The sequence below is a fragment of the Rhinatrema bivittatum genome, chromosome 1 (genome assembly GCF_901001135.1).
Source record: "Rhinatrema bivittatum chromosome 1, aRhiBiv1.1, whole genome shotgun sequence".
NCBI classification, from domain to species: Eukaryota; Metazoa; Chordata; class Amphibia; order Gymnophiona; family Rhinatrematidae; genus Rhinatrema; species Rhinatrema bivittatum.
The window spans coordinates 220521444-220994222 of record NC_042615.1 but is presented as its reverse complement, the minus strand read 5'-3'; the positions used below and the strand labels follow the sequence as shown (position 1 = coordinate 220994222).

The 472779-nt window shown below is 44.0% G+C and overlaps 3 protein-coding genes and 1 long non-coding RNA gene across 6 annotated transcripts; 2 read left to right on the top strand and 2 right to left on the bottom strand.

The window, feature by feature from the left end:
* Positions 1–6159: 6159 nt before the first annotated feature.
* On the top strand, positions 6160–280070 carry DOK7 (docking protein 7). 2 transcript variants are annotated; one of them, XM_029591893.1, is made up of 12 exons: positions 6160–6284; positions 6468–6513; positions 37356–37586; positions 47767–47967; positions 139016–139135; positions 141462–141569; positions 145655–146526; positions 214989–215037; positions 243301–243366; positions 249557–249646; positions 263004–263156; positions 279146–280070. In XM_029591893.1, exons 1-12 carry the CDS (start codon positions 6231–6233, stop codon positions 279280–279282), a joined length of 2127 nt encoding a protein of 708 aa, XP_029447753.1. In that variant the 5' UTR covers positions 6160–6230; the 3' UTR covers positions 279283–280070. The 2 variants fall into 2 exon arrangements, with proteins under 2 accessions (XP_029447753.1, XP_029447761.1); XM_029591901.1 differs by lacking the exon at positions 37356–37586.
* On the bottom strand, positions 145286–148007 carry LOC115085641. The gene is made up of 2 exons (XR_003854923.1): positions 146899–148007; positions 145286–146374 (listed from the first exon to the last, which is right to left on the bottom strand). It is a non-coding gene; the product is annotated as an uncharacterized LOC115085641 (long non-coding RNA).
* Positions 280071–333655: 53585 nt separating the features above from the next.
* LRPAP1 (LDL receptor related protein associated protein 1) lies at positions 333656–423731 on the bottom strand. 2 transcript variants are annotated; one of them, XM_029591873.1, is made up of 8 exons: positions 423456–423729; positions 407612–407756; positions 378256–378377; positions 371840–371960; positions 358350–358505; positions 354144–354226; positions 353545–353721; positions 333656–334157 (listed from the first exon to the last, which is right to left on the bottom strand). In XM_029591873.1, exons 1-8 carry the CDS (start codon positions 423627–423629, stop codon positions 334089–334091), a joined length of 1047 nt encoding a protein of 348 aa, XP_029447733.1. In that variant the 5' UTR covers positions 423630–423729; the 3' UTR covers positions 333656–334088. The 2 variants fall into 2 exon arrangements, with proteins under 2 accessions (XP_029447733.1, XP_029447742.1); XM_029591882.1 differs by lacking the exon at positions 333656–334157 and adding an exon at positions 351446–352093 and having other exon boundaries at positions 423456–423731.
* A 15677-nt stretch (positions 423732–439408) lies between these two features.
* Positions 439409–471552, top strand: LOC115080307. Its single transcript, XM_029584461.1, has 2 exons — positions 439409–439848; positions 471150–471552. The coding sequence occupies exons 1-2, from the start codon at positions 439609–439611 to the stop codon at positions 471534–471536; spliced, it is 627 nt and encodes a 208-aa protein (XP_029440321.1). The 5' UTR covers positions 439409–439608; the 3' UTR covers positions 471537–471552.
* The last annotated feature ends 1227 nt before the right edge of the window (positions 471553–472779 follow it).

Below are 472779 nucleotides of genomic sequence, written 5' to 3'. Positions count from 1 at the left end.
AATGTAATTTGATTTTGCATAATAAAAATAAAATAGTTTTCCAACCTTGTTTTTCAGTATAATTTCTGTTTTGGGGGGATTTTATGTACAGGAATCGCAGGTATCAGTGTGGGAGAGTGATAAAATCTTGGGGAGATGGAAGAGCAGGAGAGGAGAAAAAATTGGGGAAGGGGAGAAAAGGAAAGAGAATCGGGGTTAAAGCAGCAAGGAGGATAGAGGCGAGCTATGAAAGAGATGCTCTGAGATCAGGAGAGAGTGAAAAAGGGAAGTTCTGGGAGAGGGAAAGGAGAAGGAGGGAAGTTCTGAGATTGGGATGAGGGATGGGTGGAGAAGAAGGACTGGAGAAGGAAAGAAATTCTAGGATCTGAGGGGAGGTGAACTGGGAGAAAAGAGAAGGGAGCAGGAAGGAGATTATGAGATCTGGGGAAAGGTGAAAGGGAATGAGACTGGTGGGAACAGGATGAAAGGCTTGAAAGATGGGTTAGGATGGAAGGATTGCGAGAGACGTGTAGAGAATAAGAGAAAGACTGGTGAGGACATGGTTGGGGAACTGAGAAAGAGAGACGGGGGGGGGGGGGGGGGGGGGGGAGAAACTGCTGGGAACAGGGCTGGTGCAAGGGTATTAGGCATAGGGTTGCCAACTGGATTCAGATTTTCAGGATAGGTTGATCTAGTCCTGGTTTTACTTCCCTGCAGGCAGAGACTTGTAGTTTTGCTTTTTCTTAGGGAATGCACTAAGGAAATAAGAACAAGTTGCTGCATGCAATGGGGTAAAACCAGAACTGTCTTGAATATTTGGAGCCAGTTGGCAACCCTACTTAGGCACCCTAGGCAAAACCTACAGCTATAATAGATCTACATGAACAAGAACATTTAAAGTAAAATTTTCTGAGGTAAAAATATCACAACATGTATATTATATTTACATGCACTGCTGTAAAGCTCTGCAAAAAAGTAAAAAAGACCCTTGAAATTGGTATTAGGTCTTTTGTAAAGTGTGTTGAGTATGGGCTTCGCCCTCAAAAAGCCATGAGTACAATGAATTACAATTTCAATATAGTAAATCTCCCATACCAAAACTCCAATAACTGCCAGCACTCCAATAACTGCCAACACTAACAACCCAGTTTTGAAAAGACAACACTGTAGTTATTACACCAGGCCCTATAACGTCAATACACCTATTAGGTGTTGCGTAGGAGGTGGATCCTTGGGCTGAGGTGGGGTTGACGCAACCCCTAGGCCTACAGGTCCCCACCGTCAGCAGGCGGAATGGGCTGAAGCTGGAGGCCACTGGAGCTTCACCTATACCAGCCCACGTTCCCCTAGGGTTGAGCCTTCAGGTGCCAGGGCCGGCAGGACTTAGGCAGGTCTTGAGGTTGGGTATCAATAGTAGCTGGTTCAGCCCAGAGATAGCAGCCAGCAGGTGGCGTGATCCTATCCCGAATAGGATGAGGAACAGAAACCCAAGCACCAGGGAACAGGAGGATACTGAAAGTGCCTGAGCATAGGAAGGCCAAAGCTTACTAGTTCATGTCTAGAGGATAGGGACAGAGGTGTCACTGTCAAATGTGAGTAGAAGTGGGCGGCACTTGCAAGGCATAGCAAGCAACCTGGAACTCTGGACTCAAGAGAGTCTGAGGCAAAGTCATACATAGCAAAGTTCAAAGCATGGAAAAAACAAGTGTGGTCAGATGTAGCAATGGTTAGGGCACGGAGAAGGCAGGAGTGGTCAGATGTAGCAATAGTCAAGTCACGGAGAAGGCAGGCGTGGTCAGACGTAGCAATGGTCAGGAAACGGAGAAGGCAGGCGTGGTCAGACGTAGCAATGGTCAAGGCTCAGAGAAGCCAGGCATGGTTAGACGTAGCAATGGTCAAGGCACAGAGAAGGCAGGCGTGGTCAGACGTAGCAGAGATCAGGCTTAGGGAAGGCAGGTAGGCGAAGTCAGGCGAAGCAGTGGTCAGGCTTGGAGAAGACAATAGACAAAATCATGTGAAGCAGTGGTTAGGCTTGGAGAAGATATGTAGGTGAAGTCAGGCAAAGCAGTGGTCAGGCTTGGAGAAGGCAGGTAGGCGAAGTCAGGTGAAGCAGTGGTCAAATCCAGGAAGTCAATCAAACGCAAGACGAGATGAACAGCAGAACAGGAACTGGGAACTTGGAGAATCAGGAACACGAACAAACAAGTACTACAGCAACAAGCACTCGGAAACCAGGAACAGGAGACCAAGGAGACCTGTTGCAAAGGCGACGCTGAGGGGCGCAGCCTGAGTATTTATGTGCTGAAGGATCTGATGTCAGCATCCGGGTCCACTGCCAGGTTCCCACCGCTGGCCCTTTAAATCATTCACTGATGCATGTGCGTGCGCCTAGGGAAGGGTACGGCGCTGACGGTGGCGTCTCTCCATGAGGCCTGCGGAGAGGCACGAGGAGTGGAGGCATCCTGGCTAGAGGTCCCAGGAAGTGGAGCAGGGCCGGAGGTGCTGGCGGGAGTCCGAGGCCGAGACTGACGGCCCACCGCCGCCAGCGATGAGGAGCTGGAGCCTGAAGCTTGTGCAGAGAGGTGAGAGGACCGCATGTTCAGTTGTGGGTCACTTAGGCTGGCCAGCATGTCAGTGTAACCCTACCTTGGAGGTTTAGGTCCCAAGGGCACACAAACTAATATTTAATTTTCGTGGCATGCATCCCGCTAGCACTTCATCTCCCATACATGCCTCTCTATCCCAATGGTGGATCCTTTTTTGTAGGGGGAAGCTCTCACTTACGGCCCAGGCGATGGTGCGTTTCTCCTTGTGTTGTGGTAGCTATGGTTTCTCAAGGGCTGAGGTGCTGGGACAAACCAGGCAGGACAAGGCCTGGGTGATAAATTAAATGTTTACTGATTCTTTAACCGTTACAATAAAGTCCATTTTACAGTAAAGATGAAATTACAGCAGACTGATGCACAAAGGTGTATTTTCTTTTCTGGGTAGGTGTCCTTTATCTCAGGTATCTGAGTAAAGCTTCCCACGGTGATTTTTAAAGTGTGCTAAGCTTTCCCAGTAGCCCAAGTGGGAATCCTATTGGAGGGATCCCCTCAAACCGAAAAGTCCTACCTGAGTCCAGATTATTCACGGTCACCCAGCCTGTCCAGTCCCATGGGCTGGCGATTCGGGGTGGGGGGGGGGGGGGGTTTACAAGATCTTGATCCTTCTTAGTTGTGGTGTCAGTGACTTCTCATGCAGAAAAAGTCTTTAGGAAGTGGGAACCAGGCTATTCCAGCCCTGGAACCCTTGTGAGGAGGGGTGGGTCAAAAACCTCCCCACAAACAATATCCAAATATTTGCTTTCTGTAAAAATCTCTCGGTGACTGCTGCTTCACTGTCACTAGTGCTTGCCCCATCTAGAAGTAAATTAGGGCTCACAGGTCTTCAGCCCTTGCCCTCTGTGTTTTGGGGGATCCTTCTCCAAAGGGTGCAAGTTTTAAGCAGCTGCCCCTTCTGAAAAAAAAATAAATCAGGATACCTCTTGGCCATCAAAATCTCACTTTGTGGGTACTGTCACTGGTGCTTGCCTCACCTAGGGAGTAGAATGAGGCTCACAGGTCTTCAGCCCCTTTATGAGAGTTTCCAGAGGAAATCCAGCAAAAATCTATCTCACTGCCACTAATTAAGGGATGACTGTCTGGCAGGGGGTACACACAGAGGGACCTCTTCAAAAGTAAAGTTCATGATGAGGCTGGGAGGCCTCACTAGGGAGTATAAAAACTGCATCCTCACTGCTCTGAGACTAACTCAAAATGGACACAGAACACTAAAATGGCTTCACTAAATTGGAACAGGCAACCAATCGCATCTCTCCAGATTGAGAGGGGCTGAAGAGGGTAGAAGGCTCACAGGGATGTTGATTCTAAGCAGGGACCTTGTAGCTGACCCAGGGGTGCCACCAGGGGCAGCTCAAGGCAATCTGCTGCCTGAGGCGAGGGATGAGATGGTGCCTCTGGCCCACCCTGTCCCCACCCTGTCCCCTCCCTTTTCCACCCACATTCATACATGCATACACACTCATTCACTTCTCTCCCTCTTCCATACACACATGATACACACAAGCACCCTCTCATACATACACACACACACACACCACCCTCTCATATATATATACACACACACACACCCCACCACTCTCTCATACACACACACATACCACCCACCCACTCATACATACATACCCACCTCATGCACACACACCCTCACCCACCCACACATACACATACCCTCCTTACCCACTCACCCTTTCATATATACACATACACAAACACTGTCTCCACACATAACCCCACCCACCTACCCACACATACACCCACCCTCACCCACCTCTCATATATATGCACACACACTCACCCTCTCATGCACACACACACACGCTCTCATAAAGACATCCACCCATCATCCACACTCATACAGAGACCCATCCATACCCACCCTCCCTTACATACACACACCCCTTTCATACATACACAAACCCACTCCTACACATACTCATCCTCACACACCCTCTCATACAGACACTCCCACCCTTCCACTCATACAGATACACACCCTCTCATAAAGACATCCACCCATACCCACCCTCCCTCTCATACCCACCTCCACCCTTTCATATACACTCACACATACACACCCCCACCCTCTCATATACATACAGACACCCTCTCATATATACTCACAAGCTGCATCCCTGCCCACCAAGCTAGCTGACATACACACATTGTACCTTTTCTTGTTCTTCAGCCACCACCCGCTTGGGATCCTCCGGCAGCTCTTTTTTTTTATTTCTTTGCAGCCTCCTTTCTCTTTCTTTGGCTGCCGGCGGCTTGGGCTCCGGCAGCAGCCTGCAGTCTCTTTTTTTTCTTTTTCGGCCGCCACCAATGACCCGCGGCTTCTTTTTCCTTTCTCACCCTTATTCCTTTCTTTTCTCACCCAGCCTGGGCTCCTGCGGTGGCGGCACGCAGCCTCTTTCTTGTTCGTTGGCTGCCACCGGCTCCAGCAGCGGCCTTTATTTTTTTTTCCTTGGCTGCGCCCGCGCTCAACTTTTAATTTCTCGGCCACCAGCAACATGAGCGCGGTAGGGAGCCCGCTGCCTCCTTTTTCTTCCCACTGTCGCTGGTCTGGGACCTGGCAGCAGGCTGCGGCCTCCTTTGGCTGCTACCAGCCTGGGCTCCAGAGGTGACCCCGCGGTCTCTCTTCTCTTTTTTTGGCCGCTGGTGGCCGGCGGTCTCACTTCTCTTTGTCTCCAAGCCGCCAGCACTGCAGGTTTTCCTGCCTGAATAAAGGGCGAGGAGGCTGCAGCAGGAAGGTTTCAGGGGGGGCAATATTTCCACCTCAAAAGTTTGTCGCCTGAAGCGGCCGCCTCACCCTGCTTCACTCTAGAACTGCCCCTGGGTGAGGGGCTTGAACTGATTTTGAAGTTGCAGCTACAAAGAGGCCATCAGTCAGTACCAGCACCTCTGGCGCTGGTTCCTATTCCTGCTGGAAAACCTGCAGGCCTCGCCGAAGGTGGCTGCTGTTGAATTCAGATCCTCCCTGGCATCCTTGAAGGGCTTTAGGACTTATACCCACCCGCACCTTATGTAACCAATCCTGATGCCCCTGAGTGCAATCCACGCCGATGTCAGCATTCACAGACAACTCACGAACTCTGCTATTCTACTAAACTCTGCATTATCAAACAGGTGGAATTCCACCTGGTGCCTGCATCCTGAATAAGTTGATGCAGAGTGCACCCCCCCCCCCCCCCCCCACTGCTCCCTTCTTCTCACACAGCTGCTGCCCACCCTTCATGCTCTGGATAAAAAGCCTTGCTATTTTCCTGCACCTCTCTCTATATCCAGTTCCTACAGAACAAAGCTGCCACCTTCCTTGCCCCCCCCCCCCCCCCCGAATCCCAGGGCACGTGCAAAGCACGAAGCTTCCACTGCCTACCCTTTAAGAGTCAGGAGTTGGGGGCATGTGCAGAAGCTTGTCATTCTGCCAGGCTGAGGCAGGGGAGGACAGTGAGGGGGTTTGCAATGGGGGACAGTGTCCGTTTGCTCGGTTGAGCAACATGTCCCTGTGCACCATTCTCTCTCTCTCTCCTTTTCTCCCTGTGCAGGGAACTAATAAAGCTATTTTGAAAGTGACCCCCTTCAGCTAAAGCAGAGAGAGAGAGAGAGAAAGTGAGAGCAGAGAGCAGCTGTTTGGAACCATGACTGAAGATGACGGATTCGGTTGTGGTAGAGGGTCAAGTCAGATTGCGAGAGGGACGAAAGGTCAGGGAAACGGACTTTTCTCCTTGTTTTCTTTCTTTTTCTTTTTTTTTTTTAATTACTGCTATTTCTTGTTACTTTTCCAAATGAGGTTTTCTGTCTGGCTTTATGGTATCTGTCTGAAGAAAAAGAAGAAGGATTCTCTGTAACTGTTTCCTCTTCTTTTTTTTTTGTCTCTGATTCCAGTGGAAGAATAGATGGGTGGTGTTCAGAAAGCCCTCCCCTGTTGCAGGTATGTTCCTAATATATCGGAGACTGACTGTGGGCCATGGCCTGAATCTCCTTTTTGTTGCCTTTTTTTTTTTCTTTTGCATGGACAAAAAGCACTTTTCTTTCCTATGCTCCTGAATAGGCAGGCAGAAAAGCTTTGCTAAACCATTTTGTAAATGTGCTTCTTTTCTTACATGAGACAGCAAATGCCATAGCAGGCTGACTAAAGGTCCAGATATGTTTCTGCTGCAAAATACGTTTAAAAAATGTTGTAAGACTTTTTCAAAGGTGAATAGCAATGTTCCATGTGTCTTAACTGTGTAAATTTCCCGTTCAGTGTCAGGGTGCAGCCTTCGTTGAATTATAGCAGCAAATTTTCTTGGAAGTAGACCAAACTGGTAAAAATAGAATGAGGATATTGAAGTAGCCCCAACATGCAATTAGATAAGACCAAGGAAAGGAGATTGGAGAGTACAAGGCATAGCCTCTAAGTTGTGGTTTCATTAGGGTTAGGTTTCAGAGGAATACTTAAACTTAGTTGCACTTTGCAAGATTTTTGATAATAGCGAAAGCAGGAGCTTGGAGATGGCGCTTGCATTCCTGTGATTTCCATACAAATTCTAGATTGTAAAGTGGAAAGGTTTGCAACATGATCAGGGATTTACTGTAAATGTGCTCCCAAAGATGTTTATATGTCCACATCAAGTACTATGTGGGTTCTTAAGAAGTGCCTAGGGGTTATTTTTATGTGGCATCTCAATGTTTTCAGGGGTATGCTTGGTTTGACAAGGCTTTCTTTGCTTTTTCATGTTGCCTGTATGGCTTTAACCTTGGAATTCCAAGGAGTGAATTTTTCAGTGTTTAGTAAAATGAGCAGCAATTAGGCCTCAGGACTTAGTCCTGAAGGGATTAGAGCAAAGTGGTGTGAATTACAAAATTTGGATTGAAAGAGAACTGTGCTCACTCTGCAATGTGTAGTTTCAAAACTCCACATAGCAAATAGTAATATCCATACTGTATCCATTCATATATATATTTTTTTACTTTTAAGTAATTTTTGAAATTCTTTAAATAGACCTTCTTTTAAATTACTAGGAGAAGCCATGTGAGCAGGATAATTATAAATATCAAAGTGCAATGCACATTATCACTTGCTAATGCGCACTGAGTTCCATATTCAGTAGGCCAGGTAATGGACAAGTTATCCGGCCATCATTAGCGGGATAAACTGTCCTGCATATTCAGCAAGAGAAATCTACCACTGAATATACTTGCTGAACGTTATCTGGCCTAACCGACCATTGTTTGAATATGGCGGCTTAGGCCTAAACTTATTTGGCTTTGTGTGCCCAGATAACTAGCTACATACCCGGATATCTTCCAAAGATATCCGGGTAATTAGCATACAAAGAAAAATGAGTTGTGGGCCTCTCGGCCTGATGCCCACCTCCAATCACAAATCACAACTCCCTGCTGGCCAAGAAACCCCTCGATCCCAAGAAATGTATTTTACAAGCAAAAAGTATATTACTTCCCTCCCCGCTAAGAATGCAATAAATTTCACCGTATCTCCCCACAAACAGCCCCTCACAGGCAGACACCATCCCACCCAACTGGAACCTGCATCAGGGTCCCCTTGGCCTATGCTGGGATCACTGTGCTATGAGATCCCAGTGCTTCCAGCATTACTTAGATAATAAGGCTGAAGTGTACTGTATAATGTAAATGAATGCTTCCAGCTTTATTACTCAAGTAAGAGCTGTTAGACTTATCCAGCTATCTAACTTGGCCAGATAAGTAGAGTTTTAAGACTTATCCAGTTAAGTAGCTTTTTTTTTTTTTTTAACTTAACTAGCTATCTTTCATACCAAGATACATTTTAAAAACACTACTTAAATAGACAAATAGTGTTTTAAAGAGTTATCTGGCTAAGTAGTGCCTGCTGCTACTTAGCTGGATAAATCGGAGTATAGAGGGATAAGTGCCCCTACTTATCCAGATAAATTCAAATTTGGCCATCTGTGTAGTGACTAAGGTACTACTTAGCCAGATAAGTCAGAATTTAGGGCGTCATTCTCTAAAGGGATCGCATGCGATACCTAAATTGGGGCGGAGTTGGGGCGGAGTTGGCCCCAGAAGAGGAGGAGTCAGGGCGGCACCGGGGCTGACGCTTCGAAGACATCGCTGGCGGCGAAAGGTAAGGACCGTTATCGCAGTGGTGCAATGGCTGCCGGCTTTCGCAGGCCCGCCCCCCTGCTTCGCCCCCCCACCCCCCCCGGTACCGCGCGATTCACTATTCTCTGCGAGAATAGTCAAATTTGAATATGAGTATGTCAAATTTTAAAGGGACAATCAGAATGCCCAAGAGTGCACATTATATATAAACAAGACGCTTTCTTTTAAAGTTGACCAGTCATAATAGGCTTCATCGTGGGAGCAAGGTTGCTATATGACTCCGCCTTATTTTTAATCATCGGTCAATGTCCGTGACAATATATATTTTTTAAGCTTTTTGCAAATTTGCTTAGTAAATGTGACTTATCTTAAGAATCACCGCTGATTTACTTAGCTCTGAAGCCTTGAATTCTTAACACGCCCGACATGGGTCCAAGTTTCGAACGATGCCATTCTTTATCAAGGGCTTAAGATCAGCGTTGTACTTGTAGTCTTTTGGATCTTAAATCTCAAACATAGCGTTTCTGGCCCTAAGTAAATATATAGGAGTAAGGTACCACACTTACATGCGTAAATTGCAGGGGCAGAAGCAGGATACGGAAAGGAGCAGGAACTGGAGCAGGGACACAGGACAAGTAGTTGGGAAGGACCGGAGCAGGAACACAGTGCAACTCACATTCACAAGGGAGCAGGACCTGTGGCTGAGGCAAGGGGGAAATGGCAAGGAAAGGTATTTATACCTGCCTTGCCTGACGTCATCTTCCTGGACCGTGGGGAACTCTCCCGCCACTGGTCCTTTAAATAATAGGCAGTGTCGCGCACACGCGCCTGAGGGGACCATGGAGATCGGTGGTGTAGGCATTGGGAGATGCAACGCGGTTGCAGGCAGGCCGTGGCTGCAGGAACCAGCGACGGGGGCTGGCGAAGGACAGGGCAGGAGTGAGCCTTTGGCCCCCCCCCCATGGTGAAGAGACCTGGCCGTGCAGGCCCGCGTCTGGGGTGCCCAACACATTCTGTTTTCTTTTTTGACTTCCACAGCACACTGAGCTGACGATTTCAATGTATTATCCACTATGATCCTGGCTGGCATGGAGGCCCATGACGCTGCCGGTGGACCTCATCTCCCCGGCGTGTGAGCAGGGAACTACTGCTGTGCTGTGTGCCGGATGCACACAACAGGAAGATCGATGGGGCCGTGGTGGAGCTTATCTCACCACGGCCTGAAGAAAAAGGTCACACTCAAATCTGCAGGTGTTCCTCCTCCTTCCTGCCTGTGTGGCCCCGGAAGAAAAACGTTGCCGGAGCCGCATGGGCAGGAAGGAGGAGGACCATTGGCCGCGTACAGAAGAAGAGCAGTGTTAATGGGCCACTGCATATCCCACGTCGTGATGGTCCGAGAAGAGGAGGAAACCCGGTAGAAGGGCCGCCGCGGATTCCACGTCACAGCGGCTCGAGAAGAGGAGGAGGCCTGGTAGCAGGGCCGCTGCGGATCCCATGTCGTGGGTGGCCAGAGAATATCAGGGCCGCTGCAGAGCCCATCTGGGCAACCCTCGCAGAGGAGGCCCAGATGTGAGAGAGAGGCTGAGGGCCTGTAGAGTCTGTGTGTGTATGAGATGAGTTGAGAGAATGTGTGTGTGAGAGTGAGTTGAGAGACTGTGTGTGGGAGTGAGAACCTGAATGTTTGGAGAGACAGCACGTGATAGCTTCTGTGTGAGAGGGACAGCATGTGACAGTGAAAGCCTGTGCTTGAGCAAGACAGCTCGTGGGAGTGAGAGAGCCTGTTTGTGTGTGAGAGTGAGACAGCATGTGCATGAGAGAGACAGTGTGTATGTATGTATGAGAGAGAGTATGTGAGTGTGAGCGCCTGTGTGTGTGTGTGTCTGTGTATGTGTGAGATAGACAGCATGTGAGAATGAGAACCTGATTGTGTGTTTGAGGGAAGACGACAGATGGAGAGAAAAGAAGTAGAAAAAAAAGACCCTGTAAAAGGAATTGGCAAAAAAAACAAGAAAGGGAAGGTGGAAAAAAAAGCCTGTGACCAACCAATTAGAAAACTAAGATCAGACAGCAAAGGTAAAAAAAAAAAATTACTTTTTAGTGATTGGCACATGTAATCTTTGGGAATATGCAAGAGTAGCACTTTCTCTATGCTGATCTCGCAATGTACGAGATCAGCATGGAGGAAGTGGAAGCCCACGGGACCTGCACAGAGGAGGCAGCAGAACCGGCTTCAGTGCCAGTAACAGCAATCAGCGCCTCCCAAATATCCACATGGCAGCAGTGACAGCAGTAGAGAAGGAATGAGAGAGGCTCTGAGGTTGCTGGCAAAAGAAAGAGAGGGGGGTCTGCCTTCAGTGTGTGCAAGTGTATGAATGGGAGTCTGCCTGGGGGTGTATGTGTTTAAATGCATGGGTGCCTGCCTGAGGGTGTGTCTATATGTGAGAATGAATGGGTGTCTTCCTGGGGTCTGTCTGTGTGAGAATAGGTGCCTGCTTGTGTGTGGTGTATGTGTGTGTGTGTGAGAATGAATTGGTGCCTGCCTGGGGGTCTGTGTGTGTGTGTGAGAATGAATGTGTGCATACCTGGGTGGGGGGGAGTGGTGTGAGAATGAATGGGAGCAGCCTGGGGGGTCAGTGTGTGTGTGTGTGTGTGTGTGTGTGTGTGTTTGTGTGAGAATGACTGGGAGCTTGCCTGGGTGTGTGTGTTTGTGTGTATGTGAGGAGGCCAGTGAGAGTGAGAACATCTGTGTGTATGAGAGAATCCATACACACAGAGCTTGTATGTGGGTGGTGTGTGTGGGGGGGGGGGGGGGGGGGGGGAGAGAGGGTCTTAGACCCTGAAAGTGTGTCAGCGTCTGTGAGAGCGAGAGGTTATGGTGGGTATAAGAGCATGAATGTGTGTGTATGTGACAGTGTGAAAAAAATGAACATGTGTGAGAAAGAATGAACATGTGAGTATGTGTGAGAGAGAGAGGATAATCTCCTAATCCTCGACAATATCAGGGTGAATGGAAATCAAGAGTTCCCAGGTATGAACAGCAGGGGCTTTTTAAAATCCTTAATAGTTTTAATTACTGGGTGTTATTTGTTATGTATGCTGTTTTGAAATATATTATTGGTGCTTGGTAAATTTTTTTAAAAATGTATTTGATTTTAATTAATATAAATTATTCTATTTATCAGTAGTTTTAAAATATTCTTTTATTAGAATGGTTTTACTATTATAATTGATGCTTTATGTTTCTTGATTTTGTTTTATGAGGAATGGTGGTTCTGTTTTTCCATTGTTACACTCAGAATCTGGCTTTTGGGGTTTCCATTTCAGTTTGTCTAATTTGTGATCCTTTATTCTGTATTTGGTGAAGATCTGTCTCTGCTCTGTGCGTGTGACCATGATGAGAGATTCTGCTAGCGTGTCTGTGTAGGGATCTATAGCAATTGGGGTTGTTTTGTTTCCTCAGTAGGTGGTGTATTGGTATTCTGGGACCCAGTGTAATATTTACCTGTGCTGCTTTTTCACAGATAGGGTTATTGTTGTTTGAGTCGTTGGTGTTATTACTGTTATGTTACAATAAGCTTGCTGTATAGATTTTGAGTGTCTTTTTTGCGGGGTTTTGTGTTAGTTCACAATGTGTCTGGCAGTGGAAGGTGTTTGTGTTGCTGTTACTGTGAGGTGATAACAGAATTTGAAAATATTTTTTTGTTTGATGAGTTGTAAGGGAAACACCCAAGTTCCATTGTTGGGTGAATTTCCATGGATGCACAGTAAGTTACAGAACTGGAGGTGCAGGATTTATATTGACATTCTTCTTACATTCTTTTCCTTCCTGTATACTTTCCAGACTTCACTCTCATAGCCATATAGAATTAGTTGAATAAAGCTATTAAATAATTTTATAGTAGTTTTACTAGAGGTATGAAACTGGCCAGCTTTTTTAAATTATGCAGAAGACCCTTTGGTCTTTCTTATTAAGACTTTTGTTTTAATAGCCAATTTTAAAGCAGGGGGCATGCTATGGAGGTGGGTGTGATGAGGAAATGTCATTTTGGCTCCCCCCCCCCCCCAAATTCTTCTGTCTAGAGACACCACTGATTTTCTGTGGCCTTAAGCAATAGTACAAGAAGGATTGGGGGGGGGAGTGCTGGAGAGGCACACAAATGCATTGGCCCCCGGGCGCCGGAGACCCTTGGTGTGCCACTGGGTGCGAGCCAGATGGGGCCGCAAGTGGTGGCCAAGAGGAGTGACGATCTGGCAGGCTACGAGCAGCGCCCAACCTGCTCGCAGCCCAGAAAACCACACACTCGGCAGGCACAATCGAGAATGAGGTAGGAGTCGTGGCCAAGACCCTGGGGTGGCAGCGTGACCAGGAGGGGGTGTGGAGGCGCAAGGCAGAAAGTTTGCCTAAGGTGCCTAATCCCCATGCACCGGCCCTGATCCCAAGGGGTAGATATATATACCATACTTTTTATCTCAGGAATAAGTAGTAGATTTCCCAAAGTCCACCTTAATAATGGATTATGGACTTTTCCTCCAGAAACTAGTCCAAACCTTTTTTAAATGCAGCTACAATAATATCTTTCATCACATCCTCTAGCAACGAATTCCAGACCTTAATTATGCATTGGGTAAAAAAATATTTTCTCTTATTAGTTTTAGTTGTATCGCCTAGTAACTTCATTGTGTATCCCCTAGTCTTTGTACTGTTTGAAAGAGTAAACAACCAATTAACGTTTACTCTTTCCACTCGACTCATTATTTTATAGACCTCTATCATATCTCCTCTCAGCCATCTCTTCTCCCTACTGAAGAGTTCCAACCTCTTTAGCCTTTCCTCACAAAGGAATCATTCCATCCCCTTCATCATGTTGGTGGTCCTTCTCTGTACCATTTCTAATTCCTCTATATCCTTTTTGAGATGTGGTAACCAGAATTGCACACAGTATTCAAGATGAGGTCACACAATGGAGCAATATGGAGGCATTGTGATATTCTGAGCCGGATTTTATAAAATTGCGCGAGCGCGTACTTTTGTTCGCGCACCAGGCGCGAACAAAAGTACGCTGGATTTTATAAGATACGCGCGTAGCTGCGCGTATCTTATAAAATCCGGGTTGGCGCGCGCAAGGGGGTGCACATTTGTGCAACCTGTGCGCGCCGAGCCCGGTGCGCGTTGCCTGTTCCCTCCGAGGCCGCTCCGAAATCGGAGCGGCCTCGGAGGGAACTTTCCTTCGCCCTCCCCCACCTTCCCCTCCCTTCCCCTACCTAACCCCCCCCTACCTTTGTTGCCAGATTTACGCCTGCTGAAAACAGGCGTAAATCTGCGCGCGCCAGTGGGCTGCTGGCATGCCATCACCCGACCCGGGGGCTGGTCCGAAGGCCTCGACCACGCCCCGGGCCGACGCCACGCCCTGGTCCCGCCCCGAACCGCCCCCTGACCCCGAACACGCCCTGGACACGCCCCTTTGACGACGCCTCAGGACTTACGTGCGTCCCGGGGCTCTGCGCGCACTGGCGGCCTATGCAAAATAGGCGCGCCGGTGCGTGAGGGCCCTGCGCGCGTAAATCCGGTCACATTTACGCGCACAGGGCATTTAAAATCCGGCCCTCTCTGTTTTGTTCTCCATTCCTTTCCTAATAATGCCTAGCATTCTATTTGCTTTCATGGCTACTGCTGCACACTGAGCAGAAGATTTCAACATATTATCAATGATGATGTCTATATCCTTTTCCTGTGGACCTAATTTATTTACATACCTATTTATTTATTTGATTTTTTATTTCAATTTTCGGCACTTCAAAGCGGATTACATTCAGGTACTCTAGTGCATTGTGTAGCTATAATTTGGGTTACTCCTCCCTAAGGGGTAGATTTTCAGACCGCGCGAATAGGCGTACTTTTGCTGGCGCATCAGGCGCCAGCAAATGTACGCGGGATCGGCGCGCGCAAGGCTATGGATTCTGTATAGCCGGCGCGCGCCGAGCCGCGCAGCCTACCTCCGTTCCCTCCGAGGCCGCTCCGAAATTGGAGCGGCCTCAGAGGGAACTTTCTTTTGCCCTCCCCTCACCTTCCCCTCCCTTCCCCTACCTAACCCACCTGCCTGGCCCTGTCTAAACCCCATCCTTACCTTTGTCGGGGGATTTACGCCTCCCTCTGGGAGGCGTAAATCCCCGCACGCCAGCGGGCCACTAGCGCACCGGGACGCGACCTGGGGGCGGGTCCGGAGGGCGCGGCCACGCCCCCGGACCGCCCCGGGCCGTAACCACGCCCCGGACCCGCCCCCGAAACGCTCCCGACACGCCCCCAAAACGGCGCTGCGCTCGGTCCCGCCCCCGACACGCCCCCCTCCGAAAACCCCGGGACTTACGCGAGTCCTGGGGCTCTGCGCGCGCCTGTAGGCCTATGTAAAATAGGCTCACCGGCGCGCAGGGCCCTGCTCGCCTAAATCCGCCCGGATTTGGGCGGATTTAGGGGAGCAGGGCTCTTAAAATCCGCCCCTAAGTGTATCATTTTACCTGAAGACTGGAGGATAGCTAATGTAACCCCACTATTTATAAAGGGCTCCAGGGGTGATCCGGGAAACTACAGACCGGTTAGCCTGACGTCAGTGCCAGGAAAAATAGTGGAAAGTGTTCTAAGGATAAAAATCACAGAACATATAGAAAGACATGGTTTAATGAAACAAAGTCAGCATGGCTTTACCCAAGGCAAGTCTTGCCTCACAAATCTGCTTCACTTTTTTGAAGGAGTTAATAAACATGTGGATAAATGTGAACCGGTAGATGTAGTGTACTTGGATTTTCAGATGGCATTTGACAAAGTTCCTCATGAGAGACTTCTAGGAAAAGTAAAGTGTCATGGGATAGGTGGCGATTTCCTTTCGTGGATTACAAACTGGCTAAAAGACAGGAAACAGAGAGTAGGATTAAATGGACAATTTTCTCAGTGGAGGGGAGTGGGCAGTGGAGTACCTCAGGGATCTGTATTGAGACCCTTACTTTTCAATATATTTATAAATGATCTGGAAAGAAATACGACAAGTGAGGTAATCAAATTTGCAGATGATACAAAATTGTTCAGAGTAGTTAAATCACAAGCAGATTGTGATAAATTGCAGGAAGACCTTGTGAGACTGGAAAATTGGGCATCCAAATGGCAGATGAAATTTAATGTGGATAAGTGCAAGGTGATGCATATAGGGAAAAAGAACCCATACTATAGTTACACAATGTTAGGTTCCATATTAGCTGCTACCACCCAAGAAAGAGATGTAGGCGTCATAGTGGACAACACATTGAAATCGTCGGCTCAGTGTGCTGCGGCAGTAAAAAAAACAAACAGAATGTTGGGAATTATTAGAAAGGGAATGGTGAATAAAACAGAAAATGTCATAATGCCCCTGTATCGCTCCATGGTGAGACCACACCTTGAATACTGTGTACAATTCTGGTCGCCGCATCTCAAAAAAGATATAATTGCGATGGAGAAGGTACAGAGAAGGGCGACCAAAATGATAAAGGGAAAGGAACAGTTCCCCTTTGAGGAAAGACTAAAGAGGTTAGGACTTTTCAGCTTGGAGAAGAGACAGCTGAGGGGGGGATATGATAGAGGTGTTTAAAATCATGAGAGGTCTAGAACGGGTAGATGTGAATCGGTTATTTACTCTTTCGGATAATAGAAAGACTAGGGGGCACTCCATGAAGTTAGCATGTGGCACATTTAAAACTAATCGGAGAAAGTTCTTTTTCACTCAATGCACAATTAAACTCTGGAATTTGTTGCCAGCGGATGTGGTTAGTGCAGTTAGTATAGCTGTGTTTAAAAAAGGATTGGATAAGTTCTTGGAGGAGAAGTCTATTACCTGCTATTAATTAAGTTGACAGCCACTGCTATTACTAGCAACAGTAATATGGAATAGACTTAGTTTCTGGGTACTTGCCAGGTACTTATGGCCTGGATTGGCCACTGTTGGAAACTGGATTATGGGCTTGATGGACCCTTGGTCTGATCCAGTATGGCATGTTCTTATGTTACACTTGTCCACATTAAATTTAGTTTGCCATTATCATGCCCAGTCTCCCAGTTTTGCAAGATCGCCTTGCAATTTCTCACAATCTTCTTGTGATTTAACAACTTTGAATAATTTGGTATTATCAGCAAATTTGATCACCTTATTCGTTGTCCCCATTTCCTGGTCATTTATTAATATATTAAAAATCTGTGGTCCTAGAACAAATCCCTGAGGCAAGCCACTCTTCACCTTTTCCCATTGGGAAAATTTACCATTTAGCTCTACCCTCTGTTTTCTATCTTTTAACCAATTTGCAATTCACAAAAGGCCACTGCCTCCTATCCCATGACTTTTTAATTTCCTTAGAAGTCTCTCATGAGGGGCTTTGCCAAATGCTTTCTGGAAATCTAGATGCACTATATCAACTGGCTCACCTTTATCCACATGTTTATTTATGCTGTCAAAAAAAGTAGTAGATTGTTGAGGCAAGACTTCCCTTGGCAAAATTCATGTTGACTTTGTCCCATTAAACTATGCCTATCTACATGTTCAGCAATTATGTTCTTTATGATAGTTTTTATCATTTTGCATTGCACAGATGTCAGATTTACTGGTCTGTAGTTTCCTGGATCACCCCTTCAGGTACTATAGACAATTTTAATGATAGTTTATAAAATTACTAATAGCAAGTCCATAGTTTCATTTTTCAGTTCTAACAGCACTCTGGGATGTATATCATCTGGTCCATGTGATTTGCTATTGTTTAGTTTGTCAATTTGCCATATAACATCTTCCAGGTTCACTGAGATTTTTTTCAGTTGTGCAGAATCATCACCTTTGAATATCATTTCTGGCATGGGTATCTCTTTTACATCTTTCTCAGTGAGACTGAAGCAAATAATTCATTTAGTCTCTCTGCTATGGCTTTGTATTCCTAAGTGCCCCTTTTAGCCCTTGATCAATGGTACAACTGACTTCTTCACAGGTTTTTTACTTTGAATGTACCTGAAAAAGTTTTTATTATGAGTTTTTGCTTTCACGGCAAGCTTCTTTTCAAATTCTCTCTTTGCCTTCCTTATCAGTGCTTTGCATCTAACTTGCCAGTGCTTATGCTGTTTCCTGTTTCTTCATTCGGATCCCTTTTCCATTTCTTGATAGATGTACTTTTAGATATTATAGCCTCTCTCACCTCACCTTTTAACCATGCTGGTAGTAGTGATGTGCATGGGAAAAAAAAATAGTTTTTATTTGGATCATTTTCAGGAGGTTTTTTTTTTCCCAGGAATTTCGGTTTGTAGATTGTTTGATTCATTTCATTCGTGTAAAAAAAAACCAAATCAAGCAATAAAGAAAAAGACCCCAAAATAGCCAAAAAATGAAATAGAAATCTCCCTCCCACCCTCCTGGAAAAATGCCAGGGCCAGGATACCTCTGGCATCCACTTACTTGGTCCAGTGTGGATCCTGTAGCAAAGACAAAGCCGAAGCCTCGGATTTGTATAGACAGAGGCTACGGTGGGTCGCCACGGCCTCAGCCTGCTGAATCTGAGGCTTCGGCCTAGTCCAGAACCCAAACCCAGGCCCAATGCCACAGCCTGGCATGGATGCCAGGTCCTGACACCGGGACCTCAGTCCGAGCCCAGACCCGAAGCCACAACCTGACCTGGAGGATGGGTCCTGGTCCCGGTACCTCTGCCCACACCCAGTTCATTCCAGGTTCATGCCCAGGCCTCGGAGCCCAAGCCTGGGAGCTCCTTTTCGGCTTCTCTTCTTTCTTCGGCTCATGAACGCCAACTGACGGCATCTGCTGGGTTTGCACTGGAGTTAACTAATATAGAATTGCATTACATAAAAATGGTGCCATCCACTGGGGTGAATGCACTGGAGTTAATTAACCCCGGCGCATCTCTAGTGTATGCTGTCAGCATTCTAAAACCGAAGAAAAAAGCAGAGTCAAAGAGGAACTCCCAGGCCTGGGCTAGAGACTGGGCTTAGGCCCTAGTATCAGGACCCAGCCTCCAGGTTGGGTCGAGGTGTTGGGCCTGGATCCAGGCTCCAGCTTAGACCAAGGCCCAGGTGTTGAGGCACAGCATCAGGCTTGGCCTTGAGCTCCGGCCTAGGCCAAGGCAGAGATGTCAGGACCTGGCCTATGGATTGGGTCATGGTTTCGGGCCTGGGTCTGGGCTCTGGCCTAGGCCTAGGCCTCAGCGTCGGGACCACCTGGGTGTGGGCCGAGGTCCCAGGATCGGGACCCAGCCTTCGTCACATACCCGACGGATCAGAGATGTTTTTGTTTTGTTTTTTTTTAAACTTTCGGTTGTCTCTGCTGAGGCTCCGGCATTGGCCCGTGCCTCTGCCAATACCCAGATATTGCACGCAGCCTAGGCCACAGCCCCTTCTTTGGGCCTTGGCCTAGGCCCTAGGCAAGGTCCCAGCTTTGGTCTTAAGCCGAGGCACCGGCGTCACACTCGGGCATAGGCCATGGCTTCTGCTTTGGGCCTTGGCCTAGGCCCTAGGCAAGGTCCCAGCTTTGGTCTTAAGCTGAGGCACCGGCGTCACACTCGGGCATAGGCCATGGCTTCTGCTTTGGGCCTTGGCCTATGCCCTAGGTGAGGCCCCGGCTTTGGGCCTTGGTCTAGGACTGATGCATTAGTTTCAAACAAAACAAATGAATACGGTAAATTTTATTCGGGGGAGGGGGGCGATTAGGTTCAGGGCCCACAAATGAAACAAATTAGCTTTATTTGTCGCATTTTGCAGTTTCTTTTTAAATGAATGTACATTCCTAGCTGGTAGTTGTTTAGCTTTCCTTTCACCTTTTCTAATGCGTGAAATATATCTGGTCTGGGCTTCCAGGATTAATATTTTATTTATTTATTTATTTGTTTGTTTGGAATTTATTACCTGCCTTTTTGAATATGACATTCACTCCAGAAGGAGCATAGGATATCAGGATATTAACACACAATAGGATATCAGTAGTAGCACTTTACAGTGGAAGTAGATGCATAGAAAGGATTGAAATTATAATGAAGTTACAGTGGTGACAAATTTTAGCAAAATGCGGATTTGCATTTAAATCAATACAAATGCCTCGTCTTAGAATAAACACACTGATTTGTAAATAACTAATCAATAACAAAAAAAAAATCATCTCAATAAAGTAGTAAGGTTGTAGTAATATGCTCAGGCATTTAGAAATGCTGGCTGACATTTTATAACAGCAGTCAATGGATGTAAGTTTCAATTTCTTGTTTGTTTTCAAAGGTAGGGGCCATTATAGGTTTGACTTTAAGGACCTGGCAGAAGAGGCAGGTTTTCAAGTACTTCATGAAACTTAAGTGGTAGTGCATTTGTCAGAGCTCATCAGTGAGAGAGTTCTATGGAGTGGATGCTGCTTATGAGTAGGATCCTCGATGGGTATCTGTTCTTCTGATTTTTTTTTGTCAATAAACTCCGCATGGCCCCATATTCATGGCCGTGCAGAGATCTACTACCGTATTTTATAACTTGTGTGGATGAGTCACACGCAGATTATAAAATATGGGTATGTTTACCCCAAGCATACGTATGCATGTTTTGTTATGAGCAATGCATGGAAAGTGCGTATCTTTCCTACCTATTTTATAAACACGTGCATATATCTTATGCGTGAAAAATAATATAACTTGCTCACGTAAAACCTGATTTGTACATGGAAGTCAGTGTATTTTACAACATGTGCACATAATTGAAATCACCAGGTTGCTGATACCTCCACCAGTTCAGCCCATCCTTCTTCAGGTCATTGAGCCTCTTCTGATTTTTTATCTTGAACTCTCTCCAGTTCATCCAGACCTTCCACCCAACCAATAGCAGAGAACAGACGAGACATATCAATTGTACTAGATAGTTAGCAGGTGTAAAATTGAATGAATAAGTTGCCTAACATAGGGCCCTATTTACTAAGCATTTTTGCCATAGATACAAAATGGAAGAAAACCTTTAGTAAATAGGCTCCATAGTCATGTAAATGTCTTATAAAATAACAACTTACGCCATTCCTCTTGACCCGGCCCTGGCATGCCCCTAGACCAACCTTTTTTTTGCAAAGGTAAACGTGTGAAAGAAAACAAAAATACATGCAAACTTTTTTATGTGTATAAAATAGCACATCCATGAGTATAAGCTACTTACATGCATATATGTTTTTTTATGTGTATAAAATAGCACATCCATGAGTATAAGCTACTTACATGCATATATGTTTTTTTATGTGTATAAAATAGCACATCCATGAGTATAAGCTACTTACATGCATATATGTTTTTTTATGCCTGCAATTCCATTAAAAATCCACTCCTGTGTGATGATCTTACTGATCTACAGGGCATGTATAAGGACAGTCTTTTTGTCAAGCAACTAGGTCCATCTCCACGTAAAGCCTTAAAAGCCAGTGTCAAAGTTTTCAGTTTAGCTTTGTAGGAGATTGGTAGCCAGTGTAATTTGTGTAGAAGACATGTGAAGTAATTGTGCAGTTTGCATCCTTCTATCAGTCATGCTGCAGAGCTTTGTATTATATGAAGTTTGTGAAGGGCCCTGTTGTGCACTGCATTGTCATAATCCAGTCATGAGGTTACAATGGCTGGGACTACTGCTGTTAAGTTCTTCTTCTCCGATAAGAAGACGCCTCCTTCACAGGTTATGTAGTTGAAAATGGCAGCTCTTTACTGTGGCCTGGATTTGTGAGAGCATGGTGAGTTCTGAGTCCAGCAAGATTCTGTGATTTTAGAACTGATTTTCACTAAAAAGCGATAATCCTGACTTAATTATGCTTTAATTATTAATCTATGATATAGTAAAATAAATCAAAATAAATAGAGTGAGTATTTCTCCAAATGATTTTTAAAATGCTCAGCTTCCACCTGATGTAGTGAGCATTGAAATATGGTGGGATATATTGGTTTTCATTTGGGGGCCTATGTACTAAAGGTGTTGCGCTGGAGGTGGACCCTTGGCCTGGTGCAGTATTGGTACGACCCTCTGGTTGGACCCAGAGAGCGCCTGCCATCTGGAGGCGGAGCACACAAGGAGACAGAAGCTAGCTGGAGCTTCACCAATAACAGTCCGGGGTTTCCGCAGGTTGAGCCCTTGGGTACTCGGACCGCCTGGACTTAGGTGGGCCTCTGGTTGTCTTCCGGAGAGGTAGCAGAGACGTGTGCCCATCATGAGCAAGGGTGAGTGGCTGATGCAGAGTGGGTGAGCTAGACTTGAACCTGAAGCTTCGGAGACCTCAAGGAGGCAACAGTTCAGGGAGGTTCTCCGGGCGAGACAGGCAGTGCCTGTAGGTCTAGCCAAGTGGAAGCTGTGGTTGGTTTCCAAGCAGGTTGGCCCAATGGCAACAGGAGGCCAGAAGAGAGTGTCCAAGTGAAGCACAAGGATCAGAGCCAGAGTATCAGTCTAGGAGAGGTCAGCCAAAGCAGGGTTCAAAACCAGAATCAGTCCGAGTGTAGTCAAGGCAAGTGAGGGTCAGTTCCAGGCGGCAGACAGTAGAATGGTCAGGCAGGCAGAGGTCAGTTCCAGGTGGCAGGCAAGAAAATGGTCAAGCAGGCAGAGGTCAGTACCAAAGGTCAGTCCGGAGAGGTACTACCTGGGAAGGATACAGGAATACACGGAGCCACTGGGAACGGAGAACACAGGAACACGGAGACGCTGGAACAGGAGATGCTGGAACATGAAGTCAAACTCACTACACCAACGGTGTCGACCCAATTGCCAAGGCGAGGTCCTGGGGAAAGGGCCTCGCCTTAAATAGTGCATCTATGTGATGTCATCGGGAGGCGCCCCTGCAGGTTTCCCGCCCTAGGCCCTTTAAAGGACTGCACGTCGGCCGCGTGCGAGGACTCTGATACCGTGGACCCCCAACGGGAGCTCTGCCGTGAGGCCTGTGAGGAGGATGGCGAACTGGAAGTCCGAGGATGCCGTGAACTGGCTGCGGTCGCAAGAGAGGGGTGCCCGGAGCTGGTTGACAGGAGTGCAAGGTGAGCAGGGCCGGCCATGGTGCCAACATGGCCAGGACGCGCAACAGCACATTGTATGAAATGTAAATTGTACAACAAAAAAATCTAGTCACATCAGCAGGGTTTTAAAGGTTGGGGCTAACGGGGGAAGGGAGGCTATTAAACTAGGGGCATTTGGAAGTCCTATCCCTTAACTGGGCAAACTGGAATTGAACTGGAAAAAAGGGCAATTGCGTCAGCGTACGTGGGTTTTAAAATGCCCCCTCTTCTGCGGTAGAAGTGGCATTTGCATGTGCTGGCACGCATCCACTTAAAATTGAGCGCACATGTGCTATTTTATAACATGCATGCATATTCACGCGTATGTTATAAAATAGCACGTCCTGGATGCAGGCCGACAAATGCACGCACATGTGTGCCTGCGTGCCAGTATGAAAGTTAGCGTCCCTGCACATAGAACCTTTTGGGTTCAGACAGGCATGTTGCCATTGGTAAATTATGGGGCAGCTGTAACAAATGTGTGTGCTCTGGCTTTATTCAAGATATATCAATGGGAAAAATGCTGTGGCAAAAGCTGGAATAAGTGTTGCAGCTGAGCAAACCATTTGATAGATCAGGTTCAGTGGCTTTTCATTGCAGGTTAAATCATATAAAAACACTCAGGTTTTGCTTGTCAGTGGTCAGCCTTGCATCTGTCTCTCTTTTGAAATAAAATATGCAAATAATCTGAATTACAGTTACAAGGCAGAGATATATCAATTGCAAGGGAAGCCTTGCAAATTCAGAAGGTACTGAAATGAATATTTTTCAGAGAATAATCTGATCTGCTCTTCGACACTTAACGTATCCTTTGCCTGCTGTATAGTGTATGGGAGTGAAAATAAGTCATTAAGCACATCAGACTGGAGCTGCCACTGACATGCAAATAGGAAAATAATTCAATAGAGCAGAAAAGCCACAGTGCCCAGGAGCTGGGTTTAATTCCCCAATTGCATTCTTAGACTGCTTGGAGCACAGCAAAACTTCAGCAAAATTAAACTGAGCAGGAAAATAATTTCTTTTATGTTGTACATTTGAATTCGCACACGTTTGCATTCATTCGAATCTGTATGCTTCAATTAAAAATGACCAGAAAGGTTGCATTTACTTCTGTACGTCTACTGTTTAAACTAAACCTCCAAAGTGTTATAAGCACTAGTTCAGGAGTGGTCAACTCCAGTCCTCGAGAGCCACAAACAGCCCTGTTTTTTTCAGGATATCCAGAACGAACATGGATGAGATAGATTTGCACCCAATGAAGGCAGTGCATGCAAATCTATCTCATGCATATTCATTGTGGATAACCTGAAAACCTGGCCTGATGTGGCTCCGGAGGACCGGAGTTGGCCACCCTGCACTAGTTATTCCATTTTCTAGCACTTTTATAAAAGATGTCTTTTTGTACAGTATTTGGGTGTCTCTAAGATTTGTCACAAACAGAATCAGGAGGACTAATCCTCTGAAGCTACATTTTTAAAAGAGCAACATTTGATAACAGTTGGTTATTGGAATTAGAAATAAGAATGGCAACAATGTCAAAAATAAGAAATAAAAACCTGCAAACAGATCCAAATAATTCTTGGAAGCCAGAAAGTCACCCAAATAACAAATATGTTATTATAATGACTACAGTTATAATACCAGATTATAGCATGTATTTATGCAGAAATGTAGATATTTGCTTTTACTTGGGATCTCAGAGGGAACACACAAACAGAAAGTAAGATCCTGGTCCTGCAAATTATCTTTGCGACTAATTAAGTAGAATTTATTAATGGCAGTTGGCCAAATTGCTTCTTTTAGATCAGAAAAGACAGCGATCTCCCCAGATAATCAATCTCTACCCGAGCTTTTTTCTTGTAAGATGACAACTCCACAGTTTTTTTTTTCTCCTGTGTCATGATGATACCTTTTCAGCAGCATGTCCCTGTCAGTCACAGGCTCTGTGCGCACAGGCTGCTCAGAGTGTCTGAAACTTCTACTCAGGACTGTCATGGCTTTACCAGGCAGGGGCGACTCAAGGTGATCTGCTGCCTGAGGCGAGGGATGAGATGGTGCCTCCCCTCTCCTCGCCTAAGGCACAGCACAGGTCAAACCGTCGAGAGGGCCAAGGGGCAGTCCCCCTTGGAAATTTGACCCTTTTGGTGATTTGAAATGCTGCAGAAGGGGGAAATCAGCGGTCAGAATTTGCAGAGGACTGGCAGATAGAGTGTCAGTGATAATGTTTCTAGGAAGCTGGCAACCCTGTCACACTCCCAGGAACCCAACCACCTGCCTCCCATGCTTCCCCTGCATTTGCTCACCTGGAGATGGGTGATTGGTGGGATCTGTGCAAGGGTATTAGGCACCCTAGGCAAACTTTACAGCCTTGCGCCCCATCCTTCCCATCTCTTACCAGACACAATTAAAAATTGTACATGTATAATAGCAGGTTTTATATGAAAAAGGACATTCATAGTCTTCTGAGGTAAAAATATCACAACATGTGTATTATTTTTATATGCACTGCGGTGGCACCAACCAGAAAAACCCTGCAAAAAAGGCACGTGGAACCCTTATAGTATTAGGAATATTGTAATATGCATTCACTGTGGGCTTGACTCTCAGAAAGCCATGAGTAAACTCAATTACAATAACAATATAGTAAACCTCCCATACCAAAACAGCCCTAAATGCCAGCAAACAAACAGTAACAACCCGAAATATGAAAAGACAGCACCTCAAATATTTACCGGCCCTAAAACATCAATATATCTCCTATTAGGAAAACAGAACAGGCCAGACCACTATAGATCCATATGCAGAAACTACATGCCAGCAGAATTGTACAACAAAAACATCTAGTCACATCAGCAGGGTTTTAAAGGTTGGGGCTAACGGGGGAAGGGAGGCTATTAAACTAGGGGCATCTGGAAGTCCTATCCCTTAACTGGGCGAACTGGAATTGAACTGGGAAAAAGGGCAATTGCGTCTGCGTACGTGGGTTTTAAAATCCCCGCTCTTATGCGGTAGAAGTGGCATTTGCATGTGCTGGCAAGCATCCACTTAAGATTGAGCGCACAGGTGTGCATTTGTTTTAAATGAAATAGATAATGGCAACGAAATTGTCTATTTCTTCTCTTTTCGGAAGCACCAAGAAACAAAAAAAGAAAAGACAAAATTTCATAAAAATTAGTATTTCATGTTAGTGTGCACTAATGGGACTTAGTGTGCACTAACTGTAATTATGGGACTTTGTGCACACAAAAGGGATATAGTACGCACTAATTGAAAATGTTAGCAATCAGTTAAAAAGTATCAATTGGAGGAGCAGTTTGTTAGCTAGAGTTATGGTTATGCATTCCAATAGTTACTTGTTTGTGTTACCAATCCCTTTCTATTTTAGGAAAGGGGCCTTGGCATTTTGGTACATGCATACCTTAAATTCCCCTGGTGTCTGTGTGTTTGGGTGGTGGGGTGGTAACTGGTGAGAGGGAAGTAACTGGGGTGAATGTATGGGGTGGTGAGTGGGAGAGAGTCTGGTTGGGGTGGTGAGTGGGAGAGAGTCTGGTTGGGGTGGTGACTAGTGAAGGAGAGAGGCAGCCTGGAATGTGGGGGTGACTGGTGAGAGGGGGAGTGACTGGGGTGACAGGTGGGAGAGAGACTGATTGGAGTGGTGAGAGGGGGTGAATGGGGTGATTATATGGGGTGACAGATAGGAACGAGACTGGTTGGGGTGGTGACTGATGAGAGACAGGCAACCTGGTATGTGGGGTGTGACTGGTGAGAGGGAGAGTGACTGTATGGTGTGTCAGGTGGGGGCGAGAGACTGGATGAGGTAGTGTCTGGTGAGAGAGAGGCAGATTGGTATGTGGGGGTGACATTTGAGAGGGGGAGTGACTAGGGTGACAGCTTGGGGTGATGGGTGGTGATGGTTGAGATGGTGACTGTTGAGAGAGATTCAGCCTGGTATGTGGGGGTGACTAGCAAGAGGGGGAATAACTGGGGTAACTATCTGGGGGTGACAGGTGAGTGAGAGATTTCGTCTGGTGAGAGAAAGACAGCCTGTTGTGTATGGGGTGGGACTAGTGAGAGGGGAAGTGGCTGGGGTGACTGTATGGGGTGACATGTGCGAAAGAGAGGCAGCCTGGTATGTGCTTATGGGGGGGTGACTGGGGTAATTGGATGGGGTGACAGGTTACCCCCCACATACACCAGGCTGCCTCTTTCCAGTTACCACCCAAACCAGCCTCTCTCCCATCTGTCACCCCATACATTCACCCAAGTCACTTCCCCTCTCACCAGTCCCCGCCCCCCAAAGACACAGACTCACACCAGGGGAATTCAAAGTCTGCATATCCCAAAATGCCAGGGCTCCTTTCCTAAAATACAAAAGGATTGGTGAATTCTAAATATGCATTTGCGTTAAATGCTTTTGCTGATTAGAACTTGATGCTATAAAATTATATCACTTGTTTGTTTACACTTGTTACCTCTACAAACACCACCTTGCAATCATAGCAACACAAACTAGTACCGGTAACTAAGGAGGCAGCCAATGGAATGCAGAACCACACCTCTAGCTAACGAATTCCTCCCAAATTAACACATTTTAACTGATTGGTAACATTTTCAGTTAGTGAGCACTAAGTCCCGTTAGTGCGCACTATCTCTGAAAGTAGGAAAACACGAAATAAATACCTCCCAAACCATTTTAAAAATGAAATCTAACAGATAAAGACCCGAAATGAAAACTACACACAAAAAAAAAAATTTCAGTGCACATCCCAGTCACACATGCAGAACATAGATGGACCCACACCAAATATAGAATAAAAAAAAGAAAACAAAATGAGCCTCCTAGAGACTCTCCAACCTAGCTGAGCTGAGTTGGGCTCAGTCAGGGCCTCCCTAGGCCCCTCCACCCCCTCCCCCACTCTTGTCCCTTAAAAATCTAGCCCAGGTTCCAGGCCTACCTTTGTGAGCATCCTGTCTAATATCACCCCTCCCCTTGTGGGTTCCATCACCAATTGTCTGATCAAAGCCTCCTGAACAACACCCACAATCTCTCTATTTCCAGCTGCCCGCCAAGTTTGAAAATTGGCCCCTATAGGGGTATTTTTATCATGTCTTCCTGCTGGCCTGTAAAAGTATTTAAAAGGATATTTAGATGAAACAATGGCTGAAGCATGGACAAGCATATTTTGCTCCTTGAGTGTGCTTTGTGAGCTTCCTGTACCCAATTGCAGAGCTTTCTGACATTAGAAGAGTGACTTTGCATGTCCAATAAGGCACAATGAAGCTAATGTATATTTTTAATAAGGGAGATAATGCATTCAGTGATCCGGAGCGAGGCATGTCCAGAATCCCTCATGATACGCTCAATAACAACTCTCTCCATGCAAAAGGTTTTGCACCCCATCCTCCTTTATGGCTTCTAAATGGGTGAATCAGCTCCAAGTTTATTGCAGTGGAAAGCATAGGTTCTGCGCGTGAATGAAATGGAAAAATGAAATGGATTGCAATGAGCTGTGTGCACTATATTTCCTTCAGGTAAACACAATGGGAATAATTTTCAAAAGGATTTACACGTGTAAATGTAACTACTATTGTAGCAATTTTCAAAAGCCATTTACTGGAGTAAAATGCACTTATGCGGGGGAATCCTCTGGACAATTCAATGGCGAATAATATTGTAGGGATTTTCAAAGGCTCACATTTCTTGAGCAAAGTGCATTCACTCGAGCAAAACCCAGTTTTACACGTGTAAATGCTTTTTAAAATCAGGCCCAAGATGTGTAAAAGTTCACACAATGATACAGCACGCTTGTTCTGTATGTCTCTCATTCAGAATGTGCTCTGTGGCTCAGAACTAATGCGTGGCATGCAGAACAGGTGCTACCACAGTCAGGGTCAAGAAAGCTCTCTAACAAGAACAAAGCAATTGCTGACTTTTATTCTGTACTATTGTTTAATTCATTTTGTTGAAAATATATTTACATATTCTATGGATTCTCCTATTGTATGCATTAGCATCAGGGATATCTCATTTTAAGGTTGATTTTACCTACTGTTGTCAGATCTTGAAAGGGGAAAACCCCCCCCAAAAACCAGCACTGGCATCTGAAACAAGCCCAATCCCCATTCAGAAGGAGGTGACAACACCAAGCATGGAGTGGGCAGTTGTGATTAGTGGAGAGGGAAGAGATGTCACATGACCTGCTGTTGCCAGGCCATAAAGAGGTTTGGAAGTGAATGCTGGGAAATGGAGTTCCACTGCACCTTTTCATCATGATAAAAGGAGACTTAAAAGTCTGGGAAATATGGCCTTGAGGTAGGGGAAACTATGCTGTGATTAGCTGATGCAATGTGGCAGCAGTTGCTGCAGCCCTGGATCGGTGGCATAGCTGAGATGCCCAAAAAGCTGCAACTTGTAGCAGGCAAAAAAATAAAAATCCTACAATTTGTTTTAAAAACCAACCCAATCCTACTTATAATAACGGAAACTGGCAACTCTGGTTTTGCTTCTTTTGGAGTTGTGCTTTACCCAGATTTGAGAAGGATATTCTTATTCTGCAGATATTCAGTTTACATAAACTCATTTTAAGTGAAGCCATGCGTTTGGTTTAGAATACAGACATTTGCAATTACTAATCTGAAGGGCACATACATCAAAACATTAGTAATCAAGAGGAAAATAATTTCTTAGTCATTTGGAGATATTAAAGTTCCAAAAGGGATTTCTTATCTTGTAGATGTGCATGCAATATAATACTGAGAGGTGGCATGCCCTCCAGTGTCATAGATTGTACCCAAGGGATATGTTTTTTTTTAAATATATTTGATTTATATTCTACTTTTCAGGCGCTTCATAGCAGAGTACAGTCAGGTGCTGTAGTTATATCTCCATCTCTAGAGGGCTTACAATCTAAGGTGGTCATACCCCGAGAGAAAAATACCATGGGAATCACAAAACCATGGTGAATGACTCTGCAGCTTTGTGACTCCCGTGGTATTTTATCCCATGGGAATGTACTGTGGCCCATGTAGAATAAAATATCACTGGAGTGAAAGCCTCCAATTAATGCACAATGTTGGTCCTAGGACTATGGGGCCACCATCGCTCTTAGGGGCCGATGGCCCCAAGTAAGCCCAACCAAAAATAGTGCCAAACCTTGAGAGCCTGAATAACCCCCCTGTCCAACCACTGCCCATTGGTGCAAGCCCTGACCCTAACTCCAAACTCCTCCCCTTCACTGAAAACATCTGGACCCCAGAGACTGTGATCCACAGCACCTACTCTAGCCCACCACATGGACCCTCCCCTTTCTCAGAAAAAAAAGCCTTGGTAGCTAAGTGGCCCCCTCATCCCCCACCCTAGCCCACCCAGACCCCACTCTATCAGGAAAGGATCTCTGGTGGTCCAAGGGACCTCCAACCTAGCCCAGCCCGCAGACCCCTTTACTCATTGAGTGGTGCCTGATAGTCTAGGGGCTCCCAGGGTGCTCCCTAGGCTCTGAGCCTGGCAGCAGCCATTTTCCAAAATGGCACCACCCGACCTTTACCCCATCACATGATAAAAAATGGCGGTTGCTTGGCTGGAGCACAAGGGGTGCTTTAGTCCCCCATTGTATCTCCAGGGTTATATTTGTGAGTATGAGGGGTCTAGAGAGTGGGAATCCCTGCCACTGGGGCCAGATGTTTGAGATAAAGGGGAGGGGGCTGGGTCCTGATGCCAATGTAAACATTTTATTTTTCTGTTCTTTTGACAAAATGCTGCCTCCAGGGGTGGCAGGGGGATGGTGGATGGGACAGCGGGGTCTATGGAGACCCACAGAGTTTTTTAATACATTTGGGGGGAGGGGCTTTTTCAGTGCCATCGGCCCCTTTAAGACAGGGCTCCTGGAGCATTTGGACCTGTGTTAACAACTCATTGCTCCTGGGTCTTAAATAATGCAAGTGTTCTTCATGCAGTAAATGGCCTAATACAGCTTAGTGAATGAGCCCCTAAGTTCATACCTGAGGCAATGGAGGGTAAAGTAAGGATATAGATATATAGATTCAGATACAAATGCAGATACAGATGTATAGCAGAGTTGTTGCCTAGTGGTTAGTACAGCAGGCTGCAAAACAGGGAAGCCAGCGTTCAAATCTTTCTGCCACTCCTTATGACCTAGGGCAATTCACTTTACCCTCTACTATATATATATATATATAACATGGGAGGAAAGATGGAGAAGTGGAAAGAACCCAACAAGGCCCTTGTTTCGCCAATGAAGGCTTCCCCTGGCACAAAGTACAATGAAAGTCTGTATTGTAAAAGGCTAATCCCAATGACTGAAGTATGAATGGCTTTTAATAGGGGTGATGGTCTAATAGCATGTGCAATATGGGGTAGATTTTCAAAGGGTTACGCACGTAACTCCTGAAAACCTACCCATGCACGCGCCGAGCCTATTTTGCATACCTATTTGGTATGTCCCGGGGCTTTCCAAAATGGGTGGTCCGGGGGCGGGGCCAGGGGCATGGTGGTGGTCTGGGGGCGGTCCCGAGTGCTCCAGCAGCCGGCCGGCGCGCAAGATACACCTGCCTCAGGCAGGCGTAACTCCTGAAAAAAAGGTAGGGGGGCATTTAGTTAGGGCTGGGGGTGGGTTAGATAGGGGAAGGGAGAGAAAGTTGGGGACATTGAAAAAAAAGTTCCCTCCAAGGCTGCTCCAATTTCGGAGCGGCCTTGGATGGAACAGGGAAAGCCATCGGGGCTCCCCTTGGGCTCGGCACGTGCAAGGTGCACAAGTGTGCACCCCCTTGCGCGTGCCGACCCTGGATTTTATCACATGCGCGCAGCAGCACGCGCATGTTATAAAATCGGGTGTACATTTGTGCGCGCCGGGTAGCGTGCACAAATATACTGTGCCCGCATAACATTTAAAATCTGCCCCATCATTTATAAGGAATTTAATAAAAGCATTTTCATTTGAAAAATGTGTTTGACACGGGGTTAATATTCAAAGCCATTTAAATGGATAACTCACAACTTAGCCATCCAACACCATATTGTCCATTTAAATGTTTATTTTTGAATATTGATCTCATATAATTTGGCATGGTAATGAAATGTGTACTCTAACCTCTAGGCTACTTCTCTCACTTAGCAGTGAGAAAGAAGGCTGAGGTGAATAAGTGTGCAGGAGGATGAGCTGCCATCTGCAGTTTGAAAATAAGCTCCTCGGGATCCCAAGTAACTGTGGTTTGGCGTATTATGATAATGAAGGACCAAGGGCTGGTCCCTCTCAGCAGTGTGGAATACATTATCTAGCTTATTATGAGATGCTTTAGGCTCATTATTCCTTATTGGACAGAGGAAGGGACTTTGATGTCAGCAGCGTGTGGAATGAAGAGGCAAGGATACAGCATGTTCAAGGAGTGATGTCAGAAGAATCCAAGGGCAGCAAGCAAAACACGTTTGCCCACAATTCGATCACAGCTCCACCTCATCTAAATATGCCTCAATACACATAGTTTGACTTGATAGGATTTGGAGTACATTTTCAGTAGGGCACCTATCTGGCACTCTATGTGCCTGCTCCTAGCTTACACAAATCCAGCCAATTTTCAAACATATGGTACCCATTTACAGTGCATTTCAATATCGATTTATTATGGGGATAAATGTAGGTGCACATCTAAATTGCCAGAGTAATATATGCATGTTATCGTTAATATATGCATGTTAGCCTATACATGGACATATTCTATTAATTACCTGTATGCATGTAATTTCTGACTATGCCTCTGACATACCCTCAGAATACTTCTTTTTTTAATGCAGATAAAAGCATGTGCATTGTAAAAGTGTGTGTATATACCTTCAGCCAGCTAATAATCCACTTAGCTGGCTAGGGCTAAAATAGGTGAGTTAAACATTGCTTATGCATAAGACAGGTGCATTCATCTTTGAAAATTGACCCCATAATAGGGAAAAAGGCAATACTTGTATATGTGGAGGAGTAGCTTAGTGGTTAGTGCAGCGGGCTATAAACCAGGGAAACCAGGGTTCGTGTCCTGCTGTCACTCCTTGTGACCTTGGGCAAATCACTTCCCTTTCCATGGCCTCAGGTACAAATTTAGATTGTGAGCCCTCTGGGGATAAAAAAGCAGAATATACTTTAAAAAAATATATATAGTAAATACCTTGTTAGAATCCCCAAAAATACAAGCAGCTGCTGAGCAAGTATAACAAACTAGTGCATGTGGAAAAACACTACAAACCACCTTTTCCCATGTTTGCAATGTTTTTTGCTCCATCATTCATGGACTGTTGTCCTGCCCATTCAGGTAAAGTATTGGCATCTGAGCTGACAAAGCTTTTTCTTATGTAAGGGGTTCCTTTAACTTTCCCTTGCCATCAGTATGTCCACAGACACAGCAAGTGAAGTCCGAGAAGAGTAGGAGTGGTGGAGGAGGTTTGACCCTTCCCGGTGGGAGGTGTCATGAGTTTGACAAAACTCATGTGGTTCAGGTTCTTCAGGTTTCTTTCTCCAAGGGGACAGGTTCTTTGGGGGTGTCTATCTGCCTAAGAGAGGTGCCGGAGGGTTATATCTCCAAAGGGAGAGGGCTATCAGCCCTGACTTCCGTTCCGAGAAGGTGACTGGGGCCCAAATTTGGGATATCCAGGCCTTCAGGACTAAGGAGATCTTGAACCTCATTTCTGAGATTTTCCTGAGTACTGAAGAAAGATATCTCTAAGAGGGACGATAAGCCCAATACTCCTTATTTTGTCTGAGAGAGATTTATTCAGAGATTGGAGAAAGAGGATTGTTCTTTGTAGTGGTCAACAGGAAGACTGCTTAACAGAAGAAAATGTCCCAAGAATTGCCATCTGGAAAGAGGAATTATCCAGAAGCTCATTTGTTGCATGTGAAAGGAGAACATCCAGATAAGCCTTCTAGATTCAGGGGAGCTATATCCAGAGGTACAGGTACCAGGGGATTGCCAAGTTGGTTCCCTGATCTGAGAGTATCTACTGCCTGTGAGTGCAGAAGTGTTTATTTGACTGAGACTGTACTATGTAATAGACTTTATTTTTCTTCATTGATTGTGCACTAAACCATGGTGTACCTGCTTTGATTTTTGTTTTCTGCAATCAAGTTACCAGTAAAGGATTTATTCTTGAACAATAGCTACAGTGTGGAGTGTATTCTTTTCCTGGACTGTTTGCAGAGAAGCTCCAGGAAGGCAAAAAAACCCCCAAAACAAAACCCCTTTAAGGATCTTAAAAGATTAACTCATTTTCCCCTGTGTGGGAAGAACCCCGGAGCATGGATGCAGGCCTGACCCATGACCTCCCATGTGAGTCCCTGCAGAATAGAATTGAAGCAGGGACTACACTTACACACAATAACCAATGCTTACAGTAATCACTGCTCAAATGTTTCAAATCTTACAACACAGCAAAAGCTGGACTAGAAGTGTAGGGGGAGTGCGAAAAGCAGCTTCAAGTGGCCCAGAGTAGGACTCCATCACTGCCATTATTAACTAGCAGGAATCCATCCAGGGTATCTCTAGCATTCATGCTTTCCTATGTGCTACTGCAGGTGGATCCAGCAGATTTGGCTAGAACGTCCTTCACTTACATACATAAAGTTCCCTTTATGAGAGAAAGCCCTTGTCATCTGCCTATGGACAGCCTAGATTGAGACAGATAATAACATGCAACTTTGCCCCCAGATCGGACTCATATCTCCCAACTACTAGACAGTCCTCATGAATTTATTCATCACTTCACTTCTGGCTCATGGAGAAAAACCTTGAATGTAGGCATCCCATTTTGCAAGGCCTTTTTCCTATGCCCTGGAGAATCCATGGATGCCACATTCTTCAATTGCAGTAAACCATGCAATGCATTCCTGTTCACTGTATTCCTGTTCACTGTACACTGACGTGATATCTCTGATGAGCGGCGGTATATAAAAAACTATAAATAAATAAATAAATAAATTTATCCATTCCCAGAATGGAGGAGGGTGTTCCTCCCTCCATGCCAGCAGAACTCCTTTCTTACCTATCAATCAAGCTTTCCTTGCAAACACTCTTAAGTGTTTTCCTGTAATTCCCAAGATGGAAAGTTCATCAGAAATAAACTCTTCCGAAGTAAGTTTAAACTCTCTGATCCTCCTTAAATATGACTGTACCATAAGGCAAGACCAAAGCTGATAGCTTTTGGGATCTTCCCATCTTGGCATTTCTTTCATATTCCATGTGAATGTGCCCTGACTTCCCTATTGCAGTCCCTTAGAAAAGCAAAAGTCCCTGCCTGCATGCAGTGGGGTAAAACCAAGACCGTATAAGCCTGTCCTGAAAATCTGGAGCCAGTTGGCAACCCTACTAAGCCCACTCACAAGAACGCCTCCTTTTACTGCCGCCAAATGTCTGCACGCTATGAAACTGGCGGGCACGTCTAGCCACATTCGAAGGAGGCAATTTGCAGTCAGGCCATTATACCCAGGTGTTGCGGACTGGACGGTGGACCCTTGGGCCGGCCTGGCGGAACAGAGGCTCTGCTGGAGAAGATAGGCTGGGATGCGGAACTATGGCTGGAGGCCAAGTGAAGTCTTCGCCCTGGAGATCCGAGATCCCCCCAAGAGGAGCCCGTGAGGATCTGGACCGCTGGGACTTAGGTGGCGGCAGCGAAGTCGTGGAGAGAAGGAAACTTCACCATGGAAGTCCAAGATCCCCCCAGGAGGAGCCTGTGAGGACCAGGACCGCTGGGACTTAGGCGACGGCAGCGAAGAAGTGAAGAGATGATAAGACGATCCAGAAGTCGGTGCGGGCGGCAGACACGGGAAGTCAGGAGCAGGCCGGAGTCAGGAACCAGAGAATCAAACCTAGGACTGGAGCAGGAACAGCAGGAGCGGACTCAGGAACAGCAGGAGCGGATTCAGGAACAGCTGGATGCAACTTGACACTCACATGGAGTGACCTCGTTGCAAGGCAGTTCTGTGGAGGCAGACGCCGGCTTAAATACTCTGCCGGCATCTGACGTCATTCTGGGGGCTGTCCAGCATTTCCGGGTGCTGGACCTTTAAAGGGTTCCCCTTCGCGCGCGCGCGCGTTCTGTAGCGGGAGTGGAGTCATGATCGGACCATGGTGGTTCCCGACGCGGCCCAGAGCGGGGGAGGCGAGGTAAGGACCCAGTCGCTAGCCTAGCGACCAGGACCGCAACACCAGGTACCTGCTTAGATGGGTTCATTCTCCTTGAAAAATGTCATCTTATGCAAACAATACCAGTCTGACGGAAAAGACTGAGGCACTCAGCTTTGGAAAAAGAGCTTTGGCAGACCAATACCGAAGATGCATGTTCCCTATCTATTTATTTACGAATTCTTCTAACCCTACACAAACATCTTATTGACTTCACGTGAACCCTCCCTCCCCCCTTCCAGGCATAAGAACATAAGAACATAAGAAAATGCCATACTGGGTCAGACCAAGGGTCCATCAAGCCCAGCATCCTGTTTCCAACAGTGGCCAATCCAGGCCACAAGAACCTGGCAAGTACCCAAAAACTAAGTCTATTCCATGTAACCATTGCTAATGGCAGTGGCTATTCTCTAAGTGGCATTCACAGCTCATCGCATACAGCGCACTTGACATGCACATCCTCTACCCACACTCTACCCACGCACTCACATGGAATACAAAAGATTAAGAGAACCAAAGGTGGCTCGCTCTGACACCCATCATATGTTTATGGGAGGAGAAGAAAAGCAATGCAACAACGCGTTTCTACAGAAGATGAGCAGAAAAAAAAAGGAGGTAGCTTGGGCAGGAGTGGAAGCCTCCACGAGGTGAAGAAACGCCACGTAATTGCACGTGGAGGAATAACCCCTTTCAAGCTTCTTGCTCGCCGCATATCCCTTTTTTTTCAAGCTTCGGGCGGGGGGGGGGGGGATTTTCAAAGGCATTTATGGGGGTAATGCAGTGCTTTCTTCCCATAACCAATACCTTTGAAGGTCGCCCCACTTCTAGGGCACTCTGTTACACCCCCTACAGCGAGCATGCACGTACATTTACACATGTCCAGAGAGAGGAGGCCCAGGGGCAGAGCTGGGGTGGGATCAGGAGTCATCCGCATACTTTTAAGTTTTAGAAAGTCTGCCCAACATAGATTCCAGTGGGAAACGTATGCACACAGGTAGTGGGCACAGGACTCTGCGCTCCCTTTTAAAATTGAGGTGAAGCCCACGGGTAAAACCTTCATCCGCAGACTTTACGGTTACCAGCGCATTTTTTGAATATTGGCGAATAGGTGTTTGTCTGACCTGAATAGTTCCTAAATAAATTCCTTCATGACAGTTGCTGTCTGTTTGCTTGGTTCGGTCCCTATAATCAGCATTGTATTGTTACTCTGTACACTGGGAAATCCTACATCAACCAGACCTTTCTAGTGAATAAGGTCCATATTCTAATCTGCATATAGCTAATATTTAACTGTGCAAATTGTTTTGAATGAGCACCTAGGTTATTATGTTAAACTGTAAAATTCTCCATAAGATTAATGGCTGCTATGTAAGCAGAACAATATTTTGTCAGCATTAGGATTGCTTTATAGTATGATTTCCATCTTCTAACAGGTTTACTTCTTTCTTTTTTGTTTTTTTACAGATTGTTTGTTAATGTTAGTGTACAAAGATAAGTCCGAGAGAGTCAAAGGACATAAGGAGAGGAGCAGTGTGACTTTGGAAGATATTTGTGGTCTGGACCCTGGGCTCTCCTATGAGGGCATGAGTCAAACTCTGGCCATTATCTGCCTGTCTCAAGTGGTGATGCTAGGATTTGATAACAAGGACATTATGTATGCATGGGATGTGCGGATCCGCTACAGCCTGGGAGAAGGTAATTGTGCTGTTGGGCTTTCATAAGCTTTGCAAGTGAAGACAGTAAATAATACAACAAAAAATAAGCATGCAGCTGTCTCTTCAGGTTGCAGACATACTATTGCACTAGAACAGAGGTTGGAAGCAGCTGCTACTTTACTCCTGAGAATGAGGCACTTTGGGCATACTGTCTGGTTATTTGGTTATCTGGTTGTAGCTGCCAAAGCAGCCCCCTTCTAGTTAGAGAAAATCCAAATGATTCCCATCAGAAAAAAGAAGTAGAAATCGAACAGCACCACCAGTAGCACGATTGCTAACAGTAGTCATTCTGGACTAAGACTAGAAAATCCAAGCCACTGTATCATTGCAGACATGTTGGCACTGTCTACTTCACTGAAATATGTGCATGCTCTGCGCTGGATGGTAGTATAATGAGTCACTGGCTGACTGCTGAAATGGTTTCTCTCCTTTTGCTGCTCCTGCTGCACATGCAATACCAGGGAGCAGCAGCTTATTTCTGTTTGAACTTAAGAGTCTACATTTTTTTTGAGAGAGGCATTGCAACCATGTACAGTGTTGCGTATGTTAGTTCATGAACTGCTTGGTCCAGCAGATGAAACAAACTCGAGTCCAGTAGTTCCAACAGACATGTTTATTCACAGTACAACACAACCTTCTTCCAGACAGGTCATCAGTGCTCTGCCCTGTCAGACTGGTGCATCCAATCGGAGTGAGCCAAAAATGTGGGGGCAGCAAAATTCCACCAGTGTAAAGCCCAGGACCACTGGCACAGCTCATCCCACCTATGGCTGAAGAATACAGGAGGAGGCCTGAAGCTGCTGCATTAGGATGGGAGAGAAGGGGGAAATGAATGCTTATGTGTGGAGCGGTGGAGAAAGAGAGAGAGAGGGCATAATGAGAGGGTGCTGGGGTGGTGAAAGAGAGCATGTGTTGAGTGGATGGAGGTGGAGAGAGAGTGTGTATGCTTGTGTGAATGTTGTGTGCCCCGATTGTACAGTAATTGAGACAAACCTGAAATGGCCTCAGTCTGTTTCAGAGTCCACATGCTGAGTGGTTTGGGGTGGAGAGGGAGACTGGTCCGCAGCCATACTTTTGTCTGTGAGCCCACATAATCGTATCCAAGGAATGGACTAAATACGGGCTTCGCTCGGCTTCTTTCTCAATAACCACACTCATAAAAATGTGAAATGCAGAGATCTAATTGCTTTGTAAATGTGGGGTTTCTTTTCTCTGTCTTCACTCCCAGCAGATCTGTCTTCTGTATCACAACCGGTTCCTTCCTGATCCCTCAGCAACAAAGAAAATATGTTTACGAATTCTCTTTTCCGTATCTTTTTCTTAATTTTCTTAGGCACACCTTTCACAAGAGAATTCACCCACATATAACATCCCTGCCCTCTCGTTCTGTTGACAGCGGTGGCTCTACTGCCTTAAACTTGCTGTCTTTCTTAGAGCAAGCATCACTTATCCCCCAAATGCTGCTAATATTGCTTTTTTCTTTTAGCAGATTCTTTTCATTACATTTTTTCAATGCGTCCCGCATTACCGTAACCAATTTAACCTCCCCCTCAGAGGTATCATCTGAGGAGGACCCTGTATCAGTGGTCCCTCTACGGCTGGACTGAGAGGAGGAGGAACACTGACCCACCCGAGTCAGCAGAGGAGAATAATGGGGATGTTCCCCTCCTCCTTTTGTGAACCCACCCCCCCTGCCGTAGACCCATTCTGTCGCGCCTTCTTGGGTCTGCCACACTGCTGGATTCTGACCTGCCACTGAGGTGCTCTGAAACCCAGCTGGTGCCATGCTGCTTGGCTTGCTCCCGAATCTCTGCTATCAGATTGTCCAGGTCCTTCTGCTCTTCTGTGCCAGCCGCTGAGCTGTGCCCCCCCATGGGGCATGGTGCGGCTGCTACTGTATTCTTTTTGGGGGTCCTTGTCGCCTGTGTAGCTGTCATAGCTTGCACCTTCCTGCTGGCTGCTGTCTTGTTACTCTCACTTTCCGTTGGGATAGGCCCAACGGAAAGTGAGAGTAACATTGGAAAAGAGACAAAACACATTTCTTTAATGCAAGAACCACACATAATTGCTCCTATGGGCCTGTGGTAGCCTCCTCTTTTTTTTTATTTTTTAAACAACATGAAAGCCGACAGCCGACCTGAGGGAGACTGCAACACAGTCGCCGCTAGCACCACTCCCCAACCTCAGAAAAGGACAGGTAACCATTTACAGGAAGCCCGCTGAAATTCCTACCCTGAGCCTGTGCAAGGGAAATTGCATCCTGCTGACACCACTCCCTTCAAACATGGCTGCGGTGTACAAAGCCAATCACCTATTGCCCGGTTGCAGCCTCCCCTGTCCCCGCCACCATTACAGAGGACCTGGAACCATCGGATGCACACCACCCTGTATAGAGGCCACTGCAGTCATGTACGCCGGGCCAATAATGTCTTGCTCCCACTGCTAACCCTCGCACACCGCACACACCAACTTGGAGTCCAGGACCTCCCCATCTGCTCAGGCCATGCAACCCCCAAGCAACATCGGAACCAGGCCCCCCACATGGCTCTGATAAGTCCCATCGGTATTCTTCTTCCTTTCCCTGGCAGTGCATGGCAAAAAATCTCTCTGACAAACTCCCTCTCTTTTTTTTAACCTTATTAAATATTGCCCCGGACACTGCTGGTTCTTCACCACGCCACCCCGCCGATGCATGGACCATGGATTTTTTGAGCCAATGAGCCTCTGGACCAACAAGCTCGGATCGAGCCGCTGCTGCTAACAAAGCTGCCGTAGACCTCAGACTTGCTCATGGGTGCTACTGCATGTTGCTCTGACCAGTACTCAAGTCACAGCAGAAAAATGAGGTGGACCTGCTAATCACCAGGGGATCACTACTGCTAGACCATGCAACTGCTGATGCCGCAATGAGAAAGGAGAGTGCCATGAACACCGATGTCGCCGAGGAGAGGAAGAGGCCACAGACCTGTATGCAAGGGTTTAAAATGGCTGAGGCCTGTAGCCCCATCTCTATGGCCCTGATCTCTCCCCTAACGCAGCACACTAGTGCTGCGTCGTGTCCCATCATCCTTCCCCCTGCTTCCTCCACCTCCCTCACCTTGACACCAGGATGGACAAAAGGGATGCCAAGAGCAACGACTAGTTTATGGCCTTGCTGGGTAAGTATGTTGGCTGTGGCTACTCTCAGAGAATAGTACCTTGTATAAACAAAATAATATGAATGCCAATGCACATCAACAAGGTAGATTCAAACACAATACAAATCTTCAGGAAATGGTATTAGATCAGTCTTTTGCCATAAGAACATAAGAACATGCCATAGATCAAGGCTCCATCAAGCCCAGCATCCTGTTTCCAACAGTGGCCAATCCAGGCCTCAAACACCTGGCAAGCACCCAAAAACCAAGTACATCCCATGCCACCGATGCCAGCAGAAGCAGTGGCTATTTTCCAAGTCAACTTGACTAATAGAAGGTAATGGACTTCTCCTCCAAGAACCTACCCAAATCCTTTTTAAACCCAGCTACACTAACTGCACCAACCACATCCCCAGGCAACAAATTCCAGAGTTTAATTGTGTGTTGAATGAAAAAGAACTTTCTCCAATTAGTTTTAAATGTGCTACTTGCTAACTTCATGGAGTGCCCCCTAGTCCTTCTATTATCTGAAAGAGTAAATAACTGATTCATATTTACCCGTTCTAGACTTCTCACGATTTTAAACACCTCTATCATATCCCCCCTCAGCCGTCTCTTCTCCATACTGAACAGTCCTAACCTCTTTAGTCTTTCCTCAAAGGGGAGCTGTTCCATCCCCTTTATCATTTTGGTCACCTTTCTCTGTACCTTCTCCATCACAACTATATCTTTTTTGAGATGCGGTGACCAGAATTGTACACAGTATTCAAGGTGCGGTCTCAACATGGAAGAGGCATTATGACATTTTCCGTTTTATTCACCATTTCCTTCCTAATAATTCCTAACATTCTGTTTGCTTTTTTGACTGCTGCAGCACACTGAGCCGACGATTTTAAAGCATTATCCACTATGATGCCTAGATCTCTTTCCTGGGTGGTAGCTCCTAATATGGAACCTAACATCGTGTAACTACAGCAAGGGTTATTTTTCCCTATATGTAACACCTTGCACTTGTCCACATTAAATTTCATCTGCCATTTGAATGCCCAATCTTCCATACTCACAAGGTCCTCCTGCAATGTATCACAATCTGTTTGTGATTTAATCACTCTGAATAATTTTGTATCATCTGCAAATTTGATTACCTTCCTCATATTCCTTTCCAGATCATTTATAAATAAATTGAAAAGCGGTCCAAGTACAGATCCCTGAGGCACTCCACTGCCCACCCCCCTCTACTGAGAAAATTGTCCATTTAATCCTACTCTCTGTTTCCTGTCTTTTAACCAGTTTGTAATCCACGAAAGGACATCGCCTCCTATCCCATGATGTTTTACTTTTCCTAGAAGCATCTCATGAAGAATTTTGTCAAATGCCTTCTGAAAATCCAAATACACTACATCTAAAAATCCAAATACACTATATGGGCTGCAGACTGTATCATTTAGAAAGCACTGCCAGTAAGGTAACTTACCAATTCACAACCTATCAAAAGTATTCATGGCAACCTTTAATATTTATTAATAGAAAAACCTAATCTAAATAGAAAATCTTTTTCCTATATAAAAAACTTTATTTGTAAATAAATTTTGTACTTATCTGTTTACAACTTATTCACAAAAAATATTGCACAGGGAATAAATTCTGATCATGTAGATGACCACTTCAGTGCTCAGATTAAGACCCGACCCAACACTGACAATGTTTTGGCACATCCCCAGTCCCACACCACCTTCAGGGGTCCAAACTGTGAAACTACAACAAAAGCACAAAACTTACAATTAAAAACTTATGCAAAAACTTATGCAAAAACTAAATAGACTACTACTCAAAAACATACTCTCATATTTGGCCTCTCCGGGCTCTGCTTAGCCATTCAAAAATGGCTGGGAATTCTCAGAATGCCCATTAACCAATCAAATTTAAAGGGCCAAACATATGATGGTATTAACCAATTAAATTCCAGAAGATAACACTATATCGCTATAGAAACACAGACCAATCAATTTCTTTATTAAGACCAAATGGATGTACAGTCTTTAACTTGAAAATCCATTTCTGTTCATGCTGAATCCAAATCATATCATGATTGGCCCCATGTAACTGAGCTCAAATTGTTTTTGTCATTATTATTATTGACATCAAATTTTTGCCAGATTCTTTGATTCTGGTACATTCCCTTAACAAAATAATGAATCTCATGTGAGTACAGAAAGTCTTCCTAGCCTTTAGAAGCAAACAGGGGATCATTATCTGAAACAATCATGTGTGGCAACTCCTAGGATGCCACCCGCCCCTTCATATAGTGCAGTACTGAGACTGCTTTTTATTTATTTATTTATTTTTAATTTTTATATACCGAAGTTCTTGTGGGAATTACAAATCACTCCGGTTTACATAAAACGATGAACTGCCCAACAGCGGATGGGGGCTTTACATAGTACTGTAGAACATAAGGAACAATAAAACCTGCAGTTTCACATCCTGCAGTTAGACTGTTTCTGGCTGGCAAAAGAAAGCATCCCAGATTACCAAAACTTTCATCCCCATAATTTCACCCAAATCCTAATGTAAACATTCCTAGGGTAGCTTCATTAGGGAAAAGGGTGTGGAACAAGCCTTGGGGGAATTAGATTATGATAAAGTGCACACCTAGTGCAACTGGCTTTGACTGACAAAAAAAAAATTATGCATCCAGAGCTGGCAACCAGATAAAACTCCTGGCTAGGGATTTCATTTCGGGAACTCCCCCCAGTGCTGCATGTGAGCCCCACAATAAATACCAGCCTTCCTAAGTGAGTTCACACTGGCACACTGGCACAGGCACTGACTTCTTTACACTTCCAAGCAGGCCAGCCTTTCTGGATCCAGGCACCCACTTGCCATCGCTGTGGGTCCCTTTGTGTATTGTTAGCCGCCTCCCTGGAGCTAAGGCTGTAGGCTGCAGAAAGTATAACCCCAGTCCTGGTAAGATGCTCGTTTCAGACAGTGGAAACTGCAGGCCCAAACGACAGCACACACCTGAACAATCTGCAGGCGCTGCTCAGATTGGTATAGGAGGCTGGGCTTTGACTGAGCAATAAGATTTGTATCTTTTTTTCAGTCACAAATGACAAGAGGTCGGCACCTCAAGATGAGGGCCATTGTGGAAGTCTTGATGCCTAAAAATGTAATTGAGTTCAAATCATTTTTTTGTCGTTATTGCTGCCAGATACTGTGGCCCTGGTACATCCCCATAACAAATTACTGGGCAATGGAGTGTCTTGAGTCTGGTCACATGAGTGACAGATTTCTTTGGATAGGGCCAAAGCCATTTTAGTGTCTATACCTGTGTTGGCTCACTTTGATGCAAGGTTACCAGCTGTGGTAGAATGTGATGCCGCATCTGTTGAAGTAGGCATTGTGCTATCACACAGATTTCCAAATGGGGATTTGCACCCAATTGCCTTTGCTTCCTACATGCTCTTAAAAGTGGAGAACAGTTAGTCACAACTTGAAAAGAAAGTGCTGTCAATTGTATTTATAGTAGGGATGTGAATCGTTTTCCATATCGTCTTAATGATAGAAATTGTGTGGCAGGGCAAGAAAATCGTCTTAGGCACGATTTTTTAGTTAAAAAATCGTTAAAAATCGTTTTTTCCGATTAGTGCGCACTAACTCGAGTTAGTGCGCACTAACGGGAGTTAGTGCGCACTAACTGGGAGTTAGTGCGCACTAACTGAAAATGATACAATTTGACACTTTTCAGGTCAGTTAAGGTCAGTTTAGGAATGAATATGTATTCCTATTGGCTGCCCTCTTATTTATTCATGTTACCAAGTTTCCTACTGACAGTATATGGGGGATGGGAAATGGAAACAGTTGGTAGCTTGAGAAAACAAGTAATGTGATCAGTCAATGTGACTAGAACTTGTGCCCTAACCCTGATACCAGGGGTATTGTGATCTTCCTGCACACAGTGCCCTATCCCTATTAATACCAGGAGTGTTGTGATCTTCCTGCACACAGTGCCCTATCCCTAATACCAGGGGTGTTGTGATCTTCCTGCACACAGTGCCCTATTCCTGATACTGGGGGTGTTGTGATCTTCCTGCACACAGTGCCCTATTCCTGATACCGGGGGTGTTGTGATCTTCTTGCACACATCCCGGTATCAGGGATAGGGCACTGCATGCAGGAAGATCACAACACTCCTGGTATTAATAGGGATAGGGCACTGCATGCAGGAAGATCACAACACTCCTGGTATTAATAGGGATAGGGCACTGCATGCAGGAAGATCACAACACCCCTGGTATCAGGGATAGGGCACTGTGTGCAGGAAGATCACAATACCCCGGAGGAGTGAGGGTCAGGCAGCTCCCCCCTGTCTGTGAAGCCAGCCTCTCACTAGTAATGCAGGGAGGGAGCTGTCTCAGACTTCACCATCCTCCCCCCCCCCTCACCCACACACCATTCACTAGCTGGGACATGGGGGAAGTCAGGAGTGAGGGTCAGGCAGCTCCCCCCTGTCTGTGAAGCCAGCCTCTCACTAGTAATGCAGGGAGGGAGCTGTCTCAGACTTCACCATCCTCCCCCCCCCCTCACCCACACACCATTCACTAGCTGGGACATGGGGGAAGTCAGGAGTGAGGGTCAGGCAGCTCCCCCCTGTCTGTGAAGCCAGCCTCTCACTAGTAATGCAGGGAGGGAGCTGTCTCAGACTTCACCATCCTCCCCCCCCCCCTCACCCACACACCATTCACTAGCTGGGACATGGGGGAAGTCAGGAGTGAGGGTCAGGCAGCTCCCCCCTGTCTGTGAAGCCAGCCTCTCACTAGTAATGCAGGGAGGGAGCTGTCTCAGACTTCACCATCCTCCCCCCCCCTCACCCACACACCATTCACTAGCTGGGACATGGGGGAAGTCAGGAGTGAGGGTCAGGCAGCTCCCCCCTGTCTGTGAAGCCAGCCTCTCACTAGTAATGTAGGGAGGGAGCTGTCTCAGACTTCACCATCCTCCCCCCCCCCTCACCCACACACCATTCACTAGCTGGGACATGGGGGAAGTCAGGAGTGAGGGTCAGGCAGCTCCCCCCTGTCTGGGAAGCCAGCCTCTCACTAGTAATGCAGGGAGGGAGCTGTCTCAGACTTCACCATCCTCCCCCCCCCCCTCACCCACACACCATTCACTAGCTGGGACATGGGGGAAGTCAGGAGTGAGGGTCAGGCAGCTCCCCCCCTGTCTGTGAAGCCAGCCTCTCACTAGTAATGCAGGGAGGGAGCTGTCTCAGACTTCACCATCCTCCCCCCCCCCCTCACCCACACACCATTCACTAGCTGGGACATGGGGGAAGTCAGGAGTGAGGGTCAGGCAGCTCCCCCCTGTCTGTGAAGCCAGCCTCTCACTAGTAATGCAGGGAGGGAGCTGTCTCAGACTTCACCATCCTCCCCCCCCCCTCACCCACACACCATTCACTAGCTGGGACATGGGGGAAGTCAGGAGTGAGGGTCAGGCAGCTCCCCCCTGTCTGTGAAGCCAGCCTCTCACTAGTAATGCAGGGAGGGAGCTGTCTCAGACTGGTATCAGGGTTAGGGCACTGTGTGCAGGAAGATCACAACACTCCTGGTATTAATAGGGATAGGGCACTGTAAGAGATGACTGTAGTAGATTGAATAAAGATCTGATGTTTCTGCTCTCCTCACACCAAACAAAAACAACACACAAGCAGAGAAGCCCTTCTTACAAAGCTGAGCTAGTGAGTTAAGTAGGAGGAAAAGTAAACATACTTGTGCCAGTGTGGCTACTTAAAAAATACACTTACCAACAATCAATTACATATATTTGAACTGTGTACAGTTCCAGCCAGGACCACCTTTCTAAAATGCACAGTGATTGGCAAATTCAACATGCACTAGCATTTCAGGTGCCTGCTAACAAAAATAATAAACAAACAAGTTCTAGTCAAGTGAGTGCTGATCATTACATTACTTTTTTTGTCAAGCTTCCAACTGTTTCCATTTCACATCCCCCCAACCATTACCTCAGTATTAGCCTTGGTAACATCAATAGATAAGAGCACAGCCAGCCAATAGGAATACATACATACATATTCATTCCTAAGTGACCTTTACTGACCTGGGAAGTGTGAACACTTTGTTTCATTTTCTGTTGGTGTTCGTTAGTTTCCAGTTCCATTTCCCATCCCCCCAACCATCACCTCAGTGGTAACCTTGGTAACATCAATAGATAAGAGGGCAGCCAGCCAATAGGAACACATATTCATTCCTAACTGACCTTCAGTGACCTGGAAAGTGTTTATTTGTATCATTTTCAGTTAGTGCGCACTAACTCGAGTTAGTGCGCACTAACGGGGAGTTAGTGCGCACTAACTCGAGTTAGTGCGCACTAACACGATTTAACGATTTTTAACGATAAATCGTTAGAATTTCTATTGTATCGTGTTCTATAACGATTTAAGACGATATAAACATTATCGGACGATAATTTTAATCGTTGAAAAACGATTCACATCCCTAATTTATAGTGTGAATGTTCCATCTGTACTTGTGTGGGTGCTATTTATACAGGAAATTCCTGATAGCGCATGGAAAGTGCACTTTAGAACATTTTTCTCAAGATTTGTGCGGTTAGATTTAACTGGATATTCAACTGTAACTTTAGCTGGTTAGATGCATTTGAATCAACCAGTTAAAATTAACCAGCTAACTTTGCCACTCAGGGGCTCCTTGACAATTTAGCTCTTAGTCAGTAGGGATCCTTATCAATGTTTACAGAAAGTACAAATTATAGACAGACTAATGAAGTGATAGACTAGTCAGTGTTTAATTTTCTGGCATTATTTGTTATTTTAGTAAAAGCTACTTTTACAATAATCAGTCCAAAAAAGAACAGTGTGCTAGGAAAGAGAGATATTCAGGCTGCATGCCCAACATACAATATACATTTCAAAATTTAGGAACAAACTTGTATGCCTTTGCTGTACATTTTGTTTAATGTTATCTTTTCCTTTGCTGCTAACAGTTCATCGATTTCATGTGGGAGTATTACCTGGCACCAAGTTAGAGAGTGGACCTGCTACACTTCATTTGTGTAATGATATCCTAGTCTTGGTGAGGGATCTTCCTCCTGCAGTCATTGGACAATGGAAGCTATCTGATCTACGACGCTATGGAGCAGTTTCCAATGGATTCGTCTTTGAAGGCGGTACAAGATGCGGGTACTGTACGTATAAAGATTACATCTCTACTTTGCTTAATAATCTGGCCAATAATGCACTATGTGCTTGCTGAAATTTATTTTAAAAACAATTAAAATGATTATTATGCACGATTAGCTGCTAGCTCTTAAGAAGCAACTTCTAGCAGTACATAAGAATCATTTGAATGTTTTAACAATAAAAGATTTGGTTCAGTCCCCTACAACAGGGGTCTGGATGAAATTGGTGCTCTACAATGGGAATGATACACCTGTAAACACTTGGGAGAAGTTGCTAGATAAGCTTTTATTGCTGAGATGTATTAATAGCTGCCTGCATGTACGATACTGAATGCCATGTCAGGATGGATATATTGCTTTTGTAAAGATATGATTATACCTCTTTGAGAAAGCCATGGGTTGATGAAACAAAGGCCTTTATCAGCAAAATAGCGGGACAAGAAATAATGACTGGTTTTGAATTTAGACATTTAATGTTATATAAAAAACTAGGAAGTAACAGCTCATCAGGACATTTTAATATCTATTGTGGACCATCCATCTATGATTTTTTGAAAAATCGGTTGTAATGAATTGGTTATAGGATTAATCATCACTCTGGATTATATACAAATATCTTTGTAATAAAAGTGGTTTGATAAAGTTTAGCTGATTTTGGAGTATTTGTTCAGGCTCAAGATGATTACATTTCAAATATACTGCCACATGCAGCTGGAACTAATTTTTGGAATGATCCATCTTTTTTCACTCCATTTTTTTGAGAATTTTTTGAGAGTTGATTTAAATAACTAATTTGTGTGGTTAAACACATCCCTTTAGAAATTACAATTTATCGGCACTATAAATTTGGTATATGTTATGTTTTATTTGGTAAAATCATTCTTTTTTATTATGGATTATTTGTGGATGACCTTTTTTTTTTAATGCTTTGTTTGATTGCTATTTTTTTGTGAGCAATAAATTAAAAGAAATCCATATTGCATTGACCGAAGGTGATCTCTGAAATGGCTGGCTGGGTTGAAGTGGGATGTTTCTTCTTGCTACTCACCAGAGTTAAAAAAAAGAAAATCTAATTCTGTTGTTAGCTCAATCACAGTGACCTAGACTTCTTCCATTACCAGACACTTTGTGAAGTAAAGCAAAACCCTGTAAAAAAAAGACCCTTGGAACCTATATAACAAACCCGCCTTATCAAAACAGCACTAACTCCCAGAACTCAAACAGCAATAATCCTGCTTATGAAAAGGAGGCAGTGCAAATATTACATCAGGCCCTAGAACATAAATGCACCTATTATAGGGAAAGCAGAACAAGACTGCTACGGATCTCTACGTAGAAACTGCACACTAGTAGAATACCTTACCTTGATCACACAACCATAGCACAGAAAGACTTCACCAAATATAGATTAAGTGGTCACAAATTAGACAAGAACTAAACTGGAAACTCCAAACCAGATTCTGCATGCAGTACAACATTGGAGAAAAAACCCCCAGAAATACATTTCCTCCTGTAGTGAGCCATAAATAAAGATAGCTTTAGAAATGGGAATTTCCTTTAACATATTCCAATCACTAATCTGAAAATAAAATGTTTTTCTCTACTTCTGTTATGTGGGAGGATGTGGCAGTAGAAGCTGATTTTACCACACCTTGCAGCTTGTTACGTGGGTCAGGCCAGCCCTGAGAAGAAACTCTATAATGAACATTCAGAAAACCCAAATGTGGATTATGGACTTCAGGGTGATGGGGTGGTAGGTGCAGTGGAGAAAAGCAAATGTTACAGTTTACAACCCCCCCCCCAAAAAAAAATAAATAAATTACAGTACATAGAGTTAACAAGAATAAAAGAAAACAGTATGAGGTATTACAGCTAGAATTTAGAAACAAATATAAGATAAAATAAACTGTCCAAAGTCACATAATCAGATATTTAAAATGAAAATAAAAAACATCTTTACCATTTGCTTTCTCCCCATATCAGTCTGTTCTCTCTCTTCTGCTTTCATCTTCTTTACATGTTATTTTTTTTTTTCAGATTTCCCTCCTCCTTCCATGTCACTTCTTCCCATCTCTGCTTCTTCCATCTGTTGTCACTTTATAACTCTCATGCTTTTGCAATTCATCTATTTTTAACCCCTTTATCACCATTCCCCATTTTATTCCTCCATCATAACATCCCAGCCCTCCGATTCTGGTATCTCCTCCCAATCACCATCATTCTTTTATTCCCCAGCCAGTTGTCTCCCACCTTTTCCTTACCCACTCCCTGTCCTCCATCTCTCTCTATCTCCCTTGTGTCCCCTCTGGTTCTCTCCCCCTCTTTTCATACCTCTTTTCTCTCTCTCTCTCTTTGTGCCCCATTTGTGATTCCCTTTTCATTTCCTATGCTTCTCCACACTCTAATGCTTCTTAAAACATTCTGTCCTGTGACCTCTGTCTTGTTCACCTATCTTCCCTGTGCCCTCTCCTGTATCTTTCCTCCCTCCCTTCCAACCATCTTCTGACCCTCAACCTTTCCTTCATCTTCTCTCCCTCACCCATGGGTCCCCTCTGCCCCCTCTTCTCTAGTTGTGGCACCCTGCTCTCCATTGTGGCTTCCCTCCATTGTATATTTTCTGTCCCTCTCTCTTCCTTCCTTTGTTCCATCTCTGTTTATCATCCCCATGCATAGGAACTTTTGAATTGTAATCACCCTGAGATTTGGTGTTGATTGGTGATACAAACACACAAGCATTCTCTCTATCTCCCAATTCTCTCAATCTCCAGGGATAAACCCCTCCCCCATGACTTTCTCCCTTTCCCCAGGACTGACTTCAGCATGCTCCCCCTTCATCCTCTCCCTGACCCCAGTGCCCCCACTTTCCTAGACGTGGGCATGCAGGACTGCTGCTACAAATCTCATTCAGCAAAGAGCAGCCCTCTGCTTCCTGCTCCAGACAGCATTCAGAGAACAAGAAGGGAGGGGGTAAGGCTGTGCCTGGAGCAGCCAGAACAGGGAAGAGAAGAGCCACTGAGCTCTCTGACCCATCCCGTCCTCTCCTGTTACTCCTCCTCCCCACCTATTGTGCAGGAAACAGGAGGGGAAGGGGTGAGGTTGATTTGGACAGAGCAGAAAAGAGTTACTCTGTTTCATAATTTAACCCCTCCCCTTCTGTTCTTCCCCTCCTAGGTAGCCTGAAGGGAATAAGAGGGGAGGAAATGGTACCCAGAGATATCACAGAAATTATGGAGTCTCCAGATCAAACCTGGAGTTGCCAAATATTTTGCAGTAACAACCAGTATAGTACATTAACAAGTCTATTGTAATGAAAGAAGCAGGAGGGGACATAAGTACAAAAAAATATACCATGCCGAGTCAGAGCAAAAGTCCATCAAGCCCAGCATAATCTCTGAAAGTGGCCAATTATGTCACAAGTTACCCAGCAGATCCCAAAGGGTAGATCCATTTCTTGTTGTTCACTCCCATGGATAGGTGGTGGCTTTCTCAAATCTTCCTGGCTAGTAATGGTTTAAGGACTTTTCCTCTAGGAACTTGTCCAAACCCCTTTTAAACCGAGCTATGTAGATGTCTTGACCACACCTTCTGGCAACTAATTCCATTGCTTGTTTGTGCATTGCGTGATATTTCTCTAATTTGTTTTAAAACTGTTAGTTTCATGGAGTGTCTTCTAATCTTAGTACTATTTGAAAGGGTAAATAATTGTCTCCTATTTATCTGTTTCATCCAACTCATGACTTTGTAAATCTCTGTCATATTCCCTCTTAGTCACCTCTTCTCAAAATTGAAGATTCCTAACCTGACCATTCCATCCTCTTTATCATATTGTTGCCTTTCTCTGTACCTTTTCAAGTTTTGCTTTTATCTTTTTTGAGCACCACTCATCAATATAGAGGCATTATGATATTCTTTAATTTTTTTCCATTCCTTTCCAAATCATTGCTAACATTCTATTTGCATTTTTGACCACTACTGCACACTGAGCTGAGGACTTCAATGTTTTGCCCACATTGACTCAATCCTTTTCCTGAGTGTGACTTCTAATACAGAACTCAAAATTGCCTATAGTTAGGATTTTTCCCCTTTGTGTATCACTTTACATTTGTCCACATTAAATTTAATTTACCATTTAGATGCCCATTTCTCGTCTCACAGGGTCTTTCTGCTGTTCCTCACAATCTACTTGTACTTTAACCAACTGAATAATTTTATAACATCTGCAAATGTGATCATTTCACTCATTTCTCCCTTTTCCAGATCATTTATGAATAATTTAATCAGGACAGATCTGTGGGGTACTCTACTATTTACCTTACTCCATTGAGAAAAATATTTAGTTCAACTCGCTGTTTCTTATCTTTCAACCAGTTACCAATCCACAATAGTACATTGCCTCCTATCTGATTGCTTTTTAATTTCCTGAGGAGTGTCTCTTGAAGGACATTGGGCCTCATTTTCTAAAGCTATCGCATGCCTGCGCTACCTAAATCGGGACGGAGTCGGCCCCGGAAGAGGAGGAGTCGGGGGCGTCACCGGGGCCGACTCCGCAAAGACACCACGGACGGCGAAAAGGTAGGTGCCTTTTCACGTCCTATTTGCGCCCAATAGCTACACCTTCTATGGTGGCACTATTGGGTGCGAAACCGGCAGCGATCGCACCGCGGTGGTGTGATTGCTGCCGGCTAGCTCAGGACCGACCCCCCCCACCCCCCATTAGCGCGATTTTGTAAAGTATCGCAGGCCTGCGATACTTTAGAAAATGAGGCCCGTTGTCAAACGCCTTCTGAAAATGCAGATATACTCGTATCAGCTGGCTTACCCTTATTCATGTTTACTAACATCTTCAGAATCTCTTGTAGATTGAGAAGCGATCCATTTTGTCCCTTATCGCGTGCGATCCCTATGGAAAATGAGGCCCTTAGTTAGAGATTTAATAGGAGGAGCACTAGTGTGTATTAAACACTTCCAGCTGCAATGACGGTGGCTGACAGAGGGAACAGAAGTAGAAGCATCCATGAACTAGCAGCTATTGCTTTTCTCCGCTCTCCCTTTCCAGAGAGAATTTAACCTCACTTCCCTCTACTCCCCTACTGTCTCTAGTGAGAGCCCAGAACTGAAAGCAAACCAAGGGTCCTGTCAGAGCACAGGCACAAAATGAGACAATGACCTTAAAAAAAAAATCACAAAAAGAGGTTGAAATACCACAAGTTTGAAACTTGTGATCAGTTGCATCAATCATCAAGATTTCCACTCTAGCTGTGGTGCATTTGCGCAATTTTCACAATTCAATCATTTCATTTGCACACCTAATGATCAGATTTGAAATATCTGAACAGAGTTGCCTTGTTTAAATATCAATAGGCAAACAAGTTGGTAGGTGGATGTTATTGTCCTGAGAGGGTGGAGAGAAGGGGGAAGGAACTGGAAGACAAGCACATTTTTTAAAAGTAACTGGGCCGCAGTCCTGGGCAATGGCACTAAAATCAAAATAACTATAGAAAGAGTCATACATTACTATTCATTCTGTCCCCATCCTCATCCTTTTGCTATATACATTTCAATGCTTATTTTAATTAATTTTAGGCTATTAGACTGTCCAATTTAATTAAAAGTACAAGTGGTACACTCACAGCCAAGCCTAAAGCATGAAAATTAACAGGCATGGAGAAAAGCAGTACTTGGCATGGCTGTATAATTATACACAGATAGATATGAAGACAAAATGGCCGACGTAGTAAGCGGCACTGAGCCTACTCTGGTTTCTACTCTGGTTTTAGCATGGGGTTTTCGGCACTAACCTAACTCAAATATATAATATGTGTTTTAGCGCTGGAAAACACCACATTAAGAAACCCGTGGTATGCTTTGCGTGGGTGCATGCAAATTGCATGTAAACGAAGCTATTAGCTATTACAGGGCAATGCAGAGAGCTGTGTTAGCAGGGAAAGATAGCTTTTAACATGGGAAATTTAATGCTAGGAACAGGGCAGAAGTGAAACTTATCCCATTTCTGGTGGCCATTTTTGTCTTTGTGTTGCTATGTATAGATATGCTTCTCTGTGTCAAACATGGATTATCTACTTTTTTTTTATGGTGAGCTGAAGAATTAGAGTGGCAGAAACTTTAGGACAAAGACGAGAGAGGGAAGAGGGAGAAAGAAAATGCTTTATCACCATTCACAAAAGGGCACACAAGCAACGGATATTTCGCCTGAAGATGACACTGCTGGGGATATCGGAAAAAGATATGGTTTGGATGTATAGACTGAGCTCCGGGGCAATTCTTTCTCTTTATGAAAAAATCAGAGATGTTATTGATCTTCTTATCCAGGGTTTCCCAAACCTGTCCTAGGACCCCACAGCCAGTCGGGTTTTCAGGGTTTGAGTCTCCTTAATTTGCAAATTTTTCTCATGCGTATTCATTGTGGATATCCTGAAAACCTGATTAGCTATGGGGTCCCCAGGCCAGGTTTGGGAAGTCCTGCTCTATCCAATCATGCATTGGGATTCCAAGCTCAGTCAAGCTTCTCAATACCTTGCATTTTCTTGCCACTGGCTTTTTCCAGAATACAGTGGCTGTGGTGGCTGGCATGGACCAGTCATCAATTTCAAGGTATTTCAGGCAGGTTCTGAGGGCTTTGATGTCATGGTGTACATCAAATACCCACAGCAGCTTTCAGAGTGGCAGGAGATGAAGCATGCTTTTTTCAATATATTGACATGCCAAATATAAAGGGTGCAATCGATAGCAGCCATGTCACTCTCACCTCCCAACACATAGGAGAGAAATGGCATACCATAACAGGAAGCATTTCCACTCCCTGAATGTGCAGGTTGTGTGCATTACAGACATGAAGATCCTCAGTGTTGTCTCCAAGTTTTTTGGACGCAGCCATGACTCCTCCATCCTTGTGCAATTGGCACTGGCTTAAAATTTCAAGGAAGGGGAAATACAGCGAAGGCTGTTGCTTGGTAAGTTTGAAATAGAAGTGAAATCAAAGCATAAGATAAAATGTCAAAATATAAGCTCTCTGGGGTCGGTACCAACAGCGGAATAGTGCACATTTTCTGGTGCATGGTGCCTAAAGTGCGTATATTCCTATGAAATCATATGTTTGTTGTCTGGGGTGGGTAAATGTATTTGTTTACAAAAATTTATTGTCTGCTCTCTCATCAGATATATATTGTTCAAGGTGGAATACAACACAAGTAAATACCATTCTTCATACACAATAAAAACATCACCCTAAAGTAATGAAACTAGCAATCAAAATAATAAAATACATAATAAAGCAAACATTATCAATTTAAAAACACAAACTACCAAAAGCCTCACTGAATAACTGTGCCTTTAAAGCCTTCCTGAACCCCTTATAATCTGTTTGTGGCCACAAACTCATAGGAAGACCATTCCAAAGGGAGAGGGCCACAATAGAAAAAGCCTGATTATGAGTATGCTGCAGTCGTGCACTAGAAACCGCTGGAACACACAGCAACTGCTGACCATTTGATTGTAAAGACCATAGAGGTAGGAATAAGAATAACACATTTTTCAAATAACTTGGGCTATTACCATAAATAGGCTGGTGCACTAAAGTCAAAATTTTAAATGCAATTCTTTGTTCAATGGGCGATCAGTGAAGATCATGTAACATTGGTGTGACATGGTCACGTAAAGAACTCCGGGCCACCAGCCAGGCGACTGCATTAAGCAAAAGTTGCGGTGAATGCAAATAACATTTTGGCAATCCAACACCCTCTGCATCCCCATATTCCAGAACAAAAGAATGGATCAATGTAAATGTAAACTCTCTGGGGTGGGTACCAAAGGCAGAATAGTGCATAGTGCCAATAACTGTACTATTCTGCTACAAATGTAACCTCTCTGTGGTGGGTGATGAAAGCATTAGCTGAAAATGTAAGATGTAAGCTCTCCGAGGTGGGTAAGAAAAACAATATTACACCCTTTCCAGTTTTTTCCAGAAGATGCTGGCTGCTCGCGCCCCTGTCGATACCACGTACAGCAGTGAAGATCCAATATAATGAGGTGCACCCAAGAGCCAGAGCGGTCCTAGAATGTCCATTTGACGTTTTGAAAAGCCAGTTCTGCTGCCTTGATCACTCTGGAGAAGAGCTACAATATTCCCAAAGAGAGTGGCAGATATCATTTTGGTGCACTAAATGTTTCACAATATCGCCCTCCGGCATGGTATTCATCAAGATGCGGCTCCGGATCAGAACCGATGTACCCACCCCCAGCAGACGGAGACAGTATGGTAAAGGGGAATGAGCTCCTCTGCAGGATCATAGCAGACTATTTTGCAGGTACGTTTCAACACAAAGGGGGAGGTGAGTTGACAGGAGGGGGAAGAGTTTTGTGTGAAAGAAATTGTGCTCTAACTCCAACATTTGTCTCTTTTCAGATCAGCACAAATCCCAAAGAAGATGAATGGCAGGTGAAATATGCACTGTGGCCATGTACCTGGTTTTTAAAAATGTTCTCATTTTTAATGCAGTTTTAATAAAATAACATTTTTATTGAGAGATCGGTCTCGTTCTTCATTGACGTGACTCCATATTATCACATCTCTGTGATCCTTAGGCCACCTGAGACAGCTCCTGCATCCTTGGGCCAGAAATTTCCACACCAGCCTTGGAAATCTCTCACCCAAGGAGGCTGCACCTGTGGCACCTGTGAAGCACAGCCCTGGAAACCTCTGGTCTGAAGATGGGCCCGGGACTCTTATCATGGGCTGGCCATCTTCATGTGTGAGGTTTCCAGAGTGTCCAGTAAATCCCAGGCCAAAAGGAGGAAAGGAAAGGCCCGTGACCCACTTGCAAACAGAAAAGAAAAACAAGCCACATTGGGGGGGGGGGGGGGGGGGGAGATAAAAGAGGCTTGAAACTACGCATATTGAGTAAGCCAGAGACAGTTGTATTGACAGATTATGCAAGTGCTAACAGATTTCTTAACATGTCTAACACAAAATGTATTTAGTCTAGCAGGAACGTCTACTGAAGAATTATGGGATGAATTATTTTTCTAGGAATGGAGGAACTTGGCATAGAACAAAAAAAATAATTAGGACCAAAAGAAATAAGAAGAGGTGAGAGAAGGTGAAGTGGCAGAAAGTGAAACATGAGGAGAGACCTGGAGGTAGTTGGAGAGGAAGCAATCCAGATGGGAATGATTCATTCATTTCATTAGTGAAAATTAAAAGCGAAAGTTGTGAAAATTCTGAAACAGGAAGAGGCATAGGGAGGAGGTGTACTTTTTAATTGCTAGGAATCCTTTAGTAAGAGTGTGTTTCAGCTTTTTTGTCTTATAGCGTTTGCAATGTGCTTTTATTACTTTATTTATATGAAAAGACTCAATCTAGGAACTATGGAAGTATGTTATCTTCCTTATGCTGCTGTTATAGCAGCAGTTTGCTATGTATAATATGATCTTAAACATCTTACAAAATCTTTCATTATTCTAAAAAGAATTACATGGCCATAGCCATACGTTTTGCACTATATACATCCAAATGTTCTCACCTTTGGGACCCCTTTGGAGACATTGATTGCTGCGTCCATTTTTAAGCCAAGTAGGAATTTTTGTTCTCTATATGTTTTTTGAGTTAAAATATAAATAAAAATTAAGAAATGCGTTAGATTACATGTTTAGTGCCTTCTGCGTTTCAACTTAAAACCCATTGCGAGGCTTAACATTATAGATTTGAATTTTGGCACATATAGTTTCTGATAATCACTCTTGACATTTATAATAGGGAGCTCTTTCATTTTAAAATTAAGAGATTCCTTTCTTTATTGCATTTAGTAATATAAGGTAATCAGTATCATTATTGACCTAATTGATGCCTTCTTCACCCATCGCTATGCCACCACTGCTACTGCTTCATTGTTTGCTGTCGTCATTATTATCAATGACAAACTCAGACAAACAATGGAAAAATCCAAATAGGTCCAAAATATTATCCCATGATGAAGTCCTAGTTTACTAATGTTTTTTTTCAACCAAAACCCTCCTTCACAGATGAATGATATTCAAGAGCAATACTGGAGGAAGGTACAGGGAATGAAGGGGGTGTGTGTGTGTGTGTGTGTGTGTCTGTTTTTGCTTCTCCTAGGCAAGCAGAAACCGAATATTGTTTTTTCCAAATATCCACTATCATAAGAGAGGATATTCAGTGTATTTTTTAACACTATGAAAAGACACAAGCTCTACTCCACCTCTGGCCTCCAGTCCCAGATACAAAGGATTATTCATCCACTGAGATATAATGCTTTTAACCAGCTTCCCAAGGCCTCTACCCTAACTAGCTCAGAGCAGGGCTACGTCAGAGTCGCCTCCATATTATCTACAAATTTCTTGCTTTATATGGAAGGAAAAAATGTTACGTTTCTTTTGGAAAACCATGGGAACCAGGCTATGCCATCCCTTTTCCTTTTACTCTATTCACTTTAATTGGAATGAAAGGCTAAAAAGGTATCAGGAAAGAAATGGGAAAACATCCCATTTCAGAGACCTTGCTCTCTGGTTTTAGAGAGACAGTACCAAGACATCTGCAGTACACCACAGCACTTGTCATTTGAAAAATGGTTATCCAAATTAAAACAAATTAATTTTTTTAAAAACCCCTTATGTTTTGCATTTTTTGTTTTACTCCTCTTTCAGAGGGCTGGGAATTGGTGGGGGTAGATGAGGGTGTCAGTTTCCTGGTGTCTCCCTAGGAGCGGCGGGGTTCCTCTATTTTAACTGCTATCAGATCGCTGCAAACGCCAGAATTTAAGTTGTAAGGGAGAGTTGAGCAGTGCTATGAACAAATAGAGCTTATTCGGAGGTGATGGCGGGATGCCTTGAACGCACTGGCTCAGAGAAACCTGTCGGGGGAGACGAAAAGATGGCAGCGTAAGGCCCATATCTGGAGGGCCTCTCTCAATGTCTCCCTGAGGTGGTCATAAAAGATCTCACGTGGGCTGTTTCGGCTGCACTTGTGGATCAGCTGCAACATATTCAATCCTCCGTGGATGAGATCTGCGATAAAGTAGAGGTCTGTGCATCTGCCTTGACCAGGATGCAAAACACCTTAGCTGAGAATGAGGAGCGTATGACGGTCCTGGAATCTGATGCAACCGAGCTTGGGAGACGTCACAGAACCCTCGAGGACAAGCTCGAGGATTTGGAGAACTGCAGCCACAGGAATAACCTGCAGATTTTGGGATGTTCCCAAATCGGTGCATGGGGAAGAATTGGTGTGGCTCTGCGAAAAATGGATTCTGGAGCAACTACAGCTAAGTAAGGCAGATAGGCCAATTTGGTGGAAAGAGCACACTGGCTTGGTGCCGGGGGGGCCAGTCAGTCGCGGCCTTGCCAGGTCATTGTTTGCTACTTCAACTACACAGACAAAGCCAGGATTTTACAAGCCTATCGCAATAAAAATGAACTTACATTCCAAGATACCAAACTGCTGTTTTTTCCGGATTTTTCTAGTAAAGTACAAGCAGCGCGCAAGGAGCTCACCCCATACTGCATGCAGCTGTATCAATGTGGGATCAAGTTCTCCCTCCAATACCCATTGAGGCTGTGGGTTTTCCTCCAGGGCGAGACTAAAATGTTTTCTTCGGCTCAAGCGGCAAAGGATTTTATAGATCAGCTTCCAGAATGATGGCGTTCCTGGATTTGTTTTTCTTTCATTTGTTTTTCTTAGAGGTGTGGTTGGCCTATATTATGACCCTGTGGACCAGCGGCCCTTAATCTGACCTTTTTTTTAATGCTATTCGCTGACTCGCTTTCCTCTGACCCACACTAGAATATCCTGGGAACTCTTTTTAAATCATCTTCCCTGGATCCTGGACGGTTGGATTATGGTGTTTTATTTTCACATGTGATTCTGCCTTTCTGAATGTCCCCTGTACCAGGATTTTTTATGCCTATGATCTTTTGGGCCCTACTCAATTTTTCCTCCATGTTCTTTGATGGGTGTGGCGCCTTTGTTATGGTCCTCGCTGGCATCTGTGACTTTGTTTGAGGTTCATTGACTTTTGTTTGTGCTTGGTGAGAGACTGGACTGATTGATTGGGAACCTTCCGACTCCGGGAGACCTTGGTTGGTAGTGAGTGCCTCTTGCCGGTGAAGGAGGAAGAGGTGCATTGGGAGTGCCCCACCTGATCAAGAGGTACTCTTCACTTTTATTCTCATGTGCATAATGTATACTCTAGATTGGATTATATTCTTATATCTGAATTTCTTTATAATAAGCTGGAAGCTAGTGAGATTCATGACATCCCTTTTTCTGATCATGCCATGGTGCTTGTTACGCTTGACTTAGTCTCTATGCCTTTGGGTCAATTTCGGTGGTCCATGCCACCTTATTTGTATACTGACGAGTTTTGCTGCTTTTCTCCGAGATAAGTGGAAGGACTATGTTGAATTTAGTCTGACACCTGGAATTGACCCTGTTCTTTTTTGGAACAGGGACAATTCCAGGCTGTCATGCAGGGACATATTTTAGCTTATCAAACTCACTCTAGTTGTGATAGGAATACCGCTATTCTGGAACTTACATTAAAGATCATGTCGTTGTACCATGGCTATATGAGGGATCTCAGCCAGGATACCAAGGTGCACCTGAAGACAGCCTGCAGAGAACTAAATACGCTGTTAGACTTTAAAGAACAAAAGAATATCTTATACCTCAAGTACAAACTCTACCAATGGGGAAGCAAATCTGGCAAATTACTGGCCCAGTTGGTGAACTCTGCTGGCCGACGGAAAGGGCTCATCACTCATATTAGTGATGAATCTCACTACTTCTTTGATATCTAAAGCCTTTGTCTCATATTGCAATTCATTGTATACAGTTGGGCCCATTAATGAGCAGGCCGATCATGGGTTTTTTTCAGGGCTTGGTGTTAACAGAGCTGAGCATGCATATACAAGAGTTAATGGACATGCCCATTCATGAGGAGGAAATACGCAGGTCTATCAGGCAACTGAAGCTTTTAAAAGTGCTGGGGCCTGATGGACTTGGGCCTGAATTTTGCAAAATATTAGGCAATCACACCCTTCGCCCTTTAAAGAATATGTTTCAGTCTGCTCGGGAGCAGGGGGAGTTTGATGGGGGACATAATCTTGCTACTGTGGTATTGCTACCTAAGCCGGGGAAGAAGATCAGGAATTTACCTTTTATTCTCATGTCCATCTCTCTCCTTTATCAAAATATCAACTTGCTAGCAGCGGTTTTGGCCCAGCGGGTCAGCTCAGTGGTATCGAAGGTAGTCTCTCCGGACAAAACGGGATTTATCAAAGGGAGGTTTTCTAATCCAGATCTCTTAAAAACTTTGTTGGTAGCACTCTCCCCTATGCCTAATAATCGCAGTGGCCTTCTCCTCAGCCTTGATGCTGAAAAAGCATTTGATCATGTAGAGTGGCCATACTTACTTCGGGTACTGGAGCGCTATAATTTTGAGGACTCTATTCTGTCTTGGATTAAATTGCTCTACAGATTACCTCAGCACAATTGTTGGTGAATGGGACCCTCTCGGAGGTTTTCTTTTTAGGCAGGGGTACTAGGCAGGGATATACCTTCTCTTCCTTGTTATTTGTCCTTGCTCTGGAACCCTTGGTGTCTAAGCTTTGGGCTCTCCGATCATTTCAAGATATTCGGATCAAGAGAAAGTCTGTCAAATTAAGCCTTTTTGCGGATGATATGCTGCTGTATGTGGGAAACCCTTTTGAGAGCTTAGGGGATATTCCTGATGTTATCAGTCATTTGGGGTCTTTTTTTAGGGTTTTCAGATTAATTATGGAAAATCAATGGCTTTCCCATTATTTCCCAGTCTGCAAAATCATTGGAATGGGCCTTTTCTGTTCACTTGGGCTGGATCTCATTTTCGGTATTTGGATATACAGGTGGCACGATCAGCTGAGGAACTTTATGACATTAATACTGATTCTGTACTTCGTAATATTAAGGCCCTATTGCTGAGATGGAAGACCCTCCCCGTTTCTGTTTTGGGTAGAAGTGCCTTGGTTAAGATGGTTGTTCTTTCTAAGTTTCTCTACCCATTGTAAATGCTCCCATTGTGACTTATGGCCTCAACAATTTGGGCCTACCGCTCTATGATGGGATCTTTTATCTGGCGTAATAGATGGGCGAGGGTGGATTTTGATGTGTTGCAGCTCGAGCGCACACTGGGTGGTGTTGCTTTCTCAGGTTTATGCATTTATAATGCTGCTTGTTTTCTTTGTTATTTATAAGAGTGGGTGTTCAATCGTCCTAAGTTCGATGTAGAGGGCTTGATGTCAGATTGGATGACCCCATATACCCCAATTAATTTAGTGCATTTATCCTCTAGCAAATTGGTTTCTCTGAAAGTCTCTGCATTTTGGCTCACAGCTCTCCGGAAAGCTTGGGTGTGGTGGTGGGGCTTGGGGGCTCGCAGCGCATCAATTTCACCTTTTTTGTCCTTGACTGGGAATCCAAATTTTTGGCCTGGATTGGGAAGCTCCATTTTTCAGAGATGGTTTGTGATGGGAATTCGTTGTCTGGCTCAGCTGGTGGATACTGACTCTTCCTGTCTTTACTCATTTGAGTAGTTGCGGGAGGAGTGGGACATTTGGAGATATTTTTTGGCCTAGCTTCAGGCCCGTCATTATTGTCATAGTAATTATAAAGGTGATATCTCTCTAATTGTTCCCACTGATGCTGAGGAAAGTTTTTTGGAGACTTCGCCTAAGTCCAATAAAATTGCTATTTGGGCGGGACTTCTACTCTCCACTTTGCCCACTCCTCACCTGGCCTGTCTGGCTGGGAAGTGGGGTGAGGATCTTGGAATAGATGTTTCCCCAGAGATGATGTTCTGCCCCTTTATGATGATTTATAGACATTATTTAGCTGTCTCTATGAGGGAAATTCAGTTTAAGTTATAGCATAGATCATACATTACTCGGGAACGAGGCGTCCCGATGAAACTGTGGGATTCTGTCCTGTTTGAAATGCAAAACTGTTCTTGGTACTCTTTGTCATATGTTTACGGCGTGCCCTAAATTACAACCTTTTTGGAACCAAATTATGATGTATTTAGACAGACTGCTTGGCTGCTTGGTTGTGATGTCTCATGGTTTGGGGTATCTGTGTATTTCTGTTTCTGGGATAAAGAGTTCTCGTTACCCCGGGGGGGGGGGGGGGGGGAACCAGAAGATTTCTTGCTATGGCCATCCTCCTCGGAAAGAAATCTATTTTGCTGCATTGGAAATCCAAAGAAGTACCTTCATTCACTCAGTGGAAAGATCTGATGCAGCAGACTGCACAGCTGGAATTACTCCAGAAGCAGGACTTGCCAACTCAGAAATCTTCTCTTCTCCTAAAAGGTTATTTCGCTCTGTGGGATAAGCTACTTCTCATTCATTGAAGCTTTTACTTGGGCCTGGTAAATGTGGTATTTTCTACTTGCTTTACCTGTTTTAACATAATGTGGACTACTGTCGGTGGGTTTGTGTGTCGGGGTGGATTAAGAGTTTGTATATTTGTGGGTGTATATGGCTTTATGTCTGTAGAGGTTGCTACTATTTTGTATTCAGAGTAAAAGGAGGGTCATTCTGCTTGCATTGTGAACCAATATGATTGTTGTGGATGTTTTTGTTGTTGTTTACTGTTCTGCATTAAGGGCCAGATTTTCTAACATGTGCGCGGGCGTAGATTTGTGCGCGCAACCCGGCGCGTCAGCCGCATGCATGTTATAAAATCCGGGGTCGGCGCGTGCAAGGGTGTGCACACTTGTGCACCTTGCGCACGCCGAGCCCTAGGGGAGCCCCGATGGCTTTCCCCGTTCACTTCGTTCCCCCCCACCTTCCCCTCCCTTCCCCTATCTAACCCGTCCCCCAGCCCTACCTAAATCCCCCCTACCTTTGTTGTCTTAGTTATGCCTGCCTCTGCCTGCCTGCAAAATAGGCTCGGAACGCGCAGGGGCACATTCTCGTGGTCATGCGTGTAAGTTATGCGCGTAACCCTTTGAAAATCTGCCCCTAAATGACTCGATAAAGACAAATTAAAAAAAAAAAAAAAAGAAAATTCTTAAATTCTTTAGGCTATACTGTAGGTAATACCAGAGGTAAATTTTAAAACACTTCTCTTGATAAAAATATTCTTGAAAACTACCATTCTTGGATAAATTTATTGAAGTTTAGTCAAACTATGAAACACTGTCTAACCATGAATGATTCGTTTGATACATGTCGGGGTTTCATCCATCATACAGCACTGAGTCTGCTTTACTTGCACTGGTTGAGGATCTTCTAAGAAATCTTGATAAGGGGATCCCCTCTGTGTTGATTTTGCTAGACCTTTCAACTGCCTTTGCCATCATAGATCATGTGTCTTACTGCGGTGAGTAGTTAATTTGGATATGGGGGGTTTTGCTCTTTTTTCTTTGAGCACAGAACATATCCTGGGAAAAATCTTTGCTCAATACCCTGAACACGTAAGTCTGAAGTTCCACAAGCTTCCATACTCTTTCTGTTTAATGTTTGTATTCAGCTTCTTGGGGATATCATCAGGTCTTTCAGTTTGTGTTTTCATATTTATACTGATGACTTTCAGATATATTGAATATCTGAATATGAATTATCAGTTACTATACTTAATCAGTGTCTACATGATATATTCGGTTGATTGAAACTGAATAAGCTGTGATTAAACCCAATTAACTCTGAATGGACAAATTCTACCTCTGAAAAAAACAGGTTTGTTGTCTTGGTGTCATCTGCGCTAAACCTGGAAGTGAGCATTTCATCTGCTAGTTAGATATGCTTTCCAAAGTTCAGATAGCTATGTTTTGTACAGATCTGGCTATGCATTTAGTGATTAATATTCACAAGGTGTCTGGCTAAGTTCAGGACTTAGCCGGACAAACCGTGGGTTTTAAATTTCCGGCTGCTCTGAATGCCTCCAATTTATCTGGAAGGGACAGTAACTTTCAAACTGGTACACGAGGGCAATTTTGCGCACATATGTCGGCCTGTGCCCAGGTGTGCACATGTTATAAAATAGCCTGGTCAAGCGCATGTGTGCGCAAATCATGCTTCTACGGCATAAATCGGAATTTTAAAAGGGGTGCATACCGATGCCATTCCCAGTTTTACCAGTTCAGCCTCAGTTCCCCCAGTTAAGAGATAGGTCCTCCTGTGATAAATTGCAGGAAGACCTTGTGAGACTGGAAAATTGGGCATCCAAATGGCAGATGAAATTTAATGTGGATAAGTGCAAGGTGATGCATATTGGGAAAAATAACCCATGCTATAATTACACAATGTTGGGTTCCATATTAGGTGCTACAACCCAAGAAAGAGATCTAGGCGTCATAGTGGATAACACATTGAAATCGTCGGTGCAGTGTGCTGCGGCAGTCAAAAAAGCAAACAGAATGTTGGGAATTATTAGGAAGGGAATGGTGAATAAAACGGAAAATGTCATAATGCCTCTGTATCGCTCCATGGTGAACCACACCTTGAATACTGTGTACAATTCTGGTCGCCGCATCTCAAAAAAGATATAATTGCGATGGAGAAGGTACAGAGAAGGGCGACCAAAATGATAAGGGGAATGGAAAAGCTCCCCTATGAGGAAAGACTAAAGAGGTTAGGACTTTTCAGCTTGGAGAAGAGACGGCTAAGGGGGGATATGATAGAGGTGTTTAAAATCATGAGAGGTCTAGAACGGGTAGATGTGAATCGGTTCGGATAATAGAAAGACTAGGGGGCACTCCATGAAGTTAGCATGGGGCACATTTAAAACTAATCGGAGAAAGTTCTTTTTTACTCAATGCACAATTAAACTCTGGAATTTGTTGCCAGAGAATGTGGTCAGTGCAGTTAGTATAGCTGTGTTTAAAAAAGGATTGGATAAGTTCTTGGAGGAGCAGTCCATTACCTGCTATTAAGTTCACTTAGAGAATAGCCACTGCCATTAGCAATGGTAACTTGGAATAGACTTAGTTTTTGGGCACTTGCCAGGTTCTTGTGGCCTGGATTGGCCACTGTTGGAAACAGGAAGCTGGGCTTGATGGACCCTTGGTCTGACCCAGTATGGCATGTTCTTATGTTCTTATATTCTGAACCCCCCCTGGTTTGGGAGCCTTCACTCCCCTCAGTTACCCTGACCCTTCAAACCCTGCAGATCTGCCTTGTTTTCTTTAAATTTGTACTTACACGGCGTCCATAGCAGAAGTAAAGTTATGGGGCAGGGGGCCTCGACGCGTCAGTATTTACATGCACATCTTAGGTTCATGCCCCTTCCAGACCATGGCCACTCCCACCCTTTCTGAAAACCTTTTGAGATGCGCGCGCTGTGGGAGATATGCATGTATCTCAGCAGCTTTTAAAGTCCTCTCGGGGCGGGCAAGCCCAACTTCTTCGTGCACCCCATAATCAATGCACACGTCGGGCTTTTAAAATTCACCTCTAAAAAAGAAAAACATTAAAAAAAAAATCTTCACATGAGGAGGAGGTTGGGAGTTAATGATTATAAATACGCATTTGAGGTGCAGGGACACCTGCACGATTATATGAAACGTTCAACCAATTCCTTAAAGAAACATTTTCAAATATAAAAAACTTTTTTGTCTTCACGTGAGGTATTCATGAAAATCATTTTTTTCCACAGATGTGTAGGCTTTAAAAATTCACAAAAAGTTAGAACTTTTTATTACATCAGTAATAAACCGAATTAAATACATCTAAAGAAGATTCTTTGGGACTGCGATCGAACAGTTTTGTTCCCTTTTTTTGATTGATGCATAACTCACAGTTTAGCCAGCTGTATTCAGAAAAGCATCTAATTGGCAGTGCTCTGCTGAACATCCTTGACAATTTAGCCGGATAAATTGTCCACTCGCTATGCTGCTAAATATTTACATCTTTGAGAACAACGCTGAGAATTTATTATGAGCTTGAATTCAGAGGTGAACAGGAAGGTTTGTTGAGGATGCTGTTAGGTGTCTAGGGAAATGAAAATAGAGGGTGGGGGTGAGTAATAGGAGCAAAGAGACTGGAGCTCGGTGCAGACATGGAGCCAAAATTGTTTGGGATTTTTCCCATTATGGAGCGATCTTTAAAATATATCTTAGGTAAGATTAAACCTACCTCTAGTGCCTCTTAGACATGCCCGTCCATTTTAATTTGGACAGCAAAGATGGCCTGTTAAGCAGGTTTTGCCCCATAATAAATGACTCCCTATTGGTGGGGATTTTTCCTTATGCCCTTAAAAAAGCTGTAGTGAAGCCCATACTTTAAAAAGTATCACTTGATCCTACAAAGCTGGACCATTATAGTATTAACTTACCATTCCCTGGCATGCTGATCGAGAAGGTTGTTTCATTACAGCTGAAGGATTTCTTGTTGGATAATACTATGATACTGGATGATTACCAATCTGGATTTAGAGAACATTTTAGTACAGAGACACTTTTGGTGTCCCTATTAAAATCATTATGATATTGATAAAGGTGATGACATACTGATGGTTTGTTTTTTTTAATATCTTACATGCCTATGACATAGTAAATAATAGAGATGTGTATTTGTTTCATGACATTTTCAAAATGGGATGAAATGAAAACCAACAAAATTTACCGTATTTTCCGGCATATAAAACGAGGTTTTAACCCCTGAAAATCTTCTCAAAAGTCGGGGGTCATCTTATACGCCGGGGGTCGTCTTATAGGGTGAATAATTACTGTATTTTTCGCTCCATAAGACGCACTTTTTTCCCCCAAAAGTGTGTGGGGGGAGGGGGGAATGTCTGCGTCTTATTGAGCGAATATAAAAAAAAATAAAAATCTAACAAAACCCCCCACCCTCCTGACCCCCCCCCAGACCTGCCAAATTAATTTACTGCAACCCCCCACCCTCCTGACCCCTCCAAGACCTGCCAAAAGTCCCTGGTGGTCCAGCGGGGGTCCGGGAGCGATCTCCTGGACTTGGGCCGTCGGCTGCCAGCAATCGAAATGGCGGCAACGGCCCTTTGCCCTTACTATGTCACTGGGGTCGACCAATGGCAGCGGTAGCCCCTGTGACATAGTAGGGGCAAAGGGCCGTCGGCGCCATTTTGATTACTGGCAGCCGACGGCCCTTTGCCCTTACTATGTCAAAGGGGCTACCGCTGCCATTGGTCGACCCCAGTGACATAGTAAGGGCAAAGGGCCGTCGGTGCCATTTTGATTGTTGGCAGCTGACGGCCCAAGTCCAGGAGATCGCTCCCGGACCGCTCCTGGACCCCCGCTGGACCAGCAGGGACTTTTGGCAGGTCTTGGAGGGGTCAGGAGGGTGGGGGTTATATTTAATTAATTTGGCAGGTCTTGGAGGGGTCAGGATGGTGGGGGGTTGTATTTAATTAATTTGGCAGGTCTTGGAGGGGTCAGGAGGGTGGGGCTTGTATTTAATTAATTTGGCAGGTCTTGGGGGGTCAGGAGGGTGGGGGAAGCTGAGGGATTAGTTTTAAAGGGTTAGGGTGGGTTTTTTGTTTATCGGCTCGGGCGCAGCCGATAAAAAAAAAACCCAATTGGGCCGGATGAAAAAAAAAACACGATGTGAATCGGAACCGGAATCAGAACCGATTCCGGTTCCGACTCACATCTCTATTACCGGTACTTCCTTCTCTGCCTCTCAGATCTCGCACATGCACGTCTGCGCCACTTCACTGCAGTCCTCAGGAGCGAGATCTGAGAGGCAGAGAAGGAGGTACCGGTAATAGGATACAAGGGTGGGCCAGAGGGATGCGTTACCGCTCTGATAGTCTTGGAGACAGGGAGGGCTGGGGAAGCAGGGAGAGCTGACCAATCCAAGCAGGATTTGTATACAACAACCAGCCAATCGCCGGTAAGGTACATCGCTTGCCGTGATTGGCTGGTTGTTGTATACTGGGTACCACATACAGTATGGTTATGTAGTGACACAGAAGGGTAGTCTTATACGGCGAGTATATCCCAAACTCTATATTTTAACTGGAAAAGATGGCGTATAAGACGACTGGGCGTATAAGACGCCCAGTCGTCTTATACGCCGGAAAATACGGTAATTGTTTTTTACTTGCATTTCGTTTTGTAAAATGTGAAAAAAAAGAAACCTTCCAATGCCGACTCGAAGCTTCTGCAGGCTGACCCAAGGCTTCCTTGGGGCTTTCCTGGGTCCGAATTGAGGCTTCCCCAAGGCCTCTCCGGGCCTGACCTGAGGTTTCCCTGGGGCCTCCCTGGGTCAAGCTGAGGCTTTTCCAGGGCCTCACTGGGGCTGCTCCAAAATTTCCCGGTGACTCAGGAACTCCGGACTCTTCCCCCCCATACTCAAAAGGTACTGAGGGCCAAGAATCACCTTGGACCCCCCATTTACCCATCCCTTGGAGTCGTGAGAGGCAGGAAGGATGCCCATTAATCTCCTGACCCTGGGTCGTCTGCTTTCAAATGGCACCATAATAACTTCAAAATGGTGCTCGCCTTAGGGCCGGCCAATGCCTTTTCCTTGAATGGCCATACAAGAAAATGGCATGGGCCAAAGCACCATTTTGATGTCACTGTGACCTGCACCATTTACAAGAGGTTGAGCCAGGGGCAGGAGGGAAATGGGCATCCCTCTTGCCCCCCAGGACCCCCACAGATGGGATAAGTGGTGACTGACCATGGTGGTTCCCATTCCCAGCACTTTTTTGGGGCAGGTGAGAAGGGGTGCAAGAGGTCCTGGGGAGGCCCTGCTTTGTTTTTAATGTTTAATTAATTTCTGTAAAGGACAGAAACAAAATAAACATTAAACAAAATGATACCCATGGTAAAAAAAAAATCCAAGAACAAACAAACAAAAAAAAAACCCCCTAACAAATTTTGGATCCTGCACACCCTTAGTAAATAATAATAATCTTATCGATCAGGTAAGAGCAATAGGAATGGAGAAAAGCATGTTATGGTTGATTCATGTTATTTCTTTTGGGGAGGAAACAAGAAGTAAGGGTGGGAGCTTCTTGGTTTGTACCTGGGCATTGACTTGTGGAGGCCCCCAGGATTCATTCCTATCATTCTATTTGTATAACATCCTTATAGTCTCACTTTGTGATATTATATGGATGACATTCAGGACATTCAGATCTTTGTCCCTGTGAAGAAGGCTGGGATGGGTAGGCTGGATAAAATCACCAGTTGTTTAGGAGCTGTGTTGAAGAGGTTCGGGGACCATAAGTTGAAATTAAATCTTAATAAGTCAGAGAACTTGTGGGTGGGTAAGGCTTTCAGTTTAAGTCTGGAAGGATTCACAATATCATTATGATATGAGTTATGGAATCTAGGTGTTTGGTTGGACACTGACCTGTTCAGTGGTGGTGAAATTGACCTTATCTACCTATGTGTTATCGGCCAGCTGCGGCCATATCTATCGCTATAGATTTGACAATAGTGGTAAGGCCAAGTCTCCTGCTGAATATGCTTGGTGAAAGTAACCCAGGAACTTTACGTGGATAACATTTCTGTGCATGCCAGTTTGCTCAATTTTGCCTATTTTCAGTTAAAGGGGGCCCAACAGCCCCCCTGCAGGATTCTCCTTCTTGCCACAAAGTTTAAAAGTAAGATGTGGGCCTGATAGCCCCCCCCCCCCCTCCGGCCACAGGATCACCTCTCCTACGCAGCCTACAGATAATTAGAAACACAGGGCATCGGCACCCTTTCCCCTCTTGCTTACCCCTCCAAGAAAATTCAAACAGCAATGTTATTAGTAGATGTTACCAGCATTCCTGTCAGAGCAGTACTGGACATGGCTCCTGGCTTGGGATAGGGAGCTTGTGGATCGGTTGGGTAGGTGGGGGCCCGAAGTCAGACTACTTTATTTACCTATCTTGGGGGAAGGTGATGCGTGGGCAGGATTAGAAGGGATGACTCGGCCAAAAATGTGTTTATTTAGTATCAGAGGGGTGGGCAGGAGGAAAAGGAGTCCCACTGCTCCACATTTTTATTTAACTATGGGCCACAAAGGAGGGTGATCCTGCAGGGGCTGTTGGTGCCCTCTCCCACATGTCTCCCCCCCGCTTTACTTATGAAATTGTGAAGAGGTTGGGAATTTTGCCCAGCTAACTTTAGGCCTGAGATTTCTCTGACCAGCTGGGAAAATTTATCCTGCTAGCGCCGAATATCATCACTGGCTGGATAAACTCAAGTTCTGTCCCAGAGCACTGCATTACTGCCTTCTTTTTATCCGGGTAAGCTAAAACGTGTCCAATCAGTGGTGGGTGATATATAAATCCTCAGATTTGTCTGGTTAGGTCTTGAACGTAGTTATATAAACCCTTTAGAATATTGACCTTCATGTGTTTCCTATACTGAAAAATCCTTCATTGGCTTCCAGTGGCCTATAAAATTTAAGATACAGTCTGGTGTTTAAGAGCAAAGTTGACTCAGGGCCATCTTATCTAATGGATAAGTTAGTGCTATATGTGCCAGGATGTACACAGAGGTCTTTGAATGACGACCTATTATGTCTGCCATCTAAGAACGAATGTACGTGCAGAAAACTAGGAATAGAGCCTTTTCATTCTTGGCCCCTACATTACGGAATAGTCTCCTGAGTGGCTTTTAGGAAAAAAGTCAAGTCATGGCTGTTCTGCCAAGCATTTACCTCCACTGACTGAGCCAGAGGGGGGCATATGTTCAATTTTGGGTGTGGCAAGAGAAAAGCTGCACTATTTGGCTAAGTCTCCTCACTATCCCAGGGATGCCCACATTTATAGTGGCGAAATCTAACTTCCTGCTGCAGAGGTCCCCAAATTCTGTCCTCGAGGACTGCAGCACAATGGGGGTTTTTTACGATTTCCACAATGAATAAGTATGAGATCTATTTGCATACACAGATTGCATTGCACATCGCATGCAGATAGACCTTGTGCATATTCAATGTGGAAGTTTCTGAAAACCCGAGAGGGTTGCAACCCTTGAGGACTGAGTTGGGGGATCTCTGACCTAGTGAAACTAGGTGGCTAAATGTAGCCACTCCTTTGAATGAAACATGGGGTGAAATATTCATCCTTCAGGGTCAAGCCACCTCACTCTGTTGTTAGGCAGCTAGATCGCACTGAAAATCTGCCCCAAGTTCCATCATATCCCCCAGGGAGTTGTGGATTCTTATTGAGATATGTAAGTCCAAGCTTTTTTGTTATTTTTAAATGCAAGTAAAAACAACACCATTAAAACATATTCAAAACATAATCAAAAAAAGTATGCTTCCCCAGGCTTTCAAATCTGCATATGACATTAAAACAAACAATCATGTGAGGAACCCTCAAGAAACAAAGAGGAAAACATTAATCAAGGCAACGAGTAGGCAGTTTATCTGGCTAAATTTACCCATACTTTCTGTTTGAAAAATGGTGCAAAGCCCATGGATAAAAAGTACTGGTGGACTTTGCAGCAATGCGGGTAGTTTGATTACTGCCTCCTATATGTTCATCATTGTCCAATTTGCTGGAATTCACGTCGCCACAGTGTGTAAATTTTAAAATTCCCCGGGTTTTCTGAATAGCTTTTCACCTCATCCTCTTTTCTGGCCTTAAATTGGGTGACTTGAGCCATAGGCTGTTGCAGCAAAGACCATCCTTCTAATGTAAGCCCCATTACACTAGCGCTGGGTTAGGCAACTGCAATCCTCAGGAGCCACAGTCAGGTCTAATTTTCAAGAAGCGCATACCAGATATTTAACAGATAGGTTTATCTTTATTTGTCTAAGAGCTCAATTAATTTGCATATGTAATTGTTCTAAAACCCAGGGTTGTTTCTGGTTTTCGAGGACTCAGGTTACCTACTCCTGCACTACAACATATTTCTCAGAAGAATTACTTGAGACGAAGGTAGAAAAATCTCTGGCAAGCAGAAAAGCATTTTCTTTTTCAAAAAACAAAACAAAACATTTTTTCCCCACCATTATTGATTTCCTGTTGTTCTTGCACCTATACCACATTATTTGATGTGAGATGTCATTCCTTGCCAGCTGGTGTCCTGAGAAGCAGGAGCAACAAAATCAATGTCAACTTAATCATGAAGAAATAACACAATAGCAGAAGAGCCTAATTGGTTATGCTCCCTTCCCGTCTCCCACAATAGCAAAGGGCCATTGTCCATTTTTGTCTGTGGCTGAAAGTATTTCATCAGGGAACTGGAGTAGAGGGGACGATGACGCATCTTCCTCCAAACATCACTAAAAATCCATATCGCATGCTTCCTAGGATAAGGAGGATTTTGACCCATGTGAGGACAATGGATGGAAAAAGAGCAGGTGAAAGGTAAATATGCTCCAGGGCATGTCACCAACTCAGGGTGGGTGAGCTGAGAGGTATATAATACAACTGCTGGGCCATCAGGTAGCAAAACCCTGACACAGTTTTCCTTTTTGAAAAGCGCTTCCCGTTCCAATGTCTGTCCTTCTCTTGCTCGCAGCAAACTGGGATTCTTGTTGTGGAGATGATGATGGTCGTGGGAAATTACCTGCTATCATTCTTGAAACAATGGATACTTCTGACTGAACTGTATTTACTTTTGCTTATCGCAAGTGCCTTTTGTCCCGAAGTATTTTCTTTTTTGTGATTCCTCTGCTGCTGCTGTTGCTACTCATTTTGCCAGAATTTGACATCAAACAGTATTACTACTGTTCTTCGGCGTAAAACGATAATTTTTAATTTAAGTAATGCTCTTGCCAAAGTATTAATGACAGCCAGCTTCTTCACAAAGGGTTGATGAATGTTGGCAACCCTTCCATTGAGGGTGAGGAGTAAGGCTGAGTGAGGAAGGATGGTGGAGTGAGGACCGGTGGTGTGGGAGCTGCAGAGCAAGTGAAGGAAAGGCCCCACTGCGGCTCCTTCCAGTCGGCCCTAAGTAGGTTGCGACTCCTCATTCCACTTTTTCAGTTTGGGCAGCTGGTGCAGTTGGCTTTTATTTCACCCGCACAGGGTCACTGCCACTTCCATTAACCTCTGCATTCTATTCAAGGCCACCGGGGCTCATGGCTCCCTTTAATCCTGACAGCCCACGTAGGGCTGCTACCACATGGAGAGATCCAACCCCCACACCCCAACCCTGCGAGCTCACTGGACCCTTGCGGCCTTAGGCCCTGGTGTTCCACACCCTGTGCCATTGAAGAGCAAAGAAAAATGTCCCCTTCTGCCAGGGAAAGCAGTGCTGACGCACAGAATTTCAGCTAAGCAACTGATTCTCTCTCATCACTTTTACTTTAAAGGCATTGGTAGCACAGTGGAGAACTAACGTACCATCCCCACTCCCTTTCACCCTGATTCACACCATTTCACTAATACTTTTTTCCTCCTGTTAAAAAGGGTGCTTCTAATTGCACAGCATAAAATAAATACATTATAAATCGCGTAGGTAGAATAAACAGTTTAAATTAACAAAAAAACATCCAGAAGCTGAAATTGTATATACCTGAGAAAACTATTTTTCTGAAACTAAATTCATATTTTCTAGATGTGCACTGGGTCCGTAAGTAAGGAGTTTGTATTCTGGGAGAGGGGTTTGCCTTGATAATGTGTTCCTGGGCCAATGCAGTTTGTAGTAAATATTCATGTAAATCATCCAGTTGTCAAGAGAGCAACGCCGAGCTGCCCCTGGACAGGAGAAATGGAGATGTGGCTTATTTTTGGTACACTGCATTCTGATTATTCTTTCTCAGGACACAATCCCTGGCACCCTATGTCATGGGATACCTTTGCATGCAACATTTCTAACAGGACTCTAATTAGGCATCAAGGAGGGGGTTGGGGTGAGCAGGAGTTATTTACCAGCATGTCTCCCTCCCCTGGAATTGTTCTTATGAGATTTGCAACAAACAGGCTGATCCAATACAGTGTGCTCAGCCGAGTGCACTGCTTAACCTGCGGGTTGGACGCACGTCAACAACCCCTTATTCCATAAGGGGATTAGCGCATCCAAAATGCGTGTCCAACCCCCCCGCGAAACTAACAGCGCTCATCACATTAGCTATTCTTCTCCTGCAATCAAAAAAAGAAATGTGCGCCTGACCTGTTAATTTTTACCCTCAGAAATTAACATCTGCCCAGAAAATTGATTTAAACTGAAAATGAAGGATCCTAATGACTACAAAACCTCTCAGAAAAGATCTCCTACATATTTAAGACCCTCTGCAGGTCTTTTTGCTGATAGGTGCTGAAAGCAGAGTCCAAGTGCTGGTCTGAATCTGAGCATCAGGCAGTGGTGACTTTTCTATATGAGGTCTGAAGGCACACCAGCGTGCTCTGGTTGGGAAACACTGTCTTAGTTTATTAGTGAGGTACAGTGGGGAGGGGGGGAGGGGAGGATTTGTGAGGCATGTAAGTGTCATCAATTCTCAGGCCAATACAGTACAGTGCGCTCCGATGGAGCGCACTGTTAACCTGCCCTTGGACGCGCGTTTTCCCTTACCCCTTATTAAGTAAGGGGCGGAAAACGCGCGTCCAACCCGCGGCACCTAATAGTGCCCTCAACATGCAAATGCATGTTGAGGGCCCTATTAGGTATGCCCGCACGATACAGAAAGTAAAATGTGCAGCCAAGCCGCACATTTTACTTTAAGAAATTAGCGCCTACCCAAAGGTAGGAGCTAGTTTCTGCCGGCACGGGGAAAGTGCACAGAAAAGCAGTAAAAACTGCTTTTCTGTGCACCCTCTGACTTAATATCATAGCGATATTAATATCATAGCGATATTAAGTCGGAGGTCCCGAAGGGTGTAAAAAGTAAAAAGAAAAAAATTTTTTAAATGGGCCGGCGGCTGTCGAGCCGAATACTGGATGCTCAATTTTGCCGGCGTCCGGTTTCCGAGCCCATGGCTGTCAGCGGGCTTGAGAACCGACACTGGCAAAATTGAGCGTCGGCTGTCAAACCCGCTGACAGCCGCCGCTCCTGTCAAAAAGGAGGCGCTAGGGATGTGCTAGTGTCCCTAGCGCCTCCTTTTGCCCATTTTACTGCACCATCTAATTTAAATACTGAATCGTGTGCACCGGCAAGTGGCCGGTGCATGTGCCGGAAGAGCGGCCGTTCATCCGCTCTCCCGCGGACTTTACTGAATCGGCCCGAAAGTAAGCTACAGGGGATTGAAGGTGGGGTTGTTGCCCGGACCTTCCTGATTTCTGGCTTACATGGATTGATTTTGAAATGTTGCATAAAACTCCATTGCCTCTTTCAGATTTTTCCTCCATTTTTCCTCAATTTCTCCTACTTTATGTACCTGTTTCTACCTCTCTCTTCCCTTCCCTTTCTTACCCTACTCTTCTGTCAGATTTTAAAAGGGCTGCGCATATAAATTTCGGGGTTTTTTTTTTAATTTTATTTTTATGCATTTTAACAAAGTTACAAGATAAATCTTGAAAGAATTACAGAGGTAAACAGAAATTACTCAACAAAGAATTTCCCCAAAAAGAAAAATGTTGGGGATTTTATGCATGGCTGGGCCTTGTGCGCGCCACACGTTTTAGAATGGGCCCGGCCACGCGTGTATCTCCTGATTCGCGCCGAAGTGCTGGCCTGTCTGAAAGGGGCGTCATGTGGGCTGGGGAGGGGAAGGGCAGGGGGGCGGGATGGGACAGTGCCATTAGATGCTGTGCTGGAAGTGCATGCCAGCAGCCAGTCAGCGCATGGAAGATACTTCTGCTCTGGAGGACAATAAGTATTGAAACAAAAAAATAGGGGATAGTTAGGGATAGTTTAAGGGTTGGGGAGGAGAGGGGGAAAGGGAAGAAGGGTAGGTAGTGGTATAGGAAAGTTCCCTATCAGTCCGCTCCTTAATTGGAGAGGACTGGGAGGAAACTAGGCAAAGGCCTGATCACGTCGCCGTGCGTACTTTAGAATATTCTCCCCCCCCCTGCGCGCAAGTTGCGGGCCGCACGCACATGAGTGCACAGATGTTAAAATTTGGCACACATGTGCATGCAGATATCACATTTAGAACAAGCGCGAGCCAGAATTGCACACAGTATTCAAAGTGCAGTCTCACCATGAAGCGATACAGAGGCATTATTTATTTATTTATTTATCACGTTTTATATACCATCATTCGGATTCTTCATCATAAAGCCATCATAACGGTTTACAAAAATACGAAGGTTACACGGTTAAGGGGATTAACAGGGTTTCAAAAAAAGGTTCAAACAGTTGTTAAATATAGGGGAATCATATGCTAGTAAGTTACTGTTCTGTTTTATGTTTCATTTCTTGGTTATAATCTATAGTTGAGATATGTTCATTTATTCATGTAATCTTCAGGTTGGAGTGGAGGGTGAAAATGTTGTGTTGTTCATTGGGTGAGCTGGTATGCTTTGTTGAACAACCATGTTTTTAGATCTTTTTTGAATGTTTTTCGGTTTTCTTGGGTTCTGAGTTCAGTTGGTAGGGAGTTCCAGAGCTGTGGGCTACCTAGAGATATTGCTCTCTTTTGGGTTGAGGTGAGTTTATTGGAACACGTAGGTGGTATTTTTAGAAGTCCCTTATTTGCTGATCTTAGGTTTCTGTTTGGGGTATGTAGTTTTATAGAGGAGCTTAGCCAATTTTCTTGTTTTTCATATATAATTTTATGAAGGATGGATAGTACTTTGTATTCAATCCTGAATCTTATTGATAGCCAATGTAGTGAAATAAGTGTTGGAGTGATGTGGTCGTGCTTTTTGGATCCAGTGAGGATTCTTGCAGCTGCGTTCTGTAGGATCTGGAGTGGGCGAATAGTGTTTAGAAGTAAGTTGAAAAGGAGTGAGTTACAGTAATCTATGTTGGAGAAAATTAGTGATTGAAGGACTGATCCGAAGTCATTTTTGGAAAGAAAAGGTTTTAAGTGACGGAGTGTAAGTAGTTTATGATATCCGTCTTTGATTTTTGTTGTGGTACGGTTTTTGAAGGAAAGTTGTCTGTCAGTTATTACTCCGAGGTTGCGAGCACGATTGGTTGGAGATATAGCCGTATTTTGGTTCATTAGGTTGAAAGGTGGTATTTGAGGAGAGTTGTTCCTTCTGTCTAATAAGATCATTTCAGTCTTGGAGAAGTTGAGGATGAGTTTTAAGTTGGTTAGTATTTCCTTTATATTGTTTAGGTGAGTTGCTGTTGATTTGTAAGTTTCTTCTACTGATTTTTTTATTGGGATTAATATTTGAATATCATCGGCATAGATGAAGTGGGTCAGATTGAGATTTGATAGGAAGTGGCATAATGGGAGCAGATAGATGTTAGAGTGTCGCTGACAGAGCGGATCCCTGGGGAACTCCAGTGTTTAGATTGATTTTCTTTGATAGGGAATCATTGAGTAGCACTTGGTAGGATCTTTGTGACAGGAAAGAGGAGAACCATTGTAGAGTTGTTTCTTTAGCTCCAATTTCGGATAGATGGTTGATCATGTTGGAGTGGTTTACTGTATCGAAGGCTGCAGATAGGTCAAGTAGGATTAGAAGGTAGCTGTTGCCTTTTTCAAAACCTTTGAGTACGAAGTCGTTCTTTGCTAGAAGTAGCGTCTCAGTGTTCAGTTGTTTTCTGAAGCCAAACTGAGCGGGTAGCAGGATGTTGTTTTCTTCTAGGTGGTCAGAGAGTCGTGGTTGAACAACTTTCTCAATGATTTTTAGGGATGTGAATCGTTTTTCAACGATTAAAATTATCGTCCGATAATGTTAATATCGTCTTAAATCGTTATAGAACACGATACAATAGAAATTCTAACGATTTATCGTTAAAAATCGTTAAATCGTGTTAGTGCGCACTAACTCCCCGTTAGTGCGCACTAACTCGATTTAGTGCGCACTAACTGAAAATGATACAAATAAACACTTTCCAGGTCACTGAAGGTCAGTTAGGAATGAATATGTGTTCCTATTGGCTGGCTGCCCTCTTATCTATTGATGTTACCAAGGTTACCACTGAGGTGATGGTTGGGGGGATGGGAAATGGAACTGGAAACTAACGAACACCAACAGAAAATCAAACAAAGTGTTCACACTTCCCAGGTCAGTAAAGGTCACTTAGGAATGAATATGTATGTATGTATTCCTATTGGCTGGCTGTGCTCTTATCTATTGATGTTACCAAGGCTAACACTGAGGTAATGGTTGGGGGGATGTGAAATGGAAACAGTTGGAAGCTTGACAAAAAAAGTAATGTAATGATCAGCACTCACGTGACTAGAACTTGTTTGTTTATTATTTTTGTTAGCAGGCACCTGAAATGCTAGTGCATGTTGAATTTGCCAATCACTGTGCATTTTAGAAAGGTGGTCCTGGCTGGAACTGTACACAGTTCAAATATATGTAATTGATTGTTGGTAAGTGTATTTTTTAAGTAGCCACACTGGCACAAGTATGTTTACTTTTCCTCCTACTTAACTCACTAGCTCAGCTTTGTAAGAAGGGCTTCTCTGCTTGTGTGTTGTTTTTGTTTGGTGTGAGGAGAGCAGAAACATCAGATCTTTATTCAATCTACTACAGTCATCTCTTACAGTGCCCTATCCCTATTAATACCAGGAGTGTTGTGATCTTCCTGCACACAGTGCCCTAACCCTGATACCAGTCTGAGACAGCTCCCTCCCTGCATTACTAGTGAGAGGCTGGCTTCACAGACAGGGGGGAGCTGCCTGACCCTCACTCCTGACTTCCCCCATGTCCCAGCTAGTGAATGGTGTGTGGGTGAGGGGGGGGGGGAGGATGGTGAAGTCTGAGACAGCTCCCTCCCTGCATTACTAGTGAGAGGCTGGCTTCACAGACAGGGGGGAGCTGCCTGACCCTCACTCCTGACTTCCCCCATGTCCCAGCTAGTGAATGGTGTGTGGGTGAGGGGGGGGGGAGGATGGTGAAGTCTGAGACAGCTCCCTCCCTGCATTACTAGTGAGAGGCTGGCTTCACAGACAGGGGGGAGCTGCCTGACCCTCACTCCTGACTTCCCCCATGTCCCAGCTAGTGAATGGTGTGTGGGTGAGGGGGGGGGGGGGAGGATGGTGAAGTCTGAGACAGCTCCCTCCCTGCATTACTAGTGAGAGGCTGGCTTCACAGACAGGGGGGAGCTGCCTGACCCTCACTCCTGACTTCCCCCATGTCCCAGCTAGTGAATGGTGTGTGGGTGAGGGGGGGGGGGGAGGATGGTGAAGTCTGAGACAGCTCCCTCCCTGCATTACTAGTGAGAGGCTGGCTTCACAGACAGGGGGGAGCTGCCTGACCCTCACTCCTGACTTCCCCCATGTCCCAGCTAGTGAATGGTGTGTGGGTGAGGGGGGGGGGAGGATGGTGAAGTCTGAGACAGCTCCCTCCCTGCATTACTAGTGAGAGGCTGGTTTCACAGACAGGGGGGAGCTGCCTGACCCTCACTCCTGACTTCCCCCATGTCCCAGCTAGTGAATGGTGTGTGGGTGAGGGGGGGGGGGAGGATGGTGAAGTCTGAGACAGCTCCCTCCCTGCATTACTAGTGAGAGGCTGGCTTCACAGACAGGGGGGAGCTGCCTGACCCTCACTCCTGACTTCCCCCATGTCCCAGCTAGTGAATGGTGTGTGGGTGAGGGGGGGGGGGGGGGTGGGGAAGTCTGAGACAGCTCCCTCCCTGCATTACTAGTGAGAGGCTGGCTTCACAGACAGGGGGGAGCTGCCTGACCCTCACTCCTGACTTCCCCCATGTCCCAGCTAGTGAATGGTGTGTGGGTGAGGGGGGGGAGGGAGGATGGTGAAGTCTGAGACAGCTCCCTCCCTGCATTACTAGTGAGAGGCTGGCTTCACAGACAGGGGGGAGCTGCCTGACCCTCACTCAAGCAGAGAAGCCCTTTTTACAAAGCTGAGCTAGTGAGTTAAGTAGGAGGAAAAGTAAACATACTTGTGCCAGTGTGGCTACTTAAAAAATACACTTACCAACAATCAATTACATATATTTGAACTGTGTACAGTTCCAGCCAGGACCACCTTTCTAAAATGCACAGTGATTGGCAAATTCAACATGCACGTGTCTGCTAACAAAAATAATAAACAAAGAAGTTCTAGTCACGTGAGTGCTGATCATCACATGTCAAGCTTCCAACTGTTTCCATTTCACATCCCCCCAACCATTACCTCAGTGGTAACCTTGGTAACATCAATAGATAAGAGCACAGCCAGCCAATAGGAATACATATTCATTCCTAAGTGACCTTTACTGACCTGGGAAGTGTGAACACTTTGTTTCATTTTCTGTTGGTGTTCATGAGTTTCCAGTTCCATTTCCCATCCCCCCAACCATCACCTCAGTGGTAACCTTGGTAACATCAATAGATAAGAGGGCTGCCAGCCAATAGGAACACACATTCATTCCTAACTGACCTTCAGTGACCTGGAAAGTGTCTATTTGTATCATTTTGAGTTAGTGCGCACTAACTCGAGTTAGTGCGCACTAACGGGGAGTTAGTGCGCACTAACTCGAGTTAGTGCGCACTAATCGGAAAAAACGATTTTTAACGATTTTTCAACGAAATAATTGTGCCAAACACGATTTTCTTCTCCTGCCACACGATTTCTATCGTTAAGACGATATGGAAAACAATTCACATCTCTAATGATTTTGGCAATGAATGGGAGGTTTGATATGGGTCGGTAGTTCAGTGGGTTTTCAGGATCGAGATTATTCTTTTTCAGAATGGGTTTGATAATTGCCGATTTTAGGGATTCTGGGTAGTTTCCTTCCGTGAGTGAGAGGTTTACGATTTCAGTTATCGTCTTAGTTATTGGTGGTTCGAGATTTTTTATTGTTGTAATGGGTATGGCGTCAATAGGGTGTTTGGCTGGGTTCATTTTTTTAATGATCATTTGGACTTCCAAAGAAGATGCTGTTTCAAAGTTGGGCCAGCTTTTTGTTAGAATGTTTGGTATTTTTTTGGTATTGTGAGTCATTTTTTAGGTTGTTCTTTATGAGGATTTTGATTTTTTCATTAAAGAAGTCTGCAAAGTTGTTACTAGTGATCTTTGATGTTGATTGTGGTTGATCATCGTAAGATGATTTGGTTAGGCTTTTTACTATGTTGAAGAGCATCTTAAGGTTTTGTTGGTATTTGTTTATTTTGTTAGTGTAGAAGTCTTTTTTTTGTTTTATGGATGAGTTTTTTGTATTCTGCTAGTTGTGTTCTGTATGCATTTAGTAGTGTGGATGTTTTGTTGTTTCTCCATGATTTCTCTTTTTTTCTGAGTTTCCGTTTGGCTGCTCTGATATTTTCATTGTACCAGGGGTTCTGATTTTTTGTTTCTTTTATAGTTTTCTTTATCATGGGATTTATTTTGTCTGCTACAGTTCTAGTTATGGTAATCCAGGATGATGTTGCGTTTTCAGTGTTTGAAAGATCTATGTTAGTTAGTTCAGTTTGTAGATTTGCTTGAAGAGTTTCAATGCAAAAAGGTGGACAGTATGAGAAGGATTTCATTGTGTTTTTTCTTGTTGTTAGTTTACAATTTGAATATAAGTTTGCGTGGATGATAGAATGGTCTGACCATGGTATTTTTTATTATCTTAGTTTCGTGGTTTGACCAAATGTTAGTGTTGATGAAGACTAAGTCTAGTTTGTGACCTGCTTTGTGCATTGGGACATTGATAATTTGACTGAGTCCCAGTGATGATAGTGCGTCAATGACTGAGGTGCAGGCAAGAGAGTGAGGGGTAGTATCTATGTGTAGGTTGAAGTCACCAAGAATAATTATGGTTTGTGATTGATATTTTGGTTAGGAAAATTCAATAAGTGATGAACAGTTTTGATCTAGAGTATTAGGGGGGCAGTATACCAGACACATTTGTAGATATGGAGAATTAAATAGTGCAATTTCCAGTGGAGAGCAATTGTTTGTTGGGATTAATTTCATCTGTAGGTTTTTTTTTTATGATTAGCATAAGGCCTCTGCCTTTCTTTTTAGGTCTGGGTATTGAAAAAGTTCTGTAGGTAGAATTGTTGATTTGGTTAATTAGAACTGTATCAGTGTTTTTTGCCCATGTTTCTGTGATGGCTATGAAATCTGGTTTTTCATCATGGAGAAGGTCATTGATGATTGGTATTTTTTTGATTATAGATTGAGCATTAAAGAGTAGGAAAGAAAGTGTTAAGTAGCTGCTGAGAGATTTGTTGTTGTTGTGTGTAATGGTTGAGTATTGATATTTGAGTTTTATTTTTGTTTTCGTTCCTCTGTCTTTCCAATTGTTATAAACATTTGGGTCATTTCTGTTGATCTTACGGTCTTTGGGGGGTACATGGTTTGCCATTCTTTGTTTGTTCAGGAGATATCAAGAGATTAAGTACTACACCTTCCTGCTCAAGTTCCTTTATTTTGCAGTCTTCAGTCAGGGAATTGTTTTCAGTTTTGCTTAATTTTCCTTTAAGAAAAGTCAGTTTAGCACTTTTGTCTAGGCCAAATGTCATCCTGATGTCATCTGAGAAACTCTTCACTACATGGAGTTGTTCTGCTAAATGGGTATCACAGGAGCTGTTGAGTTTCAAGTCATCTATGAACAGTAGGTGAGATTTCATTGATTGGGGATTGGAAGCTCTAGGATTAAGGCTAATCCCATAAATGAAGAAGTTAATGAGAGTACTAAGTGGTTTTAATGCCAGACAAAACAAAAGTGGTGATAGGGAATCTCTCTGAAATATTCCTTGCTGGATTTTAATGTTAGGAATGACATATTGACCATCTTCATAATTCAGGTAGAGTGTAGTATGCCACATTTTCATGGCGAACTTGATATACTCAATCATTGTAGGGTTCGCTTTGTTGGAGGCTGTGGTTCACCCTTTGTATTCAAAGTAAGTAGACCAGCAGAAAGAATGCACACACCACTTAATAAGTTCCAAAAAGGCAGTTTAGTATTTATTTGAAGAAACAAATTACATCTATGCAAAACAAGAAAGTCTACTCTCATTAGCATCTATAGCACAGCTGCAGGGCAGATCAAAAGTGAAAAACTGAAAGCAACAAACAGGGTGAGAGAAAAAGAAACAAGGTGGGTCTTATGACATCAGCTCAACCCCTTGTTCAATCACAAGCAGTAAGTGCTAAACCGAGAAAGAGGGAAACATTTTAGCATTATCTTATTTTACATAAGTGTACGTTAGTTCAGTATTCACTAACATAACATAAGAACCTTCCCTCCATTTTACACTTTTAGGAGTTGATGTTCCCAATACACTTTGTATATTTCAAAGCAATTTATTGTCCAGTTGTGTGGAATGCTATCAAAGGCTTTTATATAGTCAATCCATGCTATATTGAGATTTTGACTATGTATACAGCTAGTCATAATGGCTTTATTCAACATCAGTTGGTCTTTGGTTCCATATGTACTCTCTTGTTACCCTTCTGTTTGGTTGCCAAACTTTTATTAAAATCAATGTGATCATATATTCTATCTACATCAATGCAGTAAAAAACTTATAGACAAGCAAGTTATTTGTCAATAGTTTTTGGGTAGGTTATTTAGCTCTCTGTTTGGAAGGAGTTGTTTTCTTCCTGTTATTAGCCATTCTGGAGTTCATTCTGGCTGTCTGATTATTGGTTTTTGCAGTTAGCCAGGTCTTGGGGGGGAAAGGTCAAATATTTGATAGGGATGTGCAAGGGAGAAAAAATTAGTTTTTGTTTTTTGGTTCATTTTCGGGAGGTTTTTTCCCCCCATGAATTTCAGGTTGTAGATTGCTTGATTCATTTGATTCATGTGGAAAAAAACAAATCAAGCAATAAAAAAAGAATACCTCCCAAAAATGGCCAAAAACAAAAACTAGGCCTCACTCCCTCACGGAAAAATGCCAGGGCCAGGATCCTCATTGGCCTCCGGCGCGACCACAGTGGACACTGTCATTTTGTGTTGAAGAGACAAAGAGGACAAAAGAGGAGCTCCCAGGCCTGGACCTGACCATGGGCCAAGTCCCAAACATTGGACACAACCTCCTGGCTGAGGTCCTAGTATCAGGCCTGGCTCCTGCCTAGGCTCCAGTATCAGGCAATGTCCTGTGAGTAGGGTCGTGCCCTTGGTCCTGGGCCTGGGTCTGGGCCAAGGCCACACCACCAGGACCCCACAGGTGGGTAATATTGTGGCATTGGGCCTGGACTCAGGCTCTGGCCTAGGCCAAGGCCCAGGTGCTGGGACCCGGACTCTGGGTTGGGTTGTGGCATTGGCCCAGTATCTGGGCTGAGGCCTAAGCATCAGGGCCCAACCTCCTAGACGAGGCCCTGGCATCGGGCCTGGGTCCTGGCCTAGGCCCCATCATTGGGACATATCCTTTGGGTCAGGTCGCGGCATTGGGCCTCAGCTTGGACTCCACTTAGTCTGAGGCCCCGGCATCGGGACCCAATCTTTGGGTCGGGTTGTGGCATCAGGTCTGGATCTGGGCTGAGGCCCTGGAGTTGGGTTGTGGTGTCAGGCCTGGATCCATGCCTGAGGCCCTGGCATTGGGACTTAACCTCCATGTTTGGTCATGTCATCGGGCCTGGGTCTGGGCCCTGGCCTGGGCCAAGGCCTTTGTGTCAGGACCCAGTCTTCAATGGATACTCATCATTATTTTATGTGCCTTACTGTAAACAGTTGTGATGGTATCCATCTTAACGACGGTATAGAAAAGATTTAAAATAAATAAATAAACATTCGATGGATCAGGTCATTTTTTTTTTTTTGTATAATTTTCGGGGGTCTCAGCTGAGGAACCAGTGTTGGCCTGCACCTCTGCCGAGACCCTGGTGTCGCTCTTAGGCCTAGGCTGTGGTCTTTGCTTTGGGCCTCGGCCTAGGCCCAAGAATGACACTGGTGCCTCGGCCTAGGCCCAAAGCCGGGGCTTCCCCTAGGACACAGGCCATGGCCCTGCTTTGTCCTAGGTGAGGCCCTGTCTTCGGGCCTAGGCCTAGGCCTGATGCATTTGTTTAAAATGAAATGAATGAATATGTTTTGTTTGATTTGAGGGGAGCCCCAATTCAGTTTGGGGCCCCCAAATGAAACAAATTTGCCTTATTCATTGCGATTTGCACTTTTGTTTTAAACAAATGCATATCCCTAATATTTGAGCCCAAAGTCGGGTACACCATCAGGGCCAGGGCACTTCCAATTTGGTGCTCTTTTAACCTAGTTTCCAGCTCAATTGTAACTTCAGGCCATTCCATATTTTTGCCTTTTCTATACTCCCTCGTATGCTGGGCAACCATTCTGCTTCTCTGTTCTGTTCTACAGGCTCTTCATACAAATTTTCTCCAAAGCTGTTCTGTTTCTTCTTTTATTGGTAGGGTTTTAATGGCACTAATACTCTTCCTCACTCCCTGTAGAACTGTTTTGGATTGGATTCTCTCTAAATGTTTTATTTTTGTTCCTCTCCTTTCTGTTTTTTTTTAATATCGCCACAACTATTATACTTCTGTTGTTATTTCAGTTTATTATTGAAGGATATGAATTTAAGGTCTTCTTCTGTTAGTGAAGCAATATCATAGCTTTATGTTTTGAATTTTTCTATTACTTTCAGGCTTCTTGATCCTTTGAGGTATGCATCTATTAGTGACACCCTCTGCATGCAGTGATTTAATTTTCTCTTCCACAGTGTTGTTTTCCAAGGAGGAGCTATTATCTTTCTCCTGTTCTTCTAGCCTTATGTCTTTATTGGTAAGATTCTGTTAGTAATAATTTTTGTTGCAGAATATTGTATCTGATTTATGTCTGTGATATCAATTGATGACTCCTTACTATGAATTATGGCCTTGTTCATATCACTTATCATGCTTTTAACTTTGGGGGTCACATTTACCTTTGGTAGTCTTTTCCTTTCCAAGACCCCAACATACCTATCACTCTCCACATAAATGAGGAGCTCAACTGCCAATCGTTCAGTCTCCTGATTCCTTTCTTTATTCTGCTTCACGGCCTGTCTAACCTTACTCAACTCCTCCTGCAGTGCACCCATATCTTTCAGGGATATCTCACCAGTTGCCTCTTCCACTTCTTCTTTGTTCTTGTGGTACTTATCTGCTTAGGTGCCCTATAACTTTCCTTTTCCCTCTTCTTCTTGGCCCATTTTTCACTGTTCTCATCCTCTAATTTTGCACCTTTGATTTGGTGGTTCTTGTCTCTTCAGGTGGCTTGCTCAACTGTTCAGGTATCTTTGTCCTTTTGGTTTTTGGCTTCTCCAGTACCTTTACTGTGCTGTTCTTTAATTGCATAGTGAACTTTGTAATTGTAATTGTTCCACATTTGAAGCTCTGTCAATGTTCAATGTAATTGCTTTCATTTACTGAAGCACTGTTTCTGTTCAATGTAAACCGAACTGATTTGTAAACCCTTACAAGAATTTCGGTAGATAAAACTGTTAAATAAATAAATAAATAACTCTCCCCTGGGGTCCTTTCTATATCTTGTTTTCCAGCTATCTCTCTTTCAGCATCATTCTGTTATCACTTAAATATTTATGTTCTACAATCTGTCTAAATAAAGATCTAAAATTGTTATCAGTTGCCTTTTGCAACTTTTTCTTTAATATTATTGCTCTTTCTTCCATTTTTTGGCGGCTCACTTTGTGTATCTCATAGATTTGAATAAGGGTTTCTGGCATAAAAATAGCAGTAGGTAATCCTCTCAATTTTTTCATGAGCTTTCTGTGGCCTGTTGACTGCTGACTGCTGCAGTGGGTCCATGAATACCTTCACCATGGCATATAGCTGCACCAGGGGTTTTATCTTCACCTGAAGATTCAGCACTATCGTTACCACCTTCATTAGCCCTAAAGGTGGGCACCTCTTTATCCTGGGTGATATGTGGCCAGTATGAACTTTTCTTTTTGTTTCCTATCATATTTCAATAGTAGGAGTCACCTGGCTGAGATTTAGTCTAGATATTAAACAACAGGATCATTATGTGAAGATACTCTTTCTCCAACTGCTGCATTGGGACCAGTACAAAGACTCAAAAGAGATACCTTGGAGAGTTCCTCTCCCTATTCCTTTAAGTGCTTTTCTGTCTGTTTTCTTATTTGATCTTAGAATATACCAAATATAGGGATGCATATGTATAGTTGATGTGCCATTGTGTCCTATGTAGACATGGGTTTATTGATAGTCTAGGATTACTGGTAAAAGTACTCTATGATGTACTTGTGTTGCATATGTTTCAGTGAGTTGCCTGATATGATTTTTCTTGAGCACCCTGACATGGGTTTTTCAATGTATTTCCATGACCAGGAACAGGATCTCTGATATGACAGGGTATACTTGTGGCTGCAGGAGGGTCGAGAAGAATATCCCTTGTCAGGAGGGGCAACATTGTCATATGATGTTTAGTTGGGTCGAGTGTACATTTGTTCCTGTTTGACTATGGAATTTATTCAATAAGGCCATTTAGCATATATGCAAAGATGGAGAGAGGATGGAACATGTGACTGAGGAGCGACACCATACACACTTCATTACTGCAAAAATGAATTCACATTTATTTAGACAATGCAAGTTTATTTCCAACAATAAGGTGTGCACAGACATTTTTTTTCCATTTTGATTTGTTTTTATTTCATTTTCATTGTATTTGTTTCTTTTATTTGTTTAAAATGAAAAATTAAATACATTTATTATATATTAGATTAGATTTATATTCTGCTTTTCAGTCACTTCAAAGTAGATTATATTCAAGTACTGAGGGTATTTATCCAAGGAAATTAAAAAAAAGGAAAATTGAAACAAATTCCTTTTGGGTTATCTTCACCCTCCTCTGATCCTTCTCAGCTCCCCTGGACCCTCTTACCCTATTCTTTCTTCATAGGGCAGGAGTGATCCCTCATCTGCCTCACCGGTGCAGCTATATCAAATGGTACCAGCAAACCATAGCTGGCACCAGTATTAATTTCTGCTGTACAAATTGGTACTGACCTGTTGATCAAGGTTGCTGACATATTATGCAGCAGAAATTAACAAAGACACCAGCCTTGTTATATCTGTGCCATGTGCAATAGTCTCACCGGCAGGGCAGGAGCAATCGGGGTTTGCTTCTGGCCCATGAAAAAGGAAGAATAGGGTAAAAGGCTTTGAGAAAAGGGGTAATTGGAGGGAGGTGATCAAGATCCAGGAGGGATAATTTGTTTTGTGGCAGTGGTAGCAGCAGCATAATTTAAAAAAACAAAAAAAAAACCAAACTCAAAATTAATAAAAATGAACAAATTTAGTTCTGTTTTCTTTCATTTGGTTTTAAAAACGAATCAAATTAAAATGGGAAATTTTGTTAAGATTTCCTGTTTCATTTCAAACAAATGCACATCCCTAGTTAATAAAGAACAATGTGTTCTCAAATTTTGTTCCATACTTCACAACGAATAAGGCACAATGGGGTCGATATTTCAAATAAATGTCAAATCACAAGTTCTTATCCTTTGCCATGATCGTGTAGATATGATTCACTGCATGTGGAGGGCCAAAGTCTGCCGGTACTTTGAGTATATCAGAGAGAGAGAGAGAGAGAGAGTATGTATGTGTGTCAAAGTGAGGATATATCTGAGAAAATGTGTGTGTGTGTGTGTGTGTGTGTGTGTGTGTGTGTGAGATAGATGGAGTATGTTTGTGTCAAAGTGAGTGTATGTCAGAGAGGAAATAAGTGTGTGTTGCCATCTGAATAGAAGACTAAGAAGGCATCCAAGTTATATGGACAGTCTTATATAATATGGTGATTTATATTTCTATTTAAATTACAGTAATATTTTTGTAATTTTGAATCTATGTAAACATATTTACATATTCAAATTCATTTCTGCTAATTAACGGGTGGATTTAAAAAAACCCAGCGTGCGTGGCCGGGCCTTACGCGAGCCGGCCCAATTTTCAAACAGGCCCGGCCACGCGTGTAAACCCCAGTACGCGAATAAGTGCCAGGCCCAGGGAAAGGGGTAGTCCGGGGGCAACACCCTTGTGGCGCGTGCAACTTGCTCCTGATAGTACCCTGGCAGAGAGTCCATCAAGCTAAGGCGAGAGAACATTGTAGAAATCTCATCTTTGTGTGACTTTCCTCACTCCAAATCACGTCAAATCTTCACCGAGGTCTACTATGCTGTTCATACGTCTCACTGTGCATGTAAAACTGGCCCCCAAAACCCTAGACCACCACTAAAACGTCACCTCGAGTTACTAGCTGACCCTCCTATAGCAATATGCAGATGTTGTAGTGAATCTGGCACAGAAATGAGGCTTGTATTTCTCAAGCAGATAGGGAACTAAAATACTTCATTCCTATCTGTGTCCCCTCTGACTGCACTCCATTAAATCCAAAATCTTTAACCCCACTCTTTTGTCACTGAAAAATGCCTCTCATGAGCCTGCGTCTTGGAACCAAGGAGGGTTTTAATCCAAAGCTCCCTTCAAACAACACGTTTATTTACAAAGTCTGGGATTTCTAGCAGTTAGATTTAAGCAAATATTAGAATTCACTGATTAAATCAGGGTTCACAGGTGTACAGCATTGATTTAGCAGTAACAACAAAACACGCGTCCTCCAGATATTCACGTGACTAGCATGGCACAAATAAAACCTCCCATTCTTCCTCAACTCAGATGAGATCCAGAATTCACATCTGCTCACACAACTCTTCTCAGGCATAGTCCCAGTGTAGGCTTCAGAAAAGAATGAGCCACCTAGGCCATAGTCCCATCAGTTTTTCACAGCACCATCGTGGAAGCACTCCTGCAGGCATGGCACAGCTCTGTGAATTTGAGCAATGCAGTCAATGTCTGTATTCTCGTGCTGAGTCTCGAGACATTCAGCACAAGACTACAGACACCCGAGCCGTGCTTGAGTTTAATCAGTCCCCTTTCAACCTCATCGCATGATCCCTCGTTCTAGAGCCTCCTTTGCATGGAAACCCTTGAGATATTTGAATATACATATGCTGAGTGTTGTGGGTTTTTTCTTTTTTGCAGGATTTTGTATTTCACAATGTGCCTGGTAATGGAGAGAGTTTATGTTACTGTTACTTAGATGGCAACAGAATTTGAATATTTTTTTTTGTATAGTGAGGTGTATAGGGAAATATCCGACTCTGCGCCCATTGTTGGAGGTGTGAGGGGGAGGAGAGGAAGTTTCTGTGGATACAGAGAGTACATATTTACAAAACTGGAGGTACAGGATGCATGTTTGGCCCGTCTTGCACATACATTGACAAGAATGGACCTCACTCTTAAGCCAGGGTATGTTGGGTATTATCATAATCTCTCAGATTTACTACTAGTACTCTTCTTAATGCTTGCACTGTGCCTAAAAGCTTCTTTTTTGAAGCTTGTACAGTGTAATACATACAGGCAAAATACTGAGGAGAACTTGGAAGTACTTTTGAATTAGGTGAGTGGTGCCCAAATAAGTGGAACTGTTTCTGTGTCTTTAGGCTACATTTTCTTGGTCTCTGATTGCATATCTTGGTACTTGATGATCTTCTCTCCCTAAATACATAGTACAGAACAGTCACTTAGTACTGACCCTTCTATTAGTGATGCTGTTTTTTTTGTTGTTTTCTCCTTTACCATTATTTCCAGCTTTCTAATATCAAGCTTTTTATTGGTTGGTCTTGGAATGAATAATTTTGCTCTATGATTTATGTGAAGAATGTGTATAAGAAAGAATAACATTAAATGTAAAGTAAGAAATTTACAGTGGGAGCAGAGCTGGAGTGGAGCTGGGGCTGGAGCTTGGCTGTTCCACCCCAACCAATCAAAAAGGCATTCTGCTTAGAGATGTGAATTGTGTGATCGATCGTCTTAACGATCGATTTCGGCTGGGAGGGGGAGGGAATCGGATCGTCGCCGTTTGGGTTTTTTAAATATCGTGAAAATCGTGAAAATCGTGTAAATCGAAAACCAGCACACTAAAACATCCCTAAAACCCACCCCGACCCTTTAAAATAAATCCCCCACCCTCCCGAACCCCCCCCCAAATGCCTTAAATTACCTGGGGTCCAGTGGGGGGGAGGGCGGGAAAACCGGCACACTAAAACAACCCTAAAACCCACCCCGACCCTTTAAAATAAATCCCCCACCCTCCCGAACCCCCCCAAAATGCCTTAAATTACCTGGGGTCCAGAGGAAGGGTCCCGGTGTGATCTTTTACTCTCGGACCTCCGGTGCTTGTAGAAATGGCGCCGGCGCTACCTTTGCCTTGTCATATGACAGGTCAAAGGTAGCGCCGGCGCCATATTGTTTTTTGTCCCCCGAGGTCAGGAGCGTAGGAGATCGCTCCTGGACCCCCAGGACTTTTGGCCAGCTTGGGGGGGCCTCCTGACCCCCACAAGACTTGCCAAAAGTCCAGCGGGGGTCCGGGAACGACTTCCTGCATGAGAATCGTTTTTCCGTACGGAAAAACGATTCACGGCAGGAGATCGCTTCCGGACCCCCGCTGGACCCCCAGGGACTTTTGGCCAGCTTGGGGGGGCCTCCTGACCCCCACAAGACTTGCCAAAAGTCCAGCGGGGGTCCGGAACGACCTCCTGCAGTCGAATCGTGTTGTCTACGGCCGGCGCCATTTTGCGCCGCCATTTTGCGCAAAATGGCGCCGGCCGTAGACAACACGATTTGACTGCAGGAGGTCATTCCGGACCCCCGCTGGACTTTTGGCAAGTCTTGTGGGGGTCAGGAGGCCCCCCCAAGCTGGCCAAAAGTTCCTGAGGGTCCAGCGGGGGTCTGGGAGCGATCTCCTGCCGCAAATCGTTTTTCCGTACGGAAAAACCAAAGGTGGCGCCGGCGCCATTTCTACAAGCACCGGAGGTCCGAGAGTAAAAAATCACACCGGGACCCTTCCTCTGGACCCCAGGTAATTTAAGGCATTTTGGGGGGGTTCAGGAGGGTGGGGGATTTATTTTAAAGGGTCGGGGTGGGTTTTAGAGTTGTTTTAGTGTGCCGGTTTTCCCGCCCTCCCCCTTCCCCCGATTTATGATTTTTTGACGATAAATCGGGGGAATTGTTATTGTATCGCGGCTCTAACGATTTTTGACGATTTAAAATATATCGGACGATATTTTAAATCGTCAAAAAACGATTCACATCCCTAATTCTGCTGCCTCTGAGTTCATACAGTTCCCAATAGGATTTCCACAATGCTATTATGGTTCACTTCATGATTCTCTCTGGTTGCCTCTGGGTAGCACTCAAGAGCCTAGTAATTGTTCCCTGGCCTCCCATGACTTGGCCTTGCTGGACTGAGTAGACCAGCTGCCTCCTAAGAGCTGTGGAGCTCCCACTCCCCTTTCAATCTCTTCGAAAATGTGCTGCAAAAAACCACCGCTAACAACATAATTCCCACGCTGCACACCACCTTATGCTGACCCAAGGAAGACTCTCCCAGTAGCTCTTCCTCAACACACCCTGTTAAAGGAATATACTAAATCCCATTGATAACCTCTGCATAATTACAGATCACTCTGAACCAAATGTAAAGAAAAAATGATATCTCTCCCTATCATATAAATTATTCAGTTTAATGGAGTGAAAGTAAAACTGTAAAGAAGTAGGGGTTTTTAATAGTTATTGACCTGACCAGCTCAGCGAGAAGCAGAACATTCATTTTGGTTTGTTTTCTACTAGTCATCTTTAAGGCTGAGTGTCTGTGTGCAGTCCATGAATTCCACAATATCCTGTGATTGCTGTAATACAGGATGAGACAGGTGTGGCCCTTCCGGTGTCTCCCACGTTCCTGGAAAAGGAACGTGGGAGACACCGGACGTGGGAGACAAAGCCCAGAGCAGCACTGCAACAATCAAATTGTGAAACCTGGCATTTTATGTCACAACAAAATGGCAGAACCTAGCGATTTCTTCCAGGTTTTTTAAAATTTTATTTTAAAATGCTTATATTCCAAACCTTCCAATTCATACATATTGCCCAGTCCTAAGCTTCTGGGGGGCTGCTGTCTTCTCAGCCATTTGCAGACATAAAGCCTTAGCAGGGCCCACTTAACCATTCAGCAAACTAGACAATTGCCTAGGGCGGCAGCTTCTGCGGGGGGGTGTACCACAAAATACAGCAACAGTCACTGTGAAACAATAGGTTCTGAAAGCCACACAAACTCACAGAGCCATCAGTGCTTTTAATCACTTGGGTCTTCACTTTTGTTTATTTATTGAAACACAAGCCGTTAAGCCCGTTAAAACGGGCTAGATTAAATTTTTTTTTCAGTCCATTTTCGAACACAGCACCCTTCGACACTTTTTCTCCCTCACTCCCCCTTCCCCCCTTCCCCTCATTCACTCATCCCCTTCCCTCCACTCAGTCTTACTCACCCTCTGTCTCCCACTGCCTCCCTCCCCTCACTCTCACCTCCCTCCCCTTCCCTCAGTCACTCCCCACCCTCTCTCAATCCCATCCCCTCTCCCTCAGCCTTCCTCCACTCTTTTTCTCTGCTCCACAACTTCTTACCCTTCCACTTACTCACATCCCTCTGTCTCTCACCTCCCCCTCATTCTCCCTCTCCCCTCACTCCTCCCCACCTCGCCCCTCTCTCCGACCCCCTATCTCTCTCCCCTCTCTCCCACCACTCACCTCCCTCCCCTCCCTCCCACTCTCTCCTCCCTCCCTCTCTCTCTCCTCCCTCTCACCTCCCTCCCCACAGAGTTCGCTGCTCCTCGCTGACGCTACTGGCCGCCGTTCCTCGTCGCAGCCATGTTGATATCCAGTTGACGCTCGCAGCCCGTAACAATGGGCTACTCTGACCCTCCCATCCCTCCCTCTCACTCTCTCCTCCCTCCCACCCCTCACTCACCCTCCCTCCCACCTCCCTCCCACCCCTCCCTCTCACTCTCACCCTCCTCCATCCCACCCCTACTCACTCACCCTCCCTCCCACCCCTCTCATGCTCCCCTCACTCTCACCCTCCCTCCCTCTCTCACCCCTCCCCTCACTCTCACCCTCCCTCCCTCTCTCACCCCTCCCCTCCCTCCCACCTCCCCTCACTCTCACTCTCTCCTCCCTCACCACCGGTTTCGCTGCTTCTCGCCGACACCGCTACTGCTTGCCGCCGCCTCTACTGCCCGCCGCCGCCTCTACTGCCCCTCGCTGATGCCGCCACCGCTACAGCTCCTCGCTGCAGCCGCCATGTTTTCAAGCAGCTGACGCTCTGCTGTGACCGACGTGCTCGCCCGCACATGCGCAGTAGAGCTGCTCTCTACTGTGCATTTGCGACACGTCAGTCAAGCTTCATTTATTAGGTTGATTTACAGGCTGTGTTATCCACAATTCTAAGTGGCTTTGTATCACAACATACATAAATCCAAAATTAAAACAATCATAACAAAATTAGCTTGTATAAAAGAAAGAAAAATTGCAGCACGGTCATCTAATAGTTCAAAAATGAGCCTACATTGACCTTATAGATATCATTGAAAAGCTTGCCCAAAAAGATATATCTTTAGCTCCACTTAAAAGTTTTAAAGCAGGCCTCCTGCAACAAAGTTTGTGGAAGATGGTTCCATCTAGAAATAGCAAGCAAGCAGTCACTTGACAATGCCAGCCATACAGTGCGCATCAAGGGGACATCCAACAGACAATGTCCAGAAGATCTTAAATTCCTCTCAGGCCTGTAGATCTTAATCAATGAACTAATGCATAAATGGGGCATCGTTATTTAATGCCTTGTGAATCGGAGATAGTATTTTGAAAGATGCTCTCCATTTGATTGGTATCCAGTGTAAGGAAAAAAAGAACAGGAGTAATATGATCAAAATTGCAAGCACTCATGAGGGTACAGGCTGCCAAATTCTGAATGATTTGCAGATTTTGAATAGTGGAAGCAGGTAATCCCAGATGTATTGAATTACAATAAACCAGACCTATTAGAATTAAGGCCTGGAGTGCAATTTACTGTGTACAGTTTATGCATCCAGCACGGCTTTATTTTATTTTTACTTATTTATTTAAAAACTTTTATATACCGACGTTCATAGCAATATCACATCAGTTTACAGACAACAGGGGTAAAACATATGAACCAAATGAGAAGAATAAAGTTACATTAAACAGGACATAAGCGAACTTGGGCTGTAGGCGAAAAATAGTAAAGAGTTACAGTACCATAGAGCTAGGTTTGTTTTTTTAACTAATATCAGCCTAGAGTAACAGGTAATATAATATATAATATAATATAATATAATATAATATAATACAAATATCAGCCTAGAGAAACAAGTAACTATAAAACAAATGTAATAGCTAGTGGGCATCAGGGTGGGGAATTGTAGGGGAGTACTACGGTTGAGTTAGAAGGGTGATGGGAAATAGCAGCATGGGAATACTTCAGGTATAGGCTTGTTCAAACAGCCAGGTCTTTAGGTTTTTTTTTAATGTGGCAGTGCAGTGCTCCTGGCGGAGATCTGGAGGCATGGAGTTCTATAAGGTTGGTCCCGCTAAGGATATAGCATGTTTTTTTGTGGAAATGAGCTGTGATAGATTGGATGTAGGAATGGCTAAGGATCCTTTGTAAGCGGTTCTAGTTGGTCTGTTGGATGTACGATATTGTAGGGTATCGTTAAGCCATTGAACGTCATTATTGTGCAAGGTTTTATGGATAATGGTGAGGCTCTTGTGAAGAATTCTAGATGAAATAGGGAGCCAATGGAGATCTTTGAGTATTGGGGTGATGTGGTCAGCTCTGTGCGAGTTGGTTAGGACTCTTTCTGCTGCATTTTGCAGCATTTGAAGGGGTTTGATTGATGATGCTGGAAGGCCTAAGAGTAGCGAGTTGCAGTAGTCTATCTTTGTAAAGATGGTAGCTTGGAGGACTGTTCGGAAGTCAGTATGGTGTAGTAGTGGTCTTAGTTTCTTTAGAACCTGTAGTTTGTAGAAACCATCCTTGGTCATGTTGTTGATATGTTGAGATTGGAGCTTTAACAGAAGCTGCACTGCACCTTGCCAGGAGCAGGTAGGGTAGACCCCACTCCCGGCAGGGATTTTTAGTCTTCAAGGGCTTGGGGGGAGGTCCTGGGGTGGCGGGGACCTGATTTACATTGCAGGTGGGGAGGCAGGGTAGAAACAAGGGCCTTGCCACTGTAATAGATTTGAATCTGAGGAAGGGGCTTGGGGGTGGGGGAGACCACCAGCAGCGATCCAGAGACATTTTTTGTAATTAGGAGATGTGGGGTGGGAGGGGGGTACAAGGCCCAGAAGGGCATCTGTGCTATTTGGTGAGGGGAGAGAGAGGACATTGAGCCATAGGTCCCTCTAATTCTTCTTATTCTTTTTTTTTTTTTTTAAAGCGCTAATTACCCAGATATCTTTTGAAGCTCCCTCGTCTCTCACCAAGCATGTAAGTGTGTGTGGGATGCAGAGGGAGCATGTTTTGTTTGTGTGTGTGTGTGTGTGTGTACCCCCAGTTCACAACAATCTCAGGCAGGGCCGGTGCAAGGGGATTAGGCGCCCTAGGCGAGCCTTCTCCCTTGCGTCCCCCCCCCCCCAGTCTCGGCCCCGACTCCTACATCGTTCTCGTTCACGCCCACCGACTGTGTGGTTTTCTGGATCGCGAGCAGGTTGGGCACTGCTCACGGCCCGCCAAATCTCCACTCCTCTTTGCTGCCGCTTGCGACTCCATATGGTTCACACCCAGTGGCGTACCAAGGGTCTCCGGTGGGTGCGCCCTCTTGAAGTGCACAAAGGAGTGCAACAGAGGAGCTTGCCCCTTTGTGCGCCCCCTTCTTGTGCACCTGAAGTGCTAGCCTGCTGTTCATCTACCATAATAACCTTTCCTATTAAGTAAAACTATTCTAACAATGGAGCACATAAACTTTATCAAACCTATACTTGGACAGGGCATCTACGGCAAACTAAGAAGGCAAATTCAAAAACAGAATCAAAAAAGTAATAAAAAACAAATCTTCTCCATGACCAATAACAACTCTCATACAGGGCTAATGCATTTGTGTGCCTCTCCAGCATCCCCCCCTTAATCCTTCCTGTACTAATGCTTAAGGTCACAGAAAATCAGTGGCATCTCTAGACAGAATCATTTTTTTTTTTGGGGGGGGGGAGCCAAAATGACATTTCTTCATCACACCCACTACTATAGAGGTGGGTGTGATGATCCTGCTTAAAATTGGTTACAAAAAAAAAAGTGTTAATAAAAAGGTCCAAAGGGTCTTCTGTGTAATTTTAAAAAGCTGGCCAGTTTCACACTTCTAGTAAAACTACTATAAAATTATTTGATAGCCTCATTCAACTAATTCTATATGGAAGGAGTGGAGAGAATGAGACGGGATTTAAGGAAGATGGAAGAGTGGTCGAAGACATGGCAGCTGACATTCAATGCCAAGAAGTGCAAAGTCATGCATATGGGGAGTGGAAATCCGAATGAACTGTATTCGATGGGGGGAGAAAGGCTGATGTGCACGGAGCAGGAGAGAGACCTTGGGGTGATGGTGTCTAATGATCTGAAGTCGGCGAAACAATGTGACAAGGCGATAGCTAAAGCCAGAAGAATGCTGGGCTGCATAGAGAGAGGAATATCGAGTAAGAAAAGGGAAGTGATTATCCCCTTGTACAGGTCCTTGGTGAGACCTCACCTGGAGTATTGTGTTCAGTTCTGGAGACCGTATCTCCGAAGAGACAGAGACAAGATGGAGGCAGTCCAGAGAAGGGTGATCAAAAAGGTGGAAGGTCTTCATCAAATGACTTATGAGGAGAGATTGAAGAATCTAAATATGTACACCCTGGAGGAAAGGAGGAGCAGAGGTGATATGATACAGACTTTCAGATACTTGAAAGGTTTTAATGATCCAAAGACAACGACAAACCTTTTCCATAGGAAAAAAATCAGCAGAACCAGGGGTCACGATTTGAAGCTCCAGGGAGGAAGATTCAGAACCAATGTCAGGAAGTATTTCTTCACGGAGAGGGTGGTGGATGCCTGGAATGCCCTTCCGAAGGAAGTGGTGAAGACCAGAACTGTGAAGGACTTCAAAGGGGCGTGGGATAAACACTGTGGATCCATAAAATCAAGAGGCCGTCAATAAAGAGTGGGTGGCTAGCCAGAATGACGGCTACTGCCTGGAGACAATACCCTTACTCAATAAACATACACATGGTTACTGTGACTCCAACATCACTCTAAGCTACAATAGCAAGAGGAAATGTGGAAAAAAGGATTCGCACTCACAAAGCGGGGAGTAGCTGGCTTGTTACGGCGGTTACTACCCCAAACCAAATAAGCCTGATACTTCACTTTCAATGCATATCCAGCATAGCTCTCTGCTTCAACGGCAGGGGAGAAGAAAAACCGATACTTCACGCATATCCAGCATGGCTCCCTGCTTCAACAGCAGGGGAGAAGAAAAACTGATACTTCACGCATATCCAGCATGGCTCTCTGCTTCAACGGCAGGGGAGAAGAAAAACTGATACTTCACGCATATCCAGCATAGCTCTCTGCTTCAACGGCAGGGGAGAAGAAAAAAGGATTCGCACTCACAAAGCGGGGAGTAGCTGGCTTGTTACGGCGGTTACTACCCCAAACCAAATAAGCCTGATACTTCACTTTCAATGCATATCCTGCTTCAACGGCAGGGGAGAAGAAAAACTGATACTTCACGCATATCCAGCATAGCTCTCTGCTTCAACGGCAGGGGAGAAGAAAAACTGATACTTCACGCATATCCAGCATAGCTCTCTGCTTCAACGGCAGGGGAGAAGAAAAAAGGATTTGCACTCACAAAGCGGGGAGTAGCTGGCTTGTTACGGCGGTTACTACCCCAAACCAAATAAGCCTGATACTTCACTTTCAATGCATATCCTGCTTCAACGGCAGGGGAGAAGAAAAAACTGATACTTCACGCATATCCAGCATAGCTCTCTGCTTCAACGGCAGGGGAGAAGAAAAAAGGATTCACACTCACAAAGCGGGGAGTAGCTGGCTTGTTACGGCGGTTACTATCCCAAACCAAATAAGCCTGATACTTCACTTTCAATGCATATCCTGCTTCAACGGCAGGGGAGAAGAAAAACTGATACTTCACGCATATCCAGCATGGCTCTCTGCTTCAACGGCAGGGGAGATGAAAAACTGATACTACAAGCATATCCAGGATAGCTCCCTGCTTCAATGGCAGGGGAGAAGAAAAACAACCAATAAGGGCTGAATGGCACGGTCTGGGTAAAGCAGATGGGCATGGGTGTAGCTTGCTTATTGCGGCGGTTACTTCCCCTACTTCCCCTACTACCCATAACTAATCAAGCTTGATATTTCACTTGGTTGCAGCTCCATCACTGCTCTCTACATTAATGGTGGGGGTGGAAGGGAAATAGAACCAAAGAGCTAAGAGAAACAGATAAGTATGAGAAAAAAATGTGAAGCTTGCTGGGCAGACTGGATGGGCCGTTTGGTCTTCTTCTGCCGTCATTTCTATGTTTCTATTAGGGATGTGAATCGTGTCCTCGATCGTCTTAACGATCGATTTCGGCTGGGAGGGGGAGGGAATCGTATTGTTGCCGTTTGGGGGGGTAAAATATCGTGAAAAATCGTGAAAAATCGTGAAAAATCTAAAAATCTAAAAATCGCAAAACCGGCACATTAAAACCCCCTAAAACCCACCCCCGACCCTTTAAATTAAATCCCCCACCCTCCCGAACCCCCCCCAAATGAGTTAAATAACCTGCGGGTCCAGCGGCGGTCCGGAACGGCAGCGGTCCGGAACGGGCTCCTGCTCCTGAATCTTGTTGTCTTCAGCCGGCGCCATTTTCCAAAATGGCGCCGAAAAATGGCGGCGGCCATAGACGAACACGATTGGATGGCAGGTGGTCCTTCCGGACCCCCGCTGGACTTTTGGCAAGTCTCGTGGGGGTCAGGAGGCCCCCCACAAGCTGGCCAAAAGTTCCTGGAGGTCCAGCGGGGGTCAGGGAGCGATTTCCCGCCGCGAATCGTTTTCGTACGGAAAATGGCGCCGGCAGGAGATCGACTGCAGGAGGTCGTTCAGCGAGGGTCGCTGAACGACCTCCTGCAGTCGATCTCCTGCCGGCGCCATTTTCCGTACGAAAACGATTCGCGGCGGGAAATCGCTCCCTGACCCCCGCTGGACCTCCAGGAACTTTTGGCCAGCTTGTGGGGGGCCTCCTGACCCCCACGAGACTTGCCAAAAGTCCAGCGGGGGTCCGGAAGGACCACCTGCCATCCAATCGTGTTCGTCTATGGCCGCCGCCATTTTTCGGCGCCATTTTGGAAAATGGCGCCGGCTGAAGACAACAAGATTCAGGAGCAGGAGCCCGTTCCGGACCGCTGCCGTTCCGGACCGCCGCTGGACCCGCAGGTTATTTAACTCATTTGGGGGGGGTTCGGGAGGGTGGGGGATTTAATTTAAAGGGTCGGGGGTGGGTTTTAGTGTGCCGGCTCACGATTCTAACGATTTATAACGATAAATCGTTAGAATCTCTATTGTATTGTGTTCCATAACGGTTTAAGACGATATTAAAATTATCGGACGATAATTTTAATCGTCCTAAAACGATTCACATCCCTGGTTTCTATGTTTCTATGAGAGTGAAGTCTGGAATATATAGGAAGAGATAGAATGTCAATATAAATCCTGCACCTCCAGTTCTGTAACTCTGTGCATCCACTGAAATTCCCCTAAACAATGGAGCTTGGATGTTTCCCTTACAGTTCCTCATAATAAAAGATATTTTCAAATGCTGGTGTCACCTCACAGTAACAGCAGCACAAACACCTTCCACTGCCAGGCACATTGTGAACTAACACAAAACCTCGCAAAAAAGACACTCAAAATTTATACTGCAATCCCATCGTAACATATCAGTAATAACACCAAGGACTCAAACAACAATAACCCTACCTGTGAAAAAGCAAAGATAAATATTACACTGGGTCCTAGAATACCAATACACCACCTACTAAAGAAACAAAACAAACCTGATTGCTATAAATCCCTATACAGACACTACAAGCTAGCAGAATCTCTCATCACTGTCATACACACAGAGCAGAGACAGACTCTCACCAAATACAGAATACAAAATAAAGGAGCACAAATTAGACAAAAACTGAAATGGAAACTCCAAGAAGCCAGACTCTGTGTATTAACAATGGAAAAAACAGAACCACCATTCCTCATAAAACAAATAAAATCAAGAAACATAAAGCATCAGTTATAATAGTAAAACCATAATAAAAGAATATTTTAAAACTACTGATAAATAGAATTTCTATTAATTGAAATCATATACATTTTTTACAATTTCCCAAACACCAATAAAATATTTAAAACCAGCACATATATCCAATAACATCCAATAATTAAAACTAATAAGGATTTTAAAAAGCCCCTACTGTCCCCTTCTGTGGGAGCTCTTGATTTCCAGTCACCCTGATATTATCGAGGATTAGGAGGTTATCCTCTCTCCGTCTCACAATACTCACATGTCCATTCTCTCTCACACATACACTGTCACATACATACACATTCATGCTCTTCCACCATAACCTCTCGCTCTCACAGACAGTGACACACTCTCAGGCTCTAAGACACTCTCTCCCCCTCCACACCCCCCCACACAAACTCTTACTCCCCTGGATTTTCTCATACACACTCATGCTCTCACACTCACTGGCTCCCTCACATACATACAAACACACACACCCAGGCAAGCTCCCAGTCATTCTCACACACACACACACACACACACACACACACACACACACACACACACACACACACACACTGACCCCCAGGTAGGCTCCCATTCATTTTCACACCACTCCCGCCCCATCCCCCAGGCATGCACACATTCATTCTCACACACACAGACCCCCAGGCAGGCACCCATGCATTCACACACACATACACCCCCAGGCAGAGTCCCATTCATACACATGCACACACTAAAGTCAGACCCCCTCTCTTTCTTTTGCCAGCAACCTCAGAGCCTCTTTCATTCCTCTGCTGCCACTGGTACTGCTGCTGCATGGCTATTGGGGAGGTGCCGATTGCTGCTACTGGCACTGAACCCCATTCTTCTGCCTCCTCTGTGCAGGCCCCGTGGGCTTCCACTTCCTCCATGCTGATCTCGTACATTGTGAGATCCGCATAGAGAAAGTGCTACTCTTGCACATTCCCAAAGATTACATGTGCCAATCACTAAAAAGTAATTTTTTTTTTTTTACCTTTACTGTCTGATCTTAGTTTTCTAATCGGTTGGTCACAGGCTTTTTTCCCCCCATCTTCCCTTTCTTATTTTTTCCACCTTCTCTTTCTTATTTTTTTGCCAGTTCCTTTTATATTGTCTTTTTTTCTATTTCTTTTCTCTCCATCTTCTTCCCTCAAACACACAGTTAGGTTCTCATTCTCACATACTTTCTCTCTCTCTCTCTCTCTCTCTCACACACACACACACACACACACACACACACACACACACACAGGCTCTCACTGTCACATGCTTTCTCTCATACAATCATTCATACACACAGTCTCTCACTGGCACATGCTGTCTGACTCTCACATATACAGGCTCTCACTCCCATGTGCTGTCTTGCTCAAGCACAGGTTCTCACTCTCAAATGCTGTCTCTCTCACACACACAGAGCCTCTCACATGCTGTCTCTGCAAACATTCAGGTTCTCACTCCCACACACACAGTCTCTCAACTTACTCTCACACACAGTCTCTCAACTCATCTCATACACGCACACATACACACTCTACAGGCCCTTAGCCTCTCTCTCACCTCTGGGCCTCCTCTTCACGGGTTGCTACCGGGCCTCTTCCTCTTCTCCGGCCGTTGCGACTTGGGATTCGCGGTGGCCCATGGCAGCTGCTCTTCTTCTGCATGCGCTGATGCTGCTCCTCTTATGCACGAACTGATGCTCCTCCTCCTTCCTGCCCGTGCGGCTCCAGCAACGTTTTCTTCTGGGGTCGCGCGGGCAGGAAGGAGGTGGAGCCACCTGCAGGCTTGAACGCGACCCTTTTCTTCAGGCCGTGGTGACGTGAGCTCCACCACGGCAATGCCGATCTCCCTGCGTGCTATGTGTCGCTGCTCAGCCGCCAGTGGGATGAGGTCCACCGGTGGTCGAATGAGCCTCCCTGCGCCTGGGGGCATTGGCTCCCCTCGAGATACCACTGCTCGTGGTGCCCCCTAATACTTGGCGCCCTAGGCCCAGGCCTAGTGCTTCCACCGGTCCTGATCTCAGGGTGACAGTATGGAGAGTGGGGGATTTTTAAAATCCTTATTAGTTTTAATTACTGAATGTTATTTGATGTCTGTTGTTTTGAAATATTTTATAGATGTTTAGAAATTTTAAAAAATGTGTACAAGAGCTTCTAATTATTGAATATTATTCTATTCATCAGCTGTTTTGAAATGTATATTTTTAGTATGGTTTTATTATTCTGATTGATTTATATTTCTTGATTGTATTGTTTGAGGAATAGTGATTTTCTGCTTTTCCATTGGTGCACTGCATACAGAATCTGGTTTGTTGTAGTTTCCAGTTCAGTTTTTGTCTGCATGTGTGCTTGCGTGTGAGAGAGAGAGACACAGAGGAAGCATGTGTGTGTATGTTTGTGTTAGCATGTGAGAGAGACACAGAGGATGTTTGTGTGTGAGAGAGGTATAAGAAAGTGTGTTTGTGTGTCTCTCACACACATATATATGTTCCCTCTGAATCTCACCAAGCATGTATGTGTGTATATGAGAGAGGGAGTATAGTGTGTGTGTGTGTGCATGTGAACCCCCAGTCTACAATAATCTTAGGATGACAGATATGGAGAGCGGGAGATTTTTAAATCCTTATTAATTTTAATTGTTGGGTATTATTTGATGTCTGCTGTTTTGAAATATTTTATCGATGTTTAGGAAATGTTAAAATGTAAAATGCGTGTGTGTGCCAAAGAAAGTATCCGCATCAAGTGCCAAATACTTTTGGTATGCCACTGAACTATTGAATTATCCATCTAAATGGCTTTTGAATATGGACCTCAGAAAGATTAATATTGAAAAGTAAGATGTCCAACTATCTGTTTTTATAGGATTGTTCTGAGAGGGGTGATGCTGAGTGTCATCATGACTGTTGAGTTTAATTGTTTTGTTAATCAAAATTTTGGAAGGGGGGGGGATGGTTTATGGGTTTCAAAGTTAATTGGGGGAGGGAGGCAAAAGGCTGAAGGTTCACTGAGGGAGCCTAATACCTTGCACTGGCTCTGTATGTTGAGCTCTGTTTCTGTATTATCTCAGATGTTAAGTGTAGTTCTGTCTGTCTGGTATTTTCCTGGAAGACACTTAGTATAAGCGAGAGCTGTAAGAAATGCTATTGGGATGGGTATCTTCCTTCTAAGGCAATAACCTAAGCAGAATAAGGGGACAATGTACTGCTAAGGATGCTGATTTATTTTTGATGAAATATTAAAATGAAGTCTTGTTTACTTTTTTGGATATAAATGGTCCTAGACACTTTTAAATTCCAGCACAGAATGTGCAATCAGATCAATGATATTTCCTTTTTAATAATTACCAAATTAGATTTAAACAAAACATTCCAGGCAGCATTAATGGAGCCTACTTTTTGGAACACATGTACCCTCTGTCTGCTGATATGCATGGATTGGGAAAAAAACCCAAAAAAACCCCCGCCCTTTTCAGAATCCTCATGTTCCTTCTGATATGGCCTGAAAATCTGGTGTGGATAGGACACCATTATCAAACAAAAATGTTATTAAGGGGAAACACAGACATAGTGACCTAATAAGGTATCTTTTCTTTTGGAAAGAAGGCTAAAAATAATCTCTACTCTATATTTTTGTATTAACAGAATAACCTCTATATTTTTTTATTAATAGGGACAACTGTGGCTCCTCCTGGCTCTGTATGCCCTTACTCCCAGGGACTTACACCAGAACAAAACCAAACATAGACACATTCTAGAATTGACAATAATGGCTGCAGCCTTTATTAGGTGCCTGACAGTGGAATCTAATCTGAATGTAAGGGATGTCAAATTTTGTCTCTTACTAGACTGTTCGTCTCTTACTGTTATGACAGCAGTGCCCTCAGCTGTTCTGAGTGCCCTCAAGGTCTGTCAGGGGTCTCAACCAGACCCTGCCTCACTGGTGATATAGTATTAGGAGTGTTTAGGGAGCTGTGATACTCTTCATTGGGAAGGGTGATTGTAGTTAATAAAACCTCTGCACCCATAAGATGCATAGGGAATTACAGAGAGAGCAGTAAGGAGACTTGGAGGATTCCAAAAACTGGAATCTAGCGTGCCTGCCTTTTCACAAAAGGGCACCACTGGGCCTGTGTCCCTGCACAGGGAAGGCCTGGGGACAGGTGACTCTGCCAGAAGAGGATTTCCGGAGATGTGGGACCATCTGGACCAGAGAGGGAGACTGGTGTCAGAATCAGAAGTGCTGGGAGCTTACTCATAGTCTGGAACTCTCTGGATTTGACCCAGAAACTCCAGGTTGACAGCCTGGAGCACTCAGGATCTCTGGGTCTTAGAAATCATCTCCTCTTCTCAGCTTAGCTGCCTCTTTCCTCCATAATGTGCTGTGTAATTGACTGGCAATTGGACAGAGTCTGAGGCAGGAGGAAGTTCTGCTGCTAATTTTCCAACTCCCTTGTCTGATTGGTGCAGTTTTGATAGCCAGAACCAATCAGCAGCGAGAGGCAGGGAAGTACTGCCCTCCCCTCCAGTCCTGATGGATCTGGGTAAAGGAGAGGGAGAGGAGAAGGCAAGAGAGAGTGTGTTTGTGTGAGTGAATGAGAGATCAAAGGGGAGAGAAAAACTGAGTGTATGTGTGTATGTGTGTGTGTGTGTGTGTGTGTGTATGTGTGTGTGTGTGTGGGGGGTGATGTCAGTTAGAGAAGAGAGCAAGAATAAATGTACAGAGGCAGTGAGAGGAGAGAGTGGAGTGTGAGGGGCAATGAGAGAAGAGAGTGAGTTCCTGAGAGAAAATGAGAAGAGAGAGGGGGAAGAGTGAGGGACAAGCAGGAGCAGGGATAGGAATGTGGGGAGAATGAAAGAGGGCAGCCAGGGGAGAGAGCAAAGGTTGGGGGGGGGGGGGGAGAGCGGGAAAGGGGAGAGCAGGGAGAAAGCAATTACAAGGAGGAGAGAGAGAGTTAATTAGGGGAAGATGAGAGTAAGGGAGAGGGTGAGGAAAAAGTGGGGAATGGGAAAGAGAAAGAGGTGAGAGTGAGTACCAGGGATGGCAAGAGATGGAGGAAAGGACCCTGGGTTGGGGAGAAATCCAGAGTGATTATATAGAAGGAAGGAGGTGAGGAATGGAGAAGAGAGTGCAGGAGAAAGAGGAGGAAGAACTGTGAAAGCAAAGCAGAAAGAAGGAAAAAAGCTGCAGAAGAAGAGGTAAAAAGAAGGAAAAGTATTCAAATATCTGCTGTTGAAGGAAAGAGATAAGGAAGGAAGGAAGGATAAGGAAGGAAGGAAGGAAGGAAGGAAGGAAGGAAGAAAGAGAACAGAAAAGAAAAAGGGACATCAGCAACAGAAAGAAAAAAAAAAAGGACTAGCGATAAGGACAGAGAATTAAAAAAATGCTGAGCCAGAAAATCAAGCTAGAGCCACCAAAGGTGGGAAACTCTTTTATTATCTGATGGAGAATATTCATGAAGAAGAAAGTAATTCCCCGTGGGAGAGGGAGGGCTGGAGGAAGAGAGAAAGTCTGCATGGCCCCTGCCACATTCCCCCCCCCCCCCCCCCAGTCTCGACAGTTCCCAAGTATAACCTTACTGGATAAACAAGGCCGGGAGGAGCGGTTCGGAGGAATACCTCAGCTTTCCCAGAAGGGAGCCTGAGAACAGAGTAACCCGAGATGAGAGGTTCACAGTGGGGAGTTCAGAAGCTGCCCTGCTATTGTGAGAGCTCTAGCCAGGGCTGTTTTAAGCCTCTGTGAGGCTCTGGGCAAACCTCACTAGGAGGGGGGCCCTCCCCGCTCCTCATCAAATACAATTTTTGCTCAGTTTACGAAGCATGGACTAGGCCGATCCTTGTTAATCCCTAAAGAACATAATATGACATGTTAGTTACCCATCTTATTTTACCTTCTTTTTTTTTTTATTTGCTTTTACCATTTTATTCTTTCTTTAATTTTTTTTGGGAGGATCAAGCTGGGTCCTTCTAAGGCTTTGAGCCCTAGGCAAGTGCCCCATTTGCACTATGGATAAAATGGCCCTGGTTCTACCCAAGGAGTTTTCTACTAGAAGCGCATCTGAAAGGAAAGAGGTATTGGAAAAGGAAGATATCCTGTTCTACCAACAAGCTACTGGGAGGGCCCAGGGAGGGGGAGTACTTACCACTAAGAGCTGATTATGTGGGGGACTTGTGGCATATTATGGAAAGAGACTGAATATATTGTTTGTGCTTTTCGGACTTTGTTACTGTTGCTGTGCTATTAAATTGTGCACTCTTGGACTTTGTGTTTTAACCTGCACAGCCACACCATTAAAGACTTTATTTTTCAAGAAGCAGTTTGAGCACCTGACTGGTGATTTTTGTTGGTAGATGGTGATTTTTGGATGGTAGAACAGAAGAGCCCCAGAATGAAGAAAAAAACCCCCCAAGGGCCTTGAAAGACTGTCTCCCCCCCCCCCCCCCCCACCCCCGCTTCCCCGTGCAGGAACCCTGGGAGATCATGAGGCCATGCCTGGTCAGTGACCCTCCCTGTGCCTAAGAACTGACCGGGACGGGGCTACATGAGCGCTCGAGCCCACCTAAAGTCTTATTCACCCTTCCCTGGAAGTAACCCTCGGGGGGGGGGGGGGGCCATATGTCTACTGTACCTTGGCTTTCAAAAGTCCACCTTAGCGCAGCAGGGCCTTATTATGTTGAGGTCCTCTGGGGGCCTTGCCTGACAGCCTTGCGCACAGCATGACTGCTGAACCCCCAAGATCCATTAGCTGTAGGATATGACCTTCCGGTGCCTTCCTGACTTTCTCTGCAGGCCCATTTGCTGCCTCAGTTCAAGGTCCTTCTACTTGGTTATTGCCAAGAATATGACCCCAGTCATAGTCTTTCACATGTGCACCCTTCCAGATGTTCTCCCTAATCTTCCTTCCCGTCAGTTGGTCTCGAGCACCCTGCCTTGACTGAGGTGTATTGCAAGGAGAAAAAAGTAGTATAAACAATCTATACAATATGCATTTCAATCACCAAGCCCTTGCCATTGCATGAAAGGCGGGACAAGTGGCTTCCCAATTTCCCTCAAGAAAGATTTAATTTGAATTTAGGGATAGGTCAAATGCTGCTGCTGAGCCATTCAGCAGTTGCGGCTCACAGAGGAAGGCCGACACCTGTTTTACCCCTTTAAATTATCAGCCACCCTCCGCTGATGTCACAATGCTTGCTGACGTCATAGGGACACTCCCCCCTACAGCTGGCCCTGTGAAACTACAGGCTGCTGGTATCCTCACCACCACCACTCCAGGCCATGCATTTTTTGGGCATGCTGGAATCTGAGGCAGAAAAGTGAGAAGTGCTGTCCAGCGAGCCATGTGGCCAGTGCCATTTGCTCTATGGCAGAGGAGCAGAGAAGGGAGGCAAGTCTTGTGGAAGCCTTGAGGAGATGATCCAGCACCAGTGGGGATGAGTCTGGGGTGGCCCCCCACCGCAAGGCATGGATGCCCTGTCTCGGGCAGTGTTCATACACTCCAGCGCGGTGGCCTACCATGTATCTCAAACTGATTCAACTCTATAGCCCTGAGGATAAAAACCTATTCTTAATATTAATAAAAAAATATTATTTTTATTCTCTCTCTCTTCCTACACTTCTGGTGTAATCATAACCCCCTCACTTAATACTCTGCTTGACTTGTTGACTTGATTGAGATAAGCAAAGAAAGAGGGGCAGCCATGAATTAAATTCCTACAGGCATGGCAGGAAAAGAGAGTGGAGTGAAAAGCTGGAGTCTTCGATGAGTGGAACATTAGCACTTTTCTAGTTCAGTTGCTGATAGTAAGAATAATATCTACCATTGATATAGCACTTCCAGCGTACACACTATGAGATATGATAAACTGCATGGCTACATTTATAAATGAGCACAGAGAGGTTAATGGGAAAGTTTTCATATCTGCCTGCATGGTTTCAAAATCCACAGGGACCATCACCCTCAGACTTTACAACAGTTCTCAAAGAAAGGGGAAGGTACAAGTGTACTTTTCCAATGAAAATGGACCAGGAAAAAACCACCAATGGAGATTTTCATCTGCTTTATCTGTGGATACTTTTTTTTCCTTCAAAACAATGTGCATAGATTTGAAAACCTATGCTTCCCCTCCTCTGACCTAACCATGCCCTCTCCTTTGACTGTCTTTTGCCCAGGCAGAAGGGCATGCATTCTTGATTTCCAGTGCATACTTTTACCAGGGGTAAAAGGCCAGGCAGTTTTCAGACAATGTACCTGAGTGAAAGAGTATTTGCCCAGGTAAATGGCTTCTAAAAATTGCTCATCCCGTGACTTGATTAAGGTCACAAGTTAAACGGTGGAGGTAACATTTAGAATGGGGTCTCCACATAGATGACTCTGCTCCGTACCGCCAATCTTACAAACAATATCCACAGAAATAGGAAATAAAAATGCAGTTATTCTCCTTACTAAACTTGTCGGCAGTGTAGGGCACAGACCATCTTTTGCAGCAAGATTTCACTTTGATTAATTTAAAAGTACGTAAAAATAGACCAAGATTATTTTCTTGGATGAATTGTCCTATGGAAATGTCTGTTTTTCAGAATAATGTGTTTTATAAAATTGGTAATAAATAACTAAATTCTTACTAGTGATTCACTGAATAGAAACCTTACTATCAACCATGACTAATGACAGGATTAGTCTTTCGGCTTCTTGAGATTGGCCACAAATTGCATTTCATAAAATCCCTTTGCCCAGAGAAACAGCTTCAAATCTAGTAAACAGCTGCGGTATGACAGTGATACATACCTCATATTCCACAGCTTCCAAATGCTTGTGATGTGAACTCAGATCCCAGCTATGAGTGAAATGTTAAATCTCCTGCAGAGGATTTCTAGATCAGAGCTTGTGATACTGTATGCAGCGTTTTGCAAGTACACAAAGGGGTAAATATTCAGAAGCTTAGTTGCCTGCTGCGACACCGAGGTGTGTAATGAGCTTGCTTCTCATTTTAAGCATGAGGGTTTTGGCAGTTAGGAATAAAATGGTTTTCAGTGGGGAGGTGTTGGGTTGTGGTGTAGTGGTGGATTTTGGGACAGCGGATTGGAAATAACCAGAGAATGCTTCTAGTAGGATAAATCAGAGGATGGAATGGGAAGATTTTTTATTTTACCAGTGCCTCCTTGCTGAAAGTGTTTTCTGGGTTTCCACAGGTCCATGCGATTGAAGTGGACACTAGTGTGGCGGGATTGGTTACGGGGGAAGAGGGACAGTTTCTGGAAAGATGAGTAATTTTCATCAGTACTTTGTTAGTTTGGGGAAATTTGTTTGAGCCATTTAAGAGGGCAATATTGAAGCCTCTTCTGAAAAAAGGTCTGTCTTGGTCCTTTAGTAAAGAATCGGTCCTGGCCTGTGGCTAATTTGTCATTTATCAGTGTTGAAGAAAGAAGTGGCATTGCAGTTGGTTGATTATTCTGTTCATGAAGGAAGTTTTGGATAAATATCAGTCTGGATTCTGGGAATTCTTCTGTACCAAAACTTGATGGTTTATATAAAGATCTGAATGGGGGTGGAGTCTTTCTGCTGCCTTTGACATGGTTGACCATGCTATATTGGCAGACCACATAAGGGCAGCAGGGTTGGGGGAATGATGTTCTACTGTTTCTCCTCTCATTTGTGGGATAGGCCATAGGTGATTGCCTTGGGGAACTTTATTTCCTCACCCTGGGTGCTCTCCTTTGGGGGTTCCACAGGGGTTCATTTTACCCCTGTATTTGTTTAATATTTTCATGATTTCTCTTTGTAGACTCTAGATAGGGATGGGAGTACATTATCATCTATTTGCCGATGATGTGCAGTTTATATTTCCAGTGAGATGGGGGCATGGGGTTGGAAGAACAGTCTGAAATTAATTGATGACTGTCTAACGTCTCTGCATGGGGTATGGCTATTAAGCTTAAGTTGATCCTGAGGAAGATGCAAATTTTGTGGGTGGTGGCAAGATGAACCAGTTTCTGAGCTTTCTATCCAGTTAGATGATCGGACGTTGTCGATGCGTTGGGTGATCAAGGGTGGAGTCTAGTTATATTCTGAACTTGCTCTGCAGTCCCATATATCAGTGATAATTAAGAGTTTTGTTTTATCATCTCTGCACCATACTTCAGATTAGGTCCATTCTTACCCCAAATAATTTGACAAAGGTAGCACAGGCTTTAGTGTTAACTTGAATTGATTATTGTGATTCAATTTTCATAGGTTTGCCAAAGAAGCCTCTAAGAAGGCTGCAGCTGATACAGAATATTGTGGCAAGATTAAAAGGCAGTCTAAAAATGAGAGATTCTGTAACACTCATTCTTTGGTTGGAATTCTGTATTCAATTTAAGATCTTGGTCTTGATTTCTAAAGTTTTGCAACATATGGCCCTTGTTTATTTATCACATTAATTGATCCAATAAGTCCCCATCAGACCATTACACTCTTCTCAAATGGGATTATTTTGCATTCCTTGGGTTCAAAAGATTAAGCTGGAGAGGATAAGATCTAGAGTATTTTCTGTCATTCCTAAACTCTGGAACATTCTTCCAACTGATATTGGGTTCATATCCCACTGCTGCTCCTTGTGATCTTGGACAAGTCACTTTACCCTCTATTACCTCAGGTACAAACTGGGGACAGGGAAATACCTATAGAATCTGAATGTAATCCACTTTGAAGTGTCTGAAAGGCAGAATATAAATCAAATAAATTAATTAATATACATTAATAAATAAGCAATTGAAGGCCTGGTTATTTTCTGTGGGCTGTGGCCAAAGGCACTGGTGTCTACAGAGGGACTATGAGGGGGATTTGATAGTAAGTGAATGCTTTAATTTAGCAGTATGTTTTCTATGATTTCATTATTTTATATTTTCAAATGGTGTTTTTAGATTGTTTGTATGATATATATGTTGGAGTTGTTTTTATGATATATTGGGGTAGATTTTTAAAGTTATGCGCGTGTGTAGATTTGTTCACGCAACCCGGCATGAACAAATCTACACCTGATTTTATAACATGCGCGTGCTGCCGGGCGCATGTTATAAAATCCAGGGTCGGCGCGCGCAGGTGGGTGCACAATTGTACAACCTGCACACGCCGAGCCAAGCAGCCTGCCTCCGTTCCCTCAGAGGCCGCTCCGAAATTGGAGCGGCCTCGGAGGGAACTTTTTTCTGGCCCCCCCCCCCCCCACCTTCCCCTCCCTTCCCCTACCTAACCCACCCTCCAGCCCTAACTAAATCCCCCCCCCCACCTTTGCTACGAAAGTTACGCCTGCCCGAGGCAGGTGTAACTTGGGCGCGCCGGCAGGCCATTCCCCGGCCCGGGGACTGGTTTGGAGGCCTCGGCCACGCCCCCGAATGCTGCGCCGCCCCCGACACGGCCCCAAAGCAAAGCCTCGGGACTTACGCAGGTCCCCTGCGCGCGTAAATCCGCCTGGATTTACGCGCGCAGGGCTTTTAAAATCTGCCCCATTTTGTTTTATATATTGTAAATCACAATGAACATTATAATAAATTAGGACTGATAATTGTCCAAAACTCTCTTCATGAATGGAAAATCAGCCAACTACAATGCTACTTCTTTCTCTAGCACTGATAAATGACAAATTAGTCTCAGGCCAGGAGCTATCCTTCACTAAAGGAAATGTATGTATAAATAAATAAATAAATAAATAAATATATATAATGTGGGCATAAATAGAGTTAACCTGCAGAAGTCAGTCCTATATGGGTAAGTGTGTTTTCATAATGCATACAAGCTTGCCCACATAAAAAAGAGGCATTCTGGGTGCATGTATTAGATATATGTATATACCTTATAATTTCAAAATCCTAACTGTAGACCCCCATTTTACTTCACCTAAATATATGTGTGAACATTTACCTGCATAAAAACTTGATTTTCAAACTCAGTATATATGGGTGTACTATGTATGAAAAGTGCTTTGTTCTAGGTAGCTGTCAAGTACATGTGCAACTGTGCAGTCTGACATCTAAGTGAAAATTTACCTCAAAAAGAAAGTGAAAATTATGACTTTTCATCAGCCAATCATATATTGTCATATACTGTCATCATTTTGTGTCTATGAGTCACTGGTTTGCAATAGAAAATCTCACCTGCCAGATATAGTCATGTCAACAAGGTAAAATACCTAATTCAGATAATTCAGTGATTAAAATTTGGATCTTGTGCCCTTTTTCATCTCTACTCTACTAAGGAAAGCAACTGACTCCATTTTTTTCAGGATAAACTTAGTCTCTATTTTATCCTAATCCTGGAAGGAGGGGGTGGGCAAGGCTGAGGCTGGGTGGTTCAGGAGCATGATCACAGCATTAACAGAGCCTTTCATCTCTAGACCAACAGCTCATATCCCAGTTCAGGTAATCTATGTGAAATGAGATGGTGGCTCTCTGGGCAGAACAGGCAGCCCCTATGGGTCTGGTTGGATGAAGGCCATGGGTAGAGTCCAAGCAGGTCAGTCTGGTGGTCATAGATGGCAAGAAGAGAGTGTCCGAGTGAAGCACAAGGGTCAAAGCCAGGGCATCCGTCCAGAAGTGGTTGCCAAAACAAGGGTCAATCCAAGGTCAGTCCAAGCATAGTCAAGGCAAGCAAGGGTCAGTTCCAGGTGGCAGTCAACATGGTCAGGCAGGCAGAGTTTGGTTCCAGGCAGCGGTCAACGTGGTCAGAAGGCAGGCAAAGGTCAGGTCCAGGCAGTGGCCAGTCGTAGTCAGGCAAGCAGAGGTCAGTACCAAGAATCAGTCCGAAGGGTACTACCAGGGAATGTGGAGCAGGAACAAGACAGACGCTGGAAGACACGGAGGACCACAGGAATACTGGGACATGGAGACGCTGGAACAAGGAGACACTGGAACACAGGATCAGGCACAGGGGCAAGGAACAGGCAAACTAGAAACACTGAAGTGTCGACCCGATTGCCAAGGCGAGGTTCTGGGGACAGAGCCTCGTCTTGTATACTAGGGCTGTGTGATGTCATCGGAATGATTCCGAGCAGGGTTTCCTGCTCTTGGCCCTTTAAAAGTAGAGAAGTCGGCTGCGCGCACGCCTAGGGGCGGGGCCGAGGAGATGGAGCATGCGGAGCGAGGCCTGTGGTGTGGTAGAGGCTGAGAATGCCTGGGGAGAGCATTGAGGACGTCAGGAGCAGGCGGCTCTGGCAAGGCTGGAACTGGTGGAGGGCAGCGTGAGGTGAGCAGGCTCGACCGTGTCACCAATGCGGCCGGAATGCGCAACAGTACCCCCCTTCTAGACCTCCCCCTTACCGGTCTGGGTTTTTCTGGGTGTAGACAATAAAACTCCTGGAGAAGATTCTTGTCGAGAATGTGGTGAGAGGGATCCCATGAATTCTCTTCTGGGCCAAAGCCCTCCCACAAAAGGAGGTACTCCCAGTGGCCTCTACAGCATCAGACGTCTAGGATTTCTCTAACCTGAAGGGTGTCTTCGGGTTCTGCTGAATGTTGCATCAGTGGAGGAGGCCTTCGGGAAGGCCAAGACAAAATCAAGGGTTTGAGTAGTGACACGTGGAACTCCCATGGAAGGTGGCAGTTTCAGCTGGTAAGTGATCGCTCCTACCCGTCGTAGGATAGAGAATGGACCTACAAATTTGGGGGCTAGCCGTTGGCAAGGCAACCGTAGCCGGATGTGCTTAGTGCTAAGTCAGACTCTTTGTCCAGATAGGAATATGGACGCAGCCTGACGATGAGCGTCAGTGACGGGCTTGGCAGATTCGCTCCCTTACTTGATCCCAAAGCTGGTGAATGTTTTGTGCTGTGGACTAGGCTGCAGGTGAGGGCATACTGAGTGGAACTGGCAGTGGTAAGCAAGGTTGATGGCCGAAAGCTACGGAGAAAGAAGAAACTTCTGTGGCAGAGGCGATATAGGTATTATAGTATAGTTCAACCCATAGCAGGAGGTCAGCCCAGTTATCTTGCTGGTCGTTGACATATGATCACAGGAAGGTTTTCAAAGACCGATTAGTCCTCTCGGCCTGGCCATTTTCTTGTGGGTGATATGCAGACGTTATGTTTAACATGATACTGAACTTCTTACAGAGAGACCTCCAATATTTAGTGGCAAATTGAGGACCACGATCAGAGATGATTTCTTGTGGTAGTCCATGTAAATGAAATATGTGGGTTAAGAAGAGTCGAGCTAATTCTGGAGCTGATGGGAGTCCAGGTAAGGGAATAAAGTGGGCCATTTTTGAAAAATGGTCTATTATGACCCAGATTACAGTATTCCCTTTTGAGGGAGGCAGATCCACGATGAAGTCTCTGGAAAGACTAGTCCAAGGCTCGGTGTGTGCAGGAAGAGTTTGAAGAAGCCCCCATGGATGGCCAGTTGGGGATTTTTGCTGTGCGCAAACCAGACAGGAATCCACATAATCTTGGGAGTCCTTAGTCATACCAAGCCACCAATAGTGCCTTCGAAGCATCTCGAAAGTTAAGGCTCGGTCGGGGTGACCAGCCAGCTTGGAGTCATGAGCCCAACGAAGTACACGTTCACGGAGACGGCGGGAGACCAACTTCTTCCCGGCAGGTACCGTGGTGGTAACTGCAATTGATATGCAGGCTGGATCAATAATGTGCGTGGGGGTCTCGGGCGTGTCTTCTGGCTCGACGGAGCGAGAGAGTGCATCTGCATGAAGATTTTTCGCCACTGGGCGATAGCGGAGCTCGAAGTTGAAGCGTGCAAAAAATAGGGCCCAGCAGGCTTGTCTCGGGTTGAGTAACTGGACCTCTTTTAGGTGCTCCAGGTTTTTATGGTCGGTATATATTGTGAACCTGTGTTGCGCCTCTTCAAGCCAGGGACACCATTCCTGGAGGGCAAGTTTTACTGCTAAGAGTTAACGGTCCCCTATGGTATAATTTCATTCTGTGGGAGAGAATTTGTGTGAATAAAAGTAACATTGGACCAGGGTTCCCTTGTTGGAGAATTGACTCAAGACCGCTCCTGCTCCAATAGCGGATGCACCGATTTCGACTATGAAGGGGTGGTTTGGATCCAGATGATGTAAACATGGACCAGTGCAGAAGGCCTCTTTCAAGGCATGGAATGCTGATTGGGCCTTGGGGCTCCGCACTCAAGGATCACATCCCTTCCTTGTCATGGCGGTGAGTGGAGCGGCCAGCGTGGAGTAACTGGCGATGAACTTTCGATAGCAATTTGTAAAGCCAAGGAATCTTTGTAGGTCTTGGAGACCCACTGGTTGAGGCCAAACTCGAATACCCTGGAGTTTGTCAGGGTCCATGGTGAGCCCGTGGCTAGAGATGATGTAGCCCAGGAATGGGAGACTGGGTTGCTCAAAAAGATACTTCTCCAATTTAGCATAGAGATGGTGGTCTCTGAGACGCTGGAGGACTGTTTGAACGTGGGAACTGTGAGACTTCAGATCTTTGGAGAAGATTAGTATATCGTACATAAAATATTATTTATTTGCACAAAAATACTTTTAGCATGGAAAGCATTTTTTGTGTACCCTAGTTTCAGTGGTTGGAAACAGAGATCAGTATGCCCTCCCAGCAAAGGAGATCCCTGCACAAATTGCAGTGATGTGGTACTTTGGACATCCCATTGAGGTCCTTGACACAGATCTGTTGGCACACTGGGCAACAAGACCACCATCTGGCCAGACCTTGTTAGTGTTGCCCAGCATTTTCTTTTCTGCCTACCAGCCTATGCATTTAATGAACAGCCTATGTACTTAATGAACATGTATTCTTAATGGCAGGGGACATCATGAGTCCACATCGTTCATAGCTGGCTCTAGAGTTGGTGCAAAGTTTGATCTTCTATAAGATAAATCTTCTTCTCCTGTGTTTCCCTGAATTTCTATGCGAGTGGCAGGCGTGCACAACTATACTGAACCAATACCCACACTTTTTGGCTTCAGCACCTTAGTGTGTTGTTACCAGATGCCACTCTTGCTTTTCCTGCCCAGCCTACTCCTCATGTCCTGCCTCTCTTCAGTTAGTGCCTTGCTGTGTTGTTGCCAGTTGCCACAGTGACACTACTACCCAGCTTGCTCCACATTCTGGTTTAGCACCTTGCTGTGCTGTTTTGCCGGTTGCGTCACTTATTGCTGTGGCCTGACCTACTATTGTTGCCCTGCCTTTCTTCTGGCTCAATGCTCTGCTGTATTGTTGTCACTCTTACTGTTTCTACTGCTGCCGCCACTACCCTTCTGCTCTCTTGGTTACACTGGGATGTTTAGGGTCCCCTGCCCCCCCCCCCTAAAAAAATAAAGAAAAGAAAATTACAAAGAGAAAATACCCTCTTCTCCCCTTCCCCTCTCTGGAAGCCTTGGGATCTTGTCACCACTCTTGCTGTTCTGCCTCGCCTGCTTCACTACCTTGCCAGTCTCTTGGTATAATGTCATCCTCTTTTGTTGCCATACTTCTTGTTGCTTTACCCCTCGCTCTATGCATTGGAGTACTGATGCCACTGCACTTGCTGTAATACTGGTCACTCTATGCCAGGTTGTTCATGCCATGCTTCTTCCTGCCAAATCTCTCACTCTATGCCTTCAGGTTTTCTTGCCACTGTATTTGTTGCCATAATCCCTCATGCTATGCTTTGGAATGTTTATGCCCTCAGAGAACGCGACCAAAATAATAAAGGGGATGGAACAGCTTCTCTATGAGGAAAGGCTGAAGAGGTTAGGGCTGTTCAGCTTGGAGAAAAGACAGCTGAGGGGGGATATGATAGAGGTCTTTAAGATCATGAGAGGTCTTGAACGAGAAGATGTGAATCAATTATTTACACTTTTGAATAACAGAAGGACTAGAGGACATTCCATGAAGTTAGCAAGTAGCACATTTAAGACTAATCGGAGAAAATTCTTTTTCACGCAACGCACAATTAAGCTCTGGAATTTGCTGCCAGAGGATGTGGTTAGTGCAGTTAGTGTAGCTGGGTTTAAAAAAGGTTTGGATAAGTTCTTGGAGGCGAAGTCCATTAACTGCTATTAATCAAGTTTACTTACGGGCGGATTTTAAATGCCCTGCTCGCGTAAATCCGGGCGGATTTACGCGAGCAGGGCCCTCACGCGCCGGCGCGCCTATTTTGCATAGGCCGCCGATGCGCGCAGAGCCCCGGGACGCGCGTAAGTCCCAGGTTTTTTTTAAGGGGGCATGTCGGGGGCGGGGCCGAATGACGTGGCATTTTGGGGGCAGGACCGGGGGCATGGCGCCGGCCCGGAGGCGTGGTTGAGGCCTCCGGACCAGCCCCCGGGTCGGATGACGGTGCGCCAGCAGTCCGCTGGCGCGCGTAGATTTACGTCTGCTTCTAGCAGGCGTAAATCGAGGGACAAAGGTAAGGGGGGGGTTTACATAGGGCCGGGGGGGGGGGGGGGTTAGGTAGGGGAAGGGAGGGGAAGGTGAGGGGAGGGCGAAAGAAAGTTCCCTCCGAGGCCGCTCCGATTTCGGAGCGGCCTCGGAGGGAACGGAGACAGGCTGTGCGGCTCGGCGCGCGCAGACTGCCCAAAATCGGCAGCCTTGCGCGCGCCGATCCAGGATTTTATAAGATACGCGCGGCTATGCGCGTATCTTATAAAATCCAGCGTACTTTTGTTTGCGCCTGCTGCGTGAACAAAAGTACGCGATCGCGCTCTTTTTTAAAATCTACCCCTTAGGGAATAGCCACTGCTCTTAATTGCATCAGTAGCATGGGATCTTCTTAGTGTTTGGATAATTGCCAGGTTCTTGTGGCCTGGTTTGGTCTCTGTTGGAAATAGGATGCTGGGCTTGATGGACCCTTGGTCTGACCCAGCATGGCAATTTCTTATGTTCTTATGTTCTTCCTGCCATGTCCCTCACTCTATGCATTGGAGTGTTGATGCTACTGTTAGTTCCCTTTACTCCTTTTTTTGGTGCTTCAAAATATTCTATTTGTGCCATTTTGTCCCTCTCAGGGCTGAGGCTGTTCATGCCAATATTGTTGCCCTTTGCCCTTCCTTAGATGTCATGGGGTATAATATGGGTATCCAGGACATACACTTCCCTCCGCATTTGCCTTTTACAAAGACCCAAATAATAAACAAACAGACAACAAAGTGGAATCAAAAGGCCACAGCTTTATAACATAAAGAACCAAAGGTGCCCGAGCCTACTAGGACCCAACTTAAGGAACTCCCATTGAACATCCACCACCAGCCAGCAAGATGACCACCAGGCCACCAGACCTGCATGTTCCTGAATAGCATAAACTCCCACAATCCCCGCCTCCGCCCAGGAAGGAGCCGTATGGTGACAACTGCACCCAGTTGCTCCCCGACCATGTGCAAGTCATTAGACAATTCAGCATAACACTGAAAACCCCAAACAGGCTCGGGAGCCAATCAGCTCCCAGTACCCCATGGTTTAAATTTAAACCATGCAACGTCCCTACACTAATGGACTGGAAAAAAACTGTCACACCAACCCCCCCCCCCCCCAACCCTCCTCTTTGCCTGTGGCTCACTCACGAAGTGATTCTGGCACCATATTACCCTGGGCAAGCAGACACAAGGCCCTGCCTGCCCTCTCATTCATGCCACATTTGGTGCTTTGGAGGTGCTGTTGCCTCTGCCGTGATGCCTGCTAGCATCAAAAAACGTGGATGCGAAATTCCAAAGTTGGAGTCAAAAATAGGGTGCATTGCACACATCTTTGGCTTTAGTAGAAAGAGATGAAATGAATAACATGAATGATATGAATGAGCTTCTGATCTGAACCAAACAAATCAAACTAAACAGGAAACTAAACTGAAAATCAAAACCAAGCCAGAAGTTTTTTCCCATGTGCTCCCCTAGATGTCTGTGCTATTCTTTTCAGCAGTTTACACACCAAGAGATGTGCTGGTCCATTTTGTATCAAAATATAAAGAGGGAAACTTTGTAACCGCCTGCATAAGCAAGTCGACAGATATGCAGATTACATGAGTTTTCAAGGCAAACTTTCGTGAGAATGTTCACTTTGAAAACTATCCTGCCAAAACTACTTGCATATAATTTACTCCTGCTAATTTGTGCATGGGGCTTTTTGGTAAAATCTATGTCTATACTTTGAAAAAGCATGCACGGGTAAGTTCAAACTCCTCCCCAACTCTACCCCTGGGCACACTTCCATGGGTAATCTTATGTGCATACAGGATTTACCCGTGTAACAGGTCGATACAGTAAAGTGTGCTCCGTCGGAGAGCACTGTCAGCCTGCTCTGGACGCGTGTTTTCCCTTACCCCTTATTCAGTAAGGGGAGGAAAACACGCGGCCCACCCGCGGCACCTAATAGCGCCCTCAACATGCAAATGCATGTTGATGGCCCTATTAGGTATGCGCGCGGGATCCAGTAAGTAAAATGTGCAGCCAAGCCGCACATTTTACTCTAAGAAATTAGCGCCGACCCAAAGGTCGGCGCTAATTTCTTCCGGCGCCAGGAAAGTGCACAGAAAAGCAGTAAAAACTGCTTTTCTGTGCACCCTCCGACTTAATATCATAGCGATATTAAGTCGGAGGTCCCGAAAGTAAAAAAAAGTAAAAAAAATAAATAAATAAAAATTTGAATTCGGCCCGCGGCTGTCGGGCCGAAAACCGGACGCTCAATTTTGCCGGCGTCCGGTTTCCGAGCCCGTGGCTGTCAGCGGGCTCGAGAACCGACGCCGGCAAAATTGAGCGCCGGCTGTCAAACCCACTGACAGCCGCCGCTCCTGACAAAAAGGAGGCGCTAGGGACGCGCTAGTGTCCCTAGTGCCTTCTTTTCCCCGTTTTTCCCGCGTCACCTCATTTAAATACTGAATCGCCCGCACCAGCGAAGGGCTGGTGCGCGCGCCGGGAGAGCGGGCGTTCGTCCGCTCTCCCGCGGTCTTACAGTATCGACCTGTTAGTTTGCCCACCTATCAGGCAATATCTATGGGCAAAGCAACATTTTACCCACGGAAATGCCTTTGAAACCTATCCTCACTATGGGGCGGATTTTCAGAGCCCTGCTCGCTTAAATCCGCCCAAATCCGGGCGGATTTAGGCAAGCAGGGCCCTGCGCGCCGGTAAGCCTATTTTACATAGGCCTACCGGCGCGCGCAGAGCCCCGGGACTCGCGTAAGTCCCGGGGTTTTCGGAGGTGGGCGTGTCGGGGACGTGTCGGGGGCGGGCCGGAACCGCGCGGCGTTTTCGGGGCGTGTCGGGAGCGTTCCGGGGGTGGGCCCGGGGGCGTGGCTACGGCCCGGGGCGGCCCGGGGGCGTGGCCGCGCCCTCCGGACCCGCCCCCAGATCGCATCCCAGCGCGCTAGCGACCCGCTGGCGCGCGGAGATTTACGTCTCCCTCTGGGAGGCGTAAATCCCCCAACAAAGGTAAGGGGGGGGGGTTTAGACAGGGCCGGGCGGGTGGGTTAGGTAGGGGAAGGGAGGGGAAGGTGAGGGGAGGGCAAAGGAAAGTTCCCTCCGAGGCCGCTCCGATTTTGGAGCGGCCTCGGAGGGAACGGGGGTAGGCTGCGCGGCTCGGCGCGCGCCGGCTATACGAAATCGATAGCCTTGCGCGCGCCGATCCAGGATTTTAGCGGATACGCGCGGCTACGCGCGTATCTACTAAAATCCCGTGTACTTTTGCTGGCGCCTGATGCGCCAGTAAAAGTACGCCTATTCGCGTGGTTTGAAAATCTACCCCACAGTCTGTCTCTACTACGGTATAAATCATGAAGTCCTAATTCAAAGGTTATTCATGTCTCATTCGTTGGAAGCATGGCTTATTTTTATGTTATTTAAAACTACTTGATATTTATATATCTGGATGGTTTTGGATGAGCAGATTGCGAAAAGAAGTTAAAGTAAGCACAATTATATTCTTAAACAGAAATCTGTTAGTATGACGATATCTATGTAATTATCCGCACCATCTGCCTGTCTAGCTTTCTATACAGTAACACCCAACAGATGCTTTGGCTGCATGTAGTGTAAGGGTGCTTGAAGATTCGGTGAGGCATAAGATAAAGCCAGTTCTCTTCAGCTCCCCAAATATATATCACAGATAACTGATGTCCTGGGGGGTGTTACTGGTCTTCTAGAATTTGTCAGTTTTTTGATCAAAAGCAAATAAAAGACTTTTGTACAAAGGATGTGAGATATCTGTAACTATATACAAACTTAACATGGTAGTTCAGTTAGAAAACGTATATATTTCCAGCTATCTATATATATATATTTATATTTACAGTATGTCCATAACTGAGGCAATAGAGCGCAACTTTCAAAATTGTGCATGTGTATTTAAGTGGGCCCACAGAAATGTATGCATATATATTTCAGTAAACATGTATATTTGTAATACAGGAACGTGACTTATTCATTATCCTGTTATACAAGAACATGCTTTATTGATTTTGTAAAATTGTGCACATATATTTTACTCATGCAATAATTATAACACTGGGTACATAGAGACCCACAATTAAACACAAATGCAGTTATTTTATAAAGTATGCACATACTCTGCTTCTGAAAATACTTACTTGCGCACATATTTGGAATCACCAGTTTGCTGAAAACTCTACCAGTTAACCCAGGCCTTCACCAGTTCACCTAGACCCTCCAGCATTTCAACCCGAAACCCCCACCTCTCCCACCCAAAAAGACAAGTGCGATTTCAATTGCACAAGTCATTTAGCAGGTATAAAAACATATAGATAAGTTCGGTAATGTATGAGCGTGTACCACTTACAAAAAGAGACTTGGGCATGCAGGGCCGGCAGAAACATTAGGTGGACTAGGCGGTTGCCTAGGGCGCCGGAAGTGGGCGGGGATGAGAGGGCGGCATTTTTGAAAGCAGTGAACAAGGGTGGAGAGGCATAGAGCTGGAAAGGTTGCGTTATGTGAACGGATCCTTAGAGGTTGGTGATAGGCAATCTGTGGGGTTTGGGTTGGTGCGGGAGGAGAAAGAGAGAGGGGAATATTTTCCTGTTAATATTTACGTACCACACTGCAAATATGCGTGTACGCTTGAGGTTTTTAAAATACCATATACACGCGTCTGTGCTACTTACACATATATATGCTAACGTTAAACATACAACCCCCACATAACTCTTTAAAAATCACCTCCATAGTGATTAACCATAAGGTTAAAACTATAACCATTTCAAAAGTTTATATCATAAATAAAAAGTCAAAGAAAATTCTAAATTAAGGCTATTTAAGTCACAATCAAATTTTAGCAGTGAAGCCTTCTTTAATAGTAATTACTTTAGTAGCAATTTATAAGAGACCATTCACATAGGAATTTAAATATTTATAAGACACTGTAGCTATGTACTGGAAGTTCATGTCACCAGTCTCAAACTATTACATTTCTGATTTAAGAGTCTTTAATCATCTGACGCAGATTCTAAAATTGGAGTTATTTTTTCAGTGGTAGAGAAGAGTGTTTTTATTAGTGATTCTGCCATCTTCTTTGCTCCTGATTGTTTGAAGGACAGACTCTTCAGAAGATCTCATTTGCCATATGGAGCCTCAATTAACTAAAATGTCTTTCCTTCTCTCCAAAATAATCTCCAGCAGCCTCCTTCCTACTTTGAAGTCTCAAAGATTGTGTCAGCCATATTGGTTAGCACTGGATAACTAGGAATGTAGCTATTGCGTCAGAGGTGGACCCTTGGGCCGAGGTGGGGTTGACACAACCAGTAGGTAAGGACCTACAGGTCCCCACCATTGGCAGGTGGAGTGGGCTGAAGGCAGAGGTCGCTGGAGCTTCACCTATACCAGCCTTTGTTCCCCGTGGATTGAGCCTTTGGGTGCCGGGACCGGCAGGACTTAGGTGGGCTCCTGTGTATAGTCGTAGGAAAAGAGGATTCGGCCCAGAGACAGCAGATGAGGAAAGGTATAGTTCTACTTTAGACTGGATAATGTCCTGGAAACTTGGGCGCCAATGGAACGAAGGCAGACAGAGGGCACTCGGGCAAAGGAAGGCTGAAGCCTGATGAATCCACGTCCAGGATGTAGACAGAAGAGGCGTCCAAAGGCAGGCTTGAGTCAGGGCTGGCGGCAATCCAAAAGGAATGCCAAGCAAGGCTGAGGTCTGATCATGGAGATAGACAAGCAAAGCTGTGGTCTGATCGCGGAGATAGTTAATAGTGTAGTCGGACGAAGTGAAGGTCTGGGCTGGAGATAGGCTGTAGCGTAGTCAGGCGATGCAGAGGTCTGGGTCTGGAGATAGGCTGGAATGTAGTCAAACAAAGCAAAGGTCCAGTTCTGGAGATAGGCTGGAACGTAGTCAGACGAAACAAAGTCAAAGTCCGTGTAGTCAATCCAAAGTAAAAGCTGAGCAGGAACAAGGAAACAGGAACAACAAGGAATCAGGAACGCAGGGAAGAGACAAGTCTGTAGTAGCAACGAGTACTCGACCAGCGAGGAGACCTGTTGCAAAGGCAATGCTGTGGAGCGGAGCCTGAGCTTAAATACTATGAATGGTTTGATGTCATCATCCGGGGCCACGGCTAGGTTCCTGCCATGGTCCCTTCATAAGGATCAGCGATGCACGCGCCTAGGGAGGGGCGCAGTGCAAGTGATGGTGTCTCTTCGCAGGCCACGCAGAGAGGCCCGATGAGTAGTGGCATCAGGACCGGGAATGCTGGAGACTGTAGCAGGGCCAGAGGCACTGAGGGAGACCTGAGGACGGAGATGGCGGCCCACCACCGCCTTCGAGGAGGAACCAGAGCCTGGAGTCATTGTGAAAATCTGAGAGGGCCGTGCCATGGGTCTGCCGCGGATGGCATGCATAACAGTACCCCCGCTTTATGCCCCCCTCTTGGAGGTCGAGGTTTGCCCAGATGGGCACCATGGTAGTTCAAGAGGAGGGTTTTGTCCAGGATGTTCTGAGTTGGTTCCCAAGAATTTTCTTCAGGTCCGTAACCCTCCCAGGAAAGGAGGTATTCCCACCGGTAGCCCCTACAGCGGACGTTGAGGACTTCATGTATCTTGTATGTTGTGTCAGTTTCAGCCACAAGTGGAGGAGGTTCAGGAGCCTTTTGGGCAGGCCAGGGTAGGACCACAGATTTTAAGAGAGATACATAAAAAGTGTTATGTATTTTCAGCGAAGGAGGCAGCCAAAGCTGGTAAGTAACGGGTCCAATACGTCGGGTGACCGTAAAAGGTTCTATATACCTAGGAGCGAATCTTTGGGATAGTAATCTGAGTCGGATATACTGCGTATTTAACCAGACTTTCTGGCCAGGGAGGAATTCAGGAGCCGTGCGTCAGTGACTGTCAGCAGTTCTCTTGGCCCGGGAAGTGGCTTGACATAAGTGCACATTCATCTGCTCTAATAAAGTCTTGAGGGCATCTGCAGTAGCCTGTGCCGCAGGGGATGGTACTGACAAAGGTATGTGCAGCAGTGGTCGTTGTTGTTTTCCATAGACGATAGAGAATGGTGATATGCCTGTAGCAGTGGCAATGTGGGAGTTGTGAGAAAACTCCGCCCAGGATAAAAGTTCAGACCAATTGTCCTGATGGTCATTGATGTATGCGCGCAGGAAGGCCTTCAAAGAGTGATTCATTCGCTCGGCTTGTCCTTTAGCTTGGGTATGATAGGCAGTTGTTAAACTGATATTAATACCGAATTTTCGGCAAAGACCGTGCCAGTATCTAGCAACGAACTGTGGACCTCTATCTGAGACAATGTCCTTGGGTAGGCCATGCAATCTAAAGATATGATGAAAAAATAGGCGTGCCAACTCTGGAGCAGATGGTAGGCCCAGTAGAGGGACAAAATGGGCCATTTTTGAAAATCGGTCTATGCTTACCCATATTACGGTATGACCCATTGATAGAGGCAAATCCACGATGAAATCCTTAGACAAGTGGGTCCACGGTTCCTTGGGTGCTGGAAGTGGTTGCAGGAGACCCCAAGGTCGACCGACCAGGGGCTTTTGCTGTGCACAAGTGTTACAGGATTAGACATCAGTCTTCTTATGAGGCTGGTTGAGTTTTTTTTGTTGTTCTTTAAACTTTTAAAAGACGTACAGAAAAGCAGTACTTCTTTTCAATGCACTCCAGTCAAGCATTAATAGCTGAGCGATAAATGTGTATCTGAGACGCACATTTATTTTTTTTGCATTTGGAGTGAATGAGTTATAGGCTCATTCACATGCATTTGCATGTGAGGAGCCCTATCCCATTCACTCCGCATCGGACGCGCATTAAATAGGTGGTAATCCACTTTTTGCAATAGAGGGTGGATTAGCGCATATTTAACCCGCGTCTGACTGCGGGTTATACAGTGCGTTAGGCTGAGCGCACTGTATTACATCGGCCCCTTAGCCAGATAAGGCTGAAAATTGGCACTTACCCAGCTAAGTTAACAGGATAAGTAGCTCCATCTCAGAACACCCCTATCCTACCCTCACTTATCCGGCCAACTGTTTAATCAGAGACCATTAAAGATGTAGTTTTGAACAACAGCCTTGGTGTCAGTTTGGGTATTTTGACTCACTGTGATTGGACTGCTGCATAGAAGAGCCACAGAGTAGAGAGAAAAACCCTAAGGGTATTAAAAAAGTAACTTCCACCACCCCTGAACATTAAGAACCCAGGTGGCATGTGACCTTTTCTGGCTCATGACCCTCCCAGTGAGCCCCTGTGCCTGTGACAAAATTGGGGCAGTGGCTGCAGACATAATTGTAATCATAGGTGACCCAGTGTATGAAAGTATATCCCATGCATGTTCATCATGGATATTACAAAAGCCAGACTGGTTAGGGAAGGTTCCAGGACCAGGCTGAGAAATATTGCTATAACAGTCTGGTTATGCTAACTATCCAGACAAATTGTTGATTTGTCAATGTGTAGGGCTTTTACAGACCTGTCTTGCTAAGTGTTACTTTATACAACTCCTTTTGAAAATTAACCAAGATCCATTTTTGGTTACTAGCAAGTCCTGGGAGATGTCAAACAGAATACATTAGTGAGAAACAATTAGGGGAGGATCCATTCATATGCAGCCCCTCCCTTTGAGGGTGCTGGAATTGACGTCCCACCTCAGAGGTTTCATAGTAGCGCTCTGCCAAGAGCTCTGGGAGGTAGGGATGTGCAGAGGGACGCCATACGTTGCATTCGGGATTCGTATTCGTCGGGGGGCAGATACGTTGCATTTGGCAAGGGGGGTCCTGATACATTTATACATTAATTCTTATTCGTTTCCCAGCTAAAATTAAATTAACTACAACCCCCCCACCCTCCTGACCCCTCCAAGACTTACCAAAACTCCCTGGTGTCCAGCGGGGGGGGTCCGGGAGCCATCTCCTGCACTCACACCCTCGGCTGCCGGTATTCAAAATGGCGCCGATAGCCTTTGACCTACTATGTCACAGGAGCTACCGGTGCCATTGGTCAGCCCTTGTCACATGGTAGGAGCAATGAATGGCCCCTGTGACATAGTGAGGGCAAAGGCTATCGGCGCTATTTTGAATACTGGCAGCCAATAGCCTTTGCCCTCACTATATCACAGGGGCGCCGGCCATCCATTGCTCCTACCATGTGACAGGGGCTGACCAAAGGCACCGGTAGCTCCTGTGACATAGTAGGTCAAAGGCTATCGGCGCCATTTTGAATACCAGCAGCTGAGGGTGTGAGTGCAGGAGATGGCTCCAGGACCCCCCGCTGGACCACCAGGGAGTTTTGGTAAGTCTTGGGGGAGTCAGGAGGGTGGAGGGTTTGTTTAAATTGGCTACTTTAGATGGCCGAATAATTCGGCGAAGATTTGTTGTATTCGTGGGGAATCGCGATACGTTTCGCTTCCCCACTAATACAACGAATATGGCCCTAAACGTTGCGCATTGCCAATTCTTAGGGAATGAATGCACACCCCTACTGGGAGGCAGTATAATTTGCAGTTCTGGAGCAAGGTTGTAGATTTTTTCCTCAGCTGTATTTTTGGCTTGAGATCTTTTGGGGTGGGTCACGAGCTCCACTGCTGTACTCTTCTCCCAAGGTGCAGAGTGGTTGTCCTGGGAGTGGTTGTCCTGGGTTGTCCCTCTCTGCCAATTACTCACCAACCTCAAGCTTATACACTTCCTATATGCGGATGACATACAAATCCTCATCCCTATAGAGGACACACTACACAAAGCCATGTCACACTGGAGTAAATGTCTCGCAGCTATCAACAACCTACTCACCAGCCTCAACCTAGTCTTAAACACAAACAAAACTGAAATCCTCATTATAGCACCGGAAAACTATGTCCCATCCACTCCTCCGAATGCCAACCAAATTCCGGATACCTTTTCTCAACAAGTAAAGGACCTGGGAGTCATCTTAGACGGTGGATTCAGCTTCAACAAATTCGTCAACAACACAACAAAAGAATGTTTCTTTAAACTACAAACCTTAAAGAAACTAAAACCACTCCTTCTGTACAGAGATTTCCGCATGGTGCTACAAGCCATCATACTCCCAAAACTGGACTACTGTAACTCTCTCCTCCTTGGCCTACCAGCTTGCACCACAAAACCACTTCAGATGGTCCTGAATGCCTCGGCAAGAATCCTCTCAAATGCCAAAAAAAGAGACCATATCACCCCAATCCTGCATCATCTACACTGGCTCCCGATAAAATACAGGATCCAATTCAAGTCCTTAATGATGATACATAAGGCCTTACATAATATCGCTCCACTCAATTTAACATTTCAAATTCAGCTACACACATCAGTGAAACCAACTAGAAGCGCATATCAGTACAGACTAACCACACAACAGGCGAAATCCTCCCTGAGGAAACGTGCTCTATCCACAGCGGGCCCTTCTCTCTGGAACTCGCTCCCTCCGGACCTTCGCCTTGAACCGTGCCACACTACATTTAAAAAGAAACTTAAGACTTGGTTGTTCGAACAAGCATTCCCATAGAGCTAATGAGCAAGAAAAAAGGCATTTCATATCCTCCGTATCTTCCCCAGCTTACATCTTTCTGAAGAAATTAACACGAAACTGTACTTAAACATATGCAACACTATATTTTATCCTGTTACCAGATTCTACCAAGTTCAATGTTATTTACTTACTTATTTACTTATTAACCTGCTTTTTAGTTATTAACTGGTTAACCATTTTATATACTTCTCTCAAATTAACTATTTATGTTCATTTATGTTTATTTATGTTTATTTATGTTTCATTATGTTTTCTCAAATTAACTATGTTCAATGTAAACCGCTAAATGATCGTTTCCTTAGCGATAGTTATGGTTCCTTGTAAACCGGGGTGATATGTATACTATACAGGAACCCCGGTATATAAATTCTTTAAATAAATAAATAAATAAATGTTGGATTTTGGACTTTTATGTGGTAGGAGCTTTGCTGGACACCTGGGCCTTTCTTGGATTCAGGTAACGGGGAACCCTGTGTTTGGGTCGCCAAGGGATAGGGAAGACCTGCCCTCCGAGGTGGTGACCCGCTGCAAGGGGCAACTCCGGTGTTATTTCCTTTTTCGGGAACAGAAGAAATTGTTCTATGAAGATCTGGGAGTGTTTTCTGCCCCTCCTCCGACCCACTTAAGGACCTGTGAAGCTGCAGTTCCATCTCAGATCCCTCCCACCAGGGATCCCTATCGTGTTAAAAAGATAAAAGAGTCACCCATCCGGAGTCTTCAGCCTCTGGGGAGAGAGAGAATTTACTCTATGTGCATGGAGAGGATTTTGGCATTCTTTGGAAGGGGTTTTCCTGACCACCTCAGGATTACCCTGCCCACCGGGACCACCATTTTACCTGACCCAGGAGGGTGGATGGATTCCCTTGCCTGCTTAAAGATTCCTGCACAGATAGAGGTAAAGACTGTAACCAAAAGAGAGAAAAACTGTGGTGCTGGAATCATATTTATTGTGCCATTTGCAACAGTGTTAACAGTAAAGACTTAAATTTTGGACACTAACCCAGTGCGTCGAGAGTGTTTATCTAGGCACGCAGCACACAATATGAGAAGAAATAACCCCTTTCCCAGGGACAATCGGAAGGAAGGCAGTCGTCCCTGCACTGACCCCTGAAAGGTAACCATTCCTCCCAACCAAAAGGATCCACACCCTGAGGAAAGGGGCACAAAGAAGAGCTAGCCAGAGTTCCTGCCCCAAAGAGCTTACACCTTTGTTTATGGTCCCACCCTGTGAAGGACAGGCACACTGGGGTGGGGTTAGAAAAATATAATTAAAAAGAGTTAACCATTTAGGTAGCAGGGAGCACTGCTCCGTGAGGATTTGGAGCTATTTCCTATCAGAAAGAAACACTGCCAGTATTTAGTATAACTGGAAGGAAGCACCATAATGAATCCTGCTGCTGGGTTCAGCACTAGCCTATGGCAGCAAAGCAGTTTTCGGCAGGGCTAATGATATCACAAAGCAGCTGCTGCACGCTTAATTGCATCAGCTAAGCCAGTACGAAATATAACAGCCGAATTTAACCTTGACATTAAGGATTAATTTAATAAATTTGCTTTCAAAGTGAAGTTGTACCAACAGGACAAATAATGAACAGTGTCATTTGTGGTGTTATAAAGCCCAGGGCCAGCTTGTGAAAGTATTGCTCATACTGTCAGTTGGGCATATGATATTAATTTCTTTTCCAGAAAGCAGTTTTACTCTCTTCCCTCCTGCTGCTTGATATGTGGTCTGACCTCATCAGCTCAGCAGGTCCTGTCTGCCACTGCGCTTTTTCCTTGCTGACCAACTTGACAGTTGAACTACCTTGCCTGTGGGCTGATGTTTGAAGACAGGGGCTCTAGCGTTAGGCCCTTTTTTTTTTCTCTTGGAAAGGTCTTGGCAGGGACTGTTGAAAATCAGCAGGCATTCAGGGGGGGAATAAATGAGAGCCAACCTTTTAAATTAAAGGAGAAGACTCCGATGAGGAGTAGTCATAAACATGGTCCCCTTCGTGTGGCCCGATCTCCAAAGTCAGGTTCATTTGGTGCAGTTCAGTCAATAGGGTCTTTTTTTTTTTTCAGGAGCTAGAGGAACTCTCCCACTAATACCCACCTTTCCTCTCTCTGTTGTTCTTAAATAGTAGAAGGGGCATTTTTTTTTTCTTTTTGCCTCCAGAAGGAGGAGGAGGAGTTGCAGAAGGCAGGAGAAGGTCTGGTTTTGTGGCTCTGTCTTAGGATTTGCAGGGCAACCTCTCTGGGTTCTTCCTTCACAGGAATGGTTTTGTGCATTTGCTGCCCTAGGCACTATTGTTGCCCACTGCCTCTCCCTCCCCCACTGACCTCTGTCTCCTCCCACCAGGGAACTGTGATTTTCTATCCCCCGAACCTCCGATTCTCCTGCTGCTCCTCCCTGCAGTCCATTGATTTGAGAGATAATGGTGGAGGAACAGGTGCTCTGAGCTCTGCAGCAGGGTGGGTGGGAGGGAATCAAATCACGTCAGTTGTGGGGGAGGGGAGAAGGGACAGTAAGATTAGAGGTCTACAGGGTAGAAGGGGACAGGAACTTTGCCACCACCAAAAGTGTGCTGCCCTCGGCATAGGCTTAGTGAGCCTATTGGGAAATCCAGGCCTGCTCCTTTACCTGTACTGGCTTTTTGACTGGGTTTCTCTTGGCTATAATGTCATCAATATTTCCTCTGCTGCTGTTCTTGTCACCTTACTGATTGTGGCTCCTGTTTTCATCCCCACTGGACTTAGTTACAAGTACCCTGGCATTTTTCCCCACCACTGTTCCTGGCTCCTCTCTACCAATGTAAGGATCATGGCCCCAACAAGTGGCACCAGTCAACTGTTACCCTGTATTAAAACCAGGCCACTCCAACTTCTGCAGCACCCCACCCCTGCAGACTCAAAATTCAAAATAAAGCAGGATACCAAGGATAATTTGTATAGAATATATGCTACAGGTGAAGAGAGAAGGTGGATACTATAAACATTATCTGAAATATCCAGAAGGCAATGTTCACATTGTGCAAAGAATCCCACGGATAATGCTGACATTATCCAATACTTTACTTTACCCATGACATATACAGTCCATGCATATTGAGAGTACAATTTTGGAATGGGTTTGTTAAAAAACTATTTTCCAAAATCTGGAAAAGAATTATATTTCAAAATAGCATTACTAATGCACCCCGTCAGCTTGTGAAGTATACCACCAGTGGGAGGAGTTAGAGAGGCTCTGTGGGTTGATCTGCTGACTAGAAAGAAGAGGAGCTATCAGACCCAAGGAGGTTTGGCTTTGACTAGTTGGAAGGTCTGACCATTATCTGATATATGCCACCTTGTCGATCAAAGAGCCTACAAGTGATCCAAAAAAAATAATAAGGTTGAGTTTAATTTTTACAACATTATTAATTTAGATAATTTAATTGAACATCTTCCAAACATTTTAGCTAATATAGAATTAATCAACTCTGATAAAGCAGTAACTTCATGGTACGAGTCCTTACAGAAGCTCGCAGATAAAATTAGCCCCGTAATAATAATAAAAAAAATTAACAAGAAAGATAACTGCCCCTTAGTATTCAAAGGACCTAAAAGATCTTAAATGGCATTTAAGAGCTAAGGAACATGCTTGGTGAAGAAATTTCTCGATACAGTCACTCTCTGAATATCGTGTATTACTTGCCAGATATAGAAATCAATTTTCAATAGCCAAACACGACTACTACACTAAAAAAATTCATGATTTCAATTTTATCTCTAAGGTGCTCTTCTCTTTTGTTCAAGATATCATTAAACCATAAAATTTGAATTTTGGACATGAAAACACAAAGGCTAAATGCAACAAACTTGCCTCATTTTTTAATAATAATGTTGCGTCCATCGGTCGCAGACTGCTGCGACCGCTCTGCCTCACCTCTCTTCTACCCTTTTCCTCCTCCCTGGGAAGGATGGCTGCCTCCGGTGCTGATTGCCGAAACTCAATGCATCTCCGACACAGCATGGGCGTCCCCATCTGCCATGCTTCTTCCTGTGGCCTCCTAGGCGTGCACACACATGCCACCTACGCTTTTGAATACATCATGGCGGGAACCTCGGGGCGTCCCCACCGCATGACGTCAGTACCTCCGGGTATTTAAACCTCTGGTCCGCTTTAGCCCAATGTGTTAGCAAGGACTTCGGTTTTGCTACTCTGACCGCTTCTAAGCTGCTCGCTTAATGGATTCCTCTCTATCCTCCGGGGTAACTCGCTCCTATGGAAGATCTGGGTACTCGCTCCTCGGAGGCCTCTCATTCTATCTGCCCTTCGGGGTTCAACTACCTAACCTAGGACATCCACTCCTCGGGGTTCCTATCTACTTTCTTCTAGGATCCTTCAGTGCTCCTAGGTACTCGCTCCTCGAGGGCCTATCCTGCTCATGGTATCCTGCACCTCGGACCTCGGGTCCCTCTCTCCATTCTTCTACCAAGGAAGTTCCCAGCACTGCCACTCTGTGAGTATCGCTACACTCCAGCTCTCCTTATTCCACCCTTCAGGTTTGGCTTATCCCGCGCTGCGGAACACTACCCAACCTTGCTACATCCGGGTGAGACCATCATCTATAGAGACTGTCTGAGCTTATTGTGATCTCGCTGGCCTACAGTACCATCCCTTCCATGAAGCAAGATTCAACTTACCTCAGCAGTACAATAAAGCTTTCTTCCCTCAGTGTCTGCTTACTAGAGTCTAGCCTATCGCTGTGGTTCTCCACGAGGCCCCTCCCCGTGGGAGGAGTCATCGCCATTTCGACCAAGAGTCCACAATATGCCACAAACCCAACAAATAAGGTGCAAAAACTAATAAACACCATTCTCCAAACATCAGATCAAAAGATTTCATTAAATATGACATCTGTTAACTTATGGTCCACATTTGACTTGGTATCCTCAACCGAAATTGAGATTATTATTAAAAGGATGAACCCAGCTTGTCAACCACTAGATGTAATCCCGATTAAACAATTAAATATGGTATAAAATATTATTGCCAAACCTATTGCTGATATTGTAAATCTTTCTCTTGAAGAAGGAAAATTCCCGAACAGCCTAAAATCTGCAGTTATAAAACCAATTTTAAAAAATAAGAATGCAGACACAACAATTTTAAGTAATTTCAGACGTACAGCAAGCCTCTCTTTTTTAGCCAAGTGCACTGAGAAAGTTGTACAGAAGCAGTTAGCAGATTTTATAAATGAAAATGATGTTTTATATCCATCCCAATTTGGTTTTAGAAAATATTTTGATACCGAAACACTTTTAATTGCACTGACAGATACTGTTCTTAGAGGTATGGACTCAGGTCAATCCTATTTGCTGATTATGCTAGATATATCCGCAGCATTTAATATTGTTAATCATAATATACTAATCAACAGACTTACAGAAATTGGAGTATCTGGAAAAGTTCTTTCTTGATTTAAATCCTTTCTTTGTGACTGCTCTTAGGGCCGGATTTTTAAAAGGTCACACGCGTAAATGGTCTTACGCGCGCCGGGCCTATTTTAAAAAGGCTCGGCGACGCGCATAAAGCCCCGGGAAGCGTGTAAGTCCCGGGGCTTTACTAAAGGGGCGGGGATGGGGGCGGGGCCAGAGGCCTCCAACACAGCGGCCATTGCCGCTGTGTTGGAGGATCGCGTGCTGGCAGGCTGCTGGTGCGCGCAAACTGAGGCAGGCACAAAAGGTATGATAAAACTTTTGTGGGGGTTAGAGTAGGGCTAGGGGGGAAAGATTATGGGAAGGGGTGGGAAAGTCAGGCTAGGGGGAAGGGAACGGGGGAAGGCAGCGTGGCTCGGCGCGCGCAAGGTGCACAATTGTGCACCCCCTTGCGAGCGCCGACCCCTGATTTTATAAGTTGCGTGCGCAAGTTATAAAATCAGGCATGCATGTATACTCGCCAGGTAGCGCGTACACATGTACGCTCACACGCACCCTTTAAAATCTACACCTTATTGTGTTAAGCTTGGAATATCCAAGTCCGATAATATTTCCCTTACATTGGAGTCCCGCAAGGTTTGTCACTGTCGGCTACATTATTTAATGTTTCTATGTTACCACTCTGTAAACTATTAGCAGGCTTTAGTTTAACTTTTTATATTTATTCAGATGATGTCCAGATTCTTCTTCCTATAAACAACTCTATTGAAAATACCTTAAAAATCTGAAGTATATATCTAGCTTCCATTCAGCACTTACTTTCACATATGAAATTAGTATTAAATAATCAAAAACCAAACTAATGTATTTAAGCAACAGACCAGTGACTAACATAATTACATCATATATTATTTATTCTGCAATTCTGATTTTAGTGAATTCAGTTTGAGATCTAGGAGTGATGTTGGACTCAGAATTAAACATGAGAACAAATATTAGTAATATGATCAATGACTATTTTTTAAAGCTACATATTTTAAAAAACTGAGACCACTTCTGCATTGTAATGATTTTAGAATTGGATTATTGTAATGCCTTGCTTTTAGGTCTCCCTGATATTACACTGAGACCGCTGCAATTATTACAAAATGCTGCCGCCAGAGTTTTAACTGGCATAAAGAAATTTGATCATATTACTCCTATGCTAAAAGAGTTACACTGGTTACCCATAAAATTCAGAATTGATTATAAAGTGCTTTGCTTTATATATAAATCCATCAATAACACTAATACTGAATGGTTGAATGCATCCTTACGAATTCACACACCTCAGAGAAATTTGCGATCAGCGAATAACGGTTTGTTAACAATTTCATCGGTAAAATCCGCCCATTTGACTAAAGTTAGAGAGTGAGCAGTGTCCATAGCGGGCCCGGGCTTATGGAACTCTTCCTAATGAATTGAGACTTCAACCTAATTATCAAACTTTTAAAAAAGATCTTAAGATCTGGCTCTTTACAAAGGCTTTTCAAGAAGAAATTGAGTGTGTTATATTTTAGACTTTTATCTAATGGTGTGTTATGAACATATGGAGAGACTACTACTGCTTTTATTTGATTTTCCTTATGTTTTATCAATGTTATTTTATTTTACACTTTTGATTCTGCTCTTATTGTTATCTGTTTTCATATTTTCAGTTTAGCTATTAATTTTTATGGCATGTTTTATCCTAATTTTAGATGTTTTTTATATTGCATATGAGTTTTATTATGAATTTTTGTATTGTATTTATTTTTGATATTTGTGAACCGGTATGATTGAGTACAGAATATCGGCATACAAAATAATATAAATAAATACGTTTCAGTCAAATCCTGGCAGAGTTCTGCTGTACTAGGAATGGTTGAAGGGGCAGTCAGTTTACGTTGGAGATCTGCTTCTCATGAAAGCTCTGAAAGCGGTCCTAGAGCACAGCTGGAATCAATTAGCTGTGCCATTTTTAAACTAAAGAACTAGTTAAACTGAGCTAAACTGAGGTCCATCTGATGAGGATCATGTCTGAAGCTGTTAAAAAATTGACAGCTACAACTATTCTTCCTTGCCGTCATCACCGTAAGGGTTCTGTACGTAAAGTCCTAGAATCTTGCGAGGGTGGTACAATTGTAATCCAATACCAGAGATAATTGCTTGGATTGGACATAAATAGAGAGCTTTTATTTGTCCCTGAGTCAGATACGAATATGATGTGGAGTACTTTCTGTCCTTTGCTGAATAAAACTGTAAACCCTTTTTGGGGAGAATGCTCTACATTGAGATGATTGGAATGGCACTGCAATTAGACTTAACTGAGTAACACCATCAGAAATCCGAGTTAGCATTATACCTTTTTCATAGTATTTATATTTTCATGTTTTTGAGTATTCAAAGATGCGTACCATTCATTGTGAACTGGGCCAAAAATCTTTCCCACTGAGGTGACTTTCAGCTGTTCACATTCTATTGAGACTTTGGATTGAGACTTTGGATTGTCACAGCATACATGCAGCCACCTCTGGAGCTTAGCTAGCGTTGCTTCACTTTTTGTGGCAGAAACTCACATACTGTAACTGCTTGAGCTTGGAATAGGAAAGATGGGACAATGGTCCAAATATTGGGAAGGCTGAGCATGAACTACTGCCTTTCTTAGCATTTAAAATAGTCTGATTTAAAAAAAAAAGGTGGCATTTCAAAATCTTAAAACTGATGAGAAGACAATGTGAGTATAATTGTGTTTCTTCATGTAACTCTAGTTGTGTTGCAGCAGGAGTTGGGATCACCTCTGTATCTTGGTATGGGACTGAATAACTTATAAACTCGGAAAAAAACGGCTCTGGTGGCTACAAGCTGAGTGCTAAGGGTAGATGGCAGAGATGATACAGCAGATGGCAGAATCCCAGATTACAAAAGTAGTGTCTCTTTATCCACTTATACAGTTGAATAGAGGGAGATCACCAGGAGCTCCGCTGGGGGTGATAATCCTGTGCAGCTGACTTGAATCTCCATTCATTGGTGAAAGCAGCTAATGTATCTCTTTGTGGGCCTGACCTGAATTTAGCCTTTTAATCCTTGTTTAACAGATCTGAAGTTATTCCTTTGATTTTGGCACCTCTACTTTTGATGATGGTCTTTTTAATAATAACTGTAACTTTTTTTTAAAATTTGGATTTAATTACTCGCCTTTCCAAGTCTGAGCTCAAGAGAGTTTACAATCTATGGGTCTTATTTACTAAACATTTTCCCCCGTAGGTACAGAATAGGGAAAAAGCCTTAGTAAATCAGGCCCTAAGTTTGTATCTGAGGCAATGGAGGGCAAAGTGACTTGCCTGAGAAGCAGGATATGAACCCTGGGCTTCCGTGGTTCTCAGCCCAGTACTCTAATCCCTCCAGTTCAGTGGGATTCTGATTAACTAATTGGAAGGTGAATAGTTTATTCCTGGAGTCTTCCCGGCAAAGCAGGGAAGGCTGAGGACCTGAGATTTACACAGCAGGTGTTTTCACCAGTGCTTTACCTAATGTGCATCTCTTGAATGTGTGAAGATGCATGACTGCCTTCTTTTTTTCCCTGTTGCTGCAGGGGCCGGTGTTTTCTTCCTCACTTGTGCTGAAGGAGAGCAGATCAGCTTCCTGTTCGACTGCATCGTCCGTGGCATCTCCCCGACGAAAGGTCCTTTCGGGCTGCGACCAGTCTTACCAGGTTAATGTGGGAAGTCTTACTAAAACAGTGCCAAACACAAACCTGCCGCCGCTAGCACTCAGCTGCTGTGACTGAAATTACAGCGTGCGGGCAGAAAGGGCAGAGAAAGTGCAGAGTAAATTTTCATTCTGAAGTGCCACAGCACAGGCTGGTCCCGTGAGTTCTCCCTCATAGTGCTCCATTCATAGTTCCATGCATAACTCTCGGCCTTCTTGGGGGCCTTTTCTTATGGTGCAAGAATGGAACATTAACAAAAGACTACCCTTTATTTTCATAATCAGTATGGCATGCAGTATGAGTTTCATAAGGAAACAGGACACTGAGCTGGCACTTACAGTCTGCAGAAATTGTGCTGATGGGCCTTCTGGTTATTTTAGAATATAAGGAAATGCAACAGCAGTGGGATTAATGAACCTAAGAAGCAGTATGGGAGAGCAGAAGGTGCCATTTCCAAATACAGGGATTGGCATGGATTACTATATTATCTACTAGGATTCTTAATGAAAGCAAGGTCTCCCTCATGGGACAGCAAAGCACTTCCCTTGGGCTATTGCAGACGGCCCCCGTGCAACAGAGTTAGGGGCTGTTTCACAAACACTAATACACTGAAAGAAAACTGTAGGGTTGCCAACCATCTCCATTTTTTTCAGGACATATTGATCCAGTCCTAGTTTTTCTCCCTACTGCATGCATGAACACACAGCTCTAATGTCCCTATTGATTCCCCTAAGGAAGGTAAGACAACAAATCCATGCAAGCAGAGGGATAACATCAGGACTGGATCAGCTAGAACTCTGCAACCTTGAGCATACACCAGAAATATATATATGATTTGAGTACATATTTAAAGCCGACAACAGCGGGTTGTTCAAGCATTTATGCCTAAGCATCTACCTCAGCAATGCTCATGTGCATGAAGTGAGAAGCACGAGATGTCAAATGCGAGGCAGTAAAAGGATATGTGTTTTTGAACTTGAATTGTGGGCAAGAGTTAACAGAAAGTACTTAGTTATTGGAACTTCTAAGTATGCCATGTACTTTGAAACTACTGTTGATAGTTTAGAAGAGTTAATGGACAGTGAACATAGCCACTCTCCCTGGGCATCAGATTTCATCTGCATCGAGTTCTATTTTAAGACAACTGGATTTTGAAACTTAAAAAAAATAATAATGAAATTGGATTAACTTTACATTGGTGAAATATCCATAGCTGTAGATGTCTAGTCAAGGAATACCCCAAAAAACTGGCTTATGGATCCTTTAGTGTCTATCATTAGCTCCAAGGCATTGACGTCTATTGTGCTAAATTTGGAGGGGATGTGAAAAATTGTGCAGAGGAGCAAATCTGCACAGGACAGATCTGAATATCTCCCAGCTGGGCTGCACAACTTTTGCACAGCATGAGAGGATATGCTGCTGAGAGGCTGTTTCTAGATATTTGACTGTTAACAAGGCTTTGACACTTTTAAGAATGGAAGTGCTAGAAATCCTAAAAATACTGGCTACAGGAATAGATGATTAAAATACATGGGTAACCCATTTTTTTCTCAGTAACTCTGCTTACCACTCAGCACTTTCCAAGGAAAGAGTGATGTTTACCAGTTCAGTACAGAAGACAGTAAAATTGACAGGGGACCTTGACAGGGGACTTTGACATGAAATCATCAATCCTTCTTTAATTGAGACTAGCAGTCCGTTAGCAAGGAGTCTGATTTTTATCATGAAGCGCCAGCTGTGATATTAAGAATAAAAGAAGGATTAAAAGCCTCATTTTAATTAAGTTTCCAACGGTGGCAAAAGAACAAGTGCTGTGTGAAGAAATGCAAAAAATATTGCAAATAAAGGCAGGAGCTACGCCCATCAAACCTGTAGTACATTAAAGCACAAAAAACAGCCCCTGCAGTGGCTAAAAAAATGGTGCCAGTTATCTGTAGGAAGCACTTTTGTGATCTCAGCTGTTAGACTGCAGGAATGCATCACGGTTGCAATAATTAGCAAGATTGCTGCAGGATTTTAATAGTCTTTGGTTGGAGTCTCTTAACACATTTCATGAAGAGACTTTTCTTTATGGCTGCATCATAGAACATGATGCAGCCATAAGGTAACATGAGTTGCTTTATTTCAGGGACATGTACTCATAGGATACATTTTTGCATGAGAAAAAGCAAAGCAGGTTGGTTGCATTGTTTGATTTGGCTTTTCCCAATCATAAATCCTGCAGAAGCACTCATAAACCTGATTGAATTGAATTGCTGTGGAGAGGGGAGCTGTGCCTTCCTCTAAATAGCATTTTAAAAAAATATTATATCTCTTTTTCTCCATTTAGACCCTAATATTAACCCTGCCTATATGGAAGAAAGAGTGTCCCAGGAAGCTTTGCAGTTAGAGAAACGCCTTAGTCTCCTTTCCCATAGCAGCCGCCAAAGTAGTGGAGGTAAAAAAAATGTTGTTTTATCTCTCTTTTTTTTTTTTTTTTTTTTTTAAATGACCACTATGGAACAGCAAAGAGATAGCTTTTGTTTTGTGCCTAAGACAAAATCATTGATCCTTTCTGGCCGGTGCCTAAATTCTCTGCCATGGCGACTAGGAGTGATACAGTAAATGATCTTTTTATTTGGGTGAAGTCAGGTCACTGTGGTCACTTAAGACGGTCTGAGCTTTCAAGATCTGATTTATTATGTGCTGAAGAATAAAGACTGACTTAAACAGCACACGCAAAATGTGAGTACCAATTTTTCTCCCCGCCGGGGTGATCCTGCTGCTTTGATTAACAGGTAATGCCGTAAAGCTCTTTCTGTGCTTTATGAACTAAAAAGAGAGGAACATTTTCGATTTTCTGATTTCTAAATTTCCTTTGAAACTGCGATTAATATGGGTATTTAAGTTCGGTCGATCTGCTTATGCACGTACTATAACTCTGCTACCCTCAGACGCTAAATAAAATAAAGGATCAAATAAAGCATTCTTTACATTGTCATACTTTTAAAAAATAAAAACTATCCACCAGGGCTACATTCAGTTTTTAAAATTTGCCCTCCTTGAATCCCCTCCTCATGCCCTGCCTTGCATGCATCATTGTGATGCCCGCATGGCCTTCCGATAATGATCAGCTAGCAGCATTCTGGTTTACTTGGGCTCACAGGGAGAACTTTCAAAGCTGTGCACACATACCCATTTACATGTGTATATGGGCATGCACAGTGTTGGTACAGTATTTTATAACCTGCATGTAAATAACATGCGCAGGTTATAAAATATGAATACATATCTGCTCAAACATGCTCATGTATGTAAAAAACGTGCACTGCACAAGTTTGGACTTATCTGGCTAAATAGGAGCATTTATCTGGATAAGTTCTGATTTATCCAACTAAGGGCCTCATTTTCTAAAGTATCGCAGGCCTGCGATACTTTAGAAGATGAGGGGCGGGGGGCCGAAACGGGGGGGGGGGGGGGGGGCGGGCCTGCGCTAGCCGGCAGCGATCGCACCGTCGTGGTGCGATCGCTGCCGGTTTCGCACCCAATAGCGCCACCTTAGGAGGTGTAGCTATTGGGAGCGAAATAGGCAGCGAAAAGGCACTTACCTTTTCGCTGTGCGTACCGTCATCGCGGAGTCGGCCTCGGTGAGGCCCCGACTCCTCCTCTTCTGGGGCCGACTCTGCCCCCATTTTGGTATCGCACGCGAAAAGGGACATTTCACGTGCGAAACATCCCTTACTGCGTACAATACGTTTGGAAAATAAGGCCCTAAGTAATGCTTTCACCTCTACTTAGCCGGATAAGTTTGTAAAGTGGTACTTGTCCATCTAAATAAAGGTTTTTAGACTTATCCCCCTAGGTAAGATAGCCCGATAAGCCTGAAAAGACTGCTACTTAGATGGATACATCTTAAAATGCTACTTAGCTGGCTATATCAGATAGCTAGATGTCTACATGCGCTATTTAGCTGGCTAAATAAGATAGATGGATAAATCTTAAAATGCTATGTAACTTTTTTTTCAGACTTATCCGGCTATCTTTCTTAGACGGGCAAGTAGCGCTTTTCAGAGCTATCCAGCAAAGTACCTTGCTGCTACATAGCCGGATAAATAGAAACTTGTCCAGATAACTGTTGCTTCTTAGCCGGATAATTCAATTTTAGCTGGATAAGTGTGAGAAAATAATATACCCTTCAATTTTAAAGGGATAAGCAAGTAGATTTTACACGCATGATTTAGATGCATTTACCCACCCCCCACCCCACCTTGTGAGTTTGCTTTTACACACATAGGTTGGAGGATTTTCCAACATGCACATGGCCAGTGAAAATAGCCAGTTTACTAATTAGTCTACCAGTTTGCCCAGTTCATCTGCAAGTCGTGAGGACCCTCCTGGCTCTTCAGCCCATTTCACCCTGACCCCACACCCTGTCATTTTTTCGCTTTTAAGATGTTTACGGTCACTCACTTCAGATATAGAGATGGAGTAAATATATGTGAGCAAGGTGCCACATTTACATATATGCATTGCTTACAAAATAGCAACTTACTCGCGCTAACTTTGGCCCCTCCCTGGAACATCCCTGGCCAGCCCCTTTTTTACACGCTTAAATTTGCTTATGGACCCTGATTTACGTGTGTATGTTGAGGTTTCTAAAATAGCAAATACTTGCGTATATGGTATCTTACCCTTACAACTGCTTATTTTTACGCATGCAACTTTTGAAAATTCACCTTATAGTGATGTACTTGTGATTCAGTCCACAGGAAGCTCCTAGGAATTGTCTCAGAATTAGTCTTAAATTCAGGTTAGGGCACAGAGAGAGAAGGCATGCTTGGATTGCCTAGGAGAATTGCTCCCTTTACATGAACCAGATACATTTGCCTGGTGACAACGGAATAGCAAAGATCCAGGCACATATTTTATTGTGTTTGCTCACAGGGAGGGTAATTTTAAAAACGGGCCATTGGAAAATTAAGGGAGGGGCATTCCAGGATGTGAGGTCTTTGTGACCTTGGGACTTATGCGTATACTTTTTGATTTTAAGAAGTATTAGGGCCTGATTTTCAAAAGCCTTTACATGCTTAAAACTGGGCTTTACATGTGTAAATGCACTTTACCTATGTAAATGGGCTTTGGAAAATTGCTACAATATATGCCATTGAATTGTCAATAGATTTTACCTGTGGTAAGTGGGTAATTGGCTTTTGAAAATTGCTGTGCCAGACGGTTACATTTACCTTCATAACTCCTTTGAAAATTTACCTGTAGGGACATAAATTCTCTTGGCAAAACAAGCAATACCAACTAGCAGGGGTAGTTCTGTGCATAGCATTTTGTGGGGATAATTTTCAAAGCAAACTTAAGTGTATGGCCCCTTTGAAAATGAGTTTAACTTATGGACATAGTTTTAGTTGCTGGCTATATTTTATGCAACATTACAAAATTATCCCCTTACTGTCTTCTGAATTTGGCAGAATCAGATATATTATGAATTAATTTTTAGTGAAAAATATTTAGCTGGAGATGCATTAAATATTAAAAAGACTACCCGGCTTAAAAAGCTAATGGAGCTTCTTTACAAATTATTTCCCCATAGACAATAAGGGGGTAATGCCAGTTTCATGCATAAAACACAGGCTTATGCACATAAATGCTTTTTTTAAAATTGTGTGGGACTTATGTGCATAAAAGTGTACACCTAACCCAATTCCATCCATACTTTTATGTACATAAACTATAGGCGTACTGGGGCGTGCAATTATGGTGGAGCTTGGATTTACATTTTTTATTTTAAAAATATGCACGTAAATTATCCCACACAAGTTATGAGCTGCAATAAGCAGGTGTAATTTTGTTGTGGTTAGTTTGTGCACGTTATTTTGTATAATTTTCTAAGCGGACTTATGCGCAAAAGTTCTCTTTAGAAAATTGGCATAATATATGTGCTTTGGTACATCATAAGTTACGTGGGATGTTGTAAAATAACCCTCCTTATAGGAAAACCCTTTAGAACATCAGGCCCTTAGAACACAAACAGTAAAAGACAACACGAAAATCTAGTCACATCTTAGATACAGGGATAGAGGGATGACCGAGTGGATGTTGTTTTGGATTGTAATTCAGGACAGATTGTAGAACATGAAATCAAGACTAACCTTTAGCAGCGACTCTCTGTATGACCATGGGCAAATCTCTTTATTTCTCTGTGCTTACTATTCCCAGTTGAAATCAAGCCAATTGTCTTACTTTGGCTGTCTTGGACAACAAATTAAAAATGTCTATTGCAGTGTCATAAGAACTTATGCCTCACTCTGCTAAATATTTCATATTTTGTGATGATATTTGTCAAGTTGCTTGTACATTTCTGAGACCACACCATTGTGGATGTTTTTTACTGTACCCTGCCCTGAATTTTGGAAGGGCGGGTAACAAAAATAGATTTATTTATTTTACTATCTATCTATATATATATGTATATTTCACTTCTGTATTTAACTTGGTTGAGCATTTAACACATGCAGTTTTCTTTTATTTTAGGTGATGACAGAAGTTTATCAAGCTCTTCTTCAGACACTAGTCATTCAGATGCCAGTGTTGGGAGCAGACTATCAATCTGGCCTGAGCCATCTTTGACCAGCACCTCTGTGGAGAGTCATGGAATGGCAGCAGCAAAGGCCATTCATCTACGGGATGAAAGAGTTTACGCAGAAACTATGCGTCTTACAAAACCACCTCCTAAACCTCTTCGGTCTAGACAGCTGCAGGAAATAGGCCGTCAAAGCTCCTCTGACAGTGGAATAGCTACCGGCAGTCACTCTTCTTACTCTGGAAGCTTCTCGTCTTATGCTGAGAGCCTGGACATTGGCCAGGGGGAGGAGTTTGGATCACTGCTTAGTTTGCCGTTGAACTTTGCCTCTGATCAGACGTTATGCACTTGTCGGTATGCCGAACCTCAGAGGGCCTCAGGCTCAGAGTATCAGGTTCCCAGCTCGGTCAGACATCTTTACGACACACCCCGGAGTTTATTGCAGGCAGCTGCTAGAGATGTCCAGCAAAAGAGTTTAGATTCCACACTACCGAAGGACCAGGCCCAGGCACCTCAAGGCATTAGTGATGCTAAGCTGTCGGTACCACACATGGAAACAAGAGCAGCAACTGAGCATAGCCAGGGCACAAGGAGGCACGCCATGTTGCCTCAGGAGAGCAGCAAAGACTTGAGTGAGGAGGCATATGTTGATTTTCTTCCAATGTGGTCAGCTGGAAAACAACAAGGACAGATGTTAGAACCTAAAAGTAGTGAACTGGCACCACCTAGTGATGTCCCAGCTGAGCCTTGTGAGATATGTAGCCCTCAACCGGGGATTTCAAGAGCTCTCTTTGCAGCTTGTCCAGTCTGTGGTGGAATTAAGGTAAATGCTGTGAGTACACTAGATGGTAACAAAGTCTACATAGTACATAGAACCCTCAGATAATAAAACATATTGCATTACCTTTGATTTATTTTTAAATGTAATAATAGTTTGGAAAATCATAGTATGTAAATTATACTACTTTGGATGAGTAAGTGCATAGTGTATAGGATATTAATAAACTGGATTAAAGCTGTGAGTCACAGCAAAATGAAGATTAAATTTCACAGGGAAGAAATATATTAATGTCTAATTCTATATGTAGTTGGCCCATTAACTCTTTATATGTATGTAACCCAGGAAAAAAAAACAACCCACTTAAAAGCTTTGTCACCATTCATAAGAGGATCGGAAGAAACTGACAAGCAATACCTGATGCCACTTTTTCCTGGTTTCTATTAGCTCTAACACTGGACATTTGTAGCCTGCAGCTGGTTAGAGGAAGAAAGAATTGTAAGGCCCTACCCCCAAGACATTTTTCCAAGGGCGCGGACAGAATGGGTGAAACTGTCTACGGAATAGGGCATATTCAGTTTCAGTTTAGTTGTTTCTTAAACAATTGGTATATAAATAAGTGTTCTTTTTTGTGAATGTTATTTGAGAAAAGAGAAATGTGTGATACTGGCTCAGGGCAGCCTGCAGCGTGTGCTCTTATTTTAGCACAGTAAAGCAGTGTTTCCCCAGCCCGTGTGCCATGGCAGCCCCGATCAGGTGCGCCGCGGAAAAGCCACCACTGCCTGATGCTCTGATCCAGGCCAGCACCTCGCAGCAAACAAGAAACCATCTGTAGGAAGCTCCTTTCCCAGAACATGCGTAATCATGCGTGCCTCTTCTTCCTAACTATAGCAAGAGCCCTGGAGTGTGCTAATTAATGGGCAGCATGCAAGGCCCGGATGGCTGGCTCCTGCTTTATTCACAGCATCTCCTCATCTTCCTTCGTCCTGAGCCTCCTCCTTTGAGTCCTTCCAGCCTGCGTCCTGTTCCCAGGCTGCGTGAGATGGGGGGAGAGCGCCCTTGGAGCACTGTGACTCGCTCTGAGTGCTGAGAGTAGCAGCAGTGAGGGAGCGGTGGCAGCCACGTGATGTAGAAAAGGTAAATAGCATAGCTGGTTGTCTGCATCACAGCTATTCTCCTTTAACCTGAACTTGTATACAGGGGGAGCCGATCTGCTGTGACAGGTTCATGCGTGTCTCCATCCCTTCTCTCCCCCGTGGAAGAGAAACAAGTGGGGGATTTCACTGCTTCCCCTGGCTCTTCCTTTTGGTCATAGGAGTCCTCTCCATGTCTGAGCTGCTTGCTCAGCGGAGGCTGGTGGGCCACGCAGCTTTTTTTTTTTTGTTAATGCAGGCGTGCCTTGGGCTTGAAAAGGCTGGGAAACAACTGCAGCAGAGCACACAGTTTTCAGTAAGTTGGCTTTTCCTTCAGAACAAATGGTTTCATTTGAGCTCTTAGAATAGTATTGATTTGTTTCTCCTGTGACTTCCCTGTTAAATATTTCATTCTTCATACAAAAAGATGCAGGGGGACTTGTTTATGGCCAACAAATGATCACCTATAAACTTGTTTTGTTGAAAACAAAGTAAGACATTTCTCTTTAGCCTCCTCCTTCCATTACTCGATAACTAATCATAGTTTTATTGGGATCCTTGCTGAAAGAATGCCAAAGGCAAAAGGTCTCTTCTGAGACCCAACTTGTAAATGCTGCCTTTGTGTCAACCGTGTTTATGTTTTGTGAAATTGCCTGCTTTCTCTGCCAGGCAGTTTTCAGGCATTGCAAAGTCCTCAGACTTTACACTAATTTTAAAATAGAAAATATGCCCATACTTTGCTTTGAAAATTATCCCAGCCAAACTAAGCGCACACAATTACAACTGTTTGGCGCGCATTAAGGTGAATTTTAAAAGCCCAACGCGCGCCAGAACTGGAGATACGTGCACAGGTTGGGCCAGCGCGCGCCGAGCAGATTTTAAAAGCCGCCCGAGTACGCGTATACTTGCCGCCAAATGCACCAATGAAAAGTTCCAAAAAGGGGCGGGACGTGGGTGTGATCTGGGCAGAGCATGAGCATTCCTGGATTTCACATTGAAATTCTTATGCGCACAGGTGCATGCTGGGGTCCCTTGCTGTGTAACTTTACTTCTGCTGTGGATGCCATGCAAGTTATAAAATAAAGACAAATAGACAGATTTGGAGGGATTTAAATGGTCGGGATTAACAGCGGAGAAGGGAGGCTATTAAACTAATGGGTTTTGGAAGACTGTTCCTTACCTGTGTAAACTGGGAACGAACTGGTAAAACAGGTAATGGCATTGGTGAGCATATCTCTTAAAATCCCCCCCCCACTTATGTGGTAGAAGTGGCATTTGCACCCATAGGCGCACGTCTACTTAAAACTGCGTACATATGTGCCTGCGGTCAGGTTATTTTATAAAATGTGCAAGCATGTGTTATAAGATGACTGCCTCCCTAGGTGTGGGCCAACGAACACAGGCACATGTGCGCCCGCTTGCTTGTTTAAAAGTTACTGTCAAACTTTTATTGAGGAAATTTACAGGCATATTTTTAGAAATCAAGTGCCAGCACCAATCAAATCCCAAATCTGCCCTGACTCCACCCCTGAACACCTCTCCCCTATGTGCATAAACGTACATGCTTGGTGTAATTCTGACTGCTTGACTGCTGAGCTAGGCCCTACCAAGTTTGTGCCAGCACATGTCAACTAAGTGCTGTAAGGAAAGCAGCTGCGGGATACGGGCCTAAGTCAGCGAGGAGTGAAGGACATAGGAATGGCTCACGCACAATATATGTGTGGTCTGTGTGGAGATCGACTACAAAGGGAAGTGCAGACATTGATAAGAGTTGATCAATGTCTTCCTACAAGCTGTGGGAAGATAGTACAGAAGGAGGACAAACATTTGGACACGAAAGAAAGACAATGAATGTCTGGGTGCAGGTGGTCTAGGGAAAGAAAGCCAGACCAGAATGACGCTTTTAGAAATGATCAGTACTTGGCAAAGGTAACTAGAAAAAAATGTATAAAAGCCTTGTAAGATTGTGACATAGGCAAGGATGAGCTTAAGGGCTTCTGATAATTTGCAGAGCCTACGGCTTATCCTTCCCAGACACTTCTAATATAATTGGCTAAATATTTTACTAAATTTATAAAATAATATCTCTGAGTCTCGTGTCTGGTATATGGGGGGGGGGGGGGGGGGCTAAAACCATACAGCTTACAGTGTGTATGTGTGTAATTTTATGCCCATATCAAGACGTGCAGTTTTCTAAAGGGCCATTCTTGCAGGTAAAGCACTTCTTTACTTACAGAAGCCCTTTTGAAAATTACTTTTCTTACGAGATTCTAGGAAGATTCCCAGAGACTGGAGAAGAGCAGGGGTAATGCTGCTTCACAGCGAAAAACGTGGAACGCTGCAGACCTGCTTATTTGTGGACAAAGTAATGAAAACACTACTGAAGGACAGAAAATCAGAGCTAACCAGTCAACATAGGAATGACAGCTCCTGCCTGTCTTCTGCCCTGGGTAAAATGTTACACAGTGGGGAAAACAGCCCCCCCTGCAGGATCCCCGCTCCCTCTCACTCATGTCGAAATGATGTGTGAGGGCTGACAGCCCACTCTGACAGTCCCCTCCCTCCCCCTTCCCTTTGCAGACACCCACCCCTGTGCACTGCTAGCCATGTTGCTAGCCGGAGAGAAAAGTGAATCCTCCTGCTGGCTCCACAGAAGGGTACTTTGGGGTTTTTCCAGTGGATAGGGTGGGTTTGGCAAGGGAAGATCCAATACATTTCACGTAGGGGAAGGATGGGGGATCGTGTGGGTGCCTCTCTACATATTTTAAGATGGGCAGGAGGGAGGAGGATCCTGCAGGGAGCTGTTGGCCTCTTGCATCATTTTAACAGACAGGGTTGAAAGGAGGAAGATGTGGCCAGCCAAATTGTGGCCTGATATTGCAGAGCCCATATTTGACCAGCTAGATTGGGTGGCTAGTGCTGAAAATCAGTGCTAGCCATTAAATGTTCTTCCCTGAACTAACTTCACTCTTAGGCCTGCCAAGAATTTGTCTGGATAAATGTGTCCTCCTGGTGAAATTTAGGGATTCAATTTAGCTGGTTATGCTAGACAATATTCAAAAGATTTGAACTAATTAGCTAAGTCTTACTTAATTAGAAGGATCCCTATTAACCTCTATAAGTAAAGAGTCTTAAGGAGTTATATCTGTTACCAAGTAATATCAATAATCATTAAAATAAATGAGGAAGAAAAGAAAGGGAAAAAGTTACAAAATAATAGTCAAGTGAAATTACAGGTTATGGGTAATACAATATCAGTAGGGTTTCCAACTGGCTCTTTTTTTCAGGGCAGGTTCATTCAGTCCTGGCTTTATACCACTGCATGCAGAGACTGAGACTTGCTTTTCCTTGGGAATGCAATGGAGAAATCAGATCTAAAAGTCCCTACATGCAATAGGTTAAAACCAGGACTAGATCGACCTGCCCTGAAAGTCTGGAGCTAGTTGGCAACCCTAAATATCAGGAAATGTATCAGGTTTTGATGTTGGTCTATATTATCCCTGATCAGATTTAATTTCTGGTCTGGTGGCACGGCACAACACATTTTGCTGCTATACTGAAGCTGCTGTTTCTCCTTTTCTCTTAGGATTACACGGAGCTCTTCTTACACATTCTTTTGTGATAAGTCCTTGATTTTCTCTGTCAGCTTTGGGAACTGTGCATCTCTGACATCTCGGTATGTGGCACAGCTTAGGAGGAAATGAATTCTGTTTCTTTCTCTCCTGTGTTGCATTGCAACGCGTACAGAGTCTGGCTTCTTGTACTTTCCGGTTCAGTTTTCGTCTCCATCTTTCTATTTCTAGCCTGTGATCACTTGTTTTATATTTGGTGAGTGTCTATCTGTTTTTCTGAATTTGTGACCTAGGCGAGGTATTCTTCTAGCGTGTATTTTCTGTACAGGGATCCGCAGGGTCCAGCCTGATCTGTTTTCCCAATAGGAGATATATACTGGACTTCTAGGGCACATTGCTATATTTGCATGGCTGCCTTTTCACAGGCTGGGCTGTCGTGTGTTCCGGGTGTTAGTGCTGGTTTATACAGTAGGTTTTCTGCAGAGGTGCTACGTGTGGCTTCATCCAGGGTTTTGTGTTACTTCACGGAGAACCTGGTAGCGGAAGGAATTTGTGTCGCCGCTATTGAGATGAAACCGGAATCTGAATATTCTTTTTTTTTTTTTGCATGGTGAATAATAATGGACATTGACAGTCAAACGGGAGCCAAGACAAGGCTGTCAGCCCTGAGATCCCTCATTTCTTTGGAGATACAGACAGAGGCTGGAATAACATTAATGCCATCATGTTTGTAAAATGTATACTTCACTTTATTCTCTGCAGATGTAAAAAAAAAAAAAAAACCAGAACGATCACTTTCACCTTCTCCCTGCAAGCAAAGTGTCTCCCCCCCTCCTGCCAGATCCCAGCTCCTTTTCCCTCCACTGATCCCTTTTAGATCGGTGGTGCGCTTACATCTCTTGCCTGCCCTCAAAGTAGGATGGCCACCTCATCCCAAGTCAAGTGAAGAGGCTGTTCCAGTGCATGCATGGATTTTTAGCTCTGGTTTTCTTAGGTCTATCAATGAGGAAAAAAATAGAACTACAAATCTATGAGTGCCATGGACAAAAACTAAGCCAGGGTTGACCTGGTTTGGCTGACCTGGGGTGAGGAGGTGGCATTTTGCCGCTTGGCTGTATTATTTGACTACCATATTTTTGGCATGGTGGGCAGTGGAGATAGATGGCGTGGGGTGGAGGAGGGGCAGCTGAGAAAAGGGCAGGGGAGAAAATACTTACAGTACCTGAAGGTAATCTGCTTTGAAAGGCCTGAAAAGCAGACTATAAATCAAATCAAGCAAGCAACTAAATAAATAAAATGAAGATGAAAGCTTGCACCAGGGCCGACGTGATCCTTGCTCTGCCACTGGCGACGGCCCACGTGCGGTGAGCTGCACCTGCAAAAGAATGGGAAGGAAAAGAGGAAAGAGACCCCACAGCCAGTGAGGGAAGGTGCCAGCTCGGGCTTGGTTAGTGCCACAGCGGCAGCAGCGTGAAAATAAAGACAGAGAAGGAGGCAGGGATCTGCGTGGGCTAAAGAGAAGGAGGTATTGTATTCATTAGGCAATAAGAGAGAGACAACATAGGGAACGTGGCTGAGATAAACCCATAGTACTGAAGGCAGAGGTTAAGGGGCTGGAGAAAAGTCTGGCAATCAGGAACATTTCCCCCTTACACCCTGCCCCCGATCTGGGACCTTTCTAATATTACCTATTGGCTGCTAATATCTTATCTGTTTCTATTATTAAAAATATACTATGTAGATGTGGACTTCTATATACTTGTACGCTGTTTCCCAATCCTCTTCTGGAGGCGCACTTAATTGGTCTGATTTTCAGGACATCCATAATGAATATGCATGAGCTGGATCTGCAAACATTTGAGACATAAGAAACAGTGTATGCAAATCTGCCTCAGGCATATTCATAGTAGCATCTTAAAAACCCAACTGGCTAGATGTTGTACCTCCAGGAGAGGGCTGGGAAACGTAAAAGTATATAGTAAATCCAGTTTAAATCTTAAAAGAAGAAGAAGGTGTGTTGGAGTTGATGGGTTCAGATTTTGAGAAGAGAGAAATGACCAGGGTTGATGCGGTGGTTATCTCTGTTTAAGCAGCTTCTGACGATTTAGTATGAAGCCCTATCGACCAGGGCTTCCCAAACCTGTTCTGGCGATCCCCCAGCTTTTTGGGTTTTTAGAATATCCAGAATGAATATACATGAGATAAATTTGCATACATTAGGGAGCCTGTATAAGCAAATTTATCTCATGCATATTCAGTCTGGATATTGTGAAAACCCGACAAGCTGTGGGATTACCAGAATAGTTTGGGAAGCCCTGCCATAGATTGTTAGACTTTTGTGATGGCAGCTGTATATATGTGGGTCATGGGGAGACAAGTAGACCAAAGAATAGAAAAGGCAATTTTATGTATGTATATATTTGATTTATTTTTCACCACTTCCTGAAGGCCCAAGGCAAAATTTACATAGCATACAGTAAATTTACATTAAATAATCAATATCAACATAAACACAGCAAAATAAAAATGAATTAAAATATAAGATTTAGAACAAAATCCAATTAAAACAAAATTGCATAAAACAGCAGATAAAGACATAAATATCTCAGAACAGCAAGTCACTGAAAAGGGAAAGCTGTTGCGCGCACAGGCCTGCTCACCTCTCTGGCTCCTCTGCAGGTCCCGGGTCGGCCTCCTTAGCGGCATCCGCAAGCTCCTCCAGGCCTCGGCGTCCCATGGCAGCGGTTGCTGGGCCTTCCACTCCGCACCAGGCCTCACGCTGGAGTTCGGCGCCTTCCGTGGCGTTGGCCACACCCCTATATGTGCACGCGTGGACTGCCCGGTCTCTTGTAGGGCCAGGGGAGGGTCCTAGCTCTGCGGTGCGCCCTGATTGAAGGAACTACTTAAGGAAGTCGCTGCCTGCACTTCCTTGCCTTGGCAATCGGGTCGGCATTGTATTGTGTACTAGATTATCACTACGTTCTAAGCCTTGTTCCAGTCTCGTTCCAGCCTTGTTCCTGCATCCTACTATTCCAGCGTCCCTCTGTTCCTGCGTCTGTCCATCCGTCTCCCAGGTAGTACCCTTGGACTGTCTCTCTGGTACTGACCTTGACATGTTCCTTGACCACTCTGTCTGCTGCCTGCCTCCTGACCTCTGCCTTGTTGACTAATCCTCGGACTGACCCTCGGATTCTGACCTCTGCCTGATTGACCACGCCTCCTGTTTCTGGTTCTGTCCCTTGCCTTGTCATCACGTACGCTGTTCTGGTCTTCCTTGCTCCATCAGACCTACAGTATTGAGTCCGACCGCGCTCCCTTGCTGTCTGTGGGCACGCCTGTCTACCACCTCTCCAGGAGACCCTTTGAGGCCCACCTAAGTCCAAGTGACCAGGGTCCCTACCTGGTTCCCCCTTACCCAGGAGTAAAGGGGGAGGGGGGAACCAGGCAAGGAATACATTATTAAAGAAGACAAGCTTAAGTGTAGCCAAAACTTACCTTTGAAACGAGTGCTTCTGCGTTCCCTTTAGTACTATAAACAAAACTGCTAAAGATTTTTAAAAAGCCACTGGTTAGCTGGCTCAAAGGAGAGTAAGAAACATGCTGCATTGTAAAAACAATGCCTCATGAAAGTTTTGAGAAAACTGACCCAGTGGAATGCAACAGCATTTCCTATAGCGCTCAAGCAGAGTTATGTACACAGCAACAGGCCGATACAGAATGGTGTGCTCAGCTGACAGCACCGTTTACCACGTGATTGGCCACGCGTTTCTGATGGGGTAATGGCGCATCAAAAACACACAGCCAACTCCCCACCCCCCACCCCGAAAACGAATAGCGCTCATCACTTGTAAATACATGTTGATAAGCCTATTAGTTAGTCATCCGGGATACTGAAAGTAAAATGTGCGGCCAAGCCGCACATTTTACTCTCAGAAATTAACGCCTGCCCAAATTCTGAGCAACCTGGAAAAGTGTACAGACAAGCAGAAAATACTGCTTTTCTATACACCCTTTGACTTAATGTCCTAGCGATATTAAGTCAGAGGAGCCAAAAATAAAAATTGTTTTAAAAATCTGCCCGCCGGTCATAGGGTTAGAAAAACGGAAACTCAATTTTACCAGTGTCCATTTTCCTAACCAGTGGCTGTCAGCGGGTTCGGAAACCGACGCCGATAAAATAGAGCATCGGTTGTCGGGACCCGCTGACAGCCACCTCTTCGCTAATAAGTAGGTGCTAGGGACGCGCTATTGTCCCTAGCACCTACTTATTAGCATGACACCTCATTTAAATAGAGAATCACATGCCCAGGAGAGGTGCCTGAGCGCGCATCGGGAGAATGGGTGCTCAACACGGAGCACTGGCTCTCCCACATTTTTTACTGTATCAGCCTGAAATTATGGAAGGACTTGCATAATGTAGTAAAAAATGAGCATGCCAAAAAACTACAAACCAATGAAAGAGGGTCACATGATTTAGATGGCCAATCAGGACAAGGGGTGCTGTCAAGCAGAATCAATGAGTTGTCAGGCAAAAATTGAGAACACCTAATGGGCCAATTTTTTAGGCTTTGTAGGATTTGTTCCTCATGGTAGGATTTTATTTTGCAAGCTCAGAACATGTCAGTTCGTTTCAGTGCTCACGGCTTTCCTTCCCATATGGTAAAACAAGCCTACAAAATAACTTTATTTATCAACTGTGACCTTTTCTTGCAGTGTGCCAAACAAGAATACACACCTTTGACCTGTATTTTTCCTTTTTCAGCAGGTATCACTGCTGTTACTTCTATAATCAAGCACCATTGGAGTATTCTCTTGCCTCATTCTGGGGCAGATTTTCAAAGGGTTACGCGTAAGATACGCGTAAAGCCCCGGGAAGTGTGTAAGTCCCAGGGCTTGCAAAAAGGGGCGGGGAAGAGATTCAGCAACTTCCTCTGAGGATGTTTCGCCAAGCTGAGTAAACAGGGGCAATGAATAGTATCTTGGAATGTCTGGGGGTTAGAGTCCCCACTTAAACAACAAAAGAAGCATCATGCTGATGTAGCCATGATTCAACAAATGCATTTAAATGATATTGAACATAGTAAGCTACGTAGATGGTGAGTGGGGGATGTTTTCTGGGCCTCCTCCAGTTCTCATAAAGCAGGTGTGACTATTTTACTGAACAAAGCTCTCCCAATCAATATGTCAGGGATTCCTTTAGTCTATTTTTTGAACATCAAGGACTCCTTAATGGGGCCCTTGGTTTTGGGGGGCGATTTGAACATGGTTTGTAATCCAAGGTTGGATAAATCTCATCACCGCCCTTCAGACAGGTTTTTAAAGCACAAGGGTGTCCCTTTGATTTGTAAAGAACTGGATATTATCAACATGTGGTGGGTTCTTCACCCTACGGAACATGACTATACTCATGTCTCATGGGCGTATACATCCCAGTTGCGTATTGACTATTTATTACTTTCCACTGCCTTATTTTCTAAGGTGTTGAGCACAGTGATTGGGTCTGTGGAGGTTGCGTATCATGCAATAATTTGGTTAGATATCAATTGGGTGGATGGAGGCCAGAGGTGCTGCCTGTGGCATTTTCTAGTGTACCTTGCTATTGATATAAAATTACAGACTTTTCTGCATCAGAGATGGGATGAGTTTCAAGAACATAACAAGGCACATATTACAGAGCCTGTCCTTTTTTTGGGAAACGGGGAAAGCAGTCCTTCGAGGAGAGATTATAGCTTTTTTAGCCCATAGACATAGGGCCCTGGATGCTAGACTATTGAAACTGGAAAAACAGATGCATAATGACAGAATGCGGTTGGCTAGGGGGTGTTCTGAATGGTCTAGGATGGATTATTTTATGTCTTTGGCTGCTTTAACCTCTTTGATCCACCAACATGTGCGTAAATCTATGTTTTATTACAAATACCAGCTTTTTCAACATGGGAGAAAAGTGGAGAACTTATTAGCTAATATGGCGAAGCATAAAATGGGGGTTAAAAACATTGATGCAGTGTGCAATAATAAGGATAAAATTGTTAATTCTATGGAGGGGCTGCAAAACATTTTTCTAGACAATTTTCAACAGCTCTGTTCCAGACAGTCTAGAGATGTAGAGATGAGGAGCAACTTTTTTCAGAAGTTTTAATGATGTGCAATTGGGTAGGTTAAATTTTTCGATTCGATTAGAGGAAATACAGTACAGGACCTTGGGTGCTCCTCCATACAAGACTCCAGGGCCAGATGGATATGGGGGGAATTTTACAAGATTATGAGAGAGCGAGTTTCTCTTCCCCTGCTTTTCATGTATGAATTTCTCATTGAAAAGCAGTGTTTTCCATACAACACCAATAGGCATATATAACTCTTATCCCTAAAAAAGATAAGGACCTGCTCCTGCCAGGCTCATACCAACCAGTATCACTATTAAATTTTGACATCAAGCTGTTAGCTAAGATTTATGTGGATCGGTTAGCATGTGTCATCCCGACCTTGGTGAAGGATCATCAGGTTGTATTTGTGTGGGGACATCACCCAGTATTTAATGTCAGGAGGATACTAGCCTCTATTGCTTGGAGTGTCTCCCATGAAATACCATCATTATTAGTCAGTTTCAATGTCAAAAAGGCCTTTGTCTGTGTAGCATGGGACTATCTCTTCTTTGTTTTAGAACAGTTTGGGATATTTATTTATTTATTTAATGTTTTTATATACCAGTATTTGTGGAAAACATCATATCGGTTTACATATAACTTGTAACAGAAAGTACTTTGAACAGGGAGGAAGCAACTTGGGGGGGGGAGAAGCAGAGCTTAATACAAAACATTGCAAATATTACTTACAAGTAGCGGCGGCAGATATTTTTGATGGCAAAGGGGGGTAGGGGGAGGAGGGTGAATACACCAGTGTGGGGGAAGGGGTGTGCGATGTGCGATCTGTGCATTAGGGGAGGAATGCAAGGGCGTGACAAAGGCGGTGAGAACAGATCTGCTGAGCATTGCGGTGTAATTGCGGTGGGCGCAGAGTTTAATCTGGGAATGCTTGTTTAAAAAGCCATGTTTTTAGCTTTTTTTTAAATTTTTGAGTGCATGGCTCAAAATGAAGGTCTGGTGGCATGGAGTTCCAAAGGGTGGGTCCTGCGATAGAGAAGGCTCGCTCTTTTGTGGATATCAGGCGATAGGTCTTGTGGGAGGGGATGTGTAGGGTGCCTTTAAATGCTGTTCTGGCAGGGAGATTGGAGGCGTGGAGGCAGAGGGTATTGTCAAACCAATGCATGTTGCGGTTGTGAATGGTTTTATGTATAATAGAGAGGTTCTTATAAAGGATGCGGGAGGAGATCGGGAGCCAGTGTAGTTCCTTAAGGATCGAAGTAATGTGGTCTGATTTACGGGCTGCTGCATTCTGGCTGTTGCATTTTGTAGGATTTGTAAAGGTTTGATGGTAGAGGCGGAGAAGCCTAGGAGAAGGGAATTACAGTAGTACATTTTTGAAAGGATCGTGGCTTGAAGGACCGTGCGGAAATCGTTAAAGTGTAGGAGTGGTTTCAATTTTTTGAGGACGTGGAGTTTGAAGAAGGAGTCTTTTATAGTTGCAGTGATAATTTTTTTTACATTCAATTAGCTGTCTATGGTAACTCCAAGGCTTCGTGCATGTTGCTGGAAGGAAATTGGAGTTGTGGAGGGGTTCTTGTCTGAGGGGTGCTTGGTAATGTTATGTTGAGAGATGATGATATGCGGTAGTTGGTTAAATGTGGTATGTCTGCTTTATTCTAATCCCAGGGCTCAGATTTTGGTGAATGGCTCTCCCACAGAGGAGTTTCTTATACAGTATGGTATGTGATAGGGATGCTCTTTATCTCCTCTTTTATTTATTTTATCTCTAGAGCCACTACTATGGGCTATTCATCAAAATGTTTGTATTTCTGGTATTCAGATGGGTAACAGAATGGTTAAGATTGCAGCTATTGCAGATCATCTGCTTGTACATCTTAATAATCCAGTAAGGTCTCTGGCAGGTTTGATGAAGGAAATAGCTATTATTGGCTCTTTTTTGGGTTTCAAGCTGAATATGAGCAAATCTGAGGCAATATCATATCCTGCTTCAGCAGGAGTGGGGCACAGAATTTCCCCTTTGGAGGGCTGAGGACTCTTTCCGATGTCTTGGGGTGCAGGTGTCTAAGAATCTAGGTAGGGTCTATGACTTAAATGTTTTGCCATTGTTAAAAACTTTGAAGAAAACGTTTCTGGAATGGAAGACCTGCCCCTTTTTGGTAACTGGTAAGGTGAACCTGATTAAGATGCTTCTCTGGCTCCATGTTTTGCAAATGGTGCCCCTCAGTACTGCAGAAGCAGGATATTAAATTAATCAACGCCATGTTGTCGCATTTTTGTGTGGCGGAAAAAAAAAGGGCCAGGATTCTGATGTTGGGATTTGGCAGCAGGGAGAATTGGGGATTCCAGATGTAGAGGAGTATAACATGGCTTGTTTATTGAGACATGTTAAAGATTGGATATTCAATACTGCTGATTTACCCAAGTGGCACTGGAGAGCCAGTTGTGTTTTGTGCTGCCTGCTAGTTTGGACTGGTTGCTGCAGGATATACTTTGTAATTTTTTAATAGTCTCATTACATAAGACATGAATGAATATACCTTTGTGGCAAGTTGGGCCACGACTTTAGGGAGTCTGTATATTTACCCATACAGGACAATCTGGATTTTATGCTGGGTCTCTAGGATAAGGCATTTCTACATTGGGAGGCTCAGGGCGTAACTTCCCTATCACAGGTGGTAAGTTGTTGTCCTATCAGGCATTGCAAACTCAATTTACTCTGTCGCCCAAGTGTTTTTTTGCATATCTCCAGTTATGGCACTATATTGCTTATCTTATGGATACTTTTGTGGGTCAGATAGATTTTTTTCAAATTGAAATTCATAGTAAGGTTGGGATCTCGTGAATTCATAAATCTTTCATTAAGTTAGGGCCCATGTTCACCAGTGATCTGCTATATGTTAAATGGAAGGCTGATCTACACGGAAAATTGGATGGTTTTAATTTTTCCCACTCCTGAAAGCACATACCTGAGCTGATGGAGGAAGCAAACTTGTGGGAATTGCAATTCAAATTTCTGCGGAGGGCATATCTGCCTCTGACTTGGCTGTGTAGAGTGGGTTTTCTGGAATCAGAGCTATGTAGTAAGTGTCAGCAGACCAGTGGTACTTTGGGACACTGCTTTTGGGTTTGTCATTCAATCTTTTTGGGAGAAAATTTGCAAGTCTTTTTTTGTGGGACAAACAGTAGTTTATATCCCCGAAGGAGTCCTTTTTGATGCAGCATCCTCTTTTCAAATTCAGGAAAAAGAAAAAAGAATTTTGCTTTGGAAGGCCTATTTGATTGGTAAGAAGGTCATTGTATTGCACTGGTGTGAGAGAGAACCCCCATCTTTTTGTTGTGGAGAAACAAATTTTATGCTCTGATGCAGATGGAAAACCAGCATACAACGCGATCCTTTAAACGTAAGCTCAAACTTGTTGACATTTGGCACCCATATCTAAGACACTTGTCTCCTTGAGCTAGGAGTAAAGTGATGAATTACCCCTAAGTTTGGGAGAGATGGGAGGTGGGGGTATTTATAAGTGTTGTAGTGAATTATTGATTATTTTTAATGTCTGGATTTGGGGCAGGGGAGGGGGTTGGGGTGGTGAGGGACTAGGTACTGTGATGGGTGAAAATGTAAAAATTTCAATCTGCTCTGTTGATTGTGAAATGTGTGTTGCTTGGCATGCTTTAAAACCATGTATGTCAGGCATTTGATATTGTGTATTCTTAATAAACAGTTCTAAAAAAAAAAAAAAGATAAAATACAGATGTGATCTCCAGTATTTTTTTTAATGTAATTTGTAATCTATTGCACTTAAATGAAATTACATTTTACATTTTTCTTTTTATAATACTGTACCACTTACAAACATTTAAGGGTTTTGATAAGTAGTGGTAGCATTGCTCTTTAGCCAGTTTATTCTCAACTAAATAGAGGTTCAACAGATTTTGAGTTTGGTCTTCACCATAAAAGTTAATGGGAACTCATCATGCCATAATCGCAAGAAATTTCAAAGGACTTAAGGAAAAAAGTAGTCAATGCTCATCTGTTTGGATAGGATTACAAGGTCATTTCTAAACAATTGGAACTTCATCCATCTACTGTCAGACAGGTAATCTACAAATGGAAAAAATTAAAGATTACAGTGACTCTACCTAGGAGTAGTCATCCTGCCAAGATCACCTCAAAAACAAACTGGAAAATCATCAATGAAGTCACAAAGAACCCCAGACTAACATCTAAATATTTTCAGGCCTCTCTCACTACAGTTGATATGAGGGTTCAAGTGTCAATCATTAGGAAACAATGGATGAAAATTGTGCTTATGGGAGGATAGTGAGAAAGAAACCACTGCTCTCTAAAAAGAACACTGCTGCTAACTTAAGGTTCACTGAAAAGCACCTAGATACCCACAAAACATCTGGAATAATTTTCTCTGGACAAATGAGTCATAAATCAAAATTTTCAGTTACAATAACAGCATTTTGTTTGGGGAAAATCAAACACTGCCTTCCAAAGTAAGAACTTTATCTCGACTGTCAAGCACAGTTGTGGAAGAATCATGTTGTCGGGCTTCTTTGTTGTATCAGGTCCTGGACAGTTTGCCATCATTAATGGAATCATGAATTCTGCTTTACATCAGAATAATCTAGAAGAAAATGACAGACCATCCATATATGAGCTGAGTCTGAGCCAAAAAGTGAGTTATGCAGCAAGACAATTACCCTAATCATTCAAATACATTTCCTGAAGAAGAAACCTTGTGTTTTGAATTAGCCAAGTCAAAGTCCTAACCTAAACCCTACTGAAACATTGTGGCAAGACCTGAGGTGAACTGTTCATGCAAGAAAGCCCTCAAATGTCTGCTCAGGCAGAGGAAGAATGATATCAAAAGTCTGAGGAATGGTGCTGCAAGCAAGCAAAAGCAACGAATGGCCAGGGCAAGAATTGGCAAGTACTGTAAGGGGAAGGGAATTTGAAAAGAACCTTGAAGATAGCCAGAGTGGGAGATGTCAGTCTCAGGTGGAACAATGTGATTTATCCTACCAGTGGACTAGCATATGCTTCTGTCAAACTATAAAGATTGAGCCATGCATGTGTTATGTGCACTCAGCCGGTACATTCAAACTGCGAATGGCTCATTAAGTCTTTGATGTTTCCATCTGTTATGCGCATAACTATGGTGATTGTAGAACTAATATATGCTAATGAGTGCTGACCCCCAAGATATAGTGTGGGGAATCTCAACAGCATAAAGGCATCAAAGTACCCAAGGCATACAGTGCGGGGAATTGCAAACAGCATAAAGGCATCAAAGCCCCTAAGGTATACAGTGTGGGAAATTGCAAATAACACAAAGATATCTAAACAACCGAAGTGTACAATGTGGGGAATCACAAACAGCATAAAGGCCTAGATAGGCCTTGAAAAGAAAAAGGAAAACAATAAAAGAGATGGGGTGGGAGAAGAAACATTTTGTCCCATTTATTGTTAACAGTTCAAAACTGGTTATCAGTTAACAAACTTGCTTTAAATATTCAAAAAACAGAAATAATCTGTCTTTCAAGATTCCCATCAGATTCTATCCCCTCTGAATTGCTGCTAAATAATCAAGCAATTAAACTTTCTGAAGTCATCCATAATTTAGGTATTCAAATTTATCAATCACTGAACATGCGAGCACATGTAAAAAATGTAACTCAAATAACTCACTATAAGCTGAAACTCCTCTGACATCTAAAACTGTACCTCAAACCAAACGACTTCCAAACTGTATTACAATCATTACTATTGTCAAGCACAGACTACTGTAATTCATTATTGATCAGTATTCCAAAATACATCATATGTCCACTACAAATCATTCAAAACACAGCCACTAGACTATTAACCAACACCTCAAACCGCGAACATATTACACCAATATTAAAACAATTGCATTGGTTACCTATATCATTCTGAATCCAATACAAACCTGGCCTAATAGTTCATTTCCTATTCAATTTATACTCTCCCTTGGCAAATGCAATTATGAAATTCTACTCCCCATCTAGATCACTCCATTCAGCAACCAGACACCTTTTTGATATTCCTTCACCAAAAGTAATACATCTTGATGAAACACATGAAAAAGCACTCTCAGCAGCAGGTCCAATATTTTGGAATACTCTCCCCACTGAATTAAGAAACTGTAAGGAATCTAGGAAATATAAAAAATATGTTAAAACCTACCTTTTTAACATCGCTTTTAATGAATAATTTACTTTTAGTTTTTATTGTCTATTTCAGAATTTAAAATCCATTTAATTTTGCATTTTATTTTGCTTAAAATTTACTTTATGTATATTTGTCTCTTTTTTCAAACACTGTGAGTGTATCTTTGTAATCTGCCCTGAATGTAAGAAGGGCGGAATAGAAATATTTTAAAATAAATAAATACATAAATAAACTTGTAATTGTTTAGTTTTTTACATTTTTTCTAGAAACAAAACACCCCATTATAACTAACAAACAAACAGGGAGGGAGAATGAGGCTGAGATCCAAATAGCAAACAACACAGAGGCATCAAATCTTTCATTCTGGTATATCATAGAAATGATAAGTCGGCATATTAACAGCATCACCCCTAAGGTGGTACATCTGGGGCATGACAGGTAGTCAGTGCAATAGCATTAAGACCCCTAAGGTGGAATATCAGGGGCATAGCAGGTAGGCAGAGCAGTAGGAGTAAGACTCCTAGGCTGGTACATCTGGGGCATGACAGATAGGCAAAGCGGAAGCAGTAAGAACCCTAAAATATATATCAGGGGCATGGCAGTTAGGCATATGGCAGTAAGTCCCCTAACATGGCACATCTGAGACATGGCATGTAGGCATGTGGCAACAAGACCCCAAAGGTGGTACATCTGAGGCATGACAGGTAGACATATTGGTGGCAGCAAGCCCTCTAAGGTGGTATAGAAGAGGCAAAAGCAGAACAGCAGCAAGGCCTTCAAGGTACTTTCAGACATCTTTCTGCTTGCATGGAAATTCTGCAAACCCAAGCAAAGGCAGACTGATTTTCAAAAAGACCAGATTTTCCTTCAACTCTGGCACCAGCTTTGAGTGATGAGAGCTCATGATGTCCTCTGCCATTGAGAAGACACATTCACTGAGCATGCTGATTGGTGGGCAGCAAAAATAGCACTGAGACACCTTGGCTAGGTCTGGCCAGACTGTAGACTTGTATGACCAATATGCAGCACATCCATGTTCATGCCCTCAATGGGCTCTGTGAGATAGCATTTCATAGAAATTTCAGCTACATTCTCCTTTTCTGAAGTGGGATGAAGCTCTCTCTTGCTAGCCGCTTTAGCTATGGCCTGTATCAGGAGAGATGGCTCTTTGTTTCAATGTGGCTTTGGTGTATTGAAGTGTGGGAGGAAGTGGTAGCTGTCAGGATGCTGATCATGCTTGTGCTACTTTCGGAGGTGACCACTCTTTCCTATGCTACATCCTCTTCGTGCCTCTGCCTTTTATGCTTCTGTTCACTCACCCTAGCTACCAGCATCTCCTTCTTGAATGTGAGATGCTGGGACTGGAGGGTGAGACTCCCTTTCACTTGTGGATCACAAAATTTAGCAAATATGTATGTGTGTATTGTTTTCTGTGAGAGGTTTCAGTATATCTTGCACTTGCTCCTTCAAAGAATCCAGAATCTGCAACACCTCTTTTTCTCCAGAATAATTACTCTAGGGATGACCTCACCCAGGGTTGCGCTTCTGAAACTCAGATCCTTCATGGCATTGAGGAAATACTTCTGGATTTGTACCAGCTGCCTCATCATTACCCAGTCATGATGCCCTAGGGCGTGAGCCACATCTATCTCTATTTTCAGAGATAGATCATGAAGCATCATATAGGTGAAATTCTAGAATTAGATGCTTGTGAGGTATCCAAAATTATTCCTGCTTCTCACAGAGAAGCTGCATCCTTTATTTATGAACATTTGATATTCTGCTTTTTCCCAAAGTTGATTTCAAGGTGGATTACAATAAATTTAAATGAACAAACGAATAGATCAATTATAGTCAAATCTGAATTTGCAATTTATTTATTTATTTATTTATTTATTTATTTTATTTATTTATAATTTATTAGATTTCTTACATACATTTATATGAAATAAGAAAAGGAAAATAGTCTGTTAACACATAAACCATAATTACCATATAATACAGAGAAAAGAAATTATTCTGTAACAGACATATACAGACCCCTTTATCTAGGAGAGCCTTATGTTTACTAAGTAATAATAAAGGAAATTATGACCCTTTCATAAACAAGAGAGAAACTTTTCACTTTTACCAAACTTAATTATCAATAGGGGCTATAACCCACTCAGCCACTTTTATCTTGAAGAAATACTTCCAAATGCCCTGGGTCAACGAAAACAAACTTATTTCTTTGGTATGAAATCATGCATTTACAGGGGTATTTTAGAAAGAAGGTGGCTCCAAGTGCTAATACCCTCTGTTTCAATATCAGAAATTGTTTCCTTCTGTGTTGGGTTGCCCTCGACACAGCGGGAAAAATTTGCATTGTTTGGCCACAAAAAGAAAAATTTTTATTCAAAAAGTATTTCTGGAGAACCAGATTTTTCTGGCTCTCCAGTGCAAATACCACCACCAAGGTCGACCTTATCTGGATATTATCCACCGATGCCTCCAAGAAAGATGTCAAATTGGGGCTTTCTGGTTGGAGTATATCCATGTCACCATCATTCTTTGCAAGATTTTTTTTTACATTTGATACATAGTACAAATTAGATATACTTATTTCCTCTGAAATACCCAAAATTTCTTTTGAGTATTTCTTAAATAATTCGTTAGCAGACAGAAGTCTTGTTATAGGAAAATTCAATATATGTAAGTTTTTTTTTCTTAACACATTATCCATATTCTCTAATTGCCTATATATCATTAGAGTGTCCTTCATAAATGCAGATCCTGATGCCTGAATAGTAGCTACTTGTGTAGCAGTAGCCACACCTGTTGCTTCTAACTCTTTCAGTCTCTTTTCGTGATCCCCTAGGGCTTTCTTAGTATCTGAAGTGAAAACAGTGGCCTGGTTCATGGACTGGACTAACCTCCTTTCCATGTTGGTTACTGCCCGCCATACATCGATTAAAGTAACATTTTCAGGTTCAGTTATGGCTGATCCCAAATTCGGGAGGGGTCCTTCTATACCCTCTTCTGCAGTACTTTCTCCTCCAACTGCTCCCATAGCCATATCCTGAACTTTATCAATTGCCCCTGGTACATGGGCTGATTTTATTGCCAATTGGGGGGAGGCCTCTGTAGTATCATTAGGCCCCCCTCCTACCAGATTTGAAATGAAAGCTTGGTTCTGGGGCGGACTCCCGGAGTCCCCTGATGAAAAAGATATTTCTGTAGCCAGCTCTCTCAGATTATAACTCACCCTCCGCTGAAGGTGAGCGTCCATGGGGCCTCGCACTTCTTTAGCCGTCGGGGTTGAGGTTTTGACCTTCCTCTTCCTCCCCATTAGTTGGTAATTTTCTGCCGAAGAAAAAGAAAACGCCCAGGGGCGCGCCCCTTAGGTGCGCGGCTTCGGCAGCGCGCCGGCGGCTGCGCGCCGCTGTGGGACTCCAGAAATACCCACAGCAGCTTCCGCTGACATCGGGGTGGGCGGAGCTCAGGTCTCGTGCGGCTCCCTCCGGTGTTCCTCGTCCTGCAGCCCCGTTACCTCCTCTCTCTCTCTCCGAACGGCGGCTCCCAGGTAAGCGCCGCTGTGGGACTCCAGAAATACCCACAGCAGCTTCCGCTGACGTCGGGATGGGCGGAGCTCAGGTCTCGTGCGGCTCCCTCCGGTGTTCCTCGTCCTGCAGGCCCCGTTACCTCCTCTCTCTCTCTCCGAACGGCGGCTCCCAGGTAAGCGCCGCTGTGGGACTCCAGAAATACCCACAGCAGCTTCCGCTGACGTCGGGGTAGGCGGAGCTCAGGTCTCGTACGGCTCCCTCCGGTGTTCCTCGTCCTGCAGCCCCGTTACCTCCTCTCTCTCTCTCCGAACGGCGGCTCCCAGGTAAGCGCCGCTGTGGGACTCCAGAAATACCCACAGCAGCTTCCGCTGACGTCGGGGTGGGCGGAGCTCAGGTCTCGTGCGGCTCCCTCCGGTGTTCCTCGTCCTGCAGCCCCATTACCTCCTCTCTCTCTCTCCGAACGGCGGCTCCCCTATTTATTTATTTAAAAGTGTTTGTATACCGTCTTTACAAACAGTGTTTAATCAAAACGGTTTACATAACTAAATAAAAAACAAATGTAAATAAAGATTTAAATTTAAAAGAACATAAAGATTATCAAATTATAAAAGCTCAAAATTACAAAAATATATAATAAAAATAAAAATCTAAAACAATGAATAGTTTACATAAAAAATAAATCAATATATAATAATGTTGTGCCCTGTGTGATGGAGAAGTAGTTATGTTATTTAGTGTGTGATGTATGGAAAGCAGATTGAAATAAATGTGTTTTTAGGGATTTTTTGAAGTGTTTGGAGTTGGATATGGATCTTAAAGAGTCTGGTAATGCGTTCCATAAGATTGGTCCAGTGACAGAGAATGATCTTTTTCTGGTGATGTCAAGACGGGCCTGTCGTGGTGATGGGATGTCTAAGAGGTTTTTGTCCAGTGATCTTAGATGTCTGGTGGGTTTGTAAATCCAGAGAATGGAACATAAGGTAATTGAATTAGGAGTGTAGATGAGAGAGTGTATAATGGACAGGATCTTGAATTGTATTCTGTATTTAATTGGTAACCAATGTAATGATTGAAGTATCGGAGTGATGTGATTTTTTATGGAAGAGTTTGTTAAGATACGTGCTGCTGCATTTTGGATCAGTTGAAGTGAGTGAAGTGTGTTATCTGGGAGACCTATATAAAGAGAATTACAGTAGTCAAGCCCAGAAAAGATGAGTGATTGAAGTATAGTCCGAAAATCGTGAAAGAAAAGTAGAGGACGAAGCCGTTTCAAGAGTTGAAGCTTATAAAATGAATTTCTGGTAATTATGGATATGTGTTGTTTTAATGAAAGATCTGAATTAATGGTTATACCTAAATTTTTTGCAGATTTGGAGATGGGGATAGTGATACCGTTAAATACTAATTGAGGGGGGGGACCTATGGATGAATCTGTAATTGATGAGAGGTGGACTATTTCTGGTTTTTTTTGGATTTAGTTTTAGTCTATTGTGAGAAAGCCATGTGTTAATAGTCGTGAGGTATAAAGATACTAAGGAAAATGTGTGAGTCCAAGAGGTGTTGTATGGTACCATAAACTGTATGTCATCGGCGTAGATTTTGAATTGTATGTTTAGTGAGGCTAAGATGCGGCAAAGAGGTAGTAGATAGATGTTGAAGAGAATAGGGGATAGAGAAGAACCTTGTGGAATACCCGATGCAATAGAGTATGGTTCAGAAGAATGATTGTTTATATTGACTTGTTGAATGCGATTAGACAAAAATGAAATAAACCATTGTAATACAGCACCCGAAATACCTATAGATTTGAGAATGGAGATGAGAATTTGGTGATCAACAGTATCAAAAGCCGCGGAAATATCTAAGAAAACAATGATGTGATCTGTGTAAGAATCAAAAGCCCGAAATATAGTGTCAAATGAAGTCAACAGAAGAGTTTCAGTGGAGTGACCCTTGCGAAATCCATGTTGGTTTGTGTGTAGTATGTCATTTTCTGACAGATAATTTGATAATTGAGATAACACTACTGATTCAATCAGCTTAGCTAGGGATGTTAATATAGCAATGGGTCTGAAATTGTTAAGATCAAAATCATCCTTTGATTTATTTTTTAAAATTGGAAGTATGGAGGTTTTTTTGAGGGAAGATGGAAAGAAACCATTTTCTAGAGATTGATTTACTAATAGTGCTAAAAAATTGCTAGCGTGAGGACCTAAGGCTTTGAAAAAGGTACCAGAATACGAAACATTGGGATGCAGTATATGAAATCCCATTTGTGAATAGTTTCAAGTTCCAATAGAGTCCCTGTTCTGTATAATAGTCCATTGTAGAGAGTTCAGGAAGTTGGGTCAAAGATGTAGGGGAAGGCCTGGCTAAAAAACCATGCCTTAGCTTTTTCCCCCAAAATTCCAGGTACAAGGTTAGTGATACTTTGTTCCAAATTTTTGGTGTATAACAGCTGAAAGCACATAGTTTCGTACAGGACAATCTGGCAGGGATCAGAGGAGGAGAGGAAAGAAGAGTCTTTTCGGTTGACTGGAGGACATGTAAGGAGAGAGAAGTTGAGAGAGATATTAAAGGACCTGTTTATTTAAGCTTTGGTACACAAAGCTGAGAGCTATAAATGTTATCCTGCTTTCTACTGGGAGCCAGTGAAGATGATATATAATAGGACTTATATGATCAGTTGCTTTTCCACCTACCAAAATTCTTGCAGCAGTATTTTGTAGGAGCTGGAGGCACTTCAAAGTTCAAACTGTATTGTGAGATACCATTGTATGAGGAATTGCAGTAATCTATTTGGCTAGTGATTAACTCATGGATTACAGTCGCAAAATTGTGTTTATCAAGGAAATTACATAGTTGGTAGATCTGACATTCATTCTTGAAGAAGGAGCTTACTACTTTCGAAATTTGGTGCTCCACTGTGAAATTTGGGTTGAATTGAACCTCTAGGCTTTGTTCCGACTCCTTAGGATATAAGGTGGTACCTACTAATGAGGCAAGTGATTTTAAGGGGTGGCAGCTGAAGCCAGAGGAGGTCCAGTTTAGATGGTTTAATCTGAGTTTATATTTACAAAGCCATTGGGCTTCCTCTGTAAGACAGTTATTGAGATTGGTATTGGATGAAGTTTGATCAGATTCCATTATGATGCAGTTAGATGTTGTCTGCAGATAGGTGGCACTCAATATTGAAGTAGTGGCTGAGGTTGCAGATAAGACACATGTTGATATTGAAAAGTATCAGAGCGAGACCTGAGCCCTGAGGCACTCCACAGGTGAAATCTAGGGCAGGATGGTTTGTTGGCTCAAGTAACCAATTGCATTCTGTTAACAAGGAATCATTCAAACCTTCACACTTTGATGGAAATGCCTTGCTATTTTCCTGCAAAATTTTATCAGGTCCTTCAGGATTAGATTCCCATGGTCCTTGGGCCCCAGCCCCAGGGCATCCCTCACTGCCAGGTGCAGCAAAGCAAAGGATATCATGAAAGTCCCTATCTTCTATTGACTTTACCATATTTGTACTATTATCTGTCAAAAAGAAAGCTTCCTGAAGACTCCTGCCTCTCTAGTCTAGCTTTGAAGACTACATCATTTTTCTTATGGCTAATATAATATTGCATGAGCTATATGATATCCCGTCAGGGATATCATATAGCTCATGCAATATTACCCGTCAGGGTAATATTGCATGAGCTATAATATTACCCGTCAGGGTAATATTGCAATATTACCCGTCAGGGTAATCAACAACCTTTGACAACTCAATAATGTTCTTTCTTTTTTAATTTGGCAGGTTTTATTTACCTTGGTCATTCTTTTGTTATCTCATTGTTAATCTCTCTTTTGCCTCCTCTTCATTCCAAGTTGCATTTTATCCCTGTTTTATTGTAACTGCTACCTTATTCTTCTATCACATGTTAATGTTTTTAAGTTATTAAGTATTTATTCTGTTGTCACACCTTGTTATTTGTAAACCGGCATGATGCGACTCCCATCGCGAATGCCGGTATATAAGAAATTTAAATAAATAAATAAATAAAATATGGGGGCCATCCATTAACTAGGTATGCAGCAAAGCCCACCTGCACCTTGATACGCTGTTCCCGCTAGAGCTGCTGCCTGCTCCTGCCTCAGTCAGGTCTCACCAATGTGCCTTCAGTGAGAAGTAAGCAAGCATAGCATTCATACAGGTCCAGATATCACTGGAGAAATGCACAGTACTTCCCTCTGTCTTAGCCAGCTGCGCCTACATGCAACTATGGCACTGCTTGTATAGGATGGGGATGACCTTCCTACTATGTATCATACCTGAGGGGACTTTGTAATTAGGGACTAACACATCCAACAGATGCTTGAAGCCCACGTTCACTACTTGCAGGGGCTAGTAATCAAGGGCAATCATTTCCCTAATTCTCCTCATTTCTACTTGAGATGCTGCCTGCTTCTTGCCCCAGGACAGTGCTACAGAACACATCACATTTCCTCTATGGTGGGTTGCCGCTGCAGACACATGGATGGGGAATGCCAGCCTGCCACTTGACTGGTAGAAGAAACAATGGGATCAGCTTGGGGAAAAGTCTTCCACTTTTCAACTCCTTTCTTCTGGCTTTTATTTTGATTTGCAGAAGGGGTTTCAGGCTACGTCTGCCCCCTACCCTGATGCTTCTGCAGGTGAAGCTGCATACCAGCATTTGTCAGATGACCCACTTGCTTCCATTGACTGATATCCTTCCTGCAGTGAATACAATGAGCAAAATGTGAGTCCTTCCTCACTTTAAACTGTCTCCAGATGAAGTATGTATTTTGCAATTTCTTCTCTACATCGTTGGGGGCTAATCCTGGCATTGGAGTTGAAGTTGAAGGTGGACCCAGAGAAAAACTTATACTTTCTACCTGTGCTACCTACTCTTCCTCTGGATTGATCTCAACATTGTCAATATCATATCTCTCTCCCATCATCTCATTGGAGACTAAGACACTACTGATGAAACTTCCCAAATTCACTTTGGCTACTAGATCTTCAGTATCTTCTGGTTCAGAGAATCCCAGACAATATTATTCCTCTAATCAAATGGTAAAAATAGTGTCTTTACTGCCTCAGAAGCAAGAACTATAGAGGAGGGTGCTGCTGGTTTTGGTTGTTGCACTTTTCCTACCTTTGTCCATGCCCCTGCCATTCTACTGCCAGTCTTCTATGGCTCTTCTACCTTTTCTTTCTGCTCCAAAAAAGAGGGAAAGGAACAGGTGGCAGGTGGTACATGCTCTCCAAATTTCAATTTCTTCTGCTTTGAGCTATCTTTCACTCCTGCTGCTTTATGGCTAAAAAAGTCTCTCTTCATTTGTGGGGCAGGATTGCTATTATGCTGGGATGCCTCTGCCCTAATCCCTCTACCCCTATCAAGGCCGGCAACATTCCCTCCTCTCCCTTTTCCTGACATGATAAAATTTGTTGAAGTGGACTGCCTACAGGAGGTTTGGATATTACAAAGGATTTATTTTATTTATTGATACTGTAACTGTACAACCATTCACTGTACCACTATTGTGTGTGTGAACTGTCTGTCTCATACTCTCTCTCACACACACACACACACATAATCACATATATAATATATGTATATATGTGCTGTGTGCACCTCATGCTGGCTAACAGTGACTCCTTTCGAAGCTACCCACAAAAACATTGTTTAACAGTTTACCTGTCTTCTGTTGCTTTTAGGTATTGATCCTATGTATGCTTATTGTGATTTGCTAATTTGCTAATTTAATATTTATGCATTTTTTTTTGCATATCCGCTTAGCTAACATGATTTACTGCAGTATATAAAGTTTTAATTAATATAATAATAACAATAATAAATAAAAACTGCATGGAAAGCTATATGCATGGCAGTGTGTGGATGAGAAAGTGATTGCAATAGGCAGTCCTGATATGGGCTTAACTCGAGGTGGACCTTATTTTATTTATTCATTTTCAATATTTCTATTCCACTATCTCTCAGGAAACCTGCCCAATGCGGAGTAGAACAAACAAAAACAGTTAATAAAAAAATACAGACAAAATAAAATGACTCATTTAAAACAATAAAACCAAACTAAAAAATTGCAGCAGCATAAATCACATCAAATCTCTTAGGAAATATTTAGCATAGGCCTCTTGAAAGAGCTATTTTTTTACCCCTTTCCAAGACTTCACAATATCAGTTTCTTTTTTTAATGCCTCAGAAAGATTATTCCATAGTGTAGGCCCTAACACTGAAAACATCCTTTTCCAAGTACTCATTAGGTGATACTCACTAATGGAAGGGTCAACCAAAAGATTTTGCTCGCTTGATCGCAACACTCTCTGCAGCTTATACAATGTTAATAAATCCTTCAAATAACTTGGGCAGTTTGCAATTGAGCTTTAAACACCAGCATAATGCATTTAAATTGGTGTAATATGGTTCTTCATTGGGACTCCTTCAATCAACCTCGCAGCCGAGTTTTGTTTTTTTTAATTTTATTTTTTCATGCATTTACAAACATTCAAGAAAAATTATTGTACAGAAAAAAGAGGTAATACAAGGCAAACACTTTCCAAGCAACTGTTTCTTTCATAACCACAAAATATAATGTATACCTCTTTATTCAAAAGGAAATGAGGGGAGGAACAAGGGAAAATAAAGCGAAAATACCAAGGCAAATTTAAAAAGAAAAACTGAGAGATATAGATGGGCCAGGGCCGGATGGCAAGGGACCACCCAATAACGAGCGCGCCACCCCTCGAGGGAGTCGGCCCGCACCGGGGATGGAAAGGGAGAAGGAAGGGAGAATATAGAGCGTCATCGGAGGGCGCCCATGGCGCCAACCGATGACGTAATCGGGCCGCTTAAAAGGGCAAGGGCGAATAGATACCGCCCTTTTGCATGCTAGCCAGCCAAGCGAAATGTAAGAAATGTAAGAAATGAGCCGAGCGAACAGGAGACCATCGAAGCTCCAGGAGAGGGAATAACAGCGGGGCCAGGCACGAGCGGAACAGAAGAAGGCCCCGGAGGAGAGATGAATCGTGCGAGCGAGCCCATGACGAGTCGACAGAGACCTAGAGATCGCTCTCCACATTACGGATACTGGAGTGACGAACCAGGGCCGAGCAACACAGCGGGTTACGCCAGTTACCACGACAGCGAACGTCATTGGCGAAATCCATACGAAGAAGATTACCAACCAGGTCACCCTTGGCAGAGACGAGGCAGCACAGACAGGTACCATTGGGGAAGCCCTAGATGGTACAATAGAGAAAGGCGCGGCTGGGAAGAGCGGCATACCTACCCATATGGAGAACAGACAGGGTGGCTGCAGGACGTGCAGCAGCGAGGAAGGCATTACGAACAGAATTTTCGCCCAGCAGAGGAGGGTGGGACAGAACCCAATCGGGGATTCGCACAGTACCAAGATAGCGAGGTTGGGCAAGGGCCACCCCCGCGCTATACGAATCCGGCTTGCAACAGGCAAGGGGGAGAGCGACAAGTTACAGAGGAAACGGATAGACGAGGAGCGGACAGAGCTAGCACGGAAGGAATGCAAAGAGGATCACAGAGCAGCGAGCAGAATGATGAAGAACAGCCATCGACAAGTCAAGCCATACATCAAACAGGCGAGCAGCATAGTATGGGTGAGTGCTCGAACAAAGAAGGGGGAACGGGGCTCGGGATAGGGCCCATGGGGGTGCAGGAGGGTGCAGGGTCAGGAAAAAAGAGGCAAAAAACAAAGCGCAAGCGTAGAGCGAGCTCCAGCCCTAGCAGCTCATCCAGCTCCTCCAGCTCGTCGTCCTCCGAGTCAGACAGCAAACAGCAAGGACGCCAGACATTGAAAGTCAAGGAGGCAAGAGGCCCACCCGCGCTTACCACGTTATCAGAGCTTTGGGAAGATGTGCCCAAGCGCTTAAGAAAAAAAATACAAAAAAAGAAATATATCGACATATTCAGTATACTATTAGGAAGACGGAAAGCCGAAGGGCGGAGGAAACACACAGAAGGAAAACACAGCAAAGAAAAGGAGAGAAGAATCCCAAAGACAATAGTTAACTGGATGACAGCATTCCTATACTTGGCCAGTGTGGTCGGACGGAAGGACCAGTCACAATACGGACCGATGCTAGCATACGCAGTCAATATCATGAAAGCATATCAGCAGCACGGAGGCTGGTCATGGTTGAATTATGACGAGCAGTTCCGAGATAAAATGGAAGAAAACCGTCATATGACATGGGGAACACAGGATGTCAGCTTATGGATTCAACATATGACTAGTAAACCTTACGAACAGGGAATGAGAATCAGGAACGCGCAAAGGTCATCCCCGTACAGATACTCATCAAAGCAGGCTTCAGGCAGTTCACAAGACAACACTTGCTGGCGATACAACAAATCCACTTGTACATTTCAAGACTGCAAATTCAGACATGTTTGCACCATTTGTGCAGCTCCGCACCCAATGATAAAATGTAATAAAAAACAACCGACAGGGAGTAATGGTAAACCATGAGAAAGAAAAATTTGAAAGGGCACAGTCTCCAATACGGTTAGAAGCCCTAGAGAAATGGCTCGAGTCATACCCAAACAAGGAGAAAGCAAACAAGATTTGGAAAGGGTTCAAGGACGGGTTCGTTATACCATTTCAGGGGCAAATTCAAGAAGCAAAAATCAGCAACTCGCCTTCGGCAAATAAACACGCAGATATCGTCCATCAGAAGCTGAAGACGGAAATAGAACTAGGAAGAATAGCGGGCCCATTCGAGAATCAACCATTCAATCGTATGTTCTTATCACCGTTAGCAGTCATCCCTAAGAAAGAAAAAGGAAAATTCCGCCTCATTCTAAATCTGTCATCTCCACCGGGACAATCAGTGAACGACCATTTGCCGCAAGAGGATTGCTCAGTGCAGTACGCATCATTCGATACAGCACTGGCGCTGCTGCGATCCTGCGGAAGAGGGGCATGGATGGCAAAAGCAGACATAGAATCCGCTTTTAGGTTGCTTCCCGTTCACCCAGACAGTTTCCCGCTTCTCGGGTTTACATTCAATAACCAATTCTTCTTTGACAAGTGCATGCCCATGGGATGCTCTATTTCATGCGCGTATTTCGAGCTCTTCAGCACCTTCTTGCATTGGGTAGTAGCAAAGAAAGCGGAATCACACAACATCATACATTACTTGGACGATTTTTTATTCGTGGGTCCCAAAGATTCCAACACATGCAATAACTTACTAGACGATTTCCAGACAGTGGCAGCGGAGCTGGGAGTGCCGCTGGCCAGCAACAAGACCGAAGGCCCAGCAACAACAATATCATTCTTAGGAATAGAGCTGGATTCCAAGAAAATGACAGCAAGCCTGCCAGAAGATAAGGTAGACAAGCTGCGCAACTTGATCCAGCAAACGGGAGCATCAAGGAAGATAACACTTCAAACAGCTCAAACCATTCTGGGAACACTTAATTTCGCCTGCCGAGTGATACCCATGGGCAGAGCTTTTATGAGAAGACTGGCAGCCGCAACGGTGGGGATAAAGAGACCGCATCATTATCTGCGGATATCCAAAGAGATTAGGGATGACTTCAGGATATGGAACGACTTCTTAGACAATTATAACGGCATTTCTGTCATTCAGGACCCCCCGATGTCTAACCAAGACCTAAGCATTCAAACGGACGCATCAGGCGGATGGGGTTTCGGCGCGCTATGCCAAGGGGCTTGGTGCGCAGAACCTTGGCCGGAAGAATGGAAAAAGAAAGGTCTGACAAAGAATATTACCTTCCTGGAGCTCTTCCCAATATGGGTCACGCTAGTACTGTGGAGCAAAAAACTCCGGGACCAACACATAATATTCTGGTGCGACAACCAGGCAGTCGTTCACGTATTGAATGCTCAATCAGCAAAATGCGGGATAGTGGTCAATCTATTGAGGGAGATAGTGTTAGAGGCGCTGCGCAACAACGTAACCATAAGAGCTAGACATGTCCCGGGGGCGTTAAACGGCGCGGCTGATGCTCTATCCCGTGCTAAATGGCATTTATTTCGCAAGCAGGTACCCCTGGCAGACGAAACAGCAACAGCTATGCCGGAGCGATTATGGCAAATTGGCCTGCAATAGCACGGGACCTGCTACAGAGGTCAGTAGCACCGTCAACATGGACCTCGTACTGCCGAAGTTTTGACGCGGTTTCCAGTTTCCTCAGGAAGAACGGATGGACACAGGGACCTGCCAAAGGACGAGTTATTAAACATGTTCATTGTACAAGAGAAAGAAAGCGGAAGATCCCGGAACGCGGTCATCAAGCGCCTGGCGGGAGCAGCATTCTTCTTCAAAGCGCTGGGATGGGGAGACCCCACAAAATCATTCCTAGCAAAGAAGATGTTGACAGGCTGGGCTAGACAGATAGGAAGGAAAACCAATGACAGGTATCCCATCACACACCACAGGCTGAACGAGATCTGGGCATCCTTAGCAAAAATTTGCACATCAGAATTTGAGACCAAATTATTCAGGTGCGCCTTTTCCCTGGCGTTTTATGGAGCCTTCAGAGTCAGCGAATTGGTGGCACGCAACAAAAGGGACGAAGGAGCGAACGGATTGTTGCTAAAGAACGTCCTGTGCACAACAGAGACCCTACGCATAACAATTACCAGATCAAAGACCGATCAGCAAGGGAGGGGATCCACGCTAAGGCTCAATCGAGTTACGGGTTGCAACACCTGCCCCATACTTAATGCCAGAGAATACCTAGCTATTCGACCAGCGGGTCAAAAGCACTTGCTCATACATCAAGATGGCTTACCGCTGACAAAATTCCAAATGATAGCGGTGCTAAAAGCAGCAGCAAACAACTTGGGATGGAACATAGGGAAGTTCAGTTCGCACTCGTTCCGAATAGGAGCGGCTACAAGTGCAGCGCAGGCCGGTCTAGACAAAGACACAATAAAGAAGATAGGAAGATGGAGATCTAACGCAGTAGACACCTACGTATGGCTGGACAAGGTGGCGGCTGGACAAGGGTGCATCTAATTAAAATTAACCAAAATTATTAATTCTATTTTACAGAGCAACAGAGGGCGCGACAGACAGCATGGATTATTGGTCACTCGTATGTAAGATGGGCGGCCAAGAGAGCGAGCGAAAGACCATATGGACAGCACCTGGGCCTGGCACCACAAGGGTGGATGGTTACTTGGATAGGAAAACCCGGCATGCGCTGGAAACAATTATTGCCCTTATTACGGCGCCTGAGGGAGGAGAAGGCGGCTCCAGATCTAATAATAATACATCTGGGGGGCAATGATTTGAACTCAACGACATGCAAAAACTTAATACAATCTGTGAAGGATGATTTGATAATAATATCAGGTTTATACCCAAAGGCAGCGGTGGTGTGGTCAGAAATTATCCAAAGGCCCAAGTGGACAGACTCGAAGCTATGGAATAGAGGTCGAAAGAAAGTGAATAGACAGCTGGAGAGGTGGGCAGAGAAAAGAGGGTCGCATCAGATCAGACACAAGTGGGCGGAAGACAAGTGCCCGGGTTTGTTTAGAGAAGATGGGATACACTTGTCTGACATAGGTTACGACATATTTAACAATATGTTACAGGACGCAATAGAGGCAGGATACGCAAGGAGGCAAAAGGCCGCAGCTACTTAGTTCAGTGGGGGGACGCGAGGCAAGGAGACACCTACCTCGCGTCTTGGCGGTTACCCGGGCCGGTGGAATATCGAGTAAGGGGTGCCGGCGGCAGCACCAGACGGAGTGGGAGCCGTCAGCGCCAGGGGAGGCGCCGTAAAGGCGGGGCGCGTTGAAAAGCGCCAAGGGCGGGGCCCCCGCCGGCGTGAGGTCACGCGGTGGGGGATCCCGGCTAACGGACGCCTGGCTCGGTTTATGGCGGGCGGTCAGAATCAGATTATCGGCTCGGGTACACCAGGAATATTATTGCATATATTAAATAAATAAAAGCTGCGGCCTTTTTTACACCAAAGAACAGTTGTAAGGTGTTTTATGTCACGATTCACTATCACAAGGGTAAGCAGGCGGGGGGTGAGAGAAAGGGGCAAGAAGGAGGACGACGACGCACGGAGAGTAAGTGGTGGCTGAGAAAAACTGAGAGATATAGCCAATTACTGATTATCACCGAATACCATAATTTCAGATTAAGTGTGCAAAGCTAGAAAAGCATGAAACTGGGATGGCTCAAAGAATATATAATTTACATTTTGAAATTTCAAGAAACATTTACAAGGGTAACGCAATAAAAAATGACCCCCCCCCTTAGAAACCACCTCAGTATGCATAGCTAGAAATTTTTTACGATGCAATTGGGTATTTCTAATAAGATCTGGATATATCCATATCTTTTGACTGTAAAACAGAGATAAGCAATTAAGGAAATAACATTTCAATACATTATTTCTGTCAGAGTAAAAGGCAAAATTCAGTATTCACCAAAAGAGAACCTCTTTTATTTACTTCAAAAGATTGTGATAGTTCCAAAATAGTTGTAATATCTAATGATTGATCTTGAACTTCAGCATCTTTTTCTATATCTTCAGTAGAGGATGGTAAATAATAAGCCTTTGTTATTATTGGCATAGCCTCTTTATAAATCTTCAAAGCTTGAGAAAAATAGTTCTTAAAAAGTTCAATAGGTGAAATCATACGTATAATAGGAAAATTCAGAACTCTTAGATTCAAACTTCTAGAAGAATTTTCCAAATTTTCCAGCTTTTTTGCATGGACTTGCTCTGTTTGAACCAAGATAGTTTGAACTTTTTTTTACCAAAGAAATCCGGGATTCAAAAGTTTCCAAGTTAGTTGCAATTTTAGTTATAGAGACAGTGTTTATTCACGTTTGGTTGTTTGTATCCAAAAAAGCTTTCATTAACGTAGCGATAGAGGCCTCTAGGGTAATTAAAGCATCCCAAACCGATTCCAAGGTATTCTCGGTTGGTTTGATAAGGGGAGTTTTGATAGAGATAATTACGATCTAGGAGTTGAAAAATCCGGACCAGTTCCCAAATGCCCGTTAGAAAAGCTTGCTGCACAAGCGGCCCTAAGCTGCGCCTCTTCGATGACTTTGGTAAAGTTTTCACTCTCTTCTTGAACCTCCTGCTTAGAATTCAAATCCCCTCGAATTACCTTATGGGGGGGGGGGTCAATGAGCCTTCAGATGTCATCAGGAGGACTTGGGAGGGAGGTACTGGAGTATTCTGTGCTCCGGGGGTTAGAGAGATGGCCTTTGCCGGCGGAGACGGCATTCGCTCCCCGCCTGTCTCCGCAGCGGCTTGCGCACCCGTTGCTATTCTTGACGTTCCTGCAAAGAAGGTTTCAATCCGCGGTTGGTTGTTCCAGTGGCGTAGCCACGGGTGGGCCTGGGTGGGCAGGTGCCCACCCAACTTAGACCCAGGCTCACCCAACTGGCACCGGAACTGCAAGGCTGTCGCGGGATCCCATCCCCGCGACAGCGAACAAGAGAACCCATGCCTCGCGCGCCATCACGGCACACATGGGGAAGCGCTGCTGCGGCCGTATGGCCAACCGGTCTTCCTGTTGAGGGGGTGGGGGGGGGGGAGCGGAAGCACCACGCGCAGCTTCCGCTTCCTCCCCCCAATGCAGGAAGATCAGCTGGCCTCTCCTGCTGCCACCCGTTCTCCGGCTATCTTCGGGCCAAATGGCCCGCTGAACTTCCTGTTTGGGGGTGGGGGAGCGGAAGCACTGCGCACAGCTTCCGCTTTCTCCCCCAAAACAGGAAGATCAGCTGGCCTCTCCTGCTGCCACCAGCCTCCTGCTATCTTCGGGCATCGGGCCGTATGGCCCGCCGATCTTCCTGCTTGGGGGGGGGAGGGAGGAAGCGGACGTTGTGCGCTGTGCTTCCGCTCCCCCCCCCCCGACAGGAAGTTCGGCGGGCCGTACGGCCCGACGCCCAAAGATAGCAGGAGTCCGGTGGCAGCAGGAGAGGCAGCTGATCTTCCTGCTTTGGGGGGAGGAAGCGGAAGCTGTGCACGTGCTTGAATGTGTATGTGTGGATGAGAATGGGAGTGTGTGTGGGTGAAAACTGGAGCCTGGGTGTGTATGTGGGTGAGAATGGAAGCTTGAATATGTGGGTGAATGGGAGCTCGAATGTGTGTATGTGTGGTTGAGAATGGGAGCCTGGGTTTGTGTGTGGGTGAGAATGGGAGCTTGAATGTGTGTATGTGTGGGTGAGAATGGAAGCTTGAATATGTGGGTGAATGGGAGCTTGAATGTGTGTATGTGTGGGTGAGAATGGGAGCCTGGGTTTGTGGGTGGGTGAGATTGGGAGCTTGAATGTGTGTATATATGGGTGAGAATGAGAGCCTGGGTTTGTGTGGGTGGGTGAGAATGGAAGCTTGAATATGTGGATAAGAATGGGTGCTTGAATGTGTGTATGTGTGGGTGAGAATAGTACCTTAAATGTGTATATGTATGGATGAGAATGGGAGCTTGAATATGTGTGGGTGAGACTGGGAGCATGGGTTTGTGGGTGAGAATGGGAGTCTGGGTTTATGTGTGTGGGTGAGAATGGGTGCCTGGATGTCCGTCTGTGTGTGCATAAGAATATAAGCCTGGGGAGGGGTGAGAAAGTGAGAACTTGTATGTGTGTCTGCAGAGAATGTGAGCTTGGGGGGGGGGAGAGCATATGAGAGTGAGAGCTTGAGTGTGTGAGAGGGAGTCTGTGAGAGAAAGCGTGTATGTGTGTGTGTGTGTGGAAGGGAAGAAGACAGTAATAGAAGAAAGACACTGAAAAGGAATTAGGAAATGAGCTATAAGGGAAAAAATGGGAAAAAGAGACCAGGACCAACTGATTAGAAAAATACAAAGATCAGACAACAAAGGTAAAAATATATATCTATATTTTGAGATGTTAGCAATTTAAATATAAGCAACACAACCGCTCTCTCAAAATTTATGGACAGGTAGGAGCCGTGTATAAAATCGTAATAATAAGAAGGCTAAAGTACCACAAATCACCGTGAATTATGTTTGTATCATTAAGTAAACCTCATACTTAGGCGTAGATGTGAATGCTATGCTGCATAATTTGGCATTATTTATCAGTAAAAAAACAACTAGTAGACCTGCATGCCTACAGCCCACCCATGTTAACCTTGTGCCCACCCAAAAAATCAATTCTGGCTACGCCACTGGGTTGTTCTCCAGTGAGGGAGAGCTAGCTATACTCTCCCTCAACTTAGCCTTCCGCTTCATATGAGGCATATCAAACAACAAAGAAAATCACCAGTGGGGAGAATGGAGGGAGATGTCTTGCAGGAACTCTCAGAGAGCGGACATCTTGTTCCCCCTCACAGCCGTTTTGTATCATCTGCAACACTTTAATTGTTTTTTTGGCAACCCATTATATATTATGTTACAGTAATCTAACGTTGATAAAACCCGCTTTGCACTACTGTTCTAAAATCATCCTTTGTTAAAACAAAGTGCAGATGACGAACTACTCGTAATTTAAAATAGGCAGCCTTCAAAACTTTTTTTATCTGCAGTTTGAAAGAAAAATTGACATCTAGAATAATCTCCAAATCCTTTAATTCTGTTTGTAGAGGACCACCTTTTCATCAATGATAACTTTGGGAGCTTCCTCAAATGGAATAGTACGACTTACCCAAAGCATTTCATCTTAGCTATGCTCAATATCATCTTTTGTGGCCCTCATCCATTCCTCCACTTTCTTCAAACAACCAGCTATCTGTTCACTTATATTTACCTCAGCATGAGTTACTGGGAACATTAACTGAATATCATCAGCATAAAATTTAAATTTTACTCCTAAAGATGTCAAAAGCTGGTCCAATGGGGTCAAATACATATTAAACAATGGGACTGATAAATCTGACCCTTGGGGAACCCACTATCTTCAAAGCTTTTTCTTGAGAAATTACAGCATTCCATTTAACATGGAAAGTGTGTCCAGTAAAATAAGACTTAAACCATTGTAACACCTGGCTATATACCCCAAATGAATAAATGTTTTCTATTAATATCTGATGTGAGACAGTATAAAAGGCTGCCTTTAGATCTAAACATACCACAATTACTGAATTCCCTTTATCCAGCTCGAGCAATAAAGAGTCTATTACAGATATCAGCAATGTTTCAGTACCGTGATGTGCTCTAAACCCACATTGATCTGGGTCCAAAATCTCCTGGTCATTCAAAAAAATCTGATAATTGATTCATCACACATTTTTCTACTAGCTCAGTTAAGCCAGGCAGATTTGAAATAGGTCAGTAATTCTGCACATCATCAGACAATAGATTTTCCTTTTTTAATATTGGCTTCACTCTAACACAATTTAGGTCATCAGGCAAGATTCCAGTACTCAGAGAAGAATTAATAATGTCTACCAACACCTTTCCAAACAATTCCTTCAGGGCTCGAAGCTGCCAGAAAGGACATGGATCCAAAGCACATCCTTTAGCATGAATAGAAGCAATTACTTTCATCAATTCATCAATAGATACGGGCCTAAAGGTTCACCAAGTCAATCCTTCTTCCCCATTCTCCTCCAAAACATATCCTTCATCAACCTCCCATTCACCTTCTTTCACATTTCTTGAAGTATGTAAACAAGTAATTTTATCTACCAAATATTGCCCTATATCTTCAGCATTAATTGCAGCAGAATACTGCACTATATTCTTATGTTCCACTTGTCTCTTACCTGACAAAACAATTCAAGTGGCCAATTTAAAGAATTAGACAATGTTTCTGATATATACTTTTTATTTTCCTGATCACAATATATCCTGTATGCTTGAATTTTTACTTTCAACTGCTCCTCATCTTCAGCAGTTTTACTCTTACACCATTGACGTTCAGCCTGCTGAACGTTCTTTTTCGCAGCAAGACAAATCTTATTAAACCAAACCGCATTCCGTTTTCTAACCGACAACCTTATAGTTTTAGGTATTCCTACTTCCTCCAAATCTGTGCTTATAGCCTATTTTATACCCTTACTTTCTCTTTTTTTTACCATGCTCCATTTCCACCTTCTTATCCACCTCCCATTGCTCCCAAACCTCTTTAAAAGCACTCTGGTCAATTGATCCTCGTATTCTTTTTCCCTGCCTTTTAGACCCAACACTTCCATCTCTTTTTGTTTCAATTTGTATAACAAATGAAATCAAACTATGATCTGTCCACTGGACAGACTCCACCTTAGGAGTGGTTTCCATAGATGTAGATGTCTCACCCCATTTTTCTGGCACAAACACCATATCTAGGATATAACCTTTATTATGTGTGGGCAAGGTTACTAGTTGCCGAAACCCACACATTTCCACTATAGTTAAAAAATCTTCCATTTTTCCCACCCTAGGGCCATGAAAATGAAAATCACCCAAAATTACTAAATTATAAACAGCATACTCAACCCCAATAAATATTCTTCTAACTCAAACAAGTCTATAACATCTGTCCCTGGAGGGCGGTAAACTCCCCATGGAGCGGGGAGTGCAGGAGAAAGTCTCAGTGTCTTTGTGGTGAGGTATACCCAAAGGGAATACCTCTTTAATGAAGATACGGCAATGGTCCGCAGAGCAGGGTACACCGAAGAGGCTCCTCAGTAGAGATGATATGGTAGTGGTCCGCAGCGTGGGGTACACCGATGAGGGTTCCTCACTTAGCGATGACACAGTAGTGGTCCGCAGCACGGGGTACATCGATGAGGGTTCCTCACTAGTGATGGTACGGTAGTGGTCCGCAGCCTGGGGTCACTGATGAGGGTTCCTCACTAGAGATTGTAGGGTAGTGGTCCGCAGAGCGGAGGTACTCACAGTAGCAAAGGTTCCAAGAGAAACCCCGGGAATGGGGCAGGTAGCAGTCCAAGACGTTAGGCCCTCCGAGGAGCGTGTAGCCAAAGACGAGGAAAGGGCCCCCGAGGAGCAGGTACCTAGAGCGTCTCATGCCGGAGATGCAGCAACTGGACTGGGAAGTCCGTAGTGAGCGAAGCAGATTCAGCAATGAGGGAACTGGTTGCCAAGTCGTCGGTAGGTAGGGCCAGCCAGCTTAAGTGTTCTGGTGGAATGACGTCATCCGGAGGGGACGCCCCCAAGGTTCCCGCCATGATGTGCTTAAGACTGGCCCTTGCGCGCGTGTGCCTAAGGGATTCCAAGGGTAAGATGGCGGTCAACAACATTCCTGCCATCCAGGGAGGCCTGGGAGTGGTAGGCAGGCCGGCGATAGCTGGTGGAGGCTGCAAGTCTTCCCAACGGAATCAATGTTGTGAAGAAAGAGGTGAGCAAGAGCTCACCGCTGGGCGAAACAATAATCAAAGCATCTAAAGTAACCACAATCCTTTCACAGCCCTTCCTTAACTCATAAACCTTTGGGAGGGTATAAACCTTCTATTAAATACCACCAACATCCCACCTCCTATCTTAGTATCTCTTGCTTAATGTATATAGTCATACACATCCGGATAGACTTCATTCAAAATCATATCTGCTAATCACAACCAAGTTTCAGTAATACTAAAAATATCAAAGTCATTATGCACTTTCATACATGCCACAGTTTGAGTCTTTCTTTAAACAGATCGAACATTTAATAACCCACATTTTAACTTCACTTTGGCATTTTCAACAACCTTACCCTTAGAGTCCATATTGGACTGGTTACAATAGTTAATAACAATTAACTTCCTAGGACGCTTAGCTTTTTTTTACTGTGTTGCGATACCTGCTATAATGAAATTTACCTCTTCCCTATAGCACATCAATAGCAGACACCATTTATCAAAGACTCAAAACTTATCACTCTCAGGGTCCACTCAAAGGGCACTCAAAGGGGCAGGCCCATTGGTGGGTCCTTCAACAATGGCCCCACGGTGGAGACCCACCAACAGGCCCCAGCAATGCTTGCTGATGTCATGGTGGGGGCATGGTTAACCCCAGCTCCGGTGGCAGATCAGGAAACAGTTCTCTGTACCAAGCACAGTTGTAACATGTAAAAGCTTAAACGCTGAAGCAGCTGGTAAAGTCCTTAGCGTGCATCAAAGAGGTACAAGCAGAAATGAAAATATTAAATAACTTTTATATAAAAAATAAAAAAAATAAAATAAAAAATGGGGAAAGGGTGGGAAAAACTAGGGAATAAACTATTTACATAAAAAATGGCCCAAGAAGCTCAGGAGGCCAGGTCCTGAATGGCCTAGGGAGCTGGGGGCTGTGGAGGTCCATCAGCTCTAGAGCAACTGTGAAGCCCTTTTGATCCTCAGTTAGGTGCTCCACCACATCCATTAGCTTCCTGAGGTCAGATCAAAATTTGCTCATTTCCTCTCTCATCTTCTGCACTGCTTGGTCCATAACTGTCAGAGACTAAGCCTCCTAGCCTATAGCAAGTACTTGAGCCATTGAGATGACCTCTGTAGAAAAGAGGTGCAGATGCAGGTGGAAGGTCATCAGTAAGCTGGTTGCCTCCTTCACCTAGTAAAGCCTGGGCAGCCTCAGAACCTGTCTTCCAAGGCCCCAGAGCAGAATGGGGAGGTGGTCCTACTGGGAAGGGGAGAGGAATAGCCGACTCAATTGGTCTTGGGCTTCTTGGGATATGGAAAGTAGCTGCTGTGTCGCCACAGGGTCCACTTGTGCTGGTGGTGGTGCCTTGACATATCCCTGGGAGTGAAATAGGACTGCCTTGCTGGAGGGAGGGGGCATCTTGGAATTAGCCCCCCCCCCAGAAGAACTGGAAGCTTGCTCACACGTGTAAAAACATTTGCATGTATGCGAGTTCACATATGCACAATATGTATGTGCGTAGGAGCTCACTTACATGCAAACATGTGAATATGTAACAAAATAACAAACATACACATGTATGTTTTGGGCTATAGATATGCATATTTTATAATCCGTGCAGATTTTAGAATACTGTGGTGAATCTGCGCAGACCCATATATGCACACATATGGAGTCATGGGGAGTTGTTGGAAAGTTATCCTCATTGTCATTAATATAATCTAAATGTATTTTGCCATGCAAAAGATTGAGCAAGAGAGACATTGCTGTTATAGTGCAATACAAAAATGTTTCATTTTTGAACCCATTAGTATGCTTCCCTGCCTTTTCAGCTTAAGTGATTCTTTTATTTACATTAAATATATTAAATACATTAAAATAAGTAAACATTAAATTAGTACACAAATATCACACTACTGTGGAAATAAATGACAAATTGGTACAGTAGACTATTGTTCAGAAACAATTCCTAGGAGACAATCTATAGGATATAGTTTTCTTCTATAACCAATAGCTCAATTTTCTCATCAGAAGTTCTGATACAGATTTTTAGTGGTCAATTAATTGAATCTATGCATCATGCATGAAGGCAATCCACTCAAATTATGGATCTGAAAAGATCTTAGGTCTCTTATAAAGGGTTTCTCTCATTTTGAGTCTCCAGCAGAAGAAGGGATAGTGATGGAGGTACAGCCTTCCAATCAAAGGCTATTTTCAAGAATTCTGTTTTGCTGATACAAATGATTGTTTCTTGACTCAAGCATAGCAAACTCATATTCTAAGCCCAGTACCCAAAAGCATTCTCTCATAATTTTTGCCCCTTAATTCAGCTTAGTTATGCATAGGTCATGCGACATTACATGTACTAAAAAGGCTATCTATCACATGCAGGCATGGGGGAAAACCTAGCTGTCATTACAGACTAGGCAGAGCCCTAAATAATAATTGTTTATGTCAACTTGTTGGGTACAGACATCTGCCACTGCTCTCTACCCAAGATATTTCAAAACAGTAAATCAGAAAGAGACTGCCAGCTGACAGCAAGTAGATTGATCTCAGAGTTAAAATAGTCTGTATCCTAGCGTGGTCATAGGGAGCATGAAAATGGTATGCAGCTCTGTTTACTGGGTGTTGAAATGACAGTGAAGTTTTAACTCAACTAATCTACAAAATGATCCTAGCAGCAAGTATCACAGTCAATTGCTTTGGTGGAAAAGCTGCTTTTTCCTGAATTATATAATAAGTAATAAATAGGATGCATTTATTTCTTTCTTTCCAGCAGTACCATGCAGACTAGCAGAGAACTGCAAGGAAAGTTTTCTCTAAGGCAGTGGCTCCCAAACCTGTCCTCAATGAGCCCCAGCTGGCCTGAGTTTCAGGATGCCCACAATGAATATGCACGAGCTACTTGTGTATGCACTGCTTCCGTTGTATGTAGATATATCTTATCTCAAGCTCCTCCACTGTGGATAGTGCTTCAATTGTATGCAGATATATCTTATCTCAAGCTTATTCACTGTGATATCCTGAAAACCCAACTGACCAGGAGTCCCTGAGGACAGGTTCATAACCGCTGATGTAATACAAACTCATTAACTCTACTTCTAAGCTAGCTAGGGAATCAAGCAGCAGGGCAAGTATGTGTGCCTTGCCCTTCCCTGAAGACCCAAATGCATTACTACTACCCTGTACCTAGATTTCATTAGACGGGAGACCAAAGCATGGGTTCCACCTGCCCAGTTGGCCTTATACTTGAATTACACATCAAATAGTCTTCTCAAATAGCTTTGCTGTGTGGATACAAAATTGTAAAAAATGAGTAAATCCATTTCCTTCACAAACAAACTCATAAGAACATAAGAACATGCCATACTGGGTCAGACCAAGGGTCCATCAAGCCCAGCATCCTGTTTCCAACAGTGGCCAATCCAGGCCATAAGAACCTGGCAAGTATCCAAAAACTAAGTCTATTCCATGTTACCGTTGCTAGTAATAGCAGTGGCTATTTTCTAAGACAACTTAATTAATAGCAGGTAATGGACTTCTCCAAGAACTTATCCAATCCTTTTTTAAACACAGCTACACTAACAGCATTAACCACATCCTCTGGCAACAAATTCCAGAGTTTAATTGTGCGTTGAGTGAAAAAGAACTTTCTCCGGTTAGTTTTAAATGTGCCACATGCTAACTTCATGGAGTGCCCCCTAGTCTTTCTATTATCTGAAAGAGTAAATAACCGATTCACATCTACCCATTCTAGACCTCTCATGATTTTAAACACCTCTATCATAACCCGCCTCAGCCGTCTCTTCTCCAAGCTGAAAAGTCCTAACCTCTTTAGTCTTTCCTCATAGGGGAGCTGTTCCATTCCCCTTATCATTTTGGTCGCCCTTCTCTGTACCTTCTCCATCGCAATTATATCTTTTTTGAGATGCGGCGACCAGAATTGTATACAGTATTCAAGGTGCGGTCTCACCCTGGAGCGATAGAGGCATTATGACATTTTCCGTTTTATTCACCATTCCTTTCTAATAATTCCCAACATTCTGTTTGCTTTTTTGACTGCCGCAGCATACTGAACCGATGATTTCAATGTGTTATCCACTATGATGCCTAGATCTCTTTCTTGGGTGGTAGCACTTAATATGGAACCTAACATTATGTAACTATAGCATGGGTTATTTTTCCCTATATGCATCACTTTGCACTTATCCACATTAAATTTCATCTGCCATTTCGATGCCCAATTTTCCAGTCTCTGCTTGTGATTTAACTACTCTGAACAATTTTGTATCATCTGCAAATTTGATTACCTCACTTGTCATATTTCTTTCCAGATCATTTATAAATATATTGAAAAGTAAGGGTCCCAATACAGATCCCTGAGGCACTCCACTGCCCACTCCCTTCCACTGAGAAAATTGTCCATTTAATCCAGCTCTCTATTTCCTATCTTTTAGCCAGTTTGTTATCCACGAAAGGTCATCGCCACCTATCCCATGACTTTTTTTTTCCAATTCATATTTTATTGCTTTTTTTTTTACAAAGTATTATTCACATACTTTACCAGGTAAATAAGACATGTATCATACAAAACAAATATAACAAGAAATAATGACTTCAAACAATCAATATAATTATACATGTACTTATATTCGAAGAAAAACGGATATGGGACTCCTAGCTTGGAATACAAAGGAGGTCAAAATTATACTAATCCTTCAAGAACAACTGGCCTAGTGTTTTTGTCAGTATTCTTAACAGACAGAATTATTGGCCTACTGCGATGGAATGAGTCACACTTCTGGCATACAAAAAGGACTTAAGTTGTTCTACAGCTGAAAATGCAAATTTCTCATCTTTATGACCTATCAAGCAACGACATGTATATTTTAAAACAAATGTATATCCTAAAGCCAAAAACCGAGGCCTAAAGTTCAGAAATTCCCTTCTTCTAACCTGGGTCGGTCGATAAATCTGGGAAGATCTTTACTGCCTGGCCATGAAATTCTAGACCCATATTTAAGAAATAATTATGCATTACCTTACTAACATCCCCCTCAGAAATGAAAGAGACTAATAAGGTACCTCTATCTAAAACTTCAATATCAGAACTTTCGTTAAATTGGGTCAAGTTTTCCAAAGCTCCCAAGCGATTTTCTCCAGTTTTTCTAAAGGATCTAGTTAGAAAAAAAGCCTTATTAACAAGTGGCTTTTTACCTTCATCAAACTTTAGACATTCCTTAAAGTACTTTTTCAAAGTGCTTTGAGTATTCTCCCCCAAAGCTCTGGGAAAATTAGTAAACCTCAAATTCAAATGTTTAGAATAATTCTCAAGATATTCCAGTCTTTTGGACTGTAATCCAACATCTTTAATGAGATTCACATTTACCGTTTGAACTTGTGTAACTTTGCAGACCAACTCAGTTAGCTATTTTTCCATCTCGTTTATTTGTCCATCCTGGTTTTGCTTAGTATTCAGCATTTCACTGTCCAAATTAATATACTTTGTCTCACAAACATTTACTAATTTCCCAATTGCAACCATCAAGTCCCATAAGGTATCCAGGGTGACTACTTCTGGTTTAGGGGGTGATATGAATAACTCACCCCTTGCCAGTGCATTTTGAATTCCTCTGGCCTCCAGCGTTTGGATTTCCCGTAGCCTTTTTTCTTCCTCTACACGAAAAACTGGGGATTATAGATGTAATTGATCCCTCCGGTCTTTCAGGCCCCGATGTTTAAACTGAGCTGGAGGAAAGCTGTTCTGCCCGCATGATCTCGCTCCCTCGGCATCCCCCTCCCTTCTGGGGTGATGAGGTCATCTCCCTGTGTCGCTTCGGGAGGTCTCACCATCATCGCTGGCACCGGAGGAGGCCTGCAATCAGGGGGGCTAAGAGTGATATCCCCAGGCAGCAAGGTAGCTCCTTCTCTGCTTGCTGCAGCGGGGCATTCGCTCCCCTTCTCCACCAACATCGAGGTAGCGAAGGAATCGATCCTCTTTTGTCCAGAAGGTAATTTGGGTGCAGGGGGTAAGCCCGAAGCTTTCCTTTACGTTTTGGGGGCATCTCGTCAAGGAAATAAGAGTCAGTGAGGAGCGATTTCACAATGCCTCTCACACTGCCATCTTGACTAGGAGTCTCCTCATGACTTTTTACTTTTCCTAGAAGCTTCTCATGAGGAACTTTGTCAAACGCCTTCTGAAAATTCATGTACACTAAATCCACCGGTTCACCCTTATCCACATGTTTATTAACTCTTTCAAAAAAGTAAAGCAGATTTGTGAGGCAAGACTTGCCTTGGGTAAAGCCATGCTGACTTTGTTCCATTAAACCATGTCTTTCTATATGTTCTGTGATTTAGATATTTAGAACACTTTCCACTATTTTTCCTGGTACTGAAGTCAGGCTAACCAGTCTGTAGTTTCCTGGATCGCCCCTGGAGCCCTTTTTAAATATTGGGGTTACATTAGCAATCCTCCAGTCTTCAGGTACAATGGATGATTTTAATGATAGGTTACAAAGTTTTACTAATAGGTCTGAAATTTTATTTTTGAGTTCCTTCAGAACTCTGGGGTGTATACCATCTGGTCCAGGTGATTTACTACTTTTCAGTTTGTCAATCAGGCCTGTAGGCTCACCGTGATTTGGTTCAGTCCATCTGAATCATTACCCATGAAAACCTTCTCCAGTACGGATACCTCCCCAATATCCTCTTCAGTAAACACCGAAGCAAAGAAATCATTTAATCTTTCCATGATGGCCTTATCTTCTCTAAGCACTTTTAACCCCTTGATCATCTAACAGTCCAACTGACTCCCTCACAGGCTTTCTGCTTCAGATATATTTTAAAAAGTTTTTACTGTGAGTTTTTGCCTCTACAGCCAACTTCTTTTCAAATTCTTTCTTAGCCTGTCTTATCAAGCAGTGAGGTCCTTACTGAGTAAGCCGGGTGCGTGGGAAAGTTATCTGTGGGGGCTCCTGTGGTAGCAGAGTAAAGGAGGAAGGGAAAAACTGATCATTTTTCTTTGTCTTTTGTTTTTCGCTTCTTTTTGTTTGTTTGTTGTATGTTTTCCTTTTAAATAGATGAAACAAAGCAACCAACAAAATAAAAAACTAAAATGAAATAAAACAAAGCAGAAAAATATTCAGTACATCCTATTAAGTGGAACTTATTATGCATATATCTGAATACATTTATCTGGATAAGTTTCGGATGAGCGTATATCTGATCAGACTTACCTGGCTAACTTTGTCCGTGTAATGCTGATATTCAATGCTGCAAAAAGAAAGTGACATTGCTCCCTGGCAACGTCCCCAGCACCTTTTCCTTTTACCCGGGTAAATTACGTGCGGACAAAGAGTTGCCTGGGCAAAATTTAGCCAGGGAGTGGGAGGAAATATTCAATCTCGAGTTTTGTCCTGCTCAATCCAAAATTTAATCACACAAAACCCTTGAATCTCGACCATATTGATAAGTATACTTATTGATGGTTTATTAGGTTATTGTTCCATAGGAAATAATGTGCTCATTATCTGGACATTAAGAATAGTGCATCTTTCAAAAGTCCTCACCTGGAGAAGGCTTGAGAGAACTGGAGCTTTTAGTGCATGGTGTCATTTCACAATGTTTAACTAAAAGACGTGGGGGTGTGTGCTGTAGTATATTTCCAAGTAAAATTATGTTGCATTTATAAATTAGGAAATGTGTTTTTACTGACCCAGAGTACCAACTGTAATTAATACACAGAGCAGAGGTGGCCAACTCCGGTTCTCAAGAGCCACTAACAGGCCTGGTTTTCAGGATTCCCACAATGAATATGCATGAGATAAATTTGCATGCACTGTCTCTATTGTATGTGTTACGCCTGTCGGTCGCAGACGGCTGAGACTGCGAGTGCTTACCTCCTACACTGCTCTCCTGCCCTCCCCGGGGCTGTTCACTGTGCGGGCTTGTCTGCAACGCTGAGTTCTGCGGGACTCTCTTCGGCGGCATGGACGCTGCTGCTCCCTGCTCCGACGCTGGGCCCTCCTAGGCGCGAGTGCGTGCCACAGGCCCTCTTCAGCGGGAACCTCGGGGGCATCCTGCTGTGATGACATCATCGACCTTCCAGTTATAAGCACTGCCATCGCCCCCAGCAAACGGACTTGGCAACAAGTTCCATCCTTGGACTCAATTTCTACGGATCCTCGGGACGTCTTCTTCTGCCTGCCTTGGATCCTGTCTGGCACGCGCTCCTCGGGGGTCAGTGTGCGCTAGCCAGGGACATGCTCCCCTGGCCTACTCCACTCCTCGGGCTGGCCCTGCGCCTCTTGGGGTCCACCCTGCCTGGCTCCAGCTACTTGAATTTCCTCCGGATTCGCAGTTCCCGTGAGTCCCTCATTGGGCCTCCTCACTCCTCGGGGCTGTGCCTGCATCCGCGTCTAAAGACTGGCAGCACTTGCCCGCTCCTCGGGCCGTGCTTACTCTAACACTCTACCTAGTCCTGCCCCACTCCTCGGGGCTGAATCCCAGTTTGTGCCTGTTGTCACCTGTTCCGATCCTCGGGTCAGCTCCAGCTTCCTCTCTGGCTACACCTCCACTCGCCTGGGTTCTACCATCATCAGCTGTTTGGGTCAGGACCGGACCAACCTACCCCGTGGGTGGCATACGTTCCTAGCTACATCCTTCACGCCGCAGCTGCGCTCCCTTGGGGCCGACCTTCCAGAGAACCTCCTACAGCCTACCACCCTGTGGGGGTTAGCTATGGGTCCTTGGGGCCTCTCCATCATTGTGCCAAGAGCTTCGCACTGTGCCGGTATCCCGCCTCCTGACGGCACGCACCTGTGGGGCTCCTCCCCACAGGCTGTAACATCTCGGGCCAAGGGTCCACCAACCCACAGATCACAACAGTATGCAAATCTATCTCATGCATGTAGAAATCTTGAAATCAAGCCTGTTTGTGACTCTTAAGGACCGGAGTTGCCACCCCTAACACAAGGCTTTTTATTTTAGGTTTTAACCAATAAATACTAACAAAACACTATGGAGCCAATGCAATAAATCAGTGCTTTCCTAACGGGCGCTCAGCACCTCTCCTGGGCCTGAGATTGAATATTTAAATGAGGGGTCGTGCTGCCAAGGAGGCACTAGGGACAAATGTGAGCCCCTAGCGTCTTCTTGGCAGCAGGTGTCCAGGAGAGGTGGCTGACAGCGGGTTAGGAAAATGGATGCTCAATTTTACGAATGTCCGTTTTCCTCACTTGTGCACAGCCCCGAGTTAGCAAAATGGATGCTCGTTAATTGAGCGCCCCTTTTCCTAACATGACTGCTGGGACACTTTTTTAAAACCTTTTGGTTCCTCCGACTTAATATTCAGGTCAAGTTCTGCTACCCTTGTTAAATGTAACTGCATCTTCGGTCACCATAGTTCTAGTTTGATGTACATACTGCACTCCCGTTTTATGTAAACCAGCAAGATATGTTTTCATGATTGCCGGTATATAAAAACCTTAAATAAATAAATAAATAAATAAATATCGCCACAATATTAAGTTAGAGAATGTACAGAAAAGCTTTTCTATGTACTTTTTTGGGCTGCTCAGAAATTAACGCCTGAGGATCGGGCGCACTTTTTTTTTTTTTTTTGGATCTTGGGAGAATAGCTAATAGCCTCATCAACATGCGTTTGCATGTGATGAGTGCTATTAGTTTCGCGGGGAGTTGGATGCGCGTTTTGGATGCGCTAATACCCTTATAGCTTAAGGGGTTGTGGACATGTGTCCAAAACGCGCGTCTAACCACGTATTAAACAGTGCGCTCAGCTGAGCCCCTATAGGTGCAAAAACGAATCTCTGTTTACCAGATAAACACTGGAAAATCACCACTACCCTCAGTGCTGTATCAATATTCCCCTTGCCTGCCTTGAACCCATTTCTCTGCCTTCGTACCTTTTCCACACTGATGGCTATTCAGCTGCACGAGTTCTTATAAGATGATGGGCCTCTGCTCTCCTCCTCCTTCTGGCTCCGCCACACAGCTTTTCCAAACCGCAAGCATAGTAGCTGGGGGTAAGAGATACAAGAAGCAAGGGGTTTTAAGAGAATGGGGTGTGTGTGTGGGGGGGGTGAACTAATAGGAAGGACCCCCCCCCAAAAAAAAAAATCACAGATTTTACATACTAGAACTCCCCCTCTTCAGGACTCCCTAAACTGGGAAAATGCTGCTGCTTTATTTCTCAGGTCTATGCTCGCAGAACCAGCAGGGAGGTAAGGGCACATGGTGATTGAATTTTCAGTATGGAAGATCTAAGGAGATGACAATAACCCGGGGATCTGTGAGAGACAACTAGCAGAAAGATACTATTCATGATTGACTGAAACCGGCCAGCCAGTGGTTAAAGCTGTTCTGGTGTTTGTCTAGTCCCAGTCAAAGAGGTGGCAGAGAGAGCAAGAACAATTTCATTTTCAGAGGCTTTTGGGTGGGGAGCAGGGGTTGATGAGATCACAGACATATATGCCTGTATTTTGTCTGACCCACTGAGCCCTGGATCTGAAATTGCTTGCAATAAAAGACAAAGCCTTGTGCTTCAGAAACCCACAAACCTGCATTACTGGACTCCTTTCCCCAAACCCAAGCAAATGGATCATCAAATGAGTTGCAGATTCAGGGAGTGAGAAGTGGGACTATGGGGTAGCAGTTACAATCTGTGAGTTGAAATCTCTACCTTTAGTCAGTCTGGATCAGGTGCAAAGTGATTTAAACTTGAAGGATACTCTAACCTTCAGAGGCTCTGGTTAAAGAAGAAGGTCTGTGCTTGTGCTTTGTAGCAGGCCGATACAGTACCGACGTGTAAAAAAAAGTGCAGCAGAGCCGGGCACTTGCGCGTTTGACGTGCGCACATTTTAGTTCTAAAGCCGCTCGATTCAGTATTCAAATTAGATGCAAATCCAAGTGGCGGCAAAGGAGCGTCAAAAGGTGCGCCTATGAAGCGGTAGGCTTTTGCAATCCATTTTACTGTATAGAGTGGTATACAGCGTCTATACAGTATCCAGGGTGCGCTGGCGCTATACCTGTCATTTCAAATGTCATTCCAGCAGGTAAGTGGATGGTTCTTTTCTACAGACCCCGCATGGACACTGGGGCCGCTGCTCTGAGCATCCGGACGTCCTTGATCTGAGGCCACCCCCAACCTTCCACGTCCGGGCGCTTAAGGACGTGCAAGGACGTCCGGGCGTCTGTGAAGGTCGGGGCCTCTGAGCATGGACGCCCGGAAAGAGACTGGAATGCTGCCTTCCAAACATCCATGGCCACTGCCTTGAGTGCCCGGCCGGACGTCCAAGGTCGTGGCTTCCGTTCATGGACGTTCCCGCTTCTTTCCGGGTATCCATGATTGAAGGGGAGGCCTTGCTGCCTTACAATATCCATGTCTGCCTTGAGCGCCCGGCTGGACGTCCAAGGCGGGGCCTCCGAGCATGGACGTGCAAGGACATCCGGGCGTCTGTGAAGGTCGGGGCGTCTGTGAAGGTCGGGGCCTCTGTCCATGGCCGCTGCCTTGAGCACCTGGCCGGACATCCAAGGTCGCCCGGAAAGAGGCAGGAACGTCCATGAACGGAGGCCCCGCTGCTTTCCAACGTCCATGGCTGCTGCCTTGAGCGCCCGGCCGGATGTCCAAGGTTGGGGCTTCCATTCATGGACGTTCCTGCCTCTTTCCGGACGTCTATGACTGAAAGGCTCCGCTGCCTTTCCAGACGTCTGAAAGCTCTGCATGTGCTCCTCTTCTGTTGGGGTGATTTTGCTGACTGAACACCACACTAACGCCAGGGTCAGGGTAGGTGGTAAATATAGAGGTTAATGACGAGGTAAATAAGCTGGTTAAAAAAGCGATAATTTGGGCGCGCGTTACTGTATTGGGGGGAATAGCTAATCCGATCATTAACATATATACATGCGGCAGGCGGAAATGGATACGCGTCTTTTTCGGCAAGCGCTAAGGATGCGTAAGAGCCGATACTGAATCGCACGTCCGTCTTAAGCTCTCAAAACATGCGTCCAAAGCGGGTTAAAAACCGCGCAACCGCGGCTGCGCTTTATTGTATCGGCCCGTAGGTGCTGGAAACATTCAGTTGTTTCACTGAAGGTGTCTGCATTCTGACTGAACCCAGTTACCAGAGGAAATTTGCACAGCTGGAGGGCAAGCCTCAGTGGTTGAGCTCCATGGAGACACTGCCCTTTGATCTAATCAAGCTTGAGACTTATAGGCACTGGTGACCTCAAGGGATTTTTACTTTCAGTCCTACTCTGCCATCTAGTGTATGGTTGATGAATATCATCTGATTTATTTTGTTTTGCATTGCTACTGGCCTCTAGTGGTTAGCTAGGATATTGCAGCTTACATTTCTTTACATATTGAGAGTGAAACTGACATGCTCAATCATGTTTTTTACTGCTCACATGTTTTTATATTCTTAAATATATATTTTGGTTTCTTTGAAATTGCATACTATATTTTATGTGTTTTTAGTGGTCTCCGGGTAACATATCTGTCTAGCCTTGCAAAGTGTTCAGGGGGTTGGGTATTTTAAAAATGTTTCTCCTTAAGCAGCACTCCCAGTATTCTTGCTGGGAAGGAGTGAAAGGGGTGGAGGTATTGTTGGTGGTAATTGTGAAGCACAGCAAAGGGGGCAGATGCCATCAATAGCTGTGGTACACAACCCAGGACCTGTGCCAGTGCTGAGGGTGGTAGTAGAATTCTGGAGTGTAAGAAGGCTACATTCTTAAAACTCTTAAGGAACCAATGTACTAAAGCTTTCTGAGGCTGCATTACTCTTAACACGTGTGATTTAGTCTGGGTTAAAGTTAACACAGGGTTAACATGGACTTATCAATGAACTACATCATGTGCAAATCCATCCTAAGTAGCAGAATAATATTAAAATAGGGTTAAAGACCCCAGAGAGTCTTCCTTCAATTTCAAGTGCTTATTTTACAAGTTGTAAAAATGAAGGCGTGCTTGATCAAGCAGTCGTCGAAGCTTCATTAAATGTAACAGAGCTTTTAGAGACATCCTTTAGTTCCCAGATTGGAAAAAGAGGAACTCTTCTGGTAAAGTTTACCCTTTCTTCTGAAAGGGATAAAGTTTTAAAACTCTTTTTGTTAAATAGAAGCTCTTTGTATCTGGGACAAAAGGTATGGATCTATCCAGATCTTGCTAAGGAAACTCAATTAAGAAGGAAAACATTTTTTAATTCTGTCAAACCAAGCAAGAACTTTTGGAATACAAATAGTAGTAAGATTTCCCTGTAAATGTATAAGATATGTATATTTTGAACCGGAACATCTAGAGAGGTTCCTGGAAACCCGTCAGAACCAAAGGGAGGAGGCTGAGACTCAAATCCAGTAAACAGTTGGAACAGGATAATTTATAAACTCTGTCATACCTTCACTAAATGGTAAATTGGTTTAGTATTGGAATTTGCTCTTGACCTTATAGTTTTGTAACAAGGAATAAGGAACTAGGAATAAGGAACTAATAGTTATAAGTAGTAAACTATATGGTTGGGGGCGGATTTTCAGAGCCCTGCTCGCGTAAATCCGCCCAAAACCGGGCGGATTTACGCGAGCAGGGCCCTGCGCGCCGGTAAGCCTATTTTACATAGGCCTACCGGCGCGCGCAGACCCCGGGACTCGCGTACGTCCCGGGGTTTTCGGAGGGGGGCGTGTCGGGGGCGTGTCGGGGGGCGGGCCCGGTCGTCGCGGCGTTTCGGGGGCGTGTCGGCAGCGTTTTGGGGGCGGGTACGGGGGCGTGGCTACGGCCCGGGGCGGTCCGGGGGCGTGGCCGCGCCCTCCGTACCCGCCCCCAGGTCGCGGCCCGGCGCGCAGCAGGCCCGCTGGCGCGCGGGGATTTACGTCTCCCTCCGGGAGGCGTAAATCCCCCGACAAAGGTAAGGGGGGGTGTAGACAGGGCCGGGTGGGTGGGTTAGGTAGGGGAAGGGAGGGTAAGGTGAGGGGAGGGCAAAGGAAAGTTCCCTCCGAGGCCGCTCCGATTTCGGAGCGGCCTTGGAGGGAACGGGGGGAGGCAGCGCGGCTCGGCGCGCGCAGGCTATACAAAATCGATAGCCTTGCGCGCGCCGATCCAGGATTTTAGTGGATACGCGCGGCTCCGCGCGTATCTACTAAAATCCAGCGTACTTTTGCTTGAGTCTGATGCGCAAGCAAAAGTAGGCTGATCGCGCTTCTTTTAAAATCTACCCCATGATGTATAAATGAACTTATTTCCTGTTTTGAAGTTCAATGTTATGTTGAATATGTAACAGTGAAATTTGAAAGAAAAAAAAAAGACTAGGAGCCGGTTGAGATACATCCTGGGATACTAAGACAGCTCATAGAGGTTATAGCAGATTTTTGGAGACGGGGAAGGGTGGATGCGTAAAGTTTCATAAAAGTGATAATAGGAAGGAGGTTGGAAACTACAGGGCCATTTCACCTTCCCTCAGTGGTGAGAAATTTGACGGAGTCTCTACTGAAGGAAAGAATAAAACTACTGCATCTACAATCCAGTGTGTTGCAGGATCTGAGGAAACAGTTTTACCAGAGGCAAACCAGTTTTTTTTTTCAGTTATGTGACTAGAGAATTAGATAAAGGACAATCATTGGATGCGGATTACTTGAATTTCAGTAAAGCTTTTGCTAATGTTCTGCATAAAAACCTCATTAATAAACTGAGCAGCCTGGGTGTACGTCCCAAAGGGGTGAATTTGATTAGGTCACTGGTTTAAGTGATAAACACAAAAGAAATGCCGTGCTGGGTCAGGCCATCCATCGAGCCCAGCATCCTGTCTCCGACAGTGGCCAGTCCAGATCCCAAGTACCTGGCAGACCCCCAAATTAGATGTATTTCTTGTTACTCACTTCCAGGGACAGCAATACCATTGTCTAGTCTACCTGACTGATTATGTTTTATGGACTTTTCCTCCAGGAACTTGTCCACATTTCTTTTCAATTCCACTATTCCAGTTGCCTTAATCATGTCCTCCGGCAACAGATTCCTTACCTTGATTGTGTGCTAAGTGAAAAAGAACTTTCTCTGATGTTAGTTGTTAGTTTCATAGAGTGTCCTCTCGTTTCAAAGAGAAATTACGCACATTTCTACTTTGAGAATGTGGGCTAAGGTCTCCGGCTAAAAGGTGCCAGCAGATTTTACCCAAAAAGGATAACCCTCACATGATTATTTTTCCCTTTACACATTACTTTTAATTTGTCCACATTCAATTTCATTTGCCATTTAGATTTCCAGTTTCCCAGTCTTGCAAGATCCTCTTGCAATGTCTCACAGTCTTGGGTTTTAACTACTTGCATGCTAGTGCCTGTGATTTAATTATTTTAAATAATGTTGTGCCATCTGCAAATCTGTTCCCATCACTTATCCCACGCTTTTCTAGATCATTACAGATCATTAATGAATAAGTTAAACAACACTCTTCCCAGTACAGATCCCTGGAGCATTCTGTTTTCTACCTTCCTGTTTTGGGAACACTGTCCATATAATACTGCTCTATTTCTTGAACCAGTTACGTTGTCTCCTATCTCATGGATTTTTAATTTGCTAAGTAGTCTTTCCTGAGGAACCTTGTCAAATGTTTGCTGAAAATCCAGATACAGCTTATTTATACCTTCAAAGAATTCTAAGAGGTAGATTTTTTTTTTAAATTCACGCTGGCACTTCCCCATATGAGAAGGAGGCAGGAGGGCAGATGTTGGGGATGGGGGTGAAGGAGAAGGAGGCAGGAGGACAGAGGGTGGATGCTAGGGACAGGGGTGAAGAGGAAGAGGCAGGAGGGCAGCTGATGGGGACAGTAGGGAAGGGAACATTGTTGGTGACAAGGTATAAACATAGAAATAGAAATAGAGGCATTCAATGGATGATGTGTAGATGGAGCAATGGGGAGGGGAGTGGAAGGGATAGGAGGCAAAAGGAATGGAAGGTTATGAGAGAGGAAAATGTGATGGAGAGGTAGGTAAGAACTGAGAGATGTGGGAAGATATGTAATAAACAGAAAAGAAATGGAAGCTGAGAAGAGAAAGACGGAGAGAATGAATGATAAAGATAGAAACTGGTCCCTGATGGTGGGCTAGCAACATATGTAAGTGATGGTAATATGGAACAAAGTCTCTCTCCCCTTCATCCTCCCCCCCCCAAAAAAAAAAAAAAAAAAGATGCTGACATGCAAAAATGATGTGCCCAACCGTAGGGCATATCTGCGTGCACCCAGAACAAATTAGAGAGCATGCACTAGGGATGTGAATCGTGTCCTCGATCGTCTTAACGATCGATTTCGGCTGGGAGGGGGAGGGAATCGTATTGTTGCCGTTTGGGGGGGTAAAATATCGTGAAAAATCGTGAAAAATCTAAAAATCTAAAAATCGCAAAACCGGCACATTAAAACCCCCTAAAACCCACCCCCGACCCTTTAAATTAAATCCCCCACCCTCCCGAACCCCCCCCAAATGACTTAAATAACCTGCGGGTCCAGCGGCGGTCCGGAACGGCAGCGGTCCGGAACGGGCTCCTGCTCCTCAATCTTGTTGTCTTCAGCCGGCGCCATTTTCCAAAATGGCGGTGAAAAATGGCGGCGGCCATAGACGAACACGATTGGACGGCAGGAGGTCCTTCCGGACCCCCGCTGGACTTTTGGCAAGTCTCGTGGGGGTCAGGAGGCCCCCCACAAGCTGGCCAAAAGTTCCTGGAGGTCCAGCGGGGGTCAGGGAGCGATTTCCCGCCGTGAATCGTTTTCGTACGGAAAATGGCGCCGGCAGGAGATCGACTGCAGGAGGTCATTCAGCGAGGCGCCGGAACCCTCGCTGAACGACCTCCTGCAGTCGATCTCCTGCCGGCGCCATTTTCCGTACGAAAACGATCTCCTGCCGGCACCATTTTCCGTACGAAAACGATTCGCGGCGGGAAATCGCTCCCAGATTGTGGTAAGCAACACGATTTGTCTTCACCCACAGGTAATTAAAAATACCTCCCCAAAGTGTAGTTAAGCTTTTTCATTAGCATCTGGAGGTAACACAAAGTCTATTGGGGCTGTGATGACTCATTGAGCCCACCTTCCCTGAGTGATAGAAAGATTCCTCTGTGAGTCAAAGGAGAGCCTCCCTCAATCTCTCTCATATGGAGGCTCCCTTGGCCTAGAGTAGCTTTTTTCTATCTCTTGGGGAGGTGGGTGGTTAGGGGATTACTGCTTCTCGTGATGCACCTTGTGTCATGCTCTGAAGGCTAGCGCTGATTCATTTCCAATAGTAATAATCCATCTGCATTAGCTCCTGCAAATTCCTGGGTTTAAAGCCCTTCAGGACATTAGACATTAAACGTGGGGTTTTGCTGGTTTAATATGTTTCAGTATATTAGCTCAAAATAGATAAAAGATAAACATCAACATTAATAAATTAGAAAACCCTTAAAACAGAAGCTTATGTATGTAGAATGCAGTGGTGTGCAGTGACATTTGCAGCAGAAGGATCATTAAATCTGTTTTGGTTACCTCAGCTCTGGCTAGTGGCACTCTGGTGCAGTTCTTTTCTCATAGGCCAACGGTGTTGGGCTAGGTCATTCTCTGCCTCCTCACCTCAGGTTCTCTTCTCCTCCTGCGCTTTCTTTTCTCCTCCAGTTCTCTTGTACGTTTTTTCCTTTCATTCCTTTCTTCTGCCCTCTTTCTCCTCTGTTCTCTTTCTCTTGTGTTCCCTCCCCTCACTTCCCTGTCTTGTGCACTCTCTTATCCTTTCTTCCTTGGTTCTCTGATGTCTTCCGTTCCTCCTGTGCTCTTTCCTGTCCTCTGTTCCTCGTATGCTTTCTTACTTCTCCTTTCTTCCTATATCCTCTCTTCTTTCCCCTTCCTCTGGGGTTCTATTTCCTTCCTTCTTCCAGTAATCTCTCTCTCTCTCTATTTGTCTCCTCTGTTCCTCCCATTGTCCCTCCCTGCCTCCTCGAATCCCCGGAAAATAAATTTCAGATCTCTGTAGGGTTAGGGAGCAGAGGTTCTTTACCTCCCTGTTCATGCTGGGCAGCGGTTCAAACATGGGCCGAGCCAGGTCGGCAGCTAGCCGAGTAGCAGTGCAGGTTTCCAGCTATCACTCTCTCTCACACTCTACTGTCTAGGAGGAAGCTGTGTGACCTGGCCATACCGGTGTGTTAAAGAAAGGAAGGTGAAAGTCTGAAAGCTGCCTAAAGAGGACTCCATGTCAAAGAATCATAAAATGTGAAAACTTATTCTCATTAATGTATATTGATAAATAATTTTAGCATGTGTAGGGCCCCACAGGGATCACTATAAAGGTGTGACCTTTTAGAAAGGCCATACTTTTAGAGCATGAGAGAGGAACACACCGTCTGGGCCACAGCACCTCCTTGTAAGGCTGCTGTAATGGCTGTTTCCTGTATCTGTATATGATCCCTAGAGGAGTTGTGGATTTTTTTGGGGGGGTCGAAAATCAGAAGGAGAGGCATGTTCTTTTCAGTTCCTTTTCCCCTGGAAACTCCTAGGCCCCACTCAGGGGACAAGGAATATTTTAGATGAAAGAGACATTACCAATTGCTTTATCTCTCTGAGATTTCAGAAGGTTTTTCCCTTGCGTGGAATTTCAGCTGAAGGGAAGTTTTTCCACCCATGCTCTCGGTTCTGTTTGGGGACTGATTTTGTTTTTCCCATCTGGTTCTCCCAGCCCAAGAGGGTCGGAGCCAGCATGGCAGAAGCATTAGAGAAGGTGGAATGCTAATCCAGCATCAACATGGATGACAGAGAAAAGGAGAGGAGAGTCTGGGGCACCCATCTGGTGTTACCCATCACATATGCCTTATCCAGTACAACAGAGTAAGGAGAGGAGATGTGAATAAATTGATGTTCAGCAAATGGATCCAAGGCATTTGGTTTGAGAGTTTAAATTGTACATTGATAGTAACACAGGGAAGTTTCAAAATTCTAATCCAGAATAAGGAGGGGCCTTGAAGATTGATTTAAGAACCACATATTCATCTATTTACCCATTTAACTTGCTTTCTGGATATCATCTGCAAGAAATCTACACAGTGCCATATTTTATGTTTACTTCAAACCATCAGTAAAGTTGTGTTGGAATATCAGCTAGTTTGGCTATTGGCACCTATTAATGAAACAGAAAGTTTATGCCCAGGAACCAGAAAATTATTTGCCTCCTGCCCCTCCCCCCACCCCACCCCACCCAATAGATAATTCTATAGGACTGGGGCTGAAAACTTTGTGGGAAGGCCACTTAGTCCTGAGGATGGTATGTGCTCTGTGAACTCCTTGATAGGACCCGGGGGGTTACACATGCTAAATACTGACCACAGAATAATTGACGTAAGAAATATCAGGCATGTGCATAATTGCACAGAATGCATCCAAACGTTGTAAGTAAAGATGAAGTGAAAGGGAGACATTGATTGGTATCGGTAACGAGTTATCAGTCATTTCAGAATCATGTTCACTAAGTAGATGCCACAATAGCAGGTGAACATTGATGAACAGTATTTTGAAATTTACTCTGATAACCACCTGCATAAAGCATGATGCACAACAGCACTGTAAACAAATACATTTGGATGATGAATTATACCTGATGCTAGATTTTTTTTAAACCAGAATGGAAGGTTAAGAGATGCTTTCCAGCTTCTGTTCAATAATTGCATTGAAGCAATACCAGGCTGGTGACACAGTCATTTAAATGTTATTCATTAGAAAATATTAAAAAGTCCCTAGAGTGGAGCACATGTATGCACTGCTTGCTATCAGTCTTCCTTTAGTTAGTATATCCAGAATAAGAAAAATAAACAAAAATCCAAGCAGTCCCAGTGTTAGACAATTTAGTAAATCATGAAACTGATGTTTCAGTTCCAGTTGAACTTAACTCAGGATTACAAATACAGTGACATGAAGCATCACTGACACAGTTGCCTTGATTTCTGACATTAGAATGCACTCAAATCCCATAAAAATGATCTTCCTCCTTAACAACATAGGCCTTCAGTATAATTAAAGACCAGTGCAGGTTTTATCTTATTAATGATTTACCTCTTTAACACCTTCAAGGTCAATATTCAAAACTTAACATTTTATGGATAACTCGTGAGTTTGATGGATAATTTGGAGTTAGATACATAACTTGAATAACGTAATGATCGTGAGCCCTTGTGCTGTGACGCAGTTGACGCAGTCTAGTAGGCCAACATACTAGGCCCACACTAACAGCTGGTGAACAAGCCCTGGTCTTGGACAAGCTGGAGCTTTACCTTTACTAGCCCCTTTCCCACAGGTTGCGCCCTTGGGTTCCAAGAGCCAGCAGGACTTAGGAGGGTCCCACAGGGTAGTCAAAAGGTGAGAGTCTGGGACAGAGCAGAGGTCAGGGCAAGCAGCAGTTAAGAGAGAGGTCTGGGATTGAAGACAAGGCCAATACCGGGAGAGCAGTCTGATGAGGGACTAGGACAGGACCAGGCAAGGAGCGGGAAGAAGGCAAGGTTGGGGCTAGACAGAGTAGGCTGGACAAGTTGGATGAGGGAAGGCTGGACAAGCTGAACGAAACAAGCTGAATGAGGCAAGGCTAGACAGGCTGGACGAGACATGGATGGATGGATGAGGCAAGGTTGGACAGGCTGGATGAGGCAAGGCTGGATGGGAACAAGGAGCGCTGAACAGGAATAAGGAAAGTGGGAACTAGCAACACGCTGCAAGCAAGGCAGGAGACCTATTACTGAAGTGCCGGCTGGCACGTGGCTGGGGTTTAAATCCCCAGCTGGCACTGACATCATCTCCCGGCATCAAGGTCCCTTTCCTACTGTGGGACCTATATCTGTTGACGTGTGCATCTAAGGCAGCTGGTGGAGGAGGAGCAATAGTGGCATCCTAGCTGCGAAGCAGGGTCAGGCAGCGTCTGTGGCCATCAGGGGTATGTGCGGCCGGCACAGGGCCTTCCTATGACTGGCCAAACATTACAGATAACCTGGAATTAGTTGGATAACTTGTGAGTTGGATGAATAACTTGGAGTTAGATGGATCACCCTGCAACCTGTACAGATGATTCAGAATGTCGCAGCCTGGGTTCATACGGGTACAAAAATACATGACCATATTGCACCAATATTACAGTCCTTGCACTGGCTTCCCATTCAAATACGCATTCTCTATAAACTAGCAGTCATAATTCACAATTTACTCCACAATATCATTAGTCCATGGATTAGCACCACCCTAAAAATGTATACCCCTTCACGAACACTCCGATTGTTAAACCAAAATTTCTTCAATGTCTCCTCACTGTGACTTGCACATCTGGCTGAGACACGTGAAAGGGCATTTTCTACTGCAGGCCCCATCTTCTGGAACTCCCTACCAATTGCAACATCTCATAAGAACATAAGAAATTGCCATGCTGAGTCAGACCAAGGGTCCATCAAGCCCAGCATCCTGTTTCCAACAAAGGCCAAACCAGGCCACAAGAACCTGGCAAGTATCCAAACACCAAGAAGATCCCATGCTACTGATGCCATTTAATGACAGAGGCCATTCCCTAAGTCAACTTGATTAATAGTAGTTTTATTAGTTTAAATCATTGGGTGTTAATATTTGATGTGGACACCATTTTTCAATTGTTTTGGAGCTGGATTTTTTATTTTTTAATGTTTTTAATTATTGGATGTCACTGTCTGCTATTTTGAAATATTCCTTTTACAAGTATGGTTTTATGGTTTTATGCTTTAATTATGTTTTATTTTAGAATATATTTTTATCATACACAGTAAAGATTGTTTTCAAATCACCAGATCTTTAGAAAAGCCCTTGAGATATTCCTTTTCAAAAATATTTGAAATATTTTCTTTAGCTATTTTCCATCTTTAATCTCAGCAAAAACAATAGGAGCTAGCTGTGCACCGAATATAAATGAAGGTCATAGCAGAGGTGTTGCAAGTGAAGGTATTGCCCTCCAAAATTCAGTGAAGTCAAAGAATATTTCTTTATCCAAAAGGCTGCATATGTTCTTAATCTTTAAGATAAGCATTTGTATAAACAGAGGTTGCCAGATAATAACAAAGGGAGGAGAAGTCCCAGGCCCAATAAGACCTGTGTTTCATGGAAATGTTGTCTCACGGGGGCAACTTATAGGTAACAATTAGTAGGTGCAGGTACACATCTCAATCAATAAACGAAGCTGTCAGACGAGCTCGGGAAATACAGCAATTTGTCGACAGCAGTTTATCAGAGGACACTTACTACATCAAGCAGCTAAACAGGCATCTTTACTCTCTTCATTACCCGAGTCATTAGAATCAGAATAGCAGAGTGATTATTGCTATGTACTGTTTATGTTTTTAACTGGTGTTGTTTAACATTTTTTTTATTATGCGTGTATTATTTGTTCTGATCACCCTGAGATTATTGTGGATTAGTGGGTTGGAGTGGATATGAGCACAAATTTTCTTTCATATACATATACTTTAACACACATTCACATTCTCAGTCATACTCTCGTTTACAGTAAATATCTCTCTCACACACATACACATTTTCTCTTTCTCAAATTGTCAGGCTAGAGCTTGGCAAGATATAAAGGTTGAACTATCAGTTTTCTAGCCACAGGTTTTGAATCACAGGCATCTTCTCATTCAATCAAGCTTTTTTCTTACTATAAAAAGTAATAGGTTCTTGTCATCTTCACTAACTTGAACACAGTATATAACAGCGTGTTCATAGTACTCACAGTCAAAATCAAGGTTACTCACAGGTACTCAGGTTCAGAAAAAGTTACTTCAGATAAGTTTATAGTTCTTCCAGACTTATGATCCACAGCACAGAAGAGTAAATCACCTGGACCAGATGGTATACACCCCAGGGTTCTGAAAGAACTAAAAAATGAAGTTTCAGAACTATTAGTAAAAATTTGTAACCTATCATTAAAATCATCCAATGTACCTGAAGATTGGAAGATGGCCAATATAACCCGTGTATTTAAAAAGGGATCCAGGGGTGATCCAGGAAACTATAGACTGGTAAGCTTGACTTCAGTGCCAGAAAAATCATTATAAAGAATAAAATCACAAAACATTTAGATAGACATAGTTTGATGGGGCACAGCCAACATGGATTTACCCAAGGGAAGTCTTGTCTCACAAATCTCTTATATTTTTTTGAAGGGGTGAATAAACATGTGGATAAAGGTGAACCAGTAGATGTGGTATATTTGGATTTCCAGAAGGCATTCAACAGTCCCACATGAGAAGCTTCTAAGAAAACTAAAAAGTCATGGGATAGAAGACAATGTCCTTTTGTGGATTGCAAGTTGGTTAAAAGACAGGAAACAGAGAGTAGGATTAAATGGTCAGTTTTCACAGTGGAAAAAAAGTAAACAGTGGAGTGCCTCAGGGATCTGTACTTGGACTGGTGCTTTTTAATATATTTTTAAATGATCTGGAAAGGAGTACGATGAGTGAGGTGATAAAATTTGCGAATGACACAACATTTGTAGAGTAGTTAAATCTCAAGCAGATTATGATAAATTGCAGGAGGACCTTGTAAGACTGGAAGATTGGGCTTCCAAATGGCAGATGAAATTTAATGTGGACAAGTGCAAAGTGATACATATAGGGAAAAATAACCCTTGCTGTAGTTACACGCTGGGGCAGATTTTATAAATCTGTGCACACACGTACTTTTGTTCGTGCACCAGGCGCGAACAAGAGTATGCGGGATTTTAATAGATATGCGCGTAGCTGCGCGTATCCATTAAAATCCGGGGTCGGCACGCGCAAGGCTGCCCAAAATCGGCAGCCTGTGCGCGCCGAGCCATGCAGCCTGCCTCCGTTCCCTCCGAGGCCACTCCGAAATCGGAGCGGCCTCGGAGGGAACTTTCCTTCCACCCCCTGCACCTTCCCTTCCCTTCCCCTACCTAACCCACCCCCCCCCGACCCTATCTAAACCCCCCGTACCTTTGTCGGCAAAGTTACGCCTGCTTCTAGCAGGCGTAACTTTGCGCGCGCTGGGCCGGCTGCCGCGCTCCATGTTCTGGTCCGGGGGCTGGTCTGGAGGCCGCGGCCACGCCCCCGGAACGCCCCAGGCTGAAACCACGCCCACGGCACCGTCCCCGAAACGCTGCATCACTCGCGACACGCCCCTGAAACGGCGCGTCACTCCCTGCACATCCCCGACACGCCCCCCCCCGACACGCCCCTCCATGCAAGCCCCGGGACTTACGCGCGTCCTGGGGCTTGTGCGCGCTGCCGAGCCTATGCAAAATAGGCTCGGCGTGCGCAGGGGGGTTTTGGGGTAGGTTTTCGGGGGGTACGCGCGTATCCCTTTGAAAATCTACCCCAATGTTAGGTTATATCTTAGGAGTTATCACCTAGGAAAAAGATCTAGGCATCAAGGTGGATAATACATTGAAATTGTCAGCCCAGTGTGCTGTGGCAATCAAAAAAAGCAAACAATGTTAGAAATTATTAGGAAGTGAATGGAAATGGAGGATGTCATAATGCCTCTGTATCGCTCCATGGTGAGACCGCACCTTGAATACTGTTGCAATTCTGGTCATCACATCTCAAAAAGGATATAGCTGCACTGGAGAAAGTGCGGAGAAGGGCGACCAAAATGATATGGGGCATGGAACGGCTGCCCTATGAGGAAAGGCAGTTATTAAAGGGTATTAAAACATGGCTATTCAAACAAGCCTTTCAAGAGTTTTAACCTAAGGATTATATTACAATTAACTAAATATTTAGTTAATTGTATTATCTCTGCTCTTACTGTTCTGCTTCTTTAACTGTTTAAATTTTATGATTAATTATTTTACTATTTTAATTGTTTTTATTAGCTTATTATGAAACTTTGTATTTACTTCTCATTTAATTTTGGAAATGCAAATATTTTTAAATGAATATTTGTTAACTAATGTAAACCGATGTGATATGTTCTCATGAAACTTCGGTATATAAAAATTATTAATAAATAAATAGTAAATAAGTTAGAGCTGTCAGTTTGGAGAATTGATGATTGAGGGGGGATATGATAGAAGTCTATAAAATCATGAAAGGACTTGAGCAAGTTAATGCAAATCGTTTTTTTACTCTCTCAGATCATAGAAGGACCAGGGGGCACTCCATGAAGTTAGCAAGTAGCTCATTTAAAACAAATCAAAGAAAATTCTTTTTTACTCTGTACATAGTTCAACTCTGGAATTCATTGCCAGAGGATGTGGTTCAGCAGTTAGTGTTACTGGATTTAAAAAAGGTTTGGATAAGTTTGTAAAGGTTAAATCCATAAACTGCTATGATGGTGATTAATAAGCAATAGTAGCTTGTGATCTATCTAATGTTTGGGTACATGCCAGGTACTTGTGACTTGGAGTGGCCACTGCTGGAAACAGATGCTGGGTTTAATGGACCCTTGGTCTGACCCAGTATGACATTTTTAATGTTCTTATGAATACAGCTCTTGGGCCTCTGGAGTTGCTGGGAACACTGGGATAGCCCCAGTGTTCCTTTATGATCCCCCAAGGAAAAAGTTGAGTCCTTGAGGGCAGGGTAATAGGTCTGGGCTGAAAGTGTACATAATATTAAGCCTTCTCAACTTGCTTGGCTGCATATGCAAAAGCCAAACTTACAACTCTGGCTCGCCACACAAGCTGTGTCAACAGCATAGACCTTGGTTCAAGACCACCTCCATCTCTTTTTTTCCCCCCTTATGCTAAATCTCATGCTCACTCTCACTCACACAAACTCTCTCTCATGTTGAATATTTTATTATGTGTTTTTAATTTGTACTTTAAGGCTTGTTAGTTATCAGTTGTGTTTACGACAACATCCAAAAAGGCATTGATCTGTGCAGTCAGGGTAACCAAGCATCGGGGTAACTTTGCTTGATGCGGCGGTTACTACCCTTAACCATTAAGCCTTATGCTCACCTTTGATGCAACTCCAACATTACTCTCTGCATCAATGGTAGGGGGTGGCAGGAAATTTGAATCAAACAATTACCAACAAGGGCCCTAAACTTGGTGGTTGGTGAAACAGATAAGTTTGGGAAAATAAATGTGGGAGCTTGCTGGGCAGACTGGATGAGCCGATTGGTCATTTTCTGCCGTCATTTCTATGTTTCTATATATGTTTCTATGTTTACAATCATTCTTCAGGATTCTGGGACTTGTTCCCCATTTTCTTTACTATTGTGATTGTTTCAATACAGAACTAGCACTTTTTCATCAACTGGTTCTATGATTAAGGGCCAGATGGACTATACATTTTCCCCCTAGATACAAAATGGATAAAACCTTTTAGTATTTATGGCCCCAGTTCTCAGCCTTAAGCACACATTTACTGTAATTACACTGAGAACAGGAGAAAGGTCAGATTGGCAGTTTATGCCATATTTTGATGTATAGCCTCTTTGATGTTTTATTTTATATTATAGGACTTGGACATTGTAATTGATTAGATATAACCTTCACTGACATTGTTTATACTATGCCCTTTGGAAGACGCCACACCTTGGTGAGGACTGTTGTTGAAGATACACAGTTCCTATGACTGCTGAAGGTCTGTGAGACTGAAGGGGGATGATGTCATTTTTGTGACAACTGTTGGTGGTGGCAGGGCCGGCGCGTCTATTAGACAAACTTCGGCGGTCGCCTAGGGTGCCGAGCCGTAGGGGATGCCGAAGAGCAGCCACGTGGTGCCGCAAGCGGGGCCTAACCCGCTCGCGGCAAAGAGAAATCGAACCCCGAAACAGGTGGGGGGGGGGGGGGCAGCGCAAGGGTCGCCTAGGGCGCCCAATACCCTTGCACCGGCTCTGGTTGGTGGAGCTTCACAAAGGTGTTTAAAGAAAGTTAAATTGGAATTGAAGCATTGGTTTTGTGATTTACTGACTTGCTGCCTGACAATGAAAGTGCCAGTAATTGCACTGAGCTATCTAATTTTTTCATGTACCATATGAATATAGCAGCTATTCTGTACATGGAAATAAACATATTTTACTTGCAGCGAGAGCTGGCACTTGTTTAAAAGTGCGATTAGTTTATTTCCAAAATTGTTAGCCAGGAGGCCAAGGGCACTGAAAAGATAAGATAGTGATCAGAGTGGACACACTGTCTGAATCTCTCTCTCTCCCTCGGTAGCTGTAACATTGCCCTGAAAAGTTTTCAATTAACTTCCTGCTGTGAAGATGCTCTTTTGGAGAAACCCAAGCTGCTGAATATGGTCAAATGGAAGGGCAAGAGTAGAGCCTTCCGTTCAGCCAGCACTATGCATCTCGAAGCCATGAATTCATTTCATTTGTTAGGAGAATAAACTCCACTGACTTGGCAGTCTAGTATTTCGGAAGAGCCTGCTGCAGCCTCCTCTCACACAGACCAGTTTAAGCAGCCTGAGTGGAAGTAGGTTTGTTTTCTCAAGATACTCTTTCTCCTGATCTGCTAGCTGGCTTGCTTGGGCTTGTATTGGTTCAGGGATCTCTAACAGCCCAGTTGGGAGCGGAGCAGATGGGGAAAGCTGCTGCTGTTGCTGCCGCCGCCGCAGTGACTGGTTTGCTAGCATCAGTGGTAGTACCACCTGTGAGTGCATAGAGGGAGGGGAGAACTCTGTGGAAGCCAAGAAGGAAATTACCCTGGAGAACATTTGGAGTGTGATGGCTCATCTGGAACAGGCAGTTACTGCTTGACTGGAGGATATGCATAATTCAGTTTCTTCTATCAAAGTGAAACCTGTTACCCAGGAGACTACTTCTCAAAATCTAGATTTTACATTTAATGATCTCCCTGTAACTTGCATGACTCTGGTTAGGGAAAATATTTCATTGTCCCACTCTCTAACTAGAATCATGTAAGCTACAGGGAGATTGCTATAGTTAATTTCAGAGTCTTACTAAATAAATAACCTGAGATGTATGTATGTTACTGTGGTTGAGGTGGTATCTGAAAAGCGATGTTCAATAAATACTATAAGGACCAATGTATTAAATTGCATTAAGGCTAATGCAGCATTAATGCATGTAAAACACGTGTTACTGCTATGCTAGCTTTAATGCACTTGTGCATTGTCTGTGTTAACCTTAATGTGAACTGACACAATGAAACTGTAAATGAGTTTGTCACATGCAAATTCATGCAAAGAAATTTTCTGGTTTAATCAATGATGACCTTGTCCAGTCATCATATTTTTTTCTTTGGTGGACTTCTACAATAAACAAATTTCTTAATTTTTCTTTTTTTTGATGAAACATAATTTATGGCTAATAATGGTGGTGAAAGATGGCCACAGGTGTAGTGTTGCTTGTAGATTTTCAAAATCTGTGTAAGCCCTGTTTCACTTGCTAGTACGACTTAGGGGCTCTCTTGGGAGTCCTGGGGACAAATTTTGACCCATGTTTCCGGGTTCTTTCCTGATGGGGGGGGGGGGGGGTATGGGAAATACAGTCTGTCAAGGACCTCAGGCTGTTAGGAGGTCTTATTCCGTTCAGTAAAATAATACACTGCCACGCAGTCTGGTGATGTTCACAAATGTGATCCTTTACTGGAATAACTGATGCAGATGAATAAAATCAGTAGAGTGCCCACTGGGGAAAAAGTGCAATCCATGCAGCAAAGGACCGTTCACAGACCAAAACAATTACAGCTACTGCAAAATCTTCATACAATCGGCTTTCGACCTCTACTAACAACCAGCTCTGACACACTCTTTGCAAATGGGACCTTTCTGAGTCTTTACTATGACTCCAGGCAGAAATCCTGAAACCTTAAGGCAACTGTTCAGTGAAATGCAAGGAGTATGGGACTAACTCTCCTTCACCTGACTTGGTTCTCTCAATCTCAAGATGCCCCTGGAAGGCTTGAGGGATTTGACCTTGAGCCTCAGCCATCTTCGCAGGTTGGAGGGCTGGATGAAAGAACACGAGCCAAAGTGGGCTAATGAGCATTGTTAAATATGCTCCTTTACCTCCTCTCTAAGGAGAGTCAGGGAACACTGTGTGTGTGTGTATATATATATATATATATATAATTATTCCATTGTCTGTGACCTCATGCATTCAGCACTTGCAAAGACTGATGCCTTTCATAAGGAACACTTTGGTTATACCCTGACACATATATAGGTGGCATATGTTCAAATTAAGAGTTCCCAAGTGGTGATTTCAGAAAGAGCTCCCAAAGCGGGGGAGAGAGCCAGCTTAGATATGGAAATGGCTGCAAGTGGGTCCTCCTTCTTCCTTGGGCCCCCTCAGTACTGCAGGAGGGGCTACTTGAGCGCAATTTATATCATTGCATGAAAAGATTAAAAGAGTTGCTTAATGCTTAAAGAATGTCTATTTGCTCATTGTCAGCTTGCACCTAAAATCTGGTCAGAGCCTATTTGCAAGCCCCTTAACCTGCAGCTATAGCAGCCTGGTTCTATAGGAGTGTGCAAAATAAGGCCTTGTTTGTACATTATCTCTTTTCATTTGTGTACATTTTGAAATAAAACCTGACATCATGCTGAGTTTTGACTGGAGTAAGAACACTTTTCTCTCACTCCCGTTGAATCACAAGTTTCTATACAATGTTGGCTGTGGTACACATAAAATATTTTACTGTCGTGAAAATGGACAACTCTGACCAGTTCACCTGCTCTTTGTTTTTAGGGAACAGCAGTTTCACAGCCTGGAGCCATACTCCCGCCACCCGTCTCAGGTAAGAAGAACCTATGCAATTATTTTTGACCGCTTAGGAGCATTCAGTCTTACAAATGGTAAAAACAAAAAGCAAATGTACTACTTTTTCATTTTTACTGAGATAGTTAATAATTACATTTAATGGTTCAACAATCCCAATAATACGTCATGCCACAAATCTGGGTGTAATTATAAATACAGATCTATCCATGAAACAACAAATCTCCTCTTTAACAAAGAAATCATTCTACAAACTGCAACTTCTAAAACGTCTCCGTCCTCTTCTTTTCTACCGTGATTTCAGAACTGTTCTTCAATCTTTAATTTTTTTTTCTTTCTGGCTTAGACTATTGCAATGCACTTTACCTAGGTCTATCTGATTCCTCAATTCATTCACTACAATTAGTTCAAAACAGTGCAGCCCCTTTATTATCTGGTACTCCTCTTCGTAACCATATTACTCCTATTTTACAATCTCCTCATTGGTTACCCATAAAATATAGGATAAAATATAAAGTACTCTCAATCATTCACAGTTTAATTTACAATTCTCCCTCTACTTGGCTATGCACTCTACTCCGTATTTACAAACCTACCCGACATTTAAGATCACTTACTCAAAATCTCTTAGACATTCCATCACCACGACAGGCCAGATTAGATATTACCAGAAAGAGAGCATTCTCGGTAGCAGGACCATCTCTTTGGAATTCACTACCTAACCCTCTCCGTTTGATATCAAATCTCCACCACTTTAAAAAAGCTCTAAAAACATACCTTTTTCAATATGCATTTAACATTCCATCTAAGCATTCCTCCTCCAAAAACGAAACTTCCATCATTTCAACTCCACCCATTTGATACACATTGTTTTGATTCTTCACTTTAACCGCCATATATACTTTCCTTTTTCAGGATACATTCATTTGACGATCCATCCGTCCCGCCACATTTATTCAATTCTCTAATCTTATCCTTATCCTTACCCTTCCATTTGGTCAATCGATTCCACTTTCTCTTTTCCTTCCCCTCCCTTCCCCCCCCCCCTCATTCCTTCTCTTATTTTCTAAAGTACCCACGGCACATTATTTTTCTTTTATTTAATTTAAAAAATTTTGTTTGAGCTAGTATTTATCTAGCTATTTTAGTTAAATTTATGTACATTTTTTAATTTAATTTTACTAATGCTCTACTTTTATTTTATTTTAATTCTCTGTAAACCGTTTTGATAACATTTTATTTTAAAAAACGGTATATAAATGCTTTTAAATAAATAAATAAATAAATAAAATTAAATTTGGCCCAAATGTATAAAAGGATTTTTCCCCATTTTGTGTCAATGGGGAAAATATTTATTTATTTGTTTGTTTGTTTGTTTTATTTTTCACTTATTTGCTCTAATTTGATATTCTATATAACCAGAGCAGAGTGCCCCAAAGTGGATTACAATGTTATAAAAGCATAATACAAATAAATATTGCAATTATTATTCTACAACATACACCACATAAAACATCAAATTTAACAACACAGTTATAAAAGAATGAGCTTAGAGTCAATAGGATCAGGCTAATAAATTTCTTCAAAAAATGATGTGTACCAGCCCCTAAAAATCAACATCAATGCAAACTCAATTATGCCCCTCACAGGTGTTAGACATGCCAAAATAGGAAACTCACAAGGGAACTCACAAAGGGGTTTGCCGAGGGGCAATCCCCTTTGGCTTCCATTCATTATGGGGTTGATTTTAAAAGGAGCGTGCGCGTGTCCATGTGCGTGCGGTTCCTGGTGCACGCACATGCACGCGCTGGCGTGCATGTGCGCGCACCCTCCCAGTCCGCTCCAATTAAGGAGCGGACTGGGAGGGAACTTCCCTACTCCCTGCCTAACCTTCCTTCTCTTTTCCCTCACTGCCCTGACCTCTAACCCCTACCTATCTAGCTGAAATTTTTTTTTATGTTTCTACTTACTGCTCCTCTGGAGCAGAAGTATTTTCCGTGCCCCTGCCAGCTGCTGTTGCACATTTCCCCGGAGCAGCGGCTGCTGGCCACTGTCCTGGCCGGCCTCCGTCCTTCTCTGCCCCACCCCTCCCCATCCAGACCACACTCCCACCCCCCCCAGCCTGCCCCTTTTTCAGGGCCCGGCACTTGTGCACAAGGCAGGGGTTTCCGCACGTTGTTCCCCTTTGAAAATTAGCAGCTGAGCTCACAGATCTACTTTGCACTTGCTATTTGTATGAGCGGCCAACAGGGGTTAAAATGGCATGCTTGGTTTTGGAAATGTCAAGAATGCATGCACACTGCTTTTCTCATCTGATCCTAAATGTTTGCAGGAGTACAGGCACTGTGCTGCTAAAACCCAATGACAGACACGTGGTGCCAGAAGGTCTCAGCTATTCTAGGGTGATGTGGGAGATCCTGGTAGTCAGCAGGAGGGTTTGTTTGTTTAAATTGAATCCATTCAGGGATCAGTAAGGTGACGAGATTTTTTTCCAGTTACATGGACATTCTCTGGGTGAAATGTGATCTTTGGAGCACAATAATACCCTCAGCCCACAGACATGAAATTCTTGGGATTAGATTACCTCATTCTAGACAGCCAAAACTGCTCCCAAATCAGCACAAAAATACATTTTTTACACCATTGGAGGCATCCTTCAGAGCAACAATTGACAGATAGTTTAGAGATGTAAATATCATTTGAAATGTTAACCATCAAAATAACTGAAATTCAAATAGTTAACTGTTTAAATATTGAGAGGAAGGAGATACTCAGCTTTCACCCCTTCTGGATGTCCTCTCACCCCCTCCCCCCATGCCCACCCAGGTTGCCCAATAGTGGCCCAGCCTACCCAAATGTGGAGGCAACCACAGGAGCCATGCATTCAACCAGGAAAGGGCAAACCTGGAAGCGCCAAAGTCAACCATGGGTCTCACTCATTCTCACTTTCACCTGCAGCAAATAGCATTAGCTAGTATTAAGCATTAAATAAACTTAAGGGTAAGACTTTATTTACTGGTTAACCATTTTGTATTTTACACTAGACTTCCTTTTCAGACTAAGGATCTGATTGACTAAGGCTTTTGTCCCATTCTTTACACATGGGAAATGACCTTGATGATTCATACCGTATGTGCTTGATAGACTGCATGACATACTTTCAAGTTGGCTATGGTGAATAAGTCCATAGTATAGATAGATAATATGTAATGTAGGATCTAGAGTAATCCTAGAAAGTTTCTAGTTGTCTCGTCTCATTTTCTAGCCATTATCTTAGAATCTCTAATAGTAAAAACACAGGGCCAATTTTACTAAGCATTCTTTGTATCGCCAATTTTGTATTTGGCGATACAAAGAATGCCAAATAAAAGCCATTTATAATATTCATATGATATCCCTATAACTGCGAAAATTCTGAAAGTATTGCTGCAATGGTCTCTGTGGTAATTTACCCCAGCACCTTACCCTTTCATAACGTTGAGCTGACATATTGTATATCTCTTTTTGCTTGCCTGGACTTATTATAAGCCCAGGATCCCTAAAGACTATAGTATGTTATTCCTCCTGATTAAATGCTGTGACAAAGCTGATCAGCTTCCGGCTTCATACTGTTAGCACTAGACTTATTATTACATTGAATAATGCGTTGGAAAGATGTTATTTTGCCACTTCTTTTCCAGAGGCCTTGATATATATATATATATATATATATATATATATATATATATATTTTATTTTTTTTTTAATCAAAATAGAAGAGAATCTTCTTCAAGATGACAGGGGTGGAAAAATCCTGGGTGCTTTGTCACCAGGTGACTAATCTTTTAATTTCTGGTGCTTGTGGCCTGCTGGAGACTCAGCTGCCAGGCTGCAGTGAGAATAAGAAGCAGCCGCGGTCCTAGTGGAGTCTCAGCCACCAGGCTGTGAAGAGTGGGAAGCACAGCCCATGGTGGCCCCAGTGGAGGTTGGAAGGTGAGGATCGGCGGAAAGGGAAGCAAGGATGTAGAGGGTGAGGAGGGAAAATGAAGATAAGAAACTGAAGGCAGCAGGAAGGAAGTGGGAATTACTGGTGAAAGGGGATCATAAAGCAGCCAATAAAAGCAGTTAAACAAAAGAAAAGAAACCCCTAAAAGCAAAGTCCCTTCCCCACTCCTCTCAAAAAAAAAAGCAGAAAGAAAACAATAACGAACCACCCCAAGGAAAAAGTAGAACAGGCCTAAAAGAAACTGGAAGTTCCACACAGAATGAATGAATTGAGCCTGTTTTCCAGAATGCCTGGGAGGCTATTAAACTAGGGGGGTTGGAAGTCCTTAACTGGGCGAACTGGGAACAAACTGGTAAAACTGGTAATGGCGTCTGCGTGCGTCATATAAAATCTCCCCATATAGGTGATAGAAGTGGCATTTGTGCACATAGGCATGGGCCCACTTAAAATTGTGCACACATGTGTGCGCAGACTATTTTATAACATGCGTGCACGCCTATTTCAAAGTTACCAGCATACTGTATATGTGGATTGAATACAAAAGCTCTGTCATGATCCTCATAGGCTTCCTGATATGTCTGGAAAATATGGAGTGGATCAGATGCAAAACCAAAAAGTGATTAGGTGGCATAATTTGACAGCCATATTTGCGGAATATATGAATCCAAAACAAAACGAATAGCCTTATTAGAATCCTCTTATCACTCCCCCTCCCCAACAAGTCATGAAAACTGGCTTGGATCAGATGGAAAAACTAGAAATGTCCATTCATTTTTCCTGAATTAGGCAATTTAAATGAAATTGCCTAATTCAGTATGGTTCGGGGGAACCAAAAAACTAAATACATTTTTCCGAAATTTTTGGAAAAATTCATTTTTCGTGATGGTGCGCGCTAACTCCCTTTAGCGCGCACTGTCAGGAGTTAGCGCACACTATCGGGATTTAGCATGCACCCCAAAATCGGAGCCCCCCCCCAAAAAAAAAACCCGAGCCGTGGGAAAAATGAAATTTTCCGCGGGGTCCCTGAAATGAAGCCCGAGAAGATAGAAAAAAAACGATGCACATTTCTAGGAAAAAACAAACCTTTATTAAGTGGCATAATTTTCTAAAAAGTTTTTAGGTGGTGTAATTGAGCATGTGCATTCCTGGAATATGTAGCTCCTCCAACTAATGGTCATCATGGTCCACATGCTCTGCTTAACATGTGGTAAAAATTTGGTGTGTATCAGATGCCGAACACATGCCAAACAAAAAGGTTATTCAGGGGCAACAATGAAACGCATGGATCTGGAAAAAGTACTTGTGTCTCACTCATCTTGGACTTCCCCTAACATGCCATGAAAATCTGGTCTCGATAGCACATTGAATAGGAACGTTATTAAAGGGGGACACACACACGCAACAGGCAGGGTGATCACTTAAGCCTCCCTCCAGAAATTTGTCTAAAAACCAAAAAACATTTCTGACTTCTGGAAGCAAATGGTCTATGAAGCAACTTCTCATCCAAGTTTGTTTTCTTGACTTTTATACCCATTTCTAACCCAACGTACTGCATAGGTATCACTACTGAGTAGCAATATACATTTTGCATGTAGCTCGTCCCAATTAGTTAACTCGGTCCCTGTCCACCAATTAACCCACCTATTGACATTTTCAGTGTTAGACCCTGGTTGCCCAACACTCTTATTTGTCGTTTCTGTCTGTCTGAACTAGTTTTCAAGTTCCACAGAGAAAGGGCTCTCTCTAATCTGTCTCTGTTCAGAGCTGTGTACACCTGGTAGAACTGCATAAATGTTTAATAGTGGTAATAGCAGTAATAGATATATACAAATTATAACAAAAGTTGATGCAGTACACAGAAAGCTGTTGAAATTCAAATACAATGAAAAGACTCACTTTGTAAAAGGAACGACTATCTGTTGTTTACATAAAACTGCTCTGTAAGTAACAGGCTATATCTACTCAGTTTTCTGATTAAACATTTTAGGTTGTATTAATCCAGATATTTTACCAGATGAGAGCTTTATTTGATTTACAATCTTGGGTTGGGGTGGTGGATGGGGAGGGGACTATAATGCATAATGGTTTATGTGTTAGTTATTTTGAGTGTTATCATTTTTATTGTAGCCATCTTGTGGGGTGTTGTGAGGCTGCGAAATATGAAATGGAACAAAATAAAATACGATCTTGGTAATTTTTCCATGACTGAATTAATCCTAGTGCTGGATTGTGGTCTTCAGCAGACTATGACAATGCGAGCTTGGATCATGATCCGAGATTATGAAAATCAGTCCATCTCTATTAACACTCATGTCTTTTATATCTTCTGTTATTGCACCATGAAAATGCATTGGAACTTGGGATAATTCTGTCAGGTGCCAGCAACATTATACAATGCCTATGTCTTGTCTGATAATAGCATCAGCTTCCGAAAGAATCCATCTGAATTTAGCAATTTCGCCACTGGAGAGATGTTTAAAAATGTTAGATGAGGTGCCATAAATACAGCCAAGCACTGAGTTCCAAGCACTGATGCACAACGTATAAACTCAGCCTCAGATCGGGGTTGAGGGAGGGAGGGAGGGAGACTCGTGTTTTTGAATGGTTTACAGTGAACGTACTGAGAGAAAAGATGTAATTTTATTTATGTATGTATTTATTTCCATTTCATATTCTGCCTTTTCCTAGGGAAGACAAGAGCAGATTACAAAGAAAGATGTGAGTTGCATACATATGGTGAGGGGAGGAGTACATATAAACTAGGAGTTGAACAATGCAAAAGTGGTAGCAGAACATGCTGAACACTGATTTCATGGTATAAAGAGGATAGCTTGCAATAAGATAAGCAAACATAGCACGCACTTAAGTAGAATGGTATTTTCATAGTTAAGGGAGGATACCTTGCAGTAAGACGGACAGAGATGCAGAGCTCAAGGGAAGGTCTGGCTGAATAACCAGGTTTGATTTTTTTTTTTTTTTTTTTAAGGAAGGGTTGCAGGTTTCTTTTTGTAAGCAGGGCTGGTGCAAGGATGTTAGGCATCCTAGGCAAAACTTCAATCTTGCAACTCACCCCCCCCCCCAACACACACACACACCCATGCCTATTGTGGCAGCTCTGCTGCTGCATGTTCCTCTCTTGCCACATTCGCATCCAGCTCACACTCTCCATCAAGCCCTGCATCACCCTTCCTTTGCCTCCTGTCCACAATGCCCAGCAAACCTTCTCTCTATTCCCTCTGTCCAGCTTCCTTCTTTTTCTCCCCTTTATTCCCTTCTCAGCACACCAGCATCACCCCAATATCATTGCCCCATTTTTGCAGTGCCTGGCATTCTCTATCTCTCCATTCCTTCCTGCCCTGAGTCCTTTCTGCCTCTCACTGCCCCACGCTCACTTGCCCAGCATCCTCACTCGCTCCACTTACCCAGCAGCTTCTCTCCACAATTCCCCCACTTTCTCAGCTTCCTCTCTGTTTCCACTCCCCCATATCTACCAAATATTCATTCTCTTTTCTCTGGTGGTACCGTACTGTAAAAGTGGATAAGAGACCGTACTGTAAAAGTGGATAAGAGACCCTTGGGTTTTTTGCTACCCACCCCCAAATTTTGGCACCCTATGTGGCTGCCTAGTTTGCCTAATGGCAAAAGTAGTAGTAGTAGTAGTAGTAGTAGTAGTAGTAGTAGTAGTAGTAGTAGTAGTAGTAGTAGTATCTGACCCTGTGTGTAAGTTCTATGGGGATAGTGTTCTACAAGCTGGGTGCGAAGCAACTGAATGCACAAAGCGTTGTGCAGGCAACCTTGATGTAACCAGTAAACGGGTGGACAAAAGCACTTGTTGGGAGGACAGAAATTCCTTTGTTGGGGTGCCTGTGTACAAGAGTTGAGACATGTATGCTGGTGCTGTTTGGTCAGGCATTTAAAGAAAATACAAAGTACTAACAATTTTAGCCTGGTGTCAGTGAGGATCCATAGGAGCTTATAAAGGATAGTTGTCATATGATCTCTGGACTTAGCCCCTGCCAAAAGCCTCATTGCTCTGTTTTGCATCATATGGAGGCACATGAGACTGTGCTGTGGAATTCCATGGCATAGGGAAGTGCAGTAGTTAATGTGGCAGGTGATTAGGGAGTGAATGATGGCATTTAGATCATGGAGGAGGGGGGGTTGAAGAAGAAGAAGTTAATTGTCAAATTTGGCATAAATGAAAGAATGTGGACCTCACTATGGCTGAGATGTGGGCTTCCATTGAGAAGAGATGTTCACGATAGACCCCTAGACTATGTACAATTGAAGGGTGGTCACTGAAATAGGGAGTGGGAGTAGCAGAAGCCATCCAGACTGGCTTGCCCAAAGAAGCTCTGACTTGAATGGGTTGAGTTTAAGTTTATTATTATTGAGCCATTGGGCTACTGCTGAGAGATAGTCATTAAGCTGTTAATGAGGTGCTGCAAAATGAATGGCTTTTTTATGTTGTTTGATTTTATGTTATTTTTGGTTTTATGAATGGATTTATTGTAAGCCTCTTAGAATTTTTTGATAATGTGGCATAAAAATGTTTTAAATAAATAAATAAAATGCATTTGTTGTTGAGTACAAGAAATCTGAATTTTATGCCAAAGAGGATGGGAAGCCAATGTAGTTATAACAGACTGTTAAATTCTGCCCTCTGTAAGTAAGAAGTTTGCCCTTCACTAGCATGGCATCTGTGGCATCAACTAGTCTGAGTGCCCTCAGTGACAAAGGTCTCATGAGACCTTGCCTTCATGTGATGTCAGTGTAGTGTTAGTGTGATAATGAGGATCACCACTCCTCTAATGGGAAGGGTATCATAATGAAATAAAACCTCTGCAGCCATGTAATGCAGAAGCTAGAAAGAGAGGCATTCTAAGAGTTGGAGTTAGGTTGTGTGTTGGGGCTACTTCTTCTCAGAGTGGCACCAGGGGCTATCCCTCAACAGGGAAGGTTCAGTAAAGGAGAAGTGATCCTGGGAGGAGGCTGAGACCTAGGGAGAGGTTGGCCAGGCCTCATCAGTGAGAGAGGACCACAGGAAGAGATGTTCCTGGGAGTCCAGAAAGTGAAAGGACCAAGTATTCCTGAAGAGCATCAAGTTTGGAGAAGCCCTGAGAAGGAAAGGATTCCCTGGAATCCTGCCTGGGAAAATCCAAAGATGGCTGGGTGATCAAGAAAAATCTGCAAAGCTCACTAAGAGAAGAGAAAGGGAAGAGAGTTCAGCTACCCAAAAGGTACTAGGAAGGCTCAATACCTTCTCCTATGAGATTACCTGTTTGGAGATATTAAGCAAGGAGGAAGATTGAGTTTTGTTTTGTTCTTTTTGGACTTTGTTGCTATGAGCACACTTTCAATTGGCATATTGTCTTGGATTTTTTACCTTCCACCAGTTTATAGTAAAGACTTTATTTCCGAACAACAGACCAGGACTGGAGCATGGTCTTTTTTGTGTGCTTGGAGCTGGTATGCAGAAGGGCCCCCAGGGAGGAAAAAAACCCTAAAGACTTTGAAAGAAAGATTTCTTTCCCCTTTGTGTGGGAACCCTGGGAGGTCTTGGGATCTTACATGGTCCATGACTCTCCCCGTGTGCTCCCATGCCCTAGAGCTGACTAGGAAAGAGGCTGGATGTTGATTTGAGAACAGGAGTTAAATGGTCATAGCTGTGTCAAAGTCGCATTACTGAGTTTTGAACAGACTGCAGTGGAGAGAAATTGTTCAGTGGTAGACCCTTGAGGAGCAGGATGCAGTAGTCTAGGTAGGAGGTCATGTTTTGGTTGGAGGAGAAAAATAATACATGTAGATTACATTTTTAATTCCACATGTATTATGTTCCATTGAAAAAGGTACCAGCATAAAAAGCTGTTGAAAGTAACTGGGGGTACTATGTAACTGCAGTCGATTTCAACATGAAATTATGCATATACTTTCACTTTGAAAAGTGGCAGAAAAACAAGGACAAAAATGTACCTGTGGACTTCATCCCAATGCAAACATTTTGAAAATTGGCCCCTTTATGTAACATTGTTTATTTCATTTATTATTCAAATTTTATAAACCACCTGTAAAAACATGTTATTGAGGTGGACACATAATAAATCACACATAATTAAATCAATCATATAAAAAATACTACTGTCGTATCAACTGAACTTATAAATCAAAGCTGAAGCGAGCAATCTCATTCCAAGTTCCCAAAGGCCTGGTGGAAAAACCATGCATTTAATTCCTTCCTGAACTTTTAAGTAATCAGGCCCAGTGCAAATGTCAAGGGGAATTGAATTCCATAATGTGGAAGCTTGGTAACTTAATGTTGAATCCCATGTAGAATCAAGGTGAATAACAGACAAAGATGGAGGAGATTTTTTTGAGAGGAGCGGAGGGTACAAGTTGGTGTATAGCAATTGGTGTATAGCAATTGAAACAGATAACTTGGTAAACCAAAATGTAAATCACAAAAAGTTAAGCATAACATTTTAAAATGAATACAGTAAACTAACAAGAAACCAATGTAATTTTTTTTTAAATAGGAGAAACATGGTCAAACTTTTGTAGCCCAAAGATTAATCTAGCAACAATATTTTGTAAAATCTGCAGCCATTTGATTTGATAATTAGGAACACCTAAGCAATAAAGAGTTACAGTAATCCAATTTAGATATTACAAATGCATGAGTAGGTACAGTAATTTTAAATCTGATGACTCTAATAAAGGATGTAAGCGACGGATATATCTTAGAGAATAAAAAGCTTTCTCAACAATAGTAGAGATATAATGAGACATAGAAAGCTGAGAGTGCAATTGTACCCCTAATGTAGTAACTGTATCTCTAAATGGAATTGTGATCCCATTCATAACTGGGGCTAATGAAGGGGAACATGATCTATTACTACAACGAAAGAGCCTCAGATTTCACAGAGTTAACCTGTAATTTATGAGTAGTCAGCAAATGTGCCACTTGATTTAATGCAGATAGATCTAATGGAATATGAGTATTAACAAATGCATTAATTTGAATATTGTCTGCATGGAATGAAAGACAAAAATCCAAAGTCTTATATCGATGAAAGAAACAAATTAAATAAAAGAGGGGAGAGAGAACCGAGCCTTGCGGTACTCCAGAAGACAAAAAGTTTGGAATTGACAATTGGTTTCGGTTAACCTGGAATTTGCGTTCAGACAGATAGGAAGAAAACCAAGACAGTGCCCTATCTACAACTCCAATTTCACTAAGTTTCTTGAGTAAAAGAGAATGATTAACCATGTCGAAGGCAGCATTCAAATCTAAAAAGACTGTGAGTATGGCCTTATCTGTATCAAAATTGAGATAAATATCATTGCTTAACATTTTTAGTGCAGATTCTGTGCTATGGGCTTTGCAAAACCTGGACTGAGAGGAATGAAAGACATTAGTCTTATTAATATAGTCATTCAATTGGTGGTCCAGCAGGGGTCCCGGGAGCATTCTCCCGCACTCGGGCTGTCGGCTGCCACTAATCAAAATGGCGCCGATGGCCCTTTGCTCTTACCATGTGACAGGGGCGATCGGTGCCATTGGTCGGCCCCTGTCACATGGTAGGTGCACTGGATGGCCTGCGCCATTTTTAAAGATGGCGCTGGCCGTTCATTGCTCCTACCATGTGACAGGGACCGGCCAATGGCACGGATACCCTGTCACATGCTAAGGGCAAAGGGCCATTGGCCGATGGCCCGAGTGCGGGAGAATGCTCCCGGGACCACCGCTGGACCACCAGGTATTTAAAAAAAAATTTGGGGGGGGTCCGGAGGGTGGGGGGATACTAACAAACTCATTTTAAAGAGTCAGCTGTATTTTTTGGTTATCGGCTCGGGCGCAGCCGATAAAAAATAACCCGATCGGACTGCAAGATAAAAATTTCACGATGTGAATCGGAACCGGAATCCGAACCGATACCGGTTCTGATTCATATCTCTACTGGATATATCACTATTCAAATTTAGGTCTCAACCTAAATCCCTAAAATCTACTCAAGAATTTTGGGAGCAATAAGGGAACCATGTATGATATGATACAAAATCATGTTTTAAGACAAAAAAATGGTGCTTAGAATCTGAATTTTCCTTACCTATATTATCTCTCATTGTCCCCTATTTGAGATATTGTAAGTCCAACTCATATTTCAAGAGATGAGAAACAAGTCCTGGAAGAGCAAGGAGACACATATTGCCGCAATTCTTGTATTGCGCCAATGCTTTCAATTGCTCTCATTTATAACAAATGAAATGTGACTCTTTTGAAAGCAGAGCATTTTGGGCGATGCAGTAGCCTCTTGTATAATCAATGTTAGAAACATTTGTTCATCAGTTATGTAGATGCCTTCTGTAAGAAATGGGCAGCTCTACTGGCATCACATAACTAGTGACAAAGTCCTAACAGAAAATAGGTGATTAATCTTATGTTTACATGAAACTTTTATTATCAGAAGTCTAATTTACCAGAATGTTTTATTTTATTCTGCCTCAGGCAAACATAAATGCTGCATTTTATGTCCTATGAATAACTAAACTGTAATATCATATTGATTTTCATTCTTAATGTGAATATGATTTAAGAATATTTCCAGCCTTTTACACATTTATAGATTAGGAAAATCAATTTGGCATATACCCTTACATTTGTTATTTATATGAGGATTTAGTAGCAAACTAAATGGGAAATGGAAACCAGCAAGTACATTCTTCCCATCAAGCTTTGTACTTAGAAATAAGTCTGTGAGATTCCAAGTTGAACGCATCTGTCTATCTCTTAGCCTTTACATATGGCTTAAGACACTTGGAAACTCCCTGTTTTAGGGGGTGGGGGAAGGAGAAATTAGCTTGGCAGTTTTTCTTCTGCTCCTTGTGGGCTTCCAGCTCATTGCGAACTGGGGCTGGGATCTAGTACCTTGAGCCTTCATTTGCAAATACCTAAGGATTTACCACCTATTTTATTATATCCCCTCCCAACTTACTTGCTTGAGTCACTGCAGGATAGGATCACGTGCCAGGGCTCTTCCTTGAACCCTATAATCATGTGCCCTAAGCCTGACTGGTAGTTCCTCCTCTCTCCAGCTATGAATGCTGCCTCTGTAACATCCCCAGCCCTGATTGGCCCAAAGAACAGAGCCATGATCTGGGAATTGAACCCAAACCCTCCTCGTGGCAGTGCACAACATTTGTTCCTAAGCCACCATTTCAGCCATACTTCTTTTTGACTATGTAGTAGAAATGCATATTTCCAATCTGAACTCAACCGTTGGTGTGCAGTCAGGGCCTTCAAGGGATTCAGTGAATCCCCTGCCCTTGACAGGTTTTTTTTCGTGCATATATGTGGCCAATAGAAATAGCAGCCTGTGTCTGCCTGGAGGCTGCACCTCTGATTGCAGCAGCACAACAGAAACGACCAATAAGAAGGAGGCTTGCGGAGCAGTTAAGGGCCTCATTGGCAGGCCAGTTGTGGAGGCGAGCAAGCAGCAGCTTAGGCCCATTATAAGGACCTAAGCAAGCAGCACAGAGCAGAAGATGGGTCTTTGCTTCATCTAGCAGCAAGGCCCCACCTTCTACCCCATGCAAAAAGCAGGGAGTGCGGGGTCCGGGGCAGGACCTTCGGAGCTAGCTTCTGCACCTGTGAGGATCCAAGAGCAGACAGTAGGAGGAAAAGGGTGCTTAGTAACTGTTTCTCTTAAGACCATGTTGCCAGCATTTGAGTTGAGCAGAAAATGTTCAGTGACAATGAGATAGTATGGGAGGGTAGAGGGGGCTGGGGAACAAAACTGCTGGGGACTGGAAGGTCTGGGAGAGGAGAGAGGGCTAGGGAGTATGACTGCTGGGGACTGGAAGGTCTGGGAGAGGAGAGAGGGCAAGGGAGCATGACTGCTGGGGACTGGAAGGTCTGGGAGAGGAGAGAGGGCAAGGGAGCATGACTGCTGGGGACTGGAAGGTCTGGGAGAGGAGAGAGGGCTAGGGAGCATGACTGCTGGGGACTGGAAGGTCTGGGAGAGGAGAGAGGGCAAGGGAGCATGACTGCTGGGGACTGGAAGGTCTGGGAGAGGAGAGAGGGCAAGGGAGCATGACTCCTGGGGACTGGAAGGTCTGGGAGAGGAGAGAGGGCAAGGGAGCATGACTGCTGGGGACTGGAAGGTCTGGGAGAGGAGAGAGGGGCTAGGGAGCATGACTGCTGGGGACTGGAAGGTCTGGGAGAGGAGAGGGGGCTAGGGAGTATGACTGCTGGGGACTGGAAGGTCTGGGAGAGGAGAGAGGGCAAGGGAGCATGACTGCTGGGGACTGGAAGGTCTGGGAGAGGAGAGGGGGCTAGGGTCATGACTGCTGGGGACTGGAAGGTCTGGGAGAGGAGAGAGGGCTAGGGAGCATGACTGCTGGGGACTGGAAGGTCTGGGAGAGGAGAGAGGGCAAGGGAGCATGACTGCTGGGGACTGGTAGGTCTGGGAGAGGAGAGAGGGCTAGGGAGCATGACTGCTGGGGACTGGAAGGTCTGGGCGAGGAGAGGGGGCTAGGGTCATGACTGCTGGGGACTGGAAGGTCTGGGAGAGGAGAGGGGGCTAGGGTGCATGACTGCTGGGGACTGGAAGGTCTGGGAGAGGAGAGGGGGCTAGGGTCATGACTGCTGGGGACTGGAAGGTCTGGGAGAGGAGAGAGAACAAGGTTGCCTGATTGCTGGGGATTGGAAGGTCTGGGAGAGGAGAGAGGGCTAGGGAGCATGATTGCTGGGGACTGGAAGGAGTGGGAGAGGAGAAGGGGCTAGGGTGCATGATTGCTGAGGACTGGAAGGTCTGGGAGAGGAGAGGGGGCTAGGGAGTATGACTGATGGTGACTAGGAGGTCTGGGTAGGAAGGAGGCTGAGGAGCAAAACTGCTGTATTGTGTGTGTATGAGAGCCAGAGAGCATATGTGTGTGTGTCTATATGTCAGCCAGAGAGCATGTGGGTGCATGTGTGTGTGTGTGTGTGTGTATGAGGACCAGAGAGCCTTTGTGTGTGTGTGCATGAGTGTGTTTAAGAAAAAGCCTGTGTGTGTGTATGTGAGACAGAGAAAGGCCATTTGTGAGAAGCTGTATGTGAACATAGAATATGTGTATGAGTGTGAAAGGTGTGTGTGTGCACGCATGTGAGAGAGAAGGGGTATGTGTGAGAGCTGTTTGTGATCATGTCCATGTTTGTGTGTGTGTGTGAGAAATAGTATGTGTGTATGAGATCATGTAAGCAGGTGTGTGTGTGTGTGTGTGTGTGTGTGTGTGTGTGTGTGTGTGAGAGAGAGAGAGAGAGAGAGAGAGGATAAACTTTGTGTGTTTCCCTTCCCCCAATCCATGACAATCTCAGGGTGATTGAAAATAAAAAAAATCCCAGATATGGAGAGCAGAAGATTTTGTAATCCTTATTAGTTTCTTTATTGGATGCTATTTGATGTGTCTGCTGTTTTGAAAAAATTTATTGGTGTTATGGGAAATGTATAAACATTTTTATGAAGTTTTAATTATTGGATGTTCTGTTTTGAAATATGCTTTCTTTTTATTAGTATGGTTTTCCTATTATGATTGATGTTTATTTTTCTTGATTTTATTGTTTATTGGTCTTTCTGTGATCTGTATGTATGCAGCTCTTTTCTGGGTAGGGTTGTTGCTGTCCTGTGAGTTAGTGTTATTTTGATATGGCAGATTTGTCTATTGGGGTAAACTGTATTCTTGGCAGGATGTGATTGCTTTTATTGGATTGTGTAAATATCATCCAAAAATGCTGAAGTGAGTTATTGAGACATTTTGGTTCCATTTGTAGGTGTGAATATCTCTAATCTAACATGTGAAGAAGGGACTATGTAGTTTAAAAAGCTTTTGTACAATATTTTTAGATAATGTATTTTTTATTTTACTGATATTTTTAGGTAGCCTGGCTTGTTCTGTTTTCCTAATAGGAGGTGTATTGGTGTTTAGGACCTGGTGTAATATTTGCAGTGTTGCCTTTTCATAGATAGGGTTGTTACTACTTGAGTGCTGTCAGTTAATGCTGTTTTGGTATGGGAGGTTTACTATAATTTAATTTTGTATTCATGGCTTTCTGAGGGCCAAGCCCACACCCAATACATGTTTCAAGAGTCATATGGGTTCCAAGTGTCTTCTGTGTCTTGGGGAGAGGGGGGATGAGGGGGCAAGACTGCTGGAAACCTGGGGGAGGGGGTATTGGAGGGGAGAGGAACTAAGGGAAGGAATCAGCTGGTGACTCAGGTTGGGGGAAGGGACATGGGATTGGAGTGGAAAGGGGGCTGAGGGAGAGAGACTGAATCTCCTGCTATAAATGTCACTGATATAGACCCTTCCAGCTCTGATTTTTCATGCGGTGAGGAGTCAGGGAAGGAAGGAATTAAAGGGTGGAAGAGAGGAGGATGGCTTCCTGGGTCCCAAAGAGGTAACCTGTTCTCACAGTGGCATCAACTCTTCCAACTAAAGCACAAAAAAAATGTTGGTTCTTATTCTAAAAAATGTTTTGCTATAGACACAAACTAATAGAAATTATTCTGAAAACATACTCCTTTATTTTTCTATGCAGGGAAATACAGACACATATGGAAGAAAACTAGACACAATGACAATAATATGAAAGGAATTAGTGTGGACTGGTCTCAGGGGCGTACGGTGATTGCTGGAGTTGGTGGTGCACCATAATATTAGCTGCTGCCCCAGCCTGATGTCATCAACAAAGGCTGGGTCCAAAATGTCCCCTTTCATGCACTAACATGTGCAATATTGAACTGGCTTTTGATGATGATGATGATGTCAGGTTTGGGGAGGCAGTTCAGAGTGTCAGCATTTCGGAGTGGGAGCAGAGCTTTATTTTATCGGTAACTGGTACCAGCAGTCAGGGGCATCTTAAGGTAATTTGCTGCCTGAGGTGAGTACCCTGGTGCCCCCACCAGGGTACTCAAAAGGGAGACAAGCCCTCACCAACTCACCATACCAAAAAAATGTTCAAATTCTGGTGTCACCTCAGTTTCGGCTGCACAAACACCTTCCAGAACCAATATAACAAACCTGGTATACCATAACTCACTAACTCCCAGTACTCAACAGCAGCAACTGTACCTGGGAAGGGGCAACACTGCAAATATTACTATAGGCCCTAGAACACCAATGCACCTCCTATTGTAAAACTAGAATAAGCCAGGCATAAGAATGTTAAGAATTGCCATAGGGTCAGAGCAAAGGGCCATCCAGTAGACTATCCTGTTTCCAATAGTGGCCAATCCAGGTCACAAGTGCCTAGCAGGATCCCAAATAGTAGATAAACAGAACAAGCCCGACAATACATGCTAGCAGAATCTCTCACCTCAGGCCCACATGCAGAATACAAAAAACTATCCATATTTCACTCTCTAAAAACTGAAAATAAAATGTTTTTTTATCTTTGTTGTCTGGGTATTTTATTTTTCTGATTGTGTTGGTCCTGGTCTCTCTTCAGTATTCTTCATTCCACATTCCATTTCTTCTGTCCTCCTGTCCTTTTTCCTTCCTTCCCTACCTCTATCTCTGACATTGATCCTTCCCTTCCATCTTTTTCTTCATTTCTCTCTTTTTGCCTTTCTGTCCACTTATAGTTAAATTTCACTCCTCTTCTCCTCCCATCCATCCGGTCCTCACTCTCCCTCATTTCACCTCCCACCTTTCAGCTTTCCATCTCCCACTCTCACCCCTTCAGCCCCCCCCATTACACCTGTCTCTCACTTCTTGTCCAGCATCCTATTACTCCTATGTCGTTCACTCATTCCCTAGTCCCCCATTTCCATCGCCCTCTGTACTCACCCTAACCTTGTCTACCTCCCTGTGTCTTTTATTCCCTCACCAGCCCCTGCTCCTTCCTTGTCACTGATTCCTCCAACCCAGCCTCCTATTACCCCTCTTTCACCACATCCCTAGCCCCATTCCCATTCTCTCTCACCCTCTTCACAGACCCATCCTTTTCCTCTCATACCACTCTATAGCATCCCATTCTTTTCCACTGCCTTTCACCCTCTATCTATTCCTTTAGACCATTCACATCTTCTCAGTTCTAAAAGTGGATGATTGGACCATGTGGGGCTCCGTAGGTACAGAGCCCCATAGTTCAAACAGGGGATATTTCACCGTAGACTGCAGGGGGAGGAGGAGCCAGTGTTTAAGCTGCAGCCCAACCAGCCCCCATTGGGGCAGAGGAAGAGCAGGGGAAGAATGGGACTGAGGGGAAGAGCAGGGAAAATGGGATGCAGGGACTGGTGGGAGGGATTGAAAGTGTGAAAAGTCAGTGGTGCAACATTTTTAAAGTTGGTAGTGCCCACTGTGCACTATGGATGCTACGCCCCTCACCAGCTTAGAGGTTTAGGTAGTAAGCAGCACTGTGCACTGCCATGAGGAAAATCCCCAGTGTAATCCCCAACTTGGGTGTTTTACTCTGTAGGGATGCTGCAGAGGCAGTGTTCATGGCCCCTGTGGGGAGGGGGGGGGGGAGGGACTCATGGTCATGGCTTAAGGATGACACCTAGTAGCCCAATTCAGAGCCCAATTGCAGGGTTCCAGAAGGAGCTTGGTACATGGGCCCAGGCCCCGGACTGTCACTAGAATGACCAGACTAAGTATGAGAAGAGAGGGAGAATATTCAATAGGGGAATGGAGGGTCATGGTGCCATGTCTTGGCTCTAGTCAATGGAGCTAGAAGTACCAAGGAACAGGAGGAAACTGGCAGGTAAAAATAAAAAAGGAATTCATGTATTACAGAATTCTGGAGATGGGTTCTGGAGAAAAATAGTTCCTGTGCAGAGTTTATGATGCCTGTTATAGGACCAACTTAATGATTATCAAAATCTGTTGTATGTGAGTATTTGAGATCCCAGAAATCCCTTCTCCTGTCGACACCAATGGTTAATTCTAATGCTGGTGCTACAAAAGGTATCACAACCTGTAAACAAGCCAGGAATTTGTGGAAAGAAATGGGAAATCTGTTTATGACATCACACAATGTATTATGTAAAGTCACTAAAGACCTGACTCACATTCTGCAATTCACTTGTATATTCAGACAACCTCATAGTAACAGAGTGAATGATGGCAGATAAAGATCAATTGGCCCCTCCTGCCTTCCTTTGCATGAATCTGCTCATTTTTATGCTGAATGGCTCTTAACTTTTCTGGTGCCCTTTGCTTCTCTGTGATAAGTTAGATCCTTAGCCGTGAGGGTTTTCTTTCTAAAGGAAGTTTAAAGGAAATGAGATTTAAAGGGGCAATTTTCAACCTATGGGCTGGATTGACTAAAGCTTTTCTCCCATTCTGTCTATGGGAAAAATGACTCCATATGCTCTTTTGAGAAAAAATCCATTGGTACCTTTTACCCACAGACTTTTCCCCCAGTTTTGAAAGTACACTTGTTTTTTTGTTTTCAAACTTGCTGGTGGGGGCGGGGGCACAGATATTTACTCCTGTTTTTTTCAGCGGGTACTTTTTCATGAACAGTATTGCATGTTAATGCGGTTGCAATTTAGGCCCATTATATTTTCTTTCCTTCACCGGGAACACTTCCTCTGGGGTACGCTGATAGCCATAGTGAGGTTGTCAGATTGCTGATTTGCACTACATCGCTTTTGAAAATGGTGTTCTGGAGCACGAAAGGCGTTCAGAGATTCATTTGGTAAGAATGTATTCCCTTGCATGGTTTCTTTTCCTAGAACTAGGGTTTATGATACCTCTAATGCAGTCTTCACACCAAGATTCCTCTATGCTACTGTTTTACAGGAGATGTTTGCACAGCTGCTGCCTTCACCTCCTGTTCTGCTCCTGTTTTGTCACCCACAGGCATTTGCGTGTGCTTAGTGACAATGGTATATTATTCCTGATCCCCAAAAGACAGAACTATTGCTTTGGAATTCTATCTAACATTTTGCCAGTTGCTTGCTATCATTAATGTAGTTTCTAAAATAATGTAGTTTCCCAAAATACTACAGTATCATAATGTAATATTTGTTGTAATAAAGTAATTTGGAAATGGCAGGTTAGAATATGGAAATATTTTCTAATCCCGTTGTTTCGCCGAGTCCGTACAAATAAGTTTACAAACAAGAGTTCTGTTGCATGTGCCGGCCACGGCAGGCCCACAGTTGGGCCCACTTACCCCTGCTTACCTGCTCCAGCGCCTGGTTCCACCTCTCTTGCGGCCGTGGGCAGCCGCTTCCGTGCCCAGGCTGCCTCGTTGCTCCCAGCTCCTCCGCAGATGTCCCAGCTCCGCGACGGGCCTCCTTGCGTGGTCCACAGGGAGATGCAGTTGTCTCCTGCCACGCCTCTCCCTAGACGTACGCGCGCACAACTGGTCTACCTTTAAAGGGGCCTTGGCGGGAAACCACCCCATAGCCCCGGATGATGACATCACTGGGTCCTGGTATATAAGGCCAGGCCTAGCTAGTGCTTCCTTGCCTTGGCAACAGGTCTCCACGCTTGTCGTGTGCTTGGTTGCTCGTTCCTGCATTTCTTCTGTGTTCCTGGTTTGTTCCTGTTTCGTCTGTGTTCCTGATTCCTGATCCTGCCTTGCTCCTGGTTTTCATCCCTGTTCCTGAGTTCCGTGTCTACCCTGCTTGTCTCGCTACTGATTGATACCTGGCTTGACCTCTGCTTTGTCTGACTACGCTTCTGACTGATACCTGGCTTGACCTCCACTTCGTCTGACTACGCTACTGATTGATACCTGACTTGACCTCCACTTCATCTGACTATGCTACTGACTGATACCAGGCTTGACCCCTGCAGGAATGTAGACAGGCTTTGTCTGTCTACATTCCTGCTTGACTCCTGGTTTGACCTTTGCCTTGACTATCCTCAGTTTGACTCCTGGTTTGACTCGTGTCTGTTTTGCCACTTCTCCTCGCCTGCTGCCTGCCCTGATCGCAGCCTGCTCAACCAAGCCTCTGCTGATTCTACTCTGGACTTGGCCTCTCAGGCTTCAGCCTATTCTTACTCAGACGCCCCCTGTCTTGCTCCCAGTTCTCCTTGGCACCCGGGTCTCTGGGACTCTGCCTCATCTGGACTTGTTCTCCGATCTCAGTCACCGCTGCTGGCCCCTGGCTGATTCTCACGTCGCTTCTAGGAAGACCTCGGATGGAGGCCCACCTAAGACCAGCCGGCCCCGGTACCCAAGGGCTCAACCTGTGGAGAACGAGGGCTGGTATTGGCGAAGCTCCAGCTGGCCTCCGTCAATCAGTCAGCTCCGCCTGCTGACGGTGGGGACCCGTCAACCCCACCTCGGCCCAAGGGTCCTCCTGCGCAACAAGTTCCACTCATGAATACTGTTCAGACTGCAGTCTTCATACAAAAAAAAAATGCAGCCATCGTATGTATCATGAGTCATAGCATAGCATGAATTATAGCATTTAAAGATACTGAAAACATTTCTTATGCCTGCTTCACCAAGAGGCATCAGTTGAGGTACCATATGATTTTACAAACAATGTACATTTTTTGGTCACACCTTGCAACAAAAAGCAGACAAAATGTTCAGACAAATGTGTCCAAGGCATGCACTCAGCCAAAAAAAAGCTTCATACTCTCTGCAAGCGTTATCTTTTATATCACCATGTATCACCCAGGCCAAAAGGTACAACTACAATTTACACCATATTCTACTGAAACCATTACAGCCTAATGCTTTCCAGGGGTAGAAGTGAAGTATAGATTAGGTAGAGGTAAAGGGATGAAGATATTGGTGGCATATGGACTAGAATTGGGAACTAGGCCCCCTGGTGTCTCCCATTACTGTGGCCTTAGCAAGGACCAATAAATGTAACCTTAGCATGGAATTGGCCAGTCACCTCAAAATCATGGGAGACTAGGAGCCATACAGGGTCAGGGAGGAAGTGCTTGGCTAGCATGTATAGTTGCAACTTCCCTCCCCACTTCACTGGTGGATATCCTCCCCCCCCCCCCCACCCCACCCAAAGCTGATCATAAGGGCATTGGCACCATGAGACGTGTCACAATTCTCCTTCCCTGCCTGGGGCCCAAAATGAAGCCTTGAACTAGGCAGGACACCCATAGTTTCCTGTGATACAAAATGCTAGTCAGGCCCTGTGAGACACAGGAGAAGGAGTACAGGGCTTGTTGCGTTACATCTTTCCTCTTTCTCCTTGTGCAGGAGGGAGGACTGGCAAGTTAGAGAGGCTTGGATGATAAAGGGGCATATAAAAGATTGAGGGATGGGGTGTGTGTGCAAGAGAGGGGCTGAAGGCCAGAGGGTAGAGATGAAAGAGGGGCTAGGGCATTAGGGTGGGGGGTGAAAGTGGGGCTAGGGGATTTGGAGGCATATGAAAGAGGAGCTGGGAGGACTGACTGCAGCATGCATGTCTGAAAGAGTGGCTGGAGAGAGAGATGTGTGCATTTATGTGTTTATACTGCAACACCAGCGATCAGGAGAGAAAGGGGACTGGGGACGGGGAGAGAGGAGAAGGGGTGAAGTGCAAAGGGAAGCAGAATTACCAAGACCCTGAATCCCCCTCTTCTTTTTCCAGTCCCCATTCCTGCTCCCCACTCCCCATCCCTGATCCTCCATCTTTCTCCTCACCCCATCCCTGATCTGCCCTTTCTCTCCTCTTGTTCCCCATCTCCAGGATCTCCTCTTCCCCCTTCTCAAGATTTCTTCTTCTCTGCGTTTTCTATCCCCAAGACCCTTTCTATCCCGCACACTGATAGCTGAGATCATCCACCCATAAGCCCCCCAAAACGAACAAAAAAAAATTATACAGACACGCATGATTGGAAAACTACTTAATTTTTATTACGCAAAATAAATTTGTAGTTTGCAAAATGATGCAGAATTTTGCAAATATGCTGCAGAATTTTTTTCTTCAATTTTATTTATGCAATTTCAAGGTATTACAGAAAGCAAAGAGGATAACGCTAAAGAATATTAAATTCAAAAAAGAAGTTAATATGCATATCAACACATAGTTCATATTCAAAAGAAAAATGAAAATCACAAATCAGGAGTGTTCTGGAAACTTAAAATAGAATATTTCATAATTGTCAGACATCCAGCCTGATCTAATCAGATGAGAGCGAGAAAGAATAAAGAAAAAGAACAAACAACCTGATTGATATTCAAATACATTATCCTTGTAAATGTAAGATAAATACAAACAGGATAGGTAAGAGTTCCTCGATCCAGATCAGCTTTCATCCTTTCTGGACGGCTATTGGCAGCTGCTTAAGGATAAGATGAGTGATTCATGGTCTTTGCTGCAGATTCTACCCCTGAGCTGCTGCAGGAGACTGGGGGTTGTGACTGTAGTTCATGCTTGTGTGGTGTGAGGACTGTTACCTGAAGCTTTGTATCATGTTGCCACGTTTGTTTTTGGAAGGCATCAGCAGACTTCCTCCAAGGTGAGCCACTCATAAGGACGGTGAATTACCGCCGGAGTATGGACTGAGAACCATATTCCATCTGCGTTTCCAATAGGGTTTGTCACCTATCCCAGGTCAACCAAGAGAGCTGGATCCAGTCTGAGTTTTTCCCTGTTGCTTGCATGGAAAGAGTGTCATGCTTTTCTTATGGAAATCAGGACTACTATACCTCCATGCATACAATGGGGCAAAACACACAGACTGGATCAGGCTGCTGCACGCTGATCTGGGGGACCTGGCAATTCTAGTGTTGAATATATAAATGTTGGAGCTCAAATAGAGGGTATTTCAAACTCATCTGAGGGAAAATAAAATAAGGATTACACTGAATAAAATAAGTTCTACTTGTAAACATCTTAGGTATGTTATATATTTTGGTTTAATATATACACTACAGCACATTTTAACTCCACAGATTTTTCTCGTCATTCAGGGCACTTTATTTTGCTCATATGCACATATGTTTTGTTCACATATCTACTGCATTTAATTTCATGGCAAAAATGTTCTCCTGAGGTTATTACATAGTGCAAAATAGTGCATTTCGTTATGATGAGATAATCCCATAAATACTCATTTGTTTTCTGGATATTTGCTATTTTTGTCCTCAAGGAACATCATTTTGATTTATTGCTTCATGAAAACTTGCAAGGCCAGGAGCATAGCCAGAACTGAATATTAACATAGATGGGCATTGTGGACAGCTCCCTGCTCTGCCCTCTCTCCTTACAACATCCTCTGTGGGTCTTCATGTCAGTGGCTATAAATCCCTTTTAATTTCTAGCAACATGCTATCTCTCCTGCCTCATCAACATCTCCCTGTCCCGTCTCTGCTGTTCTCACTCTTCCTCTGTGCTTAATACATCTTCTTTATACAAGAGTTATAGAAACATAGAAACATAGAAATGACGGCAGAAGAAGACCAAATGGCCCATCCAGTCTGCCCAGCAAGCTTCCCTCATTTCTTCTCCCATACTTATCTGTTTCTCTTAGCTCTTGGTTCTAATTCCCTTCCACCCCCGCCATTAATGTAGAGAGTGGTGATGGAGCTGCATCCAAGTGAAATATCTAGCTTGATTAGTTAGAGGTAGTAGGGGTAGTAACCGCCGCAATAAGCAAGCTACACCCATGCTTATTTGTTTTTACCCAGATTATGTTATACAGCCCTTATTGGTTGTTTATCTTCTCCCCTGCCGTTGAAGCAGGGAGCTATGCTGGATATGCGTGAGGTATCAGTTTTTTTCTTCTCCCCTGCCGTTGAAGCAGAGAGCTATGCTGGATATGCATCGAAAGTGAAGTATCAGGCACATTTGGTTTGGGGTAGTAACCGCCGTAACAAGCCAGCTACTCCCCGCTTTGTGAGTGTGAATCCTTTTTTCTTCTCCCCTGCCATTGAAGTTATGCTGGATATGCGTGAAGTATCAGTTTTTCTTTTCCCCTGCCGTTGAAGCAGAGAGCTATGCTGGAAATTCGTGATGTATCAGTCTTTCTCCCATGCCGTTGAAGCAGAGAGCCATGCTGGATATGCGTCGAGAGTGAAGTATCAGGTACATTTGGTTTGGGGTAGTAACCGCCATAACAAGCCAGCTACTCCCCGCTTTGTGAGTGCGAACCCTTTTTTCTTCTCCCCTGCCGTTTAAGCAGAGAGCTCTGCTGGATGTGTGAAGTAACAGTTTTTCTTTTCCCCTGCTGTTGAAGCAGAGAACTATGCTGGATATGCATTGAAAGTGAAGTATAAGAATGGAGTGATCAAGCTAGTTGAAAGGCATCAGGAATAGAGGAAGGTGGAGGTAGTAATTTGGATATTTGGTTTGGGGTAGTAACCGCCGTAACAAGCCAGCTACTCCCGTCTTTGTGAGTGCAAATCCTTTTTTCCACATTTCCTCTTGCTGTTGAAGCTTAGAGTGATGTTGGAGTCACAGTAACCATGTGTATGTTTATTGAATAAGGGTATTGTCTCCAGGCAGTAGCCATCATTCTGGCGAGTCACCCACTCTTCATTGGCGGCCTCTTGACTTTATGGATCCACAGTGTTTATCCCACGCCCCTTTGAAGTCCTTCACTGAGTTAATCTCTCAGGCTGTTGAAGAGCAATTATGTAAATAGGCTTTCAGTCCTCCACCCAGCCCATGCATTCCTGAACTTAAAAGGGCTTGAGAGGAGGGGGGAGATAATTAATTACTTGCCAACAGTAAAGGGAAAGACTTTGATGGCCTCAAACTTTAACAGGTCTAGCTCAAGGTCAGTGTTCAAGTTATCCCCCTTCAAGGCACAGGGACTGGCAGTGATTCAAATTCTCCCAGGCCTTCTACCTCCTGCACCTTTAAGGGGCTGACTCAGATGGGACATGACCCTGCTGTTAAGGGTGGAGCCCTGAACAAAAAATGAGGGGGAGAAGGCCCCCCAAGGTCTACCTGTGGCTAAGCTACTGTTGCAAGGCATAACTGAAATAAATTACTCACATTGATAAATGCATAAATATGTTAGTTGAATATTTCTCCAGCTTGTGACTATAAGCCCTACCCTTCTTCTTTGTGAGGTTTATGGCATCACATTCACAATTTAGACAGCGATCACAGGAAGGATTGTGCAATATTTTAAATCCAGTGTGTTGTATTTGAGGCAGGATCTGAGCAATTACTAGGAGACGTCATATTTATAAATCTGATTAAATTTTGAGCGAGATTGGGGGGGGGGGGAATTAGATCCAAGGAAATATGGCCTATTAGGTCTTTTGACAATGGTCTACATAGGGAACTCATTAATAAACTAGGCAGCTTGGCATTGGTTCTAAGGTAATAAACCATGTTAGAATCTAAATAAGTGATGGCCAACAGAGCGTGGTGTAAAATGAAATTCTGATGAGAAGAGACTGACCAGTAGGATAGCAGAGGGATGAGTACTGGGGTTCATTTAATATATAATTTTATTAATAACTAGCGGTACCCGGCCACGTGTTGCAGTGGCAGAGTCAGGTTATTTACCCTCCCTCCCCCTTCCCCTTGCTCATTTACCTCAGTCACTCATCCTCCTCCCCCTTGGTTACTCACCCCCCCTTCCCTCCCCTGTCCCCACTCCAACTTTCTCCCCTCAGACTCACCTCTCCCCTCATTCTCCCTCTCCTGACACCCACCTCATTCTCCCTCTCCTGACACCCACCTCATTCTCCCTCCCTTCACTGTCACCTCCCCCCGCCTACTGCCTACCCTTCAGATCAGAAAACCTTTGTCTTTCTATTTCTGTGGGAACCCCCCACCCCAAACCCCCCCCCCCCAATCCCAACCCTTTAAATCAAATAATAACCCCCCACCCTCCTGCCCCCTCCCAAGACCTGGGAAATTAAAATTGTTGGTGCTACATGTGGTCTGTCCCTGGGCGTCTGTGCGCATTATGTAGCCAAATAGGGGAGTGCCTAACCAAATTTGCACTTCCAAATTTGTTTTGTCGTCTGGGGAGGGCTATTTTGGTGCGTTCCCGAGATCGTGCAAGCTTAGTGTATGTATTTGTGTGTGAACCTCCCCCTTCCCCCAAAAAACAACCCTATGAGAAAAATTCTCTTAAACTAACCACCCCACACTCTCCTGCCCCACCCCAGCCATGCGAAAAACAGTAGCCCACCCCCCTGCCCCCCCAGAGTTGCTGAATGAATGAAACCTGCCCCCCCCTTGTGACCCCTCCCCAAGATGTTTGCAATAAATTCATTACTACCCCCCACCCTCCAGACCCCCCCGAGACCTGATAAAAATGTCAGTCGGTGGAGCGGGCGTTCAGGAGCGATGTATTGGTGTTGGTCCGTCGGCTGCGAGCACTGAAACGGGTTCCGACGGCCCTTTGCCCTTACTATGTCAGTGGGGTGGAGCAATGGCAGCGGTGGGTCCTCTGACATAGTAAGGGCAAAGGTCCACCGGCTGCCAGCCCTGAAAATGGCGCCGAGGGGCCCTCGCCCTTACTATGTCACATGGGCGACTGCCGCCATTGGTGTCCCCGAGTGGCATAGTAAGGGAAAGGGCCGTCAGTGCCATGTTGATTGCTAGCAGCCGACGGCCGTAGTGCAGGAGATGAGTCCCGGACAAGTCCTGGCCCCCCCGTTGGAGCCTCCCGGACTTCTGTCAGGTTTTGTGTGTGTTGTGAGGGCCTGGGAAATAAATCAATTTGGCATGTGTGTGGGGGGTGTGAGGAGGGTGGTGGGTGTATTTTATCTGTAAAGGAAATAGTTATCTTCCAGCAAAAAAAGTGTGTGAATGTGTTAAAATGGAAGTGAAACGTGGACCTGGACTGGCGAAATGATTAGTGTAGCGTGTGTTAGTGTAAGGTGTAACAGATGGCGCTTACGTCCAGCAGATGTCGCTGTTTTCTGGAAAAAATTTTTAAACCTATTTTACCTGTCACAGGTGTGACATATCTGTAATGTAAGTACAGAAGAACCTTCCTGTATGCGAAATGAAGGTTGTGTCCAAATTTGAAAGCAATCGGTTCTGTGGTTTCTGAGATTAGCGATTTTGTCCAAACTATTTAACATTTTTATTTATATAGATATTGTAGAGGTGGTAAAATAGTATGTCTTTATGAAAATGACATATGATGAAGCTTATGTACAAAATATCATTGGATAATTCTTATGTTGGTTGAATTAAAGGTGTCAGTACCTGCAAAGAATTCATTTTTCTCCAGGACCAACATGGCTACTATTACTCTTCACTGACATTGACACTAAGATTTGCAAAAGGGTTTATATTTTAAGCAGTTACTGGAAATGTATGGTCCTCGATAGCTAACTGAGAGAAAAAAAGACACTTTAAAAAATGTTAATATCATTTCTTATTCAGTTTTTTGTAACCTTTTTGGTATTTTTTTAAATAGGTGCTTTGTCTGGCTTGGTAGCTTCCGGACCTCTTAAAGCATACAAAGGACAAACATTGCATACTGGTAAGTACTCAGATCTATAAGACTCATATTATTTGCATGTGACATCTTTTCTGACTTTATTACAATATTTTTGTGGTCAAGTCTACGACTTTTCAAAAGCCCTGTCCTTACAACTTGTGCATAGCGTTAATAGGATTCCATGATTTGGCTGAGAAAACTCCCATGAGGAGTCATCTGATGTTGTCTTGCTAGAGCACAAAACATGATTAATGCTGCAAGGCAGAACAAGTAAGCGTAATACCTAAAAAGAAAAATTCTGTTAAAAACAATTAAGATTGGGACTATGCCCAGAAGAGGGCTGTCTGCTAGAGATGTGAATCGTGTCCTCGATCGTCTTAACGATCGATTTCGTCTGGGAGGGGGAGGGAATCGTATCGTCGCCGTTTGGGTGTTTAGAGTATCGTTAAAATCGTTAAAATCATGAACCGGCACACTAAAACCCCCTAAAACCCACCCCCGACCCTTTAAATTAAATCCCCCACCCTCCCCAAATGCCTTAAATTACCTGGGGGTCCAGCGGCACACTAAAACCCCCTAAAACCCACCCCCGGCACACTAAAACCCACCCCGACCCTTTAAATTAAATCCCCCACCCCAAATGCCTTAAATTACCTGGGGGGTCCGTAGCGGCGGTCCGTAGCTTAAATTACCCCCGGGTCCGTAGCTAAATCGGGGGAAGGGGGAGAGCAGGAAATCCGGCACACTAAATCGTGGTGTCTTCAGCCGGCGCCATTTTGCAAAATGGCCGCCGCAAAATGGCAGCGGCCATAGACCAATACGATTCGACGCAGGAGGTCGTTCTGGACCCCCGCTGGACTTTTGACAAGTCTTGTGGGGGTCAGGAGGCCCCCCCCAAGCTGGCCAAAAGTTCCTGGGGGTCCAGCGGGGGCCCTGGAGCGATCTCCTGCCGCGAATCGTTTCCGTACGGAAAATGGCGCCGGCAGGAGATCGACTGCAGGAGGTCGTTCAGCGAGGGTTCCGACCCCCGCTGAACGACCTCCTGCAGTCGATCTCCTGCCGGCGCCATTTTCCGTACGGAAACGATTCGCGGCAGGAGATCGCTCCAGGGCCCGGGGTGGGTTTTAGTGTGCCGGGGGTGGGTTTTAGGGGGTTTTACTGTACCGCTGGACCCCCAGGTAATTTAAGGCATTTGGGGGGGGGTTCGGGAGGGTGGGGGATTTAATTTAAAGGGTCGGGGGTGGGTTTTAGGGGGTTTTAGTGTGCCGGTTTTCCTGCCCTCCCCCATCCCCCGATTTACGATTTTTTGACGATAAATCGGGGGAATTGGTATTGTATCGTGGCCCTAACGATTTTTGACGATTTAAAATATATCAGACGATATTTTAAATCATCAAAAAACGATTCACATCCCTACTGTCTGCAGTCTTCAATTTCTAGCTTCAGCTGTGAGATTCAGAGTTAATTTTGTAGATGAATAGTTAGCCTGGTTCATAGTAATAAAGCTACACACATGTAGACCTAAGGCATAAGGCTTTGTTTTTGGAAATGGGCATAGTGAATATTTTTCAAGTACAAAGCCTGCAATGGAAAACACAACAGAAACATAGGTTGATTTCAGATATAAATTATCAGCTTCAAAATATGGAAAAAGTTGTGGTTTTTCTCCATCGTTGTTCTAAGTTTTCAAAACAATCTGTGGCATGCATTTTCCTTAGAAAATGTTTCACAAAATAAGGAAGGTGGTCAAAATATAACTTCCTATGTTGGGATTACATAAGGAACCTTAAAATCTGATATGTATAAAGTGGAATACTTAGCAGGCTAGCACTTTACTAATTAATTTTTAAGTTAATTTTTTTCTATTTTGTATTTTTTAAAATGTTATATTAATTTTTTTCTAAAATCTCAAATACATTTAGCAATATGTTTATATATATATATATATATATATATAGTCTTTAATCTGTATGATAATTCTATTTTTAGTTTAATAAACGTTGAAAACAAATTAAATGTTTGTTGTCATTTCTTTACTCTTCGGAATTTTTTATCCAGTTCCATTGCGACTGTATGTAGAAAATAAGTATACAGTTCTGCAGACATGCTTCCAAGCCTAGGTGTTTATCGTAGTTGCTTACTTTTTTGGGATCTGTTCAAGATTTTAAAAAGATGCACTTTATAGATTAATGCATTCAATTGGCTGCTAAAACTGTGTAACTTGGTCAATTATGCTTGAGTAAACAGGATCTGGAATGTTTCTGCTTAAACATAAGTGCTTTTCACTGCATAAGTAGATTACCTGCAATAGCAAATGGCAAAAGAATATGATACAGGTTATTTAAAAATCTGCTTTTAAATAACCTGCATCACTAGATGCATCATTACAACACTGTCTGCATAAATTGTTTGCATAAACCAAGCATTAAAACCTGCTGTACATCATGAGAGCTCAGCATAGACCTTTCTGGCAATAACAAGGGGATCATTTAATTGGATCCCAATATAGAATTAGTTACTATTTAAAAAACAAAAGATCTTTGGATTACTTCTAGAATAAAAAATCTGACTGTTGGATAAAACCGTTATGGATGTGCAGTGGTAAAAAATTCATTTTGTTTTTTGGTTCGTTTTTAGGAAGGTTTTTTCCCCATGAATTTCGATTTGTTTAATGTTTGATTTGTTTCTTTCATTTAAAAAATACAAATCAAACATTAAAAAAATTTAAAAGTAAATGGGGCCTCCCAAGGCCATCGCTTTCACCCAGAAAATGCTGGAGCCAGGATTCCAACCAGCCCCCACTTACCCAATCTGGTGGGGATCTGCTGATGAGGCCTAGGCCCAGGCTGATGCCACATCCTTCTAGCTTGCCATGACCTCGGCCTAGGCTGTATGCAAGAACGAGGCTTGGAGGCTGTGTCCCAACACCTGGGCCTCGGCCTAGGCCAGAGACCAGGCCCTGGCCCAATGCTGGGGCCCAGTCCAGAGGCCGGGTCCAAATGCCTGGGCCTCAGCATAGCCAAGGTCTGGGCCCAGGCCTGATCTCATTGTCCGTCCGGAGACTGAATCCCGACACCTCGGGCTGGTCCCAGGCCCGATGCTGTGGCCTGGCCCAGAGGCTGGGACCTGATGCCTGGGCCTTAGCCTAGGCTAAGGCTCAGGTCCAGAACCTAGGACTTGGAGCTCCAATGGACACCTTTTCTTTCTTCTTCTGTATTCTTGAACTGACGCTGTGCACTGGGATCACTCTGGAGTTAATTAACTCTGGCGCATCTTCCCCAGCATTCAGCACCATTTTGATATATGGCAGCTAATTAACTCTGGTGTAACCCCCAGCAAACGGCATCAGTTCTCGAACACAATGAAGTTCAAAGGGCTGGAACTTGGGTCTAGGTATCGGGACCCGGCCTCTGGACTGGGCCCTGGTGACAGGCCTGGGCCTGGGCCAAGGCCCAGGCATCAGGATCCTGCCTCTGGAATGGGTTCTGGCATTGGGTCTGGACCTGGATCGAGGCACCATTGTCGGGACTCAGACTGGCTGCAGCTATGGATACCAATAGATCAGGTAACTATGGAAAAATTTTTCAGGGAGCCCTGCCCTTGCTTGGGTCTCAGCCAAGGCCCTGTTGTTAGCCCAAGCCTAAGCTGAGACCCCAGCATCACTCGGCTTATGCCCTAGGCGAGGCCCTGGCTTCAAGCCTAGGCATAGGCCCAACCAGTAGTTTTAACTGAATTAAACAAATATTATTTGTTTAATTCTAGGAGGGGACCCTCAATTCATTTCAGTCACCCTGAATGAAACAAACTGACCCTTTTTCATTGTGTTTTGCAAATTTGGTTAAAATGAATGCATATCTCTAAAAATTGGACAGTAATCTCTTTTGCTTTTTCTTTGACTGTGGTCTAAACAAGAACAATGTGATAGCATAGTTTTAGTTCCAATGAAACCAGAGAGCTAATAAACTAGCTTCTTATTTGAAAACAATTGAAGATTTAAAGGCTAATTTTCCAAAAGTTTTTGTGTGTAAAATATGCATGTAAATAGCATGTGTATATACAATTTTGAAAACATTGTAGTTGTGTACTTGTAGTGTCATGCATAAATGTTGCTAGGGAAAACAGGGGGAGTATAGGGGAGTTCCTGGGTAGAGCTCAGAAGATGCACACAAGTTACTATTTTGTACGTGGAATACGCACATACATTTCCAAACTTATCTATACGCCTACTAATTAAGTAATGGAACTTAAATTGTACTTGTTTTTTGTCTGCAGTTTTTGGGTAGAAGGTTGGGGTTAAATACTGGGAGGTCAGGGAGAAATGCTGGAGGACCTGAGAGAACTGGTGGAGGCGTTGGCGAATTGGTGATCGAAAGTATGCATCCAAGAAAGTATTTTCAGAAGCAGAGTATGAGCCTTTATAAAATACATTCCTAGGTGTATAACTCAGGGTTATTACATGCACATGTTATAATTATTACACTCTTAAAATATATTGTGATGGGTACTACATACTCTGGGAGAGGTTGGATGAAGAAACAGGAAGGAGAATCTGGGCAAGAAAGAAAACTGGGGAGGAACCTTCAGAGCCATGGAATCATCAGGTTAGAAGAATAACTCCCTCACTTAGAAGACTTGGGGAAGAGGGAGGTTCTGAGAACAGAGAGGGACTTCACAATCCTTACATCATCAAGGAGGAGGAGAAACCCAGGGAGAAAAGGAGTGGTGGCCTGAAGAAGAGGCCAGACAGGAACAGGAAGGATCCTTAATAGAGGCAGAGAGAGAAATGTGGATGATTTGGAGGTGGAGGTACTGGAGAATCCTGTGCCAGACCCAGAGCCAATGGATATGGGAGATGAATGGTGGAGACCCCCTCAAGGAGACCTGGATTACGAAAGGCATACAGGTTAGAGATCAGTAGAAGAAACTGCTGTGGGTGGTGGTAGCTGTAATTAGGCAAGCCAAAACTTAGTGCATAAGTTTCCCTCTACAAGCTACGGTGGGCACCCTGCAACAACTCACAGTGATGAGAAAGGAAAGAAAAGTGAAGGGATTTAATCTGGAACTGTGAGGGGAGGGGCGACGTGAGATCCCTGATGGGGAGACCCGCCCCCACGATGTCACTGATGACAGCAAAGGACAGTTAAACGGCGCCAGAACACCGGGCGCCGGCGCACAGGGAGGCCACCACCACCACCGGGCACTCTGCTACAACTCACAGTGATGAGAAAGGAAAGAAAAGTGAAGGGATTTAATCTGGAACTGTGAGTGGAGGGGCAACATGAGATCCCCAATCAGGAGACCCACTCCACGACGTCACTGATGACAGTGCAGGACAGTTAAACGGCACCAGAACACCAGGTGTCGCGCGCCGAAGGGGCGCGACAAAGGGGCACTCCCCTTTGTGCACCCCTTCGTGAAACCCGTAGTGTTAACCATCTCCATGTTCTTTTTATATCCCTTGTTAACAATTTCCATATTATAAATGTTCAATGTATTAGACAAAGGAAACACCTGATTTCCTGCATTTTTGTTTGAATGTAAACTGATGTGATATGTAAAATCGAACACCGGTATATAAAAATAAATAAATAGACATTTCTGGTCTCTGCTATAATGTTTGGAGAGAGAGAAAGAGAGAGAGAGAGAGATACTATCTACAAGGTCCTGCTAGTAGTGAAGTATTTATATCTCTATAGGAGGGCCATCTAATAGGTCGAGGTGAGGTGTTGGTGGTGGTTTAGTGGACAGTTTCACATGTAGAGTGAGATGTACGAACAGCATAGTACACTTTGATGGTACCACAAGCTAGGGTGAGATAACATAGTACAAAATTTAATCTTTATGAGACTTTCCTCACAGATGCCTGGTAATAGTTTTAAGACTTGTACTTCATCCATAGCAGATATAAATTTGCACTGAAATATACCTGGGCGCATGCTCAGGCTCATAGCTACATGCACACATATCTCTTAGCCCATGCCCTCCCGCATTCCACCCCTTTTTTCCCTGATTTGAGATATTCGTATTTGTGATGCATGCGAGCGGCTTATAAAATTGAGTGGGCACGCACATATATAAGATGTGTGCATATCTCACGATTTTTGGTGCGTGCCCAGGTTTTAAAATTTACCTTTTAGTGTGTATTAAGGAGCTGAAAAGAATATAACAACATATTTTGGTGCTAGTACTATAATTAACTATAATTTGATAAGATATCTTTGCCTTTTTTTAGATTCAAAGGGAAGTTCTGAGGCCTTAGTTCCATCAGCCGAAGTCCTTAAAATGCCAGATCCTGGAGCTTCTGTAGATCCTGAAGAACTTGGTAAGTATGCTGAACTAAGACCAGAAGGGCCGTCGGCAGAAATATGTGAGAATTTATGCACCAGAAGCAAAATGTGCATAACTTGGAGTTCAAATCCTTGCAAGCTATTCACAAAAATATCACTCTTTGCCTTAAGTTTTCATGAAATATAAGGCAGCATTTTATTGATGACCGATTGATTTATACATGATTTGTCTACAAAATTTCCAAGAATTTACTATTTATTGTATGAAAACATAACACTTGGTGCTTTTGTGTAAAAAATGTGGGCAGGCTATGACTTTTTTTGTGAAACAAACCCTGTGGTGAAGGACATTGGAATAAAAAAATTTTGAAAGTGGCAATTTCTTACAAAACTATTTGCCAAACACAAAATGTATTTTTTGTACAACCTTAGCAGTAACATAAAATGCTCTGAAGGCTGGGGATCCTGTGGCTTCCATTTCACCACTCAGCTGTTTCCCAATGAGTGCACCTAGAGTGATAAATTTCATTAAAATCATGATAAAAAATCTTCAACTTATTATCAAAAGAGAAAAACAAGATCTCATTAAATATATTTACAGCACAGGAGCCATCAAATAAAAAAATATGATTGGTAGAAAAGAATATATAATTTATTCTCCCTTATGTTGAGTGATATATTTATTATACATATGCAATATATAATGTTGTATCATTCAAGGAGGCAACATATTGGGAGAGAATAAATTACAAAAGATAATTATCAATCTTCTAATTTGATCCTTTCTGTGAAACAAAGTCTATAAATCCAAGATGGTAGCTTTTAAACGGTTGTTTGTCAGTGATCTAATCTCCTAGGCCTGGTTTGAGAAAAGTACAACCATAAATTGAGTGATGTGTAGGAGGGGGTTCTCAGGAGCCCCTTATTAATTACAGCTGACCAGAGCTTTTGAATAAGAAATTGGGCATCTTCTTCTGTTAGTCCTGGGGGAATTCTGCGTTACTGTGGAGTGCAGAATTTGTGCATAATTCTTCCCCTGCGCAGAAATTCAAGTTTCTGCGCAGAATTTGGAGCCAATGCCCACTGTTCTGTGAGTGGACCCCATCCAGCTCGCAGCAAAGAAGAAGGCCCTGGCATACCGTGTTGTGGCAAACAGAAAGGAGGCCCCGGCATGCTGTGATTTGGTGAAGCATGCCGTGAGCAGTACAGGCCCTGGTGAGCCTGTGTGAAGTGGTTATTTGTGTGAGAGACTGAGGGGCTGTGTGTAGAAGTATGTGTTTAAGACTGCAAGCCGTGTGTGTGTGTGTGTGTGTGAGTGTGAGAAAGACTGCAAGCCGTGTGTGTGTGTGTGTGTGAGTGTGAGAAAGCATGAATGAGGGCATGTGTGAGCCAGAAAGAGGGAGTCTTTGTGAGGAGATTGTGAAGGAATGTGTATATGTGTGTGAGATTGGGAACTGGTGTGCGTGAAAAATGGAGTGTGTATATGTGAGTAAGTGGCAGTGCTTGTTTGTGAGAGAAGGAGCCTGTGTGAAGGTATTTGTGTGTATGTGTGAGAGGGAACCTGTGTATAAAGGTGTGTGTGTGTGAGAGAGAGAGGGAGCCAATGTGCAGGGGTGTGTGTGAAAGAGAGGTAGGTAGCCTGTGTGAGGGTGCATACATGAGAAAGAAAGGGAGCCTGTGTGAGGGTGTGTGTGTGTGAGAGAGAAAGGGAGCCTGTATGAGGGGGTACGTATGTGCATGAGAGAGAGGGAGCCTGTGTGTAGGGATATGTGTGTGTGAGAGAGAGCCAATGTGCAGGGGTGTGTGTATGAGAGAGAGGTAGCCTGTGTGAGGGTGTATGCATGAGAGAGAAAGGGAGCCTGTGTGAGGATGTGTGTGTGTGTGTGAGAGAGAGGGAGCCAATGTGCAGGGGTGTGTGTAAGAGAGAGATAGGTAGCCTGTGTGAGGGTGCATACATGAGAAAGAAAGGGAGCCTGTGTGAGGGTGTGTGTGTGTGAGAGAGAAAGGGAGCCTGTATGAGGGGGTACATATGTGCATGAGAGAGAGGGAGCCTGTGTGTAGGGGTATGTGTGTGTGAGAGAGAGCCAATGTGCAGAGGTGTGTATATGAGAGAGAGAGATAGGTAGCCTGTGTGAGGATGTATGCATGAGAAAGGGAGCCTGTGTGAAGGGGGTGTGTGCGAGAGAGAAAGAGAGAGAGAGAGAGAGGAAGCCTGTATGAGAGGGTGTGTATATGCATGAGAGAGAGGGAACCTGTGAGTGTAAGAGAGCGGGACAGAAGGAGCCTGTGTGAGAGGCAGTACTGAGAGAGGGGCCAAACTCTAGGAGTGGATATAGAGTGAAAGGGGTTGAACCTAGCAGGGAAGGGGAGAGATAGTGGAGGGTGAAGAAGTTCGGGGACCTGAGAAGGCAAAGTGAAAGGAGTATGGCCAGGGGAGCAGGGAGAGAGGAAGGAAGGGAGGAAGGGACATTCTTACAATGTACTTCTAGGGAAATTCTGCTCAAAATTTTTAAAACTCTGCATCTTTAACTAATAATTGTTTTCTGTATTACATTTTAAATGAAAAACATAAAGATTGCCATGTATATTGTGTTATTTTGACCAATTTAAATTATGCAGAATTTTGCAGAATTTTCAGTTTTTGTGTGCAGAATTTTAAAATTGTGTAGGCAGAATTTTCATATTTTTTTGTGTGCATAATTCCCCCAGGAGTATTCTGTTTGGAATGAGCCCTTCTTGCAAACTCAACCTTTTTTTTGCAGGTGCTTAGACATTTTTTTTGTTTTTCCAACAAAATTTTAAAATTTGGAAGTTGTGGAATATAAATATTTTTAAATAAATAAAAAAAGGCTATTCCAGTGACTGGTATGGGTGATGTATTTTGTCCCACATCTGGAAAACTTTTCCCCTCCCTTATTGATAGATTAACAGAAGATTTCTTTCTGCTGATCAGCATCAGATTTTAAATGGGGATGCCCATAGGCAATGGGGAGGAGGGGTCCCCCAGAGATTATTGGAAGTGCCAGGCACCCAGAACCACTCCCCTTCCTCCCCCCAGCCAGATCTTTCCCTCTTCTTGTGCTCCCGCCCTCACCTCGGAGTTGTTTGTAACGCTATTTCTTATAGGGCAGCTCTGATCCCCCAGGAGTAATTTCAAAAAGAAGATTCAGCGCAGGCCCTGTGAGCCCTAAGAACATAAGAACATAAGAAAATGCCATACTGGGTCAGACCAAGGGTCCATCAAGCCCAGCATCCTGTTTCCAACAGTGGCCAATCCAGGCCATAAGAACCTGGCAAGTACCCAAAAACTAAGTCTATTCCGTGTAACCATTGCTAATGGCAGTGGCTATTCTCTAAGTGAACTTAATAGCAGGTAATGGACTTCTCCTCCAAGAACTTATCCAATCCTTTTTTAAACACAGCTATACTAACTGCACTAACCACATTCTCTGGCAACAAATTCCAGAGTTTAATTGTGCGTTGAGTAAAAAAGAACTTTCTCTGATTAGTTTTAAATGTGCCCCATGCTAACTTCATGGAGTGCCCCCTAGTCTTTCTACTATCCGAAAGAGTAAATAATCGATTCACATCTACCCGTTCTAGACCTCTCATGATTTTAAACACCTCTATCATATCCCCCTCAGTCGTCTCTTCTCCAAGCTGAAAAGTCCTAACCTCTTTAGTCTTTCCTCATAAGGGAGTTGTTCCATTCCCCTTATCATTTTGGTAGCCCTTCTCTGTACCTTCTCCATTGCAATTATATCTTTTTTGAGATGCGGCGACCAGAATTGTACACAGTATTCAAGGTGCGGTCTCACCATGGAGCGATAAAGAGGCATTATGACATTTTCTGTTTTATTCACCATTCCTTTTCTAATAATTCCCAACATTCTGCTCGCTCCCTTGACTGTGCACTAACAGGTCCTGCAGCAGCCTCACCCTTTGCATGGATTTCCATGAAAGCCCATGTGGAAGAATAGGGGGGGGGTCATCGCAGGGCCTGACAGGATGCAACAACCTGCTGAATTTATTTTGTTGGAATTGCCCCTGCTGTGGGATCGGCACCCGAATAGCAATTCCAGATGGCAGCATGAACACTCTGATGCCTATGAAAGCCTGGTGCAAGAGGCAGTTTCCTATTTTGCCTATGCCTAAATCTAGGTCTGGTGCTAATTAATATGTAGTAGCAACAATATAACCATATTTATTATGGTTAATAAGCACTGATGTCTTTCTGATAAAGAATTTGCTCTGAACTGAGACGCTAGTCAGTATCTAAGAATAAAGTTGCTGCTGCTAGATGCAAAGTTTGATTTTTTTTTTTTTAAATAGGAAATGATTTTGAGAATAATCAGTATTGCAATGCTCTTTGTATTTTGCTCTGCTTAGAATTGCTGTTTATTATACGTCTGTAATACAAGATGCCCGTGGATCTGCACTGATGAACACAGTAGCTGTTTTAAAAACAATGGCGAGGTGTAGGACACTTATTTTGCAGCAGCTCTGTCCCCAGGCTAGAAGCAATGTGCTCAAACATCCATAACCATCTGCAAACTATCTTGACTTTTCTGTGGTAATCTTGGCTACTGGTTTATTAATCATTCTTCCCTTTCAATGTACTAGGCAGTTTCTTACTCTGTAGGTGGAGGGAGGGGGGATGTGAAGGGTTAGTGGGCTTTCCCAAGATGCTTCTGCTTTTATGCTGTTGCTGTTGTTGTGGCTGTGCAATATTTGGTTGAAGGCTGTGCGTTGGATTTGATCAGACAAGCACATTTCTAGCTACTCGGGAAGAAGGGGAGGTTGGGGACTGAAAATATATAAAATTGAAGTCTTATGTGTTACATGACTGTTTCATATGCTTGGCTTGACATACATTAGAAGCCAACTTATGTTAAGCATCTGTTACTTTTTCCTGTTTCCTTAATAAACAGTTTAAACATAAAACCAAGGGCACAGGGGATAGTTGCTTATTTTAAAGAGACTCTTCAACCTAGTTGACTTAAAAAAATCATTTTTGTTTCTTACTCTTCTATTTCATTTGACTCCCCCCCCCCCATCCTGTCTCCCCTCTTCCTCCCTTGTTCTGTAACCTGGTGGCTACCCCTGATCCCAGCTGACACTGGTCTTTCTGGTCTGATCCCAGCCCTGGTTTCAGCTGCTCTTTCATGCCCCTCCTCCCTGCCCCAGCGGCCACTTTTCCTTCCCACGTAGGATTGCAGCTGTTCCTCTCCATGCCAATGGATGTTGTTCTTTCCTGCTTGGAGTCACAGCTGTTCTTTTGGCCCATGGCTGTTGCAATTCCTCCTTGCTCCAGTCCCCAGCATTGCTCCCAACATGAGGCCACTGCTCCTCCCTACCCTGGTGGCGGCTCTTCCATTCAGCTTGGGAAAACACAGCTTCTCCCCCTCCATAACCCAGGTTCCTCCATCTAGCAATAGGTCCTATGCATCAAATTTTAGGAACCCAAGCACAGGGATGGATTTTGTAGATGTCACAGCTAGGCACTGATCCACTGCCAGTACCTACCCTTCCATCTCCCCCGCCTCCCCCAAGGTAAACTTCCAAGCTCCGCGCTACCCTCCTCTCTGAGACCTCAACTCTAGCACCATGATCATCACAGTGCAGTGAATGTGGGACCAAGTCCTGTGTTTACAGGCCCCGCCCCATGCATGGAAGCCCAGGGGGATGGGGTGAGACCTGTGAGCACAAGCTTAGTTCCTGTACTCACTGCCTTGTAAGGATTGTGTCACTGGAGTTGAGGTTTGAGAAGAAGGGTCAGTAGTGATAACAGTGGGAGGGGTGCCTTCGGAGGCCTGGGTAGGATTGTAGGGCAGTATAGGCAGTGAATTTTCCACCCCAAAAATTTTGCCGCTCTAAGTAAAACCTAGTAGGTCTGTCTGTAAATTCAGGCCAAGGCAGGTGACCTGCTGCCCGGGGTTTTTTTTTCCAATTCTGAGAGTAACATATAGGAAATATTTCTTCACAGAAAGGATGATAAATATATGAAATAGCCTTCTAAAGGAGGTGTTGGAGGCCAAAGAAGTAATGGAATTCATTGCTGTATGCCCTTGATGAGCACTTCAGTATAGCAAACTTTTAGTGTCAACTAAGCTGGAGTGCTCTTAAAGATCACATTACTAACAGAAGAGATTTTGGTTGCCTACATGTGTCTGTTTAGGATTAAAGCCAATTTTTGTATATTCACTTTCTGCACAGTAAAATACATTAGGAAACTTATGATTCTTTCAGGAGTGGACATTATTAGACAGCATTATCCTAATGTTTGATGACAGAAGTTTCTGGAATATTTTTCATGCATTTTGTTCCAGTACTTATCACAGGAATGTCAATGAAGAATCCCATTTTCTGACCTTCAGTTTTGGTCAATAAATCAAATTTTTGCTGAGTGATATGTGTGCCTGAGTCTGAGGCCAACATGGAGCCTGTGATTTACCCAGAGTCCTCTGCTGCCTTGGCCTGTTTGCAGTTCTGGCCATGTGAACTGTAAATGCATTATTGAGCCTGACCTGGAGAAATTACAGGAGACATCTGGACAGCAGCCGGAGCTGTCTAAAACTTGTAATGGATAGTCATAGGGTCACAATGAGCAGAAGGAAAAGGTCAGAATCTCAGGCTAATATTCCAACTACAATAGCACCTGTAAAAACAGCTTATGTCTTGGAGATCTCTCTATGGGTGAAAAAATGACAGTACAAGGACTAATGGAAGATTAATATGACCACCAGGCAATTAGGCCCCAATTTGGGAAAGGGATTGGGGTAATATAGGTCTAATATATCTTGTTTTGACATGAGAAACTGTGTATGTGATACTCTCATAGGATCATGCAATTTAGGGATTGAGACTGTCTATGCTATCTATAAAAAGAAGACTTTATTAATGTATAGAGAGAAACACAGAGGGCCAGATTTTCTAACCTACTCGCGGGCGTAGATTTGTGCACACAACCCGGTGTGCACACATCTATGCCTGATTTTATAACATGCGCGCGCAGCCGCGCGCATGTTATAAAATCCAGGGTCGGCGTGCGCAAGGGGCTGCACACTTGTGCACCTTGCATGCGCCGAGCCCTAGGGGAACCCCGATGGCTTTCTCTGTTCCCTCCGAGGCTGCTCAGAAATCGAAGAGGCCTCGGAGGGAACTTTCCTTCCGCACCCCCCCCCCACCCCTATCTAACCCACCCCCCAGCTCTATCTAAACCCCCCCTAACCTTTATGATTGAAGTTGCGCCTGCCTCCGGGCAAGCGTAGGTTGCGCGCGCCGGCCAAGTGCCAGCACATGATTCCCCAGCCTAGCAGCCCCCTCCCTGGACCGGCCCCGCCCCTTTTTTCATGCCCTGGGACATACACGCATCCCAGGGCTTGCGCATGTCACCGAGCCTATGCAAAACAGGTTCGGCACGCACAGGAGTGGGTTTTCGGGGTTACGCGTGTAATATATGCACGTAACCCTTTGAAAATCCGCCCCAGAGAGTAGTGCTTCTCTTGAGGATCTGGTCAGAGAAGTCCTGCCCTTTTGTTCCTCCCAAGGGTACCTGTAATGATTATTAATATACAATAAAAAAAATTGATTTTTGTTTCTCCAAAATTTTGGTGTGGTATCCTTGTGTCCATGGAGAAGCACCTAAAGTGTGATTTAGCGCTTAACATGAGTGACTATTGCCAAGCTGCACTTTTACCAAGAAAGAATCGAGGACTTATAGAAATTGGTCAGTTACTCCAACTAGACTAAACAATGTTAGAAAACAAATCATTTCTTCCCATTAATCAATTTTATATATTTTAAAGATTTATTATATGCAACAATCTAACATTCTAGGCAGGGAACATCCAAAAACATTTCATGAAATCATCACATAAAACAAACAAATTAAAAATAAAATTCAGTTTAGTGAAGTATTTTATGATATGTGAGGAGAGGTTTTTCTATTTCAGGTGATGGATTGATAAGTCAAGCTGTGCAAACAGTTTGAAGTCAAGCATGAGCCTGGCAGATAACTTGACTTCAACAGAAATTCTAGATTTTTACTAGATCTACCAGAAAAATCTTTTGGACTCTTTTTAGCAGATCTGAGATATATCTGCTAAAGAATAGCTGAAATACAGCACAGCTCTACTGATCCAAATAAATGTGATTCAGATTGTTTGCAGATCAAAAGTGAATTATGATGCAAGCATGATTTTATTTTTGTTAACTTTGCTCAAACTAATGTGTTGACCCTTCAAAAAATTTCCCAGGGTTCATCAAAGTGTTTTACAAACCTCTTTTGAAGAAGTTCACCAATCTCTGCCGCTAAGGTCATTATATTTCAAGGGGCCAATTCAAACCTTTGTTGCTGGTATATTATGAATTCCTTTTGTAGAGATTTACATAGCAATAGTCCTTATCTGCTAACATATTTTATATCTTTTGAGGTACCATAGACTTTCAGTTAAGAAATGAAGGGAAAATCAGAGCTTTACTGCTAAGGATCTTCTTCTGTCCTTATCCCAGGCTTTCTTCAGTTCTGTTACTATTTTTCTCTCTGCCACCACTCCTGTTTCATGTGTCCACCACTCTTTCTGTGAAGAAATCTTTTCTGGAGGCTACTCCTGAATCTATTCCCTCTGAGCCTCATAGCATTACCTCTTGTTCTAGAACCTCCTTTCCATGGAAAAAGGTTTTGCTTCTTGGACCTGATTTATACCTCTGAGGCATCTGAAAGTCTCTGTCATAAGCCGCCCTCCAGGGCATACATATTTAGGTCCTTAGGTCTCATCACAGAGGTTTGGACGCAGACCCTGCACAATTATGGTAGCTCTTTCCTGATAGTTCTTTCCTTGCTAGGCAAAGCAGATTGAATGATTGGGTTAGACCACCAAGCCTTTTCCAGGTGCACATTTTTGGTTTGAGTTGGGAGTTTGCCCCTGCTCCTTTGTACTTCCAGTTGAATTGGAACCAGGGCCGGGATCATGTGCCTCGAACCTTCATTCACAATTACCCAGGAATCCCCCCACCCAGTCTTATACTCCCCATCCCCTAAATGCCTAGTCTAGCCATTGCAGTGACATTTCTGGGATGGGCATCATGCACAGGGGTCCATCCAAAAGCCCGTAGTCATGCGTCCTGCATCTGGCTATCAGCCATAAGCCATGACCATTATTCCCTTCCTGGGACTGTGACTGCTCCCTTCTCAGCATCTTCAGACTCAGCGGATAAGGGAGGTGAAAGACTCCATTTGAGGATCAAACCTGAGACCTTCTGCAAGGCAGTGTGCTTGGGATGTGCACAGATATTGGTTTTTGCTTCATTTTGGAGGGTTTTCTTCTTTTTTTAATGAATCCCTCTCCCTAAAAATGTTTAGAAACAAAACAAAAGGAAAACCAATGGTCCAAAAAAAGTCACCGCAGCTTTAAAAAAATCCAGTATACGTGGCTGTTTCATATGGTTGAAACATCCCTTGTTGCGCACTCTGGGTTGGGCCAACCAGCAACATTGTACATTTTTGCTGTACAAATTGGCACCAGCCAGGCCCACATTTAGCCAGCACCATTTTGAATGGCAAAAATTCACAGTGCCTTATTCTGTTGGCACCATTTGCAATAGCAGAAAGTATGGGGCAGGAGCAACAGGGATCCCTTCTGCACTGTGAAGTAATTATTAATAAAAGGATAAGAGGGTCTGGGGGTAGGGAGGCTGGAGGAAGTCTAGGAGTGGGGTGCTTTAGCAGCACTTATGGACACTTTTTTTTTTTGTTTGTTTAACACAGTGGGATTGCCGACCCTGTCCTGGGGACCCCCCCAGCCAGTCGGGTTTTCAGGATATCCACAATGAATATGCATGAGAGAAAATTTGCATGTGATGGAGGCAGTGCATGCAAATTTTCTCTCATGCATATTCATTGTGGATATCCTGAAAACTTGACTGGCTGGGGGGTGTCCCCAGGACAGGGTTGGGAACCACTGGTTTAACAAAATGAAGGAATGCAAACAAAATTGTGTTTTCCTTTGTTTCCTATTAAAAATGAAATAAAATTGGAAATGTCCTTACAATTTCCTGTTTCATTTTAATGAAAGCACATCCCTTCAGTGCACAACACTTGCTTTCTGAGCGACTGGGCCAGCCCCCAGGGTGTGTAGCTCGTGTGAAGTTCATATACTGGCAATAAAGATTTGAACAGGCTCCTCCAGAGTATTTTTCTTACATATTAATCTCAAGCTTTCACCAGATAATTATTTATTAAAATATTCACATACATCTTTTTGAAAATTACCTCCTTAGTAAATGTAGCATACTCTCATATCAATTCTCAAAAGCCAAATTTCCCATGTTAAGTGCATTTTACACAGGTAAAACCTATTAAGTTCAATAGCATGTATTGTAGCAATTTTCAAAGGCTTTCAAAGCATGCTTAACATGGGTAAATGGGCTTTTGAAAATTGCTAGAATAGTAGGTTGCATTTACATTTATATTTTCCTTTAAAAATTACCGTTAGCTTATTTTTCTAATCTCCTAGGATGATTTCTAAAAGCTTCTAAACCAAGTATTTTTATCTGCATACAAATATAGATTATAGATATTTATCAAATATTAAGTTTATTCCTTGATGTTTTCAACAACTGGGATATATTTACATGAAATAGATAGTACTGAGCATGCTGGCACAGTAATAAAATAAATGAAGCCTGACAGGTTGTAGGAATGTTGGATTAACTTTAAACCTTAAGGTCAGCTAAACTGCCTTCATGTGCAAAATAAAGTTCATAGGTAGTCTTTTAATTTTAAAAGGTTTAGACACCATACCTTCTCGCTTAAAGCAATAGCAACATAATTTTTTTTATTAAAATAAAAAAAATAGGGCACGTGAGATAACCTAGTTGATATTTGGACTGACAAAAATGTAGTACGGTTTGCATAGGGACTACCACTACCTCCATGGGTGTTCTGGGCACTTGAGCACCCCTAGTATCAGATCTGCCTTCTATGTTTGCTTTTCAATCTCCCAGAGTCAAGTCAGTTGAGAAGAAAGAAGAGTCTGAAAAGGTAGCCCAGGAGGTAAATCTAGTATTGGAGGGAGAGGTGCTCCAGTATCCATGGAATTATCACCTATGAGTCTACTTGTATAAATCAAAGATACAGGCTAGAGTTTGGACCTTCAGCTGTATGAAAAAGTTTAGGCATCCTGGTCGATTTGTATGTTTCAATGAATTTCTAAGTGAACAGTCACTGACACAACATCTACATGGTATGCAGTTAAACATAGCATGTTTCTATACATTCTTATGCATTACTACTATATATTTGCAGTTTTTTACATATTCAAAATAAGAAAACAGTGAATAGTGCACTTGCAAACGTTTGTGAACCCTTTCAGTCAGTTCCTTGTGGCACCACCTTTGGCAGAAATAACTTCCAAATGTTTCCTGTAACCAGGTAAAAGTCTTTCTATTCCTACTTTTGGAATAGCTTCCCATTCTTCCTTGCAGAACTCTTCTAGCTCAGAAATATTAGTAGGTCTTCTTGCATACACTACATGCTTGAAATCTCTCCACCTATTTTCTACAATATTTAAGTCTGGGGATTGTGAAGGCAATTCCAAAAAACAAACTTTATTTCCTATAAGTACAGTACTACATGGTTGATTGTAAAGTATATTTCGGATCATTCAAACTCAAATATTCAAACTCTTTTCAGCTTCATTTCCTTCAATGATTGTGAGACATTGCTTCTAGGATATGTTGATATTTAGTTGATGCCATTCATCCTTCCACCCACATTGTTTTTCCTGTGCCACTGGCTGCCACTCAACCCCAAAGCATATGGTTAAGGTTGGCAAGGTGTTCTTTTCCTCAAATACATCATCCTTTTTTCTCCTAATGTATCTTGTGTGGTTTTGGACAAACAGTTCAATTTGTTTCATCAGTTCAAAGCATTTTGTTCCAAAAAAAGATTCAATTTTATTAAAATTTTGTTTTGCATACTTTAGACGATGACTTTTGTAATGAGGTTGTAGATATTTCGTTTTGACAATTCTTCCATGCAGATTATTGTTGTGTAACACTGTACCTGTGGCATAGTTGACCTGTGGACAATTAATCCAGTGGCAGCTAAAGTTTTAAGCAGGTCGTTTGCAGTAATCTATCAGTTCTGTTTCCAAATCTGACCAGTTTTCAGGCAATAATCTCAGAAAATGTTCTTGGTCATCCACATCTTACCCTGACTATTTCTTAACTATGTTTCTGACAGTTGAAATTGCTCCCTGGAAGTATTGAGTGAGTTAGCTTTTTGTAGCCTTCCCCTGCTTTGAGAGTCAACTATCTTCAAAAGCTCAGACAGATGCTTAGAGGAGCCCATGATTGTTGTTCTGTCTATTTTCAACAATCAGAATCAGAGTATTTGTTAATCCATGAAAGTATCTTCACCTGAGTAACTGAAGGCCTAACAGGTCAATCAACATTTTGGGTCTTATTAACTTAAAAAAAAAAGTAGTAATGAATCAAGTGAAAGTGTGCCCAAACTTTTCAATACTTCATATTCACATTTTTATTATTTTCAATCTGTTAAAATCAACAGTAATTTTGCATTAAACATTGCAGAAGGATGTTATGTTTAACTTTGTATCATTTAGAGGTTGTGTCAGCTTCTGTTCACTCATTGAAACATTTTGAGCTTCTGTTCACTCATTGAAACATTTTGAGCAGAGGTGCCTAAACTTTTACACACAACTATATGTATGAGAGCAGCTTCTCTTCCTGGTCTCTTGCTTATTTCGACATTGCTCTCTGCAGTGGGTCAGCAGCAATTCTTAGGGCTAGGATAATTTCTGAACTTTTACTGGTATCTGGTGCAATGAGCCTTCATTAACAACTATTTGGGGATTTTCCTCTATTTTTATATCCCCTCTCAACTCACTTTAGTCTAGTCATTGCAGAGACAAGGGCCATGAATCGGCTACTTCTGGAAATCTGCAATCAGGGGATATAAATCCGGCCACTAGTTGGGACCATTACATGATGACTTATGACTCTCTCTTTCCCTCAGATGCTATGAATGCTGCCTCTACAGCATCCACAGCCCCAGGCATCAGTAGACCTGAGCTGCGAATAAACTTTGGTCCTTTCACAAGTCGGTGCCACTGAGCCTCTGGCATGTTATTTCTAAACAAAATTCACCCAAACTTGTGGTGAAAAAGAGTATGTAAATACTAATGTCAAGTACTAGACTCACGCTCACTTACTTACATTATTTTCGGCATGCATGGATTGAGGTTTAATAAGGAAGGGAACTTCTCAGATAAATCAGACTGTGGCTGTTACTCTTGTTCTCATCCATTGCAATGAACTAATGCACTCTTGTCAATCAAGGTTACTGGGTTTATTTCTTTTCATTAGGAGGTGTACCAGGCTATCCGACAGAGCTTCCAGTGTCTGATCGACCCCGCAGTGACATGGCAACTTATGTTAATATTCCTATCAGCCCTACCTCGAAAAAACAGCTTCATTACATGGAGTTAGAACTTCAAGAACCTAGTACAGGAATAAGAGGTAACACTGATATCACACGCTGAATGAACTGGTCTACTTCACTTGTACCCACATGCTAGCAAGCTAGGTGCACACAATTCAGTTCTGCTTTATTTTATTCTGTGACCCAGTACATCTCGCTTCTCTCATAAAAATAAAAGCTACAAAATTGTCATCTGTGCGATTTGCAAGTGATATAACTTTTAATTCCAAGTGGTAATGTTAATTTTAAATCTAATCACATTCATTTTACTGCTCATGGGCTCAAATTCATTAGCTCCTGAAGAACTGCATAAAAAAAAGTAAAAATAGAAATAAAATCCTGTAATACATTAGCTATAAAATTATATGGCTCAGTTAAATAAAAAGTAATCAATTCAACATATACTATTCTAGATTGTTGTCATTTTGAATGTAGTAAATGCACATTTTCCCAATTTTATGATGTGTACATGCAGAAAGAATACATTTCATTTCTTAGTTTAGAAGCTATGTTAAAATTATGTACCATACTGTTGGTAATCCACTGGTGTCTATGGGAAATGCCATCACGTTATATGGAGCTGCCTCACAGATGGCCCACTTATTTCCACAAAAATCCCTAATATTTTAGTGGTGTGCACTATAGAATCTGTATACAACACAACTTGTGTATTTATGTCAATGGAAAGCATAAGTGGTTTGCATTTAATATAAAGATGTTCGGATGCAAAAGTTATTGCTGGCACCAGTTCTCCATCCTTGTTTAACTGACTGGTCTAAAAATACAGGGACAAGTTGCACAATTAAGTAGCATATAAAATAAAATATAGTTCATTCTCTGTAGAGATGTTAAAAAACAAAAAAGCTGATCAGAATTGCTCATCTGGCATATCATAAATTCTATGTGCATAATAATCCCCAGCTAGTAGAGACAATCAAGTAGAGTTTGCACAGCTGATAGATACCAGAGAGAATTAAACTGAGTTGTCACCCAAAGCAAAGGACAGCTGGAGTTGAATTAACCACATACTTTTAAGAAGAGTAAATGTTAACCTTTTTCAGATCATAGTTGGGATAAAACTTAGCTAAGCTTTACTGTCTGTTGTCAGGTAGCCCTAAACATTTAATTCAACTGATAAAACTGAAATGAATGTTGATGCAATATTTTTCTGTACAAGGAGCTAAACTACAGCTTGGTCTATTTGCTATGTAACAGAAACAGAATACAAAGGCAAATAAGGAATATAAGACCCATCTAGTCTGCCCAATTTGCTTCCTGATGCAATACCATAGACTCCATGTAATCTCAGGCTTTCCCTTTACTTCTCGTCAATGTAAGATCTTCTGTGCTTATCCCAAGCTTTCTTGAATTCCGTTACTGTTTTTGCCTTTACCACTTTCATTGTAAAACTGTTCCATGCATCCATCACCCTTTCCATGTAGAAATGCTCCATGCATCCATCACCCTTTCCATGTAGAAATGTCTCCTGAGTGCACTGTATACCCCTTGGATCCTCATATCAAATAATTTCCCTAGAGCTCTCATTCCACTGAAAAAAGGTTTGCTTCTTGTGCATTATTGATACTTTTAAGGCATTTGAATATCTCATCTCTATTCCCCATCTTTCACATATCCTGTAGGTTAGCTTTATGATTTTTAAGTCTCATTTTATAGGGCTCTGGGTGCATACCCTGTATCATTTTGGTTGCCTTTCTCTGGGTCACCTCTATACAATCTAAATCATTTCAGAGGTATGGCCTCTAGAATTGGAATCAATACTCTAGATAAGGTTTCACCATTGACCTGTACAGAGACATTATCACCTCCTTTTCTCTATTGGCTATACCCCACCCTGTGCACCCTAGTATTCCTCTGGCTTTGGCCACTGCTTTATCACACAGTTTCACTACCTTGAGATTATTAAATATTATATTATACGGTCACTCCAAGGTCTCTCTCCTGCTTGTTGCACATCAGTTTCCTCTGATTTTTCAAATAGGAACCATACTAGTTAAGGGATCTCTTCTACGTGAAACAGTATAATCTAGCTTATAAGCAGCCACATGGGAGAGTTAACTGAAAGATACATTTTGCAGGTGACTGCCAGATATGACAAAAAAAAATCACTTGCTCTTCCTAGTTGATCCCTAGCCCTTGCAATATGTGTTTTCATTTCATTGACAAAGGAACATATAACATCCCTTGTCATCTTTGTTATTTATACATCTTAAGAGCCTTTATGTTCCTTAGCAATATTTCTTTCATTGTCAATTATATCTTGCCTGGCTATACTCTATACTTGTTACATGCTTTGTAGTAAGGCTTCATCTGGCACTTCTATTTTCTATATTTTAAAGGTTCTACATTATCAAAATATTGTAAATATTTTCTTAACTTCTTGTTTGAGTCGCATCAAATTTACTATTTTTCCTGGTCTTACATTCACTTCCTATTTATATACACATGGCTTGTCCACTTAAAGCAGAATTGCTTACCTGTAACATGTGTTCTCCAAGGACATCAGGATGCTAGAACCCATCTACATGAGCTCCCCAACCCAGAGTGGATGCATCCATTGTAAGGAAAATTTGGATCACATAAATTTGGAAGGGAATTTCTCTGACCAGATTGGAATTGTCCTGTCACCAGGACAGGAAGTAGTAGCCGTACTCCCACGAATACTGAGAGTCTAGCTCACTCTGCCTTCTGGTAAAGGCTCTCTCAGTGCTCTGTCCTTAGCCAATGGGTTTCTGGATAGTGCGGTTGGATGTTTTGGCTTGGATCCCAAGGAACTTCCATGCCCTGGGGAAACTTCCTCTCCTGAGGAGCTGGAGATCAGCAACGGACTGACAATCATCAACCCCAATCAGTGATGGAACAGGCACTGGCACCAATGAGTCACCAGTAAGCACCTGGAGGGTATCGAGCAGTGGCTCATGAATCAACAGAGCCTGTCTTGACACCCCAGCACCCCGGCTCTATGGCGCCTTCTCCAAGGCCTGCTGGATCTTTTTATTCAAGTCCTCCTTGAAAATTGCCAATGCCAGGTGTCACATGATACCTCAGAAACTGGTGGTAGCAAACCCAGACCTCTCCTGCTCTCTATTGCCATTTTTATTCATTTTAGACTGATCTAGAACTCTACTTGGTGTCAGAAATGACAGATAAAGGTGTCATGAAATCTATCTCAATGATGTGGGGAGATCAGGTGCTAAGACCTAAAAGATCTAGCAGAAAGTTTGTTGCTCAGAAAGTCTCTACCTCTGAAGATATGGCATCAGAAGATGAGGCCCAGACAGAGGCGATGAATTCTGTAATGCAGCAGTTAGGAGAAAAATTCCACACTAGCTTCAGCGCCAAATTAGAGTCAGTGATGGACAGAGTGTCACAACTAGTTTTTCAGTTGGGGAAACCAATGCTTGGATTGATAACAACATTACTGAGCAGGTTAAAGAACTGCAAATGAGTCTGACTGCTATGAGAAAAAGGCTGGACGTGTTGGAATGTAAACACAAGGGGGTGGCTAACAAGCAAGACGATCTCAAACATTTATGAAATTTGATAATAGTAGGGCTCCCTGAGAAAGTTGAAAAAGGAGACATGAAGTGATTCTTGGGTAAGTGGATCCCTGAAACTCTCAATCTTACATACAAAAATGGCCTCCTCAAGAGAGAGGTGCACAGGGCTTTGTGAGAGAAAATGGCCGCCCGAGAGCTATGATTTTAAAATTGCATCACTATGGTGAAAAGGGCAGAATTCTCGAAGCTAGCAGGGGGCCCAAAAGAGATTACATATCAGGGCAGGCAATTTTGCTTTTTTCAAGATTTCTCTGTGGAGTTGATGAAACAGCGTCAAGCTTATGCTGCAGTAAAATGAGCTCTGGCAACATGGCATACTATATGCTCTGCTATATCCTACTCGGTTACAAGTGCAACATGCTGGCAAAAACTCTTGTGTTCACCAATGTGAAGGACGCTGACACTTATGTTCAAAAGATTCAGCAAGCGGCAGGATCTAACGCCTGATTATTTTTTCTCTTTTCATATGGATGTGTGAGTAATTGAATAATTAGTGGAGGGAGCTTGGAAGGGAGGGTTACTTTGCTGAGAGCGCATGAGAGGTCTCTTGTGGGGGGGGTAAGTTAAGTTGGGATGGTTCCTATAATTGAATCGGGGAGGGCTAGGAAACAGTGGGGGAGGGGATATTTTATTTTTATTTTCTTTGGCTTGCTCCTTTGTATGCAATCCCTCAGTGATCATGGCGAGCAGACACTTTGCATCATGGATATCTGCGGGAAGATCAGAATGGCACGAGCGAGAGTGATGATGGTGTACAGGTTTCGATATGGAGTATTCTGGGTGGCTGCCAATTTGGACCAAATGTTTGACAAATAAGGTTATGCCACAGGATTCTTCTAAGCAGATCAGAACTCTAGCATCTTGAAGCGGAGCTTCGATGATTGTTCAACTTTTGATTTTCATTTTCAGTTGGATTTGCCTGGGGGTTTAGAGGGATGTGGAGGTTTTGGGGGGGGGGGGGTGGAGCTGGGAAGGCTAGGGATGGCTGAAGAGTTGTTGTTTTTTTTTTTTAATGTTTTTACTCTGTTGGAAGATCAGCATTCTTTAATATTTCTCGCTCTGATATATCCTGCAATATAGGAAGGAAAGGGGAGGGGTTAGTTCTTGCTGCTTTGGTAGTGAGGGGGTGATTCAGGAATTGTTGCTAGCTCTTACTGTCCTGTGGCAGCAGATGTTTTAGGGAGTTGAACTGTTTGGTTCAGTTACAGAATAGGGTGCTTTGTGAGGGGAGGATCTGATTTTTATATTAAATGTTGAGAGCTGTGGTGATGCCATTGAGAATCTTTGTTGCATATTTATATGAGAGTGGCTAATTCAATGTAAAATATATCTCTTAATGTCCAGGATACTGGCACTTCTATGAAAAGGAAGAGAAACCTCAATTTCCTCAAATCTAGGGTGGGGCTATAATAGCCCTGATTCAGGAGACACACTTGGCTGAAGCAGAACAAGCCAAGCAAAAACAGGAATGGGTGGGGCAGATGTTCTCTTCTTCATTTAAATACTAAACGTAAAGAGGGTATGTATATTAATTCCCAAGGCTTGCCCCTTAGAAGTCTCCAAATCCTTGATGGATGCCGAGAGGCGTTATGTGGCCCTTGAGTGCTCTGTTTCTGGGAGACAGTTTGCCCTATGCAATATATATGGTCATAATGTGGGTCAATTGGCGTATTATAGTAAATTAATTAATCTGACATTTTGGAAGGCTTTTTCTCTTTGCCATACATTGTGGGAAGGGAATTGGAACTCCTGCCTGGATTCTACTTTGGACAGATCCTCTTGGTCAAGATGGGCTGGGGCCCAGGCAGTAGGTCTAAAGTTATTGATACAAAGGCTAGGATTGGTGAATGTATGGCTTCTGTAGTACCATTCAGGCAGAGACTTTACCTACTATTCGCAGAGACACAATAGGTATAGTCGTATTGATGTTTTCCTGTGTAGTGCTGAGTTTGTTGATTTGGTAAGGCAGCTCATATGGCAAGACATCCTCATATCAAACAATTTCCCTAGAGCTCTCATTCCACTGAAAAAGGTTTGCTTCTTGTGCATTATCACCCAGTCTGCTTCTTGTGCATCATCACCCAGTCCTTCTGCGAATGGGAATACTGCAAACACACCTTGCAAGGAGTTGGCATTTTAATATTTCACTCTTGAGCATTGATTGGTTCTCTACTATGATAATTGATTCTATTAAAGAATTTCAGGAGATACATACAGGGGCAGAGCAAAACTCTGTTATGTTATGGGAAACTCTTAAAGCTGTCCTGAGAGGCTGGATTATCAGTTTTGCTAGCCATCTGAAGCATGATAGACTTCAACAAGAGAAATCTTTGGAAAGGCAGATTCATCAGCTTGAGACAAGACAAAGGCAGCTGTTGTCCTAGGCAATGATGGATTTAGGATTTTGCCACCCCTAGGCGCTGTTGGTGCTGTCACCCCAACTCCCCCCTCCCATTCCCCCAGACAAGGGACAACAGAGCAGATGGTGTAAGGCACAGTGTTTTTTTGCTCTGCTCTGTCTTTTCCAGGCTCACTTCCTCCCCTCATGTCTCTGAATTGACAAGAGGAGAGGGGTTAATTAGAGAGCAGGGCTTTTCTATGCTCCCTCCTGTACCCAGTACAGGATGGTGGGGGATGTGTGTTGCGGGGGGTGGGGGGGTGGGTGCTGTAATAGGGATCAGAGCCGGTTTTCTTTCCTCTGTCCCTTCTAGTCTCATTCTTCCCCTCTTGATCTCTGCACTAAAAGGGGAAAGGCCGCAGCAGGAAGCAGAGGGCTGTTCTCTGCTGAGTGGCAGCAAATCTTCAGCCGGCCCTGCTGCCCCCTATCCCAGAATTCTGCTGCCCTAGGCACAGGCCTAGTGTGCCTATTGGCAAATCCAGGCCTGGTCCTAGGTTATATAAAATGTTGCAAGAGTACAAGAAAAGAACTTCAGAAGCTTCAGGTTTATAGGATTCAGCTTTCTATGCAATTTTCCTGCCAGAAAATGTGCAAGCGTAGTAATAAAACTGGAGCTCTGCTGGTGAGACTCCTTCATAAAAGAATGTTCCAAACGCATATGCATGGTTTTCTTACCCCACAGAGGGTGGTGGTTACCCATAGTTTGGCAGAAGTTAATGCTATCTAAAAAGTTCTTTGAGCAGCTTTTTATAACAGCTGCAGATCTCTTAAAGGCGATGGGAGGCTTACCTAATGAAAAAAATTGCCCCAAAAGGATTTCATCTGGACTTCCCTAAATGATTCTGTTAGGAATTAACTCTGTTAAGTGTTTTTGAACATCCTAGCTGGTGCTAGATGTGCAAAAAGCCTTTGACAGGCTTCAGTGGCCTATTATGTTCTTGGTGTTTGAGAAATTTGACCTGCCAGAGTCTTTTTATGCCTGGATTAGAGCACTCTACACACATCCTCAGGCCAGAGTATTAACCAATGGAAATACGTCTGAGGAATTTCTGATTTTTCTTGGTACAAAAATAAGATGGGAAAGTTAGTGTATAGCACTGGATCAAGAGGTAGATATAACTGGCATATCAGAGACCTGGTGGAAGGTGAATAACCAATGGGACACTGTGATACCAGGGTACAAATTATATTGAAATGATCAATCAAATTGGTGGAAGGGTGGCACTATATGTTAGCATTGCGTCAAAACAGGATAAAAGTTCTGCAGAAAACAAAATGCAAAGTTGAATCTTTATGGATAGAAATTCCAGGTAACAAAGGGAATAAAATAGTGGTGGGGGTATCTTACCATCCACATGGCCAGAATGAATTAAAAGACAATGAAAAGCTTTTAGAAATTAGGGAGGCTAACAAAATCAGCAACACGGTAATAATGGGTGATGACTGGGTGAATATTACATCAGATAAGCCTAGAGAAATAAAGTTCTTAGATGAAATAAATGACTGCTTCATGGAGCAGCTGGTACAGGAACCAACAAGAGGAGAAACTATTTTAGACCTAGTCCTTAATGGAACACAGGATTTGGTGTGAGAGGTAATAGTGTTGGAGACACTTGACAATAGTGAACACATCAGTAAAAAATTTGACTTAGCTAGAGGGAGCTCAAAAAAGAAATCTACTGCGTCAGCATTTAACTTTCAAAAAGGTGACTATGATAAAATGATGAAGATGGTTAGGAAAAAACTGAAAGAATCAACTGCAAAGGTTAAAAGTTTAGCTCAGGCATGGAGGTTATTTAAAAATACCATCTTGGAAGCCCAGACCAGATTTATTCCATGCATTAGAAAAGGTGGAAGGAAGTCTAAACGACTGCAGGCATAGTTAAAAGGTGAGGTGAGAGAGGCTATAATAGCTAAAAGAACATCTTTCAAGAAATGGAAAAGGGATCCAAATGAAGAAAACAGGAAAAGGTATAAGCACTGGCAAGTCAGATGCAAAGCATTGATAAGGAAGGCAAAGAGAATTTGAAAAGAAGCTTGCCGTGGAAGCAAAAATTCATAATAAAAACCTTTTCCGGTACAATCGAGGTAAAAATCCTGCGAGGGAATCAGTTGGACTATTAGATGATCAAGGGTTAAAAGGGGCAGTTAGGGATGACAAAGCTATAGAAGAGAGACTAAATTAATTCTTTGCTTTAGTATTCACTGAGGAAGATGTAAGAGAGATACCCATGCCAGAACTGATATTCAAAGGTGATGATTCAGAAGAACTGAAACAAATCTTAGTGAACCTGGAAGATGTACTAGGGCAAATTAAACTAAAGAGTAGCAAATCACCTGGACTAGATGATATATATCCCAGAGTGCTGAAAAAAACTGAGAAATGAAATTGTGGACCTGCTATTGGAAATTTATAAACTATCAGTAACATCTATGGTACCTGAAGACTGGATGGTTGCCAATATAATGCCAATTTTTAAAAAGGGATTAAGGGGTGATCCAGGAAACTACAGACCAGAGATTCTGAGGTCTGTGCCAGGAAAAAATGGTAGAAACTATCATAAAGAACAAAATTGTTGAAGATATAGATATGCATAGTTTAATGGGACAAAGTCAACATAGATTTAGCTAAGGGAAGTCTTTCGTCACAAATTTGCTACATTTTTTTCAGGGCGTAAATAAACATGTGGATTAAATTGAGCCAGTTGATGTAGTGTATCTAGATTTCCAGAAAGCATTTGATAAAGTCCCTCACGAGAGACTTCTTAGAAAATTAAAAAGTCATGGGATTGGGAGCAGTGTCCTATAGTGGATTGCAAATTGATTAAAAGATAGAAAACAAAGAGTAGGGCTAAATGGTAAATTTCCCCAATGGAAAAAGATGAATAGTGGAATGCCCCAGGGATCTGTTCTGGGACCACAGCTTTTTAATATATTTATAAATGACCTGGAAATGGGAACCAAGTGAGGTCATCAAATTTGACAATGACACAAAATTCTTCATATTTATTAAGTCAATGGATATTTCAAATACAAACAATATCACAAGAAATCATGAAAAGCAATAGCCGCTGAAACAGAGAGTTGTGAGAAATTGCAAGAAGACATTGCAAAACTGGGATACTGGGCATGCAAATGGCAAATGAAATTTAATGTGAACAAGTGCAAAGTGATGCACATAGGGATGAGTAACCCAAATTATAACTACATAATGCAAGGTTCCACATTAGGAGTCACCATGCAGGAAAAGGATCTAGATGTCATCATTGAAAATACATTGAAATCTTCTGCTCAGTATGCAACAGCAGCCAAGAAAGCAAACAGAATGCTAGGGATTATTAGGAAAAGAATGGAGAATAAAACAGAGAACATCATAATTCCTCTGTATCGCTCCATGGTGCAACCTCATCTTGAGTATTGTTTGCAGCTCTGGTTACCATAACTCAAAAAAGATATAGCAGAATTAGAAAAGGTACAGAGAAGGGTGATCAAAATGATAAAGCGGATGAAACAATTCCCTTATGAAAAAAGGCTAAAGAGGTTAGGACTCTCCAGCTTGGAGAAGAGACAGCTGAGGGGAGATATGATAGAAGTCTAGAAAATAATGAGTGGAGTGGAACGAGTATACATTAATCAGTTGTTTACTCTTTCAAAAAGTACAAAGACCAGGGTCACACAATGAAGTTACTAGGCAGTGCATTTAAAACTAATAAGAAAAAATATTTTTTTATTCAACACATAATTAAGCTCTGGAATTCATTGCCAGAGAATGTGGTGAAAGCTATTAGTATAGCTGCATTTTAAAAAGTTTTGGACAAGTTCCTGGAGGAAAAGTCCATTAACAATTATTAAGGGAGAGTTGCAGAAATCCACTGCATATTCTTGGGATAAGCAGCTTGGAATCTATCTACCCCTTGGGATTCTGCCAGGTACTTATGACTTTGCTTGGCCACTGTTGGAAACAGGATACTGGGCTTGATGGACCTTTGGTCTGACCCAGTATGGCAAATCTTATGTTATTTTCTAGGGGTACCCCCTGTCCCCTCTGTTATTCAATCTAGCAATTGAAGTTTTAGCACAGAATATTAGATCCCCTTCTACTGTGGGCTTCGGGTAGTGGGAACAAAGCACATAATTTTTCTTTATGCAGATGATGTCATTATATTCCTATCCAATCCCCAAGTTTCATGTCCTGGCATGCTATCAGTCAAAATATAAGAAGTTTTTAATTGCATATAAAATTCAAAAAAATAACATTTTTGTGACGAATGGACTGTGTATAAACGTGGCAACGATGATACGGTGGCTAAACATACAAACCTGCTATGAGTGTTTCCCTTTACATGCAAATATTTATTTTGGGGTTTATTTTATGGCATGTTTTATAAGGTTAAGGTGATCATTGCAGTTTGATTAGGATTATTTTCAACTTATTCTGTGTCTTTTTATTTTGACAAACAAGTTTATGCTATACCTCTGATCAAGAAACAGACTCACTTGCAGAGTCATAGAATGACTTTGTATGATAAGGTTTGTGGTGGTTTCTGCAAATACTGGGAAAGTAAAGATGCTTGACTTTTTTTTATTATGCAAGCCCTGTCAGACAGAGATTCATGCTCTCACACAGATGTAGTTTGTGCTCATTCTTGTTTACCTGACATCTGTAATTGTTATTGCTGCATGGATGTTGCTACCCAACCTTTTCTGTCCTTAAAATAAAAATTGAAAAGAAAATTGCCGATGCCAACACCAATTGGGAGGCAGGAGGAGTGGCCACATCATCTTCAGAACCAAAAGATGGATTGGTGCTGGAAACCAGGACTGATGGAAACATTCGTGAGTCCCCAGCAGATCTAGAGGATGAGCTCTCTCTTCACCGTTGGACTACTTAGGTGGGTTCTTGGCATGCGCCGGAACATCCTCACTCCTGGCATCACACATTGATGGAGACCGAGACAGATGCTTCTTCAGCTTCCCTCACTGCTAAAGTCGAAGAGGCAGAATCTGATGCCTTCTTTGAGTGGGAAGAGACAGACCATGGGCTGTCTCCAGGTTCTGTATTGGCCAATGACATCGAGGGAACTGATGGTCCCTGCCCTCCCCCCCCACCAGAGCCCAATGATGTGCTTTCCATTGGTGCAGCTCAGAGGACGTTTAATGGTGATGGATTGGTCTTACATTTCCTGAATTGTCTATCTTTAAGTCCCCACATGTTTGGCACCCATGGTCATCAGGTGATGCTCCCAGCAAAGAATGCATTTATCATGGGGATTCATGGCAGACATGTTCCTTTTGCCTTGGGGGCATCACTGGAACATGCTAGACATGTTGTACTGAAATAAAAGGGAAGCAAAACTGAGCGACAGGTCAGCAGGCATTGAATGGCCCCGCCACAGCGAAAAGGAAAGACCACGAAAGGAAACTTAGAAAACAGTTGTGAAACTTTACCTAGGGCAAACTATGAGGAACAAGACCATGGGACCCCCGTGACAAATGATCCTGTGGCTGGGCAGAGATAAAACCTCAAAAAAGACCCAGGAGAGTGAGACAACACACTTTTACCTAAGGGCTCCACGGAAAGAGAGAAACTGAAGGGCGTGGACAAATGGTATAATGGTGTGAGCATGCCCAGTGAAATACAGTGAAAGTTCTAGAAACTTTGATATACATTTTCTGTGCCGGGTTCCATTGAACGATGTCACCCACATGTGAAGACTGCCATCCTCAGAGATGTATATATATATATATATATATATATATATATATATATATATATATGTATATATATAGCCCCCTTTTCCTTTCAGAGTCTTTTCTAATCAGTTCTGAATCCCAGCTTACTTTATCCAGTTGTGCATAAGCTTAATATTGGCTGTTTTAAAATGCCATCTCTTTGCTTTTCTTCTGCCTTTTCTGCTTTGGCCCTGTTCTTAAATGGTTTGGATTTGGAAGCTATTCTGGATGGAGTACTGTATTTGGATGATAAGAACACTATGATGTTGATGTGTTACGCTGCAAAATATTTTGGGGGGAAAACTTTGCAAAACTCCCACAAACGCAAATGTGTGAACTTCTTCCCCAATAACACCCCTGCAGCTATTGGGTAGCCTTTGGGGGCTTAGGGGGGTGACTGCTAATTTGGGTTTTCAATTATTTGGGAGGGAGAGAAAGGGTATGCATGGGGAATGGGTGTGTCCAATCACCAAGGCCACCAGGGACTTTTAATACTACTTGGGATGGGGAAGGAGAACCTTGCACAGGGCACCAGGCCCTTTTAAATCTCTGTGGCAGCTCATATGAACTGCTACTTTCCAGGATAGGTTTGTCCTAAGTTCCTGGCCATGGAAAAATGTGAAGAAAGGTCTCTGTCTTGACCTCATTAGCATCTGTTGCAAAATTCCATACAGAATAGCTGCTAATGTTTGCTAAACACCTCGGGTTAGTACATCAGTCTCTATATTTGTAGCAGAGCAGTTTCATGGTAACCTATGCTGAACATCATATATATTAAGATGCTGTCTTTCAAAATGGCAGAGTTCTCCAGGAACTTTTTAAGTTTATAAGTTCTGAGCAGGCTCCTTTGCTGAATTTTATATTACGCTGTCACCAGGATTCCCAGCTGCTCGCAGACTGCCTGAAGCTGAACAAGTATAAAACACATTTACACATTATTCCCGTAACAAAAGAGGATTATTGAATTGGACCTTGAAAATAATCAAGTCTTCTCTAACTGTTGGAAAGTGCTTTCTTAATGTGTAAAGTTCACCATAAAGGTTCAGGTTCACTTCAGGGCAGTACTATCTGTCATCTTCAAGCTGAGCTCATCCCTTCCTTTGTCAATCTTATTCTGAAATCAATGGTCCTGAGTATACATTTTATTGTATTTTCTTTAAAAGTTCTTTTCCCCAGAGGTCACGTGAGTTAGGTCACATGCATCTGCTTTTAAAAATGTGAATTTTCAAGAGAATGTAGTGCTCATGAGAAGCACAGTCAGCGGCAGTACGTGATTCCTATAGACTGACCCACCAATGTACCTGAACCCTACTTTGAAGGGACTCGGACGGATGAAGGGTTAATTCAGACTCAGTATCTGTTTAATCTTTATCCTTTCTGCTATCACCAAGAGTACCAGTTAGTTAGTGCCAGTTTTGATGGCGTTTGAGAGAGCATGTCTACTGTAAACTGGAAAGAAAGACCGCCAACTCATTTAGTCACTGTCAGCCTGAGCCAGATTTGACTTGATGAAGCTCTGTAAACCTGCTCCAGCCCACACCACCTTGCTTGTACTTCATGTTTATCAGTGTGGTGCAAGTACTAGCTTCTACTTATAATATCCACAGAATTACCAACCTGCTCACGTACTTAGATACAGAGTGGTGTGGGGACAGGGCTGGCACAAGCTTTCTGGCAGCTTCAAAACGTGCAGCCCCCTCAGCTCAAGTTTTCACTAGCTGGCTCTGGGTTAGGTTATGTATGTGTGTGAATGCAGGGTCTTTGAATGACTGCACACGTGGAGCCTGGAGTGTTGAAGTCCCGTATCCTCACTTCTCTGGGCACGCTTATGAAAAAGCATGATGGGCTTACAGTCCTCGCACACACACGCATGCACTACCAAATCCAGGGCCGCCCGATGCGACAGTGAGTAGGGAGGAGGGTGGCATCACAGAGAGGGCAGTAGTGGTAAAGAGATGGGCAGAGATAGTAACAGAGGCCTGGGCGGGAGGAGGAGGGGAAGGAAAGTATATTTGTTGCTGTAGGTGGCTACCTTATGAGATGTGCCTATCCATTGAAGGGAATGGCTAAGAAGGAGCATCCATAACCCTTCAAACTCTTGTTGGTCCTGTGGACTGAAACAAAAACATTCATAAAAAAGACAATCATATGTAACCCCCTTTTTGTAATTACTCATTTCAGGGCACACCAGTGGCATACTAAGGGGGGGCCGGGTGCGGAGGTGCTGTCTGCCCCGGGTGTCAGCCGGGAGGTCGGCGGCCACGAGCGGAGCCCATCCTGCTTGCACTAGGATAAGAGGGAGGCCTCTGGGCCACGAGCAGTGGGGAGGGTAGGAGCACTGGGAGGCCGCAACTGCATAGCCTTGTCTTCTTCCCGCCCCCCGCGGCCCAGAAGAGGACTTGGTGGCACTGGCAGGAAGAAGGAAAGGTCATGCAGTCACGGCCCGAAGCAGGAGGAAGAGCAACAGCGCTGCCCCCCCCCAGCCTTCCCACCACAGATGCAGGAAGTACAGCCAGACCAGCCCCCCTGCCGCCTCAAGAAAAATGTGGTGGGGGCTGAAGGAGGAAACTGCTGCTGTGCTTCTGATGGGGATTGGGATAGGAAGAGAGAGAGTGTGTTTGTGTCTTTGTCTGTGTTACAGTATGTGTGTGTGTGTGTGTATGGGAGTGAGGGTGCATGTTTGTGTGTGAGAGAGGGAGCTGTGGGAAGGGGTGTGTATGTATGAAAGAGAGCAATGGAGGGAGACTGTGTGCAGAGGTGTGTGAAAGTGTGTGCAACAGAGCGAGGGAGCCGGTGTGAGGGAGAGGGGAACCAGAGAGCACTGGGAGGGGGGGGGGGGGGGGGGGGGGGAGGGATGGAGAAGTGAGGGAGGAGGAGGGACGGAGAAGTGAATTGGGGGTGTGTGTGCCAAAGGAGGTAGCCATCCCAGGTGCCAAATACTTTAGATACGCCAATGGGGCACACAACTAATTTATGTCTTCAGGGGCTGCTCCAGCTAGCAAATTCCATCCCATGGGGGGCGGGGGGAGGGAAAGGGAATTCTTTTTATGGGGTAAGCTCTCACTTGTGGACCAGACAATGTCTTGCTACACCGGGTGTTTAAATAATGTAGATGCTTCCCATGAGGTGAGAGGCTGTGATAATTCAGACAGGAGCAGGGTTTGGCTGTTAAATTATTTATGATTACAAATCAGTAAACGTTAAAGTCCATTTGTCAGTAATGTTGAAGTTTACCTCTGACTGCTGGTACAAGTGTATCTGGATGTAGGTAGCTGTTCTTATATTCAGGCATCGGGGTAGAGCCCCATGGTGATATTTAATGCACAAAGCTCACCCAGCAGCTATCCGGGAATGCTAATGGAGTGGTCCCCATCTTCACAGCAAAATCCTACCTTAGATCATCTTCTCCTCGGACACCCAGCCCATCCCAATCCCATACAGTGGAGATCTGGTTGGGGGTCTCCCGATCTTGTTCTTCCATCTTTACTTGTTTTGGGGGGGGGGGGGGGGGGGACTTCTCATGATGAAAAGTGAAATGGGATCAGCACTGCAATCCCAGAGGGGAGAGGAGATCCAAAAGCCTCCCCACTCTGTTCAAGTCCAAAAAATGCTTCTTAAAGTTAACCTGGCTACATCTTCTGCCCTCACTGTCTCTCGCAGCAGGATCCATCACCGGTGCTTAGCCACCTTGGGTTTAGAGTTGGCTCACAGGTCTTTGGTCCCTCTGGTGAGATCCCTTTCGCCCAGGCTTAGAAATCTCTCTCTTCTGTAAATTAGTAGGAGAAGGACCCTCTGCCGGGGGAGTACATGATGTGTCATCACTTTTAAATGAAGCTCCGTTGGGGTGAAGCTGGGAGGTATCGCTAGAGTGGAAAACATACCTCCTTTCTCTTCAGCTGCCTCCTCAAACGGATCCCAAAGTGTCTTAAAGTGTTCAGGCATCCAATCCAGCCCCTCCAGACGGGAGGGACTGAGGGGAATGGGTGGCTCCTTAGTAGAGTGCTCTAACAGGGACAATGACATCTGGTGGCCAGAACTTGGGGGGGCTGTCGCACATAGTATTGTTTGTTTCAACTGCTGCTTGAATTATTGAAAAAGTAGTTTTGCTAGTATTAGTGCTTTAACACACTGGAACTGATTTTTTTTCCTCTTTGGGCATGTCAAAATTTGACATCAGTTGCAGCTTTTTTTTGGGGGGGGGGAGGCGGGGGGGGGGTGTCCTTTCGATTTCCTTGCTGTATGTTTTGCATTGCTTGGTTTTACTGTTTGGGGTCCAAAAGCAATATATGGAACAGTTAACAGTTTGTTTTGATTGCAGGAAGTGGCTCTACCAAGTACGCCCAGATCGACATCACAGCCACAGAAACTGCACACAAAGTGGGAACGCAGCACGCGCAGTTCCGAGAGGAGCGCTTTCAAGAACTTGAACAGAAAAGAAAGGGGCCACAGCAATGAGCGTCCCCCGAGAAGGACTATTCTTCCTGACATCCTACCTTGCTAGTAAATGTAGCTTTAAAATGCCCCCTGGGCTTGCGGTAGGCACATTCGTATGGTCACTGGTGGTGTGGGGTCAGGTTCACATCACATTCATTCCAACGCTGATATTCCTGAATGGGAAACTGGTAGCATGGTTTGTCTGAGTTTAGGGTCCCGTGGGAGGCGGCAGCTTGGCAAAGTATAAAAATATAACTAATACAAATGTACAAATCTCTTTACTGTATATGTTTAATGGAACATTATTTATTATATTTGATGTGCAACACAAGATCTTATTTATTTTTCATGTTGAGATATTGTATTTAAGAATGTTTTGAAATGCATTTTTATGGTCTTACACAGGTAGGATGCTTTCAAAAAGTTGTAAATGTGTATTCATAGATAAAAGGCAGACAAACTTCTCTGGTATCTCAATGAGCTTATGGAATGTTAAAATGTATGTTATATAATAGTGAAGCATTTAATAGTGAGATATGGATAGAAGAGAGAAAGCAAGATGGTGGTATTCTCATGCAGTACAGTATATAAAGCGTATGCCGGCTGCTAGGTCTAACACTGGAAGTTTATCGTACCATTTAACCTCAGGAAGTCCTGTGCCACTTTGACTGCTATAGATTTGAACAGAAAGGCTAACAGCAGCTTAACACAAGTGTAAGATGTACAGATGAAATGTACTTTGCTTGTGGAGTAAATTTGGTAAATGTGTTTATAAAATGGGTGTAAATTAAATAAATTACTTCTGCCAGTTTTTATTCTTTATCATAGCTTTTTTTTTTTTTTTTATCCTGCAGCCCCATATGACTAGCTTGTTATCCAAAAGACAAAGAAACAGAGTAAAAGAACCCTTCTATTTTGAAAGTGTTGAGTTGGGAAAAATGTTAACGGATAGCGCCAACAGAATCAAATTCAACCATTACCTGAACTGTAAGAAAAATAAATCATAGTACAAATCCTTAAACCATACATTTTCAACCCTTGCACTATTTAAGAGAGCACTCAACTAGAGCATCTGCCATAAACTCTCTCAATTAATTTTTTTTTAATGTCCGAGAATGTTTACCTGTATGTAATCTGCTTTGAAGTGTCATGAATGGCAAAATATAAAATAGAGGCCAATATTCAGTAGCCCGTTTAGTGAACAAGTTATCTGGAAAACTTGTCCTGTACATGCAGAAGGATAAACATTTCGCTTAATATGTTTGTTTAAAAGTGATCCAGCTACATCTATCTGGCTAACTTTAAAATCTAACTAGCTATGTTTGAATATAGCCAGTTAGATTTTAAGGTTAGCCAGCCTTGTGGGGCCGGATACTTTTGGGCTTCCCAAACTGTGGGTCAGGACCCCAAATGGGGTCATACATTCTTCAGTTGGGATCATAAGTGCCTCAAGAGACAGCACTCTTTAGGTGCCAGCAGCAGCATTAGTAGTGGAAGTCCGCATGGGGGCCTGTAAATAAGCCCACACTCATAGGCTGTGCAGTGGCACAGCCCTTGCATGAGTTTCTGTAGTTGCAGGAAGCCCTACGTAAGGAGGGATCAGAGCCTGATGTGATCTGCATGTGGCAGCAGCTTGGGACCAGCTATGAAAGAAGGGGAGGGTTATGGGTAGGGCCAATGGAGATTTTCACTACCGCCCTCCTCTCACCAAAAACTGAACCCAACCAAGAGAAAAATGTTGCCCCTGTCATCAGCCTGCTCTCTCTTCCCACTGTTATCATCCACCTTTTGCCCAGAGCCCAAAGGAAAATGTTATCATTGTCTGTGGCCAGTGAGATGGTAGGAAGAGGGACTATTTGAAGAAAGGGATGAGAGGCAAGAGGGGTTTTTTTTTATGTTGGATAAGGTGGGGAGGGATTACTTCTGGAGAGAGAAGGAAAGAAGATCAACTGAGGGATGTAAAAAGAATGGAGATGTGAAAAAAGGGTTGGAGGGAGGAGATGAAGCTGGGAGGTTTGAGAGAGAGGATGAGAGGACAGAGGCAATGGGAGATGGTGTGAGAGGGATCGGATGACAGAGAATCAACTGGGAGGTGTGAAAAGGACTGGAGGTAAGAGAGAAGGGGTGGGGAGTGAGAGATGCAGAGAGGGGGGGAGGAGGTTTAGAGAGGGCATTAGATGGGGTACAGGAAGGGTGAGCAGGAGTGCTTGATGGAGGGGAACTGCATCACTGCTAACTTGCTTTGTCATCCTCTGGGCATACTTGGGAACTCTCCGGATTTGGCCTGGGGACTCCAGAATTCTGAGTGAACTGCCAGGTCTCCGGGCCAACACCCGATAACTCCAGGTGCCCTGCAGAAGGCCGGAAGAAAAAGGGGCTGGAGGAGCCATCAGCACCTGTGCCTCAGGAAAATGACGTAAAAAGCGAGATGAGCAGGAGCTTTGCCCTCCTCCGTGGGAAACAAACTGCAGTTGCAGGAGGAGGAGCAACAACGTCAGGCCATGTGCTGAAAATAAAACAAGGGCAGAGCAGCCGGGCCCTGCAGGAGGAGGAGGAAGTGGAGCACATCCTGCGGGCCTGGGGAAAGAGGAGGGTCCTGTGGCTAATAAGAATCGAGGGGAGAAGGGAGAATGAGAGTGCATATGTGTGTGTGGAAGAGGGAGAGAAGTAAATGAGCGTGTGTGTGTGTGAGTGTATTCATTTATGGGCATATGTGGAAAAGGGAGAGGAGTGAGTGTGCATATATATGTGTGGAAGAAGAAGAGAAGTGAGTTTGTGTGTGTTGGAAAACAGGAGTGAATGCATGTATGTGTGTGGAAGGAGAGAAGTGAGTGTGTGTGTGTGTAAAAGGGAGAGATCTGAGTGCATGTATGTGTGGAACAAGGAGAGAAGTGAGTATGCATATGTATGCGGAAAAGGGAGAGTAATGAATATGTGAGTGAGTGAACATGTGAGGGTGCTAATGTATGAGAGAGAGAGAGTTTGTGCACATGCTGCTATCGCCCCCTCCGACCATCGACAATCTCAGGGTGACAGGAAATCAAAAGTTCCCAGGTCTGCCTCTGGGGTCATATGAATTTTCAAGTTCCAAAATGGGGTCACTTTGGATAAAAGTTTGGGAAGCCTTGGTTTAAAAGATATTCAGGTAAGTAGCACTGGATCAGTTCCCATCTTCACTTAGGGGTGGATTTTCAAAGGCCTGCACACCGGCGCGCCTATTTTGCATAGGCCGCCGGCGCGCGTAAAGCCCCGGGACGTGCGTAAGTCCCGGGGCTTTTGTAAGGGGGCGTGTTGGGGGCAGGGCCTACTGACGCAGCATTTTGGGGGCGGGCCCAGGGGCGTGGCGCAGGCCCGGGGGCGTGGTCGAGGCCTCCGGACCAGCCCCCGGGACCGGAGGACGGAGCGGGGCTGCCGGCCGACGCACGCAAAGTTAAGGGGGGGTTAGATAGGGCCGTGGGGGGTGGGTTAGGTAGGGGAAGGGAGGGGAAGGTGCGGGGAGGGCGAAGGAAAGTTCCCTCCAAGGCCGCTCCGAAATCGGAGCGGCCTCGGAGGGAACGGAGGCAGGCTGCGCGGCTCGGCGCGCGCAGGCTGCCAATTTTGCGCAGCCTTGCGCGCGCCGACCCCAGATTTTATAAGATACGCGCGGCTACGCGCGTATCTTATAAAATCAGGCGTACTTTTGTTCACCCCTTAAAGTTCTATTATGCCCCCCCCCTTCCCCGGACTTTGAAAACCCCTCCCACAGTCGCAAACTGTGTGTTAGGCCCCCCCTCCCCAGTGAGAAAAAAAAAATCATTGGGAGCCAGAGTTGGTCTCACTCACTCCCAGCGGCTCCAGCGCTGCATCTGATAGGCAGTGCTGAAAGTGTAACCTACCCTCATTTTACCCTTCCAGCACTGGCTATCAGATACAGCATTGAATGAGATCCTCACTCCCAGCTGGAATGACTTTTAGTTACTGGGGGTAGGGTGGGAGTCAGGGGGCTAACGCATAGCTTGCGACTCTGGGGGTTCCAAAACCTGGGGGACACAATGGAACTTTTTTTTTTTTAAGTGAAGATGAGAAAAAGGTGCGGGGAGGACAGTCAGCCCCGTAATTAGTATTTGAGGAGCGCTGGGATAGATATTGCAATTTACAAGTGGATGGGAGCTGCACCCCTCTGATTTTTTTTCTTTTCACCGATATAGCGCTACTTACCCGGGTATCTTTTAAAGGTATCCATATAAATAGCAAGTTATCTAGCCACACAAGGCTGGATATCTTTAGACTTGTTTTAGAGCAGGTTTAAATATATCCAGCTAACCTAGCCAGATGTACCCGATTATTCAACTAGGTTAGCCGGATATCTCAGCCTCTTCCCGCACCACCCCTGAAATTTAGCCAGAGAAGTGGCTGAATATGCCACATTTGCTATTTAGATGGATAACCTTTTTGAGTTAGCCAGTTGAATAGGTTTTGAATATGGGCCTCCTACTGAAAATGATTAAGTAAAAACTATTTTTAAAATAGCACCATAAAACACACAAGGTCCTGTGCTCCTTTCTCCTGTAATGTTTTATGAAGGATGTCAGCAGATCAGAGGCAAATCAATGAGGATATCTAGGGGAGCACATCATCATGCCCCAGTAGAGGAGATGAATTTGTTTAAGGTAGTCCCCCCCTTGGCATTAATAAACAGAATGTGCCTCCCCTGGAGGTCATGAATTATATAAACAGTCAACAGTTCCTACCTCAGTGAAGGCGCATTGCCATTGGTAACAGATGGATATATTCTGGCAAGTATTAGCTGCTGTTCTAGCAACACACAATCTGCATAATTAAATTGTATGCTCTCATTTTAGCTACAAAAGCCTATACTCATTAAACAGGAGTATCAAATCCATTTTGTTACAGTAGACTGCAACAAATTGGATATATAATTTTCAAGTTTAAATGGTCTGCAGTGCTGCTCATATAAGCAATGCACATTCAGGCATTAAAAAAAAAATAAATTCTCCAGACTTTGCACCATTCAGTGTCTGATGAGATTCTCAGTAGGGGATTAATTAAATCTCCAAATATAAGTGGTAGGGTCCAGCTGGCTCCCCGCCTCCTCTCTTCCCAAGCAGACCTTGCTTCCAGCAAGGAGTCAAGATGACAGAAGGCGGTCAGATAATTTGCTGCTACTGCGTTGTGCTCATTTTGAAATTCAGCATGCACGGTCCATCAGAGTACTTATGCACAGCCAGCGGTGGACTCAGATTCCCCTGACACACACAGACACAGGGAGAGAGAGATGCACCCTTTTATTTGAACTCTCCAAAGACACAGCTGATATCTAAATATTTACTATCAAGAACAATAAATCAACTTTTCTACATTTGTTGTGTGATTTTATTTTAATCATCATTCTACTGTTGTTCAGTCTCTCTCCTTGCTTGACTCTTCTCTTCCCTCACCTTCTGCTTTCTTCTGAATTCTTCTATCTCAGCCTGATATTGTTAGCAGGAGTAGGGCTACTCTGCTGTTCTTGAAGAGACATGAACCAAAAGGAAGGGTGAAAAGAGTACAGTCACTAGGTGGTACGATAAGAGAAAGCAACTGAAGGTGCAGGATTAGGAGGCCCACAGATGGGAGAGGGTTGAGAAATTTTTTTGGGGGTGCCTGACTTTTCAACCCTAATTGGCCCTTTGAATTGGCAGAATGGGACACCTGTATGGATATACAACCCTCTATTGGCAGCCATTTTTCTGTTCACACGTATGAACCTTCAGAAAGGATAGTTCTGCTAAGTCAAGCTAATACCACATTTTTTCCATGAACACATCATCTATTAAAGAAGCCCAAGTTTGCTAATTATCCTGGCTGATTTGGATTTTTCTGGTATGCAAAGTTCCTCTACCTCAATGGTACAGATGCAAATGTTAGGTGTAAAGATGTCATCAAGCTAGGTTGAGAGAACATTGCACAAATCTCATCTTTGTGTGAGGTTCCTCAGGCCGAAGGTCATCAAATCTTCATAAGAGAGCACTGTTCTGTTCGTACATGTCACTTTGAATGTCAAAGTGGCCCCTAACCCCTACACTAATACCTAAACCTCACCTCGAGTGACTAGGTAGGCAGGCCTCATATAGAGGTATAAATACCTACCTAGTATGAGAACATTATGGCTAGGTTCTCTCCCTCCCCTCCCCTCCCCTCCCCTCCCCTCCCCTCCCCTCCCTCCCTCCCTCCCTCCCTCCCTCCCTCCCTCTCTCTCTCTCTCTCTCTCTCTCTCTCTCTCTCTCTCTCTCTCTCTCCTCCTCCTCTGTGGTTGTAGAAAGGCCCTGATAGCTAGGCTGGATCTCCAGGAGCTTAAAACTACTAAAAACAGCATTTACAAAAACATCGCACAGCACAATAAAGCCCTAGCACACGGCTTTACACAACTGAAAAAGGTGTACATAAAATACGCGTTAAAGCCGTCCGATATGGCTTTGCTAATTATGAAGCCAGCCCACTTGGCCACAAATCCCATCCCAAACTCCTCCCCTTTTTCTAATTTGCATCGCACTATGCCTTATGGCATTTTCACATGTGTTAAAAGTGTTTTTTGCATGCAAAAACACCTTAACGCATGCAAAAATGCCATATAGCTCTTTGATAAATGACCCCCTTAATTTGAAAGACAGCCTTATTTGAATGAATATTATTAATGTAGTGTGAAACATGCATATTTACTAGGTGATAAGAGATGCCTTTAGTTTTCCTTTCATACTGTTCCTATGGGTGTTCAGATTTGACTTTTATCAAGATTAAAATATTTTTCATGGTTATTTATATGCTATGTAGAGGATTTTAAGGAGGCACGTTTTGTTGTAACTGATTCAACAACTTGTGCAAGTTGGCAGTGCTAGCTGCTTGGAACAACACTAAAAAGAGACATGCTATAAACCTGCAGAGGTAGAAAATGCTTACAAAGGGAAAGGTATTTCTCTAAATCTACAACCAGGATTAAATCAGTCAAAAAATAAGTGACATCATCCAAAGGCACAGACAATGGAGCCAGCTCAGAAGTCTGAGCATGCGTGGGAGTTTCCGAACTTTGTTGCTGCCTCATCAGTCCCTCAGTGTACCACATTGATTACCAGTCGCTCTCAAATTTGTCTCCTTTTACACTTTATATTCAAATTTGCAAGTTTGTGATTTATTTTTTCACCACTGCCTCAAATGTTAAAAAGTAGTAATATGAAGAAATCAAAAGGTGAATAAATTTGCAGTTACCGCATTCCAGGCCTGGGGGTGTGGGCACCAGATGTTCATTACATGCATTCACACTGTATGCTACTGCTGCCTGAGCCTATACCATGACAAATCAAATTGCCCTAATTGCAGTAGGATGATTATATGGGTGCTTCGGACTTGCACATGGAAGATAGTGGACTTATGGAAGTCAGTAAGGCCCTGAAGCCTTGGTACAAGCGCGGATAGAGCAGCTACTCCACCTCCCAGAATGAAGGTTCATTGGACTCCAGATGCCATAAGAAGCACAGGAGATCATGTTGGGAGTCAGCTTCCCTTCTTCCCTCAAATCAGCTTAGAAGGCTCCCTCCTGTTAGTTCTGTTTTCCATATCATTACAAATCTGGGTTTGAGCTTGCCATGGAAGCTCCAAGGAGGTGCCATGAAGAGTGCCTAGGCAGCAAGAGGGATCCTCTCACTTGGGGCCGATGTAGTCAGTGCCATCAGCACAGAGATGTCAAGAAGAGCACCTTCAGTCTCCTCAATGAAGAGCTTGTTAGTGCAGATAACATGAACTTCCACAACATGGAGGACCTCCATGGAGCATGGCAGCTTATTCTTTCTGGACATTCTGGTCCTGACCCTGGCCCCATCAAGGGTACCTTCACAGTTACAGGCTGTGCGGACCAAACTGTGCTGCAGCATGCTGATGCAGATGATGACACTATGAGCTTTGACATGGCCCACTAGATTCAGACCTGCCTGGACATAACAGGAGGAGTTGCAATCTGCTAGCCAACTAGAAAGAGGATGCTAGATGACAGCAATTCAAGGATTTTTGGTATCAAATGAAACAAAAAGCTGGGTGGACTTTCTAAGAGCTTCAGTCCATGTCAGATAGAAGGCTAAGGATCTCTTGCAATCCAAACTGTGCAACATCCATTCCACTTTGTGGACATGTAGCCTGGTAAAATAAATGTTGGAAGGCAATTGACTGGTCAAGGTGAATGTTCAACACTTCCTTAGGCAGGAACTTAGAATTTGTGGGCAGAACTACCCTATTGTTTAACAATTTAGTATATGGTGGACAGTTCACCAGGACCTAGAATTCGTTGACTCTCTATGTTGCAGTCACCATGACAAAACATAACTTTCCAGGTCAGGTACTTCAGGTCACAGGAGTCCAGCAGCTCAAAGGGAGTTTTCATCAGCAGGACATCACCACATTAATGTCTATGACACAACAGGAGCCTTGATGGAAGACTTCAGTTGAAAGGAGCGCCACCTGAAATGGACATAAGAACATCTCATGCTGGGTCAGACCAAGGGCCTATCAAGCCCAGCATCCTGTTTCCAACAGTTGCTAATCCATGCTACAAGTACCAGGCAAGTACTCAAAAACTGAGTATATCCCATGCTACTGATGCTAGTAATAGCAGTGGCTATTTTCCAAATCAACTTGATTACTAGCAGGTAATGGACTTCTCCTCCAAGAACTTATCCAAACGTTTTTTAAACCCAGCTACACTAACTGCACTAACCACATTCCCTGGCAACAAATTCCAGAGAATAATTGTACGTTGAGTGAAAAAGAGCTTTCTCAGATTAGTTTTAAATGTGCTACATGCTAACTTCACGAAGTGCCCCCTAGTCCTTCTACTATCTGAAAGAGTAAATAACCGATTCACATTTACCCATTTTAGACCTCTCATGATTTTAAACACCTCTATCATATCTCCCCTCAGCCATCTCTTCTCCAACCTGAGCAGTCCTAACGTCTTTAGTCTTTCCTCATAGGGGAGCAGTTCCATCCCCTTTATCATTTTGGTTGCCCTTCACTGTACCTTCTCCATCACAACTATATCTTTTTTGAGATACGGCAACCAAAATTATACACAGGATTTAAGGTGCAGGCTCACCAAGGAGCAATACAGAGGCATTATGACATTTTCCTTTCTATTCACCATTCCCTTCCTAATAATTCCTAACATTGTTTGCTTTTTTGACTGCAGCAGCACAGTAAACTGATGATTTCAATGTATTATCCACTATGATACCTAGATCTCTTTCCATTGTGGTAGCTCCTAATAGGGAACCTAACATCATGTAACTACAGCATGGGTTATTTTTCCCTAGATGCATCACCTTGCACTTACCCACATTAAATTTAATCTGCCATTTGGATGCCCAATTTTCCAGTCTCACAAGGTCCTCCTACAGTTTATCACTGTCCGCTTGTGATTTAACTACTCTGAATAATTTTGTATCTGCAAATTTGATTACCTCACTTGTATTCCTTTACAGATCATTTATAAATATATTGAAAAGCATGGATCCCAGTACAGATCCCCGAGACACTCCACTGCCCACCCTCCTCCACTGAGAAAATTGTCCATTAAATCCTACTGTTTCCTGTCTTTTAACCAGTTTGTAATCCATGAAAGGACATCGCCATCTATCCCATGACTTTTTGCTCTTCCTAGAAGCCTCTCATGAGGAACTTTGTCAAATGCCTTCTGAAAATCCAAATATATTACATCAACCGGTTCACCTTTATCTACATGTTTATTAACCCCTTCAAAAAAAATGAAGCAGATTTGTGAGGCAAGACTTGCCTTGGGTAAAGCCATGCTGACTTTGTTCCCTTAAACAATGTCTTTCTATATGCTCTGTGATTTTGATATTTAGAACACTTTCCACTATTTTTCCTGGCACTGAAGTCAGGCTAACTGGTCCGTAGTTAAGCGGATCACCCCTGGAGCCCTTTTTAAATATTGGGGTTACATTAGCCACCCTCCAGTCTTCAGGTATAATGGATGATTTTAATGATAGGTCACAACTTTTAACTAATACATCTGAAATTTCATGTACAGAGGGGTTAATAAGCACCAACTACAATGAGATGAACCCCGATTTGGTCTTCAAATCAGACTTGGAGAGATGTGGAAGGTATCAAGCCCTTTGTGTGTGTGGCAGGAGAAAGATCTATGGTTTTTAAATTAATTTGTATTAATATTAAAATTTTTGTAATTTCAGAGCCCCTGATGCAGTCATAAAAGGCAAAACTTTGGCCAGAGTCAGGCTGTGTATAATCAATCAATAAATCTTCTTTTCAAGGCTCCGGTCTTGCTTTGTTTTTTCACATCCGTGGCTTTTCTAGACCGCTTACCGTACTGTTTTGGAGGCTGCAATGCGAGAAGCATAACCAGCAAGAAAAAGATGTTAATCCCCTTGTACAGGTCATTGGTGAGGCCTCACTTGGAGTATTGTGTTCAATTCTGGAGACCATATCTCAAAAATAATAGTGACAAGATGAAAGCTGTCCAGAAAAAGGCAACCAAACGTGTGTGGGGTCTGCATCAAAAGTGATACGAGACGGAAGGATCTGAATGTGTACACGCTGGAGATCAATCCAGGGTGAAGGCATTTGAGACTAGCTTGCCATGCACCCCTCTCTCTTCTGGAGCTAACATTTGGGACCTTTCTGTTCAGAGAAGATGCAAAAAGATCTTCTACAGGTGTTATGTCCCTGTCTAGGGACCGTTCATGAGGTTCCAGGCCCCAACTGAGCCTGCATGCAAGGACATTCTCATCACCTGCCAGATAGGTGGCTCTGAGGCCCATTCCTTGGGAAATGGCCCAGTGCCACATCCAAATGGTTTCTTGACACAAGAGTAAAAGCATGTTTTTCCCTACTTGTTGATTTAAAATATCACTACCTGATAGTCCATTTAGACAAGGGCAATTTTGTTGGATAAAAAATCCCTGAAAGCCTCCAGAGCAGGGGTCGGGAACCCATGGCTCGTGAGCCAGATATGGCTCTTTTGAGGGCTGCATCTGGCTCGCAGACAAGTGTCGCCATACTTCGCGGTTCCCCGCTGACCCAGCTGCTCCCCGGTCCTCCGCCGCCCGGGCTTAAAATGCTGTCAGCCTGGGCGGAACGCGGCAGGACAGCTGGAGTCAGCGGCACCGGCGTGCTTTCTTCTCCTCCCCCCCCCCCCGTGGCCCGGAAGAGGAAGTGGAGAGCATCGGGTGCCTGCGCGGAAGAAGAGACCACGCTAGTGTGGTCTCTTCTTCCCGCGCAGGCACCCGATGCTCACCACTTCCTCTTCCGGGCCGCGGGGGGGGAGGAGAAGAGAGCACGCCGACTGGAGTCATCCGGGTGCCTGCGCGGGAGTCATCGGGTGTCAGCCGGGTGCCAGCGCTGGAGTCATCGCGCAGGCACCCGATGCTCTCCACTTCCTCTTCCGGGCCGCGGGAAGAAGAGAGCACGCCGGTGCTCTCTTCTTCCCGCGGCCCGGAAGAGGAAGTGGAGAGCATCGGGTGCCAGCGCGGGAAGACCCGCGCAGGCACGCTAGTGTCCGACGGGAAGAAGACTGCAGCGCGGCTCGGAGGAAAATGAAAATCTTCAACCGCGGCCGATGGGACTCCGCCTTCGCCTCCGCGAGGGCTGAAAATGAAGGAGGTTAGCGTTGGGAGGTGGCTGCTGCTGCCGCGAGTTCCCAGGGGGGGGGGGGGGGGGGGAGAGAGAGAGAGTGAATGAGCGAGCAAGCATGTGTGTTTGAGATCCTGTGTGTGTGAGTGAGAGATTGCATGTATGTGAATGATTGAGAGCCTGTATATGTGAAAGAGAGTATGTCTGTGATTGAGATCCTGCCTGTGAGAGAGAGAGCATGAATGTAAGTTTACCATTGGGAACCTGTATGTGTAAGTTTGTAATTGAAAACCTGTTTGTTTGAAAGAGTATGTGTGTATGATTGAGATCCTTTGTGTGTGAGAGAGATCATGTGTATGTATGATTAAGAGCCTGTGTGTATAAGTAAGAGAGAGATCATGTGTGTCTGTGTCTGATTGACAGCTGGTTTAGGTGATGGAGCATGTGAGTATGTGATTGAGAGCCTGTGTTTAAATGAGAGAGAGAGACCATGTGTGTCTGTGTGATTGAGAGCTGATTTAGGTGAGGGAGCATGTGAGTATGTGATTGAGAGCCTGTGTTTAAATGAGAGAGAGAGACCATGTGTGTCTGTGTGTGATTGAGAGCTGATTTAGGTGAGGGAGCATGTGAGTATGTGATTGAGAGCCTGTGTGTAAATGAGAGAAAGAGAGGACATGTTTGTAAGCATGTGAATGAGAGTCTGTGTGTGAGAGAAAAAGACAGCATGTATTTATGTGATTGAAAGCCTGTGTGTGTGTAAGCGTGAAAAGATAGACAGCATGTGTGTAAATGTGTAATTAAGAGCCTATATAAGTGAGAGAGAAAAAACATTTGTATATGTGAGTGACTGAGAGCATGTGTGTATAGGTGTGTCATTGAGAGCCAGTGTGAGAGAGAGCGCTGGTATGTGACTGAGAGAGGAGAAAGTTCCAAGCAAACCACCCCACCTCCTGCTAATTCAGAACAATCTCAGGACACCTGGATATCAAACGTTCCCAGGTATGCAGAGCAAAAAAATTTTTGTATCCTTATTATTTTTCATTACTGGATCTTTGTGTCTGCTATTTTGAAATATTTTGTTGGTATCTGGAAATGTTTTATATGAGTTTTTAATTATTGGATATTCCACTCATCAGCTGTTTCAAAATATGTTCTTTTTGTTAGCACAGTTTTACTGCTGATGATTTTATATTTCTTGATTTGTTTTATAAGGATGTGTGATGTTTCTTTTTTCCTTTGTTACACTGCATACAGAGACTCTGGCTTGTTGCAGTTTCCAATTCAGTTTTTGTCTGCATGCTTCTTGTTATGCGTTTTGGTCTCTTTATTCTATGTTAGGTGAGGGACAGCACGTGATTCAGGTGAGGTTTTCTGCTGGCGTGTAGTTTCTGTGTAGGACTCTATAGCAGCCTGACTTGGTCCGTTTTCCTAATAGGAGATGTATTGGTGTCTTAAGGCCTGGTGTAATATTTTCAGAGACTTATTGTACTTTAAAAGTGTGATCTTACATAAAATGCACACATTTACTTGTATTTAGTTTTAAACATATTGTATGGCTCTCATGGAATTACATTTTAAAATATGTGGCATTTATGGCTCTCTCAGCCAAAAAGGTTCCTGACCCCTGCTCCAGAGTGTACATTATTGCACTTAGCTCAAAGAAATATAACTAATGAAACTTTTACTGACCTCCCCAGCACACATTGAATACATCCTTGGTTAGGACGATTTGTACCGGAGGAATTTGGAAAGTAATTCCCTTACTCACATTGGAATGAATCAGTCACCAGGATAGAGTCCCTTTGAAGCTGGGTGATGCAGATGTTATCTCAGATTCCGAGTGGCTTGATTCAATCAGGATCTTAGGGTACATTGGGGTCTTTGCATATGAAAACATACCATAGGAGTAATGTGTAGTATTGAAGCCATGAAGCTCAACCACCTCAACATGGCCAATACTCACTTGGTTTTTATCCTCAACACAGTGGATATCAACATGGTAAACCTCTTTTTGCAAGCGAGGAGCTTTCGCCCAAGTAATTTCTAGCAGAGCTTCTATAAAATCAAGTTGAGATGGGCTCAGATTGGATTCAGGGTAATTGACAATGAAATCTACCAACTCTAACACCAAGATGGTTGTCCTCATTTATTTTACAGCACCTCCAACTTGCACAGATGCACAGCTACCACTGCAAGGCATTTTGTTAACACACAAGCTGCTGCCAAGGCCGAAAAACAGTGAACGATATTGAAGACTGTTTCTCTACTTTAAATCAGAGATTTTCAGCTCACAAGAAGTATCTGTGTGGGTGTAAACATTCTTTAGATCAAAAGAAAATAGCCAGTCCCCTTTTTCTAGAGAGGGAAGCAGGACACCAAGGGCAAAAATTTTGAACTTTTCTCTCACCAGGTACTTTTTCAGCATCTAGGATAGGATGGATTTTTCTCTCCCCCTCCCCCACTATACACTTGGGGGATCAGGAAATAATATCTCCACCTCTTTCCCCCTGGTGGAACGTGTGTGTGTGTGTGTGTGTGTGTGTGTGTGTGGGGGGGGGGCGGTGACTGCACTGGCCTCCAAGAGGGAGAGCAGCTCTTTTTTTGTATCTGTTCTTGATGCTCAGAAACTGTCCAAACACGTCTCAGGGGGCAAATATTAGAGAAATATTCAGTAGAGGTAATCTATCCTCATCCAGTAATACTGAGAACCCAAGTGTCAGAGGTTGTAGTACTCTATGAATTAGAATAGCTGCTAGTTTTGGGGCTTGAAAATGCTTTATTAAACCAAATATACCTTATCTTTTCTTTGTTCTGTTTCCTCCTGTAAAGTAAATGGAATTTGTTTTTGCCATGTTTTGGACAAAAGCAGGATATGACATATCCTGTGGCGGAGATGTACATCTGGGAGGCTGTGGAGAGGGGTCCCAATGGAAGACCGGTAGATTTATGGGAATGGTATGAGAATTATATGATTGCGATCCTTGAGAGTCAGACTATAGGTGTTTCTTCTGAGGTTGTACTATCCTTGGAAAACTTAAACCTTAAACCTTGAAACTTAAGCTGTGACTTAGTTTGCAGGTGTTCATGCCTGTCTTGATATGATGGAATAGTAGATTGCATTTCAAATTTTCAAGCCATAAATTCCAAAATGGGAGTCTGGTATATTGGTAAAATATTTTTTGAATAGGTCAAGCCGCTATTTTCTGATAAAGGGTGACCAAAATAAAGGGGAGGGAACAGCTCCCCGCTGAGGAAAAGCTAAAGAGATTAGAGCTGTTCAGTTTGATCTGAAGTCGGCGAAACAATGTGACAAGGCGATAGCTAAAGCCAGAAGAATGCTGGGCTGCATAGAGAGAGGAATATCGAGTAAGAAAAGGGAAGTGATTATCCCCTTGTACAGGTCCTTGGTGAGACCTCACCTGGAGTATTGTGTTCAGTTCTGGAGACCGTATCTCCGAAGAGACAGAGACAAGATGGAGGCGGTCCAGAGAAGGGTGACCAAAAAGGTGGAAAGTCTTCATCAAATGACTTATGAGGAGAGATTGAAGAATCTAAATATGTACACCCTGGAGGAAAGGAGGAGCAGAGGTGATATGATACAGACTTTCAGATACTTGAAAGGTTTTAATGATCCAAAGACAACGACAAACCTTTTCCATAGGAAAAAAATCAGCAGAACCAGGGGTCACGATTTGAAGCTCCAGGGAGGAAGATTCAGAACCAATGTCAGGAAGTATTTCTTCACAGAGAGGGTGGTGGATGCCTGGAATGCCCTTCCGAAGGAAGTGGTGAAGACCAGAACTGTGAAGGACTTCAAAGGGGCATGGGATAAACACTGTGGATCCATAAAATCAAGAGGCCGTCAATAAAGAGTGGGTGGCTCGCCAGAACGACGGCTACTGCCTGGAGACAATACCCTTATTCAATAAACATACACATGGTTACTGTGACTCCAACATCACTCTAAGCTACAACAGCAAGAGGAAATGTGGAAAAAAGGATTCGCACTCACAAAGTGGGGAGTAGCTGGCTTGTTACGGTGGTTACTACCCCAAACCAAATAAGCCTGATACTTCACTTTCAATGCATATCCAGCATAGCTCTCTGCTTCAACGGCAGGGGAGAAGAAAAACTGATACTTCACGCATATCCAGCATAGCTCTCTGCTTCAACGGCAGGGGAGAAGAAAAACTGATACTTCACGCATATCCAGCATAGCTCTCTGCTTCAACGGCAGGGGAGAAGAAAAACTGATACTACACGCATATCCAGCATAGCTCCCTGCTTCAACAGCAGGGGAGAAGAAAAACAACCAATAAGGGCTGAATAACACAGTCTGGATAAAACAAATAAGCATGGGTGTAGCTTGCTTATTGCGGCGGTTACTTCCCCTACTACCCATAACTAATCAAGCTTGATATTTCACTTGGTTGCAGCTCCATCACTGCTCTCTACATTAATGGTGGGGGTGGAAGGGAAATAGAACCAAAGAGCTAAGAGAAACAGATAAGTATGAGAAAAAAATGTGAAGCTTGCTGGGCAGACTGGATGGGCCGTTTGGTCTTCTTCTGCCGTCATTTCTATGTTTCTATGTTTGGAGAAGAGATGGCTGAGGGGGGATATGAAAGAAGTCTCTAAAATCATGAAAGGACTTGAACAGGTAAATAAATGTGAATCTGTTGTTCATTCATTCAGATAATACAAGGACTGGGGGGAAGGGATTTGCATGACGTTAGCAAGTAGCACAATTAAAACAAATCAAGAAAATTATTGTTCACCCCACAGACAAGCTCTGACATTCATTGTCAGAGGATGTGGGTAAGGCAGCTAGTATAGCTGGGTTTAAAAAAGGTTTGGAACATTTCCTGGAGGAGAGGTCCATAAAATACTATTCATCAAGTTGAGTTCAGGAATTAGCCACTGCTTATTACCAGCTTTAGTAGCATGAGACCTTTTTGTTCGGGTACTTGCCAGGTACTTGTGATCTGGATTGGCCACTGTTGGAAACAGGATGCTGGGCTTGATGGACCCTCTGTCTGCTCCAGTATAGCAACTTATGTTCTTATGATAGTGCTGTTTGAAAGGAGGAATCCCAGTAATTGAACTATCCAATTCTGGAACTAGTATGGGCATGGATTGTTTAGTATTAGTGGATTTGAAATAAACTAACATTTTTGGTTGATCAGTGGCAGGGCTTAATTTCTGGGAGAACAGGCTGCAACACAGCTCCACTGCTTCTTTTCAGACTTAACAGGCAGAGCAATGGGGGTGTTCTGTACAAACCCCGCACATCCAGGCAGCCTATTGGGAAGAATAGGGGAGGAGGGTGAACTTGGAGCAGACTGAGAAGAGAACAGCTGCTTTACTCCCTAATTCTGCTCTCCTCTCCTCTTCTGTAGGGAACAGGAGGAGAAGGGTGATCTTGAAGCAAATATTGCAGTGCAAAGAACAGACAACAAAAAGGGGTTGAATTAGCACGTTTGAATCTTGGATGCAGTACTGCCAATTGTGAAGGCTTCAACCCTGCCTTTAATAATATGGCACTACTGCACTCAAGTTTCACACTAGGATAAATCAATTCAACCCCTTTTTGCATGTAAACTCGTATTTAATTTCTTGTGGAATGACCCAAGCAGCTTTCTGCTACCTTTTCTCCAGGACAAAAAGTAGAGTACAGAAGGGCTTTGCAGGGGTAAACATTTCATTTAGTTTTTCGTTTTGTTTTCGGGAGTGTTTTCCCCACAAATTTTGTTTCGTTTCATGTTTGTTTCTTTATTAAAAAAAATAAACCAAAACACACAAATCAAGGAAAAAAAAAAAGTAAAACAGGGCCTCCTAAAGCCTCCAGTCCCCACCATCCCTCCCACCCAGAAAAATGCCAGGGCAAGGATCCTCCTGGCCCCCCACTTACCCGGTCCAGTGGGGATCTACAGGCGAGACCTAGGCCGAAGTCTTGGCAGTACATAAGCGGAAGGTCATCAACACCTCTACCTAAGCAAGCCTGAGGCTAGACGCCAGAGCCTCAAGCTAGGTAATGACTCCTGGGCCTTGACCTAGTCCCAGGTCAGGTCCTAATGCTTAGGCCTCAGTTTAGACCACAGCCTGGGCTCTGGCTTGATGCCAGGACCCAGTCTAGAGAGCCTAGGCCGGAGCCCAGGCCCAATACAGGGGCCTGGTCCAGAGACACAGTCTTGATGCTTGGGCCCCGGCCTGGACCAACATCAGGGCCCGGTCCAGATGCTGTCTCTCTAACTCTGGGCCAAGGCTGGAGCCCAAGGCCTTGAGTCCAGAGCAGTGCCTACATACGTCCTTGTCTTCTTTCTTTTGATTTTTTTTTTATATTCGCTTTTTGGAACTTCAAAATATATATCAAAACAGAATACATTCTGGTATTTTAGGTATTTCCCTATCCCCACAGGGCTTACAATCTAATTTTTTACCTGAGGCAAAAGAGGGTAATTTCTTTGTTCTGCAAATGTCAATGGCTACTGGAGATGGAGTAAATTAACTTTTGGCTCATTCTCCTCAAAGGGCACCAAGGGAGGCAGGGTGGAAGAGGAATTGGATTCAGATGACTACCAACACAGGCCTTGACTTTTACGGTCTGGGGTACTGATAAGCAGACATAGGCGAGAAAGTACAGGACTGCCTCTAAGGCTAACTTCATAAGCAAAATATCAGCATTGTCTGAATTTTCAAGAATGTTTATCAAATAACTACATGGAGAAGCAGTTGCTACCCTTAAGAGAAACACAAGGTAACCTGCATGGTGTGGCAGATACTACCATAAGAAGCTTGCTGGTAAGGCTGGTTGGCCTATTTAGGTTTTTTTCTGCCATCATTACTAGCATACTAGGGGCCTGGGTCTTTTCCTCAGGTCTTGGCCAAGATCTTGCATTGGTCTGGGCCTAGACTAAGGCCCCTGCATTGGGACTTGGCCTATGCCTTTGGCCAATTCACTGGAATCACTTCTGGGCATAGGCTACAACAGCTGTTTTGGACCTCAGCCTATGCCTTAGGCTCGACCAGGAGTTTTAACCAAATTAACCTAATAAGATTTGTTTAATTTGGAGAGTCCCTCAATTCATTTTGGGGCCCTATGAATGAAACAGATTGGCCCTTATTTGTTGCGTTTTCCAAATTCAGTTAAAATGAATGCTCATCACTAGAGTATAGCTGGCGGTATAAATTGGTTCTGGCTTTCCTGTGGAAACAGAGCAGAGCCAGCAGAAGGACATGACCTTTCTGGCCCCCAGCTCCTAGAGGAAAAAGAGCAGAAAGTGTTGGAGCTACTTATCCATAGGTAGGGGCATTCACATGGCCTTAGTTTTCGTGCTATTTCCCAGCGCAATAAAGGAGTTTGTGAGGCAGAATAGTGAAGGTTGAAGATGCATGGGGTGATGGTTGTCAGCTCTACTGCTACTGTTGCTAATGGTGTGTTGGTTTGCTGTCCCCACGGCTGGTTAGCATGCTGGCTTTCTGGGCTCCTAGAGACAACACTGGAGGAGTGGAAAGGGGCAAAAGTGAGGGAATGTAGGCAGGAGGAATTAGTGATAAGAGAGGGAGATTGAGTGAGGGGATAGAAGGGGAAGCAAGAAAGCAAGTAAGGGGATCAGAGAGGGGAGGGTGAGTGAGAAGATGTAGGAGAGCATAAGTAAGCAAATTGGAGGGGCTGTGGGATATGTGGAAGAGATGAGGAGAAAGTGGATGAAAGATGAGCTGGGAGGTGATCAGATGCGGGGAACAGTTTATGAGGGAGTCATTTGGAGGGCTGGGGAAATTGTGAATGAGACAAGGGGAAAGAAGGGGGTGAGTGAAAAGAGCATATGGTGCTGTTCCCTTTCTGCCGCCTTCCCCCAAGGAAGCAAAGAATGAGCTCCTCTTTTGAATTATAGGTTCCCTGCAGTCCAAGGAGGCTGAGGAAATTGAGTAGTACATGCCAGTCCATCATCTCCCAAGGCTTAAAAAAGCCTATGCCTTACTGGCTAAGAAGGTAGAGGCCAGTTGCTAGAAAGGATACTTTTTCAGGGGAGAGGGGAAGAGCTCAAGGATTACAGCTATTGAGGGTGAGATTGGGAGTTCTAGGATCACTGGGGGATTCATGGGGTGTGGCAGAGAATTGAGGGCTAGGATCCCCAGGGCAGAGAAAGGGCTTCTACACTTCTCCTCCTCATGTCAGTGAGCCTCCGTACCCAGCACTACTCAACCCTCAGCCATCCATCACCCATCAGTGCTCAAGTGAAGAACGGCTGTGGTTGAGACAGGGGCTTGGGCTGGAGGATCACTAGGATAAAGGAGGTGGTCACACCTGCCTTGCCCCCTAGCTCCAGGCCTATCAACACCATTCTTTGAAAAGGCATAGACTTTTAACCAGACACAGGTCTCGTGGCCTGGGTCTGGTCACTGGACCTTACCCCATCAAATGACCGGGACAAGGTCAGGTCAATGCCATTTTGAAAAATGGCACTAATGAGCCTGGGGTTACGGGGTTGCTGCAGGCCACAACTACCAATTAATTCATTTACAGGAATGTTGGGGTGGGGGTCTGCCTGCCTCTCCCAGACCGCCAGGGTCATTTTATTTTGGGTGGGGGGGGAACCCTAGATCCCAGGGATATTCATTTATTTGGAGGAGGTGGGAAGAAATGGGGATATTGGGAGGGGGGCTAAAGCCAAAGGTGGTGTTTTTCTTGACTGAGAGGAATGGGGAAGGGAGCAGGCCATCATCATGCAATTTCCTACTTTTTTTTGGGGGGGGGGGCGTAGGGCTGCCTTGGAAGGTTACAGGGGTCTCTAAATATGTCTGGGGTTTTTTTTTTTTTAATTGGGGGGGGGGGAGACTTTAGGGCTCCAGGTAAGGTGGCTCACCGTCACGTGGGACAGCCCCGTTCTGTAGCATGATTTGTTGCATGTTTGTGCTAAGATTACAAAATAAAAATAAAATAATTGAACTGCAGTACAGTCATATAAGGGTTAGGGAGAGGCCAAATATTGCAGGAACACAGTCCCACAATAAACTATCATGGCTTTAGTAAATCTCCCAGTGAATTTGCTCTTGAGGTAATGGAGGGTGAAGTGACTTGCCCTAAGTCCCAAGGAGCAGAGCCGGGATTAGTTTTTCCTGCACTCGGGGCAGATATCCAGAATTATGCCTCCCCCCCCCCCAGCCATTTTAGTTACCAGGGTCTGCTCTGGCCCAGCACTCTCTCCTTCAGTAACAAAGGCACAGCTGTCCTTACAGGGGTGGCAGCTTCAGTAAAGAACCCCTCTCTCTCTCTCCCCTCCTATCTAGTATCCCCTTTTCTCTTCCCCCCCACTCCATGCCCAGTAATCCACCATCCCCTCCTCCCCCCCCACTCTAATCTGTACTAAGAGTCCCCCCCTTTTTCTCCCTACATTCCTTGCCCTGCATCCCCCCCCACCCCCACCACCACCACTTGCCCTAGGTCTTCCTCCACCCTCTCCTTTTCACCCTCACCCACCCCCTGCCCAGCAGTGGGAGTCCCCTCTCTCTTTTTGCACCCCCAATGTACTGCCCAGCATCAGTCCCATTCTTTGGCTCCCCCTCTTTACCCCTGCTGAGCGACAGCCCCCCTCCCCTCTCGCGTGCTCCTGAGCCTGCAATGCTCCAGATCTTCCTGCAGGGGCAGTAGCAATAGCCGAAGAAACAAAATCAACTCAGGGGCCATGAGCCCCGAGGCAGCCTCTAGTTTTCTTCTACACAAGATTACATCATTACAGTTTTCCTGAAAACATGCGTGGCTGGGGGGGTCCTTCTGAACAAATTTGGGAACCACCTCCCCAGGTCCTTTAGCCTTGCCCAGCCTCCTCACATCTCCACCAATAAAGAATTGAAAAAGACTTCTTTGTGGCATCCCTTTTTGTTGTTTCCCTTCGGCTCTACTGGATCGCTTACTAGTGGAGAGGTAATCACTTTCTGAGAGGTGAACTACTGACCATCGTTTCTCCCCTGAGAGAATTTGATTGTTTCCCTTATTGGTTTCTATCAGAGATACTACGGCAGTCACTGAAAAGTTAAGGAGCTCTTTTGAGATTTCCTCTTATGTAAGGCTGCTTGGTCCACTCTTAGAGTCACCCATTTTTTCTCGTGTATAAAATGTTGAATTTTTATGGCACCTGATGCAGATGCTGCTGAAAAAATCATGTCAGGATTTAATTGTATTTGTATTTTTATTCTTAATATTTGACTATTTAAATAATTATTAAAAATTTTATTACATGTAACATTGTATTTTCTTTTATTTTGTTGCTGGCTATATTGATGATTTAATTTACAGTAGTTTTATTCCTTTTTCATATTTGTCTCTGCATTGTGCCACATCTGTTTTTTTTTCCTGTTTATTGTGGTCACTGGCCTTTTTTTTTGCTCTACAAATCTATACCATCCTTATATAACATGCAGCCTGGTAGTGGTCATGCAACAGCAGAACTCTACTACAGGAGTACAGAAAAGAATGCAGGAACATTGGGAGGCAAGATGGCGGCATAGGTGGTCGCATACCGCAAAATTTTTTCTTGCAAAGAATGCCAGCTAAACAGAAAGGCAAGCTCCGAACTTACCCCTCTGAAGCGGAGCTAATGGTGGCACAGCGTTTGATCACCTCGTATGCGACAGCAAAGGTGTTTGAGACGGGTGGAGCATGCTCCGCTGAGGGAGCAATCGAGGAAGTGTTGGTTTCCCCGGGAGAAGTCACCTTAAGCCCCCCGGATCCTCGCAAGCCCGATATTGTTGTTTCACCTGACCGCCCGATGGCAGCTGAGACGCAGACCCATGAGGTAACTGTGATTGGCTCAGCGGAGGGGGGTCAGAGGGCAGAAGACGCCGAACGGTCGCAGCAGGACTCTGTGAGCTCTGGAACAACAGGGGCAGAAATTCGTTTTCTGTGCCCCCAGTATCTACCCCGGTTTGGGAGGGGTTCACCGAGACACTGACTGGAGCGACGCCGACGATTTCAACAGGAGAAACTCGACTGGATGGAATATCACCGGTATTGAAAATGGATGAGTCAGTTTCAAGACCCCGTTTTTCAATACCTGTTAAACCAGATAAAATAACTTTAGAAACAATATGGGACATTACGGCTGCGTTGGTAAAATCGATCGGCAGCTTTCAGGACAATTTAGAGTTAGCAGAGCATAAATTGGAAGAGTGTGAAAATCAGTTGGAAGAAATAAAGCCAAAGTTGCTTACAGTTGAAGCAGAAGTAAAGAAAAACCAAGAATGTAACTTGAAGATTATAAAAGATATTAATTTGGTTTCTAAAAGATTGGAGCATCTGGAAAATTTTTCCAGATGCTCCAATAAGAATTAAGATTCTTAAATTTCCCTAAAATAATTGGTGAGCTTCCATATATTACATTAAAAAAGTATCTTGCAGAGACTTTGAAATTTCAAGAGGGAGAAATCCCTCTAGTGAATAAATTATATTTTTTGTATGTTCCAAATAAGAATAGGAATGCTGCTCAGTTGAATGTTAATGAAGGGAATCTGACTAGGTTTTTAGAAGACTCTGCAATGGAATATTACGAGACAGAAACACTAATGGTATCCTTTGTATCCAGGGCCGGCGGAAGCACTAGGCGAACTAGGCGGTCGCCTAGGGCGCCAGCTTCCCGGGGGCGGCACTGCCCCGGTAAAATTAAGAGAGCCGTGCTCAGCCGCTGCCCCGGTAAAATTAAAAAAAGCTGCATTAAGCCGCCGCCCCCCCCCCCCCCCCCCCCGATAAAAATAAAAGAGCCGCTGCCGGCAGCCCGCCCCAAAAGACCCATCTGACCTTCCCCAGCGGTTCGCGTGCTCCCGGTCTCTCCCGCTGCTCTTCCTTCCCTGCTGCCGTTGCCGCCTGGCTATCAGCACGTTCAAGCCCAGCGGGAACGGCAGCGGTGCAAAAAAAAAAAAAAGCTGTGGCATCCGCGGCTGCCCTTTTCTTCTTCCCGCCCCCCCCCGACCCGGAACAGGAAGTGGTGCGCGGGAAGGAGAAAGAGCGGTGCCGCATGAAAAAAATAGCGGCGACAGCAGATTCGGCCCCCGAGCAATCGAAGCAGCTGATAATCGGGAAAGGAGTCAGCAGCACGAGCCTCCTGCGGCCGATGGGATTCTTCTTTCTTGGCCTGCGGGGGCTGGAGGAGGAGGCTGTTGCAGCTACTATTTGTGCTGGGGGTGGGGGGGGGAGAGGAAGTGAGAGAGAGAAGCAGCCAGCGAGCCTGTGTGTGATTGAGAGAATGTGTGTGTGATTGAGAGCCTGTGTGTAAGTGAGAGAATGTATTTGATCGAGAGCATGTGTGTGTGATTGAGAGAAACTGGTCAAAGAGCTGATGTGTGTGTGTGTATATGTGAGAGACAATGAAAGTGACTGCTCAAGGAGATGACTGATGTGTGAGAGTGTGAGACAGTCAGCGATGTGACTGATGTGTGTGTGCGTGTGTGTGTGAAAGAGAGAAAAAGCATGGAAGTGAGAACTCTGGGTATGTGAGAAAGCATGGGAGTAAGAAGCCTGGTGTTGTGGGGGTGTATGTGAAAGAAAGCATGGGAGTGAGAAGCCTGATTATGTGAGAGAGAGCATGGGAGTGGGAAGCCTGTGTGTGTATATGCATGAGAGAGATCAGGTGACTGGTGTGTGTGTTTGTGTATGTGTGTGAGAGAAAGAAAGTGATTATGGGAATGAGAAGCCTGTGCATGTGGAGAGAACAAGCATGGGAGTGAGAGACTGGTGAGTGTGTGTGAGAAAGAGAAAGTGATTATGAGAGTGAGAAGCCCATATATGTAAGTGGAACACGGGAGTGGGAAGCCTGTGTGTGTGTATGGCATGAGAGAAACTGTTCAGGAAGGTGACTGGTGTGTGTGTCAAAGACTGTTTGGGAGATGATTGGTGTGTGAGAGACAGAAACTGGTCATGGGGGCATGACTGATATGGTGTGTGTGTGAGAGACATGGACACTAAGGAAGAGGACCATGAGTATAGAGCTTAAATAGCCACTACTGCTGCTTCTGGTGTGTACTACAGCCTGCATGGAAGAGGAGTAAGAGAGCTGCTGGAGGGGGTAAGTAAAGATGGCTTTTTAAGTTTATTTTTCTTGATTGACTGCCATTTTAATTATTTAATATTATGTGATGTGTCTGCTTTTTTTGTTTGAGCAACAAGTATAGCTTTGGTTTATGTTTATTTTATTTATTTTTATTTATTTATTTATAAAAGAGTTTCTATACCGTCGATAAGACAAATCATCTCAATGGTTTACATGGCATAAAAATGTCAAATAAGTGTTCTGTTATAAATACAGACTTCGTTATTTTCATTAATGCACAATGTAAGTTAATTGTGTGTGGAGGCGGGGGGGGGGGGGGGCGGCATAGCTGACGTTTCGCCTAGGGCGCCTAATACCCTTGCACCGGCCCTGTTTGTATCTGAAAAAGATTTGTCAGAGATCATGAAGCGCTATTTTAAAAATATTGAATTGCAATTTAGGGGGGCACAGATACGTGTCCTTTCCAGATTACGCTCCTGTTACTCAGAACAGGAGACGTGAGTTCCTTGCGCTGAGATCTCAAGTTCTTGCTTTAGGTTTTTCATATATTTTAAAATATCCATGCAAATGTATTGTAAAATCCGCAACAGATATTTTTGCTTTCCACTATCCTGAACAGCTGAGATCCTTTTTAAACGCAAGGAGAGTAATTAATCTTACTAACACATAATATTAACATCTAATATAGTGGATCATAAACAGTTAGCATCTTTATCTATGTTAAGCCAATTCATGCAGCATATTTTTTTTTTCTTGTAAATTCTTCCTAAAATGTTCTGCCTCCCTCAGTTTCGAGTGGGATACAATATAGAATTGTATGTTAGATAAGTTTTTTCTTTCCTTTTCCTCTGTGTTAAATGGGGGGTCAAATTAGATTATTGTATTCCTTTTTCTCTTTTCTGTAAGTAAGTGATGGCTTGCTGTTAATGTTTGAAAATTAAAAATAAAATTAAAAAAAAAAAGAATGCAGGAACATTAATTGCAGACAGTGCCATCTGTCTACTGGAAGGGGAAAAACACTTATTTAAAATGACTATACGCTATTCAAGACACTACCAACCAGTTGCTAAGTATTCTAAGAAAATACTTAGTCGACACTACCAATACATTACCAATGCATAAACTTGCCATCCAAAAATACTGACTATCAGCTACTCCATCTTCTTTGGAATAAAGTCTATTCCCATTGAAGTGTTAAACAGTTATTCATGAATAGGAGAACATCTATATTAAATGATTAGGATGATGAATTGGCTTTATGATTTTATTGATATTGGTAATTTTTTCTATTATGCTATATATTAACTATCATATGTTTTTATTATATTTGTATGATTTCATGTTAAGATTAGTGTAATGTAAATAAATTATTTTGCTTAACATGTTATTCCACACCTTAAGCACCTTCTGGAAAAGCATGCTATATATAATTGAATGATTACCATAGTGGTGAGGCTTCTGCTAGTACTGTTCATTATGGATTCATCTCATTCTAGTATAACCCGTCATGCTTGTCATACTGACAATAGCTGCAGCCTTCATACTGCATCTTTGCTTGAGAATCCTGATTTATCTAAGCTCATACCACACGCATGGAATGGAAAAAGAATCCATGATAGAAAAAAAAAAAAAAAAAAAAGCGGATGGACTGGGGATGGAGGGGAAGTAAACTATGTAGGGTTTAAGTGCTGATAAAATTAGAGCACCAATAGCACTTTACGAAAACCATTAATTTGTCATCAAGTTTTAGCTGCTTTAAAATGCAAATTTGGCAGAAATAAGATAATGTGAATAATAAAAGTTAAGTGGTATTTCTCTCTATAGCATGTAATCTATTTTTATAAAATGTTAACTTAGCACAGGAGTGGCCAACTTTGGCTCTCAAGAGACACAGATGGATTTGGTTTTCAGGATAGCTATAATGAACATGCATGAGATAGTTGCATACAGTGAGGGAAGCCCCTGTTCCTGAAAGGGCTGCTTCTTCCTTTTTGGATTAAAAATCTTCCATAGAGTCCAAAAATATATTTGCTATTTTTTCTAATCAATGCTTGACTCAACAAAATATCAGCTAGCCCCAAAGCTGGTTCATTTATGTATCCATGTTTACATTTCTGTTCCCTTTTTCCTGACAAATAAAATGTATAACCTGCTCATCTAAAACACTAGGCAGGTTACAATAAAACATTAATAGCATAAATCAAACACAGTGATAACATTCTAAGACAAAATAGTAAAAGAATCAATCCAGACTAAAAATTGACAATATACAATAGATAAGGACTAAAACATAAAAAATGAATACAAATAAAAAATACACTTCTTAAAAACATCTCTAGAAAAGATGGAAAACTGCTTATTTTACATAAAATCAGCATAGCTTCAAAATAGAATGTTCTTAAGGCATCTTCAAAAATGTACAAACTATGAGCACTTGAAAAACTAGGCAGTGACTAGTTGTCAAATGCCTGCTTAAATAAATAAGCTTTTAGCACTCTTTTAAATCTTCTGACATAAGCTTCAGTTTTTCATTGGTAAATCATTCCAGAGTGAAGGACCAGACACATATAGCCTCTCTCTGGATTCACAAAACCTTATCTGACCAACAGAAGCAACTTCTAAAATTATCTAGGAAGCAGATCGTAGATTCCTCACAGGTTGATAGAATTTAAAATAGAATTAAAATGTGCAGGAGCAAGGCTATGGATGCACTTAAGACCAACAGAATAACTAAACTTCACTAGGCAAAGAATCAGAAGCTAATGCAGGCATTCCAGAACAGGGCTAATATGTTCATAAGTACTGCAATCACAAATATACCGAGCTCCAAAATCCTCCCATCAGAAAAACCTAAAAGAGGATCAACCCAACTCAATTAAAAAGGAAAAGTATCAAATTAAAGAATGTTAAAAAATGTAATCCACAGGCTCCTGCCCGCAATGGTCTTGAATGATTCTGGCTGGTTTGAGCATAATATTAACCTCATTTACTTTTCCTAATTATAGAATTTGTTACCTATTATACTTTAAAAAACAAAAGAATTAACACTAAATTTATTGCAAAAAAATTATTTTATCTAAAATATACCCTTACTCAAACGTATCACCCACTGTGTAAATTTACTCAGTAATACATCTTTTAAATGCTGCTTATATAATCTCGAACATTTCTTCAAATAACCAAGAGCTCAAAAGAAGCCCAAGCAACCAGACATTGACAATGTTTCGGCACTTATCATGCAGGGGAGCTGAAATCATCTGGAATAGAGCACAAAACGAAACATCACAAACCAAAACAATAACACATTAAAAAAGAAAAGAAAAGGCTAACCAGTGGTTACTCTCAGCAAATCTTGGCTCACCAAACCGCTAGAAAAAATGGCTGACCAGCATTTTCAAAACAGCTGATATTTAAATCACCACAGAACTACATTTGCCACCAATAGAAAAAGATCACATGAAAACTGACCAGTCGATTTCCTTATTTAATCCTATAGGATGGACCATTCTTAAGAAAAAAAAAAAATCTAGCGCTGTTCAGCTTGTAAAAGCCGTAAATTATGGTCACCTCCATCAGCATCTAACTTAATCTGTTGGAGGACAGTAAAATGCAACCCCTCAAAAACATGTTTAAAAGCTAAACAATGCTCTACCCACAGTGCCTCAAATCTCTCTCGGCGAAGTGCGCTGCAATGTTCCACCATACGGGTCTTAAGCATTCTCATTCTTTTCCCTACATACAATATAAACAAGGGCACCAGATCAAATACACAACCCATTTAGATGAACAAGTAGTTCTCATTTTTGGTGTAAAATGTTTTAATGCCTCAAAATGTAAATCCTTATTATTGAACGATTGTGCACATACAGAACATGATTCACAAGCAAAGTGGAATCCCGCCCCCGACTCCTCCCCTTTTAAAATTTAGCATCACACCATGCAAAAATGCCTTAATGCATGTGAAAACGGCATAACACAAGTTGGAAAATAACCCCCTAAGTTAGATGTTCATGGAGGTGACCATAATTTATGGTTTTTACAAGCTGAACAGTGCTGGATTTTCTCTTTAAGAATGGTCCATCCTCTAGGATTAAATAAGGAAATCAACTGGTAAGTTTTCATGTGATCTTTTTCTGTTGGTGGCAAGTGTAGTTCTGTGGTGATTTAAATATTAGCTGTTTTGAAAATGCTGTGTTAGCCATTTTTTCTAGTGGTATGGTGAGCCGAGTTCGGCCGACAGCAACCACTGGTTAGCCTTTTCTTTTTTAACGTGTTTGGATTTGTGATGTTTTTGTGTTTTGTGCTCTATGATTTCCGCTCCCCTTGTCAAGGAAACTAGACTGATAAAGCAAGGGAACATATCAGAGGGAAGCATTTTTCCAAATCAGTGAATTACTGAACATTCCAGCCTTCTTATTGTATTCCTTGACTGTTCAACTTGCAGTTGGATTCTCGCACTCCTGGAGGATACATCCTGCTTTGCTGTTGGGTTTGAATTCTGCATTACTACAGTCTTCTGTTCAAGATTAGAAACATTCCATCTGTTCTAATCCTGTCAGTGGCTGTCATACTGTGTTAATTTGCACAGGTTTTTTATTTATTTATTTATTTTTAAACATCTCACTGCTGTCACTGCCATTGACAGAGGCAGTCGTTAATTTCTGAGCACAAAAATGTGCTTCAGACATTTTCTTTTTTGCATTCAGACTGAATAGCTAATAGACTAATGTACATGCATTTGCATGTGATGAGAGCTATTAGTTTCACTCCACGTTGGATGCACATTGAGGTGCTAATCCCCTTATTGCATAAGGGGATTAGGTAGCATCTATACAACCTGCGTCCAACTGCAGTTTATACAGTGCACTCGGCTGAGCACACTGTATTGCATTGGCCCTTTTGTCTGGGTCCATGGCTGTTAGTCAATGCATCCACAAAGAGTACAGGAGATCTGTGCAATTTACTATCATAGGTAGGGATGTGAATCGTTTTTCAACGATTAAAATTATCGTCCGATAATGTTTATATCGTCTTAAATCGTTATAGAACACGATACAATAGAAATTCTAACGATTTATCGTTAAAAATCGTTAAATCGTGTGAGTGCGCACTAACGGGGAGTTAGTGCGCACTAACGGGGAGTTAGTGCGCACTAACTCGATTTAGTGCGCACTAACTGAAAATGATACAAATAAACACTTTCCAGGTCACTGAAGGTCAGTTAGGAATGAATATGTGTTCCTATTGGCTGGCTGCCCTCTTATCTATTGATATTACCAAGGTTACCACTGAGGTGATGGTTGGGGGGATGGGAAATGGAACTGGAAACTAACGAACACCAACAGAAAATGAAACAAAGTGTTCACACTTCCCAGGTCAGTAAAGGTCACTTAGGAATGAATATGTATGTATGTATTCCTATTGGCTGGCTGTGCTCTTATCTATTGATGTTACCAATATGGTTGGGGGGATGTGAAATGGAAACAGTTGGAAGCTTGACAAAAAAAGTAATGTAATGATCAGCACTCACGTGACTAGAACTTGTTTGTTTATTATTTTTGTTAGCAGGCACCTGAAATGCTAGTGCATGTTGAATTTGCCAATCACTGTGCATTTTAGAAAGGTGGTCCTGGCTGGAACTGTACACAGTTCAAATATATGTAATTGATTGTTGGTAAGTGTATTTTTTAAGTAGCCACACTGGCACCAGTATGTTTACTTTTCCTCCTACTTAACTCACTAGCTCAGCTTTGTAAGAAGGGCTTCTCTGCTTGTGTGTTGTTTTTGTTTGGTGTGAGGAGAGCAGAAACATCAGATCTTTATTCAATCTACTACAGTCATCTCTTACAGTGCCCTATCCCTATTAATACCAGGAGTGTTGTGATCTTCCTGCACACAGTGCCCTAACCCTGATACCAGTCTGAGACAGCTCCCTCCCTGCATTACTAGTGAGAGGCTGGCTTCACAGACAGGGGGGAGCTGCCTGACCCTCACTCCTGACTTCCCCCATGTCCCAGCTAGTGAATGGTGTGTGGGTGAGGGGGGGGGGGGGGGGAGGATGGTGAAGTCTGAGACAGCTCCCTCCCTGCATTACTAGTGAGAGGCTGGCTTCACAGACAGGGGGGAGCTGCCTGACCCTCACTCCTGACTTCCCCCATGTCCCAGCTAGTGAATGGTGTGTGGGTGAGGGGGGGGGGAGGATGGTGAAGTCTGAGACAGCTCCCTCCCTGCATTACTAGTGAGAGGCTGGCTTCACAGACAGGGGGGAGCTGCCTGACCCTCACTCCTGACTTCCCCCATGTCCCAGCTAGTGAATGGTGTGTGGGTGAGGGGGGGGGGGGGGGGGAGGATGGTGAAGTCTGAGACAGCTCCCTCCCTGCATTACTAGTGAGAGGCTGGCTTCACAGACAGGGGGGAGCTGCCTGACCCTCACTCCTGACTTCCCCCATGTCCCAGCTAGTGAATGGTGTGTGGGTGAGGGGGGGGGGGGAGGATGGTGAAGTCTGAGACAGCTCCCTCCCTGCATTACTAGTGAGAGGCTGGCTTCACAGACAGGGGGGAGCTGCCTGACCCTCACTCCTGACTTCCCCCATGTCCCAGCTAGTGAATGGTGTGTGGGTAAGGGGGGGGGGGAGGATGGTGAAGTCTGAGACAGCTCCCTCCCTGCATTACTAGTGAGAGGCTGGCTTCACAGACAGGGGGGAGCTGCCTGACCCTCACTCCTCCGGGGTATTGTGATCTTCCTGCACACAGTGCCCTATCCCTGATACCAGGGGTGTTGTGATCTTCCTGCATGCAGTGCCCTATCCCTATTAATACCAGGAGTGTTGTGATCTTCCTGCATGCAGTGCCCTATCCCTATTAATACCAGGAGTGTTGTGATCTTCCTGCATGCAGTGCCCTATCCCTGATATCGGGATGTGTGCAAGAAGATCACAACACCCCCGGTATCAGGAATAGGGCACTGTGTGCAGGAAGATCACAACACCCCCAGTATCAGGAATAGGGCACTGTGTGCAGGAAGATCACAACACCCCTGGTATTAGGGATAGGGCACTGTGTGCAGGAAGATCACAACACTCCTGGTATTAATAGGGATAGGGCACTGTGTGCAGGAAGATCACAATACCCCTGGTATCAGGGTTAGGGCACAAGTTCTAGTCACATTGACTGATCACATTACTTGTTTTGTCAAGCTACCAACTGTTTCCATTTCCCATCCCCCATATACTGTCAGTAGGAAACTTGGTAACATGAATAAATAAGAGGGCAGCCAATAGGAATACATATTCATTCCTAAACTGACCTTAACTGACCTGAAAAGTGTCAAATTGTATCATTTTCAGTTAGTGCGCACTAACTCCCGTTAGTGCGCACTAACTCGAGTTAGTGCGCACTAATCGGAAAAAACGATTTTTAACGATTTTTTAACTAAAAAATCGTGCCTAAGACGATTTTCTTGCCCTGCCACACGATTTCTATCGTTAAGACGATATGGAAAACGATTCACATCCCTAATCATAGGTACAGCCAGCCACTTTGTTGATTAATTTTGTTACTGCATTTAAGTTACTAGTACACTCACTGCACTTCTGTTTTACCAGTAGCGTTCAAACACATAGAAAAAGCAAATAATTGTATAATGCTGTACTGTGTGCATCTGTGTGCACTGTAATTAGCAAAGTACTAAAACAGTTCTACTGTAGTGTATGCTGTGTGTTGTTCAAGTAGTCAGTCACACTAGTGTCATATCCCACATCAATCCACCAAATTTTCAGAAATAAAGATGGACAGCATTTTTTGTCCAGCACTGCAGCAGATAAAAATATCCATATCAGGCAAAGGATGTTGGCAGGGGAATTTTGCTAGACAAACAGCGAGTCACCCAACAAGGATAGAGGGATTGTTTTCAAATCCCAAACATTAGCAGGAGAAGCAGGCATGTCAATCCACAAGAAGTTGAGATTTGGGGATGATATGCCAGTTGTTTTATCAGCCAGATCCTGCTATCTCAGAGGAGAGGGAAAGGGAAGGCACTACTAGTAGCAGCAGAGTACAACCACCAGTGCCTTTAGTAATCAAAGTGGTGAAACCTAAACCACCAGCGCAAACCCTTTATGCAGCAGAGGCTGTAAGATCAGTTTCATCATCCTCTTCTGATTCAGGGCTTGTTCAATCTTCCCTTAAACAATTTCCTGAAGTGGAGATGGGAGAGGCATTAGCTGAAGAGCCTGTATAAGGAGGTTTAGTCAGTACCGTGCTAGCTTCCACTTCACTGACAGAGGAGAGAGAGAGAGAGGCAGGAGGACATGTTAGTGAAGGAGAGCAGGCCACACTTACAATGCAGGAATAGAGGATGATTGAATCCTCTGATGCGGTTCCTCAGACTCCATCTGTGACCATCCTCATTTCATTGCCAGCAGCAACATCCACCCCAAAGGATGCAGAGGCAAGTGATCACAAAAGAAATCCATGATCTGGAGCCATTTTCAAATGAGAGAGGACACACACTTTGCATGTTGTAACTATTGAGCAAAGGACGTCAGCCAAGGGAAGAAACTGGGTCACTTAAGCAATTATGGAATGGAATATCACCTGAAGCAGCAGCATCCCCTTCAATATGCACCTGGGGATGATTGTAGTAGTAGGCAGGGGGCCCCTTCTGCAAGACAGAGCTCACAGTCTATGAAAAGGGGTTGTGTGTTCAAAGCTCCTTCCAAGATTTTGGCTCCTTCTACCAGGCAGGTGGCAGGCCAAATGCAGCTGTCCCCAACTATAGCTAAGAAACAACAGCACACAATGGAGGAAATGGGGTGGCATTTGGTGGCACTATCACAAGGAAAGAGAGTCAGACAGCATCCAAAGTGGTGACAAGAACTATAGGTGAAATGATCACTTTAGACGATCAGCCCCTGCAGGTCATTGGAACGTGCGTCTCAGGGCATTGCTGCAGCTTCAAACTGCCAAACTGTAAAGTTCCCTCCAGGACATACCCAATTTGTACAAACATTGTTTTAGTTGTATGCAGGCATTGCTGGTGAAGGCACAGGGGAGCAGGGTACATTTCACAAGTGACATGTGGACATCCACAAACGCCTTGCACTCCTTCTTCGATGACATACTGGTGGGACCTGGCTGAAGTAGGGGCAGGCAGCAGTTCCACAGGGGCTGGAGCAACAGGAAGCTGTGGGCTTTGCTGCAAATTCCCCTGGCAGACTCCCATACATCTACCAATATTTTAGCAGCAATTCGAGAAATGCTGGAGGGCTGGCAGCTAGATCACAGAGCCAGAAGTCTCAATGCAGGTTTCTTTACCACTGACAATGGCTCTAATATGGTCAAGACAGTATCAGACAGTGGATATCAGGGTGTACAATGCTTCACTCACACCTTGCACCTAGCAGTGAAGGAGGCCCTGGGGTTGGGGTCCAGAGCATGCGTACCTGCAGGGCTTACTGGAGTAGTTTAGAAAAATTGCTGGATACGTCCACCGAAGTGTGAAGGTGGGTGACCTTCTCTGTGAAAAGCAGGAGGAATCAGAGATGCCTCACAAGTGTCTCATCATAGATGTGGGTACCAGCTAGAATTCAACACATATGATGCTGCAGAAGCTAGTGGAGCGGCAGACACCCTTGCATGATCTGCCTCAGGAAATGGTGATAGGTGTGCAGGCTCCCGTAGGGGATCATGACTGGTCAGTCATGAGACAGCTTGTGAAAATCCTGAAGCCCTATAAGGATGCCACAGAGGAGCTGAATGTTAAAAGCGGCAACTTGGGAGAGGTCATGCCGATAGTAAAGATCCTATTAGAAAAGTTTGAAAGCTTTCAACAGGAAGAGGGAATGAGAGGTGAGATTCTGTAGTGTTTGATGTCCTTGGAAAAGCAGGTGACAGACTAGGACATCTGACTAGAAGCCTCCCATACATGCTTGCTACATTATGTGATCCACCTGTGAAAGGGAGACTTGCACTGGAGGTGAACAATCTGACACATATGAAGAGCATGCTGACCGAGGAGGTCTGTAGCACAAGTGGAAACACCATCATTAGCTAGGTCAGACATTAGTGCAAGGCAGAGCAGCACCCTGTCGTCACCACCTAGCACACCCTCCACAGTAAAAAAAAAAATGGAAACAATCCTCACTTTTGGCCCAGGCGATCACTAAAGAAGCTGGAAAGAAAGATTCACGTTTAATACCACCAAAGAAGATGGCCGCTCAAATCTCAGTGACACACCAAACCATCAAGGACATGCAGACAAATGTGCTGGCATATTGGTCTCAAATCAAGCATCTGGCCAGACCTATCAATCTTGTTCACCACATGTTCCCAGCAAAAGTGTTTTCCATAACAGGAGTCATCATAGGCCCTCATTGCTCCAGACTGTCACCACACTTGGAGAAACTAGTGTTCCTTAAAATGTATCTGCCTTTGCTAGGCTTTCCAGATTGTAGGGCCTGGCTGCTCTGACTTTCTGCATGCCGTGCCTCAACAGCAGCAATGGGGCCTACATCCAGCATCGCCAGTGACTATGATTGACTAACTGCATCTGCCTGCTCTGTCTGCAACACCATCAACTGGACCACACTTCACCAACCACATTGATGCTGCTGTCCAGGCTCGAGATGCCAGATAAAAGGACTGGAAAGGTTTGCAATACTGAGTCTTGCTGGGTCCCCAACACTCCAGCAGCCTTAGAATAAAGTACCCCTGCAGCAACAGGGGTCACATCCTCCAGCAGCAGCCTGATACTGCCATACACCTCACACCATCCTTGGTCTGCCCAACTTCTTCCAAGCACAATTGCAGGGTCATGAGTCCACAGTTCCTCTGTATGCTCAAGCCACCTCCTAGACTTGATTCCACTCAGCTACTCTGCATCCTTTCCCCCAAATGCAGCCGGCTAAGCGTGACTGCACTGGGTTCCTCTGCCTCCTTTTCCCCCAAACATTCACCTCCAAAGCATGACAGATTCTCTGTATTTTACCACACACAGCCTCCAAGACATAACACCACTGAGATACTCTTCCTCCTCTAAAAAAAAAAAAAAATCCTACCTCGGGCATGATACTGCTGAGTTCCTGTCTCCTTTTACCAAATGCCACCACTGAAGGATGACGCCAATGACTGCACCTGCCTGCTTCATCCCAAACAGTTCTGAAGAGAAGCAGGCAGGGTAGGTCAGTGGAATCAGGCCTCAGGGGTGGTGTTTGCTAAAGACCACTGAGGCACAACTCCACAGCCAGCCTCTTCTTCCATTAAAAAAAAAAAAAGATTCTCTCTCAAAGGCACAACTCTGAGTTCCTCTGCCTCCCTTTAATAAACTACCTCAGAGGCATGGCACTGCCGAGTTCCCCTGCTTGCTTCACCCCAAACCGTTCTTGAGGAGAAGCAGGTACGGGAAGACAATGGAGTTACCACTGAGGTATGATCTCCCCTGCCTGCTTAGCAGCAAAAAGTTGAGGTGAAGCAGTGAGGGGAGGTCAGTGGAATCAGGCCTCAGTGTGGTGTTTGCCAAACACCACTGGTGCATGACTCCACCGAGATCCTGACTCTTCTACTAAGAGGTTTCAGTCTATTGAATCTGTTGCTACAAGTTCAGAAACTGCAATATAGCTACTCCCATTCCCTCTTGCACATAGTCCTCTAACTTTTCCTCCAGAATATTTATTATAGGGATGACCTTGTCCAGGATGGTATTTCTGGAGTTCAGGTTATCTATGGCATCCTTGAAGGGCTTTACAATTTGTACCAGTGGCCTCATGACTACTCAATCATGATGCCCCAGGGGGCATTACACACCCATTTCTAGTTTCAAAGATGGGTCATGATTGGGTGTCTGCTACTCCACTAATCTCTACATCATGTAGGTGGAATTCCAGCGAGTGCCAACATCTTAAATTAGACACTTGTGAAGCAGCCCAAATTCTTCCTATTTTTTCAGAGAAGTTGCCCTGCCTTTTCGCATCTATCGTAGTGCACTATTTTTCTGCAGTTCTTTATCACCTACAGGAATACATTCCCATGGTCCTTGGACCACAGCCACAGCATAGCCTTCACTATCAGGTGTAGTGAATATGAAAAACAATTGATAGCCAGAACCCACCCCCCCCCCCCCCCCAAATCATCTACTGCCTCTAACATTTGAACCATTGCTGTCAAAGAAACCTGCATTTAGATTCAGCACTCTGGTCGAGCTGCCAACCCTCCCTCTTATGGCTGATATAATATTGTCCAAGAGATGGGGGCCATACAAAGCCCTGATACTCTATCCCCACTAGAGCTGCTGCCTGCCCCTGACTCAGGTAGTTCCCACCAACATGCCATTGAGGAAAGAAGACTTTGCTTACCTGTAATAGGTTTTCTCCTAGGACAGCAGCATGTAAGACCTCACACATGGATGACATCTTCAGATGGAGCCGGCGCAGAACTTTGATCTCAAAAGATTCTAGAGCTTTCAAACATGCCCTACTGAGCATGTGCAGCTGTAATTATCACCCTGCCCCCTAGGCAGAGTCCCTCAGTATATGATATAGCTAATACATAGAGAAAACAACTTCTGGGGGGGGGGGGGGGGGAGGGGGGTTGTGAGGATTGACATCCTGCCATCCTCAGAACACCTGCTCCAGGTAAGCAACTCTGCTTTCTCCTTGGACAAGCAGGATGGCAGTCCTCACACATGGACTCCCCCCACACAGCCAAGCGGGGAACCCCACAGTGCTGAAAGCACCACCTTTCTGCCTGTGAGGCAGCCGACCCAAAAACAGGTCTAGGTGGGAAAACAAAAGTTGGGTTCTACAAAAGAAAAGCAAAGAACAGAGACAAATAACCTGATGTGTAGCAAAAACACCTAAGGCAGGAGCATGCTGCGAAGTCCAGCACGAAGCATACTTTCCCTCATGGAACTATTACAGACAGGGTTTTGGATCAGCGAACCTCGACAAGGAAAGTAGGTACGGACAAAAGCCTAGAGAATCATTCAAGAGAAGAACGCTTGGTTGAAGACCAGTTTCTTTCAGTAACACACAAAAAAACCCCCAAAAAAACTGGGGCGAGAAAGCTTTATGGAAATAAACTGCAGGTCACTAGCATCTGAAGGATAGAATGCATTTGCAGAAGTGCACCCAATGATTGAATGATAGCACAATAGGCAGAAAAAGCCAAGCAACACTTGGAAGAAGCAGCAGCAACAGTGGCCAGGTCTGTCTCAGACCTTACCTGTCACAGTAGCAAACATAGCTGACCACCCAGGACAGATGTCAAGAGTCTTAGGGGGATGAAAGGCAATCCTTGAAATGAGATTGGTAGCCCAACCCCCCTTCAAGCAGGGAGTTTAAGCTAGGCCTGAATCTCACCCACACTCCACTGTCAAGGGTTTTTCTATCCATCCTGTCCACAGGATTGCTCAGGTGAGCAGGAAGGTACTTTGGTCAATTCAGTAAAATATCAAAAGCTAGAGGCAGTAGTGGCCAGAACTTGGCAAAAAAGAAAAACAGGGAAAGGATTATGTACCGATCCCTGCAGGTATACTTTAAAATATGCAAAAGACGCCAAATGCCTCCAATCTGAAAACACCAAGAATACTATAACCATCAAACCAACAAAAAGGGTACAAATGTTTTTGTTGCTATAGAGTTTGTCTGGTATCTAATTAGACAAGTGCCACCTATGTCTTCACTCAAGATGTATACAGTTTTTAATTTTTAGTGATTTTTTGATGCAATCTAAAAAAAAGCAGTTTTATAGAGATGCAAAAAAGTTCTTAAGCTTTTGTCTACTTTATGAAGCAATTTAAAGTATAATTAAAGTACAAAAAAGTTCTTAAAACCTTCTCCAAGATCTGTATTACTGACAGCTAGGAAGCATTAAACAAAGAATTTGGCTTAAAGACAGCCCAAGCAGCTTGAAATGATGCAAAGGTTCCCTGCAGATCACAATTTCATGTGCCCGATGGTGCCAGAATTGACAAAAACGTCTGCTTCTGGGGCTAGAGAGCTTTATAAAGATGGAAGAGTCAGCATTTCGAATCTCAGGCAAAGATATAGCAATCCCATTCACTTTCTTACTGTGTTAAAGAGGTCTCAGCACTTCCATCCCACAGCCCTGGTTTCAGCAGGCAAACACGCCCGATAGCGGCTCATTGTGATTTGTCATGTGTTTCCTTGCCCAAGTACTCTGACACAGCTCAGACAAGGCAGTGAGGTCGTACAGGGAAGGGCTGGTTGCTATAGTTACTTACACATGTTGTCCCCTCCCCCACAAAGAAATCCATCGACTTCAATGGGGCATAAAAATAAGTGTGAAACCAATGAATAGAATGAATGTTTCATTCATGGATTCCATTTATTTCAGGGGGCCATAAATGAAACAAATAGGGTCTCATTTATTGTGATCTATCCATTTGTTTCAAACAAATACACATCCCCTACAATGCATGCATACATTCCATTACAGTATTGGTTACTAATTGTGTGTATCATATCCCACTCTTTTGTCAAGCAAATACATTTGAAATGTTTTAAGCTTCTCTATATGCTTTGTTGCAGACCCTTTACCATTTTAGTAGCCCTTACTACAGGTTTGATCTTCAAAACAGAACACAAGGTGGGCCTCACTAGTGACCTACAGAAGGGCAATATTATCTCAAGTTAAATATTTCAGGTGGCAATCCTGCAACTTTCATGTCCTTCTCATTTACTACAAAACCCCTCTGCTGCATTACATAATCCTTAACTTTTAAAGATGAAATAGCTACCGTTAATTTTGATTACAGTAGAAGGTTGCACTTCTGTACACTTCACATACACAGCACCCATGCTAAGATAAGCACTCGTTCCCAACAAGCCATATATGGTTTTACACACACTTTACCTAGATTTCTTATTATCTGAGAACAGTATTCCACTTTTACAGACCTTACAAAGTAACAAACCAATTTAATTGAAAAAATTTGCAACTTTAGAGCCTGCTACTACCTTCTAGATCTGACTTTTCAATTTGGCAGTTTTAACATGCAGCTTCATGATGAACATTTAAACACAGTGGCTTTATAGCTTTCCTAGATCTAGCTTTTTAACTCCGTGACTACTGTGGCTTAAAAATTATGGTCCCTTTTCACCTGACTGCATTCTTCTAACCTATATGGTATTGTCTGTAAGTTCAGCCTTCCTATATGAGGCCAGTGGGGGAAGGTAACAAAACGAAGACCAGCACCTGCACTTCCTGCTTAGGTCTTCCCTCAGTAGAAATAAGTAGGTAAAAGCTGAAAGTACTAATTCTTAAAACTACTTATGTGTAGTAGGCTTTTTCGATTTTAAACCGATTTGGACATTGGAGACTGAACAAAAACAGGTGGAGGAGCAGACATCCTCTGCCACAGAATTTGCTCAGTCTCTCCTCTGCTGGAATATATCTGATTTTTCTAATGGAACATCAGAGAAAAACAAAACACCCAAAACTTCTAATGCAGGGAGAAAACAGGAGTCAAGTGATGCAGTAAATAGCTTTCATTCTCTAAAAGCAGGGATTCCCATGAAAAACTAGTTCACCCTAGAAACAAATGAAACTACCACAAGAAAGCTCAGATGTTTGTTCTGATCTTTTGGATTTTAAGCAGCTGTCCCAGATAGTTCCTCCCAAAAGGTTATCCCAAGAAAGTGATCAAGCAAGTTAGATATACTGATTGTGAACTGTTACAGTACAAATCTAAAAATCATTTTTAAATGAGCTTACATGTAAAAATTTCAAATAAATATGATAGAGGTCTTTAAGATCATGAGAGGTCTTGAACGAGTAGATGTGAATCGGTTATTTACACTTTTGGATAATAGAAGGACTAGGGGACATTCCATGAAGTTAGCAAATAGCACATTTAAGACTAATCTGAGAAAATTATTTCACTCAACACAATAAAGCTCTGGAATTTGTTGCCAGAGGATGTGGTTGGTGCAGTTAATGTAGCTGGGTTCAAAAAACATTTGGATAAGTTCTTGGAGAAGTCCATTAACTGCTATAATCAAGTTTACTTAGGGAATAGCCACTGCTATTAATTGCATTAGTAGCATGGGATCTTCTTGGTGTTTGGGTAATTGTCAGTTTCTTGTGGCCTGGTTTGGTCTCTGTTGGAAACAGGATGCTGGGCTTGATGGACCCTTGGCCCAGCATGGCAATTTCTTATGTTCCCATAAATTGGCAGCACTTTCTTCAAATGCATTCTATATACCAGGCATATCTGAGGTTCTCATATACGAGTACCACCAACATAACAGAACACGTTGTTTGTGCTTTACTTTCAGCTTTAGAACCAGCTACTTCTCACCATGGTCATGTATATAGATAATGTGATGTGTTTTAATGCAATTGCATTAAATTGCATTGGCAGCTCTCTTCAAGATAAAAGAAACTTCTTAAAGCTTATACAGATTGCACTTCTAAAACAATAATATATGTTCTGGAATGTCCTGGTCCCTTTATCTACATGGGACATACCAATCACTTGATCAGTGTGTGGCTTATTGAACACTAGCTGTCTAAACACTAAGAAGATCCAAGCTATTGTACAACATTGTTTACTAAAAGATCATGCCTTTATTCACTTGAAGTGAACTGTGTTGTGGAGTATCCAGACATGAGAAGATACATCAAAATGTACTAAAAAAAAAAAAGGGATCAGTAGTACTGGAAGTTTACCCTGAACGTTGTAAAATAACTCCATGAAAAAACATTGTGGTACACTCATGAGTTCTTTGTATTACTCCACATTATACCAAGAGAATTTTAATTGCTTCTCATCCTAACATTAGCTCCAGTCTAAGGCAGTTCAGTGATATGGATCCCTTGGCACTCAGATAAGATTTATGCTTTAATATAAGTGAGCAACATCACTCTCTCTACTGTTGTATTTTCAATGCATAGTAGGAACACATTAACATGTCTCAGGAATCTTTCAGGTTGTATTTTTAAATCTTCATCCTTTATAGTTTTGATTCACAGTTCAGTTTTTCCAGGTTTTTTTTTTCTTTTTTTAAATATGGTGTCCATCTCATGCTTCTGGAGACAGCAGCCAATTATAACAATGCACTCAATTTGTGCAATGCATCATGATCTAACACTGGGGCTTTTTAAAAATTACTTTCTATGTATTTTTTTTTTTACCTGGTTTATGGTTTATAATTTTTCCTATGAAATTCCACAGTTAGCATGGTTTATGTTAATATGAATTCCTATACAAAGCAGCATTAGTGATTTTTTTTAGCCCATTATCCTTCAAGCACCCAGATAAGATTTGTATCTTAATTGGGCCGATACAGTACAGTGCGCTCCAACGGAGCGTTTTGGACACACTAGCTTTACCCCTTATTCAGTAAGGGGTAATAGCACTTCCAAAACGCGCGTCCAACCCCCCCCCCCCCAAACCTAATAGCACCCGCAACATGCAAATGCATGTTGATGGCCCTATTAGGTATTCCCGCGCGATTCAGAAAGCAAAAATGTGCAGCCAAGCCACACATTTTGCTTTCAGAAATTAGCGCCTACCCAAAAGGTAGGTGCTAATTTCTCCAGGCACCGGGAAAGTGCACAGAAAAGCAGTTTTTACTGCTTTTCTGTGCACCCTCCGACTTAATATCATGGCGATATTAAGTCAGAGGTCCAGAAAGTTTAAAAAAGTAAAAAATAAAAAAATAAAATTTTTAAATGGGCCTGCGGCTGGCGGGTTGAAAACCAGATGCTCAATTTTGCCAGCGTCAGGTTTCTGAACCCGTGGCTGTCAGCGGGCTCGAGAACCGACGCCAGCAAAATTGAGAGACGGCTGTCAAACCCGCCGACAGCCGCCACTTGTCAAAAAAGAGGCGCTAGGGACGCAGTAGTGTCCCTAGCGACTTTTTACCACCGGGCCTAATTTAAATAAATTAGAATACTGTATCACGCACAGGAAAGTGGCGATTTTACTGTATTGGCCTGAATGTGCGGGAGCAATATTGATTTTTACAGTGTCCCATGTTTCCTAATGCATCTCTGAACCAAATCACTGTGAACCTGGAAGATGTAGTAGGCCAGATTGACAAACTAAAGAGTAGCAAATCACCTGGACCGTATGGTATGCATCCTAGGGTACTGAAGGAACTCAAAAATGAAATTTCTGATCTATTAGTTAAAATTTGTAACCTATCATTAAAATCATTCATTGTACCTGAAGACTGGCCAATGTAACCCCAATATTTAAAAAGGGCTCCAGGGGTGATCCGGGTAACTATATTCCAGTGAGCCCAACTTCAGTGCTGGGAAAAATAGTGGAAACTATTCTAAAAATCAAAATCGGAGAGCATATAGAAATACATGATTTAATGGAACAGTCAACATGGATTTACCCAAGGGAAGTCTTGCTAACAAGTCTATTTCATTTTTTTGAAGGGGTTAATACACATGTGGATAAAGGTGAACTGGTAGATGTAGTATATTTGGATTTTCAGAAGGCATTTGACAAAGTCCCTCATGAAAGGCTTCTAAGAAAATGAAAAAGTCATGGGACAGGAGGCGATGTTCTTTCGTGGATTACAAACTGGTAAAAAAAAAAAAAAAAGACAGGAAACAGTAGGATTAAATGGTCAATTTTCTCAGTGGAAGAGGGTAAACAGTGGAGTGCCTCAGGGATCTGTAGTTGGACCGATGTCTCTCTCTACATCTCTCATCATCCGCAATTTGAATGATTTGGAAAGGAATATGATGAGTGAGGTTATCAAATTTGCAGATGATACAAAATTATTCAGAGTAGTTAAATCCCAAGCGGATTGTGATAGATTGCAGGAGGACCTTGCAAGACTGGAAGATTGGGCATCCAAATGGCAGATTAAATTTAATGTGGACAAGTGCAAGGTGTTGTATATAGGGAAAAATAACCCTCGCTGTAGTTACATGATGTTAGGTTCCATATTATGAGCTACCACCCAGGAAAAGATCTAAGCATCATAGTGGATAATACTTTGAACTAGCTCAGTGTGCTGCAGAAGTCAAAAAAGCAAATGTTAGGAATTATTAGGAAGGGCATGATTAATAAAACAGAAATTGTCATAATGCCTCTGTATTGCTCCATGTTGAGACCGCACCTTGAATACTGTGTACAATTCCGGTCGCCGCATCTCAAAAAATATATAGTTGCGATGGAGAAGGTACAGAGAAGGGCAACCAAAATGATAAAGGGGATGGAACAGCTCCCCTATGAGGAAAGGCTGAAGAGGTTAGGGCTGTTCAGCTTGGAGAGAAGATGGCTGAGGTGGGATATGATAGAGGTCTTTAAGATCATGAGGTCTTAACCAATTCACATCTACTCATTCATTTAAACATTTGGATAATAGAAGGACTATTTATTTTATTTATTTGAGGTTTCTTATATACCGATAGCCGTTTGCACATCGTATCGGTTTACATACAACTAATAACTTATGGGCAAAGCCCCTTACAAAGAACAGTAGAACAATGTGGAAAACAAATATACAGAAGATATAATTGTAATAAATAGAACTATACAATAAAAATACAAGAGATATATATGTATGTGAGAACAGGGAGTATAAGATACTTAGGCAACTATATTCATAAAGATATCTTAAGGAGAACACTTATGCTGGAGGGGTCATGATACTATCAATACAATAACTTTAAAACTATAACACATTGTCGTTAGGTGGTGTGAAAACAGCAGTGTGGAGCTGAATAATTTAGAGATTCAAATGGAGGGTAGGGGAAAACAAAATACTGGAGATAAGGAGGGTGGAAGAGAGAAAGAGGGTGAGGGAGGGCATATAGAGTGTAGGAGAGAGGGAGGTTCATGAGCTATATGGGGGTGTCAATGGGGTTATGAGGGTAGCAGAAAACGCTTAGTGGGGTGAGAATCAGCTATGAGGGTTAGCTTAACGATATCGAGTTGTAGGATATCGTGTTGTAGGGTCTTCCTCATTGGGAGGGGGGGAGCATGTGGGTAGGCCTGTAAGAACAACCATGTTTTTAGTTTTTTTTTTTTAGCTAGGGGGCATTCCATAAAGTTAGCAAGTAGCACATAAGACTAATCTGAGAAAATTATTTCACTCAACACAATTAAACTCTGGAATTTGTTGCCGGAGGATATTAGTGCAGTTAGTTTAGCTGGGTTCAAAAATTGTTTGGATAAGTTCTTGGAGAAGTTCATTAACTGCTATTAATCAAGTTTACTTAGGGAATAGCCACTGCTATTAACTGAGTCAGTAGCATGGGATCTTCTTGGTGTTTGGGTTTTTGCCATGTTCTTGTGGCCTTGTTTGGCCTCTGTTGGCTTGAAGGACCCTTGGTCTGACCCAGCATGGCAATTTATGTTCTTATAGAAGAAATATACTGATATTTTGAGAGTAAGTTTTTAGTCTTTTAAATTTAAATTGCACTGTTTGATTGACAAACTTGTTTGTCCTATGGTTTGCCTCTTTAAATATGGTGATAATTGCTCCACACTTCTTTCTGTGAAGGTAGCAGTTGAGTATACAACATATGAGGCTGTGCAGAACTCCTACATCTATGGTAAGGTGATTTCATCACAAAAAGAAATGTCTTACTGCAAAGTTTGTACATTTATTTTTTTAACTTATGTTCAACATCTATATTTGTACACTAACATGATTCAATATTGGGACCAATAACAAAAAGCTCGTTTCCAGGTTTCCATTAACCAAGCCTGCTAAGTGGAAGGTACCTGCAAATACAATTTACTTTGAGATCACAAGTTCTGGATAGGTGTGTATCTTAAGAACCGCTACCAAGACAGGCAGGCCTTGACAGACAAATAGCAAATTACAATCCATAATTGTAAGCACAAGATTGTACAATTGTCCAAAAATCATCTTTATTTATAAAATTTGTATATCATTCATCAATTACTGAGTGGCTTACAATAAAAATATTCACAATTAATACAGAAATAGTAAATAAAACATCTTAAAACATAAATCAATAAAAACATGTAACAAATTAGAATAGACATACATTACATAAGGCAACAAATTCCAGCTTTGGTACTCCCTACATGCTTAAAACTTTCAAAATTTGCGAGAAGACAGTGAGCCATATTCAAATCTCTATCCACACAAGTATTTAGGCTTCCTTTACCCAAGACATCTTAAATGTCTAATAAATCGCAGTTTATAAAAACCCACCCACAAAATATAAATGTTATTGCAAAGTCAATTGAGAATCCTGTAAAAGCCCAAATTACGAATAACAGGTTTAAAATGGAGATCCTTTCCCAAAATATTAAGGGAACTAACATTTTGTTCTTGTAGATAATCAGGTCGATACAGTAAAGTGTGCTCCGGAGCGCACTGTCAGCCTGCTCTGGATGCGTGTTTTCCCTTACCCCTTATTCAGTAAGGGGAGGAAAACACGCGGCCCACCCGCGGCACCTAATAGCGCCCTCAACATGCAAATGCATGTTGATGACCCTATTAGGTATGCGCGCGGGACCCAGTAAGTAAAATGTGCAGCCAAGCCGCACATTTTACTCTAAGAAATTAGCGCCAACCCAAAGGTTGGCGCTAATTTCTTCCGGCGCCAGGAAAGTGCACAGAAAAGCAGTAAAAACTGCTTTTCTGTGCACCCTCCGACTTAATATCATAGCGATATTAAGTCGGAGGTCCCCAAAAGTAAAAAAAAGTAAAAAAATAAAAACAAAAAATTTGAATTCGGCCCGCGGCTGTCTGGCCGAAAACCGGACGCTCAATTTTGCCGGCGTCCGGTTTCCGAGCCCGTGGCTGTCAGCGGGCTCGAGAACCGACGCTGGCAAAATTGAGCGTCGGCTGTCAAACCTGCTGACAGCCGCCGCTCCTGACAAAAAGGAGGCGCTAGGGACGCGCTAGTGTCCCTACCGCCTCCTTTTCCCCGTTTGCACCGCGTCGCCTCATTTGAATACTGGATCGCTCGCACCGGCGAAGGGCCGGTGCGTGCGCCGGGAGAGCGGGCGTTCGTCTGCTCTCCCGCGGTTTTACAGTATCGATCCGAATGTGAGTTCCTTGAAAAGCAGATAAGCTCAGTTTGACATTCACCATAAGATGATTTTCATACATCAAAGTATTAACAGGGACATACCACTGTATATCTGCATACATTCTGAACATAATTGACTTAATCTAACTATGCACAATGAAAATATATATACACTGTATAAAGCAACAGATAGCACAGACCCCTGTGGCACCCTGAACAGTATGGTAAACCTTGCAGAAGAGAGGTCAAACAAAACTACTTGTTCACACATATTAAGATATGATTCAAAACATTTGTATATTGTCCCCGTCCCCCCCAAACCCTTCAGGCAATCTAACAGGATGTGATGGGAGAAAGTTTCAAAGGCTGAAGACACATCCAAGAATACCTTAATTACAGCCCTTCCCCTGACAAGTTTGCTCAATAAATAGTTCATGACAGACACCAGTAAGGTTTTAGTACTATGTACCTGTCTGAACCTGCAGAATGAATGCAATAGAGTGGAGGAGTAGCCTAGTGGCTAGAGCAGGAGACCAGGGTTCGAGTCCTGCTGTTGCTCCTTGTGACCTTGGGCAAGTCACTTTACCCTCCACTGCCTCAGGTACAAACTTAGATTGTAAGCCCTCTGGGGATAGAGAAATATCTACAGTACCTGAATGTAATGTGTGAAAAACAGAATATAAATCTAAATAAATAGGTGTCTTTCAAAAAGTTAGACAACTCGCACTAAACTAACTTTTCTAAAATTTTTCCCAATGCATGTAAAATTAGAAATAGAACAGTAACTATTAGGCAAATCTTTAACCAGGTTACCTCTGAGAATTGGGCGGATGATAGCTCTTTTCAGTATAGAGCTAACACATCCCTTAGATAGCAAACGATTATACAAAAGAACTAAAATATCTAAAAAAAATCTCTGAATAAATATAACAGAGAAAAAAGGACAAGGATCAAGAGTGCATGAGAGTTCTTAAGCTGAGACATATTTTTCTATTTCAGTTTTGCCTATATCTTAAAATGTTTCCCACAATATGGGATCTTGAACAGATTGATTCAATATTGGGATATACCTTATAAAGTTTATGGTGTTTTACACCTCTTATAATCTACTATGAGAATATTTCTCAGTGCATTTTCAAAGCTTAAGTGATTAACACATACATATATTTTATTTCCAGAAGCACTAACGGAATGAACATTTCTCAATGTTGCTTTGTCTCTTGCAAGGACAACTGATAATGCCAGTTCAGTCTCTCAGGCTTAAAACACTAACATATAGAAAATGGATTTATCGCAATGCAGAAATGTTCGTTTCGAAACGTTGGCTCAGTGTTGGGATGAATCATCAAGAGGCTAACTGGTGGCTGACCATAGAAAATCTTGAAACTGGCAAAGACGTTTTCCACATAAATGCTTATTTGCAAATAAAAATCTCTCAAAAAAAAAAAAAATGTGCGCGATACCTTGCTGGTAATGACCTGTAATTATACTTTGACACTAAATGAGTGGTAGTCACATATTACAATGTGCAACTAGTGTCTACATGTACGATGGTCATTTAGAATCCATCTCTGTGTTTTCATAAGTTAGACATACACCAACAGATAAAATAATTTAAAAATGTCAACATTTATGTTTAAATGTAGCACTGTTCCATATAGACAACTTCAACTTCCACCACAATTGCTAGTCAATAGTAATAGCAAGACCTCAGGAGACATGCACAAGCAGTTTGCCATCAACAGGCTGATGGATGGAGGATGCAAATAGTTAAAAGATGGAGAATCAATGTCTAGCTGAGGCTTCATCCAGTGACAGCTTTAAATCTTACTGGTTTTCATTTACAATTAGAAAGTAAAAACTAACAGCAAATCACTAACACATGAGGAAAGATATTCCTATTCACACTCCAACATTTCTAAAAGGGTTGGGGAGGGGAGAGAGTCATACTTGTGGGACAGAGGGGTGAATATATTTAGAGAATAATCATTTAAATCGCACACTATGTTGCCTGTGATTTCAGAAACAAGAATATCAAATTCAGTGGGCCGGATTTTAAAAGCCCTGCGCGCGTAAATCCGGCCGGATTTACACGCACAGGGAACTCGCGCGCCGGCACACCTGTTTTCCATAGGCCGCCGGCACGCGCGTAAGTCCCGGGGCTTCATAAAAGGGGCGGGGAGGGGGCGTGGTACCGGCCCAGGGACATGGTTGAGGCCTCTGGACCAGCCAGCGGGTCAGGTGATGGCACGCCAGCAGTCTGCTGGTGCGCACAGATTTACACCTGCTTTCGGCAGGCGTAAATCTGCCAACAAAGGTGGTGGGGGGGGTGGGAGGGAAAGAAAGTTCCCTCCGAGGCTGCTCAGATTTCGGAGAGGCCTTGGAGGGAACAGGCAGTGCGCCCTGGGCTCGGCACGCACAAGTTGCACAAACGTGCACCCCCTTGCGCACGCCGACCCCGGATTTTATAAGATACACGCGTATCTTATAAAATCCAGCGTACTTCTATAAAATCTACCCGAGTGTTTGTAAACAGCCAGGTTGCCCTCACTGAAAGAATATGCGTGACAAAAAGTCAAATCATATAAAAAAATCCCTTGCTGATGGAATTGCACTGGCTACCAATAGTTCAGAGAATAAGGTTTAACATCTTAAACATTGTTTAAATACATTTATAGGAGCACATCACAATATCTTGCCACTCTTATTGCCCTGTAAGCCTGTTTGATCCCTACATTCCTCCCAGTACAATCTGCTCACAATTCCATCTCCCACAGTGATCAGATTATAGTTGGCTTTGCAAGCAACCTTTAAATTATATAGTACCACTTTTATGGAACGTACTTCTGCTATATTTAAAGCAAGAAAACAAAATACTGTTAAGGCTTGGCTGTCTATGCAGGACTTTCATATTGAAGGTTAATCATGACTGCCAGATCTTGGGGCATGTTACTGTTAAGGTAAAATCATAAGTGGATTTGAAGTTTACCTTTATCATATTGTGCCATTTTACTGGATAGGTTGATTATATTTATGATTTTATTTTCTATCACACAAATTTTTGTACTTTAGATATTCCTTTTTGTTGTGATGTGATCTTGGGTTTTGTACAGATTTATTAGAGGTAAGCAAGTTTGCTTACCGTAAACAGTGTTTTCCATAGAGTGAATGAGCCATGCTGATTGGGGTGCGCTGCTCTACCCATGCACGGGTGTACCTACGCGAGTACCTCAGACATCAAACGTTCCTCCTCAGTCAGTATGAGAAATTACGGACTACATACACCAAAGTTACTAGAGACTGCCAGGGAGATGAAGTGAATGAGCCATGCAAACCCACCTATCTACGGAAAACACTGTTTTACGGTAAATGCTGCTTGGGGAGGCCCCAGTTGAGGGTTGCTGCTTTTTCGATGAAGACTTGTGCAGAGTACACAGTGTGCTTGTCACTGTAAAATGCCACCAGATCACCTAAGTGGCAGGCGGGCCATCGGGGTAACCTGTACTGAGGACGCCATGTGTCCCAGCAGGATGAGAAAGTGGTATGCAGTCGAGCGGTGCTGAGACTGTAGCTGGTGTGCGAGAGAAATGAGTGAGAGCTCGCTGTCGAGGCAGACATGCCTTTGCTTGAAAGGTGTCCAAGTCTGCCCCTATGAAGCACGAAGTTTGAGGTGGGACTAAGCAGGATTTCGCGTAGTTGACTAGAAATCCTAGCGAAAGCAGAGTGTGTAAGCTGAGATGTAGGGATGACAGAGCAGCTTGCTGAGTGGGAGCCCTGATGAACCAAGTGTCGAGATAAGGTGTTCACGTCTACCCCTTGAGTCCTGAAGAAGGCTGCTGCTACTACTACGAGGCACTTGGTGAAGACTTATGGTGCAGATGCCAGGCCAAATGGTAGCACTCTGTACTGACAGTGCCTGGGGCCTACCAGAAATACGCGATGAGATGGAGTTATCGCAATGTGTGTGTACGCGTCCTGGAGGTCTAGAGAGCAGAGCCAGACTCCTCTTTGCAGAAGAGGAAGGAGGGAACCCAAGGTTACCATCTTGAACTTTTCTCATTGGAGGTACTTGAGGGCATGTAGGTCCAGAATTGGACGAACGCCACCTGATTTTTTGGGGATTAGAAAGTACCGGGAATAGAATCCTAGGCCTGCTTGGGAGTAGGGCACTGGTTCTATTGCTCTGGACTGGGGGAGGAGGGAAATCACCTGTTCCAGGAGTGGTGAGTGGTCAGATGTTCCCCACGTCAGAGGTGGGGAATCCAGTGGGATGGAGAGAAAGTTCAGGTGATAACCTTGAGAGATTATGGCAAGGACCCACTGGTCTGAGGTGATTGTGTGCCACTGTTGTTGAAATGGCACAATCGACCTCCCACTGGTATCTAAGGCAGTGGAAGCGGGCTGCTGCTCTCTATGCAGGAGTCAAAAGCCGGAAGCAGGGCCCAGCTGAGGAGCTGCTTGCAGCTTTTGTTTCAGAGGTTGACGAGACTGGGCCTTCTGGAAAGGTCTCATGGAACGACTTCTAGACTGTGGTGGATAGGACTTTTTTTGGAAGGAAGAATGACTTTTTAGTATCCTTCCTGAATGGCTGTTTGGAGGAATACTCAGAAGGCATCAGAGAGAGAGTTGGTGAAGGGTCTCATGATGCTCCTTGAGTTCCGCCACACAGATTGTCTCCTATGCAAGGCAGATCGGACAATCTGTCTTGTACTTCAGGGTGCAAGTCCGAAGACTTAAGCCAGGCCCATCTTCTTGCAAAAATGGCAGCTGCAGATACCCTGGAAGTGGTGTCGAAGATATCGTAAAGAGGATCTTAGTTCATGCTTCCCTGCTTCAAAACCCTTGTGTACCAGGGTTTGAAGCTGTTCCTGGAATTGCTGAGGCAGGGACTCTGCAAAGTCCTGTATCTGCTTGAATAAAACCCTATTATACTGGGTCATATACAGCTGGGTAAGAGGCGATTCGAGAGATGAGCATTGACCCCTGGAAGACACGCCGGCCAATGGCATCCAGGAATTTCTGCTCCTTACCTGAAGGGGGGGGGGGGGAAGGAAGAGTGGGGTTTTGAGTGTCATGCCCTCTTTTGGGCAGATTCTACAACCACAGATTGTTGATCCAGCTAAGGTTTCTGGAACCCTGGGGCTAACTGGACCAAGTAAGTGGTATCTGCCTTTCGGATGACTGGAGCTACTGAACCACGGTGTTCCCAGTTCTTTTTGAGAAGATCCAAAAGAACCTGATGAATAGGGATGGAGGTTATTTCCTTAGGCACATCCAGGAATTGTAACAGCTCCATCATTTGGTGCCTACCATCTTGCTCAGTCTAATTGGAAGGGAACCAACTCAGACATTTCCTTCACAAAATTTATGAAGGATAAGTCCGCTGGAGGAAAACGCTTCCTGCTTTCAGTAGGAGGAGATGGTAAATCATTGGTGTCTTGAGATGAATCGTCAGTCCAGGTGTCATAGGGATCAGCACCTGTCCCTGTAGGAATCTGAGAAGGACGGGATGATGGTATTCCTGAAGGTCCTGGTCTAGGCTCTGAAGGCATCGAGGGAAGTACTGGAGGCACCGATGAAGGCATCGAGTGCACAGATGGCTGGATTGGCATCGATGGCTGAGGCATCGGCAGGACTCCCGATGGAGGAATATGGAACTGTGTTTTTCCTCCCGGTGAAAGAGCAAGTGGAGAAGACACCGGAGCAATCTGGGATCCATCGGTGGAAAAGCGGCTATAAGCGCTTCCATCTTCGAAAGCAGCAATGCCAATGCTGCTGGAATGGGATTGGTGGTCATGTCCGCAATCAGCACGGGTTTCGGCGCTGGGGGAACTTGGAATCTGTGCATTGCCTTAATCGATGGCCTCCTGAACCATCCGGTCCAGCTCTTCGTGGAGACCTGGAGCAAGCAGCCCCGGCTCCGGAAGGGGAGAAGGAGGCAGAGGCATACCCGGAGGGACCACAGTTAAAGGCAGAGTTGCGGCTCCCGATACCCGTCCGGGTGAGGGTTGCCTCAGTGACCCTGTCCCATGCCTTTTCTGGACGGGGTTTCTTCGATGGCGGCTTGGACGATGGCGGTCTATGATTTTCCTTCATCGATGGTCCGAGGCTTTCGGTGTAGATGCCTATGTTTCTCTCTACGATCCCCTCAATCCTGAGGGGGGCGGGGGGAGTAGAGGTAGTCGATGGCCGGGAAGTCGTTGACACCGGACGGTGCCCGATGCTGGCTCAAAGTGAAGAAGACTGCAGGTTTAGTGCCATGCTGGGCATGCCCAGTAGGTGCCAGTCAAAGTTCTAGAAACTTTGACAAACGTGTTCCATGATTGGGCTCCATCCTGTGATGTCACCCATATGTGAGGACTACCATCCTGCTTGTCATGTGAGAATCAGAACACTTATCTGGATAATCTGAATATTCAGCTAAAGTTGTCTTGGTAGCTTTACCTAGAGAACTTTCCTGCTCACTAAATATTGACCTATGAATCTTAAAATAAGATTAGCTACAGTAGTGTCAGGAATTCTGCCATGATGCATACTTTGCCATCATGCTACTGCAAAAAGAGAGTCAGATAAGACAGGTGGGAAAAATGATTGACTTCATCCAATACATGGTACTTTCTTCCCCCAAACATTTATATTAGCAATTGATATTTAAATGCTAGCTTTAAAAAATGAAAGACAAGCATACCCAAAGCTGGACTATATTGCATCTTGCAGTTGGGCCCCTACAGAATTCACATGAACTGCAATCAGCTGCTAAACAAGACAATTCCATAAGATTTAGTTATTTGTACTTCACCTTTTAGAAATAAGCTAACTGAATACAGTTCAATTGATCAATACTAGTAATTAAAGGCATTTCTATCCACAACAGGATGCATCAGCTTGAGGGTTTAACAAAAAAAAAAATCTTGTGACCACTGGATGTCAAGCATTTTTCAGATACAGAAGGAGAGGGAGTTGGATTCAGACAACAAACGAGGGCCCCTTCTACGGTTTGGGGAACAAATAAAAGTGAGCAAAGCTCGCTGATGCGGCACTTACTACCCTTAATCACTAAGGGGCGGATTTTCAAAGGGTTACGTGCGCGCCGACCCCGGATTTTATAACATGCGCGTGGGCTGCACGTGCAAGTTATAAAATCGGGCATAGATTTGTGTGTGCCGGGTTGCGCGCACAAATCTACGCCCGTGCGTAGGTTAAAAAAATCTGGCCCTAAGTGATACATTTGATGCAACTCCAACATTGCTCTCTGCTTCCATGACAACGGTTAAGGGAAATTGGATTCAAACAGCATCTGAGGGCCCTGACTTTTTTGGTCTGGGAAACTGATAAAGCATTGGGGTAACCTGCGCAGTGCAGCAGATATTGGCATAAACTTGCTGGGCAGACTAGGTGGATCATTTGGTCCTTTTCTGTTTCTATGCAAGACCAACATTACATCATCAACAAAACATGAGAAGGTATTTCAGTGCTTTAAGCCACAAATGCCACATTCTCAGCTTTCCCCCCCTCCCAAAGGTGGCAAAAATAATCCATATCACCAGATGACCTACATTTGGAGGAGAGAGGAATTTGATGTAGATTAGTATTCTCAGCCTGTGATTGAGATAAGCGTCTCAAAAAGTATTAAGTAGATCACTCTGTATCAGGGAAAATGTGAGAAGCTGATGTGTACCAAAATGTAATGTCTGCAGACAGAGCAAATTGTCTTCATTATTTCAACAGATCATTTACAATATCTGTAGTAATACTGCAAAATTCTTTTTAAATGACAGAGTAATCTGGGACACAATTTTACACAGTTTGAATTATTTTTTTTGTACAGGATTAATTTAACACACTTGACCTAGCACAAGTATTCTAGGCTGTTACATCAGTTTCTGATCCATAGTAACCTTCTGAAGAAGTGAGATTCCATGGAATCTAAGTTACTAATAAAAAATTCCAAAGAGACCACACACTGTTTTGACATGGATTTGTCAGGCTAAGTCCCATAATGCTTAATAATGTTTAGGGGATTACAACAAAGAAAGGCTGATGACAACACTACTGTTTACTCCTACTCAAATTTCCTTTATCACAAGCCATTTATAAATCAGGCTCATACAGTGTACCCTAAAAAAAGTCTACCACACATGATTACTTTCATAGCTCATTGTGCTGAAGACCTCCACGAGAAATTCTAGATGTTAAATCCTGGAGATGCTTCTTTACCTGTAGGAAAAAATAAACATATACAGTAAGCAAGCAAAAATGTCTTAAAACTCAAAATAGATTAACACATACAAAATACTGATTTAAGAGACATTAAATCTAAATAAAAAGGTTAAGGACCTGTGATTTTTTTATTTTTTTTTTTTATTTTTTTTTAACTGGCAGCAAAAAGATTTGTTTGTTACCAAGAACACAAAAGTGGATCCAGTGCAGTGGTTGATACATTGACAAGATTGCCACAAGAGCAGACATTTGTAAGTAATGGCAATTTTGACTGCTTATCAATCATTCCCCTACTACCCCTAACTAATCAAGCTTGATATTTCACTTGGATGCAGCTCCATCACTGCTCTCTACATTAATGGGGGTGGAAGGGAAATAGAACCAAAGGGCTAAGAGAAACAGATAAGTATGAGAAAAAATGTGTGAAGCTTGCTGGGCAGACTGGATGGGCCGTTTGGTCTTCTTCTGCCGTCATTTCTATGTTTCTATCATGGAAAGGAAAATTGGTTCTTACCTAATTTTCATTCCTGGAATATCACAGATCAGTCCAGACAATTGGGTTTATGCATTCCTACTATCAGATGGAGGCAGATAAAAACTTTGACGCACTACTGCAGAGAAAGTGCCACCTGCATTCCCTCAGTATTGACCTGTCCCCAAGGCAAGATGTGTAACTCTCAACCACAAGGATCTCTTCCTATAAAGAGCTGGGGAACAAGTTGGAACTCCCAACCAAACTGCTAGAACTATATATAATTATTTTCTCCAGATCAAAATTAAACTCTGCATCACCAGCAGCATCCAGAATCAGGAGAGGTCTTTCGAAACAATCATAAGCAGAATAGGCCAGGAGTCTGGACTAAATTTGTGGTATTCCAGGATCAAAAATTATCAGGTAAGAACCAATTTTCCTTTCCTGTTCATACCCATATCAATCCAGATAAGTGGGATATCCCAAAGCCCCTTTACACTGGATGGGATCGCGAAAGACCTGCACATAGCACACTTTCCCCAAAGGTGCCCCCTGGGTCCCTAATATCCAAATGGTAATGCTTAGTGAAAGTGCGCAAAGAGGCCCACGTTGCTACCCAACAAATCTCCTGCTGCAACACCAACTGACACTCCGCCCGGAGGTTGCCTGAGCCCTAGTGGAATGTGCCTGTAAATCCTCAGCCGGCCTTTACAAATACAAGCCAAACCAATTGCCTCCTTCAAACAGTGGGAAATCGTACTCTTAGTTGCCTTACCACCATTCCTTGGTCCACTGAACACCCCAAAAAGGTGGTCCAAGATCAGAAATTCATTAGTCACCTTGAGAAATCTTAGGAGAACTGGACGCACATCCAAAAGATGAAGTTCCCTTGCATGGGGAGAATCTGGCGTCAAACACGAAAACCTGTTAACGCCATGGTTGGGCTAAGATGAAAGGCCAACACCACCTTGGGCAAAAAAGGAAGGAACCGCCCACAAGATTCCATCATCGGAAATCCGCAAAAAGGGCCCCCTGTACGATAAGGCTTGAAGCTCAGAAATCAGTCTTGCCAAGCAAATCGCCACTAGAAACACCACCTTCAGCGTAAGATCTTTTAAAGCAGCCCTGTGTAAAGGCTCGAAAGAAGGGTCACAAAAACTTGCAGAACCAAACAGATTCCAGGATGAAGAAAAGACTTCCAACTGGAGGGTGCAAATGCTTTAATCCTTTCAAGAAATGCAGTACAACCGGATGCAAAGCTAAAGGTCTCCCCTGTAGTCTTCCTCAAACAACCTAAGGCTGCCACCTGGACTCAGAGAATTATAGGCAAACCTTTGACAGCCCCTCCTACAAAAAAGCCAAAACCTGGGCCACATTTGCCTGCAAGGGAACAGTGTCATGGGCCCCCTCACCAGGCTTCAAACAAACACTCTCCAAATACTGATATACGCCAAAAAAGTGGAGGATCTCCTAGCCTGAAGCAGAGTAGTAATCACCGGCTTGGACTACCCCTTTAGGCATAAACATTGCCTTTTAAAAGCTAAGCTGCTAGAGAGACGTGATCTGCTTGTTCCAACAAGATGGGTCCTTGATGCAGCAGATCCTTCAAATGGCTTAAGCAAATGGGCCCCTTCACCAGATTCGTAAACCATGGACATCGCGGCCACTCTGACTATACCCCACCTGCGAAGGCGTACAAATGCCAGTCTACTCCTCCTATTCTCCTGGGTCTAGTTGTTGCCTGCTGATAGTCCACATGCATTTTGTTTATGCCTGCTACTTGAGATGCTGCTAGAGTTGCTAGATTAAGCACCGTCCAGGCAAAGAGCTCTTGAACCTCTTGAGCCGCTGAACAACTCTTCGTTCCACCCCGATTGATATAGGCCACCACTGTTGTATTGTCCGAGAAGACGAACTGCCTGGCCCTGAATCAGAGGGATAAAGAACAGCGTCCTCTGAACCGCCCTTGTCTCCAGACTGTCGATGGACCAGGACGCTTCCACCAGGGCCACTGCCCTTGGGCTGCCGATCCTTGACACACCACTCCCCAACCACTGAGACTGGCATCTGTGGTCACCACCACCCAGTCCGGAACCTACAGATCCACTTCCTTCTCTAAATGGCCACCATGCGAGGCTTTATCTGGCCTCTTCCTGGAGCAGCAGCAGCACTTTAAACTTCTCAGACATTGGATTCCAATGAGATAGGAGAGCTTTCTGTAAGGGTCGCATGTGCACAAAGGCCCATGGCACCAGATCTAGTGTAGAAGCCATGGACCCTAGTATCTGTAAATAATCCCAGACCTTGGGAACTGGCAGGTCCCTCAAATGAACCACTTGTGACTACAGCTTGAGAATCCTTTCCAGGGTGAGGAACACCTTGCCCACCAGGGTGTTGAATCTCACACCTAGATAGTCCAAGGACTGAGACGGGACCAGCTGACTCTCCCCCAGCCTAGGGACTCCAGTCGCTCCGTCACTTGCCGAATGGAGGCAAAACGCACCGTTTCAGACTTCGCCCAAATGAGCCAATCATCGAAATAAGGATTAACCAGGGGATCTCTCTGAGTGCTGCCGCCACTACTACCACTTTCGTGAACGTTCAGCACTGTAACCAATCCGAAGGGCAGGGCTTGAAACTGAAAATGCTCTCCTAGCACAGTGAATGACAAATCTGATGATCCACCCTGCTGGGAATATGGACATATGCCTCCAAATTGACAGGCCGATACAGTACAGTGCGCTTCACCGGAGCATTTGCTAGATGAAGCTCCATCCATTTGAGATGCTAGCTTTACCCCTTATTCAGTAAGGGGTAATAGCGCATCAAAAACGCGCGTTCAACCCCCCCGAGACTAATAGCGCTCGCAACATGCAAATGCATGTTGATGGCCCTATTAGTCATTCCCGCGCGATACAGTAAGTAAAATGTGCAGCCAAGCCACACATTTTACTTTAAGAAATTAGCGCCTACCCAAAGGTAGGCGTTAATTTCTGCCGGCGCCGAGGAAGTGCACAGAAAAACAGTAAAAACTGCTTTTCTGTGCACCCGACTTAATATTATGGCGATATTCTGAGGTCCCAAATGTTAAAAAAAAATTTTTTAAATCAGCTCACGGGTTGAAAACCGGATGCTCAATTTTGCCGGCGTCCGGTTTCTAAACACGTGGCTGTCAGCGGGCTCGAGAACCGACGCCGCCAAAATTGAGCGTCTGCTGTCAAACCCATTGACAGCCGCTCCTGTCCAAAAAAAGGCGCTAGGGACGTGCTAGTGTCCCTAGCGCCTTTTTACCGCGGGCTCTATTTTAAATATTTTGTTTTACTGTAGCGCCCGCTCTCCCGCGAACTTTACTATATCGGCCTGTGAGAGAGGCCAGGAACTCCCCTTTGCACACCGCCGCAATCACTGTTCGAAAACGTGGAACCCGCAACATCTCATTGACCCTCTGCAAATCCAGAATGGGCCGAAACAAGCCCTCCTTCTTGGGAACCACGAAGTACACAGAATTCCTTCTCTGACCGTGCTCTGATCGGCACCAGGAGGATGGCTTCCAATTGCTGTAGAAGCAACAGTGTCCCACACTACAGCTCACTTGGTGGGCAAAGTGCAATGAGACACTATGAAGGCCTCCTTGAAGGGGGGTTAAGAAAGTTCTAATGCGTAGCAGTCATTACTTCCAGCACCCACTGGTCAGAGATAATTCTGGTCCACTCCTCATAAAAAAAAAAAAAAAAAAAAATTTAAGGGACAACCTTCCTCTGACAGCCACAAGGGAGGCGTGGACCAGCCCACCTTCATTGGGTGGGCCTAACGCCTCTGGATCCCCCGAAAGAACTGCTGCCTTCCTGAACTCTGCTTCTGTGAAGAACTGGATGAACTTCTGCTGGCATGAAATCTCATCTCATGGAAGAGGGTCAATGAGAGCTGGGATTTTAAGGAACCAGAACTTCTACTGAATCTAAGTGCAATTTTATTTTATTTACCTGTGCTTCAATGTAACAGAGCTGTCTATTTGCCAAAGTTTGTGCCTTGTTCTGTTTGTAAGGGGCAGATTTGATATTGAAACCTGAAAGTGAGCTATTTTGTCCCGGGGTCAATCTGATTCTTTGGGCTGTGCTTAGCCAGGCAACAGGAAGCACTAAAGCTTCTTGTGTCCAGCAAAGTAAAAGTTTAACTTAGTAAGCCAATCAGGGGTGGGTGTTATCAAACTCAATTGCAGATACAGAGACCTGAGAACAACCTTGACCAAGGGTTAACTGTTTAACTCCCTCCCACCCCTAGGTTTGTTTTTCTGATATAGTCTGCCTAAATATATAATTGGCAACAAGATAAATTAGTAAATTGGTATTTCCTTAGGTGTTATTCATCAAATTTACCAAAATGAGGACTATCCAATGTAACTATTGTGGAGCCATTATTCTGAGAGAAATCATCTGGAAACTTAGGGCTTGCACCATTTGCTCAGAACTCTCTTCCTTGAAAAAGGAGCTGGCTGAAGTTAAAGTTGAATTAGATGCAATAAAGAAAGTTTCACCTACTTTACAGTATTCAGGAATTAATTCCCCATTACCACAGAAAAACCAAAAGTCAAGGAAAAAGGGGTTTACAGTGGGCTCAGGTAGGATAAGACCTGTGACCCACAGACACTCATTCTTGACAGCTGTGCAGCCCACAAGTCTACCCCCCCACTCATACAGGGCATTAAGGAACTCAAAAACACAACAGGATTACAGTGGGATCTGGTAGAGTTAGACCTGTGATGCGGAGACACAAGCTGTATCAAATGACAAGTACAAAATGCCTTCTCTATTAAATACTGAAGAGGTTCTTGAGAAAAAGATTGAAGTGTTATCTGAAAAGAAAGAAGAAACCCAATGCATACAGAAGTTCCATAAAACAATCAGTAACCTAAAGAAAAATCTCACTATGCTAGGTGACTGTCAGAGGCACTAATCTGGGAACTCTCAGTGAGGGAAACATCACAGTTAGTTAAAAGCCTCCCAGGATCATCGGCCAGTAGAAATGCTATTCAAACAGTCAGTGACAGTAGAACATTAGAATGTCACCCCCCAAATACAAATACAATAAAAAAAAAAAAGGCAAAGTGGATAACAAAAGTCAGCAAAATACTGAAGCGACTAATATATATGTTAGAAAAGTAAAGAAAAGCAAGAGCAGCATGCAACCTCTCTGGTTCACAAAGGAGGTGGCTGATAAAATAAAAAAAAAAAGTTAAACGAACAGCGTTTAAGAAATATGAAAGATCCCAAAGGGAGGATCACAAGGAAAAATATCTGGTAAAACTGAGGGAGATGAAGAAAGTAATCAAGTGAAAAGTCAAGTGGAAGAAAGGATTGCCAAAGAGGTAAAGCGAGGTGACAAAACATTTCAGATACATCAGTGAAAGGAGAAAAGTCCAAAGTGGTATAGTGAAATTGAAAGGTGAAAAGGATCAATGGGTGGAGACAGATGAAGAAATGGCAGAAATATTAAACGAATACTTCAGTTCGGTGTTCACTAAAGAAGACCCCGGAGAAGGACAGACGCTAGTTAACAAGAAACTGGAGGGGAGTGGAATGGATGAAACTCCATTTACGGAAGAGAATGTATGGGAAGAGCTAGGAAAACTGAAAGTGGACAAAGCCATGGGGCCTGATGAGGTTCATCCCAGGATACTGAAAGAGCTCAGATGTGCTGGCAGCTCCGCTGAGTGACCTGTTCAATAGATCCCTGAAAACGGAGTGGTGCCGAGTGACTGGAGAAGAGCAGCGGTGGTCCCTCTTCACAAGAGTGGGAGCAGAGAGGAGGCTGGAAACTACAGTCCGGTTAGCCTCACCTTGGTGGTGGGAAAAGTATTGGAGTCGCTGCTGAAGGAAAGAATAGTGAACTATCTACAAGCAGCAGAATTGCTGGACCAGAGGCAGCATGGTTTCACCAAAGGAAGGTCCTGTCAGACGAATCTGATAGACTGATTGTGTGACTAAGGAATTGGATCGAGGAAGAGCGCTCGATGTCATCTACTTGGATTTTAGCAAAGCTTTTGATACAGTCCCGCACAGGAGGCTAGTGAATAAAATGGAAGCTTGGGAGTGAGTGCCAAGGTGGTGGCCTGGATAGCAAACTGGTTGAAGGACAGAAGACAATGTGTGATGGTAAACAGAACTTACACGGAAGAGAGAGCGATGATGAGCAGAGTGCCGCAAGGGTCGGTGTTGGGACCTGTCCTGTTCAATATCTTCGTGAGCGACAATCGCAGACAGGATAGAAGGTAAGGTTTGTCTATTTGCTGATGATACTGAGATCCGCAACAGAGTGGACACGCTGGAAGGACTTGCGAGAATGAGACGGGATTTAAGGAAGCTGGAAGACTGGTTGAAGATATGGCAGCTGAGATTCAATGCCAAGAAGTGCAGAGTCATGCATATGGGGTGTGGAAATCCGAAAGAAATGTATTCTATGGGGAGTGAAGGGCTGATGTGCACGGAGCAGGAGAGATACCTTGGTGTGATAACATCTAACGATCTGAAGTCGGCGAAACAATGTGACAAGGCGATAGCTAAAGCCAGAAGAATGCTGGGCTGCATAGAGAGAGGAATAACGAGTAAGAAAAGGGGGAAAATAACCGTGAAAGCATGCTGGGCAGACTAGATGGGTGTTTGGTCTTCTTCTGCCATCACTTCTATGTTTCTATAAGAGAGTGCGAGACGGAAAGGTCTTTTTAGTTCCCTTATCCTCGGGCAACCTATTCCCCTTAGAGTCTGCCAGATGCTTCATCAGCTTCTCCAGGTCTTCACTGAACAACAACTGCCTCTTAAAAAGGAGCAAGTTGCACCTTCGACCAAACATCCTCTGACCAATTGCGTAGCCACAGAAGCCTTTGTGCAGCCACCACGAACACCGTGTTCCTAGCCGAAGTGTGAAGCAAATTGTAAAGGGCATCCGTCACATAAGCAGACTCCCTCACCCAGCACAAACAAGCCCTCTGCATAAGGCTGGAGCAGACTGTAGCTCTCAGGCTCAGAGCAGAGACCTCAAACAGTCTCTTCAACAGGATCTCCAGCTTCTGATCCTGGACATCCTTCAAAGCCGCTGATTCTACCACTAGAAAAGTCTTAAGTCACCACTGATACCGCCACATCCACCTTCGGCAGCTTCCACATCTCTAAGATGCTCCCAGGCAGGGGGTACAACCTGGCCAAAGCCCTGGCCACCTTCAATCCGGTTTCTAGGGAATCCCACTCCCGATCAATTTCTTCACCTGCTTCGGCAAAAGGAATGTCCTCTGTGGTCCACGCAGACCCTCCAACACCAGGTTTACCCATCTGTCCGTCCTCCTGTGTCACCTGAATCACAGTTCTTCCAAAACCTGAGGGATGAGTGATCACAATTCATCCTTGAAAAATAACCTAACAACCTTAGTATCATCTCCTTCCGTCAAAGGGACTGCGCTTATATCCAGGTTCCCCAGCGAGCCAGCCCCAGGATCCATGCCCTGACCAGTGCCCTGGTCCTCCTGTGGCCCCTGCGGATCATCGCCTGTCAGATCAGCACCCTTGGAATCCTCAGAGGAAGTATCAGCAAGCGAATGCTCAAGACCCAACAGGCACAAAATGCCCCCATTCCAGAGGTGCCTCAGTACAAGGTCTCTTAAGGCCAATCTGGTCTGGCTGAGAGGCTGGCCACTTATTTGCCAGCTCCTGTTTGGTGAGATAGGACTCGTGCATCAGCAAAACAAAATCTGCAGAAAAGCCACCACGGGTCAGCTGCTCTGTGGTCAGAGTCCTTTCCTGTGTTTGCTGGTACTGCTCCACCCTCATCTGATCCCTGAACCACAGGAGAAAGTCTGTGTGTGTGAGATCCCTGCTTTCCACATCCAAGGCAGGGCTCCTGCCACATGGAGGTAAAATGGCCACCATCTGAGCCTCACCCCCTGGGGCCTCCTGCACAGGGCCTGCAGCCTGAGTGCAGTGTCTGCCCCTGGGAATCTGGGTCGAGGCTCCCACACCTCCAGAAACACAGATCAGACAGAGAAGGGACACACTAAATGGGAGAACCCCTCCCCCTGCAGGCCAGACAGTATTTGCCACATTCAGGAGTTGGCATGGTGCACGGGGCACGGCTAAAAATAAGAGCAGGAGAAAAAATAAAGCCGCTGCAGCTGCGTTGCTATCTGGGCTCTGGGTGCAGAAAGGACAGCACAAGCCACGTGAGTCTGTTCTCCTCCTGACGCTGAGCCGACCAAACTGTGCAAGGGAAACAATTAACCGCACGGTCGTCCCTGAAAGACCCCAGTCTCCCCAGCCCCTCAAGGAAGGACAGAAAGGGGGCAGGAAGACACTCTCCTGCTTCTGGGGCTCCAGGATGCTTCCACAGACCGGCTTCGGTGGGAAGCCCTCAGGGGGAGCGAGGGAACCAGGACCTCAGACTTTCCCTACCCCTGGAATCAAGGGTCGAGCCTAGCTGGGGATATCCAACCTCCCTGCTCAACCAGAGGGATGGCCCATGAAGGTACTTAACATTTGGGAGCTCCGGATCTTCTTTTCCCTAAATTGTTCGTTTAAAAAAAAAAAAAAAAAAAAGAAGAAAAAAAGTAAAGACTGCAGGTTTGCACCACTACCATCTGCTGAGAGAAATACTGAGACTGCAGGTGGCACTTATGTAGCAGTGCCTCAAAACTTTTGTTTTTTGCTTTCATATGCTGGTAGGCATACATAAACCCACTTGTCTGAACAGGAACACATTTTTGCCTCCTGCACTAGGCCATCGATGCCCAATGACCTCTGATCTCTTCTGTGGCTGAATAATCTCAAAACTTTTGCAGTGTGCAAAGTCACCAACAGGTCCAGGAATGGGAGACCCTAGTGATCCCAAATCAGCTGAAATGCCTTGTCTGACAATGCCCACTGTCCTGGGTCCAGACCCTCCCTGCTGAGAAAGTCTGCTCTCATGTTGTCTTTGCCTGCAATATGCAAGGCTGAGATCTGGAGATGCATCTCTACCCATTCCATGAGTCGATCTATTCACCTCAACACTTGGTGGCTCTTGGTACTTCCTTGTTGAGTGATGTAAGCCACAGTCGTTGCATTATCTGACATTATGCGGACCTAGCAACCCTGCAGCTGAGCTATAAACATGCCAACTGGACCACCCTGGCCTCCAGGCGATTGATGTTCCAGAGTGACACTCTGCACTCCAGCACCCTTGCGCCATCAGCTCTACAGTGAGCTCCCCAACCAAGGAGACTCACATCTGTTGTCAGTACTAGTCAGTCCAGTGGGGATAGCGAAACTCCCTTCTGTAGGTGATCCGCCTGCATCCACCACTGCAGTTGGGAGGAAACCTCCATCAGCAGGTGGAGCCGAATAGAATAGTCCTGAGACTGCAGAGTTCACCGAGAGAGCAGGGAGTGCTGAAGAGGACACTTATGCACTCTTGCCCATGATACCACTTCCAGGGTTGCCACCATTAAGCCAAAGTCCTGCAGGTAAGACCATACGGTCAGATGCAAAGTGTTCAACAGAGTTGAGCTAGCAATTTCTGAATTCAAGCTTCTGGCAAGAACACTTTGCCCTGCTTAGTGTTGAACTGAACCCCCAGGTATTCCAACAACTGAGTAGGCTGAAAACTGCTCTTGGCTACGTTCACCACCCAGCCTAGTTCCTGCAACAGGGAAAGTACCTTGCAAGTCACCAAGCAGCTCTCTTCCAGCAACTTGGTGCAAATCAGCCAGTTAACCAATTATGGATGTACTAGGAATCCATCCTGGGCCTCCGCTGCTCTTTTTCTACCATCTAAGAGCTCTGCTATTCTGCTGGAACCCGCTGGACATTTTACCTCATTATCCTGCCTGGAACCCGCGCCTCAAAGTCGGACCGAGAGCAAGGTCACGCCCCCGCCCTGACATCATCAGGGGGCGACGACTGCTTAAAACGCGGCGTTTTCGCGGAGGGGCTTCGTGCCTGGGCCTCCGCTGCTCTTTTTCTACCATCTAAGAGCTCTGCTATTCTGCTGGAACCCGCAGGACATTTTACCTCATTATCCTGCCTGGAACCCGCGCCTCACAGTCGGACCGAGAGCAAGGTCACGCCCCCGCCCTGACATCATCAGGGGGAGACGACTGCTTAAAACACAGCGTTTTACACAGGCGCCGCGCGACGAAGGGGCGCGACAAAGGGGCCTGCCCCTTTGTTTGCCCCTTCGTTTCGCCCTTTGATAATAACATTTCCAAAGCTACCTTCTGAAATCAGCTCATCTATTCCATCCGCAATGGAAATTCCCACAATCATTGGACAAGGAAATTATTTAAATATGCATACACAGCCGAAAAAAAAGTATACTAGTAACAAGAAATATCTTAACCGGACTCTTATACCTGTTATGTCTACTATATACACCACTATACTCACTACTCTGACTTTCTTTCTCTGTAATGCACAATCTGTGCGAAAAAAAGTCCCTATTCTGTTGAACATCATTCACACAAACAAACCAGATTTCTTCTTAATTACCGAATCATGGTTAACCAGTGCAGACATAGTTACTGTAAACAATCTAACCCCAGATGGCTACACTGCCATCTCTGAGCCTAGAATAAATCGCAGAGGGGGAGGCTTGTTAGCCATCATTAAATCATCCCTGAAACCAGTGAAAAAGCAACTCACTACCTCTGGCTCCTTTGAAATTCTACTTATCACTACCACTTTATTAAATATTGGCATCATATACTGTCCACCTGGTTGTCTTAATATAGAACTTTCCAACTTTATAGAAACTATTGCAACTCTCCCCATAGGTTTAACCAAAACTATCTTGCTTGGAGATTTCAATATACATATCAATAATTTTACTATGCTCTCTAACTCATTTATGGATTCTATGTCAGGCCTTGGCTGGGAACAACTTGTAAAGACCCCTACTCACACTAAAGGCCAAATACTAGACTTAGTATTCTTCAATTCTCTCTTTGCTACCCCCATCTGGGACGATATTACAATAACACCTATACCCTGGTCAGACCATTATAAAATTAACTTTTCCCTTAACATACATCACAATAAACAAAGATCTGAGAAACATACTAAGATATTCAAAAGAAAATTCATTAGTACAGACTCCTTCTTAGAAGCCATATCGCCTACCCTACCTCACACTACTTCAGATACCATAGAAGATTCAGTAGAAAAATGGAACCATATTATCTCATCTACTTTAGATACCATTGCCCCCTTCAAACAGATTTTCCCTAATAACAAAAAGAAAGCATCCTCCCCCTGGTATACAAAATCCTTACAAACCTTCAAAACACTTCTGAGAAAACTTGAACGTAAATGGCGACGCAATCGAACCTTTGAAACAAAAAATGCCTATTATTCCACACTCCGTCGTTACAATAAAGAAATAGATAAAGCTAAGAAACATTATTATGCAAACAAAATCTCCAAAGCTAACGGGAATCCTAATATGCTATTTAACATTGTAAAACAGTTAACTACCCCTCAAAGTAACAACTTCACAGAATTTGACTATACTTTCTGCAATAAAATAGCTACCCACTTTAAAACAAAAGTAACAAATATTTTCAAAGAATTCTCTCAATTACCTTACCCCTCAATTACTATCAAAGACATCAATGAACAGTGGTCTGAATTTTTTCCCATATCTGAAGACACCCTACTCACCATAATTAACAAGCAGAAACCATCTAACTCTCCTGAAAATCCATGTTCAGGTGTCTTCTTTAAAGCCCTTGGCCCACATGCCAGTACTTTTCTCTGTTCTTTAGTTAACCAATCCCTAGAAACAGGTCATTTTCCAAATATGTTAAAAAAGACTTCTATCTTACCTATCATGAAATCAAAAACAAAAGATGTAACAGATCTCAACAACTACAGACCCATTGCTACACTCACCTCTCTAGCCAAAGTAATTGAATCTGCAGTTCTTCGCCAGCTAACCGAATTTCTATCAGATAATAACATTCTCCACATCAACCAACACGGCTTTAGAAAAGGACATTCTACAGAAACTCTTCTCTTAGCAACTTTTGACACTATTCCGTGCTTTTGACTCTTACACTGACTATATCATCGTTTTCTTAGATATTTCCGCAGCCTTCGATACTGTAGATCATCACATACTTATCTCCGGCCTCAAATCCATTGGCATCACAGGTACAGTCTTAAACTGGTTCACTTCTTTTCTTACAAACCGTCCTCAACAAGTTAACTTTAATCATCATTCCTCCGAATCTTACACAATTCCATCAGGTGTTCCACAAGGTTCCTCACTATCTCCTATATTATTTAATATATATCTCTTGCCCCTCTGTCACATTCTCTCATCACTCAACCTACAATTCAAAATCTATGCAGACGACATTCAGTTCCTAGTACCCTACGAAACATCCTGGTCTAATACATTATCTATGGTCTCTCTCTACTTGTCTACCATCAACTCTTGGCTTTCTCACAACCGTCTAAAATTGAACCCATCCAAGACTGAAATTGTTCATCTAACATCCATCTCAGACACTTCCATAGGTCCTCCCTCACACTGGTCTATAAACGGATCACCTATTCCCATTACACAATTCGCTACAAATCTAGGTGTCATCATAAACTCAGATTTATCAATGAAACAACACATCTCCTCTAACACAAAAAAATCTTTCTATAAGTTACAGCTTCTTAAACGTCTCCGTCCTCTCCTTTTTCACCAAGACTTCCGAACTATTCTCCAATCTTTAATTTTTTCTGGCTTAGACTACTGCAACGCTCTCTATTTAGGACTCCCCAACTCTATAATTCATCCCTTACAAATTATTCAAAACAGTGCAGCTCGCATTCTATCAGGTACCTCTATTCGAAATCATATTACACCTATCCTTCAATCTCTTCATTGGTTACCCATAAAATACAGAATAAAATATAAAATCCTCACTATCATTCACGGTCTAATAAATAACTCATCTTCCACTTGGCTTTGCTCACTACTCCGTATCTATAAACCAGCAAGACATTTAAGATCACTAACCCATAACCTACTTGACACTCCTTCCCCCCGACAGGCTAGACTAGACATCACCAGAAAAAGGGCCTTCTCAGTAGCAGGCCCTTTTCTCTGGAACTCACTACCCAACCCACTTCGTCTAATATCTAACCTTCAACAATTCAAAAAATCATTAAAAACACATTTCTTCCAAATGGCATTCAATACTCCTCCACAAACAACTCAACATCACTCCACAACCTAGTAATTTCTCAATTCCCATATCTTTATTTCCACCCGCTACCCTTCCTGACCTTAACTTGAATTTAGGCCCAGCTCCATTAGACTTTTTTGTTAATTTTATTTTTACCTATAAGGTATATATCAGTTTTATGTATTTTTATAGTATTTTTTAAGCTCGTTTCATTTATTTTATTTTACTTTTACTCTTATTGTAAACCGTTTTGACAAGATACCCTGTTTTGAAAAGCGGTATATAAATATTTAAATAAAATAAAAAAATAAATAAAAATCCTTTCTGAACTCCGCCACAACTACCACCATCACCTTGGAAAGGGTTCAGGAGTGGTGGCCAGATCAAAGGACAGCGCCCGAAACGGAAAGTGTCATCCCAGAACTGCAGCAAGTGTTTATGTTCTAGCTGTATGGGAATGTGGAAATATGCCTCTGACAGATCCAGAGGTAAGAAATTCCCCAGACTGCACAGCCATTAACAGAGCACAATGTCCATGCAAAAATGCTTCTCTCGCAGATGACTATTGACCCCTTTGAGGCCCAGGATGGGATGAAAAGAGCCCTCCTCTGCACAATGAACTAAATGGAACATCACTCCGTATTTTCTTGGAACATGGACACTGACCACAGCCCTCATACTGAGGAGCCATGCCAATGCAGTTCCCACTGCCTGCTTTTTCTGTGGTGAGTGGCAGGAAGACACCATGAACACATCCCGAGAAACACTGCGAAAATCTAGTGCATATCCTTCTCGTATCACCTCCAGAACCCACTGATCCAATGTGATTCTGACCCACCTGTGATAAAAAATAGTGGCATTCCCCTATCTCCCATTTCTCGGGGGTGGCGAGTAGGAGACATGGGAGGTTCCACTAGCCGAGCCTGCACCTCTTCTGGGTCGTTGGGGGTGAAAGGACTGAGACCTACTGAAGGGTCAAGTTCTCTGAAAGTTTGCTCCTCTATAGGGTCAAAAATGCTTGGATCCTCAAGCACGACCTCTCATATGAAGGGAGTGCTGCGCCTGCTTATCTTCCTGCAAAACAAGAGATCCAGGCTTAACGAAACCAGAGGAAGACAATTTACCCTGAGCCTAAACAGCACTGGCACAAGTCAGTGGGTACTCCTGGTTGAGGCGACTGAATATGGCAAGCAATGCAGAGAAAGATGCTTAGGCTTGTTAGGCACAGGTGCTAGAATGGTCAACAATGTGCTGAGTGGCAGCTGGAGATGTGCGTCTAGCTGATTTTTTTTTTTTTTTTTAAAAGCTCAACTAGGTGCCCAAAAAATTATGCGCCCAAAACTTGTGCACGTACATCTAGGCACCCAAGTTTACGTGTCCAACACTGAAGCGCGCACATTTAGGTGCCTACCTAGGTGGCCAAGAAGGTAAGCGCACAAAAAACTAAAGCGCACAATACCACTTGAGCTCAGGGAAACATCACTTAATGTGGGCGCACAGACTACAAGACCTGAATTAATGGAGCACACCACTGAGTGCACAAGTAGACGCACACGCTGGGTCAAAAATTCTGTAAAGGGCAGCCTAAGTGCGCGAAAAGCCGTTGCGGCCTACCACACAGTGTGCAGCAAAAAGCCTCGGCATGGGGCTTAGCCTAAGGAGGCTGCTCAACCCTCCAGACTACCCATGTTTGGCCTCCCATGGAGTGGGACGCATGTCGGACTGGTGCACTGAGCATGGAGACCGGGGAGGAGGAAGTCCTTCCTTCTAAGTCCCTGTATAAGTTTCTTTTAAAACTTACTGAAGCTCAGCCCTACCTTCCTGAGTATAGAGACTGTCTCCGGCTGCAGGGGGAGAGGGCATGTATTGGTCACTGCCGCACTCTGCTTCCCGCACCCGCTGCCTTTCAGTTGTACAAGCAGCTAAGTCCATGCCGACTGAAAACAGCCAAAAGACACTCGAAGGACCATGGAAATCACCTCAGGAATTCTCAACTGTGGGAGTGACCAAGTGGTATCACCGCAGGAGAGTGGGACAAATTTATTCCTGAATTCTTTAAGAGACTAAGCAATCCCCAGTGAGGAGATGCACGTCCATCTGCTGAAGACAGAGAATACTGGCGGGTTGATGTAACTGTAGGGGTGTACACACACACGTGCGTGTATAAAAACTACTATCTATCTCTCTCTATACACACACACACACACACACACACACCTGTTTGCTCCATCCCCTGGTAGGAATACATAACCCACTTGTTCTGGGTTCTTCTGTCTGGATGCTAAGAAACAGTTCAATTTAATGGAATCTGCAAGGTACTGACAATGCTGGAGATAAGATGCTGTGCTTGATGATCTTAATCTGACCCAGCATAGCATTTACGTTTATATTATTATTATTTTTTTTTTTATAAAAACTACAGCAAAGCATTCCTGTTAAACATCAAATTTTTACTAGATGTCTTTTTTTCTCTTACAAATCCCTTAAAACTACTGACAGACTTCTAACAAGTCACAGATGCATAGAAAGTAATTTTGAAAGATTTCTAATCAAATCATATTCTAGGGAAAGGCAGCTCAACCATAACAAAAACATTCAAATCTACTTTTCTATTATAGTGCTAAAAAGTAACCTTGGATTAGCCAAACAGAAATGAGACAACTGCTTCATGCATTTTTAGACTGCTAAGTTTGGACCAATAACCCACCCCTTGTTAACTTTGCCCCCACATACCAAAGCACTTCATGGACCTTTGGTACATTACTCACTCAACCATGCCATTTCTTCGAAAAGGCAAAAAAAAAAAAATCACAGCAAGAAATACTCTGACCAGTCTTGTTAAGTTATATAAAATGTTTAAAATTGTACTACCATTCCTAAAATAAATAGTTTTCTGTGACAGAACCCCCAGATTTAACCCTTATATGTGAACTTCGACCAAAGGTTGCTCTTTTTAGATAAATAATCTTAATCTAGTTGCTTCCAGGAAGCAATCTAAAAAGTTTGTTTTTTTGTTTAAAACTTTAAATGCCGTTCTGGAATCAGAATCCAGCAGCTCAATTTCAAGCCAACCAGCAAAACTGTGGCTACTTCTACTGTGCTTGATGACAGCACGCCAACCAAAAGCAAACAGCGGCAACATTAGAAGTGAATCTGTCATCTTTGAAAGGAAATTGCACTGATGTGTAGTAAGAAACAGAATGCAGAATAGTTGTGCATTGGATACAGAGCTGATTTCCAACACTTGCATGGGAAATGAAAGCTTTCCATACTTAGCTTATGGCTTCACCAGTCTTTAGTCATGGAGATAATACTCCTACTCAAATCACAAAAAAGCTTACACAGTTTGAGTTCTACATCTATTCATGGTGTATGCCAATTATAAGAGATTAGCCATGCAGCATAAGAGATTAGCCATGCAGCATATAACCATATCCACAGATTTTCCAAAATTTCAAGAGATATAAAAGGAGAAGTTTTAACAAAGTATTCCCTCACTCTAAGACTAAAGCACAGACTGTGAGAAAACCTTTAGAAGTTTAGACCTATGTAGATTTATTATATCAGAAGGAAAACCTATGGCAAAAATCAGGTAGAGAGCTGTTTGTGTTACTCCACAATCTCAGTTTAACAATTTTTTTTTTTTTTTTTTGGCTACTAAAACGTTTGAGAAATCAGAATGTTAAATGTTTGCATGTGTTTTACACACATCTTTGCTGAAAGAAACAGCAGCACTCACAATGGCACATGAAGACACCTACGGCCAGCAATGCCATTTCTACATGAACACAATAACTTAGTTCACTGCATAACCATTTTTACATCAAGGGCCGCAAACAATAATGAACTTGAATTTTGCAGCCTGAAGTGTCCTCCTCATTCTTTGGGCTTCCAGCTCCAATCAGAACCTTTCATTCTTGACACCATGGGATTTTACCCCTAACCCTATCATTGCAGTACCATTTTTACTGCCTGAGAACAGGCCACAGCTATTCTGGATGCTAATACATGTGTATGTCAAGTTTGTTCAGCCCTAGCAAGACTGATACAGAGCCTAGGGTTTTACCAATTATTTTTGATGAGGTTCAGATTGGGCCATCTGATTCTTTCAGTTTAATAATTGCTTAACAGAGATAGTACACATTGGATATAATCTAAACTCAAGTCTAATCGCAGCAAGTCTGAGTCCATTTGGTTTGCAAGGAAGCATGATGTTTCCACTCAGTTTCTGCTTCCTATGGCCAGCTGTGTCAGGTATTCCTATTCAGACAGAGGTCATTATTACTCTTGGTGTAAAAAAAAAATAAAAATAGATGTTTCTTTGAATTTCACCATGCATAGGAGAATAAAGAAAACACAAAAAACTAATTGTAAATTGCTTTGAATTACAAAAAAACAAACAAACATGAAATAAACTAAAGTTCAATTTTCAAAGAGTTTTGGGTCCTTAACTTTGGGGGGAGAGGCTCTTAAATAACCATTTTGAAAACAAACTGGGGCAGAGTGCTTAAATTTAGGATCCGGGGGAAAGGGTATGTGCGTGCGTGTGTAGGGAGACATGCTCAGTAAGCTGACATGTTATTTGGCTAAAGGTTAACCAGATAACTTGTCCCAGGATATTCAGCAGGATGAACTTCCCATTGAATATAATCAAAGTTATCCAGCTACACTTAAAGACCTGTGCAGCTATGTTTGAATACTGACAGAAGTTAAGGTTGCAGCCTTGTGTAACTGGATAACTTAAGCCTTAACCAGCTATATTCGAAACAGTCAAGTGGCATTATATATTACAAAAAAAGTATGCTGCAAACCTGTGGCATGATAACACCCCATCCTCCCCAATATTTCATAACTGGTCCTGCCAGGGCAAGCACCCCATATCCCTCTGAACACTTCCAAATAGTAAAAATGGTGTGGGGGGAGGGATGGGTCACCGATCTCCTCGCCCCTCCTTTTCCTGGTTGTTTTTTTCTGGTAATAAAAAGTCTCCCGCGCACCCCCCTCCCCACCTGCAATTTCAGGCACAGGACATTCCTCCCCAGATCTTGAAAACAGCCGGTTAAGTCCCAAGTTACCTGGCTATACAAGGAAAGATAAATTTTAGACCTACTCTGAAGCAGGCTTAAGGTTAACCTGCTAGCTTAGCTGGGTACAAATGAAAACTGTCCAAGTTAACCAGATTAACTTTAGGACAACCCCAGAATACCCATCTGGCTAAGTATCCCAAAATTAAAAAAACTTGCTATTTAGCCAGATAACTCCCAAATTATCTGGCTAAACAGCTTTGAATATGGTCCTCCTAGTTTCACTAGGTACCTAAATTTAGGAAACTAAAAAGTCGGTGGCTACAGAGGTGGAGGTCAGGCAGGGAAATAAAGTTAGGAGCCGAGCACTGATTTCTAGCACTTGGCACATGAAAAGGCCTAAAATTTAGGAGCAGAAAGTAGGCTTGGGAACTGAATCCCAGATCTTTCACATGGCAGCTCACTGCAGTGCCATTGGTCCTACCCAATAAAGAGCTTCTCCTTTTGTACATATATCAAAAGAGCTTTTGCTGAAGTGATCAAAATCAATGACAACTAACATCTGGTGCAATTTGACAATATAGCCAGCCCTTTAAATAAAGGGGCATTATCCAAATTAGTATTTGTAGTTAATATCAAGCAGACAATTTCCTGCTTTAAGGCAAGTGAGAAGTCATTTATACTAACCTTATAGCCCAGTTCTTTAGTCTTTTCTGCCAGCATGGTATATTTCTCTTTGTTTCTGTATAGATGATCTTTGTCTCCAGTTCCTTCCACATGCTTAAGTTTCAGATATGAGGTTTCCAATTGCTTTTGGTAGTGCTGGTGCTTTTCAATTTTTGCTTCAAAATGTTTAAGCTCCTCCTGCAAGAGTAAAATAAAATGTGAAACAGCTAGTTACAAGAAAATATATTGCTTACATTATGGGACATCAATGCTGCTTTCACCAACGTCTTTCTGCTCCTGGGATTAGTTAATTTTGGTATTATGTTTCATTTGTGTTCAAATGTAATGGAGTCTTTTCCAAAAGTCCATTCACACATTTAAATTCAGTATTAGATCCTTCAGGCAAGGAACTACGTTTACAGGTAGGAAGATTGATGTAGAACTCACTGACCAATTCCCTTACTGTATAAGCTTGAGCAGCAGAGAGTCTAGAGTGGATATGCTTCACTGGCACGTGTGAAAGCAGTGTAAGAGGCAGAGGAATTACAACATGTGGCATTCTGCTACAAAATATTTTACAAATATTTCCCAGGCTGTGTGACAGATCACTTAATTCTTACCCGAAATGATTCAAGTTCGCTCTCCGAGAAGTTTGCCATCTGAGCCATATCCCATAAGTCAATCACTCTGGGTTCTTCAAACTCTTAAACGAGCGAAAAGTACAAAGTTATCTGATACAGTACATGAAGTGCCAAAGTTAAAACCAGAGCCTCAGTGTCCTATTGCTATCATGACAGGATTTCTTTTTAATGTTTACTGACTGCCTCTTCCTGGGAAAGCGCCAAATGGCATGCAAAGAAAAAATACAATGAACATAATGCAATCACTTAAAAACATAGGTCAATATCAACTGTTCTCATTCCATGCATTAAAGTGTATAGCTCACATAAAAATATGTTGTACACAAAATGGGCCAGATAGAAGGGAATACATCGCTTTAGGAAAATCCTAGTTTGGTTCAGAAAGCAATTCATAAATGCTGTTAAATAAATAAAATTTTGTTTGGTTACTGCCCATGTGTCACCATGATTGGATAACTGTTATCTGGTTAATCAGCTGTGCACTAAAGTTGTTTCTTCCAAGCAGAGCATTTACACAGGCTTAAAGAGACAGACTGTGTTAGTTTAAGTAAGAATATTACCATAATGAGCACTATTCTAATGCTGCCCAAACCTGCCCTGATGATCACAAAAGCCTTGAGGAATTAGTATATTCACAGTGAGTATGCACAACTGGGTCTCCAGTGTAAGCAAATTTATCCCATGTATATTCACAGAGGATATCCTGAAAACCCAACTTACTATGGTATTAAGACAGGTTTCAAAAGCTCAGCATTATACATTTTCTTAATCTGGTCATTAGTAACATCTGTTGCAGATTGTCCTTTGATTGGATTTAGGTCAGTCTTATACATGTGTGTCTCTCAGTCAAACACAAAAAGGTGAAGCTGTACCTTCACACACAATAGTATCAGCACATACAGACATTGGTACTGTGTACATGGAGCTCCCTTTTGACTTTAGGATAAATTGTAGAGGCAGAATTACCCCATGTAAACAAAGCAGCTCATATCTTACTAGGCATTTAGAGGTCCATAATTCAACAGCGCAAGGAGCAGATAAGTTATTTGAGTAAAAGTTACTTGTGAACGTTATTTGTAAATTCCGCAGAACGTAGCCAGTTGTGTGTTCTGCTCAAATACCTGGATAACTTTAGGACTGATCTCTGGAACGATTAGGCTTAGCCAGATGTTCAGTAACAGAATTATCCAGTTATGCTATCCCTGCCCCGGCATATCTACAATTTATCTGGGTAAGTTTTATCCTACTAAAACACTTATCCAGATAAAAATAAGCAGCAGTCAGAGTGGTGGGAAATTCACATCCCACAGTTTGTCTGGCTGAGTCTGACCTTATAATAAATCAAAAAGAGGGACAAAATGTCCAATAACTAAATTATCTTACAGACAAGAATAACTTATTTGAGTGATATAATCAAAATTTGCTTCTTAAATACCATTGTCAGTGATCATATTTTTGTATTCTAAAATCTTTACATGTATATCAAATATGTACATATTGGGACATCCAGAGTGAACGATCTTCTACAGAAGGAAAGTAAAAATCAGTATTTTTATATGAAAAAATATAAACTGCATTGTGCTTAATGGCAATTTACTGAAGGCTTTTTAGCCAGTTTGAATAGCAGGTTTCCCACTGATATTAAGATTATAAAGAATTGATAGTAAAAAAGTGAAAGTAAAAAAGTTTGATATACATTTAAAGATTTTAGAACACAAAATTAATTTTGGGATTTTCACTTGGTTAAAGACACGGGATAAAATCACTTTAATGGAGGTGGTTGGAAGTTAATGATTAAAATCCAGATAGAGGTGCAGGGACACCTACAGAAATATATGAAACTTTCAACCTACCCCCAAATTTTTTTTTAATATGGTGAAATTTTTTTTTATAAAAATGTAAAAAAATATGATCACTGAGTGGTATTTAAGAAGCAAATTTTGATTATATCACTCAAATAAGTTATTCTTGTCTGTAAGATAATTATAGTGATTGGACATTTTGTCCCTTTTTTTAAAATTATAAATACTGATCACTGTTTTGTGATAGAGTAGATTATGAGTCTTACCTTAGCCAGATAAACTGCTTTGAATATGGGACTCCTAGCATTTACAGATGGGTACTATTAAATATATTTATGAAATGCTGTAGCGTTTCTAAGCCTATGTTTGAAGGCAGGACCTTAATGAGCAGAATATACCTTAGTGATAGATTCCCCAAACTGCCCAATTCTTGCTTTCCAACTCATTTTCCCCAAGGGAAAAAAAAAAAAAAAGACTCTTTAATTGGAATATTTTAATAAATACAATAAAGAAATAGTTACAGGCAGCCCAGTGGATCAATCACAGAATGTTGCACACTGTCATATGGAATCCTTGGGCTTGATTTCTGGGACCAGGCTTCTGATCCTTGGGCCGGATTGGCTGGGGATGCTGCGGCATTCACAGCCCCCAGGAGGGAATCTCAGCCATTGGCTCGAGAGCAACACCCAGTAAGCCAGACCCAGGGTCCAAGTTCCCGGGCGCTGGGGGGGAGCCAAGGTTTATGAACTTTTTGTCAAGGACTGTTGATGCAATGGCTGTGGGAGATGGATGTAAAAATACAGGAAACATTCCCAGATTGTAGAGAATGAAGGCTCATGGCGCCCGTCTCCAATTACGGTACAAACCCAGATGAGGAGGAAAGTGACAAACCCAAAATTAAAGTGTAACAGAATACAACAAAAAAAAAAAAATCCAAACTGCTTTATATCATCTATATAGCTTTCTACCATTACCTGCTTGCTGTACCACTTGTTTCTTCATCATTCATTGCTCGTCCCTTTGTGGTTTCTCTTTATATTCCTATATAGCCCTTTCCAGTTTTGCATTTTCCATCCCCCACCTGCTTTGCCCTTGCCAGCGATGCAGCCACTACTTTCTCTCCTCTAGCACCAGAGTATGTCGCCTTTGTATTATTATGAGATTTATTTATTTAAGTTTTTTATATACCAACATTCAAGACAATAGTCCCATCATGCTGGTTCACATGAAACAGGAGTGCAAAATAAGCTTAAACTTGAACAATTGTGCGGAAAAAGCAGTTACATGTAACAGGGGAAATAGAACTTGGAGTAAGAAGGAAAAAAAGGAATAGGAAAACCAGATAATTACATATAATTACATTGTAAGAGGTAGTTAATAGAGATGAGATTAGAACTACTCTTCCCTCTCTTCTGATGCCCAAGCATTTCACTAACTTTGTCCTAGGTTAATCCATGCGCCGCCTCATTTCTATGCCTGCCAGCCACATGCCTGCATTACTTTTGGACTTTGTGCGATCCTATCAGCAGCCACTTTCAGGCTTCTCCCGACATACTGGGAGAATGAGGATGTTAAAGGCTGGAAGAGAGTGGAATCCAGCTTGCAGAAACATCTTATTGTCAGCCTATGGATGGAATTAGGTCTGGGGCAGCATGGACAGAGGTCAGACAAGAGCAAGGGCACAGCTGCAACAAGTCTATTATCTAAACCTGGTCTGGTACAATAAATGCTGTACACTTTGAGAAAGCTGAAGATCTGTATACACTCACCTTGAGATGGCCTTCTCTCCACCTCTGTTTTGCTTCATTATCTCCAGTTCCTATATAATTATATCCCCATATCCACCTTGTGAGTCTCTCGTTCCACCTCATGTGTCTAATGATCCTTCTTGAAACTCCTTTCTTACAGCCATGTCTCATGTCTTTAGGACAAGAGACTGGGGGGAAGCTAAAGCCCAGAGTAAACTTTTTTTTTTAAAGGGATAGGGCTGGTTTCAGCTCCTGGATTTGAGGTACCAGCCTCCCCCATTTTTAGTGGATTTTAGCTGGCATCAGTCCTAAACCTATGGAGGAAGATAGATACTTTGTATGCCTGGGTCCATAGATACAAAAAGGGAAAAATCCTTTTGCACATTGGCCTTATGACAGCAACATTGTTTTCCCCTTATTTGGAAGGCAGGGCTAAGAAGCTAAGTCAATTTCTCCCATCTCTAGCAGCTACGCAACGGATGATATTCTTGTCTAGGTTTTGAGAGATTTAATTCATTAACTATATTCCTCATAATATGTGATCTACTGAACTGTTTCTCCCTCAACCTGTTTCAAGCAATTCATGTTTGGGATAGAGATTTTGTAGTATTTAAAAACATTTCAGCAAAGCTCACCACTAGCAAGATCATATCCTTCATGACTGAGTTTGCGCAATCGTTCAAAACCTTGATTGATGCTTCGGATTTTCTCTTTTAGCTCTGCATGTCTTCCATGCAAGACTTCTTCTTTCACCTCATGTTCTGATGGGCTGATCAAATTTTTATGGATTTCTAATACAAAAAGAAAATTTTAATTATAAAAAGTTAATGTTAAAAAAAAAGTCTTAAGAGTCAAAGATTTTTAAAAAATATTCCACGTCTGTCTTACATGTTTCTAAAATACTTTGTTAATGTTAAAATATGGCTCAGCTGCCACATGGCAATCTGGGTTTGGCTCTGAGCCCAGCTTCTCCCTCAGGACACCTGGGGGGGAAGAGGGACAAGGAAGGGAATCCCAGTCACTGAACAAGAACATCCAACTGGTTTGAGGTAAATCAAAGCATTAGGTTTTAGAGGGTGCTATAGTCTGTAGCTAATGGTGAACGATTAATTATAATGAACTACAAAAAAAAAATATAAAATTGAAAGGAGGGGAAAAAAAAAATCAAATAGTTGTGAATGAATGTTCATGGAGCCATAGAGAGTTCCAATTAAGCTACAAGCCCAAATAAGCAAAAGGAAACTTAAGCAAACATCCCCCCCCCCAAAATAAAGAAATTCATAACTCACATTTGACCAAGATGAGATTATTTGTTACTGGGTTTCAAAACACACCAGATTAATGGCAGAGAAGTTTGACAATGTCAGTAGCAGGCTGCAATCATACATTACATATTTTGTAGCTGGCTTTGGGTTTAAGAGCCATTTGCATTAAAAAAAAAAAAGCAGAATGGAAATAACCTTTCCTTCCCAGTATCCAACAAGCCCATCAACAACCAGATGAGTTGGTGCAAAATTTGATTATTCACATCTGACATCAGAATTGAGCAATAATTTGGCTGTAAATAGCGGCAGTGTTAATGAAGTTTTGTTTTTTTTTTTTTTATTTTGCAGATGGGAAGAGACCTCTTTTCTCATTTGGTCTCCCCATTCTGAAAGAGCAGAAATGGAATAAAGCACAGCAAGTATGCTTACCTGTAAACAGGGTTTGCTGTAGACAATATCAATTAGCCATAATGCATGGGTGACTGACTGCACAGATATGCACCCAGTTCTCAGTATAGACTCCTGACAAAGCACAGGAGTCGCTGCATGCATGTTGCCTCATGTGCCCCTCCGTCTCCTCGCGTTTTAGCTAGCTAGTTCCAGGGAGGTGGGCATAAGTATGACTAATTCCTCCTGCTCTGTACAGAGAACCCTGTTTACACATAAGCAGGGATGAATTAGCCATAACACATGGAGAGGACCAAGCTGAGGGTTGCAGAGCAGAACCGCTATTGAAACAAGCAACCCAGATGCCACCGGTAAAGACAGAACCATTGGTTGAACAGGTTGCGTAAAACCACCTGTCCAAAGTTACTGTTCCTTCGAGGCATATTGTTGAGATAGTAATGGACTGTGAAGGTATGAATTGACATCAAGTAGCAGCATTGCAACTTCCCCCCCCCCTTTCACACCCCCCCCCCCCCCCATTGCCTAGCATCACCATCGTTCCCTCTTTTCCCCCCCCCTCCCATTCCTCACTTCCCTTCATCACCACCACCTTCTCCTTCTTACCCTCTCCCCCCCCCCCCCCCCCCCCCGGGCTCAGACCTTTCCTTCCTTACCCAATACCTTCCCTTCCTTCTGCCCCAACACCCCCGGCTTCCTAGCACATTCAGATGTCCCTTCTCCCTCATGCCCTTGAACTAACAGGTGTTGCCAACAGCATTTTCCTGGTGCTGCTTCCATTTGCAACTGGACTGCTAGAGACCAGCAAGTTTTGAGACAAATGTTTGTGCAGTTTCAGTTGTAGAGGAAAGCCAGCAGAGGGGAAAACAGAATCAGCAGAAAAGGGCTGGTGTGAAGAAATCCTGCATGCCAGCTATTCTAAAGAGGAAAGACAGTGAAGACTGCTTAGCACTGGCTATTCACTGGAAGAAAAGTTCATGGGACATCTGAGCGACAGCCACAACCCAGCAAGGTGGTTGGGAAATTCTGCACTAGCCAATTAGAGTTTTTGGTCTGCCTGTTCCAATCTATTGTGATCAAAAGATACAAACAGCTGAGAAGCTTGACAAGTAATATGCTAGGGCTCTCTTACTGTCCAAGGCGTGAAGAGCCCTTTCTCCTCTGTATGCATGCAGCCTCAGAAAGAAAGTAGGCAGCACATTAATGAATGTGGAATGCAGATGCTACTTTTGAAAACTCTGGGCAAGTATGTAGAACTACTCTGTTGTAAAAACTGCAGGTATGGTGAATACAAAACCAGACCCTCTCATGCATATTCATTAGGGATATCCTGAAACCATGACCTGTTGGTGGCCCTAAAGACCCAGGAGTGAAAACCCAGTTAGTGGGATAACTGCTGATACAGCTTATCCCACTGAAGGCCCTGCATGTGCAGTCATGTGTCACAGAAGAGCCAGGGCCGACATTACTGGCGCACAACTTGCTATAGAAAAGAACTCACTAGGCCCATCAGTAATGTGGTTCTTTCAACTGGAAGAATTGACTGACTATCCAGGCTCCTATGAACTGAATCCCTTGGAGATTGGGTCATGATGAACTTAGGGAAGTTGACCAAAAACCCCAGAGATTGGAAAAGTCAATTAGTTGCTTCAAGCGACCAAAACGCTTGCCGGACATGGACTAGTCATCAACCGATTGCCTAGATAAAGGGAATTTGGAGACTTTTCTGCCAACACAGATGTGCAGTCACTATTGCAAGACATTTTGTAGACACTCTTGGGGCCTCTGAGGTGCCAAAAAAGGAAGCACTTTGAACTAGAAGTGCACAATCTTCACCAACCTAAGAAACTTTCGGTGGGAGGTGTGAATAGGGACATGCACATATAAACTATTTCAGGTTTAGAAAACACATCTAATTCCCTGGCTATATGAAGGGAAGAATCGTCTGAAGGGAGTTAATCTTTAATGTCTCCAAAATAGTGTTTGCTCAGCCTTCCTATATCCAGAATAGGTCTCAATCCCTCCAGACGTCTTGGGGATTAGAAAATACCAGAAGTAGAAACCCCCTCGTCACTCTCCCATGAAGGAACAAGCTTGATCACTTTTTGTTGTAGGAGCAACTATCTCTAGCTGCAGCTGGGTGGATTGAGAGGTCAGAGCTGAAGATTGACATCCATTTGGTTAACGGAGGGAGAAAAAAAAATGCAAACTATCCAGACTACAATTTTCAGGACCCACTCATCCTTGGCAACACCGATCCTTTTCAGTAGAACTAGATCCTCCCCCACACTGGAAGATGTGAAAATGAGGACCTCAAGGATGTCAAAAACTGATCCCAGGCTTAGGCTTAGGCTGTGGCTATGCCTTTCCCTCTGTCAACCTCTAAAACAAGCATCTGTCTCTTTTGAAGAATGGGAGGAGCCAGAGGGTGCTGAAAAGAGCGAAAGAATGGATACTTGTAGATAAAGTACTGTTGATAGGCAGGGGCCTGCTGGCCCCCAGGAGCCGCTGACTGTAGAGTGGGATTGATACTCATTAATCAGAGCCACTATATCTCCTTCACTTTGTTGACAAAACAAGATTTTCCAACACAGAGCATCCTCCAGATGGTCTTGCACATAGTCACCAAGGCCACTCGCTCTCAACTATGCAAGCCTTTGAGCTCTGATGAAGTGGCCAAAATCCTGGATGCTGTGTCAAAAGCTTCATACACAGAACAGATGCTTCTCAAATTACTCTAGCCCTTCTACATTTTGGCTGAATTCAGATTATTCTGAATAACTTTGTTAAAAGGTTTTGGTTCTTCACACACATTCAAATACTGCACCATGTACAATTATCTGCAATCTGGGTGCTAAGCATGAATTCCTAGAAGACCTTCTTCCTAAACATGTCTTAACATCTTTGGGTCCTACCCAGGAGGTGTGAGTGATCATGAGAGTGCCCTGCAGACTTCAATGCTGATTCCTCCACCACCAAGTGTGTGCTGTAGCTGAACTCCTCCAAAATCTGGGGAGGCCTACATACTCTTCAGATCCAGTTTTCAGGCCACTGAAGGCATATCTGTCTGCCATATCTTCAGCTATAGACCTTTGAGGAGTGTATGTACAGAAAGAGATACAGCATCTGCTGGAGGCTGAAAAAACTGAAGTAGCCCAAAAGGCATCCACTTTCAGATCTATTTCCTTCCGACAATGATGGAAAGCATTTTTGCTACTTAGAGTAAGATTTTCCAGAAGAGAGACATGCTCTGAGGAGAAGTCCAGTAAAGAGTCAGAAGGAAATTGTGGAATCCTCTCTGTACAATGAATGACCCTGATAAAAAGGTGGCGACTGGGGAGAAGACCTCTGTTGCTCTAAGGGGAAGCTTCCGGAAGGAACTCAGTGCACTGATGCCATTTCTCCTGATCCATGAAGGGATTCCCCTGGAGAAGAAGTAACTACAACTGCAGGGAGGAACTTTACTTCCATCACCAGAAACCCCCAAGGTGAAGCACAAATCTCTGGGGGGGGGGGGGGCTTAGTGCAGCATCACTATGCAGTGAGATTTCCTTCATCTTGCACAGGAGAGGCTCCAATCTTCCTCTCCAGTTTTCAGGGTCAAAATATCAAGATGATATTCATATCTAGTCTCCCACTGGCATCAAAGGAAAGACATCCTCTTCAGCGCCCAGATCAGCTTCACTAAGATCAACCAGCAACAGTGTGGGAGGTTGAGAATGCAATTGTTGCTGTAGCCTTGGCTGGCTCCAGCACGCACGGTGCTGGATGTGTCAAGATTTCCAACTGAACAACATCATGTCTAGTAGATGGTGCTGGAGACAACTCCTCCTGCTGCTTATCCCAGGGACAAGCAGTGGATTTTCCCCAACTCCACCTTAATAAGGATTTATGGACTTATTCCAGGAACTTGTCCAAACCTTTTTTAAACCCACTAATGCTTTTACCACATCCTCTGGCAACAAATTCCAGATTTTAGTTATGCATCCAGTATAAAAAAAAGTACTCTTTTTTTTTTTTTTAAATTCAAAAAAATGTATGCACCCTTTCTCAGTTCAGGGTGGGGTACAAAGAATATGCATATAAAATTGGAATATACATAAGACAATTAACACATCTTTAAATCCTATGATCTTTTACAAAAGATCTTTAAATGTGAGCTGAAAGAAATGGGTCAAGGCTTTCTTGAACAGTTTTGCATCCCTTAGGGATCTCAGATCAGCTGGCAAAGTACCATAGAGAAGGGCCTGCAGTGCATCGCTTAGTAAATTCACTGCAGGTAATCTTAGTCTTTGAATTGGAACGGATAAACATGATCAGTGATTTATGCTTTCAAAAAAGTACACTCATTTTATAGACCTCTATCATATCCCCCCCTCAGTCATCTCTTCTCCTAGATGAACCACCCTAATCTTTAGCCTTTCCTGATAAGGGAATCATTCCATCCTCTTCATCGTTTTGATCGCCTTTTTCTATACCTTTTCTAATTCTGCTATATCTTTCTGAGATGCAGTGACCAAAACTGCACACAATATGTAAGGTGTGGTCGCACTATGGAGCAAGATAGAGGCTTTATGATATTCTCTGTTTTATTCTCCATTCTTTTCCTAATAATTCCTAACATTCTATTTGCTTTCTTGGCTGCTGCCATACACTAGTTAAAGGATTTAAACATAGATAACACGATGAGGCCTAGATCTTTTTCCTGGGTGTTGCCTGCCAATGTGGAACCTTGTATCACGTAGCTATAAATGTGGATTCCTCTTCCCTGCGTGCATCACTTTGCACTTGTCTTCATTAAATGTCACCTGCCATATGGATGCCCAGTCTCTCAAGGTCCTCTTGCGATTTAAGAACTTTTAATAATTTTGTATCAGCAAATTTGACCATCTCGCTCTGTCGAGATCAAGAGTTTTATTGTCTCTCTCCAATTATAGCTTATAATAATCTTTACTAGGGATGGGAAGTAGTAGAAATTGTATTTTTTTTTTTGTTTCATTTCAGAGGGTGGTCCCAATGAAGTTCATTTCATTCATTTAGTTAAAAAAAATCAAAATAACCCCCCCCCCCAAAAAAAAAAAAAAAAAAAAAAGGTCTCTAGTCCCCACCCTATCTCTCCCTAAAAAAATGCCAGGTACAGGATCCTCCCTGACCCCCACTTACCCGGTCCGGGGGAGATCAGACGCAGAGGCCTAGGTGAAAGCCACAGTAGGTTGCTGCAACCTCTGCTTAGGCCCTACACAATGCCCAGGCTGCACACCTGGGACATATGCCTGGGTCTCTGCCAAGGCCCAAGCTGGAGACTGGGTCCTGATGCCTGGGAAATCTTAATCTCCATAACTCCTCATTCCCATGCCTAGGTCATTTATAAATACATTAAATAGCAGCAATCCCAATAAAGATCCCTGGGGTACTTTGCTAGTCACCTTTCTCCAATGAGAAAGCTGACCATTGAGCCCTACTCTGTTTTCTCTTTTAACCAGTTCTCAATCCATAGTAGAACATTGTCTTCTATCCCATGACTTTAAATTTCCTCAGTCTCATGAGGTACTTTGTCAAATGCTTTCTGAAAGTCCAAATACACTATCAACTGGCTCACCTTTATCCACATGTTTACTCATGCCTTAAAAAAAAAAAAATGCATCAGATTAGCGAGACAAGACTTCCCTTTGCTAAACTCATGTTGATTTGTCCTATTAAACTATGACTATATATGTTCAGCAATTTCTTTATAAAATAGTTGTGAACATTTTTCCCAGCACGGACATCAGGCTCACCAGTTTGTTGTTTCCTGGATCACATCTGCAACGCCTACAGATGCAGGTCTTGAAGCTGCTTATTGTGGACTTCTTGGCTACAGACACCTTTTTTTTTTTTGCACAGAACAGCACATTTCTGTTGAGGGGCTGCTGAGGCAGCAGTATGAAGAAGAAAAGTGATGCAATAAGCAAGAAAAACCAGGCCAATAAAAGGCAGCCAGAAAACTAGTTGTAGAGACTGAGAACATATCTGTGCATGCAGCTTGGACAAAGCAAGCCTGAGGGGGCCTTACAAAACATAGAAATGATGGCAGAAAAAGACCAAACAGCCTATTCAGTCTGCCCAGCAAGCTCCCACACTTTTTTCCCCATACTTATCTGTTTCACTGACCAAGTTCAGGGCCCTTGTTGGTAACTGATTTGAATTTCCTGCCACCCTCTGCCTTTGATGCAGAGAGTAATGTCAGAGTTGCAAAGGTGAATCATAAGGCTTAATGGTTAAGGGTAGTAACCGCCGCATCAAGCAAGTTACCCCGATGCTTGTTTACTCAGACTGCACAGATCAATGTCTTATTGGATGTTGTCAGAAAATAAATACTCTTTTCCACATTTCACCCTGCTGTTGAAGCAGAGAACAACGCTGTATATGTATTCAAAAGTAAAGTATCAGGCTTAATTGGTTTAGGTTGGTAACCACCGCAATAAGCAAGCTACCCAGACTTAGTTCAGGCCTTGTTAGTTGTCTGAATGCAAATCCTTTTTTCCACATTTCCCCTTGCCGTTGAAGCAGAGAGCAATGTTGGAGTTGCATTAACCGTGCGAAGGCTTATTGAGTAAGGGTAGTAGCCACCATTCCAGCAAGCCACCCCCATGCCTCTTCTCTTCATTCCCATCCTCTAGCCTTTATGGATCCACAGTGTTTATCCCATGCCCCTTTGAAATCCTTCACAGTTTTAGTCTTCACCACTTCCTTCAGAAGGGCATTCTAGGCATCCACCACCCTCTCCGAGGGTTCCGAGTATTCCTCCCTGGAGTTTCAAATCCTGACCCCTCGTTCTACTGATTTTTTTCCCAACGGAAAAGGTTTGACGACCATGGATCATTAAAACCTTTCAAGTATCTGAAAGTTCATCATATCACACCTGCTCCTTCTCTCCTCCAGAGTATACATTTAGGTTCTTCAATCTCTCCTCAAGTCATTTTATGAAGACCATCCACCTTTTTGGTCACTCTTCTCTGGACTGCCTCCATCCTGTCTGTCCCTTTGGAGATACGGTCTCCAGAACTGAACACAGTACTCCAGGTAAGGCCTCACCAAGGCCCTGTACAAGGGGATCACCACTTCCTTTTTCTTACTAGATATTCCTCTCTCTATGCAGCCCAGCATTCTTCTGGCTTTAGCTATCGCCCTGACACATTATTTCACCAACCAGATCGTTAGACACTATAACCCCAAGGTCTCTCTCTTGCTCCGTGCACATCAGCCCTTCACTCCCCATCAAATACAGTTCTTTTGGATTTCCACAACCCATATGCATGACTCTGCACTTCTTGGCATTGAATCTCAGCTTCCATATCGTCGCCCACTCTTCCAGCTTCCTTAAATCCCATCTCATTCTCTCCACTCCTTCCAGCATGTCCACTCTGTTGCAGATCTTAGTATCATCCGTAAAGAGACAAACCTTACCTTCTATCCCGTCTACAATGTCGCTCACAAAGATACTGAACAGGACCAGTCCCAACACTGATCCTTGCAGCACTCCGCTTAACACCGCTCTCTTCAAAGTTCCATTTACCATGACACATTGTCTTCTGTCTGTCAACCAGTTTGCAAACCTTGGCACTCACTCCTAAGCTTCTCATTTTATTCACAAGCCTCCTGTGTGGGACCGTATCAAAAGCTTTGCTGAAATCCAAGTAGATGACATCAAGCGCTCTTCCTCTATCCAATTCCCTTGTCACCCAATCAAAAGAGTCAGATTCGTCTGAAAGGACCTTCCCCTGGTGAATCCAAGCTGCCTTTGGTCCAGCAATTCTTCTGACTGTAGATAGTTCACTATTCTCTCTTTCAGCAGAGACTCCATTACGTTTCCCACCACTGAGGTGAGGCTAACCGGCCTGCAGTTTTCAGCCTCCTCTCTGCTCCCACTCTTGTGAAGCGGGACTACCGCCGCTCTTCTCCAATCACTCAGCACCACTCCTGTTTCTAGGGATCTATTGAACAGGTCACACAGTGGACCCGCCAGCACATCTGAGCTCCCTCAGTATCCTGGGATGAACCTCAGGCTCCACAGCTTTGTCCACTTTCAGTTTTCCTAGCTCTTCCCATACATTCTCTTCTGTAAACGGAGTTTCATCTACTCCACTCCCCTCCAGTTTGTTAACTAGCGACGGTCCTTCTCCAGGGTCCTCTTTAGGGAACACCGAACTGAAGTATTCGTTTAATATTTCTGCCATTTCTTCGTCTCTCTCCACACATTGATCCTTTTCACCTTTCAATTTCACTATACCACTTTGGACTTTTCTCCTCTCTGATACATCTGAAAAATGTTTTGTCACCTCGCTTTACCTCTTTGGCAATCTTTTCTTCCGCTTGACTTTTTACTTTTAGTCTCTCAGTTCCACCAGATATTCTTCCTTGTGATCCTCCCTTTGGGATCCTATATTTTTCTTAAACGCTGATTTTAGCTTTTATTTTAAATCAGCCACCTCCTTTGAGAACCAGATAGAAAAGTAAAGAAAAGCAAGAGAAAAATGAAACCTAACAGATTAGTTGCTTGGTAATTGCTCCTTTTAGTTTGGCCCACTGTTCCACATCTCATTTTCTCCTAGCCTTCTAGTTCTTCCTCCAGGTACTTCCCCATTTCAACAAAGTCTGTTTTTGAACTGCAAAACTCGGGTGATCGTGCGACTTCTCTGTATCCTATTTGTGATACCGTTTGATAACTGGTGCTGAGGTGGGCACCCACCCGGACATTAGAGTTATTATCTCCGTTAGTGAGCACTAAATCAAGTATAGTTCCCTCTCTCGTGGGTTCCATTACTATTTGTTTGACAGAGCCACTTGCAGGGCATCCACTATCTCTCTACTACTGTTAGATTCTGCAGAAGGGATGCTCCAGCCTACATCAGGCAGATTAAAATCACCACCCATCACTTCTCCCTTCTCTCTCATCTTTTGGATATCTTCAACCAGATCTGAAGTTTTTCCATTTGATTTGGAGAACTGTAAACCACTCCAATAAAAATGGATGCCCCATCATTTTTATTTTAGGACAGCCCATAATGCTTCTTTGCCCCATCTTCCTTGCAGCTCAGATATTGCTTGACATAAATAGCCACTCCTCCCCCTTTTTTGTCCTTCCTTAAGTTATAGCCCGGTATGGCCATATCCCATTCATGAGATTCCGTGAACCACGTCTCCGTGACAGCAATAATGTCCAAGTCTGCCTCCACCATTGGGGCTTGCAGATATGGGATTTTATTGCCCATTTTCTCTCAGACTCCTTTTGTGACTTATTTAGCTGACTTGTTATCCACTTCACGCTTTTCCTTTGCATTTGATTTTGGGGGGGGAGGGGGAGAGGGAGGTGACATTCTAAATTCCTTCTGCCACCCCCAGCATCTAGTTTAAATGCCTTGTGTCACAGTATTTGAATTTATCTTAGGATCCTTTTTCCTTCCACAGATAGATGTAAACCATCTTTGACAAAGAACTTTTTACTGTTCCATACATGGCCCCAGCCCCCAATATATCCAAAACTTTGTTCCTTACACCAGGATTTGAGCCATACATTGGCGATATCAATATGGCTTAGCCCACTGATGGCAAACTCCAGTCCTCGGGTGCTACAAACAGGCAAGATTTCCAGGATATCCACAATGAATATGCATGAGAAAGATTTGCATGCACTGCCTCCATTGTATGTGACTAATTTGCTTTGCTAGAGACTGGAAATTTCTCTGTACTGCTTGAATGTTGTTTCTAGCAAGGTCGTTAGTTCCCAGATGGATGATATCAACTTTAGAGTCTTTGCTTTCTTCTTTGATTGCTTTGACTATCTGAATAGCATTTCTGCCAGCTGATGATCCTGGAAGGCTTTTAACTGTAGTGTTTGCCCTCGAAAAGAGTTCCCAAATTAGTGCCTCTGATGACAGTCACCCAGCACAATGAGCTTTTTCCTTTGGTTATTGATTGTATTATGGAATTTCTCTATCCATTGGGTTTCTTCTCTTTTCAGATATGTCAATCTCTTCATTATTTAATACAGAGAAGGCGTTTTGTACTTGTCGCTTGAAAGAGCGTGTCTCCCCACATCACAGGTCTTACTCTACCAGAGCCCACTGTAATCCTAGTTTTTGGGTTCCTTAATGCCTTGTGTGAGTGGGGGGTAGACATGTGGGCTGCACAGTTGTGAAGAATGGGTCTCTGTGGGTCACAGATCTTATCCTACCTGAGCCCACTGTAAACCCCTTTTTCCTTGATTTTTGGTTTTTCTATGGTAATGGGGAATTCCTGAATACATAAAATGGGTGAAACTATTTCTTGCAGCTAATTCAGCTTTAACTTCAGCCAGCTCCTTTTTCAAGGAAGAAAGTTCTGAACAAATAGGGCAAGCCTTAAGTTTCCAGATGATTTCCCTCAGAATAAAGGCTCTACAATTGTTACACTGAATAATCCTCATTTTGGTAAAATTATCTGATGGATAACAGCTAAGGAATTACCAAATTATCTTGTTGCCATGTATTCAGGCAGACTATATCAGAAAAACAAACACAGGGGTGGGAGTTAAACAATTAACACTTGGCCAGGGCTGTTCACTGGACACTATCTGCTATTGATTTTGAACAGACCCTCCCCCAGATTAGCTAGCTAAGTTAAGCTTTTTACTTATCTCTTCACAAGAATCTGTAGTTATGGCTGTCTCCTTGAAGTTCAAAGCAGACTGAAGACTTGACTGCCCCCTGCAATGCAACACAAGGCAGTGTGCATGTGCTGGAACTCCCACACATGTTTAACCTTTTAGATCTTGCTCATTGAAGGAATTATTTCCTGATGCCCCTTTTTACATATCTTAGTTAACTAGATCCAAATATGGTATAAATGGTATAAAAAAATTTGCAAGTAATTTAAAGTATATGAAAAAATGTTCCACTTGTGGAACATTGGTACCTAAAAGGTTAAAGTATTTACTAAGCTCTGAGAGCTGATACTGTGTCAGCATCATCTGATGATATTACCCAAGCATTATAATTCATTCGTACCTGCCTGACAGCAAAAAGTGACAATACTGCTCAGTCAAAATAAGAGAATTAAACTTTACTAGTCTGTACTGCTAGAGTACCCTCTGGTTTTTAAATACTATGATATAATCATATTTAATGGAAATTGTATTTAAACTCTACAAATACAGAAACTTGTTAGAGAAATTTAGCTAGCACATGACATCACTACTTACTGAGGTTGTGAAACTAATTTTCTGCCCAGTTTTATTTATGAAAAGTTATTTTTTGCCTGTTCTGATAAACATCTGGGTTAAGAGATGGCCCGTGTAGCATAAATTGGATTAGGCTGTTTCAGAAGGGCCTTTTGGCACTTAGTGTGCAAGGAAACAAAGGTGAAATGCTTACCAGGATCAGTAGTTAGCAGGAATACAATACAGATTCTTAGTAACAGTGGAAGAAAAAAAAAAAAGATTTCTGAAGGTGATATCCTACTCCATTGAACCAGTGACCCAGCAAGAAATGAAGTATAATACAGAAAAAGTGTTACAAATGTTGCAAGGGGGTTGGATACCAAGCAAACACCATATGATTTTTGGAGCTGTTTATAGTAAGGGAGAAACGTTGCATTATTGTGTTGAATGATAGGATGGGCTATGAGATATATAAGATGTTCTAGAGTGCTAGAGATTTAGACCAGACTACGAAAGAGCACAGATCCTTGCTAAAGGGAGCAGAAGGAGAGGGAAAATAGGTTGCTAGAGATGTCTCTGGAGATTAATACAGCAGCTTGCTTGAAAATAGAGAAAAGCTGGCTACCAAATAAAATAACAAAGGACCCATTCAGCAGAGTGAAGATAGAAGTCTTACTTGGGTTTTCAGGTGCAAGGAGAAGTTTTTAAAAAAGTCAACAACTCAGTGAAGGTAACCACATGGGAAGTAACTCCTTGTGTATAGCATGTCAAGGTGGACATCCCAGAAAGAGACAATATAAAATACTGGAATTATACCAAATTCTTCATATGGACTAACTGAATATATCCTATTGTTCCCTGTCAGCAGCAGGGACAGAAGTAGGAAGCCACTATTGCATTAACCATTATAGCTGAACTATTTTGCCTCCATTTTGTTTGAGAAGTTGATTTGGAAAGTTTGCATCTTATGAAACTTGGATGCCTTAAGAGCCAAGTATCAGATTATCTTTAAATTTGTTTTGGAAAAAAAAGATTTTTCTTGGAACAAAATCCTGATAGAAGTGTACTGATTCCAAGGCTGGAACCCAAGTGCATTGTCTGCACTAGTGAGGCCCAGGAGCAGTTGATTCCCTCATATAGAAATGAACCCTAGCACCCATATCAAACTCATGGTTGATTACAACTGAATTGCTACCATTCATGCCTCAAAAGAAAAATGAGGTCCCAGTATTAAAGAAAAGAAGATTTAAAGGGTGGAAAACGAATAAAATCAAGATACCTTCTGTTCTGCTCACGGTGTCTAAAATAATATTATATTCTCTAGTTTTTTCACTGTGATGTTTAAATTCTCGCCATAGTTTATCCAGCTCATCATCAGAAAACTTCCCAGAAGCCTTAGCCTAAAAGGAAATTTAAAAAATCAATAGAAGAAAAAAAATGCAAGGTCCTTGTTTCAAGTGATTACAGCATACACACATTTTAGGAAGCGTGTTGTACCTATAAGTATTTATAATCTTGCCTCTGATTTCCACAATTTATTTCTGCACAGTCGTTCTGGTCAGTTAGACAATTAAGTGGTTCATAAAGTTCACATTCAAAAATTAAAATACCAAATACATATATAAAATAGAAAACAGTTACTTAACTACAGTTCTACCTTTAATCACACATTTCTATATCAGTCTATTCTTATCTTGTCAATGGATTTAATCAGTTTCAAAAGCTATTTTAAATATCCAAGTTTTTAATCCTTTCCTAGAGACCTTAAGCTCCTTTTATATTCTTTAAGTTTTCGGGTACAGAATTCCACAGCCTTGGCCTAGCAATTGAAAGTGCAAGTTAATCACCTGCACTCACCCAAATGCTAGTAAGAAAATTTATGAACTGCATAACCGATTCCTAGGGGTGAAGGCTGACTGCTGAAGTCACCCCCCCCCCCCAAAAAAAAAAAAAAAAAAAAAAAGACACCCCTCCCCCACTCCCAGAAGGTGCCAGGAAGCCACCCTGACCCCTACTTACCTTTTCCATTGGGGTACAGATTAGTAAAAAGGGATAGGAGGGATATTCACTCTTCTGCCCCTCAAATGTACCTTACAAATGGCACTATCAGCCCTGAGACCAGCACAGTGACAGCAAAATGCCACCATCTCAGGGCTAGCCAGCACCCTTGTGTTATATATCCATGCTTGTAAAGGGGGGGTGGGGGAGGATTTGGAGGGGCCCCAAGGCCTTTCCCAGGCTTTGGAAACTGAGGGCTTAGTTGATCCTCTTATGAATCTGTATTCCCCATTGCCACACAGTGTACAGTAGCTTGCTAACTGGTATAGGAATTGAAGTATTTTGTAAAATGTATATTTGTCATTTTGTAATAAAAATTTGTATATTTACAAAATTTGTGATATTGATGGATATACTTATATTTGTATAACTTGTGTAGTATCCCATACATTGAAGATTAGTTAAAGCCAGTAGTTATATTATTCTCTATGTATAATCTCTATTTATATAATGGGGCCTGTGCACTGTAGACCATTTCCCAAACAGTGTATAGGAAAATTGGTTCTTACCTGCTAATTTTTGTTCCTGTAATACCACGGATCGGTCCAGACTGCTAGGTTGTGCCTCCAGTCCAGTAGATGGTGTGCCACCTGCAGTATTAAATCAGTACCTAAGCAGAATTGAAAACCAAAACTTCTAACAAACTACCTCTAATAAAAGTTACCCCCCAGAACGAGCAGAGGAAAGAACATTTTCTAAAAATATTTAAATAGAAACCTATGCCATTCTTCAGAAGACTTCAAATATTAAAGAAAAAACAAACAGACAGATTGAGCGGACTCTCCCCTATGCTCTCTCCTTTCCTGGGGTGGACTCTGGACTGATATATGTGGTACTACAGGGACGAAAATTAGCAGGTAAGAACCAAACCTTTCCTTTCCCTGTGCATACCCACATCAGTCCAGATTCCTGGGATGTACCAAAGCTTCCCTAACCAGAATGGGACTGCAAGAGTCCCGCTCAAAGGACATGTTCACCGAAATTACAGATGTCCGAGGTTTGGACATCCAACTGGTAGTGTCTGGCAAAGGTAAGCAAAGACTTCCAAGTACCCACCCCTGCAAATCTCTTGTGGCGACAAACTGACATTCCACCCAGGAAGTTGCCTGGGAATGGGTAGAACGAGCCCTTAACCCCAACATATGTAAGCGGAACAGATGGCCTCCTTTAACCAACATGCAATTGTGGCCTTTGAGGCCTTCTGACCCTTTTGGCACTACTCCATAGCACAAAAAAGGTGATCCTACAAATCTAAAGCTGTTAGTTACATCCAGATATCGCAACAAAGTTCTCCTGACATCCAGATGTTGCAACTCCTTGGCCTGAGGCGTATCAGCCTCCAGATTCGGGAAGGCCGGAAGTTCCACTGACTCAAATTAAACACCGAAACAACTTTTGGCAAAAAAAAAGAAGAAGAGGGAAACATCCTTAAGGATACTCCTAAATTCGTAAAAAGGGTTCTCTGAAAGATAGGGCTTGAAGTTCAGACACTTGCCTAGCTGAACAGATTACCACCAGGAAAACCACCTTCAAAGTGAGATCTTTATGGTAGCCCTATTAAGGGGGGTTCAAAAGGCACATCACACAAGTCCTTGAGAACGAGATTGAGGCTCCAAGGGCAGCAAATCTTGCGAATAGGGGGCCGCAAGTGTTTCGCTCCTTGGAGGAAACGCATGTCTGGATGCGCAGCTAAGGATGCTCCCTGAACCTTGCCTAAACAACCAATCTACAGCAGACACCCGGACCCTCAGGGAATTTAAGGACAGGCCTTTTGACAGGCCCCTTTGCATAAAGGCAAAGATCTGCACCACAGACCCTCTCTGAGAGTCAATCCCCTGCTCTGCACACCAAGACTCAAAGACCCTCCACATCCTGACATACACAAGGGAGGTAGAGGTCTTGCGAACCCGTAGCAGAGTAGAAACATCCTCCGGATATCTTTTCTTCCTTAGTTTCCTCCTTTCAAAAGCAAAGCTGCTAAACAAAAGCAATCCACTTGATCAAAAATATACGGGCTTGCCTTAGAAGATTTTGTAGATGGCCCAGCCTCAGGGGTCCGTCCACTGCTAGATTGAACAGATCTGCAAACCAAGGTGGTTGTGGTCACGAAAAGTAATCTTCCTGGATGGATCTCTATTCTCCTTAGAACCTTGCCTACTAGAGGCCATTGTGGAAGAATGTAAATCAGAACCTCGTGAGGCCAAGGCAGACTAGGGCATCTACCCCTTCTGCTCCATACTCCCTTCTGCGACTGAAGAAACATGACCCCTTGGTATTCTTGTGGGTCGCCATGTGATCCACATGAGGCTTGCCCCACTTGAGATGAGGGTCATCGTTTTGTTAGACAGCTCCCACTCTCTGGGGTCTAACTGCCGCCAGCTCAGAAAATCCGCCTACACATTGATATACCTGGCTACATAAGACGCTGTTCCACCCAGGATATCAGTATCTCTGCTTCCCTTGCCGCCACTTGACTCTTGGTTGGCGGCTGATGTAGGCCACTGTTGCACTGTCCGAGAGGACTCAGACAGCCCAATTGTTCAGGAGCGGAAGGAAGGCCTGAAGTGCTAACCACCAGCTCTCGTTTATGATTGGACATTCCTATGCCGACCACTGACCTTGCACCACTTGGGACTGAAACAGCTCCCCAACCGGAAAGACTGGTGTTGGTAGTGACTACTACCTACTGTGGTACCTCGAAGTTCACTCCATGGTTGAAATGGTCCCGGCCAAGCCACCACGAAAGCTTGGACCTGGCAGATTCGGTAAGCAAAAGAGGAGATGAAACTGTTCAGACTTCGGGTCCCATCGAGAAAGCAGTACTCTCTGTAGAGGTCTCATGAGCAAATGCCCAGGGGACCAACTCCCAAGTTGAGGCCATGGAGTTCAGGACCCGTAAAAATCCCAGACCATGGGAACCCAGACTTTCAACAGGTTCTGAATTTGCAACTGCAGCTTGATGATTCGCTCCTCTGTGAGGAAAACCTTCTCAACCTGGGTGTAAGCATGCTCCCAAAAACTCCAGGACCTGTGAAGGAGTCAAGTGACCCTTGGCTAGGACGACCATCCAGACCAAGGATCTCAAGCGGTCCATGACCACATTCACTGCCTGACGACACAGGTACTCAGACTTTGCACGGATGAGCCTGTCGTCCAAATATGGATGGACCAGGACACCTTGCTTCACGAGCGCTGCTGCCACCACTACCATAACCTTGGTGAATGCTCTCAGAGCAGTAGCTAGACCAAAGGGCAGAGTGCAAAACTGAAACACTGACCAAGGATCATGAACCTGAGGTATTTTTGATGATCCCGGCGAATTCCGGTGTGTAAATACACCTCCGTCAGGTCCAGGGATGCCAGAAATTCCCGCTTCGCACAGCCACTATAACCGACCACAGAGTTTCCATCTGGAAGCAGGGAACCTCGAGTGCCACGCTTACCTTCTGTAAATCCAATATGAGCCGAAACGATCCCTCCTTTTTTTGACACCACAAAATAAATGGAACACCACCTCATCATCTGCTCCTCCTGGGGGACGGGAATGATCTGTTTAACAATAATCCTCTTTGCTGGGGAAGCACATGGAGACACCATTAATAGACTTCTTAGAAGGACGAGCAAATTCTAAAGCATAACCTCCATCATGCTTAGAACCTACTGGTCCGACGTGATCTTGACCCACTCCTCAAAAAAAAAAACCAAAAAAAAAACCCACCACAACAACCCAACTGACCCCTGCTGGCCGGCCATACCTCACTGAGTAGATTTGGGCCCACTAGGCCCGAGCTGTTGTGGTGGGCCCTGCGGCTCCGAAAGGACTGGGACCAGGACTGAGACCTTGCCGAGACCTGCACCCAAAGTTCTGCTCTGGCAGGGATGCCTTTGGTTCCGAGAACAGAGTGGAAAGAAGCCTTTGAATCCCTTCAGCTTGTCTTCCGGCAACTTGTGCACCTTATTCTCCCCCAAGAGCTTGTTCAGCTGCTCCAAATCCTCTCCAAAGAGAAACTTGCCCTTGAAGGGGAGGGTTCCCAGCTGCACCTTTGATGAAACATCTGCTAAACAATTCCACAGCCATAGGCTTCTAGCCGAGACAGCTGTCACCACAGTTCTCGAAAAGGTGTGAATAAGGGAGGCATCCGCCCATAGGCAACCAATGCCTCCAAGCACTCCGCTTGCTCAGATTCCTGCTGGAGATAGAGAAATACTGAGGAGCTGCAGGTGGCACACCAGGTTAGGAGGCAGTGTCTTCAAACTTTTCAACGTCTCCATCTGCTGGAAGGGAGGCAAAACCCAAGAGTCTGGACTAATCTGGGTATTACAGGGAACTGCAGATGTGATCAGGTGTGCCATAGAAAAGTCACCACTGCCTGATGCTCAGAACCTCACCTGAGCTCTGCTCTAAGCACCCTGCAGCAACAAGACAAGCAATGGCTCTTAAATGTGACAGAGCACCTTTCAGAGAACACATGTAATTATCCGTGCCTCTTCTTACTAGCTATAGCATGAGCCCTGGAGTGTAGTAATTAATGAGCAGCACAAAGGGCATGGTTAGCTAGGTTTTTTTTTTGTTGTTGTTTTTAAACATACACAGCACACACGGTACCTCATCATCCTTCTACACCTAAGCCTCCTTCTTTGAGACCTTCCAACCTCAGGGAGATAGAACAGCATGAGTAGAGCGCTGGACAGCAATGGAGCAGCTCTGGCAGCCACCAAGACAACTAACCAAGCCAGCTGTCTGTACCACACTGACTTCATCACTTGTATAAAGAGGAAACTGGTTCAAGCGTTGTGTCCACCTCCTCTAATCCTTTGTTTTAAACTTTGGAAAAGAAGCAGATGAGGCTTCCAGTGCTTTCCTAGCTCTTCTTTTGGCCATAAGGGCCCTTTTCATATCTGTATCACCTGCTCCATGGAGGCTGGTATGCCACACATTTTTATTAAAGTAGGTGTGCCTTGGACTTGAAAATTTTCGATAAACATCAAATTGATAAACAATGGCTGACTTACCTAATTTAGCAGCTATACAGAGAGGAAGTTAAGAGTCATTTGGGAATACAGTTGTGCTGTTCACAAGAGTTTTCTTACTAGTACTGGGGCAGGTGTTTGCAGTGCAGGTGGTTAAACTTAGAAATCAGAGGTAAGCACTTTTCCATCAAAAATTGCTAATAAAAATAAGACCATGGGAAAATGCCTTTGTTAAGATATTTGTGTCTAGCACACTGCATGCACTGATGGGTTTGCTGAAGGATCATTGTCCTCACTGCCATGCAAAGTCCATTAGGTTGTGAAACTGAAGGCTGGAGACTCCAGTCCTTAATAAAGGTCATATGACGGGGTAGGCAACTTTGGTCCTTAAGCACCACAAAGCAACATGCATGAGATATATTTGTATGCAATAGACGCAATGCATAGAAATCTCTCATAAGCATATTTATTGTGGATATCCTGAAAATCCAACTTGCTTATGGCACTCAAGGACCAGAATTTCCTATCCCAATCATAGGATAACCAAAATAAACCTCCAGATCGCTTTATTGTAATATGATATTGTACAGAAAACCATAAGCAAGTCAGATCACTCAATTTAAATATTTCATTTGATAAAAATTTTTTTTTTTTTAATTGATATACCTTGTTCCATAGTTTGTCCAGTCTGGGATCATCAAGCACATCATTTTCAGTGCCATCATTAATGTAGTTGTTTACCATTTGGGTGTTTTTCTTGCCATCCAAGCCATACTTGGCTAAAATCACTTAGTTAAAGAAAAAAAAATGGTATGAGAATGGTGCAAGTGGAACAGTTCTAAACATTTTGGAAAGAGTAATTTTCCCTTGGTACTTGTACCTCACTTACATTTCACTAAAGTTAGGCAGTTTTATACGATCTCTTTACTTGTTAAGCTGTAGCAGTTTGCTGTTTCTATAGCACCTTTTTATATTGTAGCAGAAAGAAAAAAAATTCTACTTGCTAACTAGAATTCTTTGAGTTTCACCACAGATAGCCCAGACCACCGGGATTTTCTACTCCCTGGCAGGAGCACAAATAGAACATTAACTCAAGAAGATGGGACTATTGCTACCTTTGCTCCCCTGGCTTCAATTCTGACAGATTCCCAATCAGAAAAACACTTATTCTCCATAGCATTATATTCTTATCCTTCATCTTGCAGTATTAAAATTTGTGAAAAATCTAATCATTCCAGTAATTATTCTGTACAGAATGCACATCTGACTGGATTTAACATTTAAAAAAAATCTATGGTGAAACACCAAAACAATTAGCAAGTAAGAATATTTTCTTTTTAGATGTTCCAGCTGATTGTCTAGACTTCTAGAAATTGAAAGCAGAATCCAGTAAGTTAAAAGGAGACATTCATAAGGTGAATGGGTATTAAGCATGGCTAATTCACCCTGTTTACGGTAAGCAGACTTGATTTCTCAGGCAATGAGTGGGGCTGAATTGGCCATGGCATGTGGAGTCCCAAGCTAATGGCCGTTTAGTAGAATACATACGCCCGAATTTTCAAAGTGCTGCTAAAAATCAGGGGATACGCACGTGGCCGGGCCATACGTGCACCAAGCTCATTCTAAAAAAATGAGCCCGGCCACTCAAGTATCCCCTGCTACTCGCAGAAGTGCCGGCCTGTCTCAAAGGAGCAGGGCAGGACAGCAGCCATTAGGCTTGCCAGCAGCCACATGTAACTTACTTCTGCTCTGATGGAGCAGGTAAGTTATAAAACAAAAAAAGTGAGGGTAGATAGGGTTAGTTTAGGGGTTAAGGAGGAGAGGGGGAAAGGGAGGAAGGGTAGGTAGGAATATAAGAAAGTTCCCTCCCAGTCTGCTCCTTAATTGGAGTGATCTGGGAGGGAACTGTGCAAAGGCACGATTGCATCGCCCGAGAACTGCGTGCACAAGGACACCTGTGCACTTTTGAGAAGTTGATCTTATTGAATAAGTAACCCGGATCCCCAATGTAAAATATAGACTACTGGGTGAAAAGGCTGTACACGACTAACTGCCCAAAGTTACTATCACTTCTTGACAGATTACCCAAACAGTACTGGGACATGAAGGGGCGAACCGATGACTAAGCTGCAGCTTTGCAGATGTCTTCAGACACAGCTCTTAGGTGAACTGAAGTAGCCATGGCTTACTTGATGAGCCCTATCAGGGCCTGTGAACTTAAGGCCAGCCAATGAACTACAACATACAATATAGACCTTTAGACAGTTGGACAAAAAGTACTCTTTGCAAAAGTCACACCTAGTCTATTGGTATGATAGGATATGAACATCTGAGAAGCCTGACAATTTTGCTGAGTTCTTAGATAATAGCCCAAGACCCATTTACAGTCCAGTGAATGGAGAGCTCTCTTTGTGCACATGTAGCTTTGGAAAGAACATAAGCAAAAAATAGTTTGATTCAATGAAAATTCATAAACCACTTTAGGTTAAAAAAAAATTTAAGATGGTGCGGAGCATCACCCTACTGTGAAAAAACTACAGATATGGAATGTATGACAATTTGATTGCTACTTTAAGCCATGCTTTCAGAAATAAAATTGCTATGACCTTGTTTTCTTCTATCTTTCAATATATTCAAAATCAATGGAACAGATAGGAACACATGTCTGTTGAAAGTTCTACACTTCCATTGATGTGTCTAATGTTTACAGTTCTTGAAATCTACTAAATGCTCAATCTTTCTTATTTTCATTTGCCATCAAATCTTTCTAGAAGTCCCAAGCTCTGACAAAATCCTGCAAATATTCGAGTGATCTTCCACTTCTATGTTTAAAACTCCTACTTTGTATAATGCCAATAGACCAAGATGATATTTGGGCTCCTTGTGCCATCCCTACTTGTTTCATATTGATAGCTGTAATCAGTTTGTTTTTTTTTAAATATAAATATTTCTGTAGTATGTAATCTTTGGAAAGGACAGTTTACAAGACTGCTCATTTTAATGAATCCCTACTTGAGATTCTGTCAACCAAGTTCCTTAGGTTGAGCTGTATCTCAATACACTTGCCACTGAAGAAATAACTATCTAGATTTTATGATTTAGTGACATGCTTTGGATGATCGATTTATCAAATCTGGCAAGTATAACATTTGAGATGGCTTCTTTGCTTCAAGCAGCTAAAAAAAAGCAGTTTTAAGGCGTTTCATATTGAATCTTGGTTATTTCACCAGACACTTTGTGGATGACTAATTCCAGCACATGAAAACACTAGTTTGCTAACATATTTGACTGTCAAGGATTTTACAGTTGAAAAATCTCTTAATCTTGCCTATTGATATTACGGCTGTTCTTGTGTTGAATACTGCCCTAACAAGCTCTATTTCATGACAAGGATTTAACATACTGTTGGCTACGTTTACCACCCATCATCTTAAAATTGCCAATGCACTCTTCCTGGATTCTCATTTTATTTACCATCTAGAAATGGGATGCGTCCACCTTCCGGTCTTAGGGCTGCTGCCAATACTATCATCAACTTGGTGAATGCTCTTAGTGCACTTAAGCTAAAAGCCCATTCCTGTACACTGAAAATTGCAGTTTTGTGCACTGTTCAAATGGGTCACATGGAAATATGCATCTTTACAGGCTATTGTTGATTAAATTTATTTTCCTACTGACTTGCTGATTTTAGTACGTACTCTGAATGAATGTTTAGATATGAGGTCCAAAAAACACAAAAGATATCTCCAAATTTTCTTTTCAAAAATGCTCTTCACCTTTAGTCAAATCAATATTGTAAAATAAAAAATTTTAGTGGAAAAACGGGACTGCATCAGCAAGCCTGTGATGACGTGCTCAGTACCTTACCGAGCCGCCCGGTCTTTCAATCATTTGCAGCCCGTCAAGGAAAGTTTTACCATGAGTGATACACCATCGGGTGCTTTTTAACAACATAATGAAATATGTAAATCTGTACTTTCTGTAGACCACGTAGTATTAATGATGACTCAGAGTTATAATACAGAAGACTCAATAATACGCCATCCGGTGTTCTTTATGGGGCAGATTTAAAAGCCCTGCTTGCGTAAATCCGCCCGGATTTACGCGAGCAGGGCCTTGTGCGCCGGCGTGCCTATTTTCCATAGGCCACCGGCGCGCGCAGAGCCCCGGGATGCACGTAGGTCCCGGGGTTTTTCAAAGGGGGCGTGTCGGGGCGGGACCGGATGATGCAGCGTTTCGGGGGTGTGGCTGCGCCCTCCGGAACCGCCCTCGGGTCGAGTCTTGGCGCGCCAGCAGCCCGGTGGCGTGCGTGGATTTACGTCTCCCTCCGGGAGGCGTAAGTCTGTGGATAAAGGTAGGGGGGGTTTAGATAGGGCCGGGGGGGGGGGGGTGGGTTAGGTAGGGGAAGGGAGGGGGAAGGTGAGGGGAGGGTGAAAGAAAGTTCCCTCCGAGGCCTCGGAGAGAACGGTGACAGGCTGCGCGGCTTGGCGCGCGCCGGCTGCCCAAAATCGGCAGCCTTGCGCGCGCCGATCCAGGATTTTAAAATCCAGCATACTTTTGTTTGCGCCTGGTGCGCAAACAAAAGTACGCGAACGCGCTTTTTTTAAAAATCTACCCCTACATGTATGTCTGCCCATTAAATCTTATGATGGTCACTCTTAGGATTTCAAAACAGTTGACTCAAATTCAATACAGTTGACGCGACAGCGGCCATGTTTCAAGCCATTCGGCTGCTTCATCAGGAGTCAAGAATGTCATGAGAAAGAGTCTATGAAAAAACCAAAAGTATTTTACAATCATTTCTATTAACTATGAGAAGACTTAGCTTATAAAGATGTAGCAACCTGTTCCAACCAGGACGCAATGTCTCCGTCAAATCACTTTCACTTAAAAGCCGGGTTAGAGACCGCATCAACTAGTATCTGGAATTAAATAGCCCACTCTTTTTCGGGCGTCATGACGTCAGCAACGTCAATTATCACCATGGTAACATGACGCTAAAGAACAGCATCCCCTCAGAAAAAACTCCGGGGAAAGAAACCTTCATTGTGGACAGTCAGAATGGAGGGATTTAGAAACCACTACTGTCATAAGAATACATTTAACTCAAGCATAGTATTAAGGCCCATCGGGTGCACTGTGTCAAGGGAGTGAATCCAGCGTTGTTCTGCCTGTAGTAGTCTTATCAAAATCACCTCCTTGCCATGAAGGTACCAATTGTTCCAGCACACAAGCTTTTAAATCAAAGGTATGAGAAAACTGTAAGCAGTGGGTTACTAATGGTGCAGTAATTTGTCCCATATCAACACAAGATCAATGCTCGATCAGCCATGTTTTGGTCTTCCCTACATATCATGTTACAGAGACATTGAATGATATAAATTGCTCCAACTGATTGGCAATCTGTATTCTGCCTTAATATCAGATTTTTATGCAATCTTGAAAAATACAATGCCGAGGTGGAAATCATGATGTGGCAAACTGTACATGACCCACAACTTGTGTAGGCACCTGGATATTGAACCATCTGACGTAACGATGAATCTAAATGTACAAGCTGGTCTTTAGGATTAGTGCCTTGAGTAAATGTAAATCTCGGGATATTCTGAAATTCTGCATGTAGTTGTAAATATGTGCCAATTGCCTGTAATCTTCTTCATTTTAGGCGTCATAGATGAGTGGTAATATACAAGTAAGTGTATCTTCTGTGTCATTCGAGCGTGGTAAAAATAACCAATCACTATGTGTATACTTGGCCCTCATGTATGCCCTCTTAATACATCTTGAAAAGGTATCCCCTCATCTGAAACCTTGTCCAAAGCTGCTTAGCTTGAAAATGAAATTCTGGTAAAAAGTGGTACATAGCCGCCTGATTCTAAAAAATTGGCTGGTAGGTAAATTTTCTTTCAAAGACCTGGGATGAGCACTAGTGAAATGAAGCAATGTGTTACTTGCCACTGGCTTTCTAAACAAAGTGGTTTCAAAGCCATCCAAAGTTGGTTTTTTTTTTTTAAATATGAATATCCAAAAAATCAATCTCTGAAATGTGAACATTAGCAGTGAATTTCAAATGTGAATTCCGATTGTTCAACCACACAAGGAAGGCTTGAAAATCAACTAAAGACCCTGTCCAAAACAGCAGGATGTAATCGATGTATCTCTTCCATGTGCTAATGTATTTCACAAAGGGATTGTTCAAATAAATCCATTTATCTTCAAACCAGCCCATGAACAGGTTTGCTATATCTGGGGCCATCGTGGCCCCCATTGCTGTGCCACAAATCTGTTGGAAAAAAGTGCCTTCCCATGCAAAAAAATTTTTTGCAGTGCTATACGTGTTAAAAAGGAAGACTGAATTCTATGAGGTCTTACTGTTTTCTCAAAACAATTATTAGCAATGTTGATAGCTTCTTCTTGGGGATATTTGTGTATAACGCTTCCACTTCAAATGTTACCAAAAACATTGAAGGAATATCTAGCTGATAAGTATCAAGGAATTGTATCAACTGCTGAGAGTCTAATATATAATTTTAGTTGGCAAACATGTGGAGCCAGAAAAAAAATCTGCAAATTTGGACAGGGGTTCCAGGAGAGAGCCTCTACTAGAGACAATGGGTCTTCCAGGGGGGGATTCACAATGTCCTTATGTATATCTTGGGGAGAATGTAAAACGGAACAGGTGCAGATTTACGGAGCAAAAAAGCCACCTCCTGAGCTGTTAAACCAGTCTCCGTACCTTCTTTGACCAGAACTTCTCTCTCAAAGATTGATCCTGTAATTGTCGTTTGATTTCCTCAGTATATTTAGTGCGGTCCAGCAATACAATTTTACTGCCTTTGTCCGCAGGCTTAAAATCACAAGCTGTTCATTTGTGCGCAGAGATTTTAAGGCTAAAGCTTCAACTTTGGTCAAATTTGAAAATGACTGTTGGTTAGAGAACTCTGATCTTAAATCTGTTAATACTCTTTGATAGAAAGTATTAATCACAGCATCTGGTGGACCAGGGGGACACCATGTAGATTTATTACAAAAAATAGATAACTCAGGTCCACTCGGTTGCTGAACAAAAATATGTTTAATAAAAAGTTTCTGAACAAATTTATATAAAGCAATCTCTAGCTGAAAAAGATCAGCCTTTGGAGTGGGTATGAAAGATAGTCCTTTATTCAATACTGCAATCTGATGATGACAAAGAAAGATGATAAATGCAAGATCAAAGATTCTGGTGAGTCTGTGAGTGAGTCTGACAAGGGTATTGTGACTTTTCTGTCCAATTGCTTCCTCGCTGGGGACGTCTGTATCCCCTGCCTAAAAAACGATTCTCTGATGTAGTGTCATGTTTATAGGCTGTACTAGATGCTTTACTGACTAAATCATCACTCCCTGAGTCAAAGGTAACCTTGTTGGGTCTGGTCTTATTCTTAGACTCACACATCCAAGGATAAACATAACCTTGTGTGTAATCACATTCGTCATGTTGGAATTTCTCAAACTTTAATTGCTTAAGCTCCATCCGAAATTTATCTATGGTCTCATTAAGTTTATTCAATTGTTCTGTGTATTTTTCCACATCTACAGCAACAGATAATTGTTCTTTGGTGACTAATTTCTGCCTGTATTTCACCCTCTTTTTTCTGTGCTGTCTTGATTAAAATCAAGTCCAGGCTGCATTTATTTAGTATCACGTTCCAGTCTTGAATAAAGTCGGGATCTTCTCTGTATAGATGTGGTTCTTTAGACATTCTTAAGCCGTGGGGGATGCACTGCTGTCTGCAATATTCTAAGAGGGTATCAGCGTGAAGGGAAGTACGGACTGATAGCAGAGTGAGTTTAGTTAAAGAGGCCCACTGATCCAGATCTGACTGTCCAACAGTGGTTGTGAAAATATATGGTTTTGCTAAAAGGGATTGCAACTCTGCTTCTGAGTAACTGAGTGCTTTCAAGGTCTCTGCACTGGCCTGGCTCATATACTATAACAATTGCAAATAACAAAGAGCAATACTGCGAACCTATTCGCTCAATGCCAAAAAACACAAAAGGTATCGCCAAATTTTCTTTCCAAAAATGTTCTTCACCTTTAGTCAAATCAATATTGTAAAATAAAAAAATTTTAGTGGAAAATGGGACTGCATCAGCAAGTCTGTGACGACATGCTCAGTACCTTACTGAGCCGTCTGGTCTTTTCAATCATTTGCAGCCCGTCAAGGAAAGTTTTAACATGAGTGATACACCATCCGGTGCTTTAACAAAATGATAATATTGATTTGACTAAAGGTGAAGAGCATTTTTGGAAAGAAAATTTGGCGATACCTTTTGTGTTTTTTGGCATTGAGCGAATAGGTTCGCAGTATTGCTCTTTTGTTATTTGCGATAGATATGAGGTCCAATATCATTCTATATATTCCTGAGACTTTGCGACCAAGAAAAAGCATTGCTTCATTTTTTTTTGTGGAAAAATTGTTCCTATATTCCATCTCTCTGAAACTTTTACTTTGAATGTCCTTTTTTTGTCTCCTTTGATACTGGAAACATACATTTAACCTCTTGCCAGGAAGATAAACATAGTAAAACTAGAATATAACATTAAATTCTCATTTCTTCATATCCTTCTGGCACAGCAAAGCTATCAGTGATGTCATTTTTTGGACACTTTCCCAAAAAGGTTGCCAACTCATGGTTTATAATCTCTAAAGGGTTACCTTCTAGTTGGAACAATAGCCTAATTTTCTAAATGCTTTGTCCTTGAGAAGACTGACTTGCCAGTTTTCTTAATTCATCAATTCTCCACTGAAGAGCAATTAAAGTGAAGGTTTAAGTGTGCTCTTGAAGATGAAACCTGCAGACAGGCTGCTCCTAGCCACAATAGCAGCAAGTGGGCAAATAAGATCATATATATTCCCAAAAAACGTAATAGCAGCCATTAACACTAGAAACATCAATTTAGATTTGGCCATGCTTGTGATCTCTGTATAGGAGTGTTAAATCCTGAACATACATACGCATGCGTAGAAGCTGCTGAACACAATGCATAATCTAATTTTTCAGGCATTGTATCTGCAAGAGACTCACAGTATCAATTTGAATTGTGTTTCTATTTTGTTAATTTCAAAAACCTGCTTGCATCCAGGATTTTTTAGTTCAAAACTTTATTGAAATAAAGGCATCAAACCACCATAACCTGGCATATACTAGTTTACGTACACCAAGTAACAGTGCATATACACATTTTTCTCCTCCCCATTTTAGAAACAGTGTAGCCCAACTCTCTCCCCATTAAAATAAAATGTCTATTCATAACCTTTTAAGTCTCCAAAATCGAAATAAACCCCTTAACCTGCCCTAATCCTTATCACAATTCCCATATAGTAGTCATCAGTAATATTAAGCTTTTCCTCATACCTCATCACTGCATTTTTTCTATTTAAAGTGTGTTAAGTTTAAAAAAATACATCTTATATTAGACTATTAAAAATAAATTATTTGGTTTATCACCGATTCATGCAACAGAAGCCTATTTTTGGAGAAGCTAAAAATATGGATTCTCGATTGCTTAATACTAGTTTCACATCCCTTAATGCATATTTTCCCATACAGAATAATGTCTTTCCCTTTTTCTGAATAGTCTTTCACCAACTGATTCTGAATCAGTAATTAAATTCGTTCCCTTATTTTGCAAGTTTAACTGGAATCAAACTCAGATTGTCAAATGTCTTTTCTGAAAGACATTGGGTCATATCAATTCAAATTTTTTTTTGTAATCCAAGAAGTGATTTCTGCTGGTAAAAGTATGAGCTGTATGTTGCATTAGTAACATTGTTTTAGAAATCAGTATTCTGTTCTTATCTTGTGCAATTTTAAGGGGCTTATGTAACCTTGATTTTGACACTGGAGACAACTGATCTAGCTGTTTCCTTCCTTCTGCTCCCCTCTCAATTTTTCTATTATAAAATACTTGCTCTTCAGAAAGTCAGATTGCCCTCTTCTTCCCTGAAACAAGACGAAGGATAAAAGCGACCAAAGATTTTGAAAGTTGGCTGCACACCAAATAATTCAACAGTAGGAACATAAGCCTAGAGTGCTGTTACCACTGCCATTAATGTTGAGATTACTTACCTGATAATCTCCTTTTCCTTAGTGTAGACAGATGGACTCAGAACAAGTGGGTATAGTGTGCTCGTGCTAGCAGTTGGAGACTGATCTGACGTCAGCAAGGGTACATATACCCCCACAGGAAGTGAAGCAACACAGTAATCTTCCTTGCAAAAGCTGTTATGGATATATGTGTATTGACGATCAATGAATTAGTGAAACAGGATTCCCCTGACCGATTGATAGTAGCTGGAGACCGCCAGCGCTTCCAACCGGAAGGCGTCGACACCTGGTAGAGTGGACGCTCTTATGTAAGAAAATGACATGGCTTACCTTGAATCGGTGAAACCCATGTACACCGGCAGCCGGGCGGGATGCTGAGTCCATCTGTCTACACTAAGGAAAAGGAGATTATCAGGTAAGTAATCTCAACATTTCCTGGCGTGTAGCCAGATGGACTCAGAACAAGTGGGATGTACAAAAGCTTTACTCCCGGACTGGGCGGGAGGCTGCCTGAGGACCGCGTAAGACTGCCCTCGCAAATGCAGTGTCCTCCCTGGCCTGGACATCCAGACGGTAAAATCTGGAAAAGGTATGGAGGGAGGACCATGTCGCCGCCTTACATATTTCTGCGGGCAACAGCATCCTAGATTCTGCCCAAGATGCTGCTTGCGCTCTGGTAGAATGAGCCGTGACCTGTAGAGGTGGTGACTTTCCGGCCTCTACTTAGGCCGCTCTGATGACTTCTTTGATCCAGTGGGCTATGGTGGGCCGAGAGGCCGCTTCCCCTTGCTTCTTCCGCTGTGAAGAACGAACAGATGGTCCGTCTTTCGTACTGCTTCTGTCTTTTCCAGGTATCTGGGCAGCAATCTACCGATGTCGAGATGGCTTAGCAAACGCCCTTCTTCTGATTTCTTCAAACCCGCCGTGGTTGGCAAAGATATGGTTTGATTGAGGTGAAATTGTGAGACTACTTTAGGTAAGAAAGAGGGAACCGTGCGAAGATGGATAGCCTCTGGAATGATTCTCAGAAAGGGATCACGGCAGGACAGCGCTTGTAGCTCTGAGATGCAGCGTGCGGAACACACTGCCAGCAAGAACACCATCTTCAAAGTTAGCGAACGGAGAGACAGGCCCCGAAGGGGTCTGAAGGTGGATCCCGCGAGGAAATTCAAAACTATGTTGAGGTTCCACAGGGGCACTGGCCACTTCAGTGGCAGACGAATGTGCTTGACTCCTTTCAGGAAGCGGGAAACATCTGGGTGTGTGGTAATGGTCTTGCCATCCCTCCTGGGACCAGAGCAAGACAGCGCAGCCACCTGAACCTTGATGGAGCTTAGGGAGAGACCCTTCTGAAGCCCATCCTGCAGGAAATCCAGAACAATAGGGATTGTGGTCGCATGTGGATTGGTGCCATGAGTGTCGCACCAGGCTTCAAATACTCTCCAGATCCTTAAGTAGGTGAGGGATGTGGAAAACTTGCAAGCTCGGAGGAGTGTATCTATCACCGGCTCAGAGTAACCTCTTTTCTTCAATCTAGCCCTCTCAATGGCCAGACCATAAGAGAGAATTGAGCCGGATCCTCGTGGATGATGGGACCTTGACATAGCAGGTCCCTGAGAGGGGGCAGGGGAAGAGGCTCCCCTGTCAGTAGTCTTCTCATGTCCGCATACCAGGGTCTTCTTGGCCAGTCTGGTGCCACTAGAAGAACTAGGCCTCTGTATCTTGCGTATAAGGGCGCCCAGCAGGGGCCACGGAGAAAAGGCATATAGCAGGGCCCCTGGAGGCCATGGCTGAACCAGGGCATCGATCCTGTGAGAGAACGGATCTCACTTGCGGCTGAAGTATCTGGGTACTTGAGCATTGGACCTGTCCGCCAGTAAGTCCATGTCCGGAGTCCCCCACTGATCCACAATCATCTGGAAGGCTGTGGGGGACAGCTGCCATTCTCCCGGACTTAGGCCTTCCCTGCTGAGGAAGTTTGCCGCGGTGTTGTCCCGTCCGGCAATGTGGACGGTGGAGATGTCCTGGAGATTCGCCTCTGCCCAAGCCATCAGCGGGGCTCTCTCTAGGGACACCTGTTGGCTTCTGGTTCCGCCCTGTCGGTTGATGTATGCCACTGTGGTGGCGTTGTCTGACATCACTGACTGCTCTGTTCCTCAGTCTGTGAGCAAATTGCAGGCAGGCTAATCGGACTGCCCGCGCCTCTAGGCGGTTGATATTCCACCCCGACTCTTCTCTGTTCCACCGCCCTTGGGCGGTGAGATCTTCGCAGTGTGCTCCCCATCCGCTCAGGCTGGCATCTGTGGTGAGCAGAGTCCACGTGGGGGAGGACATCTTCGACCCCCTGCTCGTGTGGTCGGACTGCAACCACCACCGTAGCTGGGTCCGCAGTCTGGCTGGTAGAGGTAGATGCACGGAGTAATTCCGGAAGCGAGGGCTCCATCGAGAAAGGAGGGAGCGTTGTAGTGGTCTCATATGAGCCCTTGCCCAGGGTACCACTTCCAGGGTGGATGCCATGAGACTGAGAACCTGCAGATAGTCCCAAGCTATGGGCCGGCTGGCTCCCATCAAGGACCGTAAACGCGTCTGGAGTTTTAACCTTCTCTTGGTGGTGAGGCTGACTTTGTCTGCCTGGGTGTCGAACTGGACTCCCAGGTATTCCAGTGATTGGGAAGGCTGTAGGCAACTCTTGCTTAGGTTGACTACCCATCCCAGGCTTTCTAGCAGGGAGATCACTCTGTTGGTTGCCCGATGGCTCTCCTCTCGGGATTTCGCCCTGATCAGCCAATCGTCTAGGTAGGGATGGACAAGGATTCCTTCCCGTCTGAGCGCCGCTGTTACTGCTCCGATCACCTTGGTGAAGGTCCGCGGCGCTGTGGCTAACCCGAAGGGTAAAGCCCGGAATTGGAAATGTTGTCCCAGAACCTTGAAGCGTAAGTAGCGCTGATGATCCTGATGCATCGGGATATGCAGGTAGGCCTCTGACAAGTCTAAGGCTGTGAGGAATTCTCCTGGCTGTACTGCAGTCTTGACTGAGCGCAGAGTTTCCATGCGAAACCTCGGGACCCTTAAGTATCGATTGACTGACTTGAGGTCCAATACGGGCCGGAAAGTGCCCTCTTTCTTGGGTACCATGAAATAAATGGAATAGTGCCCAGAATCCATTTCCCCTGCAGGTACTGGGATTATGGCTTTCAAGGACAGGAGCCTCGCCAGGGTAGCTTCCAATGCTGCCTTCTTGTGGATTGGACACGGAGATTCCACAAACCTGTCCGGAGGGATGTGATGAAGTCCAGATAATACCCCTCTCGGATGATGGCGAGGACCCACTGGTCTGATGTAATCTCGACCCATCTGGGGTAGAAGAGGGTTAACCTGCCCCTTATGGCTTTGACCCCCGGATGGATCGGCTGATTCTCATTGGGGGGTGCGGCCGGGGCCCGAGCCAGCTCCCCTCTTGTGCTGCTTGGTCCGAAAGGACTGGTTCCTGGCCTGAGGACGAGGTGCCTGGTAGCGACTCCTATAAGGAGTGAAGCGTTGGGAGCTTCTACCTCTGGAGGGCCTCGGAAAGGTGCGCTGGTTCCTCTTGGACCTGTTTTCCGGCAGTCGAGGTACTGGAGAGGCACCCCATGTGCTGGCCAGTCTATCTAGGTCGCTGCCGAACAGAAGAGACCCCTTGAACGGCATTCTAGTGAGACGTGTCTTAGAAGGAGCGTCGGCTGACCAGTTCCGTATCCAGAGCTGCCGCCTGGCTGCTACTGAGGATGAGACCCCCTTGGCTGTCGTACGGACTAGGTCAGAGGCGGCATCCGTAATGAACGAGAGAGCTGACTCCATGTCTGCTGCCGGAGCATTGTTCCTGACCTGTGACAAACAGGAACACGTTACCACTGTGCAGCAGGTTGCGATACGCAAAGACAGAGCTGCCACCTCAAAGGTTTGTTTCAGGATGGCGTCCAGGCGTCGGTCATGAGCCTCCTTGAGGGCCGCCCCCCCTCCACTGGAATGGTAGTGCGTTTGACCACAGCGCTAACCAAGGCGTCCACCTGAGGGCACGCCAGCATATCCTTGATTGCTGGGTCCAAGGGGTACATGCCGGACAGGGCCCGACCCCCTTTGAATGAGGCCTCTGGCGCATTCCACTCCAGATCGATCAGCTGTTGCGCCACTTGCAGGAAGGGAAAAATGGCGGGCTGTGGGACGAAGACCCTCCAGCAGGGGGTTCTGCGTAGATGCCTCCATGGTGCTGGGGCCCGGAATGGCCAACTCCGTCAGGCACTGAGAGACCAGGTCGGAGAGATCCTCCTTGGGAAAGAACCGCCTCATAGTTCGATGTGGCTCTATCCCAGAGGGAAGTTCCCCCTCCTCGGGGGGTTCGGACTCGTCCTCCGAGACATCAGGGTCCGCAGGAGCCGGACTGCCCGGAGGCGGGTGCCCGCCGTAAGGGCGAGAGGATCCGGGGACAGGGTCAGCAGGGCTTGGATGGGAAGCAGACTGCATCTGTACAAAGGCGTGAATCCCCTTAAATAAGTCCACCCAGGAAATGGAAGCAGTCTCTAGCCGTCAGGGTACCAAATCCCCCGGAATTCCTGGCTGTTCAGAACACCCTGCTAAATCCGGGGTGGCCCCTGGGGAACTGTCGGTAAACCTCGGTTGAGACTGGTCCTGGCCCGATGCTCCCACGGCCTCCTCACATTGGGCACAAAGGGAGTCTGGCTCCTCGCTCTGCGTGGCTCTAAGCTGGCACGCTGAGCATAGGCCAAGAACTTTCACACCGGAATCAGGAGGTGCCGCCCCTGGAAACGCCGGGGCGTTCAAGTGTTCCATCGCGTCTTGCGAATGGCAGGGCGCCGGCTTATATCAATAATATGCGCTTAATATCCAATATGCGGTCAAGCATATGCGTTCAGCACTATGCGCTCAAGAACATACGATATGCACTCAAATATACAGTATGTGCTCAAAATTATGCATACAGCACTATGCGCTCAATAATATACAATATGCGCACAAGAACATACGCTTAGTAATGTATATGCTGCGTTGTGCGCCCTTCCACAGGCGCCTATCCGTGGGCGCTCAATACCTTAACAAGGCTGACAAAATGGCGACCTCCACGGCGTGTCGTCTACTGGCAACACCGCCGATCCTCGTACCTCGGAGACCAAAGGTAAGAGATGTACGCCATATCTGATCTTCGGCGCTTCCCGGCTGTAACCCGGGCGGTCTCCGGCTGCGGGGGGAGGGGAAATACCTTCACCGCCGCGCTCGAGGAAATGCACCCGCTGCCTCTAAGCCGCCGAACTCGTCACGCTCGGGGCGAAGTCCACGCCAGGACCGAGGCGCCTCTCAGCCAGGCCCAAGCCCTTCTCGCTCGGAGGTTAGATCCCTGCCGCGATTCGGCCACCAGACAGAGGCCTAAACCTCCGAGGGATCGCGGAAATCACCTCGGGAAAAACTCAACTGGGGGAGGGACCCGAGGGTATCACCGCAGGAGTGCGGGGCTTGTCGTCTGGTATCTTCTTAGAAATTTAGTAAGTCAAAAGTAGAAAGTAGATTTGGAAAACACACTCAGCGAGCGTGCAGGAGCTCCAAACTGCTTTGGAGACGGAAAATTACTGAGTTGCTTCACTTCCTGTGGGGGTGTATGTACCCATGCTGACGTCAGATCCGTCTCCAACTGCTAGCACGAGCACACTATACCCACTTGTTCTGAGTCCATCTGGCTACACGCCAGGAAATATGTATTTAATGGTCTATGATCTCAATGGAGCAAGACTTCTGGCCACAATAATCTCAAATGGATCTAGCACAGTAAGGTTAGCTGCAAAAGTGTCAAATCCTTTTTATGCTGCCTGACAACAGTCCCTTAAACTAAACTGGGAGTGGATCAACTCTTTCCAGTCTTGGCACAGTGGAAGTTTTGATCAATGACAGCTTAGATGTTTCTATTCTAAAATATATTTCCTGCAGCAGTCCAACACACTTTTGCTCCATCCTGGTTCTTCAGTGGAAAAACAGTTGGAAGATTTTAAACTTTGAAGTTGCAACATTGCATGACTGCTAACCAAATACACAGCACACTTTGAAGTGTCACAGCTGAGCAAGCAAAAGCCTTGTAGTTCTGGTAGCATAGGAACTGAATGTTCAGTCAGTAAAATCTTTCTACCCGACAGCAACCCTGCTAGGGACAGAAACAAAACTGAAGCAGAGATGTCTTTAAAGAGAGGCTCACCCGAGCTGAAATTCAGCTTCCCCTGGCTAGCAATCTTCTGGGCTATCAGGGAAGACTGTCAGTTTGCTTTCTTTTACAAAGATGGAATCCCAGGCTGTGCTGCAATGTTATTGAAATTGTTTACATTACAAATTCAATTCAACACTTACCTAAACTTGGGGCATTAAATATATCCATGTCAAAAAGACAACAAATTTTTCAGAAACATAAAAAGATGGCAGCCAAGGATTATAAAACCCATCTAATTTGCCCAATTTATTTCCTTTTGCAGTGCTATAGACCATATTTGATTTCTGGCTCTTTTTGCCTTTCTGCAACCAAGGATGTTCTGCTTATCTCAGATTGTCTTTATTCAGGATATTTCTTGCCTCCACTGCCTCCTCTAGAAAAACGTTTCAATACACCCACTAGCCTTCCTGTGAATAAATTTTCTAATGTTACGTTTAAGTTTAACCCCTTTAAACCTTTTGCTCTAGAAGATGCTTTCCAGTGAAAAATGTTTATACCTTCCTATTATTTATTAGAGGTGTGAATCGTGTGATCGATCGTCTTAACAATCGATTTTGGCTGGGGGGGGGGGGGGGAGGGAATAGGATCGTGTTTTGTTTTGAAATAGTTAAAAAAATCGTAAAATCTGAGGAGGGCGGGAAAACCGGCACACCAAAAAAACCCTAACACCCACCCGAACCTTTAAAACAAACCCCCACCCTCCCAAACCCCCCCAAATGTTTTAAATGACCTGGGGTCCCAGCGCGATGTCCCGCTCTCTGGCCACGGCTGCTGTGAAGAGAAATGGTGCCGTGGCCCTTTGCCCTTATGTGACAGGGCAAAGGTAGCGCCGGCGCCATTTTGATTCCTAGGTCCCGACGTCACGCGTCCAGGAGATAGCTCCCGGACCCCCGCTGGACACCCAGGGACTTTTGGCCAGCTTGGGGGGCGCCGGCCATATGGCCGGCGCCATTTTGCAATACGGCTCGAGTGCAAGAGGTCGTTCCCGGACCCCCGCTGGACTTTTGGCAAGTCTTGTGGGGGTCAAGAGGCCCCCCCAAGCTGGCCAAAAGTCCCTGGGGGTCCAGCGGGGGTCCAGGAGCGATCTCCTGCACGCGTGACATCGGGGGACAGGAACCAAAATGGCGCCGGCGCTACCTTTGCCCTGTCACATAAGGGCAAAGGGCCACCGGCACCATTTCTCTTCACAGCAGCCGTGGCCAGAGAGCGAGACATCGCGCCGGGACCCCAGATCATTTAAAACATTTTGGGGGGGGGGTTCGGGAGGGTGGGGGTTAGAGTTTTTTTGGTGTGCCGGTTTTCCAGCCCCCTATTTAACGATACAATACAAATGCCCCTGACGATAAATCGTGGGCATTTGTATTGTATCGTGCACTCTAACGATTTTAAAATTATCTGACGATTATTTTAATCGTTCAAAAACGATTCACATCCTTATTTATACCTCTGAGATATCTAAATATCTCCATCAGATGTGTCCTCTCAGAGGATATATTTATATTTAGGTACTTGTGTCATATCATAGATCTAACTCCCACTTCTATAATAAAAATGCTTCTTCCAGAGTAAGTTACTTTAATTTTCCATTAGCTGGTAATGGGCTGCTATTCATGCTTATGTGGCAGACCCCTCAGTCCGACCACTATCCCTGCTTTCAGAATACACTTAACTAGGAGCCATCCAATTCCTATAGTCCCTTCCACCTGGAGGGTCCGATTGGATGCCTTAGTCTTCTCAGCCCAACCTTACTTTCTCTTAGGGGGTTGAGTTAGAGAGAGCAGCTGCAGTTAAAAGGATGTATTTTTCCCACACTCTGGTAGGGCATCCTGGACTTGCCCAATGGTGTATTCTTTTAGAAGTGATTCCTCCACATGCACTACCTGCCAGAGGGTCCTCCTCATTCTGAGTTACAGTGAGACAGGTTTTTAAGCCAGATACCCTCTTGGGGTGAGAGGGCTGCATCCAGGGTACTGGAGACCTGTAAGCCACTCTCTCCCAGAGCCAGGTAAGCACCAGTTATAGATCCTGCTGAGGAGATTGGATACATCTTCAGCCTTCACAATTTAAAAAACAAACAAAAAAAAGCAAAAAACCAACCTTTAAAAATATTTTTTGGACACTAAGTAACATGGGGAGGTTTTTTGGATCCCTGTTCCCCCACTGGGATTCCAGAGCAGAGGTAAAGCCTGGTCCCAATGACTTTTCCCTTAGAGTCTCGAGGAAAGAGAACACTTAAGGAAACATTTTGAAACATCTGAAGAACTTGAGGATGAGACCTCTATCGAGCACCACAGACACTGAAAGGAGCAGGAAAGGCTGGGTGTCAGGGAAAGGAAAATATCTAAAAAAAGGTAGGAACTGAGCAGTTAAAGTGGGGACCAAATCACTAGGATCCCCAGACAGCCCTGGGACAGTAAAGCATTAAAATCACCATGGGCTCTACCCAGATCTCTGTTAAACATCTACTCAGAGGAAACACTCTGTAACCATATTTAGATGTACACTTATAACTTTGGACTGATGGACTTTATTTACCTTATATACACCCAGTCTGAATCCTGTTTAATTCCTACTACAGCATCTCACCCCCATGAGAAGCACTACATCAGCACAAGCACTATAAGTCTTTCTTCATTCTTCTGGGCCATAAGCAAGAGCTTCTCCCCATAGTGACGATCCCATCGTGGGAGAAAGAGTTAGCTTGTGAAGGAAATGCTAGCTGGAGCAGCCCCTGAGGTAATAAATTAGTTATGGGTTCTCCGAGTTAACCCCTCTGAAAAGAGGATTACAGTTAAGTCCACAATAGTTCAGTCAATCTTCACAAAAAGGGGTCAGGTGCTCTTGGGAAAGCAGAGTAACTTACCTGTAACAGGCGTTCTCCGAGGACAGCAGGATATTAGTCCTCATACACGGGTGACATCAGATGCAGCCCCAATGCGGAAAACTTATGTGAGAGTTTCCAGAAGTCTAACTAGGCACCCTGAGCATGCCCTATACAATGTGTCCACACAGGGTCCCTCTTCAGTCTTGTAATACAGAATTATGATTAAAATAAAAACAATAAGAGAAATCCAACTCTGGGGTAGCAAGTGGGTTTTGTGAGGACTAAGATCCTGCTGTTTTCAGAGAACACCTGTTGCAGGTGCATCTCTGTTTTCTCAAAGGACAAGCAGGATGGTAGTCCTAACACATGAGTGAATCCCTACCGAAAGGCTGCTCTCCAACACAAAAGGCGACCAAACACCCAACTAGGTGCCAACAGGTATACCACCACCAGTGCTGTTGGTTAACAAGAGGGGAAGACAGCCTGAACCCAGACAACGGGCCCTAGGTGGGAGAGTTGGGTTCTATACCTCAAACAGATACCGGACAGACTGGCCAACCCTACTGTCACAGCAGCCATTCCTATCCAGACAATGACATGTAAATGTGTGGAGAGAACTCCACATTGCAGCCTTTCAGATCTCCTCCACAGCAGCTGCTCACAAGTGAGCCCCAGATGCTGCCATGGCTCTTGACAGAATGAGCCTTGACGTGACCCCCAAGATGCAGTCCTGCCTGGGCATAACAGAAGCATATACAATCTGTTAGCCAATTGGATAGTGTGTTTGGTAACAGCAATGCGCAACCTATTCTGTCAAAAGAAATAAAAAGTTGGGTGGACTGTCTATGGGCTTCTATCAGCTCCAGATAGAAGGCTAAGGCTTGCTTGCAGTCCAAACTGTACAGTGCTCATTCGCCTTGGTATAAATGGGGCCTGGGAAAGAATACTGGCAGAATGATTAGACTGCTTAATATGGAAATCAGTCGCCACCTTAGACAGGAACGTAAGGAGCGTACGCAAGACCACCCTGTCATGATACAACTTAATATAAAGGTGGATAAGTCACTAAGGCCTGGAGCTCACTGATCTTGCACACAAGTGACCACCTCTAAAAATATGACCTTCCAGGCCTGGTTCTTCAGGTCACAGGTATGCAGCAGCTCAAAAGGAGCTTTCATCAGCTAACACCATGTTGAGGTCCCAAGACACAGCAGAGGCCTTAGGGAAGGCTTTAATTGCAGCAGGCCCCTCATGAAAACATACAATTATAGGCTGTACATAGATGGGCATATCATCTACACACCTTGGTGGTATGTGCCAATTACACAGAGATGAACGCTAATGGAGTTGGTCTTTAAGCCAACCTCTGATAGGCGTATGATGTAGTCAAGCAGTTTTTAGACCGATAAAACAAGAGGGTAGGTGGTCTAAGAAAGCCGTAAGGGCAACAAAGTGGATTAGATGCCAAGAACATAAGAAATTGCCATGCTGGGTCAGACCATGGGTCCATCAAGCCCAGCATCCCGCTTCCAGAGGCCAAACCAGGCCACAAGAACCTGGCAATTATCCAAACACTAAGAAGATCCCATGCTACTGATGAAATTAATAGCAGTGGCTATTCCCCAAGTAAAAGCTATTAATCAAGTTTAATGGACTTCTCCTCCAAGAACTTATCCAAACCTTTTTTGAACCCAGCTACACTTACTGCACCAACTACATCCTCTTTATTGTGTGCTGAGTGAAAAAGAATTTTCTCCGATTTTGTCTTAAAATGTGCTACTTGCTAACTTCATGGAATGCCCCGTAGTCCTATTATTCGAAAGTGTAAATAGGAGAGTCACATCTACTCGTTCAAGACCTCTCATGATCTTAAAGACCTCTATCATATCCCCCCTCAGCCGTCTCATCTCCAAGCTGAACAGCCCTAACCTCTTCAACCTTTCCTCCCAGGGGAGCTGTTCCATCCCCTTTATCATTTTGGTTGCCCCTCTGTACCTTCTCCATCACAACTATATTTTTGAGATGTGGCGACCAGAATTGTACACAGTATTCAAGGTGTGGTCTCACCATGGAGCGATAGAGGCATGACATTTTCCGTTTTATTAACCATTCCCTTCCTAATAATTCCTAACATTGTTTGCTTTTTTGACTACTCAGCACACTGAGCCGACAATTTTAAAGTATTATCCACTATGATGCCTACATCTTTTTCCAGGGTGGTAGCTCCTAATATGGAACCTAACATCGTGTAACTACAGCAAGGGTTATTTTTACCTATATGCAACACCTTGCACTTGTCCACATTAAATTTCATCTGTCATTTGGATGCCCAATCTTCCAGTCTTGAAAGGTTCTCCTTTAATGTATCACAGTCTGCTTGTGATTTAACTACTCTATCGCTAGCCATTGCTAGCCCCAGATAGCCAGATAGATATATAGAAAAGCACTGGTCCAAGTACAGATCCCTGAGGAACTCCACTGTTTACCCTTTTCCACTGAGAAAATTGACCATTTAATCCTACTCTCTGTTTTCTGTCTTTTAACCAGTTTGTAATCTACGAAAGGATATCCCTCCTATCCCATGACTTTTTAATTTTCGTAGAAGCCTCTCATGAGGGACTTTGTCAAATGCCTTCTGAAAATCCAAATACACTATATCTACCTGATCACTCGAAGCTCCTGGAAGTTGATTTGACAAGAATGGTCCTGGGTGGACCAGAGACCCTGAGTGCTGAGCCCATCTACATGAGCTTCCCACCCCAAGATGGAAGCATCCATGGTTAGGACAATTTGGATAGGGGAACTTTGAAATGAGATCCCCCATTCCAGATTTGAAAGTACCCACCAGTCACCAATGCTGTCCCAGGAACTGGTGCCAGCTGGGTGAGTAATGCACTGATGAGCATAGTGAGCACCTCCAGAAGCAGCAAGAGGACAGGTGGCACTGGATTCGGTGTCATCTGTGCCACAGGACTGAAGCCCTGCAGCATCTGGTCCACCATTAACTGGACTCTGCGCTCCAGCTCCTTCTCGAATGTTGCCAATGAAAACAAACCAACAAGGAGGACCCTCGAGGTGGATCAGTGACTGGCATCAGGATCAACGGTCCTGCGCCCACTGGTGGTGCTCCTTGGTCCTTCAATACCTATGTCACAGATGGCTCAGACTCCTTCGATCTGAAGAGCTGCTCCATCTTATCGAGATGAAGCAGACGACCCTTCAGGGTCATCTGGGCGCATAAGCGGCATCCCTGGACATATCCTCATCCTCTGGCACACCTTTGCCTGGGGCAAAGGACACACCTCATGAGGATCTGTGATTGACATGGTCCTCTGGTATCAGGGCATTGCTGAAAATCGGACATGGCCATGACAGAAAATAGGAGCAAAAACTGAAGGTGATGGTGGTGATGGCTAGCGGGCACAGATACACCACTGCCATGGGGGAAAATCAACCACGAAAGGAAACTTACCCGAATAGCTGAAAACCCCAACTAGGAGATGCTACGGGAAGGCACAGAGAGGGACCCAGCAACGAATGGTGAGAAAAAAAAAAAATCACGAAAAACAAGAAAAACCAAAAGGTTTTCCACAAGGCCAAAATTAGCCACAGTGAGCTCACTCACACCATGAGGCTTATAGCACTGCAGAAAGACTGGAGAGGAACCCCGTGTGGCTGCGTGGTGTAAGGCATGCTCAGAGTGCCTTGTCAAAGCTCTAGAAACTGACAGGTTTTCTGCATTGGGCTCCATCTGATGTCAACCATGTGGAGAACTATCATCCTGCTTGTCCTCTGAGAATCCTTAGTTATTATCCTCTATCTAAAACTACCTTTACAGACCAAGCTAGAGGAAACATGTTCATGAACAATTTAAGAGTTCTGTCACATGCAAATATCCTTCACTCGTTGCAATCTGGCTTTTGTTCAGGTCACAGCACAGAATCATACTTTTGGCACCAATCAATAGGGTGCGCATTCAGGCAGACAGGATTAAGGATGTTCTTTTGATCCAGTTGGATATATGTCACATTTGGCACCTACTAAAAGCTTCAGATTGTGGAGTCTCAGGGACATCTCATGGTTTGTCTCCATGAAGTTAGCTGGTAGCACATTTAAGACTAATCTGAGAAAATTCTCTCACTCAATGCACAATTAAGCTCTGGAATTTATTGCCAGAGGATGTGGTTAGTGCAGCTGGGTTAAAAAAAAGGTTTGGATAAGTTCTTGGAGGAGAAGCTTACTTAGGGAATAGCCACTGCTATTAATTGCATCTTCTTGGTGTTTGGGTACTTGCCAGGTTTGGCCTCTGTTGGAAACAGGATGCTGGGCTTGATGGACCCTTGGTCTGACCCAGCATGGCAATTTCTTATGTTCTTATGACTGAAGTTGTATTACAGTGACTTTCTCAAAGGCTTAAGCTAAATCCTGGTAAGTCCCTTGCATTACAGCTCTCTTGTAAAGATCCCTCTATTATTCTTCTGCAGATTACAGGAGTAATGCTGGAATTAAAATCTAGCACGAGCCTAGCACCAATATAGGATGCTTGTCTTTCTATGATTCCTCCAGTCTCCACTATGGTTCGCTCTGTTTTTTGTCATTTTCATTTAGCCTGTCAGCTGCAGCCTTTTATGGATGTAGATCTTGCCACTATTGTCTCACTTGTAACAAAAAACAAAATTGGACTACTGTAATTCCCTATATCAGGGATTACCCAAAAGCAGTATTAAAATACTGTAATTACTTCAGAACACAGCAGCTAGGCTTATGATCAAATCTTTTTCCCAGTATTCATTTTGCATAACATGCATTGGCTTCTCATTGATAAGAGATCTAAATTTAAAATGTTGAATGGATTAAAAAGGTTTGCATAGGGGGTACCCCTAAATACTTGTCTGAGCACCTGCATGGTATACCCCTTAGCTCTCAGTAGGTTCTTACATATGCCTTTCACTTTCGAGATGAATTGGGCTTCCTCTAGACAGTTGGCTCTCGCTTATTTGCTCCAATTTTCTGGAATCCAGCCTCCTAGAAAAGTTCAGTCTGAATTAAAATATCTTTGCTTTAAAAAGCTAGATAAGGCCTGGCGTTTGGACCAAGTTTTGGGGGAAGAAGTATAATTTTCTGAGAATGTCTTCCTCCGTAATAAGCTGAGCACAGTGTATGGCTCAGTTTGCATTTTATATTTACATATTTTTATTGCAAACATAAGTATTACTACAGAATGCATTAATATAAGGTAAATCCAAAATTCTGCATAAAGTTGTAAAAAAGAGAAAATTCATTACTTCTGAAAAATTTCGATTCTTGATACCTAAATTACCTATGGCTTTGTCAGAAGATGAGAACAAAATCGGTCAAAAACTGGAATACTATTATTTCTGAGACTTTAGATCTAGTAGCTCCACAGAAAACTAACACTTTAAAAAAATTGAAATCCAATCTTCCCTGTACAATGACAAATTAAGTCAACTAAAACAGTTTATGGCGAAAACAAAAAACACCGTTACCAAAAACAATCATTGCATTTTAAGAATATACAGGTGAGAAGTAAACTTAGAGAAAACATTTTATGCTAATAAAATTGTTAGCTAATAATCCAGCCACATTGTTCAATATTGTGAAATCCTTAACTTCACCCCCCTTCCAAGAAACTATTGATATTGATGACATTACTTGCAATCAAATAGCATATTTCCAATCTAAAGTTAACATCACACAAGAATTCAAAGATCTGCCTCACCCTAATTATAAAGAGCAAGAACCGGTTAACCACTGGTCTTCTTTCGATAATACTTCAATAGAAACAATTTGTAAAATTGTAAACAAATTTCTAATTCGCCATTGAACCCCTGTCCTAGATCGCTCTTTAAAAAATTTAGGAGGGACTTGTCCTGATTCCATATGTTTAATAAGCCAATCGTTACAAACGGGTATATTTCCAAGCTATTTAAAGCAATCAATTACACCAATTCAAAAGAATAAATAAATAGCTTTTACAGATCTCTCGAACCTCAGACCAGTTGCTCCATTAATTTTTTTCTAACACATTAGAATCTATTGTCTTACATTAGTTAAATGAATTTTTATCAGATCACAATATAATTCATCCGAATCAACATGGCTTCAGGAAAGGCCATTCAACTGAAACCCTTCTTCTTTTGACTCATACATTAGGAGTTTTAACACTCAGATTTTTTTTTTTAGTCTTACTGGATATTTCTGCTGCGTTCTACACGCTAGACCACACAATTCTAATATCAAGACTTCAATCTATCGATTTGCAAGACACTGTTCTAAACTGGTTTAATAGTTCTCACCAACTGCTGTTTTCAAATCAATATTGGAGCCAGCTCTTTCCAAATGTACACTCAATCTACAGGAGTTCCACAAGGGTCCCCTTTATCACCGATACTGTTCAACATATACCTATTACCGCTTTGCCAAATACTATCCGCTTTAAATGTCCAGTTCAAAGTTTACGCAGATATACAGATTTTCAACCTGTATAAATCTTCTTGGACAGACATCTCTCCCTAACTCAAATCTACATTAAGACCATCTAACAATGGCTTGCCCATAGCAGGCTCAAATTAAATGCAAAAAAAACCCCCAAAACTGAAATAGTATCTTAGTGTCATTGATAACCCGACCAATAGTCCACCTTCCCATATTATAGGAAACAAACCCTGCAAAGGTTAAGTCCTCAGGTGGAGACTTCCTTTGCTCTTTTGGAGGAGGGCTGGATAGGGGGCTATAGGCCTCAGGGTCTCTGCTGGCTGGGTAAAACGTCGGTAGAGCGATGGACTGGGTGATGTGAAAAGCTGAAACCACCTTTGGGAGGAAGGCGGGATGCTTACGCAGTGTAACTTTGTCATGGTAAAACTCCAGGTAGGGTGGGTAGTGACCAGGGCTTGTAGCTCGCTGATGCGCCTTGCGGAGGTGACAGGAGTGGAGAGGGGTGTTGGAATATGAGTGACACTCCAACATAATCCAGGCCTCTCCCTTCAAACTTGGCCTCTCAGGCTATCTTGCAGATCTCAACCATACTGACAGTTTCTCACAACTGTAGAACAAGGTCAGCACCCACTGGACAGCCCCATGGACGCCCTGAGGTCACTGCAGAGCAGCTCTAGTCTCCTCCTGCAGACGACTCCCCCCCCCAACCATCCAATTCTCAGAGCTCCTCCACCGGCTATCTCTCAGACCCCACAGAGATTCCACCTAAGCTGGTCTCTCTGCCGGAAGATCTTTCTTTCTTTCCAAAATTCCTGGAAAAGGTGGGTCAGTGCCTTGATGTGGAAACCCGTAAAGTTCCTGACTCCAGACAGGAGATGATAGGGATCCTCAGGATTTTCGATACTCCTGCAGAACCTACAGCCTTGCCTTCTCGTGATGACCAAGCCATGGGAATCCCCCTTTTCGGGAATGCCAACTTCCCGTAAAACGGATCTAAAATACCATATGCATCAATCACAGTTTTATTCCATGGTCCAGCTCCCTCATGCCTCGGTTGAGGTTGAATCCACGATGCAGAGGACAAAAGACTAGGCTGCATTCAATTTTACCTCCCGGCAAAGACTGCAAGTACATGGATGACTTCACCAAGAAGGCATTCCAATTGGGCATGTTAAACGCCAAGATGCAGCAACATCAATTTTTTTGTGACTCAGTATCTCTATGATTGTTTCCAGTCCCTAGAACCCTTGTTGCTGGTCGCGTCCCCAGACGATCGACCCCCACAGGAGTTGGAAGAGGGCTTATGACACCTTCATTCTGTATACAAGCGATTTGACACTTTGGCGAAATCCAATGCCATTGCAGCCCGCCAGTTAGCATGTTTACGAGCAAGGAGCCATCCATGATGATGATCACGAAAAGCTAGCAAATCTTCCTTGTCTCCGGACAATCTTTTCGGTGATAAATTGACAGACTGTCACACAGCTTAAAAAATAAAAGGTAGCTGTCATGCCCCTGACCACCCCATCCGATTCAGCTTCATCACGACTCTCTCCTCTTCCTCATACAGAAAACCACATTACCCATGTCATCCATATCGACTTTTACCCAGCTTAACAGCCATTACCATACCAGCCGAGTCGCCAACAGCCTGCACAGCAGCAATGACCGCGACAGCATTCCCCTCCTCCTCCCCCCATAGGCCCTCAAGGTTTTTAGGGAAATTGCCCCCACCGCTACCACCAATCCCAGTAAGAGTCAGGCTCTCTTGTTTTTTCATTAAGCCTGGGAGAACATCACATCACATCCGACCTTTGGGTCTTACAGATCATACTCCCTCAATTTCATTTCTCTTCCATCCTTACCGCACCTGGTCTGCCAAAAACACATCCAGACACAATGTAGACCACTGCTACAGGAGATCAACCATCTACTCCAGCAGAGATGCATTCGAGAGCTGCCTTCCTCACAGCTCCATCAGGGTTTTTATTCCCAAGAGATCAGGTGGCCATTGACATTTCCTGGACCTCCGTACTCTCAACAAATATACGACGAGGGAAAGTTCAAGATGACATCCCTCAAGTCCATCCTACTCTTCCTTCGCCCCAGAGATTGGATGTGCTGACTAGATTTAAAGGATGCATATGCCCATATACCAATGCACCCTTCGTCCTGGCGGTACCTATGCTTCACGATCAATGGCTGCCATTTCCAATACAAAGTTCTCCCATTTGGCCTCTCCTCTGCCCCCAGAGTTGGGGGTATTGCTGCCAACAAAATGTTTGTGTCTGAACCCCTGGGTCGAGCGGTGTCCAGAGGCGGCGGTCTGTCTTTCTCCAGTAAGTGTTCCTGAAGGCCTGATTGTCTACGGCATCCCAATGCCAGAAACAGATCCGAAAAAATACTTGAAGATGAGGAACCATGGGAGATAGCTGGTGAAGAAGGTCCTTCCAGGTCGACCACTAGAAGTGGAGAGGGCTCCCAGAGTCGTTTATGCCCTGAAACAGCTTCTTCAGAAGCTTGGGTGCACCGTGCATTGGTTGCTTAATTGTCCGGTTTCAGTGCGATGGAATGCGTTCGTGCTCCCGTGGTATTGACTCTTCGACGCAGAAGCGGTGTGGCGATGACTGTGATGCAGATGTTTTTTTATTGGCGCTGCCAACACATCTCCCGCACTGTGCTCTGGTGTCACATGGGCTTGCTTCAGCATTGGCTCGGCTGAGCTGGAAGGTCCGACTGAGGAGGCTTCTTTAGAAGTCCAGTGAGGGGCCCCCAGAGAGGATCTAGCTGACTCCTTCGAGGGGGCATAGAAGCCCGAAGCTGCTTCCTTTAGTTTGGCAATGCAGACAGCCCTTTGCCGCTGGGCTCAAGGGACTGAAGCCTGATCATGGTTGGATCCCAGGCATAAGTAGCAGCAGTCTTGGGCTGTTTGTTATAGACATGATCTTATCACACTGGCAAAAATTTAAAACCAGGTGACCGTGGCATGTTGATTGGGGGGGGGGGGGGGGGGGGTTTTGTTTGTTTTTGAGAGAGAGAGAGAGAGAGAGAGAGAGAGAGAGAGAGAGAGAGAGAGAGAGAGAGAGAGAAAAAACTCAGGCGTGCAGGAAAAAATGGACTGAGGAGACTCTGGGAAACATGGGAAGATACAAGCAGGTACACATCACTGACAAAGTTCAGTGATCTTTGAGAGCTCTGCCACCTAGAGGCATGGAGGACATCCCAGACAGCATGGCTAATTCATGCTGCAATCTCCGGTAGAGAAACTGGTTCTGTTCCTTTAAAATGTAGAGAGATAGGATTCCAAACAATCACTGCAGAGATCTATCATGACAATTTTTATATTTCATGTGAATGAAATATGAAAGAATAAAAAGGATACTGATTCTCAGTACTAAAAAAAAAAAAACCAAAAAAAACCCCAAAAATAAAACAAAACACAGACCACATTTTCTCTTATCATGGGAGATAATGGGATGAGCAAAATGTTACTCCTGCTCAGAGATGGAGTAAATATATTTGAGGTGGCTGATTCTACAAGGCTTATTTGCTTCTTAAACACATGGGTGAATAATGCTTTGGGGGGATGTTCTGGGATGGTCCATCTAGAGTGGCTCTTCTTTCTGCATGCCCCAAATTACCGTATTTTCGCTCTATAAGACGCACTTTTTTTCCCCCCCAAAAGTGGGGGGAAATGTCTGTGCATCTTATGGAGCGAATATATATAAAACACACAACACACCCAACTACAACCCTCCACCCCCAAGACTTGCCAAGGGGTCCGGGAGCGATCTCCTGCTCTTGGGCCCTTACTATGCCACAGGAACTTCTGGTGCCATTGGTAGCCCATGACATAGTAAGGGCAAAGGGCCACCAGCGCCATTTTGATTACTGGCAGCTGACGGTCAAAGAGCAGATCATCGCTCCCGGACCCCTGCTGAACCAACAGGGACTTTTGGCAGGTCTTGGGGGGCGGGGGGGGGTCTTCCCCCCCAGACAAAGAGAACGATAAAGGTTTTCCCGATTTGGGAAGTGGACCGAAATGGCCCTCCCCAGACCTGAAAACGAAATGGGGGGGGGGGGGGAGAATTTTATGCACATCCCTAATTTGCTCCATAAGACGTACAGAGCCGGTTTAGCACACTTCCCCCCCCCCCCCCCCTTTATGGTCAGGTGCGTCTTATGGAGCGAAAAATATGGTAGATGTCATTTACCCTAAATATCCCTGAAATAAACCCTTTCATTACAGTCTACATCCAGTAAACTTTGAATATCAACTATTTGCCTAGTGAAGGTTACAAATTCAAGGGTGAATTGACTTCTATGTATTTTGGCAAATATATTTCAATCATATTCTTTAATGAAAAGCTGCCTCCTTGCAATTCAGAATGACTACAGATCCTTACCTCTGAAGTCACGCCTGAGTTTGGCTTCTTTTTCTCCATCATCATCTAACCCTTCAGCCTTTAGTTTTTTCCACTTCAGTTCGTCTTTTTCTTGCATTTTTAGGTCGCTGTGCAGCTCTGCCAGTTTCACAGCAGACAGGTGCAACTTTGAATTGGGGGAAAAAAAAAAAAAAAAACAAATTACTATAGTGCACGCTTTACACAATTCTTGGAGGGGTCTTATACAGGATTACTATTCATGTACTACTCAAACCTGCCTCATGAAACATTTACATCAATTCAGATTCTTTTTCAAGAAGGAAAATTAGGCTCTAGTTACGAATGTACAACATAGACCTACTTAGCTCCTTTCAAAATAAATTTTTGAGCTGGTGAATAAGGCAAAGACATTATCAATTGAGGTTTTAAATGCCTCACACAACATAATGGTAGAAGACAGGAAGTCATGCTTTGTCAGCAGCAGGGAAATATTTTAAGCAGTGCTCTCATGGCCTATAACACAGAAGCTGCATTAGCAAGCCAAGCTGAGGATCTGCCTAGTTCAATGCAAGTGTAAATAAGGAAGGAAATGAAAAATATGTTTATCCATGAACTTTCAAAGTTCATTCCAATTTTGACTATTAAAAATGAGCTCACACTCAGTGAATCAAGGAGATTTTCATAAGGATAGATGACAGACCCATGCTCATTTTACCCCTCAAGTTTGGATGAAGTTCGTACATTTTGTGAAAGTTATTGTGCCTCTGAAAAAAAATGGATTAAAAAGAGCCCATTAACTGAAAGCACCAGTCAGCAAGGAGAAAAACCAAACCATATGCTGGCTAAATGGCTTGAAACCATTACATTTCCCTGAAGTATCAATTTAGGTACCCAGCAGTGGAAATTTATGTTGGCTTGTCTGCTCTGTTCAGCTGAATTGAGGATATGTATACCTAAGTTACCCAGCACTGCTCACTGCTCCAGCTGTTAATTACAACATGGAGGCAACTAGCAGCTATAAAGGCACACTTTTGAGCCAGGCCAGTAATTTAAGCAAGTTTATAAAGTTACACGTTGCATAAACTCATTTGGGGGTTCGGATGGTCATAAAATTGAACAAACTGAGCCAAACTCAGGATTCCCTAATATTTCTCACTGGACATACCACAATCAATTTTCAACCAAGTTGGTTTAGTCTGTCACTGAAACATGTACACAGACTAACCAACCAATCGACAATAGACATTTTGGTATTGACAAGTGTGCCTAAAAAGGGAATTTTTTTTTTTTTTTTTTTTTTTTTTTTTTTTTTACACACACACACACACACACACACACACACACACACTGGGTACTTTGGTAAATCTGTGCCCCCAGTGAAAAAGTTAAAGCCTGTGAAGAAAGAAGCCATAAGGACATAGAGGACTGGAAGAGGAGCACAGAGTCCAATTGGACACTAGCAAAAAAGGGCAACAAAAAGAATAAAAAGTCTATACCACCACTAGTAGAAACTTGTTATACAATGTACAGAAAAACAAAACTGGCATAAAAAACATGGCAGAAAAGATCATACGGACCACCCAGTCTGCCCATCCATCCAATTAATTCAGCATTATAATCACCACTTCTTTAGAGATCCTCTGCTTTCTTGAATTCTGATACCGTTTTTGTCTCCACCACTTACACTGGAAGGCTGTTCTACACATCTACCACCCTCTCTGTAAAGAAATATCTCCAAAGACTACTCCTGAGTCTACCCCCTTTCAACCTCATCTCATGATCCCTTGTTCTAGAGTCTTTTCCACTGAAAGAAAAAAAAAAGTCTCACCTCCTGTGCATGGAAACCTGAGATATTTTAATGTCTCTGTCGTATATCTCCCCTATCATCTAGGGTATACATGTTTAGATCTTTAAGTTTATCCCGATATACTTTATAGAAACACAGAAATGACGGAAGAAGATGACCAAACGGCCCGTCCAGTCTGCCCAGCGAGTTTAGCACTTTTTTCTCTCTCATTCTTATCTGTTACTCTTGGCTCTTAGTAACCTTTTGATTCTATTTCCCTTCCACCCCCACCATTAAATGTAGACAGCAGTGTTGGAACTGCCTCTAAGTGAAATATCTAGCTTAATTAGTTAGGGGTAGTAACCGCTGCAATAAGCAAGCTATACCCATGCTTATTTGTTTACCCAGACTAAATAATTCTCAGATTCCCCTTAATATATCTTAGGGAAGGTTTCCAACCTGGGATCTGCGAGACCAGGTCAGGGGGTCCGCCAGATGGGAAGCAAGAAAATTTTAGCAGGGAAGAAAGAGAGCATCCTATTCTGTCATTAGTTGAGCTACTCGCACTCTCTTGCCTGTTTCTACCACGGAAACTTCACCACACACATCGCTGCAGAATAGGAGGCGCGACAGAGGCCCATTCACATCCATTAGGAGCCTCAAAACGCACTGCTGCATGTCCAGCGAAGATGGGGGAAAGAGGGGCCAGTTGCAGCCTTTGAGAGTCAAACCACACTGCCCGTACACTGAAAGGAAGTGGGGGGGAAGATAGGAGCCAATTGTGTCTTTCAGAACCTTCAGAAGTCACTAGGAAAACAAGGTGATGGTGAAAAACACTTCCCACTACTGCCTGACAGAAGCTATACCAAAAAAAAAAAAAAAGAGTAGGAGAGAAGATGGCAGCTTATCAGGGGAGAGGAACACCAGAGACTGCAGGAGAGGACTCCAGGAATCACACTGGTCCACAGGGAGAGGATCAAGGGGGGGGGGGGGGGGGGGGGGGACGGACAGCAAGCCACCATGGTCCAGCTGTGGATGGGACATTCGATAGCTGTTTACCCATGAAAAAAAGAAGGTCATTTGAAGACTGCCAGAGGGTAAGAGTACCTGCACTGTGAACAGCATACATATGTTTTCCTGATGGGAAAAATGGTACAGGGCAGGTCCATGTAGGGATTTAATTTTTTAAATCCTCGTGCATATTTTCACGCATGTACTTGCATCTGCCTCAAAGACGGTACAAAGTACCAGCTTTCCCAAGTTTTCAACAAGGAAATGCCATGGGTCGTTTCCCTTTAAAAATTAGATTGTAGGTCTGCAGGTACCCAGTGCTGATTTTCTGCCAGGTCACACCAAAGTTTCCAACCTGGAAGTTTTTTGTTTTTTTTGTTTGCTTTTCTCCCTTGCAGCTGGAAATAGAAAGGGGAGATTATAATTGGCCTCAAACTGCAGTTTTTCTGCTAAAGGCAGAATATAAATGTTTTAATAAAAAATAGATTAAGGGCAATTTTTAAGAAGCTTTGGAAATTACCTTCCCTAATTATTCAGTTTAGATCAGTAAGCATTATGTAATATTACATTTTATATATTATAAGTGATTCTGGGGTGCCTATTTCTTGTTAGGGCATGCAAAAATTAGAGAGAGTGTGCGGATCTGCAAAACTGAGGCTGAAAAGAGGTCCACCTTCCCTGAAAGTTTGGGAACCACTATCCTATCTGAACCTACTGCCTTATTCCATTTAATTTTTGCTAATTCCATGCAAATACATTCCTCTGTAAATGGAATAACTATCCATTTAATGTCATATCCCTGCCATCTATTATTCAAGGGCATTTGCCAACCCTTTCTTCAAACATTTCTATGTAAAAGCTGTAAGAACTTTCTGCTTGTTTCCTGTTACAGTAATTAGTACCGATTTCTTGTTTACTTTATAACTGTGTAAACATAGCAAGGAATGGCATCAGTATGAAAGGATAGGCAAGGTAGTTTCTAGGTAGTTTCTCATACTGTGAGCAAAATATGCAGGGGGATTAAAAAAATTCACATAATCCTATAATAGTAAACATTGCTGAAAAAAAAGTAGATAGTAAATAATGACTGTAGTACTGGAAAAGGTAAAATGGTGAAGCCAGGAAAAGAAGAGCATGTCATTGTGTGTCACCATCAATGAGAGCGTGAGATGGAGGGAGAGAGGGTAGAAGAACTTAACTCAATAAGGAGGCAATAATAGGGACAGGGTAACATGCCCAGTAAGCATTAAAAAAAAAAAAAAACGACAGTGACAAATCAGGAAATTGGAGAGCCAGCAAGCCGTCAATCCAAATACAGGCTTGTGCATGAAGGCTCCCTGCTATCACCCACGATTCCCATCCTTGAGCAGTGACTGCTTTGCCTGTCTGACCACACAGTCTTTTCAGGGAAGGATAGAGAGAGCTTAGCTTTTATATGCTTTACTACTTGTATTCATACAACGTTCTTTTGTAATCTTATTGCTAAGAGAAAATATAATCGTTTTTCCCCATATCATTACTCTCTCCTCGTATTATTGCTGTTTATATAGAATACACTCAATAGCAAAAAGGAGGGGGTAGATGAACGTGTGAACGGTTCTCATAAACCATCATTAGTGAGTGGAAGTGTTCAGCACAGGTACAGAAATGGGCAAAATCCAGGCGATCCTCGGACCCGTGCACAACTCAGCATGTAGTTGGTATGCTCTGTGACATCCTTCTGCAATGACTACAGCTGATGATGTCATGGTTACGTCCAAAGCATTGGTAACAGATAGAATGAGTATCTGATGGACCTGCAGCCCTTGAACCCACTCATACCAAATGAACAGCAGCTGAGCTGAATTAATTTAAAAAAAAAAAAAAAAAAGAGAAGTTACTATTCACCTGATAATTTTGTTTTCTTTAGTGTAGACAAATGTGCTCAGGACCAGTGGGATGTACCAAAGCTACTCTCGAATAGGGTGGGAGGCCGCCTGCAGTCCAGTCAACACCGCACATGCAAAGGCTACATCCTCCCAGGCCTGCACATCCAAATAATAGAACCCGGAAAAAAAGTGTGTAAGGAGGACCACATCGCAGCTCGGCAGGTGTCGATGGGAGACCATCGAACTTCCGCCCATGACACTGCCTGAGCCCTCGTGGAATGAGCTTAACCTGAGAGGGCAATGGCTTGTCAGCATCCACATATGTGGCCTTGACTACCTCAATCTAACGAGCTATTGTAGCCCACGAAACTTGTTTGCCCTGCTTCCTTCTACCATGAAGGACAAACAGGCGATCCATCTTTCGGAAAGGTTTAGAAACATCCAGCTACTCACGACATGTCTCTTGACATGCAAAGAATGCATAAGATTATTCTCCTCCGCATCTGTCTTTATCTAAGGACAAAGAAATGGACCGATTTAAGTGAAAATCCAAGTCCACCTTAGGTTAGAAGGGGTGGGGGGGGGGGAGAGAACAGGCCACATTGCCCCTCAAGTCACCCGAAAGAACGGCTCTTGGCAAGACAAGGCCTGCAGCTCAGAAACTCGACACGCAGAGCATAGCGCCACCAGGAACATTGTTTGAGATCAATAACAAGGAAAAGCTATGCAGCAGCTGAAATGCTAGGCCCACCCAGAAATCCAGCTCTACACTAAAGATGGTTCACCCCTTAAAAAAAAAAAAAATAGATGAGATGAGGATTCACCATGCACCTGAAACAGGCAAGAGACAACCTGTACCTTCAAGGAATTAAGGGCCAAGCCTTTAACCCATCCTGCAAAAATTCCAAAATGAGCAGAATTTTAACTGAACAAGTAAGAACGCCACAATCCTCATACCAGCCTCTCTCCATATCCGCACTTAGGCTAAGGAAGTGGGGAACTTGCGAGCACATAGCAAGGTGGCTATGTGCTCGCAAGAAGAATATCCATACTTCAACAAGCGAGCTCTTTCAAGGATCAAATATGACAGATTCAAGATGGTGTCTTAGAGGGAAAACATGTGGCGTGGAGCTCCGAACACCGTAATTTTTTTCTTGGTTCTCTGAAGGAAAGGAAGGGTAAGGGAAGGTTCCTCACCTTCTTCCCTACCCGATCCACTACAACAGCAAATTGATGGGTTCTTCTTGCCAGCAGATGTTAGAACACTGGGAGAAGTGTCTGCTGTAGTGGCAGGAGGTGAGCATTCCCTTGTGCTCATTGACGGTTGAGTATCTGAGCCCTGGTACACAGGTAACTCCTTCCCCTTCTCCCTGTGCTGTGATTCTGGGACCAGGCCACTTGTTACAAGGGTTGAGATCGGTGTTTGATATTGTGGCAGCTGGGGCCAGCTCCATTGTGCACAATATGAACACCAAAGGACCCTATGTGGGCTTCCTGCTACTGTCAGTGAGTCAGCAGAACTCTGTGGTAGAAGCGGGTCATCCAGATTTTTTTCCTTCAGCTTCCAACCCAATAGGAAGGGAAGAACCAGCTGGTTCTAATTGTATTTCAAATCTTAACCGCTGGGAAGACTAAGCTCCATTTTCAGAACTGAACCGGGTAAAACTACAGAAATTACTTTGGATTGCCATTGCTTCACTAGAAAAATCTATCGACAGTGTTTCAATAACAGATATATATCATACACAGGTTTTAGATCCTTTGGTTTCCTCTCATAATTCAAAGTTAGAAGATTTAGATCAAAAGACCAAGCAGTTACAATTGATTCAAGAGGATTTGGTTCAAGGAGATTATCAAAAAAAAAAAAAAAAAAACAAACTGGAGAATTTGGAAAATGCTCTCAAATATTTGAATTTGAGAGTTTTGAACTTTCCCAGAATTAGATATCTCTGACAGACCAGTTTAAGAAATACCTTACGGACATTCTGAAAATTGCCTCTGAATCGTTGCCTCCTATGTCTAAGATTTATTTCACTTCTTTTGCTGCTCAGGGTAATCAGGCCCTGACTGTAGTGCCTTCAGATATTTCTGCACTCTTGGAGACCTCCGGAGATGACCAAGTCACTGACCGTGGAACTAGTTTTATTTTTCCTTCTGATCATGACATGATTCTTACAAAGAAATAAATGTAACGGAGAGCTTTTGTATTTGATCAAAGAATTTTAATGTACCTGGACATTGCTATATCTACTCAACACCACAGTAAAAAGAAGATCTCTTAAGCATGGGTCAAGAAGTTAGGAAAATAGGAGCTCAGATAAATTTCAAAATACATTGTTTATTTGTTATCCCTATAAATGTAACAATACATAAATATGTATTCTTTGAACTCACAGCTGAGAGTTTTTGGACTTCCATATTACTGTAAATGTTGCTCACTGATGTACTGTATTATTGAGAAATAGTCTACCGACCTTTTCTTTCTTCAAAGTTTTTCCCTCTTACCATTGCTTGTTAATTATATGATCAATAGAGGCTTGGATCTCCTTCATTACCTTGTACTTGGGTCTGTGGTAGCTATTGTATTTCCTTATTGATTTTAATATTGTAATTTTTTGTTTTGTTACTTATGACCTTCATTTCAGTGACATTTTATATTGCTGTCAAAAATATTTGGAAATTTAATAAAATATAAGAAAAAAAAAGTAACAAAACCAAGTCAGATCTTTGTGAAGGACAGGTCTCTGCTGCAGTAGATTCTTGTGCCATGGAAGACAAAGGAATCCGATCTACATACCATGGTCATCTGGGCCAATCCGGTGCCACCAAGAGGACCATCCCCCTGGGGCCTTCAATCCTGCAACATGGGCCATGGGGGACAGGCATAAAGCAGCTTGTCTTCCGACCAGACCTGCACGAGAGCATCGATACCCAGGGACCACGGATCTCTCCTGCGACTGAAGAATTGAGGAACTTTCGCACTGCAAGAAGTTGCCAGCAGATTTAAAAAAAAAAAAAAAAAAAAAAAGACAGAAGGCCCCAGTGATCCACTATCAGCCAAAACGCCTCATCCAACAATACCCATGCTCCTTGGTCCAGATTCTCCTTGCTGAGAGTCTGTTCTTAAGTTTTCTTTTCTTGCAATGTGAGAGGCCAAGATCACCTAGAGATGCCCTTTCGCCCATTCCATAAGTTTGTCTATTTCCTGCATCATTTGCTGGCTCTTTGTCCCTCCCCTGCCGATTGATGTAAGTCACTGTTGTGTTATTCGACATCACTCTGACTGCTTGACCCTACAGCCTGTTGCTGAAATGCAAGCATGCCAACTGGACCACCCGGGCTTCTAGGCAATTAATACCCCAGAGGGACGCTTCGGCATTCCAGCGTCCTTGTGCAGTTAGCTCCTGACCATGAGCTCCCCAATCCTGGAGACTCGCATCTGTCATGAGTATCAATCAGTTCAGTGAGGTCAAGGAAACACCTCTCTCAGATGATTCTAATGAAACCACCACTAAAGGTAAGAGCAAACTTCCATCGGCAAGTGGAGCCAAATTGAATAGTCCAGAGACCGTGGGTTCCAACACGACAGCAGTGAGCACTGAAGAGGACACATATGTGCCCTTGTCCACGGCACCACTTCCAGGGTTGCCACCCTCAAATTGAGGACCTGCAGATAGGAGCACACTGTCGGGCATATATCATGTTCACCAAGAGACTGACCTGGGACATCAACTTCTGAATCCAAACTTCTAGCAGGAAAACTTTGGTCTGCCTCGTGTTGAATTGAACACCCAGATACTCCAACGACTGAGATGGTTGAAGACTGCTCTTGGCCAGGTTCACCCCCCAACTGAGCTCCTGCAACAAGGAGATCACCTTGCGGGTCATCAGGCGGCTCGGCCTGAATCAGCTAGTCATTCAAATAAAAGTGTACTAGGATTCCATCTTCAACTCTGCCGCTATCACCACCATAACCTTGGAAAAATTCTGGGCATGGTGGCTAGACCAAAAGGCAGCACCCGAGACAGATAATGGCACCCCAACACCACAAAACGTAGAAAATGATGGTGCTCCAGTTGGATGGGAATATGAAGATAAGACTTGGAAACATCAAGGTAGGGCAGAAATTCCGACTGCATGGCCATTATCACTGAGCACAAGGTTTCCATACAAAAACGAGTCATCCGCAAATGATGGTTGACTCCCTTGAGATCCAGGATGGGACAAAAGGAGCCCTTCTTGGGCACAACAAAATAAATGGAATATCACACCATACTTTGAGACATAGGTACGAACTACAGCCCTCAGTCGGAGGAGCCTTAACAGTACAGTCCACTGCCTGCTTCTTCTGTGGGGAGTGGCAAGGAGACATCATGAACACGTCCCCGAAGAATAATGCGAAACTCCAGCGCATAATCCTTCTCATATTGTCTCCAGGACCCAATGATCTGATCTCAACCTACTTCTAATAAGAGAGGAGTCACCTTCTCTTGTTCCCTAAATAGGTCGGCAAGCCTTTATTGTGAGGATCTGCTACCCGAAGCTGTTCCTCACTTGGGCTGTCTGGGACAAAAAGACAGACCTGCCAAAAGGCAGAGTCCTCTGAAAGGTCAACTCTCTGTAGAGGTGAAATATCTTGGAACCCCCGAAGACGACCCCTCATACCAAAGGGGTGCTGCAACTGCTTCTTATCCTCTGGCAACCAAGGAACTGGAGATTTGTCCCACTTAATGGCCAATTTCTCCAAGTCATTCTCAAACAAGAGCAAGCCCTTAAAAGGCATTTTCGTAAGATTAGCTTACAGAGGCTGCTCAACCCGTCAGATTCCCACGTCCCTTGACCTCCCACAAAGCGGGACAAAATTTGGGACAGCACACCAAGTAGAGAGACCGGGAGAAGGAGGAAGTCCTACACCAAAACACACTCTTCTGTCTGTATTTATTTTTTAAGCTTACCTGAGCTCAGCCCTACCTGAGTACAGAGTGTCTCCAGCTGCAGGGAAGAGGGCATATGCCGTCACTGCTGCACTCTGTTTCCTACACCTGCTGCCTTTCAGCTGCAAAAACAGCTGTCCGTGCCAGCTGAAAAGCCAGCTACCAGACCAAGGTACTCATCCGAGGGACCACAGAAATTGCCTCAGGAATTCTTAACCGGGGGGAGGGACCATATGGTATAACTGCAGGAGAGCGGGGCAAATTTATTGTCCTTATTTCTCATTTTTTCAAATCAAAGCAATCCCCAGTAGGGAGACTCATGTCCACCATCTGCTGGAGATGGAGAATAATGGCAGGCTGATGTCACTGCTGGGGTTTCTATAACTGTACTTCAAAATATCGGTACACCTGGTCTTCTCTTAACGCTTATTGAGAGCAGGCTAACATATTGGAACGCCGGGATCGCGGACATAAGAACGTACATGACTGAATGCAGCTATTGAATTTTTCATGTTGGTAATTTTGTCACAGAAAAATGATGAAAATCTTAGTCCCCTGAAGCAGGACCCTAAGGGATGTGGTCCGAAACGCGATCGTGTTGGGTTGTGCAGATAAGTACATTTGACGTTGAGTTCAGTGACTTTTGAAAAGTGACTATGTTCATTGGTTTTGAAAAAAAAGAAAAAAAGATTCAATTTAAAAAAATGGTGATTGGGAAAAACGATAAACAACAAAAAAATATAAAGTAAAATGGACCCAGAACCATGAGATAGAGTCTGGTAAATATACCATGATCCTGAGAAGAGAGGTCCTACAAATATATGTTAGCCTGCTCTCAATAAGCGTTAAGAGAAGACCAGGTGTACCGATATTTTGAAGTATTGTTTACAACTGGGGTACCCGGAATACATATGGTATAAGAGCCAATATTGTGTGATTGGTTTCTATAACTGTGACATCAGTTTGCCTGTAGGAGGTGCATAACCCACTTGTTCTGGATTCATCTGACTAGACACTAAGAAATGCATGTTGCACAACCTGCTGCATTTATGACTCCCCAGGCTCTGTTCTGCCTACCTACTCCAGAAGAGAGAGGACTAGATGTGATCCATGCAGTTCCTCCCGGGCTTTAAAAAATGAGAAATGAAGCCCTGGCCAAAACAGGGGAGGATCCACTAACCCAAAAGCAGCACAGCTCCAGACAGAATCCTGCTTTCCCACATGGAGCCAGTGCAGCAGGGTGATGCAAGGGTATTAAGTACCCCAGGTGAACTTTACAGCCTTGCACCCCTCCCCCCCTCACAATTATGAGTTTATAAGAACAGATTTGACATGTAAAGAATATTCAAAGTACAGTTTTCTGAGGTAAAAATACCACATGTATATTATATTTATACACACTGCAGTGAATCCAAACAGAAATCTAAAAAAAAAAAAGATACTTGGAACCCATATGGCATTAGGCGTATTATAATTCATGTTAGGTGTGGGCTTGATCCTCAAAGCTGCGAGTAAACTGAATTACAGTTACAATATAGTAAATCTCCCATACCAAAAGAGCATTAACTGCCAGGACTTGAACAGCAACAACCTTGCCTAGAAAAAGGCAACACTGAAAATATTACATTAGGCTCTAACATACACCAATACATCTATTAGGAAAAGAGAACAAGCCAGGCTGTTATAGATCTTTGTACAGACTACACACTAGCAGAATACCTCACCTCAGTCACACAGGCAGAGCAGAGAAAGACCCTCACCAAATCTAGACTAAAGAGACCATAAACTGTATAAATAGAAACGTGCAGTCAAAAACTGAACTGGAAACCACAAGCTAGATTCTGTATGCAGTTCAACATTACCATTCCTCATAAAACATCAAAATATAAACACTAAAAAAATTTCAAGCAGCTAATGAACAGAATATTTTTACTCAAATACAATTACTCTGAAAAAACCCCCCTCAATTTAAATATTTCCCCAATTCCAATAAAATTCTACATCAGCAACATATTTTAACACATCAAATAACATCCAATAATTAAAACTAATAAGGATTTTAAAAAAAAACCTTCAGGTCTCAATACCTAGGAGCTTTGATTCTAGTCACCATGAGATTGTGAGTTAGTTAGTTTTGGGGAGGGGGAAGAAAAACTCTCTCCTCTCTAATGTGCTCACTCAAATAGTCACTACACACAAACAGGTACATGCATGCTGGCTCTTTCACGCTCTCATTCACACGCTTCCAGACACAATCTCTCAGATACTGACACACGCTTACACGCACACCGGCTCCTATGCATTCTGTAATAGTCACACATCTGCATGCTGGCTCATTCTTGCATTCTCACACATGTACTCTTGCTTACACACACACTTTTCACCCCCCCCCCCCCGAATTAAAAAGAAAACACACTTTTACTTACACTGTTGAGGGGGATCCAGGCTGAGTTACCTGTTTATGGTCCTGGAAGTGACCGACTGTGTGGGCTGAAAGGCCCCAATGTTGGGAGGGAAAAGGAACAGGGTTGAGGTAAGGGTTTTGTTTTGTTTTGTTTTTTTTTTGCTGTGGCTAAGCTTAACAGGAGCCTAAGAGCAGACAGCAGTGAGTGACCATCAGTTGGCAGTGAGGCAACAGACTGGGAGATCTGCTGGCTGCCTCCTACTGGCAGAGGCAGAGACAACGGCAGAGAAGCATAGGCAAGCCACGACGGTGCTTCCTGCCAGTGCAGTGAAGTAGGGGGAGGAGCACCTGAGGACAGTAGGAAGCAGGACCCAGGCCCATGAGGCCACGATGCCTGTTAGGAAGTAGTGTCCCATGCTGCTGATGGAAAATGAAAAGCAAATGGAAAGCATAGGGGGGAGTTTGCAGCTCTCAAAAAAGTGCTACCGTGCAGCTAGAGGGAGGCTACAGCGGCTCCTTGAGCATGGGTCTGCTCTGACACCAACCCACGTGATTGGCCCACCAGGGGATGCCCAAAGCCCCGATAGGCCAATCCACCCCTGGCTGCGGTACAGCAATGGCTGCAGTGGTCAAACTCTCAATGCACTCTTCGGAGGGCACAGAGTGGGGGGGGGCAAGGGCCAGTGACCCCATGTTGGCCACCCTGCCAGGTACCCCCCACTTACCAACTGTTCCAGCTGCCTGGGCACGCGCCTTCTCCCTCTAGCGCTTCTCTCTATTACCGAGAGGCACAGTCATGGGGAGCGGAGTCTCTGGCGCAGGCAAGGTCTCCCCGGCGTGCAGATCGGTGGCCAGCAGAGGAGGGGCCGAGTTGGAGCCTTGCTGTTTCGGAAGGGCATGGGCAGGTGTCTCGCCTCCCAGAGCCCTCAATGGGGGGGGGGGGGGGGGAAGCGCAATGGTGGCAGAGAGGCCAGCCGCGCCCCCAAGGGAGCCAGGGATTTGGATCGGATCTGCAGGAGGCTCGTCGCCCTCTCCTGAAAAGTCTAGGAGAGAAGGCTGGTACACAACCGGCAGAAGTGTCCCAGTTTGTAGCAATGGAAGAATCGAGCTTCCTCCATTGATCAGTAGACCCAGAACGGTGTCCCCCTGGAACTGAATCATCCTCCACCTCTAGGGCTCCCTTGCATCCTCAGGCAGGCGTATCCATCCCTGCCTCCAGGAGGAGACATGCCACAGCTCCCTCTCGTGAAGGCCCCCAGGTCACCGAGGTATTGACTGATGAGAGTATCTGGGATGTGGTGGGACACTGGAAAAAAAAAAGCCACCGTGGTGTGGTGCCTGCCCCCTCCATGACATAACACTCCTCGATGGCCTTATTGACTGCCTGGAGGGACCGGACAAACATGACAGCCTTGTCATTCATCTTCTCCTCCGCCATAACCTATTTAGACCCAACCAACTTGGCCAGAGCAACGCTATTGGGGGGGGGGGGGGGGGGGGGGGGGGGTTGTCCGGCAATGCCAGCATGTGGCAGCGCAGGCCGTTCTTGAGGGCGAGGCTGAATGACCCGGTCGTCAACGAAGAGGTCCATCAGCGGTGCTGTGGTTCCCTTGCCAGCTCTCATCCTGGACACGGCCACGTGGAAGGGGTGGCAGGGGAGGTAGAGTCCCCGGTAGTGGTGGCAACACCGGTGGCAGATACTACGATACCAATGGAAGCATTGTCGGCTGAGGTGATGGTAGCAGCGGCACTGCCAGTGGTGGATACAACCACTGTGGTGGTGGTGATTGCAGGAGCAGTGGAGGTGGAAGTGCCAGAGGCAGCAGAGGTAATGCCAACAGGAGGCCTCAAAGGCACATTCCTCTGCAGGAGGGAAGGGAAGGCGATAAGGACACCTCCCTCCATGGTGATGCCTCCAGAACAGGGGTCAAAAAGGAAGGGGTTAGGCAGGGCAGGGAGAAGGGTGCCCATGTGCGGGGCAGCTGGGGTCTCACCAGGAGAGAGGAGACGTGCGCTTCACTTTCTTCTTCCCAGCAGGCTTGGGCCTGACAGCAGCCGTACCAAGGGGGCAGGCAAGGTCTTAACCTCAAAAAAGGGGTTGTGCGAGGGTTGGAGCAGGGCCACCCCTTCCGGCATGGGGGGGGGGGGGGGGGGGGGGGGGAGGAAGGGGAATAGGTGCTAGCCAGGTTTCCCCATCACCTCTCCCTTTCCGGAACAGCCACTAAAGCAGCTAAGTTGTGCACTCCCCAGTAGAGGGAGGAGAGATGGTGGTTTCCTTGTTAAGGGTGGCTTCAAAGAGGTCTTTACCCAGGCTGGGGACAGTGGCTGCCTTTGATTCCATAAGGTAGATGAAGAAAAAAAGGATGAGGAAGGGAAAGTATTAGCTTGTGAGTGGCAGGGGAAAAAAACAAAAGAAAACTAAACCCTCTACAGCTAGGTGTCATAGTGGATAACACATTGAAATAGTCGGTTCAGTATGTTGCGGCAGTTAAAAAAGCAAACAGAATGTTGGGAATTATTAAAAAGGGAATGTGAATAAAACGGAAAGATGTCATAATGCCTCTGTATCGCTCCATGGTGAGACCGCACCTTGAATATTGTGCACAATTCTGGTCGCCGCATCTCAAAAAAAAGATATAGTTGCGATGGAGAAGGTACAGAGAAGGGCAACCAAAATGATTAAGGGGATGGAACAGCTCCCCTATGAGGAAAGACTAAAGAGGTTGGGACTTTTCAGCTTGGAGAAGAGACGGCTGAGGGGGGATATGATAGAGGTGTTTAAAATCATGAGAGGTCTAGAACGGGTAGATGTGAATCCGTTATTTACTCTTTCGGATAATAGAAAGACTAGGGGGCACTCCATGAAGTTAGAATGTGGCACATTTAAAACTAATTGGAGAAAGTTCTTCTTCACTCAACTCACAATTAAACTCTGGAATTTGTTGCCAGAGGATGTGGTTAGTGCAGTTAGTATAGCTGTGTTTAAAAAAGGATTGGATAAGTTCTTGGAGGAGAAGCCCATTACCTGCTATTAAGTTGACTTAGAAAATAGCCACTGCTATTACTGGCATCAGTAGCATGGGATAGATTTAGTTTTGGGGTACTTGCCAGGTTCTTATGGCCTGGATTGGCCACTGTTGGAAACAGGATGCTGGGCTTGATGGACTCTTGATCTGACCCAGTATGGCATGTTCTTATGTTATCTGTGCTGGAGAGGGGGAAGGGGAGCAAACAATAGAAGAAGCAAGGCAACTCGAGCCTAAATAAAGAGAGGAGGAGAAAGGAGCAGGGAGGGAGAACCCTTTCCCACCTACTTTACCTTCCTGCTGCTATTGGCGGAAGACTCCTCCTAACTTAGGGATAACAGCAGCAGAGCAGTTACCGAGCTCTACTGCTCAAGGGAAAAAAACCCACCACAGAAAGTACAAGAGGCCAAGCCTTTCCTGCTGAGGTGAGGAAGGGGTGGAAGGAAATAAATTGAATGATTAGTCAGTCACCTAAGGAACCTTAGCCCATTCAGAAGAAATAAGTTAATAGGAGTGCAACTAACAAAAAACGGACTTTTGTTCCGGGGGGAGGGACACACAAACTTGACAGTGATGGAGGATTAATCAACTAAACAGTGAGAAGGAACAAACTTAACCCAATTAAAGAAACAGATAAGTGCAAAAGAGCAGAAGGTTAAGGGAAGTAGGAGAAGGCCGCTCTGAGGCAGCACTCTCCTCTTCCTGCGCTTGAGCCTGCAGGATTTAGAGCCCCTGGCTTCTATCTGTCAGGACCTGCAGGAAGCTTTAAAAAAAAAAAAAAAAAAAAAAGGGAGGAGGGAGGAAATAGTCTATCGCTACCATCCGCGGTCACTCACCCGCTGTGCTTTCTCCCACACCTGGTTGAGTTTAACAACCCGGAACTCTGTGGCCTCGCGCTGCGACTCCCTCTCGTTCACCTCCTTGGAATATTTATCGCCGCCTCCCTCGCCAATACCGAGCAGCAAAGAGGAGCAGAGCAGTGCCAGGCGGCACACGTCCGGCGCAAGCATCCTGGAAAAGTTAACGGGAGCAACACCCGGCGCGCAGCGGAACGCCGCAGGATATTTCAGGTTACCAGCACACTGCCCGCCCCCACGGCCCGACTCGCCAATCACTGCTCCGCATACAATCAGCCAGGCTCACTCCAATGCCCCACCTATCCCCGTGCCTCTTACAATCAGAAAACGCTCAGCCCTCCCGTCTCCGCAGCTGGCTCCACGGAACAGACCTGGAAGTTAGCTTTTCATTGGTCACTTTAGAGCAAGCTACTGGTTTACTTCCGGATTTCTCTTCGCTAATTTGTTTGCCACCAGGGACCAGTTTTTATGTTCCCTTTCCTCTGATCTCATTAGTAGTCTTTTTTTTTTTTCTCACGTCTGTCCTCTTTCTCTGTTTACTTGTGTCAGTTTGCCCTAGTGTGGGTGAGCGCCGAGTTTAGATGGTGGTGGGGACGAAAGACATATGTCCTTTGACATGAAATAGAATGTTCCACAAACAAGCGTTTTGCCAACTAAGAGATCAGGAATAATAAACCCAATATAACAAAATGCATCTAAAATAGCCTCCTTTAGTAAAGAAAAGGTAAAAGGTGGGAGCGTTATCTAGGGAGGAAGAATAAACTAGTGGTTAGAGCAGTGGACTATGAACCAGGAGACCAGGGTTCGAGTCCTGCTGTCGCTCCTTGTGACCTTGGGCAAGTCACTTTACCCTCTATTGCCTCAGGTACAAAAAAAAACTTAGATTGTAAGCCCTCTGGGGATAGGGAAATACCTACAGTACCTGAATGTAAACCAGTGTGATATCTCAATTGAGATGGAATGTCGGTAAATAAAAAATAGACTGAAATAGAACCTCTCAGGAAAAATGTACATTAATACGTTGAGAAATTAAGACAACACTGAGATGGAAAAAGATAGTATACATAAAAATCAAAGTTGACTTTTAGGATATGTGGAAGGGGCTGAAACCCGAAAATCAATTTAAAAAAAGAGGAAACAAAATAAAATCTATCTTTCACTGAGCACTAACTAATACGAGGTGGACCATATCTTACAGGTTTAGTAGGAGCCTGAGCTAATTTGAAACCATTCTTATGTGGAGGGATTCAGACCAATCTGTACATCCTTCAGGGGCCCACCTCTCCACCAGGAATCTTCCTCAATCTCCAGGCTCCAGACTTTCTCTTTCTGTAGATGTTATCCCAGGCCTGGTTTTGTTAATTGACACACTAGGCCTTTGCCTGGGGTGGCAAAATTGTGGGGGCTGCAGACTGTGGTAAACTAGAAGGTTTGGCAGTGGGAGGCAATAAAGTGGGGCCCATGTAGCAGTTCTCCATGACTGAAAGGTAAGTCCAGTGGGTGAGAAGAAAGAAGGTCAGAAAAATTCAGTAGTGACAGTTTGTGTACGTTACCTTCTTGCAGTAGATGATATACAATATGACTGAGGGGCTTGGACTCAGTAGGCTGAGCTTGAACTCTGTAGGTTGAGAAGGCCATGGTGGCATGCAGTAGCACTTACACCGAGTCCAGAAGCACAAAGCAAGTCAGAAGAGGATGGGGTTGCAGAGTCTGTAGTGGCCCATACAATCATGAGAGGGCTGTGGCAAGAGATGAGCACACCAGGCTTTATTGCAGGATGAGCCCTTGTTCACCCAAAGCAAACCAACTACTCCTGATGTCTTAGAACAAGATGTTGATGAGAGGGAAGGCAGAGAAATGGAAAAGGCCAACTTTTCTTCAAAAGCCGATGAAGAGATGCCGTGCACAGATGAGACCTTCATGCTGCTCCAGAAGTATAGATAGGCAGACCTGCTTGTAAGTCAAACGCAGGACATACAGGGCCTCAAAGATGTGGTGAAGGAAGAACTGCAGGGTGTAAGACAGGAGATACAGGATTGCAGTCTATGACTTCTGTCTGGAGGGAGATGCTTCAGTGGATGCCTCCATACCAGCTGCAGCCAGTATGGAATGCTCCCTGGCAGCTACAGGGCTGTTGTTTAGAGCTTGTTGAGAGTGACCAATCCGCCACATGCTGCTCTTTGATCTGGGCGACCATTTCCATAAGTTTGACCAGGAAGAGGTGATCCCCCATGCAGAGAACATCCAACAACTTGTTATGGACATCATCATGTAAATTGCTGACTTGTAACCAAGTCATTTGGCATACTCCATTAGAAGTTGATGAAGAGCAGGCAATCGTGTTGTATGCCTTGTATACTTATCGAATGGAATGGCGTATGCATTCCTCTGCATCTAGGAGTGGCTGTGGATATGCAGCATTGCCCCCCATCAACTGGGCCAAGCAACAGCTTCAGTTTCTGAATGCAATCATATAAGTAGTGCACCATGTACAACTGATGTGCAGAAAAGTGAGCATTAAGCATTGAACTGTGGAACACCTTTTTTCCAAAGTTATCCAGCAATTGGGACAACTGGGATTTTTCCCTGATGGAGTATTGGAGAATATCCTTGTTTTCTTCACTTGATTTTCTTCACAATTGATTGGTGGTGCAGATGCACTACCCCAAATCCTGGGGATTTCTGGACATCTAATTTTTGTTGCGTCGGAGGTGGACCCTTGGGCCAAGGTGGGGTTGACGCAACCCATAGGTAGGGACCTATGGGTCCCCACCGTCGGCAAGTGGAGTGGGCTGAAGTTGGAGGCCGCTGTAGCTTCACCTATACCAGCCCTCGTTCCCCTCGGGTTGAGCCTTTGGGTGCCGGGGCTGGCAGGACTTAGGTGAGCCTCGAGGATAGTTAGTAAAGAGAAGTGGTTCAGCCCAGAGACAGCAGCTGATAGGTGGCGTAGTCCTACCCTTGACTGGGTTCGGTACAGGAACTCAGGCACCAAAGGAATGGAAGGCGCTCAAGCAAAGAAAGGCCGGAGCCTTGTAAGTCCATGTCCAGGGGATAGGCGAGAGGAGGCGTCACTGACTGGCTAGGATCAGAGCTGGCGGCAAGCGGAGGTCGTGGCAAGCAATGTAGAACTCTGGACATGGAGAGGTCTAGCATAGTCAATCAAAGCAATGGTCAGGGCGTGGATAAGGCAGGCATAGTCAATCAAGGCAATGGTCAGGGCGCGGAGAAGGCAGGCGTAAATCAAGGCAATGGTCAGGGCGCGGAGAAGGCAGGCGTAAATCAAGGCAATGGTCAGGGCGCGGAGAAGGTAGGCATAGTCAAGGCAATGGTTGGCACGGAGAAGGCAGATGTAGTCAAGCAAGGCAGTGGTCAGGGCACGGAGAAGGCATGCGTAGTCAGGCATAACAGAGGTCTGGGGCTGGAGATAGATAGGCTGAAGAGTAGTCAAACAAAGCAGAGTCGAAATCCAAAGAGTCAGTCCAACACATAGACGAGGCAAGAATGAGGAAGACAGGAACCGGTAACCACAGGAATCAGGAACACGAAGTACTTAAGAACATAAGAAATTGCCATGCTGGGTCAGACCAAGGATCCATCAAGACCAGCATCCTGTTTCCAACAGAGGCCAAACCAGGCCACAAGAACCTGGCAATTACCCAAACACTAAGAAGATCACATGCTGCTGATGCAATTAATAGCAGTGGCTATTTCCTAAGTAAACCTGATTAATAGCCATTAATGGACTTCTCCTCCAAGAACTTATCCAAACCTTTTTTGAACCCAGCTCCACTAACTGCACTAACCACATCCTCTGGCAACAAATTCCAGAGCTTTATTGTGCGTTGAGTGAAAAAGAATTTTCTCAGATTAGTCTTAAATGTGCTACTTGCTAACTTCATGTAATGCCCCCATGTCCTTCTATTATTCGAAAGTGTAAATAACCGATTCACATCTACTCGTTCAAGACCTCTCATGATCTTAAAGACCTCTATCATATCCCCCCTCAGCCATCTCTTCTCCAAGCTGTACAGCCCTAACCTCTTCAGCCTTTCCTCATAGGGGAGCTGTTCCATCCCCTTTATCATTTTGGTTGCCCTTCTCTGTACCTTCTCCATCGCAACTATATCTTTTTTGAGATGCAGCGACTAGAATTGTACACAGTACTCAAGGTGCACTCTCACCATGGAGCGATGTAGAGGTATTATGACATTTTCCGTTTTATTCACCATTCCCTTCCTAATAATTCCTAACATTCTGTTTGCTTTTATCACTGCCGCAGCAAACTGAGCCTACGATTTCAATGTATTGTCCACTATGATGCCTAGATCTTTTTCCTGTGTGGTAGCTCCTAATATGGAATCTAACTTCATGTAACTATAGCATGGGTTATTTTTCCCTATATGCATCACATTAAATTTCATCTGCCATTTGGATGTCCAATCTTCCAGTCTCGCAAGATCATCCTGCAATTTATCACAATCCCCTTGTGATTTAACTACTCTGAATAATTTTGTATGATCTGCAAATTTGATTACCTCACTAGTCATATTCCTTTCCAGCTTATTTATAAATATATTGAAAAGCACTGGTCCAAGTACAGATCCTTGAGGCACTCCACTGTTTACCCTTTTCCACTGAGAAAATTGACCATTTAATTCTACTCTCTGTTTTCTGTCTTCTAACCAGTTTGTAAACCACGAAAGGACATCACCTCCTATCCCAGTGATAGCCAACCTTTTGAGCTCAGTGTGTCAAAATTCATAAAAAACCCGAGCATAACTCGGGTGGTGTGTCACTTCTAGAAAAATCCATAATTTTGTGATATTTGTAACTCTAATTAATAACAAAGTTATAATTTTAATATATGTACTGTATTTATTAATAAAGCAAAAACAAATAATTCTTTACCTTACCTGCTTAGTGACTTTTTTGTTGCTGAATTTCATTGGCTAAATCTTCAATTGAAGGTTGGTATTTCGTACACTTCAAGCCCAAGCAAGAGTTACAAACTTCATCTGTCAGTCCGTTTCTTTTATTGGCTCCCATTCATTTTCACACCACTCCCTCCCCATCCCCCAGGCATGCACACATTCATTCTCACACACACAGACCCCCAGGCAGGCACCCATGCATTCACACACATACACCCCCCAGGCAGAGTCCCATTCATACATATGCCACACACTAAATGCAGACCCCCCTCTCTTTTGCCAGCAACCTTGGAACCTCTCTCATTCCTCTGCTGCCACTGTCACTGCTGCCACATGGCTATTGGGGAGGTGCCAATTGCTGCTGCTGACACTGAAGTCCATTCTGCTGCCTCCTCTGTGCAGGCCCTGTGGGCTTCCACTTTCTCCATGCTGATCTCGTACATTGTGAGATCCGGAGAGAAAGTGCTATTCTTGCACATTCCCAAAGATTACATGTGCCAATCACTAAAAAGTAATCTATATTTTTTTTTTGCCTTTGCTGTCTGATCTTAGTTTTCTAATTGGTTGGTCACAGGCTTTTTTTTTTTCCACCTTCCCTTTCTTATTTTTTTTTTTGCCAATTCCTTTTATATTGTCTTTTTTTCTGTTTCTTTTCTCTCCATCTTCTTCCCTCAAACACACAGTCAGGTTCTCATTCTCACATGCATTTCTCTCTCACACACACACACACAGGCTCTTACTGTCACATGCTCTCTCATACAATCATTCATACACACAATCTCTCACTGGCACATGCTGACTCACACACTCAGGCTCTCTCTCACTCACACATGCTCAAGCACAGGCTCTCACTCTCACATGCTGTCTTTCATACAATCATTCATACACACAGTCTCTCACTGGCACATGCTGTCTGACTCTCACACACAGGCTCTCTCTCTCTCTATCTCTCTCCCACATGCTGTCTTGCTCAAGCACATGCTGTCTCTGCAAACATTCAGGTCCTCACTGTCAAACACAATCTCTCAACTCATCTCATACACGCACACAATCTCTCACTCATCTCATACGCGCACACACACACACACACTCTACAGACCCTCAGCCTCTCTCTCACCTCTGGGCCTCCTCTTCGCGGGTCGCCGCAGGATGGGCCCTGCAGTGGCCCTGATCTTCTCGGGCCACGGTGGCCGTGCTACCGGGCCTCTTCCTCTTCTCGGGCCGCTGCGACTTGGAATTCGCGGCGGCCCATAAGCACAAGTGCTGCTCCTCTTCTGCACGCGCTGATGCTTCACCTCCATCTTGCCCACGCGGCTCCGGCAACGTTCACTTCCGGGGCCGCACAGGCAGGAAGGAGGAGGAGCATCAGCGCGTTTAAATGCGATCTGTTTCTTTGGGCCGTGGTGACGTGAGCCTCACCACGGCCCTGCCTATCGCTGCGCCGAATGAGCCTCCCTGCGCCCGGGGGCATTGGGGAGGGGGGGTGGAGGGGTCCGAGGGTGGGGGATACTAAAAACCTAATTTTAAAGGGTCGGCGCAGCCGATAAAAAAAAAAAAATTCCCGATAGTCCATGAAACGCTGCGCGTGTCAGCAAAAACGTCTCAGCGTGTCACCTCTGACACACGTGTCATAGGTTAGCCATCACTGCCCTAAGTAAACTTGATTAATAGCAGGTAATGGACTTCTCCTCCAAGAACTTATCCAAACCTTTTTTGAACCCAGCTACACTAACTGCACTAACCACATCCTCTGGCAACAAATTCCGGAGCTTAATTATGCGTTGAGTGAAAAAGATTTTTCTCAGATTAGTCTTAAATGTGCTACTTGCTAACTTCATGGAATGCCCCCTAGTCCTTCTATTATTCGAAAGTGTAAATAACCGATTCACATCTACTCGTTCAAGACCTCTCATGATCTAAAAGACCTCTATCTTTAAGATCATGAGTCGTAACCCTTTGAAAATCTGCCCCTGAGTGTGGTAAGAGTCCAAGTAGAAAACTGGAGTAAGCATAAGTTGGACAGTGGCATCCATTACGGGATTGCCTCTGAATAAGCAAAATGTACCCCACTTTTCTGTTGTTGACACCAGACTGTTAGGGTGTGAGGTAGCAGACTACCGTTGCTGAGGGAGTGTATGTTGCTGCCTTGTGCGGTGACGGAATCCCTAGATGGGCAGCTGTGAGTATGCAAGGCACTGTATACACTGTGGCCCGTTTGAAGACATCAGGCACCTACTATGGAATAGGTCCTTACCTCTAGGTGCATCCAGCCAGATCCCCAGCCATTTCAACAAGTTCTGCTTCAACCGCCTCGGCTCCTGGGCCTTCTTCTTCAGGTCCTCAATCTGTAGAAATAGACAGGAAGACGCAGAATTACAGGAGAGGTACAGCCATAGGGGCCAGACATTGTTGTATTCTGCTTTGGTGTGGCACTTTCCTGGCCTTGTAGGCATCTATGTATGTCGTGTGCATCTTCTCAGCTGGGGAAAAAGAATAAGCATTTGTTAGGAGAGCTTTCCCCTGGCATATATCCCCCTGCAATGCAGATGCTAGTCTTCTTCTTGCCCCTGCTGCAGTGTTTCCGCAGCTCTACATCTGTTATAAATCTCCTCTGCTAAGGGGAGGAGTTAGCAATCTGTTCAATGCTGCTCCCCCAAGGGGAGGAGCTAGCAATTTGTGATCGATCTCCTCCAGGAGAGGGAGGAGTTAGTAATCTGTTATCAAGCTGCTGCTAGGAGTTAGTGATCTGTATAAGTCCGCTAGGGAGTTGGCAACCAGATATGGATCACTCCACCAAAGGAGAGGAGCTAACAATTGTAATACTCCGTAGGTGTAGTTAATGATGTGTAGTGGGTTGGCTTCCCACAGAGTGGCAGTCTATATAATACCGCTCTGGTAGTGTAAGGAATGAACATTTAATGTAAATTGGTGAATCCCTGGGCCGATGGCAGATGACAGCGCCCCCAGGAGGATATCCTGAGAGGGACCACGGCTAGTCTGGAGTATGGAGACAAACACAGATAGTTGTTTATTAGACAGGAAGTAGAACCACCAGAGGTGGCAGTAGTGAGCTGATGTGCCTGGCAGGGCTGAAGTCCCTCAGATACTGGAATTGCGGCCTCTGGGTTGCTGAGCTGTAGAGAGAGACTATAGGTAGTGAGTAGACAGGGTATGCTGGATTCATAATCAGTAGTAGATGATACACTCACAAATGTAGATATCTGTAATGGCCTCTATGCAACAAAGAGTCTTCAGAATATTCAGGAACAGGAGCCGTAGGCAAGTACTGGTTCCTATATGCAGTCTGGAATGAGAACTCACAATATCTGTGTATGAGATGGCTTCTGGAATAGAAGAGAGTCTTCTGAGGATTTTAGGAACATAGGCCCTTGTGGAGCTAGTACCGGTTCCTATCTGCAATCTATAATAGTAATTCACAAGATATAGGTATGTGATAGCTTCTGAAATAGAAGAGAGTCTGTGAAGGGTTTTAGGAACATGGGCCCTCGTGGAGTGAGTACCAGTTCCTATCTGCAATCTGAAATAGTAGTGCACCAGATATAGGTATGCGATAGCTTCTGAGATAGAAGAGAGTTGAGAAGAGTTTTAGGAACATGGGCTCTCGTGGAGCGAGTACCGGTTCCTATCTGCAATAACGATACGATCTCCGTACCTGCGATAACGTCTTAGACAGAAGAGAGTCTTCGGAGATTAGGAACATATGCCCTCGTTGAGTGAGTACCAATTCCTATCTGTAGTAGAACTCACAGTGTTCACGTCTGAGATCGCTTCCAGGTAGTAAGGAGTCTTCTGAGCATTCAGGGACGTAGGCCCTCGAGGAGCAAGTACTGGATCCCATCTTAGCAATCTGAAATCAAGAAGAGAGAGTGGGGACCCTGAGGAGTGGGTACCCCTTGGTAAGTTTGTGGAGGCAGAGCAGCGGAGAAAGAATTCCCGTTGCTAACTCGATTCGTAGTTGCAAGCAAAGACCTTTTAAGTTGGAAGCGGATGACGTCACTACAGGGGGACGCCCCAAGGTTCGCGCCCTTGCTGGTACAACTCTGGAGCGCGCGCGCCCTTACTTCATCAGGAACATGGCGGATCCGCAGCGTCAGGCCAGCCCGGGGATTCCAGGAAGAACGGCGAGGAGAAGCTGCGGCAGCGTCTGTCCGTCAGACCCGAAGGGAGTCGCCATTAAGGTAGAGAGGGTGGAGCGAGGCTGAGAACAGGCACGAACGCAACAACATCTGGCCCAGCTGTCAGGTAGTTAGCGTGCGACCGTATAGAATAAAGCTCCTTTGCCTTGCTGACCTTTTCCCCTCCCTTCTGTACCCTAAAGCATAAATGGCAAAACCTTCAAAGTGCCCACTTAGTTTTACTGCTACACTCACCTTTGCTTTCCCTGCTTTGCTTATTTTATTTTTTCCTTTATACTGCATTTGGATACATACAATCAAAGTGGTTCAGAGTGTAAATTAAATACAAAAATATTACTTTATCTATGCATAAAAACATTATTTCCTAAAAGTGTAAGAAATGATGGGATACTAAAATGACATCATTGTCTTCTTAGACATAACATTTTTCTGCATCTACTCCCCTCTGGTGCTTACCATATGGCTTTGAACTCCCTGACGATTGTACTGCCTCTGCAATGCCTTCCAGGTTTCCCCCATGGTATGGAAGTTCCTCCATACCCCACAGGTGGGGAAGAGCTCGCCCTCCCGATCAATGATCAGGAGGTTGAGTCTTCTGACATCCCCACCCATGAAGCTGCCAAGCTGGGGCTGCCATTTTGCCAATGTGCCAGCCCCAGTAGAACTGGAAACAGCAACTGTGTGAAAATAACGCATGTACATAAAAGCAGAAAGTATTTTTACACATACAAGAGTTCATGTGTACTTTTGGAGGCAGAGCTATGGGCATTTTAAAAACTGCGCGGATCTTGCCATGCAGATTTTAAAATGCTTAGTTAAATCTCCGCAGATCCCCATATGCACGGATATGGAGCAACGCAAACAGTTTTGAAAGTTGAGCTTTAAAATAACACAAAATCCATTCATTGTTTTTAATAAAATTGCTATAATTAGCAGTCCTTTAGCATAAGAATCTCTTTAGTCCAATATGCAGTTACTATCTAGCAAGTTGCATCGCTTTGCCTCATCCAATTAAATTGTTAGTTTAAGAGGGTTTGTTCCTTTCCTTAAGTTGTGAATGCAAGTTACAGGTATACTATATATGTACTTGTAGCCAACCTCCCAGAGAATCTGAAAGCACTTAAAAAGATTAGCTTACCATATTGCTGAATTAGAGCTGAAAGGAATTTGTGGCCCTGGTATGCAAGAGAGAAAAAAGTACTTTAATGAGTGAGAGTCAGGGAGAAACCCTGTGGTTTAAAGTAAGATTGTGCAAAAAGCATAAATTTCTTCCTTAACAAATACATTCCTAAGAATTTGGTATTAGTGAGGACTTTTTGTCATAGGATTTAATTGAAAACTCTTGGTGTAAATGGTCAAACATTTTTGTGCAAAGAGAAAAAGAGAAGGTGGGAGGGCACTAATCTGTAGACAAAGAAAAAATATTGAAATCAGCTAAATTCTTGCCATCTTTTGTATTCTTTACATTTTTCTGCCTCTCTTGCATATAGCAGCAAGGAGTAATGAGTTCATTGAACCATTATAAAAATATCTCAGGACTCAACGGGAAGTTTTTAACAGGCACTAAAGTTACATTTAAAAAACACCAGAAATTCAGAAATTTCATTAACTACCAGAGAACCTTCTACAAAGTCTGACAGACTGAACATAAGAACATGCCATACTGGGTCAGACCAAGGGTCCATCAAGCCCAGCATCCTGTTTCCAACAGTGGCCAATCCAGGCCACAAGAACCTGGCAAGTACCCAAAAGCTAACGGGCGGATTTTCAAAGCCCTGCTCGCGTAAATCCGCCCGGATTTACGCGAGCAGGGCCTTGCGCGCCGGTGCACCTATTTTCCATAGGCCGCCGGCGCGCGCAGAGCCCCGGGACGCATGTAGGTCCTGGGGTTTTTGGAAGGGGGCGTGTCGGGGGCGGGACCCGATGACGCGGCATTTCGGGGGCGGGACCGGGGGCGTGGTCCAGGCCTTCGGACCAGCCCCCGGGTCGGAGCACGGCGCGCCAGCAGTCTGCTGGCGCGCGTAGATTTACGTCTGCTTCTCGCAGGCGTAAATCTACGGACAAAGGTAAGGGGGGGTTTAGATAGGGCCGGGGGGTGGATTAGATAGAGGAAGGGAGGGGAAGGTGAGAGGAGGGCGAAAGAGAGTTCCCTTCGAGGCCGCTCCGATTTCGGAGCGGCCTCGGAACGGAGACAGGCTGCGCGGCTCGTCGCGCGCCGGCTGCCCAAAATCGGCAGCCTTGCGCGCGCCGATCCAGGATTTTATAAGATACGCGCAGCTACGCGCGTATCTTATAAAATCCAGCGGACTTTTGTTTGCGCCTGGTGCGCAAACAAAAGTACGCGAACGCGCTTTTTAAAAAAATCTACCCCTAGTAACGGTAACATGGAAGTCTATTCCATGTTACCGTTGCTAGTAATAGCGGTGGTTATTATCTAAGTCAACTTAATTAATAGCAGGTAATGGACTTCACCTCCAAGAACTTATCCAATCCTTTTTTAAACACAGCTATACTAACTGAACTAACCACATCTTCTGGCAACAAATTCCAGAGTTTAATTGTGCGTTGAGTGAAAAAGAACTTTCTCTGATTAGTTTTAAATGTGCCACAGGCTAACTTCATGGAGTGCCCCCTAGTCTTTCTAGTATCCGAAAGAGTAAAAAACCGATTCACATCTACCCGTTCTAGACCTCTCATGATTTTAAACACCTCTATCATATCCCCCCTCAGTCGTCTCTTCTCCAAGCCGAAAAGTCCTAACCTCTTTAGTCTTTCCTCATAGGGAAGCTGTTCCATTCTTCTTATCATTTTGGTCGTCCTTCTCTGTACCTTCTCCATCGCAATTATATCTTTTTTGAGATGCGGCGACCAGAATTGTACACAGTATTCAAGGTGCGTCTCACCATGGAGCGATACAGAGGCATTATGACATTTTCCGTTTTATTCACCATTCCCTTTCTAATAATTCCCAACATTCTGTTTGCTTTTTTGACTGCTGCAGCACACTGAACCGACGATTTCAATGTGTTATCTACTATGACGCCTAGATCTCTTTCTTGGGTAGTAGCACCTAATATGGAACCTAACATTGTGTAACTATAGCATGGGTTATTTTTCCCTATATGCATCACCTTGCACTTATCCACATTAAATTTCATCTGCCCAATTTTGATGCCCAATTTTCCAGCCTCACAAGGTCTTCCTGCAATGTATCACAATCTGCTTGTGATTTAACTACTCTGAACGATTTTATATCATCTGCAAATTTGATTACCTCACTTGTGGACTGAGAGATTAACAAGAAAAGAATTGCATTTGAAAGTACTTCTCCTTTAAAGTATAGAATTTCTATGTTCCCATAAAACTCCGAGAGCCCAATTCAAACTTTCAAACAGGAAAAAGGTTTTTCCATTGATAAGCAGGCTGAATTATCCATTATATGTGGGCGACATCATCTGGTGGCACCAAACAGAACTGTCTCTCTCTGAGGGGGCCGATGCAATAAAAGTGCACCAAAAGTGGGTGCTCAGTGTTCAGCGCCCAATTTCCTAACACTTGCCCAGGCACTTCTCCTGGGGGCGCCATGCAATATTTAAATTAGGGATCGTGCTGCCAAAGAGGTGCTAGGGTCGATTGTGCACCCCTAGCGCCTCCTTGGCAGCGGGTGACCAGGAGAGGTCGGCAGTCAGTGGGTTGAGAAACGGACACTGAATTTATCAGTGTCAGTTTTTCTAACTGGTGCACAGGCACCAGTTCGGAAAATGGACGCTCATTAACTGAGCATCCGCTTCCCTAACCTGACAGCCGGCCCTCTTTTTTTAAAAAAAAATTTTTTAAATCTTTTAAACTTTTCATTCCTCCGAATTAACATCACCTCAATATTAAGTCGGAGGATGTACAGATACTGCTTTTCTGTAAATTTTTTTGGGGTGCTCAGAAATTAACGTCTGCTCTGGGCAGGCGTTAATTTCTGATCGTAAAATTGTGCGGATCCGGCGCACATTTTTTTTTGTGTATCTAGGGAGCATAGCTAATAGCCTCCTCGACATGCATTTGCATGTGGTGAGCACTTTTAGTTTTGCTGCGCGTTGGACGTGCGTTGTGGACACACTAATCCCCTTATAGCATAAGGGGCTGTGGACGGGAATCTAAAACGTGCGGGTAAACCAGTGTGCTCGGCTGAGGCACTGTATTGCATCGGCCTAGAGCTTTGAGCTCTATTGAGCAATGTGCAGGAGTTCTCGCACAGGCACTGCCTTGTGAGTCTCCTCAGTCATTTTTTTTTGTCTGAGCACAGTATAGACATGTACTCTGTCTCTCGACTTAATTTTTTCTCACAATTTCCTCATTTTGGTTATTTGCCTCACAAAATCTTTTCTTTTGTTGCCTTGCTACCTCTGCAGCCCCACAACAGCACTTTTCAGTGCTGCCAAAAAAAGAAAAGATTAAAAACAATGAATCATGGCCTATCTTCCAGTACATCTGGCTAGAAGAGTCAACATGTTTAATAATTGTATCTGTGGCAAGATTTTGTCCCTCACCAGTGGATAAGAGCTGTGTTACTAATGCCTGGGACCGGAACATGACAAAAAGAACTATTCTTAAGGATGGATGTCCCTACGCTTGCAGCATTCCAGGGCACTTTACATCGAGGAACTGTGTAAATCTCTCCAGAATTGCAGTAGGCCCCTGTACTATAGTGCATTGTCATCTAACTCTTCAGGAAAAGAGTTGAGCAGGAGCTTCTAAAAAAACTACCCCATCTGCTGAGGGTCAAGTACAACCAGCCACCCTGCAAATTTCAAAGTCAGCCTTTTATCTACAACTCTGAGGAAAATACTAATCTTTCACAGGGGTATCGAGACCCTAATGCAGGTCCCAATGCTCCCAAGTTAGATTTAAAGGGCCCACCTTAACAAAACCAAAAAGCACCAAAAGGAGTAAAAAGTGTGCGGGGGTCAAACAAGACCCCTCTCCTCACCCCAGGGCTACCAATGAAGGAAGTCCCAACCAAAAAAGTTTAAACATATCTTGCTATGATCGCACAACGATGGCGTCCCCCTCAACCCAGTCAACATAGATGTGGTAAATGGCACAACTTTCCCCCACCCCCTTTAAAAACCCCCTTTAAAAAATAGTTCACTTCCCATACCCTTTTCCCTCCCCCAATCCCGAATTATAAAAAAAAAACCACTGCTGGGTTGTAGTGGGTACCTGAGAAATCCCCTCCCGCAGTCCATTTCCTCACATCTATTAAAATCTGCAATTGGAAGGGCTCAGGGGCCCTCTGGATGCAGGCCCGGCCTAGTGCCATTTTCCAAAATGGCACCGATCTGACTTTGCCACAATCACAACTTTACTTTTTTCCTTTCTTGTTTTTTATTTGCTCATGTTGGACCTTGTGCTCCCATCTCCCCTTTTTCTTTAATATGAGGGGTTTGTTGGTGTTTATAGATGTTTCTTTTTAAGAGAGGTTACATTATTTATTTCTTAGCTATTTCCTCTCAGTTTTTCTGTATCAAGGTTTCTTATGTTATAAATCTCTGCTTTACACACATTGTTAATTGTAAACCGGGTTGATGTGATTCTTGTCATGAAATTCTGTATAACGAAAATAATAAATAAATAAATAAAAATAAAGTGAAAAAAAGATTGGAGAATGTTTGTCGTGAATTGGATTTTTTACTATTTTATGGTTGCAGTAACTTTTTTGTTGAACACCCCACCGGCATGTCTAAGTGTGTTTCTTCAGTGTTAAGCAAACCCTCAAGCAAGGACATCCCAAGCATGAGTACTGTGGATCAAGAGAGTTTAAAAGAAGTGAGAGACTGTGGTATTGGTACCCATCCCCATGAACCTAGGATCTTGGAGGTTTATCCTCTCCCTGCCGGAATGAACTCTGGAACCGGGGACAAATGGACTATGATCGTGGTTAGAAAAGAGAGACTGGTGAGAAAAGTGACCCTCAGGGAACACTGTGTGCCCCTGCATTCTGGGAGGTCCCCAAAGAGGGGAATACACACATTCTTTCCTTCAGGCTGGATATTGTTTAAACTTATAATTTTCCCCTACCTACTATATCAATCTTCTGCAAGGTAAGAGAGAAGTTGTCCTCCTGCACTGGAATGCACTGGAATAGTGCAGAAAGACTGATTACACTAGTCTGGAAACCAAAAGAGAATATTCTGCTGACCTTATTCTCATGAACAGAAGTTAAATATAAATTGTTTGTACGTCCTGTATGGAGAGAAGCTTGGCATGAACTGTACAGAGAATGCACAGGGCCAAACAGACTGAGAATAAAGGCTGCTCTCAGAGTGCAGTAAGAAGGGAACCACAGAGTATGCTTAAAGGCTAATTTGCATGTATAATTTCAGCAGGACCCAGTTTGAAGAAGATCCAGTAAAAAAAAAAAAAATACACTTTGTTGAGATGCCATTACTGTGTGAATTAATTACACCAGCTGTATGAAACTGAAATGCACTATAATGAGTGATTTCTGAAAATAAGAAACAGCTGCCTCCATTAAGGGTCAAAGTCAACATACTTTGAACCCCTTTACAAACAAACTTGCTTGCCTCCATAAAGCATGAAGACCAAGCACGGGGGCATTACATATAGGACTAGGGTAGCTGAGAGAGATTTTTTTGTTGCACAGTAAAACTCATCCTTCATATGCAACAACTTGGGGAGAGTTCAGTGATCCCTTTGTGACAGCATCTTTCAGTGTTTTTTTCCCAGACATTCTAGATTTCATTTGACATTTTGCCATGACATTTGGAACCTCTCTGTTTGTTGTGGTAACAAGATTCATATACCTATGACTGAGCTTTAAAGGATTCTAAATGAGAATATCCATGATATGTCCTTACAAGTTACTTCATTTTCTTTTTTTTTTTCTTTAGTTTACCACCGTGTTTCTTGAAAAACAACTTTTCCCCCCACTCTACTGTTTGATTTTCATCCTGCATAATAAGCTTTATAATACATTGAAGATACTACTGAGTGCAGGCGAGATTAGTGAGAACTGAGAAAGGACAAGAAATGGACAAATTAGATAATATTATAGAGGGATCTTCCTCTTGTGTTGAAGAAGTTGTCAGCTTGAAAGATGATGCCTCTTCCACTCCGTCTTGCCCAGGAAGGGTGCCGAGGATTAGGAGTCACAGGAAACAGCAACTGAAGAAAAAAAACTGTAACCCACCGAAAGAAAGATTTGGTTCTCAGTTTCTTCACTGCCGAGATGTGATAAAACCACCAAGACTGACTCCTGCAAAATGTCAGGTAGTCCTTGTTTTTCATTTAGTCATGCACCAACCAATATAAATCCTATGTTCTGTTCTCGAGCCAGAAAATTATCCTGCATCTAACTGAGCAATAATACAGTGGGAATAGCTACAAACCTGAAGCCAACAGGCTTTCTGTGGGAGGATTTTCTTCATTTTCTGTTTAGAACTTCCTTGGAGGCATAACAAATAATGATAATAGTGCAAAGTATCTACTTTATGTAACACAGCTAACATAAGATGAAGGAACGTTTGAGCATTTTCTGGTTGCTAAGATCCAGACATGCACTAGAGTGTACTGGCATAACAAATGACTTATGTACAATAAGATCTCAGCATTGCCATCATTATTGGATTGTGAAAATATATCTCTTGTATTGCTTAAATATACATAGCTGATCATATGATGCAAATGAACATATACCATATACCTCAACAATATTTATCACATTTTTAAACATAAACATATATCATACATATATTATATCACCATTATTTATCATATTACATGTACCAATATCATTCATACCACACATTCATACACAACAATACACATATCAATACATATTGTACAATATATTACCATTTAAAATCTTCAATTTATCTTATTATCTATTTTTCAAAGCTGTTTTCCTTGAGACATTCCCTTATATTCTTTACTTTTCACAAATCTCCCTTAAAACATTCCTTAATATTCTTTATTTTTCAAAATGCTCCCGACAAGAGACTCCTGTTTCACCAGTGGTTTCATCAGGGGATCAACTTGCTACATCTCTTGTTTAATGTAATGCATTCGTTTATGCGATGGCTATTGTTACAATGTAAACCGAAGTGATTTGTAACTTGTTACAAGAATATCGGTATATAAAAGTGTTAAATAAAAATAAATAAATCTCTGCCTTCTTTCATGTACAGGGATCATCCAACTTCATATCTCATTTAGCATATCAATCTTCATCCACCTATTCTTATCATAAAAATGTATACAATAATCAGTCTCCACATCTAAAAACTTCTTTATTTAATACTAAGCCCTCGTTAAAAAACTTTATTTAATAAACTATTAAACCCATTTTAAATCAGAAATAACAATTATTTAAACACATATTTTACCCGGTCACATTAAATTCCATATTCATATATCACCACACAAATCACCATTGATACTGCCATTCACCTCTTTTAATGAAACAGCTATTCTTTTATCCCAGGTTTACCAACTCTGTTCTTCAATCACAAACCATGATACACTCTGCCTGTCGCCGTCTTTATTCAAAACCGCCATTTCTACTCAAAAGCTTTAAACAGCAAAATATATATCCGTTAGATGACTCCCACCTTAGGATACATAAAAATCTAACACCTCACTGTTTAAATCCAAACTACTAACCTGGACAACTTAAATTTCACCACTTTTATTTCTCCGCCGTGGCTGCGCATTCGACCACTCCACACCTTTTAAATCCCCATCTGAATAACCTCCCACAAAACGTCATTCACATATGTCACGCCCCCAAACCTTATGTATTGTTGAGATCTTCAATTCAATATCATCAATCAAATGAATACATTCCATTGCACTTCTTGATTTAATCCCATTGGTTCAACTGTTCCCCAGTGGAAAATGTAAGATTCAGGGACTTGAGATTCTGCGTGCTTAATCAGGTATTGTTAAGCCGAGAGGCCCAGATTCATCGGACCATTTCCGATCACCCGACGCGAAGGTGCGGTTACCTACCAGCTGCAACTTCTCACCTCCATGGGAATCCGCACCTACACGTCGGGTGATCGGAAATGGGCCGATGAATCTGGGAGCTAGACGTTGTGAAGGAAGACGTAGTTTGATGTTTTTAGTGCTCAGCCAGATCTTCTGGCCGGGCCGGAACTGGGGTGCAGTGCGACGATGACCATCCGTGAAGCGTTTGGCTCTCTCGGCAGCCTGACCCAGTCTTTCCTTGACTTGGTTCCAGAGTCGGCGGATCGTCTGTGCTGTAGGCTGGGCTGCAGGCGAGGGTATCGAAAGCGGCGATCAAATACAGTACTACGGAGAAGGGAGAGATGTCAGTGGCAGAGGCGACGTGGGTATTGTGGGATAACTCGGCCCATGGCAAGAGGTTGGACCAGTTATCCTGCTGATCATTGACGTAGGATCTTAGGAATGTCTTCAGGGAGTGGTTTGTCCTCTCGGCCTGGCCATTTGCTTGAGGGAGGTAGGTTAAAGTCAGATTCAGGGTAATATAAAAATTTTTACACAAGGACTTCCAGTACTTGGCAGTGAATTGTGGTCCACGATCAGAAACAATCTCTTTGGGTAATCCATGTAAGCAAAATACATTGTTCAGGAAGAGTTTTGCCAATTCAGGAGCCAAAGTAGTGGCTCTGTAGTGGAATGAAGTGGGCCATTTTTGAAAAGCGGTCGATGATAACCCAAATGACTGTGTTGCCCTTTGATGGGGGCAGATCAATGATGAAGTCAATAGAGATGCTTGGCCAGGGTTCAGTGGGAGCTGGAAGAGGTTGGAGGAGTCCCCAAGGATGCTAGTTGGAGGTTTTTGCTATGCACAGATGGGGCATGATCCACATAACTGCGGGAGTCTTTAATCATGCTAGGCCACCAGTAATGTCTTCTTAACATCTCAAGGGTCCGAGCCCGGCCAGGATGGCCGGCCAACTTCGAGTCATGGGCCGCGCTCTCGGAGATGGCGTGGGACCACCATCTTCCCAGCTGGCACTGTGTTGGTAACTGTGAGGGTTATGCAAGCTGGGTTGATGATATGTCTAGGAGTTTCGGGTGTATCTTCGGGCTCAAGAGAGCATCCACTCGGGTGTTCTTTGCAGCTGGACGGTAATGGAGTTCAAAGTTAAAATGTTCAAAAACAGCACCCAGCAGGCCTGTCTGGGGTTCAATAGCTGGGCTTCCTTTAAGTGTTCGAGGTTCTTGTGGTCTGTAAAGTTCGTGAACTTATGCTGTGCTCCTTCTAACCAGGGGCGCCATTCCTGAAGAGCCAGTTTTACAGCTAAGAGTTCAAGGTCCTCAATCGTGTAGTTTTGCTCTGCGGGAGAAAATTTGTGTGAGTAGAAGGAGCAGGGAACTAAGACCCCCTTGGAGGAATATTGGCTCAGGATCACCCCTGCTCCAATGGCAGAGGTGTCTACTTTGACAACGAAGGGGTGGTTAGGATCTGGGTGACGTAGACAGGGTCTGGTGCAGAAGGCCTCTTTCAAGGCGTGGAAAGCAGATTGAGCCTTGGGGCTCCAAACTTGAAGGTTACTACCTTTCCTTGTCATGGTCGTAAGTGGAGCAGCTAGCATGGATTAGTTCGCGATGAAATTCCTGTAATAATTTGTAAATCCAAGGAATCTTTGTAAGGCGCAGAAGCCTATGGGCTGGGGCCAATCTCGGATTCCTTGGAGTTTCTCAGGGTCCATGGAGATAATGTAGCCCAGAAATGGAAGACGAGTCTGCTCGAAGATACACTTCTCTAATTTTGCGTAGAGATGATTGTCTCTGAGGCGTCGGAGGACTGTATGAACATGTGAGCGGTAGGACTTCAGATCTTTGGAAAAGATCAGTATATCGTCTAGATATACCATAACAAATGAGTATAGTATGTCCCAGAAGATCTCATTCATCAAACGCTGAAAGACCGCAGGGGCGTTATAAAGTCCAAGAGGCATTACTACGTACTCGTAATGGCAGTCCCTTCTATTGAAAGTGGTCTTCCAGATATCCTCTGGCTAGATCCATACAAGATTGTATGCACCTCGGAGATCTAACTTTGTAAAGATCTGGACTCCTTATAGGCGATCAAATATTTATTTATTTATTTAAAGTTTTTTGTATACCGACATTCGTTAAGAAAACATCACATCGGTTTCCATGGAACACAAAGTAGCCAACGGGGCTTTACAATGAAACTGATAATAGAACTGGGGGGGGGGACGGGGGACACACAAAGGTTATGCTGTACAAATAGGTAAACGTAATAAAATAGTTAAATACAAGTATATTATTTACAATAATATGTTCAGTATATTATTTACAATAATACCGTTCAGAGACCACCATAGCGTTGGTGGTCTTTCCAGAGTGTGCAGGTCTGGTGAAGGTTCCAGCTCTCCAGATTCCTCGTGTCCACCCAGAGGGACTAGTCTAACCATAGGGGCACACATCTTGTCCCGCGCCTAGGAGCACCCCCTGACGCTCCCATCCACCGAGCGCAACATGTTAGTTTTCAAGTTCCTGAAAGACTTACGGCAATCTAAACCTCTAGTTGTGAAGCTACCTATGTCATGGGATCTAAATGTGGTTCTGGCACAACTGATGAAGCCACCATTTGAACCATTGGAGTCAGTTTCTTTCAAGTTTCTAAAATAGAATGTAATGTTCTTTGTAGCAGTAACATCAGACAGAAAAGTCAATTAGCTTCAGGCTTTAGTACATTATCTCCCATATATGCAATTCTTTCACAATAGGGTAATGCTGTGCATCCATCCGAAGTTTCTACCAAAAGTAAGAACGTAAGAATTGCCATGCTGGGTCAGACCAAGGTCCATCAAGCCCAGCATCCTGTCTGCGACAGTGCCCAGTCTAGATTGTTACGTACTCCTAAGGATAGCAACACCTATCTAATCTACCTGGCTAATAATGTGTTATGGACTTTTCCTACAGTAACTAGTCCAAACCTCTATTAAAACCCGCTATGCTAGTTGCTTTGATCACATCTTCTGGCAAAAGATTCCACATCTTGATAGTGTGCTAATAGTTAGGGATGTGCAATCGTTTTTCCCGAGTTAGGCAATTTCAACGACTAACATGGCAGAGTTAGCGTGCACTAACCCGAAAATCGGGGCCCCCGAAAAAAACAAACCCCAAACCGTGGGAAAAACGAAATTCCCGCAGGGGGGGGGGCCCCAAAATGAAGCCTGACATAATAAAAAAACCTGAAGCACAACTCTACTAATAGTGTAGACAGACGATAAGTACTTCAGGAAAGGTTTAAAAGCATATCTGTTCAGTGAAGTGTTTATGTGTTGATTTTATGAATGTTGATGTTTGTGTGATTTTACTGCTTTGTTGCTTTGTACTTTTTAAGATTGTTATCTGCCTTGAACAGTTTTTTTGATAATAAGGCGGACTATGAATTTTTGTAAATAAAATAAATAAATAAGAACTTTCTATGATTTGTTTTGAATCTGCTGGTTGTTAATTTCATAGCATGTATCCTTGTTTTATTATTATTATTGATTTCATAAACTTCTATTATGTCCCTTCTCAGCTGTCTCTTTTCCAAGCTGAAGAGCCCTAACCTGCATAGCCTCTCATCATAGGTGTTGCGATTCCGGGTCGGCCCCAGAATCGCTACTCACGCCATCGGGGTCCCGCGTTGGGCCCGCGCTCCCCGGACCTCCGGGGACCTCAGCCACCGCAGGCTCGGCGTCTCCCCGCCTCGCCCGGGCCTGCACTCACTCCTGCCGGGTCCTCTTCGCTGCGACGCAGCAGCCGGCGTTCCTCGGCGGCTGGCCGCGCGTCTCTGCTCTAAATTTAAAGGGGCCAGCGCGGGAAAAGGCAGGGGACGCCTCCGGATGACGTCAGACGCTGCAGGGTATTTAAACCCTGCAGCTCAGCCAAGACATTGCCTTGCAACGAGGTTCCCAGGTTTACCCTGTCTCCAGTTGCTGCGTTCCTGATCCTCTTGCTTCCCTGTGCTTCCTGATCCTGGACTGGCTTACGGTGATTCTCAGCTTCTGACTCTGGACTGGCTTACGACGACTCTTGGCTTCTGACCCCGGTGCGGCTTACGGTGATCCCTCTGGCTCTGGACCTCGGACTGGCTTACGACGACTCCCGGCTCTCGGACCCTGCCTTGGCTTACAGCGATCCTTTGGCTTCTGATCCCGGACTGGCAAGCGATGATTCTCTGGTACACGACTCCGGACTGGTGAGCAACAACCTCGGACTCCATCTGACTCCGCCCCCACGGGCTCTCCTAAGTCCCAGCGGCCGGGTCCCTACGGGCTCCTCCTGGGGGGACTCCGGCTTCCAGGGTGAATCTCCTAAGTCCCAGCGGCCGAACTCCTACGAGCTCCTCTCGGGGGAGGCTCGGCTTCCAGGGCGAAGATCTCCTCACCATTGTACCAGCTCCACCGCTTCATCCTTCCTTGCCACGGCCCTTGGTCGCATAGGGCTTTCCCGGATCTTCCTCCAGCCTCTCTCAACTCCGTCCTTGCCGCCTTCCGATCGGGACCTCCGTTGTCGCCTCATTCAACGACTCTTCATTTGGTTCCGATCGGTCCAAGGGTCCACGTCCGTAACAATAGGTGAGATGCTCTATCCCCTTTATCATTTTTGTTGCCCTCCTCTGTACCTTTTCTATTTCCACTATGTCTTTCTTGAAATGGGGTGACTAGAACTGCTGTGGTCAGTGTACACAGCCAGCGCTAGAAAAGTAACCTTACTCTTAGTAATGAAATTGTACACTATGGGTAGTTTATGCTTCCAGCACTAGAAGACAGAAGCAGCGTTGGATCGCCAGGAGCAGGTGAGTTGAGACCTCGCTCCTGGCAGGGTTTGTTTTGGGTTTTTTTTTGAATGGGGTGAGATGGGGGGATCTGGATGGATGGGGGGGTTGCGAGCAGGACTAGTCATGCTGCAGGTGGGTGGGAGGGATTGGGGAAAGGAAGAGCACTGCTATCTGATGTATGTTACCGGGAATGTTGTGTTTATGTGTCGGAAGGTGCCCAGTGACCTGCATAAGGAGAAGTTGGTGATTAGGGGGTATGAGGCCCAAGAGGCCCATATCCACAAGTTGGGGATCAGGAGGGGAAGAGTAGAGCTGCTAGCCCTGTTTGTATATTTTTAGGTTGTTTTTTTTTTTTTGCTGACAGCACTACTTACCCGGATATCATTTAAAGATATCCGGGTAAGTAGGGAATTATCCAGCCACACAAGGCCGGATAACTTTAAAACCTAACCAGCTGAATTCGAAACATAGCCGGTTAGGTTTTAAAGTTAGCAGGATACATGTAGCGGGATAACTTTAAAAAAGTATATGCAGTGGGGCATTTATCCCTCTGAGTATACAGGACAAGATATCTGGCTAATGTTAGCTGGATAACTACTCCTCTAAATGGCCTACTGACTACTGATCTCTATATATGAGGAAAGCAAGCATGGCTAGCCATCCCTGAAACTAGCCTAGCTACATAAATCCACCTATTAGCAGCAATGCATTTATCATGAAGATGTTTACTTCAAACCACTAGTTAATACCTCTCTGCCCAAAAGATCACCTCACAGTTTTAGGAAAAAATACTGTGAAGAAGCAGGACCATATAGACCAATCACACTACAAATTGTGGGCTTAATTAATTTGCATTAAATCACTAAATAATGCAAATTTAAGCCCTTTTAATGTGGAGAACATGGAAGCAATGGAGGAGCACAGGAAGATCTGAAGCAGCAAGACACACTCCCAGCCACTGCTCAGCCTTTAGGGCCAAACAATCTTTGTCCTCTTCTAGGGACAAGGATGGTCCCCTATTTCGACTGAGTGCTGTTTCCGTGAGGCTGAGCTAAACATCCCAGCAGCCAGCAGCAGAAGCAGAAGCAGATCCTATATCAGCTGTCCTGATTGAGATCCCCAGCACAAACTATGTTGGTGACAGGTTGGGGCATTTCTTTATAAGCTCTTACTAGTGGGAGTCAGATCAGACCAATTCACTTACTAAAGTTAAAGTGCATGTTAAAGTTATTTTGGTGCCAGCGCCTTGCTGATTTTATGACAATTGCATAATTCATAAAGAACAGTATTCTGTTCCTATTCTAAAAGTTTTATAGTATATCATTCTTCTTTCCTGACCATCACTAAGTTGTTTGACAAGCTAACATTCCCTGTAATAATAAAAATTCATTTTACAAGACAAACCTGAACTAAATGTGAAAGGATATACTGTACCTGTCTTTAATTTATGTGATGATCATCCTACAGAAAAGATGTTGCTGTTTTTAAAGAGATTCTTCTTGCCTAAAAAAGAACTTCAGTCACAAAGATATTTATCTGAAAGAAAAAGAGATGTAGCCTGCAGTTGACATTAAAAAAAGGCAAGCGATAGGGTGCCAAGGTCACTGAAAAAGCTGAAGAGCTACAAGAAACACATAGTTGCATATCATTTATGTAGGAAATATGTAATGGAGGTTGAATTTGAACATGGTGTGAAATGCTTAAAATGCTAGCAAAACTTAAAGACAATTGAACCATTTGGAAATCTTTCAATTCTCTCTCTCAAACTCTTATTTATTGGGTATCTCAACTATTTTTGAAAACTACAGAGTGATGGTACAGCATAAAATATCGTCAAAACATCACCACTCACCTCAACGCTCGTTAGTTAACCAATTTTTGAGTGTTTTATTTTTGTTATTCTTTTTTTTGTTTTTCTTATTATTGTTAATAACCGCATCAGCGAGCCTGACAACGTGCCTTATCCAACCAAGGCCGTCCGGACTACTCAATCACCTGCGGTTTTGTTAATGGACGTTTGTTTTCAAGTATGTTTTCAAGGTTAATGTTTTCAATAGAAGTGTCTGTCTTATCCCGTTAATGGCTCGACAGCTGCCGGTGTTTCGCAACTAAGTTGCTTCTTCAGGAGTCAATATATGGAGAGGAAACATTGTGCCCAAGAATTGTTGCAACAATGTATATAATTTATTTCCTGTTCCTCTGCTAGGATGCCATGTCTCAATTCACTTCACAGTCGGTACAGAGGTGTTTCCTCTCCACATATTGGCTCCTGAAGAAGCACCTTAGTTACGAAACACCGGCCGCTGTCGAGTCATTAACGGGATAAGACAGACACTTCTATTGAAAACATTAACCTTGAAAACACATTTGAAAACAAACGTTCATTAACAAAACCATAGATGATTAAGTAGTCCAGATGGCCTTGGTTGGATAAGGCACGTTGTCAGGCTTGCTGATGCGGTTATTAACAATAATAAGAAAAACAAAAAAAAGAATAAGAAAAATTAAACTGTTATGGTTTTGTAGGAAATTGTGAATCCTGGGCCGAGATGAGAGATGTCTCCACCCACAGGGAGGAGCCCCGTGAGCCTCACTATCAGTGGGCGTGGTCTCAGCGACGTAGGACACAGCCGTGAGAGAGACTTTATTAGAGAGAAAAGATAAGGCATAACCCAAGGAATGGGAAATGCAATAAACACAGTGGTACTGAAGACGAGAAAGTCTGGTAGTGGCCCGCAGCGTGGGGTACACCAGGAGGTTCCTGCAGGCTGGTGAAGATACCTCAGAAGTGAAGATCTGGTAGTGGCCCATAGCGCGGGGTATGCCGAGGATCACTGTACTGTAGGTGACGAGGTAGATGAGGTCTGAGATATAGGAACCAAGCAGAGGATCTTGAGTAGGTGCAGCAATACCCTGTAGCTCAGGATATGTAGCAGTGATAATGCTGAAGAACGGTAGTGGCCCAAGGCACGGAGTACACTGTAGAGACTTCAGCAGTGTTGGTATAGAAAACTGAAGAAGGTACTCACACAAGGAAGTTCCAGGAGAGAGAGACCCGAGGAGTAGGTCAGGTGAAGTCCAAGGCAGGAAGGCTCTCCGAGGAGCGGATAGCCAAAATGCGGAAGGGCCCCTGTGGAGCAGTTACCCAGAGCGTCTGAATGCCACGAGGAGATACTGGAACAGGAGATCCAAGAGTGGAGTGGATTTAACAATGAGAGAACTCCTTGCTAACTCATCTTAGCAGTGGGCTGGTCAGTTTAATTACATCAGTGGGTTGACATCATCAGGAGGGGATGCCCCCGAGGTTTCCGCCATGATGTATACAAAAGGAGGCCCTGCACGTGCCTAGGTGATTCTGGAAGTAAGATGGTGGTCGGCAGCGCTCACGTCATTCCGGGGATGCTGGGGAGGTTGGCGTTGGTTGGCAGAAGCCGCCATTCTTCCCATGATTGACGGTGCAGGGAAAAAAGAGGTGAGCATGAGAGGTCGCAGCCATCTGCGACCGACGGACACAACAATACCTCCCTTCTTAGGGCCCCTCCCTGGGGGTTTTGGCTTCCTGGGTGTGCTAGGTAGAATTGTCTGATCAGCTCCTTGTCAAGGATGTTGCTTGCAGGCTCCCAGCTATTTTCCTCTGGTCCGAATCCTTCCCAGGATATAAGGTACTCCCAGTGTCTTCCATGTTTCCGCACATCAAGGATGTCATCTACCTGGTAGGTAATGTCCTCTTCAGCGGAGAGAGGTTGCAGCTCAGGTGTCTTCTTAGAAAACTCCAATAAGATGAGTGGTTTTAGAAGAGAGATGTGGAAGGTGTTATGGACCTTTAGAGATGATGGTAACTGCAAGCTGTACATGACTGGACCCATGTGACGGAGTATAGGAAAAGGTCCTATGTACCGGGGTGCAAATCGAGCTGAAGACAGTTTGAGACGAATGAAGCATGTACTGAGCCATACTTTGTCCCCGGGCTATAGCTGTGGATCTGCTCTGTGATGGGCATCATAGAACTTCACTTGTTGTCCAGCTTTTTGGAGAAGCTCTTTAGTGTGTTCCTACCGGCCCTGGAGTCTACGAGGGCTAATTTTTGGAATTCGAGGGCATCTGAAATAATGGAGTCTGGAAGAGTCAGTGGAGGAAATGGAGAAGTTAGACCTAGAAAGAGTCCTCCGGCGGATCCTAGGTCTGCAAGTTTCCTGGACAGATAGGACAGGAGGGCACCGTGTGGCCAGGTTGTCAGCAGTACATGCAGAGGCCAAGTCTCTTTCAATAATGCCTCTCCTTCAACATAAGGTGGCTGCGGCCTAACTGCATTGGTTCTTCCTACTCGATATTGGGTGCAGGAGCGGTCTGAGTAACTGGCATTGAACAAGAGCGAGGAACTCCAGATGACTTCTTCTTAGGACTTTTTATCTCTTGTGAATGCTCATGCAGTCGATGATCAATTCATCCCGCAAAGTCAATGAGAGAGCCCAAGGTATCAGGGAGTTCACGTGCTGTTAATTCGTCTTTGATGCAAGAGTTAAGACCTTCTAGGAAAATATCCCGCAGGCAACCCAGGTCCCAATGTAGTTCTAAGGACAAGGTTTTAAACTCAATAACATAATCAGTCAAAGGTGTTATTGTTTGTAAGGTTTTGGGTGGACCCTTGGACACTGTGGCAGCTGACCGCACCCACGGGGGGAAGTCCCATGAGGGGCCACAGGTCAGGCTCAGCTTTGGGACACACAACACAGAGTTATATCTTTTATTAGACAGATTTGAGAAGCCACCAGAGGTGGCAGTAGCGAGTAGAGATGAAGCCCAGCTGGGCTAGGGTTCCTCAGGATACTGGAACAGCGATTCCCTCTATGGCTGTGCTGTAGTGGAGAAAACTGAGATAGTGAGTACAGTGGAGCATACACAGAGTTCTGGTATAGAGCCTCGATGGTAAAGTTACTCACACAGCGGTTTCTCCTGGAAGGTGACACAGAAGCTGGAATAGAGGCAGGCCCTCGAGGAGCGAGTACCTGGTTCCAGGAAACAGCTCAGAGGAAATAAAGTTGGTAACTCACTGATGATGTAGGCAGTAGGGATGTGAATCGTTTTAGGACGATTAAAATTATCGACGGATAATTTTAATATCGTCTTAAACCGTTATGGAACACAATACAATAGAGATTCTAACGATTTATCGTTATAAATCGTTAGAATCGTGAGCCGGCACACTAAAACCCCCTAAAACCCACCCCCGACCCTTTAAATTAAATCTCCCACCCTCCCGAACCCCCCCCCCAAATGACTTAAATAACCTGCGGGTCCAGCGGCGGTCCGGAACGGCAGCGGTCCGGAACGGGCTCCTGCTACTGAATCTTGTTGTCTTCAGCCGGCGCCATTTTCCAAAATGGCGCCGAAAAATAGCGGCGGCCATAGACGAACACGATTGGACGGCAGGAAGTCCTTCCGGACCCCCGCTGGACTTTTGGCAAGTCTTGTGGGGGTCAGGAGGCCCCCCCCAAGCTGGCCAAAAGTTCCTGGAGGTCCAGCGGGGGTCAGGGAGCGATTTCCTGCCGCGAATCGTTTCCGTACGGAAAATGGCGCTGGCAGGAGATCGACTGCAGGAGGTCGTTCAGCGAGGCGCCGGAACCCTCGCTGAACGACCTCCTGCAGTCGATCTCCTGCCGGCGCCATTTTCCGTACGAAAACGATTCGCGGCGGGAAATCGCTCCCTGACCCCCGCTGGACCTCCAGGAACTTTTGGCCAGCTTGGGGGGGGCCTCCTGACCCCCACAAGACTTGCCAAAAGTCCAGCGGGGGTCCGGAAGGACCTCCTGCCGTCCAATCGTGTTCGTCTATGGCCGCCGCCATTTTCGGCGCCATTTTGGAAAATGGCGCCGGCTGAAGACAACAAGATTCAGTAGCAGGAGCCCGTTCCGGACCGCTGCCGTTCCAGACCGCCGCTGGACCCGCAGGTTATTTAAGTCATTTGGGGGGGTTCGGGAGGGTGGGGGATTTAATTTAAAGGGTCGGGGGTGGGTTTTAGGGGGTTTTAATGTGCCGGTTTTGCGATTTTACGTTTTTTCGATTTTTCACGATTTTTCACGATATTTTACCCCCCCAAACGGCAACAATACGATTCCCTCCCCCTCCCAGCCGAAATCGATCGTTAAGACGATCGAGGACACGATTCACATCTCTAGTAGGCAGCGGTTTCTTCCAAGCAGAAGAGAAGGTTCAGGCAGCGAGTCAGGGAACATGGGCCCTCGAGGAGCGAGTACCGGTTCCTGATAGCGACCTGAAAGAAAATGAGAGAGGCCCCCGAGGAGTGGGTACCCCGTTAGGATAAAGTCCAAAAGTTGGTGAGGCAGAGTAGCTAGGTACGGAGAGCGATACCCATCCGTAAGGAGTTCCCTTGCTAACTCAATTAGCTGGCAAAAAGTGTAGGCTTTTGTATCCGGGATGTGTGACGTCATCACAGGGGGATGCCCCTGAGGTTCGTGCCAAAGAGAGAATAAGAAGCAGGGCCGCGCGGTACGTGCGCTCTATGGTACCTGGACAACATGGCGGGATGCAGCGCCCAAACTGGACTGGGGACACTGGAGAGGACGGCAGGCAGACGCCGCAGCAGCCAGACATCCATCAACAGCGGGAGGAGTTGCAAAAAAGGTAAGGAGGGTGGAGTGGAGACGTCGGGCAGCAACAGTCATAACAAAAGGTTTGGTACCTTCTTATAAATGCAGGAGAGCAGATCCAGCGACAGTCTTGCGGGCAGGGTCATTGAATACAGAATGAAAGAGCGGGAGGAATCCCGTCAAGCCCTTGGGTATTGGGTCATTACGTTCCCAAAGAGGTGAAGCCCAGGCCAGGGCTTTTCCATCTAGAAGAGAGAGTATATATGTAGTTTTGGAGACTATGTCTGGGAAGTAAGTAGGTTGAAGCAAAAAGTGCATACAGCACTGATCTAGAAAGCCCCAACATAACAGGGGGTCACCTGTAAAGCATGTAGGTGCTGGCAAGGGCACAGAGAGACGTACAGGCATCATCTGTGGAGAGGAAAAGGCCTTGTCAGGCGATCCTGTGGAGTTCAGCCGAGAGTTTCGCTGATTAAAGGCGTTAGCCAGAGTCTCTAATGTCCTATGTTGTTCGGCAAGACATTGGGCCAGGCCAGGGATGGCCTGAAAGGCTTAGACTGAGCCAGGTCCATGGAGTTAGCAATCTGTTATGGTTTTGTAGGAAATTGTGAACCCTGTGTTGAGATGAGAGATGTCTCCGCCCACAGGGAGGAGCCCTGTGAGCCTCAGCATTAGTGGGCGTGGTCTCAATTACGTAGGACACAGTTGTGAGAGAGACTTTATTAGAGAGAAAAGATAAGGCATAACCCGAGGAGCGGGAAATGCAATAAACACAGTTCATGAACAATAAGATATACCCAGGGTGGTACTGCAGATGAGAAGGTCTGGTAGTGACCCGCAGTGCAGGGTACACCAGGAGGTTCCTGCAGGCTGGTGGAGATAGCTCAGATCTGGTAGTGGCCCGCAGCATGGGGTATGTCAAGGATGACTGTACTGTAGGTGACGAGGTAGATGAGGTCTGAGATACAGGAACCAAGTAGAGGACCTTGCGTAGCTGCAGCAATATCCTGTAGCTCAGGAAATGTAGAAGCAATAATGCTGAAGAACGGTAGTGGCCCGAGGCACAGGGTACACCATGGAGACTTCAGCAATGTTGGTATCGTAGGAAACTGAAGAAGGTACTCACACAAGGAAGTTCCAGGAGAGAGAGACCCGAGGAGCGGGTCAGGTGAAGTCCAAGGCAGGAAGGCCATCCGAGGAGCGGATAGCCAAGATGCGGAAGGGCCCCTGTGGAGCGGTTACCCAGAGTGTCCGAATGCCACAAGGAGATATTGGAACAGGAGATCCAAGAGTGGAGCAGATTTAACAATGAGATAACTCCTTGCTAACTCGTCTTAGCAATGAGCCGGTCAGCTTAAGTACACCAACAGTTTGACGTCATCGGGAGGGGACGCCCCCGAGGTTCCCACCATGACGTATACAAAAGGAGGCCCTGCGCGCGCGCGCCTAGGTGATTCTGGAAGTAAGATGGCGGTCGGAGCACCCACGCCATCCCGGGGATGCCGGGGAGGTCAGCGTTGGTTGGCAGAGTCCTCCATTCTTCCCATGATTGATGGTGCAGGGAAAAAAGAGGTGAGCCTGAGTTGTCGCAGCCGTCTGCGACCGATGGGCGCAACAAAAACACTAAAAAATTGGTTAACTAACGAGCGTTGAGGTGAGTGATGATGTTTTGACTTTAATTGTTAGATTATTTTTTGTTCTGTTTGTATTCTTTGTGCGAGATCAATTTGGCTCTTTTTTTTTTACAGCATAAAATATAACAGCTTAAAAATCTCATCAGAAATATAAAATATAAAAATTTGGTAAAACCCCAACCAATAAAAAAACATCCAGTTTCATATAAACCAGGGGTCAGGAACCTTTTTGGCTGAGAGAGCCATAAACGCCACATATTTTAAAATGTAATTCCATGAGAGCCATACAATATGTTTAAGACTAAATACAAGTAAATGTGTGCATTTTATGTAAGATGACACTTTTAAAGTACAATAAGTCTCTGAAAATATTACACCAGGCCTTAAGACACCAATACATCTCCTATTAGGAAAACGGACCAAGTCAGGCTGCTATAGAGTCCTACACAGAAACAACACGCCAGCAGAAAACCTCACCTGAATCACGTGCTGTCCCTCACCTAACATAGAATAAAGAGACCAAAACGCATAACAAGAAGCATGCAGAAAAAACTGAATTGGAAACTGCAACAAGCCAGAGTCTCTGTATGCAGTGTAACAAAGGAAAAAAGAAACATCACCCATCCTTATAAAACAAATCAAGAAATATAAAATCATCAGCAGTAAAACTGTACTAACAAAAAGAACATATTTCGAAACAGCTGATGAGTGGAATATCCAATAATTAAAAACTCATATAAAACATTTCCAGATACCAAAAAAATATTTCAAAATAGCAGACACAAAGATCCAGTAATGAAAAATAATAAGGATACAAAAATTTTTTTGCTCTGCATACCTGGGAACGTTTGATATCCAGGTGTCCTGAGATTGTTCTGAATTAGCAGGAGGCGGGGTGGTTTGCTTGGAACTTTCTCCTCTCTCAGTCACATACCAGCGCTCTCTCTCACACTGGCTCTCAATGACACACCTATACACACATGCTCTCAGTACTCACATATACACGTTTTTTCTCTCTCATATAGGCTCTTAATTACACATTTACACACATGCTGTCTATCTTTTCACGCTTACACACACACACACAGGCTTTCAATCACATAAATACATGCTGTCTTTTTCTCTCACACACAGACTCTCATTCACATGCTTACAAACATGTCCTCTCTCTCATTTACACACAGGCTCTCAATCACATACTCACATGCTCCCTCACCTAAATCAGCTCTCAATCACACACAGACACACATGGTCTCTCTCTCTCATTTAAACACAGGCTCTCAATCACATACTCACATGCTCCATCACCTAAACCAGCTGTCAATCAGACACAGACACACATGATATCTATCTTACTTATACACACAGGCTCTTAATCATACATACACATGATTTCTCTCACACACAAAGGATCTCAATCATACACACATACTCTTTCAAACAGGTTTTCAATTACAAACTTACACATACAGGTTCCTAATGGTAAACTTACATTCATGCTCTCTCTCCCACAGGCAGGCTCTCAATCACAGACATACTCTCTTTCACATATATACAGGCTCTCAATCATTCACATACATGCAATCTCTCACTCACACACATACACACACACACAGGATCTCAAACACACATGCTTGCTCGCTCATTCACTATCTCTCTCCCCCACCCCCACCCCGGGAACTCGTGGCAGCAGCAGCCTCCTCCCAACGCTAACCTCCTTCATTTTCAGCCCTCGCGGAGTAGAAGGCGGAGTCCCATCGGCCGCGGTTGAAACTCTTCATTTTCCTCCGAGCCGCGCTGCAGTCTTCTTTTCTTCGGGCCGATGCCGAGCGCACTAGCTTGGCCTCTTCTTCCCGCGCAGGCACCCGATGCTCTCCACTTCCTCGTCCGGGCCGCGGGGGGGGGGGGGGAGGAGAAGAGAGCACGCCGGTGCCGCTGACTCAGCCCGGAAGAGGAAGTGGAAAGCATCGGGTGCCTGTGCGGGAAGACTCCCGCGCAGGCACCCGATGACTCCAGCGCAGGCACCCGGCTGACACCCGATGACTCCCGCGCAGGCACCCGGATGACTCCAGTCGTGCCGCTGACTCCAGTCAGCGGCACCGGCGTGCTCTCTTCTCCTCCCCCCCCCCCCCCCGCGGCCCGGAAGAGGAAGTGAAGGTCTGTGAAGACCTGTGGTCTCTTCTTCCCGCGCAGGCACCTGATGCTCTTCACTTCCTCTTCCGGGCCGCGGGGGGGGGGGGGGGGGGGGAAGGAGGAGAAGAGAGCACGCCGGTGCCGCTGACTCCAGCTGTCCTGCCGCGTTCCGCCCGGGCTGACAGCATTTTAAGACCGGGGAGCAGCTGGGTCAGCGGGGAACCGCAAAGTGTGGCGACACTTGTCTGCGAGCCAGATGCAGCCCTCAAAAGAGCCATATCTGGCTCGCGAGCCATGGGTTCCCGACCCCTGATATAAACATTCATAAAAGCCTCTGACAAAACTATCTAATCTCACTAGTTGACTCGCACATCCAAAACCAAAATAATAAAACCCTCCATAAAAAAAGATATCTAATAGCTCCAGAATAAGTAGAGGTACCAAAATAGCACTCATTCAAACCCTGATCATATTACACACCTTGAAAAAGTAGAAAATCAGTACAGTGCTCTAAAACATCTCTAAATAGAGAAGTCTAGCTAAAAAAAAAAATCTTTTTACTAAATGGCAAAAACTCAAATAGTTTTCCATTTGACCCTCTGTTAGCAGAATTCTGTAAATTACTACTGAGGTGATATGATAGAATAATCTTGTCATGGTTAGTGAGACCTTGGGCTGTGGCATGGTTGGCGCAGCTTGATAGACGAAGCTACCAGGCCCATCCGAAAGCAGACGTGCCCTACAGGGACTGGAGTTGGGCTTCACCTTTACCATCCCCTTCCCCAGAGGTTGAGCCTTTGGATTTCGGGGGCTGGCAGGACTTAGGCGAGGGTCCCAAAAGGGCAGTTGGTGAGAGTCCAGGAACAAGCAATGGTCAGGACTGGAAGCAAAGAATCAGGATCCTAGGTGCAGGCTGAATTTGGGGCAGGTGGCAGGCAAGAGAGTGCAGGGGTCAGAAGTACCAGGAGGCAGGAGGAGAGTAGTCAAGGTTTGTAGCAGAGGTCATTACCAGGCGGCAGGCAAGGTCTGCAACAGGCAGGGGCACAGAGCACAGCAACACATACTGCAGTATAGGAGGACCTGTTGCTGAGGCACTGGAGTGGAGCATGGCTGGGGTTTAAATACCCAGCCACTCTAATGTCAGCAGATGTGAGCACGCAGGGCTTTCCCACCCTGGGGCCTAGAAGTCTGGCGAGCATGTGCCACACGCAAGCCTCGGGAGAGGCATGGCATGATGGACCTGAGGCATGATGGTGGCATCCGGGGGCCTCAGCAGAGCATGGGGTAAGTGTGGTCGGTCATGAGACCTTCCCGCGACCGGCCGAAACATTGCAAGTCTTACCAGCCTCATTGCTGACAAAAGAGAAAAACACAGCAAAACCTCACTCACCCACTTCAGAATGGGTGAGGGGTGATACCACAATATATGGGATTTCAGATAAGATGGGCTATTACCTCACTGGGCCCTAAAAGTCAGGCACAGGATTTTAAACTTTATTTTGAAGTATAATGGGAGCTAATAAATGCTCTGCAAAACAGGAGTGATACTTTCCTTGACTGTACTGCCTGTAATTAGCCTGGAAGCTGTATTCTGGACCGGCTGAAGCTTCTGGCTCAACTCAACTGCACATGTACTTAAAGTACATTGCAGAAATCTTAATTGTGAAATAACTAGGAACTGCATGATTGCTTTCAAAGCAGATTCCAGGAGTAAGGACTGCAACTGAAGAGCTAGCCTAGGTTTGCAAATGAAACTCTAGCAGTCTTCTGAACTTAAAGATTCATTCTTAAGGTAGAGTCAAGAATAACACCTAGATGCAAAAAAAGAGGCCCCCGGTACAGCGACCATTTGCTGCTGTGCCAGGGGATCGCGTGCCGGCAGGGTGCCAGTGCGCGCAATCTGTGCCTGCCCTGAGGCAGGCGGAAAAGGTAAAATAAAGATTTTGGGGGGCTAAGTTAGGGCTAGGGGACACTACCCAGTGCGCACATGGATGCACTACCCAGTGCGTCCATGTGCGCACTGGGTAGTGTGCGCACATGGACGCACGCGTGCATCTTTGAAAATCTACCTTAAATTGCACAGCTGTCATGCAAAAAAGTTTGTTTCATAGTTTGTGAGGCTTATCACAATATATTCCAGATGCTAAATGGGAAATGATGCTTCATCAAATGACTTTTCCTTATAAGATAGATGTCAGTAAACTTGTATAATCTCCTATGGGACTGAGACTTAATCAGCTGAGGGAATTTCAATGTTCTAACCTCCATATCCACAAAATAATTCCATCAGTTGAGTACTATTCGACTATAATATTCCCTCCAACTCATATCAAAACGGGTTTTTAAATTTTCTTTTTGAGACTGTCAGCAAATCCAAGCAACCTGTGTAAAGAGGGAATGAGCTTTATAGAAATGACAGCACTTACTGATGTTAGGAAGACAGGAGGAAGATGTGTACAAGGAAAATAGAATGAGAGCTTTACTCAAAGTGGAAGAGTAGCCTAGTGGTTAGAGCAACAGCGTGTAAACGAGGGAAGCCAAGGTTCAAATCTTGCTGCCACTCTAGATGATCTTGGGCAAGTTCCTTCATACTCCACTGCCTCAGGTACAAATTTAGAGGGCAATTGTTGTGGTCTCCACCGCTTCCCCTCTTTTTGCTGTACTCAGGGCTCACCTCCGATGCCGGGAACGCCGCTCCCGCGGCTCTGCTGGGCCTGTGGGGCGTCCGCCATTACTGGGTCATCTCGCTGCTGCCACGCGCGAGGACGCGCATTATGGACGTACGGTCACCGGAAGTCTGGCCCCGCCTGGGCTAACTACGTCACGCCCCAAGCCTGATTTAACCGGCGTTCATCTGCCTTCTCATTGCCTTGCAACGAGGGTCGCTACTGTTAGTAGTTCTTAGTTGCGCTTCTGCTGTTCTGCTTCCCGGTTGACCTCAGCTTGTTCCTGACTCCGCTTCTGCCTGCCGCCTGCCATTGACCTCAGCTTGTTCCTGACTCCGCTTCTGCCTGCCGCCTGCCATTGACCTCAGCTTGTTCCTGACTCCGCTTCTGCCTGCCGCCTGCCACTGACCTCAGCGTGTTCCCGACTCCGCCTCTGCCTGCCGCCTGCCATTGACCTCAGCTCGTCCCTGACTCCGCTTCTGCCTGCCGCCTGCCATTGACCTCAGCTCGTCCCTGACTCCGCTTCTGCCTGCCGCCTGCCATTGACCTCAGCTCGTCCCTGACTCCGCTTCTGCCTGCCGCCTGCCATTGACCTCAGCTCGTTCCTGACTCCGCTTCTGCCTGCCTCCTGCCATTGACTTCAGCTTGTGCCTGACTCCGCTCCTGCTTGCCGCCAGCCTCCGACCTTTGCCTGCACCTGAGACTGCTTCGACTGGCTGCCAGCCTGACTTGGGTTCGTCTCCTTTCTACTCACTGCCCGGTCTGGCTCTTTTGCACGCTACTGACTCCGGTCCTGCCTTCAGCAGGTCACAGCCTACGATACGCTACAGACTCTGTTCCTGTTACCTGTCTGCTCCGCTCCGCGGCATACTACAGATCCCGGGCCTGCTCTCTACTGCTTGTTCAGCAGGCTACAGACTCTATCTAACTGCCCCGCTCTCGCCGGGCCTTCCTGTTCCCTGCTGCTGGACTCTGTGGATTACTCTTGCCCAGGCCTTTGCTATAGAGACTGTTACTGTGCTCCTAAGTCCCAAGGTTCGGGGACCCTACGGGCTCCTCCTGGGGGGTTACTGGTTCCCGGGTGAAGACCTGTGCCTGTGGCTCTTAAGTCCCAAGGTTCTAGGACCCTACGGGCTCCTCCTGGGGGGTTCCTGGTTCCCGGGTGAAGATCTGTGCCTGTGGCTCCGCCTCCCGAGCTACTCTACCCAGGGTAATTCGGTTCAAGGGTTCACACCTGGACTGCAGCTTCCCAGACTGCAACAGGCAATATCCTCAGTTGTGATGGCTTACATGGGGGGAGCATCCCCATGATGATGAACCCCTCCCCAACCAACTAGCTGTCATGGCAATCCTACAGCAAATGTTTTAATAGCGGCACAACAAAAACCTGCACCTTAGTATGGGGCCTGCCCACGCGATGGTGGCGCACCTCACCCAGAGCCGCTATCGCTTAAAGGGCCTGAGGCCTGAAAAATTGCACTCCCCCCCCCCCCCAATTCTCCTTGGAGGTCATTAGAGACCACCTGCTTGCCCCTCCTCCCCTGCTTTGAAGTGCCCGAAAGGTGAAATATAAATCAAATAATTAATTATGCAGTAGGAGGCAGGAATTATAAAATGTAAATACAAAAAAAGATTTTTTGATCTTTCTGAAATATCCTGTAGTAGGTGATTGTAGGAAACAAGATTGAAAATTAAATACAATATTTTTTTATGACCAAAGAGTGTGTACATTATTTCTCTTGTGCTGAATTATTAAAAGTTTTATTCATGAAAGTTTATGTATTAGTTTTTACATTCATAAAACATAATAGATTATAAATTATTGCTATTTATATACCTGCACTTTCTCTTGGGATCCTCAGGGAAAAATATGTTTTAGAGAGTAATGTATTTATGCTAGATTACCTCTGAGGCTTTTATCATATAACTTGCATGTTTCAAAGATTTTGTAGCGAATGGCCAGGTTGTGTTGTGGGATTCAGCAGCAGGAATCCTTCTGGCTTTACAGAATGCCTCCTTCCCAACCTCCTTTCTTCTGGTATGCTCTGGTTTGTCTGTGATGGTCAGTGGAGTTTCAGTGCAGGTCTCTGAGTGAATCTGCAGGCCTTTGTTCCTTCAGTGATGAACTGTGGAACCTCTGTATTGGTTTGCATCTGTGTGAATTTGCAGGTTTGCAGAGTTTCTGTGCTGGCCTCTATCTTCATTCCGTTTTCTCATTCCGCTCAGAGGTGTGTGTGTGTGTGTGTGTATGTGTGTGTGTGTGTGTGTGTGTGTGTGTGTGTGAGAGAGAGAGAGAGAGAGAGAATCTTCTGCAAGAATTCATCTCTTGCATCTGGCTTCTGTAGTGGCTTCTTTCTGTTCTTATGTTATCTTTTAGGACTGAAATTATGACTACATGTTGTTTAGTGATCTCATCACACAGTGGTTGACATGACTGAATCAGTCTTCAGTTGTGTATTCAGTTGAATCAGCCTTTAGATATGTATTCATTTGAATCTTGTGAGGTGATCTCATCAAACATCAGGCTAGTGGTCAAGATTGATTCAGTCCTCAGTTATTTATTCAATTGGGTCAGCTTTTAGATGTGTATTCAATTGAATTAGGCTTGTCTGTTTTTGAGGTAATCATTGTTCAGCCTTTGTGTATTCAAATGAATCAGTTTTGTTTCTTTAGCCATCTTAATATCCCATAACATGCAGATTCAGGTCCAGTAAATAATTCAGCACAATATATCGGTATCACTCATCTCACAGTTGAACCTCTACCTGGTAAGTAGAATTTTAAGATGTGTTTCTGATAGTGATCCAGTCAGTCAAGAAGTTCGTAGTTGTATTCTGGATCTGAAGAATGTGTAGATACACTGAAAATGTATAGGAGGAAGAGGAGTGGCCTAATGGTTAGAGCAATGTCCTGAGAACTAGGAAAACCATGGTTCATATCCCATTTCTAACAATGTATTTTATGCTTCTATGTATGCATGTTTCCTTGTCTGAATCAAAGGCTAGTTAAGGAAAGATGAGGAAGATCAATGTACTTTAGCATTACAGCCACTATAGTAGGAATGGGAAAACAAGTAGGATAGTTTTATCTACTGAATGAAATGATGTGGCTGATATGAGCAAGTCAGTTGTGCCCCAACTCTAATTCCAGCTCATATGGGTTCCTTCTGGCTCAGGTCTTTGTCTATAATCAAGGCCATGATTTCTTGCACAACTGCAGCAAGGGCTTCAAAATCTGGCCCTGGCCTCCATGGAATTATGGGAAATCGGAAGCTTCTCAGCTGAGTCAAGCACTTAAGATTCAGGCCAGTGAGAGGTGGTAGGAACTCCCCCCCGCTGGGTGTTAGAAATACTTTTGGGAGTTTGGAGGTGGAAGCGGGGAGGGGATTTGGCCTACAATTTTTTTTGGTAGGAAATGGGGGAGAGGAAATTGGATTACTTATGGCCCACTACTTTTCTTTTTCTTAGAGAGTGGGAAGGAGGAGGATAGGTGCTGCTGACCTGGTACTTTTAAAATCTTGTGGTTGGTAGGGAGGGGGGACTGGGATGCTGCTTGCCCACTATTTTTTTTGTCTACATTATCCAAGTAACTTTAGGACAGCTATATGGCAGACCAGAATTGCCAGGGTAACTTTGTCCGGCTAGCATAGAATATCAGTGCTAGCTGAACAAAGTGAAATTGCATCTCAAGCATGCCCAGGAGCTGCCCCTTTATATCCAGGTAAATTTTGTGCAGGCAATGATTTGCCCAGATAAAATTTAGCTTGTGAATAGGGAGAAAATTTCAAACATAGGGATTTGTCTGGCTAACTCCAAAAGTTAGCTGGACAAACTCTTTGAATATCAACCTCGAACTATGTGACACTGGCAACTCTCCTGCTATTTTTTCAGTAGTTAGCGAGAGTAGCAGGAAAATTTGCCGGGAACTAGTGACTCAGACTTAATATATTGAATCATCACAGTATAAGGTATTTTTGGAGTGTGGTGTGGCGGAGGGGTGAGCTGCTCTTCTGTGCTCTGGGAAAGAGGAGGGTGTGGTGTGAAAATGTTTACCAGTCCAAGGCCAAAAGTGAGTATCAGGAACTGATGACATATTGCCCCCCTTTGACCTCAGTAAACTCTGCAAATGTTAGGAATGTGCTTTTGTTTGAAATAACATAGACTAATGGTTCAAAACCTGTGGTCTGCGGACTCCTAGGGGTCTGCCAGACCATAACAGGGGGGTCTGTGGGAAGTGAGCAGAGATAGAAGAAAGCCTTTGCTGTGAAATAAGATTCCTAACAGACACCAGTGCATCCATCCCATTGGTTGCTGAAGATGGAAGGAGGCCCGACAGGCTACTGGCGCACCCATCTCGCCGATGGCTGAAGATAATAGGAGGTCCGATATGCCGGCAGCTGAAGTCTGATAAATGCTGCCAGGCCGCTGGTACCACAACATGCCAACTAGTTGGCAGCATGAGAAAGGAGGGTCATCCCCCTCCCTCACAGACTCCAGGAAAGAAAGAGGCCTGGGTGAGAATGGGGATGTGAGAACCTATGTGAATGAGAGTGTCTGTGAGAGCATGTGTGCATGAGAGCGAGCATGTGTGTCTGTGAAAGCATGTGTGTATGAGAGAGAGAGGGCATTTGTGTCTGTAAAAGCATGTGTGTATGAGAGAGAGAGAGAGAGCATGTGTGTCTGTGAGAGCATGTGTGAGAGAGAACATGTGTGTATGAGCATGTGTGTGCGTGAGAGAGGGACCATGTGTGTATGGATGAGAATGAATGTGAGCATGTGTGTGTGTGAGTTAGAATGAACTTGAGTATGTGTGTATATGAGAGAGAGGAGAAAGACTGTGTGCCCCCCTCCTAATCCACAGCAACCTCAGGGCGACTGGACATCAAAAAGTTCCCAGGTATGAAGAGTGGGGAAATTTGTAATCCTTATTAGTTTGAATTATTAGCTATTATTTGATGTTTTGAAATATTTTATTGGTGCTTGGGAACTTTAAAAATAATTTATGTGTTTTTAATTATTGTATGTTCTATATATCAGTTGTTTTGACATATTATTTTGATTATATGGTTTTACTATTATTGATATGTTATATATCTTGATTGTATTGTTTGATGTTTTATGAGGAATGCAATGTTTTGGTTTTTCCGTTGTTGCACTGCGATTTCCAGTTCAGTTTTTATCTGCGTATTTGTATTTATACTTTATGGTCTCTTTATTTTGTATTTGGCAAGGGTCTTTCTGTTTTGCATGTGTGACTTAGCTGAAGTATTCTGCTAACATGTAATTTCTACACAGGGGACCTACAGCAGCTGGACTTGTTCAGTTTTCCTACAGGAGCTGTTTTGGTGTTAAGGCCTGCAGTAATATTTGCAGTATTGCCTTGTCATAGGTAGGATTGTTACTGTTTTGAGGTCTGGCTGTTAGGGTGTTATGGTAGGGCAGGCTTCCTATAGGTCCCAAGTACATTTTTTGCAGGATTTTGTATTATACAATGTTCCTGGTAGTGCAGGGAGTTAGTCTGGCTATTAATGAGGTGACACCAAAATTTGATTTATTATTTTTTTTATGCTGAGTGGTAGGGGAAGTGCCCTTGTTCTGCTCTGCACCCTTTGCTGGGGGAGTTTCTGTGAATGCAGGGTATTGTAGAACTTGAAGTGCAGGTTTTATATTGAGATTCTGGCCCACTTCTATATAGAAGAATTGTTATTGATTAATGCACTTAATAATTTTGTTGGTAGTTTTCTTAGATAGTTGAAACTGGCCAGGGGTTTCTTTGTTACTTAGAAGATTCTTCTCTCTAGAGATGCCACTGACCCTAATGCCCAGCACTTTGTAACAATGGTGCAAAATGTTTGTACTGGTGCCTCTTGCTTTAGGAGTCAGAGTGCCCTATCTCTACATGTATTGAATTTGGTAATAGGCAACTAACACGGTGGTTTCCCTGTCACAGATGATTTTGTTTAAAATAATAATAATAATAATAATAATATAAAATACCATTGGGCCGATGCAATAAACTCGCATAGAAAGCTGGCACTGAACAGTCAACGCCTGCTCTCTTAACGCGCCCCAGGCGCCCCCAAGGTGGGTGCCATGCAATATTTAAATGAGGGGGTCACGTTAGCAAGGAGGCACCTCCTTGCTAACGTGAACCCAATCGGTTTTCGTGACTGCCACACGCCGGTCACAAAAACCGACACCGAGTTTAATCGGCGTCATTTTTCCTTACCGGCACACAGCTACAAAAACCGACGCCGATAAACCTGGCGTCGGTTTTCGTGACCGGCATACGGCAATAAGTGAAACCGACGATGAGTTTATCAGCGTCGGTTTACCTTACCGGCGGACAGCCACGAAAACCGACGCCGATAAACTCGACATTGGTTTTCTGGCAAATGGTAGTCACGAAAACCGACGCCAGGTTTATCGGCGTCGGTTTTCGTTGTTGTCCGCTGGTAAGGAAAACCGACGCCGATAAACTCGGTGTTAGCTTTTAATGGCGAACGGTAGTCATGAAAACCAATGGCGAGTTTATCGGCGTCGGTTTTCCTTACCAGTGGACAGACATGAAAACTGATGCTGATAAACTCGGCGTCGGTTTTCATCGGCGAACGGTTGCCACGAAAACCAACGCCGGGTTTATCGGCATCGGTTTTCATGGCTGTCCGCTGGTAAGGTAAACCGATGCCGATAAACTCGGCGTCGGTTTTCGTGATGGGTCTGACTGTCAATTTGGTTTTTTTTTGTTTTATTTCTTTTATTTTTCATCTTTTTTTGATGCGCACAGCTATTAACGCCTGCTCCTGGCAGGCGTTAATAGATGACAGTTAAATGTGCATCTGAGACGCACATCTTTTTTTTTTGCATCGGGAGTGAATGCCTAATAGCCTCATTCACATACATTTGCATGTGCTGAGCGCTATTAGATTCACTCCACGTTGGACGCGTGTTGAATATGCGCTAATCCCCATATTGCATTAGGGGATTGATTAGCGCTTATTCTACCCACGTCCAACTGCAGGTTAGCAGTGCGTTTGGCTCAACGCACCGTATTGCATCGGCCCCTATGTGAGGGGTAGCGTGGGAGGGATATATGCACCAAACCTCTCTCCACATCTACCTTTTAGTGATGTGGCCCTGTCTCAAACATTCCTCTTTTCCCTTTCCCCACCAGTCTCTCACTCTCTGTCTCTGCTTCAGGGTCCATCCCAACCAGACCCCCTCACTCTTTCCACCAGTCTAATTTGCAAGTCTTTCTCTCTCTCCCCTCCACAGTCCATCCTCACCAGTCTCTCTCTCTCTCCCCCCTTCCACCAGTCTATCCCCACTAGTTTGACCCTCTCTCTCTCTCTGTACATTTCCACCAGTTTCTCTCCTTCCACCAGTCCCTCCCCACCAGTCTCTCACTCTTTCCCTCCACCAATCTCTTTCTTGCCAGTCCTTCTCTCTCCCTCTTCCAGTCCATTCACCCCAGTTGCTCCACATCTGGCTGTGTTTCACTATGTAAGTTATTGAATATAAGCACATTCTTGCACTGTATTGCTGTGGTTTGCAATAACATGTATTCCATTTATATCAATCAGCATTATTATTTAATGTTTTATATATTATGAATGAGCCTGGTGTGCATATAATTATTTCTCTGTTATTATATTACTAACTTTTCTATATATGACATATAACTTCAGATAAAAATGAAAGGGAAGCATGTGGAGGTCTGCGAAAATTTTGGAAGTTGAAAAGGGGTCTGTGCTCCGAAAAAAGATTGGGAACCCCTGATATAGACCATGTCAACGACAATGTAAAAAAAATGACAATAAAAATCTTTCTTTTTTAGTTAACTGTTTCTGAATAGTACACAGTATTTACAAATAATGCATGCTATTTGGAAATAGTGCACACTATTTGCTGAAACAAAAAAAAATAAACAGATAAAGCCCCCATTGAAACAGAATTTGGACAAGAGCCTCCCCCCAAATGAAATGAAACAAAAAAGACATTTTTTAGACAAATCACTCTTATGGTTGAATTTTTAAAACCCGGCGTGTGGAAATCCCGGGATATACGCACGTGGCCAGGGCAAGCGCGTACCGAGCGTATTTTCAAAAAGTACCAGACATGTGCATATCTCCCGGTACGCACGGAAGAGCTGGGGTTTTGAAAAGGGGCGAGCCAGGGCAGGGCGGGGGTGGGGCGGGGGCTGTCCCGGTGAAGCGCTCGCCGACAGCCAGCTGGCGCATAGAACTTACTCCTGCACTGTCGAGCGCATAAGTTCGGAAACAAAAAAAAAAAAATAGGTTAGTTAGGGTGGGTTTAGGGGGTCGGGGAGGAGAGGGGAAAAGGGAAGAAGGATAGGTAGGGGGATAGGAAACTGGGCAAAAGCCCAATTGCATAACTGCGCGTGTGTGTTAAAAAATCTCCCCCCCTCCCCACGCACGTGAGTACCCGCGCGCACACGTGTGCGCCGATACAATATTGGGCGCGCACGTACGCGCGGATATTGGATTTTATAACATGCTCGCGGCGGCGTGCGCATGTTATAAAATGGGTGCGTCCATGTGCGCCCACGTGGCTTTGAAAATGTACCCCTTAGGAAACATGTCCAGCTGTGCCATGGCAGCCATAAATTCACATCCTTTAGGAAAGAGGCCAGGGGGTTTCCCTCTGCCTGAAGTGAACCTTGTTAATATATCACATCACCACAGAAGGACAGGCTCTGGTGGCGGCCCGCTGGGCCCCATCTTGGACCACAGCCAGCCCACTGGATCTCTTCTGTGGCCTCTCCTTTGGCTGCTGGTGGGATGGGCTCTGCTACTGGGCAACCAGGTCTCTCCTTCTCTTCTTTGGCTGCTGAAAGAATGAGCTCCATCCGCAGCCATGGAAGCAGAGATTCAGGGCACCATGGAAAAAACTAGGGACACAGGCCCCGTGTGCCCATCGCTAACGATGCCCCCGGTCTGTGTGGTTGCGTGTGGATTATTGACAGATTTAGGATTTTATCAGCCCTAGGCAGTGATGATGCCGGAACACCTCTCTCCCCCTGCCTCCTTCCCCTCCCCCCGATAAGATCGGACAACAGGGATAGGTCTACGATTTTCCTGTTGCAACTCAGGGTAGATTCTGTGACAAAAATGTGAAAATTCTGAACAACATTGACAAACATTTCTAACTTCTACATTACATTATAAACTACGCTTGTGTTTGTATAATATATTTTCCTTTTAATAGGTGAGAAAAAGAGATCTCAAGTATCAATACAGAGAGGAGAAGGAGAGGGTGAGAAAACTAGGGCTGGGAGAGGAAAAGTACTGGATCAGGAATGGGGAGAGGAGAAGGAAAGAAGGCTGGGGGTGGAGAAGACGGGGGGGGGGGGGGGGGGGAAGCAGCCGAGAGATCTTGAGAAAGAGGGAGGGACATTTGGGGATTGAGGAAGAGGAGGAGGAGGGGTTGGGGTGGGATTCAGGATCTGGGGAGAAGGAAGAGGTAGGAAGGATTGTAGATTCCTGGATCTTGGGGTCATAATCCAAGATCAAAGGTGAGAAGATGTGAATTGCAGTGGGGGTAGGGTGGTGGGGGGGGGGGGGGGGAAGGAGAGGAGTTCTATCACACTCTGTTCCTACTCTCCCTTACATCCCCTCTCAAACCTCTTACCTAATCTGGCATAAATTTATAGATATACACACCCGGCACCAGTCCCTTCTCTGTTACACACAAAGACACCGCCTCCATCCCCATTCCTCTCTCCCTCTCGCACAGACACATGCCCCTCAGCTAATCACCTCTCCTCCCCCAATCATCCTCCATCCAGTCCCTCCTTACCTCCCCAACATGATGCTCCTTTGCTCTGTCTGTCAAAGTTCCCCTCTCCCTTCCTGTTCCCTGCAGCTGCCTAGGAGAGAAGGGGCTGGACCAGGAAGCAGAGGGTGTTTTTCTGATGAATGAGATCCAGCACAGCTGGAAGGTAGCACATGTTCAGCCAGCCTGCTGCTCTCCCCCCCCCCCCCCCCCCACACACTTTTGCTGCCCTAAGTCACAGGCCTCGGATGCCTATTGATAAATCCGGGCCTGATGTGAATGGGTCCTCCTCTTCTTCCTCTTGTAGCTGCCCTGGCCCCTCATCCTTTTCTCCAGGTAGCTCTGCTGTTTCTTTCACCAACAGCTTCCCCCCTAGAACCGCCGCTCCCCCCACCTGTGTGCGTCACAGATGGATGGCCGGATAGATGGACAGGCAAGCAGACAAGTGAAATCATAACCACGTTCTTTTCATAAAATGTGCTAAAATGGATTTCCAGAATGTATTTTGATTTTCACTGATAAACACAGATAAAACATCCCTGATGCACGCACAAATAAATAAATAAATAAATAAATAAATAAATAAATAAATAAATAAATAAATAAATAGGTTTTTATTGGATAAATCCACTTCCCCTTGTAATCTCTCACCCATGCCCTTACCACTCTGCTTTGTGCCTTTTCTATGCTGACGGCTCCTGAAGTGCACTGTGGGATAGCCGAGTAAGCTTTTTAGGCTGGAGGCATAATCCACACAGGACTCTAGTCTTTCTTCTTAAGATTATAACTTTATTTTTCCATCGATACGCAGGCTGAATTAGCCATGCTGTTTGGGTGACGTCATCGACAGCGCTCTCACGGAGGATATTTCAGGAAGCAAAGCTTCGAATGCTGCTGTGCTTGTGCGGCTCTTCCCGCACATAGTGCATCATCAGTCTCCTCAGTGCTATTTTCTTTCCGCGCTTGGACACAGATGTGTTTTTATCTTCGTTTCCGCAGTCTCCTCACGTGCCCGTGTTTGTGTCTTTTAACACCTCTTTTGCGTCAGCGATTCCACAACAGCACTTTTCAATGCTCCAAAATGTCCAAAAAATCCGGGCTTCAAATATATATAAAACTCTCCTGAAAATAGTGGGGGAAAATTGGGATTCTTTTGTTAGTCTGATCTTTGAACAAGCAAGAATATAAAGTTCAAGGTTGAAAGCTGGAAAGCTTTTTGTAGGTTTGCTCTCTGGAGCTGATAAACATTCCACTGAAAACATTGGCATTGCCTTTTGTTTTTCTCAGGTGATTTCATATTTCTCCATGCGCACTTCCAAATTTGGACACAGCATTTAAAAAAAAAAAAAAAAAAAGTTCAACCTATGGAAGAGAATGAACTCGTTTTTCTATTAATTTGTTACCATGGGAAAAAAATGCATAGTACATCCATCCCCCTATTTATTTTATTTATTTAAAAATATTTCTATAACCGCTTGCTCAGAAAATATTACAGCAGTTTACAAGGAAACATACATAATTAAAATAGTCATGCAGTTTACAAAAAAACATACATAATTAAAATAGTCATTCTCTACAAACTAAACACAGCTAAGATCATTAAAACAGAAACATAACTGCCTTAAATTAAGCACTGAAAAGAAGCTGTTTGTTTCCTGAATGGGTGACAGATAACGTTGCTTCTTAGTTTTGATGAAAAATCTCGTGCTTTAAAAGAGAAATCAGAGAAAAAAAATTCATCTGATGGCTTACACATAGGGAGAGCATCAGGCAAAACCTATACCAGAATCCAAGTAAAAATGCAGCATTTACAGGACGATTGACCAGTAGTTTCTCACACAATATATTGCTTAGTGGGAAAAGCCTAGATTATTTTTAGATCAATGAGGCTTTAAAGTTAAAAGCGGAGCCCATTATTCATTTATGTTTGTCTTTCATAGGCACTATCACGAAAGAAAACAGCTCCGAAAAGGAGCAGGAGCAAAACCGACAGTTCAAAGGCAAATCAGCGTGGGAATCAAAAGCCGAAGACAAATATATCTCCTCCATGCATCCGAGATGGGAAAAAGATCTTCAAAAGCAAATGGAGGGGTTCAGCAAAGTTCAAAAAATGGGGTCCCAATGCTTGCGTGTTTCTACCGGTGCCAGAGGATATCTTTATTGAGGACATGATTTCAGAAAACCCCTGCTACAAAAGCAATTCCCAGCTGAAGTCTAGAGAGTACTGGGAAAACGTTGCTGCAGTACTGCCCTCATACCAAGGATCTTGCTGCTGTAACAGTCCGGAGAATAACACACTTGGATTTGAGACCTTAAGTGATAAATAAATGAGATTTCTGTAAACTGGGTTGTTCTGAGGTTTTCCATGTCACTGTCAGGTGAGTTGATTCATATTAGATTCCAGTTCCTACTCCCACTGAACCACGAATATCGAAATGCAGTTCAGATTAAATCTGAGTTTTTTTTTGACCTTCCTAAAGAAATCTGCACCAACCTTGACTTGGCTGTTATTTCCATTTTCAAACTGACTTGGCAAGCTGGGATCATAAATGATCTGGAGCTGGATCTTCACTCTATAGCTAACTGCTAAAAAAAAAAAATTGCTAAACCCCCTCCACTACTGAAAAAAAGCCACAGTCAGATGGGAACTTCCTGGAAGCCTACATGAGAGGCTGCATGCAGCTCATGCTGGGCCCTGAGGGTGGGATAGAAGGAGGGGGTCAGAGCCCGAAAGGTGCACACATTATCCCAGATGAAGCCTATTCACATTTTTAGCAACAGTTATACTGGGTGCATTTGTGTTTCTTCTTAGCATGTAAGGGTATGAAAATAGTTAATATTACGTTTGCCCTCCGCAATTGCTATCATCTTCTACAGTGCTGTGTGGACAACGCATTCAATACTTTCCTCAATCCTGTCACCTAATCAAAAGGTTAAAGCAGTCCTCTGGCAGTAAAAGTCTGTTCGTCAAAATGAGATCTTGAGGTTGTTCTGTCACTTACAGGTCTTATTTGCTCAGTTTCCTGCTTAAAAATTACATTTTCCACATTTAGCAACTGCACAGCAAAAATGCATTAGAGCCTAGGGTGAATCTTTTTTGAGATGACATCATTAGACATTGACATCCATTTGTCTGCTGGTGTCAGCTTCTTAGGGCTTCATTCAGAGCTTTGCTTTCTGAAGAATCACTTTATACAAAGCTATTGTAATCAAAACAGACACCTAAAGCCTTTAGTTGCCCACATGGTTTGATGATAAAACATTTGTTGACCATGACCATTAGTCTAGTAAAGCAATTTATTAAAATATGCTGAAAAATATACTTGACTTCTATTGGTGGCTAACAATTATAATAATTCTCAGCGACATGGGTGCAACAGTTTGGCATGATTTGGTTATTATAGTACATTCTATATGGAAGAATTGCTGCTCAGATACTGACACATAAGACTGGTTTAATAATTCATCAACTGCATAATAGTGAAGGGGATAGAATGATTTAGATGCAGTGAACTGAACTTTGAGGTTTGGTTGCTGATTATACTGAAACACTCAAATAACCACCAAGAG

Bases quoted from the DNA above. Each gene is read 5' to 3' on its own strand.
- LRPAP1 (XM_029591873.1), bottom strand. From the start codon at position 423,629: ATGCTTGCGCCGGACGTGTGCCGCCTGGCACTGCTCTGCTCCTCTTTG. The intron at 378,378-407,611 runs GTAAGGATCTGT...TCTTTAACTAAG, and splicing joins ACTCAGGCGTGACTTCAGAG to TGATTTTAGCCAAGTATGGC. The intron at 353,722-354,143 runs GTAAGAATTAAG...TTACTCTTGCAG, and splicing joins GCGAACTTGAATCATTTCGG to GAGGAGCTTAAACATTTTGA.
- DOK7 (XM_029591893.1), top strand. From the start codon at position 6,231: ATGACGGATTCGGTTGTGGTAGAGGGTCAAGTCAGATTGCGAGAGGGA. The intron at 243,367-249,556 runs GTAAGTACTCAG...GCCTTTTTTTAG, and splicing joins AGGACAAACATTGCATACTG to ATTCAAAGGGAAGTTCTGAG. The intron at 263,157-279,145 runs GTAACACTGATA...TTTTGATTGCAG, and splicing joins ACCTAGTACAGGAATAAGAG to GAAGTGGCTCTACCAAGTAC.
- LOC115080307 (XM_029584461.1), top strand. From the start codon at position 439,609: ATGGACAAATTAGATAATATTATAGAGGGATCTTCCTCTTGTGTTGAA. The intron at 439,849-471,149 runs GTAGTCCTTGTT...TGTCTTTCATAG, and splicing joins TGACTCCTGCAAAATGTCAG to GCACTATCACGAAAGAAAAC.